At 40.4% G+C, this 518,406-nt stretch overlaps 2 protein-coding genes across 3 annotated transcripts in view; one reads left to right on the top strand and one right to left on the bottom strand.

The window, feature by feature from the left end:
* Positions 1-197,255: 197,255 nt before the first annotated feature.
* Positions 197,256-460,726, top strand: zswim5 (zinc finger, SWIM-type containing 5). 2 transcript variants are annotated; one of them, XM_072574430.1, is made up of 14 exons: positions 197,257-197,794; positions 340,181-340,537; positions 372,767-372,915; positions 379,894-380,044; positions 406,589-406,768; positions 424,972-425,148; positions 425,262-425,408; positions 432,407-432,544; positions 436,484-436,744; positions 437,763-437,898; positions 439,526-439,683; positions 441,318-441,481; positions 456,532-456,613; positions 458,166-460,726. In XM_072574430.1, the coding sequence occupies exons 1-14, from the start codon at positions 197,383-197,385 to the stop codon at positions 459,026-459,028; spliced, it is 3,375 nt and encodes a 1,124-aa protein (XP_072430531.1). In that variant the 5' UTR covers positions 197,257-197,382; the 3' UTR covers positions 459,029-460,726. The 2 variants fall into 2 exon arrangements, with proteins under 2 accessions (XP_072430532.1, XP_072430531.1); XM_072574431.1 differs by lacking the exon at positions 340,181-340,537 and having other exon boundaries at positions 197,256-197,794.
* Positions 460,727-481,944: 21,218 nt separating this feature from the next.
* Positions 481,945-518,406, bottom strand: part of urod (uroporphyrinogen decarboxylase) — a 54,921-nt gene continuing 18,459 nt past the window's right edge. The window contains exons 4-10 of the mRNA XM_072574434.1: positions 514,919-514,981; positions 513,868-514,065; positions 513,132-513,293; positions 509,858-509,995; positions 488,497-488,597; positions 482,329-482,395; positions 481,945-482,240 (exon numbers count right to left, since the gene is read on the bottom strand). Coding sequence (XP_072430535.1) covers positions 482,076-482,240; positions 482,329-482,395; positions 488,497-488,597; positions 509,858-509,995; positions 513,132-513,293; positions 513,868-514,065; positions 514,919-514,981 — 894 coding nt within the window. The 3' untranslated portion in view covers positions 481,945-482,075. The remainder of the gene's footprint in view (positions 482,241-482,328; positions 482,396-488,496; positions 488,598-509,857; positions 509,996-513,131; positions 513,294-513,867; positions 514,066-514,918; positions 514,982-518,406) is intronic.

The following is a 518,406-nucleotide window of genomic DNA, read 5'->3' on the forward strand; positions in this document are numbered from 1 at the left end:
AGGGCAAATTAACCTCTATTATTTTGTCCCTGACAAAGCCTTAGCTTGTGCTCCAGACCTCACCATTTGAAGCATTATATAAGAGGGGAACCCACACACTCACATTATTTGCATTGAATGCAATATATTAGTGCAGCATAGCACAATGAACAATTGGCAATTTTATTGAAAAAACCCACTGCACTTTCAGAAAAATCAGATGCACATTGACTGCTGCAGTATAAACAGGTTCTCAGTAACAGAAGGATGCTGTCAGTGCTATCCAGGATCATTAATACAATCTGTACCAACCCTCTGCGGGGGTGGAGGACTTCACTGACAACCACTGAAATGAGGGCAGTGCTAGATTAATGTCATCATTAAAGGAAGACTTCTGAGGCCACCAAGCACATGATAAGTGACAGGACAGAGTAGATGAACCTGTGTCCAAGATTGTGTTAATGCTTTCAGCCTAGACAGTGATAATTGTTTCAGACTAGAAATCATTTTGGTTTTGATACAAGGAAATCTGAGTTTAGATTTTTTTTTAAAGACAAGTGGTAAGTAAGTCAAAACAGAACTATGGGCTTGATGGTAAGGAAATGTTCTTAAGCAAGTTCACTAAATTCAGCTGGGTCACTGCCTTTATTATCCTTCACCCAACCATCCCCCTACAGCTGCCAGGACATTTCAATATTTTTGAGAAGAATGATAGGATACTTTACCATTTGTTCAAACAGAGTCATGCAATAATAGAATTACTGAGAAACGATTGAAGGTGCTGGATACCAAGAAGACTTTGAGCCCTGCTAACATGCTGGAAACAATACTGAAGATTTGTGCTCTAAAACTAGCTGTGTCCCTGGCAAAGCTGTTCCAGTATAGTTACAGCACTGGCACCTACCCCGGCAGTGTGGAAAATTGCCCGGATAGGTCACAAAGCTTACTTTGGAGTAATGAAGATCAGTGTTGGACTGATCAATTTGGCTGCTGTGCAGCTTACTCAAAAATGATAAAGACCATAGCAACAGGGGTAGGCCATTCAGCCTTTTGAGCCTGAGATCAGGGCTGATCTGTGGCTCAACTCCATATACCTGCCTTTGGCCCATATCTCTGAATACTTTTGCTTAACAAAATTTATCTATCTCAGGTTTAAAATTAGCAGCTGATCAGCGTTCATTGCTATTTGTGGAAGAGGTTTCCAAACATCTACCACCTTTTTTTGTGTAGTAGCACTTCCTAACATCTTTCCTGAATGATCTCACCCTAATTCTCAGACTTCATCCACTAGTTCTAGAAACCCCAAACAGTGTAATTAGTTTATTGCCCTGTCTTTTCCTGTTAATATCTTGAAGAATTTGGATCAGATAACCCTTGATTCTTCTAAATTCTAAAGAAAACAAACCTAATTTGTGTAATTTTTCCTCATTACTTATCCCCTGATGTCCAGGTATCATTCTTGTAGCCTATGTTTTACTCCCTCCAAGGCTGATATGTCCTTCCTAAGGTACAGTGCCCAGATCTGCTCACAGTACTCCAACTGGCATCTAACTAGAGTGTTGTGTAACTGCAGCATGACATCTACATCTGTGTACAGTGCTCCAGTCCTTTAGATATAAAGTCCAGTATTCTTTTAGCTTTCTTGATTATTTTCTGTACCTGTTCCTGATATTTTAAAGATCTATGCTCCTGAACCTCCCAGATGCTTTGGACATCCACTGAATTTAACTGCATACCAACTAAAAAGTATCCTGCTCCATTCTTTTTCAGTTCAAAACAAAAAATTCCCACTTGCTTACACTGAACTCCGTCTACTACAGTTTTGCCCATTCGCTTAGGCCATCAATATCCCTTTATAATTTTATGGTATCATCTACACTGTCGACAATGCTGTCTAATTTTATGCTATCTGCAAATTTGGATATATGACCTCATGATATTATCCAGGTTGTTAATAACTAATGTGAATAATTAAGACACTGACAGATCTTTGTGTAACACCACTAGTCATATCCTTCCATTGTGAGGACCTACCCATTATCCCTACTTTCTGTCACCTGTCACTCAACCAATTCCCCAGCCCTGTCAGTAATTTGACCTCAAATATGTGAGCTTCTACCTTGGTTAACAGCCTTTTATATGGGATTTTATCAAATGTTTTCTATAATCCATGTAAGCAACATGCATAGCATTCTGCCTGTCACTACCCTAGTCACCTCTTCAAAATATTCAACAAAATTTGTCAGGCATGATGTACTTGTCATGAATCTATACTGGCTTGGTCTGATTAACTGAATATTTAAGGTGTTTAGTTACCTCGTTCTTGATGAGGCTCCAACAACTTTCCCACCACAGATGTTCGGCTCACTGATCTGTAATTCCCTAGTTTTCCTCTTTCACCCTTCTGAAAGTATGGAGTGACATGTACAATTTTCCAAGCCAGAGGAACAAATCATGTATGTAAGGAAAGAACTCAGAAAGATTATAGTTAGGATGTCTACAATGTACTCCCCTACTTTCTTTAACACCCTCAGATGCAAAACGTCAGGACCTGTGGATTTGTTATGTTTTAATTCCATTAATTTCTTCATTACTGATGTTTTATTTTGCTCAGTCCCTGTTCTCAATCCACTATTAATTTCCTCAGGATTTCTGGCAAGCTATCCTCCTTTTCTACTGTAAATACTGAGGCAAAGTAATTATTCACCATCTCTGCCATTTCTCCATAGTCATTGACAATGTCCCTCCTTTCAGCTTTTAGTGAGTGAATTTTACAAGGAGTTTATACACGTTAACTGAGCCACTCCTAGAGATGTATAGTCATTCGTATTCCCAGGGCTACTCTCCGCCGTCCCTCAGGGAAGCCAGTATCTCCCTTATTTTAAAGAAAAGACCCCGAGGATTGTACATCGTACAGACCCATCTCATTATTGAATGTAGACTTCAAACTTTTATCAAAGGTGCTGGCTCTGAGGCTGGAAGAGTTGTTGCCCATTACTATAAAAGAAGACCAGACAGGTTTTATCAAGGGCCGCAGCTCTTCCAATAATATCAGATGGGAATTGAATATAGTGCAAATATGTCAGCAGAGAATGATTCCGAGCTTGGTGGTCTCCCTGGATGCAGAAAAGGCTTTTGATCGGATGGAATGATCTTATCTCTTTGATGTTCTAGATCGCATTGGTCTGGGGGAAGGGCCTTTGCCAGGTGCGTGGCAGTATTATATAGAGACCCCAAGACGGTGGTTATCACAACTGGTGTCAAATCAGGCAATTTTAGTGTGGGATGTCCTCTCTTGCCACTGCTGTTTACCCTGGTAATTGAGCTGTTGGCATAGGCCATCCAAAAGTTCCCCGAAATAGTGGTACCAATGGTAGGAATTGGGAACACAAAATTACTCTTTATATGGATGATGTCCTTCTGTTTTGGCTAACCCGGAAAATTCCATACCCCAGCTAATACAAAAACTTAAACTATTTGGCAATTTTTCAGGATACAAGATAAATTTTGCAAAGTTGGAAGTGATGGCTGTTGGGGGGATTGGTGGAAGTTCTGAAGCTGGAGGACGGAATGGAGTTTCCTTTTAGGTGGTCACAACAAGGTTTTCTCTATCTGGGAATCTTTATTACCCCTACCTTCCATCAGCTATACAAAGCTAAATTCATACAATTGTTTGAGAGAATAAAGCAGAATTTGCAGTGGTGGGAGGCATTACCCATATCATGGTTAGGCCGTATAGCCTTGATTAAAATGAATGTTCTTTATTTGGTGCTGTAGGCGCCCCCTAATTAAATTTACCAAGCTGCAACTTCTGCAGCATATGGGGGTGGCGGGGTGGACCTCCCAGACCTGAAAAGATACCTAATCGGTGCCCTGTGGGTGAATGGGTGCATAAGGACAAGAGGTCAATACGGGTTGACGTGAAGGCCTCACAGGCAAGGTTTCCCCTCATCAACTTACTGTGTATGGACAAGATGATATCTGTGGCTGAGCACTATGAGAGCCCAATTATTATAAATACAGTGAAAAAATGGAGGATAATGCGACAGGGTCTGGGCACTTTGCTTAAGACTTGGCCATTCACCCCATTAGAGGAACCCCCAGGATTTAGACCTGGGACAATGGATTCCAGCTTTAGAGCATGGGAGGGTAAGGGAATCTCCTGTTTGGCAGATTTATTTGAGGAAGAGGTCTTGATGTCTTTCAATTAATCAAGTTAGAAATACGGGATTCGTCATAGGGACCTATTCTGATATTTCCAGGTTAGGGATTATATATAGAAGACAACCATGCTCTTGGCTCAGCCCTACAAGTCGAATACAGAAAGAGTGCTCAGATGTGGGGGAGCTCTCTTGGTTAATACTATATATCATCTGCAGAGAGGGAGCGCTTTGGGAGATATGGAGAGACTCCATGGGATCTGGAATCAGGAGTTAGAGCAAGAACTCTCATCAGAAACATAGGAGAAACATGGGGGAATGTAAAGAAAATTTCAATTTGCAATAAAGCACAAGCTATGCAATTGAAGATCCTTCACAGGGCCCATATGGCACCAGAGAGGTTAGCAAAGTTTAAAAAAAGATCTTCTCCAAAATGTCCTAAATGTAAAATCAGCGTAGGCACCCTTACACATTGCTTTTGGTCCTGCTACAAGATCCACAGATACTGGGATGCCATATTAAATGCGCTGGAGAAGATCCTAGGAATTGAAGTTGAAGTGGATCTGGTATCCCTTCTTTTGGGACTACCATATCTGCCCTCTATGGGTGAGCATGGGAAGAGGTTATTTAACATTCTTACACACTGTGTGAGGAAGAACATTCGAATGAATTGGATATTAGACAAATCTCCAGGTCTTGTGGGGTGGCGCAGACTTGTGATGGAGCACGTGCTGCAAGATTATCTGATGAGTACGGTGAGCAATTTTATAAGACATGGCAGCCCTTTCTAAATTACATAGACATGGACCTATCATTGATACTGATTAGGGCCTTTATATAGCCGCAAGGGCTGCATATGGTGATCCAGGGACCTTGGAGTGAGGGGTGGATGGGAGGCCTAGTAAATACTGACATAATAACTGTCATTCCTGTGGACTGGAGCTTTGGTTGAGGTGCGGCGAGTGGAGTAATGCATTGTGGTGTAATTTAATCTTATTGGACTGTAATTTAACTTAATACTATTCCATTTAATTTGAGTTTATTTTTAACTTGGGTTAAGTTAAGTAAATATGTGACGTTTGTATCTTGAAGAGTAGTAGGTAGTTTATTGTTAACATTAATGTAATATAATAATGTGGTATTATTTCTACTTTCTGGTATTTTTGTAATTCTTTAACTTTTTTTGTAAAAAAATAAACATTTTTCAATCAATATATATGTTAAAAAGCTCCTATTTGTAATACCCTGGTTTTGGTAGATATTTACCTAATTCCTGCATGTATCCAATTCAGCACTATAGAGCTGCTACCAAGGGGTCTATACACAACACTTATTATACTTTTAGATCCTTTACTGTTCTCAGTTTGATCCATATGGTTTCCACTGAATGCTTTTCCCTCATTATATTCTCCCTCACCAATGAAGTAATTTTGCTTCTAATCACTAAGACTTCTCCACTCCTCCATCTTTTCCCCTGTCTGTCCTATAAACCTTAAACCCTGGTATATTTAGTTCTCAATCCTGACCATCCTGCAGCCATGTCTCAATAACGGTTTCTACATCATAATCTTCAATTTGGAACTTGTGCCTGCAGCCCATTTAATGTATTCCTTATACTCCATACATTTTTATGTAGAATTCTTATTTGGTCCATGTAATCTGCCCCTCAACACTGAAGCTTTATTCACCTGTTTATTACTTTTTCTCTTGCAGTTTAATCAATACTTTTCTTATAATTTTGCCAGTATTGTAATAGGATTCCCGAAAGTTTCTACCTCTGCCCTCTCAACCTTAGCAAACCAAGCTGCCTCCACCCTCAAGTCTGAGCTAGTGACATCTTCATGGATACTGTAGGGTTCCTGCTCCTCCACTTGAACCATCTTAGCTCAACCACATTTCTCTGCCAGTTTTTCTGAAATTTTATTTTTCCTCCTTTCTTGTTCTTCTCTTTTCTATCTTTACTCTATTTCTTGTTCCTTTTCTTTCTGTTGAAGTTCTAATTTCTGCTGCTCCAATTTTAACCTTTTATAATACTATTTTATCTGTTTCCTTGTCCTTATTTTCCACCTGTAAGCCATCAATTACTCCGTATAAAATTTTGGGTTTTTCTGGCTCTTGGCTGAGTTTCTCAGTAAATCTTTTAACTATTCAAAGGACAGGAATTTTAAATCCTTGAAAGCTATTTCACTAATTCAGGTCAGAAACAAAATGGCCTCACATAAAGACATTTCAACTGTTTTGCAGTACAATCTTAAGAAAGCCTTTTGCAGTTCTTTTTAAATTGATTTTGAGGTGAAAATTCATATTCATTTCATTTGTCAGATCAAATCACTGTATAAGCATGCAGTCCCAAGAGCACACTGATGTAGGGCTGAAACTTTATTTTTAACTCCTATCTTTTTGTATTCTCAAAAGGGAAAATAATACAAAGTGTTTAGGACATCATCTGAAGGAGCTCATCACATCCTTGTTATTTGGTCCATGTAATCTGCCCCTCAACACTGAAGCTTTATTCACCTGTTTATTACTTTTTCTCTTGCAGTTTAATCAATACTTTTCTTATCATTTTGCCAGTACTGTAATAGGATTCCCGAAAGTTTCTACCTCTGCCCTCTCAAGCTTAGCAAACCAAGCTTGCCTCCACCCTCAAGTCTGAGCTAGTGACATCTTCATGGATACTACATCCTTGTAGTCATAAAAGAACACAGTCCAGTCCATTTTGACTTGCCTTTTCCTTGTTTGGTTGTTGTTTGAAGTTTCCTTCATGTGTTAAGTGTTCTGGACTAGGCCAGACCACTCAAAACATTCTTAAGCAGGCAACCTAGACCCTAACTTTGCAATTTGTTTTGGTAAGTATACAGTGAAAATTACCCAGAGTAAGTTAGATAGGTTGACTACCAGATTTTAAAACAGACAGAAATTTATTCACAAAATTACACAATGAAATACAAGGAACAGAATAAAGAACCCCTACAGAACTAAGTCTATCCAAGCTAGACTTAATTATGCTGTTCTGAATATACATAACAGTCCCAATAGGCAAACCCTCTTTAAAAAACAGTCAGGTTGAAGTTAGAAGGGCAGAAAGAGAGAGAGAGAGGCCCCACACAGCTGAGCTCCTAAAATAGTTCTGGACTGAACTACTCAACTATAGAGTTGACCACTCCCCTTTCATTATACAGGTCACTTCTAAAACATAACCATTTTGGACTGAAGTCTCATCTGTTTACATATAAACAAAAGGTCCTCTCGATACCCTTCAATCTCTGTACCAAACCAGTCTAATCGGCACTGGGAGTGTTTATGACCCCCCTGAAAAAAATATCAAGGACACAGTATCCATGAGAAAAGGAACAGCTTTTAGGAAAAAGGGACCAGCTTTGTGACATTAGGTGTGACAATCTATGGGCCTCTCTCTCTCTCCCTTTCATCAGTCAGCCACTTAATTTACATCCACAACCATTTTTAACTATATCAGTCCTCTTCTAAAATAAATTTTGGAATTACAAGTTAAAAATGTCAGAAGTACTTTGGGTTTCTGACACATAACAATTATAATTTTTTGATTTAAATGTACAAAGAAAATAATTGATAATTGGATAGGCTTTTTATACTTTTTTGGCTTGGTATTCCTTTTCTTTTGTCTCATCATGCTTTTGTGAAATGTCTTGGGTCAGTTTTCTATATTGAAGGTGCTATCTAAATTGAAGTTATTATCTTATTAAAGATTCTCACTCGAGATGAAGGTGGAGTTTGCTGAAATAGACAAGTAGATCTTTTCTCTTATATCTTTATATGTATGTTTTTATTAGACAGACTAATGTGTGTTATGATTTTAAAAACTTTTTAATACATGTTTCCTGTTTAATACACATATGTTATATTGTCTGTTCCTTTTCTATATTAATTCAGAAATTTTGTGTGTGTGTGTGTGAGAGAGAGAGAGAGAAAGAAATGCAAAAAGATAGTTAATTCTCCACTCCATTTGCACTCTGACCATTCTGTCACTGTTATCTACACTGTTTTAATGAAGTTCAACGTTACCTTAAGAAATATCTCATCTTTCAGTAAGGCACTACAGCCTTCTCAGCGCAAACTCAACAACCAGTTCAACAAATTCAGATCATAATCTCTGCCTCAATGTTTAGGATAACAGCTATAAATGATTATTCTTCTTTTCATATTTACAGCTCTTGCTGATGTATTTTGTTTTTTCTACTTGTACCATTATAATCTCTTTCTGTCTTCCACTTATCATCCATTTTGTTATTTAATCTCTCCCACTTTCCACTATCGCAGACTTTCTCTTTTGTTCTTTCCCCTCCTTCCCTACTTTCCAAACTTTCTTAAAACCTGTTTCATCTCTAAGTAAGGCTATTCAGCCTAGCAAGTCCATGCTTGTAAACTGCTCTACACAAGCCATTCCTCTCCTTCCTCATTCAGCTTCAAAAACAATCTTCTGTTCCTTTTTCCCTTGTGTTGTTTTCTATTTACCCAGAAAAGCATCTATTTCCCTCTACTATTTGTTATAGTAGGAAGTTCTACATTCTAGCCATTATCTGGGTAAAGAAGTTTCCCTTAAATTCCCAATTGTATTCATTAGGGATAATTTTATATGATGACTCCCTACTTCTGGTCTTCCTGTGAATATTGCAGTCCCTCCTGTGTAGCAATTATACCATATAATTTAGTGACATCTATAAACTTTGAAATTTCACTTCTAATTCCTAAATGTGCATTGTTCAACTAAATGGTGAACAGCAATGGTAGTAAAAAAAACCTTTATTTATATAGCACTGTTCGAGACCATGGGCTACAAGTATTTTACAGCCAGTAAAATATTTTTGAAGTAAAGTTACTGCTATAATGTAAGAAATATAATAATATAGCTGATAATTTGAATGCATTAGTTTCCCACAAACAGCAATGTGGTGATAACCAGGTAATGTGTGATATTGATTGAGGAACAAAATTGGCCAGGACATCAGACAGAAAATCTCCTGCTCTTCTTCAAAATAGTGCCATGGATCCACATCCAGCTGGGAAAGCAGATTTACCATTGATTTGGAATGTAAGTGTCCATTTCTGTATTCAGCATTGTCAGCCCCTTAATGATGCACTGATACACCGTCCTTTGCAACATGTCTAGTATTCCACAAATTGTAGCTGACCAGATCCAGTGCTGCTCCAGTGTCTTAGTCTATGCCTGACCCTCCACTTCAATGACCTTTTGAGTAGCAATAACCAATTTTCACCGACTGGTAGGCCCTTTGGTTTACCATTTCTTCTGGAAGACAGCACTTCTGATTGTACAGGATTTGCATGGAGAACACTGAAGTGTCAATCTTGACTTATGTATTCAGAATTTGCAGTGGAACTTGAACCCACAACCTTCTGACACAAAAACAGGAATGTTACCAACTGACCCATAGCTTACAATGGCATGTTATTCTGCCTGATTTGTTAACCGAAATCTCATGTATATGTATTTTTCTGCAGGGATTTTGGAGAGCGTGCAGGAGCTGGAATCAAGCATTCTTCAAGATCTTGGGGAACTGAAGCCAATTGTATCAGTTCTGAACTATCCCATCTAAGTTAATTCAACAAAGCTCAGGAATCAAGTGGAACTAATTTACATTTTGATTTTCTCTTGACTCATCGAAAGGGTTATTTTTCACCCAGCACTTAACAAATTATTGATGAAATGGAAAACAATGCAAATGTCACCAATATGCCACTCAGTGGAGAGTGGAAAAACTTTTTCAGAGCTCCCACTTCTGGTAAGAAAATCATTTGACACTGTATAGAGTTTGCCAACACACACTAACTAGGTTTACACATGAAAAACAGCTGTTCAGGAAAGAAACAGATATGTCAGGAACAGTGTACAACCAATATTCCAGTGAGTAGTTGATTGAATGGGGACAAAATAAATCAGCACTTGGAAAAAAGTGCAGTTGAATAAATGAAACTCAAGATGAATTTGTTAGAAAGAAAATTATGTTTGACTAACTTCATGAGGTGCTTTGACAATGGAATGGGGAGGGTTATGGCGTCATAGAGTTGTACAGCACAGAAACAGACCCTTTGATCCAACTCATCCATGCCATCTAGATATTCCTAAATTAATTTAGTCCCATTAGCCAGTATTTGGCCCATGTCGCTCTAAAACCTTCCTATTCAGGTACCAATCCAGATGCCTTTTAAATGGAATCCCTACAGTGTGGAAACAGGCCCTTCAGCCCAACAAGTCCACACCAACCCTCCGTAGTACCCCACTCAGCCCCTTTCCCCTACTCTATTATCATGTATTTACCCCAACCACTGCATGTAACCTACACGTCCTAAACACTATGGGCAATTTAACATGGTCAATTCACCTAACCTGCACATCTTTGGATTGTAGGAGGAAAATGCAGCACCCAGAGGAAACGCACACGGACACAGGGAGAATGTGCAAACTCCTCACAGACAGTCATCCAAAGTTGGAATCGAACCCGAGTCCCTGGCACTGTGAGACAGCAGTACTAACCATTGAGCCACCCTGCGATGTTGCAATTGTACCAGCCTCTACGACTTCCTCAGCCAGCTCATTCCATCCACGCACCACCCTCTGCTTGAATAAGTTACCCCAGTTTATCAGGATGTGCAGTTAATATCTTTCAGTTCCCTGTGGCTCCCCTGCAGGTAAATCATTTTAATTGTTTGGACAGTAATGTTAAGATGTCCCAAACCAGAACCATAATTTGTATTGAAATTCTCGGTCACAGAAATGACCTTTCATTGTGTGAAGAAGCAGTGACCTGAGAAGAGATTGTTTGAGTCAGAGTCTCAGGCCAGACTGGACCAGGCAAGTTAACAAAAAAATGATAAGAAGGAAGTTATCAGAGGACTGAACTTAAGAGCAAACAAGGATTGAGACTCGTGTGATGACACTATGGAGGTGTATTTTGTCTTGACTTTCTGTATGAAGAAAGGTTGAGACAGAGATACCAAGCAGTCTGCTCCAAAACCAGTAAAGTACAGAGCTTGTGAGGCTTGAGTATTTTTAAAGTGGAACTATAGAAGCAGCCTGAATGGGTGGAGTCAAGCTCCAACACAACCAGAATTTATTCTAGTTTCAGCTTTCAGCATCAATTACTGGGGTCTTGAAGCTGGATTGGAAACTCTTAATCCTCTCTCAGTTACAGCTAAAAGCTGGGGTTCTCTTCCTGCTGCTAGAATTACATGTGAGACAATCTATGTTACTAAATTTGCCTTTGCCAAGGCTGTGTTTTTGGGATGTTACTATATTCGAACAGTTAAGTAATAGTAGTAATGCATGTATTATTTTGTTAAGCATTTCAATAGAGTTACAGTTAAGTCAATTCATTTATTTTCTTTTTATTTTGTCTGTATTTTAATTATACTGTAGAATTAAATGTAATTTGTTTGGGTAATTAGGAAGAGAATTAAAGACAAAAGGATAACTGGGGAGAGAAGAGAGCCCCTTCAGGATCAGCAAGGCAGCCTATGTGTGGAACCACAGGAAATGGGGAGTTACTAAATAAATATTTTGCATCAGTGTTTACTGTGGAGAAGGATATGGAAGATAGAAAACGTGGGTAAATAAATAGTGACATTTTGAAAAATGTCCACATTACAGAGGAGGAGATGCTGGACGTCTTAAAACGCATAAAAATGGATAAATCCCCAGACCCTGATCAGGTGTACTCTAGAACTCGATGGGAATCTAGAAAGTGATTGCTGGGCCCTTTCATGAGATTTTTATATCATCAATAGCCACAGGCGAGATGCCAGAAGACTGGAGGTTGGCTAATGTGGTGCCACTATTTAAGAAAGGTGGTAAAGAAAAGCCAGGGGACTATAGACCAGTGAGCCTGACATCTGTGGCAGGCAAGTTTTTGAAGAGAATCCTGAAGGATAGGATTTACATGTATTTGGAAAGGCAAGGGATAGTTAACATGGCTTTGAGCATGGGAAATCATTTTTTTGAAGCAGTAATGAAGAGGATCAATGAGGGCAAAGCAGTGGACGTGATCTATATGGACTTCAGTAAGGCATTCATCAAGGTTTTTCATGGTAAAATAGTTAGCAGGGTTAGCATGGAATACTAGGAGAACCATCTATGTGGATATAAAACTGGCTCAAAGGTAGAAGACAGAGGGTGGTGTGGAGAGTTGTTTTTCAGACTGGAGGCCTGTAACCAGTGGAGTGCCACAAGGATCAGTGCTGGGTCCACTGCTTTTTGTCATTTATATAAATGATTTGGATGTGAACATAGGAGGTATAGTTAGTAAGTTTGCAGATGACACCAAAATTGGAGGTGTAGTGGACAGTGAAGAAGGTTACCTCAGACTACAACGGGATCTTAATCAGATGGGCCAATGGGCTGAGGAGAGGCAGATGCAGTTTAATTTAGATAAATGTAAAGTGCTGCATTTTGGGAAAGCAAATCTTAGCAGGATTTATACAATTAATGGTAAGGTCTTAGGTAGCGTTACTGAACAAAGAGACCTTGGAATGAAGGTTCATAGCTCCTTGAAAGTGGAGTCGCAGGTAGTTAGGATAGCGAAGAAGGTATGCTTTCCTTTATTGGTCAGAGTATTGAGTACAGGAGTTGGGAGGTCATGTTGCAGCTGTACAGGACATTGATTAGGCCACTTTTGGAATATTGCATGCAATTCTGATCTCCTTCCTATTGGAAGGATGTTGTGAAACTTGAAAGGGCTCAGAAAAGATTTACAAGGATGTTGCCAGGTTTAGTGGGTTTGGTCTACATGGAAAGGCTGAATATACTGGAGCGATTTTCCCTGGAGCATCGGAGGCTGAGGGGTGGCGTTATAAAGGTTTATACAATCATGAGGGGCATGGATAGGGTAAATAGACAAAGTCTTTTCTCTGGGGTGAGGAGTCCAGAACTAGAGGGCATAGGTTTAAGATGAGAGGGGAAAGATTTACAAGGGACCTAAGGGACAGATTTTTTAAGCAAAAGATGGTGTATTTATGGAATGGGCTGCCAGAGGAAGTGGTAGAGGCATCTGGATGGGTATATGAATATGAAGAGTTTGGAGGGATATGGGCCAAATGCTGGCAAACGGGACAAGATTTATTTAGGATATCTGGTCAACATGGATGAGTTGGATTGAAGAGTCTGTTTCCATGCTAAATATCTGTATGACTCTGTGGCTCTCAGCATAATAGTTTGACGGATTGAATTGCATCCAGAGCACAATGCCTTACACTCACCTTTAAAATAAAGAAAAGTTAGCATCTAGACTATCTTTTGAATATATCTTGAGGGGATTTCGTCTAGTCATAACACCGGCAATTGAGATGAAGCTAAAATTATGAGAATCAGGTGACTGATAATGTGTTAAAGGTCACAAAATTCATATGGGACAATAAAGTCTATGGTATATAGTAAACAACACAAAGAATCTTTTGTATTTAAATATGCATAAATAAATAGACATATGCATCAGTATAGATTGATAGATTTTTATAAGTGTATTAGTTGTTAAGTCCTGCCTCAATAATCGTAAATGAATAAACAAAATACATTCATTCACTTGTGTCATAAAGAGAATTATAGGCAATTTACATCGATTTATTATGTTGTCAACCTCATTCAATGAGGATGCAAAAGGGCAGAGCAGGACTGGCAGCAGGCAATCTTAAAAATGAGATACTAACCTGGTGAAGCTACAATGCAGGACCACCTTAGTGTCAAACTACAAAAGCAGCGTGTATTAGACAGATCAAAGCAATCCCACAGACATTAGATCAAAGCTCTGGAGTCCTGCCACATCCGGTCATGACTGGTAGTGAACAACTAAACAACTAACAAGCGGAGTGTCCATATTTACCTCCCTTCCTCAATGATGGTGAGTCCCAGCCCCTCAGTGCAAAAACCAAGATGAACTTTCACAAACATCTTCACCCCAATCCAGCTCGGCCTCTTCCTGAGCTCCACAACTACCAGATGTCAGTCTTTAGCCAATTCAATTCATTCAATGTCATACCAAGAAATGGAAAATTGAGCTCACAAGGACTTTGAACTCATTAAAGGAGAGGAGGGCTCAGCAGAGATTATTAAAGCTTCCAGAACAAGCAATAGGACAGAGCGTATGGAAAGGGTCAGGAATCTAATTTTAGGCACAGCAGACAAGAGGGACTGCCAGTCAATGCAGGACTGAGAGTGTTGGGCTTAAATTCATGCAAGGTAAATGAGCTTGTAGTGCAGATTGGAATTGGTGAGTACATTGTTGTGGGCACCACAGAGATATGGCTAGAAGGAGATCAGGGCTGGGAACTAAATATCCAAGGATACTCATCCTATCCATAGGGCAGGTAGATGGGCAGAAGAGGCAGGTTGCCTTGTTAGTAAGAAGCACAATTAAATCGATAGCAAGAAGTGATATAGGGTCAGAAGGTGTAGAATCTGTGTGGATGGAGTTGAGGAACCACAAAGAGAAAACGATCTTGACGAGAGTTACGTACAGGCTTCCTAGCAACAGTTGGATGTGGGGCAGAAAATAAATCAGGAGATGGAAAAGACAAACACTGAAAGGCAGTATCACAATAATCACAGACTACTTCAATATGCAGGTGGACTGGGAAAATCAGGTTGATAGTGGATCCCAAGGAAAGGAATTTGTGGAATGTCTATGAGATGGGTTTTTTTTTGGAGCTGCTTGTGATAGAGCCCACTAGGGAACAGGCAATTCTGGATTTGATAATGTGAAATTAGGGAGAGTTGATTAGGGAGCTTAAAGTGAAGGAACCCTTAGAGGGTTAATGTGATAAAATTCATTGTGGAGTTTGAAAGGGAGCTGAAATCAGATGTAACAGTATTACAATTGAGTAAAATTTAACTGTATAGACTGAGTGAAGAGCTGGCCAAGGTTGATTGGAAGGGGAGCCTAGCAGGGAAGACGAAGGAGCAATAATGGTAGGAATTTCTTGGGGTAATTCAGCAGCAACAGAGAGATTCATCCCAAGGCAGATGAAACATACAATGTGGAGGATGAAGCAAGGAAGTCAGGCACATTATCAAAGCAAAAGCATACAATATTGTGAAGATTAATGGGAAGCCAGACAATTGGGAAGCCTTTAAAAACTATCAGAAGACAACTAAATAAGCAATACATGGTGGAGAAGATAAAATGTGAGGTTAAGCTCACTAGAATTGTACATAAAAGAAGATTGCAAGGATTTTTGTAAACATGTAAAAGGTAAGAGAAAGGCTGGAGTGGACATTGGACTGCTGGAAAATAAGGCTGGAGAAATAGTACTGGGGAACAAAGAAATGGCAGAGGAACTGAATAGGTGCTTTGCATCAGTTTTCACAGTAGCAGAGAGTCGGAGCAGAGGTGACTGTACTGACCATCACTAAGAAGAAGGTACTGGGGACACTGAAAAGTCTGAAGGTGGATAAATCACACAGACTACATCCAAAGTTCTGAATGAGATAGCTGAGGAGATTGTGGTGGCATTGGTGATGATCTTTCAGGAATCACTGGAGTCAGGGAGTGTCGCAGAGGTCTGGAAAATGTCTGATAAACCAATGCTGTTTAAGAAGAGGAAAGCAGAAAACAGGAAATTACAAGCCGAAGAGCCTGATGTCAGACTGATGAGCCTGATCAGCCGAAGAGCCTGATGTTAGATTATAGAGTTTGTTATTAAGGATGAGATTGTGGAGAACTTGGAAGTGCATGGCAAAATAGTCTGAGTCCGCATGGCTTTGTCAAGGTCATGCCTGACAAATCTGTTAGAATTCTTTGAGGAGGTAATGAGCGGCATAGACAAAGGAGTAATTTATTGACACTTGTATTTATGAAAATACAGTGTAAAGTATGTCAGTCATTAAAATCCAGCATGATTTTGAATACAGAAATCATAAGAAGAAATATTTGAGACAAAGTTACGATAAAGTTCGTTTGTTCTTCCCTCCATGGCTACTGTGCTTCTGAAGTGGCTACAGGGCAATGCCAAAAGGAGGAAGGACTGGATCCACAATGTCCCCCGCCCCGCTGCTGACACAGACCCGTCAGTAGCACAAACAGCTCAGACAGGACACACCACACAGAGCACAGACAGGACCCACAACACAGAGCACAGGCAGGACCCACTCCATGGCCACCGATGAAGCTGAAGCTGCCAAATTGCTGCCAGGAAAATGGAAGGGACCGACCAAGACTCTGACTCTGAAGCCATCTATCAAGCCCCTGGTACTCCAGCTGCCGCCACAGATTGCCCCAACTCCCAAATACCAGACACCAGTCCCAACTCTCGAGGACTGAAGGACCATTCAAACTCCAAGGATGTGGAATGACCAAACTACCTTCACTGATACTGAAGCCATTGTTCAAGTTGTAGTCACCAAGACCAAGAGGTAATGTGCCGGATTATGGTGATTTATATATGTTTCACTGCATTTTTCTACATACAAGTGACAATACGAAGGCTTGTCATGTGAGGAGCGGTTGAGGACTCCACAGCTGTACTTAATAGAGTTTACAAGAAGGAGGGGTGATCTGATTGAATCTTACAGAAAAAAAATTCCTGAGGAGCCTGGATAACATGGATGTGGAAAAGATGTTTCCACTAGTAGGAGAGATTAGTTCTGAAGGCCACAGCCTCAGAATGAAGGGATGACCCTTGAGAACTGAGAGGGGGAGGAATTTCTTCATCCAGAGGGTGGTGAATCTATGGAACCCGTTGCTGCAGAAGCCTGTGGAGGCCAAGTCATTGAGTGTTTTTGAGACAGAAATAGCTAGGTTCTTGACTGACAAGAGGATCAGGGTTACAGGGAGAAGGTGGAGAATCGACTTGAGAAAGATATCGGCCATGATCAAATAATGGAGCAGACTCAATGGGCTGAATGGCCTATTTCTGTTCCTATGGCTTATGGTCTTAAATGGCTGATGACACTGGATACAGCAAAAGCAATGGTCTCTAACAAGGTCCTGGCTATAGTCCAGAAGACATGTTCTCCAAACATTTCTAGCCCCATGTTACTACTCAACATTCCTGGAAAAGCTTATCATTCACTGGATATCCAATAATAACTGGTGTCTCTGATGCTCGTGCCATCTTTAAAAGGTCAATGATCATCCAGGCAAACACTGGAAATCTGAAGTTGCCCCTCACTGACAATGTAATAGCACAGTAGTCACTAGGTGTAAAGTTGGTGACGCCTTGTCCTGGGGGAAGCAAAATATGTTTCCAATGAACCAAACTCAAAATGGCTGGATATTAAGGCCTCCCAAGCAAAGTTCCCTCTTATTAACCTATTGTTCATGGATAAGATGAGGATAGTTATGGACCACTGACGGAACCCTATTGTCATTAGTACATGGAGGGCGATGCACCAGAGTGAGGGTTGTTTATCCAAGACTTCGCCACTTACACCTATAGTTGACATGTCAGAGTTCCGACCAGGGATGATGGACTCAGGGTTCAAACTATGGGCAGCGAGAGGAGTTTCTAGTTTGGGAGACTTGTTTGAGGGGGAGGTTATGATGTCTTTTGAGCAACTGAGCTGCAAATATGGGTTGCCCAGCAGAGACCTTTTCCATTTTTTTCAGGTTAGGGATTTCATCCAGAAGAAGACTATGCTTCTCACTAAGCCCTATAAGCCCAATACAGAGAGGTTATTGCTACGCTCCACCAGCACCCTTTCGGTTAGTGCCCTCTATCGCCTGCTGGGTGGCAGGGTCTGGCAGGACATTAACCAGTTATGTGAGGTCTGGGAGCAAGAGCTGGGAGTGGAGATCTCTTTTGAAACATGGGAGAACATATGGGAGAATACTTGAAAGATCTCAATCTGTAACAGGACATGTGCTACGCAGTTAAAAGTTCTGCACAAGGCTCATCTGGCACCAGACTGTCTGGTGAAGTTTAAAAAAGGGGCATCTTCAGTGTACCCCAAATGTAAAATAAGTGTAGGTACTCTTACCCATTGCTTCTGGACATGCCACACCTCTGTGCCACACCACAGGCTCTGTGTTTATTGGAGTGCTGTGTGGGAGAGATAGGGAGGGTATTGAGGACTGAAGTCAAAGTAGACCCAATATCTCTCCTCTTAAGTCTACCGAATTTACCATCTTTAGACGGGCATGGGAAGAAACTATTTAATATTCTTGCATACTGTGCACGGAAGAATATTCTGATGAATTGGGTGTCTGAGAACGCACAGGGCTTGCTGAGATGGCAGAAATTAATTATGCAGCACATTCCCTTGGACTTTTTCACAAATATGGTGCACCACACAACAGACAATTTTTATAAGACATGGCAGCCCTACTTGAGTTATTTGGATATAGATTTATCAGTTATCTTAACTAGGGCGTTTGTTTAACCAGGATGATTAGATTTGTCAAGCCCTGAGCCCTGGAGGGGGTCTCCCAAGTTAATACAGGTAGGTATACAATGCTCCCATTCCTGTGTTTGGGAGCCTTGCACCAGCATAGCTGTTCTGTATTTTGTGAGTTTTCTTTGGTTTTTTTGGCTTTTCTTTTTTTTTGGTGTTGCTTTTCACAGTGTTAGGGTTTGCTTTGTATTATAGAGTAGGTTAGTAGTTAGTAGATAGTAGTTGAATTGTAATTTGTGTTTTTTTCTTTTTATTATACTGATATTTGTGATTGTTTTTTTCAATAATTTTATATGTTTGTAAAGTTAAAAAAAATTGCTAATAAATATACTTACAAAAAAAAGTTTCCAAATCTGACTGGCCAGGCTGCAGCATTGACTTCATCATCAGGAAACAAAATGAACTGGCATGAGCTTGCACAGTTGTCATCAGTCATTGCCCTTACGCGATTGTAAGTGCAAAGTGAGAGATTTTATTCGGGTAACCCATCACTCCCTGGAAGAAGACAGTCACATATATATTCAAAGCAACTCTCACCTTCATAGCCGCTGGGAAAGGATGACCTCTCAATCCTGGACCCTCAGATCCCGCAGTAGCATTGGGCAAAGTTCCAGCACAATGTTCCAGGACATACGGATCCTGTGACAACACTGCGCCCAGCTCATCCTGAGGAAATGGAGCCGGGGACTCTGGTTCTCCTACAGATCACGATTCATTTTGAAAGGCTCTGAGGTTGCAACCTCTGCTTGAGCTGCGTATGCTTCAGCCTCTGTGGCAGCTTGCTGCTGCTCCGGGATTTGTTCTTGGCTCTTCACATTCTTAGGAAGGCAGCCTCAGTGACCAACATCCCAGCAGTGCCAGGTGCATGATTCTTGCTGCCAATGACCCATGTTGGGAATGCAAAGAGCAGAGCAAGCATTTAGATCTCAGGAGAGTTTGTGGAGTTCTACCATGGAAATGAGGGCAGTAGACACTCCTCCACACAGTGAGACAGACAGTACCCTTGTAGTGAAGGCCATGTCCCCATCATTCATTCAATTTCAACCTCAGCAAGTGTACCAACCTGGGGATGGTGCTGCACCAGCTGACTGACCAACACAATACCTAAGAAAGGAAATGCTTGCTGCACTCTGACTGCTTCCCATCCCAAATCCACATCAACCATGAAACATTGCATTCAGTGGAGTCCATTCTATCAATTTCATGACAGATGGTGAAATGATGTTCTCCTCCTCCCACAGCAACATTGCAGGTGCCAGAAGTTATGAAGAAGGGTTACTACCCGAAACACAAACTCTGATTTCTTTCTACAGATGCTGCCAGACCTGCTGAGATTTTCCAGTAATTTCTGTTTTTATGCCACAAGCAATGGGCTGCTTATGGCTAGCACTCACCTCTTTCACATCATTCCAAATAAAGCAAATCCAGGACATATCCAGGAATATTTGTACCACACAAGTGCCATTCAATGACAATTTCCAGCAGGACAGAATATAATCATCACCCCTTGACATTCAGTGGTGTACCATCACTGAACTAAACTAACTACAGCTACAGAAGTATAAAAGAATATTCTGTGCTTGTCTGGAAGGGTGCAGCTCCAAAAACATGCTAGAAGCTTGACAACATCTTGGATAGCGCAGTCAGTTTGATTGACACCTCATCCGCAAACATCCAATCCCTCCACCGCCAACATTCAGAAGCAGCAGTGTCCATTATCTACAAGGTGCATTGCAAGAATTCTTAGACAGCATCCTCTGCACACATGACCACTTCAAATTAGATGGACAAGGGCAGCAGATACATAGGAACATGAGCTGCAAGTTCCCCTCCAAGCCACTCACCATTATCATTCGGAAATATATCTTCATTCTTTCACGGTCAATGGGTCACAATCCTGGAATTCACTCCCTCACAGCATTGTGGGTCTACTTAGATAAATGGACTGCAGCATTTCAAGAAGGCAGTTTCACCATTATTACTCAAGGGCAACTAGGGATGGGCAATAAACACTGTTCCGGCCAATGACTCCCACATCCCGTGAGTGGATAATAAAATGCACAGATGCTTCCTTTGCCCTGTCTGATCATAGCCCCCTCCGCCAAGGTTCACTTGGTTGGTATCAATCTGTTCACTGGCAAAATGTGTGAGGGTATCTGACTTTATGCCCATAACATGGGCATGCCCAACATCAGAAAATCCTCAGTAACATGAAAGGAGAATCTGCTATTGCTGTCAAAGTCATGTGCAAGTAACTGCAACACTGGGGACAGCCTCTGGTTTGGAAAAGGAGAGCTGTGAGAATAATGCTTTGGGATTTAGAAGCTTTTATTCTAATGAGAAAATTACAAAGTATATTTTAATCAGAAGCAAAAATAGCAAAAGAATTGCAAGATGCGCTAAAGCTACATTGTTATAGATATAAATAAAACAAAGAACTGCGGATGCTGGAGATCTGAAACACACAAAAACAGAAATTGCTGGAAAAACTCTGTAGTCTGGCAGAATCTATGGAAGGGGAGTAGGGATAATCCTAGTAACTATAGGCCAGTGAGTCTCATTTCTGTTGTGGGCAAAGTCTTAGAGAGAATTGTAAGGGATAGGATTTATGCACATCTGGATAAGAATGATGTGATCAAGGATAGTCAGCATGGTTTTGTGAAGGGCAGGTCGTGCCTCACAAACCTTATTGAATTCTTTGAGAAGGTGACTAAGGAGGTAGATGAGGGGAAAGCGGTAGATGTGGTATATATGGATTTTAGTAAGGCGTTTGATAAGGTCCCCCATGGTAGGCTACTGCAGAAAATACAGAGATATGGCATTGAGGGTGAGTTGGAGGTTTGGATTAGGAATTGGCTGGCTGGAAGAAGACAGAGGGTAGTAGTTGATGGCAAAGGTTCATCTTGGAGTGCCGTCACTAGCGGTGTTCCGCAAGGATCTGTTTTGGGACCATTGCTGTTTGTCATTTTTATAAATGACCTGGAGGAAGGGTTAGAAGGTTGGGTGAGCAAGTTTGCGGATGATACGAAAGTCGGAGGAGTTGTAGACAGTGAGGAAGGATATGGCAGGTTACAGCGGGATATAGAGAAGCTGCAGAGCTGGGCAGAAAGGTGGCAAATGGAGTTCAATGTAGCTAAGTGTGAGGTGATTCACTTTGGTAAGAGTAATAAAAAGATGGATTACTGGGCTAATGGTAGACTACTTGGTAGTGTGGATGAGCAGAGGGATCTTGGTGTCCATGTACACAGATCTCTGAAAGTTGCCACCCAGGTAAATAGTGCAGTGAAGAAGGCATATGGCGTACTGGCTTTTATTGGTAGAGGAATTGAGTTCCGGAGTCCTGAGGTCATGCTGCAGTTGTATAAGACTCTGGTGCGGCCACATCTGGAATATTGTGTGCAGTTTTGGTCGCCATACTATAGGAAGGATGTGGAGGCACTGGAACGGGTGCAGAGGAAGTTTACCAGGATGTTGCCTGGTATGGTAGGAAGATTGTATGAGGAAAGGCTGAGGCACTTGGGGCTGTTTTCATTGGAGAAAAGAAGGTTTAGGGGTGACTTGATAGAGGTGTACAAGATGATTAGGGGGTTAGATAGGGTTGACAGTGAGAACCTTTTTCCACGTATGGAGTCAGCTATTACAAGGGGGCATAGCTTTAAATTAAGGGGTGGTAGATATAGGACTGATGTTAGGGGTAGGTTCTTCACTCAGCGAGTCGTAAGTTCATGGAATGCCCTGCCAGTAGCAGTGGTGGACTCTCCCTCTTTATGGGTATTTAAGCGGGCATTGGATAGGTATATGGAGGATAGTGGGTTAGTGTAGGTTAGGTGGGCTTTGATCGGCGCAACATCGAGGGCCGAAGGGCCTGTACTGCGCTGTATTCTTCTATGTTCTATGTTCTATGTTCTAAAAAAAAGGAAAGTTAAAGGTTTGAGTCTGGAATCAAAACAGTCACTTTGTATTATGGATAACCACTCTTCTGATTCATTGTGCTTTAAAATGTCTAATCCATGCTGTAGCTCTGATTTTAACAGATTTATTTAGTTTTTTGTGAGTTCACATCTAGCCTTAATCAAGCAAATAAAATGACCATCAACAGTAAACAGACACAGAGTCAAATACAGAACTGAACACTATAATGTATAAGTGAAATGTCTTTCCTTGTAGTTTGCAGTGTCACTAGATACAACTATGTTGTTCACAGAACCATAGCTCCTCATAGATCTGAAAGAAGCCATTTGGCTAATTGTACTTATGGCAGCTCAATGAGGGAGCTATCCAATTATTCGCACTCCCTGCTCTTTATTTATGATCCTGAAATTATTTTCAAGTCTGTATCTAAATTCCTTTACACATTTATCTGTTATCCATTTTAAGCAATGCATTTCTGATCAGTATAAGACATTGCAGAAAGTAAATCTCCTCATCTCCACTGTGTTCTTTTCCACATTAAAATGCAACTGGATCCCTCTTCAATGATAGCTGTGAATTTCTTCACGATTGGCTGACTGTGTGCATTTTCACATGGAGAGGACATACTGTTCGTCAGGGAAAGCAATGATTATTTCCTTTCAAGGGGAAGTTTATCATGAGGGGAGATGAGCTCACTGTAATTGTCCTCACTGGAAATCACTGTGCATTTTGTAGTTGGGGTAATTGTTCTTTCTTCACAGGGGAGATAACTCTATACTTCATGACGGCTCTTAATGGAATTATGAAAAGACTGCTTTTATTTCTATTGGTCAGAGTTGATGCACTTCTGAATTATTAAAGTAATAACTCATCTTTACTATCCCCAAAGAGATATATAACTGCCCCTTTAAAAAAAAGAACCCTTAAGTCATGCATTGGACATGGGAGCTGGACAAAGATTGAACTAGTCACTAGTTGTTCATTTCACTGTAAGAGAAAGTGATCACTTGACATCAGAATAGGTGTTACAATGAATATTCAATTAGTAAAAATTGAATAACGATATAATTGAATATGAAGTTTCAATGCATTCTAAATGAACCAGGATTAAGAAAGCAATATTCAACTGAAATTGGATTTTTCCATCTCGCGAAACAGTGTTATGTGATTTCCACAATGAAATAGACACTACACTCTGAAAGTGTCTGCCCACTTATTTTTTGACCATAAGGACTCATTCCTGTAATTCAAATCAATCATTCTCCAAATGACTTCAATTTGAAACATGTTTCAGATATTCTGTCATTTTTATGTTTGTTATTTGACTAATATATGCAGCAAATTCTTTTAACTTTTGCTAACGGATGGAGTTGCATTGCAAACTAGAAGATTAAACCAAGGGCCTGCTTACACCCTCACTTTTGTGTATAATATTCATGACTGTGAGGCGGATCAATCAAAAAGAAACATTACAACCATAGGCTAGTCTTCGGTATCTTGTTCCAGAAAGCCATAATAGCACAGAGGTCACTAGTTCATTCCTTAGCCAGAGGCCAAGGTACATAGTTCAGATACCACACAGGTTAGGAAATAATTTAAAATAATATATGCATTGCTTTTTGTGTATTGGAAATGCCATGTTAAAAACTTGAGAAATGATGGCAATATAATATTTTGGAACTCCCCATGTTGACTGTCGATTTCACCAGTTTTCTCCTCTCCCCTCCCCCCATGTTGTCCCAGATTCAACCTTCCAACTTGGTACCGCCCTCTTGAATTGTCCTACCTGTTTATCTTCCTTCCCACCTATCCACTTCACCCTCTGCTCTGACCTATCACCAATACCCACTATCTTCATCTACCTATCGCAAGGCCTGCTCACTATCCCTTCTATTTATTTCACTTGACAGAAAGTACCCAAGTACTGGTCAGTAATCCTATTGGCAATTTTCCTTCTTGCACTTCATCCAGGATATGCTTGACACTTAGGTGGTTTAGGTGAAATTAGGTAACTCTGAAGATTAATGATATGAATGAGCTGGTGATACTTTGAGATGGGCAAGCAATTGTTTTGTATCTGAGAACGAACAGAAACGCAAAAAATAAGGCACTGAAATTTAATGAAGAGTGGTTAAACCATTTTTCTTAAACTCCTAAAGTTTGACCTAGTAGTCAAGAATTCAACCCTTTCACAGCCTAAATGCTTGTTAATGCTGCAGTGTTTTTGCTTATTAAAGACTTGGTTAGAGGCAATTAAAATTATTTTCCTACTTTCATGCAACTGAAGTTTTAACAGAAAAGGTTCAGACATTGACTATTTTGAGAATGGAGCAGAGGATGGAGAGATTCTGTGGACAGTGACCTGAGACAATTAACTTGATGAAAAGCAACAGTGGAAAAAGCCGAATCAAATGTATGAATTTGCAAGACAATCCTAGAAAACCACAGGCTCAAATATACACTGATATAACCATCCTAACTAGATATTAATGGAATATGTTACCATCAGCTATGTTTCTGAGATTCAGTAAACAAGAAACCATTGGTGAATAGTTCTATCAACATTGTGAATGAACAGTAACACAAAAATATTGTGCTATATCAACACTGTCAAAATACTAAAGCTTTTAACTTGTTATTATCACAGCATAATGGTTCTTAACTTTCCTAGGGAATACAGACATTCAAATTGTGTTTGTAAAAAGGATTCCTAAACATCAAGTGTAGGTGCACTTTATGATGTGTCAAAATTATGTTTTTTAAAAGAGAACACATACACAAAGGCAAGTAAGCGAAAATAAAAGGCAAACAAACCTATTTCTTTTCCTGCTGAGGAGATTTTTATCTCTGCAAACTTTATGGATGCTGGTCCCCAGGCAAGAGGCAAAGACAATTTCTGCCCCTGTTTACCAGACTAAGACCTGTCAGAGGACATTCTGGATTAGTGGTGCTGGAAGAGCACAGCAGTTCAGGCAGCATCCAACGAGCAGCGAAATCAACGTTTCGGGCAAGAGCCCTTCATCAGGAATTGAAGGGCTCTTGCCCGAAACGTCGATTTCGCTGCTCGTTGGATGCTGCCTGAACTGCTGTGCTCTTCCAGCACCACTAATCCAGAATTTGGTTTCCAGCATCTGCAGTTATTGTTTTTACCTGTCAGAGGACAGGCTTGTACCAAGATGTAAAAGATCAAGGTAGTTTCAGTGTCCCTCTTCTTGGGTTTGCTGAATCTCCCCTCTTTGGACGTGCATGGGAAGACACTGTTTAATATTCTTTCATTTTGTGCGAGGAAGAATATTCTGATGAGTTGGGTGTCAGATAATCCCCCAGGACTCTCTGGGTAGCGTAGGTTAGTTATGGAGCACATCCCCTTGGACTTACTTACAAGTATGGTGCACCCAGAAAACAGAACTATTTTATAGGACTTGGCGGCCCTTTTTAAACTGTATAGATGCAGACTTGTTGGCTGTATTGGGCAGGGCCTTTGTGTAGCCATGAGGCCTGTGTCTGGCGGCCCAGGGGCCCCAGGGAGGAAGAATTACGAGCAAATACAGGTATGCCAACTGATGCTCCCGGTGATGGGAAGCTTTGGTGGGATTGCGCTAAGTGTTGTAACTTAATTTAATTTAATTTGCCTTGGTTCAATTGGATTTAATTTAGGTTCTTTTTTAAAATTTAGTTACTTATTGAATTGTAGCTTGTGTAGGTTTTCTTTTTCTCTTTATTCATTTTTTTCTAAATTGTTTGTGGTGTAGAGTAGTCGGTTGTGAATGTTGTTATATTATAAGATTGTCATGCTTTTTGTAGTAATTTTCTAATTTTGTAAAAAATTCAAAGTATTTTTCTCATTAAATATATTTATAAAAATGTAGTAATTATGCAAACCTCAGATTGCAGGTAGTCTTACCTCAGCCAGTGAACTCTTGTCTATGCAGCAGCTAGACATGGCAGGGGAGTATTCATCGAGCCATAAAGCCTTCTGTTTGGGGGTGACACGATGGCTCAGTGGTTAGCACTGCTGCCTCGTAGCACCAGGGACCCACGTTCGATTCCAGCCTCAGAAGACTGTGGAGGTTACCCATTCTCCCTGTGTCTGTGTGGGTTTCCTCCAGATGCACCGGCTTCCTTGTACAATCCATTGAAATGCAGATTAGGTGAATTGGCCATGCTAAATTGCCCATAGTGTTCAGGGATGTGAAGGTTAGGTCCATTAGTAAATATATGATAATAGGATAGGGGAATGAGTCTGGGTGTGTTACTCTTCAGAGGGTTGGCGTGGACCTGATGGGTCAAAGGGACTGTTTCCACACTGTAGGGATTCTATGATTCTGTTTATTTCAGGATATTCTTCCCTGATAGCTATACAGTGAAACTGTAAGCAATTTATAAGCCATTATTGCAAATTTTGATCTTTTTATTTTTAATTTGGTTTACAATTCTTTTTAAGACTTGCCTAAATCTTGAACTTATTACAACTCCCATTGTAAATCTCTTATGTACTGCAAAGTGCCATATGATCAGACAGGACACGTCTATAAGCAAAAAAGACGAGATGGGGTCTGGGGTCTCATTGCGAGTACATGGATTTGTGAATTGTGAATCAGCCGATAACAAGGATTTAGTATCTTACACTTGTTATGGCAGCTGCTTATTTGGCTGTGTATAACGAAAAGTAAATTGAATGCTACAGTCTTCAATGAGCTTCTCAGAGATGGAGAAAGAGATCGTAAGCATTACAGCTCACAGGATCACAATCCCAGCAGTTTATTTTGTTCAATACAAAATTTGAGAAACAACTGAAAATGATTTGTAACCTTAAACAAGCAATTTAAATGTTTGGAGGTTGCTGACTTCAATCATCTCAGTCAATCCTTTTAAACATAGCAATCAGCCTTCTCTGGAGAGAGTTAAGAGGCTCTCACCTGACATATTTATTAAAGGCTCCTCAATCCACCAAGTCATGCCTGCTTAAAAGAACAGAAATTCAATAAATTATAAACAGAATTTTGGCTAGAACTTTTAAATTAGTTTTGAGTGAAATATCTGAGCACCAGAATTGTGATGGAATAAGTATCTCCATTCTTGTTGTTAATCGTGTGAGAAACTGTAATGTCTATTTTAATTATTGCTAAGTGTGAGGTAATTAAAGAAATATTATTTCCATTCTGCACCTGATTACATTCTGGATAATTGTGTCAATGGAAAATTTGTAGCTTTTTGCCCTTCGTGGCATTCTTTTAGATTGGAGGGCCCAATACATACTGCTCTGGCTTTGTTTCCTGTAGACTTTTGTCTAGCTTTGTATTGGCAACATTTCAGGCTAGGTTGGTGTACTATAGAATGTAATTGTTGGCTAACTCAGTAGACACGAGGTTATAAAACTAGGTGCCAGGATTGCAGTACACAATAAACACAAGCCCATTGATTGTAACAAAGGTAGCATGACTGCAGCTTCCAGACAATGCCAACTGTGCTGTTGTTTAGCTCAGTTCATGAGCAGAAGTGAATATACTGGGTGTCTAGAACCAGTTAAGTCTCGCCTGCATCTTCTATGTGGGAAGTGTATTGTGGCTGGGGAAATGCTGGGAGTCCTTTGTAAGATAAACTGTACTTGGCAAAGCTTGAAGAATTACACACCATAAGAATCACCAGGCTCCAAGCCATTCCAAAACTGGAGGCCTTGGTGGAGCAGATGGCAAGGACGTGTTAGACCCTATAGTTTGCAATGAGAGTCCAAGTACAGTTGTAGTTTAAGACAACATTTATTGCGGTACAACTCTGTTACAGATTCAGGTCTTCTTAGCAAAGAGGTGCACAAAAAGTTTCTGAGTAGCTTATTTTTTCAGCTCAAACTCATAGCCCACCCCACTTGAATACTATTGGCCACCAAAGCTGAGTTATTCAAGTGTGATTGGCCAATTAATTGGATACTTGCCTATCACTTCAGGATCTTTTAAATTCCTTATTAACCTCATTACAAGGAATACAAAAGAATATTGATTTTTACTATTTGTTATAATGTCACTTCCAACCAAGTTATGTGAGAATTCTTGAGCTAACAAGTTTTGAACATTTTCTTTCTAACCGTATTTACTAGACACCGTTATCTTTTTCCTTGGGTATCTTATAATGTGTTCATTCACCCCATATTCAAATTCCTGCAAGTTTTTGTACCTATGACTCACTTCTCCCTGTAATAATATAGGGGTCGCTTTTACTATCTGAGGCTGGTTTGCTCTCATAATTTAATTTGAATCTTTTCCTCTAATGCTTTTTGTGATTTTTTTTTGTATATATGTGGTTCTATAACTACTTCGGAATCTATATCTATGATTATTTGAAAGATCTTACTTAAAACCTACGGTTAGTACTGTAACAGATTGATTAAATAATTAAAGAGAAATTCATTAACTAAATGTAGTGTGAAATGTTTTTATCTATATCTTATGCATAAACAACTGCAGCTGCATATTCTATCTCAGTTCTGTTACCTTGAGTCTACAGAGCTACTATTGTTCTACTTGTGAAGACAACATTAAGCAAACATTTTCTGTCAGCCATGTTCTGCTGCATTAGCCATGGACAGCCATCAGACATTTTGTGCTGCTCAGTCATAGGCTGTCAGAAAGGCAAGGTCACGGTGATCATGAGAGACTTCAATATGCAGGTGGACTGGGTAAATAATGTTGCCAGTGGATCCAAAGAAAGGGAATTCATGGAATGCTTACAGGATGGCTTTTTGGAACAGCTTGTCATGGAGCCCACAAGGGAGCAGGCTATTCTGGACCTAGTGCTTTGCAATGAACCAGACTTTATAAAAGATCTTAAAGTAAGGGAACCCTTAGGAAGCAGTGATCATAATATGGTAGAGTTCAGTCTAGAGTTTGAAAGAGAGAAGGCAAAATTGGATGTAATGGTGTTACAGTTAAATAAAGGTAATTATGAGGGCATGAGAGAGGAACTGACAAAAATAGACTGGAAGCAGAGGCTTGCGGGGAAGACAGTAGAGCAAAAATGGCAGGAGTTTGTGGGTATAATTGAGGACACTGTACAGAGGTTCATCCCCAAGAAAAGAAAGATTATCCAGGGAGGGATTAGACAGCCATGGCTGACAAAGGAAGTCAGGAAATGTATTAAAGATAAAGAGAGATCCTATAAAGTGGCCAAGAGCAGTGGGAAATCAGAAGATTGGGAAGGCTACAAAAACAAACAGAGGATAACAAAGAGAGTAATAAGAAAGCAGAGGATCAAATATGAAGGTAGGCTAGCTAGTAATATTAGAAATGATAGTAAAAGTTTCTTTCAATACATAAGAAACAAACGACAGACAAAAGTAGACATTGTGCCACTTCAAACTGATGCTGGAAGCCTAGTGATGGGAGATAAGAAAATAGCAGGAGAACTTAACAAGTACTTTGCATCAGTTTTCACAGTGGAAGACATGAGTAATATCCCAACAATTAAAGGGAGTCAAGGGGCTGAGTTGAGTATGGTTGTCATTACAAAAGAGATCATGCTAGAAAAGCTAAAAAGTCTTAAAATTGATAAATCTCCTGGCCCCGATGGGATACATCCTAGAGTTCTGAGAGAGGTGGCTGAGGAAATAGCGGAGGCATTGGTTGAGATCTTTCAAGAGTCACTGGAGTCAGGGAAAGTCCCGGATGATTGGAAGATCGCTGTTGTAACCCCATTGTTCAAGAAAGGATCAAGACAAAAGATGGAAAATTATAGGCCAATTAGCCTAACCTCGGTTGTTGGTAAAATCCTAGAATCCATCATTAAGGATGAGGTTTCTAAATTCTTAGAAGAGCAGAGTCTGATTAGAACAAGTCAACATGGATTTAGTAAGGGGAGGTCATGCCTGACAAACGTGTTGGTATTCTTTGAAGACGTGACAAGTAGGTTAGACCAGGGAAACCCAGTGGATGTGGTCTATCTAGACTTCCAAAAGGCCTTTGATAAGGTGCCACACGGGAGGCTGCTGAGCAAGGTGAGGGCCCATGGTGTTCGAGGTGAGCTACTGGGATGGATTGAGGATTGGCTGTCTGACAGAAGGCAGAGAATTGGGATAAAAGGTTCTTTTTCAGAATGGCAGCCGGTGACGAGCGGTGTCCTGCAGGGTTCAGTGTTGGGGCCACAGCTGTTCGCATTATATATTAATGATCTGAATGAAGGGACTGGGGAAATTCTAGCAAAGTTTGCAGATGATACAAAGTTAGGTGGACAGGCAGGTAGTACTGAATAAGTAGGGAGGCTGCAGAAGGATCTAGACAGTTTGGGAGAGTGGTCCAGGAAATGGCTGATGGAATTCAACGTGAACTAATGCGAGGTCTTGCACTTTGGCAAAAAGAATAAAAGCACAGACTACTATCTAAATGGTGAGAAAATTCGTAAAGCCAAAGTACAAAGGGATCTGGGAGTGCTAGTCGAGGATTCTCTAAAGGTCAACATGCAGGTTGAGTCTGTGATTAAGAAAGCGAATGCAATGTTGTCACTTATCTCAAGAGGGTTGGAATATAAAAGCACCGTTGTGCTACTAGACTTTATAAAGCTCTGGTTAGGCTCCATTTGGAGTACTGTGTCCAGTTTTGGTCCCCACACCTCAGGAAGGACATACTGGCACTGGAACGTGTCCAGCGGAGATTCACACGGATGATCCCTAGAATGGTAGGTCTAACATATGAGCAACGGCTGAGGATCCTGGGATTGTATTCATTGGAGTTTAGAAGATTAAGGGGAGATCTAATAGAAACTTACAAGATAATACATGGCTTGGAAAGGGTGGACGCTAGGAAATTGTTTCCGTTAGGTGAGGAGACTAGGACCCGTGGACACAGCCTTAGAATTAGAGGGGGTAAATTCAGAACAGAAATGCGGAGACATTTCTTCAGCCAGAGAGTGGTGAGCCTGTGGAATTCATTGCCGCAGAGTGCAGTGGAGGCCGGGACGCTAAATGTCTTCAAGACAGAGATTGATAGATTCTTGTTGTCTCGGGGAATTAAGGGCTACAGGGAGAATGCGGGTAAATGGAGTTGAAGTGCCCATCAGCCATGATCGAATGGCGGAGTGGACTCAATGGGCCGAATGGCCTTACTTCCACTCCTATGTCTTATGGTCTTATGGTCTAACAGGATGGCTAATCCATAGGGAGCTAGGATTCCCTCCAGCAAACATTCAAAAGGAAGAGCTATCTTGTGGAGGTCAATAATATGTAGTCAAGCTCTGAAGCTGAGAAGGCAGTGCTGAAAGAAGTTAAAAATCACACAACACCAGGTTATAGTCCAACAGATTTAATTGGAAGCACGAATTTTCGGTGCGCCACTCCTTTGTCAGGTGGTTGTGGAGGACACAATTGTTACATTCAAATGTTACATTCTACCAACTACACCACTAATCAGATTCTGTTCAATTCACCACAGCTCCATCAATCATCTACCAACAGTTATGATCAGGATTTACATCTGCCTATATCATAGGGTCACACACTTTGTTACTTCCGCAAGCTACCTAGCCACAATTCACTGCTGATGAAAGGCTTATGCCCAAAATATTGACTCTCCTGCTGCTCGGATGCTGCTTGACCTGCCATGCTTTTCCAACATCCCACTTTTCAACACCGCCCTGCTTGCATAAGCTGACAAATATTGAACTGTGACAGCCACATCAGCCAAGCAGAATTCACTGAAAAACTTTCTTTTGTCTTGCAGAGATTTTGGAAAAATTGTTCATGGGATGGTGGCACCGCTGGCTGGGCCAGCATTCATTGCCCATTCCTAATTACACAGAGGGCAGTCAAGTGTTAACTGTGGGCCTGGAGAAATAGGTTGTCCAGACCAGGTAAAGGTGGCAGATTTTCTTCCCAAAAGGACTGGAGTGAATCAGATGGGTTTTGATGACAATCAACGATACTCACATGTTTAGGCTGGCTTTTTTCTTCCAGAGTTTTATTGAATTCAAATCTAATCATAATGCATGGTGGAATTCGAACCCATATTTTTGGAACGTTAGCACGGGTCTCTGAATTACACTAGTTCTGACAAAGGGTCACTGGAATTGGAACATTAACTCTGTTTTTCTCTGTATAGATGCTGTCAAGCCTGCTGCATTTCTCCAGCACATGCTGTTTTTGTTTCTTGGTTATTAGCCCAGTAGTATTGCCACTCCCTGCTGTACAAAAAGAGGCAGCATGATTTGCTTACAGTGGAGAGAGAACCTACAAATCTTAGCTTCAATGGAAATTCACTGCTGCCAGTGTTGGTTAACCCACTGCTGAAATTGCAGCCTGCTGAAGTATTGAAACCATCAAAGGCGATGATATATTGCTACCTTATTTGCCTTCTCACATCCTATTCCCCTTTTGCACTCTGCTCTTTTCTGATTAAGCTATAGGGTCAGTCAGCCATTAGAAAGGCAAATGCAATGTTAGCATTCATTTTGAGAGGGCTAGAACACAAGAGCAGGGAGGTACTGCTGAGGCCAGAGCAGACTGCCTTTGGAATACGGTGAGCAGTTTTGGGCCCTGTATCTAAGGAAGGATGTGTTGGCTTTGGAGCAGGTTCGAAGATGAACCCAGGGATGAAGGGCTTGTCATGTGAGAAGCCATTGAGGATTCTGGATCCATACTTGTTGGAGTTTAGAAGGATAACAGAGGATCTGTTTGAAACTTATAAAATACTGAGAGACCTGGATATAATGGACGTGGAGAAGATGTTTCCACTAGTATGAGAGACTAGGACCTGAGGGCACAGCCTTAGAGTGAAGGATGATCCTTTAGAACTGAAATGAGAAGGACTTCCTTCAGACAGATCATGGTGAATCTGTGGAACTCATTGCAGTAGAAGGCTGTGGAGAATAAGGCATTAAGTGTATTTATGGTACAGATAGATGTGTAAGGGGATGAAGGTAATTGAGAGAAGGCAGGAGAATGAGAAACATATCAGCCATGATTGAATGCTGGAGTAGACGTAATGGGTTAAATTCAACAAGGTAAAAACCCTCCAACGCATCTCGTCCACATCCCGCACCTCCGCCCTCAGACCCCACCCCTCCAACCGTAACAAGGACAGAACGCCCCTGGTGCTCACCTTCCACCCTACAAACCTTCGCATCAACCAAATCATCCATCGACATTTCCGCCACCTCCAAAAAGACCCCACCACCAGGAATATATTTCCCTCCCCACCCCTTTCCGCCTTCCGCAAAGACCGTTCCCTCTGTGACTACCTGGTCAGGTCCACACCCTCCTACGACCCACCCTCCCATTCTGGCACTTTCCCCTGCCACCGCAGGAACTGTAAAACCTGTGCCCACACCTCCTCCCTCACCTCTATCCAAGGCCCTAAAGGAGCCTTCCACATCCATCAAAGTTTCACCTGCACATCCACCAATATCATTTATTGTATCCGTTGCTCCCGATGTGGTCTCCTCTACATTGGGGAGACTGGGCGCCTCCTAGCAGAGTGCTTTAGGGAACATCTCCGAGACACCCGCACCAATCAACCAAACCGCCCCGTGGCCCAACATTTCAACTCCCCCTCCCACTCTGCCGAGGACATGGAGGTCCTGGGCCTCCTTCACCGCCGCTCCCTCACCACCAGATGCCTGGAGGAAGAACACCTCATCTTCCGCCTCAGAACACTTCAACCCCAGGGCATCAATGTGGACTTCAACAGCTTCCTCATTTCCCCTTCCCCCACCTCATCCTAGTTTCAAACTGCCAGCTCAGTTACTGTCTCCTTGACTTGTCCGACCTGCCTTTCTTCTTTTCCACCTATCCACTCCACCCTCTCCTCCTTGACCTATCACCTTCATCTCCTCCCCCACTCACCCATTGTACTCTATGCTACTCTCTCCCCACCCCCACCCTCCTCTAGCTTATCTCTCCATGCTTCAGGCTCACTGCCTTTATTCCTGATGAAGGGCTTTTGCCCGAAACGTCGATTTCGCTGCTCGTTGGATGCTGCCTGAACTGCTGTGCTCTTCCAGCACCACTAATCCAGTAATGGGTTAAATGGCTGAATTCCGCATTTCCGTCATGTGGTCTTATGAATTACAAGCTGAAGATGGTGCAAGCATGCATCATTTAATTTTCCAGCACAGCATTGCACTTGTGTCGTTTTCCTTCCAGATACCCAAGAAGTGCAACTTGATTAGACGAAAGAGGAACAGCATGAAGTGATCATGGGGAAGACACAATACCATTTCTTGATTTCACAAAGACAATCACCAGCTCAGATACTTTCACAGCCTGCAATTTCAGTCATAGCTTAAAGGAGAAATGGACACATGGTGAGATATTGGGCAAGAATAACCTGCAGCCAGGATAGTGTGGGGGGCAGGGTTAAATATAGTGCAGGTTTCAGTTTGTTGGAGGCTGACATTTTGCTGCAGAGGATTTTGCTGGGTACCTCAATGGGGCACTGGCTGGTATTCAAAGTGAAACCGTTTGAGTATTTGGAAGTCTGTCGGAAAATGTTTTGCCAATGTCAGGAAGCTTGATGGACTTGAACACAGATTTGACCCAATTTGTACAAAGCTTGATGCCATTCTTTCAAGCATGGAAACAGTAGTCAGCTGCGAGCTGTGGACCTAACCATGAGGCAGCCTCTGTGGCTGATAGCGCAGCCTCCATGTGAGAACAGGACTGAAGTCATACAAGGTCAGCTGGCCAGACTACTGCTAATATTGTTGTCGATTGCAGTGGGAAATCAGACTTGTCACAGCAATCCAACCAACTGACCTTTAACAGAATACGAGGACTGTTAAAGTGTCAGCATCTCCATGAACATGAACTTGCTGTCATCTCTCAGCACTCATCCTCTCACCCCTATCATTTTGTCAGAGACCAGCCAGCTTTCCTAGATTGCTGCCAAACAGGTTGAGATGGTAAATCCAAAAGCAGGACTCGCAGACCATATTCTGCTCAAAGGTATCCAGCATGGCCATTGGCAATCTGCCTGACTAACATTCATCAGCTTTCCATTAGCTAGGTGGGAGTCACGGAAATGGCACTGCAAAGAGCAATCGGAAAGGCAAAGGCACATAGAAGGGAGGGAGAGAATATCCTTTATTGTCACAAGTCCTCCATTGTAGGAGTACAGTGAAAAGCTATTACAATAGCTGCCTTTTATAGCAACATTTTAGGTACAAGTACCGAGGTACAAATCTTGGATACAGCAGAGGAATAAAAAGTAGTTTGCGTTACTTTACAGAGTTTAAAAAATAAGTTAGAAATCAGATATCATTAAAGGATTAATATTAGAGTTAGGTAAAAAATTTCAAACAAACATTATGTTAAAGCGGTTCAGCACAGGACCTCCGCATGTTGTCTGACCCTTCCGCGCTAGATCCCAATCCAGATGCTAATAGAACACACAAGGTAATTAGATGATCTTTGTATGCAAGTTGGCATGACTTATTTTTAAATTTTTGTTTGGAACTTTTATTTAGTGATGACCTTTGTTTTTGCATTGTGGCCAAGTGATAGTTAGTGCCAGAGAGAAGCTAAGATATGAGTTAGAACGTAGAACATAGAACATTACAGCGCAGTACAGGCCCTTCTGCCCTCAATGTTGCGCCGACCTGTGGAATCAATCTGAAGTCTATCTATCCTATACTATTCCATTTCATCCAATGACCATTTAAATGCCCTTAAAGTTGGTGAGTCTACTACTGTTGCAGGCAGCGTGTTCCACACCCCTATTACTCTCTGAGTAAAAAAAACTATCTCTGACATCTGTCCAATATCTATCATCGCTCAATTTATAGCTATGTCCCCTTGTGCTAGCCATCATATCCGAGGAAAAAGGCTCTCCCTGTCCACCCTATCTACCCTCTGATTATCTTATATGTCTCAATTAAGTTACCTCTCAACCTTCTCTCCAATGAAAACAGCCTCAGGTCCCTCAGCCTTTCCTCATAAGACCTTCTGTCCATATCATGCAACATCCTAACAAATCTCATTTGAAACCTTCCCAAAGCTTCCACATCCTTCCTATAATATGGTGACCAGAACTGTATGCAATACCCAAAATGCGGCCACACCAGAGTTTTATACAGCTTGTGACTCTGAAACTCAATCCCCCTACTAATAAAAGCTAACACACCGTATGCCTTCTTAACAGCCCTATCAACCTGGGTGGCAACTTTCAGGAATGTATGTACATGGACACCAAGATCTCTCTGCTTCTCTACATTACCAAGAATCTTACCATTAGCCCACTACTCTTTATTCCTGTTGCTCCTTCCAAAGTGAATCACCTCACACTTTTCTGCATTAAACTGCATTTGCCACCTCTCAGTCCAGCTCTGCATCTTATCTATGTCCCTCTGTAACCTGCCACATTCTTCAGCACAATACACAACTCCACTGACCTTAGTGTCAAATTTATGCAAATCTGAAAATTTACTAACCCATCTTTTTATGCTCTCATCTCGGTCATTTATAAAAATGACAAACAGCAGTGGCCCCAACACAGATCCTTGTGGTACACCACCAGTAACTGAACTCCAGAATGAACATTTCCCAACAAACACCATCCTCTGTCTTCTTTCAGCTAGCCAATTTCTGATCCAAACTGCTAAATCATCCTCAATCCCATGCCTCCATATTTTCTGCAAGAGCCTACCATGGGAAACCTTATCAAATGCCTTACTGAAATCCATATACACCACATCAACCGTTTTTACACATCCATCTGTTTGGTCATCTTCTCAAAGAGTTCAATAAGGTTTGTGAGGCACGACCTACCCTTCACAAAACTGTGTTGGACTATCCCTAATCAACTTATTCCTCTCTTGTAAATATCTTATAATCTTTTACAACACTTTAACCACAATCAAAGTAAGGCTCACTTATAATTAGCAGGGTTGTCTCTACTCCCCTTCTTAAATAAGGGGGAAACATTTGCTATCCTCCAGAGTTCTGTAAGGAGTTTATTGGGTTTATTGGGAAAAGGAATTGGGGCTGCAGTTACTTGTATCACACTCGGATGAGATCTTTGGAGAGAGACTGACAAAAAGGGGCTGCTTCAATTGCTTCATTTCATCTCCCTTCTTCCTTCTCTTCCACACCTCATGCTACTGCTCTCTAGGTGTTCAATGTATAGATGTTGACATGGACATTCCCTTGATACGTATATTACATAGTGGCCCATCAAGAATCTTGACACTTGACCTCCTAAGTACTGAAGCACTCCTCCAGAATGGTCCAGACTTTGGGCACACTGAGTGGAACCATATAGGGGTCTGAACATCATGGGTTATGGCGAGAGTTGTGACAGTATTGTGTGATAGTCTGCTGAGGCCTGTTTAATATTGGGAGCAACTTGCTGTACGTTTTATGCATCAGCTGGGTGTCAACGTGCATTTTTCCCACGCTCCTGATCTTTGGGCACCCGGGTGGAAAGCCCTGGTGCTCCTGGCCTTCATTCCTGATGAAGGGCTTCTGCCCGAAACATCGACTTTCCTGCTCCTCAGATGCTGCATGACCTGCTGTGCTTTTCCAGCACCACTCTAATCTAGATTCTGTACTTTTTCCCCATCCAACTATATTTTGATTTAATCCCTGCACTCCCCTTCACTGTTTGATCACACAGCATTGCCCTTTGATGTGAAGAGCACTGCTTGTCACTGGCCACTTGGGTATTTCGTTTCTTCCTGGTGTGGAAACTGAATAAAGATTTGTACACCTTGTGTCTTCCACTGTGTCTTACTCCTGCACACACACAACATGGGTGCTGGGGGGAAAAAAAAGTGAGTGTGAAAGATCCTGTTCACTCTAAAAAAAACAGGAGAGTCAGAGGTTCTGTTCACTCTGAGACCTGGCTCTGAGGGGGCTGGATCAGTGTCAAGGACTCTTCATTTGTGTCAGAAAAAAAACAAGAAGAAACAAATTGGTATATGATAAATATTATCGACATACAGTTACAAGATGACCAAGACTGGGACCTGAATGTTCAAGGATATTTGAAATTTCAGAAAGACAGACCGGAAGAAAGTGAAAAGAGCAGGGCAGCTGCATTAAGGCATGATGAGATCAGTAAAGGTGTGAGAAATTATAGTTTTGAGTTTGATTTAATGTTATCACGTACTGAAATACAGTGAAAAGTGCTGTTTTGCATGCTATACACATAGATCTACCATACAAAGTACCTCAGGATAGCGGAACAGAATGCAGAATACAATGTTACAGCCATGGAGAGATCAACATTATCAATGGAGAGGTCCATTCAGACATCTGATAACAGGGAAGAAGCTGTTCTTGAATTATTTTTCAAACTCCTATATCTCCTGACCAATGGAAGAGGGTGGAAAAGAATATAACCAGGGTGGGAGGAGTCTTAGATGATGTTGGTTGCTTTCCTGAGGCAGCAGGAAGTATAGATGGAGTCAATGGATGGAAAGTTGGTTTTCATGTTGGCTGGGCTGTGTTCATGACTCTCGTTTCTGGTCATCTTGTGAGCAGCAGTTGCCATACCAGCCTCTGATGCATCCATATAAGATGCTTTCTAGAGTGAACATGCTGAATATCCTTTAACCTTGTGAAGAAGTAGAGGCGTCCTTGTGCTTTCTTGATTTGGGTTTGGAAGATCAAACATATGAAATGAGAGCAGGAGTAGGGCACCTGGCCCCTCAAGCCTTCTCCACCTTTAAATAAGATCATGGCAGATCGTTCTGTGGGCTGAGCTCCACTTCCCCACCTTCTCACAAACATTAAGGACAAAAGGGTAAATAGGGAGAGAATAGGGACCCTCAAAGATCAGCAAGGCAGTCTTTGTGTGGAGCTGCAGGAGATGGAGGATATACTAAACAAGTATTTTGCATCAGTGTTTACTGTGGAAAAAAGACATGGAAGGTATAGAGTGTAGGAAAATAGATGGTGACATCTTGAAAAATATCCATATTACAAAGAAGGAATTGCTGGATGTCTTGAATTGCACAAAAGTGAATAAATCCCCAGGACCTGATCAGGTGTACCATAGAACCCTATGGGAAGCTAGGGAAGCTATTGGTGGGCCTCTTACTGAGATATTTTTATCATCGATAGTCACAGGTAATTGCCAGAAGACTGGAGGTTGGCTAATGTGGTGCCACTATTTAAGAAAGGTGGTAAAGACAAGCCAGGGAACTATAGACCAGGGAGCCTGACGTCCGGTGGTGGGCAAGATAGTGGAGGGAATCCCAAGGGACAGGATGTACATGTTTTTGGAAAGGCAAGGACTGATTAGGGAAAGTCAACATGGTTTTGTGCGTGGGAAATCATGTCTCACAAACTTGATTGAGTTTTTTGAAGAAGTAACAAAGAGAATTGATGAGGGCAGAGTGGTAGATGTGATCGATATGGATTTCAGTAAGGCTTTCGACAAGGTTCCCCATGGGAGACTGGTTAGCAAGATTAGATCTCATGGAATACAGAGAGAACTAACCATTTGGACTCAGAACTGGCTCAAAGGTAGAAGACAGAGGGTGGTGGTGAAAGGCTGTTTTTCAGACTGGAGGCCTGTGACCAGTGGAGTGCCGCAAGGGTCAATGCTGGGTCCACTACTTTTCATCATTTATATAAATGATATGGATGTGAGCATAAGAGTTATAGTTAGCAATTTTGCAGATGACACCAAAATTGGAGGTGTAGTGGACAGCGAAGAAGGTTACCTCAGATTACAACGGGATCTTGATCACATGGGCCAGTGGGCTGAGAAGTGGCAGATGGTGTTTAATTTAGATAAATCTGAGGTGCTACATTTTGGGAAATCAAATCTTAGCAGGACTTACACAATTAATGGTAAGGTCCTTGGGAGTGTTGCTGAACAAAGAGAACTTGGAATATAGGTTTATAGCTCCTTGAAAGTGGAGTCACAGGTAGATAGGATAGTGAAGAAGGCATTTGATATGCTTTCCTTTATTGGTCACAGTATTGAATACAGGAGTTAGGAGGTCATGTTGCAGTTGTACAGAACATTGGTTAGGCCACTTTTGGAATATTGTGTGCAATTTTGGTCTCCTTCCTATTGGAAAGATGCTGTGAAATTTGAAAGGGTTCAGAAAAGATTTACAAGGGTGTTGCCAAAGTTGGAGATTTGAGCTATAGGCAGTGGTTGAATAGGCTGGGGCTGTTTTCCTTGCAGCATCGGAGGCTGACCTTATAAAATCATGAGGGGCATAGATCGGATAAATAGACAAAGTCTTTTTCCTGGGGTGGAGAAGTTCAGAACTAGAGGGCATAGGTTTAGGGTGAGGGGGAAAGATGTAAAAGAGACCTAAGGGGCAACGTCTTCACGCAGAAGGTGGTACATGTATGGAATGAGCTGCCAGAGGAAGTGGTGAAGGCTGGTACAATTGCAACATTTAAAAGGCATTTGGATGGGTATATGAATAGGAAGGGTTTGGAGGGAGATGGGCCAGGTGCTGGCAGGTGGGATTAGATTGGGTTGGGATATCTGGTCGGCATGGACAGGTTGGATCGAAGGGTCTGTGCTGTACATCTCTAGGCAGCATAGAGGACATGCAGGGTTAGTGGTATTTGGGGTTGGCATGGGTGAGAGCAAGTGAGGGAAGATGTTACAGGCAGCTGTGAAAGTGCTAGGACGTGAACCTTCAGAGATGGGTCTAGGGATTGAGTGAGTTTGAGGATCGGAGGAAAGATGACGCTTGTGCTGACAGGGCGGGGAAAGACATTGACTTCCTTCCCACGTTTCTGGCTATTCCTCCAGACAGCTGGAGGGCAACCTCAAGGCATGATGGTATTGAGCCTCCTCTGTCCTCACAGGGGTGGAGGAGAGGGAAAGAGGATCTCCCTTCTTTGCACAACCCCATCCAGCAGAACCTCCATGTCCCTGCCTGCTAAGCAGGTGACAAATTTCCTCCATCTGCCTTGTCCGGGGCAAATGTCACGAACCCTGAAGGGCAGCTCAGGACTGACAGTGTTTGTCCAGGTGCACAACAGTCTTTTAAAGATGACACCAATACCAGGGATGCCAGTCAATTGCAGGGTGCCCTGGCAGTGGCAAGTTATTCTGCAAATGGAAGCTGTTAAAATGGTGCTAGAATTGGACAAGAGGGGTGCTGCAGGAGCAAGGTAAATAGCTAATGAGTATTGCTTGGTAAGTGATCTCACATTGAAAAACCCTCCAAAAAAACCCAATGTACCTGACACTTAGCCAAAGATGAGAAGACTCAGCCCATTGTTTCAGTACCCCAACTGGAGAAACATAATATTTCATGGGCCAACTTGACTTTCATTGTATGCATGCTGTACCTATATATATGGTTTGCAAACTGAAGTCATCAATTATCTAATCAGTGGATAACTCTGATCACCAAGCAGTCATACTTTGGTTGCCATGGTGGCTGAACTGTAGCTGGCACAGTGGCTTATCATAAAACAAAGGCAATCATGGCTGCTGCCAGGACATAATGGGTTAACCTGAATGATCTTCTACATATGATCATAGACTGGTTGAACTTTAAGAGAGTAGATTCCTTTTGATTGCAATATGGGACATTAGTTGTGGTATTGCATGTCTGTGTGGAGTTTGCACATTCTCCCCGTGTCTGCGTGAGTTTCCTCTGGGTGCTCTGGTTTCCTTGCACAGTCCGAAGATGTGTAGTTAGATGGATTGGCCATGCTAAATTGCCCATAGTGTTCAGGGAGTGCAGGCAAGATGGATTGGCCATTGGAAGTGCAGGGTTACAGGGATAGAGTGGGGGTTTGGGTCTGGGTGGGGTGCTCAGTGATTGTGAACTCACTGGGCTGAATGGCCTGTTTCCATGCTCTTGTGATTCTATGACTCCATGAAGACAGAATTATGGCGTTGATTGGCAAATTGTGGGGAATTCAAATATTCTCCAACTCCTGTTCTGAAGGCAGTCCTAAATGAAACTTCATGTCCTCAGTAAGCTTCACAGCTACTGGCAATGTTCTCTTTTGCCCTGATGTGAGTTTGTAGTTATGGCTCTGACAGACATCAGTGCTGATGGTTTCACTACAGTGCATATCTCATTGAAATTTACATATGTTTTATATCAAGAGAAATGCCTATAAGTGCATCCACGTCTCAGAACAATTGTTGACTTCAGAAGCTTCCACTCCATTTTGACTTTCTCATATTTAAATGTCTATAGGACGTATCAAATACTTATTAATTCAAGAAATCATCATTAACTCCCCTGGAACCTATTAATGATAATTTTAAGGGAGAATTTGCAGCTGTTGAGTGTATGTTCAGCTTTACGAGGTTAAGATAGTGTGTTAACTGCCCGCTGAACTCCAAAACCACACCCAGTCCCTGATCTGGTCATGTCGAACACAGTTGTATGCTAAAGGACATTGGTCCACATACACATTCACTGCAGAAGAGCTAATACCCTCTTTAATATTGTTCTATGAGCAATTCACCTTAATAGTTTGCACATTCACCATCGATGCTATTTTGGAAACCAAATGGACATCGACAGCACCCAAATAATGGACATGACTGACTTGAATGTCACATTAAGCATCCCTAGAATTGTAAACAGATGATTTTTTTTTCTTTATTCTTTCATGGGAGCATGGGCATCTTTGGCAAGGCTAGTGTTTGTTGCCCTCCTAAATGCCCTCAAACTGAATGGCTGGCTCAGCTATTTCAGAGGTAATCTTAGAGTCACCCACATTGCTGCAGATCTAGAAAACCACCACCACCCGCAAGTTCGCCTCCAAGTCACTCATTGCCCTAACTTGAAAATATATCCCTGGTCTTTCACTGTCACTGGGTCAAAATCCTGGAATTCCTCCAACATTGTGGATCAAATCACAGTGTGTGGACTGCGGCAGTTCGAGAAGGCAGCTCACTACAACCTTCTGAAGGGCAACTAGGGACAGACAATGAATGCTGGCCAATCAGCAATACTCATGTCCCACAATTTATAAGAATAATAGGGTGGTTATGGTAGGGGATTTTAACTTTCCAAACATAGACTGGGACTGTCATAGTGTTAAGGGTTCAGATGAAAACAAATTTGTTAAGTGTGTACAAGAAAATTTTCTGATTCAGTATGTGGATCTACCTACTAGAGAAGGTGCAAAATTGGACCCACTCTGGGGAAATAAGGCAGGGCAGGTGACTGAGGGAGCACTTTGAGGCCAGCGACCATAATTCTATTTTAGATTAGATTCCTACAGTGTGGAAACAGGACCTTCGACCCAACAAGTCTACACCAACCCTCTGAAGAGTAACCCACCCCGACCCATTTCCCTCTAACTAATGCACCTAACACTATGGGCAATTTACCATGGCCAATCCACCTGACCTGCACATCTTTGGACTGTGGGAGGAAACCGGAGCAGCTGAGGAAACCCATACAAACACAGGGAGAATGTACAAACTCCACACAGACAGTCACCCGAGGCTGGAATCGAATCTGGGTCTCTGGTGCTGTGTAGCTGTAGTGCTAACCACTGAGACACCATGCCGCCCAATTTTAAAATTAATAGACTGGGACTGCCATAGAGTTAAGGGTTTAGATGGAAACAAATTTGTCAAGCATGCACAAGAAAATTTTCTGATTCAGTATGTGGATCTACCTACTAGAGAAGGTGCAAAACTTAACCCACTCTTGGGAAATAAGGCAGGGCAGGTGACTGAGGTGTCAGTGGGGGAGCACTTTGGGGCTCCCAAACAGTGATGGAAAAGGATAGACCAGATCTAAAAGTTGAAGTTCTAAAATGAAGAAAGGCCAATTTTGACGGTATTAGGCAAGAACTTTCAAAAAGGTAAAAACAATAACTGCAGATGCAGGAAACCAGATTCTGGATTAGTGGTGCTGGAAGAGCACAGCAGTTCAGGCAGCATCCAATGAGCAGTGAAATCGACATTTCGGGCAAAAGCCCTTCATCAGGAATAAAGGCAATGAGCCTGAAGTGTGGAGAGATAAGCTAGAGGAGAGTGGGGGGTGGGGAGAAAGTAGCATAGAGTACAATGGATGAGTGGGGGAGGAGATGAAGGTGATAGGTCAGGGAGGGGAGGGTGGAGTGGATAGGTGGAAAAGGAGCTAGGCAGGTCGGACAAGTCCGGACAAGTCAAGGAGTCAGTGCTGAACTGGATGTTTGAAACTAGGATGAGGTGGGGGAAGGGGAAATGAGGAAGCTGTTGAAGTCCACATTGATGCCCTGGGGATGAAGTGTTCCGAGGCGGAAGATGAGGCGTTCTTCCTCCAGGCGTCTGGTGGTGAGGGAGCGGCGGTGAAGGAGGCCCAGGACCTCCATGTCCTCGGCAGAGTGGGAGGGGGAGTTGAAATGTTGGGCCACGGGGCGGTGTGGTTGATTGGTGAGGGTATCTCGGAGATGTTCCCTAAAGCGCTCTGCCACGAGGCACCCAGTCTCCCCAATGTAGAGGAGACTACATCGGGAGCAACGGATACAATAAATGATATTAGTGGATGTGCAGGTAAAACTTTGATGGATATGAAAGGCTCCTTTAGGGCCTTGGATAGAGGTGAGGGAGGAGGTGTGGGCACAGGTTTTACAGTTCCTGCGGGTGGCAGGGGAAAGTGCCAGAATGGGAGGGTGGGTCGTAGGGGGTTGTGGACCTGACCAGGTAGTCACGGACGGAACGGTCTTTGCGGAAGGCGGAAAGGGGTGGGGAGGGAAATATATCCCTGGTGGTGGGGTCTTTTTGGAGGTGGTGGAAATGTCGGCGGATGATTTGGTTTATGCGAAGGTTTGTAGGGTGGAAGGTGAGCACCAGGGGCGTTCTGCCCTTGTTACGGTTGGAGGGGTGGGGTCTGAGGGCGGCGGTGCGGGATGTGGACGAGATGCGTTGGAGAGCATCTCTAACCACGTGGGAAGGGAAATTGCGGTCTCTAAAGAAGGAGGCCATCTGGTGAGTTCTATGGTGGAACTGGTCCTCCTGGGAGCAGATACGGCGGAGGCGGAGAAATTGGGAATACGGGATGGCATTTTTGCAAGAGGTAGGGTGGGAAGAGGTGTAATCCAGGTAGCTGTGGGAGTCGGTAGATTTGTAAAAAACGTCAGTGTCAAGTTGATGGAGAGGTCCAGGAAGGGGAGCGAGGTGTCAGAGATGGTCCAGGTAAACTTTCAAAAGTTGACTGGGGTAGATGTTCACAGATAAAGGGACAGCTGGAAAATGGGAAGCCTTCAGAAATGAAATAATGAGAATCCAGAGAAAGTATATTCCTGTTGGGGTGAAAGGAAAGGCTGGTAGGTATAGGGAATGTTGGATGACTTAAGAAATTGAGGGTTTGGTTAAGAAAAAGAAGGAAGCATATGTCAGGTTTAGACAAGATAGCTCGAGTGAATCCTTAGATGAGTATGAAGGCAGTAGAAGTATACTTAAGAGAGCAATCAGGAGGGCAAAAAGGGGACATGAAATAGTTTTTGCAAATAGAGTTAAGGAGAATGCAAAGGGCTTTTACAAATACATTAAGGACAAAATGGTAACTCGGGAGAGAATAGGCCCCTCACAGATCAGCAAGGTGGCCTTTGTGTGGAGCCACAGGAGTTGGGGGAGATATTAAATGAGTATTTTGCATCAATGTTTACTGTGGAAAAAAGACATGGAAGGTATAGAATGTAGGGAAATTGATGGTGACACCTTAAAAAATGTCCATATTATAGAGGAAAAAATGCTGGATGTCTTGAAACGCGTAAAAGTGGATAAATCCCCAGGACCTGATCAGGTGTACCCAAGAACTCTGTGGGAAGCTAGGGAAGTGATTGCTGGGCCTCTTGCTGAGATATTTATATCATCAATAGTCACAGGTGAGGTGCCAGAAGACTGGAGGTTGGCTAACATGGTGCCACTATTTAGAAAAGATGGTAAGGACAAGTCAGGGAACTATAGACCGATGAGCCTGAGGTCAGTGGTGGGCAACTTGTTGGAGGGAATCCTGAGGGACAGGATGTACATGTATTTGGAAAGGCAAGGACTGATTCGGGATAGTCAACATGGCTTTTTGCTCGGGAAATCATGTCTCACAAACTTTATTGAGTTTTTTGAACAAAGAGTGTTGCTGAGGGCAGAGCAGTAGACATGATTTATATGGACTTCAGTAAGGCGTTCGACAAGGTTCCCCATGGGAGACTGGTTAGCAAGGTTATATCTCATGGAAGAGATTCTTTAGCCATTTGGATACAGAACTGGCTCAAAGGTAGAAGACAGAGGGTAGTGGTGGAAGGTTGTTTTTTAGATTGGAGGCCTGTGACCAGTGGAGTGCCACAAGGATCGATGCTGGGTCCACTACTTTTCATCATTTATATAAATGATTGGATGTGAATGTAAGAGATATAGTTAGTAACTTTGCAGATGATACCAAAATTGGAAGTGTAGTGAACAGCGAAGAGGGTTACCTCAGATTACAACAGGATCTGGACCAGATGGGCCAATAGGCTGAGAAGTGGCAGATGGAGTTTAATTCAGATAAATGCGAGGTGCTGCATTTTGGGAAAACAAATCTTAGCAGGACTTATACACTTAATGGTAAGGTCCTAGGGAGTGTTGCTGAACAAAGAGACCTTGGAGTGCAGGTTCATAGCTCCTTGAAAGTGGAGTCACAGGTAGACAGGATAGTGAAGAAGACGTTTGGTGTGCTTTCCTTTATTGGTCAGAGTATTGAGTATAGGAGTTGGGAGGTCATGTTGCGACTGTACAGGACATTGGTTAGGCCACTGCTGGAATATTGCATGCAATTTCTGGTCTCCTTCCTATCAGAAGGATGTTGTGAAACTTGAAAGGGTTCAGAAAAGACTTACAAGGATGTTGCCAGGGTTGGAGGATTTGAGCCAAAGGGAGAGGCTGAACAGGCTGGGGCTGTTTTCCCTGGAGAGTCAGAGGCTGAGGGATGACCTTATTGAGGTTTATAAAATCATGAGGGGCATGGATAGGGTAAATAGGCAAAGTCTTTTCCCTGTGGTGGGGGAGTCCAGAACTAGAGGCCATAGAGAGGGGAAAGAGACCAAAGGGCCAACGTTTTCATGCAGAGAATGGTGCATGTGTGGAACGGGCTGCCAGAGGACGTGGTGGAGGCTAGTACAGTTACAGAATTTAAAAGGCATCTGGATGGCTATATAAATAGGAAGGGTTTAAAGGAATATGGGCCAGGTGCTGTCAGGTGGGACTAAATTGGGTTGGTATATCTGATCGGCATGGACAAGCTGGTCCAAAGGGTCTGTTTCTGTGCTGTACATATCTATGACTCTAAGTAAATTATAAATAACATGTAGGCCACACGAGGCAAGGACAGCAGATTTGTTTCCCTAACGGACATCAGTGAAACAAGTAGGTTTTTGTGACAATCAATAATAGTTTCACAATCATCATTGCTGAGATTAGTTTTCAGTGGCAGATTTTATTTCAAAAATATTAATTGAAAACAAAATTTGACACCCATGTTCCCAGAGCATTAGCCTACACCTCAAGATTACTAGTCCAGAGACATTACCATTACCCAACCATCTCCCTGAAGGCCTTGCAGTTTCTGCAGCAGAAGAATGAGTGAAGTACAAATCCATTCAGTTTTTACAGCACAAAGCTATTTACTCAAAGTATATTTCCAACTCAGTGACATAACAAGAGTCTTTGAATTTACTATAAAATGCAAGTTTAGAAAAAGAGACTGCTTGAACAATGAGCTTACAACACGCTATGACGAGAAAAGCAGAGATAGAGACCAGAGCAAAAGATGCAGAGTATTGGAACCTCAGTATGGCTCATGTGGACCAGAAACAGGCAGACAACCCTAAGCCAACTAGGCAGCTGACCACTAATCTGGACGATATGCACGATTTACAGTTGGCCAGTCACCAGCAACTGAAGAGGTAGTTAGAATAGGGTGGGGCAGCAGAGAGAGTAGATAACATCGTTCATAAGCTTGAATCAAATTCCCACATCAAGTCTGTAGGTTGTTGAGATCTTGGCTTTGTCAATAATCTGCAGATTCCATCCCAGATACGAATTCTAATTCCTGGTCAGGCATAAACTTAGGAGAAAGTGAGGACTGCAGATGGTGGACATCAGAGCTGAAAAATGTGTTGCTGGAAAAGCGCAGCAGGTCAGACAGCATCCAAGGAGCAGGAGAATCGACGTTTTGGGCATAGGACCTTCTTCAGGAATGAGGAGGGTGTGCCAAGCAGGCTAAGATAAAAGGTAGGGAGGAGGGACTTGGGGGAGGGGCGTTGGGAATACGATAGGTGGAAGGAGGTTAAGGTGAAGGTGATAGGCTGGGGAGGGGGTGGGGGCGGAGAGGTTGGGAAGAAGATTGAAGGTCAAGAAGGCGGTGCTGAGTCTGAGGGCTGGGACTGAGATAAGGTGGGGGCAGGGGAAATGAGGAAGCTGGAGAAATCAGCATTCATCCCTTGTGGTTGGAGGGTTCCTAGGCGGAAGATGAGGCGCTCTTCCTCCAGGCGTCGTGTTGCCATGGTCTGGCGATGGCCAAGGACCTGCATGTCCTTGGCGGAATGGGAGGGGAAGTTAAAGTGTTCAGCCACAGGGTGGTTAGGTTGGTTGGTCCGGGTGTCCCAGAGGTGTTCTCTGAAATGTTCCGCAAGTAGGCGGCCTGTCTCCCCAATATAGAGGAGGCCACATCGGGTGCAGCGGATGCAGTAAATGATGTGTGTGGAGGTGCAGGTGAATTTGTGACAGATATGGAAGGATCCCTTGGGGCCTTGGTGGGAAGTGAGGGGTGAAGTGTGGGCGCAAGTTTTGCATTTCTTGTGGTTGCAGGGGAAGGTGCTGGGAGTGGAGGTTGGGTTGGTGGGGAGTGTGGACCTGATGAGGGAGTCACGGAGGGAGTGGTCTTTTCGGAATGGTGATAGGGGAGGGGAGGGAAATATATCCTTGGTGGTGGGGTCTGTTTGAAGGTGGCTGAAATGACGAAGGATGATACGATGTATCTGGAGGTTGGTGGGGTGGTAGGTGAGGACCATTGGGGTTCTGTCCTGGTGGCGATTGGGGGGGGGGAGGTTCAAGGGCGGAGGAGCGGGATGTGGAGGAGATGCAGTGGAGAGCATTGTTAACCACGTCTGAGGGGAAATTGTGGTCTTTGAAGAAGGAGGCCATCTAGGTTGTTCAGTATTGGAATTGGTCCTCCTGGCAGCAGATGCGCAGAGGCAAAGGAATTGGGAATATGGGATGGCGTTTTTACAGGCGGCAGGGTGGGAGGAGGTGTAATCTAGGTAGCTGTGGGAGTTGGTCAGTTTATAGTGAATGTCCGTGTTGAGTCAGTCGCCCAAGATAGAAATGGAGAGGTCTAGGAAGGGGAGGGAGGAGTCTGAGACTCTCCAGGTAAATTTGAGGTCGGGGCGGAAGGTGTTAGTAAAGTAGATGAACTGTTCAACCTCCTCGTGGGAGCATGAGGTAGCGCCGATACAGTCATCGATGTGGTGGAGGAAAAGGTGGGGGGTGGTGCCAGTGTAGCTGCGGAAGATCTTTACATTCCTGAAGAAGGGCTTAAGCCCAAAACGTCGATTCTCCTGCTCCTTGGATATTGCCTGATCTGCTGCGCTTTTCCAGCAACACATTTTTGAGGCACAAACTTAGTCTTAAATAGTTCCATAAGGAGTTAATCTTTTCTGATTTACTTTCAAATATATAATATTGATTATTGTTGTTTCTTAAATGCAGTTGATAATATCTTTGTAGAATTTAAACAAAGCAACCATTAAGGTTGAGGATGAGGTAGTGGGAAATATTCATCTCAAGGTTATGCTTATCTCATAATTTAGGAGCACTTATTTTAAAAATTTGCATATATTTTTATTGTAAGAATAATATACAAAATTGTTTTAATTCTTTTATTGCACTGTGATGGCACCCACCTTGACAAATGTCCTCAAGAGATGCCTCAGCTACAACGCAGAAAATAATTAAAATGGTTATTTTTAGTGTATGAACATTAAGTAAAGATAGAATAAGGAATGAGTTCCAAAACATTCACCAAATAATTTCAGCTTCTAACTGATGCTGCGCACAAATGAAAGAGAACACAGCTCCTGGATGGTGAATAGCAATTACCCAGTCCTTTGTTTTATTACTTCCATAGCTTGAAGATTGACTGGGCCTTTTTCATTCACTATATTAATCCTGACAAGCCTTAAATGTTGCAATGCTTTTTGACCTTAATTTTCATACCAGTCTGCAGTCTGAAATCTGCACTGACAACAGAACTTGGATTTGCCGCATTCCTTATTAAGTCTCCTATGTTCTCATTACATCATGAAAAATTGGACTCGTTAGCACTTTTTATTTATGGGTGCTACCTGTACCCTTAGAGATTCACAATAATATTCACGCTGTGTGTGTCTGTGTATACACATTTTTGGGGCAAAATTGAGTAGAATGCAAGTGAGTGCAAGCTCTCCCTGTGAAATTCTGCAACAACAATAAAGAACAGGTACAACATCACACTGATCGGTATGCAATGCTGTTTAAATTCTGATGCTGCTGTTTTGGAGATCGATAATGCCCTCTTGCACAGCTGAACACATGTTCACAGCATGAAGGATCACACACACACACACACACAAGCACTATTTCAAGATATTATTAACTAACAGGTTCAGTGCTCCTTGATTTCTTCTGGGCTTTGCTACGATTCTGTTCTTATTGCCTTTTGAACATATATTGCACAGCACCCCCTTTCGATAATAGACATACAGGCGAAAGTAAGTACTGCAGATGCTGGAGATTAGAGTCAGGAATGTGGTGCTGGAAAAGCACAGCAGGTCAGGCAGCGTCCGAGGAGCAGGAAAATCGATGTTTCGGGCAAAAACCTTTCATAGACATTGGTCATAGCTTCCACTTCCTCTACCAAGGCCTTCAGTGCAAAGCTCAAAAAACCTGAAGCCCATTCTCTCCCATGCTGTTTCACTCGTTACTGTTTCCCAGGACAAATGATCTTTTAACCAAATTGCAGCAAAGCATTGATGACTGGTGGATTGGTCACAGTGATTGTTATAATTGTTCAAGTAGCTCCATGTTATTCTCCAGCCAAGATCCATACTAGGCTAATCAATAAGTGTAATTAACGGAAGTGTACTGAATGTATTCCCTTTTGTTTTCATCAGAAGTGTGTCATTAGATATTCATTGTATTACAGTTGCTATATAAATGCAAGCTGGTGATGTTATCATTCGCAATAAACATTGGGAACAGGCAGGTGTAATGGACAGAATTTGACCAAACCCCAGGTGGTGGAAAAACAAGTGAGGAGAGTGAGAGCATAGCAGGAAGTTGCATTGGGATAGCACCATTTGCAGTCCCATTGCCAAGGTGGTGTTTTCCAATGGAAGGATACAAGGAGGATCAAAGACCTGCTCCAAGGAGGCAGGCAGCTAATTTGCATAATTGAAGACCCTAACATGGAGCATTTTACAGGGTTGTTTCACTGGCACAATAACACCCTCCATCAAAACATGAGAGGTCACCAGCATTATGGAAACATAACCCTACGATAGTATAGGATGACAAGAGCTGGGAACTCCAAATGCCAGAGAGAGCAGTGTGGGAAGGAATGGCAGCCTTAGTGAATATCCCTACTCTTGCCCAACACATTATTGTTTGTGAAAGAGGGTTACCCTGCATTTAGTAGAGATTAGCCCCTCAGCCAATCAGATTAATTTGTACTTAGTAGTTTGGCAGAACCTCTATTTTGATGATCAATGTCACCGAACTGCTTCAGCATCATCTGCCTCTGTCATTGATGCTGCTGAGCTACCCGGCCTCAGGTTGGGTTCTACACAACTCCACAAGTAGCTCATTAGGAGACCAACTATGGTAAAATCATCAAGCCAGCTCCAACTACAGGGGAGTGCACGTTTGAGACCGAGTTACATCACCCCAGTAAAATTAATCTTTCACTTCACTTTTTACTTCTTCAAACCAATTGTTGGGCTATTTTGTTTTCTGCCTGGCATGTATACTCCATGAATGGGACCTGAAGCTAACAAAACACATAATTGGCTTGAAAAACGTGATACTAGTCTCGATTAACTAAAGTGATCATGCAATAGTAATTTAGTCAAAACAACAGAGTATGAATCAAAGAGGTCAGATGGAGCTCTGGTCACCCAGAAACAAGAGAGATGTTTGAGTTCTTGCAAAGATGAACAGTAAGACATGTTTGGGAAAGAACTGAAGAATTTTAAGCCCTCCATCTACTAAAGAGGGTTTTGAGAGATGTTCCATTCAAGATATATAATAAGATAGTTAAAGATGCTGTAGAGCATTTTATAGAGGCATGATAAGTCTTGTCTTCTGTTTGGAGTGCCAATGAGAGACCCCAGTTGCCTCCTCTGGGAAGGAAGGCCTGATGACATTAAGTACCTTACCAGTCGGATTGTGGGTAAAGTGAAGGGTTGATCACATGATTTCCCCAAATTCACCAACTATTAATCAGCCAATAGGTCCGTCCTTGAAACACACTGCCTTCCTACACCAATCTGAAAGTAAGCAGACTTATTACCCAATTGCATGTTGCTTGACTGTCAATGAAACAGCCTTTTTTGCCAATTTTCCATTTTTATATCAGGTGAAGAGAAATAGTCCAAGAAAATTTCAGAAAACCTCAATCTCTCTTCATATCCCTATGATTTTCTCCAGTGTCCTAGAGAGTAATTTTCAATTTCTGGATACTCTAGGTCAGTCCTAGAGAGTTGGCAACTCCATTCCCTAGGATCAAAGATACCAGGGCACAACTCCTGCCCGTCAACTCAGCAGCAAAACCAGGAGGGCAGGGACAGTTGAGAGAACAATGGTCACCAAGGGCTCAGGATGATAAAACGATCTAGGCCAAGGATGAGTCTTTCTAGGAGAGTTATCAGGAGGGTGGGTGTCACAAGGGAGAGAGGTGAAGTTGTCAGCAGCAAGGGCTGGGGAGAGAGTGCGTAGCTAACCCTCTTTCTGTTACCAGGTCCCTTGTTCAGAGACAGACTGCTCCACCTCAGTCTCCAAATACCTCAACTTGACATGCTGAGAGCTTGTGATGCTCCTTCACTAGTGGCAGGCATACCTGCTGTTGGGAATGAGGCCTCTAACTGGCCATAATTACCCATTTAAGAGTCCTTATTAATGTGTGGGCTCGCTGTCTGACCACAGGCTTTGTGTTCTGGAATTAATTCTGATAAAAGTAGGAAGTGGACATCACCCTGACATACAATACGGTGACACACCCCGCCTCCAAACATGCCACAACAAGGGCATAAAATTCCCACCACAGAAAATGTTTGCTCATAATAGCATTTTAAATCAAGTTCTATGTATAGATGTGAAAAACAGCAATGTACGAAGTAACAAGAGGAAAAGCTGTAATTTTTCACTGAGTCGGACAACATCTGTAGAAAGAAACAAAGTTTTGGATTCAAGTTGTGATGGCCCGTTATCAGAAATAAAGAAAAGTAGAAATACTTTCAAGTTTTTGGTCATAGTAACATATGGAGGCCATAGAGCCCAGGAACCTTTTCCATCAGTCAACAAGATATGCACAAATTTGCCCCTTAACTCTATCGACACCAGTTTTAAAACTTTTAAATTATCATCAATTGTTGTTCACAGGAAAGACTCCACATGTATACTCTTGATAATGGCCTTGTTGGTTAATTCTTTGATTTTCTCACTTTCCTTGTGGGGTTGCATTTAGCTTTAATTTCGGATTAAACAAAACCTGGGAACTTCTCCACAGTGGCACCCACCCATGGTTTATCATACATACCTTCTAGCTCACTTCTGGATTCAGACCTTTGTTCTCAATACTCCTTTTAGGTTTGTTCTCACTGTTTTCCTTTGCCATTCTGTGCCTGTTAAGGTAAGGGATTGCCTGGTCCTTCCCACATTGTAAATCAGTAATAGAATTTCTGCGTGTTGACATTCTTTTATTGCTGAATGCAATTACTACCCTCTTTGTTAGCAATTAGGTTAAGGTAGACTTCACAAAGGATCTTTATTTGAAAAAGGAGCATTGATTTTGAGGGATTAGTTTTATTAATCAATTTAGCATGTGAATATTTAGGTGAACGCAGATTTGTGTTCAACGATTACAATCTGTGAGTTGTAGGTTTACAAAGAGAAACATGTCCGAATCCAGGAAAATACTGTGAAATACTAAATATAACTGACATATATAAGTAAAGGCATTTACAATGGGCATTAATCCTACTACATTGCTTTGTGGCATAGTGCATTAAATGGAGAGCACAGGGCAGCCATCATTAGCTATTATTCAGATAGTAATGAATCAGAAGGTACAGCTTATAAAAGCATCCTCATGGGGTCAAATAGTTGTATTCATTAGAGTAATCATAACAGAATTTCACACTAACAGTGCTTAGCCTCCCTCAGTGGCACATCGAGGGATGGGATCAACTAGCAATTGGAGTGATAAGAGGATATGAAAAGAAAGCAGCATGAGTTGTTGGATATAAATTTATTAGTATTTCCACTTTGTTTAGAAAATTATTATTTAAAGCATTTCTGTTTAACTTTTTAATAGAAGGACATCAGTTTTTTTTATTAAAGTATGTCTCTAGATCTTTGCATATCTTTCTGTGCACGTTTCCTATATGTCCTCAACAGCCAAATAATGTGAACTTTAGAATTGACTGCTATTTTTCTAAAACATCTAGACTTGTAGGACTCATTGTCAAAACTGACAGTTCTGAATGAATTCGATTCTGAAAAAGAGCCATTTAGACCTGAAAGATTAACTCCTTTTGTCTCGCTGCAGATGCTGCCAGACCTGGATTAGTGGTGCTGGAAGAGCACAGCAGTTCAGGCAGCATCCAAGTAGCTTCGAAATCGAAGTTTCGGGCAAAAGCCCTTCATCAGGAATAAAGGCAGTGAGCCTGAAGCGTGGAGAGATAAGCTAGAGGAGGGCGGGGGTGGGGAGAAAGTAGCATAGAGTACAATGGGTGAGTGGGGGAGGGGATGAAGGTGATAGGTCAAGGAGGAGAGGGTGGAGTGGATAGGTGGAAAAGAAGATAGGCAGGTAGGAGTTGCAGTGGGAGAGGGACTCCCTGAGATTCTTGTAGAGAGAGGAGGAAAACTTCTTCAAGGCAGGCATCCTTGCAAGAGCCAGACCTGCTGAGTCTCTCCATCACTCTCTGTGTTTTTGCCTGAATAACTATCTGAGTAGGTGCTGATTACTGTGGCAGGAAGCTAAACTAGAGAACGTAGCATCACAAATCTATGTAAGAAAAGGAATTTTAATTTGCACAGTTACATTTGCCTTTCTTACAACTAATTAAGTCTGCGAGTTTACCTTGAGAGAATCCTGAACTAGAACTCTCAAGTCTCTTTGCACTTCAGATTCGGAATCTTCTCCCCTTTTAGAAAAAAGACCATGCCTCTATTCTTCCAACCAAAGTGCATGACCTCACACTTTCCCAAGTTGTATTCCATCTGTCTTTCTTTGCCTACTCTCCTAACCTGTCCAAATCCATCTGCAGCCTCTCCAACTCCTCAATGCTACCTGTCCCTCTACGTATCTTTGTATCACCTGCAAACTTAGTCAGAATGCCCTTAGTTCCTTGATCTAGATCATTAATGTATAAAGTGAAAAGATCATGGCAGATCACTCAACTCAATAGCCTAATCCTGCTTTCTCCCCATAACTTTTGATCCCATTCGCCCCAAATCACTAGCTGGTATTATTAGAAACTGAGCAAAATAGCACTACAGGAAGTCTTGTATTATTTTATTAGCATTGTTTAGTTTACTGGCGATGCTAAAATGTCTTCTGATTGAGTCAGTGATCAGGGACAGTAGTGGTGTGACTGTAAGCGAGATAGATATGGAGACAGAGGGCAGGTGCTCTAGAGCCGCAGCATTCGTAATTTTCTAATAGGTTTGAGGTATTTTCAGATTGTTTGATAGAAGCTGATCTGGAAACAGAGAGTGGCAGAGAATGACTAAAAGGCTAAATGAGGCAAATAAATTAAAGCATGTGAGAAAGCTCGCTAGAAATGTAAAATCAGATAGCAAGAATAAGTAAACTGTGTGTTTCTCGTCTAGAGGGTGAGGATAGGAAATTAATAGTAGATAATGAAGGAATGGTAATGAGGGCTGCAAGGTGGATGAATTAACTAGCCATGGCATAATGATACAGTAAGCTATTCAAGAGATGAGGGCAAGAGGAATGTAGTCATGGTATCGAAAGGAGGATTGACACGATTCTCTGCAAAAAACAATGAGAGTCCAGATCGCTGTATTTTCCGCTGTGTGTCAGACTTCAGGATACCATGGAGTGGAGAAGCTCATGTAGTAGGAAGGAGAGTATGGCATGATTATGGACCACTCCTATACCAAATGTAGAACCTGGAAAGAGTTTCTGTTGAGGGAGTACGAGAAGTTAGGTACTAAATTAGAAAGCAGAACTTTAAAGATTATAACCTCTAGATTGCCACTGGAGTAATGTGCAAATTGGTACAGAGTGAAAAAGATTAAAGAAGTAAATGCTGGTTCAGTAACTGTGTGGGAGAAGTGGGCACTGACACCAGTACTGGGGAAAATGGGATTTGTGCTGCGAGACTGTTTACACCTGAACCATGTTGTGACTGTGTTCTCACAAGCACATAACTTGGAAGAAAAGTGAGCTTTAAACTAAATGGAGGGGTATGGGGTTTCAATGAAGGATCAAACTTGGGTAAATGTAACAAGTCAAGGGATAGAGTCAAGGCAGGAGAACAAAGTACTAGAAAATGAAGGTCGCAGAATAGTTAAAAGTGACCGGGAGAAAACAAAAATTTAAGAATATACCAGCAATCCAGAGTAGATGTTCCAAAAAAACTTGAACTAAAGGTTTGTATCTGAATGTACGTTTACATTCATAACAAAGTGAACTGATAATGCACGTTGAAACAAATAAGTATGATCTTATAGCTATTACAGAGACATTGCTACAAGATGACCAAGATTGCGTTCTGAATATTGAGTGGGGTATATGACATTCTAAAATAATAGCAAACCAGGTATAGTTAGAGGTTTAGAGCACGTAATCAAAGATGGTGCTGGTGCAATAGTTAGAAATAACCATAGGCATTGAGATCAGGATGTGAAATTGGATTGAGTGGAGTTTAGAAATAATCTGGGAAAATGTCAATTGTGGGGATAATCTACAGGCCCATGAACTGTAACATCAATGTAGGAAGAAGTATACGAGAAGCAATATTGGATGCTTGTGATAAATTATTGGCAATAGTCTGGACAAATTTAATCTAAATGTAAACTGGAAATATTGTATGGTTTTGAGGTAATTTCTTAATGCAGCATGTTCTGGAACTGACCAGTGCACAGGCTATCCTGTCTCATAAAACAGAATTAATTAATTCAAAGTTTGTGAGAAGATTTGTAACTCGGGTGCTCGTTGTTATGGTTCTGTTCGCCGAGCTGGGACGTGTGTACCAACATAGTGTACAAAATCCCATGCAAGGACTGCACAAAACACTACATAGGACAAACAAGAAGACAGCTAACGATCTGTATCCATGAACACCAACTACCCACAAATCGACACGATCCTTAGTAGCCACACACTCAGATGACAAGCAACATGAATTCGAATGGGACAACACTACTATTATAGGACAAGCCAAACAGAGAACAGTCAGGAAATTCCTAGAGGCATGGCACTCATCCACAGATTCTATCAACAAACACATCGACCTGGACCCAATATACCAGCCACTGCAGCGGGCAGCTGGAACTGACAACCGGAAGCGGCAGAGACAAGCCACTATAAATGCCAGAGGAAACATCACAGAAGCACTTCACAGGAGGCTCCCAAGCACTGAGGGTGTCACCTAGACAGGGGACGAAACGTCTGCAACACAAATTCCCAGCTCGGCGAACAGAACCACAACAGAATTAATTAATGATTCTAAAGTAAAGGCACTTCTAAATATCAGTAATCATAATGTGATAACATTTTATATTTGGTTTGAAAGGTAGCATTTTTACTTTAAAAAGGAGCAACTATATGGGTGTGAATGCTAGTCTAGCTACAGTGAGCTGGGACATTGGACAAGAAGATAGATCAGTAGAAAAACAGTGGCAGATGTTTAAAGATACATTTCAGAATGCTCAGAAGTATATTCCTAATCCAAATAAAAAGCTCTAAAGTGAAGATCCACCATTCCTATTTAACTAAAGAAGGTAAGGCATTAAACTTAAAGGCATTTAACTGCACAAAGATGAGTGCAGGTCAGACGACTGGTCTGGAAACAAAGAATGGTGGAGAATGACTAAAAGGTTAAACAGGGCAAATAAATTAAAGCATGAGAGAAAGCTTGCTAGAAGTGTAAAATCAGATAACAAGAATAAGTAAAATGCTTGTTGCTCCTCCAGAGGGTGAGAATAGGTAGCTAATAGTAGATAATAAAGGCATGGTAGATGTAATGAATGAACATATTGCTTTTGTTTTCACTCTAGAGGATACAAACAAAATCCCAGTAATACCTTTACTCAAGAAAGTAAGAGAGAAACTTGATGAAGGTTCAGTGGTTAGCACTGTTGTCTCACAACACCAGGGACCTGGGTTCAATTCTACACTTGGGCGACTGTCTGTGTGGAGTTTGCAGGTTCTCCTCCCCATGTCTGTTTGGGCTTTCCATGGGTGCCCCAGTTTCCTCCCACAATCCAAAGATGTGCAGGTTAGATGAATTGCCCATGCTAAATTGACCATATTGTTCAGAGATGTGTGGGTTAGGTGCATTAGTAAGGGATAAATGTAGAGTAATAGGGTACGGGAATGGATCTGGGTGGGTTATTCATTGGAGGGTGAATGTGGATTTGTTGGGCCAAATGGCCTGTTTCCACACTGTAAGGATTCTATGGTTAAAGCAGATTTGAGCAAACTCGTGGAGCTGTGCCTTGATCATTGTCTGGGCCTGATCAACGTCATACGAGGATCTTAAAATAGGTGACTATTAAGATAATAGATGTGTGGATGTTACTTTTCCAAAATTCATTGGATTCTGGAATGGTTTCATCAGACAGGAAAGTAACAAATATCTTCTTCTATTCAAAATTGGGATGAAGGCAGGAATAAGGAAGTTATATGTCAGTTAGCTTGAATCTAACATGGGATAGTGTTAGAATCAATCATTTAAGAAGCTAGTACTTTGGTACTTGAAAAAGTTTAAGAACACTGGGATGAGTCAGTATTGTTTTGTGAAAGAGACATCATGTTTATTCAATTCATTGGAATTCTTTGAAGGAGTAACATATGCCGTGGATAAAGGGGAGGTCATTGACATACTGTACTTGGATTTCCGTGAGGCATTAGATAAATTTTCACCTGAACAGTTATTATGCAAGGTCAGAGCACATGAGTGTAGGGGCCAATATATGACCATGGATGCAAGTTTCCTAGGTTCATACCTGGAGTGAGTGGGTCGTCTTATATAGAAAATTGGTAAGGCCAGGCTTGTTTTCACTTGTGTTTAGAACAGCGACGGATGATTCAAGTGAGTTTTATAAAATCCAGGATGGTCTTCACAAGGTGTAGATGGAAAGGATGTTCAATTTAATGGATGAATTAAGGGAGAGTGTCGTAAAAGTAGGGCTCATCCCTTAAGGATAGAAGAGACAGGTCATTTTTTTTCTCTGTAGTGTGTGTCTTTAGAACACTTTGCCTCAGAAGTTGTGTAGGAGACAGGATTATTGAATATATTTAATGTGGAAGTAGATAAGCATTGTGTTAGCCAAGGAAATCCAGTGATAATGGGAATTTGGAACACCAGCAGCCCAGCCATGGCTTTATTGAATGGTGAGACAGGATTGAAGGGCTGAATGATCTATTTCTGCTCCTAATTCATATGTTCAAATATGCGATTGGTCTGAAACCCCATTTAATTTACATTGTAATTTCTGCTGTTTGTAAATATGGGTGCAAAAATTGTCAAATAAATTACTTATTTAAATGGCGTTGGTCGAGGAATGTAGTAGGCCTCGATGCAGGGAGAACTCAAGTTTTAAATCATGTCTTATGGCTTATCTGATTAGTTGGGCTGGGGTTTAGTGTCTCATCCAAAAACAGCATCTCTTATGTTTAGAGACAATTGAAGTGACACTGTAAAATATTATCCTTGAATATTGGACCTTACTGTACACATAAGTAATTGTGAGTGCCAAACCTTTGACATCTATTTTCATCATTATCTTAGCTGAGTGAGATCTTAGTGTTTCAATTGGCAGTTACTCGTGGTGCTGAGCTAAGCCCTGTATGCCTGCTGTTCCTCCTCCACTAGTTCACTGTTCCTCTAATCATGTGCAAATTTCTCCTGCCTGAGGACAGAATCACACACACGGATTTTATTGAAAACTGTAACAGTTTACATACAAAAGCAAACTTCTGTGCAGGCTGGAAATCCAAAACTAAAGAAAAGTGCTGGAAATACTCAGGAGACTGAGTTGTTTGAAAGATCTGCCTCGATTCTCTGTAACTTTGTCCCGTTGCTTGTTAAACACTGGGCCCTCTAGACCTAACCCCTCAGAACCCCTTGCCTCTGGAACCCCTTCCTCATATGCACACCTGCTCATACTAACCAATATCCTCCACCCATCCCTATGACTTCGCATACCCTCCATTCAATGTGTAATCTCACTCATACCCAATGGCCTCTCATACTCTCAATGTCAATCAATGCTGCTCACCCAGCATCATTGCCATTGTATAGCTCTGATGGTAACAGAAAGAAACAGTAAGGGAATCAAGAGTAATGGGAAAAGGCAAAAAGTGGTGTTGACGATTATCAGATCAGCCATGATCTCATTGAATGGCAGAATAAACAATGGGCTGAGTGATTTACTTTTGCTGCTAATGCTTATGGTCTAAATAAAAAATTGAATGAACTGCAGATGCTGGAAATCAGAAACAAAAACGGAACTTGCTGGAAACACTCTGCAGGGCTGGCAGCATTTGTGGAGAGAAATCGGAGTAAACGTTTCAGGCCCAGTGATCGTCCTTTACAACCATACTGAAGAAGGGTCACTGGACCCAAAACATTAACTGTGATTTCTCTCCCTGAATGCTGCCAGACCTACTGAGATTTTCCATCAATTTCTGTTTTTGTTTCAGACAATGATTCCCTGTATTATCAAATTGAATGAATTGTAAAGGAATAATTTTAACATGTTTTAGAATATCCCATGGATGTAATGAATGGAATCTGGGTCACAGTTGGCTAATAGCTATAAGTTACAGATTCTTCCTTTTTTTAAAGATCAAAGTCATTTCCAAGTGGCAACTCAATTAAATGTTATTAAAAATACAAAACATTTTTAAAAATTAATGTATTTTTCCTAATCAATCTGTTTAAAGAGATTATTACACAACTCTGAAGCATGAACCCAGGTTTCTCAGTCCAGGGGCATGAATACTACCACCGTGCCACAAGAGGGCCCCCAAAATACTTGGCATTGAGCAAACTTATTTACTTCATTCACCTGCTTCAACATTTTAAAAACTTATTCTGGATGCAACTTAATCGGAACAGTTTGCTCCCTTAAAAACAAAAAGAATTGTTACTAGGATTAATTTGTATGCACAGCTGTGCAAATAGACAGGCAATGTCTGCCTGATCCGTCTAACCTGGTCCGTTGTGCTTAATCCAGCATTAAGCATAAATCTTCTTTTTTATTCGAAACTTAAAACTTTGTATTTCTCAAATCGATTATGATTTATTTTAGGTATTGAATGTAGGTTTGCTCGCTGAGCTGTAAGGTTCGTTTTCAGACATTTTGTCACCATACGAAGTAACATCTTCAGTGTGCTTCCGAATGAAGTACTGGTGATGTAGCCCGCTCTCTATTTATATGTTTGGGTTCCCTTGAGTTGTTGATGTCATTTCCTGTGGTGATATCATTTCCTATATTGATGTCATTTCCTGTTCTTTTTCTCAAGGGGTGGTAAATGGGATCCAAATCAATGTGTTTGTTGATAGAGTTTCAGTTGGAACACCATGCTTCTAGGAATTCTTGTGCATGTCTCTGTTTGGCTTGTCCTAGGATGTATATGTTGTCCCAGTCGAAGTGGTGTCCTAATTTATCTGTATGTAAGGATACTGGTGAGAGTGGTTCATGTCTTTTTGTGGCTAGTTGATATTCATATATCCTGGTGGCTAGTTTTCCGCCTGTTTATCCAACATAGTATTTGTTACAGTTCTTGCACAGTATTTTGTAAATGACATGAGTTTTGCTTGTTGTTTGTATAGGGTCTTTCAAGTTCATTAGCTGCTGTTTTAGTGTGTTGGTGGGTTTGTGAGCTACCACGATGCCAAGGAGCCGGAGTAGTCTAGCAGTCATTTCCGAGATGCCTATGATGTAGGGGAGAGTGGCTAAAATTTCTGGACGAGTTTTGGCTGCTTGTTTGGGTTTGTTGCTTGAAATTGGTGGACTGTGTTCATTGGGTACCCATTCTTTTTAAATTCATGGAAATCCAATGAAACCCAAACATATAAATAGAAAGTGGGCTACACAACCAGTGCTTCATTTGGAACTCACTGAAGGTGTTACCTAGTATGGTGACGAAAAATCCGAAAATGAACCTTCTAGCTCAGCAAGCAAACCTACATCCAGAAATTCAACCTGCGCTACAAATCTTCTCAAAACTCATTTCTTTTAGATCTGGCTGTGTTGATGGGAGAAGACAACATGTCACTATAACAGGTATAATTCAGAAGTTCCCAGAATACATTTTCCTTGTTCTCAGCATAGTGATTGTATTGAACTCGACAGGTTGGACTTCACAGAATATGAGTTCTCTGATTGGGGCTGATAATCTGGTCCAATCAGGGACCACTGGCTGGCAGATAAAAGGAGGAGGGTACGTTAGAGCCCGGGAGTCCTTGGAGAAGGAGCACGCGGTGTCCACCAACACCCTGGAGTTGTTCAGGGAGAGGTGGGCGCCGCAGGGAGTGGAGCGCATCATTTCTCCCTCCAACTCTATTTTGATTTAGTCCCTACCCTCCCCTTCACTGTTTTGATCACACAGCATTGCCCTTTGATGTGAAGGGCAGTGCTTGTCACTGGCCACTCGGTTGAAAAAAAAGGAGGAGGGTCAGAGATAATGACAATCTGATAGCTGACTCTGAAGAGGCAGCACTACAATCAAGGACTGTTCATGTTTAAATAAAGGGTGACTGGGTGACAGGATACTGGCTACTGTAGAGTTATTTCACTCAGCGCATATATTAGCCACCAGGATCTTGTTTTCTATGAAGTCTGTCTTTATATGCAAAATATTTGATAATATAGCAACTGAATAAACTCTTCTAATATTGATGAGTTCACTGGGTGTAATATTTGATGCAGTATGCTCCTTTGATAAAGGGGTAATGAATATTCTGAAAGTACATTTAAATCAGGGTGGCGCAGTGGCTCAGTGGTTAGCATTACTGCCTCACAGCACCAAAGACCTGGGTTTGATTATACCCTTGGGTAAAGCTAACAATCCACATGTGTGCCATGCATATACAAAAACAAACAAAAGAGCTATTTAGAATAACAAACGATTTTGCTGATACATTAGAACAGTTGGTTTTATAGTGCATGACATGGGTAACCCACACAAAAATGATAGGGTGTGTGATTTATTATGTTTTGTTTGGTATAAGAATGAGGTTATTTGGGTAAAAAGTGCAATGAAGTACTATTGGTCCTGCTGACTTGCCATAATAATGGTGGTGGTTGCACGGTGGCTCAGTGGTTTGCACTGTTGTCTCATAGCATCAGGGACATGGATTTGATTCCACCCTGGGATGACATTCACCCCAAGTCTGTGTGGGTTTCCTCTGGGTGTTCCTGTTTCCTCCTCCGAAGATGACCAGGTTAGGTAGGTTGGCCATTGTGTGCAGGCAAGGTGGATTAGCTATGGAAGGTGTAGGGCTACGGGGATAGAATAGGAGATGTAGGTCTGGATGGGATGCTCTTCGAAGGATCAGTGTGGACTGGAAAAAAACATGTAAACAGTTGAGAGAAAATAGTGCAGATTTCACCCATGTAATGGGACCTCTGCCGGCAGGTGTCATCAGTGAGGGAGGGCAATTGGAGCAGTTGAATAGACTCTCACTGTCCAATGAAAGTGTCTCTGGTGGAGAGAGGACTATAAGGAAAGGAGAGGAGACAAATAAAGTATTTCTTCATACCAATGTTATTAACATGATCATTTCATATACTTTATTTAAATTGTTTCTACTTAAGTTCCCTTCCTGTGGAATAAAGAATCCTTGCTTCATGATATTTGGGCTGTCCATATATTCAAAGCATGTGTTACATTAGGCTGTTAACTTTTGGTTATTTCACAGAAAATATTATCAATCAATGCAACCTTCTCAAATTCCCAAAGTTTCTTTTTTAGTGTACTTAATATGAACCAGTTTTTTTTAATGTGATTTTTTTCGGTTAAATAGGATGTTGCTGTTAACTGCAGCCTGACAAAACAGAGATTCATCTTCAAGCCCATTTGGGTACAACAATTATATCCACTGCCTGAAAAATGGAGTGAGACAAAGTAGTATCAAAAAGGTATATTTTTCAGTAAAAAATAGTTATGAATAGTTATGGTTCAATATGTCAAGCCAGTTTTCAAAAAGCCTACCTTCAGCCACAACACTTGCTTCTCAGGTCAAAGTCAAACTTTAAGCACCTTTTTTCCAGAGTAAACAATTACAATCTTCTTTTCACAGCCAAGCAATCAATATTAATTGTTTCTGCCACTAATGTGTATATGGTATCTATAACACGCATCAAGCAATCTACCTTGACAGAATTGATCAATCTGACCTTTAAGTTGGTAATCTGAATACTCACCAGTGACATTGATTATTCCAATATTGACGAATGGAAAATTCTTAGATTCTCCCCCAGAATACAGTTCAAAGAACCAAATTAAAGCTTCTGCAATAATGGCATTGTCCCATGAAAAAATATTAAAATGTACGGAATCATGGCATTACAATGATGCAGAACAAGGTCTTTCGGGTCCATCTCTCTGAACATTTGGACTTATTGCTGAACTCCTGCCTTTTCCTCAGAACCCTGCATATTGTTTCTGTGTCATGCTTTAATTGAAGCTGCATCCCCACATTTCCAGACAATATTTTTCCAAATTGGACATAGAATACAAGAACAGGAAGGTAATGCTGAACCGCTGATGAATATTCCTCTAAGCCTTCTTGAACCCAAAGTTACCCATGAGCCATTACTCTCCATTTCCTATCACTAGACAATCTTATATCCATGTTGCTTTTATTCCATTACCTATTATTGTCTTCAAAAGTTTGTTGTATGGCAATATATTGAACACCATTTGGAAGTCTATATCCAACACATCAACAACATAACCTTCACCAACCATCTCTGTTATCTTTTCAAAAAACTTCAGGAAGTTAGACACGACTTTCCCTTAACAAATCTATGCTGACTGTTCTAAAGTAACTCAAATTTTTACACATGTATATTAATTCTATCCTGAATAATTGCTACCAAATTTTTTTGGCAGTTTTATCTGGTGTATAATCTGTCTTCTGCTCTTTTAGGTACTGATGAATATCACCAAGTCCTCCACCCTCCAACTATTTTAGGTGCTGGTGACTGTGTCCAGTTCCATATTGTGTGTTTTTGTGGCATGGTGGTAGTGTTCTCACCTATTGTCTAGAGAGTCTGGTTACAATCCCCTACCGGCTCCTGCTTTATCACATCCCCCTGAACTCAGTTTGTTTTTCAATTGTATTTATAATTTGACACTATCTCCTTTGTGATCCAAGGAACTCTGGATTTGTTTATCTTTATTATCCCTTCTGAGGGAATATAAACAATTTGTAAGCAACCAATTCAGACATATTTTAACATACCTTTGGAACAAGTGGGACTTAGGCTTCTGGCTCAGAAGTACTGACACTCCATTGCACTAAGATTTGGAGGTGCCGCTGTTGGACAGAGGTGTACAAAGTTAAAAATCACACAACCCCAGGTTTATTTGGAAGCACTAGCTTTCGAAGCACTGCTCCTTCATCATCATGTGGTTGTGGAGTATAAGATCGTAAGACACAGAATTCATAGCAAAGGTTTACAGTGTGATGTAACTGAAATTATATATTGAGAAAGATCTGGATTGTTTGTTAAGTCTCTCATCTTTTCGAATGACCATGTTGGTTTCAGTTCTTTCATATGTAAATCCCACACCTCTTTTTTAAAGTTACATTCTCAAGTGAACTTTAACAACAGGTGCCATGCCAGCCCAGATAATGTATTGAAGGTGTGAGGTTCCCTCTGTGAGGTTAAATATGCCCCAATGTTCAGAATGATTCTAATCTACAAAAGGGATTTACAGAATCTTACATAGATTCATGCAGTCTTTGAGCAAAATAAAATGTAATTCTGCAAGTACAAATTCACTCCACAAACTTATATGTGCATGTGAATGTGTGTGTGTGTGGGGGGGGGGGTGGGTAGGGAGGGAGGGAGGGGTGAAATTATGAGTGCCTGTGAGAGAGTGCATGTATATGTATGTGTGTGAGTGTAAGGGTGTTTATTTAAGTCTGTGAGAAGGTGCATGTGTGGGTGTGTAACGCAATGGGGTCACCTGTAGTGTTTTGTGAACCCAAGGTCTCGGTTGAGGTCATCCCAATGGGTATCAAACTTAGCTATCAGCCTCTGCTCAGCCACTTTGTGTTGTTGTCTGTCCCCAAGTCCTCCTTGGAGGATGATCATGACATCCTTCAGCAGGTCTGACAGCACCTGTGAAAAAAAGCAGAGTTAAACTTTCGAGTCAGTGACACTTCAAGCATCTGGAGTTCTGTTTTATTCTAGAATTCAGGCTGCTTAGCTTCTGAGATCAGGTGTTTTCAAACAGATATGGCCGCAGGCTAGATGTTTTTCATCAACTTGTTCAGTAGAACAGTTGCTCTTCCGTAATTACACCGGCACCACTCCCCACCTCTTCCTCCGCTACATTGATGACTGCATTGGCGCCACCTCGTGCTCCCGCGAGGAGGTTGAGCAATTCATCAACTTCACCAACACATTCCACCCTGACCTTAAATTTACCTGGACCATCTCTGACACCTCACTCCCCTTCCTGGACCTCTCCATCTCCATTAGTGATGACCGACTTGACACTGACATTTTTTACAAACCCACCGACTCCCACAGCGACCTGAATCACACCTCTTCCCACCCTATCTCTTGCAAAAATGCCATCCCGTATTCCCAATTCCTCCACCTCCGCCGTATCTGCTCCCAGGAGGACCAGTTCCACCATAGAACACACCAGATGGCCTCCATCTTTAGAGACCGCAACTTCCCTTCCCACGTGGTTAAAGATGCCCTCCAACGCATCTCGTCCACATCCCGCACCTCTGCCCTCAAACCCCACCGCTGCAACTGTAACCAGGACAGAATGCCCCTGGTGCTCACCTTCCACCCTACAAACCTTCGCATAAACCAAATCATCTGCCGACATTTCCGCCACCTCCAAAAAGACCCCACCACCAGGGATATATTTCCCTCCCCACCCCTTTCCGCCTTCCGCAAAGACAGTTCCCTCCGTGACTACCTGGTCAGGTCCATGCTCCCCAACGACGCACCCTCCCATTCTGGCACTTTCCCCTGCCACCGCAGGAACTGTAAAACCTGTGCCCACACCTCCTCCCTCACCTCTATCCAAGGCCCTCAAGGAGCCTTCCACATCCATCAAAGTTTTTCCTGCACATCCACTAATATCATTTATTGTATCCGTTGCTCGCGATGTGGTCTCCTCTACATTGGGGAGACTGGGCGCCTCGTGGCAGAGCGCTTTAGGGAACATCTCCGAGACACCGCACCAATCAACCAAACCGCCCCGTGGCCCAACATTTCAACTCCCCCTCCCACTCTGCCGAGGACATGGAGGTCCTGGGCCTCCTTCACTGCCGCTCCCTCACCACCAGACGCCTGGAGGAAGAACGCCTCATCTTCCGCCTCGGAACACTTCAACCCCAGGACATCAATGTGGACTTCAACAGCTTCCTCATTTCCCCTTCCCCCACCTCATCCTAGTTTCAAACTTCCAGCTCAGCACTGTCCCCTTGATCTGTCCGGACTTGTCCGACCTGCCTAGCTCCTTTTCCACCTATCCACTCCACCCTCCCCTCCCTGACCTATCACCTTCATCTCCTCCCCCACTCACTCATTGTACTCTATGCTACTCTCTCCCCACCCCCACCCTCCTCTAGCTTATCTCTCCATGCTTCAGACTCACTGCCTTTATTCCTGATGAAGGGCTTTTGCCCGAAACGTTGATTTTGCTGCTCCTTGGATGCTGCCTGAACTGCTGTGCTCTTCCAGCACCACTAATCCAGAATCTGGTTTCCAGCATCTGCAATTATTGTTTTTACCTCTATGCTATATAGCACGTGACTGAGCCAGAAGGGGATTGTAACCAGACTTTCTCGACAATAGGTGAGGACACTACCACTATGCCACAAAAACACACAATGTAACTTTTGTAATATTAACTAAAATATGGAACTGGACACAGTCACCAGCACCTAAAATAGTTGGAGGGTGGAGGACTTGGTGATATTCATCAGTACCTAAAAGAGCAGAAGACAGATTAGACACCAGATAAAACTGCCAAACAGAAAAGTCTTTTTGATCAGATATATCCAAAAAGGCATAAAACTATGTTTGAAATGTGTCTGCTCAGAGTGTAATTCCTTGATACCACATGTACTTCCAGGGGCAGCATAATTTAAACAAGATAGATGAATGGCTGGTATGGAAAATGATTCACAATCCATGTGTTGCTGAAGACTGCAGAAGGTTGAGGTGATGGTGTCTAATTTTGTAAAATTTACAAAGTGTGCCTCAAGTCCATCTTCAAGAGTCGAAACATGCCATACAGTGATTTTATTCAATGATGGCACCAGAAAGATTCTTCTGAAAGATAGGTCCTGGTGAGAGAATTATCTGGCATTAAGTGCAACTGTATTCTCAAGTATAATAGCTCAAGGGAAACAGGAGGAAGTGGCCATTTCTAACAATATTTAATTACAAATGATATCTTTTTGATTTACGTTGTCTCATTCTATATTTCTGACAATGACATAATTCCTGTATCTAAATGGCTCTAATGTGAATCTCTGCTTTGTTAGGCTGCAGTTACTGAATTCCTTTGAAAGAGTGTGGTGTATTTTACACTTTACCTTGGATTTTTTTTTAACTTTAATTCTTACAAGGATTCAGCTCAAAAGAATCCTTCTTCCTTAGGTAGTTCAATGTTACATGTTCATGACGTCATTATCCTAAAGTGTCAAACTTTGCAATGCAGGAGGTTGGTATTAAACATTCATTGTTAAAGTAAGTCCCATAAGTCATTACATCCATTTAAAGATGTAATGGTTGCTGTCTCAAGTTCTGGCCAAATAAGGCATTCCATGGAGTAGAGATCCAGTGTTACAGGCCTCTGCTTACTTCTCTGATTAGGTTAGTACCTCTTATGTCTGAACACAAGATTTTGAATATTGTACACTAATTTCTCTTAAGTCTTGAAAAATAACAGATGCTGATCTGTAGCAGAATATCTCACTCAGTTCCAACAATTTGCTGTGGTGAAATTTGAACAAGGGAATTTTTAAAATTAATATTATTTGCATATGTTTTCATTGTGACTGTATTCTATTGAGATATTGAGAAGAAAGTTCCTTAATTCATGTGCTCACTTCACTGACAAATTTGACAATGACAACACAAGTGGGTAATTTCAATTCAATTGATATTGTATTATGTCTGGTACAAGAAGAGTCTCAGTTGTTTCAATGATGCCAAATACAGAAATCAACAACAAATATAATCCCATTCAGCCACCTAAGAAAATATAACCAAGTTTAAATAGGTACAATGGAATCTGTCTTGGAAATTTTTTAAAGTTAGTTTGCAAATGTGAAATGCAAAAGAAAATACACAATATGACTTAAAACCTTAACTAGTTATTTGTCCTATGGCTATTTGAGGGATTTTTGTGTTAAATAATTAGCTTTACGAATCATGCACTTCAAAACTAATCTATTACATGAAATATTTTGACACATACCTGTAGTATTCTGTAAGTACTAGAATTATGTTTTATATTACAGCTCAAAACCGCTAACAATTTGGAATTCTCATGCAGAAATGATGATTGCAATCACTGAGAATGTCACATTGGTCTGGTTTTTGTGAAATTGAAGTAATATTTCCCTTTTGTTACCTGCATCTCCCTTAAGCTGTTCATAGAGATGAACATATATTATCTGCTTGTGAGTGACACATTTATGCTATTGTTTGAATCACATGTTTCTGATTATTTCAGTTTCAATTTCAGTTTCTCAGCCATCTGTTTATGACTGATGCTCACCCTAGTTACTGTGATTGTGCCACTCTTATAGTACCTGTTAAACACACTTACCTGTCAGCTTTCTTTTGCAGTGTTCAGATGGAGTACACTCAGGTCAAGCTGTTTTTACCTTACTTTCTCACAGACAGTAAATGAATGTGTTCTTTGTTTAGGGTATAATTACTAATCATGTAGCCATTGGGAAGAAAATAACATAATTATCTCCACTGTGGTAGCCCTAATCACCACCAACTGAGGCTACAGAACTGAACAGCTTTAATAATTATCCTTCAGTGCCAGTGGCCCCTTCTCAAAGTCGCAAATAAGAGGCATGATGAACATAAGCTGGAAGCTCATCATCATCTTCACAGTACGAAAATAGCTTTGAGAGTGCTTTAAAACCAAAAGGGACAAAATGAGGTTAACCCGTGATAGATAATTGGTAATTGATATTCTGTAAATTTAGACCAGAGTACAGAGATCAAGTAAATTATATGCTGGCTCTCAAAACACCTGCAGATTTCTTTCTTCTCTACTTTATTTTTTTTCAACTTCCATTTATTTTCCCCTCCTGTGATGAATTACTGGCTTCAATATCTCACCCAGCAACACAACGAAGATTGAGAATTCTGCAGAATGAAAGCAATAACCTATATCCCACCAATGTGATTTACTACATCGATACTGCAACATGTTGCGCCTCAATGCTACTACATTTTTCTTTATTCTGTATGAGGCTAAGAGCAGCTGAAAGAAGTAAAAGTTGAAAGAGCACCTGAGAGAAGTTAAACAAAGTTGAACACTACAGGAGAGTACTGTTTTAATGGAGGATTTACAATGTTTTGCAGTGATGATAAAGCTGAACAATAGATGGAAGGGAAGGATGCAATAATTGTCAACACATTTAAATAAACAGTTCCAGTCTTAAAGAAACTAGAATAATTTACAAAAGCAGACAAAAGTTAAGAGTATTATTAAAGGTGCATGGATAATTTCAGGCAGTAGTGAATCATTGTAACCCACTGAAAAATACAGGTTAGCATAGTTTCAATGTTAAATCTAATTGTGATGAAGGTTTATCATTTCTTATTATTATTTGGGAGATTAGGTTTCTAAAGTTGAGATGAAAGAGTTTCTGTGTGAAGGTGACTTTTGTTGAGCAGGGATGGAAAACAGCATTTCCAAATATGTTCCAAGCATTTTCTGTGATTTAAGCTAAACTACTATACTGGATACCTGGTGGTATATTCACTGAATTTCACCAAGCTGATCTTTGTGACCCAAAGAAAGAGAGATCAGAAGGCAAAACAGATTTAGTTCAGAAGAGAAGAGCTATACCATCTGATATGCTGTTTTAGAAGCCTCAAAGTAGTCAAAGTTACTGGAAAAAGCCTTGAGTTTTTCCTTTGATTCAGTGATAAATGTCAATGAGTCAGCCTGTACCGGTGTGTCTCAGGGAGAGATGGAGAGATCTAAAGTGGGTGAATGTGTAGAAATTCATCAAAAGGCAATGCTTGCAACCTCTTCAAGTTGTGTTTGAAATTAAAACGTGAAGATAAGCGTGTTGTTTCACTGGGATGAGTGCCTGTAAAGGTTACTTCTGGGGAAAAATGTAATCATTCTTTTTACTATTTATGATCACATCTTCTGCAAATTGTCTTACATATGAGAGAAATGGAGCTTTGTTCTTTTTTCTTTGAAGTGATTAACCTGCGTTCTTTTGCTAACAGAGAAACATGTTCAGTGACCACTACAATAACCAAGTTGCAAAGATCAAACTTATGATCCATTGATTCAGGTTTTACTCTGGAATCTGACTCATCCAGTATCATCATGAGGTGAGATTAAAGAGAGGGATCTGTGTATCGTTAAAGAAACAACTATGTGTAGATATAGACATAAAAATAGGAAAGGCTTTACGCAGTATATTACACATGTGAGCTTTCAAAATGGTATTGACTATTGCTAAGATTGTTTTGAATTTTTGACGAAGGCTGCAAGGAGAGTTAGCAGATAAAAGCATGATCTCTTAAGAATGACATCCTTAATGTGATTACCCAACCTATGTAATTAAAGAGGGCAAAACCTGAAATGTTTGTGTTACCAGTAGAATTAGCTTAGGTTCAGTAAGAAATGAAAAACAAACTTGAATTAGGAATGACAATATAAGAGAGTGCAAAGAAAAGAGCAATGGAAATCAATGAGAAAGAAAAGGATAGTGAACAGGAAATAAGAAAAATTGAATTGGAAGGGGAGGGGAAAGAAAAAGAAAAACAATTTAAATTTAAAAAGCTTAAATTCTAAAGACTGAGCAAAATCAGACAACGTGACTTGTTAAAGAAAAGCTTATTGTAAAGAAAGAAAGATGAGGCAGTAACTTGGAGGATGATTCAGATTCTAAGGAAGGATTTGATTTCACCAGAATTCTGGGATAAGTGGCTAAATTTACAGAGGATGAAGTTGAAAGATACTTCATCTCATTTGAAAAAATAGCTGTGGAGTTGAAATGGCCAAAAGTTCATTGAATCTTAATGTTAGAGAGGGTCACAATAGCTATTACTATGAAAATGTGCCTTATTGTTTCAGTAAAGATAATTTGCAGGTTATGAAGCTATTAAAAGAGATCAATATTATAAGTTTGTTTCTGAAGTTTATCAAATAAAGTTTAGGGGAATAAGAAAGAAATACAATCAACAGATGTGTTGTTGGGCAAAGTAACTCAACAAGCATGAATTCATTTTCTTAGAGAGAAAGGTTAGTGATGTAGCCTGTATTTCTATGTCGAAGGGAGGAACAAAGAAAATCACATCTGGTGAATGTGCCGAAAATTGTCAAGAGGGAATGCTTGCAAACTTATCAATTGTGTAAGAAATTAAAGAGCAAAGATAAGACTGATACTTCACTGAGGTTGAGTATCTGTAGAAGTTATTGCTTTGAAAAAGAATTGAATCTTTCTTCTGAATATTTATGAGAAGATCTTTACAAATTGTCTTATCCATGTCTAGCATTTTTTTAATATAACAAAATGGTGTTCTTTAATTAAAAATACATTGGCAGCCCCATGGTATCCCAATTGTAAAAAAAAACTTACAAGTCACATATCATGCTGGAATATGATTTGTCTGGTATTACTCTGAGCTGGGATCATAACAGAATCAAAATGGGAAGTCTGGAACTACCAGGTGCTGTAGTGTTTCAAGTTTTAAAAGGAGAGAAATACAAGTGAACCTAAGAAAATTGGAAAATCTCCAGATGTCCATAGACGCTTTCAGCAGAATTTTGTCAGAAGACTTGCAAAAACTGAATGGAACCATTTTATCTTTGGCATCCAGTCATGTCTTTGAACAAGTAGACTCCAGTGTTGTTGTCCCCAGCAGTAGCGGTGAGTCTGCTTCTTTCAGACTCTTTCCAATGTCTTTATATAGTAAAGCCCAAGCATATCATCCTGAGCCACTTCAGAATCTAATGGTTTTAGATTAGATTAGATTAGATTAGATTACTTACAGTGTGGAAACAGGCCCTTTGGCCCAACAAGTCCACACCGCCCCGCCGAAGCGTAACCCACCCATACCCCTACATCTACATCTACATCTACCCCTTACCTAACACTACAGGCAATTTAGCATGGCCAATTCACCTGACCTGCACATCTTTGGACTGTGGGAGGAAACCGGAGCACCCGGAGGAAACCCACGCAGACACGGGGAGAACGTGCAAACTCCACACAGTCAGTCGCCTGAGGCGGGAATTGAACCCGGGTCTCCGGCGCTGTGAGGCAGCAGTGCTAACCACTGTGCCACCGTGCCACCCACTTTACAGTGTGGAGACAAACCCTTCAGCACAACAAGTCCACACCGACCCTCTGAAAAGAGACCTACCCAGACCTATTTCCTTACCCTATTGTCCTATATTTACATGTGACCAATGCACCTAACCTACACATCCCTGAATACTATAAACAATTTAGCATAGCCAATTCACCTGACCTGCACATCTTTGGATTGTGGGAAGAAACCGGAGCACCTGTAGGAAACTCACGCAGACACGGGAAGAATGTACAAACTCCAGACAGACATTCGCCTGAGGCTGGAATCCCTGGTGTTTTGAGGCAGCAGTGCTAACCGCTGAGCCACCGTGCCACCGTACCTGCAAGATAACAGCTGCTAGAAGTTAATTCCTCCTGGGCAGAAGTTATTCTGAAATAACAGTTACTTCAGGCTTTTGAGAAAAAGTTATCTTTACCCATCAGTCAACGTCATCTCATTTAGGAAACACTTCAGTAGAATAGAATAAAAAACATTTCTACTGAATGATCTTGTTTCAAGTAGGCATAGCTTGATCACATCAATTTTTGTGCTCATTTTTGTGTTGCCATCAACTTTTGGGAATTTAGTAATACTTAGAGGAATGCATGTTTCTATCTGCTGCAGAAAGGTTGTAGACGGCTTAGTCAGTGCAGGAGTTTGTGTGGCAGGCATGAAATGACTTTATTTGAGTGACTACAACTGTTATTTGTTGAAGGTAGTGGATTATCATTATCCTTTCCTTGCTCTTATAGCTAATCGCTGATACCCATTCCAGTTCTTTTCTTAGCTGCACACCTGCCTTTGGATGCACAGAATTTAGGATTAATCAAACTAAAACTCTTCCTGGTGATCCTAGTGAAACTGATGACTGTATGCCCCTGTTTAAGAAATGCTTGATTCCCAAAGCCTCTAATCTGCCCTAATCCGCCTGCCCTTCAAAGCTAATAGGGAAATCTATATCTAGAGTGCTATGCTGTAACCAGAGTATCTACTGAATTTATTTTTCCTGCATTGTTACCTCTGAAGTCCCTGGAAATTATTTTTGTTGAATCCTATTTCTCATCTGTGCACTGCCCCTCAACATGATTATCCAAAGACACAATAGTCGTGAAAATGAATACAGGTAGCTCTTTTATAATGGGACAGGTTGTGTTCTTGTGCAACCCCACATTATAGAAAAATTGCTCTCTAGAAATAGTGCTTAAAGTGTTGGTGATGTAATTGCATTAAAGCCAACATATATTTCAAAAGTATGTGCTTTAGAACGAGTGTCCCCGGTTCATCAACTATGTTACATTGAATGCGAATTAACAAAACACGTGTTTTAGCAGAACAACATTTTTATCCAGAAATGGCCGTGGTGTCACTGTGCATAAATAACCCAATCCTCTTGCTTTGAATTAATGCATGGTAGCTACATGCAGCCAGCACTAAACACTGAGTGGCTGCAATCCTCAGCAAGATATATTTGTCTGTGTGACACTAGTGGCCACACTTTGAAAAGCTAGCCTTCACCTCTTAAAGCAGAGGTGCATAGTGATTGGAGAAAGTGCTGAAGCTGGTTGCAAAAGAAAATATGAGCACGAACTCTAAACTACGGAGCAATAGGGCGAAGAACGAGTTCTGAGGTTCTCTGCAGCCTTTGTAGAATTGAGTTCTATATTAATTCCTAGAGTCAGAACATTTTATCGAAGAATAAACATCTTGGCAAAGAGGATAATGCCTAATTTAAAATGCAAACTTGCAATGTTTATTTGGCAATAAGGTAACTAACAAGGTATTTTCTGAGGTAGGGATTGATGTTTAACATTGCTTGGCCTAATACACTAGTTCAACATGTTTTGATTGATTCATGTCATGGCTCCCAGGAATTTTGGGGCCTTGTCTTCTTGGTTCATTGAACCTGGGCTCTTGAGGGCTCTCAAGAGTTTAGCAAAGACAAATTAATGCTAACATATATACAAGTTCCTGTGCAACATTAAGACATGCACTCTAGTCTACTTATTATTTATTCATGGGGTGAGGGCATTGCTGGCGAGGCAGCATTTATTGCACTCCCTAATTTCCCAGAGGACAAGAGTCAACCACATTGCTATGGGTCTGGAGTCACATGTAGGCCAGACCAGGTAAGAATGACAGTTTTCTTCCCTAAAGGACGTTAGTGAACCAGATGTTTTTTTCCAACAATCGACAATGGATTCATGATCATCATTAGACTCGTAATTCCAAATTTTTGTTGAATTCAAATGCCACAATCTGCCATAGCGGGACTCAAACCCAATACCCAGGACATTACCTGGGTCTCTGGATTAACAGTCCAGCAATAATACCACTAAGCCATTGCCTCTAGCACTGAGGCCTCCAGTGTGCTTGAACTGCTGAAGCTGCATACTTCACAGCTGCCTGCCAAATGTTGTCTCTCTCTCTCTGTCTCTCACTCAATTAAGGCAATTAATTTAGCCACTGTAATCCTGTCCATACTGTATCCACTGACATTGATTGCTGGATTCTTACAACAACAGTCCATGGGGAAGTTACTTTAGTTGCTAACTAATCCTAATGCTAGGTTCTTATAGTAATTTCTCAGCACATGACACATATCCATCGACTGACATTGCTGACCAAAATGTCACCCTCCGAGCAAATGCCCTACTATCTCTCCCCAGAAAGTGTCCTATAACAACTTACAACCCTTGACAAGTGTAGAGTGATGCATCCAATTTATATATGTTTTGCAGGATTGAGAGTGTGGTGTTGGAAAAGCACAGCAGGTCAGGCAGTATCCGAGGAGCAGGAGAATCAACGTTTTGGGAATAAGCCCTTCATTAGGAATGAGGGTTGTGAGCCGGTGGGGAGGGGGGGCTGAGAGGTAAATGGGAGGGGAGTGGGTTTTGGGGAAGGTAGCTGAGAATGCAATAGGTGTGACTAATCACAGACATCTACTACAAGCCCACGGACTCCCATTGCTCCTAGACCACACCTCTTCCCACCCTATCTCCTGTAAAAATGCCCTTATTCCCAATTCCTCTGCCTCTGCTGCATCAATTCCCAGGATGACCAATTCTACCTTAGAAAATCTCAGATGGCCTCCTTCTTCCAACATCACAATTTCCCTTCCCACGTGGTCAATGATGCCCTCCAGCGCATCTCCTCCACTTCCCACACCACCATCCTTGAACCCCACCCCTCCCAACCTTACAAGGACAGAATCCCCCTGGTCCTCACCTTCCACCCCACCAACCTCCACATACATTGCATCATCCTCTATCACTTCTGCCACTTACAAACAGACCCCACTACCAGAGGTATATTTCCCACTCCCTCATCAGTGTTCCAGAAAGACCCTTCCCTCAGTGACTCCCTCGTCAGGTCCATACCCCCAACTAGCCCACACCCCATTCCCGGCACCTTCCCCTGCCACTGCAGGAAGTGCAAAACCTGTGCCCACACCCCTCCGCTCACCTCCATCCAAGGCCCCAAAGAATCCTTCCACATATGAAAGAAATTTACCTGTACCTCCACCAATGTCATCTCCTGTATCCGTTGCACCCAATGTGCTCTCCTCTACATCGGGGAGACAGGATGTGTACTTGAGGATTGTTTCAGAGAACATCTTTGGGACACCCACACCAATCAACCCCACTGTCCCATGGCTGAACACTTCAACTCCCCCTCCCACTCTCTCAAGTACATGCAGGTCCTGGGCTTCCTCCATCGCCAAACCCTTATCACCTAACGCCAGGAGAACGAACGTCTCATATTCCACGTTGGGACCCTGCAACCACACAGGATTAATGTGGATTTCACCAGTTTCCTCGTTTCCCCTCCCCCCACATTATCCCAGTCCCAAGCCTCCAACTTGACACCGCCCTCCTGAACTGTCCACCACCTTTCCCATCTATCCGCTTCACCCCTCTCCGACCTATCACCTTCTCCCCCACCTTCATCCATCTATCGCATTCTCAGCTACCACCCCCCCAACCCCACTCCCCTCCTATTCATCTCTCAGACCTCTGGCCCACAAGCCTCATTCCTGTTGAAGGGCTTATGCCCAAAATGTCTATTCTCTTGCTTCTCGGATGTTGCCTGTCCTGCTGTGCTTTTCCAGCACCACACTCTCAACTCTGATCTCTAGCGTCTGCAGTCCATACTTTCTCCCTTTTGCAGGATGCTTTGTGACGCTTAGCTTATGTATTTGTAGCTCTGTCAACACACTTCTAACCCACAATGTTTAACTACTAACCAAAAGGAAGAGTGCTGATAATGAAAATCTGACCTTAATTTGTAATTCTGAAACAGAAGCCCTCAGAACAGCTATTCCTCAGACCAATCAGACTTTCACCTTTAGCCTTAACATTAGCCTTGCTATAACTCCAGTTCACTGGACACAGTGAAGGCCAGCAGACCATCCAGAGAAACAATGTGAAAGTAGTGGAACAGATATCCATGACAGTCAATAAAAAGCATTAATTTCCTCAATACATCAGTATTTAAATTGGTACAAGACAACAGGCATAAGCTGGCAACAAAATGGAAGTTTTGTTGTACGATAACAGATGCACACTTTTTCATACAAAAATCCAATACCCTAAACACACCTTCCACCATAGAGCGAGGTCATAGATAGCGAGGTCATTGTGTAGTGTTAAGCTTGAACATTTTCATTAGGCACTTACTATATTTCACTGCATTTCAGATATGAACCTCAGATTTAAATTTAACACAATTTTCATTGCGGTAGTTTTTCAAGTATGGGAGCTGAAAGCAGAGGTTCCACGTTGATTTGCAAATAATTCATTACCTCATTGATAAAATATTTTCTTGAATTTCGATAATCTGAGAATTCCTTTACTGACAGGTTTAAAACTGTTCCCTTTCCAATGCAGCCTTCTCCCTGCAGATAGCTGGCATCCATCTGGCAGCCTCCTTCCTTGCCCATGACTCACTTGCTGCCTCTTCCTCCTCAACACCACTTCTTCTCCCCACCTTTCAGCCTCCTTTCACCCCCATACCCATCCTGCAGCCTTCATCTCTCCCCATATCTATCCTAGAACTACCTCCTCTCCACATTCACCCACGCCATGCAAATGGAATATCCAGATCAACCAAAAACCTCCCAATCCTAGCCTTGGCTAAAGGTTGCCTCCAGCAATTCCTTTCCTGCTACGATTTACTTTCCTACCTGCCCCTGGCTCCCCATTCACAAGTTGCTTCTGTCACATGTTTTTGCGAACAGGCTCACTAGTTAACCTGTCAGCAACAAACATGGCCTATCATTATAGAGCAGCTCCTCACTATGGGGGTGACTTTTCTCTGATTCATCACCCTATTACCATAGTTTCCAGATGACTTGGGAGACATGTTGGGTTGGGTTTATCTGCTGTGCATTAGTCACGAGCCTGAAATTGTTGACAGTTTGATACTCCTGGGTAAAAACAATGACTGCAGATGCTGAAAACCAAACACTGGATTAGTGGTGCTGGAAGAGCACAGCAGTTCAGGCAGCATCCAACGAGCAGCGAAATTGACGTTTCAGGCAAAAGCCCTTCATAAGGAATAAAGGCAGTGAGCCTGAAGCGTGGAGAGATATGCTAGAGGAGGGTGGGGGTGGGGAGAAAGTAGCATAGAGTACAATGGGTGAGTGGGGGAGGGGATGAAGGTGATAGATCTCCGCCTCCGCCGTATCTGCTCCCAGGAGGACCAGTTCCACCACAGAACACACCAGATGGCCTCCTTCTTTAGAGACCGTAATTTCCCTTCCCACGTGGTTAAAGATGCCCTCCAACGCATCTCATCCACATCCCACACCTCTGCCCTCATACCCCACCCCTCCAACTGTAACAAGGACAGAACGCCCCTGGTGCTCACCTTCCACCCTACAAACCTTCAAATCAACCGCCGACATTTCCGCCACCTCCAAAAAGACCCCACCACCAGGGATATATTTCCCTCCCCATCCCTTTCCACCTTCCGCAAAGATCGTTCCCTCTGTGACTACCTGGTCAGGTCCACATCCCCCTATGACCCACCCTCCCATTCTGGCACTTTCCCCTGCCACCGCAGGAACTGTAAAACCTGAGCCCACACCTCCTCCCTCACCTCTATTCAAGGCCCTAAAGGAGCCTTCCACATCCATCAAAGTTTTACCTGCACATCCACTAATATCATTTATTGTATCCGTTGCTCCCGATGTGGTCTCCTCTACATTGGGGAGACTGGGCGCCTCCTAGCAGAGCGCTTTAGGGAACATCTCCGAGACACCTGCACCAATCAACCAAACCGCCCCGTGGCCCAACATTTCAACTCCCCCTCCCACTCTGCCGAGGACATGGAGGTCCTGGGCCTCCTTCACCGCCGCTCCCTCACCACCAGACGCCTGGAGGAAGAACGCCTCATCTTCCGCCTCGGAACACTTCAACCCCAGGGCATCAATGTGGACTTCAACAGCTTCCTCATTTCCCCTTCCCCACCTCATCCTAGTTTCAAACTTCCAGCTCAGCACTGTCTCCTTGACTTGTCCGGACTTGTCCGACCTGCCTATCTCCTTTTCCACCTATCCACTCCACCCTCTCCTCCTTGACCTATCACCTTCATCTCCTCCCCCACTCACCCATTGTACTTCTGTGCTACTCTCTCCCCACCCCCACCCTCCTCTAGTTTATCACTCCACGCTTCAGACTCACTGCCTTTATTCCTGATGAAGGGCTTTTGCCCGAAACGTCGATTTCACTGCTCGTTGGATGCTGCCTGAACTGCTGTGCTCTTCCAGCACCACTAATCCAGTAGTTTGATACTCCTGTCAATCTGTTCGAAAATGACATCAAATGTTAAGGTGCAATGAACATGGAAATATTCTTCCTTTTTTCTTGAAATCAAAGCATGCATTGGTCACATTAACGCAGAGAAGAAAAATATTTATTCTCAACCTATTTAACAAAACATATCTTTTAGTTATTCAAAAGAACTGTTTCTGTGTGTTAACACTTGCATGACTCTTTAACTTTATTTCCAAAATGTCCTATTCTGCAGACCACCAACATTGCCTCCAGTCTGAATAATTGACCATTTTGGAAAATGATATAACCTGCAGCTATCTGCAGGGAGAAGTTGAGGCAGAAACAATGTGCTGCTTTTCTGCTCAGATGCTGGGAGCACAAGGGAAAATGAAGGAAAAAGAAATTTGCCCACAGGCAAGAAATTTGAGAAAGAACTTAAAATGTAAATGTTTGTTTGATATAATAGAATAAATGAATTATCTTTAAAATAAAAGCTCTGTTGATTGCACAGTACAGTAATCTGGAACAGAAAATTGTACATACTGACATTTAGTCAGCTTTTGATATCTTAATGGAACCTTGCAAATTCTCAATGATCAGACGACAATCAGTGCTAGAAGCAGATAGTTTGACTCTGTTATAATAGTGGACACTTGAAGTGATTATGGAGCAGTACCTTAATCAAGGAGTTCAGCTGAAGCAAAAGGAAGTTCTGGAACTAAGCTTGAGTGGTTAATGCCTGATATTTGAAATGCTCAATTAAATTACTGGCTTGTAAATTTTACAAATTTCTTTACTTTTCCACTTTTCTTTAAATATATACTTTCAAAATATCATAAGAAATACAGGTAGGACATTCAGCCCTTCGAGGAGAAAGTGAGGACTGCTGATGCTGGAGCTCAGAGCTGAAAAAGTGTTGCTGGAAAAACGCAGCAGGTCAGGCAGCATCCAAGGAGCAGGAGAATCGACGATTCAGGCATGAACCCTTCTTCAGGAAGAAGAAGGGCTCATGAAGAAGGGCTCATTCCTGAAGAAGGGCTGATGCCCGAACCGTCGATTCTCCTGCTCCTTGGATGCTGCCTGACCTGCTGCGCTTTTCCAGCAACACATTTTCAGATTCAGCCCTTCGAGCCTGCTTTACTGTAGTTGATCTAATCAACTCGACTTTCCAACCCGCCCTCATAACCCTGAATGCCATTGTCGATCTAAATTCTGTCCAATTCAGCCATGAACGTATTCAATAACACAGCTCCTGTTGATATCTGGCAAAGAGAATTCCAAGGCCTAATGACCAGAAGGTGGTGGTGGAGGCCTGTGACCAGTGGAGTGCCACAAGGATCAGTGCTGGGTCCCCTACTTCTTGTCATTTATATAAATGATGCGAGCATAAGAGGTACAGTTAGTAAGTTTGCGGATGACACCAAATTGGAGGTGTAGTGGACAGTGAAGAGAGTTACCTCAGATTACAACAGGATCTTGACTAGATGGGCCAGTGGGTTGAGAAGTGGCAGATAGAATTTAATTCAGATAAATGTGAGGTGCTGCATTTTGGGAAAGCAAATCTTAGCAGGACTTATACACTTGATGGTAAGATCCTAGGGAGTGTTGCTGAACAAAGAGACCTCAGAGTGCAGGTTCATAGCTCCTTGAAAGTGGAATCACAGGTAGGTAGGGTAGTGAAGAATTCCCGATAAAAGGCTTACGCTCGAAACGTCAATTTTCCTGCTCCTCGGATGCTGCCTGGCCTGCTGTGTTTTTCCAGCACCACATTTTTCAAGTCTGGTCTCCAGCATCTGCAGTTCTCACTTTCTCCTAGTGAAGAAGGCATTTGGTATGCTTTCCTTTATTGGTCAGAGTATTGAGTACAGGAGTTGGGAGGTCATGTTGCGGCTGTACAGGACATTGGTTAGGCCACAGTTGGAAATATTGCATGCAATTCTGGTCTCCTTCCTATTGGAAAGATGTTGTGAAACCTGAAAGGGCTCAGAAAAGATTTACAAGGATGTTGCCAGGGTCGGAGGATTTAAGCTATAGGGAGAGGCTGAACAGGCTTGGGCTGTTTTCCCTGGAGCGTCGGAGGTTGAGGGGTGACCTTATAGAGGTTTAAAAAATTATGAGGGGCATGGATAGGGTAAATAGGCAAAGTCTTTTCCCTGGGGTCGGGGAGTCCAGAACTAGAGGGCATACGTTTAGGGGAAAGATATAAAAGAGACCTAAGGGGCAACGTTTTAACACAGAGGGTGTTACGGGTATGGAATGAGCTGCCAGAGGAAGTGGTGGAGGCTGGTACAATTGCAACATTTAAGAGGCATTTGGATAGGTATATGAATAGGAAGGGGTTGGAGGGATATTGGCTGGGTGCTGGCAGGTGGGACTAGATTGGGTTGGGATATCTGATCGGCATGGACGGGTTGTACCGAAGGGTCTGTTTCCATGCTGTACGTCTCTATGACTCTGTGACTATGACCCTCTGAGAGAAGAATTTCTTCTTTATCTCTTTAAATGGAGACTTCTTATTTTTAAATTGTGCTCCTTGTTCTCGATTCTCACTCATTGTGGGAAACATCTTCCCAGCAACTTCTCTGCCAAGCTTCCTCATAATCATGTTTATTCCATTAAGGTCACCTCTCATTCTTCTAAATTCCAATCAGTACAGACCCAACCTGCTCAATCTTTTCTCCCAAGACAATATCCCATTCCAAGAATTAGCCTAGAGAACCTTCTCTGAACTGTGTATGATGTAAGTATATCCCTCCTTAATTAGGAGGTAAGATCAGTACATGACAGTTGAGGTGTGGTCTCACCAGTGCCTGGAACAAGACTTCCCTACTTCTACAATGAAGGCCAATATTCCATTTTCCTCCTTTATTATTTTCTGTATCTGTATGTTAATATTTTGTTATTCATGTCCAAGGACACCCAAATCCTTCTCTACTGCAGCATTCTACAGTTTTGCTCCATTTAACTCATATTCTGCTTTTCTATCCTTCCTGCCAAAATCGACAATCTCATGTTTTCTCATTCCTCCAAATGCCAATTTTTGTTCACTCAGTTAACCTCTTTAAAATACTTTGCAGGATTTTTCCATCCTCTCGTAATGTGTTTTCCTACATATCTTTATACATCAACAAAGTTAGCTACAGTATAATTAGTCCCTTCATCCATTAACCATAAACCATTAACCATAAATCATTGCAGCCCCAGCACTCTACCCAGTGACACACAACTGGTTACAATTTGCGAACCTGTAAATTACCCATTTATCCTGACTCAGTGCTTCTCATTATTTAGTTAATTCTTTGTCCGTGCTAATATGTCATTATAATTCCAGCATCTAACTTTTAGATTGTGAAGCAACCTTTTCTGTAACATCTTACCTAATGTCTTTTGGAAATCCAAACATATTACATCTGCTGGTTTTCCTTTTTCCACACTGCTTGTTATATCCTTGAAGAGCTGTTACAACATTATCAAAGACAATTTCAATTTCACAACTCTGCCCGCTTATATTATGATGTTCTAAATGTTTTGCTCCTACCTTCTAATAATGGATTCTAATGTGTTTCCAATGACAGATATTAGCCTAACTGGCTTATAGATTCCCAGTTTATGTTTACCTCCTTTTTTGAATACTGGTGGAATATTTGAAGCGTTCTAATCTATGTGGTCCTTTCCAGAATCTTGGAAGATAATAATCAATAGATCCACTTGCTCTATAGCCACTTTCTTTAGCAGCACTTGTTGCATTTTTTTCTTCCAAAGATAATGTCTTATTCTTGTAGTGGTTCAATATAATCTGGGTTTTTGGGTCCACTGGTATTATTGCTAACTTCAATGATCAATGGATCAGTGATGTTTGTTGACATTCAGAATAAAGGATTACATGGACATATTAGTGTCAAGGTAACTACCTCCCCATAAAGGGTTTACTACTTTGTGAGTCCCTTAGTAGGAGGGTTTTAAATTAAAATCATTGAATCACTGCAGCATGAAAGTAGGCCATTGACATTTGAGTCCACACCGACCCTCCGAAGACCATTCTGCCCAGACCCACTCCTCTGCCTTGCATCTCTGCATTTCCCATGGCTCATCCACCTAGCCACATATCTCTGGACACTATGGGGCAATTTAACCTGGCCAATCCTCATAACCTGTACATTTTTGGATTGTGGGAGGAAACCTACACAGACACAGAAGTAATCTTCAAACTCCACACAGTCATCCAAGGATGGAATAAAACCCAGGTCCCTGGCACTGTGAGACTGTAGAGCTCATCATTAAGCCACTATGGTGAAGTCTTAAAAGCTATTTTCTGTTGAAAGGGTTCATCAAAGAATTCAAGCGTTGTGTATTAGCACATTTAGTGTACACAGGCACTAGTGGAGTAGGGAAATACATCCCAATGTAAAGTGCTAACTAATCCACCTTTAAAATGTGCGAATCTTGTTTAAACATGCATTTAGAAATTTTTATTTTTGGTATTGTGTTTCTTGTAAGCTCTTGACGTGATATCTTATATACAATAGGAGCATTCAACAATAATTGACTAAGATTAAAATGATGACAATGTCATTCCCACAAGTGAACAGTACAATTTTTATTTAATTACCAGGAATTTTTATACACGCAAACATCCATAAGCACATGAAAGAAAAGATGCTGTGGAATGATCTCTTCAGTAAAGAATTGCAGCTCTCTTTTGGTAAAGAAAATTCTGAAAACACCATATCAGCATTATATGAACAGTTGAAGAAAGTTAAGAGGGCTTCCCTGATATTTCAGCATGTAATGTCCCAGGCTCCCTGGTCTACGCTGATTGTGCTGATTTTAGTTTGAGAGACAGTCAGAGCATCACAATAGCCCGCAATATCTGAGGCCAGAAATAAGGAAAGGTCAGGTAGACCTCCTGATCCGAACATTATCTGGTATCTCTGATGGAATGTATATTGGTGTAAAGGATTGACTTGGTTTGGCACTTTTTCATTCAACCGCAATGTTGAACCACCTGCCAACAATTGTCTGGGCTCACTCCTGGATGAAATACCAGAGAGTGGGCAGCACCTGTGAAACATTCTGCTGAATCTCACACAATGCACACCTTAAATTGTCATAGAATATAGAACATAGAACAGTCCAGCACAATACAGGCCTTTCAGCCCTTGATGGTGTGCCAACGTTTTATCCTACTCTACGATCAAACTAACCTATGTACCCTTCATTTTACTGTCATCCATGTGCCTATCCAAGAGTTGCTTAAATGTTCCTAATGTCTCTGACTCTACTTCCACTGCTGGCAGTGCATTCCACTCACCCAGTGTTCTCTTTGTAAATAATGACCTCTGACATCTCCCCTAAACCTTCTTCCAATTGCCTTAAAATTATGTCCCCTTGTGATAGCCTTAGGACAACATGTAACTTCCTCAAATTACTGTTTTTGTTTGCTCATTATTGCTCAGGTTAGGTAATGTTTGTCAATGTTATACATACTACGCACTTGTTTGGTGAGAAGAAATCCATGCCACTAATAACAGTGCAGTATCGTATCAACTATTCGGCGACGTCTATTGAGATTAAAATCCCAATCCTGCAAAAAAGTGTGCTGCAAAAATCAATTCCCAATATTTCACTGTAATGGTAGAATTAAACATTGCAAGCAGCATAGCCTATCACAGATGGATTTGAGGTGAAGCCAGCAGTTATAGCTTAAATTACACATTACCAAATGCCAGTGACTGACAGCAGCAGAGCACGTAGTAATAAACTGAGGCATCTCAGGTTCAGTAACACCAGATAATAATCATACTTGGCTAGGCTTCTCCATACTCCACCAAGAAACTCCAACATCACTGGGGTCAGACTCAGACAGGGGTCATGGTACAAATCCTTGTAAAATAGATTGTACTCCTTGAACAGTCTCAAGGAGCAATTCTGTAATCTCAAGAGTACTGCACTTACACGAAAGTATAAGGACAATGTACAGTAGAGGAACTATTGTTAGGAAAGTTCCTATATATAAAGTGGAGCACGTGTGCACATATGAAGAAAAGCTTCTGAGATAATATGAATAAAGAGAGGCTGCAGTGCTTTAATTTATTATTGAAGTATTTTCAATTCACCCTGATAGCGACCAGTCATCATACTTATTCTCTATGTGCTGTGAAATAATGATGTTTTCATAGAATTTTGCAGTACAGAAATAAGCCATTCAACCCACTGTGTCAGTACTGACACCCAAAAGAGCTATCTAGCTAGTCCATTCTCCCGCTCATTCTCCATAGCCCTCTAAAGTCATTCCTTTCAAATATATGTCTGGCTCTCTTTTGAAACCTCCTATGGAATCCACGTCCACCACTCTCCCTGCAGTTCATTCCAAATCCTAACAACTCTCTGAGTAAAGTTTCTCCTCATCTCACTCCTAGTTCTTTTACTGACAATCTTGAAATTGCGATCTTTAGTTACTGACAAATCAGTAGAGGAAACAGAATATCCTTCTTTACCCTGTTAAAATTGTTCAGAATTTTGAACACCTAATGAGGTCACCTCATAATCTTCTATGCTCTAAGGAGAATAAGCCCAATTTCTCCAATATTTTATTGTATCTAAAATCTCTTATTACTCGAATCATTCTCGTAAATCCAATTTTAATTATCCAGGGCTTTAACATCCTTCCTTAAATAAGGTGCCCATACCTGAACATAATGCTTCAAATGTGGTCTGATCAATGATTTGTAGAGATGCAGCTTTACTTCCTTGCTTTTATATTCTATATCTCCATTTATAAACTCAAGGATCCTTTAAAGCTTCTGAACAACTGGTTCGACTTGCCTGGCCTCCTTCAGAGAATTATGCATGCGAACCCTGAGGTCCCTCTTTTCCTGCACTTCCCTCAAAGTTGTACCATTGAGCCTGTATTGTCTCTCTGTGGTTCTCCCACCTTAAATTTTTGTGCATTTAATTTCATCTGCCAGGTATCTGCCCATTTGACCAACTTGTCCATGTCCCACCGAAGTTGCTCAGCATCATCTTCACCATTCACTATTCTTCCTGGATTAGTACCATCTGCAAATTTAGAGATTTTGCCCTATGCACCCATCTCCAAATCATTGAGATAAGTCAGGAAAAGCAAAGGACCTAATACCAATCCCTGGGGAGCACCACTTTCATCTCATCTCCAATCTGAGAAATGTCCAATTGTACGTATTTCCTGTTTCCTATCTTTCGGCCAATTTCTCCATGCTGCCGAGAATTTATCAATCCTAAATGTTCCTAATTTGCTAACCAACTTGCCATGTAGTACTGTATCAAATGCTTTTTAAAAGTCCAAATATACAATATTCACAGCATTACCCTCACCCATTGCATATGTCACCTCGTCAAAGAACTCAATCAAAGTTGTCAGACATAACCTGCCCTCACAAAGCCATGTTGACTATCTAGTATTATTATTTTTGTGTATATTTACCTTATACCATATTATGGCCTCCACCAGTTTTCCCAATATTGACGTCAAGCTGACAGGTCTGTAGTTTCTTGGATTATCCATTGCCCCTTTTTTAAACAATTACATCACATTTGCAATCCTCCAGACCCCCAGGAAAAATCCATGTTCAGAGAAGCCTGGAAAGTTTTTGTCAACAACTCCGCAATTTGTTCCCTACCTCTCTTAGGAATCTAGTATGTACCTCATCTGGTGCCTGCCTCTATTCCTGTTGAAGGGCTTTTGCCCGAAACGTTGATTTTCCTGCTCCTTGGATACTGCCAGAAATGCTGTGTTTTCCAGCACCACTCTGATCTAAACTCTGGTTTCCAGCATCTGCAGTCCTTGTTTTTACCACCGTAATGGAGGAGAGCATAGCTTGGGGAATAAATACGGTTCTCCCTCTACCCTCGCTGACCTGATCACCACCCAACCCACTATCTACTGGCCACACCCACCTTGCCACTTCCCTTGCCACCTTACTTGCCACCCCACTCTTCTACTTGCTGTCCCCACTGACACCTTGTTCCCTGTTACCTGTGTTACCCTGTTCACCATGCCCCTCACTGTTGCCTTGCTATCCCCCCTTTCATCGCTCAGCTTGCTTCTCAACTTGCTGCCATGCGCAGGGAGCAGGGCAATGAATGAGGTGGTGGGTGACGGAGCAACGAGTCCAGGGTTTGGAATTTGGCTAGTAAGAGGATGGGTAAGGGATACAATGAGTAAGAAAATTAGACCTGACAACATTAGTCAAAGTTAAAATGAAGATGTCTTCACTGAAGAATGGGGGGAAAGGGGGGAAAACAATGGACTTAAAGTGCAATTGTGTTGTGATGGTGAATAATGGAATAAGCTTCCGTGGATTGATCAGCCACTCCTCATGATGTAACTTTTCTCCATCCTTACATTTCATTTTGTACACACTACACCCCAACTACAAAGTCTGTCAGGCCTCATATTTTAACAGCCTCACTCTTGATTTGGTAGATGAGAAGCTGTTATGAGAATTCAAAAGGACACACTTTGATCAAATTATGTCCTGATATCACGTTAATGATTTTCCTCCTAATTAATTGGTTAAATTTCTCTTGTTGTTGTTCCTTGTTCATTCCCTCATGCAAGACGCTATTAGTATGTTGAATTATGTTATGATCTGAGGAGATTTTTATGGAGGTAGAAAGGCAGTGGCCACCATTACAGTTTACAATGAGTTTACAATGTTTGTAGTTCTTTACCCAATAATCTAATTCACCTTGATAATACTATTTTTTTTTTCAGTTTTGGGCATTTTATTCTTGCTTATACTGAGTTTTAAATTCTTTCTGCCAATGAACAGGAGGAAATTCTGCTTGAACAGGAGATGAGAAATCCAATCAATGTGAGTACCATATGGGAAATTCCTCTTTGCTAAAACTGACGGCAGGAGGAATTTCACTTCAGGCAATAAAAGGGACGTTTTCCACTGCCCTTTTGAACCTTGGTCTTTTTTACACATTCTGAAGAGGTTTAAGGAATGAATTTTTTTAGAAAGCCTTTAGGAAATCCCATGTTTTCATATTTATCAACAAGAGGGTATGCATTTTCGTATACTACTTGTCCAAAAAAAATAGAAACCTTGCTTTGAATTCGAATCACGTCACATGAAAAAAAAATTCTATGCCATTGGACTTATCACAGGTTTATGTGATGAAAGAAATTGCTGTGTAGTTGCCATTCATTACACTTGACGTAACCAGTAATCTCATCCTTCATAATGGATTGGTGCCTGCACCTTAAAAGAAATGTATTCATAGTCACTGTCAGTTGCCAATCCAAGACTCTGAATTCAAAATTAATTTCCTTGATAAAAGAGTCATTAAGGACTAACAGCTCAACCTAGACATTCTTTCGCACCATCACACTCTCCCCCCTCCCAAGTTTCTCTTTGTGGCTCACTGCACCTACATGAAGGCACATTACTTGTGGGGTTTATCAGCGAAAAGCAGCCATTTCCCAGAGGGCCTCACAGGAAGGTGGAAGCATCGGGAACCAACTTCATTAGTGTCAGCGAATGAAGCATGAGGGAAGTGAGGCCTAATCAGCCCAGGGAGATGAATTTCAGCCCTTTTACCTTGTGCTAAGCAATGCGTAGAATTGACAGCTTACTGACAGGACGTTGTATAAATTTCTTTCTCCTTTTTACGTGTGGTATTGCTGTATTTGAAGTAAAATACATTTTGTTTTTTTTTCAAACCCCATGCTGACAGTTAGCTCATTCATGATAATTTCAAAATGTTTTTTAAAAATACCCTTTGGTGATTTTTCTTAACTTTAATTTTGATAATGATCTTTTTAGGAAAAGCTTGTCAACTGTGGCACAAAAAGCACTTTTCACCCTGGGAAATCATACACCAGTCATATGCACGTCATTAAGCACATTGGCATTATCGGACTTGAATCTCATGCAGCCATAAAGAAAAGACTGTGATCAGAATTACTTTGGCATTCTCTTCATTACAAGATTTTCTATTTGTATTCAGTCAGAATTACAAGGGGCTGTTGCTGAGGTATTGTTGGGGGAGGGCATTGTCAGGGCAGACCAAATTACATAGATAGCTGGAAACAGACTCACTGCAAAACCTCTACAATAACTCTGCTAAGTTGATGACAGAAGAATATTTTCACACTATTGCAATTGCTATTAGTTACCTCAGCACAAACCTTTGGAGTGATTGAGTGCATGAGTGAGTGAGTAAGTGTGTACATCCTAAATTTGTTCAGCTTTACAGCTCGTAAATGGCATTTTCTAATGTTTATATTTTGATTTTGACTGCCTTCTCCCTTGTATTATTCAACATTGGCAGTGCCCTCTTTTATGATCCTTATTCTTCCCTGGATTTCTTAACAAAACAAGAAAATTTGGCAATTTTAAATTTCCAGTTTAAAACAAAAGTCAGGGTTAAGAATATGATTAGACAATTAGCACATCACACAACCAATCATGTTGATGTATTCAGCTTTATTTTCAAAACTGACTTTTCCATAGGACTGATATTTTCAGAGATTTTCTGAATGATTGGTCTCCACAAGAAAGGATCAGTGTGTATGTTGAAATCTATATCTACCTTTGGGTAGCTTTCCAATGGAAAATAATCCAATTTGAAAATGCTTGAGTGGCAGCAAGCCACAGAAAGATGGGTAGTTGACTTGCTGCTTTAGTTTTGCTGCTTAATCAAGTAAATTATCTGCATGTTTGAACATATTTTGGACTGACAATACCTAATGGATTGTCACTACCATTCTCTGGTGCCAAGGTTTATCAAAGGGAAGTGAGGTATTCATAACAGGAGAGTCCTGAGATATATTCTCTATCATTGCCTCTCAGAAATAACTCGAAACCACCTGTGCAATGGACTGTGTGAAATATAGTTATTTTTGTTCAATAGGCAAACAGGATAGCTATTCTGTGCATGGCAAGATCTGCAATGTTTAGACAAGCTTGGTGTTTAGACAAATGCCCAGGAAATTTGACTTCAGTGGTGTTGACTGAAGGAAGATTGCTGGCTAGAACACACAGGTGGTTTTCCATGCTTCCTTCTATCACTGCTGGCCCTCTTTAATAATGATCTGAAGAGGTACATGGTTTAACTTTCCATCTGAAGAACAGAGCTAAGTGGACTCAGCTAGGGTTGGCATCATTACAATTAGCCACCATATCTCTATGTGGGATGGAAAATTAATCAGTGTACTTGTTCCTGTTCATAGTTCAGCAATGGCCTGTTGGCAGACTGAGCGTGCACATTGGAATAAAATGAGCCACACCTATGATAGATCATGTTTGTGGAAAGGAAATTGAGAGAGAGTTGCCCTGGAGTTTGATTAAGTGCCTTCTGAAACTGGTCAATCTTTGAATAGCCTTAAACTGGGCTAGGAAAGCTCATTTAACTGTCCTCTCAATGGAGTCTGGTGTAATACAGGATTAGGTGGCTGCAGCATGAGAATTTTTAGTTAGTTTAAAATCAAATTTTAATCTCATTATGAATAGAAATTGAGTGAGATTTTGTGACTTATAGAATTTATTCCTGACTGTATGTATGTTGCACTGAAATGTTGAATGGATGTGAGTCGAAGGTAGTTACACATATTGTGATGCCCCGTTGCTGCATTTTGCCCATTTTTGCTTTGCGTTGGAACTTGAAAATTGAAGGTACATTGAAAGTTTCATAGAATTATGCAATAAAGATTACTTTTTCACATTGTTATGGGAAGTTGCTCCATGAGGGTTAACATAGATTTACAGAGTTGTACAGCACAGAAACAGGCCCTTAAGTTCAACTCATCCATGCTGACCAGATATCTTAAATAAATGTAGTCCTATTTGTCAGCATTTGGCCCATATCCCTCTAAACCCTTCTTATTCTTATACCCATCCAGATGCCTTTTAAATGTTGTAATTCTACCAGCGTCCGGCACTTCCTCTGGCAGCTCATTCCATACCGGAACCAGCCTCTGAATGAAATTGTTGCCCCTTAAGTCTCTTTTAAATCTTTTCCCTCTCACTTTAATCCTATGCCCTCTGGTTTTGGACTCCCTACTCTGGGAAAAAGACCTTGTCTATTCACCCTATCCATGCCCCTCATGATTTTATAAACTCTACAAGGTCACCCCTCAGCCTTTGATGCTCATGGGAAATAAAGCTCAAACTCTCCAATCCCAGCAACATCCTTGTAAATCTTTTCTGGACCCTTTCAAGTTTAAAAACATCCTTCGCACAGCGGCGGGGCGGTGGGGGTGCAGAACTGATCACATTATTCCAAAAGTGGTCTAACAAATGTCCTGTAGAGAGGCAATATGATATCCCAACATAAATACAACATACAGTTAAAGGCTACTCAGGATAAAGAATTTTACTCTTTCTGGTAATGATATGTGAAATGATTTATGCAGTAGTTGGTAATTGTTTGATACACCATACAAATGCCTTCTGCATCAAGTTAGAATTTAATCTTCATCCCTTTACATCCAAGACCATTATTACCACTGAATTCCTCATGCTGAACATCCCAGGGTTACTATTGAAAAATAATTGTACTGCACTAGCCATATAATCAGAGCAGGTCAGAGCGTAGAAATTTATCTCCTATTTCTCCATAGCTTGTCCATCGTCTAAAAGCACAACTCAGGAGAGTGTTGAAGTTCCCCATTTACTTGGGTGAGTACTGCTCCAACAACATTCAAGAAGCTTGATACCATCCAGACAAAGAAGCCGTTTGATTGGGACCTCACCCACCACCTTCAATATTCCACAGCAATGACACACATTGGCAGGAAAGTGCACCACCAACAATATGCGACAACTGTCCATGGCTCTTCTGATAACACCTTCCAAACCCACAACCTCCAAGAACTACGAGGACAAGATGCATAAGAATACCATGCCAGCAAGTTTCCCTCCATGTCACAAACCATATTGTCATTCCTTCGTGCCATTGCATCAAAATCCTGGAACTCCTTTCCCAACTGTGAGTATCCCCGCATCTCAAGGATTGCAATGGTTTAAGATGGCAGCGCATCACTTCCATCCCTAACTTAACTACGGACGGACCATAAGCCAGCGACACCCACGTGCCAACTACAAAGACAAAAAGTAGCAAATACAGAGCATGTATTTGTCACTAAATATAAATAATGACAGCAAACAAAATGTTACTGCATAAATGGACAATATATTCAGTTATGCATCGATAAATGTTTGTTCATTTGATTTTAACTATATAAGTTTATAGTATCTAACTACCAAAAGGGCTTAAATATGCACGAATATATAAATCTGATCGCTTCCGGAGTCACTTTTAATTTATTCCAAAAATATCTTGGTAAATACAATGAGACCACCCGTGCATCATTAATGTTCTATCTAGCTAGTAAGATGTTGCATTAGATGCGTTAAGAATTTACACACATTCTTATTATCTGTCGGTCTATCTATCTAGTCACTCTAATTTTGATCGGATTCACTGTTGTTTCCTACCACATGCTCTGAAACCCCAGAGACTGGGGTATGATGGGGGAGGAGTTGCATTAGACAAAGTGTACTTGACATCTTCGTGAATGACTTCGGACAGCTAGATTAAGGACAGAGGAAGAAGCTTATTTCATGGCTGATTTGCTTTAATACCTCAGCGACAGCAGGGAAGCTAAAATGAACTTGCCCTTGAGAAAGCGGATGCAGACCCTTTTTAAGTCACGATCAGACTCCAGTGAATGCATCAGTGCTGCTGCTGTGTGCTGGGAAATAAACACACATGCACAAAAGGGAAGGGGAGAAAAAAGAGTTTCTGAGATTGGGTTAATTCTCTTTAGCATCGATGAAACATCGCATTTTAAACAATGTACTTCATGTACTTTAAATGCACAAGTACTCTGTGCGAGTGATAATACTGTGTCCAGCCTTTCAGACAATCAAAGTGAATTCTTGCTCAAATGCTCCCTTTATGTCATTCACATTTGCTGTTTGCATTTCCATTTTGATGCTATTTCCAGGCCCTGCTATTATTTAGATAAACACCCACTGCTCTCCCTTTTGGCTTCTTAGTTGCCTAACATCAGAGGCAACAATGGAACAAGCCTGTGCCTCCCAATCTTATTCATAAGGCAGCCACGATCATATTTTATTGAAAAAAATGATGGCGGCCTGTGATACTTTGATTACGCTCCTTGTATAGCCCTTGACCTGTGAACCTGAATGAATGTCGGACAACACATAGTATTCACTGTCCTAGCTAACAATTAAATAGAGAAAGAGAGAATGATTGGGAGGAAAACTACAAAGATAAATAGAAAATAGATTGATAGGTGGTGGAAATGACAGAGACACAAAGAAACAGGAAGAGAAACGAAGAGATTGGTAATGACGTGACTAAATTAATATGAATAAGCAGATAAAAACAAAAGGACAAAGAGATTTTGTTTCCAAAAGAAACAAAGGGATTGATAGTTAAGTAAGTTGGTTAGATTGGTTCTTACATTCATATCTGCACTGTGCAGGAATCAATAGAAAGAAAACAGTTAACAGAATATAAATTAATTCTATCTATATACAAATACATTTGGTGAACAGATTAATAGAAAATTGGATCAATATATTCATATACAGAAACATAGCAAGTGGGATAATGGGATATTGGACAGGTATATAGATGGAAAATAGACAGATAGATAGGAAAGTAAGAGATTTACAGCATGAAACCAAGGTATAGATAACTACTGAATATACACCATCCAAGGGCAGAGTGAATGATTGAATAAAGGAGCATTACCAATGAGCCTATAATCGAATTTTAAGGAACACACTGATGAATACTATAAAAGGGCATTTGCCATAATAAATATAACATAAAAGCAAATTTAGTATTGTACAGTGAGTCATAAACAAAGATATAGTTGCATAAAAGTATGGGTTAAAAAATTCTTCATCTCTCAAGTTTAAAATTTCCTATTTAGACTTCCTGTAGAACAGCCATTGTCTTTTTAACCCTTAAATAATAAGATTTAGATTTCTCTACCACATCAAATACATGGTATATACTGTACACAGAATGTATATAACTGTAAATAATTTCAGAAATGTCATGTATGCTTTAGAATGAAAGAATATGGATTTGAGATTGTGATATGTCATGATAATCTCAGCCCAGCCCTCCAAGGGAAAGGTAGGTTTCTTTTCCTCACAAAATGGAAGAATTGGCAAAGGTTTGATGGCATATTTTCAGAACTGTAGTGGCTTGCAAACAAATGGAGACTATTCAGCAATTATGTTTGCCTGCTCTTTATTAGAATAATGCAAATGTAATCACACATACTTGCCATAGCCATACTTTAAATACTTTCTGCTCTTCCCTTAGTCACTACCTCAACTTCCCTCTGCAGCAAAGAATTACATATTCTGTTTTTATTTGATAAATTGGTGATAATGTATTTGTACATATGGCATTAATAGCAACATAATGGCAGCATGATATATTATGGGGCAACGTCTGAAGAACAGCGCACAGCTCAAAGCTTTTACTGTTTCTCTCTCCAGAGATGCTGCCAGGCCTGCTGGGCTTCTTCAGTATTTTCTGTTTTTATTCCAGATTTCCAGCATCTGCAATATTTTGCTGCTATTACAGGGGCTAGGCGGCCATTTTAATCGGTTGGCTTATGCTTAATATTTCTTGTACGGGAGACATACAATTCATATCATTGCCTATGTTTACTGAAGTCTAAGAGCTTAAACACTTTTCTGCACAGGTTTATAGTTGATAAATATTTAAAGAAATAATCAAAACCACTCTAACAACATTCCATATGCCCTCAGCAAGAAAACTGTTCATTCAGTGATACCACATAGATACGGTATGTGGAATTTTCTCTTCTAAGGCCAAATATCACTGTGGGTTTGAAAAGTGGGAGAAATTTCAACTCTGGACTGATAGGGTTTCCCGTGTCATTATCATCTTTGCAACTCATTGCATATGCATGCGTGTGCCAAGTACCACATTCTGAAACCTGCTGAGATCTTATGGGCTGCTACATTCCTTTTCATGTTTCCTGCTGCTGTGTGAACTTTGGAGGTATATATCTGGCAGCCACTCCTGGAAGAATAAGTCAATGCATCCACATGCAGGTGAGTAGCTGCCTGGTCACGCAGATACGTAGAGCAGAGGAAACATTGTCAGGTGCAGACAGCACTTCACTCTCTGCAAACTAAGAGCTTCACTCAACCTCTGCTCACCACCTTCACCAACCCATTGAGATGATCAGAAGTCACATGACACCAGGTTTTAGTCTAACAGGTTTATTTTGAAATCACAAGCTTTTGGAGAACTGCTGCTTCATCAGGTGAAGTTCTGACCTTTTCTACGCCAGTCTAACACTGGCATCCCCACATCATGGCAACCCATTGAGATGACAGAGACCAGGTAAAGAGTGGCACCAAAATCTCAATGATGCCATCCTAGAGGTTTTCCTGCAGGCTGTACGGGAGAGAGTTCTTATTATTCTGATGGTAACAGAGCAAATCTCAACTGATGAAGACAGCCTAGTCCAGAGGTCAGTGCCTTTAGGTTGCTCAGTGCTGTGAGAGGATGAATGATCCATGCTTTGTCAGGATAGGTACAACTATCTACTCAAAACTTCATGCTCCTAAGAGTCTGAGTTAGCATTGTTGCAGGAGATTGGTGCCACATGTGCAATCAATGTGTCTCTTCATTGCAGCAAGCAATCACTCACATCACAGTGGCACTGTCTCTTTCACACTTAAAAGGAGCGACAGCACACAGCAACTCTGGCACCATTCTCACAGCTCGGAAAACATTCATGTTTCATCATTCTTCACCAAAGGCTTACTTGGGATAAGGACACAACCACAAAAGATGATTTACTGAGCCGTCATGAGTCTTTTTGGAGATGTTTAATGAGTTTCTACTTTTGCCATTGAGTCTTACTGCACCTGTACAGGAAAAAGACTAGATGACTGTCCACAAAAAAAAGGAATGGCTGTAACAGGCTGTAGGTCAGTAGTGACATTGCTTCTAGATTTGTAGCTTCATAGGATGTTGCAACAAAGTTTATGGAGAATGCAAGCTCTGCAAGTGGCCTCTACCAACCTACAGCAAGCTTTGTTCATGCTCCTTGAGAGTGCGAGAATGCTGTCAGCTAGGTCATCCAAGGTTTCTGGCATCTCAGTGCACATACCCATCTGCTTTCTCCAATATGTCTACACCTTGACTCTCCATCAGTGTCCCGTGCAGCAGAAACTCTGTGACCTTGTCCTCCAGTGATCTGAGACATAAATCCTAATTCTCCACTGGCTAAAGCTTACACATGCTTGGTTGATTCACATGTGATATTCCCAACTCTATGCTGACACATTAGATACATGCAATGCCAATATCTGATCAAGCAGTGGGACTTCTTCATAAGTGGAATGGTGTTGATCTCTCTCTCGCTCCCTCCTTTAGCTGTTGCAGTGAGACAAGCAGTAGTCATTAGGTATCTGAAACATGGGGAATGATGGCATTTGAAAAAGGTAGTTTTGGGAAGTAAGAAGTCCATGGTTATGCCATCAGCAACATGATTGCCAACCGAATGACAGGATGATGATGTGCTGGTAGCTGAGAAGGGTTATTAAGCCGGAACATTTCCTCATCCTCAACATTGCCAGCAATGCTGGATCAGACGGGCACCCTCTTAGCTGACACTGTGATGCTGAGAACCATCTCCTTCAAAGACCCCAGTCAATGCAAACCTTCTTGTCCTCGCCAATTCTGCTCTGCTTCCTTCCATTGTAAACACCTTGTCCTTGAAAGGGGAGGTTAAGTGTCATGGATAGTGTATCATGGACATGATCATGTCTTAGCCAAATAGCTGAAACCTTGTGAAGCCAGCAAAAAGTGTCAATGGGGCTGGTAACATTGATAGTGTGTGTCGGGGTGAGCGGGGGGAGGAGTGGCTGCAGTTTGGCCTGAGACCTGAGTAACAGAAAGATCTGATCAGTAAATGATAGTGGTGCGGCACATTTTTCATCAAGAGAGATTAGTGTGGAGTGTTAGGTAGGAGATAACCAGCCAGGAAAGTTTTTTTGATATCTCATGGCAGTATAAAGGTTATTTGCATCCAGACTTCAGGTATCTATCTTGCCACCTGCTCACAAACCTTTTGATATTGATTATGAGGGTCTCCTCTTGATATCCCATCTCCACCTTAAATGTCTTCAGTGCCATATCTGCCACTTTAGAACCCTAACTCTGCGATATTCCATTTTCTATTCTTTAATTTTCCATAATATTATTCACTGCAACTTTCCTTGAAGAGGGTCAGCCTGTCTTTAGGAAGAGCCAGTTACTTGGACCTCATGAATTCAGAATCACAGCCTTCAGCGTGTCAGTGTTAGAAATAGAGGTGCCTTTAAGAGTCAACCAGAACAGAAGCTGGTTTGTGTGCTGCTCACTTCCAATTCAACTGGGCACATAGAAGGTTCCAAAATGTGAACCTGTGTGCCCAACAAATGGCTGAAACAATTTTTTAAGCAAATATTTTCCAAGTTTCTGTTATTTGTTTCATTTCACTTTATGGTTTGTGACTGAATCTGGTAATGGTTAACTAAGCGATGGCCTTAAAAACATCATCTTGAGCTGTATTGTGTTGTATTATAATGTTGATGCTCGTGTTGTCTGTCATAAGGTCTTCAACTTAATCATTATCTCCCACAGCTCTTATTTCCAACAGAAAACCAACATACAGCTCAATCAGAGAAACTTCTTCTTGGTCACTGCCATTTTTTAAGATCACATTATTTGCTGATGGTGTAATTGTCCTCACTTGACTAACAGGTGTGTGAATGAAAGATTTGTTTTCCCTTCTGGCATTTATCATTTCCAGCTGGTGATCATCCACATCCACGGCACTTTTCAGACTTTTACCAATTCTTCTTTCACATAAAATTAAGTACTTTCTTCACTGTGTATTTGATTGCATCCATGGGATATTGTAGCCTGCCACATGCTTTGAAGAATCAAATTACCTCTATTTAACCCTTTCACAAATCACATGACAATAAACCCTCAATTGAATTTTCCCAACACAGTGTCAACTTTTGATCTCCTGTCTGATGGAATAATTTCGGACAATTCCTTTGCTTTATTAGCCATGCAGAAACTCAGATCATTTACTCATTTGGTATTAACTATATTGGCTAATGTATCAGCATAGAAGAGCGTTTTTGTTGGTTCAGTTAATCTTCAGGAATGAAATAATTATATTTTGCTGAAGAAACTGGAGCATCATCTTGTCATAGGCGAGAGTGTGGTGCTGGAAAAGCACAGCAGCTCAAGCAGCATCCGAGAAGCAGGGGAATTGACACTTCAGGCAAAAGTCTTGTCATACACAGTTTTGCAAACACATATGCACTTTATCTTGAGAATGGGTCACCTATAGAACATTTAGTACTTACTTTGCTGTTTAATAATTTCTATAATCCAGGCGATTGTTTAATCTTTCATACATATATACTTCCATGTGTCAGAATAATATAACTAAAAATATAGAGAATAATTGATTAGAAGCAAGAATAATAGGACTTCAACTCATTTATTTTTCATATTTATTCACAGATTTGTGGGTATTTCTGGCTAAGCCTGCATTCATAACCCATTCCTCATTAATCTTGAGAAGATGGTAAATTGTTTTATTAAATGGCTGCAGTCCCTGGTAGGCTGTTAGTTAACATCCAAGTTAAAAATCACACAACACCAGGTTATAGTCCAACAAGTTTATTTGGAAGCTCTAGCTTTCGAAGCACTGCTCCTTCATCACCTGATGAAGGAGTGGCACTCTGAAAGCTAGTGCTTCCAAATAAATCTGTTGGACTATAATCTGGTGTTGTGTGATTTTTAACTTTGTCCATCCTAATCCAACACTGGCACCTCCAAGTCACAGTTAATATCCAGGATATTAACCCAGTGATATTATAAGAGTAGCAAAGTAGTTCAAAGTCAGGATGGTGTGCTACTTGGGGGTGGAGGGGGGATACCTCCTGGTGGTGGTATGCCCATGTAGCTCCTGCCCATTGTGCTGATAGATGGCAGATGTCACGAGTTTGAAAGGTGCCATCTAAGGAAAATGGGCGGGTTGGTTCAGTACATCCTGCTACAGACTGCTTCCACAATGTATTGATGATGAAGGAAGTGAACGCTGAAGGTGGCAAATGGGGTACTAATCACGCGGACTGCTTTGTCCTGGATGATTCAAGCTTCAGTTGCACCATAAGAAAAGTGACACATATTCCAACACATTCCTGGTTTGTACCTTGTAAATGATGGATAGACTTTAGGAGACAGCAAAATTCCCAGTTTGCCAGTCCAGTGAGGTTTCTGGTCAGTGGTAACCACTCGGATTTCATAATGAGTGATGGAAATGCCATTGAATGTCAAGGGGAAATGTTTAGAATCTTTTTTGTTGGAGATGGCCATCGCCCACCAATTGTGTGATTCTTTACACAACAACCAGACACCTGAACTTGATTTACAGTGCTTTTGAAGTGCATTCAGTGTAGAGAGGTTGATGAAACATTAATGGGTCTGGACAGTCAGGGGCAGTCCCACTTTCACAATTCATGACCTGTAGTCGTATACATCTGCTAAAAGACGGCCTGGTCCCAGCAGGATGCAGCCAATTAGACAGTCAGCAGCTATCCAGTTGCAGTAGCGCCACTATCAGCAATGGCCACCACTGAGATCACAGCAGACCCAAGACAAAATGATTCTGGAGGAGATCCAGAGTTCAAAGAAGTGTGGTCAGAGATCATGCAGCCTTGACTGGGGGAAGAAGGGGAGGGCAAAATTGTGGTCTTCAACTGGGACAGCTCTTGTCATTGAGGTGGAGCCCCACTGTGGGCCACAGGTTTGTCTGACCAAGAAGGACCACTCTGCCTCCAACCCCCACCAACCTGAGTTTTTCAGGGGTAGCCTCCACTGGTATTGAATGACCATCAATCTTTCGTAAAGACCAGTGGTGGCATGAAGAGGCCTTCAATGACAATTAATACTACACTTAACACATAACTGGAGTCAGGGCAGTTGGGCAATCTGTCACCTACCTCTTCCACAGTACTCAGAAGGTGAACAGTATCCAGGACAAAGCAGCCACCCAATTGGCCATTGATCTGCCAACCTAAATATTCACTGACTCTCAGAGAGGGAGAGACACATTGTATCATAAGACGGAACAAAATCCTGGAAGGACAAGCCATTATTTGGTTAAGATGAAGTGGTGGGACTCTCTAGATAATGAACATGCTATGGTGCATGGTTGAAGTGAAACATTTCACGTTCTGGAGACAGTGACCTGGTGACAGTTTCACTGAACTAGTCCTGGAAAGGGTTCATACAAATGGGCAAAATAAATGAATTCAACCACTTGAGCCGGCCCTCCCATGAAAGTGAGTTATTTTTTCCCAGTGCCAAGTGTGTATGAGTGAATTGTCTACCACAATGTTAAAGATAAAATATTGTTTTAAATCTACTTGTCTCATATGTGTATGGAATGAGCTGCCAGAGGAAGTGGTAGAGGCTGATACAATTGCAACATTTAAGAGGCATTTGGATGGGTATAGGAATAGGAAGGGTTTGGAGGGATATGGGCCGGGTGCTAGCAGGTGGGACTAGATTGGGTTGGGATATCTGGTCGGCATGAATGGATTGGACCGAAGGGTCTGCTATGACTCTATGACTCTATGACTTGTGAATATTGTCAGGGTGGCATGGGCGTGTGGAATGACATGGGGTATGAGTTTGTATTGAGTGGGCATAGGGAGTTATGAAGAGGCATGGGAAGTAGGTGGGAGATAAAGGGACTTACAGGTTCTAAGATGAGCAGTGAAGCTTCTAACTCATCTGCTTTGATGTTTGGTTGTCCCTATAGCTGCCTAAAACCTACTACTAGATGCTGCAGTTCTAACTTCACCTTCCCAGAGTAGAACTTGCAATTAATGAGGGCCACAAAAACAGAGACAGGTTTGCTGAGTCAGGAAACCTTTCAATTTGAGCTATCTTGGGAGCAGAAATCCAACCTCAAATTCTGAATCCATATAAGGTTTTCAGGTTTCAGTGATCTACACACTGACACAGGCTGGTTAAGTATGGCATCAATATGAAAATATCAGAGAAGGATGAATTCCTGATTAGAAGACAAGCAAAACTAATAAATCATGGAGATACTGATTCACACAGTTAGATCCATTTGTAGTATTTGAAATTTGCTGTCATCAATTGTAGGTTAAGGATATCTCGAGGGGTAGCGATTTCAAGAGGCTTCATTCTTTTCCTTTCATTTGGATTCAAATTAAGTCTCACCTCTCACTCACACAATGTCAAGGATGTAATCATCACTGCATCAGCAGACAGCTCCATTAGAAACAACACAGATCAGCACCTTTTCTGCTCCTGGCTGTTGAGAAAAAAGTAACAGATGCATGAAATATCAATACAACAACTAGATGGATGTTACTTAAATATTTATATGTCCATCAGCGTAAAACCCACAAATAGTTACAGTGGGAATGATACATCAATCTAGAAATTCAAACATGTCCAAAACCATGCATACAGGGGTACATACTGGATGTATTGGTTCACAAAACATTCAGAATCATGTTATGATTATGCTCATGACTCCAGAATGACTACTGAGCTCACTCTTCTTACTGAGATTCAGGAATACATACACTGAGCCATGGCAGACATCTAATAGTTAAAAAGGTCATTCTGCTGTAATCAGCATTTCTTCAACACAAATTTGTTGTAACGCCATTGACAAATAGGGGATGCTGTTTCTAAAGCACATACATTTAAAACACGTGTTGGCTATAGCACAATTGCATCGCTAACATTTGAAGTGTTATTTGTAATGTGCCCTTCTTGTATAGTGCAGGTTTGCACAGGAACGCAACTATCATGCTGTAAAAGAAATGACTGCATTACTTAGAACTTGGACAGGTGATGGACAATAGTAATAATGCTAGAGAAATAATCCAGGAACTCAACTATAACTCTGGGGACCTGGGTTCAAATCCCAACATGGCAGATTGTGGAATTTCAGTTGAACAACCAAAAGAATCTAGAATTAAGTATCTAATGATTACTGAACTGAATCCCCCACTACCAACATCCTAGGGGTTACCATAAAGCAGAAACTCAGCAGAACTCTTCATGTAAATGCAATGACTACAAGAGAAGGCCAGAAACTGAGAATACTTTGTTGGTAATTCACCTCTTAATTCCCCAAATCCTATCATTTACAAGGCACAAGTCAGGAGTGTAATGGAGTACTCCCCACTTGCCTGGGTACATATAGTTCCTGCAACACTAAAGAATTGTGAAACCATCCAGGACAAAGCACCAAATCCATAAACATACACTCCCTCCACAACCAATGCTCAGCAGCAGCAGGGTGTACCATCTACAAGATACACTGCAGAAATTCACCTTAGATAGCACCTTCTAAACCCATGTCTACTTCCATTTAGAAGAAGAAGAACAGCAGATACATGGGAAAACCTGCAAATTTCTCTCCAAGCCACTCACCATCCTGACTTGAAAATATATCTCTTCCTTTGGTGTCACTGGGTCAAAATCCTGGAGTTACCCTCCCTAAGGGATTGTGGGTCAACCCCACAGCATATGGACTGCAGCCTGTTGAAGAAGGTAGCTCACCATCACCTTCTCAAGGGCAGCCAGGAATGGGCAATAAATGTTGGCCAGCCAGCAGTGTCCATGTGCCACAAGTGAATAAGGGAAAAAGAAATTTATAAGCAAAGGATATAGGACTAGGATCAATGTCTGTTGAAGTGGGCTACATGTGGCTAGTACCCATGCAGCATCCCCTGAGATGTTAATGCCTGGTGGTCATCCTGAGCAAGCTTAATTCACCAAGTACCCATTTTGATTTCCATGTCACATTTTCTCAATGGCTAAAAACTGAAAGAACTGCAGATGCTGTAAATCAGCAACAAAGGCCTAGTTTGGATGAACGAGGAGCTTGGATCTGCAGCTATTTGCTCGCACTAAGCTTGGTCTTGAATCTGTCAAATGACCCTTCCTCCTGAAATGTTAACTCTGTATTCTCCTCACAGATGCTGCCAGACTTACTGAGTTTTTCCAGAAACTTCTGTTTTTGTTTCTCAATGTCTAGTGAGTTTGGCAGGTTAGGTACTGAATATTAATCCAGGTAAATTGGCATGGCAGCAAGCACTTAACAAATAATAATCCCCTCAATTGACAGGTCACTGCTACCTAGCAAGAAACTCGTCTTACTATTTGTCAAAAGCATAAAAGTTCAAGTAAGATGTTCCCGATATCACGATCGGTCACTGGGCTTCTTACCTAATTCTGCCACAAGTTTGCTCTATCCAATGTCTCTCAGACCTCGAAAGATTTTGCCCACAGTTTTTGATTCCCATTTCTATATTGCAAAGATCAAAGAAGCCACAACTTTAACTCTGGTATGTTGCAGTACTTTATCTTTTTTCTTCTCTAAAGTCCTCATCTTTCCTCAAGACATTTCCTAAGACAACCATTATTGAGGTTTCACAGCTCTACAAGGATATAGCTGCTTCAACTCTGGATGGGCTTCAGGATTTGAGGTCCTGTGGATAATCCCTCAGACACTGCTGGCCAGCAGGGAAATGGCAGAAGGCTCAGAATCACTAGTCAGATTGTCATCTAGGTGGTTGGATGAAAGCATAATTTCTGGTTGGTTTGAGTGGGTGGATAACTGCATTCACAAGGAAGAAGGTTGCTTCTTTGTGGAAGCTGGTCTGTTCTGTATCATTAGGCAAAAGTGAGGACTGCAGATACTGGAAATCAGAGTCTAGATTAGAGTGGTGCTGGAAAAGCACAGCGGGTCTGGCAGCATCCGAGCAGCAGAAAAATTGATGTTTCGGGCAAAAGCCCTTCATCATTCCTGAAACATTGATTTTCCTGCTCCTCGGATGCTGCATGACCTGCTGTGCTTTTCCAGCACTACTCTGATCTGTATCACTGTTGTATTATCTGTTTGGATGAACTGGGAGCTTGGATGTGCAGTGACTTGCCTGCACTGAACTTGGTCTTGAATCCCAGCTGCCTATCCTTGTTGGTGGTTTTGGGATTGTAGATGCCATTTGACCCATCATATCTGTACCCCTCCCCAAAAAAGCTGCCCAGCTAGTCCCATTCTCCAGCCCTATCTCCATTGCCTTCTAACTTCATCACTTTCAAATATATACCCAGCTTTCCTTTGAAACCTCATTTGGAATCTGCCTCCACCACTCTCCAGACAATGCATTCCAAATCCTAACAACTCTCTGAGTAAAGAAGTTTCTCCTCATCTCACTCCTCACCCTCTTGCTGACAATCTTGAAATAGTGACCCCTTAGTTTCTGACATACTGACTAATGGAAACAGAATATCCCTCTTTACGCTGTCAAAATTATTTATAATTTAGAATATTTCAATCTCACCATCACCTCCTGATCTTCTCTGCTCCAAAGGGAGTAAGCCCAATTTCTCTAATCTTTCCTACTACCTAAAATCTGTCACTCCTGGTATCATTCCAATATATATCTTTTATTCTCTCATAAACCTCTCTCCACATGTTCCATACCTGGTGGAATAATATTTATCTCCTTTCTCTCTCACTTTGTCTGAATCTATGCTTCTAATTGCAGCATGAATGTGTGTGGATGAGTAAGGATTATATTCCCATATTTCTTTGCATGAGGAAATCTCATATTTCTCAGCCATTTTGGAATGGAGTTGAGTGATAGCTCACCAATGCAAGTTGATCATCATTCTTCTTCATCAATGCTTTCACAGTTTGCAAATTGCCATGAGATTATACATGAGAGAGCAAGATCATGTGATGTTGTCAATGCTGGATTTAGGCTTAAAGTAGGTTAGCATTTCATAAATTGAGGGGAATCTAAAAATGAAAACAAGGGACTAAATTTCAAGTTTTACATGACTGGTGGAAAAATAAAGTACGCAGGGTAAAAAATTCTGTAATACACACATTTTTGTTCTGATGTGACAAAAATGATGTGATTTACTCACAGCCTCTATTCAAGAAATGCAGTACTTAGACTCTCAGGCTTCTGCATCTCGTGGTGATGAACTGCAGCTCAATGGCACAAGTCAAACACACTTGCACAGTGCCACTCCTTTCCCTTGATCCTTGGCAATGCCATGATCCAGTTAGGCACTTTAATTGCTAAATATAAGTGCCTTATATAGCTTTTTCAAGTTATGAATATAAAGGTATTTTTTTAAATTTTAAAATGTTTTCCTTTAAAAAAATTATATTCTAATTCAAAAAGAGTGTGACTAAATACCCTCCTCTCCCTGACATCAGGTAATATATGTATAATTAAAATGTATTATTGCACTTTTTTCATCTACTTGTAAACAAAAAGGATTGAGTTCAAAGAGTTTGTCTAGAGTGCACTTCTTATTGTTATAGAGAATCCTGTTAAAGATGAAGAGAATTTTTGAAAGTGAATGTCAAAAGAGAAAAACAAAAGTAGAAGTCTGAAGCGTGGTTAAATCAATGACCAAAGATTGGCTATTTTTTCACTGCAAATAAGGAGGAACTCATATTTAAGAGGGTCAGCCATATTGACAACAACGACAAGCATTCACTTATTCTAAGGTAGATGATATAGATGTGAAAGTGACTACTATGTTTGAGAATGTTACAGAGCTTGATATCCCAGCTGAAGAAAGTAGATAAGCAAAGTGCAGTGTTCTTGGTCTCGAGGATACCTTGACTGATGATGATGTTTCAATCCAGATACAGAGATCTCCCTCAGGGAGTCAATGTTGGAACAAACCATTCAAGAAAGTGAAGCAGCCACTCAAAAAACAAATTATATATTGTTCAAAGAGTTCGTTCCATTCGACAAAAGTTAATTATTTTAAAAATCAAAATATTAAAATTTTATTTTAAAAAATTTTTTAAAATGTCTCGTCTACAGAAGAAGGGTCTCTGGACCCAAAACGTTAAATTGGTTTTCTCTTCACAGACGCCGTCAGCCCTGCTGAGTTTCTCCATGAATTTTTGCTTTTGTTTCAGATTTCCAGCATACAGTGTTTTTTTTGTTTTATTTGTCTAGAATATCTGCAACAGCTAGCTGTACTTTCTGTTTATCTGCAAAATTTTCTCCACAGTATTGTCTAGTGATGACTGATGAAATAGTGTTGGAATTTGAAATCATGGGACTCTGAGGATCATGGAAATATTTTGCTTACATATTTTAAAAAGCAACAGGCTTTAACCTTGGATTCATAACTGGAGAAACGGATGAAAAAGAAGCAAGTGTATGGGAGGTAAGTTCTTGAGTGTGTCATTGCCACGGTATGCACATTAGCAGAACATGAGACTAGTTTTAGGGGAGACAATGAAATGTTTGGTTCACTCTATACAACAACTTTCTTGGCTTGTTAGAACTCATTGCTAAATTGTATCCAATGCTTACTAGCCATGTAAAATATTATGGATGCAGTGGATCTGGGAATCATTCATATTTGTATAAAACAATACATGATGTATTCATCCAGCTAATGGCTGATAAAGTATAAGGATAAATTTTGATTGACATGAGAAAAGCAGTACTCTCCAGTTTATCTGTTGATTCTACATCAAAGATTTCTCTGTTAATCAACTTGCTGTTTTCAGAAGATATGCGTCATGCAATGATGGCTTTCCCATTTAATGTTTTCTAACTTTCCTTAATAATGCATAATGGTGAAACTGTAGCTAATGTGGTGAGCCAATGATTGCAAAATTGACTTCAGTAATTGCAGAGGCCAGACATATGCAACTGATGTAGCAAGAAAGTATAAAAGTGTACAGCATATATGTTCGAGACAAATATGCGTGTTACATATATTGATATGCTGGACATTCACTGATTATTTTAGGCCGTGCTACAGTTGAGTGCTGCCTAGTTAAAGTAATTTTGTTTTGCTGTTGTGAATCAAATACACACATACAAATATACAAACACACAATTAGTAACAGCAGTAAGCCCTTTCCATTTAATAAGATCCCTAGCTAATCTGATTGTAAACTCAACTCCATTCCAGCCTATCAATTCTTCTCTGCTTCTACAAAATTATAGGCAGTATTCAAATCACTTTTGCATCCTAATTCCACAGTTTCAAACATCTCTCTAACACTAGATGGGAAGCACATGCAAAGGCTACATCAGTTATTGCTGAGAGTTATAGTTCAATTATTGATGCTCTTACTTATCTTCATACTGATAACAGTGAAAATAATGATAGAACAAGAGAAGCCAGTAGTTCTGCAGGGGAAAACTGGAGGAACTAGAACTAGATTTCATGTTATAAATTTGGAATTGTTTGTTAAGTTAGTTCTGCAAGACCACCAAGGCCTTACAGAATGTAAAAATAGCTCTTCAAGCATTTGCAAAGCTTTATACGTCACACACTCAATTCCTGAAAGATACTTGAGGAGGTTTTGATGGCACTGAACTCAAAGCAAGAGAAAATCTGCTGATGTAGCAAGCGAATAAAAAGAAACAAATGAGAAAACAAAGTCAAAGATGGTGATGCATCTAATGCTGATGAGATGCTCTCTCAAACAGACAAGTTTAAAGTGACATGATTTCTTCCTATGACAGCTCCATTTGAAACCAACTTGAAGAAAGGAGCAATCAAATATGAAAAAGTTGCAAACAAGTTTTCATTTTTGGTTGATTTAGATACCTGCGAAAAACAGCTGTATGAAGCTATAGTGTTTCCGATGAGATTTGTGGTGGTATTTTGCCTCAGTGGTCAGCACTACTGCCTCACAGTGCTAGGGAATCGAGGTTCAATTCCACTCTTAGTTGACTGTCTGTTTGGGGTTTGCACATTCTCCCTGTGTCTGTGTGGGTTTCCTCCAGGTGCTCAAGTTTCCTCCCACAGTGCAAAGATGTGCAGATCAAGCAGATTTCCCATGCTCAATTGCCCATAGTGTTCAGAATGTGTAGGTTAGGTGGTTTAACCATGGTAAGTGCAGTCGGCATGAACTCAATAGGCCGAATGGCTTGCTTCCACGCAGTAGAGGTTCTATGATTTCATGCTGATGTTGACGTTAATCTAACTGATGATGTAAAGTGCTGCAAAGCTTATAACTAGTAACGTTATTCAGATAAAGGATGATTATGCCTCCAAGACTTCAGTCATCATCATTCAAGATAAGAATCAGATGGCTTTCTCAAAAGTAGAAATAGATTGTAGCCTTTTTGAGTCTAAACTGCTTCAAAGAAAAATCATTTTTGCAGCTGAGAAACACCAAGAATCAATCCTGGGCAATGATACTGCAAGAAAAGCTGTTTACACTCAGCAATATGTTAAGTAGAAAGTAATAAGCTTTCATTTAAGGACTTTATTAGTGACTTTATCGTCCAAAAAGCACAAAAGAAAATATTTAAAATTGTATGAAAATTGTATTCCTCCTTCCATTCGGTAAATGTTATTCTGTGTAATTGCTGGTGTTGCTGTTGCTTAAAAATTTCATGTATGCTAACTCTGAATTCATCAAGTAATTTCATTTTAAATTATTTGTATTGCAAGTAGGCTTATTGCAAATATATGTTTTAGTTAAATTATTAGTTTTTCATTGCGTCTATTCTTGTGTATAAATACAAATGTGATATTTGATATTCTTACTCTAGTTGCCTATTGCTTTGGTCTATCACCATCCAAAACCTTACAATACAATGATCACTGTCTCTTAAATGCTCCCTACTAACACTTCACCCACTTTGTTCACCCATTTCTGAGAAACAGGTCCAATAGTGCATTCCTTCAAGTTGGACTGGAGACATTGCTATAGAATTTTTTTTCCTGAGCACCATCTATGAATATTTGTCCCTTTCCACCTTAATGCTATTACTGTCCCAGTCTAAATTTCGGTAAAGTCCCCAATGATAACCAATCCATATATTCGGATCACCCTGTAATTTCTCTGCAGATATATTCTTCTGTATCATTCTGACTAGTTAATGATCTATTAATTACGAAAAGTAAGACAACTGCACTTTTTTTGTTCCTTAGCTTTAGCCAAATTGAAAGCTTCCTTGAACACTCAGGGACATCTGTTTTGTCTAGCACTGCAATACTCTCCTTAACTAAGACTGCTTTCTCTCCTGTTTTTCTTCTATTTTAAAAATCTTTTTTGAACACCTTGTATTCTGAAGTATTTTACACTCAGTCTTTCCCCTTTCTTGAGCTAGGATTTTGTAGCTGCCACAACATGGCAATCTGCATATATAAGTCCCCTATCTTCTTTACTATACTCCATACATTCACAGTAACCACTGAGTAAGACTTCATTATTTTATCCTTTACTCTGACTTCACCCATTATCTAATTATTCTCAGTAACAGTGCTATCCATCTCTCTACGTATTTTGTACAAATTATATTTTTCTCTTACATTTTCTTCGGGTTTCCACATCCTTGCAAAGTTAGTTTAAATCCCTCTCAACAGCACTAGCAAAACGCCCCACAAGGAACTCAGTTCCCAGTTCTGTTCAGGTGCAAGCTCTTCAGCTTTTACAAACCAAAATTGGAGGTGTAGTGAACAGCGAAGTGGGTTACCTCAGATTACAACAAGATCTGGACCAGATGGGTCAATGGGCTGAGAAGTGGCAGATGGAGTTTAATTCAGATAAATGTGAGGTGCTGCATTTTGGGAAAGCAAATCTTAGCAGGACTTATACACTTAATGGTAAGGTCCTAGGGAGTGTTGCTGAACAAAGAGACCTTGGAGTGCAGGTTCATAACTCCTTGAAAGTGGAGTCACAGGTGGATAGGATAGTGAAGAAGGCATTTGGTATGCTTTCCTTTATTGGTCAGAGTATTGAGTACAGGAGTTGGGAGGTCATGTTGCAGCTGTACAGGACATTGGTTAGGCCACTGTTGGAATATTGCATGCAATTCTGGTCTCCTTCCTATCGGAAAGATGTTGTGAAACTTGAAAGGGTTCAGAAAAGACTTACAAAGATGTTGCCAGGGTTGGAGGATTTGAGCTACAGGGAGAGGCTGAACAGGCTGGGGCTGTTTTCCCTGGAGCGTCAGAGGATGAGGGGTGACCTTATAGAGGTTTACAAAATTATGAGGGGCATGGATGGGATAAATAGACAAAGTCTTTTCCCTGGGGTCGGGGAGTCCAGAACTAGAGGGCATAGGTTTAGGGTAAGAGGCGAAAGATATAAAAGATACCTAAGGGGCAACTTTTTCACTCAGAGGATGGTACATGTATGGAATTAGCTGCCAGAGGATGTGGTGGAGGCTGGTACAATTGCAACATTTAAGAGGCAGTTGGATGGGTATATGAATAGGAAGGGTTTGGAGGGATATGGGCCGGATGCTGGCAGGTGGGTCTAGATTGGGTTGGGATATCTGGTTTGCATGGACGGATTGGACTGAAGGGTCTGTTTCCATGCTGTACATCTCTATGATTCTATGACTTTAAATGCCCTCTTCCCCAGATCTCTGCCCAAAGTCCCAGGATTTTAACCTCCCTCCTGGACCATCTTTCCAACTAAATATTCATCAACCTTATCCTTCTGGTTCTGTACTCACTTGCATGTGGCGTGAGAGTAATGTCAAACTTATGATCTTTGAGGGCTGCTTATTTCCTCTCTGGCTCTCTAAATTCTAATTGCAGAACCATATCCCCCTTCCTAACCAAGTCATTGGTATCAACATGGATCATAATTTCTGGCTGTTCACCCATGCACAGAACAGTGCCCTATAGCTTGGTGATATGCTTGACAGCACTAGGGCAACAATATACCACTCTGCAGTCACATCTATGCCATTTTTACAGACAATTTAAGATAAGTGAGTAACCAAAGCCCTATTTATTTGGCAGAGTTAGTGTCAATGGTCATCAGTGGATAGACATTAGCACTTAAGACAAATTGGTAGCCTTTGTTTTTGCTGGATAGAAATTATTGTACATCTATAATTATTTGTTTTGCATCTTTGTTACACTTGGGAAATGCACACTTAATTAGTTTTAAGTAGTAAATTATTCCTTACCATCATACTTATCACACAGTCCTCACAATATAAAGTGATATCTCATGTAGTTTCTTTTTCTGAGCGACTCATTGTCCTCATTCTCAAGCACCTGCCAAAGGTGAAAAAGATTGTTTCCAAATTTGGTGTCACATTTGACCCTGAGATGAGTTTCCAATCGGATACCTACATCATCACCAGAACTGTCCATTTCAACCTCCTGAACATTGCCTGACTGTGTTTCTGCATCAATTGTTGAAACACTCTCTATTCTTTAGTATTCTAGATTTGAATACATTTTATAGATACTGATATATCATCTTCAGGTGGAAGGACGTAGGTTGGAGGAATATCGGAGACTTCTAGTGTCCTCAAACAAGGATTCCCTCTCATTGTAGATGACAAGGCCTTCACTCATGTCCAACTCATATCCTGCACTTCTTCATTCACGCCTTTTCTTTCTCCCCAGAACAATAACAGATTCCCCATTTCCTCACTCTCCACCCCACCAGTCTCCTCATTCGAAGGGTTATCCTCCACCATTTCCAGCAGGATGCCTCCACAAACACACCTTGCACTCCCCCCCCCCCCCCCCCACTGTCAGCATTCCACACAGATCATTCCCTCTCTGTGACATCCTGGTTCACTCCCCAATAAATCTGAGCACTTCCTCACTCTCCCACAGCACCTTCCCATGTAATTGCAGAATGTGTAACATTTGCTCATTCACCTCATTCTCTCTCACTGTGCAAGGCCCCAGAAACAGCTTCCAGGTAAAGCAGCAGTTCACTGTATGTCTTTTAATCTAAGCTACTATATTTGCAGCTCCTTACACTGGTAAGACCAAATGCATACTGGGTGACTGTTTTGTGACAGGTCTCTGCTCTCCATTGGAATGACCCTGACCTCCCAGTTGCTTACCATTTCCATAAACCATTTTGCTCCCATGCTGATTTTTGTCCTGAGCATTCTGCCATTTTCCAGCAGAGTACAACACAAGCTCAAGCAACAATTCATTTTCCACTTTGGGACTTTATAGCTTCAAGGTCTTAATACCATAACTTCATTCCGTAACTTCAAAAACTGACCACATTATGTCGCGTTCTCCAATTGAAACATTAACTTTTCTTCTCTCTCAACAGATGCTGCTAACCTGCTTAGTTTCTCTGTGCTTGCTCTACCCCTGAGATGTCTGCATTCTTCCAGTTTTGAAACATCCCCAATTTTAATCTCTCCACTACTGGTGGCTGTGCATTCAGCTGCCTGGGCCCAATACTCTGTTAATTTTCCCCTAAATCTCTTCACTTTGCTCTGTAACCTTCGTCCTTAAACTTCCTCTCTTTGACCAAGCCTTTAATCACCTGACCTTATATTGCCTTTTGTTGTTCAGTGTCAAAATTTTATTTTCTAATTATCCTGAGGGATATTTCAGGATGTGATATTATGTTATAGTGCCTCATAAATATGGGTTGTTATTATTACATTATTCTTAGTGGCAAACCAGAAATTTGTCACTTCAATGCCCTCATTTTGAATTCTTACATCTGTTTTCCCCTCAATCTTATCATGACTATTCACTCCTTTAAGTATGCACTGTGACCCCATAATCAGCATGTACTCTAAACAAACATCTTCTTATACAATAGCATGACTCAACAGGTGTAACAGGTGTAACATGTATACAACCCTTTGTGTAATCTTGCTTGTACCCTCCATATGTCTATCCTATCTTCCAAAGGACATTAAAATTAACACTCTTGTGGAAAGAAACTAATTGCAATCCAGTGATTTAGTGTATTTCACGTGAAGTACTCTATTTCACATATGTTTAACAGAGCATGATGTACTGATTTTCAACATTAAAAATAGTTAATTGTGCAAATATTTCCTTAATGTTGACTTAACTTCACCGATCTGCATTGTTTAATCAACAAAGTGTCAATTAAAAAGAGAGTGTTTGCTGCCACTCTGATTGCTACAATGTCAAATTGATCACAAGAGGATTCTGTTTCACCAGAGAGAAAGCTAAAAGCTGAACTACTGTCTATCCCCACCTCTCTGCTGTGGATTGGCTCATCAAGCAGCTAAACACAACTATCAGCAGATTACCTTGTTTAATCTCCTGAATAAAACTAATCCAATACAATATGACTCATTTTCATCCACCTTCCAGGCAGGAATGGGAGATGACAGTGTCCTATGCTTCTTCTATTCATTAGGCTTGAAACATTTATTTGTAGATTAATTATTTATTTTCCAGGAATCAAAGTTACTCATACCTACTTCACAAGATTAAGTAAAAGCTAGCATAGCTATATAATTTTAAATAATCATTGTTTTAAAATATCTTGTATAAACACATGAAACCAAATTACTATAATCATCCATCTCTGAAACCTCTGACCCAGCCTATGTCTGAAGTAAAACAAACTCATTAATAACTTTGCTGCAAACATTTATCTCAAAACATTCATAAAATTGATTTATAATTGCAGCATTTTAGTCTTCTATTTGTGTTCAGTAGAAACAAAATAAAGTTATTGCTGTAGTTACCATTTTAATCTCTTATCTTTCTGTCTGTCTTTCGGTAGCTGAGTTAGACTCAGCCTCCAAAATGAAATAAAGCATTTGATGCAAGCTCTGTTGTGAAACTTTAATTCAGAATTTCAGCTTTCTGGCTAAGAGGATCAGAACTGTCTCATTTTATTGTGTGGCAAAACATGTTGCTTCTCTGCTTTATTCTAAGGTGCACGATTTGCAAATGATGAAAAAATGCTGTGGAAATCGCTTGGGAGAAGCTAAGAATGTTTTATGGCACAGTGTCATTACTTTGTGGGATTCAGGCAATCCCATCCTAAGGTGTTAATGTTCTATCAGGAGCCAGCTGCTCCCTGTTCAGTCCTCTCCCCTGGGGCCTATTTGGGATCTGAACTAGATCAAGTCGCAGGTAGCTAGGATAGTGAAGATGGCATTTGGTATGCTTTCCTTTGTTGGTCAGAGTACTGAGTACAGGAGTTGGGAGGTCAAGTTGCGGCTGTGCAGAACATTGGTGAGGCCGCTTTTGGAATATTGCGTGCAATTCTGGTCTTCTTCCTATTGAAAGGATGTTCTGAAATGTGTAAGGGTTCAGAAAAGATTTACAAGAATATTGCCAGGGTTGGAGGATTTGAGCTATGGGAGAGGTGGAATAGGCTGGGGTTGTTTTCCCAGGTGCATTGGAGGCTGAGAGGTGACCTTATAGAGGTTTATAAGATCATGAGGGGCATGAATAGGATAAATAGACAAGGTCTCTTTCCTGGGGTGGGGGAGCCCAAAACTAGAGGGCATAGGTTTAGGGTGAGAGGGGAAAGATATAAAAGAGATATAAGGGGCAACTTTTTCACGCAGAGGGTGGTATGTGTGTGGAACGAGCTGCCAGAGGAAGTGGTGGAGGCTAGTACAATTGCAACATTTAAAAGGCATCTGGATGGGTATATGAATAGGAAGGGTTTGGAGGGATATGGGTCGGGTGCTGGCAGGTGGGACTAGATTGGAATGGGATATCTGGTCGGCATGAATGAGTTGGACCGAAGGGCCTGTTTCTGTGCTGTACATCTCTCTGACTCTATGGCTCTAAGAGGGTAATCGAAGTCCATGATCCAGTTTCTTCACACCTTGAATACTATTGGCACATCATCATGTGAGTATAAAGCTCTGAAATCATACGTGGAATAGAGTAACAGCAGCAAAAGCCAAATATTCTGTTGGGAATGAACAGGTGACAGGCATGCTATGTATGTCATCTCCTGATTTCCTAGTATTTCTTGCTGTTGCCTTCAACTCCACTGATCCAAGCACTCTCCTCTGCCTGTCACTGAAGACTATCTATCAGCGTCTACAGCGTCTGACTCACAGCAGTCCTCAGCTCGGTGATGCTTTTATCAGGGGCTTGGCAGTTTCTGCAAGGACTGTTTGTTATCATTGTTTAACACTGAGTCCTCCATTTGACACACATCTTGTTCTCTAACTTGGATCTCATTAAAATCTGCCCTGTTTAGAAATATTTGAGTTTCTGTCTTTGGTCCCAGAACCTTAATTTATTTTGATAAGAGGAAAAAAAAATGATTGACTGAGAATAGGAATTGACATGACAGTCTCTGCAATTGTTTTGTTCTCTTCATATTTGTTATTGTATTAGTTATTGATCTGAGTTTAAGAGGTTCCAGTACCAATATGCAATCGATTTAATATGAGGAAGCCCGTATATTTTAAAAATAAATTAATGGCTTAACCTTTGCCTTAAAACTCTCTTGGCTTTCATTCATTAGCCAAAACTGTTTCCTCAACCTTAATCCCACTGAACAGTTGATCAGCTAACTCTCCTTCTTGATCCCATGTTGACTAATGTCCACAGTTTTCTCCACAGTATTGTCTCCCTTACCTTCAAATTACTGTCTTCACTCTCCTGCTCAATAAACCAACTGATGACATTTCTGTCCCTTCAAATTACTGTTCAATTTCCAACCTCCTTTGCTTCCACACATTCCACACGGTGCAACATCGAGGGCCAAAGGGCCTGTACAGCGCTGTATTCTTCTATGTATTCTTCTATTCCTGAAAAATGCTGTGGCTCCCTAATCCTGTGTTCCACATTTCCAAAATTCCAAGTTCAAATCTCTCCAATCAAGTTTTACACATCTCTGCCACATCAGCACTAAAAATGACATCCTATGTGACTGTGCTTGTGGTTATGTTACCCTCCTTGTCCTAATCCACTTATCTGCAAACTCTGACTCAAACCTTCCCCAATTATTATCCCTTACCTTCAAATTACTGTCTTCACTCTCCTGCTCAATAAACCAACTGATGACATTTCTGTCCCTTCAAATTACTGTTCAATTTCCAACCTCCTTTGTTTCCACACATTCCTGAAAAATGCTGTGGCTCCCTAATCCTGTGTTCTACATATCCAAAATTCCAAGTTCAAATCTCTCCAATCAATTTTTACACATCTCTGCCACATCAACACTAAAAATGACATCCTATGTGACTGTGCTTGTGGTTATGTTACCCTCCTTGTCCTAATCCACTTATCTGCAAACTCTGACTCAAACCTTCCCCAATTATTATCTCTCCTCTACTGTCCAGCTGGGTGAGACTTAACCCAAGTGGTTCTATTCTTATCTATCCAGTTGGACAGAGAATATTATATTCGATGGGTTCTCTTCCGAGTCCTGTGTCATTAGCTTTGGTGACACCAAAAGACTTATCCTTAGCTCCCTCCTATTTCTCAGTTGCGTGCTGTTCCTCAGCAACATTATCCAAAAGCACCTCAAATTTCACATCGGTCTAACAGCACCCAGCTTAGAGTTGTTACCTCAGCTATTCTGGACAATTTGCATTTCCAAATGTGATGGCATCATCAAATGACCTTTGTTCTTTAATTATCAAACTATTGTTGATTGTTGTAATTCGCTAATGCCCTTTAGAGAAGGATATCTGCCATTCTTAATTGGTGCAGCTCCAGACCCCATAGCAATTTGGCTGACTCTTAACTGCCCTCTGGCCAATTTGGCCTGGACAATAAATGTTGGCCTCATCCACAATTTCCACATCCCATAAATGAAATACAAAAGAGTCATTTCAAAAATTGTAATGTATTTTTTGTGTTCTGTTAATAGCTCTTAAAGGTCTGAACTAACTTTTTTCAAGGTTAACTTTACATAAGCAACAATGCTCCCTTAAGTAAATTACTTCACTTCATGGAAAACCTTTTATGTTTGGAATTTATGCAAATCTTTTCTAGTCCAGCTGAAAAAAAAACAGGAAGCTGAAAGCAGTACATCATCATACCCCAAGTCGGACATTCTGGTGATGTCTCTTTTCTAGCCGAGGTCAAGTCCAAGGAGTGACTTACACTTTCCAGATGATGAACTGTGGGAGTGAATTTTCTAAGATCTTGTGCAGGGTTTTTGTTGTCTACTGTCTCTCAAGGCTCAATTCATGTTGGGGTTGACTACATGCCTTGAGGCTTGCTCGATACTTACTCTCAGGATCACAGGGGTATTGCCTGCAATCTTAGATCATCCATCCAATTCAGGTAAATGGACTCAATAGCTGCTGGGAGTCAATTTATGGAATCCTATAGCATAAAAATCTTCCAATTGCTTTTAACAGTCATTGTGACATTGTGAGTGAATTAATTAGTCTCTCAGCAATTCTGAAAGCGTTGGCAACCCTAATCCAGCTCTACCTCACCATCACCGTCTGCATGGGTGTCCTCTGGGTGCTCCGGTTTCCTCCCATAGTCCAAAGATGTTCAGGTCAGGTGAATTGGCCATGCCAAATTGCCCATAGTGCTAAGTGCATTAGTCAGAGGGAAATGGGTCTGGGTGGGTTACTCATTGGAGGGCCGGTGTGGACTTGTTGGGCTGAAGGGCCGTTTCTACCCTGTAGGGAATCTAATCTATCTAATCTAAAACCTCTCCTAACTCCTCCAAAGTCTTAAGATTGTTGCTTGTCGAACATTCAGTACTTGATGAGGGGAAATTTCCTGCAATTAAATATTAGGAAGACTGAAGCCATTATCTTCTATGGCCTCCAGAAATTTCATTTCACTGGTTTCCATTTTCTTCATTCCGCTTCCAAACAACAATCTGAAATGGAACCAGACTGCTCACAACTTTGGTGTTTGGAGAAGCAATGCCTCAATTTTAGAATTCTCATCTGTCTTTTCAAATCCCTCAGTAACTTAACCCTGTCTTTATTGCTCTTTATGTCTTTTTTCCAACCTTTTGAAATATCTCCACTCCTCCAATTATACACTCTTGTCTTTCCTGATCTTAATTCCTCCACAATTAATGTCCATGCATTCTGCTGCTGAGGTCTAAGGCCTCTGGAAATACTTCTTTGAATATTTGCCTCTCTTTCCTCCTTTAAGATGCATCTGACAGCCTACTTTTTCAGTGATCATCTGCTCTAATATCTTCTAATGTAACTCGCTGTCAAGTTTTGCTCAACAACAATGCAATACAAAAGTAAGTTGTTGTTATGTGTCGAGTGGTCACCTTGAAGATTGTTGCTCTTAGGAAGTATAATTTCTACTTTTGGTTCCTAGTCCGGGCAGGAATCATTTTCAGATCAGTGATTGCATGGTATAAGAAAAATATAATTTTGCCTGTGTTAATTTATTTATTGGTTCCTTTAATATAGTAGTGGTTCAGCGCAGAAGAAAGAAAATCCATTTTCAAGATTTCAAGAAAACTGTCTTCGCTAAAGAGGATAGTGAAACTTATAATGACTGCAATATATCCTGATGTGTTCATTTATTTGAATAAAGTTTTCACAGCTTATAGTCCAAGTCTAGATTTGACAATTCACCAATTGAAGACCTGAGGATCACATGGCAACAGCTTATACGTTGATTTACTGCAATGGAGAATACTTGTGACTTTCTGTCGAATTACTGTGTCTCACAATTCTTCACATGTATTGCACAGATAATGCACAGTGGTTGCCAGGTCAGTTTTAAGTGGCTGGTGATGCTGAACCATAGTCAAATATCTTGAATAAAATGTAACACATAGATTGTCTCCAAAATTCATTTATTTAATCTTCAGCTTGAGAGACATTCGGTAACCCTGAAGGTATTCAAAACACTATTGTCTGTGTTTTAGCTCAGTCAGAGGTGGAACTTCACCCCCTCACCTTTTGTTGAGGGTGCTGAAGGAGTGTTGAGGGAAAGTTGGCCCAGGAGAGGTACGTAGAAAGTAAAGCCCTTAAGTGATCTATTTAATGATTGGGAAACCAGGGCAACCAGCCTACTGGGTTGGAAGGTGCCATCCATTTGTCCCAATTTGGCAGCAAGGAGGTGGATTCTGAAAGCAATGCACCCCACCCCTTCCTTGTCTCTGACACCCCCTGCCTGACAACCCCCACCTCATCAGAAGCAAAACAAAACAACTTACTTTCTCGCTGTTGGATTCCCTGATGACTACGCCTCAGCCAACGTTCCTTAGGATCCAGAGGCTGCTAGTTTCTGATTGCCTGATGAGATAGGTCTCCGCTCTCAAGGCCTGTGATAGAGGCACCCATAAGAGGTAGCTTACAAATTGGAGAATTCCATCCAAAATTCCGTTCCATTATCATTCATGTCAAAGCTGACCTGTATTGGCTCCCAATCAAGCAGCATCTTGTTTTTAAAATTTTCATTCTTGTTTTCAAATTCCTCCATGGTCTCACACATGTAATTGTTACAATCTCCTCCAGCCCCCCTGATTCTGGACTCCTAAGTATTTCCAATCTTAATCACTCCAACATTAATGACTGTACCTTCAATTTCCAATAGCATAACATCTAACTATCTTCTCTACACCTCTCTATCCATTTATCGCACTCTCTTTAAAACATCCTTTACATTCACTTCTTTGACCAATCTTTGATCTTTGATCTGGCTTGTTGTACTTTGAAATAAAAGAGAAATAAATAAATGAATAGGCATTGGACTCCAACATTAACTCTGCTTTCTTACCTCAGATGCTGCCAGACATGCTGAGTTTCACAGCAATTTCTGTTTTTGTTAGTATACCCTGACATAGTTTTTGTCACAGTTTTTAATGTTGCTACAACCTGGATTCTAAACAACATTATTGAGTTATTCTGGAAACAGGACTTAATGAAGGTGTAATGCCAACAAAGTTTAAAATAAGAAAGCATGAATATTTACCTCTCTAAACACCTAAACACACGCACACACCAATAGCAGAAAAGAAAAGAAAATTTCTCTGTAGAGGTAACATAGAACAGTACAGCACAGTACAGACTCTTTGGCCCTTGATGTTGTGCCGACCTTTTATCCTACTCTAAGATCAAACTAACCTACATACGTTACATTTTACTGTCATCTATGTGCCTATCCAAGAGTCGCTTAAATATACCTAATATATCTGACTCTACTACCACTGCTGGCAGTACATTCAAGCAGCCACCACTCTCTGTGGGTGAGAACCTACCTCTTCAAGATCTATGTGTGACATCTCCCCTAAACCTTCCACCAATCACCTTAAAATTATGTCTACTCATGACAGCCATTTCCACCCTGGGAAAAAGTCTCTGGCTATTTACTCTATCTATGCCACTCATCATCTTGTATACCTCTATCAAGTCACCTCTTATCTTTCTTCGCTTCAATGAGAAATGATTAGAAAATGAGATAATTGTAAGTTTTTGAAGGAAAAAAGGAAAGAATATGAAATGTTCAAAATGTCTGTCAGTTGATATCAAAGCACATGTAGATGGATGATACTAAAAACAGGTAGTTGTTACTGGGACCTTATGGTTCACTCAGGAATTGTTGAAAATTCAGACATTTCTTCGGGAAGCAGCAACTTCAACGTTTCATGTCTCATGTTAGATTCTTGAAAATAGCTTTCTCAGAAAGATAGAGAATGAGCTTGATACCTTCTCACTCACAGCAGACTGCACACTAACTGAAATCCCATAACATTAACAACTTTGACAGCCATAAACTCAAACATGTGATTTTCTGTAAATCCAAGCATTTAGCTGATATTGTATGACTTTATTTAGAATTTAAAATAAAGCAATTCCACATGCTTGGCTGTTGAGTAAGCTTAAACAAAGTGATTTATAATGAGCGTTTTTAGAAAAGGTGTCCAATTGTCCTTTCCATGACCTCTTCTCAGCTTTCCAAATGAGCCAATGCCCATGATCTTTTAAACATGAGTCCTTGAAAAACAAAGTATCTTCATAACATTCTGCTTCAAATCATATCCTTGATCTTAACTCTTCATATTCGCTCCTCTAATCAATCTGAGTGCTTTCCACCTTCACAATATGTCTGAACCCTGCACTCATGGTTCTTTGAATTCTAAATTGAAGCATATTGAATCTCTTTGTGACAAGACTGTGTTTGTGTCTAGCTTTTGGTTTGGCTCAGACATTGCCCATGATAGATGGCTAGCTAATTATAGCCAGGATCTAACATCAAGCCTATCCTGATACGGTATTGTGACGTTTATTGTTAGAGTCTGTCGAATAAAATCTCATGAAAGAAACCATAACACACCACTTTCAAAATTACGCACAGACTTTGGTTCAGTTTGTTGTTGACACACAGTTCCAATTTGAATTTGATTGGCTAGTTGTTCAAACTCCAGGCTGCTTGAAAATCTCAGCTGTGACTCAAAAACTGAGGTGTTCCCATTTTGGGAAACAGTGGGAGGTTGGCGTGGGAGGTGGGATTGGGGAAGACATAGCAAAATCCTCTGAACTGAATAGTGTGATGATCCCTGACAAGATGCCCAGGTTTAGTTATGGCTTGCTTAGCAATCAATAGCTTTTTTGGTTAAAATATATGAAGTTTAGGAATCCCAAATCCTTACTGATAGAATAAGGTCACAAGATTCCATGGTTCGAACAACAAAATACAACTAATATATCAAGTTACATAAGTATAATAGCTTATCATTTCTTATGGTCTAATGACCAAAATCAGCATGAGGTAAATATGAATTACAAACAATTGTCAAACACACAAATGTCAATAATTATTGAGTCACAAAAGTCTCGGTAACACAAGGATATTCTTCCAGAGGGATTTCACTCTGCTACTTAAATTTCTTCAATGTTGCTCTGACTTGGAGTGTCTGAACTCTTGCTCCCTTCCTGTTCATTAAATCTAGTCTTCTAGATGGTACTCTGACTCCCTGATTAACCTCCAGCTCTTTCTTAACATTTCCAGGACCTCCTGCAGCCCTGTTTGTAAGGAGTCTACGTGCTGCATTCATTCACTGTGCCAGAGCCTCTTACTCATTGCCTCGGCCAGTAGTTGCCTTTCATCAGTCATTGCCCTATCTGTCAAGAGGTTTCTTCTTTCTTCTTGGCTCCTGTTATCAGTGGTTTCCTAGTTTCTTTTGGTCACTGGATTACTTATTCCAGAACTCCTACATGCCTCTACAGCTGTCTCCAATAACCTTTGAAACCAACATCTCACTGCCCTAGAAATCTGGAACTTCCTGGAACTACAAAACATAAAAAAAAGTATGCTAGGACCTCTGGAACCCCTCTAGGTCCTTTTACAGGGCCCTTACTGAATCCTGTGAGTCCTGGTTTCTGTGCCTAATCATGCACTTCCACGATAGTAAATTTATAGAATAAAGTGGCCACATACATCAGAAAGGCAAGGAATGGAGTGGAAATGAGAACATCTGGAAAAGAAAAAAACAAAGATCCTTAAAATTATAAAGAATTTTGATATGACAGAGGTGAAGAAACTATGGTGCTAGTTCGTAAATGTAGAATATGTAATTTATCTCGACATAAAGTGACTAGACTGTAAACTCACTGCTACATAGAAAGGCTGAAGATAATAACATTGATGCATTAAAAGGGAGTCTTGGTGAATTCATGAGGAAAAAGGGTATCAAAGGAACATAGGATGAGGATGGAAAGGGGTAATTAGAGTGAGAGGAGACCTGTGTGGAATATGAACACCAGTAGAGCCAAATGACCAGTTCCTGTATTGTAGATTCAGTGTAATTTAATGTAATATACGCTTAACCATGGACTGCACAGCAGTATCTCTTGCTTCACCACAGTACATTACTAATTGTCAAAAGCCTAAGCATAGCAAGCCAAATTATAGCATGGCCTGCAAGATGATATGAATGTGAAAGCATTTCATTTTATGAATACTCTCTATTTCATAGCTAATCCTGCAACAAGGAAATCAGAAAATAGTTCTGCAAGGTTTGTCACTGAAAAAGCCAAATCTTTGCCCTTAGGATGTGGCATATTTCCAACAGGGATGCATGCAAAATTAATAAAACATATCTGTACAGAAAAGATATGTTTCATATTAGGGGCATAGAGTTGCGTTTTTACAGAGAAATCATGGTAATATGAATTGTGATCTCCAAACACCAATAAAACACTACATAAAATCATCTGTAATAAAAAGATGTTAACTTGATCAATTATAACGACCCAGGAGGTCTAACTATAAACTAATGGAATGATAGAATTTGATCCCCATATTGAAGAAAAAAAATCACAGAATACCAATTTAAAAATACACATTTGAGTTATACAGATCATTGTCATGGAACCCATTTTTACCATTCTGTGAGAATGTAAGGTTTATATAACTCTAGTGAGTTCCAAGAGTAGTTATGTGGTAACTTTAGTATTACCCTGAGGTAGGTGAGGGGCTTTTTGCAAGGGTTTCAATAGGCCATGCAGGACAACTCAGGAGTCACTGTGTATATATTTCAGGGAACAGGTTAGTTGGACAGAATCAGAGACAGACTCGAAATTTGGAGTACTGATTTTCAGTGGTTCTACAGGGAAGAAGTCAAGAGCATTTGACTAACTCTGTGTAGTCAGGAGACCTTGGGGAGCTCAGAAAATTAGAAGGTCACTGTCTCCATGTTGGCAGAGGCTCCATGGGCCTTGGAAGAAGTCTGTGAGCATTTGCACTTCAATATAGCTGAGGGAATGAATGCTGAAAAGTTCACATGTAGTGTTTGCTTCATATAACTGAGTAAGATTAGAGCTCAGGGAAAGCCCCGGGTCGCATCTGGTTCAGTGACGCTGGCTGCTGCTGAAAAGCTGGAGTTGCAGCAGTAAATAAGTGTAGGAATGTGTGGTTTCATCATGAGGGGGGAGGCTGAACCCAGGATTGAAGCAGTCATTGAGGCAGTCCATGACAGAACAGCGCAAAAGGACAGATGAGCAAAAGTTAAATATCTGTGACACAATTTAAACTGTAATTAGATGTAATGACCCATTGTGTCATGATGTCTGGGACTGACTTATTGAGAAATCAGCGCCCTCTTCTCATGCTGTATGAACGAGTATTCCTGTTTAGGCTGAATGGCACACTTCGGCTCCTTTTTTTCCTAATATATCTCAAAGTCTGTTTCTTGCATCCTCATCCTTAAAAGAGCAAGATGAAAATCTTCAACTTCATGTTTTCTTTTAGCAATTTTTATGATTATGTATGAATCTTTTAGTATTCATCCTCTATAAAATCATGAAGTTTTATTCAGTTTAAACTTGTATTTCTACTGCTGGGGGGAGTGGTTTAGCTTAAAATATTTTTATTCATCAGTCTGTGCATCAGTTCTGGCCTCTTGAGCATCCTCTTATGCAGCTGTACTATCAATTGCCTCGGCCTTCATTTCTGGAATTTATTCCCTAAGGGTCTCAAATTCTCTACCCCTCTCTCCTCCTTGAAGGCACAACTTATTGACTTTAAGCAAATGTTTGGTAACCTGTCCAAACATTATCATGTGGCATAGTGTCACTTTTTGTTTGATGTGTCTCCTGTGAAGTGCCTTGAGATATTTGTCAGGTTAAAGGCATTAAATAAGTGCAGGTTGTTGTTGCTTTTCTAGAAACTGAAGGTACCAATTGAATGAATATTTGAAACGTTTGCATAGTTTTACATTTTTACTCACAGCTCACCAAAATGTAAAACACATCATCTGCAGAAATAATTCTTAAAAGCTGACTGCGCACAGTGTAATTGTGTGCTATTTGTGTAAATACTTATCATAAGTTTTCAACTTCAACCTGTCATGTAAGTTCTTTCGCATTTCATTGCTTTTTGTTGTTTTGCACTGCCATGAGATTGCTATAACAATATGGATTTTAAATATACAAATATATTCAAGAACACTTTTATCTGATTGTTATCTGTGGTTAGCTACGTATATGGCAATCTCAACATACAGCAGATTTTAGGTACTGAAGTGTCTGTTCATTCATTCTGTTCCTTAGCTGTTACTTTGACATGCTTCCACTGATACATTTTTTTTCCTCAGAATTGGCAACTGTGTGATAATCTCTTTGTTACGTTCCCTCTGCATTGCTTCCTTGTCTATCCACTTTGTAGAGACCATTCTTTTTTGCCTTTAAACATGCTTTCCAAATTCTGTTTTAAATTTGCTGCGATTTTCTATTCCTGAGAGAAAATATGTACTGCTCTGGTGGAATAACTAGTAACCTTGTGAGCATATTAAGAATGAACTTGATTTTATTACATTTCTCATCTCTGAAAGTCAGATACTCTGGAATTCATAATTTGACTGGTGTGTGAATTTCAGTGCCAGTTGACTGCTATGCCAAGCCTTCCCTGTGATTAAATGTTGCTAAGGTCTGCCACCTATTGATGGGCCACAGAGTCATTGCAGTGTTGTAATATATTAGGGTGTGTCTGTCGATTTTCTTTCCCCCTTTCTGCAATAACAATAACAAATTGTCTTTTCTGATGCAAACACATTTGCTGGAAATGTCAGAAACTTTTGGAGTCCACAGATGTTACATAAAGTTGACAAGTGAAAAATCAAGCCTTTACTGTTAATTTCTGATCGCTTTAATCTTAGAATCTGACTTGTTGTACCCTAGGCTGGATGGCTATATTCCAGGACTGGGTGCATGTAAGCTTTCTATGACAGAGGCAACTTCTGTGGCTAATTGTATGTGTTGCCATGCAATTAACCAATCAACTGATGATATGTTGTGTCCAATCCATATTGTCTTGAAATGTTCTGAGCAGAAAGTCCTACCATCTAGTTCCCTTGTTTAGTTTGTTTACAAGCAGCTCTATTCTCATTTTGTGTTTCCCATTCCAGCTCCTGTTTGAGAAGAGCAATCACCTGTAATTTCAGGACTTCAGCAGAATTCATCATTGGCATTTTGCAAGTCACGCAGGCATCTTTCAAGACTTTCTTGATGCCATTTCCCAACTCAGTGATACATTAACAATTTGTAAGCAAGCCCCAATCTTCTGTTTTATTAGAATGTCATTGAGAGAAATATAGTAATATTTCTGCCTTTGTGAAAAAAAGATGGTTATCATTCTGCCCATTTCGACATCAGTTCTGCCATGAAATTTGATATCCTTCAAATTAGCTGAGCTGTGACATTGACTGGCAGATGATATATCACAGTCCTCTGTTGTAAACCTTTTGCACATTCTGGAACATTTCCATCCTCTCTTGTCAAAAACTCAGAAGATGTGCTGTGACTGGTGTGGTCAATTCTGACTAGTGCTTCATCGTTTTCTGAATCCTGTTTGATCTGCTTGGGAGACGTTAGTGCTCTCAAGCTGAACACTGAGTTCAATTGATGACTCGCTCAAGCAGCTTTCCGAGCCAATCAAATACATACAAATATATGAATTGGAAATGCCAGTAGACCACTTGGCCCTTTGAACCTTCTCTACTATTTGTGAAGTTCATGGATGATATGATTGTGACCCCAACTCCACTTTCCAGTTTACTGCTTATATTATTTCACTTCCTGTAACCAAGAAGATCATGCACTGCCTTGGCCCAACTAGATACTACTGAAGATCTCTGGATAGTGTTAAGGAGCATCAAAGAGGAAATTCCCAAGAGAGAATGGCATTTCCAAACATGGGTTCAGTAAAGCCCCTCAAAGAAAAATGGTGATGATAGAAAATCCTCACCAATTCTATTTCTTACTGAGAACTAGATCTAGCTCCAATGCTCCATGCGTCAAGCTCACGCAGCCTTAACCACCCACAATACACCATTTGTAACTCCTAAGGGAATGTTTAGCTTCTTAAAAAGCGTAGACACTTCCTGTCAAGTTAGGACGGTTGTATTTTAATATGCAAAACTTAAATTTATCTTTTTGGAAGGATATAGCACAGCATTGGATGCTCAAGTGACTGGTTCAGTCTTTGAAGCTCAGTCATTGATCAAAGTTTGTGAGAAGATTTGTAGCTCGGGTGCTCGTTGTTGTGGTTCTGTTCGCCGAGCTGGGAATTTGTGTTGCAGATATTTCGTCCCCTGTCTAGGTGACATCCTCAGTGCTTGGGAGCCTCCTGTGAAGCGCTTTTGTGTTGTTTCCTCCAGTATTTGTAGTGGTTTGTCTCTGCCGCTTCCGGTTGTCAGTTCCAGCTGTCCGCTGCAGTGGCCGGTATATTGGGTCCAGGTCGATGTGTTTGTTGATAGAATCTGTGGATGAGTGCCATGCCTCTAGGAATTCCCTGGCTGTTCTCTGTTTGGCTTGTCCTATAATAGTAGTGTTGTCCCAGTCGAACTCATGTTGCTTCTCATCTGCGTGTGTGGCTACTAAGGATAGCTGGTCATGTTGTTGCATGGCTAGTTGGTGTTCATGGATGCGGATCATTAGCTGTCTTCCTGTTTGTCCTATGTAGTGTTTTGTGCAGTCCTTGCATGGGATTTTGTACACTACATTGATTTTGCTCATGCTGGGTATCAGGTCCTTTGTCCTGGTGAGTTGTTGTCTGAAAGTGGCTGTTGGTTTATGTGCTGTTATGAGTCCTAGTGGTTGTAGTAGTCTGGCTGTCAGTTCAGAAATGTTCTTGAGGTATGATAACGTGGCTAGTCTTTTGGGTTGTGGCATGTCATTCCGTTGTCTTTCCCTTAGGCATCTGTTGATGAAATTGCGGGGGTAGCCGTTTTTGGTGAATACATTGTAGAGTTGCTCTTCTTCCTCTTTTTGCAGCTGAGGATGTCCCCTAGACAGGGGACGAAATGTTTGCAACACAAATTCCCAGCTCGGCGAACAGAACCACAACAACGAGCACCCGAGCTACAAATCTTCTCACAAACTTTGAACACCTACGGGCGAGAGATGCTAAGACAAGCCAGGAAATGAGAATCCTGTGCCAACCGCCTAAGCGCCATATACGAACAACTCCAGTTCCTGCATGAATGCCAAAAGAATCGAATCCTCCCACCATGTGTCAGATACAGACCACCAGTCAACAACCCACAAGCCAGAGACACAGCCAGACAGAACGGATTCAGGATGATCCAGATAATGATTACAGACGCACACAACAACTACACAAATACAGACAAGAAATTGCGCGCCAAAAATCATTTATTTCGAAAGCCACCAATCAGGAATGGACCATAGAACAGGCTGTTACCATAGGACAGAACAGGACCACAGACTGCAAAAAAATGGCACTAAAAGAAAAAATGGCCAAACTAACACACAACAGAGCGGACACCACTTCACATACCTGGGTTAGAAACCTCTCCCACAGGCAGCTCACAGACACCGAAGGAACAATACTGGCCTAGGGACTCAACTATAACCACAGGGACGCCAAGACAGCAGACTTCCTAGCAGCACTAGAATGCACACTCAGAAACAATGGACTGAGAGAAGAGACACAACCAACAGTGAGACAAAGTATCGTACCTCTGATAACAAGGAAAAAACAAACACATAACCTCAACACTAAGAGAGGGAAGCACTAAAAACACTAAGAAATGATAAGAACGTAATCATACTACCAGCAGACAAAGGCAGAATGACGGTCATCCTAGACAAAGCAGAGTACATCCAAAAAGCGCAACGACTACTTACAGATACCAACACCTACCAAAAGAGAGAGTTTGACCCCACCCCACAGCTCACCAATAGGATAAACAACACACTGAGGAACCTGCAAAAAATCGGACAGATAACCAGGTTTGACCTACAGAGAATGCTGCCTGACCTGCTGCGCTTTTCCAACAACACATTTTCAGCTCCTACAGAGAATGAACCCTGAAAGCAACAAACCTCCAGATTCTATGGACTACCTAAAGTGCACAAACCAGACATCCCACTCAGACCCATAGTATCACTACCAGGGACACCATCACACAAACTGGCTAAAGAACTACAGCAGAAACTGAAACACCTGATCAACGGATCCAGACACTCTATACAGTCAACACAAGAATTCTTGGACATCATCAGAAATATACACATAGATAAGGAAGAAACTATGGTCTCATTCGACGTAATGGCACTGTTCACCTGTATCAACAAAACCCTAGCCAGAGAAACAGTAGCCAACCTGCTGGATATACAGAACAGACAACAAGACGGGGAACTTATCGATGAAGACTGCATACTCAAACTACTGGACCTGTGTCTACTGGACCTGTGCCTCACAACACACTTCACATTCAACAACCAAATACATGAACAAATCAACGGCACACCCATGGGCTCACCCATCTCTGGACTCATAGCAGAAGCTGTAATGCAAAGATTAGAACAAACAATCTTACCGCAAATTCAACCCAAACTCTGTGTCAGATATGTGGATGACACCTTTGTAATCATTAAAAACACAGAAATAGAGAACACACACTGGATCATCAACGCCACACTCACAGGAATCCGATTCACTAGAGAGGAAGAAAAGGACAACCAACTCCCATTCCTAGACATGATGGTACAGAGAACACCGAACGGAGAATTCACCACAAAGGTTTACAGGAAAGCTACACACCAAGTCCAAGTCCTGAACTATGAAAGCAACCACCCAATACACACAAAAGAAGTTGCGTCAAGACACTGTTCAAAAGGGCCACAACACACTGCTGTACACCAGAACTGCAAAAAGAGGAAGAAGATCACCTCTACAATGTATCCACCAAAAACAGCTACCCCCGCAATTTCATCAACAGATGCCTAAGGGAAAGACAACGAATGAGGCCATGCCACAACCCAAAGGACTTGTCACGTTATCATACCTCAAGAACATTTCTGAACTGACAGCCAGACTACTGCGACCACTAGGACTCATAACAGCACACAAACCAACAGCCACTCTCAGACAACAACTCACCAGGACAAAGGACCTGATACCCAGCATGAGCAAAACCAACGTAGTGTACAAAATCCCATGCAAGGACTGCACAAAATACTACATAGGACAAACAGGAAGACAGCTAATGATCCGCATCCATGTACACCAACTAGCCATGCAACAACACGACCAGCTATCCTTAGTAGCCACACACGCAGATGAGAAGCAACATGAGTTCGACTGGGACAACACTACTATTATAGGACAAGCCAAACAGAGAACAGCCAGGGAATTCCTAGAGGCATGGCACTCATCCACAGATTCTATCAACAAACACATCGACCTGGACCCAATATACCGGCCACTGCAGCAGACAGCTGGAACTAACAACCGGAAGCGGCAGAGACAAACCACTATAAATGTCAGAGGAAACATCACAGAAGCACTTCACAGGAGGCTCCCAAGCACTGAGGATGTCACCTAGACAGGGGACGAAACGTCTGCAACACAAATTCCCAGCTCAGCGAACAAAACCACAACATCATCATTGATTTACAGCCAGTATATACATTGAGTCATTTTGATATAATGCATGGTTTAATAACAGACATGTTGAGTTCAAAGAAGAGATCCATTCTAGCAAAATGATAGATATGGTGAATAGACAAGGTGGCAGATGGAGTTTAATTTAGATAAATATGAAGTGCTGCATTTTGGGAAAGCATATCTAAGCAGGACTTACACACTTAATGAGAAGGTGCTGGGGAATGTTGCTGAACAAAGAGACGTTGGAGGACAGGTTCATAGCTCCTTGAAAGTGGAGTTGTAAGTAGATAGGATAGTGAAGAAGGCTTTTGGTATCCTTTCCTTTATTGGTCAGAGCATTGAGTATAGGAGTTGGGAGGTCAGGTTGAGGCTGTACAGAACATTGGTTAGGTCACTTTTGGAATATTGTGTGCAATTCTCATCTCCTTCCTATCGGAAAGATGTTGTGAAACTTCAAATGATTCAGAAAAGATTTACAAACATGTTGCCAGAGTTGGAGAATTTGAGCTAGGGGGAGAGGCTGAATAGGCTGGGGCTGTTTTCCCTGGACCATCGGAGACTGAGGGGTCACCTTATAGAGGTTTATAAAATCATGAGGGGAATGGATAGGGGCATGGATAAGGTAAATAGACAAGGTCTTTTCCCTGTGGCGGGGGAGTCCAGAACTAGAGGCCATAGAGAGGGGAAAGATATAAAAGAGACCAAAGAGGTAGCTTTTTCATGCAGAGAGTGGTGCATGTGTGTAATGGGCTGCCAGAGAAAGTGGTGGAGACTGGTATAATTACGACATTTAAAAGGCGTCTGGATGGGTATATGAATATGAAGGGTTTAGAGGGATATGGGTCGAGTGTTGGCAAATGGGACTAGATTAGTTTAGGATATCTGGTCAGCATGGACATGTTGGACTGAAGGGCCTATTCTGTGCTGTACATCTCTTTGACTCTACAAAAAAAGTAGTTTTTTTCTAACAGAGTGACAAATTTATGAATTATGAGCAGAACTAAACCATTTAGCCCCTTGTAACTGTTCTGACATTCAATAAGATCCACCCTGATCTGTTTGTGTTCAAATTCCACCTTCCCATCTATCCCCAGTAATCTGTGATTTACTTATGGAGTCATAGAATCATAGAAGGGTACAGCACCGAAACAGACTCTTTGGTCTAACTCGTCCATGCTGATCAGATATCCTAATCTAATCTAGTCCCATTTGCCAGCATTTGGCCCATAACATCTAAGCGCTTCCTATTCATATACCCATCCAGATGCCTTTTAAATGCTGTAATTGTACCAGCTTCCACCATTCCTCTGGCAGCTCATTCCATTCACGTGCCACCTTCTGCTGCCAACAAAAATCTATCTACTTTTCCTTAAAAAATATATAATTTTTACGCAGCTTTCAGAGGTGGAGAGGACCAACACTTTGCCTGTGTACTAGAAGCAATTTCACTCCGAGAAGCTAGATGCACAATTTGTATCATTCTTTTATCAAAGTGTGATGTGTAAGAGCAGCTTGGGTTGGCTGATCCCATAAAACTGCTTTCATATTATTACTCACCCAGTACACTGTCAGTAGGCAATTCCACAGAGCCATGTATCAATATGATTAAATCCAGCAGCTTTGTTCCAGCAGCACAACTGGAGGGTCACCCCTGAGGCATGTGATAGGATGAAGTGGGGGTGGCAAGAATTGAGACAGACAGCAAATCATCCGGATAATGAGAGCTTCATGGTCAACAAGACCTTACCTTAATGGCCTGTCAAACTTGCAAAGCTCCATCCAAATCCACTTCTAAAGCACTAGTCGGTTGGACCCCCCAGGCAGGAGCCCACACAAATAGAATTGAGTAAGCTGGCAAGTGGCTACAAGATGCACGAGAGGCCCACGTTTTCTTGCTGGGAGCTGAAGAACCACAGCAGCCCTACTTGAAAAGAAAATTTACGTTTCTGCTCTTTGTCCAATCCTGGTTCCTCTTACTTCCAGATAGGGCAGCAATGACAACTTTCCCGTGAATACAACTCAATGGCATCATCTGAGCCCATTATGCACATTATAGAAGGACAACGCTACCATTAATCATGAGGCCCAATGCCCTCGCAATAAAACATATTAAGGTTGCAATTTGTGAAAGGCAGCACTGTCAGTTGGAGGAACATTGTTGTAGCCATTCTGTCTGTCCACCTGTTCAGTTTCCAACTATGCATCAGGGTTAAAATTGGCCCGTCTAACTTTTATAAGACTGGAACTAAATGAGTGTTTCTATGCATTGCATCTAAGCTCTGACCATCTCCTGATTCCACAAAACCTGTCCACCATCTGAAGACAGGAGTGTTATGAAATGCTCCCCACTCTATTGGATGAGTCTGGCTCCAATGATATTCTAGAAGCTCAACACTATCCAGTGCAAAGCAGCTTGCTTGATCAGCAGAACAGATACCACCTTGAAACATGCACTCTCTCCACAACTCGTGCCCAATAGCATCAGTGTGGGCCATATGCAAAATTCACCAAAGCAATTTGCCAAAACACCTTCAACAGTGCCTTCTAAACCCATGACCTCTACCACTCAGAAAGACAATAGCAGCAGACACATGGTACCATCACCTGCCAGCTCCTCTGTAAGTCACACAACATCCAGCTGTTCCTTCATTGTTGCCGGGTCAAAATTCAGGAACACCCATCCCAACAGCAGCATAGGTATTCCTACACCAGAAGGACAGCAGTAACTCAAGAAGAAAGTTCACTGTTACCTTCTTTACAATAAAACCATGAAATATAGAACAGAATTATTATGTTTGGCCCTTTGAATCTTCTCTGCCACTCAATAAAGTCATAATTGATCTGATAATGCACAACTTCACTATCCTACTTTTACCTCATAACCCTTGGTTTGCTTATTGAATTTTAATCTCTATCCATCTCTCCGTCTTAAATGTACTTTAAAACCCAACTTTCTGCGGTAAAAAAAATTCCACAGACTCATTACCCTCTGACAGATGAAATTCCTCCACATCTCTGTCTGAAATTGGTGCTGTTATTCTGAGATGATACCCTTTGGTCCTAGATTGTCCCAAAAGGGGAAACAACCTTTGCATATCTACCCTTTCAGGTCTGCAAAGAATCTTACATATTTTCATAACGTCATCTCTCATTCTTCTAAACAGGCCCAACCTAGTTAACTTCTCCTGATAAGACAGTCCCTCCATGCCCAAGATAAATCTTCTCTGGGCCACTTCCAATGACAATACGTCTTTCCTTAGATAAGTGGACCAAAACTGAATTTTGACCCGGCAACAATGAAGGAACAGCTGGATGTTGTGTGACTTACAGAGGAGCTGGCAGGTGATGGTACCATGTGTCTGCTACTGAACAGATGTGGTCTCTCTACTGCCTTGTCTAGGTTCAGTTTTATACTCCATTCCTTTTGCAGCAACGGCCAATATATCATTTGCCTTCCCTGTTAGCTGCTGATTTTGTGTGCTTGTTTTCTGTGATTTATGCACATAGACTTCTAAACCCAACTGTGCTGTAGCGATCTGCGGTTTCTCTCCATTTAAACAATATTTAGCTTGTGGACAATTAGGAATGAGAACATATATTGTTCATACCAATGATGCTCAATTCCAAAAAAAGAATTTAAATCATTTTCCTGTACTACAAAACAAAAACAAAGCAAGGTCTGGCAGCACCTGTGAAGTGTAAGCAGGGTTCAAGGTTCAGGTCCAGTGACTGTTCTTCAGATTATTCTTCTGAAGAAGTGTCACAGAATCGGAAATGTTAACTCTGCTTTCTCTCCACAAATGCTGCTAGACCTGCTGAGGTTTTCACAATTTTTGATTTCCCTGTACAATAATGATGGATCAGGGATTCACTTTTGTGCATTAGTATGAGAGAAGGAAAACAATACTGAATAATAATATTAAATTGAATCATATCTTAGTGAACACCATCTCTGTTAAACTTGCTTAAATTGACTTTGCAGTTGAAGCTTCAATTAAATAATATTAATTTTGGAAAATAACAAAGAATCCTTGAAGAACTAGTAGAGGAGGAAACCAGGAAAACAGAACTAATGCCACAATCGGATCAGCCATGATCTAATGAATTGTAGAAGCAGGCTCAAGGGGCCCAATGGCCTGTGCTGCTCTGATTTCTCCCGATCTTATATGGGAGAACTTTAGATACATGAAAAGAAGAAAGCAATAACATGTCAGATTTCAAATATAAAGATAAATCAATGTTTCACTCAAGGTTGTGAATCCTGAAGAATCAAATTTATTTGGATTTATTTCGTCAATCACACCCAATCATTAGCCAAACACAATTGATGTTTCTATTAGCCGATTAAGTTTAAAATGTACACAATTAATTGTAAATACAGTCTTAAAAGTAAGGAGTTTGCAGGAAAAAAAAGCTGAAGATATGAAATGGAATTCAATGAAAAGCTGAGTGTGAACTCTTTCTGAAGTCGCTGGCTGGAAAATAATTTTGGAACCAAAGGGGGCAATTAGAGCATCTGCAGACAGTTCATGACAATTACGCTTATGAAAAGTTCAACATTTAATTTCAGTAATTCTTTCGTCACAGTCAATGAATAATTAAATGTTTTATTTCCTTTCGTTGAACCAGAAAGCCTCTCTTTATTGGATGTACATTATAAATGATGTCCACAAGGAAACAAAATGTAGCTACAAATTTCTGTGAAACAGCTCGCTAGTCACCTATCGATTCCCTCTTCCTTACAATTGTGTACATTTGCTAACTATTTAACTGTGCAAAGTCCCTAGGCCCAGAGGATTTTAGCTAATCAGGAAGTAGCATCACAGCAGTTCTAGCCTAGTCATTTTGCAAGGCAGATCTATACTTTCTCATCTCCCTGTGTTTTTATACGTCCCAGACACAATCTGTCTCATTGCTTATGTTTCAAGAAGGAACATCTTTTGAAACAGGGATTGAAAGAAATGTAATGAAACGTAAATGAGACATAACTAGAGGAGAAATGAGCATGAGGGAGCCTCAGGTGGAGGGAGAACAGCAAAGAGAAAATGCAGTGCTACGGTCAGAGAGAGAAGATAGAGAGAAAAAGATAATAGGGATGAGAAAACCAAGGGATACGAAGACAGAGAAAAAAAAGAGGAAAAGAACCAGGAAGAAGAGAGATGGGAATAATAGAGAATGAGCATGAGTGTTCAAAAGAGGGATATATAGGTTTTCCATTTTCTTGCCAATAATTATGGGGAAGTCTAGACTTTTTTTAATCCGATGGATCTATTGTTGTAGGATCATATTCTTAATCAGTTTTCATATTTGTTACCATGCACCAAAATGATGTTCTGAGCAAAATCAGACTGAATAATTTGGACCCGGTTCCATATTGAAATATAACAGCAGGACATAATGTTTTCAAATAGGACAGCTAACGCCAGTCATTTGCTACAGTCAGTTGGAGAAATTACTCAGCAAAAGAGAAAAATTACCAGATTACCAGCTCCATTTCAGGGGCAGTTTGGAAGGACTTGTTGTTCCTTTGGTTTTCTATCCAAAATGTTCTGCTCAAGCACATTAATGAATGTATTCAAATTGCATGAGTATGCATTCAGGGTAATTGTCAATAAGGTTGGCTTGAATAAGGATGAAAACTTGAAAATTGGAGCATGCCTGAATTTTTTTTATTCTTCATTATCAACCTGGAATAAATAACTGGTTTAGAAATGAAAACTTTCAGGGATAGAGTCATATAGCATGGAAATCGATCCTTCAGTCCAACCAGACATCCCAATCTGACCTAGTCTCATTTGCCAGCATTTGGCCAATATCCCTCTAAAGCCTTTCTATTCATATGCCCATCCAGATGACTTTCAAACATTGTAATTGTACCCACTGCCCCCACTTCCTGTGGCAGCTTCTTCCATACATGCACCACCCTCTGCCTGAAAACGTTACCCCTCAGGTCCTTTTTTTACTCTTTCCCCTCTCACCTCAAACTTATGTCCTCTAGTTTTGGACTTCCCCTCCCTGGGAAAAAGACCTTGGCTATTCACCCTATCCATGCCCTTGATCCTGATAGTAACTGAAGCTCTGAGAAAGTTGAAGAAATCTCATGAAACTATGAACTGCCAGTTTAATTTAGGATGAGCAATTGGCCCACATGATCCTTGATCTGGACTTACTAAATTAGTTTTCAATTAGGGCTAGCAGGAAAAATCATTCTTGAACCAATGGTGTCATTACGAAACTCACTGATTGCTAATCAACCTGAAAGATGATGATTAAATACAAAGAGCAATTCTCCTCATTTGTTTCAATACTGGCTGACTATTGCAACCTAAATATTCGAAGTATTCAACCGAAGACAAAGAGAAACAATGGCTATAAACTTAACGAATTTGATTTTTAAATGGATAACGACAGTGAAACCTCTGCATGTTCAGTGTACACACTGTCTGCATTCTTCAGTCTCTGAGCAACTCTATTGTCAGGGAGAAGAGTAGATGCAGATTGAAGGCCAGGTGCTTCTCCATGTGGAAGAAAAGGAAATCACCCCCAGGGTAAAACCTCTCTTTTGCAGGCCATTCAAAAACAACATTGCCAGAGGCATGGGGCTGAATCACCTGCCTATTCTCTCAACCGAGGAAAAATATTAGGAGCAGCTGGGAAAGGAAAAGGCCTAAGGTGTGATTTTTGAAAAAAAAATTCTTAAACAAATAGAATCATTAGAAAATAGTGAAATGTAATCAGATTTGTGCTGGGTGAAGTGCATAGAGTATTCAACTCATGCTAAAATTGCAACAATGCACAAAAAAAATTTAAATCAGATGGTGAGTTATGTTGACATTCAATAATATTTCAACGGTAGTTCTTTACAGAGTAATTTGTTAAATATAAAAGCTAACATTTCTATGTAGGTTACAATGCAGTGAGTATTGCTGATTAATTGAATGCATTAGCTGGCAAGCAATTTGCTTATTCAACACAGCCAATTCCTTACAATATTGCTACAGTTTAGAATAAGTAAAATCTTGTGCGGTAAATCCGGCTTGGAGCTGTATTTATAATTCCCTGGATTCCTTAGTGAGCTCCAAAGGACTGAAAATGATTTAAGGAAGTTGAGAGAACTGCAACAGCACAAATACTTTAGCAGTCTGCTGCTTGTCATCAGAGGTGACAGTTTTTGGACAACTTTCTGGATTTTGCTGTGACATGGGGAAATACATAACAATGGTAATGAGTTACCCTGGTTGTCCTCACTTTTTCCAAGAGCCACTGGTTTAAAAGATTAATTGAAAATAATGTTTTTTTTTGACAATTTCTTGTCTACTGCTCTCAGTTGGGGAGTGGCATGTATTGCTAAGGGTGAATAGGTATCTATTATACATAAGCAAATATTTAATAACATTTTAAAAATATGTTTAGTTATGTTTGATACATGACTCTTAGGATAATTGAGTACTTTTAAAAGAAACATAAACAGATTTTTGACTAATATGAAACTTAAATGTTAAGGAGATAAGTGGGATTGTGGAGTTAATGCCACAATCAAATCAGCCATGTTCAATGATGAAGGCAGACTGGAGGGACTGAATGGCTTCATCTTGACCCTCTAATTCATATGTTTGGATGTACATTTATGACAGAAATTTTTCTTTTTGGCTATGGCAAATCTCTGGAAAGACAAAATGTAATTAAATGAAATATTACAGAAATTTATCATCGAGGTTTTAAAACTCCAAAGCAAGAAACATTTCTGAAACTGAACAATTCTCGATTGATGAATATGGTAACAAGACTTTTTTTTCACAAACTGTATTCATTTTTAATGTTTTTCAACCTGACAGTGAATACTTGCTCATCTCACTTGCCTTTTTGATACAAAAAGAACAAGGTAGATACTTGTTTCTACTCAAAGAGGATTGCTCTATAACTGGCTGTCCAATGTGTTCTTCCTTTTTGGAAATGCCTAGTCTCTCTTTGACATTTGAACTCATGTTGAATTCAGGAAGGCAACATGTGAAGACCTTGAATATAAAATCTGCTAAGCTGTAGGACATCACACTGAGTTCCCAATTTCCTGTATATTATGCATCCAAGGAAAATATTATATTATGATGGACTTGAAATCCTTATTCTGACATTGTTTTGGAATGGTTAGCATTACCCTGACATTTTTAATACAACACTGTTCCACATTACTGTGGTGGTGGATAATATGTATTGTTATGATATAAACTTGATTTTGCAGTATGCTGAGATCTGTGTTTGCACATGCAACCAGTGAGTTGCCACTCTCGACAATGGGTAGAGGGGTACATAATGAAGATCAAATGCTTCAACTGACAGGGAAGATGAGATAGTCCAGATTCCTTTTTAAGAATCCTAATTGGTGGGCATAAAGTGAAAAAAAAATGCAGAAGATCGTTTCCTTCCTAAAGCCAGCTTGTCATAATGACATCAATATGAACTATATTAATCAGTTCATGAGTATCACTACAAACTGTTGTAGCTGTAATTAAAATAGCTCATACTATTTAATAAGGACATAAACTGATTCAAGCCTGTCCTGAACTGAGGTTGTTTTGTTCAAGAGATCCTAAGCAGAATTTCATCTATTGATTGAGCTGTCATCTTTTAAAATTATAGATATTGCCTTACTGTTTTTTCTCCTGCTTTATTTCAAAGGCAGGGGAGCATTCATTTGAATGATCCATGCTTGTGGGCCGTGGTTTGCTATTACTTTCTGCAGTATGACTGAGCAAGAGACTCTCCCTCTCTGACTGCCCACTATCATGCCTACTGGAAAGATTTACAGATTGATGACCAACCTGTTCTGGCCACAGTACTTGGAATTTAGTGCAGAATTGACCTTGAAGCTTGTAGCCAGAGGTAGGGATGCTACTAATAGGCTATAGATATTATAATCAGCTATTATAGATTCCATGTAAATAAATATGAATAACTGCTTTATGGCCAGCTAACAGTGGCCATATACCAACCACAGTTTAGAACTTAGTATCAAAGATAAATGTATAATAAAAGAGAATAGGATAAAATAATCTCTCTAGGGTGGGTTAGGAAAGAATAGAAGTTTATAGATTTTCAGAAAATGGTAGCAAATGAAACTACTTTATGAAATGCTGCAGTAGTATCATTTGAACAAAGGTGGTGCTGGAATCACTCTATGAATGAAGTTTATCTGATAAACGGGGTAGAAATTACCATTATAAATTGCTTTTAACACACAGCATTCCTGGTATAGTTTCACTATTTGCCTGATCACTAAATAAGATCTTAAATTATACATCAGCAGTACAAACTGCCTGTCAACCTTTGATTCCAGTTTATCTGGGTTAGATCAATTCTGACACCTTTGAAGTTGGCTTTTTCCCAATTAATTATTCCTATTCAGGACTATTCCTTGCTGTTTTTCACAACAATTTTAAATCTGTGATCGCTGTCCCTAAGTGTTCCCCTATTGATACTTGATCCACTTTGCCCAACTTATTCCGAAGAACTGAGTCCAACAATGTCTTCTTTCTCATTGGAAATATAGAAGATTCTTCTGAACACACTCTAGGAAACCTTACCACTCACTGTCCGTTACATGATTACTATCGCAGTCTATCTTCAATATTTAAAGTCCTCTCTATTATAATCACTCTATAATTCTATAAAACATCCTCTCAGTAAGCACCATATCAAGTCCCCTTAGGATATTATAAGTTTCAATGAGATCACCTGCTATTCCTCTAAATTTCAATAGTAAGGCCCAATCTTAGATAAGCTCTTCATGCCAAGAATGTCTCAAGCGAACCTCTTTCTCTAAACTGCTTCTAACACAATTGTATCCTTTTTCGCATAAGAAGATCAAAGTTGTACACAGTACTCCAGATGTGGTCTTGCTAAGGTGCTGTAGACCCAGCACTTTCTCTTAATCTTTTCTCCTTGCAATAAACATCAATATTCCATTACTCTTTCCTACCTTTCTGTCCTTTTGAAATGTCAAATGCCCCTCAATAACATGGTCACCTTGTATTCATGTTTCCCTCATGCCCTATCTAGTTCAATATGTACGAACAGCTCATCCATTTTGTCACAGATGCTGTGTGCATGCAGACACAAAATGTTTAATTCTTTTTACCATTTTTGCAAATTCTAGCCTTTCTGCTAATGCACTTTTAAATTTGTACACTGCATCAATTCTTGCCACACTCGTGTTATCATTACCAAATTATTATCTTGTTGTTCGCCTTTGATTTACGACATCTCTGCTCATGTGATCTCTTGCCCCAGCTATTTTAGTTTAAAGCCATCGCCACTGCCTTATTAATTGATTCACAAGAACACTGGTCCCAGCATGTTTCAAATGATTTCCATCGCAATGGTACAGTTCCACTTCCCCGAGTACTGGCACCAGTGTCCCATGAATTGAAATTAATTTCCCCCAAGCCAGGCTTTGGGCCAGTCCTTCATATTTTTAATCTTATTTAGTCTATACCAATTTGCATGTGGCTCAGATCTAGCAATTATGATCTTTTAAGATTCTGATTTCTAGTTTAGCCCATTGCTGCTCATCCTTTCTATATAGGATTTCTTTCATAACCCTACCTAAGCCATTGGTCTACGGCAAGTTACTCTTCATCTGTGAGCAAATGTCCCAAACTTTGGCACTGGACAAGCAATGCAGGCTTCTGAATTCACAATCTCAGTTGTGGAGAACTGTGTCCATTCTTCTGACTATATTATCTCAGACTGCCATTGTATTCCAATTAACTCCCCACTTCAATGGCTTCCTGTACCATGGTGCCATGGTCAGTTTGCTCATCCATAGTGTTCAATGTAAGAAGCATTGGAAATGCCTTATGAAGGACAACCATCTCAAGCAATGTGACTGCTATGATGCAAAAACTATCATGGACTTGTTCCCCTGGCCCCCACCTAAATTAATTTATTGAAATCAAGACCTTCTGGTTGCATTGATCCCAAAGCAAACATTGTTACCTGATAAACATTGTGGTATCATTGTGAAATCAAAATGTACAATATTTTAATCAATATATATTAAATGTATGTTTTCCTGAACTTAATGGGAAGGAATTTACATTGGCTTTGGGCTTTGTTGTGTGGATGAAATGGGAATCCCAAGCCTGCACTTGCCAGCTGAGCAATTTCACCAGCGTCAGTCACCCAGAAGTGTTGCTGGCCCAACCAGAGATGGTTGATGCTGAGGTGGACTGGAAATGCTGGGAGCAGCCTAAGAGTGAGGAAGTAAAAGCTCAAAAATCAGAGGAGACAAATCGCACCTTTCCAGAAAACCCGTTGACTTTCATTACCTGTGGCCCCCTTATATGGCATAGAACCTTCACTGTTGCACGCCCCAATGGCCATGCTTTCCACATAACAGGAATCCTTAAACATTTCAATTGGCTGCCTATCTCTGTATGATGTGCAACTGCTCTGCAATCAGTTCCACTGCGGGAAAACCTTCCCAGATGTGGATTATATCACGGACACCCTGACATGGCTTCCCACTGCTTTGCCATCACTGCCTCTTAGATCACCACCAAAGGACCAGGCAACTTGTACTCAATTTGAGAATGAATGTGCATAAAATAACCTTATAATATATTTAGATTAATGCACAATGGGTTCACACAATATATATGTAAATATATTTCCTTGAGAATCCAATTAAAAAATGTTAAATAGAAGGACATTAGAAAACCTCATCAATAATGGTGCATACATTCGCATCAAACAGTTGTGCAGTTAAATGGAATTACTTCACAAAAAGTACCTTTCCAACTGATATTTTCAAGTTACTCTCAATCCATTATAGTGCATACCTTCAAAACACATTGGCAATATTGCATCCTACACTCAGCAGAATCAAAATAGATTTGTAACTTGGACGCTAAGATCTACTGGAATTATTTTCTCATTAAAATAAATAGCATTTGGAAAGATTAGGTTTATCTGTGTATTTATTCATTGAATGCATAATCAAATGAAGCATGTGATGAAGCAAACGATGCAATTAAATGTCATCGAATGTATTACCATAAATATGTGCAAAGATTATTTTTTAAAGTTCAAATGTTAAGTAAATTAAATTGTTTTTTTATAAACTGGACCCTTAATCACTAATGCTAAGCAGTATGTCTAGGGCTGCCTGCTTTTTGACCATTGGCTGTTATCTCCACACGAGACTAGACTATTAATCCAGAGATCCAGGATTTGAGTATTGGAGTGAGGATGTTTTGCTGCAGTTATACAGGACTTTGGTGAGGCCACACCTTGAGAATTAGAGTCATAGAGTCATAGAGATGTACAGCATGTAAACAGACCCTTCGGTCCAACCCATCCATGCCGACCAGATATCCCAACCCAATCTAGTCCCATCTGCCAGCACCTGGCCCATATCCCTCCAAACCCTTCCTATTCATATACCCATCCAAATGCTTTTCAAATTTTGCAATTGTACCAGCCTCCACCACTTCCTCTGGCAGCTCATTCCATACACATACCACCCTCTGTGTGAAAATGTTGCCTCTTATGTCTCTTTTATATCTTTCCCCTCTCACATTAAACCTATTCCCACTAGTTCTGGAGTCCTTGGCCCCAGAGAAAAGAGTTTGTCTATTTATCCTATCCATGCCCCTCATAATTTTATAAACCGCTATAAGATCACCCCCAATCTCCGACGCTCCAGGAAAAACAGCCCCAGCCTATTCAACCTCTCCCTTTAGCTCAAATTGTTCAACCCTGGCAACATCTTTGTAAATCTTTTCTGAACCCTTTCAGATTTCACAACATCTTTCCAATAGGAAGGAGACCAGAATTGCATGCAATATTCCAACAGTGGCCTAACCAATGTCCTGTACAGCCGCAACATAACCTCCCAACTCCTGTACTCAATACTCTGACCAATAAAAGAAAGCATACCAAATGCCTTCTTCACTATCCTGTCTACCTGTGACTTTACTTTCAAGGAGTTATGAACCTGCACTCCAAGGTCTCTTTGTTCAGCAACACTCCCTAGGACCTTACCATTAAGTGTATAAGTCCTGCTAAGAGTTACTTTCCCAAAATGCAGTACCTCGCATTCGTCAAAATTAAACTCCATCTGCCACTTCTCAGCCCATTGGCCCATCTGGTCCAGACCTTGTTGTGATCTGAGGTAACCCTCTTCGCTGTCCATTACACCTCCAATTTTGGTGTCATCTGCAAACTTACTAACTGTACCTCTTATGCTCGCATCCAAATCATTTATATAAATGACAAAAAGTAGAGGATCCAGCACTGATCCTTGTGGCATTCCACTGGTCACAGGCCTCCAGTCTGAAAAATAACCCTCTACCACCACCCTCTGTCTTCTACATTTGAGCCAGTTCTATATCCAACTGGCTAGTTCTCCCCGAATTCCGTGAGATCTAACCTTGCTAACCAGTCTCCCATGGGGAACCTTGTTGAATGCCGCACTTGAGTCCATATAGATCATATCTACCACTCTGCCCTCATCAATCCACTTTGTTACTTCTTCAATCAAGTTTGTGAGACATGATTTCCCATGCACAAAGCAATGTTGACTATCACTAAGCAGTCCTTGCCTTTCCAAATACATTTATAACCTGTCCCTCAGGATTCCCTCCAACAACGTGCCCACCACCGATATCAGGCTCACTGATCTATAGTTCCCTGGCTTGTACTTACCACCCTTCTTAAACAGTGGCGCCACGTTAGCCAACCTCCAGTCTGCTGGCACCGTACCTGTGACTATTGATGATACAAATATCTCAGCAAGAGGCCCAGCAATCATTTCTCTAGCTTCCCACAGAGATCAGGTCCTGGGGATTTAACCACCTTTATGCGTTTCAAGACATTCAGCACTTCCTTCTCTGTAATATGGACATTTTTCAAGGTGTCACCATCTATTTCCCTGCATTCTATATCTTCCATATCTTTTTCCACAGTAAATACTGATGCAAAATACTCATTTAGTATTTCCCCCATTTTCTGTGGCTCCACACAAAGGCCTCCTTGCTGATCTTTGAGGGGCCCTATTCTAGATTACTTACAGTGTGGAAACAGGCCCTTCAGCCCAACAAGTCCACACTGAACTGCCAAAGCGCAACCCACCCAGACCCATTACCCTACATTTACCCCTTCACCTAACACTACGGGCAACTTAGCATGGTCAAATCATCTAACCTGCACATTTTTGGATTGTGGGAGGAAACTGGAACACCCAGAGGAAACCCACACAGACACGGGGAGAATGTGCAAACTCCACACAGAAAGTCACCTGAGGTGGGAATTGAACCCAGGTCTCTGGCGCTGGAAGATAGCAGTGCTATCCACTGTGCCACTGTGCCGCCCACTCTCCCTAGTTACCATTTTGTCCTTAATGTATTTGTAAAAACCCTTTGGATCCTCCATAATTCTATTTGTCAAAGCTATCTCATGTCCCCTTTTTGCCCTCCTGATTTCCCTCTTAAGTATACTCTACTGCCTTTATACTCTTCTAAGGATTCACTCGATCTATTCTGCTATACCTGACATATGCTTCCTTCTTTTTTTTAACCAAACCCTTAATCTCTTTAGTCATCCAGCATTCCCTATACCTACCAGCCTTTCCTTTCACCCTGACAGGAATATACTTTCTCTGAACTCTTGTTATCTCAGTCCTGAAGACTTCCCATTTCCTAGCTGTCCCTTTACCTGCGAACATCTGCGCCAAATCAGCTTTTGAAAGTTCTTGCCTAATACCGTCAAAATTAGCCTTTCTCCAATTTAGAACTTTAACTTTTAGATCTGGTCTATCCTTTTCCATCATTATTTTAAATCTAATGGAATTATGGTCACTGGCCCCAAAGTGCTCCCCCACTGACACCTCAGTCACCTGCCCTGCCTTATTTCCCAAGAGTAGGTCAAGTTTTGCATCTTCTCTCGTAGGTACATCCACATACTGAATCAGAAAATTCTCCTGTACACACTTAACAAATTCCTCTCCATCTAAACCCTTAACACTATGGCAGTCCCAGTCGATGTTTGGAAAGTTAAAATCCCCTACCATAACTACCCTATTATTCTTACAGATTGCTGAGATCTCTTTACAAGTTTGTTTCTCAATTTCCCTCTGACTATTAGGGGGTCTATAATACAATCCCAATAAGGTGACCATCTCTTTCTTATTTCTCAGTTCCACCCAAATAACTTCCCTGGATGTATTTCCAGGAATATCCTCCCTCAGCACAGCTGTAATGCTATCCCTTATCAAAAACACCACTCCCCCTCCTCTCTTGCCTCCCTTTCTGTCTTTCCTGTAGCATTTCTATCCTGGGACATTAAGCTGCCAATCCTGCCCATCCCTGAGCCATGTTTCTGTAATTGCTATGATATCCCAGTCCTTTGTTCCTTAACATGCCCTGCGTTCCCTGTTAGGCCCCATGCATTAAAATAAATGCAATTTAATTTATTAGTCCTACCTTGTTCCTGCCTGCCCTGACTGTTTGACTCTCTTCTGTTCTCAACTCTACCAGTCTCAGATTGATCTCTTTCCTCACTATCTCCCTGGATCCCAACTCCCAATTTACTAGCAAATCTCCCTGCCAGTATATTCGTCCCATTACAATTTAGGTGCAATCTGTCCTTCTTGTACAGGTCACTTCTACCCCAAAAGAGATTCCAATGATCCAAAAATGTGAATCCTTCTCCCATACGCCGTGCATTCATAGAACATAGAACATAGAAAAGTACAGCACAGAACAGGCCCTTAGGCCCATGATGTTGTGCCGAGACTTAATCCTAATGTAAAATATAATAACTTAACCTACGCACCCCTCAACTCACTGCTATCCATGCGCATGTCCAGCAGTCGCTTAAATGTCTCCAATGACTTCGCTTCCACCACCTCACAACTGGGGCCAGTGACCATAATTCCATTAGATTTAAAATAGTGATGGAAAAGGATAGACCAGATCTAAAAGTTGAAGTTCTAAATTGGAGAAAGGCTAATTTTGACGGTATTAGGCAAGAACTTTCAAAAGCTGATTTGGCGCAGATGTTCGCAGGTAAAGGGACAGCTAGGAAATGGGAAGCCTTCAGGACTGAGATAACAAGAATCCAGAGAAAGTATATTCCTGTCAGGGTGAAAGGAAAGGCTGGTTGGTATACATTCACAAATCTCTGCCTCTGATGTCTCCTTTATAGCTTCCTCCTAATATCTTGAAATGATGACTTCTCGTACCAGTCAATCCTACCCTGGGGAAAAGTCTCTTGCTATTGATTCTATCTATTCCTCTCATTATTTTGTACACCTCGATCAGGTCTCCTCTCTTCCTCCTTCTCTCCAGAGAGAAAAGTCCGAGCTTATTCAACATTTCTACATATGGCAAGCCCTCCAGTCCAGGCAGCATCCTGGTAAACCTTCTTTGCACCCTCTCCAAAGTCTCTGTATCTTTCCTATAGTAGGGTGACCAGAACTGGACACAATATTCCAAGTGTGGTCTCACCAGGGACTTGTAGAGCTGCAGCAAAACCTCACAGCTCTTAAACTTGATACTCCTGTTAATGAAAGCCAAAACACTATAATCTTTCTTAGCAACCCTATCCACTTGGGTGCCAACTCTGAGGGATCTATGTACTTGCACACCCAGATCCCTCTGTTCCTCCATTCTCTCAAGAATCCTGTCTTTAATCCTATATTCAGCGTTCGAGTTCGAACTTCCAAAATGCATCACTTCGCATTTATTCAGGTTGAACTCCATCTGCCATTTCTCAGCCCAGCTCTGCATCCCGTCTGTCGCACTGCAACATGCAATAGCCCTTGATACTATCGATGGCACCTCCAACCTTTGTGTCATCTGCAAATTTACTAACCCACCCCTCAACCTCCTCATCCAAGTCATTTATAAAACCTACAAAGAGCAGAGTCCTGCGGGACCCAACTCAACACTGTCCTCCAGGCAGAATATTTTCCATCTACAACCACTCTCTGCCTTCTGTCAGCCAGCCAATTCTGAATCCAGATAGCCAAATCTCCCTGTATCCCATACTTCCTGACTTTATGAATGAGCCTACCATGGGGAACCCTATCAAGTGCCTTGCTGAAGTCCATATACACCACATCCACTGCTCGACCATCGTCGACCTGTCTTGACACCTCCTCAAAGCACTCAATAAGATTTGTGAGGCAAGACCTGCCCCTCGCAAAGCCATGCTGACTGCCTTTAATCACACTATCCTTTGCCAAATTGTCATAAATCCTCTCCCTCAGAATTCTTTCCACTACTTTGCTCACCACAGACGTAAGACTGACTGGTTTGTAATTGCCAGGGATTTCCCTATTACCCTTCTTGAAAAGAGGAACAACATTCACCTCCTTCCAATCCTCTGGTACGACTCCCATAGAGAGTGAGGAGGCAAATATCCTTGCCAGCAGCTTAGCAACCTCCTTTCTCACTTCCCAGAGCAGCCTAGAATAAATCTGGTCTGGCCCTGGGGACTTATCAACCTTAATGTTTTCCAAAATTTCTAGCACAACAACTTCATCAATCTTGATCTGGCCAAGTCTGTATCCCAGCTCCTCTAAGTTTTCATTTACAACAAGTTCCCTTTCCTTGGTGAAAACCAAAGCAAAAAACTCATTTTGGGCTTCCCCTATCTTATCAGACCCCACACACAAGTTCCCTCCACTATCCCTGAACGGCCCTACCTTCTCCCTGATTATTCTCTTATTCTTCACGTATGAGTAAAATACCTTTGGGTTCTCCCTAATCAGTCTTGCCAAGTCTTTTTTGTGCCCCCTCTGGCTCTCCTCAGTCCATTTCTGAGCTCCTTTCTAGCAAGCCTGTAATCCTCTAAAGCTGTGCTAGAGCCTTGCTTCGTCCACCTTACGTAAGCTGCCTTCTTCCATTTGACAAGAAGCTCCTCTGTTCTCATCATCCAAGGCTCCTTAATCTTACCCCCCTCTTACCTGTCTCAGAGGAACAGATCTGTGCATCACTCGCAACAACTGCTCCTTAAACAGTCTCCACATGACTGTTGTGCCCTTTCTGTGGAACAATTGCTCCCAGTTCTGTACTTCCCAAACCCTGTCTGATAGCGTCATAATTTCCTTTTCCCCAATTAAATATCTTCCCTCAGTGACTGCTCCTTTCACTCTCCAAGGCTATGCTAAATGTGAGGCAGTTGTGATCACTTTCACCGATGTGCTCTCCAACCGCGAGATCTGACACCTGTCCTGACTCGTTGCCGAGCACCAAATCCAAAATGGCCTCTCCCCTCATCGGTTTGTTTACATACTGAGTAAGGAAGCCCTCCTGAACACACCTGACAAAAACGGCTCCATCCAAACCATCTGCACTTAGGAAGTTCCAGTCGATATTGGGAAAGTTGAAATCACCCATAACAACAACTCTGCTACTTTTGCATTTTTCCAGAATCTGCTTGCCTAAGGGATCTTCAGTGTCTCTACTGCTATTAGGTGGTCTGTAGAAAACCCTCAATGTGGTGTCTGTTCCCTTGCTGTTCTCAACTTCCACCCGTACTGACTCATTAAACAAACCTTCCTCAACAACCTTCATTTCTGTAGCTGTGATGCACTCTCTGATTAGCAATGCTACACTCCCTCCTCTTTTTCGGACCCTCCCTGTTCTTTTTAAACATTCTAAACCCTGGAACATCAAGCAACCATCCCTGCCCCTGTGAAACCCACGTCTCCGTTATTGCCACAACATCATAGCCCCAAGTACTGATCCATGCTAAGTTCGTCACTCTTATTCCGGACATTCCTTGCATTAAAGGAGACATATTTTAACCAATCCCGATGTTTCATTGCGTGAGAAACCTTCCTGATAGATTCAATATATTCTGTCACTGTCCTGTCTGTAACTGACCCCCTCTCAGACATGTGGCTCTGATTCCCACCCCTCTGCCATACTAGTTTAAATCCTCCCGAACCACAAGAGCAAATCTCCCACCTAGGACATTTGTGCCCCTCCAGTTCAGCTGCAAACTGTCCTTCATGTACAGGTCCCACCTTCCCCAGAAGTATCCCAGTGGTCTAGGTATCTGAAGCCCCAATTCCTCCGCCTCCGCCGTATCTGCTCCCAGGAGGACCAGTTCCACCACAGAACACACCAGATGGCCTCCTTCTTCAGAGACCGCAATTTCCCTTCCCACGTGGTTAAAGATGCCCTCCAACGCATTTTGTCCACATCCCGCACCTCTGCCCTCAGACCCCACCCCTCCAACCGTAACAAGGACAGAACGCCCCTGGTGCTCACCTTCCACCCTACCAACCTTTGCATAAACCAAATCATCCGCCAACATTTCTGCCACCTCCAAAAAGACCCCACTATCAGGGATATATTTCTCTCCCCACGTCTTTCTGCTTTCCACAAAGACCGTTCCCTCCGTGACTACCTGGTCAGGTCCACGTCCCCCTACAACCCACCCTCCCATCCTGGCACCTTCCCCTGCCATCGCAGGAACTGTAAAACCTGCGCCCACACCTCCTCCCTCACCTCTATCCAAGGCCCTAAAGGAGCCTTCCACATTCTTCAAAGTTTTACCTGCACATCACTAATATCATTTATTGTATCCGTTGCTCCCGATGCAGTCTCCTCTACATTGGGGAGACTGGGGGCCTCCTCGCAGAGCGCTTTAGGGAACATCTCCGGGACACCCGCACCAATCAACCACACCGCCCTGTGGCCCAACATTTCAACTCCCCCTCCCACTCTGTCGAGGCCATGGAGGTCCTGGGCCTCCTTCACCGCCGCTCCCTCACCACCAGATGCCCGGAGGAAGAATGCCTCATCTTCCGCCTCGGAGCACTTCAACCCCAGGGCATCAATGGGGACTTCAACAGTTTCCTCATTTCCCCTTGCCCCACCTCACCCTCGTTCCAAACTTCCAGCTCAGCACTGTCCCCATGACTTGTCCGGACTTGTGCTACCTGCCTGTCTCCTTTTCCACCTATCCATTCCACCCTCTCCTCCCTGACCTATCACTTTCATCCCCTCCCCCACTCACCTATTGTACTCTATGCTACTTTCTCCCCACCCCCACCTTCCTCTAGCTTATCTTTCCACGCTTCAGGCTCTCTGCCTTGATTCCTGATGAAGGGCTTTTGCCCGAAACGTCGATTTCGCTGCTCCTTGGATGCTGCCTGAATTGCTGTGCTCTTCCAGCACCACTAATCCAGAATCTGAAGCCCTCCCTCCTGCACCAGCCTCGGAGCCACATGTTAAACTGCATTCGCTGACTGTTCCTCATCTCACTATCTCGTGGCACCGGTAGCAAACCTAAGATCACTACTCTACTTGTCCTGCTCTTCAGCTTCCAACCTAACTGTCTGTAGTCACTTTTCAGATCCTCAATTCCTTTCCTGGCTATATCATTAGTGCCAATATGTACCACAATTTCTGGCTGCTCACCCTCCCCCTTCAAAATCTTGTAAACCCAGTCGGTGACATCCCGGATCCTGGCACCAGAGAGGCAACATACCTTCCGGGAGTCCCATTCCTGACCATAAAATCTCCTGTCAAGCTGTCGAACTATAGAGTCCCCTACCACGAGCGCTTTTGTATTTGCCCCCTTCCCTTTTGAGTCACATTGCCAGGCTCAGTGCCAGAGACCTGACAACTATGGCTTTCCCCTGGCAGGCTGTCCCCACCAGCAGTATACAAAACGGTATACTTATTGCTGAGGGGAACAGCCACAGGGGATCCCTGCTCTGACCGTCGGTTCCCTTTCCTCCCCTTGACAGTAACCAGTTGTCCTTATCCTGTGTCTGGGGAGTGTACCACCTCCCTGTACATCCTCTCAATTTCCCCCTCAGCCTCCCGAATGATCCGTAGTTCATCCAGCTCCAGCTCCAGTTCCCTAACTCGGTTTTCGAGGAGCGGGAGTTGGGTGCACTTAAAAACTTCCCAGAAGTCCTTGGCTCCTCCCTCGCACCTCTCGGCAAATGCATCTGCTCTATCCTCCTATTCCTGCCCTCACTAGCTAGTAGTATCGGGAGTATTCCAGATATTACTACTCTCGAGGATCTCCTTTTTTAAGTTTCTGCCTAACTCTCTGTAATCACCCTTCAGAATCTCAAACTTTTCCCTTCCTATGTCGTAGGTCCCAATGTGGACAATGACCTCTTGCTGGCCCCTCTCCCCCTTGAGAACATTCTGCACCTTCTCTGAGGCATCCTTGATCCTGGCACCAGGGAAGCAACACACCATTCTGCTTTTTCGCTGCTGGCCACAGAAACATCTGTCTGTACCTCGGACTACAGAATCCCCGAACACAATTGATCTCTTGGAACCCAAAGTACCCCTCGTTGCATTAGAGCCAATCTCAATACCAGAAACTTGGCTGTTCTTGCTACGTTCCCCTGAGAATCCATCACCCCCTACATTTTCCAAAACAGTATACTTGTTTGAAATGGATATAGCCACAGAACACATCTGCACTAAGTGCGTAGCTCTCTTACCTTTCCTGGAGTTAACCCATCTATTTGACTGTATCTGAGACTTTCCCCCCTTCCTATAACTGCCATCCATCATATACTATTGTTGTTGCATAATTCCTCATTTCTTCTAACTGTGTCTCCAATCGATCCATTTGATCTGATAAGATTTGTAACCAACAGCATTTATTGCAGATATAATCCGCAGTAACCCTTAAACTCTCTTTAAACTTGCACAGCTGACAAGAAGCACATATGGCTCTACTAAAAGCCATTTTTGCTCCTTCACAATCTACACACCCAGAACATAACACCATCTTATTCCTCTACAAAACACTGCCCTAGGTTAAATTAATAGTTACTGCTTCTATTTTAAGTTTAATCAAGACACATATCTCAAAAAAGATATAAGCAAGAAATAATCCATTCTACTCACTACTGCAGACTTTCTGTAGGCCACACTTAAAACTATTAACTGATCTGATTCTGTGCTATGAACTTCGCCCAAACTGGTTCCTCCAAGATCAGTTGTGAATTTCACTTTTTGTTAATTTTCCCAGACGCACTCCAATGTCCAGCGATACAGGAATTCAAACAGCAAACGCAGTACTGTGCAGGTACACTCTGGTGTCAATTTCTTTCTCTCTCTCTCTCTCTCCCCTGCACTGACCTCACCATGTGCTTCCTTTATCTGTCCTTCTCCCTTTTAAAACTGCTGTTGTTTTGACTTTTTTTCCCAAAGTTCCAAAACAATGCAACAGCATATAAAACAGTAATTGCTGCTCCTGGAATTCGAGGAAATCACCTCCAACACCTAAAATACCTCAAAAAAGAAGCAGCTGTTACAGTCAGAAATTTTTCTCGTCCTCCAACTTTGATTACCTAGAATCCTAGTTTTGGTCTCCTAGTCTGAGGAAGGACATTCTTGCTATTGAGTGAGTCCAGCAAAGGTTTCCCAGGATGCCAGGACTGATATATGAGGAAAGACTGGATCAACTGATCTTGTACTCACTAGAATTTAGAAGAATGAGGGGGATCTCATAGAAACGTACAACATCCTGATGGGATTGGACAGACAATGCAGAAAGATTGTTCCAGATGTCAGGGAAGTCCAGAACTAGGATCACAAATTAAGAATAAGGGATAAAGCCATTCAGGACTGAGATGAGGAAGAATTTCTTCACTCAAAGAGTTGAGAGCCTGTGGAATTCCTTTCTAAGCGAAGCTCTTGCGGCCAGTTAATTAGGTATATTCAGGAAGGAGCTAGATGTGGCCCTTGCAGCTAAAGGGATCAAGAGGTATGGGGGGAGGGCAGGAATGAGATATTGAAATTGCATGATCAACCATGATCATATTGAATGGTGATGCAGGCTTAAAGGGCTGAATGGTCTACTCCTGCACATACTTTCTATGTTTCTATGTTCTGGGAAGCTGGGTTTAAATTCTGCCAGACAGATGGTGGAATTTGAATTCAATGATAATCTGGAATTAGGAGTCTAATAATGACAATGAAATGATTGTCAATTGTCAATTTGATCTCATGTTATAGGCAGAAAGAAAGTCCAGCAGATTCAATATTATGTACCAACCCAGATATATCTAAAAGCAGTGTTGGAATCCTTAAACATACATTAATAAGGGACCTAAATCCTGAATCTAGATTAGAGTGGTGCTGGAAAAGCACAGCAAGTCAGGCAGTATCTGAGGAGCAGGAAAATCGACGTTTTGGGCAAAACCCCATTCCTGACGAAGGGCTTTTGCCAAAATATCGAATTTCCCACTCCTCAGATGCTGCCTGACCTGCTGTGCTTTTCCAGCACCACTCTAATCTAGATTCTGATTTCCAGCATCTGCAGTCCTCACTTTTACCTAAATCCTGAGTCAGGTTCCATCTGTCAGATTGGAAATCAGATTCTTCCTTGGTTTTTGTGGCCTCAGCAGCAATTGCCATCAAGAGATTTGCTTTAACTGTCATAAACATTTCAGAGGAACCAGAAGGAGTAGGAATACTACCCTGACTTAACACTACTCCACATCATTTACCCTATTGTTGCTATATCCTGCCTTCCAGTTCAGTGTGTGTGGTGAGGATTTAAATATAAATCTTACAGACACTTTTGGAGGAGGTCTAAAGAAAATAACATCCTGGTCAAGTAAAGGCAATGAGCTGATACAATATCCTTTTATTGTCACATTAATTCCATTGCAGTACAGTGAAAGGCTTTTACAATGTCTGCGTTCTTATGGTGACAAGTATCTAGGTACAATTCTTGGACACAACAGAGGAATAAAAGTAGTTGCATTTGTTACAGAGTTGAAAATAAGTTAAAAACAGGACACCATCAAAGGGTTGACGTTACAGTGAGGAAGTAAATTTCAAAGAGACATTGCAGTGTAACATCTGCACATGGTCAGACCCCAAATCAACAGCCATGCCTGCTCTGCCCCAAACCCCAGACCACTCCATACCGGCACTCAGCTGCTCCAAGTTAAGTACCAAGTCTGCCTCCCCTGCGCCAGTCTCTGCTTGGACATGCTGCCTGCACGATGCTCCAGGGCTCACTACCTGTGCTGTTCCAGGGCTGGTAGTCCATGTATATATCAGGGCTTGCTGCTCTGGGGACTTGCTGCCAACACCTGCCACTGTACCACTGCCTACCTCCAGTGCTGAGGGGAGAGAAGAAGGACCAAAGAAAGAGAGAAAAAGAAAAAGGCTGGAAAAGAACAGCTGGAGCAGAGGAGCTCCAACAGGAGCATCTTGCTCTGCTGCCATGTTGATGTGGAAGGACTCCTTCAAGAGGCCATAACCAATGAAGTGGTAGACAGAGACAATTGCCAGTTGCAAGGATGTCATTTTCATGAGAGGGCAGGGGATGTGCAATAAAATTCAATAGGATCTGAGTCATGTCAGCTTAGTTCACAAACTTAGCATCAGAAATTTAGATGCTACCATTTCTCTGGTATCCATCAATCATAAAAATACTTCTATACCCCTTCAAAACCCCTATGCCTCAGGAATAGAGCAGACAGTAAGACTTCAAGTTCTAGTGAAGTTCTACATTGCAGTCATATATACCAGGTTGAAATCATGGTAGATATAAAGCTAGTTCATAAATCCGGGAATCCACAAATGCACAAAGCACAGCAATTATGTTATCAAGCAAAATGTTGTACTAAGTCAAACAGTGAGCCAAACAGAAGCTGAAAGTAATAGAGCTGAATGTAAAATTCCAAAACCTACAGAAAAACATTAAAATTGAAGATTCACAAATCATTTTCATTACTGATTTTAATGCAGACATTTTTTTCTCTCAGAATCAAAGTATAAGTCTTTCAGTCATATTCCCTTTTGAAAAACTGATATTCTGATCAATTGTTTTCCAATATTAGGTGAAATTAGCACATGGTAATAGTCTATAATATGTTTTTATCATATGGAACTTGGGTTTTTGGGTACAGTTCTGTGAAGGTAATTTTTTTTTAAATTAAAGGTTAGAAACTCATTATTTTAGCGTTGGATCAAAACAGCAATTTCTAGTATTTGACTTAATCTAAGTGTTGTGAAGAGCGACACGGTAAGATAATTGCCAAAGTGTTCATTAAGTTATTTTAAACTAAGGGAAAATGTGGCCTCAAGACGTTCAGTTCACAGAGAAAAGATGCATACCAGGAGGTGGAAGGGTTCGTTTTGGTGGTCTTTGGGCTATTGGCGTGGAAAAAAAGTCTTAATCAGTTTAAATACTTCAAGAAAAAACGTTGGAAAAAGTGCTGAGCTTTTCTTAGAGTTCAGTAAGGAAATATCAATAAGTTGCCTGTGTGAATAGGGACAGACAGTAATGGAGAGAATCAGATTTGGTGAATGTCCATAACTGTGCCAAAAGAGAATTTTTGTGACTTTATCAGTTGAGCAAGAAATTTTAAAGTGAAGATCAGAGTGATATTTCACAATGTGTTTATAATGGACATTGCTGGGAAAAAGTGTAAAAAATTCTTTTTGCTATTGATGATAAGATCTTTCTGATATAACCTCATTCTCTTATTTTGTGTAATAAACTTGAATTTGTTCAGAGACTGATCACCACAGTAACTAAATTGCAAAAATAAAATTTAGAGTCATTCATTAACGACTTTTCTAGGATCTGACATGTCTAGAATTAGCTGGAATCTTCAATTAGAGTTAAATGCAATGATTCATCCTGTGACTTGCCACTCAGTAATGGTGTGTGACACAGTTTACTCATGAATGTAAGGTGCTGATTTTGTTAAGACAAACAAGGGCAGGACTTAAACAGTTAATAATAGGGCACTAGGGAGTGTTGCTGAACAGAGAGACAGACCTAGGGCTTCATGTATATAGTTCTTTGAAATTTATATCACAAGTAGACAGGGAGGTTACAAAGGCATTTAGTACACTTGCCTTCAGCATTCAGCCAATAAGTATAGGAGTTGGGACATCATGTTGTGGTTGTACAGGACATTGGTGAAGCCACTTTTGGAATATCATGTACAGTTCTGGTCACCCTGCTACAGGAAGGATACTATTAAATTAGAGAGAGCTCAGAAAAGGTTTACAAGGATGTTGCTGGGGCTGAAGGGTTTGAGTTATAAGGAGAGGCTAGGTAGGTTAGGGACATTTTCACTGGAGTGAAGGAAGTTGAGGTTTATAAAATCATGAGGGTCATAGTTAAGGTGAACAGCAAAGATCTTTCTCCAAGGATAGGGAAGTTCAAAACAAGAGGACATATTTTAAGGTGAGTGGAGAAAGATTTATAAGGATCTGAGGGGCAACTTTTTCACACAGAGGGTGGGTCATATGGGGAATGAACAGTCAGGGGAAGTGGTAGATGCAAGTACAGTTCCAACATTTAAAATACATTTGGACAGATTCATAGAAGAGGAAAGGTTTAGATGGAGAGGAATTTGTTAAGTGTGTACAAGACAATTTTCTGATTCAGTATGTGAATGTACCCACTAGAGAAGGTGCAAATCTTGACCTACTCTTGGGAAATAAGGCAAGGCAGGTGACTGAGGTGTCAGTGGGGGAGCACTTAGGGGCCAGTGACCATAATTCTTCTAGTTTTAAAATAGTGATGGAAAAAGATAGACCACATCTAAAAATTGAAGTTCCAAATTGGAGGAAGGCTAATTTTGATGGTACAAGGCAAAAACTTTCAAAAGCTGACTGGGGGCAGACGTTCATAGATAAAGGGACAGCTAGAAAATGAGAAGACTTTAAAAATGACATAACGAGAGTCCAGAGACAGCTTATTCCTGTTAGGGTGAAAGGAAAGGGAATACTGGATGATGAAAGAAATTGAGGGCTTGGTTAAGAAAAAGAAGGAAGCATAATTCAGGATAGATCAAGTGAATTCTTAGAAGACTACAAAGGCAGTAAGAGTATACTTAAGAGTGAAATCAGGAGAGCAAAAAGGGGACATGAGATAGCTTTGGCAAAGAGAGTTAAGGAGAATCCAAAGGTTTTTACAAATACGTTAAGGACAAAAGGGTAACTAGGGAGAGAATAGGGCCCCTCAAAGATCAGCAAGGCGGCCTTTGTGTGGAGCCACAGAAAATGGGGAAAATACTAAACGAGTATTTTGCATCTGTATTTACTGTGGAAAAGGATATGGAAGATATAGAATGTAAGGAAATAGATGATGACTTGTTGAAAAATGTCCATATTACAGAGGAGGAAGTGCTGAATGTCTTGAAATGCATAAAGGTAGATAAATCCCCAGAACCTGATCAGATGTACTTTAGAACTCTGTGGGAAACTAGGGAAGTGATTGCTGGGCCCGTTGCTGAGATATTTGGATCATCAATAGTCACAGGTGAGGTGCCGGAAGACTAGAGGTTGGCTAACGTGGTACCACTATTTGAGGAAGGTGGTAAGGAAAAGCCAGGGAACTATAGACCAGTGAGCTTGATGTTGATAGTGGACAAGTTGTTGGAGGAAATCCTGAGGGACAGGATGTATATTTTTTTGGAAAGGCAAGGACTGATTAGGAATAGTGAACATGGCTTTGTGCACGGGAAATCATGTCTCACAAACTTGATTGAGTTTTTTGAAGAAGTAACAAAGAGGATTGATGAAGGCAGAACAGTGGACGTGATCTGTATGGACTTCAGTAAGATGTTTGACAAGGTTCCCCATGGGAGACTGGTTAGCAAGGTTCGATGTCATGGAATACAGGGAGAACTAGCCATTTGGATATAGAACTAGCTCAAGGGTAGAATACAGAGGGTGGTGGTGGAGGGTTGTTTTTCGACTGTAGGCCTGTTGAGAGTGTGTATCAAGTATAATCAGGCAGGGAAAGAGTTAAGTTCAGAGTTTTGTGAAACAAGAGGTTCCACTGGGCATGACTCAGATCAGATAAAAACTTGCAGTTAACAATGGGGTGCTGGAGGCAAGGATAATGGATTAACAAGGTGAAAAAGCTTTCATTATGAAAGACATTTAACAAGATGAGGTAGCACTCAGTATGTGAGGTCAGTTTAACAAGATGAAAAGCATTCATTATGTGAAGCCAGTTATTCATTGTGTAACAGCAGATGGTTTAATCTTTACTATTAACATTCGCTGGTTGTAATGGTCACCCAAATAATATGTATGTTGCCTTATCTGGATGCTCCTCCCTGTAAAATGACTATATAGTTTATTGAGAAACTGATGTTCCAGAGAAGAGCTGTGTCTGTGCACATGGGTGATCGTTCTCTCTCCCTCCAGGGCCCAGAATAAAGATGAGGTGGATGAGATTGAGGTTCGAGTCCTCTGCGTGGTACTGGGGTTCAAGTACCCTGGGGTGGGTATGATTGAGGTTTGATCCTCTGTGCAGTATTGGTGTTCGAGTCCTCCAGGGTGGGTGTGATTGAGGTTTGAGTCCTCTGCACAGTACTGGGGTTAGAGTCCCCTGGGGTGGGTGTGATTGGAGTTGGAGTCCTCTGCACAGTATGGGGGTTCGAGTCTACTGGGTGGGTTGATTTGAGGTTCAAGTCCTCCACATTGTGCTGAGGTTCGAGCTTTCTGTATTTAAGTGAGCTTCGAGCTTTCTGCATTTAATTGGGGTTCAAGCTTTCTGTGTTTAATTGGACTTTGGGTTCTTTGTGCTTAATTGGAGCTTTACCTTATCTTTTGATAATTTAAGGGATATGAAGGTTCACTGATCAAGCTAACATCAAAATGTCTAGTTGCATTTAAGAGCTGAACAGGAGCAGAAGCAGCAAAGAATGCTGTGTTCACCTAGCCTCCTGCTGCAGCTGCTGCACTTCATGTTCAGAAGCACTGGTATCTTCCATCTAAAACATCTCCTGAAGGATGGAAGTCTTGTCCATTTTGTGAAGTATTTAACTGTCCTTATCCAAGAAATCAGATTTCTCTGTGGAGTGATGCACAAGGACAGATGGATTTTGTTTTCAGGTTGGACTCTTCTGAAGGAGATTTTGGGAGAACGGGCTCATTTCCACTTGACTTGGAGGGGATGGAATAGTCACTGAGGACTGCGGATTTAAGAATTTTACTGGTGAATTTTTTTGCACATGGGCGGATTCTTCAAATTCTAATTACTGTATCAGACTAGTAATTTTTGTTGTTATAATCATTGTATGCTGTGTGTCAATAACTTGCTTAAATATGACTGTCAGAGTTTTATGAAAGCTGGTAGTGCCATCTCAATGATAAAAGACGGGAATGAAAACATGTATCGAGTATAAGCAGGCAGATAAAGAGTTAAATTCAGAGTTTTGTGAAACAAGTGGTTCAGCTGAGCATGACTCAGATCTGATACGCACTTACAGTTAACAATGAGGTGCTGGAAGCAAGGATAATGGGTTAACCAAGTGGAAAGCATTCATTATGTAGAGCCATTTAACAAAATGAGGTAGCACTCAGTATGTGAGGTCAGTTTAACAAGGTGAAAAGTATTCATTATGTGAAGCCAATTATTCATTGTGTAACAGCAGATGGCTTAATCTTTATTATTGACATTCACTGGTTGTAATGGTCACCCAATTAATATGTATGTTGCCTTATCTGGATTCTCCTCCCTCCAAAATTACTATATAGTGCATTGAGAAACTGCTGTTCGATAGAAGACCATGAACTCAAGACTCTGTGAACATGGGTGATCATTCTCTCTCCCTCCAGGGCCTGGAATAAAGATGAAGGTGGTCTCTGAGCATTTTGCTTCTACACTGTGGCCAGTGAATTGCCACAAGGATTGCTGCTGGGTCCGTTACTTTTCATCATTTATATAAATTATTTGGATAGAAATGTATGAGGTATACTTAGTAAGTTTGCAGATGACACCAAAATTGGAGGTGTATTGGATAGCGAAGAAGGTTACTTCAGAATACAATGGGATCTTGATCAGATAAGCCAATGGGCTGAGGAGTGGCAGATGGAGTTTAATTTAGATAAATGCAAGGTGCTGCATTTTGGAAAAGCAAATCTTAGTGGAACTTATACATTTAATTCCTGAAGAAGGGCTTACGCCCGAAACGTCAATTCTCCTGCTCCTTGGATGCTGCCTGACCTGCTGTGCTTTTCCAGTAACACATTTTTCAGCCTATACATTTAATGGTAAGGTCCTAGGGAGTGTTGCTGAACAAAGAGACCTTGGAGTGCAGGTTCATAACTTCTTCAAAGTAGAGTTGCTGGAAGATAGGATAGTGAAGAAGGCATTTGCTATGCTTTCCTTTATTGATCAGAGTATTGAGTACAGGAGTTGGGAGGTCATGTTGCGGCTGTATAGGACATTGGTTAGGCCACTGTGGGAATATTGCATGCAATTCTGGTCCCGTTCCTATCGCAATGATGTTGTGAAACTTAAAAGAGTTCAGAAAAGATTTACAAGTATGTTGCCAGGATTGGAGGATTTGAGCTATAGGGAGAGGTTGAATAGGCTGGGGCTGTTTTCCCTGGAGCACCGGAGGCTGAGGGGTGAGCTTATAGAGGTTTATAAAATCATGAGGGGCATGGATAGGGTAAATAGACAAGGTCTTTTCCCTGGGGTGGGGGAGCCCAGAACTAGAGGGCATAGGTTTAGGGTGAGAGGGGAAAGATATAAAAGAGTCCTAAGGGACAACTTTTTCACACAGAGGGTGGTGCATACCTGGAATGAGCTGCCAGAGGAAGTGATGGAGGCTGGTGCAATTGCAACATTTAAAAGGCATCTGGATGGGTATGTGAATAGGAAGGGTTTGGAGGGATATGGGCTGGGTGCTGGCAAATGGGACTAGATTAGGTTGGGACACCTGGTCGGCATGGTCGAGTTGGAATGAAGAGTCTGCTTCTGTGCTGTATATCACTATGACTCAATACTCTATATGGGCCAAACACTGGCAAATGTTTAGTTTGGGAATCTTCTTCGGCCAGGATGATTATGACCAAAGGGTCTTTTTCCATGTTGTATGACTCTTATGATTCTTTGACTTTGTAAGTCCAGGATCTCTCCTATTTTTACTGTCTGACATTTTTGACTGTTGACAAGTTTTATAATCGTGACTCAATTTGTTCAGCCATGTTATGAATATACTTTCCTTGGTCACCATGTCTTTGATTGGGACTTGAACAGAAGGTTTCTGTCTCAGAGTCAGGATGCTATCCATTGCACTACATGAATGCCATACAAGCTGCTGCCCACAGTCCAAAGACAACCTTCAGCTCTTGGCTCACAGTTCACAGCTCCAAACCAAAAATGATTTTAAATACGCTAAATAAGCAATACTTCAAACAATAGACAAATCAAGAGTAAGAATGTGGTGAAAGGAGAAGTGCGACTAACTGTTGGGATTTACATAGAGGCAAGAGACAAGGCTGAGGTGTTAAATGAATACTTTGCATCTTTACCAAGGAGCCAAGGAAATAGATGCTACGCAGGTCATTATTCAAAAGTTTGAAAATTGAGAAGTTGCAAGTGCTGGATAAGCTATCAATACTTAATCTTGACGAGGCACCAAAAACTAGATAATTCAATGCTGTAAAAGGAAATGAGAGTGAGATTTGCAGCAGCACCGGTCATTCCTAGACACAGGGGAGGTGTCACAGAACTGGAGAACTGCATACATTACATTCTGGTTCAAGAAATGTTATAAGGATAAACCCTGCAAATATAGACCAGTCGGTTTAACCAGTAAGTGGTGGGGAAGATTATGAAACAATTATTCTGTCGAGAATTGGTAGTCACATGAAAGAAGGAGGCTAACTAATAAGAGCTAGCATGGATTTCTAAAGGGGAAATTATGTCTAACTAACTTGCTGTAGTTTTATTGCAGAGGTAACAAAAAAGGGCGGATGAGGGCAATTGCATTAATGTGGTGACCATAGACTTTGAAAAGCATTTGATACATTGTCATACAATATACTTCTGAAAAGTTATAGCTCATAGAAAACAAGAGACTGAAACAAAATATTTTGAGTGATAGGAAACAGAGAGAAATAATTATTTTTTTGCATTGGAGGAAGATTTGTACTGGTGTTCCCTAGGATTTGATATTTCGACTCTTGTTTTTCCTGATATTTAGTAATTTCTGGATCTTGGTAGGCAAGAACAGATTCAAAGTTTGTGGATGATATGAAATTTGCAAGTATTATAAACACTGAGGAGTACAGAGTAGAACTCCTACAAGACATCAACAAGCTGATAGAATGGGTAGATAGGTAGCAAATGGGGCTTCACTTGGAGAAATGTGAGATAATGTATTTTAGTCCAAACAACATGGAAACACAGCATAAAATAAAGGGTACTACTTCAAATGGTTTGCCGGAGCAGAAGGACAGGCGTGTATATGTGCATAGATCATTGAAATTGGCTGGATAGATGGAGAGACCAACAATCAAATTGTACATTATCCTGGATTTTATTAGTAAAGGCTTAGAGTACAAGAGCAGGATGGGTATGCTGAACTTACACAAGACATTTCTTGGACATCAACTAATGAATTGTGACAAATCTGGGAACTGCACTATAGAAAGGATATGAACACATTAGAAGGAGTGCAGAAGAAATATCCAAAAATGGTTCCAGGAATGAGAAACTTTAATTATGAGGACAGATTGGAGAGATTGGAACTGCTCTTGATGGAGACGTCAGGAGGATACTTCAAACAAGTTTACAAAAGTATGTGCGGTCTGCAAAGAGTAGGTAGGGAGAAACTATACCTGCTCATGAAAGGATTGAGAACAACATTTATCGTAATTTGCAAATGTAGCAAACATGATGTGAGAAAGAACTTTTTCATACAAGTGATTTTGGCATACACTGCCCAGAAGTGTAGTGGAAGCAGGTTAAATTGAGGTATTCGCATGGGAAGTATGAATAGAAAAAATATGGAAAAAAGCAAGAGAATTGCACCAAGTCATAATACTCAATGGATAGCTAATGCAGACATGATGACCTGAATAGCCTCCTCTGTGTCATAACATTTCTGTGATTTTGTGATTGTTTGTCAAGATTGTCTATTATTCTTGAAGTCCAAATACCTTAAGGATATGGCAGGGAAAGAAAGAAAAGGAAGCAAATCCTTAAGCCTGGATCTCATTCCTTCATAGGATGTGCCCATCAATAAATGCCCTACACAGACAGTGAAATGAAGACCAATGGCTAGTAGACACCATCGTTGAATCAAATGACAGTTGGCAATCTATTTTTCATTTTCTTCACTGTCATTCTCAGCGAGGCACTGGGGAGATTCATTTGTAAAGTGGAAAACCAAGACAGAATTTTTAGGTCTAACAGTGGAAAGAATGGGGTGAGTGAACTCTATAATTAGTACTGCCTGCCAACATACCAGTTTTCCATTCCTATTCCTGCTTTTGACAAATTTCATCAGGACAGCCAGCCATGCAGGCAACCTGCCCAATTCTGCGTGGAGCCAATTAATGTAGTTAACAAGCTCATTAAAGGCTCATTGTGAGTTAAGATTTAGTTTGGAATGTAGCTCAAGGCATATTGCCTATAATTGAATGACAAGTGCATCCTCTGACCTTTAATTGTCTTTTATTGAAAACTTGTGGCATTATAGGGGTAGAAAAGGAGGGGAAAAGGCTTCCTTTCATAAAAGGCAGTACAGCTGAGCCCAAGAAAACTAATAGCTCACAATGGAAACATGACTCTCAGATTTAAAGCCTACTAGCATTGAGGAACAACAATCTCAGCAGGACAGGCAGAGTTCAATGGATGAAGGGGACAGTCTAGAGTAATGAGACGCAGGAAGGCAACAAAACCTATACACCCAGTACAACATCCACTCATATCTGGACATATCAGAGAGCCAAGCTGCAGGAAACTGTATTGTCCATACAGATGGTGACTGAGATTTATTCTTTGATGGCAAAGACTTTGCTTACCATATTCTACCAGTAGCTGTCACAGTTATGTGTCCTTGAATCTCTTCATTTGTGTTCAGTTCAGGGATCGCTTACAGATCTTGGTGGCATCTCACAAATGACTGCACACTGTCACACCTAACTGGTCACTGATACCATGTGTTAGAACTGGGCAGTACATTCACTTTCAGACAGATGGCGCCTCAACGTTGAGTCACAAAGAACAGCAGATTTTACCTCTACTGCTGGGTTTCCCTAGGTGTAGGACATCATCCACAGTCTGCCTTCTGCAACAACTAAAAGAGCTTACGTTACATGTGTGCACATTTTCCTAGCAGCTGCCATAACTCTTCCAGCCTTTAAAAATCCGATAAGTCACATTTATTCCACCTCCAAGCTCTGTGGGCTGATTCCAGGGCACAAGGATTGTCCCTTAAAGAGATAGGTACTCAGTCTATTACAATTCCCTGAAACTGAGGCACCATAACTTATTCATTTACTCAACTTTCAGCAAACTGTTTGTAGATGTTGTTCTGGTGCCTAGCCTTGTCAAGTGGTGCAATGCGTTCAACGATGTCTCTTCTTCCTCAGGCACCTGAGAAAATTTGGCATGACGGTGAATACCCTTGCCAACTTTTATAGGTGCACCATTGAGAGCATTCTGTCTGGATGTATCACTACCTGGTGTGGCAACTGTACCATTCAAGATTGGAGATGGTTATAGAGAGTGGTGAACTTGGCCCAGCCAATCACAAAGGCCAACTTGCCAACTATAGAATCCATCTACCAGGCCAACTGTCAAGGAAAGGCCACCAGAATTCTTAAAGATCCATCCCATCTTGGCAATGTTTTTCTACAACCTCTACCATCAGGGAGAAGGTACAGAAGCCTGAACGCACACACCAGCCAGTTTCGTAACAGTGGCTACCCTACTATTGTTAGAATACTGAATGGACTCTTAACACTCACACTCTTAACATTCATTTGTACCTGCGTTTTTGTTTTTGCTGCTATTTACCTATTATTTACTACCTATGCTATTTAACTATGTGATCTGCCTGTATTGCTCACAAAACAAAGCTTTTCACTACGCCTCGGTACACGTGACAATAAATTCAATACAATTCAAGGGTCATATATATTGTTCTGCCTTCTCTGTAACATGATACTTCAGAGAAGTGTGCACTTCGGAGAGGATGAATAACACATCTCACCAGAAGATGAGCAGGATGTGGAAGAGCAAGAAGAGAATGTTGAAGAGATCCCCTGGATCCACAAGGAGGTGACTTGGCCAGGCAGTGCTCTCAAGGACCTGTTCAGCTTGCCACTGTCAGGGAAACATTGATTCTACTGCTCCTTGGATGCTGCCTGACCTGCTGTGCTTTTCCAACAACACATTTTCAGCAGGGATCATCTGATCATGGAACATATCAGCTAAATCCTCTAATCAAGGAGGATGGCATGATCAGGAATTCATTTTGAGCTGTCTGTGAGAACCTTCCATTGAAGTAACAACTTTGAATGGACCCACTCTTGTTGCAAATGAATCATACTACACTCTGTCTTCCTAATCTTTCATGTCTGACTATTAAACAATGGAAGCTTGCAATTCTGGGGTGTCAGTATTTAAACTTGTTGAAGAGGAGAAAAAGTACCTTACATGTTTACATATGAATCAGTCACTCTTCTGCATAATATGGCAGCCTCCAGTTCTGAGATACTTACAGAAGCTCTCATTTGGTCTTGGTAGAGGGGGAAGGAACTTGTGGCTTACAAACACCTACTAGCTTTGAAACTTCTCGATGTTAACTATATACTGCATGCTGATTAGCTAAAATTCTCATTATAGTGGTGTAAATTGGGGCACCTCCAGTGTTTACTACCCTAGCAATAATGCTATTGCAGTCTCTGTAACCCTACTATATAAATGACCATTCAGTCAGAGGAGCCAAGAAGTTTGTGATGACGATGGTGGTGATTTCCCATTAGTAGTAGTCCTGTTATCCTCACTGGTGACTTTCAATGTCATGGTAGGCCTTCTCGGTAGCTGGGGGTAATGTTAGCTATGACACAACTGGTGTCCACTCCAGCAACTTTTGCATCATCAGCATCCCTGACTGGTCAATGCTACAGAGTGAGACATGCACTCTGTTCATGTCAGTGCATAATTCCTACATATAGTCTAACCACTGATGCAAATCACTCTCCATGAGCTTAGCCACTCACTTAGTAGAGGAACTTAGCAGACCTGAGCCGTAGTGGTGCACAAGAGCTGAACTGACTCCTCATTCTTAGCCTTTGACTCTGCAGTGCCTCAGAGGGAATTTAGACATTTGGGAAATTTCTGCTCATTCCACATTGGATATTGAATAAGCAGCCTGATAGTTTAGCAACAATGCATTTGGATGATGTCACTGACAACCAGAGGTAACACAGGAGCAGGAAGAAAAGGTCTGCAAGAGAATCTCTGGTTATAATAATGAGGATGGTATAGGAAGAGAATTATTCCACCCAGAGGAGCTCTTATCCATCACTAGCCATAACTCCAGACTACAATATGTAAAAGTATCACTACCACATTGGGGAGAGGAGAAGGGGGCAGTTGTCTGAATGTCAGATTGGTGCAAGGAGCACAGCGTTGACTTCCTTTTTTGGCTGAAGTACATTTGAGAATCTACCTCCTTGCCCCATCTGCAGTGGAAGTCAAGGCACTGTAAGCTGGACCTGCCTTTGAAGAATTCCACCAGTTGGACAGCAGTGGAGGAAAATGGTGTGGTCAATTGTTTCAAAGGCTGCAGACGTATTGAGTTTACCTTTGTCCCAGTCACATAGGATGTTACTTGTGATTTTGATAAGAACTAATTTGATATTGTGATGGGACAGGAACCTGATTGGAGGGATTCAAATATAGAGTTCTCAGAAAGAAGGACATTTTTGGGAAACAATAAAATATTCAAGGGCTTTGGAGAAGAATGGGAGTTTGAAGATGGGAAGGAAGTTTGCAAGACAGTGGGGTCAAGAGTTAGTGTTTTTAGAGAACAGTAATGTTGACAAACTTTAAGTAAAGAAGGGCAACACTAAAGAAAAAGAACCATTAAAAAGATCAACTAAAATATGGGCCAGCATGGGAAGTTGGGTGGCCAAACATTCAGTGTAAGTAGGATCCACAAAGCAGGAGGCGGTCACCAGGGTAACATTAACTCAAGTGCATGAGGGAAGAAAGAAGTGAATCTAGAGAAAGCCTTCCTTCTTGTCAATCCTGAGGGTGTGCATCCGTGCCTGGTTAAGTTTAACTGTTAAAAATCACACAACACCAGGTTATAGTCCAACAGGTTTATTTGGAAGCACTAGCTTTTGGAATACTGCTCCTTCATCAGGTGGTTGCTGTCAGTGCTCCAAAAGCTAGTGCTTCCAATTAAACCTGTTAGACTATAACCTGGTGTTGTGTGATTTTTAACTTTGTCCACCCCAGACCAACACCGGCTCCTCCACACCAAGTTTAAATGTGTCAGTCCTGCATCCTCTGAGGAGGACTGCACATGGTTGCCTCCCCTCCACACCTCCTGCACAATTCTGATGTGCCCTTCATTAAGTAACATGTCATTTCATTGTGCATAAGAACCCACCATTATGACTATGCCTGTGTTGATTGATGTGATGGTACTTGCTCTGATCTCTCTGCTTCTAGCACTTGCTTTAGCACAGACACAGGATTCTTTCCTTCCTCCTCCATGTCAAAGCCTGCAGGAGGCCCATATGAGATTGTGAGAATGAGCCTGTGACAGCAGCTTTGAGGCTTTCTACCTTAACTGTGTCTTCATTGTGTTATTAGACAATGTTAAGAAGGTATTTCCATTATTAGTTTTTTTTTAATACTCATGTTTGTATTGCAAAAATTGGTTAATTTGAAGTACTAAGTCGATATTTAAAACATTATTTAAATCTAAACCAACAGAAAGGACATAATAAGCACTTTATTTCAAATCACTTGCTGGAAATTATAGGTTTTAAATGAAATAAATATCCAAGGTTGACAGACTGGGGAACTGCTTGCACTTGATGGAAGACTGGTGACTGAGTTTATGCCTGTCAAGAGTTTGGCATTTTGATATTGTTTGGAGGTCAACTGGGAAATAGCAAAATTGCCAACTCCACCTTTGCCACCCTTTTATGAAACCCATTTGAGGATTCCATGTATGTTAAAAAAAAAGTTTCCTGAGAAGCTTCTGCGAGATTTTCTCTTAACATTGCCTGAACCTACTACTTTTGAGAATATCCCAGGATAATTATAGGTACTTAGTGATGCCCATCCATGTGTGTAAGGACACCAGTCTGTGAGAATTAATAACCATTTGGTCAGTATTTATTTTTCAAAGTTAACCTCTGCAGGGGCAAGTTTCATTATTTTTCCATTAACTGGTCCCTGTGTGAATGCATCTGAGTTGGCGAATTTAAAACATTAAATATTCTACATTTTGTTATTTCAAACTGTGTGTTAATCAGCTTTGTGTCATCAAACACATATTGCTTTTATAATATATCAATAATTTTGTTGTTGATTCAATGGTCGATGCATCTTTTAATTCTGAAAGTAGGTAAAGTAATGGTCATATTAGACAATGGCTAAAGCTTAAGTTGTGACCAGTGGAGTAGTGAAATGAGAGATAGATAACACACTCTTGCAACATTGGTTGTAACGACAGAGATATGTGCACTGCAACCACTACCTCCATGAATCACAACATCTTTACATCCTCTCTAATAGGGATTCTAATCTATCCTTCCCAATTTACTCCTGGGCATGACTCTAGAACTTTGAATGACTCCCTCCTATCTGGCATTCATGATGTGGAAATGGGAAAACTGTCCTCTTTTTGCTGCCCATTTGTAAGCATTTTAAACCCTCTTCTCTTCTAAGGGAAAAAAAAACAGATAATGCACATTGCCATCAATGGCCTATGCTGCAATAAAGCTATTTTGTTATTCATTCATGGAATGTGAGCATCACTGGCTGGCCAGCATTTATTACCTGTTCCTAGTTGACAAGGTGGTGGTGAGCTACTTTTTTTGAACCACTGCATCCACCTGATGTAGGTAGACCCACAATACCATATGTGCGGGAATTCCACGATTTTAACCGAGCCCCAGTGAAGCAACAGTGATATATTTCCAAATCAGTATGGTGAGTGGTTTGGGGGAACTTGCAGGTGGTGGTGTTCTCATGTATCTGCTGCCCTTGTCCTTCTAGATGGAAGTGGTTGTGGGTTTGGAAAGTACTAAGGATCTTTGGTAAATTTCTACAGTGTATCTTGTATATAGTGCACACTGTTGCTCCACCATTGGTGGTGGAGGGTATGGATACTTGTGAATGTGGTGCCAATCAAATGGGCTGCTTTTTCTTGGGTGGTGTGAAGCTTCATTAATCAGTGTTGGTTAGTGCTCACTATCTATGGCACGGAGCCTTGTAGAAGGGTCAGTAAGTAACTTGGCATGTATTCCTAAGCTCAGGAGAAGATCGAATCCTTGGGGCTCCTCATTTGCTGTGCCTGATGGAGGTCAGGTCTTCATTCAGGTCCACCATCAACATTCCCTGCTCCAAAGAAAATAACCTGAGCTTATTCAGGCTCTCTTCATAGCTGCAATGCTCCATCCTAGACAACATCATGGCCAATCTCCTGTGCACCCCATATTGGCCAGTTAGCTTAGCATTGGACACTGGGAACATATGACAGTCTACCATAAAGATGTAATTGCAGGGCATTTAGAAAAATATAACATAATCAAGCAGAGTCAGCACAGCTTCAAGAAGGAGAAATCATTCCTGACAATTTTTAAAGAATTGTTTCAGAAGGTAACAAGCAGCAGGAACAGGTAAATGCAATATATTTGGATTTCCAAAAGGTATTTGATAAGGTATTGCATTTAAGCCTACCTAATAAGATGAGGCCATAATGTTGGGAGTAGTATATTAGCAAGGGTAGAGCATGGCCAATGAATAGATACAGCATTTGGATATGAGGGGCATTTTCAGAATGGCAACCTGTAATTTGTAGACTGCCACAGCAATCAGTGCAGGGGCCACAATTATTTGAAATATATACTAATGAGGATATATCATTTGAAAGTACTTTTGCCAAGCTTGCAGATGGCACAAAAATAGGAGCAAAAACAAGTGGTGATGATGAAACATAGAGTCTGCAAAGGCATATAAACAGGCTTAGCAAGTGGACAAAATCTTGGCAGATGGAATAGAATGTGGGAAAATGTGAAGTTATGTCCTTTGGTATGAAGATCAGAGAATCTTAATGTGTTTTAAATGGAGAAAGACTGCAGAAAGCTGCAACACAGAAGGATTTGGGGATCTTCATACATAAATCTCACTAGCATATGAGTTCAGTAGGTAATAGGGAAGATAAATGGAATGATGGACATTATTTCAAAGGGAATGGTACATAAAAATGGAGAGATCTTGCTACAAAAGTACAAGGCGATGTGAGACGCAACAGCATTACTATCAACAGTTTGGTCCCCATAGCTGTTAATTTCAAATCTGAGGTTTTGTTTTGTTATGCAAAGGTGTTTAGCCAAAGATCAGCCATGATCTCATCCAATAAGCTCAAGGGGCTGAATGACCTTCTCCTGTTCCTGTGTTTCCATAAAGGTAAGATAGAATCATGGAGTCGTGGAGATATAACGCATGGAAACAGACTCTTTGGTCCAACTCATCCATGCCAACCAGATATCCTAACCCAATCTAATCCCACCTGCCAGCACCTGCCCCATATCCCTTCCTATTCATAAACCCAGCCAGATGCCTTTTAAATGTTGTAATTGTACTAGCTTCCACCACTTCCTCTGGCAGCTCATTCCACACATGTACCATCCTCTGCGTGAAAAAGTTGCCCCTTTCATCTCTTTTATATCTTTGCCCTCTCACCCTAAACCTATGCCCTCTAGTTCTGGACTCCCCCACCTCAGGGAAAAGATCTTGTCTATTTATCCTATCCATGCCCCTCATGATTTTATAAACCTGTATGAGGTCACTGCTCAGCCTCTGATGCTCCAGGGAAAACAGCCTCAGCCTATTCAACCTCTCCCCATAGCTCAAATCCTCCAATCCTGGCAAAATCCTTGTAGATCTTTTCTGAACACTCTCAAATTTCACAACATCCTTTCGATAGGAATAAGACCAGAATTGCACGCAATTTTCCAAAAGTGGTCTAACCAATGTCCTGTACAGCCGCAACATGACCTCTCAACTCCTGTACTCAATACTCTGACCAATAAAAGAAAGCATATCAAACGGCTTCTTCACTATCCTATCTACCTGCGACTCCACTTTCAAGGAGCTATGAACCTACACTCCAAGGTCTCTTTGTTCAGCAACACTCCCTAGGATCTTACCATTAAATGTATAAGTCCCAAATTGCAGCACCTCACATTTCTCTAAATTAAACTCCATCTGCCACCCCTCAGCCCATTGACTTATCTGATCAAGATCCTGTTGTAATCCAAGGTAACCTTCTTCACTGTCTATTTCACCTCCAATTTTGGTGTCATCTACAAACTCACTAACTATACCTCTTAAACTCACATTCAAATCATTTATATAAATGAAGAAAAGTAATGGACCCAGCACCGATCCTTGTGGCTCCCCACTGGTCACAGGTCTCCAGTCTGAAAAACAACCCTCCACCACCACCCTCTGTCTTCTACCTTTGAGCCAATTTTGTAGTCAATAAGCATTGGAAGCAATCCAAAGAAGGTTCATCAGTTTTATCCCAGGTATGGAGGGATTTTCTTTTGAGAAGAGGTTGAGTAGGTTGGGCCTCTACTCACTGGAGTTTAAAAGAACATAATTGAAATATACAAAGTTCTTAGAGGAATTGACAGGGTAAATGCTTCCTCTTTGAGGCATGTCTAGGATTGGAGCGCATAATCCCAGGGCAAGTGGTGACCCATTTAAGACTGAGATGAGAAAGAATTTCTTCTCTCAGCTGTCAGTGAATCTGTCAAATATTTACCACAAATGGCTGTAAAGGATGGATTGTGACATGGAAATGGTTTTAACATTGATGACTTGGCCATTGAAGGTAAATCAAGTTCATCCTTTGGCAAATGAACTTGCTCCAACAGACATGCAGCAGGTCTCAAGTAAGGTATAAAATGATTCTGCATCATGATTGAAGCATATTAATGCATTGGGCCAGTTCAGCATGTTTATGATTTAGAGGGGAGGTTCTTATCTCTGTTTTGAAAACTCCCAGTGACTGCAGAAGAACTATGCATTCCTGACAGTTGACAGCACTGAAATACAGTATAAGCTCCTGTAGTTGTTCTGGTGAATGATACTTACTTGGATCCTTATCGGGCAATACCTTTAATATGTCTCACCAAAATATATTAGTGCATTAGGAAGTGCATATTACCGATAGATTACTCAAGGGCCTGTGTCAGAATACAGTCCAGACTGTTGTGACAAATACTTACTTTCCGTGATTGCTCTTAAACATTAGGTTCAACATAAAAACATAATCATCGACAGGCAAGAGTGAGATATTTTGTTTTGAAAAGCAGTTTTCTCTGAGGGTTATCATTGCATTTGATGCTGAATTGGGCCCTTTATTTTCCCTTTTAACTGACAAGCACTATATATATATGTATATATATATAAATATATATATATGCAAATATGAAATTTAAGACCAACTTCAATAGAAAATTCTTATATAATATATCAAACATCTGATACTGAAAATGATCTTTCATGGAGAGTATAGGAAAGGAAAAGCAGGAGTAATAATGGATCCACAGAAGATTTCAAAATTTTCATTGTTTAAAATAATCTTTCAGGTTTCACTTTTACAGTTTCACTTCTACTGGAGAGGTGATGTGTTAGTGATATTGTTGCTGGACTAGCAATCTAAAGACCTCAGCAACATTCTGAGAGCCCAGGTCCAATCCACCATGCAGGTGGTGGAATTTGAACTCATTTAAAAACCTGGAATTAAATCTCTAATGATGACCATGTAGCCATGTCAAGTGTCAGAAAAAGCCATCTGGTTCACGAATGCCCTTTGAGGGAAGGAAACTTCTGTCCTTACTTGTTCTGGCCTACGTGTGATTCCAGACCCTCAGCAATGTTGTTAATTCTTACTGCCCTCTAAAATGGCCTATCATGCCTCACAATTATAACAACCATGAGCAAGTCTCAAAGAACAAATGAAACCGAATAGGTCACGGCATCAATTAAGGCACCAGAAACAACAATGGTAAAAGTAATAGCTCTGCCAAGCCCTTGTTAATATGTGAGGCTAATGCAAAGAGAGAGAGAGCTATTCCCTAGACAGTTGGTGGTATAATGGATAGTGAAGAAGGTTACAACGAGATTACAAAGAGATCTTGATCAATTGGGTCAATGGGCTGAGGAGTGGCAAATGGTGTTTAATTTGGATAAATGCGAGGACAGACAAGGACAGGACTCATACAATTAATGTTAGGGCCTTGGGTAATGTTGTAGAACAGAAATGAATTTTGAAATTTGGGTCACAGATAGACAGGGTGGTTAAGAATGCATCTAGCACACTCGTCTTCATTGTTCAGACCATTGAGTATGGGTGTTGGGATGTCATGTTGAGGTTGTACAGGACTTTGGTGAGGCCTTTTCTGGAGTACTGTGTATTGTACTGGTCACCTTGTTATAGGAAGGATATTATTAAATTGGAGAGGGTTCAGAAAAGATTTACTTATATGTTGACGGAAATGGAGAGTGAGTTATAAAAAAAGTTGGGTAGGCTAGGACTTTTTTCATTGGAGCGTAGCAGGTTGAGGGGTGACTTACAGAGGTTTTTAAAATCATGAGGGGCACAGATAAGTAAAGAGCAAGGGTTTTTTTCCCTCAGGTGTGGGATTTCAAAATTAGGGTCCATATTTTTAAGGTGAAAGGAGAAAGTTTTAAAAAGGACATGAGGGGCAACCTTTTTTACATAGTGGTTCATGTGTGGAAAAAACTGTCAGAGGAAGTGATGAATGCAGGTACAGTTACAACATTTAAAAGGCCTGGGGAATATTGTTGAACAAAGAGGTCAAGGAGTGCAGTTGCATAGGTCCTTGAAAGTGAAGTTGCAGGTAGAGAGGGTGGTGAAGAAAGTGTTTGGCATGTTTGGTCATAACATTGAGTATAGGAGTTGAGATGTCATGATGTGGCTGTACTAGGCATGTGTGAGGCTACTTTTGGAATATTGAATACAAATCTGGTCACCCTTCTATTGGAAGGATGCTGTTAAACTCGAAAGGGTTCAGAAAATATTTACAAGGATCTTGCTGGGACTGGAGGGTTTGAGCTGTAGAGACAGACTGAATAGGCTGTGGGGTTTCCTCTGAAGCATCAGAGATTGAGGGGTCCCCTATAGAGATTTATAAAATCATGAGGGGCACGAATAAGGTGAATAGACAAGGTCTTTTTCCCTGAGTTGGAGAATTCAAAACTGTAGGACATATGTTTAAGGTGAGAGGGGATAAATTTAAAAAGAACTTGACAGGTAACTTTTTTCACGCAAAGTGTGTGTCTGGAATGAGCTGCCAGAGGAAATGGTAAAGGAGGGTACAATTATAACATTTAAAAGGCATCTGGGTGGTATAGGAATAGGAAGGTTTAGAGAGATACAGGCCAACTGCTGGCAAATGAGACCACATCAGGTTGGGATGTCTAGTCAGTCTGGATGAGTCGGACTCAAGGGTCTGTTTCCATGCTTTTGACTCTATGACATTTGGATAAGTACAAGAATAGGAAAGTTTTGACGGATATGAGCCAAACGCAGGCAGGTGGGGGTTAGTGTAGCTTGTAAACATGGTTGGCACGGACTAATTGGACCAAAGGATTTGTTTCCATGCTGTTTATCTCTCTGACTCGTCAAGCAACAGCCTGACATAGCAGAGTCATATTCATGGATTCATACCTTACACATAACATACCAAAAACGTCACCATCATCTTGGTCAGGTAGGATAGACCTGGAAAAGGTGGCAGTACAGTATTATACAGTCAGGAGGGAACTGCCTTAGATGTCCTCAACATTTGACTCCAAAACCCATGAAATCTCATGGCATCAGATCAAACATCGACAAGGAAACCTCCTGCTGATTACCATATACTGTCCTCTCTTGGCTAAGGAATCAGTACCATGTTTCACAACACTTGGAGGAAACACTGATGGTGGCCAGAGAGCTGAATGCACTCTGGATGGGAAATGTCAATGTCTATCACCAAGACTGGCTTGGCAGCACCAGCTGATTTAGCTGGTTGATTCCTAAGGGATTGGATGCTAGACTGGGTGAGGAAACAACAAGAGGGAAAAACATACTTGATCTCATCCTAAAGAATTTGCTCGCCACAGATGGATCAGTTCATGACAGTATTGGTTAGAGTGTTCACCATACAGTCCTTGTGGAGATGAAGACTAGTCTTCACATTGAGAATATGCTCCATCATATATTGTAGTGCTATCACTGTGTTAAAAGGGAAAGATTTTGAACAGATCTCACAACTCAATACCAAGTATCTATGAGGTACTTAGGCCATCAGCAGCAGCCAAACTTTATTCTAATACAATCTGTGACCTCTTGGCCCAGCTTATACCCCTATTCTACCATTATCATCAAGCCAGGGGATCAACCCAAGTTCAATGAAGAGTACAGGAGGACACGTCAGGAGCAGTACCTGGCATAGCTAAAAGTGAGGCATCTTTCTGACACTTTAACCTAGTGAAGCTATAGCAAAGGGCTAATTGTGCACCAAGTATTTGGGGGAGGTGATGGCCTAATGGTATCATTACTGGACTGTTTATCCAGGTAATGTTCTGGGGACCTGGATTCAAATCCTGCTGTGGCAGATGGTAGAATTTGAGTTCAATAAAAATCTGGGATTAAGAGTCTAATGATAACCAGAAATCCATTATCAACTGTCAGGCAAAACCCATCTGGCTCACTAATGTCCTTACCTGGTCTGGCCTGCATGTAACTCCAAACCCACAGCAATACAGCTGACTCTTCACTGCCCTCTGGGCAATTAGGGATGGACAATAAATGCTGGCCCGGCTATACCAATGATACCCTCATCTTGTGAATGAATAAAAAAAATGCAAAAGCAGTTAAGCAATTAGACAGAGCTAAGCGATTCCACAACCAATGTATCAGATCTAAGCTCTGCAGCCCTGACACATCTAGTTGTGAATGTTGATGGAAAATTAAACAATTTTCATTGAACAAGAAGGCTGCACAACACTCACATTTTCAATAATGGTGGAGTCCATCACATTAGTGTAAAGTTAAAGCTGAAGGAATTGCGACAATCTTCAGTCCAAAGTGCTGAGTGGATAATTCTAGAAATCCCCAGCATCATAAATGCCAGTCTTCAACCAATTTGATTCACTTCATGTGATATCAAGAAATAGTTGGAGGCACTGAATGCTGCAAAGGCTATGATCCTAACAATATTCCGGCAATTGTACGGAAAACTGGTTCTCCAGAAATTATTGAGCCCCTAAAAACTTTTCCAGTGCAGCTACAACACTGCCATCTACCCAATAACACGAAAAAGTGCCCAGGTATGCCCTGAACACAAAAAGCAGGACAAATCCAACTTGGCCAATGACTATCCAATCAGTCTAGTCTCAATCATCAGCAAAGTGATTGAAGGTGTCATCAACAGTACAATCAAGTAAACTTGCTGATACATTACCTGTTTACTGATGCTCAGTTTGAGTTACATCAGGGCCTCATTTTTTTATTTTTTTATTTCAAAAATATACTTTATTCATAAAATAATTTGATGGTCTGTACAGTTAGTCATGCCATACATACATAAACATTTACATACAGAGATCAGAATTTATCATTTTTATATACAGGTCTGTCCATTTATCAATCATATGTCCATATATTTAGCTGAGGCGTCAGCAGAGCCCAAATGACTGCGTGGGCCCCCTGTTCTTCTTAGGCAGGCAGATGTTACACGGTGGTCTTTCCCCACCGCGCCTTGGCGGCAGCTGCCCCAAGCTTCAGTGCGTCCCTCAACACGTAGTCCTGGACCTTGGAATGTGCCAGTCTGCAACACTCAGTCGGGGTCAACTCCTTCAGCTGGAAGATCAACAGGTTTCGGACCACCCAGAGAGCGTCCTTCACCGAGTTGATGATCCTCCAGGCACAATTGATGTTCGTCTCGGTGTGCTTCCTGGGGAACAGACCGTAGAGCACGGAGTCCCGCGTCACGGTGCTGCTCGGGACGAACCTCGATAAACACCACTGCATTCCTCTCCAGACTTCTTCTGCGTAGGTACATTCCAGAAGGAGGTGTGTGACAGTCTCGTCCCCCCCCGCAGCCACTTCGAGGGCAGCGTGCGGTGTGGCTGAGAGTCCGGGCGTGCATAAAGGATCTCACAGGCAGAGCCCTTCTCACCACCAGCCAAGCTATGTCTTGGTGCTTGTTGGAAAGTTCTCGCGATGAGGCATTTTGCCAAATGGCTTTGACAGTTTGCTCAGGGAACCGCTTGATAGGATCCGCCCTCTCTTTTTCCCAAAGGGCCTCAAGGACACTACGTGCTGACCACTTCCTGATGGACTTGTGGTCAAAGGTGTTTTTCTTCATAAACTTCTCCATGAAGGACAGGTGATACGGAACTGTCCAACTACTCGGAGCGTTCCGCGGCAGCGAGGCCAGGCCCATCCTTCGCAACACCGGGGACAGGTAGAACCTCAGTACGTAGTGACACTTGGTGTTTGCGTACCAGGGATCCACGCACAGCTTGATGCAGCCACACACAAAGGTGGCCATCAAGGTGAGGGTGGCATTGGGTGTATTTTTTCCCCGTTGCCCAGATCTTTGTACAGCGAGTCCTTTCGGACCCTGTCCATCTTTGACCTCCATATAAATTGGAAGATGGCCTGGGTGACTGCAGCGGCACAGGTTCTGGGAATAGGCCAGACCTGTGCCACATATGACAGCAATGACAGTGCTTCACACCTGATGACCAGGTTTTTAACCACGATGGAGAGTGACCGTAGCTTCTATCTGCCCAGTTTCTGCCTCACTTTGCTGATACGCTCCTCCCAAGACTTGGTACACACCCCAGCACCCCCGAACCAAATACCCAGCACCTTCAGGTGATCAGTCCTGACGGTGAAGGGGATTGAGGATTGGTCGGTCCAGTTCCCGAAGTGCATGGCCTAGCTCTTGCCTCGGTTTACCTTGGTCCCCGAGGCCCATTCGAACTGGTCACATATGCACATGAGTCTGCGTATGGACAACGGATCCGAGCAGAAAACGGCGACATCATCCATGTACAGGGAGGCCTTAACCTGCAGGCCCCCGTTGCCAGGAATAGTCACCCCTCTCAGGCTTGCATCCTTCCTGATGGACTCGGCAAATGGCTCTATGCAGCACAGAAACAAGGCAGGAGAGAGAGAGGGCAGCCCTGCCTGGCACCAGATCTGACTGGGAAGCTATCTGGGCCTCTCAGCTCCTGATGTCTTGGCATTGACAAAAGAGCTGAATTCCAGAGGTGAGGTGTAATTGACAGTCCTTTCACACCAAGGTCACAAAGGTAGCAAAACTGGAATCAAGGAACGTCTGGAGAAAACTCTACTGGTTGGAGTCGTATCAGGCATGATTGTGGTTGTTTGAGGTCAGTCATCTCAGCTCCAGTATGTCTCTGCAGGACTTCTTCAGGGTAATGATTTTCATCTGCTTTATCAATGAGATTCCCTCCATCTTAAGGTCAGAAATGGGAATCTTCACTGATGACCATTCAACGTTCAGCACTTTTGATGACTCTTTAGAATCTGAAACAGTCCATGTTCAAATGCCACAGGATCTGGACAATATCTAGGCTTTGGCTGACAAGTGGCAAGTAACATTTGTACCACACAAATGTCAGTTAATGACCGTCTCCAACATGATAGAATACAACCATCACTCCTTGACCTTCAATGATACCACAATCACTGAATCTCCCACTATCAACATTCTGAGTTATCATTGACTAGAACTGGACTAATCATATAAGTATTATGGCTACACGTGTAGGTCAGAGGCTAGAAATTTTGAGGCAAGTAATTCCAAATCATGTCTCACAAACTTGATTGAGTTTTTTTGAAGAAGTAACAAAGAAGATTGAGGGCAGAGCAGTAGATGTGATCTATATGGACTTCAGTAAGGCGTTCGACAAGGTTCCCCATGGGAGACTGATTAGCAAGGTTAGATCTCATGGAATACAGGGAGAACTAGCCATTTGGATTCAGAACTGGCTCAAAGGTAGAAGACAGAGGGTGGTGGTGGAGGGTTGTTTTTCAGACTGGAGGCCTGTGACCAGTGGAGTGCCACAAGGATCAGTGCTGGATCCTCTACTTTTTGTCATTTACATAAATGATTTGGATGCGAGCATAAGAGGTACAGTTAGTAAGTTTGCAGATGACACCAAAATTGGAGGTGTAGTTGACAGCAAAAAGGGTTACCTCAGATTACAACAGGATCTGGACCAGATGGGCCAATGGGCTGAGAAGTGGCAGATAGAGTTTAATTCAGATAAAGGCAAGGTGCTGCATTTTGGGAAAGCAAATCTTAGCAGGATTTATACACTTAATGCTAAGATCCTAGGGAGTGTTGCTGAACAAAGAGACCTTGGAGTGCAGGTTCATAGCTCCTTGAAAGTGGAGTCACAGGTAGATAGGATAGTGAAGAAGGCATTTGGTATGCTTTCCTTTATGGTCAGAGTATTGAGTACAGGAGTTGGGAGGTCATGTTGTGGCTGTACAGGACATTGGTTAGGCCACTGTTGGAATATTGCGTGCAATTCTGGTCTCCTTCCTATCGGAAAGATGTTGTGTAACTTGAAAGGGTTCAGAAGAGATTTACAAGGATGTTGCCAAGGTTGGAGGATCTGAGCTACAGGGAGAGGCTGAACAGGCTGGGGCTGTTTTCCCTGGAGCGTCAGAGGCTGAGGGGTGATCTTATAGTGGTTTACAAAATTATGAGGGGCATGGATAGGATAAATAGGCAAAGTCTTTTCCCTGGGGTCAGGGAGTGCAGAACTGGAGGGCATAGGTTTAGGGTGAGAGGGGAAAGATATAAAAGAGACCTAAGGGGCAACTTTTTCATGCAGAGGGTGGTACGTGTATGGAATGAACTGCCAGAGGATGTGGTGGAGGCTGATACAATTGCAACATTTAAGAGGCATTTGGATGGGTATATGAATAGGGAGGGTTTGGAGGAATATGAGCCAGGTGCTGGCAGGTGGGACTAGATTGGGTTGGGATATCTGGTCGGCATGGACGGGTTGGACTGAAGGGTCTATTTTCATGCTGTACATCTCTATGACTCTATGATCTCCTGACTCCCCAAAGTCGCGACTGTCTGCATGCCATAAGTCAGGAACATTATGGAAATCTCCACACTTGCCTGGACAAGTGCAGCTCTAACTACATTCATGAAGCTTAACACAATCTAGGTCAAAGCAGCCTGATAATTAGCACCACATCCACCAAAAATTCAATGCCTCCTCCACCAATTCTCAGTAGCAGTAGTGTGCGCCATGGAATTAGCTTCCTTGTCACTGAAAATTGAGAATTATGAACACGAGCCTCATTCCTCCAGCAACAATTGAAACTTAAAATATAAAATTTAAAACATTTACTTACCATCTTTTTCCATCTGTTTCACTTCATTCCCTCTCTTTGAGCTGAATTTTAGCTCTGGGGTCAGATCCCAATGTTGAAAGAATTTCCAGTTCCCAACTAAGCACTATGTTGTCACTTGGCAGCCGATGAGATTATTAGCAAATTGTCCAATTAACAATATGGTGCAAGCTCCTTATGCTGAAGATCCAATTGCAAACTTTCCAGAAATGACACAATGCTAGCTACACTATCAGAGGTGGTCACTATTGATTAGTTCACAATGGAGACACACTCTATAGAGAGTTTAAACCTTTTAATGTTAAAAATAGCTATACCTGCCAGACCAATGTGGAGAGGCAATCCCTCCACTGAACATACATCCATTTCAGTTGTAACTTAATGACTGTGGCAGGTGTAAGAAGGATGTTTATTGATGTGGATGAAGCATTAGCTACTTCAGTGTGATATTGGCAGGCTGTCTGAATCTCTATGGTCAGACTTTACATTCACATGGAAGTCAGCATATGGAGGGTGACATTAATAGGTATTTGGGCTTGTTGGAGAGCTCTTATAACATAATACTAGTTTCCCAATCTATAAGCCAAAGGCCTGGGTTCAAGTCCTATCTGTTCCAGAGGTGTGTTATAACATGACTGAACAAGCTGATTAGAATGTACCAATGGAGCTTGTCTCCCTCCAGCCCCACCTTTAAATGCATCCCATCACTTTTCTTTCTGCACACAATTTTATTGAATTCATCAATCCATTGCCCTTTCTACTTAGACCTTTTGCTGTTAATTTTCCAATCTTTCTGCCCTGTTAGCTCAGATACCACACAGCCAGTTTCTCCGGAGATAAACTTGTGCTGCAAAATTCCCCAATTAAATAGGTAGGGGAAAGTCTAAGTAGCAATGAACACGGTTTGTGGTTCTGCTTGCTATGGCTAAGATCTTACAGTTCACTATTCTGTGGTACAATGGCATTTGTACACACAATCCGTCCAAGTGGCAAATGTACCTTCATTCGTTTGAGTTAAAGTGTCATCTCTGTCATGTCTCAGCTAGCAAGAAGAAAGGAAAGATTTTATTTTGTAATGCTTTGGTGCATCAGGATCTTGGTTAAACAGAAAAGGCAGATGCTTCCCTATCTTTTTTTCAGACTTTTCTTTAAACCGGTACTTAATACCAAACTTTATTTCCCTTTTATTTCTATTGAGCATCTGTTCTTGAGGAAAGGGAAGGGTGAAGACTTAATAGAGCACTTTAAAATGGTGATAGTATTCTATAATATAGGCAAAGGAAAATGTTTTTGCTTTGGAGGGGTAGAAACTATGGGTGAGAAACAAGATAATAAGTCTAAGTGGAATAGCTTGTTCCACTATTACACAGAATAGTAACACCAAATAGCATTGATCCATTCATGGGGAAGTGAGATAAATACATGAGAGAGAAAATATTACTTGATTAATATTGATATGATTGTATGTAGTGGACTGGAAGGCCATTCATGAGGAACACAAATATCAGCATAGACCTTTGGTGCTAAGTGGTCTGTGTCTGTGACATAAGCATCAAATAACTTTTAATTTATTTCTCTGGATTGTTCTTTTGGGTGGTGGGTTCAGACTAGCCTCAATCTAATTGAATGGAGAAAATGCTTGAGGGACTAAATGGCCTGTTCCTGTTCTAATATAGGCTATTCAACTATTGGATCATTTTAATTGACAAAACTTGACCACCCCAGCCATAAGCATCCACATACACAAACTTTCAACAGTGATTGTGACTAATAGTAATGAGCAGATAACCTAGCAATATTTTTCCTCTCTTTTTTCCTATGCTTCCTCAACTTTTACCACACATCTGACTTTTGTAGTTTTTATAGGTTTATGATACATATCTCATTATATTCCCTGATTGGGACATTGGGAGATTCACTACTGATTTTGGCATATTGTAACTAATGTCAGTATCAAAAGCTATCACACATTAAAATATCACAATCATTTAAATGCCAACACAAGGACATAACTACCAAAACAATCTTTACTTCCCTTCTGCTTTGTAAATCCCAATGTGCAGCTATGTGTTCAAGGCACTTTTGTTTGTATTGAGCATTTTGCTTTGCTTTGAAAATTTTGCTTTCATGTATAAATTGGTACTTCTCTACCACATCGCTTCAACCAGGGACAAAACAGAACTGATTTAGTATGTTGGACAATTACAGAAAATCTCCATGGTGTATGATCTGTATTCTTATAAAGTTCCTGGCCCTGCATTTAAAACCTATTATTGACATCATGCCTCATTCTTCAGGCCTGAAGAGGTACCATTTTGCTGTGTGAAAATTTTAACCTTTGCAATGGTACAGCATTAGATTAGGTGTCTGTGTTGTTGGTAGGAACAAAAGCACCATTTACCATTGACCAGTCTTACCTGAAGAGCATGATTTGTTTTGTCAAAGAGGCAGCAGATCATCCCTCAGGCATGTTGGGGTTACTGTATTCAAAGGAGAATAAAATTACCTGTGGTGTGCACAGCAACCACATAATGATTGAATGTTTAGGTGGGGTTCATTAAGCATGGGGTCAGGAGGATGGGCAGACGCATTTTTGACAAGGAATCATTAACTCTTTTGTCGATGAAGAAAATGTAATTTTGTAAGGCCAAATACATCCTGACTATTCTAGAGCAGAACAGCAACAGTAGTCAGAATATGATACATGTCAGCATTATGTTCTGTCAGTCAAATATCTGTACTTCTAGCAACTAAATTTCATACAACAACATCTCCCGAATTTATGATTTCAACCACCAAAAGATCAGATTTTGCAGGCACATCGGAATTCTATAATCTTGAAGTTCCCCTCCACGTTATACGGTATCCTATCTTAGAGCCTTGATCATATATTGTTGCTCCTTCATTTTCAAAGAGTTAAAAAAAAACTGGAACTCAGCAACTTGAAATCTCAGTTCAAGGAAGTGGCTCATAATCACAAAGTTAACTAGAGATTGGAAATATATGTTGTTCTTTTTAGTGTTGACCCATGAAGAAGGAAAAAAGTGCAAACTACAACTTGTATTCTAAGCTCACATGAAGAAAAAGTTGAAGAGCAGAAAAGGTTCTACAACAATGTAAACTGAGCAAGAGTCTATGAGGTACATGCCTAGATTGTCCTTGCAAGTATCAGTCTGGTAAAGTACAGGCTTAATTTGATCATGGTATATTATAATATAATTTCTTTTACTGTGATTGCTGTCTATCAAAATTGCGCAGGCCTATTTTCCTTTCTGTTACTCGGAGTCAGTGGAGCTCAGTGAAAATATAATGGTATGCAAGACTGAGAAAAAAGTATGTATCATCAGCTTTTGAATGCATTTGCATTGTATGAAGCTAGAGATAATGATACGATGTGAGTTTCTCACTGCAGAATTCCAGCCTTTGGTCTTGTTTTGTTGCTACTGTAGTTAAATACTGGTTCCATTATATTTCTAGTGAATGATAACCTCCAGGATGTTGATGATAAAAGCATAGTGGAGATAAAGAATGCTGAAATAAGAATAAACTGTGCTGGAGAAACTCAACACATCAAGCAGCATCTGAAATGTCATCAACCTGAATGTGAACTCTGTTTCTCTCCACACAAGTGGTCTGATCTGACAAGTTCATCCAGGTTTGAACAAATATTAACAATGGTCTACATGTCCAGAATTAGCTTAAACAGCTGAGGTGGCTGATAGAGACAAGATCAGAGGCATATAAATGCAGAGCAAAAACAAAGAGGATGACTTTGGTTTTACGAGTGCAGAGCCGTAGGACGTATCAACTTATCTAAAGGATTGCAATGACAGTAGCAAAATAATGGTAAGACGGCTGAAGGGTTTGCCATTGAGAGTGGGGAATTATACAGTATAAGACACCAGAAGCAAAGGACACAGGAGGAATTGAAAGACCAGTTAAGGTGTGAAAGGTACAGTGAGGCAAGATTGAGGAGCGATTTGTAAATGAAGTCAAGGTGTTTAAACGCTCTTCCCTTTTTTTAGTCCAGTTCTATTTGTTCTCCATTAGCCAAGTGCCAAACAGCCCTGCATGGCTTGCACTGGATTAGCCTTTGGCTGTCATGTATCACAACATTTCTGTATCTACCAATCATCTCCACCATACTCTCACTTTACCTTCAATGCCCTCATCCCCAATGACTAGATTTTAAAACTACTTAATTGGCCGCAAAGCACTTTGAGATGTCTGATGGTCATGAAAAGCAGCTGTTTCTTTTTTCTTATCCCTATTAAAACTTCTCTTTCTACCTGACCATTCCACTGGTATAACAATGATCTCTATGACCTTAATCTGAGGGATACAAAGCAAATAGCTAGTTTAACAACTGGTGCAGTTGGGAAAATGAGCGAGTCAACAGTCCAAGCAAGCAGGAACAAAAGCAGAGAATGATGTAGGACTGATAAATTAAATTGTACTTATTTACAGATAAGTTAGATGAACTCAGGACATGGCTGGCAACATGGGACTGAGATATCATGATGATCAGAGAGACATGGCTCAAGGATGGACAGGACTGGCAGCTTAATGTTCCAGGGTATAGATGTGATAAGAAGGATAGGTTGGGGGTGAGGTGCAAGAGAGGAGGGGGAGCGGCATTTTTGATTAGGGATAACATTATGCTGCATTTAGGGAAGGTATTCGTGCAAATATGTCCAGGAAAGTTATTTGGTTGGAACTGAGAAATAAGAAAGGGATGATCACCTCATTGGGATTATATATAAACTCCACCCCCAACAGTCAGCGGGACATTGAGCAACAATTTGTAAGGAGATCTCAGTTATCTCTAAGAAGTATAGGGTGATAATGGTAAGAGATTTTACCTTTCCAAACATAGACTGCCATTATGTTAAGGGCTTGAATGGAGAGAAATTTGATAATTGTGTACAAGAACATTTTCTGATTCAGAATGTGGATGTACCTACTAGAGAAGGAGCAAAACTTGACCTACTCTTGGCAAATAAAGCAGGGCAGATGACTGAGGTGTCAGTGGGAGAGTGCTTTGGGGCCAGTGATCATAATTCTATTAGTTTTAAAATATTGATGGAAAAGGATAGACCAGATCTAAAAGTTAAAGTTCTAAAAGGCAGGAAGGCCAATTTTGATGTCATTAGACAAGAACTTTCAAAAGTTGAGTGGGAGGGGTGGGTAGATATTTGCAGGTAGAAGGACAGCTGGGAAATATCAAGTCATCAAAAATGAATTTATGACAGACCAGAAATAGTATATTCTTGCTGGGTGAAGTCAAAGAGTGGTAAGTGTAGGGAATGCTGGATGACGAGAGAAATTGAGGATTTGGTCAAGAAAAAGAAGGAAACATATGTCAGGTATAAACAACAGAGATTGAGTGAATCCCCACAACAGTATGAAGGCAATAGAAGTATACTTACGAGGGAAGTCAAGAGGGCTAAAAAGGGACAAGAGATAGCTTTGACAAACAGGATTAAGGAGAATCTAAAGTGATCCTGTAAGTACATTAAGGACAAAAGAGTAACTACGGAGAGAATAGGGTCCTTTAAAGATCAGCAAGGCTGTGTGTGCTTGGAATTGCAGAAGATGGGGGAGATACTAAACAAGTATTTTGCATCAGTGTTTACTGTGGAGAAGGATGTGGAAGTGAGAGAGTCTGGGAAATAAATAGCAACATCTTGAAACATGTCCGTATTACAGAGCATTAGCTGCTGGATGTCTTAAAATGCATAAAAGTGGATAAATCCCCAGGACCAGATCAGATGTACCCTACACCTTTGTGGGAAGCTAGGGAAGTGATTGCTGGACCCTTTGCTGAGGTATTTGTATCATCGATAGCCACATGTGAGGTGCCAGAAGACAGGAGGTTGGTTAATGTGGTGCCACTATTGAAGAAAGACAGTAAGGAAAATCCAGGGAACTATAGATCAGTGTGTCTGACACCAATGGTGGGCAAGTTCATGGATGAGATCCTGAGGGATATGTTTTGCATGTATTTGGAAAGGCAAGGACTGATTAGGGATAGTCAACATGGCTTTGTGTTTGGGAAATTACGATTGAAATTTTGAAAAAGTAACAAAGAGGATTGATTAAGGCAGCACGGTAGGCATAATCTATATGGACTTCAGTAAGGCATTCGACGAGGTTCCTAATGGGAGACTGGTTAACAAGGTTAGATCACATAGAATACAGGGAGAACTATCAATTTGCATATAGAACCGGCTCAAAGGTAGGAGACAGCGGGTGGTGGTGGAAGGTTGCTTTTCAAACTGGAGTCCTGTGACCGGCAGTATGCCACAAGGATCAGTGCTGCGTTCATTTATGTAAATGATTTGGATGTGAACATAGGAGGTATATTTAGTAAGTTTGCAGATGACACCAAAATTGATTGTGTAGAGGACAGTGAAGAAGATTACCTCAGAGTACAATGGGATCCTGATCAGATGGGCAATGGATCGAGAAGTGGCAGATGGAGTTTAACTTAGATAAATGTGAGGTGCTGCACTTTGGAAAGGCAAATCAGGGTAGGACTAATTACTTCATGTTAAGGTTGTGGGGAGTGTTGCTGAACAAAGAGACCTTGGAGTGCAGGTTTAAAGTTTCTTAAAAGTGGAGTTGCATGTAAACAGGATATTGAAGAAGGCATTTAATATGCTTTCCTTTATTGGTCAGTGCATTGAGTATAGGAGTTGGGAGGTCATGTTATGGCTGTGCAGGACATTAGTTAGGCAACTTTTGGGGTACTGCATGCAATCCTGGTCTCCTGGCTACAGGAAGGATGTTGAGAAACTTGAAATGGTTCAGAAAAGATTTCCAAGTTTGTTGCCAGGGTTGATGGGCTTGAGCTAAAGGGAGAGGCTGAAACAACTGGGGTTACTTTCCCTGGAGTGTCAGAGGTTAAGGGATGACCTTATAGAGGTTTATAAAATCACAAGCGACATGGATATGGTTAATAGCCAAGGTTTTTCCCTGGGTGGGGGAATCCAAAACTCGAGGGCATAGGTTTAAGGTGAGAGGGGAAAGATTTAAACGGGACCTAAGGGGTAACTTTGTCACATCTTTTTGAACTTGTCTTCTTTGCCTTCTCCACCCTCACCTCAACAAGTGTTAGAAGTTCATTGATTCCTTTGACACCATGATTAAAACATTTGATTAGCTGCCTCTGGCAGTTTCCTCCCATTCTCTAGCCAGATGAACCAGGCTTCCTCTAAGCCTTCCCATGCCATAGTCCTAAACTGTATCTCTCTCTCTCTCTAGTTCCTTTTTCTAATTCACCTCCTATGAACTTATCTTGCGTGAGACCCATTTTATACTCTCTACTATCAGCAGCCATGCCTCCAGGCATTAGAATACTGACCTCTCCAATTCCCTTTCTAATTCTCTTCATCTCTACCCTACTTTCCACCTTTAAAACCTATCTTTATGACCAAGGTTTTCAGGACATTTCTGATATTTATGTGACTCCATGCTATGATTCGTTTCATACTAACCCTGGGAGGCACCTGGAAACATAATAAGGCTACTGATGCCAGTTTCTTTCCTCCCAAAAGGGAAAATAAGTTACAATTACATCACACAGTGTATACTTCAATCAGCTGATCAGGATGTGCCATTAACAGTGGTGTCTCTGCAGTTAGTCCTGTAATCCTGTCACAAGGTGTAATAAGTGAGGAACATAAGATACAAACATTTATTGATTCCTGTAGCCCTGCATCCTAGGAGGGGCAGTAATACACACCAAAATTAGACATGTAGTGGACAACGAAGAAGGTTACCTCAGAATAAAACATGATCTTGATCAGGTGGGCCAATGGACCGAGGAGTGGCAAATGGAGTTTAATTTAGATAAATGTGAGGTGCTGTATTTTGGAAAGGCAAATCAGGACAGGACTTATACACTTAATGGTAAGGTCTTGTGGAATGTTGCTGATCAAAGAACTTGGAGTGCAGGTTCATAGTTCCTTGAAAGTGTAATCTCAGGTAGATAGAGTAGGGAAGAAGGTGTTTAGTATGCTTTCCTTTATTGGTTAGTACATTGAGTATAGGAGTTGGGAGGTCATATTATGGCTGTACAGGACATTGCTTAGGTCACTTTTAGAAATATTGTGTGCAATTCTGGTCTCCCTCCTATAGGAAGGATGTTGTGAAATTTGAAAGGGTTCAGAAAAGATTTACAAGTGAGTTGTCAGGTTTAGAGGGTTTGAGCTATAGGGAGAGGCTGAATAGGCTGCAGCTGTTTTCCCTGGAGCATCGGAGGTTGATGGGTGATCTTTTAGAGGTATACAAAGTCATGAGGGATATGGATAGGGTAAATAGACAAGGTCTTTTCCTGGAGTGGGTGTGTCCAGAACCAAAGGGCATAGGTTTAAGGTGAGAGGAGAAAGATATAAAAGGGGACCTATGGGGCAAGTTTTTTACGCAAAGGGTCATGTGTGTATGGAATAAGCTGCCAGAGAAAGTGGTGGAGGCTGGTACAAGTAAAACACTTAAAAGGCATCTAGATGGGTATATGAATAGAAAGGGTTTAGAGGGATATGGGCCAGGTGCTGACAAATAGGACTACATTAATTTAGGACATCTGGTCAGCATGAACAAGTTGGATCGGAGAGTCTGTTTGTGTGCTATACATCTCTATGACTCTGATAGAATCTTATTTTAATTATATCTGTCCTTTCGTTCCCATTTATTTTTCTATTTGTTAGATTCAAATGTTGAGTGTTAATAAATGGAGAGGCATGGGAATGCAACAAACTGCCAGAATCTTCTTGTACGGTGACAAAGCATGTAAATCTGGTAGCAAAGTGCTGTTCTCACTTTCGAGGTCTTCCAGACATTGAGTAAGGAATGTGAGTTTTCACATTGTACTGCAAACTAATTAACATCTGTTAAAGCTTCAACCAACCCTTTTTGGGACTCACTAATTTATTGAAGTCACTGAAATGGGTCAATGTTAGTAGGAGGAGCTTCAATTTGCAAACTTCATTCATCAGAATCCCACTTTGGCATGACAGTTGTGAAGGTAGGACACACTGGAAGGCTAGTCATCACAATCAAAAGTGCTCCATAAGTGTGAGGAAGGCATCAGTCTCCGGCATAACATCATTCTGGTTGAAAATGTTTTCAACTGTTAGTTGTAAATATAAGGTAGAGTCACCATAATCCCAAGGACCATAAGACTGCTCTCATTAGTGAGAGATGACTGGTGGTCACCCACCTCAATGAACATTTGAGAAGAAGTGACCTTCATGGCAACCTCAGTTGGAACAGGAATTGAACCTCCATTGTTGGCGTCATTCTGCATTGCAAATCAACCGTCTAGCCAACTGAGCTCACTGACGCCCACTGTTACTAGCACCTAAATAATTATTAATTATTTTGCAGCTTTCTAAACTTTATACCTGTTACCAGTACTGAGATATAAAGTTTAGAAAGCTTCACAATAATAAATTTGATGTAGCACCTTTTATCATTCTATTTAGTAAATATTAAAAATGTTTTTAAAGCAACAAATTCATAATGAGACATTGCTTGGTGGTGTTATTAACCTGAAAGAACAAGAACGTAAATAAACACAAATGAAATAAACCCATTAAGAGAGCTTCAGCGATCTTGCCATTATGTCAATTCTCTATTAACTTGAAATGTGTAACTGTTTCAAGTTATTTCTACCATTCTTTTGCCAAGGTTTTTGCCTACTTCTGGCTGAGGAAAAGTTGTTTGATTATTCTCCAATACCCTGCCCTAAAAGCCATTTTTTTCCATTTTAAAAACTTGACTATGAATTTTGTCAAGTAGTTTTATAATTTATGTTCTGCAAAGAAGATGAAGGTGGATGAATCATGGTCTCACAAATTAATGTTTGTGGGCAGAATTTCTGGAGCATTTCCCCTTAATGACATCCCCTTTGAAACACTCCTTCTTCAAGGATACAGGGAATAGAGGGGGATTCAACAAACATGAGTTGATTACAAATGGCACCAGAGCTGCAGACATTATCTGTCAGGCAATGTTCCTCCAAGGACAATATCATATTGATAAAGTGAAGACCCCAGACTAATCAGAAAGGAGCTTTCAGACTCACCGTTTGTAATGGGGTTGGGAATCTAGTAACATTAGTCTGTGAGTTAAAGGGACAGAACATTTTGGAAAAACTGAAGTGAGAAAAACAAGGGGCATTTATAGATCACATTTCACAACCTCAGGGTGTTCCAAAGTACCTTACATCCATCTAAAAGCTTTTGAAACTTAGTCACTGTTATAATGTAGGAACAATACTGAGAGACAGAGAAACTACTCACACTAACTCCTGGATACCTTTCAATGAATCACTTACAACATGGAATCACATAGTGCTGAATCCTTTTCATCCAATATTCTTGGCTATGAACTTTTCTGTAGAGTCATTGGAGAGTGATCAGGAACAAGAACAAAGTTAATTAATTCAAAGTTCTGGGATAATTGCATCAGCCCCAGCTTGCATACTTATTTAGCAAAGCTAATAAAAATATCGTGTAGGGATACTTATTGTGTGGGGAATGAAATAAAGAAGTAGGAAGTTATACCTCAGTTACACAGGCCATTGGTGAGACCACACCCACAGCATTTCATACAGTACAGTTCTCAAGGTAGGATGTAGATGTGGTGAAAAGAGTTCAGAGAATAATACCTTTAATGGGCAGATTATCTTATGAGGAAAGGTTGGATAGATTTGGCTTGTGGGGTTTAGAAGAGTGAGTGGTAACTTGATTAAAATATGCAAAATTCTCCAGTTTTAACAGGATGCAGTTGAAATTAGGCTTCCTCTTTTGGGAGAGTTGAAAACTAAAAGGCAACCCATTTCGGACAGAGTTTTTCTCCCCCCACAGATGGTGACACGTTTTATGAAAGTCTCTTTCTGAATGGTGGAAGCAGTGTTCTTGAATATTTTGAAAAACAGAGTTGGATTGATTCTTGATTAGCAAGGGGATGAAAGATTTTTGAGGTAGGCAATAATGTGGAGTTGAATTTGCAATTGGATCAGGCATGATCTACTTGATGATTGGCAGAATATACTGAAGAGGCTGAATGGCCTGTTCTACTCCAAATTCATATGTACTTACTAATTCACAAGCTTGGGGGTGCCTTTCCCCAGCCACTTAAACAAACTGCTCATGAAACTGAAATCATGGCACTGCAATGTCTCTAAATTAGCAAAAATAATGTGAAATAATATTCAGTTCCCACTTCTGGTAGGGAAATAAAAAAAGTCTATGGTACTTAACTGCACATCAGGTTCAGCCATTGCACCTCATTGAGCAATAGCTTGGCAACATTCACCATTTAGAGTTAGACACTAAAATAGATTCTCAGGAAGACAAAATAAGGAAGTCTGGGGAGAAACATTTAATAGTTTATCACTGGAGACAATACTTTGGGACAAAATTGATTGGCTATAAAAACGTATGGACTGGTGAATTAAACTCAGGATAAATTTGATAAAGGAAAACTTGGCTAAGTTGATTGAGTTACTTAGTAATGTTGAAAAAGGTAACGTAGCTGATATTGTGTAAATAGACTTTCATGTATCACTTAGCAAATTTAGCAAAGTGGTAAGAGACAAAAAGCAGAGAATATTAATGAATTGTTGCTTTCAGACTGCAGGGAAATGCCTAGTCATGATATATAAAGAACAAAACAACAGCACAGGAACAGACCATTCAGCCCTCCAAATCTGCATCACCATATGTTGTTCTTCCATGCTAAAACTGTCTTCACTTACAGGATCCGAATCCCTCTATTCTCTTCCTAGTTGTGTATTTGTCCAGGTGCTTCTTGAATGCTGCTATTGTGTCTGCTTTCAACACCTCCTCTGGCAATGTGTTCCAGTACTCATCACATCTTGTGTGAAAAACTTGCCTTGCACATCTCTTTTAAACGCTCCTCCCCCCCCCCCCCCCCCTCTAATTTGAACATGCACCCCCTTTTTATTGATCCCTCCATCCTATGAAAATGCCTCATACTTTCCATGTCATTCAGGGCACTGGTATTAGGATCATCGATGTTGATTTGACTTAATTTCAAAACATTCAGATGACAAAATTCAAAAATGTAGGAAACAAATATGGAGGATAGTAACAGCCTTCAAAGGGTCCCAGGTGATATGGTCATGCAAAATTGAACAGAAGTGCACAGATACACATTTCGCCAGGAAGGATAGATTAAGCTAATGTAAACTAAATGACGCAATCTGAAAGAAGTACAGGAGAGAGATATGGGAGTAAGTACAGAAATCTAAAATGGCAGGATACATTCAGAGGTCTGTTAAAAAGCAACGTATATTTGGCTTTATTAATAAAAGTAAGGGTACAATAGCAAGACAGTTATGCTGAAATCTTTATGAAGCAGATTAGGCCTCAGCAGGAGCATAGCGTTCAATTCTGAGCATCATTCTTCGCAAATGTTGTCAAAGCCCAAGAAGGTACAGAAGAAACTTATGAGAAGAGTCTTCTACAAGGTTGAAAGATGACTTATCCTTTTGTAAACAAACATTAATAAAACAAAAAAATTAGTGGAATTGATTGACAGACAAATATCGGCCAGGTAGCAAGATAACTTTTAGATCTCTCATGCCCACTTGAGGGAGAAATAATGGTGCACCAGTTTAACATTTCATTACGAAGGCAGCCTCTTGCATCATACAGTCCAGCCTCAGCATTGCACTGAAGTGTCAGCCTAGATGTACGGTCTCAGGAGTCTAGTTTAGAGGTGGGAGTGACATCAATGAGCCAATGCTGAGACCCAATATATGTTGGGTGGTGGGAATTTCTCAACCACCAAAAACTACTAGTTTTCCAAAATCTTAAGCTCTAATAAGAGTACAGAAAGAAAGGCAGTTTGACTAGATTTAAATGTTGTCCCCCAAAATGAAGATATTCTGCATTTTTTTTCCCAAGTTGGTGCTAAGTAATTTCCTCCAACATGAAACAAATCTCTAAATCTGCATTTAAGCACGACAGTCCGGGCAGGGCAAACATAGAATACTCAAAGGAATACATAGTGTGATACAAGAAAAAGATGGCAAGTTTGAATATTAAAACTTTAAAGAAAATTCAAATTTTACCATGCTAATTCATTGATTCCCTACAGTGTGAAAACAGGCCATTCAGCCCATCAAGCCCTCAGCCACCCTCCAAAGAGCATCCCTCCCAAACACATCACCCTACCCTAACCCTGTAATTCCCATGGCCAATCAGCCCAAATTGCACCTGTTTGGACAGTGGGAGGAAACTCATGTGGACTTAGCGAGAACGTGCAAACCCCACACAAGTCTGCCACCCAAGGCTAGAGTCGTAACCGAGCGCTGTGAGGCAGTAGTGGTCACCACTGAGCAACCGTGCTGTCCTAATTCAGTAAGGAATGATAAATGCTACAATAAAGCGCATCTTTGACAAGCTTCGGATAACCCAAACTTCTTTACAGCCAATTAAGTACATTCGGAGTTTAATTACAGTTGAAAACAATAGCCAACTTGCGTATTATGCTCCTAACTTGTTAAGAAAAAAAAGCTTCTAAAGTTGATTGAGGGATGAATATTGATTAAGACAGCAGGGATAACTCCATGGTTCTTCCATGCCACGAGATCTCTTTTATGAGAACGTTATAGGACAAGCAGAATCTCGATCATTCATCCGAAAACAAAAATAGTATCTCCGTCAAGGCAGCAGTGCATCCCGAGTGTCGGGATTTTTTAAACTGACGACCATCCGGAGTGCGGACGAGCGTTCTGTGGCTGGAACATCACTTAAGCGTTAAACCTCGAGAGGTCACACATCAAGCAGAAAGCGGGCAGGCGCCAGGATTTCCCCTGCTCCCGACTTGTCACGCATCCCAGACGGGGGGAGGGGGTTGGAACCTAAGGCGCCCAGCCCGGCGGCGGCTCTTTGTGCGGCATGACCCCGAACCGCGTGACAGCCGGCTCCCTATTCAGACACACGCTCCTTATATGGCATGGAAGGGCCGCACACCAAAATTCCATGATTGTGACGAGTCCCGATTGACGGGGCGAGTGACCAATCGAACCCAGGAAGGGGCGGGGACAGTTCCCCACAGACGTAACACAGGAGAAACGTGCCAGCCGTCATTCCGGTCTGATTGACGGCCACAACTACCAATAGACGGGCAGAAAGGCAGTTGGGCTAGTCAGCTGTGGCCAATGAGGACAAGGAGGGGGGCGGGGAGGTTTGGTTGCGCTGTGCGGAGTGTGGAGGTTTCGAATGCTGTGTTAATAAAAAGAAGCAACATTGTAGCGGTGCGGGCTGCTGGTGGATACTTTCCCTTCTCGATACTGTGGGCCAGCATGGCGGAGGAGAGAGCTCAGCTGACGGCAAAGCGTCTCTGTTCCCGGCCCTTCCCCGCTTCCAGATCGTCCCAGAAACCCGCACCGACTGGGAGAACGCACCAGCCGGAGTCTCTCCTGGATGCCAGCGCTAAAATGGTGGCGGAGAAGTGGCCCTTTCAGCAAGTGGAAGAACGTTTCTCCCGCATCCCCGAGCCCGTCCAGAGACGAATTGTTTACTGGTCTTTCCCCAGGAACGAGAGGGAGATCTGCATGTACTCATCCTTTAACTACTACTCTCCTGAGGAGACGGCAGCCGCCGCCGCCGCGGCAGGAGGTGCAGCCGTGCCCGGGGACGATGAGAATCGCCTTCCGTTCAGGAGAGGTATTAAACTGCTGGAGAGCGGTTGCGTGGAAAATGTTCTTCAAGTAGGTGAGTGAGATTTCAAAAAAAAAGAAAAAAAATTATACCATCACCACAAAAATGGATTCGGTCCAGTGACACTTCCGTTTGCATTGCCACTCCGGAGAATGTTTTTCAACTGTCTGCAAAACAAATCCTACTTTTACCTCTCAACATTTGAATAGTTTTTTTCTCTGTAGAAATTAGCTTTGCAGCTTTGGCTGAGTTGAGGAAAATTAAGACGAAACAGTCTGACGTTTGATGCCACAAAAGGATGTATTTATAGCCTTTGTCGATGTCGCTGTGTTTTTTTTAAATCGTGGGAAGAGTGGCTTTGAAGGGAGGGGGTGTTGATTTAGGGTTAGAAGAGGGCGGAGAGATAAATAAAAGCGACGCTGTGGTCCCAGGGAAAGGTGTGTGCCATAATTTAGATAAAGTCATGGACATTTTTTTTCTTTGCTTGTTCAGATTACAGCTTTGAGAAGACAAACAAAAAATGTAGCTCGCTGTTTTCTCTCGCGTAAACGAAAACAAAACATAATCTGCAGTGATTTTAAATTGTGTTGAACTGTCAAAAAGGATAACGCTGTAAATTGTCTGTCAGGAATGTTCTTGACTAGAGGGGGAAATGCCAATCCAGCATTTACGCCCATAAACAGGACAAGTTCAAATGGCGATAGTTATTAACATTTTGGCCGGGGAAGGCTGATAGTCACGACTTTACAGTGTATCAATTTTTGGAGAGAGGTAACGCTTCGAGTTTTTTTTTCTGGAAATGATCACTAACCAGTAGAGCGAAACTAGGAATAAAAGGAAACGGAAGGGAGCATGGCAATTTTCATAATAAGGATCATTTCTTTCTCTATAATGATGCCAAGGAAAAGGTGGGTGGGGGTGCAGAGAGGAGAAGGGTGGTCAAATAACGTTGACCATTTGTTTCGAATTTGTCTTACAGTCAAGTTGATCAATTTTCATTTTATGATTACGGACCGATAATCTTGTCATTTTTAATGTTTTGTTGCGTTTCTCAGTAAAGTATTTACATTTTTCCAAAAGCGAATTTGGCCTTGGTTTTTTTTTCATTTTTCTTCTGATTCTCATTGATGGCAGGGAACCGAGCAAATGGATAAATCCTGAGATGACACATACCCAAGGCATTCCACTTTTTTTCTTACAGTTGCCTGGTTTGATTTAATAATTTCCCGTTTTTACTTGAGCTCTATCAGAAACGTAAATATTTTAAATGGCTAGACGACCTCGTTTGAGATAATACTTTTTATTTATAAGAACTTTACCAATGAGCTTCTCTGCAATTTTAACAATAAGTCGTTCCTTGCATTCCATGCTCTTGTATTGAAAACTGCCTTGGAAAACATCCGAGTGATGTTTGAACCTTCTGAGAGGTGAAACAACTTGACTGGAACTGCATAATTTCTGCAAGTTTGCACTTGTGCACTGCCCTAACTTTAAAAAAAAAATAATATATTATGAATCAGACAGCAGGAACTAGATGAAGGAGGAGACAGAGATGTTTGCATTTGTTTTGTTTTTCGCTAAGAGTCGTCATTTGTGTTTGGAATCTGAGTCTCATTGCTGCGGAGTCCGCCTGACGCTTCGCCAATGGGCTCGGCTACTTTATTCGGCTCTTGCGCTTCCGTGAAGCAAGATCGCTCGGTGGCGCTTATCACCTGAAGTTCCAGGTTGGACAGCTGTATGGAAGTACGTTGACAAATGAAAGGATGCATTATTTGAGTATTGCAAGGGTGCGTTTCACGCACTGTAAAGATTCGGGAGGAGAAAATTAAAGCTTTTTTTTTCCCCCGGTAGTTTAATTTGTGATCAGTTAGTGTAGAGGTCTCGTAATCAAATGGGCATTTGCGTGCGAGTGGCCAATTTTCCAATATAGCAAAGGAATCAGATTTGGAGGTGGGAGACAATTACTATTATACAGAAAGGTGTCTATATTTAAACCAGAAGTTTCAATTTAAAGAATATTTTGGCTTACAAACTCCTGCTCTAACCATTTCTTTTCTAAGGCTTTATTTCATTTGAAGTATGGCTATAAAGTAAATCATTACTGCTTTTGCAACTATTAATCAATTGCAATACGAATTCCCAAATTTGTAATGCCAATAAGCAATAGTTCAATTCTTGTAGGTGACGTGATTCTATGGATTTATAATTTGAATATTACCAGGAAAATATTATTCACATAATCTTTAATTTTAGGAAGGCTGCACGCTCAAAACATATCCAAAAGGCTTTTAAAAAATGTTTGACAGCATTGCTTTTTTTTTTGCTGAAGGAAGAGCATTTGTGTTTTTTTTCCAGATACTGTAAATGAATACTGAAAAAACATTTTTCTTCTTAGTTTGGCAAGAAACCTGTTTGCACATGCACCTGATTGTTTTGGCTACATAAATTATTTATAAATAGAAATCGATGAATAGTTAACTACATTAAGCTGTTTGCCCTTGAAATATTAAAAGCTAATATTTTGGCAAATGCCTTTACATTTTTTATTTACATTTTTCCTTGGGATATGCACATTAAAAATTGGTTTTAGGAATAATCTTTTCCATCGTTTTCACTCCTTCCTCTTTGTTAGGAATATGAATCTGTTGCATTTGCATCGCTGTTGAGAAACTGCTCGATCTTCAGTATCTCTCAAAGTGGCCATCTATTATCCTTGAATTTGCAAAGCATTTTACTGCAAAGCATTTTACACATCCAGTAGTGATCATTGAAAAGCGATCAGAAGGGGCACACCACGTTGATTTTTCCCTTGCCTATCCTAGGGGTCCAGGATCTAGTTGAAGTGCTGTTACTGGTGCCCTGGCTGAGTTCAGCTAACACTCTGAAAGCTGGGGATTGAATGTGGGAGGTTGATCTACATGGCATAACTGCATACTGAGTGAACTTGTTGAGCCATCGAAAGAATTTGTTTTGTGTAAACAAAGTTTTAATTGGTAAATATTTCCATGCTAAGCATTTGGAAACTAGATTATGTTTTAGCTAGTGGTTTATGCTATTATAGAAGGTTTTTTTGATGTCGTGGTTTAGCTTGTGCTAAGTTCTAGTCCAGAATCTGCGTTGTGAATAAAAATATTACAGAAATTTGTCTGTGCAAGATGGGTTTGAGAAACTTCCTCCAGAGAGTAGCTTTTAATCCTCTATTACAATCATGATCACAGTTCAAATGTACTTCATTGACAGCCAACAGATTTCTCAGAGTATGTTAGCCAATGTACTATTTATTACTCTAGTTAGTTTTCAGAATCGTTCAATTGAACATTCTTCATGGTTAGAGAAAGTCATTCTTATTGTTTATGTTCCAATAGTTACAACTATGAAATGCAAATATTATACAAATTATTTATAAATTTGAGCATGCAGAAATTAGATTAATTTTGAATTGACCAAGTTATGAATGATTTACAGTATTAAACAGTTAGAGAAGTCAAATGCTCCAGTTTTAAAGCAATGCATTTCTACATAAGATTTAAATTTATTAGTTTCATTTGAAGATCATATATATGCATAAATTATTCTGTGCATTAACCAACATTCTTTAGTTCTATATATTTAAAACATTGAATTAATCTCGGATTTTAAATTTCAAGAAAATAATTTTGAAGCTCTTTGTAGAAGCCAAAACTTCAAAAGCTGAAGATATTTTCTGTTAGCAAAAGGTTTTAGTACTTCAAGAATCTCTTTCAGGTGTGTTGGTAGGGAAAATATGCAATCTATAATAACATTAACCAAGCAGGTGTGAGAGGGAGAAGCGAAAGATAAAATTGTTGATAATCCATGAAGCTCAGTAAATTTGAAAAAGAGGGGAGCTGCAAGCCACCAGAATGAAGTCAATTTAACTTCATATTTTGACATTTTAGACTTGAATTGTTATTATAATACAATATTATTCAGAGACATTTTTCAAATGTTTAGAATGAGATCCTTTTTGTCACAGTCTGCAGTGAAGGTGTGTAATAAAACATTCCTGTATTGCAGGTAGTGTTGGGGTGCCTAATTAATGTTGAACAAAGTAAGTCCGACAGATTTAAATTTCAGCCACATGCTCATGACTGCTTCTGTCTTCAGAGATTTTACAGTTGCTTAAAATAAATGTATTGATCTCAATTTTTGATAGTTTGATATTTTTGGACTAAATTGGATTACTGTATAAAGTAGACTATTTAGTTTGCTATTACATATTTTGTATTGAAGTGCTGGAAAGGTCTTGCTGTACTTAAATTTCTCTGGATGACCTCTATAGTCATCTTTTATCATCTTACGGTAAACATCCGGTTTATCTGTTGCCGTCCTCCATCTGTGAAGTGTAGTGATGACATGAATTACTAGAATATGTACAAGATACATTTGGATGTGGTATCCTGAAGTTTCTGCTAGATTGCAGCTTTATTTATAGGAGTGCCTTGCCTGACATCGACTAAACCAGCACCCAGTTGAGGAATGTTGAGGACAAATCGTGATTATGAACTATTTTCATGCTGGTTTATTAAGCATGTTGTGGAGGCTAGACCTATCCTCAAAATCGATGCCAGCCTCAAATGAAATAAATCACTGTGGCGAGTTTCTGCTCATTGTCCCTGTTTGTGGTATTTAGAATAAATCCTTTTTAGATTCAAGGTCACTACTAGCCACCTTTATTGAAATATTTAAAGGTGTTAATTTACTTGGAAACTAAATACTGTGCAAATAAACTATAAAATGATTATGGAATTAAGTTAATTTCAATTATTTAAAATTAGCTAGCACTCAGCTGGTGGACTCTGAATAAAGCTGCTTGCTTTTCATGGCAACTACATTTTCAATTGTAAGAATAAAACTGCTGTTGAATGTATGCAAGAATTTTAAGATTCTGATTGCTGGATTTTGTCAGTTCAGAAAGACTTCATGTACCCAAAAATGAAATTCTGCTCCAGTGTTTTAGACAAGACTGAGTTGAGTGAATTTAGTTGTTTGAGACAAAAGTTTGGAAGGGTACCTGTATGCCGGCTGTCACTTGAAATTAGTAAACAAAATTTAAGTTAACATTTGTGTTTGGTCATCCCGTTGAATAGCTACCAAGCAAGTTTTGATTATGTTGTGGTTAAAATTGGTGAACGATGTTTGCTATCTGTAGTTCGGTTGAGTTAACAATTATCCAAATGAAAATGTTGGACAGCCAAGACTAATATGATGTAACGTAAACCTGTAGGAGAAACAATGCTATCTTGATCATGATTCATTGTATTGAATAATATAGCCCTCGATAGAAAGATTCGTTTGCTGTGCCTATGCTTTCACTTCCAGATAGGCATGCTTTCTGAGCATGACCAGTCTCAGCAAATCAGAGGATGTATTGATTGTGTAAGAGGGGCTGGAGAGAGGTGACTGCTTGATGTTTTGAGTGAAGAATTATGCAGTGAACTTAAAACAGTAGCAAATTGCCTAAAATAAAAGCTGCTTTGTTGTTTGCAATGAGGACTGTAGAAGAACAGAAATTAATTCAAAGTCTTTAATGTTTGGGCAATGCTGCATTACATTGTAATTGCATAAAAATGCAAAGTGTGGGGGAAGGAGAAAAACTAAAAACTGGGAAATTAAATCAAACTTGCAGCTGGAGGTAGGATTGAACAGTCAATGGGATGAGTTTGAGTGACATCATTCAAACTGAATCTCATTTAGATAAATAAAATGAGTAAAAGGATTCAGTCTGATTAGAAAAAACAAAACTAGCTTTTTGTTTAGGTACGGCTGCCTCACATCATAGTGTTTGTGTAAAAATGTAAATTCATATCAAGAGCAAATATTTTTCACATGTGAAGAAATATATCTTTTGTCCTAATTTCTCTAGAATGTAGGAAACATGTTTTGTCTCTTTTTGAAGGATTTGAAGCATTTGCTTTGATATTGAAAAGGCTTAATATTGGAATAAGATGCTTCCTAATTTAACCTTTTTTTTACAATTTAATTAAAACAACATCAATTATAGCGCTTTTTAAACAAAATGTCTTGGTGATTGCCATTGTTCGTTTGAGCCTATTGAATATCAGCAAGACTAGTGGAGAATTACAACTAAGTCCATGTCTGCGTAGACATACATTCCCAGCAGGGGTCACTGGTTAGTCATGCGGATTAGGAAACCTGGCTGCTATTTCCAATACATCTTCCATACCCAGGCACACTGAGGACAGTTGTTGGACCCAATCGCAACCCAGCTAAAAGCTAATCCACCACAGACCACTGATCGAATTTGGCATGTTTTATTGTCTGTATGACTCAGCATCACAATAGGCAGTCCATTTAGCCAATGACCTATTGGGAGTACCAAAATGGTAACATTATTTTTAAAGAAGCAGTATAAAGCAGCTAACAATAGTTTATCCGGTTTAAGATAGTAAGAGCATATAAGGCTAACAATTCTGTTACATAGACTGCGTTGTTTTAACGTAGAATTGGTACTTAGGCTGCACATCGTTCTAAATGCACTTTGAAAACAGGGCTCATTTAGATTTAATGTGAACAACTGACTCTGTTCAATATTGCATCAACATCATATTTATTATAAGAGAACAATAGATACTGGCAGTTATGACCAGAACTAAAGTATGCAGATATTTTGCACGCATTTTGATTGTGTTTACCTTGAGTATAGGAGACTGGTGGGTGGTCTGATTGAGTTGGCTAGAAGATTTTGTGAGGGTTGATGTGGAAACGCTACTAACTGGTGGCAAGAAAATTGGGAACAAGGGGACAGCATCATCTTAAAACTATTTTGTTATGCTGAAAAACACAATCAGGAAATACTTGTTCACACAAAGGAGAATAAAAAATTGGTCCACTTTGTCCACAAAGAAGTTAATGGAATGTTGAGTTTTGAAGAGAGAGAGATTTTTCTTGGATTTGGGGAATTGAGCATTATGAAGCAAAGGCAAAAAAATGGAAATGCCATGCAAGTCAAATTGAATACAGGAGGAGACCCGAGGGGCTGAATGGACTACTCCTATATCAGTGATTTAAAAACATTAATAAATCAAGGATACTGATAATAAAATTCTAATGGTGTGTCATTGTTATCTGAATTCTTTTGATTGTGTTACTACCTTGAAAGGAAGACAGTCTATTTATTAAAATTGTTTTGGGGGTTTCAGATATAAAAGCATACTTCAAAATTTGGTTTACTTGGTCTTGATGCTTAGTAATGTTTGTGCTGCAGGATTAATAACTCATGTCAGTATATGGAGAAATAATTTGCTATTTGTCATGGGGAATTGGAACATTGGCCAGTACTCTGCGTCTTTTTAACCTTTAGTATGGAAATAAAGTACTTTTTTCATACCGGTGCCATCATTTTATTTAGGTTAAAGGGATAAACATGCACATAATAATTAATGTGCTTATTACATTAATTGATTTTTCACAGAGTGGTAGCTCTATCCTACTGACTTTCACTCAAAACATGACTTCTGCATGATTGGGTCTTGACATTTTAAAACAGTGAATAATTCCATGTGTGTGAAGGTATTTGTTTTTCAATGGTAATACAGTGTCTGGGGACAGAACACTGGGGAACCAGGCCTGTGGTGCCTGGCATCCTCAATCTCCAAACTGATGATGTCAATACTCATTTAAAACAGAAAACCTACACAAGATTTTAAAGTGGGCGTTAGCCGTGATACCTCACATTCCATATGCAAATGAAAAAATACAACTTTAAAAATGTCATTGATGCTAGGCTTTTCATAGAATACGTGCAGTAATTAGATTAAAGAGAAACAAATCTTCCTATATGTCATTTGTACTTGAGTTGCAAAAAATCTGTTGAGAGTAATGATTAAGGCTCAACGCCATGACTTTCCTCAACCTATAGGATTAGTTTAAAAGCAGGAGTAAACTGGATGAAGCTTGAAAATATTGAAATCTGGATATCGTACTCTTGTTGTGATGTACACACTTGGATCTCCTGATATGCACTTTTTCATTCTGTCTGCATTGTTGTGCAGCATTAATGTGACGTGCTTCACCTGCCTCTATCATGTGGACAAAGTTCTCAGAGAGGAGAGTGTGTTTAACAGTGCTTGTTCAATGCTATACCACTGATAGTAGTCAAAGTTGTTTGAGTTAATTCAACTGTTTGTCCAGACTAATGTTTTGGCACAAACGTAATTTGTTTGATAACAATTTTACTCTTGTTTCTACCTGAATTTGGGTGGAATAAGGGAATATTGAATGAGTTTGCACATTCTCCCCGTGTCTGAGTGGATTTCCTCGGTGCTCCGGTTTTCTCCCACAGTCCAAAATTGTGCCGGTTAGGTGAATTGGCCATGCTAAATTGCCCATCATGTTAGGTGAAGGGGTAAATGTAGGGGAATGGGTCTGGGTGGGTTACTCTTCGGAGGGTCGGTGTGGACTTGTTGGGGCAAAGGGCCAGTTTCCACACTGTAAGTAATCTAATCAAAAAATATTTTGGCTTAGTTATAATAATTTGTACTAGGTAGTTTTTTTTGTGGAATTCACATCGCTATTTAGAAGCTGATTTGTTGCATTGCTTTGATTGTTACAAAAATTGCTATACTTTCTGTGACATTTAAAAATGCAGGCCTAAATTTCTTTAAGTGGAAATGCTAGTAAAAATTGTATCTGGATTGTACCAATATTTACATCAATGATTTGCAATGGAATATTCAAAAAAATTTGAATACAGCATAATGTATTAAACAAATGAAAATCATCATGTTTAAGAGTCTCAGGAAAGTGTCATAGTTTGAAACAGCCTCCATGTTGAAGACCATCTTTATAAATGAAAAATTAAGTTTTGAAGCAATCAAACATGATTAATATAAATTAGGTGATGCTAAAGAAAATAGTTGTAAAAGTTTTTAAAATTAAAATTTTAATGAGAATAATTCTGGTGCCATAAAAGTATAGAAAGTTGGTTTCAGTTCTAATTAGAAGAAATAAAGCAATATTCTGTGCCATCCAAAAATGTAGCTCTGAGCTGGCAGAAATTCAGCAAATTTTCACTTTTGTACAGATTGGAAGTATCTTATTGTGTGACAGAGGGTTTTGGTATAGACCTCACAGAATTATCAGGTAAGATTTATAATATTATACCTTGCAGAAAAATCAGTGGAGGTCACCATTTATGGCAAAACATCCAAGATCTTTTGTGCCAAAACACAGCACTATGCCAGTCTTTGTTGTTGATTTGTTATAAGTTTCCAAAAATTCTGGGTCACAATAACATCTTTGCACTGGTAATGTTGACTACTCTGTGTGCCTTCCTGAAGAAGGGCTCATGCCCGAAACGTCGATTCTCCTGCTCCTTGGATGCTGCCTGACCAGCTGCGCTTTTCCAGCAACACATCTTCTACTCTGTGTGCAGCCATATTTGAATATATGCCTGGGTGCAGGGAGTGGACAAAGTTTGCAGAAGAAATATTGAGTTGTATGACTTTCACCTTCAATTTTGGGATTCCTAGCCCAGGACTAATTAAAATTCGTATCTGCTCAGCACCTTTTAAAATCAGCTGTGGATTGGCAAATACAACTTTAGCTATATTATGTGCATTGCAAAAAATCCATACTGTATTTACAGTAAAACACATGCAGAACCCTGTTGTCTGTTCTTTTGAGTTTGATAGTTAGTTGAATGTTCATCGGTAGAAGCTTAAGGCTTTTTTTTAAAACATACAGTAGGATTTGCATCTAAGCTTTGTTTACAGTGTGCTTGTCTTTTTATTATAATAAACTTGAAGCAAATATATAAAAAAGAAATGATCCTCCTTTCCCATAGCCCTGTTTCATGCCACAGTGTTCTTAGATATTAATATTTTATGTATATTTTAATTTGAGTTGGGTTTCTAAAACAGATTCTTGTTCTCATGCATGACAGCTGTACCCCATGCTGCGTATGGCCATTAAATTATGTGAATAATCCACAGCGGATCAGCTGTCACATACAGGATGCATTTGATCCTCTGTTTGTAGCTGTCCATTAATGAGTCCTGACAACGGCCAATGGGTAGGTTCAGTGCTGCATACAGTGGGATTTTGTTCAGCCTTGACCCAAATATTTTGGAGAGTATTGTCTTTAGTCAAATAACTTAGAGATGGATGATTTGGCCATGGATAAATGAAAGAAACCGCATGCATTTTGTACAGGAAGTTGGCTTCATTGCTAACTAAATTTCTAAAACAGTGTAACCCTGGCAAATAGATCACCTGAATTGTCTTGTTTGAATTTCTATAGCTAGAGTAAATTTGCATTTTCATATTGTGTTAGTTGACATACTAACTCTGTGCATTGAGCTTCCTTATATAACAGATAACTTGTAGCTGGATCTTCTTTTGTATGGTTGTAAAGCATCACTATTTGTTCAAGAAAGAATAAGTAACAGGGAATATGTGTTTTTTCCAGCCAATCCACAAAGTTCAGCTTGAAATTTAATTTTAAAATATTATTTTATTTAAGTGTAGTCACAAATGCAGAATGCAGTTTCTTTCATCTAATCTTGCACCTTCTTGTGAAAACACCAGATTCTGCGGAGTGTGGTTAGCGTTTGAGTTGTTGTGATCCTGGACGAGCCCCCAATTTATGAGAATAATGGGCAAGTTGGATCATTATGATCTGAGTCGAAAAGTGAGGTGCTAGAAAAAGCTTAGCAGGTCAGACAGCATCTGAGGAGCAGGAGAGTCAAGCTTTCAGGCATAATCCCTTCATCAGAAATGTTCTGACTTTGACGATAATCCTTTAAAGAAAGTAATGTGGGAAAGAATCAAAGATAAGAGAGTATGTAGCAGGATTTCAATGTGGAATTCAAATGCCAAAGGAATTACTGTACAAGCTTGAACATCATAATCTTAATGTCTATGACTAAATAGATATACTGAACAAGGTATGGTTCTAAACCAAATACTACATGTGCAGATTGCATATGACGTTCAGGATTAACATAAGGTAAATGGGAATTAACTAATAAACAATGATTGATCACTTTGGCCAATAACCTAGATCTAACCCAAATGTACAGTCATCAAATCTCACTAAAGCTGTCTGCTTTGCAAGAGATTCCAATTCTTCAGTTTCAAAGATCTGAAACTGGATCACCATGAAAGCCTCTCTGATTTGGACTGGTTCAACAACCATCGTTTCTTGGTTGGTCACCTTGAGACAAAGTTCGTTAGGACTCTTGAGGATGTTCCCAAAGATCTAATTACCAGCAAAATTCCAGCCAGTTTCACTGAGCTGCTTTTGAATTTTCTAAGCTTCAATCATTAACAGCTGTATCAAGTAAGTAGTGCTGTGGGCTTCTTTCACCCAATTTCAGCTGCTCCGAACCATTAGTGATTCCCAGGGCTTCTTCTAAGCCCTAACCCTTTTCCATAGTATGAAGTCCCCTGGGACTGAAGTGCTTCTCTGCCCAGCATTCTCCCAGCTTCAAACTATGGCTCACTTCTCCGAGTAAACACCTGATAAAATGTAACCAGGTAAATCTTCCTAATTTCCACTTAATTCTGTGATGATGTAGCCTACTCTCAACTATCCTTATCCTAACTTTTAGGTTAATTAACTTTCATTTACAATTTCTTCTTTGAGTTTACTGAATGCTTTTTTTTAACTAATTTAGATTCAAATCCCATTACAAAACAATTTCTCTGGACCCTCTCAAGTCATGTAAGCACCATGTCTGCAGTCTAACAATGACCTTTAGATTACTTACTTTTTTTAGATTACTTACAGTGTGGAAACAGGCCCTTTGGCCCAACAAGTCCACACCGACCCTCTGAAGAGCAACCCACCCAGACCAATTCCTCTACATTTACCCCTTCACTTAACACTATGGGCAAGTTAGCATGGCCAATTCACCTAACCTGCACATTTTTGGACTGTGGGAAGAAACCGGAGTACCTGGAGGAAACCCATGCAGACACTGGGAGAATGAGCAAACTGCACACAGACAGTTGCCTGAGGTGGGAATTAAGCCCAGGTTTCTGGCGCTGTGACCCACATCTTTCTAGCTGTTAACCTCTTAAAGCAACATAACCAACTTTTTAAGATGCCTCGGTTTCAGTAATGCCTTTTCTGCTACTAAACTTAAATCCTTACTATTAAGAATTGGATACTAAAATACAAAATGCATGCACAAAAAATGACCTTTTCAAAATATTTTTCCTTTGCGCACCAAGGAACTAGCAGTTAACAAGTGTTCTTTATACGGTTGTAAATGTTATGATCTTGCTTCTTCTCAATATCTAACTATTCGTGTCATCTTCTAAAATGTAGAAGATGATTAAGAATGGGAATCGAATCTCAAAGATGCTGTGTGTTCATATGATTGGCTTGTCTGAGAGCGAATAAAACCTTGCATGTCAAAGGTCAATCCTGAGAATTATCAGACATTTGAGGCATGAAATCATTTTGTGAATCCCACACTTTACTACACTAAACATCGTAATGATTCCAAATTACTGTCAAATCACAGATACTGTACAAAACTTGTATCCTCTTGCTGCATGTTATTCAAGACTTTGAAAATGTTAATTGGTTAAGGTGATTACCTCATTTATGATGCCCAGTCTCTCTTTCAGTGCATTTTAGCTTGAGTCTCTGGTAAATATGCAGTTTGAAATTAGACTGTTTCTGTGGGGTGATAAGAAAGAGAATACAAGATGATAATTCTTCGATGCAGAGAGAATTTAGGGTGTTGGTGTAATACTAGCATGTTTTGCAAACTGTCTGAATAAATGATTTTGGGAATTACATTGTTGAAGTTACTCTGTATTTAAGTAATAATAAGGCCACTCATTAAGAGTACTTTTTTAAACAAACTAAATTACTTTGGATTAGCTAAGCCAAATTGTCATACACCTCAGCGGCATTCAGCATAGGATGTTGCAAATTATTTGTTCACAGTAGATTACATTTGAACTTTTCTATCACCATATCCTTTGTATTCAATTCTGCATTCTTTTCCACCATGTTCAGCTGTTTGTCCTTTGCAGGATGTAGTTTCCCACATGCTTTAACGTAAGGTAATTTTGCTATATGCCAGTGCCACTGCTAGGGCATCTTGTCGGTAATGGCTGAACAGAAATCCCTCCCCCTCTTGCGAGGGGCACATTGGATGGAATAATAGATTCATTCTTAATCTGCCACACCATGACGATCACATGACCAACAGGTCTGGCGGCAGAATTTTAGCCTGGAACATCTGGCTTACAGGCAGGTGCCCCACCTACTGATCCATCAGACCTCCATGCCTTTTTAATAAATGTAACTTTTGACATCTTCTTCTTATCTAAATATTTAACTGTGTGACAGTTTTTTTTTCTTTTTCAGTATTGAGTAGCTGAAGTACATGAAACCGGAAGGACCATGCTCTATTCCATTTCCTTGCTGAGTTATCTAAACAGGGATTGTAAAGCTACAATTACCGTGCTGTCTCTGGGTTGAGCTGTGGAAATAAGCTATCCCTGAACAATGGGAGGTCTGGCAAGGAGAGGATGAGACTTGGTTGTGAAGGACCTGGGGTCAACAGCCATACTATTCTCCCCATTAACGCTTATGCATGACTAACTGCCATGTGGAGCAAATAGCTTTGGGCTGTGGTGCTCGTGGAATCATTTCTCAACAAAGAGACAATGACTTTAGGAAAACAGAAAATGAGCAAATTGTAAAAACAAAATAGTTCTAATGCTGTACTATTAACGTATACGCATGTGGTTGATTAGAGCTGGGTGATCGATCATGCTGTTAACTTCATTAGGGAAAATATTTGAATCAGTACCGTTGAACTTGATTGCAGAGAAGAGCTGATTTAACATGAACAGAGAGGTCATTAACTTATTACCATTTACTTGAGTCGGCTAGATTTAAAATTTTCTAATTTCTGATGACACTGAAACAAGCAATGCAATAATTGTAAAGTTGCTCAGATGCTAAAAGTAATTTTTAATTTTATCATGTACACTTTAGAAGATAAAACGATTCTGCTCAGCTTGACTCTTCACCTCTCATTCTCCTTTCTCTCCTTGATACTTAAATCTGACTAAAGATGGAATTTTTGTTTCTCAACTAATCTAATCATATCTGCTGAAAGTTCCCCATTTTTCATTTTTTATAATTGTCAAACTATTTATTTCATGGAAGCAAGACGTACGGATGTATGAAATAATAATAGAAAAAAGCTCTTCATATAAATCATAAAAAATAGTGATTTGATCATCTCTTCCTTCACCATCCCATAGCTTCTTGCTACTTAGCCAAGCTTAAGTAATGCATTACAAAATATTTTCTTCCTGGTTGACCTTACAGGTCTAAACTTAAAATCAATTTTCTATTCCTTTGTTACCTCCTAGATTATTTTTCTCTAATGCCATCCTCATAACCTTTCCGCCCGTCACCCTCAAAAAAAAGAAACCCCACTTGTCAAAAATGCAACTTATAACACCTTGTTTTTTCTTTTAAGAGCCTCACTTGGCTATATTTTCACTGTCCTCCATTGATTCTCAGTCCCTCAGTGAGCTTGTCCCAGTAGGCGAAAATGAGGATTGCAGATGCTGGAGATCAGAGTCAAGATTAGAGTGGTGTTGGAAAAGCACAGCAGGTCAGGCAGCATCCGAGGAGCAGGAAAATCGACGTTTCAGGCAAAATCCCTTCATCAGGAATGAGGCAGGGAGCCTCAGGGGTGGAGAGGTAAATGGGAGGGAGTGTGGGGCTGGGGAGAAGGCAGCTAATAGTGCAATAGGTGGATGGAGGTGGGATGAAGGTGATTAGGTCAGAGAGAAAGGTAGAGTGGATAAGTGAGAAGGAAGATTGGCAGGTCGGACAGGTCATGAGGATGGTGCTGAGCTGGCAGGTTGGAATTGGGGTAAGGTGGGGGAGGGGAAATGAGGAAACTGGTAAAGTCCACATTGATGCCCTGGGGTTGAAGTGTGCCTAGGCAGAAGATGATCTCTGGGATACCTGCACCAATCAACCCCGCCACCCTGTGGCCGAACATTTCAACCCCCCACTCTGCCGCGGACATACAGGTCCAGGGCCTCCTCCACCTCCACTTCCTCACCACCTGACGCCTGGAGGAAGAATGCCTCATCTTCCGCTCCACCCTCGTCCCCGGAGGCTCCCTGCCTCGTTCCTGATGAAGGACTTTTGCCCGAAACGTCGATTTTCCTGCTTCCTAGATGCTGCCTGACTTGCTGTGCTTTTCCAGCACCACTCTAATCTTGTCCCAGTAGTCCTAAACTCCAAGACCTTTTATTAGCTCATGTCTCTGTCTTCAACTCACACTCCACGTTGGTTGCTCAGGGCTGCTGTTTGGAATTCATTTGCATTTGACTATTCATTCTACTGCACTTTCTGTGAGACAGAGACCCACAATTTAATTCCTTTGGGTGAAGAAGTTTCCCTAACCTTTTTCTCCAAATTTCTGTCCTCCTTTGATTTATCATTCCTTGTTCTGAAGTCTTCCAAACCTGGTCAAATTGTTTCTTTCTACCCACCCTATAAATTTATTTTTAACAACTCCTAAAACCTCTATCAAGTCACTCCCTTAAACATCTGCATTCTACTGAATGCAAGCCAAGTGAATGTGTTTTCTCCACATAGTTTAAACAATCAAGTCCTACCTCTGGGCTGAAGATCAAAAAAATCAAGGTCAGCACTCCAGCAGAGAACCTCAGGACTAATACTGTTGTAGATGAGGTATTTCAAATGAGACATTAAAATCCCTACTTGCCAGCTACACTAGACTTCAAAATGGTACCATGAGATTTTTATAAGGAGAGCAGGGAAGTTGTCCCTGGCGTTCTAGCCAATATCTATTGTTCAATTGACATCACAAAAAATAGATTATCTTGTTATTATCACATTGCTGTTTATGGGAGCTTTCTATGCGCAAATTGACTATCACATTTTTTTATATTTCAAGAATGACTGCAATTCAAAACTATTTAATTTGCTGTTGTGCACTTTGAGACTCCAGTGGTTATGAAAAGCTTGACATAAATGCTATAGTTTCCAAGGGGATCGTATAACATTCTAGTGAATCTGGCCACAAGGTCAGTCATTCTATGATTTTGAAATGTACGCAATACTCAAACCTCATCAGGTCTTTGTTTAGCTATAGCAAAGTATCTCCCCTTAACAGAACATTGGAGAAGCTCAGCAAGTCTGGCAGCATTTATAGAGAGAGAGAAAAACAAAGCTAACTTTTCAGTGTGGTATGACCCTTCTTCAGAACTGAATATTGAAAAATACTTTTTTCTGACTATACTTTTTGACAGAGGCAGAGGAGGAGCAAGTGGGTAGATGGTATAGAAGGCCAGCAGGAAAAAAAAAGTTTGTTAATAATGGAGAAAGAGAAAAGTACATTAAAAGGGTGTAACTTCAGGTGTTATTTAGAGAAAATTAGTTTTTGCTACGAAGTGCAAAGTAAACTCGATGCAAACATAACACACCCGTGGGGGAAATGGGTTGGGGTGAAGAGAATGTAAGAAATTTAGGGGGCATTCATAAATAAAGTGATCAGTTCCCGAAGTTGTTGAATTCAGTATTCGTCTTTTGAGGCTGAAAATGTCTAAATGGAAAATGAGCTTGTTATGCTTCATTGAGTAAGAGCAAATTACTGTGGATGCTGGAATTTGAAACCAAAAGAGAAAATACTGGAAAATCTCAGCAGGTCTGGCAGCATCTGTAAGGAGAGAAAAAAGAGCTGACGTTTTGAGTCCATCTGACCCTTTGTCAAAGAGCAAAGTGATTTGTTGAAATGGCAAGAACCTGGGAGATTGGGGTCATTTCTACAGACAGAAACTTCCCTGAATGTTCTTGTCTTTGATTATAAAATTAATATTCCATTAGGTTTTTTTTGTACCTGACTGCCATATTTTGGTGATCAGTGTGCACTCATTCCCAAGTATGTTGAAACTTGTAGTGTACTCAAATTTGATTCCTGGTTCAAAATAGATACCATCCGTTACAGCAAGCTAGTTCCCTACTGTGAATGCTAATTATTTATACATTTTTGAACACTTTGTTTGGAAAAATGAACAAAGGAACTTCTGAATTATTTGCTTTGTAAGTTTTTTTTTGAAGGACATGATGTTTGCTCTTTAAAACTGCAATGAGGAATAAATTTGTCTTGTGTCATATGATAATTGTGCAGTTGTGTTGCTATTTTTTGTGAATTTGCACAGATATTTGATTGTATTGCTGTCAATTATTTTTATTGCTGTATTACAGAAGATACTGTTGATACAATAAGATTATATAATGTCAGAATCATTGGGTGAGAGTAGAAGGATTGCTTTTTGCACGAAAGGTGATTTTGATATTTTGAGCTAAATTTATAGTAAGGCATATGCTTTCTTCTTTGTATTTTTTCTTCTTTGATTTTTTTTTTGTTCACGTCAAAAAGTCATAAAAGCATCCTATTTCACCGATAAAGCTTACTAGATATTTTCATGTACTGCATTTGAGCTGTGTGACACTTTGTGTTATTTGACTGTGTGTGGCATTGCAACTGAGTTCTTCATCTTTAGCTTCAGCTACTATTAACATGTTTTTCCAGCTGGCTTCACTAGCTAATGAAGAAGGCCAAAACCCTTCGCCATTTTATATGAAACCTTCAACACCCCCCTCCCCACCTTCTGGCTGGGGAACTCTGAGGCCAATATGGTTTCACCAGATGGGACCTTCCTGGCCTTTAGGGTTCAATCCACATGGTTCGTTCATGCACCAAGCCACAGGGAAAGATTCTGTTCTGGCATATTGGCTTTTAGTTAGCATTGTCACAATCAGTCATGTGGCACTGCACAGAGAACAAGCTTCAGTTATGTTTGTGCCCACATGTTTGAACAGTGCCTTAGTGTAAGTAACTGAAACATAAGTTGCAATAGCCACATAAGAAGGTTTAAAATAAATAATAACTTTCTTTCAATCTCGTGAGATCACAGGTGTGAAAAAACTGAATCTAACCTACTGTATCACCCTTGTTCTCTCAGTACTATTTCAGAGATGCAAATCCATATCTTGAGGATTGCACAGCCATTCTCTCTCTGAAAGCTGTCATTAGTGTGTGCTGTACTGTATAATAATGCTTGGAGGCAATGAGACAAAATGAATATATTTATGGGCTCAAAATGCTGCTTGTTTAACCTTAATTAGCAGTACATACTACTCTACATGCAGTTCGCAAACTGATTAGTGGTTGAGTTTTTGATTAAGCCATTTTTTTTTCATTCTTCCCCCAATTGCATCAACCAGTTTCACTCATTTATGCAGATTATGTAGTATGTCAGTCAGCAATTCAGGTTTTAACACTGTGACAATTTTCTAAAGACCAAATTGTTTGCATTAGATATCCTGGACCTTGCGTTCTCTTAAGTTACTAAATAGTATAACTTTTCATTTTAATGCTTACATTAATCAATATTTTAGCAAAGCAGGAATTTCTTTTCTCATTTTCTTTAATGTTGTGGATACATGGTGCAGATACGGATTTCCAATATCGTGTTCGTCTCTGCTGAGTTTAATTGTGCAATGCTTTGCTTATTGAATTTATGTACCAAGAATACTTCATCACATTAAGTGAAGCCTATTTGTGAGTTGCACCTCATTGCAGAACCAGTTGTTGAAAATCTTGGGATAGAAAAGCATCATAGGTAAAACCAAAAGACACAGGAGCAGAAGTAGGCAATTTGGCCCATCAAATCCACTTTGCCAATCAGTGAGATCTGGGCTGGTTTGATAACCTTCAACTCCACTTTTCTGCATTATCTTCAAAAACCTTTGATCCCTTTACTGATGAAAAATCTACATCAGCCTTGAATATATTTTACAACTAAGTCTTGACAGTTCCACATATTCACTAACCAGTGAGAGAAGAAACTCTTCCTTATCTTTATTATTAAATAGTGACTTCTCTGAAATTATAACTCATTGGTCCTCTGCTCTTCCACAAAGGTCACTCCACATCTGCCCTGTTCAGCCCCCTAAGAAATGCTAAATGTTTCAGTCTTAGATGGGAATAAGGCGTTTGTTATGTTTTCTTTTTTTGGTCAGAGTATTCAGTACAGGAGTTGGGAGGTCATGTTGCAGCTGTACAGGACATTGGTTAGGCCACCTTTGGAATATTGCGTGCAATTCTCGTCTCCTTCCTATCAGAAGTACGTTGTGAAACTTGAAAGTGTTCAGAAAAAATTTACAAGAATGTTGCCAGGGTTGGAGGATTTGAGCTAGACAGAGAGGCTGAGTAGGCCTGGGGCTGTTTTCCGGAGCGTCAGAGGCTGAGGGTGATCTTATAGAGGTTTATAAATCATGAGGGACATGGATAGGATAAATGGGCAAGGTCTTTTCCCTGCAGTGGGGGGAGTCCAGAAATAGAGGGCATGTGTTTAAGCTGAGAAGGAACCTAAGGGGCAAACTTTTCATAAATAGGGTGGTGCGTGTACGGAATGACCTGCCAGAGGAAGTGGTGGAGGCTAGTACAGTTACAACATTTAAAAGGCATCCGGATGGGTATATGAATAGGAAGGGTTTGGAGGGATTTGGGCCAAGTACTGGCAAATAGGACTAGATTAGGTTAGGATATCTGGTTCGCATGGACGAGTTGGACTGAAGGGTCTCTTTCCGTGCTGCGCATCTCTCTGACTCTTTGTGCTAAAACTGAAATTATTGATTTTTGTCATCAGTTATAAGCCCTGCTGAGTCATTAGAGCTGAAGTTGGCTGTGGAGTTTTGTGCAATCCCTTGATACTTTTATTTGAAAGACTTAAGGAAATAAATTTATTTAAATTGTAAAATTGAATCATTCAGCAATTCCAGTATGTACAACCTTCCATTCCTTCCCCTTCCCACTCGCACCAGTTTGAACCTGTTAGAATCTACTAAACTCTATCAGAAGTTATTTATTTGACATTTTCAGTGATGTGTGCAAGTATTGTAATTTTGTTTGCAAAGTACTGACATCAAAGGTTTAATTAAGTTATTCTGACATTTTATGATTTCAGATTTCACTCATTCACTTAAAATGAAGTGGAGAATATCATCATAAGGGAGTTTTGTTTTATGCAGTCTCATTGTGGCCACATTTTAGACAAAGAATTGGTAGCTGATGAGTGTCTTTTAAAAGTGTTCAGTAAAGACATTAGGGAGATATTTGTGGAGAGATTGTATGTGAATGGAAATGCAATCAACAGCAATTCTTAGATAAATTGAATCTATTACACAGCCATCATAAATTTTAAATAAAAGATGACATTCTTCAATCTATTCCGCACTCTTCTTTGTTAAAATTTGCTATTTTGTTTTGTGCTCTGTTGCTTTCTGTATTTTCCACATGTTCATTAATATTCTTGCTTTTCTTTGCTTTCTTGCTTTTTCTTTTTCTTGCGGGCTCCCTCTCTCTTTGATGTGTTCTGTAACTCTCTTCATGGACATTCCGTGTCACCATGGTGTGTTTAGTCTTGCTTCTTTTTCCCTCTCTCTTTTTTTTTCTGTTTTCCATTCTACATGAGTACATGCATTTACACCATGTCTCTAACTGTATTGACCATTTTTTTTAGTCCTCCTCAAGTATCAAGAAAACTGCTTCTTGGGACTGGAGAGTAGTTAATGTCATATAATTGTTTAAGAAGGGAGAGAAGGATGAACCAGATACTGCAGACCAGTTAGTTGCTCACAAAAGATATTAGATTGTAGAGTACATTAATCCAGATCAAATTCATTCAAATTTGGAAATACTTAAAGCAACCAGGGACACTGTGTCTTGCCGCTGAATGATGAGGGTCTTATTAAACCTAATTTTCTGCATCTCTCGTGTGCTACCTAAATAACTGAGTGTATTTGGTGACTTCCTCAATCATGTCACATTTGAGCATTGCCTCTTATCAGTTTCCTGAGATGGACAAACTGCAGGATTCATCTCTTGTACTGTTTAACATGTTGTTAAATTGATTCCAAGCTGGTTGATGAAGTATGAAACTAGACATTTAATTTTCTTAATATGTTTATTAAGAAATGCATTACATATTACATGGCTGCTTTCTACCTACTTAACCTTTGTGTCTTTAATTGTTGTCGTACTCAATTAGCCAGTGCACTTCACCAATATATCTTTGTATAATTAACATACTAGCACATACAGCTTGCCTAAGCCTCCATTTTGCAGTGTGTGCACACGTGGGAGGTGTGAGGGAATTCAGCATGGTATGTATGTCCCTGTTCTAAAGCGGCGAGATCCTGTAACAATTTCCTGTTGTGCTATGACTATGTATCTTTGCATGGTGTGGCTGATGACAGTTTGACGCCTTCCTTTGCAAGGTGATATTTGCCAAGCTAGAAGATATTATCCTTCCCATGTTGGTGTCAAAGGCCTCTGTGTCCTCAGTCTGAATATTCATGGTAGATGCAATGAAATCTTTTGGGCTGTTGCTGTCGAACCAGCATGAAGCTCCCCTATATTGTACGCTGGACTGCAGAGCTGCAAAGCCATCTGTCACTCTGCTCAAAATGTCAATAGTGCACTCCTTCAATTGACTTGTGTGCCGTTAGATACTATCCCCAGTGCTTGCAAGCAAATTTCTTTTAAAAGATTGTAGGGATTTGGTTTCTGATCCTCCTCAGCCATAGCACAATACCAGCTAGAACCTCCTCTCTGTCCTTCACGCCTGCAAACTGCATTATGTGCCTGCGTGCACACTTCCTTTGACCTGCTCCTTCATGGCCCTTAACTGGTGATAGGAGAAAGTGAGGACTGCAGATGCTGGAGATCAGAGCTGAAAATGTGTTGCTGGAAAAGCGCAGCAGGTCCGGCAGCATCCAAGGAGCAGGATAATCGGCATTTCAGGCATGAGCCCTTCAACCCTTTTCTTATTCCTGAAGAAGGGCTCATGCCTGAAATGTCGATTCTCGTGCTCCTTGGATGCTGCTTTAACAGGTGATAGGCAGGTAGAATATAAATAATGACATGAAATATTATGTTAGGTCAGGATCAAAATCAGGGGTTCCTGATTCATCATTATCTGCCTCCTAGCTGTTGTCTCACTATTTCGTAGAAAAATAGTCGACTTCTCTTCGTTTTGTATAGCATGCCATCATGAAACTGTAATTGGCACCTGCCCTCTGATTTTCTGTACCTGATTTGTTTTCTGCTGATTGACTCATTAGGCCTGCATATGGTTAAGTGGCAGTGAATGTTGTCATAACTCTTAATTTGCTGGTAGATCACAATGATGATGATGTTAGTGTCTCAACCAAACAGTTATGTGACATGATCGAGAACAGACTATAGGAGACTAGGGATGAGGGGAGACTTGTGAAGACATAAAGGACTGTACTTTAAAATATAGAACTGAAAATAAAAATAACTCATTAGAAAACATGCAATTTTTTTTTACAAATGCAAGAACTAAGAGTTGTTATGACTATCAAGAAAGATAAAACAATTGGGGCAAAAACACCAGCATAGATATGTTGGGCTGGCTAGCCTGTTTCTGGATTATATATTGTGTTATCATTTGCAAGACTTTGCCATTGTGTTTTGGTCTTTGCTCATTTCCTGTTCATAACCCTGAATCTTGCTTCTCTTCTTTCCTTCTGTTTGGTTGTACCTGCCCATGCTGCCTCCTCCTCCTGTATGCCTCCAAATGTCTTTGTATAGCATTCACATACAGCTGCCATCAATAGCTCACTTTAATAAAATGGAAGGTATTGAAATTACGTTTATACAATATAGCAAGACTTCAGCCAGCATGTACCAGATTGGGCATGGATTGAGTACATACAGGTAATTAAGGCAAGTAGTGGAGGCTTGAGGCTTAGTAGCAAGTCTGACATGGAGTGGTTAGAGACAGCAGGAAGTCCGGAGGCAAGCATACTATAGCTGCAGAATAAAGTGGACAGCTCAAGGCCAGGCCCTGCAGAGATTGGTATGTGGCAACAGTTGAAATTCAAGGAAAAGTGAAGTAATGATGAGAAGAGAAATGTTGTGATTCACAGCATATCAAAAGAAGAGAACATTACACACTGAGCGGATTAGAATTTGGTATGCTAAAGCAGAAAAGGTTAAAGAGAAGAAACATCCTCCTAAAAGAAGGGCTATTTTCAGGGCTTTCTGTGATATTTGCTGAGTGTTATTTTTTAACGAATGGCATTGTTTTTTAAAATAGAGAAACTACCAACATGGTTCAATAACCATCCCCTTCCAATTTTCCAAGTAGATAGGATTTGAGTAAGGAATTGAGGGAAAATGAGAAAAGACTGCAGGCGTCTCAAGGTATGTATTTGGTCTTCATACTTCTATAACACTGCAAATTTAATTGATACAAATGTAATATTAAAGTAAGTCTAGATCTAAGACTGAAGCTTTTCTCTTGCTGTCTGCTTTTTTTGGCAATATTTTTAAATCAAGCTGTCAGTAGTGGAAATTAAGTACTAAATTGAGCAAACTTATTCCATTTTGTGTCTGCAGTGGCATGGATCTTCTGTGCAGCAGCAGCTCAGTGATTGGATCAGATTGCACATGTCTGCACTATTACAACTTTGGTTGTACTTAAATTTTTCGCCTCAATGGCTACAGGGCCAAATTACATTGAATCTTAGTCGGGGTACAATCTGCTTGTTGCTTGTATTAGGAATTTTGGATCCGGTTTGAGTTTAGGTCAAATTAAATAGTTCTAAGGTTAATAAGTGGATATTTCTGCTGATAATTTAGCTACCTCATACTATTGGAAATGTTAATGCTGCCAAAGTAAGATTTCCTCTCTTTATGCTTTTGGTTCTCACAATTTAAATGGCATTCATATTTTTAAAAATGACTTGTCATTATTTTGGAAAGAATGGTATTCTGCAATCCTACAATGAGTGAGCTACTTTTATTCTGTCGGATGTACAACGTTATTTAAACTTAAAATACATTTTTTTTGCTTGTACATACTTTCCCGTCTACTTTCTTGCTTTTTCTTTAGTCTGTGAGCACACAAATGAAGACACAACTGCTACATCAAAGAGCCTGATGAAGATTAAAGATCAGAAGACTTTGCTTAAAAAAACTCAGAATTGGAGAAAAATGGGACATTCTATCTACAAAGCCATTCAAAGTTGAGCTTTTAAATCCTCTAGGATTCTAAGGGAGTTCAATATATGAGAATGAGATTGAATGTTGAAATGATAGGCATAACTTGTGATAGAACATAGAGCATTACAGCACAGTACAGGCCCTTTGGCCCTCAATGTTGTGCTGACCTATGGAACCAATCTGCAGCCCATCTAACCTACGCTATTCCATTTTCATCCACACGTTTATCCAATGACCATTTCAATGGCCTTAAAGTTGGCGAGTCTACTACTGTTGCAGGCAGGATGTTCCATGCCCCTACTATTCTGAATAAAGAAACTACCTCTGCCATCTGTCCTATATTGATCACCCCTCCATTTAAAGCTGTGTTCCCTCGTGCTAGCCATCAGCATCTGAGGAAAAAGGCTGTCCACCCTATCTAACCCTCTGATTATCTTATATGTCTCAATTAAGTCACCTGTCAACTTTCTCTTTAATGGAAACAGCCTCCAGTCCCTCAGCCTTACCTCATAAGACCTTCCCTCCATACCAGGCAACATCCTGGTAAATCCCCTCTGCACCCTTTCCAGTGCTTCCACATCCTTCCTATAATGCAGTGACCAAAACTTTACACAATACTCCAAGTGTGGTTGCACCAAAGTTTTGTGCAGCTGCACCCTGACCTCATGGCTCCGAAACACTACCAATAAAAGCTAACACACCATATGCTGCCTTAACAACCCTATCAAACTGGGTGGCAACTTTCAGGGATTGTGTACATGGACACCAAGATCCCTCCGCTCCTGTACAATACCAAGAATCTTACCATTAGCCCAGTATGCTTTCCTTCTATTGCTCCTTCCAAAGTGAATCACCTCACGTTTCTATGCATTAAACTCCATTTGCCATCTTTCAGCCCAGTTCTGCAGCTTATCTATGTCCCTCTGTAACCTGTAACATCCTTTGACACTATCCACAACTCCACCGAACTTCGTGTCATCTGCAAATTTACTAACCCATCCTTCTACGCCCTCACCCAGGTCATTTATAAAAATGACAAACAGCAGCAGACCCAAAATGGATCCTTGCGGTACACTAGAAATTGAACTCTAGGATGGACATTTCCCATCAACCACCATCCTCTGCTTTCTATCAGCTAGCCAATTTCTGATCCAAACCATTGGATAACCCTCAATCGCATGCCTCCATATTTTGTACAATAGCCTACCATGGGTAACCTTATCAAATGCCTTACTGAAATCCATACACACTACGTCAACCACCTTACCCTTATCCACCTGTTTTCAAAGAACACAATAAGGTTTCTGAGGCACGACCTACCCTTCACAAAACAGTGTTGACTATCCCTAATCAACTTACTCCTTTTTAGATGATTATAAGTCGTATCTCACCCAACACTTTATCCATAACTGAAGTAAGGCTCACTGGTCTATAATTTCCAGGGTTGTCTCTACTCTCCTTGAACACGGGGACAGCATATGTTATCCTCCAGCCTTCTGGCACTATTCCTGTAGACAATGACAACATAAAGATCAAAGCCAAAGGCTCTGCAGTCTCCACCCTGGCTTTCCAGAGAATCCTAGGTTAAATCCTAGACAGCCCAGGTGACTTAGTTATTTTCATACTTTCCTGAATTGCTAGCACCTCCTTGTGAACCTCATTCTTGTCTAGGCTAATGCACTGGAGAGAATTACTCCTGTTCAGAATACAGTATTCTGGCAAGTATCATACCCAATTGAATGTTGAGGCAAAAGAAGAATATGTAGTTTTGCTTGATGGTTTTGGGAATGAGGAAATATTTACTTACCTTTCGGAAATGCAATAGATTAGGGTATAGTTAACAGGATTGGGTAGAAGCAGACTCGATAAGTAAATTGAGTTTCATTTTCATGCTTCCTTTTATGTCTGCAGATCTTGCTTTCTCAGTGTGGTGCAGAAGAAGAATTTTTCAATCCGACTTTTAGCTTTGGCGTGTAGTAAAAGGAACAAGACGTAACAAGAAACAGAAAGTAAGGATTACTGGGGAATTTTCAAGTTGGCACATTTTGGGGCCTCAACTACTGTGAATCTATATCAGGTACTTAGATGAAGGGAATGGTCATTTTGTAGCCAAATTTGCAGACATTACAAATGATGATAAGAAAGCAAGCTGTTGGGAAGGTATAGAGAATTTGCAAAAGGATGTAGGTAAGTTATGTAGGTGGGGCACAAATGACTGATCGAGAAGCTCCTTATTGAGTTCTGTACCCAAAGGCAGATCATGGCTTGTGTGTGTACTATATCTCCATCACCGGGCAACAAAGAAGATCTGGAATACATCCAGCCGGATTAAAGATCAAACCCCATGTTATTGGAAGCAACCTGATCCACATTGGCTCTGAGGTAATTGCAGCCTTCCCCCAGAGTCTGTGATGCTGTAGCTATGGTATGCTCTTACATGCATGTTGTAGGCTGGAGCTGGGGATAGTGATAGTAGAGGCTTTAATTTCTTTCCACCTCATGGCTGACCAGGAATCTTTTCCACTCTTACCCTTTGCCATTGGCATGTGTTAGAAATATTTACTGAGTTGTTAATCAAACTGTCTGGCCACTTCAGGACTGCAACTGCCTTGGCCGTTATGTGCCAGAGAAGGGCTTGAACCAAGAGCCACAAGACCACCTAGATAGAGTATGATGTAGAAAATGTGAGGTTGGCAAAAGAAAAGAAAAAAACAAATACAGTTTAGGTGGTGAGAGACTTCACAGTTTCAGCAGTATATAGTGGAATCTCTGACCTTGCACAAAATGTTTGTATGCAAGTATTCAAATAATGGAATTCCAGATAGGCAAGTGGAATGTCAGGGTTTATTGCAAGTACAATAACTTTATAGCATTTTGAGATCTCAGTTAAAGTACTATTTACATTTTGGCTTACCTTATCTGAGGGGAGATATAGCTGCATTGGAAGCAGTTCAGAAAAGGTTCAGTGAGCTGATTCCTGGATGTCGTATAAGGAAACGTTGAGCAGACTAGGTCTTCACACAGTGTGGTATTTAAATGAATAAAAGATGACCATATTGTAACATAAAAGAATTTCAGGGAGTTTAGCAGATAAGATATTGAGAGGATGATTGCCCTCATGATGGAATCTATAACTCAGAAGCTCAGTTCCCAAATGAGTGATCTCCCATTTAAAATTGAAATAAAGAGAATATTGTTGGTCTCTGATATTTTCTTTCCAAGAGAGAAATGGAGATTGGGCCATTTAATTCATATTTAATGTTCAGTTAGACAGATTTTTGATCTACGAGAAAGTGAACAGCTATTTGAAGAAAGAATGTAAAGTGGAGTTAAAGGCCGCAATCGGATGAGCTTTTGAATGGTGAAGCAAGCTTGTGGGACCAAATATCCAAATACGTTTGTTTTTTTAATGATCTGCTAGTGGTAAATAATTGTTGAGTTAATTCACAAGTCTTTGCTTCCAAATTTTCCATAAGCATGCCTATTCTACTACATTATTCTTTTTCGGGATGTGGGCCTTGCTGACACTTGTTACCCATCTTTAATTGCCTTTGAGAAAATGGTAGTGAGCTGCCTGCTGAACTACATTCCAACTGGTTCAAAGAGGCTAACTTTGTGGTTAGGCACTCCAATTTCTTTAGCCCTACATCGCAGTTTGCCATTTCTGCACCTCTGAACCCAACCTATAATGACCTCTGCTCCACTATTGATGGCAGAACCTTCTGCTGTCTTGAACTCTGAACTTTCAAAAGCCACCCAAGACCTATCTCTGCACCTTTGTTCTCCTCCCCAATTCATCTTAGACTGACTATTTGATATAGTTTTCTCAGGCACCTTGTATCTGCTCATTGAAGCGTTGTTGAATGTTTATTATGTTGAAGGAATCCTATAAATATTGTTGATGATGACTAAACAGTTGTTACTTCTCTATTGACTATTAAGAATTGGTCGATTTGTAATGGTTGGAGATACCCTCCACAGCAGTTGAGGTTTTCTATTTCTTTTGTGCTTCATTAATTTAAGGGCAATGTTTCTCATGTATTATGTTCTCATATCCTTTTTGGGATATTTTCTCTTTGAACGTGTCCATATGAAGGTGACCTTTTTTGCTTAGAGATGTTCCAGCAGTGTGAGAACATTTGAAAGATGTTTGTTTAACATGTTTATCTTTGGAATCAGGAAGTAGCAGGAGAGAAACTAAAACACAATTCTATTTCTGTTAGAACATACTTCAGTGTATTCTGTGACTTGGGATGTGAGTTTTGCGACCACTGCCAGCCATCGTTAATTGTGTTTCAAAAAGCCTGGGTCCGTGGTGGAAAATATTGAGAGAAGTGAACTGCAATTAATTAGGCAGGCTTACTTTGGATTTAAAAGTTCAAATAAAGCGGCAGTGTCAGATTTGCTTTTGAATGATCACTGCTGAAATAATACAATCATACTTTCTTTAATCAACATTTTAACTGGCCTCCGTCACCTCTGCTGAAGAAATTAAAAGGCAGCCACTCTTTTATCCAGTAAGCCGAAGAAAGAGAAAAGTAAGGAGAAAGGCGAGTAAAAAAAGAGAAAAGGGATCGGATTTAGCTAAGATATCCTCATAAAATGAGCACAATGTTTGAATCTCTAATTGCCCTTTACTGAAGGCATTACCTTGATAAGAAAAGTTTTACAGATCGCAATATTTCTGCACAGCCTTGCTGAAGTGGCGGTTGTTCCTGTGTAAATTTAATCATTGAATATGGGCATTCTGCTCATTTTGTGAGGACATTGATCCATTTACTCTGAACCTGAATCAAACTGACACTGTTTTCCTCCAGGGGTTTTTGGCCAAGATTTAATTGTGGAGGCTCTCAGTGAATTTTGCTGTTCCCTGTCTAACTCTCCTTACTAATTCAATAGCAGCTCCATATGTGCTTCCAATTGTAAGATAATCTCCCAAATTATGTAACAAATCTGGGATCTTGCTAGTCTCTGGAGCTTTATTACTTATGTGAATTTGTTGGAACTTCTGGGAAACTCAAAATATTCTATGCCGATGTGAAATAAATGATATAAAGTTTTGGTGTAAAATTTTATGCTGGTCCAGTTACAATTATTGATGTAAAGGAATAATGTTCTTGTGTGATCCAGTATCAATAGCAAACTCTTCCAGATCAGAGTTAATGAGCTAGACTTTGAATGATTCTCCCTCTCCTGATGAAGTTCCTTGCTTCACATCATCTATTATACTAGTATTCTTTTCCTTGTGCCAGTCACCATTGGTTTCAATCAACTGTTTTGCATTGCGACGGCTTTAGTGTTTTGGATTAATACCAGTCAGCAAGTAAGTTTAATTGTATTAATACAAACGACCACTGAAAGGACTGGCAGATGATGAGCGCACATCATGATGAACCTGTGAGTAGTAAGAGCAGCTTGTGGTGTCTCAGTTTTCCCTCTCTAAGAGCCTGTCGTCTGTACTGGTATGTGATTGGAATTCCATCAACATAATCCCACATCTGGTCACCCTATTATCAAGTATAATTTAGCTATGTCCAACTGAACCACTGTGTCATTTAAAGTATACTCAAAGAATCATAGAGTTGTACGATGCAGAAGGAGATGATTTGCTTTTTTTATATATTATAATTTTCATGTAGATGCAAGTAGGAGTATGAAAATTTGTACGATGGTAATTAATGAGGAGGATAGCCATAAACTGCAGGAGGATATCAACAGGTAGATCACCTGTCCGAGCAGTGGCAAATGGAATTCAAACTGGAAAAAATTGAGGTAGCACATGTGGTGAGGGTGAACAAGGCAAGGGATTACACAATGAATGTACTCTGGGGAGATTTCAGTGTCCACCACCAAGAATGGATTAGCATTGAATTGAGCTAGTTGAATTTTAAAGGATAGAGCTTCCAAACTGGGCCTGCAGCAGGTGGTGAGGAAACCAAGAAGAGGGAAGAGCATGCTTGACCTCCTCACCAATATGCATGCCCCCGATGCATCTGTCCATGTCAGTATTAGTAAAAGTGACCACCATATAGTCCTGCTGGAACCAAAGTCCTGCCTTCACGTTGAGAATACTCTCCATCATGCTGTGTGGTTCTATCACTGTTAAATGGGACACATTTCAAACAGGAGAAAGTGAGGACTGCAGATTATGAAGATCAGAGCTGAAAATGTGTTGCTGGAAAAGCGCAGCATCCATGGAACAGGAAGAAGGGCTTATGTCCGAAATGTCAATTCCCCTGTTCCTTGAATGCTGCCTGACCTGCTGCGCTTTTCCAGCAACACATTTTCAGCACATTTCAAACAGGTCTAGCAACTCAAGACTGGGCATCTATTAGTGCTGTGGGATATCAGCAGCACGTGGGAGACTGGCTAGCAAGGTTAGCTCTGGCGGAATACGGGAGAACTAGCCATTTGGACATGACTGGCTGAAAGGTAGAAGACAGAGGGTGGTGGTGGAGGGTTGTTTTTCAGACAGGAAGCCTCTAACCAGTGGAGTGCCACAAGGATCTGTGCTGGGTACAGTACTTTTTGTCACTTATATAAACGTTATGGATGTAAGCATAAGAGGTCTACTTAATAAGTTTGCAGATGACACCAAAATTTGGAGGTGTAGTGGACAGGTGAAAAAGGTTACCTTAGATTACAACAGCATATTGATCAAATGGGCCAATGGGTTGAGGTGTGGCAGATGTGGGTTAATTTAGATAAATGCAAGGTGCTGCATTTTGGGAAAACAAATCTTAGCAGGTCTTATACACTTAATGGTAAGGTCTTAAGGAGTGTTGCTTAACAAAGAGACCTTGGAATGCAGGTTTATAGCTCCTTGAAAGCAGAGTTGCAGGTAGATAGGATAGTGAAGAAGGTGTTTGGTATGCTTTCCTTTATTGGTCAGAGTATTGAGTACAGTGGTTGGGAGGTCATGTTGCGGCTGTACAGGACATTGGTTAGACCATTTTTGGAATATTGCGTGCAATTCTGGTCTCTGTCCTGTTGGAAAGATGTTATGAAACTTGAAAGAGTTCAGAAAAGATTTACAAGGATGTTGTCAGAATTGGAGGATTTGAGCTATAGGGAGAGGTTGAATAGGCTGGGGCTGTTTTTCCTGGAGTGTTGGAGGCTCAGGGGTAACGTTAGAGGTTTACAAAATCATTAGGGGCATGAATAGGATAAATAGACAAAGCCCTTTCACTGGGGTGGGGAGAGTCCAGAACCAGAGGGCATAGGTTTAGGGTGAGACGGGAAAGATCTAAAAGAGATCTAAGGGGCAACCTTTTCACGCAGAGGGTGGTATGTGTATGGAATGAGCTGCCAGAGAAAGTGGTGGAGGCTGGTAAGATTGCAACATTAAAAGGCATATAGATGTGTAAATGAATAGGATGGGTTTGAAGGGATATGGGCCAGGTGCTGGCAGGTGGGACTAGATTGGGATGGGACATCTGTTCAGCATGGATGGGTTGGACCGAAGGGTTTGTTTCTGTGCTGCACATCTCTATGAATCATACTCTAACATGATTTGCAATCTCATGGCCCAGCATATTCCCCACTCAACTATTACTTTTAAGCCAGAGGATCAACTCTGGTTTAGAGAGAGTGCATGAAAGCATGCCAAGAGCAGCACAAGGTAAAAGTAAAAGTAAGGTGTTGACATCAAAACAGGATGCCTTGCATGCCCAACAGCGTAACCGGAAAGAGATATAAAGAGCTAAATGATCCCACAACCAATGGATTAGATCTAAGCTCTGCAATCCTGCCATATCATGTCGTGATTGACAGTGGACAATTAAACAACTCACTGGTAGATATTCCTGTCCCCAACAATGGGAGACCTCAGCATATTAGTGCAAAAGATGAAACTCAACAATATTCAGCCAGAAATGCTGAGTGAATAACCCATCTCCAGAGGTCCCCAGTATCAGACATGATAGTTATCAGCCACTTTGATAAGAAATGGTTGGAGGCACTGAATACAGCAAAAGCTAGTGGCCAAGACAACATTCCAGCAGTTACTAAAGACTTGTGCCCAGAACTTGATGCTGAGCTACAGTACAGCTACAAAGCTGTTTTCTACCTGACAATGTGGAAAATTGCCCAGGCATGTTGTGTACACATAAAGCAAGACAAATCCAATTTGGCCAATTGTTGTCCCATCTGTCTACTGTCAATCATTGGTAAGATGTCATCAACAGTGCTACCAAGTAGCACCTGCTCAGTGACACCCAGTTTGAGTTCCACCAGGGCCATCTAGCTCCTGACCTCAATTCAGTCTGACAAAAGAGCCAAATTTCAGAAGTGGGGCGAGAACGACAGCCCTGGACACAAAGGCTGCATTTAACCAAATGTGGCAGCAAGGAGCCCGAGCAAAACTGAAATCAGTGGGAATTGAGGGAAAACTCTCATTGTTGGCGTTATACCTGGAGTCCTACATAGGAAAATGGTTGTGGTTGTTGGAAGTCCATCATCTCTGCTCCAGTACACCTCTATTAGAGTTCTTCAGTAGTGTCCTCTGCCAAATCATCTTCAGCTGCTTCATCAGTGACCTTCACTTGGTAACCAGATCAGAAATGGGAATGTTCGCCAAAGTTCAGCATCATTCATGACTTCTCAGATACTGCAGCTGTCACATGTTCACATGTGAGACCTGGACAATATCTAGACTTTGACTGAAAAGTGGCAAGTAAAATTCACATCACACAAACGCTAGACAATGACCAATTCCAATAAGAGAATATTCTCCCACTACCCTTTTTTTTTCAGTTGCATTCCCCATCACCGAATCCCTACGAGACGAGAAACATCCTGGAGGTTACTATTGACCAGAAACTGAGCTGAACTGGCCATAGAAATACTGTGGTTACAAGGGCAAGCCAGAGGCTAGGGGTACTGCAGTATGTAACTCACTTCCTGACTCCCCAAAGCCTGTCCATTATTTACAAGTCACAAGTCAGGATGTGATGAAATACTCCCCACTTGTTTGGATGAGTGCTTCTCCTACAACAGCCAAGAAATCTGATACTATCCAGGACAATGCAACCCACTTAAACAATATCACATTCACAAATATTCATTCCCTCCCCCACCAATGCCGTGTAGCAGCATTGCGTACTGTCTATAAGATGCACTGCAGAAATTTGCCAAATGTCCCAAGACAGCACCTTCCAAACCCACAACGTTTCTGACTAGAATGCAAGGGCCACAGATATGTAGGAACATCTATGTGCAAGTTGCCTTCCAAGCCACTCATCATTCTGACTTGGAAACACGTTGCCATGCTTTCACTGTCGCTAGGCCAAAATCCTGGAATTCCCTACCTCATAAAATTGTCAGTCTACCCACACCACATACACAGCAGCAGTTCAAAAAAGCAATTCTTCATCATCGTCTCAAGGTTGACCAGGGATGGACATTAAATGCTGGTCCAGTCAGCAATGCCATTATTCCATCAGTGAATTAAAATAGAAAATGTGTTGTAGTAATTTTGTGGTAAAATAAGTATCAGACATGGAAGTATTACATACTAACTATTTTGGATGAAGTGTCAGTACGAATGTACTGAATAAAGCTTCTTTGCAACATGACTTTTGGTTATGGGATTTTTAGTTGTCTGTGTTTTAAAATGAAAACTTTTAACTTTTCTTTTTACTGCTGTTGCTGTTCAATCTATTATACGTTGATTCGCTTATCTGTGATTTTTAAAAAGTTTGTAGCCTTCTCTTTATTTTTAATGACATATACAGTAGCTGCTGATATTGGGAGTGAAATTATGTTGGAGATAATGGTTTAAAAACAAAATAAAATCTTTTACATTGAGGTGCACCATTAGTAGCTTCCTTTAATCAATTCACTTGCAAGAGCCACAATTATATTTTCAAGTTGCTCACTTTTGGTTTTAAGGACATTTGCTTCCTCATGGTTACCGTATAAAGGCTTATAAAATCATGAGGCACATGGTTAGGATCAATAGACAAGGTCTTTTTCCTAGTGGGAGGAAGTCCAGAACAAGAGGGTATAGGTTCATGACGAGTGGGGAAGAATTTAAAAGAGACCTAAGGGGCAACGTTTTCACACAGAGGTTGGTGCATGTATGGAATGAGCTGCCAGAGGAAGTGGTAGAGGCTGGTCCAATTAAACATTCAACGGCATGTGGATGTGTATATGAATAGGAAGGGTTTAGAGGGATATGAGCCAAATGCTGCAAATGGGACTAGATTAGATTAGGATATCCGGTTGGCATGGATGTGTTGGTTCAAAGGGTCTGTTGCTGTGCTGTACATCTATGATTCTGTATGTTTGTAGCCAGTTTCCTTCAATATAAACAGCATTCCACATTTTGTTTTGTTTTTGCATTCTTTTAATATTAAACCTCTTTTTACGGTGACCTATGATCACAAGTAACATGAATTTGAGGTAAAATTAATTTAACCTTGAGATTGACAAACTGGCTGGCAAAATTACTTTCTTTGACCTATCCTTGTGTTCACATTGGCAGGTCATGGGGGAAGAAAAAGTCCTCTGTTTAATAACTTGAAACCAAGTAAGCATTTTTCTCAATGCTCATGAAAATATTATAAAAATCCTTTATCCTCCTGTCCAGTTGCTCTTGGACAGAAAGTGGTGAACTGGATACCTCTTAATGTTAGGTTTAGCTTATTTCTGATTTGAGTGTCCACACTGCTTTGATATTTGAGATTGTCATGTTTCTCTGCTTCTTCTGTCATGAATTATCATAATAGGGAGGGTTATTGTGCAATTCTTCCTCTAAAAATATATTAGTGATACAGCCAGATTTTATTCAAGATTAATCTATCAGCAATTCATGAAACAAGTTAGAGTTTGTGATGGGCAGCACAGTGGCACAGTGGCACAATGGTTAGAACTGCTGCCTTACTGCGGCAGGGATCCAGATTCAATTCCAGCCTTCGGTGACTGTGCAGATTCCACACAGACATTCTCCCCACATCCCCATTTCATCTTGCTGCTTCAGTTTCCTCCCACGGTAAAGATGTCCAGTTTAGGTGGACTGGCCATGCTGAATTCCCCATTGTATCCAGGGGTATGCAGGCTAGGTGGATTAGCCATGGGAAATGCAGGATTACAGGGTTAGGGTAGGGATGTAGGTCTAGGTGGGACTCATCAAATGAGCTGTGTGGACTCTGTGCCAAATGGCCTGCTTCCAAACTGTAGGAATTCTATGTTTTATTTATTCTTAAATTCCTCTTCTGCCGTCTGTTTTCTCATGCTGTTAGCACCTCAGTTAGCTGTCTTCTGTTGACAGCCAAATACTTTTGCAGTTTTTTTTCTCCTTTTCTGTTAACTGTTAACTGTTCTCCTGTAATTTTGTTTGGTTTTAAGGAAGTACACTTATTGTTTCAGGTTTCTGACATTTAACAGTATCTCTTCATGTTCATGATGCTTCTGTACAATTTATCCAACAATTAAAAAGTTACATCTATATGTCATGTTGTGATGGAATCTATAATTTGTAATAAATATGTTACACAAGCCTTACTACTTGGAGAGGGAGGGAAACTTGCGTTTTCCTGTCCAGTCATATGATTTTGACATACTTGTTTTCTACTTTAGTACTGTGTATGTCATTGGTGCAATCTACTATGCGGTAGATTCTGCAGATTGTAGGTTTTTTTTGGCTAACAGTTTTTTTGTGGCCAAAGCAATGACTGATTATTATAAATGTCTGCTTATTCTGCCTTCTGTGGTGTACACCCACGAAAATGTGTAACAGCACAAAATCAATCCTGCAATGACCAATGCGATTGCCAATATTACGTGTAAAGTTGTACAAATTAATGCTGATTAACATTAAGAAAAACCTGGGAGTTTTCACAGGTAGTTTCAAGCAAAATTGGATTGATTTCCTTGCATTTGTGTAAAACTATTCTTAAATTTTAAATCACAATACTCCAAGCAGCATCTGAGAGTTCTTTAGGAGTTTGTGAGCTTGTCTTTTAAAGACTATACCTTGTGTGAACCTGCACACATTTTAGTTTATCCTACAAGGATGATACCAGTGACTGGTTTTGCTCCATATTAACAGTGAATTTGGTATGCAAGTCTGGAATTAAAATTCATCCCAATCCCAAATTAAAGTGATGAGTTTTTTTTTGAAAAGGGAGTTTCACCCTGAGTTTTGACGTGGATGTAATTTTAGCTTTGCTCTGTAGCCACTTCCCATCTATACTAGAGCTCTGTTGGGAATTCCCTTCACACATTCTTCACTGTTTAAAAAAGTTATTGGTTTCTGCTCAAGTTGTTGAATAGTTAGCAAACCTAAAAATGCCTGAAAACAGAGGAAGCATATGGTGTAGGATTTTTTGCTTCACCAAAATATATTTGACCATTACTGACTATTTTAACTGTATTCAAAAAAGACAGTTGTCAGGCTAAATGCATGTTCTAGTCGTAGTTTCTGTAAAATATGGAACACACGCATGCTCCTGTCAGGCAACGTTGGAAGATTTTTTTGGTATGTGGTGACATGTTGCGTATGGAAATAATGAAATGAACTTTGGTTGCTGAGGCTACGAACTGGAGTACTGTTCAGCTTTTGATTTTCCAGCACCTGCTGCTTGTGTAGAATACTCCTTTCAAATTCTATTTAGAGTGACTTTATTATTTAATGCTTTGCACCATGGATAGAACTGTATAATAAAGAACATCTTGAGGTGCAGATGTTTGAGGACAAAATTGAAGGTCATTCTGTAGTTCAGACTTTGTCCAGATACCTTAAACCTTGCATATCACTTAAGCTCATGTTATGAAACTCAATAATAGAGTTCACCGATAACTTGGTTGTGGTTTTAACACACAGTTTAAAAACCATCCCCTTTAGCTACTTGATTAACTTGAATGGAAAATTTGTGTCAGCGTTTCACTCTTTTTACATATGACAGTAGTTGGTGTGGTTTGATAATGAACGCCAGCTCTTTGTTTCTGTATTCCGTAGCTTGAAGTCCTTGTCAAATCAGTTCACTCCAACCTTAAGGTGAACTTTAGGTAATCTGGTAGAGTAGCCAAATGAATAATTGTTACATGAGTAAATTTTTGCCTTGAAATGTGATGATGGGATTAAAAGATAGAGCTCAGCAATTATTCTCCATCTGAGCAGCACTCTTTTCTAAACCCTCATGAGAATGTGCACAATGCCCCTATGATTATTTGCCGACCATCCCTTTTTATTAAATAGTTGGAAGTATGGACGCCAACCTCTTGCCTGATGTACTAGAACATAGAACATAGAAGAATACAGCGCAGTACAGGCCCTTCGGCCCTCGATGTTGCGCCAATCAAAGCTCACCTAACCTACACTAACCCACTATCCTCCATATACCTATCCAATGCCCGCTTAAATACCCATAAAGAGGGAGAGTCCACCACTGCTACTGGCAGGGCATTCCATGAATTTACGACTCGCTGAGTGAAGAACCTACCCCTAACATCAGTCCTATATCTACCCCCCCTTAATTTAAAGCTATGCCCCCTTGTAATAGCTGACTCCATACGTGGAAAAAGGTTCTCACTGTCAACCCTATCTAACCCCCTAATCATCTTGTACACCTCTATCAAGTCACCCCTAAACCTTCTTTTCTCCAATGAAAACAACCCCAAGTGCCTCAGCCTTTCCTCATAGGATCTTCCTACCATACCAGGCAACATCCTGGTAAACTTCCTCTGCACCCGTTCCAGTGCCTCCACATCCTTCCTATAGTATGGCGACCAAAACTGCACACAATATTCCAGATGCGGCCGCACCAGAGTCTTATACAACTGCAGCATGACCTCAGGACTCCGGAACTCAATTCCTCTACCAATAAAAGCCAGTACGCCATATGCCTTCTTCACTGCACTATTGTGCATCTACTGTGCATCAGTGGCATGACAATCCTTCAAGTGCCAAAGTGTCTTTTTACAAAAGAAAAATTTAGTCGGGGAAAATGTTTTTTTTTCATACACTGGATGAGAGTATTGCTGGCAATGCCCATCCCTAATTGCCCAGAGGATAGTTAAGAGTCAACCACATTTGCTACGTAGTCCGGAGTCATTTGTAGGACCAGACCAGGTAGGGATGGCAGTTTCCTTCCCTAAAGGACATTAGTGAATCAGATGGGTTAATTGAATTCAAATTCCACCATCTGCCATAGTGGGATTTGAACCCAGGTCCCCAGAATGTTATTTAGGTATCTGGGTTAACAGTCCAGTGATAATACTACTAGACCATTGCCTCCCTGGTGGTCCAGTTCCTGGTCAGATGGTCATTGTGAGCCTCAACAATTAGATAGTAAGTTATTACATTTATGTCTCTTGTTTAAACCACAGGTCTAATTCAGTAACAAAATAGTAGCTGAGGTTTTGTTTTGCTGTATGACATCACAGGGACCAGTTAAGCTCTGATACCTCACCCAAATGGCCTATTCATGAACTAAAGACTGTGTTTTCTCCAGGGGTAATCATGGACTTGCAAACATGTTGAGCCTTCTTGGAAAATTGTTTTATCCTCAGCTACATACCCAGAACACCATCTAAGATTGATTATAGCATCTCGATCACTGTATGGATGAGAACCGTTAACTCAGCAAAGGCTGAGGATCAAGCTCATAAAAGTAAATTGGATTTGATGTTATTTCTGCAGAATAGTATCATTGCTAGTAAATAAGGTGAAAGGGAACACTGCCATGAAGGTTGCTGTATCATTGATGATTGTATAATACAAATGAGTAATGTGTTGACTGTTCCTCATTCCCCTTCCCTAATGTGTATTTCAGCCTGCTAATTTAACTGCTTTTCATGTGAACATACGAACATCCTGCGTCTTTCAATTAGCTGAAAGAGCTAATACAGTATTTGTTTCCAGGATTAGTTTGTGTTGATTCCCCATAAGGCTAATTTTGCAATTTCTACATTATCTCTTCTCTTCTGTCATTAACTCTTTTCCCTCACGTTGTTGCTACCTTTCTAGGTCTATCTTCTTGCCCTGTAGACAGTGTGGGTAGATACTGGATTAGTGGTGCTGGAAGTTTACCTTTTACAGTGTGGGTAGATGTCTGGCTTTCAGGTTTATGTTTATTTGTGCTGCTGTGTATGTAACAGGACATAAGTGTGAAAATTGTACGGATAGTAGTTTTCAGATTTACAATGTAATTTGCACAGATTACAATTTAAAGAAAGTATGGAACTTTTCTCTCCTGATGCGGATAAGTAACTCTTTGCTGTTCGTTTAATGCGGTATCAGGCTGGTGTAGCACGCCACACTGTGGTCCAATCTCTTTCTTTTATTATCTAACCACCAAATTTTCTCTGGCATGGTATATGAACAGCTGGTGGATTTATAAGTGCAAATAGATACGGCTACTTACCAGTTGTGGCATTGAACCAGCAAAACACAGATCATGAGTTCAAATGCCACCATGAAAGTTGTCAACTTTTGGCAAGCAAGAGAAAAATAACTGAATTATCACAAAATTCCAACCATTAATGTTCTACAGAAAAGAGACCCTGTAACCTCGCCCCCTCGCCCCCCCCCCCCCCCCCCCCCCAGCCCCCAGCCCCCGCTTCATATGACCCCATGGTACTTTGCGGTGAATTTTTTTAATGCCCACTGAAATAAATGATCTGACAAATCCCCTCCCACCATGCTCCCATGCTAAACAATCATGACAGAGCTCATGAAGCATGTTGAATAGACCTATTGCTAATAGTCCAAGTGTATTAGGACAAAGCAGTCCCAGCTCTGTTAATGCTATAAAGCCCTGCTCATCTGCATCAGTGAGAGTGCTCTCCATGACACAATCACACTGGCAGTATCCTAATTCTCAGCCAAAGTTGTCCCCATTCCTGAGTTTATTTTATTCACTCATGTGGTGTTGGCATTGCTGGCTGGCCAGCATTTTTGCCTATCCTTGTTGCCCTTGAGAAGAACCTCATTGGATTCTCCTTATAAATGGTAATGATGGTGAACTGCTGCCTTGAACTGCTGCAATCCACGAACTGTAGATTTGCTCATAATGCCCTTCGGGAGGGCATTCCAGATTTTGGCCCAATGATAGGAAAGGAACAGCAATATATTTCCAAGTCAAGATGGGAGCTTGCAGGTGTTGGTGCTCCCTTGTATCTGTTGCCCTTGTCTTAAACAAGCATTAAGAAAACAGATATTAATTCATCAACTAAAACATAGTAGAATAGATAGGTTTGAAGCTGATCTTGTCTTTCTCTATGAAAGTGGCCATGGATTTGGAAGGTCCTATCTAAGGATGGTGAGTTTCTGCAGTGCATCTTGTAGATAGCACACATGGATGCTGCTGAGTGTTGGTGGTGGAAGGAGTAGATGCTTATGAATGTGGTGCCAAAAAAATGGCCTGCTTTGTTCTGGATGGTGTCTTTAGTATTGTTCGAGCTGCATCCATTGAGGCAAGTGGGGGGTATTCCATCACACTCGTGACTTGTGGCTCAAAGAAAGTGGACAGACTATGGGGAGTTGGGAGTTGAGTTACTCGTCACAGTATTCCCAATTTCTGGCCTACTGTTGTAGCCACTGCATTTATTTGGAGAATCCAATGAGATTTTCTGGTCAACGGGAACATCAAGGATGTTGTAGTGGGGGATTCAGTTATGGTAAAATTATTGAATGTCAACAGGTGGTGATTAGACCATCTCTTATTGGAGGTGGTCATTAACTGGCATTTGTGTGGCATGAATAGTATTTGCCACTTGTCAGCCCAAGCTTGGATATTGTTCAGATTCATAGAATCCCTACAGTGAAGAAATAGACTATATGGCCCAACAAGTCCATACGGACTCTCCAAAGAGCATCCCACCTAGATTCTTAAGGCCTTGTGCCTTAATGCACAGAGCATTTGCAACAAAATGGATGAATTAGTTGCATAAGTACCACATATACTCATGTATAGATCAATCTCATGTATAAGTCAACCCCATATATTTGGCCAAAAAAATCTTGTATTTTACATATATCTCGTGTATAAGTCAACCCTAGTTCTTCGGTTACAGATCAACATTTACGAGTCAGTGCGCCTGCCCGTTGCGCTCTGAACCAACTTTCTGGTCTGCTGATCGTACCGCTCTGTTCGGGTCTTCCAGTCCACTAGCCGTCACGCTACACTCCAGGTTTTCAGAATTACCGTAATAATGCAACAGTACAAGGCAACCGCCGTATCCACAGAGTCGGTTTCAGTTACCCGTAGTTTACTGCAGCCCAAACATATCACAGGGAACGTTCCAGAGCCAGGGACCAGGACTACCCGGGAAGGTAAATTTTCCATTTTATCTGATTTTGTAGATAAATATTCATCCCCTCGAAAAAGTGCCTCATGTATAAGTTGACCCACTAATTTCAGATTTAGAAAATTGTCTTCAGAAGTTGACCTATACGCGAGTATATACAGTAGATCTAAATGGCTAAATGGGTCTGATTATAGAGTCAGAGAGATTACAGAAATGTGGCTACAGGGTGATTATGAATGGGAACTGAGAATATTCAGGAGTTTTCAGTTTTTAGATAGTATAGACAAAAAGGAAAAGAAGGTGGGGTGGAGTTGCGATTAAAAAGAAATTTGAGAGAATTTTGGCCCCGGTGAAGTAAAATCTACAAGTGTTGAGCTTAGAAATGCCAAGGGGAAGGAAATTAATGTTGGGTTGATATAGAACCCCAAACTGTGGTAGTAATATTGGGGAAGGCATTAAAAAGGAAATTGAGGTGCAAGTACGTAGATCCCTCAAAGTTGCCACTCGGGTTGATAGGGCTGTTAAGAACGCATACGGTGTGTTAGCTTTTATTAGTAGAGGGATCGAGTCTTGGAACCATGAGGTCATACTGCATCTGTACAAAACCTCTGGTGCGGCCGCACTTGGAGTGTTGCATGCAATTCTGGTCACTATTATAGGAAGGATGTGGAAGCTTTAGAAAGGGTTCAGAGGAGATTTACCAGGATGTTGCCTGGTATGGAGGGAAGGTCTCATGAAGAATGTTTGAGGGACTTGAGGCTGTTTTCGTTAGAGAGAAGAAGGTTGAGAGGTGACTTAATTGAGACATATAAGATAATCAGAGGGTGGACCATGAAAGCCTTTTTCCTCAGATGGTGATGGCTAGCACCAAGGGGCATAGCTTTAAACTGAGGAGTGATCGATTTCGGACAGATGTCAAAGGTAGTTTCTTCACTCAGAGTAGTAGGGGCATGGAAAGTACTGCCTGCAACAGTTGTAGACTCGCCATTTAAATGGTCATTGGATAAACTTATGGGCGAGAATGGGATCGTGTAGGTTAGATGGGCTTCAGGTTGGTTTCATAAGGTGTTGCAACACTGAGGGCTGAAGGGCCTGTACTGCGTTGTAATGCTGTATGTTCTAAGCAATACATTGTAATCATGGCTGTAATTGTAGGCAGTTTCAATAGAGGAGGAATTATTGGGCTGTATGCAAGAAAGTTTAATGAATTAATACTTTTAAAAAACAGCTAGAGAAAAGGTCATCCGTGACTGGGTATTGTGTAACAAGAAAGGAATAACTTACAATCTAGTTATGATTAGATTACTTAGTGTGGAAACAGGCCCTTCAGCCCAACAAGTCCACACTGACCCTCTGAAGAGCAACCCACCCTGACCCATTCCCCTACATTTACCCCTTCAACTAACACTACGGGCAATTTAGCATGGCCAATTCACCTAACCTGCACATTTTAGGACTCCACACAGAGTCGCCTGAGGCGGGAATTGAACCCAGATCTCTGACGCTGTGAGGCAGCAGTGCTAACCACTGTACCGTCCGTATGCTTGGGCCTGAAGGAAAAGGGATTGCAATAGAATAGAACTCTCCATTAAGATATTATACTTCAACTTGCATGTATCTGCCCACTTGCTTAACTTATCCAAATAACAATGACGCTTCTCTGCTTCCTCCTCTCAGCATACCTTCCAATCCAGCTTTGTGTCATCCGCAAACTTGGAGGGTAACGTATTTATTTCTAAGACTGATCCTGAATTTGAATAAAACAAATCACAATGACATGAGTTGCAAGCTAACTATGATAATTGAGGATTGTTATTTAAAGGAATGATAGTAGACAGGCAATGACAGAGAGTTAAAGAGCGCATGGATGAACTGCAACAGTTACTCTTCCCAGTCTGGCATGAAGATAAAATGGGAAATGTGGTAAGAAAATGGCTAATGAGGCAAGCTGTGGATGGTATTAACTCCACGGAAGAGGCATACAAATTGGCCAAAGAAGAATCAAGACCTGAGGATTAGTAACAGTTTCTGGCAAAGCAAGACAGAGAGACCAATAAAGAGAGGGAAACAGTAAATTTGCAGAGAACATACAAACCAATAGTAAAAGCTTCTCTTAGTAAATGAAGAGAAAAATATTAGTAAAGACGATTATAGGTGCCCTGCAGTCAGAAACAGGGGAACTTCTAATGGGCAGAGAGAAGACAGTTTTACAAATGGTTAGCTTGACACTAGTAGTGAGGGAAAATTCTGAAGGTCATTTATAAAATTTGTATTAGAGGAGCACTTGGAAAACAGAGAGATGATCTAACTGAGTCAGGATGTATATACATTGGGGAGGTCATGCCTGACGAATCTATTGGAATTTTCTGTGAATGTAGCGGGTAGAGTGCATAAGGGACAGCCAGTCGATATGGTTTACATAGATTCTCAGAAAGCTTTGTTAAGGTCCTATATAAGAGATCAGCATGCAAAATTAAAGCACATCGGATTGGAGGTGTTCTACTGAAATGGATTGAGAACTGGTTGACAGACTGGAAACTGAGGTGGAATAAGTGAGTCTTTTTCCAAGTGGCAGGCAATGACTACTGGGTTACCAAAGGAATCAATCCATGCTTAGAGCCTAGCTATTCACAATATACATTAATATTTAGACGATGTAGTTTCATCATCTCTCCAAGTTTGCGGATGACACAAAGCTGGATTGGAAGGTATGCTGAGAGGAGGAAGCAGAGAAGCTTCAATGTTATTTGGATAAGTTAAGCAAGTGGGCAGATACCTGCAAGTTGAAGTATAATTTGGATAAATAATGTTATCCACTTTGTAAAAACAGGCAGGCAGATTATTATCTGAATGGCCATAGATTAGGAAAGGTAGAGGTGCAGAGTATCTTGTACACCAGTCACTGAAAATAAGCATGCAGGTGCAGCAGGTCATGAACAAGGCAAATGGTATGTTCATGTTTGTAGTGAGGAGATTTGAGTACAGGAGTCTTGCTGCTGTTGTCCAGGGCCTTAGTGTGACCACACCACAAATATTGTGTGCAGTTTTGGTCGTCTTATCTGAGGCAGGATGTTCAGGCTATAGAGGGAGCGCAGTGAACGTTTACCAGCCTGATTCCTGGAATGGTGGCATTGATATATGGGGAGACACTGGACCAGTTAGGACTATAGTCATTAGAGTTGAGAGGAGTGAGGGAGGAGCTCATAGAAATTATACAACAAGATTAGGCATGGTGGTTGAAGAAAGGATGTTCTCAATGGTTGGAGAGTCCAGAACCAGGAGTCACCATCTGAGCATGAGGGCCTTTTAGTACAGTGATGAAGAGGAATTTTTTCACCTGTAGAATAGAGCCTGTGGAATTCTCTGCAACAGGAAACATTTTTGAGGCCAAGACATTTGATGACTTTAAAGGAAGATGTAAATATAGTTTTAGGACTAAAGGGATTAAAGGCAATGTGGAGAAAGTGGGAACAGGATGCTGAGTTGGGTGATCAGCCATGACCATATTGAATAGGGGAGCAGACTCAAAGCGCTGTATCGCCTCATCCAGCTCTGGCTTCTATAATTCTATTTTGGCATCCTGGGATCTAGTTGGCACTACAGGAAATTGCCCGGATGTTTCCTATCCATTTTAAAAGTAAAATCTAATCTGGATTAACACTGCCCTATCGTCCTTCAGCCATCAGTAAACTGATGGTACGTTAGCCATCATATCATGCCTGTTGGTTAGTCACATGCTCACCATTCTGCATGGATTCTGTCAGATACGTTCCAGAACATGTCACAATTTTGATGTCGCCATGATTGCAAGTCATGAATAATGGAGGAGAGGTGAGAGAAACTGCCCATAACATCATGGCAGCAATTAATGTAAAAATAACTGGAGACAATGGAGGTCGAAAGGTAAAATCATCACTGGCCAGACTCTTATCTGATGCATAAGAGGATAGTTATGGACATTTGAAGGCAGACATCACGTCTCCAACACTTTAGAACAGCAGTTGATCAAGGAAGCATCTTTGAAAATCTTTAGCTTCAATGCCATTCCTTCTTAAGGTTAAGGCCTGGGTTTTCCACTGATGATTCCACAGCACTCAACTCTATTCACAGCTCCTTTGATAATGAAACAGTACGTATCGACCTGAACTGTTTCTAGATAGCATCCAAACTTGAAGTGAAATGGCAGATAATTAGAGGCGGCATGGTGGCACAGTTGGCACTACAGGTTAGCACTGCTGCCTCACAGCGCCAGAGACCTGGGTTCAATTCCCATCTCTGGCAACTGTCTGTGTGGAGTTTGCACATTCTCCCCGTGTCTGCGTGGGTTTCCGCTGGGTGCTGCGGTTTCCTTCCACATCACAAAAGATGTGCGGGTTAGGTGAATTGGCCATGCTAGGTGAAGGGCTAAATGTAGGGGAATGGCTCTTTGGCGGGTTGGTGTGGACTTATTGGGCCGAAAGGCCTGTTTCCACACTGAAAGTAATCTAATTTCAGTAATCTAATCTAATAATGTTGATATAACAAGTGCAGTGTAATGACCATAACAATTAAAAGAAACCTCTCCATCCCTGATTTGAATTTTAGCACTATCATTGCTAAGTTCCTCCACTACCAATTTTGGAGGGTACTGCTGCTCAGAAGGTGAATGGGATCAGCCGTATAATGTGAACAAGGTTATCACTGGGTACTCTCTCAACATTGACAGAATCAATGATGGAGCAATGTTTTTCACCAGTACCCCAAACTTAAATTTTTGCCCTTCTCCACTGGCTGCTGTATGAATATGCAAATAAACAGTAACCTTTGCCTCTCACCCACTTGTCTCAACATTTAATTCTCTTCATAGTGCTTTGACCGGGTGTAATTTTGACCTGTCTAATTTTTGCAGCCATCTCTTTAGCCACTGGCACTTATTGTTTTTGTTTTTTTATGTTATTCTCTCTGATTCTGACCCATTCTGTGATATTTTTAGCTAAAATGCGGTTGTGTTCTGGAGATTATATTCTACTTTTGAATTTTTGTTCCTGAATCTTTCCATATTGAGAGAGATTTAAAAATAAGTAGTAACCAAGGGAAGACAAACCCCATGGGAAACACATAAAATGAAGCAAAGAAACAAGAAAGGGATTTAGCAAGAAGCATTGTTAAAGAAGAGTTGTATTCAAACATCTGAAATTAACTAGGATTTTCATAAGCTCAGAAATAAAAGTCACAGGGATAGTATGGGACAGAGTGAACATCAGAACGTAGAGAGCAGAATTAGGCAGTTCAGCCCATCGAACCTGTTTGACCATTCAGTATGGACACGGCTGACCTCATGTTGGCCTCAACTCCACTTTCCTGTCCACTCTCCTTAACCCTTCAACCCATTACTAATGAAAAGTCTGCCTATCTCCTCCTCAAATTTACTTCACGTCCACGGTCTGGGGTATTGAATTCCACAGAATGATGATGTTTTTGAGAGAAGTAATTTATTTTCCTTTCTGTTTTAAATATGCTACCTCTTATTCTAAAACTCCACATCTTTCTATGTCTACTTTGTCAATTCCCTTTAGCATCTTATATACTCAATTAGATCTCCTCTAATTCTTCTAAACCTCCAGAGAATATTGGTCTAAACTACTCAATTTCTCTTCACAAGACAAACCCCTCATCTCTACAATCAATCTACTGAACCTCCTCTGAACTGCTTCCAATAATTTAGTAAGGATAATATAGTAATAGGAGGAGAATTTGATTTTCCTATGAGCTAAACAATATAAATTTGTAAATATATTGTGGATATATGTGCATCCCATGAACTCTAAGAGGTTTTTAGATCAGTATGTTCAGGAACCAACTAGTCAACATGCTATTTTATACCTAGTATTTAACAGTGAGGAGTGATTAATTAATGACCCAGTAACAAAGGGCTTTCAAGGAAGACTGATGCAGCTTTGTGATGTTTAGGTGTTATTTAGTTAACTCTTAAAACCAGGGTCTTAAATCTAAACAAAATAACCTATGTAAGTATGAAATATTAGTTTGCTAAGGCAGTTCAGAAAACTAAATTCAAATATATGCTAGGAAACAAGAAATAGCTGCCATTTAAAGAATTAGTACATAGTTTGCAAAGATTATACATTCATTTGAAGATACAAAAACCCAAAGGAAATAGTGATCCAAAAATTACTAATGAGAAGTATTAAGGATATTATTAGTTCAAGGTATACTTTTGTACACTCTACAAGTTGTGCAATGCAAAGTGCAATCAATTTCGAAATCCTCCTGTGGTTTGCTTGCTGCCAGTAGTATGCTTGGCCATTTAAATGTTAATTCTTTTTAGCATTGAAAAAAATTTCATTAGGACATCTGGCTTAGTTGCTGGCAACTTCTTCAGTTATTATACACCTTGGCTATTGTTGAGACTGGTCTCTTCTCCATCTGTTTGCTGGATCACTTCACTTGGACCTCTCTTTCTTATACTCTTGTAGTAGTAAGATCCTATTACTACTAACAATTTCCAAGTAGGTCTGCAGTCCAGATGTCAAGAATTCCTGTAATGGATTTGGTAGTAAACTGGGTCTGCACGTCGTCACAACTGCTAATTTGTGCACTCTAAGTTCATGATTTCTGATGCTTCTCTAAGGTGATTTGTAGCTTTTCCTTTGTGACTGTTGCCAGTTTGTATTGCCAAAAACAAGCTATGTAACATTGTGTTCTTCTTGAAATTTCTAATCACCATCTGCCATTTTCACCCCCCACTTCTCAGTGATGCAAACACAGAACGAAACAGATACTTTTTTGCTTCAAGTTATTTCCCAACTGAGCATTTCTCATAATACAAGCTAACTTTATACATGGGGACAACTCTTCAAAAGGACCAGTTTCTTTAGTAGTAAGTATGTGTTCAGCATTATTAAGAGTGAAATATTATCACATGCACCAGTTGTTGCTTGTTTTCCCCATGTCAGTTTTTCAATTGATTTTTGTATCTGTTTTGAAAGCAGCTAATCCATAATGTATCATTGGGTCCAATTCAAGCTTCTTTGGTTCCTGTTCTCCTGCAACTGGAAGAAGAGGCCAGATAGTTCAACATTTTCCTCTTCCAGCCTTTTTGAGCTAGCAAAGCCTACTTGTTGGGACAAGTAAAATTTATGTGGTCTCCTTTTGTGCTGCCAAACGTTTGCTGATTATTCCCCTCTTGCTTTTTAGGCAGAAATATAAAGAGAAAAGTTACAATTTTTTTGAGCCACAGATTTTTTTTTGTAATTTGCCATTTGACGTTCATAAAGATCTTGTACCTTGTGGTCAGCCATGCTGTGAACCAACCATTATCTTCACTAAGGTGGAGAAAGGCTATACCTCAGCAATCAATATTAATCATGAGATTGCATTTAAATGAGATAAATATGGACTCGATTATAATGGGAATTCAAATCCAGACTAACAAATAATTAAAATTAAAGTATTTGAATTTAAGCCCAGTTTCAGTGGGAGACAATTTTTCCTGGTTCCAATGTGAATTAACAGATAATTCAAGTAAAGCAGCTCAGTATTAAAATGAGTTGACTGTAGTGAGCCTCAAATCAGCATTCGGTTTTCATAAATCATGGTTTATTAAATATATATTGTAAATGCTAATTGAATTATTGCTGTTTTAATCATAGAAGCATAGAATAGCTACAGCACAGAAGGATGTCAGTTGGCCTGTTGCATCTGTGCTGGCCCTCGAAGAGTAATTCACCTAGCACGCACTCTTACGTCTTTCGCTTGTAGCCCTACATGTTGTTCCTTTTTCAGATAATGATCCAGTTCCCTCTTGAGAGCATCAGTTGAAGCTGTCTTTAGTGTACCACCAGACAACTCTTTCCAGATGCTGCAAAGAAAAGTTTTCCTTGTGTTACAATTGCTTCTTTTACCAGTTACCTTTTAAATCTGTGCCCTCCAGTTCTCTATCAGCCTACCAATGGGAGTTGTTTCACCCTAATATACTCTGTCTGGATCCCTCCAGATTTTGAATACTACCAAATCTCCTCTCCACCTTCTCTTCTGCGATGGTTGACATGTTATGGGGGGAAGAACCTATATATGTGTATTGTGGTGATGGTCCCTTTTAACAACTAATTTTCTTTTCTCTGGGGCATGATTTATGACAAACTGAGTATAATTCAAATCTCATAATTTTAAATGAATTATTAGCTTTGTTATGGACCACATCAAGCCCCTCAAAATATGTTAAGAAGATTAGCCTAGACCCCAACCTCCTCTTGTTTTCAAAGGCAAGTGTAAGGCATTGTGTTCTGGATGCAATTCAATTGGTCAAACTACAAGGCTTGAAGCAAAACCCACTTTATTCTTAAAATACAGACAAAATAAGAATAAAAAACTTTGCTGAACTGTAACTCTATCAAAATATTTAGCAAGATTCTATGTTAATTACCACTGATTAGCTGTTGCAAGAGAGCAGTATCCCATCATCACACCCTTGGCAGAAGCAAATTAAGTAAAATAGATTGTCTCACACACAACATTTCCAATCCAGAAGGAAAGAACATCAAGAAAAAATTGTGTGTGTGTGTGTGTGTGTGTGTGTGTGTGTATACACGTACAAATTCCAAACCCAAACGGCGACAAAAGCTTAAACTGAACTCCTGGTTCTGTGGGAGCTTGGTCCCATCCCCTCATGCTGCTTCTATTGTTCCAGCGTCTTTATATAAAAAAATACCCAAGTCCTCCCAAGCTGTTTCCTTTTGTGGCTTGGGACAGATGGCTGTGCCTCACTATCAACCTTCCTTCATTAACAAAAGGACAAAAACACCTCTTAAGTCCATAGTATCATCACAGTTTGCATTTGAATTTCCACCACAATTGGGTCCAGATCACCTCTTGGAAATAATTATGGATAAAGTAACTTTCTTCCAGTTGCTGATCCTGTGACCAAGTTCCCTGGGAGATAAACAGTTTTTTAAAAAGAAAAAGTTAATTACATGGGGTTATAGACTGTGTGATTCTGTTTTGAACAGTCTGTTTTTGAGTTTCAAACAAGCCAGCTGCAGAGCAGAGAACATAGTTTTCCGATAGAATTAATTTGAAAGTATGGGTGCTTCTAAAAAGACTCTGAACAGTGAGTAGCCTTCTGGGACAGCCACGCAGGGAAGAGAGAGGGAGGGCCTTCAAATGTAAAATTGCAAGATAAATTCCCATGTCCGTAGATCAAATCAATCCTAATGTTTTGGTTTTGAAACTTACATCAATAACATAGTCGCTACTGACACACTAAAATAATAACCTGATTTAAATAAACGTAAAATTAACCGACAATAATATTTAATCATTCATTCTGCAAAAGCTTTTATTCCTCTTTTTTCCAACTTTTCGTCTGTTACCTGTGCTTCTGTAATATTGGCAAATTGTTAGTTGCTTCTGTTAAACTTATGAGAAAGTGAGGACTGCAGATGCTGGAGATCAGAGTCAAAAAGTGTGGCACTGGAAAAGCACAGTTGGTCAGGCAGCATCCGAGGAGCAGGAGAACATTCCTGATGAAGAGCTTGTGCTCGAAACCTCAACTCTCCTGTTCCTCCGATGCTGGCTGACCGGCTGTGCTTTTCCAGTGCCACACTTTTTTTTTTTGACTCATTCTACCTTTTTAAAATTTTCAAATAATTTCATTTGTCTTTTCTGCTTCCATCATCTTGACTTCACATTTATAGTGCAGGCTTAAATATCGCCAAATAATTGCCTGACTTTGGTACTTTGCTTTCAATAAGCAAGTTCAGGATCGACCGTCTGATATTGAGCCAGAATACATAGCTGGCAAAGTAGGTCTTTCAGCCCATCGTGTCTGATTACATGTAGACCAGACCAGGTAGGGATGACTGTTTCCGTCCCTAAAGGTTATTAATGAATTAGTTTAGTTTCCCCAACAGTATAGAAACAGGCCTTTCGACCCCAACAAGTCCACACCGACCCTCCAAAGAGTATCCCACCCAGACCCATTTCCCAACATTTACCCCTAAAAGTGCACCTAACACTACGGGCAATTTAGCATGGCCAATTCACCTAACCTGCACATCTTTAAATTGTGGGAGGAAACCCACACAGACACGGGGAGAATGTGCGAACTCAAGTCACAGTCACCCAAAGTGGGAATCAGATGGTTTTTTTTTCATGAGAATCGACATCATCAGATTCTTATTTCCAGAATTTTATTGAATTCAAATTCCACCATCTGCCATGGTGGGATTTGAACCTGGGTCACCAAAACATTACCTGGTTCTCTAGATTAATATTCCAGTGATAATGCCACGAGGCCATCACCTCCCCAGTGCTGTGGATGTTATATATTTAGACTTTGAGAGAGCATTTGATATGCTGCAACATGCCAGGTAGATTAGTAAATAAGAAATGTTTGGGATTGTTGGGTCCTTGGCAGCATGGATAAGCCGTTGACTAAAAGACAGGAAACGTGGGCAGCATAGTGGCACAGTGGTTAGCACTGTTGCCTCACAGCGCCAGAGACCCGGATTCAATTCCCCCCTCAGGCGACTCTCTGTGTGGAATTTGCACATTCTCCCCGTGTCTGCGTGGGTTTCCTCCAGGTGCTCCGGTTTCCTCCCACAATCCAAAAAAAAAATTTGCAGGTTAGGTGAATTGGCCATGCTAAATTGTCCGTAGTGTTAAGTGAAAGAGTAAATGTAGGGGAATGGGCCTGGGTGGGTTGCGCTTCAGCGGGTCAGTGTGGACTTGTTGGGTCGAAGGGCCTGTTTCCACGCTGTAAGTAATCTAAAAGAGGGGTAGGTATAGATGGACCTTTCTACCTATTTGTTGTGTCATCTGCAAACTTGGCTTTCATTTTTCTCAGGAGAAAGTGAGGACTGTAGATGCTGGAGTACCAGAGTTGAAAAATGTGGTGCTGGAAAAACACAGCAGGCCAGGCAGCATCCGAGGAGCAGGAGAATCGACGTTTCGGGCATAAGCCCTTCTTCCTGGGATGCTGCCTGGCCTGTTGTGTTTTTCCGGCACTACATTTTCAACTTTCATTTTTTTCGTCCAAGTCATCGGTATATATTATAAATAATTGTGGCTCCAACACTGATCCCTGTAACATTCCATTAGTCACAAGTTACAATCCTGAAAATGCTGCTTGTCCCAACTCCCTGTTGAGTATTAGTTAGCCAATCCTCTATCAATGCTAAAATACTACTTTTCAAACCATAGGCTGTCATCTTATTAAGTAGCCTATTGTGATATTAATCATTTAGTTTGTTCCAAACACACTCTGAATTTAAATAAAGAGCCATTCATTTGTCTATTCACAGTTTTTAACCCCTTGACCCTGTTTGTTTGCTTTTTACTCATGTTTGTACATTCTGTCTTTTCCTTCCCCACTCTGTGTATTATTACCTCGGTGGCTGTCCTGCAATGCCACAAGCGTTTTGTTTTGTAAGTCAATGTATCCTGACTCTACAACACCCACCCATGTAGTTTAAATGCTTTTCTACAGCCTTATCCACTTTGCCAGGACACTGGTACCAACACAGTTCAAGTGAAGGCCGTCGCACCAAAACAACCTCCTTCACCACCAGTATAGCTGCCATTGCCCATGAACTGAAACCCATTCCTCTCGCACTAATTTGAATCATTCTTCACTTTATTCAAACTAGTTTGCCTGTAGCAATCTAGTCCCAAGATTACTACATTGGAGGTTATGTCTTGTAGCTTAGATGCTGACTGTTTAAATTTCTTCAGTAGAACTACCTTTTTTTTTAGTCCTAACAATGTTGTTATGGGCAACAACAGCCATGTAATACCCCAGCTTCAGGTTTCTGTCCAGCCCTGAGGAGACTTCCTTAATCCTGGCATCAGACAGGCAATATAACTTTCAGGACCATTGCTCTTGCAGCTGCAGAGAATGATATCTGTCTCCCAAATTATGCTTCCCCTACTAGTACAACATTGCTATGTCTTCACACAACTGAATGGCTCCCTGTACCACAGTGTCATGGTCAGTTCACTAATTCTCCCTGCAGTCTCCATTCTCATCCACATAGTTGTAAAAAACTCAGTAACTATTGGACATTTGTAGGGACTGAGCCTCCTTGAGTGCTACCCCCTTTATCTTCATACCTACTCTCACACCCTGTTGTCACTGATTACAGTCCAAATTTGAATGACCTAATTTGAGGAGCATAACTGCCTTCTAGAGCAAAGTATCAAGGTAACTTTTCTCTGGCGTAGCTCAGTGTCTAGAGCTTGCAGTCCTGCTTGGCTAATCTGATCTGAAGTTCCACAAGCTGCAAACACTTAATACAAATGTGTTCAAAATGGATTACCTTGGTGTCCAATCGCTTCTACATACTCAAGTAGCAATACATCATCTGTCCTGTCATCTTTTTTACATTATTTATTTAATTTATTAATCACTCTGGTTCCCTGATCTTTACACTTGAAGAATTTTTTCATGTAAACTTATAATTAGTGAGTCAATTTTAAGAAAGACTAGAGACTTAAACACAAACTAAAGACCTTACTTTAATTTTTTTTTCAAAAAAGACTGAAAATGCTCATCAGTCCTACTTTACCAGCTGCTTTGCCTGCACTTGCATCACATTGAGGTTTGTGACACCACACCACTGCTAGTCTCACTCTTGATTTGTGCTGCTGACCTGTCCCACTTGCTCTGGAGACTTGACTTCTCCCAGTAAACCTTCTTAACACACTTCTTTTCCACGACACACAGAATTTCCACTTTGAACCACAGTCGCAAATGTTCTCCCTCAGGTGAAATCACCTCCTCACTGAGTATGCGCCTATTACCTGCATGATTTTCATTGGGTTAAAAGTCAGGAGTGTTGTTCGTTGAACTAATATGTTAAATTTACTGTCCAAAGGTGCACCCTTGTCATTTTTATTTATATCATCAAACATACATTTTCTATTGTATAGTCAGTGATGCCTGCTGCCGTTCTCCGACATTAACCTATCCGCCACCGAGCATACACCCATGTCTCACAGATGAGTAAAATGTTTCAGTCACATTGTCCAAAGTGCCATGCTCTTGCGTCCTCAAGTGTTGGAAGACTGGCACACGTGGTCGAGTTTTTTTTTTATAATGGTTTTGGTACTTTATTTTCTTTCTTTTTTTTTAAATTGCTGATATTGACTATCTTGTTTGTTGGACCATTTACATTTTGAACTATTACAACTAAGTATCCTTTCTACCTTGGCCTTGTGTGGTCACCAGTATGCTGCACTGGAGTCTATCATACATTATTTGAAAGTTTGCAGTAGATGTAGCACAGTGGTCAGATGATCTGTCTTCACTTGGATATTTCAGCCTGACACAATCATATTTGGAAGTTGCGTGTTTACACCTTTTGATCTAATTTTTGTGGACTGTTCTTTGTACCCCAAAATATTGATTTTTTTTTTAAAAACTAGATTTTTACTTTCTACTTTATTTGTTTTTACTTTATTTTGTAATTGCTTATGTCAATTTTTAGTCAACCAGTAGTACTTCCCTTATCAGTACGCACCAATTTACAATTCCAACATGGATGTTCCAAAAGATAAACAGTTCACCACTAATATCCAGTGTCAAAAAATGACAACACCGGAGGGATGTGACGATGCTTGTTCACTAATTTGACTGAAATACAGACATTTCTCTTGGTCTCTTTTATCCCTCATCTGACTTCAGAAATGTGCACTTTTGTTTACAATCGGTGCCCACTTAGTGGTACAGTGGTAGTGCCCATACCTCTGGACTGGGAGAGCCAGGTTCAAGTCCCACCTGCTCCAGAGGTGTGTGATAGTAACTCAGAACAGGTTAGTAAAAAAATACTTTTTTTAAAATGTACTTTTGTTTTAATATAGGAAATAGTAGAAACGTAACATTGTATGTAGTTCTGATTTGATTTCGTGTTCCTTTTACATTTGTAAATTTTGACCTAAATTAATCTCATTTCTTTGCTACATTTACAAAACAAGTGTAGCATTTTGTTTTGCATCAGTGCTGAAGTTTTGTAATACCCTCTAGAATTAGGGTCAAATAGGACTCTCAATGAAATGGAGAGTTCCTCTTTCGGGAAATTGTGTGCTGCTTTGTTTTGGTGTTTCTTTTTAGTGATGACCCTGCATAAAGCTGCAATGTAAACCTAGTGCACAATGTTTTGTTTTGTTGCTTTTGTAAATAAAATGAATTAGAATTGAACTATTGTGAATTGTATAATTTTGTATTTCAATATTTGTATGCCACAGTTCACATCAAAGAGAAGCGGATAGGTGTTTTGTGGGTGAAATGACTGCTGTTTCATATAATCTTGGAGTTCATGCAATGCTTATGCTAAGTGAGGTTCGACTAGTTAATTCAGAGAAAGCATATTGGATCTTGGGTATTCGTACCAGTGTGGAGGAACAGAACGCAGAGGAAAAGAAACTGTTGGCAGCGCTAAATAATACAGCTGTTCTATTCTTTATTCCATTTTCCAGGCCATCTGCCTCTTTTTGCTTTTGTCAAATACCTCTTTTTGTGGGTTAGAATTAGAAGTAAACAAAATGGAATACAATGTTCATTTAAACTATGTTATGCAATTTTTTTAAAAGGGTGATAGTCCTTTACCACCGCTATAAGAACAGAATAATTAATTTCATCAATGTAAATAAGCTTAGGCAAAGCTAAAAGAAAACAAAATCTTTCAATCTCCAATCTAGGTGTAAAGTATCCTTTCGGATCAGCTTGGTTGACATACACAAAAATGAGATCCATCTGTTTGTTACTGTACTGAATATGCTTCATATTTGATAGTTCTTGGAGAATTAGGGTCTTTTATTTTAAGAACTGTGGAAAAATTGATTTATTCCAAGTTTTGTGGAAATGTCTGGTGTGGCTTCTTTGAGAGAGATCCATGACAGTCACCATGGATATTGCATTGCTATTTAAACAAGGCTTCCGAGATAACTGCTTGATTTGATGTAGATCCTTGCTGGTGCTGTTTAAACCATGACTGGAAGGAGAGTTTCATTTTTTTATAAATGGAGGGCAACAAGGGCAACCCAGCTATTTGTCCAATTTCTGAAATTGAATCTCCTTTTTTGCCTTTAGAGCGAAACCTCTTTGTTCTTCTCTAAGAGTGATTGCAAAAACTTCTCAAAACTGTATTGCCTGAAGACATTACAGAAGAACCACATGTGATTACCATAGTGACTTGATCACACTTGGCAGAACATCAGAGCAATAGATTTTGGAATATTCTATGCTTTATCCTTTTTACCTTCTTTGACCAAAGTGTTCTTTATCAGCAAGCCAATCTCAGTGGAAAAATCTACTTTTCCCCCCCCCCCCCCCCCCAAAGAATGAGTGTGTGTGTGTGTGTGTGTGTGTGTGTGTGGATTTTTCAGGATATTTTGAGGGATAAGCATTTATAGTTCAATATATCAATTGTGAATGTTGACCGTGTGTTGTATCTTCATTGAATAAGTTTTTTTTGATTTTAAAAATTATTGATTGTATTTGTGAAGAAAACTGATAGATCTTTTCATGTTAATCCTATTAAAGATAAGGTACTTAATACCACCTTAATAACTGGATAAAATAATTGTATTTTGTATTGTGACCCATGAAGTAGTGGGACTTCAGAAAATGTGCACTCACATAATGTCAGTTCTTTTGGCTTCTTTTTGGATAATGCAGTTGGTTAGTTTAAGGAAGATTACAGAGTAAACCCAAGAGTGTCTCCAAGAAAACAAAGGTAAATACGAATGTCATTTGTTCAACTGACTAAGATTCAAGTTTTTTAAAAAAGAAACATTTCTGTGGAACTTTGTTGCTTTTATGGTAACAAAAACTTAGCAGAGATGGTGGAAAGTGCAATCTTATCGGGCTTGGGGTAAGAGTAACTTTATACATTGATTTAAAATACCTACACACAATATATAAAGAACAAATTTATCATTTTCGAGAGTGTGGTGCTAGAAAAGCACAGAAGGTCAGGCGGCATCCGAGGAGAAGGAGAATCGATGTTTCAGGCATAAGCCCTTCATCAGGAAGGAAGAGAGGACCTGGAGAGTATAGTGAGAGAGGGACTCACTGAGGTCTTTATAGATAATAAAGGAGAACTTCTTCAAGATTGTCATTCTTGGAAGAGGCTTCGCACTAAGGTTGAAATCAACTAGGAGAAAGTGAGGACTGCAGCTGCTGGAGATCAGTGTCATAAAGTATGGTGCTGGTCAGGCACATCCGAGGAGAATCTATGTTTCAGGCATAAGCCCTTCATCAGGAATGACCCTGGATCTCTGAGCTCCAGCATCTGCAGTCCTCACTTTCTCCTAGATTTATCATTTTGTTTTATGCAATGCTGTGTAAAGGAAGCTTCATTAGCTTGGGTTACTTATGACTTTACATACAGAGTAGAGACCCTTTTTGCAGGATGACATGAAGTTTGATGGAGTAGCAGAAAGCATAAGGGACTGTTAAACAATACAGGAGAATATAGATAGACTGGAGACTTGGGCTGAAAAGTGGCAGATGGATTCTAAAGTGAATTATATAATGAACAGAAGAGCCTTGGGAAAAGTTGATGGGCAGAGAGATCTGGGAGTGCAGGTCCATTGTACCCTGAAGGTTGCTGCACAGGTGGGTAGAGTGGTCAAGAAGGCATATAGTATGCTTGCCTTCATTGGACAGGGGTATTGAGTATAAGAGCTGGCAAGTAATGTTAAAATTGTATTAGACATTGGTTCGGCCGCATTTAGAATACTGTGTACAGTTCTGGTTGCCACATTACCAAAAGGATGTGGATGCTTTGGAGAGGGTGCAAAGAAGGTTTACGAGGATGTTGTCTGGTATGGAAGGTGCTAGCTATGAAGAAAGGTTGAGTAGGTTAGGTTTGGTTTCATTAGAAAGAAGGAGATTGAGGGGGGACCTGAATAAGGTTTACAAAATCATGATTGGTATAGACAGGGTGAATAGAAACTAACTTTTTCCCAGGCTGAAGGATTCAATAACGAGAGGTCATGCTTTCAAGATGAGAGGTGGAAAGTTTAAGGGGGATACACGTAGCAAGTACTTCACACACAGGGTGGTGGGCCAGCAGAGTTGGTAGAGGTAGGCACGATAGATTCATTTAAGATGCTTCTGGACAGATGTATGAGTAGGTGGGGAGCAGAGGGATTGAGATGCTTAGAAATTGGGCGACAGGTTTAGACAGTAGATTTGGATCAGCTCAGGCTTGGAGGGCCGAAGGGCCTATTCCTGAGCTGTAAATTTTCTTTGTTCTTTGTTTTCTCTCTCTCTCCCTTCTATCTTTAAAGCAAAAAAGCTCAATAATATTGTAATTTTAATTTTATACATGAGCAATTCTTTGGCAGTGAACTTTTGAATTAGTGTCAAGTTAGTGACAATGTTTTGCTGTGGGTTCATTCACACTGGAAACTGGGATGAGACTGGCCAGTATTGTTTTATTGGAGTTTTACTGCCAACAGGATAGGAGATTTTCTTTTTGGTTATTTCTGGATCAGATGTTTCTCTGAACCCAGGGATGAAAGATCAGTATGCAGTTCCACTTTTCCTCCACACTACCACTACTTTTTACTTCATTTTAAAAAATTCTCTGTTGATGCATAATTTGCCAATCTAAATTGAGCTGGCATTGTAGAGTATATAGTGGGTGAGAAATTCTTCCCAAAATAACAGTCTCCTACATGTGTAATCAGCAATGGAAACATATTGTATAAAAACCGTAACAAGGAAATGTGGAAAAGAACTACTTTATTTCAAAACAAAAAGTAAAGCAATAAGTGTTGGAATAGCCACTTCTCAGTTTTTTTACCCTCTCCTATTCTCCTGAAGTTGCTGAGTTAAACTAGATAGTAAGCTTGGATATCAAAGGCAAGTCACAGACTACACTTACCTTTTTGTGATGATACTAAATAACCCTCCCAAAATATTAAAAACCTTATCCATGATGTGTCATTAACTTCAATAAATCTGATCTACCATGGTTAACTTGTGCTTTTACAGCAAATAGAATAGACACAAAATGATGTCTCATCATATTTCAATAACAATGGTATTATTAGAGAAAGGGGGATAGATCTGTTGATTCTCATGGCTAGAGAATGACATGGTCTAGTAAGTTTTAAATTGAGTCAAAAATATTCAACAATATACACACATATCTAACTGTTGCCTCTGGTACTCGCACACAAAGACACATGAACAGACATACATATGGATACAACCAGTATGCAATTAAAAGCAACACATCACAGGTGATGGCAATCTTAAAATAAAGTGCTGGAAAAATTCTGGCAGTGTGTCTGAAGGAAGAAACTGATTTAACATTTAAAGTCTAGTGACTCTTCTTGGGAACAACTAGTACATCAGTTTAGGTCTTTGGTTCAACATGTCACTTATACAACTCAAGCAAGCAAAATGAGTAATAGGCTTTATAAAATTGAAATTGGTATTTTCTTTTCCGCTAACTTAATGGGTAAACACATTGCAGTGTGCAATACTGAGCTGCAGAGCCCATGTTTTTCACTGATTTTTGTCTTTAGTGTTTTGGTCCTAGACTGTACTGTCTCAGCTATGAGAAGAAGTGCTGCACTAATCATCACCATATTTCCATCTTTGGATATTGACCTTGTTGCATAATGTTTATGGATATGGAGGGAGTTTAGCATCAGGGTTGGCACAATGCTCCCAGTGTGAAATAGCCCCACTAAGTATTGACCTCCAATAAACTATGTCTTGAAAGAGGTGCTGTTGTATTGACGATGCCTGTGGAAGCATGACCCAGCATGAGTCACTACATTCAGTACATAAGAGGGGAAATTTGGAGAAAGAAGGTGAAATAGCTTGGTGGTTTTCATTCTAACTTTGGATCAGCTGTGTATGTTTAGCTGGCATCTGCACTATTTGCATATTTGTGTTCCTTATTAAAATTCTGCAACCTGCTTTAAGTTGAAATTTTGACCTACATAATGCAAAATCAACAGCCTGTAAATAAAATTGTTAATTTGAAACAACACCCTCTAAAGGAAGATTAGAAAAAGTAGGGTTTGAGTTGTGGTCAGGTTAGACTTTAAGCAGTTTGGCAAAGTCAAACAGAAGAGAATTGGCAAACCGCATTTCTTGGATCAGTTGCCACTAACAGCAGCATACTGTGTTGATTCTTAGGCCAATTGAGTTAGTGGTTTGGCTGAAGAAGGAATTTTCTAGCGAAATGAAACTGCCTTGCATTCCAAACAAGCAAATGTGGTCCGTCTGTCTGTTGAGCTGGAGATTTAAGTGGTGAATAAAATAAGGACTGGATGTTGTTTCCTTTTCTCCCTTTTTTAACCTTTTCTGGGACATGATATTTATTAGAATAATGTTCAATGTTGTAGAAATGCAACTATTTTGGAATTGTGGAATTACAGAAAACTGAACTCTGTTTTGCTTAATTCTTTTTGGTTGTAACTATTACAAATGAATTTTATTCAAGGAGAAAAATGTAATTCTTTATGTTCAAATAGATTTAGTCACTGCATTACTGTGATGCTTGTTTTAATGCTTAATTCTTAAATGACTTCCTCTTTCCTGTGCTTAATTGGAAACTGTACAGTAACATGGTTTCTTATATATGCTAGTTCATCTGTCCAAGTCCTTGCTTTAGGACATTTTCAATATGTGTGACGTCTGGTTTGTATTGCAATTGTTTTTAAACCAAGCATCAGTAAAATGATTTGAAGTTCACAGGGTGTAAATTATTTTTCTGTTTTTGCCTTTTGACACTCAAATAGCTACCATTGTCAATCATCAGGAGAAGGAGCCTCAGAGTTCACCTGATTTTACCAAGGCTGATACAGTAATTAAGATCCCTGAACGGTTTATAAACCATGCAATAAAATGTGGCATTAGACTCGAGGAATTCCATATATTAAAAATAAAATTTGTGTTGCAGACGTTTCGTCCCCTGTCGAGGTGACATCCTCAGAGCTTGAGAGCCCCCTGTGAACCACTTCTGTGATGTTTCCTTCGGCATTTATAGTGGTTTGTCTCTGCCGCTTCCGGTTGTCAGTTCCAGCTGTCCGTTGCAGTGGTCAGTATATTGGGTCCAGGTCGATGTGCTTATTGATTGAATCTGTGGATGAGTGCCATGCCTCTCTGAATTCCCTGGCTGTTCTCTGTTTGGCTTGTCCTATAATGGTAGTGTTGTCCCAGTCGAACTCATGTTGCTTGTCATCTGCGTGTGTGGCTACTAAGAAAAGATGGTCGTGTCGTTTCGTGGCTAGTTGGTGTTCATGGATGCAGATTGTTAGCTGTCTTCCTGTTTGTCCTATGTAGTGACAACTGGAAGCGGCAGAGACAAACCACTATAAATGCCGGAGGAAAGATCACAGAAGCGCTTCACAGGAGGCTCCCAAGCACTGAGAATGTCACCTTGACAGGGGATGAAAAGTCTGCAACACAAATTCCCAGCTCGGCGAACAGAACCACAACAATGAGCACCTGAGCTACAAATCTTCTCACAAACTTTGAATTACAAATAAAATTTGACTTGCATTTTAATTCTTTAGCAGTGGGTGCAGATTCAGTTTAGACCATGGCTAATGGGTATCTCTTTTCTTTTGTTGGTACTCTAGATCCTTTTGATATCCTTATTAACAAAAATCTTATCAATCTCCGTTGTAAACTTTTAAAACAGACTCAGCATCTCCAGTGTTTTGGGGAGCAAATTTTGATTTAGATTTCCATTTCCCTTTTGTGTAGAAAAGCCTTCGTCTACCAAAGGAAATAGTTTACTTAATTAAATTCTTCCATTATTTCCTGCAACTCAATGTAATATTCCCTCAACCTTCTAAATGTAAGTAAATGCAGTTTGTCCTTGCAATTCAACCTGTTAAATGGTGGTATTGTTCTGGTAATTTATATTGAACTGCAACTATTGTAGATTAGATTGTTTGTTTGTTTGTTTGTTTGTTTGTTAATTAACTAATTTTGTCACTTCCCCCTTTATAACTTCCTGAACCTATCTAAACAATTTCTTGTGCTTCCTAGTTTAGCATAATCCTCCAACTTTGATATGGACTCCTCTGCCTTCATCCAAGTTACTAAAATCCTTAGTGAAAATCTGAGATCTCTACAAAGGCCTGGGGAAATACACTAGCCATATCATGCCAATCAGAATTTTAACATTATCTCTACTCTCTGTCACCCCATTGCAAACCATTTATTGATCCATATCACAAGATTACTTCCAATTCTATTCTAATTTATGCTATAATGACTAGTGCTAAATTTATTAAATATCTTCCAGAAGGAGAGACAACATCCATACTGGTGACCACCACTATTTTTAAAAAAACAGCAAGCATAGTCAGGCATGACTTCCTTTATAATAATCCATTCTTTAAATTGACGATTGGTTGATGAATTGGGCAAGTTTTGAAGAATGTATTTAATCTGTTGAAATTGAGATTTGTCCACCTCCTTCAAATGGTGAATGTTTTATGAAACTAGTTTTGAGATTGATCCTTTTCAGTTTGATTCCATAGTGTACCTACTTTGACGTCTTTCTCTGGAGTGTTTGCCTTGACTCACAGCCAATACTTTTGCTTCTTTAAGTGCACATTTTTTAATGTTGCCATTCACAGCCATTGGATGTTCTGTGCACTTTAAAGCCATTTAATACTTATTGAGGTATTTTAATTTAGAAAATATGACAGCTAGTTTACACACAGTATGGTCACACTAACAAGAATATGATAATGACCAGTTAAGCTGTTTTTGATGATGTTATGATTTGGAGATGCCGGTGTTGGACTGTTTTGTACAAAGTTAAAAATCACACAACACCAGGTTAAAGTCCAACAGGTTTAACAGCTCCTTCATCAGTTGGTAGTGACGCTCCGAAAGCTAGTGTGCTTCCAATTAAACCTGTTGGACTATAACCTGGTATTGTGTGATTTTTTTTTTAACTTTTTGGGTGATATTGATTGAATCAAAAGATTCTGGATTCAAGTTTCATTTTAGAAACTTGAGGTTTGTATACATAGTTTAGACTAATACTTCCATACAGTACTGAAACAAAACAACATAGTTTAAGGTGTCTTATCAAAGTTAAAAGGACCTGTGTATCTTGAAGATGGGGATAATCAAATGGAAGAGAGATTGCTGTTGACCATTTGGGACATTTAAATTAATTAACAAATGTTGATGTAAAGCAGCGACCAGTTTCAAAAATGGGGATCTATGCGCAGAATAATGTATATTGTGGCTCCATGATTTGCAAGTTTTTTTTTAATTCGTAAAAGATGTAGAAGAAGTAGTACTGAGTAGAAAAATGAGAACATCACATCAAACAAGATGTTGAATGTATTGCAGGATCCCAAAGTGTTGAGTTATTCCTGGCCCCAAACAGCTGGAATGGGAGAAGTCAGCCACACATACTGAGATGAGCACATTTCACCAATCAGAAGAATGAATGTTGGGAATTGTGCATCCTCATGAATCAGGCTATGAAAGGCTTGTTTCGCAGACCCAGGAAAAGGCGAACAGTAAACGGGTTACAGGGTCATCTTTATCACAAAAACTGAAACATAGAGTTCAGTAATGTGTATTGAATGGCAGAACAGTCTCAATGTGCTATTCAATGACCTACTCCTGCTCCTATTTTTTACGATATTATTTGTACACTACATGAAAGAGATCAGCTGAAAACCAGACAGTCTGTTGGGTAAACTGGATAAATGGTCACCTTCGCTATGATTCAAACCTTGATCGTCAAGATTTTAATCATACTTCTAATGTAATATATAAAATTCTGTCTTCTGTAAGTATGCACAGTGTATTCTGGACATTTTAAATTAGTAAGATTCAATTTAATTAAATTTGACTGAAGAAACAAATTTAATATTTAAAAAGCATTTTTGGTCAACACAATAACACAGCTTGTGTTATAATTAAGTCTTTATTCCTTAACACTTTTCTCTCAACACTTTGTATTGACTGCTTGCTTCACTTGCCCCCCCCCCCCACCCCTCCCCCATAGTAGATTTGTTTTGATTCAAGATCCTTATAATTTAAATAATGTTTGTCAAACTGATGTATCATTTGAATGTGGCAAACCAAAGCAATTAGTATCCACTTTGAACATTTTCAACAACAAGTTTTCTGTTTTGAGCCGTGTTAATTGGCAGTGCTGCCACAGACTGTGCCACCAAAGTACCAAGCAACTTAATATAATCTGTTCAGCTGGAGAAGCTCAGTATTTCTCCCTTCCCTAGAAATCAGTGAAGGTTGCTCCTTAATTATTTGACTACTGACGATGCTGTATTTTAAAAAAAAAACATTCTTGCATATGATATGGGGACATCTGGCAAGACTCTCATTTGGTCATCTGTAATTGTCCTTTGACCACTTTGCACCTCTCAGCCATTTCAGAGGGCAATTCAGTGTTAACCATATTTCTGTGTGTCTGGAGTCATATGTAGGCCAGGTGAGGTAACTACTATCTACCCACAAGCCTACCTTCACTGATCACTTGGCATTCCTACAACTCCTTGTGCTTCAAGATTGCTTGTATTGGATAACCTAATAAATACGACCTGAGTAATTTGCTCACTGTGCAAGATTGATGCTGGATCAAAACCTTCCTGATAACTCTGATCAGATAATTTAATGCTGTCCATCGGTAATAACCTTGAATGGGCTCAAGGTTATTACTTTCAGCTCTGAAAAGAGCCCAAACTTCTGATTATCTTGGAATGGTAAGCAATCTGAAAAATTTAAGCAATGGGTGTGTTTCATGCAACTATGCATACCAACAACAGTGGTATTTGCCACCAACAGAATGCTACTGTTGAGCCAAAAAGACATTCTGCATATCACACAAGTGAGTAATACAGTATATATAAATTTAAGTGCCAGCGTGATGTTGAATATGTAGGCCCTACATCCCAGTGACTGGCAGGTTATATCCAACAACATGTACCTTCACAAAAGGCAAAGTACTGATTGTATCCAACCAGCTTGCCTGTAAAACTCTCCATACTGTGTCCAACATTAGATTGATTGATTCTACAACTAGAAATATTTGTTAAATGATCAGGAATATGCTAAGAATTTGTCTTTCACAGACCAGGAAACAATGAACGTTAAGCAGGTTATAGGATGACCTTTAACACAATAACTAAAGCATAGAGGTCACTTACGATCATTGAATGGCAGAGCAGGCTCAATGTACTCCTGAATGACCTACTGCTGCTCCTGTTTCTTACGATACATGGAAGAGATCAGTTAAAAACTGGACTGTCTGTCTGGTAAATCAGATAAATGGCCACCCTAACTATGACTTGACCTTGATCAAAGAAAGATTATACTTTTTACGTAAAATGTAGAGTTCTGGTCCAATTAAGATACATTTAGGCTCACAGAATGGCACACTTGCATGAGCTAGAGGCTGCCAATATGAATATATAGAGCCCTATTCTTTGCAGACAGAACCTATACACAAATTGTACCTGTTAAAACTTAGCAAGATAGTCAGCAGTCATTTCCTGGTTCATTCCACTGAGAAATACTTGACCAATCAGAAACAAACTGCCAGGATCAAATCTCAACAACTTTGCAGTTAACCATTGGTTATCACGGAACTGGTGCATTTTTCATGGCAATGCTTATACTAAAGTCCATTGTATAGGAAATCAGAACTCTCTTCACAAACCATATAAAACATTGTTCCCCTTTTTATTGGTAACTGTGTGAATGTCATGTTGAATTCAAAACAAACAGGCTTAACAAAATTTGAATTTTGTTTCAGCGATACTCAAGTTCTACACTACCAACTGTTAAATTTAGCAGCAAAGTTGGATCATTTATAAAAGGTTGGCTAGAATATGTAAAGTAAGGATGCTAAAATACGAGGTGGTAAGAAATAGGAGGCCAGGTGTTGAAACTTCCAGGTTCTTTTAATCAGAGTTAACAAATCCAATGTGGGAGCAGGTTCCACTGCTGTATTTTCATTGCTTTCATAGAAGGTTTTGGAGAAGAGATCTGGCAGTTACTTCAACACAATTAACTTGTTAATGTAAATGAGTTCATAAATGATTTACAGTTACATTAATTTATTAGCTGCATGATTAGAAAATGCAGAGTAGAATGTACCTCACAGTGCATAATATTAAAGTGAATTGGCTTTGGGGATTATATAATTGGATCTCTGATATATGATGATCTTGCAGTAAATTGTGTTTTGAAGTGACAGTGTTCGATATTGTAAGAGCAGGTTTGAGGCTTTAGGGGCATATTGCCTATTAATAACTGAATTTTAGCTGAGCTTTGTTAGTCTAGACTTCAGAAATCCCCTTGCAGAGTTCTGTTTAATATAATGTCAAACCACCATCCTTTCATCTGCCTCGATTGATTGAGATTGCAGCCTCACATTTGGAGTTAGAAAGGTCTTAAGTCAACTGAGGGTAGATAATTTAACGAGCACAATTTATAGTACTGTACTGTTAGACCAATGTGGGCAACAAAAATGTCACAATGCAGTTATAGAGCTGTTTTTAAAGTTGTCAATTGCAATATGGATTAGTGTAACTATTCCAAATGCTATCTAACTTAGAATTGTTTGCTGCTAGTACTAGTTAGAACAAGTTGACCATTCTCTATCATAGGAAGATAGGAACAGTTGAAGGCCATTTAACCGATTGAAGGCTGTTGTTTTTTATATGATCATGGCTGATTGAATGCTTGTTACCTACGTTATGGCATTGATAATCAGAAGTATATCAATCCTGACTTTAAACATTCCCCAAGACTGAGCTTCAATAGACTTCAGAGTGAAAGGGAAGGCTGGTAGGTATAGGGAATGCTGGATGACTAAAGAAACTGAAGGTTTGGTTAAGAAAAAGAAGGAAGCATATGTCAGGTATAGACAGGATAGATCAAGTGAGTATAAAGTAAGTTGGAGTCTACTTAGGAGGGAAATCAGGAGGGCAAAAAGGGGACATGAGATAGTGTTGGCAAATAGAATTAAGGAGAATCCAAAGGGTTTTTACAAATACATTAAGGACAAAAGGGTAACTAGGGAGAGAATAGGGCCCCTCAAAGATCATCAAGGTTGCCTTTATGAGGAGCCACAGAAAATGGGGGAGATGCAAAATAATCATTTAGTATCAGTATTTACTGTGGAAAAGGATATGGAAGATTTGGACTGGAGGGAAATAGATTGTGACATCTTGCAAAATGTCCAGATTACAGAGGAGGAAGTGCTGGATGTCTTGAAACGCATAAAGGTGGATAAATCCCCAGGACCTGATCAGGTGTACCCGAGAACTCTGTGGGAAACTAGAGAAGTGATTGCTGGGACTCTTGCTGAGATATTTGTATCATCGATAGTCACAGGTGAGGTGCCAGAATACTGGAAGTTGGCAAACCTGGTGCCACTGTTTAAGAAGAGAGGTAAAGACAAGCCAGGGAACTATAGACCGGTGAGCCTGACCTCAGTGGTGGGCAAGTTGTTGGAGGGAATCCTAAGGGACAGAATGTACATGTATTTGGAAAGGCAAGGACTGATTAGGGATAGTCAACATGGCTATGTGCGTGGGAAATCATGTCTCACAAACTTGATTGAGTTTTTTTGAAGAAGTTATAAAGAAGATTGAGGGCAGAGCAGTAGATGTGATGTATATGGACTTCGTTAAGGCGTTCGACAAGGTTCCCCATGGGAAACTGATTAGCAAGGTTAGATCTCATGGAATAAAGGGAGAACTAGCCATTTGGATATCGAACTGGCTCAAAGGTAGAAGGCAGAGGATGGTGGTGGAGGGTTGTTTTTCAGACTGGAGGCCTGTGACCAGTGAAGTGCCACAAGGATCGATGCTGGGCCCTCTATATTTTGACATTTACATAAATGATTTGGATGTGAGCATAAGAGGTAGAGTTAGTAAGTTTGCAGATGACACCAAAATTGGAGGTGTTGTGGACAGCGAAGAGGGTTACCTCAGATTACAACAAGATCTGGACCAGATGGGTCAATGGGCTGAGAAGTGGCAGATGGAGTTTAATTCAGATAAATGTGAGGTGATGCAGTTTGGGAAAGCAAATCTTAGCAGGACTTATACACTTAATGGTAAGGTCCTAGGGAGTATTGCTGAACAAAGAGACCTCGGAGTGCAGGTTCATAGCTCCTTGAAAGTGGAGTCGCAGGTAGATAGCATAGTGAAGAAGGTGTTTGGTATGCTTTCCTTTATTGGTCAGAGTATTGAGTCCAGGAGTTGGGTGGTCATATTGTGGCTGTACAGGACATTGGTTAGGCCACTGTTGGAATATTGCGTGCAATTCTGGTCTCCTTCCTATCGGAAAGATGTTGTGAAACTTGAAAGGGTTCAGAAAAGATTTACAAGGATGTTGCCAGGATTGGAGGATTTGAGCTACAGGGAGAGGCTGAACAGGCTGGGGCTGTTTTCCCTGGAGCGCTGCAGGCTGAGGGGTGACCTCATCGAGGTTTACAAAATTATGAGGGGCATGGATAGGATAAATAGACAAAGTCTTTTCCCTGGGGTTGGGGATTCTAGACCTAGAGGGCATAGGTTTAGGGTGAAAGGGGAAAGATATAAAAGAGACCTAAGGAGCAACTTTTTCATGCGACGGTGGTATGTGTATGGAATGAGATGCCAGAGGATATGGTGGAGGCTGAAACAACTGCAACATTTTAAGAGGCATTTGGATGGGTATATGAATAGGAAGGGTTTGGAGGGATATGGGCCACGTGCTGGTAGGTGGGACTAGATTGAGTTTGGATATCTGGTCGGCATGGACAGGTTGGACCAAAGAGTCTGTTTTCAGTGCTGTACATCTCTATGACTCAATGGCAGTAGTGAGAAGTGACCAAGGAGGATTCTTGGAGAGGTTGGCTTGCTCACCATAACTGAGAAAAGGATCGCTGAGGACGTGTATTCAACATGAGGAAGAGCACCCAACAGAGCTGTAGTGAGAAGTGATTGAGGAGGATTCTGGGGCAGCCTTTCCTTCCTCATAGCAATAAATAAAAGGGAGGCAAGCTGTAGGAGGAGCAACCATTTTGACGAGGAACTGAGGTCAAAGTGCTGCCTGTTAAGATCAAAATGTGGGCTTTACTGAGGGTGGGCGGGGGGAGGAGAATGCAAGCAGAATGACAAGGTAAAGGTCCTTTCCTTTTTAATCCAACACAGGGGTAGTAAAGGCAGTTATCAAAGTGGCATGTACCTCCTGTGAGATGTGGGAGAAGTCAAATGCTGTCACAACTATGTCTGCAGGAAGTGTGTCCACCTGCAGCTCAATCCAGACTATGTGGATTGGTTGGAGCAATAGTTGGACTCTGAGGAGCATACAGGAAGCAGAAAGTTTTATAGATAGGAGGTTCAGGGATGTAGTCACACCAAAGGTTCAGCAGATGGATAATTCACTGCCAAGAGGAGCAGGTAGGCTGAGAGGCTGTTTCCTAGGGCTATTCCCCTCTTGAATATATGTACCATTTTGGATACAGTTGGAAGGGATGGCCTCAGGGTAAAACAGTAGAAGCAGCCAAGCTTGTGGCACCATGACAACTCTGTGGGGAAGGGTCAAAGTGTAGGCAAGGGGTAGTAATGGGGGACTATGTAGTCCAGTAGCACATGTGTTTCTGTGGCGTTCAGTAAGATTCCCAGGGTGGTGCCTCCCTGATGTTAGGGTCAAGAATGTCTCTGGGCACAGGAAATCCTGAAAGGGGTAGTCCATATTGGTACTGACAACATAGGCAAGAAAAGAGATGAAGTCTTGCAAAAGGAATTTAGGGAGCTAGTAGAAAGTTGAAAAGCAGGTCCTCTAGGGTATAAATCTTGGGATTAGTCCCTGTGCTTCATGCTAAGTTGAATGTGTGGCTAAAGAGCTACATTAGGGAGGGCTTCAATATCTGCATTATTGGCTTCTCTTCCACAGTGGGGGAGTACCGGTGCAAGGAAGTTTTCTACTGTCAAGCGGGAGGGTTTAAACTAGAATGTTGCAGAGTTTTGGGGTGGGGCGGGGGGGAATGGGTGGTGAAGGTTGGAAACCAGAGCAGTAGGTCAGCATGTGCAATGATTCAGGACAAGGCGGAGGTTAAGTCAGGAAAGTCTAATAGGAAGAACACGCAGGGCCAGGTTAATGAATATGGCAGGACTGGCAATTTTAATGTCAGTTATATAACAGATAAGGCAGATGAGCTTGGAGCCTGGATAAGTACATGGAACTACAGTGTTGTAGCCATTACAGTAAGGTGATTGAGAAGGCAGGACTGGCAGCTTAATATTCCAAGGTTTAGATGCTGAAAGCATGTTAAGAGAGGGATGTAAATATGGTAGGGGAGTTGCATTACTGATTAAGGAGAATGTCACATAGAATCCCTACAGTGTGGAAACAAGCCATTTGGCCCAATACATCCACACTGGCCCTCCGACCCACCCAGACCCATTCCCCTACACTATTACTCTACATTTACCCTTGACTAATGCATCTAACCTACTCATCCCTGAGCATTATGGGCAATTCAGCATGACCAATTCACCTACCTGCACATCTTTGGATTGTGGGAGGAAACTGGGGCACCCCAAGGAAACCCACGCAGACACTGGGAGAATGTGCAAACTCCACACAGACAGTTGGCTGAGGCTGGAATTGAACCTGGGTCCCTGGCACAGTGAAGCAGCAGTGCTAACCACTGAGCCATGGTGCTGCCCTAAGTTGCAGTAAGAGAGGACATCTTGGAGGGTTCATCCAGTGAGATCATATGGGTGAAATTCTGGAATAGGAAAGGTGCTGTCACTACGATGAGGTTATACTATAGGTCTCCCAGTAACCAGCAGGAAATAGAGAAAACAGTTTTGTTGGCAGATTATGGAAAGATGTAAAAACAATAGGTGTTGTCTTAGGTGACATTAACTTCCCCAACATTGACTGGGACTCTCTTCGCGGCAGGGGCTCAGATGGGGCTGAATTTGTCAGATGCATCCAGGAGTGTTTTGTAAAGCAATATGCAGTTAGTTCAACTAAGGAATGAGGTAAAAACAATGACTGCAGATGCTGAAAACCAAATAGTGGATTAGTGGTGCTGGAAGAGCACAGCAGTTCAGGCAGCATCCAATGAGCAGCGAAATTGACGTTTTGGGCAAAAGCCCTTCATCAGGAATAAAGGCAGTGAGCCTGAAGCGTGGAGAGATAAGCTAGAGGAGGGTGGGAGTGGGGAGAGACCCCACCCTCCTCTAGCTTATCTCTCCACGCTTCAGGCTCACTGCCTTTATTCCTGATGAAGGGCTTTTGCCCAAAACGTCAATTTCGCTGCTCGTTGGATGCTGCCTGAACTGCTGTGCTCTTCCAGCACCACTAATCAAGTAACCAACGAAGGAATGAGCCTGGCCAGATGATCGAAGTTCTCGTTGGGGAGCATTTTGGGAACAGTGATTATAATTCCATAAGTTTTAAATAGTTATGAATATGGATAAGACTGGTGGAAGTACAACATTGGGGAAAGGCCAAGTACAACAGAATTAGGCAGGAACTGGAGAAATTAGTTTGGAAGCAGCTTGTTGAGGGTAAATCCAAATCTGACATGTGGGAGTCATTTTAAGAGCAATTGGTCAGAGTTCAGGACCAGCATGTTCCTCGAGGATGAAATAAAAGGATGGCAAGATTCAGGAACCTTGAATAAAAGATGTTGAAAGTTTAGTCAAAATGAAAAAGGAAACATCTATAAGGTTTAAAAAAAATTGAAATCGAATAAGGCTGCTGACAAGAATATAAAACTTAAACAAGGAATTAGGAAGGCTAAGAGAGGCCTTAAAATGTTCTTGGCAAGTAGGATTAAAGAAAATCCCAAGGTATTTTATACATGTACAAGAGTAAGAGTGAAGCTAGAGAAATGTTAGGTCAACTTAAGGGCAAAGGAGGGAATTTGTATATGGAGCGAGAGGGAGTGGGTGAGGTTCTTGAGTACTTTCTGTTGGTATTCACCAAGAAGGACATCAATGATGGTGAGTTTAGAGAGGAGTTTATTAATACTCTCTCAGGAATGTCAATATTAAGAACAAGGAGGTGTCTGGTGTCTTGAAAAACGTTATGGTAGGTAAGTCCTCAGGGCCTGATGAGATCTATCCGAAAATACTGAGGGAGGCAAGGGATAGGTTTTCTGGGACCTTGACAGAGATCTTTGTATCACTTTGAGCCACAGATGAGTCCCAGAAGTCAGAAAATTAGCCAATATTGTGCCCTTGTGTAAGAAGGGCAACAGGGATAACCCAGGAAACTATAGGCTGGTGAGCCTTACATAAAAGGTAGGGAAACTTTTTGAAAACAATTCTTCGAGGCAGGATTTATTCACATTTGGAGAAGAATAGACTTTTTAGGGATAGTTAGCATGGCTTTGTGCAGGGGAGGTCTGTCTCTCAAATTTGAGTGTTTTGAGGAAGTGACAAAGATGTTTGATGAGGATAGGGCATGGATTTGGCTATGTGGACATTACTCAGGCATTTGACAAGACCCCTCATGGTCGGCTGGTACAGATAATTAAATCACATTGGATCCACAATGAGTTAGTAAAATGGATATAAAATTGGCTTTATAAAGTGTAGTTATAGAAGGGTGTTTTTCCTGACTGGAGATCTGTGACCAGTGATCTTTCACGAGGTTCAGTGCTGAGACGTTTGCTGTTTGTAACATATAAATAATTTTGATGAAAATGTAGGTATTCCAATTAGTAAATTTGGAGACAAAGTGAAAATTAGTGTAGTTGTGAATTGTAAGGAAAGTTATTAAAGGATATAGTAGGATATAGATCAGTTGGAAAATTATGTGGACAAATGGCAGATGGTGTTTAATCAGGACAAATGTGAGGTGGACATTTTGGGAGGTCAAATACTAGAGGAAAGTATAAAGTAACTGAAAGGACCATTAGAAGCATTGATATTGAGAGGGATCTTGGAGTGCAAGTCCTTAGCTCCCTGAAAGTGGCAACAACAGTAGATAAGATGGTGAAGAAGCTATAGGGCATGCTTGCCTTTATCACTTGGGACATTGAGTATAAAGGTTGGCGAGGTGTGTTGCAGGTGCATAAAACGTTAGTTAGAGTATTATGTGCAGTTCTAGTCACCACATTACAGGAAGATGTGGAGACTCTGGAGAGGAACAAAAGAGATTTACCAGGATTGGAGTGTACTTGATATAAGGAGAGGTTGACAAACTTTGTTTTCACTAGAGCATTGGAGACTGAGGGATGACCTAATAGAAGTATATAAAATTGAGGCATGGATAGGGTAGATAGTGGAGTCTTTTTCCTAGGGTGGAAATGTCAAATATGAGGGGCCATAAGCTAAAGGTGAGAGGGAAAGCTTTAAAGGAGATGTATGAGGCAGGTTTTTCACAGAGTGATAAGTACTTGAAATGCCCTGCAAGGGGAGATGGTAGAAGCAGATACAAGATCAACAGTTAAGAGGCATTTAAAAAGACACATGAACAGATGGGGAACAAAGCGATACAAACCATTTGCAGGCAGATGGGATTACTTTAGAATGACTTCATGGTCAGCACAGACGTGATCAGCTGAAAGGCCTGTTCCTACATGTACTGTTCTACATTTGGTGCTTCTCAATAGAAAATTCAAATGATTCACAACCTTCTGATTAGAAAAAAAACAATTCTATTTGTCTCCCTCCTAAATAGCAGCCCTCTTATTTTTAAATTGTGTACCTTGGTTTTAGTTTCCTCTGGTAGGGCTGCCATAATTCTTGCATCTACCTGCATCTTGGTCTGTGTAATGGGAGATTTGCTGTTGTGTTAATGTCAGTAGATTTGTAATTTATAGTGCTGGCCAATGTCCTGGGGATTTGCGCTAAAATCCTACATGGCACTTGATGTAATTTGAATTCAGTAAAATGTTTTGAATTAAAGTGCCAGTCTAATGGCAACCATGGAACCACTGTTGTTTGTCATTCAGTCCATCAGTTTCACAAATGTCCTTTTGGGGAAAGAAATGGGCCATTCTTACCTGGCCTGTCTTACATGAGGCTCTAGACGCTTAACAATGTGATTGACTGACTGTTAACTGCCCTCTGTACAATTAAGACTTGGCAATAAATGCCATGAATTTTTTAAAAATTTCAATCCTTTTAGGTATTTTGTGGGTTACAATGAGATCACCTCTCATTCTTTGAAACTCTAGAGAGTACACACCCAGTTTACCCAACTTCTTTCCACGGATCAATCCCATTATCCTAGGAACACGTCTGGTGAATCTTTGTTGTACTCCCTCAATGGCGACAGTATGCTTCCTGAGGTCAAGGGACCAAAACTGCATGCAATATTCCAGATGCGGTCTAACCAAACTTTTATACAATCAAAACAAGACTTCAGAATCCCTATACTTGAATTCTTTTGTGATAAGGACTAACTTTCAGTAGTCTTCCTATTCATGTAGATATTGCAAGCTTAGTCCTCAGTGACTTATTGACAAGGACATTTACGTTCATTTGTGCACTTACACTTGGCAGCCTCTTGCTATTTAAGAAATACTCTATACAACAGCTCTTTCCAATAAAGTGGATAACCTCCCATTCTTCCACTTCCACTGTGCTGGTGCCCATTGACTCAAACTGCCCAAATCCTCCTGAAGCCATTTTAAATCTTTCTCACATTATGTATTCATTCCTGTTTAGCTTAGAATCATTGGCAAATTTGCCAATACTGAATTTGGTCCCCACCTCAAATCATTGTGAACAACTGGAACCCAAATACTGATCCTTGTGGTAGCCCTCTAGTCACAGCTTGCTAACACAAGGACAACCTATTCTTTTCTGCATGTTCCAATCTCTAATCCATCCCATTCATTATCTCCTACCTTAGGTGACTTAGTTTGGCTCATCAACTCTTGTGGGGGACCTTTTATCAAAATCCATGTATACTATATCCATCAATTGCCCTTTACCAATTTTGTTAGTAACATTCTCAAAAAAGGAAAGCATAGTTGCTGTAAATTATGTAATAGTTGTTTAAAGACCATCCAAAGCCTTTTTACAGTATTTTCCCAATACATCTCCGCTTCATGCTTTTGTAATTTCCTTTAATCAAATTTGACACCCTTGCTTCAGGTTGAACAATCTCACTTTGAGACTTGTAAAATTTTATCATGTTGTGGTCACTTGTTCCTTCACAACAAAAGTTTTAATTAGCTTTTTATATTTACGTATTGCTGAATCTGAAATAGCCTGTTGCCTAGTCGGCTCCTCAACATACTGCTCCAGCAAACCAATTATTTTGTATTCCTGGAAACATGTCATCCATAGTTTTATTGCTGGATTGGTTTACCCAGTCTATATGCAGATTGAAATCACCCATAATTACTGTGTTGCACATGTAGCATGCTTTTCTTCTGTCCTAAATAGTAAAATTTTTCTACATTACCACTGCTATTTGGTGACGTGTAAAATAACTGACCAATTCTACTGCTCATTGTTGTCCTTTAACAAATTTGTTATTTGTTGTCTTGAGCACAAAGATTTTCCTAGAAAGTTCAAGATATATATGTTAATGACTCGAAATTACACAGGTCTAAGCATTAGAATACTTGTAATTGGAATTAAAATCTCTAAAAGAGTGAAAAATGTATTGTCAAGCCAATGTGCTGCATATTGTATGTTAATATCGCAGCTTAATTTAGTCTCTTTCTGTCACCGCAAAATATGTTTTGGTGGTACACCTTTCGGAAACATAATTCCATCATAAAAATGCAAGTGAAATTATTAATGCTCTATTTTGACTATAAACCTATACGGCTGAAAGAAATGCTCCTGGTTGACTTTTTGTGAAATGTGGTTTCTTTCTGAAAGGCACTTTCTATGGATTTGAGTTGCGTGTAATAAGTATTTTTGATATGTTATTCCCTTGAAATAATAATGTCTTGATTTCAGACTAATGTTCCATTTTTATTACCAAAATCCTTATTCTGACACAAACAGAAGTTTTTGTATCAAATACAGGTCAGGCTAGTACTAAATTTCTGTTAGTTACTATCTTCTCTTATTTCCTTCCTTTCCAAAAATAAAAGCACTTTTCCATTCCAATTTTTTTAATGGTGAGTCAATACGGATTTTGAATGACGTGTGAAGAAAAGAGCAACGTAAATACAGGCTGCAAAGTGAATGCTAGGGTTTCTCTATTCTGAGTGCATAATAGGGTATAATGTCTCTCCTTATCGTGGATGAAGAGGCTATTATTGTGCGGTGATGAATGTTACAGAAAGCCACAGGAGTAGATCGGAGAACACCCAATGAAAGACCTTTGTCTGCTGATTCAACTGGGTTTTAACTGTGTAAAGTACAGACAAAAGTATTACAAACCTTGGCCCAAAAGTTATAATCTGCATTTGTTTTACCTTGTAAAACAGAGGATGGATGAACAAATAGCATTCAGGATTGGTAAGTTGCAAGACAAACAGAATTGTTGATTGATATTCAACTCCTTTTGAAAGAATATTCTGAGCAGTGTAAGCAGATTAACCCATTCACCACTGTACAAGCCTACTGGATTTAATGCACTGAACTCGAGAGAACAGGATCAAATTTATAATGCATTCTATTGTTACATTTTCTGGCAGCAAAATATCTCCTCTTACATATGCATTGAGCCTTTCATGGCCATCACGTCCGCCGGCTGTAATTTTCTCCTTTCTCATTTATGAAGTATTCTGTGTTTCTCTCTTGAATAAAGTTGCCTGGATTTTTCAGCTTTCTAATTGATGATTTTCTCCTTGCTATTCATCAGTTATATTGTGCACGGTCTTTCATCCAATTTTGATAATTTCCTCAATTAAGTACCAACAGAAAGCAAGTCTGAGGTACAGCTGCACAACATTCACCAATGCTTCCATATAGCCCCAGAAATATGAGTAATTCTGCTTCAGTTAAGCAAGTTAAAAATATTAAGAAAATCTAAAAGTTGATTGAGCAATCATGTAACTGGAATAAAATCAGAAAAAGCCCGGTTTGGTCTGTAGGTTAAGCTGCACCAATGGCAAGAGAAACTAGGTTAACCTTTCTGGTTGCTGAAGGTTTGTCAGAAGTGGAAAAAGTTACAAATGTAACCAGTTATGACAAAATTATTGGGAGATGGTGTGGAGACGGATAGAGAATAAAAGTGGAAGGTCTTGGGCCCGAAGTTGGGGTAGATTAAACAACAAAATAACTTGCAGTGTAAAGGAATTGGAGTGAGTTTTTAAAAAGTACAAGCAAGCAAAGGAAGGATAACTGTTAAGCTGGAGAGAATTCAGAAATGATTTGCCAGGATTCTGATGGGAGGTTTGAGTTATAGGGAGAGGCTGGATAGGCTGGGATTATTTTCACTGGAGTGTAGGAGGTTAAGGGAGCTTTTAAAATCATGAGGGGTATAGATAAGGTAATTGGCAAGTGCCTTTTCTCTAGGGTTGGGGATGTCAAGACTAGGAAGCAGATTTTTAAGGTGAGAGGAGAAAGATTTAAAAAAGGAAATGAGGGGCAACTTTTTTTACACAGTGGGTCATGTGTGGAATGAACTTCCAGAGGATGCGGATACACTTCCGATGCTTAAAAGATATTTGGATCAGTACAAGAATAAGAAAGGTTTGGAAGGATTTGGGCAAAACACAGACAGGTGGTACTAGTTTAGTTTGGGATTATGGTCATCAGTGAGCCTCCGGATGAAGCACTTGTGGTCTGGTCTGCTTTCTACTTAGGTTTTTAGGTATCCTTGGGTCAGTGACAGCATTTCTGATAGTGGTGTCATTTCTTCTTCTTTTCTCAGGGGGTGGTAAATGGGACCCAAGTCAATGTGTTTGTTAATGGAGTTCCGGTTGGAATGCCATGCTTCTAGGAATTCTTGCGCATCTATGTTTGTCTTGTCCTAGTTGAAGTGGTGTCCTTCCTCATCTGTATGTAGAGATACTAGTGAGAGTTGGTCATGCCTATTTGTGGCTATTTGATGTTCATGTGTCCTGGTGGCTAGTTTTCTGCTTGTTTGTCCAGTGTAGTGTTTATGGCAAGGTATTTTATAAATGACATTAGTTTTGCTTGTTTTCTTTATAGGGTCTTTCAAGTTCATTAGCTGCTATTTTAGTGTGTTGGTGGGTTTGTGGGTTACCATGATGCCATGAGGTCTGAGTAGTCTGGCAGTCATTTCTGAGATGACTTTTTGACGTAGAGTGGCTAGGGTTTCTGGATGTGTTTTGTCTGCTTGTTTGGGTTTGTTGCTGATAAATCGGCAGACTGTGTTTGTTGAGTACCCATTTTTTTAAATACACTGTATAGACGCGCAAGAATTCCTAGAAGCATGGCATTCCAACCAGAATTCTATCAACAAACATATTAACGCAGATCCCACACCCCCCCCCCCCCCCCCCCCCACCCCCCGCCTCATCCAACTGGTCTCACTTCCTGGTTCCATGAATACACAATTGCAAATATCAAAGAATTGCAAATATCCTGTGCAAAGGCACTAGAACCAAATCATTTTATAAACCGAATATAACTATTAGATGGAGTAGTGAGGACAGTATAGGTCAAAAAAAAATTAAAAACTTAAAGTTTTTTAAATTTAAAAATAGTCTTTTTGCCTGTTGAAGCTGTAGGTAAAAGATGCTCTACTATATATAGCAACTCATTAGATCATGGTTAGACTTTTAAAGTTTTTTTTGTTCATTGGATGCCATAAGCCCTCAATTGTGTCCATTTCCGACACCCCTGTTCTCACCCACATTCAGGAGTTGCAAAGAATGCTAAACATTGTGCAATCATCAGTGAAGATCCCACTCATCACCTTATGATGGAGGAATGGTTATTGATTAAAGCAGACCCAAATGGTGAGAGTCAGGATGCTATCCTGAGGATCTCGCAGTGTACACTGATTGTTGGAGGGCAGTTATTTGAATTGTCTACCTTTTTTGTGCTGGGAATGATTCCAACCAGTGGAGAGTTTTGCCACTGATTTCAATTAACATGTATTTTGCCTGGCCTTATTGATGCTAGACTTTGTCATTTTTTTTCTTAATCTCAAGTGCAGTAATTCTAATCTCACCAGATGAACTGAACGCTTTTGTCCATGAGTTGGACAAGGCTATAATGGCATCAGGATCGTGAGTGGCCCTGGCTGAATTCAAATTGATCATCAGCATGATTATTGCTATGAAAATGATGTTTAGTGGCACTGACAATTGTGCCTCTAATACTTTGCTGATGTTAGAGAGTAAGTGTGACGGTATAGTTGTTGCCCAGATTGGAGTTCTGCTTTCCAGGACAGGACATATTTGGGCAATTTCAACATTGTTTGGTAGATGCCAGTGTTCTGCCAAGCAGAACAGCTTGGCTAGGGGAACACAGCTCATACTGAAGCATAAGTCTGTAATACTATTATTGATATATTGTGTGGACTCAACCTTTGCAGGATCCAATGCCATCACCCTTTTCTGGATTTCATGATGAATCATCCATCGGCTCATCTGGCTGAAGATGCTTCAGCTTATCTTCCACACTGGTGGGCTGGACTCCCCATCAATGATTTGAAATATTAATGGAGAAGCCTCCTTATGTTAATTGTTTAATTGTCCATTACCATTCAAAACTGGATGTGATAAAGCTTGCAGAGATTTGATGTTATCTATGGGTTGTGGGATCACTTAGTTCTGTTGCTCGTATGCTGTTTCCATTGTTAGTCCTGTAATTGGTCTTAGAATCCCCACAGTGTGGAAGCAGGTCACTCAACCCATTGAGTCCACACAAACCCTCTGAAGAGCATCCCACCCAGACCCATCCCCTACCCTGTCTCTGTAACACTGCCAATGCACCTAACCTGCAAATCTTTGGACTGTGGGAGGAAAACTGAGCACCCGAAGGGAATCCACATAGACTCATGCAAACTCTACAGACTGTTGCCAGAGGCTAGAATCAAACCCGGGTCCCTGGTACTCTGAGGCAACAGTGCTAACCACTGAGCCACCGTGTTGTCCTGTATTGTAGCATCACCAGGTTGACACCTTTCTTTAGATATGTCTGTGCTGTTCCTGGTATGCACTGTCTTCTTTGAATCAGGGTTGATTCTTCAACTTGACGATAATTTAAGATTTGGATTTAATTCTGGGCCACAAGAGTACAGATTGTTGCTGAAAACATTACTCTGGTTGCTGATTGGCATTGCACAGAAATACATTATGCATATCATCACACTAAACATACCCTCCATTATTGTGTGGTGCACCACTGAGCAAAATAGAATAGATTCAGAATAGGGCTAGTAGCTTTAAGCTGGATATTCATGAAGCTCCTTATGTCATCAGCTGCAGCAGTTGATTATTCTTCCCTTATGCTGTCACAGAAATATCCTTGTGCAACAGGCCAACTATTGAGGACAGGGTGCAGTAAGATTTATTCTTTATTATTTTCTTGATAAATTTGTTTAATATATTGAGCTGTTTTTAGATTCTTCAGGTCCTGACAATATCTTCTTTTGTCCTTTAGTCATCATAACATATTGAAGCAGAATTGGGCTAGTCAGCCCACTGCGTCTGCTTTGCTATTTGATCATGACTGATATGTTTCTCAACCTCATTCTTCTCCCCATAACCCTTCACCCCCTTAGTAATCAAGAACCTATCTATCTCTGTCTTAAGTACACTCAATAACTTGGCCTTCCTAGCCTTCTGTAGCAATGACTTCCAAAGATTCACCACCCTCTGGCTGAACAAATTCTTCCTTTTCTCATTAGTCAATTTAATATACATGCTGCTGTGTTTCATTTACAGGTAGCACATGTGTAGTAATACTTAATGGTATTTCTGTTGAGTCAATACTGCACATCCCTTTTTAGTGATTTTCTTTTTTAACCCTGTTTTTCAATAGCACCACATTTGTAGATACATGCATATCCATATTGTGATTAACACTGGTGACAGCAAATGGTGATCTTTCTTTCTCTCAAAACAGGACAATTGGAAAAAGTAAATCAGGATTATATAGTGCTTTGATGCACTCTACTTGATTAGCATTGTATCTTTCCTGTTATTTTATGACTAGATTTATGACTTTAAACTTGTATCTTGTGCTTCATTCTAATTCATTCCTTCCTTTTGCTGCTGTAATTGCAAAGCCAGGTTATTAGTTTTGCTTTCATTAGAGTGAGTTTATTTTGTCTGGAATAAAAATACATTTACATATTTAAAATTGCTCGAAGCGTTGTATGCTTTTCCATCCCGCTGAGTGATTTAGATTTTGTATGGGCAATTGCCTGAGCGCATTTGTTCCAAGTGTGAGCACAGTGGGACACAATACTGCGATATATCCTTAATGATTTATTTGGAGAAGAACATTTGGATAGGCTCAAAGCAGTGAAACTTTTTTGTTATCGAATATCAGGACAAAACTTTTAACGTGAACTTTTTTTCATCATAGTGGCCTTCTATCGGGTAGTACGTACTATCAGTATCCTCATTTGAAACCAGCTGTAAGTAATTATTTATTTATTTGCTGTTTCTTATTTTCATTTGGTAGGTTAAAGGAGTTTCCAAGCTGTGCAAACTGAATCTGCTGGGGAGACAAAGTACTATCATTACAAAGCCAACAGTAATGGTGTGCTTTCGTTTGAATAGTTGGTATTCCTCCACTGTCTGATTTTTGAAGCTCATCCTGTCCAGAACTGCTGATTGATATTGACATTAGTTTGTATCTTGAGATAGGTTAATAGTAAAAACAAAATATGTGGATTTTGGGCATTTGAATTAAAACAGGAAAAATGATAAAGATTCTTTGGCCAATCAGGCAGCATCAGTGGAGAGAATCAGAACTAAACCTCTAATGAAAACATCATTTCAACGATGAGTTTTTTTTTGGAGATTTCTGGTAGAACTAAAACTTGCTCTGGTACTTTCTGTTAGATTTAAGTGTAATAGGTTAAATGTCAGGCAAGGAATTTCTAATTTGTTAAAATTTGGAGTAAGTGTCTTTCCCGAGTCAAGAGAACTTCATATTATATCTTATTTGTGTCTAATTGTTTTACTTAATTGTACAAAACTGATCTGTTACTTTGTGCATTGCACAGGTTTTGTTGCATTTGAACTGAGACCTCAATCTGAGCACCAAGCTCATAGTCTGCAGAGCAGCTGTTGTCCCCATCCTCTTGCATCATGTCCAGCAGGCACCTCAAATCCCCACAGCGTTATCATCAGTATTGCTTATGCAACGTCCTGCAAATCTAGTGGCAGGATAGGCATACTGACATGTGCATCCTCTCCCAGGCCTGTATTCACAGTATTGAGGGATTGGTCATACAACTTGCGTTTATTGGTCAGTACATTGAGTATAGGAATTGGGAGGTCATATTGTGGCTGTGCAGGATGATGGTTTCGATGCTATTAGAGTACTGCATTCAGTTCTGGTCCTCCTGCTATAGGAAAGTTTTTGTGAAACTTGAAAAGGCACACTTACGAGGATGTTGCTAAGGTTGGAGAGTTTGAGCTATAGGGAGAGGCTGAATAGGCTAAAGCTATTTTCCCCAGAATGTTGGAGGATGAAGGGTGACCTTATAGAAGTTTGTAAAATCATGAGGGGCACAGATAATGTGAATAGACAAGATCTTTTTCCCCTGGGATAGGGAAGTCCAAAACTAGAGGGCATAGGTTTAAGGTAAGAGGGAAAAGATTTAAAAGGGACCTAAGGGTCAATTTTTTCACGCAGAGGGTGGTGTGTGAAATGAGCTTCCAGAGGAATTGGTGAAGGCTAGTACAACTACAACATTTCAAAGGCATCTGGATGGGTATATGAATAGGAAGGGTTTGTAAGGATATGGGCCAAATGCTGGTAAACGGGACTAGATTAATTTAGAATATCTGGTCGGCGTGAACGATTTAGACCGAAGGATCTGTTTCCATGCTGTACATCTCTTTGACTCAGTGACACGTGAAGTGGTTGACATCTTTGTGTATGCTTCTTTTCCAGTTTGTATGTTCTAGGGCAAATAATTCCCATATGACAATGAGGATGTTGTATATGAGTCTATGACATGACTAGTTATGAGGTTGGGACAGAAGGCTCCTGAAAGAATGGCTCCCTCAGCTCTGCAGGCATGAAATCACCAGAAGAGAAGAGAAAACACTAAAAGGACACTTGAAAGCCACCCTAAACAAATGCAACATCCCCACTGACGAGCAGCAATTACTTGTCCTAGAACACACAAACTGGAAAAGAAGTATGCACAAAGATGCCAACCACTTCACTTGTCACTGAGTGGAAGCAAGTCGTACTCTACCCTGGGGGCTGCCAAAGAAGAAGTGTCCAAGTAGGGGTGGCAAGGTGGTTCAGTAGTTAGCAATGTTACCTCACAGCATCCAGTACTCAGGTTTGATTCCAGCCTCAGGCAACTGTCTGTGTGGAGTTTGCACATTCTCCTCGTGTCTGCTTGTGTTTCCTCCGGGTGCTCCGGTTTCCTCCCCACAGTCCAAAGATGTGCAAGTTAGGTGCATTAGTCAGGGATAAAGGTAGAGTAATGGGGAACAGGTTTGGGTGGGATATTATTTGAAGGGTCGGTGTGGACTTGTTGGGCTGAAGGGCCTGTTTCCACATTGTAGGGATTCTATACATTCTAAAATGCGAATTAGCTATCCCTGAGAGCCCAACTCTCTCTTTCAACTCAAAGCTAAATTGTTACTTTTAAAGCACAATTATTTACATTCTCAACACTTTTCTAGCATTTGGACACCATTAGCCCAAAGATTGCTGTTGTTGGCTCCAAGTACAAACATCTCACAATTTCTTCCCAGTACAACAATCTAGCTCCCCTTGATTTCTGGACTTGCTATCAGGGAAAGTCCAGAATATGTTCCTTAAGATAGAGATAATGACATAACAATTTTATAGAACTTAGCTTGATTTTGTTACAATAATATGATATAATACAGTTTGTTATTTGGATTAGTTCTTAGCTTCACGTTTCCTTTAAGTGAGCAGGAGTCCTATAACATCCCCCTGTGACTGTGTTCTTAAAAAAGGCATGGTGATATTTTACTAGGAAATTGGTGAACTAGTGAATAAGAGGTTATGGTTGTGAAGGGAGTAACTTAATAGATTAGAACTTTTAGCTTTAGCTGAAAAAGTTAAAAGTAGCCTGATAGATGTCTTCAAGAAAATGCAGGTCTTCACTGTTGCTGAAAAAAGACTCATTGTTGAAGAGTTTTTTTCTCTTGGACTCATCAGGGCATTTCGCAAGAACACCAAATCAAAGATAAACCAACCTTTTGTACTGCTTGAGAGGAGTTGATAAAGTATGGAACTGAAAAAAGCACAGCTGGTCAAACAGCACCATAGGAGCAGGGGAGTCAATGTTTCATCAGCCTGATGAAAGGTTCTGACCTGACATGTTGACTCCCCTGTTCCTCTGATGCTGCTTGACCTTCTGTGCTTTTTCCAGCTCCACAATTTGTTGACTCTGACTTTCCAGCATCTGCAGTCATCATTATTTCCAAACTGCATGAGTGGAGAATGCTTATTGATTGGAAAGTAGACTCTGGTAAAGACATTGCCAAGGAGAATGCATCAATTACTGTTGACTTGCCAGTTAACTGCCAGGTTGTTTTGCTGGATAATCACAAGGATGTAAAGAATTACATTGACAACCAATTTAGGAAGTCAGTTGGGCTAATGATATAGTGTACTTGTATGTTCTGGAAACTACATATATTGATAAACATGGTCCTGTTCTTTGCAGACAGAAAGAATCTATACATGCACTGAGCCTGTCAAGGCAATGAAATAGCCACTCACTGGTTAATTTCTCAGGGCAATGACATAGCCTGGTTTAAAATTTAAACCCAGCCTGGCAGTTAACTGTCAATCAGCATTGATGTGTACATATTCCATGGCAATGCCTCCCCTAATCTCGCTCCATTTGCTATCCAGTCAGCAGACTCCTCTCATAAATATTGGTGTGTCCCCCAGTTTGTATTCTTGCAAAATGTCCTGATTAGTGAAAGACAAGTAACCTTCAACAAATGTATCTTCTTTTCAACTGTTCTCGTCTCATCTATCAAATTATGATAAGTATGTAGGCCTGTAATTTAAATACTGCAAGATTGCTATTATTCGTGGAAATTAAGGATTTTTGTTTAAAGTAACTATAGAATTAAAGGTGAGGTTAGAATAAAAGTTCTCTTAGAGAATGGGTAGACCTTGGAATTCTCTGCCATAGACCTTTTGAATCAGTGTTCTAAAGAGGGAATTGGGTATTTGCTTAAAAGAAGAAATATTAGAAAATGTAGAAATTCAATAAGAGTAAGATTAGAACAGAAGATAGGGAATCATTGAGGTAGATTTAAAGCCTCAAATGGCCTTTTGCCACACTAAGATAATGTGTATTTCTGCAGTGCAATTCATGTCCCAGCACTGACCTAAGGGCACTAAGACCAATTGTTTTGATCCATTATTTAATTTTGTCAGATTGAAATAGGATCAAATCAGAATCATTCTGGTGTATTGCGGTTATGTTATCAATTCAGCCATTAAACAATGGAGATGTATGCCTTTTCAGTTGAAATTAAAATTCTGAAGGAAATGTTGAGTGGGGAAGAATATTTGATTGTATCCCTCCAAGTGGGATGAAAAGATTTGAGTGGTGGTAAAACTTTTAACATCTGAAACCTAATCACATTCTGTCTTGAACAAGTCCATTTGTAGCTTCAACAGAAACAGATTGGAGATGGTGACTAACCTACTCTTGAGAGGTGGGATAGCAATTTAAATATTTAATAAGGTCATGTGCCTTACATCAGATTGTGGACCAGCTTTCTGCAGACAGTGACAGGAGATGTAAAGGGCCTTTCCGCCAGTACTTGTGTTTCAGAAGAAGTAGGACAATAATTCTTGCTCCCCTCAGCCCCAGACTGACTATTCAAACACATGCACTTCCCACTGCCATGATTGGTCATTCTCCACCTGACCCTCCCTCTTTTCTGTTCTCAGATGTGGTCTTCCTGCTCAACAGCCAGCCAATCTTTGGGTAGTCAGTTGCCAGGTCAGAAATGAAGGGGAAAACAATATCAAAGGGCTTCTGTTTTACACACACTTCTGGGTTTCCTGGCTGCCTTTGCTGCTGTTTCACCTTCAAGTAAATATGAGATGAAATCACTTTTGGGGCTATAAATTTATTGCCCCTTTTGTAAAAGGTTCTGACTCGCAGTTACTAAAAGTTCCATGCCTAAGACTAAAATTTAGATAAGGTTGAGAAAGGTGAAATGTTATACAAGAGGTAGCCTAATAGACAGAAAGCAGAACATACCATGTCCCTCTTTCATGACTTAAACCTCTATGTTATGGTTTTTGAAATTTCTGAGTAATAAGAAACTCATTGTTGTGAGTCAGCAGGTTGGATGGTAGATGAAGGCTCTGATCCACATGCTTACTAGAGAAGAAAAGTGATGACCTAGTGATATTATCGCTGGACTGTTAATCCAGAGACCCATATAATGTTCTGGGGCCTGGGTTTGAATCCTGCCGCAGCATATGATGGAATTTGAATTCATTAAATTTCTGAAATTAAGAATCTAGTGATAACCATGAGTCCATTGTCAGTATCAGGAAAACCCCATTGATTCACTAATGTTTTTTAGGGAAGGAAACTGCTATTCTGACCTACATGTGACTCCAGATCCCCAGCCATGTTGTTGACTTTTTACTGCTGCCTGTGCAATAAATGTTGACCTAGCCTGTGAATGAATAAAGAAAATAAAAATGTTTTTCTCGTTTGCTTTCTCATCCACACAGTCAATTTGTGAAACGATAGTTTGTATAAAATGATGTGGTGATATTAAAATGTTTCAATAATCAATCTAATGTATTTGCATCTTTAACTTTTAATGATATAACATTGACTTTTTTCAGATGAAGATTTAACACTGTTGGAATTCAGATAACTTATCATTTTCAAAGGTTTTGCTCATAGAAACCCATGATTATATTACTACCTTGTACTCACTCCCAAGTACCTAATTTTCTTTATTTTAAAACATGTGATGAGGCCATGACTGGAAATACTGTACCGACTGGAGATTTGGGAATTCCTTTCTTTTTCCCGACAAACATAGAAAAAGATTTCATATCTAATCAAGTACATTAGTCAAAGATTGTGCATATTAGAGAAATGTCCTGGACCCAAACTGACTGCTTTGGTCAGGATTTGTTGTCAGTGTCTGGCTCAGGGTCCTTCTTTTAACAGATTTTATTTTGTATGCAAAACTTTTTTTAATACATGAGGCTAAATCACTAAGTTCAGGGATCTACAGGGCCTACTTTCATGAGTGTGCTTTGTCAAATCTCTGCTTAGCACAGATTTGTGGGGTGTCCACTGGGAATTGACTCATCAGGATTTTACTGTGTAAATAAATAGAGAATCTGTAAAGGATCATTTCACGTTTTGTCAGAGAAATGTAGAATTAATGACTCTAGAAGACCACTGACATCAACTTCACATTCCAGGCACATGCACAATGGTTTGTAAGTTTTAAACAGCGTATATATTGCTGTGTTCCTGAAATTTTCGTGTGCTTATGTAGCATAATGCTTTCTGTGGCCTTGCCAAGGCTGGAGCCACTGCTGTTGTTACTGTAATTATACTATAGATGTTGATACTTTTCACAAAGTTCTAAATTTGAGTGATGTGAAAAGATTGGCATATACGCTAGTTAAGTTTTGGTAATACTTAAACTGATTTTCTCCCCCTCCTAACTTGTAATACCTAAAGCAAAGAAATAATGTTGCAACTATGTAAGAATTTGCACTGTCCTTGGACATTGCAAATTGCTTCCAAGCCAGTGAATTGAAAAATATAGTCACTGTTGTAATGGAGGAAAACATAGCAGCCAATTTCCAAGCAGCAAGCTCCCACATATAGCAATGAGATAAGTGAGTAGAAAATCATCTTCTGTGTTAAATTGCTGGATAAATATTGACCAGGATACAGATTAAATCATGTACCCTTCTTTGATTAATGCCACAGGATCCTTTGTGACCACCAGAGCAGACAGTAGGTACTTTGCATTTTATCAAAAAACAGTTTTAATAATATTGTGTGGAGGCAGTCTTGCCTCAACCCATTTTCTGCTAAAACCCTCGTCATACTTCTGCTACCCTCTCCCACCCCAACCAACTCATCTGTTCCAGTGTACTCCTGAATTATCCACATCATCCAGCCTTAAAGTTCATCCAGAGCTCAACTGCTCATATGTCATCTCATAACAAGACTCGTTCACTCAATGACCCCTATGTTCACTGACTCATTTTACTTACAACGTTCCCGTTTTTCCAGATGTGCAGGTGATTTCACAAGTGTATGGCTCCTTTATTTTTTATTCACAGCTACAGATGGATGCTAATTTCAAGTTCTGTGGGGAGACTTTTGGATTGAAAAGTGACTGTAGGGTGTAGATGAAATCTTAAGTGCTGTGGTTTTAAAATTTTTATAATGGTGATCAAATGTTCCCATTATCTTGTCCCCCACAATCACTCTTGCCACCACCAGCCTCCAAGAACTCTACCTTCTTCCAATTCTGGTCTGCTTTGCATTCACAATTTTGTTTGTCCACCAGTAACAGTTATATATTCAACTGACTAGACTTAAAGCTTTAGACTTCCATTACAAAGCTTTTCAGCCTCTCCATCTTTTCCCTTTAACATGCAGCTTTAAAGCTACCTATTTTACCAAGTTCTAGTTGGATGCATTAATATCTCTTTCCTCAACACTGTCCTTAACACTTATTTAGGACAAGGGTAGCAGATACATGGAAACACCACCACCTGCAAGTTCCCCTCCGAACTACTCATCATCTTAACTTGGATATATATCACTGTTCCTTCACTGTCACTGGGTCAAAATCCTGATATTCCCTCCAAAGGGCATTGTGGATCAACCCTCAGTAGATAGAACATAGAACATAGAACATAGAAGAATACAGCACAGTACAGGCCCTTCGGCCCTCGATGTTGCGCCGATCAAAGCCCACCTAACCTACACTAACCCACTATCCTCCATATACCTATCCAATGCCCGCTTAAATACCCATAAAGAGGGAGAGTCCACCACTGCTACTGGCAGGGCATTCCATGAACTTACGACTCGCTGAGTGAAGAACCTACCCCTAACATCAGTCCTATATCTACCACCCCTTAATTTAAAGCTATGCCCCCTTGTAATAGCTGACTCCATACGTGGAAAAAGGTTCTCACTGTCAACCCTATCTAACCCCCTAATCATCTTGTACACCTCTATCAAGTCACCCCTAAACCTTCTTTTCTCCAATGAAAACAACCCCAAGTGCCTCAGCCTTTCCTCATAGGATCTTCCTACCATACCAGGCAACATCCTGGTAAACTTCCTCTGCACCCGTTCCAGTGCCTCCACATCCTTCCTATAGTATGGCGACCAAAACTGCACACAATATTCCAGATGCGGCCGCACCAGAGTCTTATACAATTGCAGCATGACCTCAGGACTCCAGAACTCAATTCCTCCACCAATAAAAGCCAGTACGCCATATGCCTTCTTCACTGCACTATTTACCTGGGTGGCAACTTTCAGAGATCTGTGTACATGGACACCAAGATCCCTCTGCTCTTCCACACTCCCAAGTATCCGACCATTAGCCCAGTACCCCATCTTTTTGTTACTCTTACCAAAGTGAATCACCTCACACTTAGCTACATTGAACTCCATTTGCCACCTTTCTGCCCAGCTCTACAGCTTCTCTATATCCCGCTGTAACCTGCCACATCCTTCCTCACTGTCTACAACTCCTCCGACTTTCGTATCATCCGCAAACTTGCTCACCCAACCTTCTAACCCTTCCTCCAGGTCATTTATAAAAATGACAAACAGCAATGGTCCCAAAACAGATCCTTGCGGAACACCGCTAGTGACGGCACTCCAAGATGGAACCTTTGCCATCAACTACTACCCTCTGTCTTCTTCCAGCCAGCCAATTCCTAATCCAAACCTCCAACTCGCCCTCAATGCCATATCTCTGTATTTTCTGCAGTAGCCTACCATGGGGGACCTTATCAAACACCTTACTAAAATCCATATATACCACATCTACCGCTTTCCCCTCATCTACCTCCTTAGTCATCTTCTCAAAGAATTCAATAAGGTTTGTGAGGCACGACCTGCCCTTCACAAAACCATGCTGACTATCCTTGATCACATTATTCTTATCCAGATGTGCATAAATCCTATCCCTTACAATTCTCTCTAAGACTTTGCCCACAACAGAAGTGAGACTCACTGGCCTATAGTTACCAGGATTATCCCTACTCCCCTTCTTGAACAAGGGAACCACGTTTGCTAGCCTCCAGTCCTCCGGCACTACTCCTGTAGACAAAGAGGACACAAAAATCAAGGCCAATGGCTCTGCAATCTCCTCCCTTGCTTCCCAGAGAATCCTAGGATAAATGCCATCAGGCCCAGGGGACTTATCTATTTTCACCCTTGCCAGAATTTCCAACACCTCTTCTCTACATATCTCAAAGCCATCCATTCTACTTATTCGTGCCTCACTATTCATATCGACAACAATGTCCTGTTCCTGAGTGAATACTGACGAAAAGTATTCATTCAGTGCCTCCCCAATCTCTTCAGCCTCCACACGCAACTTCCCATTACTATCCTTGATTGGACCTATTCCTACCCTAGTCATTCTTTTATTCCTAACATACCTATAGAAAGCCTTAGGGTTTCCCTAATCCTACCAACTAAGGACCTTTCATGTCCCCTCCTTGCTGCTCTTAGCTCTCTCTTCAGGTCCTTCCGGGCTACCTTATAACTCTCAATCGCCCCTATTGAACCTTCACGCCTCATCTTTACAAAGGCCGCCCTCTTCCATTTAACAAGGGATTCCAATTCCTTATTAAACCACGGCTCCCTCACACGACCCTTTCCTCCCTGCCTGATAGGTACGTACTTATCAAGGACACTCAATAGTTGCTCCTTGAACAAGTTCCACATATCAATTACGCTCTTGCCTTGGAATCTACTTTTCCAATCCACACATCCTAAGTCATGCCTCACCGCATCATAATTTCCCTGCCCCCAGCTATAACTCTTGCCCTGTAGTACACACTTATCCCTCTCCATCACTAGAGTAAAAATCACCGAATTGTGGTCACTGTCCCCAAAGTGCTCACCTACCTCTAGTTCTAATACCTGGCCTGGTTCGTTACCCAGAACCAAATCCAGTATGGCCTCACCTCTTGTTGGCTTATCTACATATTGTGTCAGGAAACTCTCCTGCACACACTGGACAAACACTGACCCATCTAACGAACTTGAGCTATAGCTTTCCCAATCAATATCAGGAAAGTTAAAGTCCCCCATAACAACCACCCTATTACTGTCACTCTTCTCCTGAATCATCTTCGCAATCCTTTCCTCAACGATTCTAGGACTATTAGGAGGCCTGTAAAAGACTCCTAACAGGGTGACCTCACCTCTCCTATTCCTAACCTCAACCCAAACTACTTCAGATGGCAAATCTTCGTCCATCTTCCTTTCCACCGCTGTAATACTATCTTTGACAAGCAAAGCCACACCCCCCCTCTTTTACCCTCACCTCTGACCCTACTAAAACATTTAAACCCTGGAACCTGCAACAGCCAATCCTGTCCCTGATCTAGCCATGTCTCCGTAATAGCCACAACATCGAAGTCCCAGGTACCAACCCACGCTGCGAGTTCACCTACCTTATTTCGTATACTTCTGGCATTAAAGTATACACACTTCAAACCACTCTTCTGTTTACAGGCACCCTCCTTTAAGATTGATGCCATATTCCTAACCTCCCTACACTCCAGGTCCTGCACCCTAAAGCTACAGTCTGGGTTCCCATGCCCCTGCAGAGTTAGTTTAAACCCCCCCCCCCCAAGAGCACTAGCAAACCTCCCCCCAAGGATACTGGTGCCCCTCAGGTTCAGGTGCAGACCATCCTGTTTATAGAGGTCCCACCTTCCCCAGAAAGAACCCCAGTTATCCAAGTACCGAAATCCCTCCCTCCTGCACCATCCCTGTAGCCACGCATTTAACTGTTCTCTCTCCCTATTCCTCGACTCTCTATCACGTGGCACAGGTAACAAACCAGAGACAACAACTCTGTTCGTTCTAACTCTGAGCTTCCAACCTAGCTCCCTAAAAGCCTGTCTAACATCCTCAGCACTCCTACCTATGTCATTGGTGCCAATATGGACCACGACTTCAGGCTGCTCCCCCTCCCCCTTAAGGACCCGGAAAACACGATCAGAGACATCACGTACCCTTGCACCTCGTTCCCACAAAACCGCCTATCTGTGCCCCGAACTATCGAGTCCCCAATTATTATTGCTCTGCTCTTCTCCACCCTTCCCTTCTGAGTAGCGGGGACAGGCTCCGTGCCGGAGGCCTGAGCCCCGTCACTTACCCCTGGTAAGTCGTCCCCCCCACAAGTATCCAAAACGGTATACTTGTTCTTGAGGGGAACGGCCACAGGGGGTCCCTGCACTGGCTGCTTCCTCCCAGTCCCCCTCACCGTCACCCATCTATCTGCCATCTTTGGAGTTACTACTTTCCTATAGCTCCGATCTATGACCCCCTCTGCCTCCCGAATGATCCGAAGTTCATCCAACTCCAGCTCCAGTTCCCTAACACGGTCTTGGAGGAGCTGGAGATGGGTGCACTTCCTGCAAGTGTAATCAGCAGGGACGATAGACTGCAGCGGTTCAAGAAGGCAGCTCACCTTCTCAAGGAAACTAGGGCTGTGCAATAAATGTTGCACAGCCATTGATGCCCATGTTCCATGAGTGAATTTTTTAAATGTCAGTGTTTGTCTGAATATGCTTCTGAGGCATTAAGACATTGTATTATGTTAGAACATAGAACATTACAGCGCAGTACAGGCCCTTCAGCCCTCGACGTTGCGCCGACCTGTCATACCAACCTGAAGCCCATCTAACCTACACTATTCCATGTACATCCATATGCTTGTCCAATGACAACTTAAAGTTGGCAAATCTACTACCATTGCAGGCAAAGCATTCCATACCCTTACTACTCTCTGAGTAAAGGAACTACCTCTGACATCTGTTCTATATCTATCACCCCTCATTTTAAAGCTATGCCCCCTCGTGCTTGCCGTCACCATACTTGGAAAAAGGCTCACCCTGTCCACCCTATTTAATCCTCTGATTATCTTATATGTCTCTATTAAGTCACCCCTCAACCTTCTCTCTCCAACGAAAACAGCTCAAGTCCCTCAGCTTTTCCTCGTAAGGCCTTCCCTCCATACCAGGCAACATCCTAGTAAATCTCCTCTGCACCCTTTCCAAAGCTTCCACATCCTCCTTATAATGCGGTGACCAGAACTGTACACAATACGCCAAGTGTGGCCGCACCAGAGTTTTGTACAGATGCAGCATAACCTCATGGTTCCAGAACTCGATCCCTCTATTAATAAAAGCTAAAACACTGTATGCCTTCTTAACAACACTATCAACCTGGGTGGCAACTTTCAAGGGTCTGTGTACATGGACACAGAGATCTCTCTGCTCATCTACACTACCAAGAATCTTCCCATTAGCCCAGTACTTTGCATTCCGAATCATCTCTCACTTGTCCGCATTAAACTCCATTTGCCACCACTCAGCCCAGCTCTGCAGCTTATCTATGTCTCTCTGTATCTTACAACATCCTTAGTCACTATCCACAACTCCACCGACCTTCGTGTCATTTGCAAATTTACTAACCCACCCTTCTACCCCCTCATCCAGGTCGTTTATAAAAATGATGAACAGCAGTGGACCCAACACCGACCCTTGCGGTACACCACTAGTAACTGGACTCCAGGATGAACATTTCCCATCAACCACCACTCTGTCTTCTTTCAGCAAGCCAATTACTGATCCAAACTGCTATATTTCCCACAATCTCATTCCTCCACATTTTGTACAATAGCCTACTTATTAAATGCCTTGCTGAAATCCATATACACTACATCGACCGGTTTGCTCTCCTTTAACTGTTTGGTCACCTTCTCAAAGAACTCAATAAGGTTTGTGAGACACGAGTTACCTTTCACAAAACCGTGCTGACTATCCCTAATCAAATTATTCTTTTCTAGATGATTATAAATCCTATCTCTTATAACCTTTTCCAACACTTTACCAACATCTGAAGTAAGACTCACTGTCTATAATTACCAGGGTTGTCTCTACTCCCCTTCTTGAACAGAGGAACCACATGTGCTAATCTCCAGTCTTCTGGCACTATTCCTGTAGACAATGACAATTTAAAGATCAATGCCAAAGGCTCGGTAATCTCCTCCCTGACTTCCCAGAGGATCCTAGGATAAATCTTTTATTTTTTTATTTTGTTTTGGCCCACAGTCTAATATTATGCTCCCAGTTGATGTTATTTCTAGACAGGTCGGATCGCAGCCCAGAATCTTTCTTAATGGATCATATTTAGTTTTATTTTGGTTTTTACAAGGTGATGTCTGCAGCAGAAGCCTACAAAATTGCATATTTTGTGTTAACAATAAATAGAAGTTAGTTAAGCAAAATGAACAAAGATGTAATAGATTGGTTTATTCTATTTTTATAACACAAATTCTGTTTATGTTTGAAACACCATGAAAGAATAATTTACTAATGTCAAAACGCTCTTTCAGAAGATTTAAAAAATAATCACTCACACAGAATCCAACACTTGTCCAGTACTTACCCAGAATCCTTTTCTCTAACGCCTTAATTCGTTTAATGTAACTATCACTTTAACTCCTAGACTGGACATTCTGTTAGCTTATTCTGGGAGGGATCATTTATGAGTTTAAAGAAACTCAGCTTCAAGTCCTCGTCCAGGTTTAACTCCAACAATTCTGATCTGGAATATCACTTAATCCTTACTCTTAGGTATCCTAGTATTACTATACTCTGCCCTTCTCAGGAACACTGTTCTGTGCATGCATCTTCATGCAAGGACTTCACAGAGTTGCTCCACTCAAAATAAAACTGAAACAAAAGTCTCCGTATTTAAGCTGTGGGTGTTTCCCTTAAACTTAGACATTTCTGGACCATGAGTTTATTTTTACAGAAACCTTGAAGTGCAATTGTCTGGCTTGCTCGGTCATAACATTTTAAGATAAAGAACAAACCATTAGCCTGCTTAAAGTGGCCTCTCAAAGTGAAAAGAAATCATCGTGGCCATAGAAATACTTGCAAGTTATCTAAATTGAATGATTTACTTGTGACCCAATGTTTTGAATAGACAGATTTATTAAGCTGTAAGAGGATTTGTAGTCTCGTGACAAATTCATTACGTTACAAAGCAATTATGTTAGGGCCATAACATATGTGTGGGTTATTGTGGACGTCAGGGGACAGTAAAATGGCATATATAAGTAAAATGAGCTGGCAGAGATGCGGTAATTGGCATATAATCAGGGCAAATGTGAAATTGTCTGATTTTTGCAACAATGATTTTTTTGCAGTGAATGATTGCAGAGCTCTGAAATGCAGAGAGACCTGAGTGCCCTCATGGGGGTGGCACAGTGGCTCAGTGGTTAGCACTGCTGCCTCGCAGCACCAGGGTCCCAGGTTTGATTCTAGCCTTGGACGACTGTCTGTGTGGAGTATGCACATTTTCCCCGTGTCTGCGTGGGTTTCCTTTGGGTGCTCCAGTTTCCTTCCACAGTCCAAAGATGTGCAGGTCAGGTGAATTGTTCATGCTAAATTGTCCATAGTGTTAGGTGCATTAGTCAGAGGGAAATAGGTCTGGGTAGGTTACTCTTTGGAGGGTCGGTGTGGACTTGTTGGGCCGAAGGGCCTGTTTCTATACTGTAGGCAATCTAATTTAAATTTATTTTTAAAAATATCAAAGGTTGGTATGCAGGTACAGCAAATAATTAGAAAAGCTTATTGAATATTATGTTTATTGCCAGGCGAATTGAATGCAAAAGTAGGGAGACTGTCTCAGTTATACAGGATACTGATGAGACCATGTCTGGAGTACAGTGCACAATACTGGTAACCTTATTTCAGGAAGATGTAAATGTATTAGAGACAGTTCGGAGAACGGATACCAATCTAATGTCTAGATTGAAAGGTTTGCCTTATAAAGAAAAGTTGGACAGGGTAGGTAAAGGACTTAGTCTTAGAGATATACAGCATGGAAACAGACACTTCGGTCCAACCCGTCCATGCCGACCAGATATCCCAACCCAATCTAGTCCCACCTGCCAGCTCCCGGCCCATATCCCTCCAAACCCTTCCTATTCATATACCCATCCAAATGCCTCTTAAATGTTGCAATTGTACCAGCCTCCACCACGTACTGTGGCAGCTAATTCCATACACGTACCACCCTCTGCGTGGAAAAAGTTGCCCCTTGGGTCTCTTTATATCTTCCCCCTCTCACCCTAAACCTATGCCCTCTGGTTCAGCACTCCCCGACCCCAGGGAAAAGACTTTGTCTATTTATCCTATCCATGCCCCTCATAATTTTGTAAACCTCTATAAGGTCACCCCTCAGCCTCTGACGCCTCAGGGAAAACAGCCCCAGCCTGTTCAGTCTCTTCCTATAGCTCAAATCCTCCAATCCTGGCAACATCCTTGTAAATCTTTTCTGAACCCTTTCAAGTTTCGCAACACCTTTCCGATAAGAAGGAGACGAGAATTGCACGCAATATTCCAACAGTGGCCTAACCAATGTCCTGTACAGCTACAATATGACCAACCAACTCCTGGACTCAATACTCTGACCAATAAAGGAAAGCATACCAAACACCTTCTTCACTATGCTATCTACCTGCGACTCCACTTTCAAGGAGCTATGAAGCTGCACTCCAAGGTCTCTTTGTTCAGCAACACTCCCTAGGACCTTACCATTAAGTGTATAAGTCCTGCTAAGATTTGCTTTCCCAAAATGCATCACCTCACATTTATCTGAATTAAACTCCATCTGCCACTTCTCAGCCCATTGGCCCATCTGGTCCAGATCCTGTTGAAATCTGAGGTAACCCTCTTCGCTGTCCACTACACCTCCAATTTTGGTGTCATCTCCAAACTTACTAACTGTATCTCTTATGCTCGCATCCAAATCATTTATATAAATGACAAAAAGTCGAGGGCCCAGCACCGATCCTTGTGGCTCGCCACTGGTCACAGGCCTCCAGTCTGAAAAACAACCCTCCACCTCCACCCTCTGTCTTCTACCTTTTGAGTCAGTTCTGTATCCAAATGGCTAGTTCTCCCTGTATTCCGTGAGATCTAACCTTGCTAATCAGTCTCCCATGTGAAACCTTGTCGAACGCCTTACTGAAGTCCATATAGATCACATCTACTGCTCTGCCCTCATCAATCTTCTTTATTACTTCTTCAAAAAAACTCAATTAAGTTTGTGAGACATGATTTCCCATGCACAAAGCCTTGTTGACTATCCCGAATCAGTCCCTGCCTTTCCAAATACATGTACATCCTGTCCCTCAGGATTCCCTCCAACAACCTGCCCACCACCGAGGTCAGGCTCACCGGTCTATAGTTTCCTGGCTTGTCTTTACCGCCCTTCTTAAACAGTGGCACCAACACATTCACATATATCCTGAACGGTCTTGGCAGGGTAGATGTGATGTGAATGTTTCCCCTTGTGGGAGAACCTAGAATTAGTGGTCACTATTTTAAAAATTAGAAATCACAAGTTAAAACAAAGGCGGGTGGTGCTTGTTTTGAGGGCTGTGACACTATTAGATTAGATTCCCTACAGTGTGGAAACAGTCCCTTCAGCCCAACAAGTCCACACCGACCCTCTGAAGAGTACCCCACCCAGAACCATTTCCCTCTGACTAGTGCACCTCACACTATGGGCAATTTAGAATGGCCAATTCACCTGACCTGCACATCTTTGGACTGTGGGAGGAAACCCACGCAGACACTGGGAGAATGTGCAAACTCCACACGGACAGTCACCCGAGCCTAGAATCGAACCTGGGACCCTGGTGCTGTGAGGTAGTGCTAACCACTGAGCCATTGTGCCACCTCTATGGCAATCTCTTTCTGAAAAGGTACTGAAAGCAGAGTTATTGAATATTTTTGAGGCAAAGATAGGCAGATTCTTGTTAAGCAAAGTGTTGAAAGGTTATACCATAGGTAGGTAGAAATGCAGATTTGAGGTTGCAGTCAAATCAACCATGATCCGATTAAGTGGCAGAGGCTCAAAGGGCTGGGTGGGCTACTCCTGCTCATAAGTCACCTATCTCTTTGAGGACATATGAGGGGCAGTTACTGCTGATGGAATGGAATACACTAGTGTGTACATGTATTTTCCAAGAATGAACCTCAGTGTAAATTCCCAACCATTCAGTGCTGACTTGGGTGGATTGGTTGGTGAGCTTAATTACGTGGAAATGATAAGTTTTCACTGTCAGCATCACATGATTCCAATGTTTTGGCAGGAACATAATCACTTGAGTCATTTACCAACTTTAGTCCTGGAACATTGTTCACACTGTGTATTGTTAGGTCTGTCTTGACAAAACTGTCATCGTAGATTAATTCAAGACTTCTCAAAGCCACTTTAAAGCTGCTAGGGAATGTTGTTATTTATTCTATAGGTTTGAATGTAGTCCAAACTAAAGTTCTAGAGCAAAAGGTTGCGTTGAGGTTAGTGTGGGTTGGTAATTGTGGGTTTATTGGATAACATTGCTGCAATTGTGCTGCTTTAATTGGCCATATGGGTCCAGTTACTGTGCTGTGATGTTGGGGCTTTGGTCTCATTCTTGGCATTTAATTAAGTGGATTCTTACAGACGTTTTTGGAAATGAGATTTGAACTGTATTCACTAATGCTGCTTAAATGTCAAAATAACTGGAGAGAAGTCCTATGGTAGGGATCAAAGGAATACCAACATTGGTTTCACAATATTTGTAAAGCACTTCTATGTGCGTTTTTATAATGGGAAATGCTGGTACATAGTTCTGAAATTATTGAAGAAACTGAGAGTTTAGAAGCACTTTTGGTGAGTTCTCCATTCTGGAGATGGCCTAAGCTTTGTAAGTGCATTAGTCTTTTTCAAAAAATATACATTATTTAATCTGGAGCAGATCTATGATTGTAAACATTTGCTGCAGATATACAGAGGATAAAGTCAGTAGAGAAGCTAGAGCAGAGAGTAGCAAGAGATGCTAGAACAAAGATCAGGTATTTTTGATTGGATACTGTTTTGTAACCCTTAGATACATTATTAATGAAGCTTTTAACAATTACAATAAATTAATCTGCTCTTGAGGGTGTTTGTTCAGGTAAGATGCCTTATTAGCATATCTGATGGATCTGCTGTCAGCTACTGATTAAACCACCCGCCCTTAGAAGCTGTACTGGGAAAACAATGAATAAAATGTGATGCAATGGTGCATTTTTAATTTTCGGGGTCTTGGTGAGAATGCAATCTCTGACCTCTGAGGATTTTAGTATTAATCAACTTCATCCTGAGTAAAATTGCAGTATTTCTTTCCTGCCACCTATAAATTCCTTGTGTCTAATGTGTTTTAATATTTCTTAAAACCATCTCTTGACAGTATTATTTAGATGCTATGGGAGAAGCTGGTTTGTTAGAATCGCCAGTGATGGGAAGTTGGTTTATATTCTTTTTGCTCAAATGTAGCAGTTGACACTTTAACACCAACATTTTTCCTGAATGCAAAGATTAGTTTTGACTGTTGGTTGTTTCAGCATAAAACCCAATATAAAATTTCTGCTTCTGGTATTTAAAGCTGAAGTTTCGTGTGCCACTTTTATAGAAATTTGTCCTACTGGTGGGAGTGCTTGAACAAATCAATTTAAAATATCAAACCTAAGAAGATGGAAGCAAAACAGTTTATCAAAAATTTACATAATTACAATTTTGCTCTTTAAAAACAAGCTTCAGATCCTCTCTTGGTAAATGTAATTGGCCCCGTGGAAATCTACTGCTTTTGTGTGCCCATCAGCAAAGCCAGAGTAATGCATGCACAACCTGACGGGAAAATAGTTATGCCATCTGCTCAAAATGGGTTCCAGTTTTTATTTATTTATGGCATTCATGCTCAGGCTTATTGTCTCTGTCTGCATGGTTACTTGCCCTGGAGCCTCGTGAACTACATGTGAAATTTAAAAAGAAAACTGGTTTACATTTTCTATTTCGTTCATTGTTTGTTTTCAGACCTTGAAGTGGTGAGTTCAGAAGCAGTGGATTTGATCTTCAATGTTATTGTTCCTATATGGGAAAATTACAGGAGCCAGTTTATACAAAGCAAGGCTACACAAACAGCTTGTGGAAGAGTAATGTGGTAAGCTGTTTTTGGTGATGTGCAGAGGGTAGGGACACTACCACTGCTCCATTTCAAACACTTGGGTATTTTCTAATTGACCTGTTCTGAGACATTAATGCACATTTCTGGAGCAGGTGGGACTTGAAGCCAGGTCTCCTGGTTTGGATGCAAGAATACTACCACTGTACCACAAGAATCCTGTGGTGACATATTTAAATATCCAGAAGTGTTCTCACATGAAACTGAATTGGTTTCTTCCCACCACCAAATTGTCTGTGATATTTTTCAACAAATAACCACACCACTAAATCCCGTGTTCTAATTAATCAATTTAAATGCAAAGCACTTTAATGGCACACTGTGGGGGAGTTTAGATAACTTTTTGAATTCACTTATTTAGAGATGTTAATACACACCCGTGAAGCAGCTGGAACTTGAACCCAGGTAGGGACACGATCATTGTACCACAAGAATCTAATCAATCCAGCACTGTCAAATACTATTTCTTCATATTTTCTAATCAACCTGTTCAGAGATGCTATTACACATCCCTGGAGCATGATGTACTTGAAAATGGATGTCCCAAACCAAGCTCAGTGCTTGATAAATAAAGCAGCATAAGACAAGCTCATTCCAAATCTTGAGAATCATGAAAGTCAGTCAGATGGGATAAATTAGGCAGAGAAAAGTCCTCTGGCTTAGTAAGTAAATGCACTGTGAGTGAGATATGTATTGCATGCAGCAGGACAGTCATTCCATTTGGCTTTAATCTTCCTTACTTTTGCAGGGGGGTGTGGTTTGTGGGATGGGAATAAATGAGCAAGGGCTCTCGATGGCAACGTTGTCAAACAATCCAGTTGGTTATGTAGATTGAGAGTAAAGTTGGGCTTGACTGCAACTGTCTATGTCCGCCTCTACATTCCAGATCAAAACTCGTTGTCCCAAATTCACACACGAATATTGATATTTGTAAGAAGTAGAGATTTGTTGATGCTCAGGAAATTATATCCAACAAGGAAAGGGGATGAGGGGGAGAAGAATTAGCAAAATTAATAACAAAGTGCAGGTGGTGGTAATTAATAATGCAATTTAGACTTCAATGCTGCCGTTACTTGCAATTGTAATGCTGAAACTTTTTTCATGCAGAGGGTGCTGCATGTCTGGAATGAGCTGCCAGAGGAAGTGATGGAGACTGATACAATTGTAGCATTTAAAAGGTATCTGAATGGGTATATGAATCGAAAGAGTTTATAGGAATATGGGCCAAGTGCTGGCAAATAGGACTAGATTAGGTTAGGATATCTGCTCGGCATGGACAAGTTGGACCGAAGGGTCTGATTCTATGTTGTACATCTCTATGACTATGACTCTAAATCACTAGTTCTATAAATATGGTTATGGGTCATTAATTAGGAGAGCTGTTTGATTAATAACTGAAATATACTTTGAGTGACTTTGGTTTGAGAATAACTTTAAACAAAATACAAATGAATAAGTAGTGTAAGAATTAGTTTTCAATTTTTTAAAAAAGTACCCATTCACAGTCTTATTAATAACTTGGAAGAAATTTGATTGAATTTGAAAATGGTTAGGAATTACTGCTAATTATGAAATTTGAAAATGGAGTAAATGTATTAATGCAGTGAACAATAATTTGAAACAACTGACTTTTGCACTTGGCCAATAATGCTAAACAGAGTTTTGGCCCAGGTGTTTCTTTGCTGTGAAGCCATTCATATAAGCCCCAGGAATATAGTAGAAAATGTAATTGTTGGCTCATCTGTCTACTGCAAATTCCATTGTTGACTTTTCCTTTGTAATTTCATGAGTAGGACTATTCCACAGTGCTTGCCTCCAAGAATAGTTCTTCTAAAAATCAAGAAATTGAATTGGAGGAAGATGTAGCGGAAAAAAAATGAGCACCAGATCAAGGTGGTGATTACCTGCTTTCACCAAGAAAAGTCCAGCTGTCTTTTCTAACATCAGATGGCACTACTATCATGGCATTATCCACCATTAGCAGTGGAGGTAACTCAGCAATTGACCATATTGATGACCATACTAATTTTTAGCCTTCAGGATAACACAGAGGTTTGGTATTTTGCATCAAGATATTCTTCATCTGACTAGTCAAAATGTTTTTCAGAATTTAAAAGGCTCAAGTAAAGAGTGACCTGGAATAATCTCGACTGAGTGTTTGCAGCATTATCAACTCAAGAAACTCAATGATATTGAAAGCAATTGAGTTTGCTTGATCAATGCCTATAGCACTAAATCTCCAACCACCCAATACTGATATACAGCGAATGAAATCTAGTTACATTCGCACTCCTAACACATTCTTGAAAAACGGCAAACTAAACAAAGATAGCTTCCCTATAAAAGGGACCTGAGGGGCAACTTTTTCACACAGGGGGTGGTGTGTATATGGACTGAGCTGCCAGAGGAAGCAGTAGAGGTGGGTACAATTACAAGATTTAATACATTTGGATAGATATGTGGAAAGGAATGGTTTAGAGGAGGTATGGGCCAAGCACCGACAAATGGGCCTACTTCAGTTTAGAAAACCTGTTCGGCATGGATGGGTTGGGCTGAATGGCTTCTTTCCATGCTGTATTAGTCTATAAAACAAATAAAGGCTGAATTACATTTATAATTTGTAATTGTTAGATTAAAAACACATTTTATGTATTAATTTAATGAATTGTATTGTACTTTACTTTAATTAAACACCAATGCATGCATAAGTAACAAGTCATAGCGTGCCAATTGTATCCCAGATGCAGAAATTTGGATTAGTTACAAGATACTCTGACATACCAACTCATTTGCTTAACTATTGGGACCAAAACTCTTTGGCTGTATTGATGCCTTGGGGCGGAAGAGACCCAATCGATTGTCATATTTCAGTTGGGGCCCAGAAATGCTGGATCTTCTTTCAATAATCTGTCTACAGTTATTTTGCATAGGGACCTATGTGGATGTCAATTTTTATTTCTTGGTGTTCTTTACACAATTCCACTGTGAGAGCATCAGCACCACTAGGATTAGACTGTTTCATGGCGAATGTCCAGCATTGACTTGCAGAGACAATTCAGGATGGATATAAATATAACCTTACAAGTGTAGTCATGTCCATGGAACATTTTTTAAGAAGCTGTTGAACTGGAACAATGCATTTTTGATAACCTCAAGATGATGTGATTTCTGTTGTGTATTTGTTAACTTACCAGCACTTTATAATTCTTGCTACATTATTTAATTAAAAACACTTTGTGCAAACATTTCATTTTGGATGATTGTCTTTAGAAGTGTTAATATCAGAAGGAAGCTTCTGAGCACAAAGGTTTGAAAACTACTAGAGATTGGTGAGGTGTGAAAAAAATAAGTTGTACTTTTGATAACATTTAGACTTTGGGTGCATATACAAGTGTACTTGGTGTTTGGTTTCTCTTCTGCCCTACTCCTTCTGTATGCACGCTCCCATAGATCATTTCCTCTTGCCATGGCAAGGCTGGTAAGAGTGTATGGAATGTGACTGCATTTTTGTCAGTTGACATCTGACTGGGACTAGGCTGTGGGCTCTTTGTATTTGGCACGTGGCTAAAGTGACTGCTTTCCAGTTGACTGCTCCAGAATTTAGTGCCAAGGCATTGTTTGATTTATCTTCATTGCTCACTACAGTTTATATGTGCTTTGACATTTTTTTTAAATTATAAGCACAAAACACAGTTTAGATAATTCTTAATATTGAATTTATTTTCATTTTTATCAAAACTAGAAAGTTCTTTTTTTAAGAAACATAAATATATGGGAGTGTTTAGCCCATGGAGAGAACTGATATAAAGGATTTGCTGAGACTAACTAGGTGAGTGAGCTAAATCAGAATGTAGAGACATTTAGAGTGCACCTTGAGATGCCAATAATCTTGTTACTCCAACTGTTTTATTTTCTTCATACTTTGGGATCTAGGAGCACCTCCAAGCTATTTAGCTGCCCCAACGCCCATTTGTGTGCACTGTTGGCAATGACTGTGAAACTTTGTCTCCCCCCTCAGCTTTTTTGTTTCAGAAGTTCTATTGTGCAAGTAAGAGTAGATTACTTGGCTGACTTGCTGCCAGCATATTACATACCTGTGTCCAACAGAAACTATGTGGCTGTAAATGGAATGCTGTTGAGGGAATGAGAAAAGCATAGTAATGACAAATGGTTTTGTGAACTGCATTACTCCATACTTCAAGGGCACCGAACATAATCCATCACCAGGAAATGTTTTATCAAAATCTTTTTGTTTATTATTTAGGAAGCTTTTAGATCTGCTTGTAGTCAAGGTCAAATTTCTCTAAGTTAAACATTCTACAACTGGAGACTGCATATAGAAGGATAAATTAAAATAAAGCAACTTTTACTCTGTGTCAACATGACCATTCTTTCTCCTTGCTAGATCTGTCTCTTTAAGTACTATTATTTTTTATTGCTGGGAATGCAAATATGATTTAATGCGGAGGATAACAATTCATTCAACAACTGCACCTGATGTGCTGTAAATAGTTGTAATGACACTAGGATCACTTTGGGGAGAAGTTCCACACGGGAATGATGCCCTGACTTGGGTGGCTGCAGAGATAACTTGAGCCGTTTCTCAAGTTCTATCTGTACAGCAAGTTGCCATATCTTCCCAGGTGGTTGAGGGTTATCCAGATTTTTCAAGTCCGATCCAAAATCATGCACTTCAAACAGTGCAGGACAGACTCGGCAAGATGGTGGCTATTCTGTAGAACTGCTGTGGAAGGCTCTGCCTCTCAGCCAAGGCATATTGGTGGGTTTTCTTTTGTCATCCCTGGCCAACTTATGTGGAGGAATTGTTAGTTTAAAACCTTACAAAAACACATTCATTAATATTTGGGAGTGGGAAGGATGCCAAAAAGGAGCAAGCAAACAGCAGCAGAGAAAACACTCCCTGGCAGCACCGGGCACATCAGAGGCCGCAGCAGCAGCCTTTTTCTGAAATCCCGGGGGACCTGACACTCTCAGGAATTGGCAGCCACGATGAAGAGAATTGGCGCAAAGATTAGGGTTGCGATTGAGGAGATCTGTGAGGAGATTTGTGCCCAGATCTAACCCATCTTGTCCATGCTCCAGGGCCTCGGGGAGCAGATGGAGGAGGTGGAGGGTTGAACCAAGGCCTCTGAAGCGGTGTTCGAGTCCTCATCCAGTCGGATCCAGGTACTGGAGCGGGAGGTGTGGGCCTTAGGAGACCAGGTTAACGACCTCTCAAATCTAGGTCGGAGGACGAATTTCTGGATTGTCAGGCTCCCAGAGAGTGAAGAACGTGGGCAGCCAGTCAGCTTCTTTGAAAACTGGCTGCTGCAGTTCCTGGGCCTTCAAATTGAGTCCAGCCAGCTGCAGTCTGTAAGGGCCTATCGGGTGGCGGTGCACAGGTCTGGGCTGGTACAGCACCCCCGCCCGGTCCTAGTGCACTTCCACACATACAAGGACAAGCAAAAAGTGATGGAAACTTCCAGATCACTGGGAAAAGATCCGCAGGCACTGCAGTACAAGGGGTCAAAAATCATGTTTTTCCAGGATTTTTCGGCAGCTGTAATTTGAAATAGGAAATCCTTCGATGAAGTTAAAAAGAGGCTGAGGAACCTGGGCATCCAGTACTCTGAGATACCCCGCAGGGTTCAGTTTCAGCCACGAGGACTCAGATTATACGTTTGACTCAGCGGATAAAGCTAAGAATTTTGTAGACACTTTAAAATAAACTGACTAGTCTGAAGAATACGTTTAATATGGAGCACATTCCCTTGGATTTTTTTTTATAAACATGGTGCACCACACAACAGACCTTTTTTTATGATATGGCAGCCCTTTGAGTTATTTGGATACAGATTTGTCTGCTATCTTAACTAGGGTGTTTGTTTAACTAGGATGGTTAGGTTTGCTGATCCCTGGGCCTTGGGAGGGGGGATTCCTTAGTTAATATGGGTATATGTACAACGTTCCCGTTCTTTTGTTTAGGAGCTTTTCATCGAGCATTGCTATTTTGTGTTTTTGTATGTTTTTTTGTTTTATTAGTCACTTATTTATTGGTGTTGTTTTGCACAGTGTTAGGTTTTGTTTTGTATTATAGGGTAGATTAGTAGTTAGTAAACAGTAGTTGTATTGTAATTTGCATTTTTCTTTATTATACTGGTATTTGTCATATTTTCAATAACTTTTTGTAAAGTCATTTTTTTTCTTGCTAATAAATATATTAACAAAAAAAATTTTAGGACACACATTGTCTGTCTAGGACACATGCTTAAGTCCTGAAAGGACTCTAGATTTGTGGCTACCTGCATTAAAATGCTAACATGGGCTAAGTTGACAACATGAGTAAAATAGGAGAATGCTGTCTGCACTCAGACTTTCCTCCTGGAGGCCATACTGTGATCTGCACTGAACATTTCCCCAGCACTGGCAGAGAAAAAATAACTTGGAGACAATAACTGGGGTGAAATGATGAGTAATTCCTCAACATATTTTTGAGCTGCAGAAACCGTACAATTCCACAGAATCTGACCATGAGAAGGCTGCCATTATTGCAACCAAGCATTATAGTCTTAAACACTGCAGACAAAATACCCTTGAAAGGAAATGCACGAATGACCAATGTTGTCAAAGATAAGATCACCATAATAATGGGGGTCTTGGATTCCTTTTGCAGGAATTAGCTGGGATCAAATGATTGGTTTTCTCCATCCACATTGATGCTATTTGGCTTCAGGTTTTGAAAATTCTTGTCTTTGTTTTCAAATCTCTCCACATCCTCTCCTTTCATAACACCTTCTGGTCTTTATTGCCATAATCTCATAAAGTTGTCCTGTTTGTCTATCTATCTCCGTGTCTGTCGCTTTCCCAACACTCCTTTTCTAGATGTTCCTTAAAATTTGCCTTTTTACTATATTTTTAAAATTAGTTTTGTATCAAACTTCGTTTGATTAGTTCTCACATCTCAGGACATTTTACTAAATTAAATATGATTTGTAAATGGTAGTTGTTGAATCTTTTTCAGGATATTTAGGTGGCAATATATTTTTAAAAATTCTTTCATGGGCTGTAAGTGTCAGCGTTGAGTACAGAATTTACTGTTCATACCAGAATGACCTGAGAAAGTGGTGATGAGACTCATGTTTAAAGCACCGTAGTCCACTCAATGTACTGTGAGGAAGGAAGTTCCAGGGTTTTGACCAAATGACAGTGATATATTTCATGTCAGGATAGTTTGTGCTGTGGAAATGAACTTCAACATGGCAATGCACCCCCTGCCATATCATTCTAGATGCAGTGATCACTTCGATCACTTAGAAGAAAGCGTGGGAACTTGCAGTGCATTTTGCCTGTGATATACACTACCATCACTGTGTGTGTAGTAGAGGGAATTGATGTTTATGATGTTGGTGGTTAGGGTGCAAATCAAGTCAGCTGCATTGTCTTAGATTGTGGCTAGATACTTGAGTGTTTTTGGAGGTGCACCATTCAGGCAAGTGGAGAATATTATATTACAAGGTGGAGGCCAGGTCTAGAGTTGTTGGACAGGGTTTGGCGAGTTGGGGAGTGAGTTACCAGATGCAGTATTCCTAGCCTCTGACCTGCCCTTGTAGTCACTATTTACATGGTGCGTCCAGTTCAGTTTCTGGTCAGTGGTAACCCCAGGATGTTGATAGTGGGAGTATTCAGTGATAGTAACACCACTGAAGGTCAATGGCAGTGAGTGGATTGTCTCTTATTAGACATGGTCATTGCATGGCATTTGTGTGACACAAATGTTACTTGCCACTTGTGAGCCCTAGTCTGGATTTTGTTCTGGTCTTGCTGCATTTGGCCATAGAATGTTTCAGTATCCGAGGAGTCGTGAATAGTGTTGAACATTGGGCAATCATTGGTACTTCTGACTTATGATGGAGGGAAGGTCATTGATGAAGCACCCAACAGTGTTTGGCCCAGAACTTAACCTGACAACTTTTGCAGGGATGTCCTGAAGCTGAGTTGACTGGCCACCTTCCTGTATGCCTCCAAGCAGCAGAGAATGTTCCCTGATTCTGATTGACTCCAGTTTTATCGAGCCAGAGTGATGTACAGCATGGGAACAGACCCATTGGTCCAACTCGTCCATGCCAACCAGATATCCTAACCTAATCAAGTTCCATTTGCCAGCACTTGACACCTATCCCTCTAAACCCTTCCCATTCATATACTCATCCAGCTGCCTTTTAAATGTTGTAATTGTACCAGCCTCCACCACTTCCTCTTGCTGGGGTTCCTTGATGCACACTCTGTCAGATGTGGCCTTGATGCCAAGAGCAATCACTTTGCCTCACTTTTGGAATTGTATACGTTTGAACTGTGTCCGTAATGAGGTCAGGAGCTGAGTGGCCCTGGTAGTTATCAAACTAGGGAGCATTGAGCAGGTTATATCTAACAGGTATGGCTTGATAACACAGTGGATGACATCTTCCACCACTTTACTGATCATCTAGAATGGACAGGTGGGGTGATGATTGGACAGATTTGGATTTGTCTTGCAATTTACCACATTGTCGGGTAGATGTCAGTATTGTAACTGTACTGGAAGAGCTTGCATAAAGGTGCGGCACATTCTGGGCACAGATCCTCAGTATTATTGCTGAAGTATTGACAGGGCCCATTGCTTTTGCAATATCCAGTGTCTCCAGTTTTCTTGATCATGTTGAGTGAACCGAATTGGTTGAAGACTATCATCTCTGATGCTGGGGACCTCTTCAGGAGGCTGAGAGGCACCATCCACTGAGCACTTCTGGTTGAAGATTGTTGCAAGTCCTTCAGCCTTACCTTTTGCACTGAGGTGCTGGGCTCTCCCATCATTTGAGGATAGAGATATTTGTGGAGCCACCTCCTCCAGTGAGTTGTTTAATTGTGCATCGCTGTGCAGAACTACCAAGTTTAGATTTGATCCATTGGTTGTGGGATTGCTTAGCTATGTCTGTCACTTTGCTGTTTACACCCAGGTAGTCCTGTTCTGTAGCTTCTGCATTGTAGCTGTCCTCTCTGCAGCCTTTCTTCTTGTCCTCAAAGACAAACCAATCCAAAGTATGTGTTGTCCAGGATTATTATTGATACAACCTCCTTCTCAACCTTTTCCTCAAACCACGAATGCCTCTTAGGTTCACCCTCCGTTTCACACTCCTGTTTTAAACCGAATATTCTGAATAAAGCTGTCCAAATACTCCTCACCCTGTCTAATCTGTTGGAGTCTCTCCAAATTTACTTGCCAGCTCAATGACTCTGAGCCTGAGCGATTCAACTTGGAGACATCGCCTGCAGATGTGTTTGCTCAGAAAATTCTCACTGACCAAACTCCCACATTCTGAAGTCCAGACACAGTACCAGCACTGTCATGTCTTGATTTTGCCTTATTTAATTAATTTTATTAATAAAAGTCTTTTAGTTTTATTAAGCATTTTAACTAATTATGCAATAAATGTGTTAAAATGCTTGTACTTTACTTATCCTAATTTAAACTGGTGTATTGGCCATGCTAAATTGTCCATAGTTGTTAAGTGCATTAGTCAGGGTGGGTTACTCTTCGGAGGGTCGGTGTGGACTTGTTGGGCTGAAGGGCCTGTTTCCACACTGTGCGGAATCTAATCTAATCATGTAATCAATCTACTGCATTAACTAGGGGATAAAATACCTTTAAAACTCTCAAAACAGTAATGTTCTTCCTTCATAATAATGCCTTGAGTCTTCGGCCCTTTGGTCTTGCTGTGTTGTATTCCCTTCTGACTTTTTGTTCTGTAAAGGAACCGAATAACACCTTTTCCACTCTTCTTCATTCTCCTTTAGGTTGGCTTTGAGTGCTTGCAGCAAAACATAGTGAGCCACGATGCACATTGTCTCTGGATTTACTTCAGCCCTCTCATGCAGTGACTCCTTATGTGGAGAACCTGATGTACCAACTAGCCTTAGCGTGAAGATTGTGCAAAGCCGGTGTCTGAGCTGGGGTTTTAACTGTTAGATTAGGTGACGGTCCTTCTTCATTGTAGAGTTGTTGCTCTCTCAAGGCTGTATTTACAGAGAGAGGGAGACCAAATAAACACAGGTCGCTGTAGGCCAGTTAGCTTAACACCTGCTTTTGGGAAGATGTTACTCTATTGTAAAAGATGTATTAGTGGAACATTGAGTGCGTTGCTGGAAAAGCACAACAGGTCAGGAGCATCCGAGGAGCAGGAGAATCGCTGTTTCAGGCATAAGCCCTTCATCAGGAAACCTTTATCTGAAGGTTTCAGATTTGTAGTACATACTGTTTGTCCTGTTCAGGTCCAAATTCTGTTTGTCTGAATGTTGTCCGGAGATCAGTCAGTTCTGTAGGCAGGCACCAAGGAAGGTGATGTGGCTATGATAGCAAGTTTGCTTGAGGATGTGGCTGAAGAGCTTCAGGGCAGAGGGGATGACCTGGGGGGGGAGGAGGTGCAGGAGCAGTGAGAGAGACTCTCTGAAATCCTTGTAGAGAGGGGAAGAGAACCTCTTCAAGGTAGGCATCCTTGGAAGAGGCTTCACAGCAGGGTTGAAATCAACTAGGAGAAAGTGAGGACTGCGGATGTGGAGATCAGAGTCGAGAATGCAGTGCTGAAAAAGTACAGCAGGTCATCCGAGGAGCAGGAGAAACAATGTTTCAGGCATAAGCGCTTCACAGTCACTCTCTACTCTGATCTCCAGCATCTGCAGTCCTCGCTTTCTCCTAGTGGAACTTTGAGCAGTATAAAGTATGATAAAGCTGAGTCAGCATGGCTTCACAAAGTGAAAATCATGCATAACACAAAGTGCCCACTATGTTGACAGTAGTATATTAGCATGGATAGGGGATTAGCTAACTAGTAGAAGACTGAGATGGGATAAGGGAGCATTTGCAGGATGGCAAGCTGTAACTATTAGTGCCACATGGATCAATACTAGGTCATAATTATTACCATGTATATTAATGACTTGAGTGAGGAAAGTGAATGTACTATAGCCAAGTTTGTAGATTAAACAAAAATAGGTGGGAAGGCAAGGAGTGAGATTGACTCTGACTCTGACTACTCAGACTAGAAAAAGATAGACAGATTAAGTGAGTAGGGGAAAAAAATCAACTTGATAGATGGAATATAATGTAGGAGAAAATGAGGTTATGAACTTTTGCAGGAAGAGTAGAGGAGCTAAGTATTATTTAACTGGAGGAAGTCTGCAGAAAGCTACGCACAGGGTTTTGTGGGTCCTCATGCATAAATCACCAAAACCTATCATCTAAGTTCAGAAGATAACTGGGAAGGTAATTAGAATGACCTTTATTTCAAAGGGAATGGAATATAAAAATAGGATGGTCTTGCTACATCTATACAAGACACGAGTCAAACACAGCTCAAATACTGTGAACAGTTTTGGGCCCTTTATTTAAGGAACGATATGCTGGCATTGGAGGCAGTCCAGAGAATGTTCACTAGCTTGATCCCAAGTATAGTGTTCCATAAAAAGCAATCTTATTGAAATATACAAGAGTTTTCAGAGACTTGACAGAGCAGATGTGGATAAGTTGTTTCCCTTTTGGGAGATTCGAGAATCCGAGGGCATAATCTCAGAATAGGGGGGTCACCCATTTAAAATGGATGAGGAATTTCTTTTCTGAGGATAGTGAAAATGTAGACTTCTTCACTACAGATGGCTGTTGAGGCTGGGTCTTTAAACACACTCAAGGTTGAGATAGATTTTTTAATCAGTAAGAAAATCGAGGGATATGAGGAAGAAAAAGCAGTAAAGTGGAGTTGAGGATAATCAGATTAGCCATGGTCTCATAATGGTAAAGCAGGTTCAACAGGCTACTTCTGCTCTGACATCTTAGTCTTATTGAATGGGTTTTCAAGGTGGGTTGGGGGTGCTCTACTCTTTCTGTCGTAAGAAGGTGTAAGGCTATGAAAGGGTTAATACTGCGGAATACTTCTAGGATGTCCGACTGTTATGATGTTTCCTGGACCTGTAGGTAGCCGAAAATGTGTTGCTGGAAAAGCGCAGCAGGTCAGGCAGCATCCAAGGAACAGGAAAATCGACGTTTCGGGCATAAGCCCTAGGTAGGACAGCTGACAATCTCCGGAGTAAAACCTAATGTCCAGATCCTCCTCTGTATAACAATGTCTAGCATATCAACACAACGTGTAGATGTTTCTAACATACAGTTAACTATTTATGATTCAGCACAAGAACCTCTTCCAGGTAGACCAGTAAGTGATTTTACCCGCAACATTAGGCCAAGTATAGATTTGCACACTTGAAGGGGATTGCAGCAATAAACCTGCAACATGGTGAGTTGCAGACTCCATTTAACTGCAGATAACAATATAAGCCTGATGCATTCAGGGCCCCTTGATCATGTAGCTAGCCTGTAGTTTGGGCTGCACTGCAATTGGAAAATTAAGAAGGAAACACAAACTTTGTCTGCTGCCTGTCTGAACAGGTTGTGGGTGGATTGTGACCTACATGCCCAGGATGTTTGCAAAGCAGTTTTTAGGCCACAGCACTTTGCACTAATCATCCATGATTTCAGAACCATGAAAGCCCTAATCAACTTAAATTGATAAAAATAATTCAGTAGTTCTATCTCTGACCTTTTGATGTCTGAAGCATTTACAAAATAGTGCTCACTTGAGGTGATATTTTTGTGGGAGCTTCTGTTTAACTGTGCAACAGCTTACAAATATCTTGCATTGTGGTCAAAGTGTACTTTATCGACCTAGTTTTGTAACTCGATCATTGGATAGGAATAATTGTTTTAATGGGAATTAGCATTACAGGAGAACTAACAGGTGAATTGATGAACTCTTCACTTGCAAGACACATTTGTCTGCAAAACGTTTAGTTCATCACAGAAGGTTTGTCAGCAGCAGAGGAGAGGACTAATGTGACTCCAAAAAGAATTTTTGTAATTCTTTTTAAAATTTTGATTTCTGAATTCAGACTGCATGAACTGTCTGATTTAAAAACTCGTTGGGGCACCAGCCAGAATGTTTAGCGTAGATGCCTTTTACTCTGCTAGATATGAATCAATGACAATGATTTTCCTTCCAAGCATGCAATGTATATAGTGTTCCGCATTCTGTCCTCATTCAAAGCCATGTTCTAATGAGCAATTCCATTTTAGCACGTAATAGAAAAAATAAGCAGAAAGGAGTTTATGCTGCAGTGGTGTTATAAATAACAATAGTGCTGCCTTTTTCATTTTTGTGATATTGCACATAACAAGAATCTGACATCAAACGGCATCATAACTTTGCTCACCACCTTTCCTGACACTACTTTTTGCTCCTTCCCATTTACTGCATTTTGCCTCCCACTCGCACTTCGCATCCTGGTTGCGGCTTCCCACTACCAACACCTACTTGGTGTTTCGCTTGCTGCCCCTCTCCTGAATTCTCGGGGTAGTAGTGGAGGGCAGGGTAGAAAAGGGAAAGGAGTCAGAATGGCAGCAAATGAGACAGAGTTAGGTGGTTAGGACACAGAAGCAGTGAGGTGATAAGTTCAATTGGTATGCATGAATTGAAAGATGAGCTTTAGACTAGCTTGATTCAAGGCAGCCAGTAGGTTTTTAATGTAAAAGTTACAGGTCAGAAGCATAACCTACTCTGTTTTATGGGCAAGCAATTTTTGCTTAGTGTGCTATACTTTAGGAAAATTAGTATTACACGAGGGTTAGGAGTAAGGCAATTGAAAAATCCATACTTCCCTCTTTGAATGTGTTGCAACTATCTAGTTTGTGCTTGAATTTATAATATTTACTTTTATTTTTGAAGCTTAATAGTACAAAATGGGCTCAATGATTGAAGTATGCAATCTAATGTACTTAAAAAGGTTGTGGTCAAGTTATTTTGAGAGGTTAATAGCTAGAAAGGTAGTGTCAGAAACAAAAGGCATGCTTACTAAAATAGAGACATGGTGTCTACATTGCTTACAATGAGAGTCAAGAGAAATTGTTTAGTTTTGGGAGTTAAAGTTCAATTATTTAAAAGCATTCAGTGAACTCTGAAAGGCTCTAAAATCCATTTGCTTCATTACATCAAGATGAGATTGCAAATGAGTGACACTTCCTCTAAGTCATGTTAAGGAGAACTCCAAGCAGGCCACATCAAATTAGAGCTGGTGGAGCTGAAGACACACAATATCTGTTTGCTAGAAGAAATTAGTTTCAGTTTAGATCTGAGTGCCAAAGCAGAGTTAGCGCAGTTGCTACTATTAGCAGAATCGAGGCAGTTAGGGCTCAGGAGAGAGCCCAAGTAATGGTTATTCTCTGAAAAGGACAAAGGTCAGGGTGAAAAGAAGTACTGGGAACCATTGACATTTCAGTCACCTAAGAGTGGGGTGAAAAAACACCAGTAGTCTTTGCTTGAAGCAGTTGAGAAAGATTGGAACTTAGAAATTAAACAGCAACTATGTAAAACTAGCTGTTTGATGAAAACTGAAATTGAACTAGTAATTAGATGCTTAAGAATAGTCTTAGGAGTTTTGAAGAAATCAATCTTTGAAGAAGAGATAGAACTACCAAGAAGTGAGCAATTGGAGAGCCTTTGAGGGTGCTCCAAGACTAGATCTTCAAAAATAACAAATTGGAATTCTTTAGCAAAGTTGACAAAATTTTAATGAGGTTTGGTGTCCCACAGTGATAAGTGTCAGGATGGCATCTATTGTTGTACTTTAAATTGTCAATGTGGTAATCTGTGAAATGTTTGATAAAGTTTAACTACCTCATGTTAATCCTGGTAACAAGTTGTTTATTAGTTGGAATAATATCCCAACTATTAAAAATAGCCACCTCTAACATATAATGTTGTACAATTGAAGATTGAGGAATATTTATCTAAAAAATATTCCTGCAACATTTTGAGGCACAAGGGTGTTTTTAGGTGCTTCCACCGTGATATATTTGTTTTATTTTACACCTTCACTTGTATGTAACACTGAGGTGCCAATGCTATGGGATCTGTTTTATTTTTAGCAGTTCTGGGTACATTCGCCAAAGCTGTAGGAACAGACAATGATGTGTAGTTATTGAATAGTTCAAGATTTTATATTCTGGCTCCCAGACCTTCCCTGGTAGAAAATCCAGAGCACAGTAGAAAATGCACTTCTACGCTGTACAATTGCTCTATGCTGCTTGTGAGGCCTGCTGATGTTTAGACAGTTGGTCCCTCCATTGGCAGCAGGTTGTAACTTTGCCAGTAGGACTTAATTTATTGTATATTGCTGCTATCAAAGTTGATAATCCAACATTGATAATCCGATCAGGTATAAGTGACATGAGTCATTTTAGTGAATTCATGTTTGATATTTCTGTTCACCTGGGAAGGGAACATTATTGGCTGCACACCCTCTAATTGCAGTCAGTATAGGAAATCTAAAAACAAAGACTTTTATTCTGTACCAACCGTGTTTGTGCCTACAGGCCTCAAGGTCTCGTTGAGCTACTGGAGTTGAATGACATATTTGCATGACTGTTTTATTGACAGAATGGATATAAATAAAATGAAGCACTGCAGCATTGATGCATAGGAACATAGAGCATTATTTCCTCCCTTTGTCTCCTTTATGGCTAAATCGGAAGCAGAAAATGGTGCAAAGTATTAATTCTGGTTAGAAGTTGTCACTTAAAGAAAATTACGTAAATTGCATCCCAACATTGACAAGCCATTAAAACTCCATGTGAAAGTTATGATTTATTAGATTGATGTAATGCTAAATGAGCGAGGGGATAAGGAAGAGAAAAAGAAACTGGTTTCAGTGTGGTTGAAAATTGCTTCAGTAGGTGAAATTGAGATCTCTTTGTGAAGCAGTTTCAGTCTTTAAGGTTTCAATCTGGGCTCAGTTTCCCAGAGAATCTTGTCCAATTTCCATTAGTCTTATTATTTCTTCTGGGTAGCTGATACTATCTTTCAATAGTTAAGACAGATGATTTCTCTGACTGAACTACTAACTGCAGTGGATTTTAGAACAGGCTTAACAGGTCTTTTTATCTTTGTCTTTTTGTATGTTTATGTATCTTCCCCACAGATAGGTTTGAAAGCCAAAGCTGACGCCTACAGGGAAATTCTTTTTGCAGTCAGCCAAGTTACCAAGTGTTGTTTGTTTCACTGAGATGGATATCGGTGAATGGAAGCTATAAGATTTGTTTTGTAACCTGGTAATTTCATCCGAACAGCTTCACACTGTATTCTCCCTTCAATATCTAAATAGGAAAAGGTTACAGCCTTATTTTTGATTATTTGATTCTAGAAAGTGGCTGTAACAGAATGCAGTACATGGAGGACATATTCTAAGTGTGCGTTCTGATATTTGCTGTCACACTACTCAGGCATGTGGTAGTGTTGATCTTAACTAAGATGAGCCTGGATAACATTGTCACTGATTTGATGTAAACTCACTAAATTTGCCTAGTTATAATTGCAGCTATTGTATAAAGTAACTGAGCAATTTCGCTGTTGCTATCAAGTGCAAAGCTTTGATAAATCCTGCTGTCAATTCAGTAGGATTATGAAGTGTCTCGATTTAAATCCAGTTATAGCTCTCTCCTCTTCTCCGTTAGAATTCTTTTACACTGACATTGGTAAATGCTAAAAATTAGAAATCCGATAAATCATTGTGAAACCTAATGTCAGCATTTGAATGTCCATCTTTTTTTCCCAAAGCTAACTTTGAAAGCTCCGAGACAGCAGGTGTTCACCCTTATGTCGTCCCTATCCTTTACTACTCAGAGCTCATCCGTTTCAATACACAGTATCCACCATTTTTTTAAAAACTACATTTTTGGTTCAAATAATGATCTTGAGTTGCTCTTTAAGTGTTACACATGTTATTCCTGGACCTTGCTCTCTTGTGCAAAACACTTGTTACCTGCTTAGTTTCTGTTTTCTAATGGACTTTGCTCCCACCTCTCCCTTAGAAATGCAATCATGAGGAAAAAAAAATTACCTTCCCCTACCTCCCTTGTTTGCATGTCTCTTTTCACTCTCCTAACTGTAAATACTGCTCTCCTAGCTATGTTTTATGTTTTTGCCTTGCTCCACCTCTAGAGCTTGTGTCCTTTTAAACCACCTCCTCTACTCCCACTATGTTTGAGTCCCTGTCATCAAAAATCTTTGTCTGGTATCGTCCATGTTACCCTCCTCTGAAAGACACTCTTTAAAAAGTCCTCTTCAGCCCCTGTCTCTGGGTAGCGCTATGATTTTAGCCTAGTTCTGCTTGCCCAGTAGGAAATTTGAAACTTTTTTTTAAAAAAAGAAGACACTGCTCTTTTTGTTAATGGCTTCAGCATCTGGCTGCATTCTCCTGAAAGGCACTTCCCATTTTGACTGTCCTCCTGACTCCACTGCGCTACCTAAAAATAACAATCTGTCTCTACTATAAGGTACTTTAAGAAGAAAGGCAGAAGCAAATAAGGAGAGCCAAAAAAAACCCCATTAAAAACAGGAAGTAGCAGTAATGCTGAGGCATGGGTACAGTATGCTAAAACATCTGAGCAGTACAGGGGCAACCTACTATGGTGGATTAAAAATCTTACCTATTGCATGCTTTACCTGCCCAAATTAGTCCTCCTTCTTGGGCCACAATTGTAATGGACAAATCCAGATCAAAATGTTTTAGCAAATGCTATATGTCTCGATGTGTTGTAACTGGCTCAAAACCAAACAGTAGAAAATGTGATGTGAGGTAGAGGATGCAACAGTCGACTGATTTATCATTTTCATTGAATTCCATAATGCATTCTTCTTCTTCTATTTTTAACTATCCATTAGAGTTTCGGAAAACATTTAATAGAATTTGAGTTCAGTCCCCAGTCCCAGTATTATGCTCCATGAAAGAAATGTAAATGTCCTGATAATTATGAAACAAAAAATCCTCTGGTTCATTGTAACTGGTTTCACATGTGTAAAAACAAGTATTTGTGCGCACATATATATATATTGTACACTTATTATGGTTCCAGCTGATGGTAATACCAACCAAATCAGATTCCAGCGTGAAACCTGATTTGAGAGGTAGTGGTGAAAAGGCAGTGGGGTAGTAGCAATATCACTGGACTACTTGTCCAGACTCAGGTTAATGTTCTGGGGATGCGTGTTTGATTCCAATCATGGCATATGGTGAAATTTAGATTCAATAAAAAAATCTGGAATTTTCAACTAACCTAACTGCTGTCAATTGTCATAAAACTAATCTGAATTGCTAATATTCTTTAGAAAAGGAAATTTGCTGTCTTTATCTGATTTGTTCTCCATGTGCTTTGTGGTTGTCTCTTAATTGCCTTCAGCACAGTTTGAAATGAGCAATAAACATTGGCCTAGGAACTGTTGCCTGTGTCGCATAAACAAATATTTTTAAAAGTTGTACTTTTTGCAGTTCGATTACTGTGGGGGTCTGTCACTGAATGTGCTCACACTTGGCTTTTGATGCTTCCTTTTCAATAAAAGGACATGTATTTATTGCACAAAAGAAAACCTATATGTCAATTTGTAAAGATATTTTATAAATAGCACAAAGATTCAACCTTTTCTTTCCAGCAATATTGTTTATGCAATCCCAGCGAAGTATCATTCCTAACTTCACTTTAAAAGTTTTCACTCAACTGGTGAGATTGCAAATGTTTCCTGTCAGTTTTTTTCCATATTCACCAAATATAATTTTTCCATCTCTCCCAGATCACACTGACAGAGGTTAACTTGCTGACATTTTTTTGTTAAACTCTTAAGAAACACGCATGGTATTTAACAGCCCCATCTACTGGGACTGCTAAACCAGTTTAAGATTTCTTTCCAGCTCTGATAGTCTGGAGATTGTCAAAACTAAACTGCCCCTCTGTTGTAGATCTCTCTTCTAAACTGAACCTGCCTGTAGCCTTTGGCCTATTTTTCTGTACGTCATAAAAGCTTAAATTCTGAATATTTTAGCAGTTAACTCCCCTAGCTTATCTAGTCATTCAGCTTAAGTCATGTGATTTCTTGGAAATAATTTTAACAACATTCATTAAAAAATCTTCTGACCTTTTATTTTTAAAAATGCTCCCCTTCACAAAACTAAAATCAAAAACTTATTTAACCTCTAATTTAGAGCCCAAATTATAGTAACATAATAGGGAGCAAATCCAGATAAATGAAAATGACCTCATAGCCATTACATAAGCATGCTTACAAAGAGATCAAAACTGGGAATTTAACATTCAGGGATGTTTTATCTTTCAGAAAGACAGGAGTGATGAAAAAGATTGTGGGTAGCAATGTTGGTAAGAGATGAAATGAGCACAGTTGTAAAAGACGATCTAAGTTTGGATGATGCAAAGTCCATTTGAGCAGAGGTTAAAAAAAATGCAAGAGAAAGAAGACAGTAGTGTACAGACCCTCAAACATTAACCATTCTCTAGGCAAGGCTATAAATTAATGAATAATAGGAGCATATAAAATATGGAGAGCAATAATTATGTGTGACTTTGACTTTAATCTTCAATTTGATCAACCCAATCAACAAGAAGTGGGTAGCTATAACAACAAGTTTATGGAGTGGATTAGGGATATTTTCCTAGAGAAATATGTGATGGAGCCAACGAGGGAGCCGGCAATCTTAGATCTCATTATGGGTAATGAGGCAGGTTTAATAATAAACTTCAAATGAAAGATCCCCTGGGATGTAATGATCACAAAATGATGGAATTTAATATTCAGTTTGAGTATGAGAGACTTGGTTCAGAGCAAGTGTGTTTAACTTAGGGGGAATTACAATGAAATGAGGAGAGACTTCGCTAAAGTGAACTGAGCAGATAGACTGGCAAGAGTGAAAGTACGTAAGCAGTGGCAGACATTTAAAGAGGTAACTCACAACTGTTGGGCACAAATAGATCCATGGCAACCATGGCTAACTAAGGAAGTTGAAGAGTATATGAATTAGAAAGAAAAAAAAGCATATTGGGAGGCAAAAGTCTGATAGCCCAAAGTCTGGGATGAATTCAAAATCCAACATAGGTGGACTAAAAAGGTTTTAAAAGAAGACAGAAAAAATAAACTACAAGGGCAAGCTAGCTTGTAATATTTTTTTTAAAAGCAATAATGGCTTCTTTAAAGATACAAAAAGGCAGAGCGAAGTTCAAGTGAACATGAGCCCCTAAGAAAAGAATCTGGGGTGATAGTTATGGGGAATAAGGGAATGGCAGATGAGTTAAACAGATATTTGCATCAGCCATTACAATGGAAGAAAGATACTTTGAGCATCACATTAATACTAAAGAACATGGAGGAGGAATTAAGTACCCTCACCATCACTAGAAAAGTAGTACAGAACAACCTCGATTATCTGAACGAGACGGGTGGGGAGTATTTTGTTCGGAAATGGATAACATTTTTACAAGACCTTGAGATCTTGTTTAGATAATCAGAAATTCTGATAATTGACATTTGGATAACCGAGGTTGTTGTTGTGGTTCTGTTCACCGAGCTGGGAATTTGTGTTGCAGACGTTTCGTCCCCTGTTTAAGTGACATCCTCAGTGCTTGGGAGCCTCCTGTGAAGCGATTCTGTGATCTTTCCTCCGGCATTTATAGTGATATAAATGCCGGAGAAAACATCACAGAAGCGCTTCACAGGAGGCACCCAAGCACTGAGGATGTCACCTCGACAGGGGACAAAACATCTGCAACACAAATTCCCAGCTCACCGTTCAGAACCACAACAACGAGCACCCGAGCTACAAATCTTCTCCCAAACTTTGAACCGAGGTTGTTCTGTATTAGACAAACATACAGGGCTAAAGGCAATTAGGTCCCTTAGCCTTGATGACTTGCATCCTAGGATCTTAAAATAAGTCACCATAGAGATAGTGCATTGGTTATAATTATCTAAAAATCATTGGGTTCTGGAGAAATACCAGAGGACTGAAAAACTGCTAATGTGACACCCCAATTCAAAAAGGCTGATTAGACTTTTTAACTTTAGACTAATTAGCCTAACATCCGTTATTGGAAAAGTACTGGAATCATTTATTAAGGAAGTAATAGCAGAACTTTTGGAAAATCATAAATCTAATCAAGTAGGGTCAGCATGGCTTCATGAAAAGGAAGTCCCATCTGACTAATTTATTAGAGCCTTTCAAGGAAATCTCAACCAGTGTAGATATAGAGTAGCTTTTAAATGTGTTGTATTTTGACTTCCAGAAAGCATTTGAGAATATACCTCACAAAAAGTTGTCATTAGATAAGAGGTAGTATATTGGTATGCTTAGAGAATTGGCTTTTGGGCAGGAAACAGCAAGCTGGGATGAGTGCTTCATTTTCAAACTGGTGACCTGTATCTCGTGGGGTTCCATAGGGATCAGTGTTAGGACCACAACTGTTTACAATATATAACAATGACTTGGAGGAAGGAAGCGAATGTGCCATAGCCAAGCTTGCAATTGAAAATGTAGGTGGAAAAGCAGGTTCACAGTTTAGAGGGATATTGGTAGGTTAAATAGGTGGGCAAAAGTTGGCAAATAAGTATATAACAGAAAATGTGAAGCTGTTCACTTTAGAAGGGAGATCATAAGAACACCATTATTTAAAGGAAGAAGAGCTGCAGAATGCTGTAATACAAGGGGACATGGAGGTAGTTGTATATGAAACACACAAAACTGGCATACAGGAGTGGCAGGTAACCAGGAAGGCCAATGGAATATTGGCTTGCATTTCAAGCAGCTTGGAGTATAAGAGTAGAGAAGTCTTTCTTTTTGCAACTGTAAAAGGTGATGGTGTGACCGCATCTAGAGTACTATGAGCAGTTTTGGTCTCCTTATTTAAGGAAAGATATATTATTGGAGGCAGTTCCGATACAATTCACTGGAATGATCTCCAAGATAGAGAGATTGTCTTATTAGCAAAGATTAAAAAGGCTGGTACTATATTCATTGGAGTTTAGCAGAATGAGGGATTAACTCCTTGAAACATATAGGATTCTTAAGGTACTTGACAGGGTAAATGCTGAGCGGATGTTTCTCCTCATGGCAGAGTCTAAAGCCAAAAGGCAAAATTTCAGAATTAAGGGACACCAATTTACAGTTGAGATGAGGAGGACTTTCATCCCTCTGATTGTTGTAAATTTGGAATCTCCTTGCAACAGAGAAGTATCAGGGCACAGTCCTAGTGTACGTTCAAGACTGAGATATATACATTATTGATCAGTGTGGAATCAAAGGTTATGGGGAAAGGGCAGGAAAGTGGCCATAAGGAATGTCGAATTAGCCATGATCATATTGAAGGGAGGAACGGGCTAAAGGGACTGAACTGCCTCTTCCTGTTCCTATTTATGATGTTCATGTTGTTTAATATACACCTTCATCGGGCACTAAAGAAAATGACTGGTCTCAGGATGAAGGAAGGTGCTTTGACCATAGACATTACTTGACACATCAGTATACTGCAGCAACACAATGTAGTTTTGCATTATTACAGGATGGTGCTGCATATATATTTTTACTGGAAATGACACATCCTGGAAAGGTGACTAATGAATAAGCAATTCCTACTTTTTCCAGACCTTGATATCTTACTATCAGAAAAGGAATTGAAAGAAACACATTGTCCCAGTGAAATATCCATTGTTCTTGAACAACAAGCCATCTGGACCAAACTGAGTTGAGACATTTAGCCAACACATCCTAAATCAACTTGTCAGGCATAGCCAAAGCTAAATGTTGAACTCCTCAGAAACTCTACCATATCTTAGACCCAGCAACACAATTTGACACAACGTCTTTTCACTCCATGTGTAGCAGAGGATGAATCAGATATTCAAGACTTCAAGTGCAGAATATAGCAATTGAAAGTAAGAGTGGCATGATAAGACTGATGCAAACACATCTCCAATCTTTAAAAATAATATTTTTAAATTCATTCCCGGGATGTGCATGTCACTGGCCAGGCCAACATTTCTTACCCATCGCTGTTTGTCCAGAGGGCAGGTAAGTGTCAGCCATTGTGGGTTTGGAGTTTCATGTTAGCCAGACCAGGTAAAGATGGCAGCTTTCTTCCTTAAAGGACATTAGTGAACAACTTGAGAGATTCTGATAATCAACAATGGTATCATGGCCATCGTGAGACTCTGAATTCCAGATTCTGGATTAGTGGTGCTGGAAGAGCACAGCAGTTCAGGCAGCATCCAAGTAGCTTCGAAATCGACATTTCGGGCAAAAGCCCTGAATTTGAATTCAATCTGCCATGACAGGACTTGAGCTTGGATCCTCAGAACATTACCTGGATTGGTTTACTAGTCTATCAATAATACCACTGGACCATCACCTCCTCTCCAGTTCACCCACTGCAAGTCTTCTAACAATTCTACAGTCAACAGCTATGCATCATCAAGATGCAAAATGATGAGGTAGTACATTCATTGGACAAGCAATCCAGAAATGCTGGATAATGTTTCCACCACGGTAGCTGCTAGAATTTGAATTCAGTTAATGAACATAGATTTAAAACTCATCTGATGATGACTAGGAGACCTTTCCACACTTAACTCTCCTTCCCACTCTGCACAACCTGGCTCTCCCTGCTCTTACCCTCTAATGTTTTGTAAATGGGATACAATTTGGTACTTGCAACACCATTGGTTGGTATGTTTCAGTATTTAGCACTGAGTGCTGAATGAAAAGTCTGTTGTTATTAGACCTTCCTCCCTTGGGATGTTGAAAATTCAATTTCAATTTCTCCAGACCAAAATTGATAAAATAACTTTTGAGATTCCCACCAGATTTGATGGATTGATGCCCTGGAGATTGTTTATTTCTTTTCTCAGATTGGCTTGCTCTTGGAGAAATTGTAACATTATCATTTAATGTAATTGCTACCATTGTTTTGCAGTGAAAACCTCTTTTGTTGGATGTGAGAGATGCTGGATATGTTCTGTCCTTCAACCCATCCCAATGCAAGCTGTACTTCATGAGGCTTTCCAGGATCCTGCCAATAACTAACACCTGTTGAAATAAAATGCAAGGAGGTGAATAACTTGCTAAGGATCACATTTAATTTTCTTTGTTCACACTTCATGAAATAGCCCACACTAAAGTGATTTAAGAATGTGAGTCTCAAAGGTAATGTTGTACTTTGTATTTGTTAAAGTTCTTCTATAATATGAATGCATTAAAATAGCACTGGTAGGGACTTCACCACTACCCTCTTGCCTGATTTATTTCCAAGGAATATTGTATAACATATATGTAGTGAATAAAAAAGCATAAAATACCTACCTGGACCAGCAGAAAACTAATTCCCACTTCTGATTTGTCCATCCAGTGTTAATAACTTCCCCTGGGGAATTGTCCGTGGATGATGTTGAGCCCAAACTTTGCTTTTACTTTGTAGAAGCCCTGTGCTGCTGGCTTCTTGAAGCACAGTTCTTAGGCAATCTGCTGCAATCCACAGCTAAGAGCAGTGGCCCCGAAAGACCTGGAGCTTTTGCCATTAAAATGTCACTGTCTTCAGCAATGTAATTTGACCCTTACCTTGCTGCCGTAAGGTCATCTTTGTTGCTGTTCCCCAGTAACACTTTCCTGAAGAAATAAAAATTGTACTGTTGTCATTGACACTAGGTAAGGAGAGCAGAATTTCTTTGTTAAGGAACATTAGTGAACCAGATGGGTTTTTATAGCAATCTAATTTGGTTGTACAGTCACCATCAGGCTAGCTTTTCATTTTGGATTTTTATTGAAATCAAATTTCACCATCTGCCGCAATGGTATTCAAATCCACATCCCCAAAGCATTAACCTAGGTCTATGGATTACTAGTTCAATGACATTCTTACTGTAGGAAATGAGGCAGCCTGTCTGCATACAACCAGCTCCTGCAGACAACCAACATGCTAATAACCAGATAATCTGTTTTTAGCAATGTTGTTTTAGGGATAAACATTGGACAGAACACAGTGATAAGTTCCTTCCTTGTCTTTGAAATAGTGCCACAGGATATTTTAACGACTGCCCAAAAGACCAGATGGTGTCTCCATTTAACATTTCATTCAAAAGGCAGCAACTCTGACTATGCAGCAACCTCTCCTTACTGCACTGCAGTGTCAGCCTTGTTTTTTTTTGTGTGATAAAATTTCTAGAATGGGCAGATTTGAAGAAGGTAAAGGACTCAACAATTTAGAGTAGAAGGAGATGGAAGAGAACGCAGTGAGATGAGCCTTAATTTCAACAAGAACATTTGTTCTTTTGAATATGAATGCCTAAGTTCAAATAGTCTGGTATCTTTTCGAGGCATGGAGAAAGTCATTGATGTCCCACTCATTTTGGTTTGATTTGAATTTGGGGTCTGTGTTTTGAGAATGCAACAGTAATATTGAATCAGTTAATCTCTGGACTAAAAAAACTTAAACTATATACCATAAATATTCAGCTCTCTTCATCCAAATGCAACACTGCTGTTCTTCATAGTAATAATGTTGTATAATGTCAATCATTACAGTTTGGCTTGCTTGAATATACTCATTATTCTTTGCTTGGCATATTTTAATTGCATCTTTTCATTCTGTTTTTCTCTTGTCATTGTCAAAATTACAAACGAGGGAGGATTAGAGCAAAGTCCTGAGGTCTAACATAGTAACCTTGAGAATAAATTGTTGATGGTCTATCCAAGTCTGTATTGATTTAGTTTCAATATTTCTGCCATTATGCATTTTTTTAAAAATGGCTTAAACGTTACTTGCTGCCTCTCTGAATTATCTTTGATTCAACTTTGTTTTGACTCACCGAATTCCAGCAGACAATCCACCATTTGAAGAGCAAACTCTCTAATTTAATGAGAATAATTACAAGTAGTTTAGGTAAAGTAAAAGATAAAAGTGCAGGTGTTATATTGAGCACTGAAGTTTAATTTCAAAAGTTGAAGAATGTAAGTTTAGCTTCCATAGCTTCCTGGTCCCATCTGTTCAAATACCTATTCAAAACACTTTAAGCCAGACTCGGTTTCCGGGTAGTACCTCATGCCATCTCAGAGTATCAGTGGTAGTTTTGGAGTTGCTGGATGCTTGCTTTCTGAGCAGCAAAGGTTTCTGGTTTGAGTTAATTGAGAAACAGGTACAATGTTTGCGAATGTGGAAAAATGGATTAATTAAAATACCAGTCTGCTCAATTAAGTACATAAAAATATAAACTCTGAACCATTTGTAATGTACACAAAGTACAGACATACAAATATTTGTGGGTCAAGATCTAATTCAAAACTGAGTCTATTCACTGGGTGTGTTCATAAAGCGGACTCAAGTTTCTTTTCAATGTGTGGCAATTTGCACATTATCATAATCTAAATACAAATTAATTTAGAAAAAAATGTAAAGAAGGGAATGCATTGTACTTGTGGCACTACTTCAAGTGGCAAGTCCAATTATTGTGAAGATTACTGTATATAGAAAATTCAGTGATTAGGAATCCTCACTCAATCTGTTTCTGAGGCAGACAACAAGCCATTATGCAATGCTTGCTTGTTGCTTACATTATCAATGTAATGTGTGATAATAATTGTAACCAGAGAAAATGTATGTTTTTGAAGGGTATGTTTTTGAAATTATCAGGAGCTTAATATTGTTTTGAGCTCAAAAGTTCAAGTTGAGGCACTACAGGGTCTCATACCAAGGCAGTGCTACATGATCAGATGTGCTGTCTTCCAGATAACACTTTAAATGAGAAGCCATCTGCTTGCTCCGGTGATTGTAAATCATCTGATGGCACAATTTGGAGAAGAGCAGAGGAGCTATTTCTGGTGTCCGGTCTAATATTTATTCCTCTATCAATATCATTGAAAAGTGACTACTCTTTGAAAAAGTACTTAATTGGCTATAAAGCGCTTCAAAATGATGTGATTGTGAAAGTCATTATGCAAATACAAGTTTGAGTGGCAATAGTGCCTCAGCGTGAAACATAACCATAGGATTTGGTATTCCTTTGCACATGTCGACGCTTAACTGGTAACAAAACATTGGGAACATTCCTCCAGACAATATATGATGAGAATGTCCATTCAAGAATCAAACTATAAATATAATTTATAGTTATCTTCAGTCAAAGTATTTAAAGAAAACTTTGCTGTAATGTTAACCAGGGCAGAAAGGTAATTCTTCACATAAAATGTAGTCTGTTTTATTTATGCCTGTACTTAATACACACATCTCCAGATGTTGAAAATTTGAAATGAAAACATAGAATACTGGAATTTAGGCCTATTATCTCTGGAATTTAGAAGAATGAGGGGAGATCAAATTGAGGTTTTCAAGATGATAAAACCTGTGGATAAAATAGACGTGGAACGGCTGCTTCCTCTGCAGGGGCATTCTAGGACGAGATAAGGGGTATCAGATTTAAAACAAAGTTGAGCAGAAACTACTTCTCCCAAAGGATTTTGAATCTGTGGAAGTCACTATCCCAAAGTGCAGTGGATGCTGGGACAGTGAGTAAATTTAAGGAGGAGTTCGACAGATTTTTAATTGGTAGTGGTTTGAAGGTATATGAAACGAAGACAGGAAAATGGGGGTGAGGAGGTACCATCTGATTAGACTCAATGGGCCAAATGGCCCAATTCTGCTCTTATATCTTATGAACTTATGGAGAAACTCAGCAGGTCTGATAGCAGCATCTGTAGAGGGAGAAACAGTTAACAGACTGAAGCTTACCTTTGTTAGTGAAGTGTGAGTTGCGTGGGTTTTTGTTTTGAAGTGGGGGTTTCTCACTGTGAGCAAAGTTTCTCACCATTTCTTACCAATCTTGCCTCTTAGCAATCTACCCTGCCTCTATGTTGTCCCTTGCATCCGATTCTACTGCCAAGATATCTTGGAATGGAAAGACATCCCTGGTGCCAGTCCCAACTTTAAAAGCCCATTGTAAAGCCTTGCATGCTTCCCAATATTTGACCCAAATGCACTCCTTCCCACTCTCGCTCTCACATTCTCACTCTCTATCTTGCTCTCCCTCTCTTGCGCGTGCGCTCCCTCCCTCTCTTGTGCGTGTGCGCTCTCCCTCTCTTTCATGTGCGCATGCTCTCTTGTTCTTGCTTTCTCTCACTCTCCCACAAAACAAAATCAAGATTCCAGGTAGGATCAGAGTGGGTGAGTGAGTGAACAGGCCAGTGAGAAAGCTAGGTCCAGTCCAAAAGTTGGATGTGTCTCCTAATCAGTGCAGCATCCTGTAAATCAATCAGAGATCTGACATGAAGGTTGCTAGAGGCTTGTCAAATACCAGTGTTTGTGGACTTGTGTTGAATGTGGCTGGTCCACATGCAGCCTGCCTGAGATGTTGATACCCAATGCCCAGCATTGAAGTCCTTTAGAGAAAGCAATACAGTAGTCCCCTCGTACCCATGTGGGATAAGTTTCAGGTCCTACTGAAACAGCGGATAGGAGCAAACCCATTCAATTAAATGGGAAACATGCCTTCCCAGCAGCCTCCTGGTTCCTGGTTAGAACTTACCCTATAATATGTTCCAGCTGCAATAAACCACTGGTAACTGAAATCGTGGAAAACAATTCTGCAGATACGGGGTCATTTGTATTTTAAATTTGCCCGGTAACCATTCTGTCACAGATTCTTGAAATCTTGATCAGTGCACTTCAGACAGAAAGTGGCATATTAATGAGGCAATTAGTGGAGTTCATAACATGTATAACAAGCTATGATTCCCCCTTAATTGACAACTCACCCCTACTTCATATGAAAGTAACTACATCGCTCCACAGCTATATAAAAATATGCAGTAGGTTTCTCCTAACATCAAGGTGGATCTTGCTGCATTTCTCACAATTCTGCCAGAAATCTTACCATAGCTCATATCGTTCAAGCCTTAAGATTCCATTATACATTTAGAATCTAATATGACACTTCTGCAGAACTGGAAGGGGTTAGGAAATTATGGAGGAGCAAGTAGTACAGATTGAGAGGGTGCCCAGAGCAAAAGACGGACAGAAATGTAAAATAGGTATAAATGATAGATGTGAAAAGGAGAGACTGGGTTAGCTCATGCTTGCAAGTGTTGAACTGAATGTTGAGACTTGAAGGCTGTCAAGTGCTTTCATGGAAAGAAGGTGTTGTTCCTCAGGTTACTTTGGGTTTCCTTGGAATACTGCAGCAGGTTAAGGATGGAAATGTTGACTTTGTAGCAAGAATGGCTTTTTCAAATGGCAAAGTACTGAAACATCAGAGCCATTCTTATGCACAAAGTAGTCACCTAATTTGTTTGGTCTCCCCAACATAAAGAAGGCCGCATTCTGAGTGATAAATGCAGTAGACTAGACTGAAGAATTACTAGGTATGCCAGACTCATTACCTGCAGGGGTTAGAGGCACAGACCTCCCCAGATATTTTTTAAATGCATGTATTGCCACAATATAAATCTGCCCATCCATCAGGTGATCAGGCCAGACAAGTCAATGGAGAAAAATGAAGATGGGGTCTGAGGCCAACCTTGCAGATGCGTGAGAAGTGAGTGTAAAGCACTACTTCATTGGCGGGTGTGCTAAAGGCCTTGAGCATGAGGAGGGAGGAGGTGATACAACAGTTGTTACATTTCCTGAAATTGCATGGGAAGGTGCCATGGGAGAGTGATGAAAGCGTGGATCAGAGCATCATGGAAGAAATGGCCACTGAACAATACTGATATTGGGGAAACTTTTGGTATAAATGAAATTTTATGATCTTGAAATGATATAGATCTGCCTTAGCAACTGGATATTATATGATGTATTGAAGGCTAAAATATTCTTTTCTTATGAACTAATGGAAAAGATTCAGTCAGCCATGCCATTTGTGATCCTCTAACATCTAAATATAAATTTTGATTTTGACCGTCAAATAAAAGTATAATCAAGATGCATTTGGTTCTGAATGTTTGCTTTTTTTTTCTTGTTCCAAATCTGTATCTTTTCTCTTTCTATCTGTTTCTCAGAATGCTCTTAGGAAGCTCCTTATTTTGTATATGGGAAAATAGGATGAAGATAGATGATAACAGTGGAGGAGAGGTGGGTCATTTAGCCCTTCGAGTCTGGTTGGCCATTCAACGGGATCGTTTGCTGATCTGATCATCCTCAACTCCACTTTCCTGCTGTACCCATGTTAACCCTTGATTCCCTTACTTATTAAAAATCTGTCCCCTCGTTCTTCTTAACTCCAATGAGTACTAGTCCAAACTACTCAACTTCACATTAAAATCACTTCATATCCAGAATCAACCTTGTGAACCTTCTCTGGACTGCCTAAAGTGCCATTGCTTTCCTTAGATTAGTGGACCAACACTATTCACAGTATTCTAGCTGTGGTCTGACTAGCTCCTTGTATGGTTTTAGCCAGACCCTCCACCCCCCCCCTCCTATTTTTATACTCCAGCCCCATCTTCGACTGGTTAGCCAATCTTCTATCCATGATTAACCGTGAGTAGGCTCTACAGGCCGAATGGCCCATACCTTCTTTTATCTCTGTTATACATTTCTGTTTTCTTCTGAGTTCAACATTGTCTATTACCTAAATTTATCCTGTTTTCTCTTTCCTTTCTGTTGTGTACATGTCAAATAGATCAAGTTTGTTGAAATCATGTTAATTTATAAAATAACACTTTTGCTTGGGGTACACCGTAAAGTGCAGGCTGGAAGCACGTAATTGTGTTGATTGACCACTAGCTCTGTGGACTTGATGCAACTTAGCAGCAAAACTGGGTGTGGTGATACTGGAGAAAATTGGGATGATCTTTGAGGCCTGGTTGGCACATGCTAAGGGGACTGTGTAAGAATGGGTGACTGTGTTTCTTGACCAGGGCTTGGAAGTGAAATCAGTTTGCTTTCTACTATCCTTTCTATCATGTGCAATCATTATGGAAGCGCTGCTGAAGTAAATAAAATTCCAGATTTACGTAATCACTTTTTTTAAACCTTGTATCTTTCTTGTGTCCAAAATAAATAAATAGACAGCTAAGGCCCTTGATTTTATTAATTGCAGCAGTAGGTAATATATTTAGCCAGACAGAAAGTGGCAACATCTCAATTACCACAGACTGGAAAGGTACAAGCTGCAGGAATATCTTTAGAAAAGTTCTGATAAACTTAGAAACTAAGTAAAACTCCAGTCACAAAGTGAAAATGGCTGACTTGTTATATTAATTTAATGGATGTGGTTAAGTTCTACACATTCATGATATTTTAAATGTTTTTGGCAGGGTTTTAAAAAGGTTCCCAATGTTTTGTTGAGCAGTTTGACATTTTTGTGACACTTGGTGCAGAGAAGGAGCAGTCTAGTTGTATTATTAGTGTATGGGAATGTACAATTGCTGCTGGTATAGACCGTCCAGTTTTCTTTTGACAGACAGTTTTATATTTGGCATTGAGAGTGTGCTGCTGAAATCAGCACAGGTCAGGCAGCATCTGAGGACCAGGAGAATCGACCTTTCCTGCATAAGCCCTTCATCAGGAATGAGGCTTGTGGGGCAAGGGGGTGAGAGATAAATGGGAGAGGGCTGAATTTGGAGGTAAGGTAGCTAAGAATGTGAAACATAGATGAAGGTGAGAGAGAAGGTGATAAGTCAAAGAGGAGGGTGGAGCGGATAGATGGAAAAGTTGATGGACTGGTCAGGAGGGCAGTGTTAAGTTGGAGGCTTGGGTCAGGGATAATGTGGGGGGGGAGGGGAAATGGGAGAACTGGTGAAATCCACATTAATCCCGTGTGGTCTCAGGGTCCCAAGGTGGAATATGAGGTGTTCTTCCTCTAGGCGTTAGGTGGTAAGGGTTAGTGATGGAGGAGTCCCAGGAACTTCATGACCTTGATGAAGTGGGAGGAGGGATTTGGAGTGTTCAGCCAAGGAGCGGTGGGATTAGTTGGTGCAGGTGTCCAAGAGATGTTCTCTGAAACAATCTGCAAGTAGGCATCCTGTCTACCCGATGTAGAGGAGACCACATCGGGTGCAATGGATACAGTAGAGGACATGGGTGGGGGTATAGGTAAATTTCTGTCAGATGTGGAAGAATCTTATAGGGGGTCCAATTTCACCTTAAATCCCAGATGGTTTCCTCCTTTCACGATCACAATTTCCCTTCCCATGTGCTTGACGATGCCCTCCAGCGCATCTCCTCCACTTTCCTCACCTCCACCCTTGAAACCCCACCCCACCCAACACAACAAGGACAGAAACCCCCTGATCCTCACCTTGTACTCCACCAATCTCTGCAAATATCGCATCATCTTCCGCCACTTCCACCACCTTTTAAACAGACCCCTCCAACAGATATATTTTCCCTCCCCACCTCTAACAGCATTCCAGAGAGGCCATCCCCTCTACGGTCCTCTTGTCAGATCCACAACCCCACCAGTCCACACCCCATTCCCGGCATCTTCCCCTGCCACCGCAGGAAGTGCAAAACCTGCGTTCGCACCACACCCCTCACCTCTGTCCAAGGCCCCAAAAGATCTTTCCACATCCGACAGGAATTTACCTGTGCCTCCACCAGTGTCGTTTACTGTATCCGTTTCACCCGATGCGATCTCTACATCGGGGAGACAGGACGCCTACTTGTTTAAGAGAACATCTCTGGGGCACCCGCATCAACCGCCCGTGGCTGAACACTTCAACTCCCCCTCCCACTCCACCGAGGACATGGAGGTCCTGGGCCCCCTCCACCACCAAAACCTTACCACCCAACGCCAGGAGGAAGAACCTCCTCATATTCTGCCTTGGATCCTGCAACCACATGGGATCAATGTGGATTTCAACAGTTTCCTCATTTCCTCTTCCCCCCCCCCCCCCCCCACATTATCCCAGTCCCAAGCCTCCAACTCAGTACCGCCCACCTTTCCCATCAATCCACTCCACCCTCCTCTCCGACCTATCACCTTCACCCTCACCCTCACCTTCATCTACCTATCACATTCTCAGCTACCACCCCCCACCCATTCATATCTCAGCCCCCTGGCCCACAAGCCTCATTCCTGATGAAGGGCTTATGCCCAAAATGTCGATTCTCTTGCTCCTCGAATGCTCCTGCTGTGCTTTTCCAGCACCACACTCTCGACGCTGATCTCCAGCATCTGCAGTCCTCACTTTCTCCTAGTTTTATGTTTGGCATATGGATTTATTTTTTAAAAATCTGTTTCTGAGGAAGATAAAAAAGGGAGGGACAGAGGTTAGTTTACCAATGCTGTCTATTAAACAAGTTTCAAATGTAAGTGTTTACAAGGACTTGACGGTTCAGTGATGTCAGTGAATATCATCTTCCCGAAAGAAGTGCAATATTACACTTTTTTTTTAATCTAAAGATATCTATCAGCATTTATTTTGCTACAGTTTTTGTTAGTTATAATAATTGCAGATTTGAGAGAAAAGTAAACTTTGATTTTGCATTGGGATAGGTGGCAACATTGGACTTGATTTTGTCCAATGTGACATGTAATATGGGAGATAGTATTCCATTTAAAATTCAAATAGCTCAACAACCAGGTTGATATACAATTGTGCTTCGGTGATATTGGGGTTGCAGTACACAGAATACAGATATCCTTGTGACAAAATATGTTAACTTTCTATATTAGGTGTTTCTTCTTAACAAAGTTTGTTTGGCAAGTGTTCAGTATATTTTTCATGAATACTGTAAATCAAAAACCATGTTATGCTGTTATTGCTTATATTATATTACAGAAAATGAATTTTTTAAACATTTGTGATGAATGTCACAATAGGACACTTTGTGTCCTATACTGATTATTTGCACCACATCCACAAATAGTCACTCCCTCCACTAACAGACAACAACAATAGTACCATTTGCAAGATGTACTGCAAATATTCACCAAGGTCTTGTAGACAACACCTTGCTAACTGCTTCCATCTCGGTGGACAAGGGCAGCAGCAGCACAGGAACACCATCACCTGCAAGTTCCCTTCCAAGCCACTCAGTATCCAGACTTGGAAATATCCTTCACTGTTGCTTGATCAGAATCCTGAAATTTCATCCCCAGCAGCATTGTGGGTGTACCTGGACAAATAAACTGCTGTGGATCAAGAAGGCAGCTCAACATCACTTTCTCAAGCAATTAGGGATGATGAACAAATTGTGGTCTGATTAGTGAAGTCTAAATCCCTGCACAAATTTGAAAAGTAACAGTTTGGCCATGTCGATAAATTATACCTGATTAGGATCTGCCTTATTAAGTTAGTAACTGGTTGATGTCTGAGTTCAGCCAGCAACACCATGCTTCTACTGAATGGACCTTGAGACGCTAAAAGATATTCACAACATTTTCCAATTGTCTTCTCCAACCATGATTCAGTTGGTAGCCTGCTGTCCTTCAGGCAGAAGATTGGTGCATATTGTACCACAGAAGCTTGAAGACATTATGTAAGCAAACATTCCAGTATAGAACCAAATAGTTGCTGCAGTGAGGTGTTAAGTGTAAAATCTCTGGTTGCTACTCAAAGCAGAATGGGAAGTTTTGGGTGTCCTGCCCAATATTTATCCTTTGGATAAAACATAAAAACAAATTATCCTGTCAGTAGCACACTATGGAACCTTGTTTGACACAAATTAATGTTTCCTAGATTATGATGGTGACCACATTTCTGAGGAATTAAGGAAATATTTTGCATGTTCTAGGGATTGTGAAAGACCAAACATAATTGAAAACCTTTCTTTTGCTATCCTTCCATCTGTTGACACTGTTTCTTCAGCAAGCTTTTTTGTCATCCATCCATAGCTTTTCCAAGTCTCCCCAACCCTAGATGCTGTAAGCAATGTTTGCTGATACTGTTGCTTTATGTTTGTAACTTTGCTTAGTCATTTGAAACACCTTTTATCCAGCAGCCTGGCAGATTTTTCCTGACAAAGATCAGGTCACATACTACTTTATAAAGAATTCCCACCCAAGCCACCCACTGTCCAGATTTGGAAATATATTGCTGTTCGTTCAGTGACTCTGGGTCAAAGTCCTGGAACTTAGTTCTTAATGGCATTGGACTACAGCAAATGGGCTGCAGCAGTTGACGAAGGCAGGTCACCAAAACCTTCTCAAAGCCAACTGGGGATGGGCAATAAATGCTGCCCAGCCAATGATGCCCATACCCTCTAAATGATTTTTTAAAAAATTCCAATCCCATCCCTTGCCAAGTTTACCATCCCCTGCTGTTGACCTCATGTTCTGACTTCCAGCAAAAACGGTTCACATCTCAATTTGCATGAAGCAACTTAGGATACTTTTTTTGTGTCAGTGATGCTGTATAACTAAATCTAAGTTATTGATGTCATTTCATCCAACATGATGTAATTGCCTCTGTCAGTATTTGTGAGATAATCCAATGTTAAACATTCCATTGTAAACAGTGGCTGTCTGTCATAATATAGTTGCAAATTCTGGCCACTGAACAGATTTCTTTCTTTAAATCTCTTCTCACACAGCAGTTCTAGTACCTGGATTCAGGATTTGGTCAGCACAACCTCTCCTTTTTCTGATGATAATAGTGGGGTGCATTTTCCTTGATATTAGATTGTCAAGTTAAAGCTTATCAATGCTCTCCCCTGTTGAGGCTTGTGCCTCTGAAACTGTGACCCTGAACCTTGTGATCTTCACACTGTCTCAATTGTCTGGTTTCTTTGTCTGGGAGATTTTCTCCTCATGACCAGCACCACCAATGAATTTCTGCATTAAGTGCATCTTTTAGAAGTGCTTTGATTATTTATATTACATGCAAATGTTTTTGCTCCTCCAAGCTTCAGCTCAAATTCTTTTGATTGTGTTGGTTTACCCTTTATTAATGAGTGTTCCCACCGCCCGCTCTGCACTGTTGCATGCCACAGATGTATTCATTTGTTGCGGTGTTCACTGTTCCAGTCATTTATTGATTTCCTGTACTTGTTAGTCTGTAGATTTATTAATTTACTCCATCTGCTTTTTCTACCTCGATAGGTTTATTAGTTACAGCTTTGTTTAGCTTTGCTGGTGGTTCAGGTTGCTGATGGTTGCTGCAGTATGAAATAATTACATTAAAAGCATCTACTCCATTAGCCTTTTAAGTCACTGATATCTTCATTGTTCTTAGCACAATAATGTCAGTTTGGATTTTTATGTTATACTCTTTCTAAGACACGTTCTAACCATGAACACAGCTCTTCCTACTCTGAGGTGAAAGTGGTACCACAGAGCCACAGCTGACATGTGTCATTCCATATAAAGCTTTCTATCAATACCCATGGCCACCCGCCTGACCTTTCACATAGCCTCTGTATTCTGATTTATCTTTATCATAGGCAAGGCTATCTTTCATTGTGTCCCTCGTCTCTTATATTCTCCTAAGCTCTTCAAATCCCACTTTATTCTGAAGGAAAATTCTCTCTAATTCACTTTCAGACTCCCAACTGTTCAGCTTTTGTTACACATTCGCCATGATATTTCTTTCGGTAGAGGTTAAAGTTCCTCTCTTTCCCTGAAGTGCATAGTCAATGTCTTTGCATGTGTGATTTCCTTTTATTTGCTCAGCAGTGTGCATGCAGTAATTTAAGGGACAAACTTTTGTGTAGCCCATGCAGCTCTTTCCTGGAGCCACGTAGATTAAGGATCCAGCTTGACATTCCCTTTAAGTCTCCTTTCATTTTCCATGCTCATAAAACTTTTGAGTTAAACAGTAGTTCTTCCTTTAATTTGTTATCCCCCTGTGAAACATTGGTGATCCTGCAGCAGTTTTAGCAAAGGAGAGTAGGACCTAAATAGCACTTAATGTGGCCTAGCTAGGTCTGGTGATGAATGGCTAAAGCAGCTACTTTCATTTATTCAGACTTGAACAAATATGTAAATGTTTGAAGAAATAGTGTTTAAAAAGTTAAATTCAATTAATGATGTAATTTTGGTGGCGTATTGTCGAGCTACAGTCTATCTGTTTAAAAAAAACCATTCTAAATCATTATCCAAGTGATTGGGGCTAGACTTTGGCAGTAATATCAAGCAACAGTTAGTCAACAGTATCAGTTACGGATGCTGAATTTGGGTCACTTGTCTCAAAACCTCATTGCAACCTTTCTTCAAACATGACCAAACAAAATCGAATTTTAATGGTGTGGCAAGGGTGACTGGTATCGAGATGGTATAAGTGGTCAAATGCCACCAAGGAGCTGGTATACATGGATTGTATATATATATATATATATATATATATAGTGCTGTTATAATCTTTAAAACTTAAGTGTAGTATTTTGAACTTAACTAAGGGCACATTTGTGGACATGAAAAGTTAGCGAGCTAAAGTGAACTGCAATAATAGCATAGGAGATAAATCCATACAGAAGTGATGGCAGACATTTTAAGGAGATATTTCAGAATACTCAAAGTAAATATATTTCTTCTGGAAGTAAGCATTCCAAGGAGAGGACCCACCATTCATGATTAACTAAAGAAGACAAGGAAGGCATCATACTTGAACAAACAGCATACAATTGAATCAAGATGAAAGACAAGTCTGACAATTGTTCAAAATATAGGGAATGACTAATGGCTATTCCAGGTAAAAACAATGACTACAGATGCTGAAAACCAGATTCTAGGTTAGAGTGGCGCTGGAAAAGCACAGCGGTTCAGGCAGCATCCGAGGAGCAGGAGCACACTGGTAATGTCTCTACCTCTAAGTCAGGAAGCCTGAGTTCAAGTCCTACCTGCTCCACAGATGGTAAGAACATCTCTGAGCAGGCTGATTAGAGAATGACTGAAAACTTAATGAGAAAAAAGAAATTAGGAGTATCACAGAAAGGTAGAAGGAAGCGTGGAAGAGTATTCAAGTATCATATTCAATGTAAACTCTTTTTTTTCCTCTCCACAGACCTCCTCTGTTTCATCAGTATTTTCTGTGTTTGTTTCAGATTTCCAGCATTTTCAAGTATTTTGCTTTTAAATGAGAATGGGGAGGTTTTGTAGATAGTAATGATTAAATCCATATATTTGCTCTGAAACGGGCTCAGAATATTCTAGAAATAACTACAAATCAAAGGTGCAAGGAAGGGAGGTGGTTGGGAAATTGCAAACACCAAGGAAGCAATACTGAGCACTGATGGAGCTGTGGGCTGTCAAGTTCCCAGGTCCTGATGAACTTCATCCTAGAGTTTCAAATGGGGTAGCTAATGAGCTAGTAGATGCAGTAGTATTAGTTTTCCAAAATTCACTGTTTTCTGGAAATAGTCCTTTAGACTAGAAAGTAGTCCTTTTAGAGTGGAAATTGAAAAATAAGTGTCTCTCCATGGCAGAAGACAGGAAACAATAAACCAATTAGCTTGACATCTGTCATGGAGAAGGATATTAAATTTGATCATTAGGAGGTTATAATTGAACACTTATACTAGCGTGGATAGAAGAATGGCAGGATGACTAGCAGAAAGCAGAACTTCCATAATTTATTTTTCTAATTGGCAGGATGTGATGTTGGGGTCTGCAGTGGTCTGTGCTGGAGTTTCACCTTTTTTTTTACAGTTGCGTAGTTAAAGAACTTGGTATTTTAGTGTGATAAAGCATGTGTGTGTTAAGCTAGGAGCTTTCCTACAATATTTGGATTGATATAGAAAGGTTCTTCTAAATGGAGATTTTATAGGATTTTGTGCTTTAGGATGTTCTTATACAGGTGCATTGTACCATGGCATAGACCCTATTCCCTATGATGATCATATGCCCAGTATTCCATAGACTTTAAGATGAATCGTGGATTCTTTGTTCCACTTGGTATGTCCCATTTGTCAACAGATTGTCATGTAGAAGGGTGGAGGAATGCAAGAATTCATTGTTTGAGTATCAGGCTGCCTGCATACTTCATAAACTCCTTTTTTACCAAGGTGTGCCCAGCAGTAATTGAATTGAATTAAAAGTACAAAGAAAGGAATATTTTTCTGTCAACCCTGGCTGCTGTATAAAATGACATATAAGCATTACCAAGGGATATGCCTGGTTTTCTACCATCAACATTCCACATGAACATCACGGTTATGAATTGAACTCTACCCCAAAGGCTGGTGGATACCAGGACACTGAATAATTTTATGGAGGAGATGGATTTTTAATTAGTAATGGGTTAAAGGGTAATAGAGAGCAGGCAGTTGTGGCTGAGATGAGATCATCCGTGGTCATATTAAATGGTGGGTCTGGCTCAAGGTACTGAATAGCTTTCTCTTGCACATAGTTCTTATGTTTTTATGTGAAACTGTTGGCTTTCACTCAAAAACTGGCTTACATGTGTTTTAGGGAAGAAAATCTTGTGTCCCTACCTTTTCTGAAATTTGACTGTAGAACTTCACCACTCTAGTTGGCTCTTACCCTTAGCTACTGAATGTGTTTATGAAGACAACTTAATTGGTTTAAATCCTGTATCCGCTCTTGGCAACTAAGGTATTAAATCATCCCATGAATTTTGAGAAACATGCTTTGACTAGAAGTAACATGGTGTTTAACCTGGGGGAAACTACAAAATTAGCTTTTATGCTTATACTAAAAAGAATTTGAAGTTGTTTTCTTGTTGCTTGACCTTACTCATAGTGACGCACGTTATGAAGTAGCACATGTTGCCGAGGTTATACGTGTGTTCATAGTACAGATAATCTAAATAACAATCTCTCTAAAGCTTTCAAAAGTAGCCTTTTTGTATTCCTTCAGCAATATCTAAATAGTGTGAGTTATGGGACCTTGCAGCACAATTTTGTACCTCTTTAGAATCCACTTGCACTGTGCTTAAATCAACCGTGTCACACCAAGGGTTACTTTATTGACTATGATGAAAATTGTGGCTCCAAACTAACAAGGAGATTGTTGTCTTCTCAAAGAAGCAAGAGGTAGAAATTCAACCTGTTGCACCATTTTCATTGTGACCTGTTACACGTTTAATGCCAATCTTGAGGGACCCAAATTTTAGAGCACAAGAACATCAAAAAAACTTTCACCCACCATTTTTGGGGCATTTATATCCACTAGCTAAATGGGTGTAGGACGTTGCACATTTAAATTACAGGCCTTATTTCTGTTTCACTAGCTGTTGCTAAAGTTGATCCAAGTTAAATGCATGTACGAAACTGTTTTCTGCATTCAGGTGAAGTAGAAGTGCATCATCCAATTCCAGGGCTGTTCTGAGCACCGCTATCTGCCCATATTGTCCTTGTATTCCCTATCTCCCCAACATTGCACCCCCAGCTACCTGCTGTCAAGGCAGGAGGTCAACAATTCAAATGAACAGAAAGCAGAAGTGCCTGTGCAAGATACTGGCAACTCACCAACATTGATTTGGTGAGAGTGAAATATTGTGGATGCTGGAAATATGAATTAACAATAGAAAATGCTAGAACTGACTGCATCTGTGGAGTGAGAAACAAAGTTAGTGTTTCATCCCCGTGACCTTGCAATCTAATTGAAGGTCAAAGATTGGAAAGTTTGACCCAGGCCTACCTGGAGCTTTTGGAAAAGGTGGGAGAGGCCAAATTCAGATTCCTGACATCAGGTTGAAGGTTTAGTATTAAGATCTCAGTATTCTATCAGGTGGGTCAGCATTCCTAACTGTGATTGTTGAGGACGTCTTTGCATTCATTAGCATGTCCTGAATTCTCATTAACACACTGGGCCTACCTGGAGTTAAGTTTGCAGATGTAATCATGTTAGGCAAAAGCAAGAAAAGTGTTCATTCATAAACGTGTCTATAATTTATAAAGTGTGTATACTTGTTTCTGGAAGCTCGGGTGAGTGTGCGCTTTTTTAGTGGCGTGGGTCCTTGAAAACTTAGTGCCAAGTGCCCATAAAGCCAGCTTGTGACAAGATCCTAATCATAACTGGTTGTCAGATGCTAACAGTGTAAGCGGTGTAGACTGAGCAGCCCATCCAGCCTGCCCAAGCTCTCTCGGTAAACCTTACTAAGGCAGGCACAAGAGGTTCAAAACAAAAAAAGTGCAGCAGAATAGGGGGTCAACAGAAAGGTTATGGGTGTAGGTGGGAAGGTATGGTGGAAATTAAATTTTTAAAAGGCATGGTTTTTAGGGGTTATTAGAAGAATCCTGGGAAATGGAAGTAGACAGGGAGTGTCACAGTGGTAAGAGCAAGGGGTCAATAAAAGATGGAAAGTGCATCTCAACAGTAGGCAATACGGTGAGAGCATAATACGTGCTGATGAGGATGAAGAAGCAGCAGAATCAAATACGGGCAATGCAAGTCTCAGTGTGGGCATGGGGTGCTAGATGGTTGTGGGCCCAGGGGAAGCTTGGAGAGTAGGGAGTATTAAGGGAAATTGTGAACAGGGCCATATAACAGGGGAGATGAAAGCATGATAGAAGGGCCACCAGAGAAAAGGAGGAGGCTATAGTGCTCCTTCTTCAGAACCCAGCAAATACCAGAGATCCATTTTGAGGTGGGCACTGGGAAAGACAGTTCTTTTCAAGACTAGATAATTAAACCCTGAGAAATGGTGTTCAGCACTTCGGTGCTACTAAAGTGGAACTGGGCATTAAGCAGAGACACTAATGTTTACCTTTTGAACATATTGAACAAATTGATTTGTTAAAGATTCTCTGTTGGAAGTACAAAAGCAGTGATCTCTCAGCGCAGGTAAGAATTGATGGATAAGATATGGCACTGCACGGTATTGTCACTGGTATATAAGTTGACAAGAAATTCATTGAAATTGTACCTCTGGTATTAATTCACCTCTTATTTATTTTCTTTCTTCCCTGGCAGGGTTTCATCTGAGTGGAACTGTGACTGAACCAGGTACCCAGTCGGAACCTGAAATGATCTACAGAGTAGCCATCAGTTTTGACCGCTGCAAAATCACTTCTGTGACATGTGGCTGTGGCAACAAGGACATTTTTTACTGCGCCCATGTCGTGGCACTTTCCCTGTACAGAATAAGAAAGGCTGACCAGGTCAAACTTCGTCTTCCCATCTCCGAGACACTTTTTCAAATGAACAGAGACCAGCTTCAGAAATTTATTCAGTACTTAATCACAGCTCACCACACAGAAGTACTTCCCACAGCACAGAAATTGGCTGATGAAATTCTATCGTCCAATTCGGAGATCAACCAAGTACATGGTAACTATTGTAAGGGTCCCTTTCCCTCTCCCATTAATGGATGTCATTGTATTGTACTGTACTGTAATGTAATGTGTGTGTCCAGTTAGTACCATGGGCAGGGCATAATTCTGGACTAGAACTCTATTCTGGATACTTCATATGACCCCTTGTAACTACAACTATTGAAGCAAAGAAAATATGTGACATTTAATAAAGTAACAAAAACTTGTTTTTCTTTAATAGAAATTCAAATCATTTTTGATGAAAATACATTTAGTATATTTATGCTTCATTGTGCAGTCTACTCAGTTTCACTAAGTAGAGCAATCCTAAAAATAATTTTACTTTTTAAATAGCCCCATCTAAGATTAGTAATTAACTGATGACTAGAGAGTGGAAGAAACGGTCTTTTGATACATCATTGCTTTTCGTCAAGTACATCCCTTCCTATGATATTTATTTCTTGCTGATGTACAGTTCTGCAAATACTTGTTACTTTCTAGTACATCAGACAAGATTCTTCCATTCATGTGGGGCCAATGGCAATGTGTGCTAGTTGATGATATAGCTGACTATAATTGACCCGAATCACCTTTGGCTGCTGTGCTACTAAGGCAGTCGAAAGCTATAACAAATTGTTTTTGTGATACTGAGACATTTGAAAGCCGTAGCTGCACACTACAAAACAGATGGGAAGAAGAGCAGAAAAGCAGTATAGTATTTAAATGGATAGAGATTACAAAACCTTGAACTGTGGAGAATCTTGATGTCTTGCTGCATGAATCACAATCGTAGGTATACACATAGAGCAAGAGATTCTCACATGCAGAGGAATTTTGTGTTCTGGTCCATGAGTCACAAATAATTTGTATGCAGATATTACACTTACTGGAAAAGACTAAGGGGATTCCTGTCTTTATTATGAGAGGCATTGAACTTTAAAGGTGTTATGGTTCAGTTGTACAGGTTATTAGTGAGTTCTGATCGCAAATATTCCGTGCAGATTTTTGTCTCCCTATTGAAGAAAGGATGTAAATGTTTTGGTGGTGCTTCAAGGGAGATTTATTGGCTTGATACCTGGAATGAACAGGTTGTTGCATAAGATGGATTGGACAGGACTTGTTTCCATTGGAGTTTAGAAGAGCAACAGGTATGATTGAAATGTATATGATCCTAGACTTGACAGGGAAGATGTGGAACTGATGTTTCCTCTTGTAGGTGAGTCCAGAGTTTAAAGAGCACGGTTTTAAAATTAGGAACTGCCCCTTCAGGATGGAGATGCGGAGAATTATTTTCAGAGGATTGTGCGAATTCGAAACTCTGCCTCAGATGGCGAGAACATTGGATATTTTTAGGACAGATGTGGATAGGTTGTTGGTAGTTAGGGCAACCAAGGTTTATCAGGAATAAATGGCATGTAGAATACTAAACAAAACAGATCAGCAGAGCAAGCTTGAAGGGTCAAATAAACTGCTTCTGCTCTTCTTTCATATGTTTGTATCATTGCAAAGGGCATGGAGTATAAAAGCAGGGATATTTACTGCAACTGTATAGCACCTTGGTGAGATGATACCTGTACAACTGTGTACATCTTAGTCTCCTATTTGTAAAAGGTCATAATTGTGCTGGAAGCAGTTCAGAGAAGGTTTACTTGATTTACTCTTGGGTTGAAGGGCTTGTTTTATAAAGAAAGATTGGCCTTTACTCATTAGATTTAGAAGAAAGAGAGTTGATCTTATGTTTCAAGTCCTGAGGGGAATGATATGTTAGATACTGGGAAAATGTTTTCTCTCATGGGAAATACTAGAACTAGGGAATAAGAAAGAATAAGGCTGTTACCTTTTAAGGGGGAGACTTTTTTTCTCTCAATGGGTTGTTGTTCTGACAAGTTATTTTCCTCCGAAATCAGTGGAAATTGGGTCTTTGAATTTATTTAAAGCTGATTTGGTTTTTGACATAGGGTCAAGGGTTAGGGAGAGCTGGCAGGAAGATGGAGTTGAGACCACAACCAGGTGAGCCATGATATTATTGAATGGCAGATTGGATTCAGTGTTGAAAAGCCTACTCCATTTTCTAAGTTCTGAGTTCCTATGGCAACACCTCAGATGGTGACTATCTGAAGATTGCAACATCTGGGCCAGAGTTTAGGAAGAGTAGTTTTGGCTGGGCAAAAAAAAATAATCTTATTGCATTCTGAGACGGGAGTCCATGATAAGCTGCTTCATTCAAATTCATTTGAGATAGGTGCAGAATTTCCAAAAGGATTTGAAAACCAAAGGTTGGGCTCCAATTAATTCTCCCGTATTGTGCTCAAAATATAAATGGCATATAAATATAGAGGAAAAATTCAGTGTGCTTAGAAATTTGACTTTTTTTTTGCAATAAGTGTGTGTCGAAATTGCAGTTATCTCTTATATTGTGTGTACTTGGGCTCTCAGGGAGGTGGAGGCACGATGAAATCAAAATATAAAGGAGTTAACTTGGCTTGTCTTGTATACCTCCTTAGAGACATCTCTTAACACCTGATTTGTTCTGTCCTCAAGATTTGTGATTGAGAATGCTTCAGTTGCTTAATTCCAACCTTTGAGTTACTACAGTGTGACTTGAACACAGATTCTAAAAAGGTGGTTTGCTAACTTCTAGTCATGTGCATCCATCCTACCTAGAGATTTACTTTGAAAAATTGGACAGTTGTTGGAGCTTTTTGAATGGTTAAACAATACACAAGCTCAAAAATAGTTGGCACTGTAGAGCGGAAAATCAATTTTGGGGAACCACCGGAAGTGAAATTATGGAAAGATGGAGTGAAATTTAATCATGAGTAAGTTATTTGACAGCAATATAAGTAAACCGAGGATTCCTGCGCTGTCTGAACCTGGTTATTAGATTGCTTCCTTCTTTGTAGAATTTTCACTTTATCTCCCAGCAAGTGAACTTTTTGACATGCAGCTAGGACTTGCAAGGACAGCTGTCAAGTTCTGGTTTGCAAAACAAGGTAATCGACACCCCAAATGATACCACGTAAATGGCTTGTTTGCTTGATTCATTGAGAGTTGCATTGCTTTTTTTTTTGCCTGTAACAACCTTTAACTTTCTACCATGTTTCTGCAAGCTCTGCACATTTGTTTTAGATTCATTTGTTAACGGATTCAAACAGCTTTTGTACTGAGACATTGTACTGTGGTGAGTCTCTGTTTAGTGAAGGAACCAGCTGATTTATATAGCATAACTGTCTGCTTCTGTCCCTTCTAATATTCTTGAAGTAAATTTCCTGAGGATGAATGAATGGAATTCAGAAGAACAGACATTTGGCACAGTGTTGCTAATAAAGAGATGATCATGTTAGATTGTGCTGTGTAGGTTAATATATTTGTCATTATAGGTGTCAAAAATTATTAGCATATTCGTAGGAGTTGCTGATGATTTTTGACATCTTGCATACCAGTCCCGGATATTGTGTAGGCGAAGAGAACCAGAAAAAGGTGCTAAAGTCTGTTATGATGAAAATCAGCTGTCTCCTAAGTGTTTTTTTCCTACATGATTTTATATTTGTGAAGGTGAGGATATCAAAATAGGGAAGTGAAATGTTGCATCCAGTGTTACTGTTGAATGCAATTGTTTGAGGTACATGTGCAGCTTTTTCCATTAGCCAAATATATATCTCTTGACCTCTGAGGTTCACCCTTTTGGCTCTACAGGACATTAGTGAGGCCACTTTTAGAATACTGTGTCCAATTCTGTTCGCCCTTTTATAGGAAGGATGTTGTTAAACTTGAGAAGGTGCAAGAAAGGTTTGCAAGGATGTTGCTGGGACTGGGGGGGTTTGAGTTAAAAACTGCGACTTGTTTTCCCTGGAGTGTTGGAAACTAAAGAGGAACCTTACAGAGGTTGATTTATATCATGAGGAGCTTGGAAAGGGTGAATAGCCAAGGTCTTTTTCATAGGGTGGGGGAGTCCAAAATGAGAGAACATAGGTTTAAGGGAGAGGGGAAAGATTTATAAAGGACCTGAGGGGCAACGTTTTCACGCAGAGGCTGGTGCATACATGGAATGAGCTGCCAGAGGTAGTGATGGAGGTGGGTACAATTACAACATTTAAAAGACATCTGGATGAGTACATGAATAGGAAGAGTTTAGAAGGATATGGACCAAAGGCTGTCAAATGGGACTAGGTCAGATTGGGATATCTGATTGGTGTGAATGAGTTGGATTGAAGGGTCTGTTTCCATGCTGGATGACTCTGTGCACCAGCTGATATTTTCCTTCCTAATAACTGTCTCCCTTATATTCCTATTGAATTTGAATTTGGAAAGTCTGCAATTGACTATGCCAGCAGGGAAACTGTACTAAAACCACAAAAGTTTGTTTTTGCCTCCTGGTGCAAAAAAGATAATCTCATGTTATTGAACATTGTCTTAACTGTCTGACTGTTGACCCTGTCTCAGCTCCTCTGTTAAAATCCTCATTCATTTCCTCTGGACTCAACTATTTCAATGTATTTCTGGCTGGTCTCCAATGTGGTACACTGCATATTCTTCAGATTATACAAAGCTCTCCTGCCTATGTTCTAACTGTCTCTGAGCCCCATTCACTAGTCACCCTTATGCTCTTTGATGGAAATTGGCTGTTGATCAGATAACTTGAATTTAAAATTCCCATCATTGTTTTGCAAACCCCTGTGATCTTTGCCCTCCCTCTCTCAGTAATCTCTTCCAGTCCAAAAATTATTTAACATCTCTGGTCCTCTGATTCTAGCCTTTCAACTAAGATCAATTTTAATTGTAATGCATTGTTGATTTACCAATTATCTGGACCCTAAACTCCATAATTCCTTCCTGTGTCTCTCTGCCTCTCTTTTTCACTTCCTTCCTTTAAGACATTCTTTGAAACTGACCAAGCTTTCGGTCATCTGACCTAATGTCTCCTTACATGACTCCCTAACACAATTCATTTTGTGAAGTTTTATTAAGTACTTTGAAGCCTTTTGTTATGTTGGAGCTGTTGTGTAAATATTAGTTATTGAGTCTAGATTCAGTGAGGCTCACTGTTGCATTTAACATTGTTATTGTTGCACAGACTTCCTAATTGTTAAAAATGAAAATCATTGGATAGTCTTCACTTGATCTGATACGTATCGCTGCACAACGCTCCTTAAAGGCAGACTGTATTGTCTGCCTCAGCCATATCTTCCGATCATCTGTTGTCCGTGATTATACAGTCTCTTTCACCTTCTTTGTAAAATATCTTGCTGACACTCCGCTCATTGGTTGATCTTCAATGCTATTGTCATGATTATTATACTTTCTTGTCTTCATCTGTTTTTGTCCTACTCTTTACATAATTGTGTCTGATGACTAGAATAATAATGCTGTAAGTTTCATTACCCTTCATGCTTGCCCTTCTCTACCCCATCAACCCACACAAGATGCTCCTTTCTAATAATGGGATTATTAGAGTTGATTTATTTTATATTTATCATTAATGATTATTTCAGCAAGATTGAAGGTCACAAAATTCAAACCCTGGCATAATCAGTAAGTCAGAAACCAGTCATGTGAATTGTTTTGTTTCGATGAATTCGAGATCAGGTGATTTTCAGACATTTCCATTTTGTGCAAGTTTCATTCGAGACCCAGTTTCTCAATCCATAAGTGTTACATTTTGCCCTATGAAATTACCAAGCATGAACTCCTATCCTAACTTGGAAAGAGTTTGCGTCTGCATTATCTTAATCCGAGTACCTTTAGTCAAGTACTGAACCCATGTAATGTGGCCTAGAAATATGCGTAGAAAATAAATTGGTATAAGTTATTCCACACTGTATAGCTTTTGATATTTTCCAATTATATTGCAAGCTTGGAGAATTTCATTTCCCACAGTTTTGACTGCTTTTTGTTGTAAAGATCGCCAGTATCTACATAAAGGCTAGTGAGGGCTGGAGATCAGAGTCTAGATGGACGTTTCAGGCAAAAGCTCTTCATCAGGAATGAAGGCAGGGAGCCTCCGGGGTGAAGAGATAAATCCACCCCAGAGGCTCCCTGCCTTCATTCCTAATGAAGGGCTTTTGCCCAAAACGTTGATTTGCCTGCTCCTCAGATGCTGCCTGACCTGTTGTGCTTTTCCAGCACCACTCTAATCTACATAAAGGCTGTTTGGAAACTCGTTAAAAGAATCACAAGTGTGGCACTCACTATTTGGAACCATCAAAGTTAGATAAAATGCTTTTTTTGTGTCTGTCAAAACTTTGGGAGTTTGAGACTGTCAAATCTGCAATGTAATTGTAAAAATGATTATTCATTGTTGCCATCAGAGACTGGAAAAATTTTGGAGTAATTGATTAAAAATGTATGAAACAAAGTTAGTTATCTTGTCCTGTGTAATAAAAAAAAAGTTAATCATGTCACAAAAAACATTTATGCAAGTGAACTGATTTATTTGCAACTCCCCCAGATGATACTAAGATTGGTATAGTAGCAGATAGTGAAGGGGACTGTCAGAGAATACAGCAGAATATCAATAGATTGGAAAGTTGGGTAGAGGAATGGCAAATGGAGTTCAATCCGGACAAAGGTGAGGTGATGCAATTGGGAAGAAGCAATTCAAGAGTGAACTATACAGTAAATGGAAAAGTCCTGGGGAAAGTTGATGTACAGAGATCTGAGTGATCAGGCCCATTGTTCCCTGAAGGTGGTAACACCGGTCAGTAGCGTGGTCAAGAAAGCATACGGCATGCTTTCCTTCATCGGTCTGGGTATTGAGTACAATAGTTGGTAGGTCATGTTACAGTTATATAAGACTTTGGTTTGGCCACATTTGGAATACTGGATTATTTTAGATTTTTTAGATTACTTACAGTGTGGAAACAGGCCCTTCGGCCCAACAAGTCCACACCGCCCCGCCAAAGCGCAACCCACCCATACCCCTACATCTACCCCTTACCTAACACTACAGACAATTTAACATGGCCAATTCACCTGCACTGCACATCTTTGGACTGTGGGAGGAAACCGGAGCACTCGGAGGAAACCCACGCAGACACGGGGAGAATGTGCAAACTCCACAGCTTACTGTTCTGGTCGCCACATTATCAAAAGGATGTGGATGCTTTGGTGAGGGTGCAGAGGAGGTTCATCAAGATGTTGCCTGGTATGGAGAGTGCTTGGCATGAGGAGAGGTTGAGTAATTAGGATTATTTTCATTGGAAAGTAGGGGGTTGAGGGGCGACCTGATTGAGGCCTACAAAATCATGAGGTATAGACAGGGTGGATAGCAAGAAACTTTTTCCCAGATTGGAGGACTCCATTACTAGATGTCACAAGTTCAAAGTGAGAGGGAAGATATGCTTGGAAAGTTCTTTACGCAGATGCTTGGAATACGTTGCCAGCGAAGATGGTAAGGGCAGGAACGATAGCATAATTTAAGATGTATCGAGACAGATACATGAATGGCAGCATCAAAGGAGAAGGAGAATCGACGCTTCGGGCATAAGCCCTTCTTCAGGAAGGGGTTATGCCCAAAGCGTCGATTCTCCTTCTCCTTTGCTGCTGCCTGACCTGCTGCGCTTTTCCAGCATCACATTTTTAAGGTCTGATCTCCAGCATCTGCAGTCCTCACTTTCTCCCAGATACATGAATGGGCAAGGAACAAAGGGATACAGATCCTTAGAAAATAGGCAGCAGGTTTAGATAGAGGATCTGGATTGGCACAGCATTGGAGGGCCGAAGGGCCTGTTCCTGTGCTGTAATGTTCTTTGTTCTAGGAAAGTCTATTTGTCATTACCTAATGTCTAATGAGATACAGTTATGACATAGTACTTTGGCTATGTCCATCACATGACACATTTTATTCTAACGTTTACTATATGAATTGGCAAATGGTCGCTGAAATGGCTTCATGAAGTACAGTATTAGTTCTGAGGTCTATGTGAATGTATTTTTAATTCTGTTTATTATTGGCATGAATCAAGCCTCAGTTATATGATTCATAATTGAAGATCTTGCACTTTGGGTCTTTTCAGTAGTTCTGTTCTCAGCAACTGAAACCAGCTCCTTTATGTGATCAGTGATAGTTCTCGTGCATTATCTTGTAGATATCAGAAGAGGGATGATACAATGGACTTCACTAATTACTTAAAAGAAAAACTAGAGTTGGGATCAGAATATGGTTCAGTTTTGTATGACAAATCTTCATGTGAACAAAAGGTAACCCCAATGTGTCTGGAGTTGCAAGGACCAATCATAAACTTCAGTGGGAACATTTGGTTAAACAAAAGCATTTTTTCCCCATGTCAGTTGGATAAAATGAAAATAATAATTAAAAATAAAATTAGTATATTTAAATTCAAATACCCTGGCATTGCTCTAAAGCTGCTTTTTGAAAGTAAGTAATATTAGTAGGATAAGATAATCCATGGAAAGTGCTTTTTCCTAAAACTTCCTGCTGAGTGAGTACAATGTACCATTTGTTTACAAATTTTAACATGAATACCGTTATTAAGATAGAATAAGAACAATTAAATTTGTTTCCTTCACCCGCAAACAAAGGTAGATCCTACAGATAATGGGTTATGCTGGTGGGAGCAATGTGATCACTTTTTTGTGTATCTGTGCAAGTACATATTTCAGTAATTGAGAATTAACCACTTAACACATTTGATGTGCACTTGGCCCAGAACGAGTTTTCCAACTGTGTGCTTCAGAGCTGTCCATTATAGTGTTTCTGAAGTAAAATTGAAAGCAAGTAATTATTTAGGAAAACAAGAAATTGCAGGGCATGGTAAATTATTAATCACATGCCTGCATTTGGCTGTAGGAAATTCCTACGCCCATGACAGCAGCTGAAAATGCAGCTGCATCAGATTCAATCCTGAGTAAATGGTTGGAACCGAGTTAATGAGAAGTTCTTGCAATAGGAAAAGGGAGACCACAAATATCTTGGCTTGGAAATGTCTGGCAGAGCCTCCTCTGTCTTTGGTGCTGCTCTTTTCTAACAGGAAAACTACAACCTCCCACTCAGGCCTTCTTTATAACTGCACTGGAATCCTGTAGGCATAACAGAATTCTGGTTTGCAGCAAGATATAGGATTAACTTGTGCTATTATAAATTCATGCATGTTAAAATGGGGTTTGAATAAATGAGTAGACTGCTGATTTTTTTAACTACATATCCTGCCTGATTTCCAGTAGTATTAAAATCAATGCTCTGTATAGCTCATGTAGACTTTACTGTAATAGGCAGTGAGACACATTCAGCTGAACTTTACCTTTTTATATTGCTTACAATGATATAGTGAAATATAGGTGCCCCCACACATTAAACTATATATTGGCTACCTTAACACATTTTAAGTATATTCTTTTTAACAAATAGTGAAACAAGAGCAAGCTACTCAATCCAGATTGTCACAATGCTTTTGCTAGCATTTTAGCTGCAGTTGTGTGTTTTACTGGCATTTCCTGCTCTTACACACTTCCTTTTTAAATCCTAATCTGAAACACTTTCTAAATGATATAATGTCTGTCTTAATAGCCACTTTGTGGATTACATGGATTTAGTAGTCCTTTTTTTGAAAATGTTCATCTAACTTCCTCTTTCACACTGACCTGTAGTTCATTGTTGGAGATTACTAAGTGAAAATGGTTTTCTTCCGATGATCTTCTCAAAGCACTTGTTTAGCTTGGAAACCTAATTTTGAGATACCATTTAAGTCCTGTTGTAAATTCAATTCTTTTGTAATGGTCCTTGTGAGGCAGATCTCAGTTTTTATCAGAGAAGTTAGCTTTTCTGGCAATATCACTTTATTGCTCTTAAATTATACTATGCTTTGGTATGAGTAAAAATTCCTGTTGTAAAAGTCATTCTGAATCTGTTCCCTTTTTGAGGCTGTTAAACATGACAATGATCTGTAAATTTATTTTACAACATCTACTGTTGAGGTGAAAGCTGTTTGCCCCATTTGTTTGATAGCTAAAGTACAACAGCTTGAATAGGCAGATCATGACAGAATCCAGACTGCACAAGTAATTGCACCAAACACATTGATTATTTAGTGATTCATTACTGAAAGGAAGGGCATTTATATGGTGCCTTTATGATCTCAGGACACCTGAACACATCTGCAAATATAGCTGAGCACTGTTGTGATGTAGCCTCACACAGCAAGCCTCAAATACAACAATGAGAAACCTAACAAAAACAAATTTGACTTGGGATATATTGTTTAGTCTCCATCTTTAAATTTTCTCTGTTTGACTTTCCATTCCTGAGTTTGTGATATGATGGCCCATTCTAGATCGAATAAAGGTTGACTTTGAATACTAAGCTATTGTACAGTGAGGGTTTTGCAGTCCTGGGTGCATGTTGACTAATTGCTAACACAAATAATTGTTTTTTTAATTGAATGTTTTTTTTCCAAGAAAGTTAAGTTTCAACCGCATTAATGTGGGTCTTGAGCCACATATAGACCAGATAAAAATGGCAAATCTACTGCCCTAAGTAGCATTTGTGAATCAGATGATTTTTTTGCAACAGTTGGTGGCAGTCATCATTGATGGTCCTCTTTTCAGACTGTTTTATAAATTTTAGTTTACGTTCTACCACCTGCCATGGTAGGATTTGAGCCCATATCCCCAGGGCATTAGTCTGGGCTTTTGAATTATGAGTCCAGTGACATTAAAATGATGTCACTGTCCACAAAAGCTTTTGATTCTCCTGTATTATTGTTTTAGAGGTTCCGACCTTCTGATCTGTGGCTGTCTCTTTTTCTCCTCTCAGTGATATTTGTATCTCTCTTTTTTTCTCTTTCATCATAGAATCCCTACAGTGCGAAAGCAGGCCATTCAGTCTATCGAGTCCAGACTGACCATACTTACCCCCCACATACATCTTCTGATTGGGAGGATCTGTACTCATCAAGAATATTATTAAAGCTTTATTTTGTTATTTGTTCTTGGGATGTGAACCGTCCTTAAAATGCCAGCATTTACCTGTATTGCCCGTTTTTGGTTACCATTGAAGTGCTGTTGGTAGGCAAAAATCTACCTTGCAAAGGTAGAGATTTCCTCCTTTTATCTTTCTCAAGCTATCTGTAACCATTGACACATTTGATCACATCATCATCTTCTAATGCCTGTCCACTGTCATCCAGTCGGTTGGGACTGCTTTTGCTTGGTCCTATTCTTAGATTTTAAATTATGGCTGAATTCAACTTACAATGTCTTCTGTTCCTGCTGCTGAAATCTGGAGTTCATGGGGTGGGAATAAGAGACAGATACAAATCAGGAGATGAGAACCTCTGTAAGCATCAACATAGGAGATTCAAAAGCATTTGTGAAAATGGCAGCATATCCAGAAACCCAGCTCAGGGCTCACCAAAAAACACAGCATTAATGTTCGTTCACTCGTATTAATGACATCAGTTCTACTTCAGCATCACTTGTTTCAACTCCTCAACTGTTACTAAACTACCAGACTTTTCACTTGATGTCACATGACATATTAAATTCCAAGAATTTAATATTTGGAAGACTAAAGCCTTTTTAGTTCAGTTCCTCCTTCAAACTCATTTTTTTACCTAACTGTTCTGCATGATGAATTTTGAGGAATAACCACCACCCTGACCCAATTAGGAAAATGGTCACAAACCTACTCAGTTCTATGAAGTCTATCCTGCAGGGATTTTACTTGATAATGTTATTATATTGGGGCTTCTGTTCATCAGTGGAAGGCACAAAGCAGAGATACAGTCTTGGTAGATGGGTGCTCTTGATGTGCGCAGGATATAGCTCCATTCCATTCTGCCATTGCACCAACATTGGTGAAACCAAATGTCCTTCCCACCCTCTTGCCTGCCTTCCGCTGTCCACAGTTTAAATTATTTTTAATCACATGTGTTTAGGCATGTTATGACATTCGTCCAGGGCAAGTGGGACTTGAAACCAGACCTTCTGATCCAGAAGGAGGACAACTACCACTGTTCAGCAAGAGCTTCTGCACCATATGTTAATGCAGTGGAGGTAGATTTAAGTCATTGAACGTGTGGGAGGGTGGACTAGTGGACACCTTACCCAGTCCCCTGCATTTTGGAAATTAGGTCGGGAAGGTGAAAGCATTAAGATTATCCATCTGGCATATTGTATATGCTCCCTCACATCACTCAATATGCTCTCATTAAACAGCCATCAAATACAACCTATTCTCTCTCACTAGCAACTATCTCCGATGGTACCCGCCTGTTAGCAACTTTGGTGACCGCGGGCGGCACGGTGGCACAGTGGTTAGCACTGCTGCCTCACAGCGCCAGAGAACCGGGTTCAATTCCCACCTCAGGTGGAGTGTGTGGAGTTTGCACATTCTCCCCGTGTTTGCGTGGGTTTCCTCCAGGTGCTCCGGTTTCCTCCCACAGTACAAAAGAATGTGCAGGTTAGGTGAATTGGCTATGCTAAATTGCCCGTAGTGTTAGGTGTAGGGGAATGGGTCTGGGTGGGTTGCGTTTCGGCGGGTTGGTGTGGACTTATTGGGCCAAAGGGCCTGTTTCCACACTAAGTAATCTAATCTAAGTAATCTGTCAGGAATGAGGTTCCAACGATACTTGCACCTTCACCTAATTCCATTGTGACATTAACAAACTCACTTCACCCAGCATCTGCTGCTAAAAAAACTCTCATATTTTTATCAAGGATCTGCTTTGAGGAATTCAGATATGACTTCAGTTCCCAGAGAATTGCCACCTCGATTCCCATTTTTATTAGAGCTCCACATGCCACATTTGGCCTTTATCATTGAGGGACTGTCACTTTCACCTTATCTTGAAATTCAGTTCTTTTGTTCCTCATTGGACAAAGACTCTGATGAGATCTGGAGCCATTCGTATCTGTCAGAATCCTGTTTAAGTACTGGTGAACAATTTATTGGTGAGTTAATGTCATGTGATAGCACAAAGAGTAAAATAGTTTGGCAATAATTAGCTACATTATATATATCCTGCCTTTTTTGACAGGGCACATCTGGGCAGTTTTTCTCTGTCATCTATAGCACTAGAATGCTTTGTCTTGAGGCATGGTTAGATTGGAAGAATAAACCTGGACTCAGATTGAACTGCATTGGTGGATATTGTTCTAGAAATGGATTTACTCTATGCAGTCACTATTCTGCAGTGAAGTATTATCCATACACTGTTTGTATGCTACACCATTAAGTTGCATTTAGTCTCATTGCACTCTTCTACATTATGCCATTGTGGTGCCCTTGCCATGTTCTGTTAGAACACAAAAGCACTCTGAGGTACTTTTTTATTGTAATAATTTTTCATATTGTTTATACCATACTTGGTACAACCCCAAAACTGGCCTTTACTTGGAATTAAGTTGCGCCATGCTATCTGGACCAGCACTCAAAATAAAGACGGGGTGGTAGGTGGATCTGCCCCAAAATGCCTCCAGTAGCCCTCATTGGAAAGCTGGGTGAACTTTGTTGAATTTATTGCATCTATAAGTTCCACAGATTATACCAAAGATACCGTGATGTATTGAAGGCACAAATGCAGACGAAAGATGCAGTTTAAATGGAGAAGCAGTTGCAATCAAGTCTCTGAGATCAAACCTGTGAGAGGCAGCCACTCTACTCACCGTCCACTTCTCTTGCTACTGCTGAAACTCTGTCTATTCTCAACAGAGGCTATGTTTGGAGAATCGACAAGGTGGGAAGGAGGAAAGCTGTGTTTGGAGGAGCCAGAGCATCTACATGGGAGTAATAGGAGAGAGAGAGGAGGCCAAGATTTGAATAGATCCAGTAAGGTGAAGAGGCTTTGACTGTGAGAGAGGAGGGAGGAGAAGGAGGTTCAAGCGTGAGAGAGTATGTGGGCAAAAGGCAGTAGAGTTCACTTGCGCATCTACACTTATTCTTTTTGAATTTTATACCTATAATGTGCCAACTCACTTTTAAAAAACTTTTATTTTCCTTTCCACACCCCCCACCCCCTGAAGCTGGTTTTCAAGTTTATTAACTACTACTGGAAGAATAACCAAACAAGAAATAAAACTAACTAAATCTGTTGCAATGATTTTCTTCCACTTTTATGTTCCTACAATAAATTGCTTTAAGAATAAAGTTTAAAGTAGACAGCTCTGGGGTAAAGGGAGAAAAAAATGTCATAGGAGAAATTCAGGTTTTTTTTTCAAACAGAAATACAAAGTGCTGGAGCAACTCAGCAGGTCTGACAGCATTTGTGGAAAGAAACCATCTTTGCTGCCTGCCATCAGTTCCAAAGAAGGGTCGCTGGAGTCGAAACATTGACTCTGCTTTCTCTCTATGATACTGCCAGACCTACAAAGTTTCTCCAGCAATTTCTACTTTTGTTTCCCAGCATCTGCTGGGTTTTTTTCCAGGTTTTTTTGTTCCCCTCAGAAATTTCTTCAAACATGTAGAAATGTCTGTCTGCATGCAGGTTTTTCTTTTAGATTGCTGATGTGCTTTTCTTTTAAATTGATGAATGAGAAAACTTGGAGCCCAGTTATTCCTGAAGTGCCCAACCTCCCTGGGTTGAGTTTGCTTTAACACATCAGCAAGTAGAGGAGGAAGATAAAGAAGGTATATGAGTAGGTTGTGGGGAGGTGTTAAAGGAAGGAAGGATGCCTAATGGTTGGATTATTGGCTGCCTTCCCATCACAAAGTTTCTTGTTTCTTTAATGTACTTTAATGGATGCCTGGAGCAGGAATTTGCTAACACTCTTTGAGAGCAGTTTATTTCTTGCTAAAATCTTTAGATCTAAAGAGCTTTGAAAACCAAGAAATAACCCCCTAAAATCATAACACAGTTCCTGAAAGTCAAAGTGAGCCCTCAAAGAAAATATGAATTTGACCTTTGACTGAGATGTGTATGTTTTTTTAAGTTTTCTTTAACACAAAGTTAAAATAACAACAGGCCATGGCTTGTTTGTCATCCTTTCTGGTCTGTGGGCTTTCAACATCATCTCTGTTGGTATTTGCTGTTAGATAAATGAGGCTTTGTGTCCAAATAGTTGTCTTTAGAGCCAGAAGATTTTCATAATCCCCATATTTCTACTAGTACTTATTGTGCAAAATTTGAGAAGTGAAAAATCAAACAACAGGGATTCTAAGTTAAGTTCTCAGATATAGGTGTTTCTTGTAAGGCCAAATTTATTTCTAATCACTTGTTACTGTGAGAGGGTCCTGGTGAGACTTATGCTTAAACTATTGGAGTGCTTTGGGTGTTGGTGTTTGGTAGGAGATTCCAGCAATCTGACCTCCAGAAAAGATGAAGAAATGGTTATAATAGATTATGTGTGTCTTTGAAGCGACCTTATAGTTGCTTGCATTCTCATTATACTACTGCCCTTGTTTCATAGAACCTGAAGGTACAGCCAGAGTAAACGAGAGTTGCTGCCGCAGTGCATCTGTAATGGTGAAAGTTGTTTATTAAGAAAAGAGTAACCAGAGAGGGAATAGAACCCCTTAAAGATCAATAAGGCTGTCTGTGGAGCAGGGGATGGGTGAGATTCTAAATGATTATTTTGCATCATTATTTACTGTGGAGAAGGATATAGAAGCTAGAGAACCTGGAGAAATAAACCAAAAGAGAAAATGCTGGAAAATCTCAGCAGGTCTGGCAGCATCTGAAAGGAGAGAAAAGAGCTGATGTTTTGAGTCTTAACTGACCCTTTGTCAAAGCTAAAAAATGGGAGAAATAAGGAGGTATTTATACTAGGCTGAGAGAAGGTCCCAAACATTCATTTCAGATTAAGCAGCGTTTCACTTGTACCCCTTTCAATTTGGTCAATTGCATTCGTTGCTCCCAATGTGGTCTCCTCTATATCGGAGAGACAAAACACTGATTGGGCGATCGCTTTGCTGAGCACCTTCGGTCTGTACGCAATCAAGTCCCAGACCTTCCCATGGCTTGCCACTTCAACACACAATCCTGCTCCCATACCCACATGTCAGTCCTTGGCCTGCTGCAATGTTCCAGTGAAGCTCAATGCAAACTGGAGGAACAGCATCTCCTCTTCCGACTAGGTGCATTACGGCCTGCCAATCTCAACATTGAATTCAACAACTTCAGATGATTATCCCATCTCGACCCCTCTGTTTTCATTCTGCTCCATAATTTTATTTAATTTATTTAATTTTTAAAAAATATTTTTTTCACTGCTCTGTACTTCTTATTTCTTGATTGTCTCTTTCTCTTGCTCCCCACTCTCTCAGCATCTTTTTCCACTTTTTTTCCCCCTTTGCTACCCTCTCCCCTGTTTTCCATTTTGCCTCTGCTTCACCCATCCCCCACATATTTTGTCACACAGCACTGGCTTCAGCCTTGGTCATTCACAATTCCTAATCTCCCTATAATCTCTCAATGCACTGTCATTATCACCTCTTTATTGCTACCTTTGCTTCAGGAGCCATGACTCACCTCCTCTCAGCCTAGTATAAATACCTCCCTATTTCTCCCTTTTTTTTAGCTTTAACAAAGGGTCAGTTAGACTTGAAACGTCAGCTCTTTTCTCTCCTTACAGATGCTGCCAGACTTGCTGAGATTTTCCAGCATTTTCTCGTTTGGTTTCAGATTCCAGCATCCGCAGTAATTTGCTTTCATCTTGGAGAAATAAACAGTGATATCTTGAAAAGTGTCCCTATTACAGAGGAGGAGCTGCTGGATGTCTTAAAACACACAAGGTAGACAAATCCTTGGGAACTGATCAGGTGTATCCCAGAACTTTGTAAGAAGGGAAGGAAAAGATTGCTGGGCCCCTTGCTGAGATATTTGTATTTTCGAAAAGCCATGGGTGAGTTGCCAGAAGATTGAAGGATGGCTAATGTGGTGTTATTATTGAGAAAAGGTGGTAAGGAAAAACCAGGGAGCTACAGACCAGTGAGTCTGAGTTCAGTGGTGGGGAAGTTGTTGCAGGGGATTCTGAAAGACAGGATTTACAAGTATTTGGAAAGGCAAGGACTGATTATGAATAGCCACCAAGGCTTTGTGTGCAGGAGATCATGTCTCACTAACTTGATTGAATCTTTTGAAGAAGTGACAAAGAAGATTGGTGAAGGCAGACCAGTGGATATTGTTTCAATGGACTTTAACAAGGTGTTCAACAAGATTCCACATGATACATTGATTCGGATTAGATCACGTACAATCCACGGAGAGCTGGACATTTGCCTACAAAATTGGCTTGAAGGAAGGAGACAGAGGGTGGTGGTGGAGAGTTGTTTATTCAGCCTGGAGGCGTGTGACTAGTGATGTGCCACTGGAATTGGTGCTGGGTCCATTGCTTTTTGTCATTTATATAAATGACTTGCATGTGAATATCGGATGAATGATTAGAAAGTTTGCAGGTGATACTAAAATTGGTGGTGTAGTGAACAGTGGAGAAGAGTACAACAGCACCTTGATCTGATGGGAGCAGTGGCATTTGGAGTTTAATTTAGATAACTGTGAAGTGTTGCGTTTTGGTAAGGCAAATCAGAGCAGGACTTACACACATATTGGTAGACCATGGGGAGTGCCGCCCAACAAAGAGACCTCGGGGTTTGTGATTCCTTGAAGGTGGAGTCAAAGGTAGACAATATAGTGAAGAAGGCATTTAGTCCACATAACTTTATTGGCCGTGGCATTGAGTATAGATGTTGAGATGTCATGTTATGGGTGTATAGGATATTGTTAGGCCACTTTTGGTCTCCTTGCTGTAGGAGGGATGTTAAACATGAAAAGTAGAGGAAAAGATTTACAAGGATGTTGCCGGGGTTAGAGAATGTGAGCTCTAGGGAGAGGTTGAATAGGCTGGAGCTATTTTCCCTGGAGGTCTGAGGCTGAGGGGTGACCTTACAGACGTTTATAAAATCATGAGGGATGTGGATAGGGTGAATAGCCAGGGTTGGGGAGGCCCAAAACTAAATGGTATAGGTTTAAGGTGAGAGAGGAAAGATATAAAAGGGACCTAAAGGAATAACTTTACTATGCAGAGGTGGTGCATGTATCGACTGAGCTGTCAGAGGAACTGGTGGAGGTTGGTACAATTACCCATCCAGATGCCTTTAAAATGTTGTATGTAAATAGGGAGAGTTTAGAGGGATATGGGCCAAATGCTGGCAAATGGGACTAGATTATGTTAGGATATCTGGTTGGCATGGATGATTAAGAATGAACGGTCTGTTTCTGTGCTGTACATCTCTATGACTGTGAGTGTCCAGTGATAGGAGTGTCTATCAAGTGGATTTTTCTATCTGAATGACATCCAGTTTCTTCAGTGTTAATACAGCTGTGTCCATTCAAGTGACTGGTGAACCTTTAATCCTAAACCTGACAGATGCTTGGTGATGATGATGAGGTCTTGAGGAGTCATGAGGTGAATCCCGAAACATAGTACTTAGCTTTGCACTAATCATGGAGGCATGGTGCTGTTATGACTGCTACATTTTAGCACATACACAGTGATGATGCTGATAGTGCAGGACTTGGCATCAGTGGTACCATTGAATCTCAAAATAACTGGTTTACAGTTTTTGAAAAAAAAAATCCCATTTGACCTCACAGGGCCTTCTGTTGTTGGGATTGTTATTACATGGCACTTCTGTGATACAAATGTTAAAAATTGTTAAGAATCTTTAGGGATGATATCATTAGATTTGTTATGCTACCTGCATGGTAACTATATAAGCTAGTGATCCTCATTTCTATTAAATGTTAGTTTTAATTATTTTAATTGCTTACCCATTGTAAAACCTAGATTACAAAGGAAGTTGGTAGGGAAGTAGTGGCAGGGAAATCTGCGTAACAGTACTTGAGGAGTAGGACGGTTGTTATGTGTTTCGTTCGGAAACTTCGAGAAAATTTTGTTATATTTTCCCTGCTTTGAACCTGCTCACTAGCGATAGTGGTTTAAGCTGAATTGTAGCTGTGTGTAACACTTCCTTTTGATTCCTTGGCCAAGTTGTCAACCTTACATATGCTAGATTAGTCAGTATGAGCAAGCTTTTTGACGACTGCTAACTGGAATATAAAATACCCAGAATCCTTAGGTGGGAAAACCAATCAGAGGTTTGATCTATGATTCAGTTGAAGTTTTTCCCAATCCTCTAGTCTGAGGGTACTGAAGCCTTTGTTGAAGTTGAGATATTACCAATTTCAGTACAACATTTCTTGGTTTGTAAATCTGTTGTGAATAATCTAATTAAGAGAATGGATAGGCATGGTGCATGGAGAAGTGAGGACCCATATTTGTTGTCATTAATAAAGAATTAAAGAAGCAATATGCGCAATTCTAGAATTTTAGAATGTTATGATTAGCTACCGATTGGACAGACTGGATTCCTTTCACAAAAGGAGCTCATTGGCTGTTTGTTCCAATGCATTTGCTGCAACATATTCAGAGTAGATTCAACTGTATCTGTTCCAGATTTTTATTGAGTAATATGCCGTTGGTGAAGAAATGTGTAAGTGGACAGAGCATGAGCAACTAAGCCCAATTGTCATCAGGAGCTTGATTTATTGTCATATTATGTGGCTCCTGACAATCTAAAGGCATACTTTTAATTCCTGTCTGATGCATACATGTATACAGAAATAGGAGAGAGAAATTGTAAAATTTATATTTTGTTTATTCTAACCACTGTCAGTGTCATTAGAATATTTATTTCATCGGTATTGATTGTAGACACATTAAGGTGTGTGTGTGTGTGTGTGTGTGTAGTAACATGTATATTGTTACAATCCCCTCAGAGACAAACAACTTTTAGAAAGATATTTGAATTTCCTACGGCTAACTGAAAAGATCACTTAGGTTTGAAGTTTTAAAACTTTTACTGAAATAAACTAGAAGCAACATTGTCTAAACATTATTCAGTAGGCAACTTATGCTCCATTGAAAAGATCCTTCATTTAACTTTTAAAACTACAGGACATTCACCTCAACTAATATACTTTTTATAAACTTTACATCACTTCAATTGGTGGAAAACCAAGCAATAAATGATGGTTCTTTGTTGCTTGAGGCATCCACAGAAATACTAGATGCAGTATTCTCTCATTCTATACTTGAATGCCATTAATGAAAGTAGAATTTTGTACCTGCCTTTCATTCTACATTTGTTGTAAAAGCATTATCCATTTCAGATGAATGGAAAATGTGGGAGGAGAAAGAACTGTAAGCGAAACAAGAAGCATGAAAAAAACAATCCGTAGATTTGTAATTTTTGCTGCATTACGAGAATGTGTAATTGATCTCAAATCTTCTGAAAATTGTACTTCATTGTCCTAACTCATAGTGAGAAGGGGAGACTTGAAATATAATTCTGTTATACATGAAAAAGTGATTATCATATTGGGAAACATTATCTTAAGACTTTAATTTATTAAGAATTTCAGATGACGTCAAGAGAAGTTGACTATTGTGAAATTCTCTGCCGCTGACTTGAAATATCCATGCATGCATTTTATATTTAAGCAAAATATGTTTGCTTTTAATGACACAAATGTTGGTCAAGTGTGTGACATTAAATGGATATCAATTTGAATCATTGGTAGGACTACCACTACAGTCAGAAGTTTGAGTTTGAACCCAAGTCTAACATTTGAGTTAACAATCCAGCTTGCCTCATTGGAACAGTGCTGAGGGAGTGCTGCATTATCAGGCATAGAGTCAGAGAGATGTACAGCATGGAAACAGACCCTTCGGTCCAACCCATCCATGCCGACCAGATATCCCAACCCAATCTAGTCCCACCTGCCAGCACCTGGCCCATATCCCTTCAAACCCTTCCTATTCATATACCCATCCAAATGCCTCTTAAATGTAGCAATTGTACCAGCCTCCACCACATCCTCTGGCAGCTCATTCCATACACGTACCACCCTCTGCATGAAAAAGTTGCCCCTTAGGTCTTTTTTATATCTTTCCCCTCTCGCCCTAAACTTGTGCCCTCTAGTTCTGGACTCCCTGAACCCAGGGAAAAGACTTTGTCTATTTATACTATCCATGCTCCTCATAATTTTGTAAACCTCTATAAGGTCACCCCTCAGCCTCCAACGCTCCACGGAAAACAGCCCCAGCCTGTTCAGACTCTCCCTGTAGCTCAGATCCTCCAACCCTGGCAACATTCTTGTAAATCTTTTCTGAACCCTTTCAAGTTTCACAACATCTTTCCGATAGGAAGGAGACCAGAATTGCATGCAATATTCCAACAGTGGCCTAACCATTGTCCTGTATAGCCGCAACATGACCTCCCAACTCCTGTACTCAATACTCTGACCAATAAAGGAAAGCAGACCAAACGCCTACTTCACTATCCTACCTACCTGTGACTCCACTTTCAAGGAGCTATGAAGCTGCACTCCAAGGTCTCTTTGTTCAGCAACACTCCCTAGGATCTTACCATTAAATGTATAAGTGCTGCTAAGATTTGCTTTCCCAAAATGCAGCACCTCTCATTTATCTGAATTAAACTCCATCTGCCACTTCTCAGCCCATTGGCCCAGCTGGTCCAGATCCTGTTGTAATCTGAGGTAACCCTCTTCGCTGTCCACTACACCTCCAATTTTGGTGTCACCTGCAAACTTACTAACTGCACCTCTTATGCTCAGATCCAAATCATTTATGTAAATGTCAAAATGTAGAGGGCCCAGCACCGATCCTTGTGGCACACCACTGGTCACAGGCCTCCAGTCTGAAAAACAACCCTCCACCACCACCCTCTGTCTTCTACCTTTGAGCCAGTTCTGTATCCAAATGGCTAGTTCTCCTTGTATTCCATGAGATCTAAGCTTGCTAATCAGTCTCCCATGTGAAACCTTGTCGAACGCCTTACTGAAGTCCATATAGATCATATCTACTGCTCTGCCCTCATCAATCTTCTTTATTACTTCTTCAAAAAACTCAAATTAAGTTTGTGAGACATGATTTCCCATGCACAAAGCCATGTTGACTATCCTGAATCAGTCCTGCCTTTCCAAATACATGCACATCCTGTCCCTCAGGATTCCCTCCAACAACTTGCCCACCACCGAGGTCAGGCTCACCTGTCTATAGTTCCCTGGCTTGTCTTTACTGCCCTTCTTAAACAGTGGCACCACGTTTGCCGACCTCCAGTCTTCGGCACCTTATCTGTGACTATCAATGATACAAATGTCTCAGCAAGAGGCCCAGCAATCACTTCTCTAGCTTCCCACAGAGTTCTTGGGTACACCTGATCAGTTCCTGGGGATCTATCCACTTTTAAACATTTCAAGACATCCAGCACTTCCTCCTCTATAATCTGGACATTTTGCAAGATGTCACCATCTATTTCCCTCCTGTCCAAATCTTCCATATCCTTTTCCACAGTAAATACTGATGCAAAATATTCATTTAGTATCTCCCCCATTTTCTGTGGTTCCACACAAAGGCCACCTTGCTGATCTTTGAGGGGCCCTATTCTCTCCCTAGTTACCCTTTTGTCCTTAATTTATTTGTTAAAACCCTTTGGATTCTCCTTAATTCTATTTGCCAAAGCTATTTCATGTCCCCGTTTTGCCCTCCTGATTTCCCTCTTAAGTATACGCCGACTTCCTTGATACTCTTCTAAGGATTCACTCAATCTATCCTGTCTATACCTGACATATGCTTCCTCCTTTTTCTTAACCAAACCGTCAATTTCTTTCGTAGAATGCTGGAGATCAGAGCTGAAAAATGTGTTGCTGGAAAAGCGCAGCAGGTCAGGCAGCATATGCCCGAAACGTTGATTCTCCTGCTCCTTGGATGCTGCCTGACCTGCTGCGCTTTTCCAGCAACACATTTTTCACCTCAATTTCTTTAGTCATCCAGCATTCCCTATACCTACCAGCCTTCCCTTTCACCCTGACAGGAATATACTTTCTCTGGAGTCTTTTTATCTCATTTCTGAAGGCTTCCCATTTTCCAGCCGTCCCTTTACCTGCGAACATCTGCCCCCAATCAGCTTTCGAAAGTTCTTGCCTAATACCGTCAAAATTGGCCTTTCTCCAATTTTCGACATGCTGACTCTGAGATGAGATGTTAAACCAGGATTCTGTCTGCTTGTTTAAATACATGTAAAAGAACTTAGGATACCTTTCTGGTTTTGTTAGGTTTAAAAATGGGCAAATCCCTGGGTCTGGATGACTTGTATCCCAAGCTGCTGTGAGAGGTGATGGAGGAAATTATAGGCACTCTTAGCAAATTTTTAGTTCCTCTCTGACCACAGGGGAGGTGCCAGAGGACTGGAGGACAGCTAATGTGGTTCCACTTTTCAAGAATAGTGATAGAGATAAACCAGGAATTACAAACCAATGAGTCATATATCAGTGATAGGAAACAATTTTGAGAAAATTCTAAGGGAGAGAATTAATCTCCACTTGGAGAGGCAACATTTGATCAAGAATAGTCAGCTAGAAGGAGGTCAAACTTAACGAATGTGATAAAACGTTTTGCAGAGGTGGTCAGGTGTGCAAGTGAAGGAAATACATTTTGATGAAGTATATGTGGATTTCAGCAAAGTGTTTGACAAGATCCCGTGTGGGAGATTGATTTTTTTTTAAAAGTAATAAAAGCACGTGGAATCTATGGTAACTTGACAAGTTGGATCCAAAATTGGCTTGATGGTAGGAGACAGAAATGGTGATAAAGACTGATTGTGGGATTGGAGGCTGGTATCTAATGGAATATCACAGAGATCAGCGCTCGGCTCCATAGGGGCCATGATACATTAAAACAATATAAGAAAAAGTGGGATGGGGTGATACATAACTTTGTAATGACACAAAAATTGGCCGAGTACCTGACGGTGAGGAAGATAGTGTTAGGTTTCAGGAGGACACTGACAGATTGGTCAGATCAATGGCAGGTGGAATTTAACCCTAAAAAGTGTGAGATGATGCACTTTGGAAGAAGTCAAGACAAGAGAGTACTCAAATGTACTAGGAAGCTCAGGGGAATAGAGAAATCTTGGGGTCTTTGTCTGCAGATCCCTGAAGCCAACAAAATCGATTAATAGTGTGGTTAAGAAGGCATTGGGATACTGGACTTTATCTGCCATACATTGTAAGAACAGAGGTTATTATTGGAGCTGTGCTTTGGTAGCTGGAGGGCTGTGTGCTGTTCTGGTCACCACACTACAGGAAAGAGGTGCTTGCACTGGAGGGAGTACAGAGGAGATTCATCAGGATGATGCCTGGGTCGGGATATATTAGCTGTGAAGAAAGGTGGGATAGGCTCAGGTTGTATTCTTTACAGCAATGAAGACCAAGGGGTGTATGGACAGGGTGAATAGAAAATGTCTATTCTCATTTGCTGAAGGGTCAAGAATGAGGGGCATAATTTTACACTGAAGAGCAGGAGGTTTAGAGGAGATTTGAGGAGAATATTTTCAACCAGATAGTGATGGGGATCTAGAATGTACTGCCTGGGAGGGTTGTAGATGTAGAAAACCTCTCAACCTTTAAAAGGTACATGGATGAGCACTTGAAGTGTCAAAATATTCAAGGTCCAAGAGATGGATTGTTCATTAGCTGAGATAGCTGAGTGCAGGCACGGTGAGCCATAGGGGCTCTTCTATGCTGTATGACTGTGACTCTGTATAGAAGTTAAGGAAGTTCTCCTGATGTCCTAGGCAACATTCTTCCCATAACTAATATCACCAAAAAAGATGAACACCGATATATCAAAAACAAATAGTGTCTGATAAAATGGACTGAGTTATTTGGTGAAGTAGCTTGGTTAATTTGTGGATGGAATTTTGAAAAGCTTTTATAAAGTACTGCATTATAGAAAATAGAAGAACATGAGGATCAAGGTCTGTACCAGAATGAATACAGTAATGCGTCTGAGACAGAAATTGCAGCATATTTCCGGTAAGATGGGAATGGACTAGAGCTTCTGAGCCCAGGGCTGATCAGGTTTGTCTGCCTTTTTGTTTCTTTTTTTTCGAACCTTTCCTTGTTTTTTTTTCTCTGTCTTTAATTTTACTTACCTATTAGTGAAGAACTTGGTCATGGTGACGGCATTGGTGGTGGTCTCATGGTAAGAGATTTTGGGTTCCCTGCATTGTCGAGGTAGTCCTAGCGCCAATTCATGGCTGCTGCAGCAGAGGCAAGTTTCAGTTCGTGATGGCATCTGTATCCAGCACAGATTCCTGGAAGCAGTTTGGGTCAAGTACAAGACCCAGCATTAGCAGGGGATGCATCGGCGAGGTAGGCCCAACGTGATTCATGTGCTTGGCAGAGCCAAGTTTGGTACCCTGCGGCATCAGTGGTGTGTGCATTTGCGAGGTCTATTACGGACTCATAGTGGCGAGGGCGTTGACGGAGATGAAATGGCAGTGGAGGTTATCATTGCTTTGTGTTCCTAGCGAAGGTGGTGACACAGCAAAAGGGGCTTGTGCCTGGCCAGTATGCCCATGACTGAGTTCTTAACAAGAAGGATTGTAAAGTTAGACATCTTCTTTATTTCTTCATTTTTTTTTGCCTTTATGTTCTATGTTTTGGTTTATTTTTCTGTGTTTTAAGATGGTGCCAGAGAGTGGCAATACTATACGACACTCTTCACTGTATTTTGTAAGAGGATATACACGACAATAAATAAATCAAACATTTTGTTTTCAGACCAACGGAAGTTACATAAAGGTGTACCTGGACTCAATATTGTAGCACTGCATACTTTTTGATAGATATTAATGATCTCGATGTGGATGTACTGGTGTTGTTTCATAGGTTGTAGGTGACACGTGCTGAAAATGTAATAAACCGTTTAAAAGGCTAGTAACAAATTTCAGGAGGACGAAGTCAGATTTTGAAATGGGCAGAGATTGTAAGATGAAATTTAATGCAGAAAAATATGAAGCAATTCACTTTGGCAGAAATAATGAGGCAATATTAATAGGCAATATTAACTGAATTTTACAATTGTAAAGAGGTTGCAGGAACAGAGCAGTCTGGAGTGCGTATAAAGATTCAAGCATAAGTGTGGAACAAGAAAGGTGTGCTGAAACTTGAAAAATAACTATTTCAGCTTCTATAAGAGTATTGAGTCTAATTTTGGACACTACACTTAGGAAAGGTTTCAAGGCCTTCGAGAGGATTAAGGAGATTTACTTGAATGTTAACCAGGAATAAAGGATCATGCAAGTTTTTTGGGTGAAAGTTAACTGCCAAATTTACAGACAAAACAACAGTATCTATAACCAAGAGTAATTCATTGGCAAACTAATCAACTTTATCAGATGTGACTCGCCTTTTAACAAATATGTGCTGGTTGTCAGATGAGTTACCAGTTAATTGGCTTTGGTTATATTAAGAGAAGAATGGTGCCTAGGAAATCAGGAGAATTCGGTTTTTGTAGATTAAATATCATGAAATAACATGTAAGCCAACAGTCTGGACCTTGATTGTACATATTATTTTGAAGACATCTCTGACAATGAGCACTGTGTGAAAGGAGCAATGAGAATTGTGATTTGTCAAACTTCTGATTTTGCTTTGAAAAGATCCAAATTGATGAAAAATGTGAACGAAGTACAAGTTTGTTCTTTGAATTATATACTCCAGTGTGAAAAACTGATAACATCTGATTAGTTGTTTCTGGAAAGTTAAAAATCACACAACGCCAGGTTATAGTCCAGCAGATTTATGTGGAAGCACCAGCTTTCGGAGCATTGGTCCTTCATCAGGACAACCACCTTGAACTATAACCTGGTGTTGTGTGATTTTGTTTTTTATATTTGTACACTCCAGTCCAACACCGGCATCTCCAAATCATGCTTCTGGAAAAATTGTGCATTTAAAAAACATTGATGCTTTGATATCATCCCTGTTAACTATACAGATTTTATAACTCTAACTTTATTTCAACTTGCTTTTGTTTTCTTCCTTTTCTGGACTGTACGCCTTCCCTAAATGGTGACTATAATTAAAGATACAAAATTGGTGTTTGTTCCCATGGTTCTTGGAATAAGTGTCCGGAAAGTTTTTTTAAAATTTTTGCATTGAAACAATACATCCTATTGCATTTTAAGCCCTATTATACTTCTGAATTAATTTTCATCCTTTGTTTAAAAAAGGCAATCAAAAATGTTGTTTGCAGTTTGAATAGAACAGTCAACATACCAAAAGTCTCCTGCTCCTTGGGTGCTGCCCGACCAGCTGTGCTTTTCCAGCACCACACTTTCGACTCTGATCTCCAGCATCTGCAGTCCTCACTTTCTCCATACCAAAAATCCTGTCAATTATCATTCTACATTTGAAAGATGTAGGATTTCTGAGAGGCAAAAGCAATGTATGAAACTATTATTTTAAATGCTTGAACCACGCGTGAATATTTGGATCTTGAAAACTTGTCTGCTGTCCGAGAAGAGCACATGCTTCCTGATGAAGAGCTCAAGCTCGAACCATCAACTCTCCTGCTCCTTGGATGTTGCCTGGCCAGCTGTGCTTTTCCAGCACTACACCTTTCAACTGCTGTCTGACAGTATTTTGTAAAGTGCAAATAATTTCAATTCTGCCACTAATTAATTACGTTGGGAACAACTTTAAGTGAGGAAGCAATAATACTGTATGTGTAGTATATTGGATTGAGCACAATTTTCTTTTATTGCATATTTATACTAATATACTAGATAAGTTGCAAGTCATAATAATTATGCTTGCACACAAACCTAAGAACAGATAATTCAGAAGTTACTTTTATGAAGGTTTCTGAGCAGGTCTAACTGTGATCTGCAAAGAAAAAGGCAAGATGGTATCTTCCGTAGGGGAAATAAGAAGGAATACACAAACTAACTTCCAAAACACCACTGTTGATGCATTTCAGTGGGCAGCAGCAGCGTGGCAAACTGCAGCATTATATTTCCTGTGCTTTGTGTGCTGTGGAAACAGTGTGCTCTTCACAATGAGCAGTAATTGTAATTCGTGTTTTGTTCCAGATGGAAAGCATCAACGCAAAACTGTGAAATGCAGACTGAATTCTACAGTCTCAGCAGATTCATAGTAACGAATGAAGCTGCCTTTGTGGAATATAAACAGGGTCATTTAGCATGATTGTTTATGGCGAAATGCTGTCAGTTTGATTTGAGCATTCCCTGATTTCGGACTGGAGCAGCTGCATTTCAAAACACAAATTATGTTTGTACATTATTTCCTTTAAAACTGCAATGACCCATGATACATTAAAAATGTATTGCTGTAGGGTGTCAGATAAAAGGGCAGAATTCTGCAAAACAGAAAATTCATCTGCAATATCTTGTTCTAATTTTTAATGGCAAAAACAACAAATTGTCATGTGAGGTTATTTTTAATTACTTGGCAGGGGTGACTGACAGATAAGTGCCTATTTCCAGGTTTTTATTTCTTGTCAAACCTTTCTCTACCTCATCCCCAAGTAAGTTTGAGAATGAACCTTGAAGTTCAAGACAATATGATGCTTGGTGGACTACAATAGAGACACAAATCAAAAGTCTCAGTGATGCACTGACCATCAAGTGCTGTGAAAAGTTCTGCATTATAACAGGCTTCAGTGGAAGTTGCACTAAGGTGCTGATTTTGTGGACCTATCTGCACTCAGGTGATTTAATATGTTCAGATTTGTATATGAGAGTTCTTGGTACATTTTCCGCGGGTTGGGAAACGATAGGAAATTGCTTGCTGACATACTTTTATTGACAGTATTGCATAAATGGAAAATCAGAATGATGTAGGTGGAGACACAAATTTGTACAGTCTCTGTCAAACTGCTGTAATAAAAAGCCTTTCTAATGGCTACATGAAACGTTCATAAATGAAGCACTGCATCTAGTGTAGCTTCCAGTTAAATATTGTGACACTGCAAAGTGGAGTGAATATTGGTATTGTGGGGAAGATTTTGCAGATCCCAGCTACTTTAAAGATCTCCCTTCACAATCAGGTTATAAATTGTTTGTGGTGTAGGAAATTGAGTGTGTGATCAAAAATTGAGAGTGCAGTACCTTGGTATGGCAGATGTGAATATAGTCTGCAGTTTTCCCTCAGTGTGGCAGATACAAGGGGCAAACCTGCATACGGTTTACATGCCTTACAGGAGGTGAAATGGATGCAAACAGAAAAGGCAAGCCTTAAGAAAGCTTGCCAAATGATGTATTATTCAGCTGCATGACAAGTGTATCAATGTTGCTGGTGTGGGGCAGCTTATTGCATCTTCACTTCTGACCCTGCATGTATGCCCTTTGCTTGTTGAATTTAGTCAGCTCGGTTATGCTTTTGATGCCATTTGGTAGCAAAGCAGATGAAATAACTGACTCTGCCATTTGGTTTGTGCATCTGAGAGGAGCACATTAGTCACGTTGGCTAGTAGTGCAGGTGACCCTATGTTAGATTGAAGGAGGTAATCTCTGTATGACAGATAATTTCTGGGTGCTATAGAACCGGTTCCTCATTGAGCTTACCACTTAGTGTGACAGAGGATGCAGGTATGGCTGGTTCCTTTTAAAGTGAATGCAGACAATCCAGTTCTGTTGTTTATTGATCTATTTGATCTGCGTTCTTTCATCTGGTACCGTTTGAGGCATGAACTACTGTGGTGAGGTTGTCTTGATAGCACCCACTATTTTCCTCCAATGCTTACTTGCAAATTGGCACTGCATTTGGTGTGGCTTCTTGTTAAAAGTTGTGATGCTTTGAAGTGGAGTGAACACTAGTATTGTGGGAAAAACTTTGCAGATCCCATCTGCTTTAAGGATTTTCCTGTTCTGCAGAACTCTTGGAAAGGCTTTCTGTACACCCAGTTCCTCTCTGATATTGGTAAGTCATTCTGCAGCTTTTCATTTCACAAGCGTGCTATTAATTCATGCTCTCATTTGGAAAAAAAAACAAAATGCTTTAAATATTTACTGGGAAAAACAGTCTAAATGTAACACATAAATTATTAAAATTAATTGACAAATTAATGTGCATTATTCAAAGACGTCATTCTAAACATTAACCCAAAAATAAAAAATACTGCCTGGATAGATAAGCTGCTACTCATCCTGATAGAATGTGAACGTGGCTGAGACACAGCCCATAATGAAGCAGAAGTGCTTCCTACCTAATTTCCCAGTTTCTCTCCACCTATATTATGCTGAGATTTCCAATAATCATGTCACTTATGTAATGTGCCTTACTACTCCTCTGATACAAAGAATAATAATAGTTAACTTCAAACAGGAGTGGTGGACTCCTGTTTGAGGCCAGATACATACTTTATTAATCAGGAGCAGAAAAATTTTAAGTTCACTTGTTCCTCTGTTAAGTGGCCAGCTGTATCTTATTTTCAAGAAATCTATGGTGTGTTGTATTGATATTTGTCAGTTGCATTTCTTGCAGTTGCATGTTTTTCTTTCTTGGTAAACCTGTGGTGTTTATTGAAGATTGATCACTGTGATTCAGGGGAAGATGCAGTGCTGCTAGCAAATAATAACAGTGGCACAAACTGTACCTGGGATCTGTGAAAATTTGAAACCAAAAGTAAAGAGACAACTGATCACGTTTTGTTGGCTCATGCTTGACATAGCAATCAGTAGTTTGGCCCGCATTTTCTGTACTCCAGTTTGTGTAAACGTGTAACTTATTTTGTTCATTTCCCTATGTCCCTTTTAGCTGTTACACGAGGAATATAAACAACCAAAATACAACTAAAATATGTTGCTTTTTCTTTCCACTATCAGTCAGTGAATGTTGAATGAACAATTTTTGCTTGTCCAGTTTTGACTCTTTTTTTTAAGCCTGATTTCTGGAGTTGCTTCCTGGAATCTTTATTTCTTCAGACCTGGAAACTCCCCAACTAATGAAATAAGTGGTTTCTTGTAATATTTTTATAATAACATTGTAGCTTTGTAGAGGATTTAATAAGAGAATTTTCTTAATTATTGAGTTTGAACTATTTTGTCCATTTTTAAGCTGAAGGATTTAATTCATAGTGCCCAATTCTAAGTACACCTGTAACCCTTCTTGACTACACTTGAGTGACTATTTTCAGAATGTCAGTCTTGACATTGAGAAACAACCTGCTTATTCAGGAGTGCATGTTATTATAGCTAACTTTGATCCTGTTCATCCTTGATGTCTACGAGTTCAGTTTTCCACTCGGGATTGTTGTATTCTTGCATTCAGGGCCAAGAATAAAAGTAAAGTACTGCATATGCTGGAAATCTGAAGCAAGTACGCAATGCTGGAGAAACCCAACTGGTCAGGTAGCATCTGTGGAGAGAAACATGCAGTCTGAAGCAGAGTCACCCTAGACTCATGACATTTTTTTTGGATTAGATTAAATTCCCTGCAGTGTGGAAACAGGCCCTTTGGCCCAACAAATCCACACTGACCCTTCAAATAGGAACCCACCCATGAACACTATTTCTGTCTCCACAGATGCTGCCAAACCTGCTGAATTTCTCCAGAATTATCTGCATTTGCTGCAAAAGCAGGAAGGCTGGATTAACAAACGGAATATGGGTGGCATGCTGGCACAGTGGTTAGCACTGCTGCCTCAGTGCCAGAGACCCGGGTTCAGTTCCAGCCTCCAGCAACTGTCTGTGTGGAGTTTGAGCATTCTGCCCGCGTCTGTGTGCGGGTGCTCCAGTTTCCTCCCACAGTCCAAAAATTTGCAGGTTAGGTGAATTGGCCGGGATAATTGAAGGTGAAGGAATAAATGTAGGGGAATGGGTCTGGGTGGGTTGCTGTTCGGAGGGTCGGTGTGGACTTGTTGGGCCGAAGTGCCTGTTTCCACACTGTAAATAATCTAATCTAAACTAGTAATCTAATTTAGAAATTGCTAGAAAGGCTCAGCAGTTCTGGCAGCATCTTGTGGAGAGAAATAAGAGTTAATATTTCAGGTCTAGTGACCCTTTTTCAGAAATGGACTGGGTTAAGTTTTTTTTTAACCCTGAGACAAAAGAGACTAAATGTGATGTTGTTGCTTCCAAATCTCTCTACCTGTCTTTCTTGAAGCCACTCCTCAACAACTACCTCTCTAACCCTGCTTTTTCTCACCAGCATTCCCTTCTGGGTTTTGTTTTTTGCCTGCATGTTAAACCTTGTCTGATTACAGTCCCCAGAAGTGCCTTGTCTTTTTTTTGGTACTATACAATAAAAATTGTTACTCCAACAGCTCAGTCGACTTTTATCCTTCTCGTCAGGGAAGCTTTAGGACCAATTGTATACATTTTGCAACATTTAAAATAGAGCAGGTATCCATTTTGAAGTGTTTTATTTTACTGTTACATATTTTCTGTTTTGCTCAGGTGCCCCTGATCCAACAGCTGGTGCCAGCATTGATGACGAGAACTGCTGGCATCTAGATGAGGAACAAGTTCGAGAGCAAGTAAAGCAATTCCTTTCACAGGGAGGATACTATGGGTCTGGCAAGCAGTTGAACTCTATGTTTGCTAAGGTAAGATTCTTTCAGTACAAGGTTACTTTGCAAATGGCAGGCTTCTGAGCAAAGCCACTATTAATGAAGGACAGAATGTCGTGCATGAGCTGTCCTACTACTTTAATTCTTTGTAAGCTTTAATTTCAACCTGTTTCTGCTCGGAATTATGGCAATGTTTAAAAATATGATACAGTAGAAGTCCCGCATCCACAGATTTGGTTTCCGTGATTTCAGTAATCCGCGATTTACTGCGGCCTGAAAATAAATATTCCATGTAACATTCCAGAAATAATTCCAGGGGTCTGCTGGGGAAGTACATTTCCCATTTAAATGATAGGGATTGCTACTATCCACAGTTTTGGGCATCCACGGTAGGTCTTGGGATGTATCACCCACGGATATGGGGGTGGGGGGGGGGGGGGGGCACCTGTAATTAGTTTTTCTACACACAGGTCACATTCTGTTATCATTTTCAAGTAAAACACTGTGACCATGGCAGACTTTGCATTTAGCTCAAGGAAAACTGAACAAAAGTAGACATTTTATTGATTTGTTCATTTCACTTATTTTGGGAGCCTTTTCTTTTATTTCTGAAAAGCTGATCTCCCTCATCTTATATCAAAGTACCTTTTACAGTTGACTTCTTTTGTGAGAAAACTGAACAGCTATGAAGGTGACAGTAACAAAAGATATCAGTGCAGCAAGACTGCAATAACTCCATTCCAAAACGACAAACAGTGCAAAAACTATAAAAGGTTAATCTGGAAGCTTGTTCCAAGCAGTAATTCCTTGAGGTTTGACTTGTACTTGCAAGAATTGTCTTCAAGTGAACATAAATGTCATTTGTTCTCTAAGGAGGTTACTATATGTCATACTTCAGAAAGCCATTTGGGAAGTATGGAATTAGAGATATAGGGACTCTTGTGATGTAGTGGTAGTATCTGTACCTATGAACCAGGGTTCAGTCTCTACCTGCACCAGAGTTGTGAAATAACATTCTTGAAAAGCCAGCTTAGAAAATATCTAGAACTACAGATAAGGGTTATACACTTTTTAAAAAAAAAATTATTTATAGAAATTCTCACTATTGGCATATATTTCCAAACCCAAACCACAGTTTCACCATGTTCAGTGGACAGTGACAAAGGTTTTCTAAGAGTACTATGGGATCTTGATCAACTAGGCCCATGGAACGAGAAATGGCAGATGGAGTTTAATTTAGATAAATGTGAGGTGTTGCACTTTGGTAAGACAAACCAATGCAGGACTTACCTGGTTAATGGTAGGGCTCTGGAGAGTGTTGTCAAACAGATCTAGGGGTGCAGGTACATGGTTCCTTGAAAGTGGAATCACCTGCCCTTTATAAGTACCAGTTGCCCATTGTCATTTGGATAAGTAAATGTGTGTGTAAAGTATGGTTTAACAAAAAGGAAATGAAAATAAAATTAAACTGTTGGTAAATCCTCCTCAGAATTGTTACATCCAGAAAGTTCAGTAGAGAATAGGGAACTTGCACATTCTACTTTGATTATTGCTTAAGTCCATTCACTTGATTTGTTCTCGAGTTTGAATCACTTTTTAGGATTCAACCACAATTAAAGTTCATGTATTTTATTCATACATGGGAGGTAAATGTTGCTGCCTGGGTCATAATTTATTGCCCATCCCTAATTGCCTTTGGAGATAATGGTGAGTTGTAAATCCATTGTGTAGATCGACCCACAGTGGCATTAGGGAGAGAGTTCCAGGATTTTTTGATCCAGTGATCCACTCTCCTGACTTGTGCTTATGGTTGGTGGTCAGGAAGTTACTCATTGTGGGATGCCTAGCCTCCAACTTGCTCAGTATCTGCAATATTTGTATATGCTTAGTGGAATTCAGTTTCTGTTCAATCATAACCTCTAGGATGTTGATTGTGAGGGATTTAATGATGGCAATGCTATTGAACAGCAAGGGACAATGATTAGATTCTCTTATTGAGGATGGTCATTACCTGGCACTTGTGTGGCATGACTGATAGATGCTACTGGTCTGTCCAAACCAAGATATTGTCCAGGCATTGCTGCATTTGGAAATGGACTGCTTCAGTATCTGAAGAGTTGTGAATGGTACTGAACATTTACATGGACATCGCACTTCTTACTTTATGATGGAGGAAGATCATTGATGAAGCAACTGAAAACAGTTAGGCCTGGAACACTATGTGGTACTTCTGGGTCAGAAGGCCTGGATTCAAATTCCACCTGTTTAGGAGCTATATAATAACAACTCTTAACAGATTGATTGAAAATATCTACCCTGAGGAACTCCTGTAGAGAGATCTTTGAACTGAGATGACTGACATACAACAACCAGAACCATCTTCTTTTGTACCCAGCATGACTGTAACTGATGGAGCGTTTTCCTGCTGACTTCCATTAATTTTGAGCCTCCTTGATGCCACACTGAGTCACACAAATGTCAAGGGCAGTCACTCTCGCCTCAGCTCCAGAATTCAGCTCTTCTAGCCATATTTGAACCAGGGCTGTTACTAGGTCAGGAGCTGAGTGGTCTAGGCAGAACCCATCAGTGAACAGATTATTGCTAAGTAGGTACAGTTTGATAGCATTGTTGATGACACTTTCCATCACTTTATTAATGATTAAGAGTAGACTAACACAGCAGTAATTGTCTGATTTGGCTTGATGCTGCATTTTGAGCACAGAACATACCTGGGCAATTTTTTATATTTTCAGGTAGATGCCAGCAGTGTAGCTGAACTGGAACAGGTTGGTTTGGTGCACGGCAAGATCTGGAGCACAGGTCTTCAGTGCAGTAGTTATAATGTTGACAGGGTTCATTGCCTTTGCAGTATCCATTGCTTTTAACTATTTGTAGATTTCATCATGTAAAGTGAATTGAATTGGATGAAGACTAGCATCTGTGATACTAGGCACCTCCAGAGAATGCCAAAATGGATCATGCACTCAACACCTCTGGTTGTCAATTGTTGCAAATGCTTCAGCCTTATCTTTTACACTGATGTACTGGGCTCCCCATCTTTTGAGGATGGGACATTTGTGAAGGTTCACCTTCTATTGAGTTGTTTAGTTGTCCACTATCATTGCTAGATGTGGCAAAACTGCAGAATTTAGATCTGATCTATTGATTGTGGAGTCACTTTACCCTTTCTGTCACTTGCTGTTTATGCTCTTTGGCACAAAAGTAGTCCAGTTTTGTATCTTCACCAGGCTAACACCTTATTTATAGGTATGTCTGGTGCTGCTCCTGGCATGCTGTCCTGCACTTCTCAGTGAACCAAGATGATTCCTGGCTTGATGGTAATAGTAAAGTAGAGGATATGCCACACCATGAGGTTGTAGATTGTGTTGGAGTACAATTCTGCTGCTGCTTATGGCCCACAGCGCCTCATGGGTACCCATTCTTGATTTGCTCAATTTGTTTGAAATCTATCCCCTTTACCATGATGATGGAGCTATACAGCACAATAGAAGATATTCTCAATTTGCAGATCAGACTACATCTCCACAAGGATTGTATGGTAGTCATTCTAATTGATATTGTTATGGACAGTTACATCTACAATAGGTGGATTGTTGAGGATGAGGTCATGTTGGTTTCCTTAACATCTACTGCAGACTCAGTCTAGCAGTTATGCTGTTTAGGACTTAACCAGCTCAGTCAGTAATAGTGCTGTTGAGCTTGGCGTAGACCTTGAAGCTCCCCCATTGTACAGTCGGCAAGCTTGCCACCCTCTGTACTTCTTCCAAATGATGTTCAACGTGGAGGAGTACTGATCCATCAACCAAGGGGTGTCAATGTGTGGTAACAAGCAAGAGTTTCCTTGCCCATGTTTGACCTGATGCCACAAGACTTCGTGGGATCTGGAGTCATTGCTCAGGGGTCCTGAGTACAACTGTGCCACCACCTCTGCTGGATACCAGGGGTAGTGTTGGTGCTGTCTGAAACATTGTGCTTAACATATGATTCTGTGAATATAACTGTATCAGGCCATTATTTGACTTGTCAATGAGACAGACATGAAATGTTTGCATGAGGTCACAGTTGTTGTTGGTCAAGAGGGCTTTGCAAGATTAAGAGACCTGAGTTTGCTGTGCTTGTTTCCAGTGGCAGTGGTTCTGGAGTCACATGCAGACTAGACCTGGTAACGACAGTATATTTCTTTCCTTGAGGGATATTAGTGATTAGATTAGATTCCCTACAGTGCGGAAACAGGCCCTTCAGCCCAACAAGTCCACACCGACCCTCTGAAGAGCAACCCACCAAGACCCACTCCCTGCATTTATTGCTGACCTAACACTGTGGGCACTTTAACGTGGCCAATTCACCCTAACCTGCACATCTTTGGACTCTGGGAGGAAACCGGAGCACCCGGAGGAAATCCACACAGACACTGGGAGAAGTGCAAACTCTATATAGACAGTTGCCCAAGGGGGAATTGAACCCGAGTCCCTGGCGCTGTGAGGTAGCAGTGCTAACCACTGTGCCACCATGCTGCCCCTTAATCCGTATATCAACAAAGGTTTCACAGTCATTGTTATGTCAATATTTAATTCTAGATTTCATTAAATTTACATTCCACCAAATGCCATGGTGAGATTCAAACACATGCCTACAGAACATTACTTGAGTCTCTGGATTACTAATTCAGTGAATATATCACTGCGCAAAAGAGAAATAAAAAAGTAACATATTATAAACAAAATCCATTACTCTTAATGGGGAGAGAGAGCAGCAAAGATTGACCTCAATTTCTTAAAGTTAGTTCTCTCTAAATTATTTGTACCTTTGCCCACTTTCTGTGTAAGGCAGTGGCACAGTTCTACAACCTCCACCAAGTTAGCAGACTGGTTGTGTATCATCCATGAGCCCGGACCAGGAATGCTGGTCAGTTATTACACGTAAGGAGGAGAGCATCTGTGGAACTGAGCCAAATCTGATCTTAGTACAGCATCCAAATCTGCTTTGCCGATGGGTAGTGTAGGCAGGGTGATCTCTGAATGGCATTGGCCTTTACCTCCCTCCCAGTCCCACTTAATATTGAATCAGTCCACTATTGGTGTTATTCAGATATAAAATTTGGCAGCATTGATCCTTTTGTGCAAATAAACTTTCACAGAAATTTATAGGATTGTGCAACCGAGCAGAAACCAGATAAAGTGGTTTCCTTCTTGTCGCGTAATCATATGAAACTTTGTAAGTTAAAAAATTTTGATGTTAATAATAGCACATGTTCACAGATGTTTCAATGTCATTTAAGAATTTGTACAAATAAAATCCTTAGTCAGTTGGCATATTTTGTATATGGGGAGAAAGTGAGGACTGCAGATGCTGGAGATCAGAGCTGAAAATGTGTTGCTGGAAAAGTGCAGCAGGTCAGGCAGCATCCAAGGAACAGGAGAATCGACGTTTCGGTCATCAGCCCTTCTTCATATATTTTGAATATGACTGTGCAAAATGTCTGGCTAAGAAGTGAATAAGAATAATGCAACATAATCCAGCAATTTTCAATTAACTTTAAATCAATCTATGAAATACAGTCTATCCAAAGAGAGCAATGAAGCTTATTGATCACACTTTTAAAGTTATCATTGTGCACTAGTAGAGTTTCTTCTTACTACTCCTATCAAAATAAAAGTTACATAAACTCTGAAATCTAAATTTCTTTGTTCTTTAGATAAATATTAACAAGAGCCATTATTTTGCCAAGTACTATTTACATTGAATGAATAACTAAATGTAATTAAGACAAACTGAATAGAAGATTCAGATATTATGAATCATCTGTAAACTGGTATTAGATTAAACCTTAACCTCCCTCTGTATTTTTAAAAGAGGAACATGACTTAGTGATAGACTGGGAAATACATAATTTAAGAAAATACAGCATGAGAAAAGACTGCGGTTAATCAGAGACAAAAACAGAAATTGCAGGGAAAGCTCAGCAAGTCTGGCAGCATCAGTGGAGAGAAATCAGCATTAACGTTTTGGGTGGAGTGATCCTTTCTCTCAGAACTGATGGTAGCTGATGGTGAGAGGAGCAGAACACCTTCGAGGTGGGCATGCCTACAAGAGAAGTAGCAGTGAGTTAAATACTAAATAAAAGCTGAAAGAACTGCAGATACTATAAATCAGAGACAAAAGTAGAAATTGCTGGAAAAAACCCATCAGGTCTGGCAATACTTGTGGAGAGAAATTAGCGTTAACATTTTGGTTAATCAGGTTGGTTGCAAAAACAAATGCTCCTTGACCACCTATTCCTGCAAATATCTATCCAATTTTGCCTTAAATTTTCCTACACTCACTGACACACTAATACACCTTCAAAACCCATTGCATTAACTAATTACAGCAAAGCTTTTTCTTTTGTGTGTTCTCAGGTTGAGTTTGTGTCCCTCCCTGTAGCATTTATGTCAATTGGAAACATATTTCTGGAATTCAGTTTATGTATTATATTTGAAGATCTTTGTTCAAACTTTTCCCCTCTCCTCAGTGCAAGATCAATCATAACCAAATCACGAGGAACTTTATTTTCTCACCTAGCCTTCCTGAACTTCATTTGCAGCCTTTGATATAGCTGATCACATCCTCCTTTCAGGGAGAGGATTGTTCCTTTTCCTTGTGTAATTTAATTTGTCGTCCACTTCCCTTTTTATGGCATCATCACCTCCTGAAAAAGAGATCTGGTCCCACATCCTAGGTAAATTCGACCCAATTATCCCTATTTACCTCTCAATGTTTTTTTTACAGTCATGACTGCAGGTAGGGTAGGCAGTTAGAATAAGCCATAATGTCATTCAGCTAAACTTGGGGAAAACCAAAGTCATCACAATTCAACTCCATGGAGAACAGAAAAGTTTATAGAATATGTGTGCAGCATTTGTACATTGAAATCAGAATGCAGCACTAGCACTAGTTCTCTGGAAAAATGTTGTTTTCATTCTGATTACTGACTTTAAATGTTATCCACCACAGGTACGAGAAATGCTGAAGATGAGGGATTCAAATGGTGCTAGGATGTTGACATTGATAACGGAACAGTTTATGGCTGACCCACGACTCTCCCTCTGGAGGCAGCAAGGCACAGGCATGACCGACAAGTGCCGACAGCTTTGGGATGAGTTGGGTAAGTGCACAGCAGAAAGCAGAAGGCAAACAATGGAGTATTTAACACCAGCTCCTCCTTCCAGCATTTTTTTCATTAAAGACCTTCTAAATATGTAACCTGAATATTCCTTTTCTGTGAAATGTCATTGTGTAAAGTCTTTAGGATCCTGGAGCAAACTTGTGACAATGTCACAGAGCTGCTCCTCACTAGACATGCATAATAAAGTCAAGAGTGTGGTGCTGGAAAAGCACAGCAGGTCAGGCAGCATCCAAGGAGTAGGAGAATCGATGTTTCCGGCACAAGTCCTTCATCAGGAAAAGCACCTGCTGTGCTTTTCCAGCACCACACTCTCGACTCTGATCTTCAGAACTGCAGTCCTCAGTGTCGTCTCGTACACAATAAAGTCATTTATTTTGGAAGGGCGAACAAAAGAACAGAATTTTACTTAAATATTAATAAAAAAGGCAGAAGCTGCAACACAAAGGGATCTGGGGGTACTATGCATGAAAATTGGAAAGCTAGCTCACAGATGGGTAGCAGGTAATCAGGAAGATTAATGCAACGTTGATCCTTATTTCAAGGAGTTTAGAGTAATAAGAGTAGGGAAGTCTCATTGCAATTGTGCAAGGTGCTGCTGAGACCACATTTAGAAAATTGTGAGCAGTTGTGGTGCCCTTATTTAAGGAAAGATATCATTTCATTGGATGCAGTGCGGAGAAAATTTGCATGGATCATCCCTGGTATGGAAAGATTGTCTTATGAGCAAAGTCTAAACAGGATGGGAATCTACTCACTGGCATTCAGAAGATTGAGAGATGATCTCATGTAAACACACAGGATTCTTAAGGAGCTTGACAGGTTAAGCTCCCCACCATGGGAGAATCTAGGACTAGAGGACATAAAGGGGCCTGAATTTAGACCGAGATAAGGAGGAATGTCTCCTCTTTGAGGGTTGAGACTTTGGAACTCCTTGCCGCAGAGAGCTATGGAGACAGAGTCCTTGAGCATATTTAAGGGGAAGATAGATAAAGTATTAGTCAATCCGGGAATCAAGGGTTATGGGGAAAACACAACAAAGTGGATATGAAAAGTGTTGGATCATAATCCTGTTGAAAGGCAGAGTAGGCTGAAGGGGCTGAACAGCCCAATCCTGTTCTGATTTCTTATATTCTTATAATCTTGCGTCATACAGAGAGTGTGATCTCTCAAATTAGTTATGGTTGCCTTTTCACCAGGCTGCTTTCAGCAATCACAAGGTTAATCGTGTGACCAGATATCAAATTTCTGTTGTCAATCAAAAAAAATTAAACATTAAACAACTGTAAAAGTAAAATGGAAAATTTTGAAATCTTGACAATACACAGCAAGTCAATTAGCACCTTTAAATTTAAAAAGACAAATTATGATGTTTTAGGTTTCTACCTTTCAACTCTATTGAAATGAAGATTGCCTTTTCAGTAGGATGAGGGGGAAGAAACAGCAGGAAGGGAGTAAATCACAACATCAGTCATAGAAAGCAGTGGTGAATATAATGTAAGGTCCTTCATACCAGTCATATAAGAGATTGTCAGTAAGATTTAAAGGAAGAGTGGCAGATGGAGTTTAATTTGGATAAATTCGACATATTGCTTTTTGGTAAAACAAACAAAGGCAAGACATGTACAGTTAAAGGTAGGGCATTGGCTAGTGTTGTTGAACAGAGAGACTGAAGGGTTCAGTTTCATAATTCTTTTGAAGTTTGCATCACATGTGGATAAGATGGTTAAGAAGGCATTTTTCATGCTTGCCTTCATTGCTCAGACCTTTGAGTGTAGGGGTTGGGATATTATGTTGAGGTTGTACAGAAAATGAGTGAGGCCTACTTGGAGTACTGTGTCCAGTTCTGGTATCCCTGCTAAGGAAGGATATTACTAAGCTGGTGAGGGCTCAGAAGAGATTTAGCAGGATGTTGCTGTGAATGGAGGGCTTGAGTTATAGGTAGAGGCTGGATAGGCTGAGACTTTTCATTGGAATGTAGGAGATTGAGTGATTTTACAGAGGTTTATAAAATCATTAGGGGTATAGATTAGCTGAATGGCAAGTGTATTTTCCCTATGGGGGCGGATTTCAAGATTAGGGGACATATTTTTGAGGGGAGAGGAGAAAGTTTTTAAAAAAGACATGAGGGATTTTTTTTACATAGAGGGTGGTTCACGTGTGGAATGAACTTCCGGAGAAAGTGGTGGATAATATTTAGAAGACATTTAGATAAGTACATGAATAAAAAAAGTTTGGAGGGATATGGGCCAAGTGCAGACAGGTGGAACTAGCGTAATAGTTTGGGATTATAGTCGGCGTGGACTGTTTGGACTGAAGGGCCTGTTTCCATGCTGTATGACTGTGAGACAAAAGAATGTACAAAAGGTATGAATGTAAAACATTTGGAAATACCAGCGCAAACAAACTCAAATGTATACAATGTGAATGAAAAAGGGAGTGAAAATCAGGCTCCATATGTAGCTAATATGAAATCAAAAACGAAAAGTCAAACTACTGAATGCTAAGTTATGAGAAAAAGAAAAGTACATCACAGACTCTAGGGCTCTTCACCACAAACATCAGTCCATCCACCTACACAATGATAGAGCTTTCCCCCTCTGTGGACTGCAAAATAAAAGAGAAGTAGAGCTAAGGTTTACAGATGCTAATGGGAATGTCCTGTTCATGTGATACAAAATTCCCAACAGAAAAATGAGAGATTTTTACTGAAATTTGCAGTTGTATGTTGTGACTTTAAAAAAATCATTTTAAATTATTTTGAGTTGTTCATTTTTAAGTTACTCTATTTGTCAAATAGAATAAGAAAGCTGATATATAAATGGGTATATTACCAAACATTAAAATTACGTTCTGTTGGTCACAAAGCTTCTGTATCTTTGCTGATGTAGTATGCTCTATTTATGTCTCATTTGTGCACTGGTGAATGTTCCAGTAATGTTAATGGAATCAATTTGTAACCAGAAGGTATGATGCTTTTCATAAATGCAAAAAAAAGTAGATATTTACAATTCTAGGTTGTTCTAATCCTAAGTCTTTTATATGAAGATATCTCTGCATATGCTGATGTTTTTCCTTCTTTAAACATATCCTAGTTTAAAACTATTTGTTGAAGATGTGAAAGAAAAACTGAAATTGCTGGAAATTTCAGCATCTGTGGAAAAAGAACTAATGCTTCGAGTATGGCATAACTCCTCTTCAGAACTGAAAGAGTTTGGAAAATGGTGGCTTCCATCCTTCCCTCACTATCACCTGATCCATCTTCAAATCTTCCCTGCCCTTCCCTGACTTTACTCTTTCTAGGAATAGGCTGTCCAATAATGTCCATTTCAAATCCACCAATCCCAAAGTTAGCTCAATTACATTTCCTCACAACCTGCTTCCAGCAATGACTCCATTCCATTCTCCCAGTTTTTCAGTGTCCCCCACTGTTCCAATGATGCCACCTTTCACCGGGATAGCTCCAACATGCCCTCCTTTTCCTCAGGCAAGTTCTTCTTTCTCTCGTCCCACATCAACATCCTGCCAGCACCACAACTGACAGGACTCTCAGCTACGTCTGACCCATTTCCTGTACTTCTGCCCTCACTCCTTCATAGGAACAGGAGTAGACCACACAACCCCTCAAACCTGTTTCACCATCCAATGAGATCATGGCTGATAACTCCATATAACCAACTCCATATAACCAGCTTTGGCCCATATCCCTTAATTGTTTTGTTACGCAAAGGTATTATCTATTGAGTTAAAATTAATAACTTATCCTGCATACACTACCATTTTTGGAAGAGAGTTTCAAACATCAACCATCCTTTGTTTATAGAAGTTCTTCTTAACCTCTCTCCTGAAGAGTCTGGCCCAAATTGTCAGGCTGTGCCCCTAGTTCTAGAATCCCCAACAAATGGAAATACTTTATTTCCCCTGTCTTTTCCTGTTAATATCTTGTAGACTTCAATTACAGCATCCCTTAACTTTCAAGAGAAAGCAGGTGTAATTTATGCTATCTCTCATCATATCTTAAAGTCTGAAGTCCAGATATCCCCTGTTTCCCAGAACAATGATGGTATTTGTCCCAGGCACTCACTTTCTACCCCACAGTCTGTGTATTCAAAGGATCATCTTTGGCCATTTCTGCCACCTCCAGCAGATTACCACCACCCAATATATCTCCCCTTTCCCTCCACTGTCAGCATTTTGCAGCGTCCACTCCCTCCATGATACCCTGATCTACTATTGTATCACTCCTAACGCTCAACTCTTGAGGTTGCACTTTAGGGCAAGTTTGCTCCACCCCTCGTGTGGATCCTTGGAGTACACTTTAAATGTAGTGGGAGTGAAAGGGAAAAGAAAGCCTTCTGAGGGGACGGAGGTGACACAGGTAAAACTTTATTTTAAATACATCACCACATTTTTAAGCATGGTTAAAAATCACACAACACCAGGTTATGGTCCAACAAGGTTATTTGGAAGCACTAACTTTTAGAGCACTGCTCCTTCATCAGGTGGTTGTGGAGGATATATATTTTTAAATATATATTCACCTTTCATCATCAGCTCTGTGAGTGACTGTCATTTTAAATGTGGCTACTAGAATGTAAGTAGAGAGGCTAACCATCCTTAGGACTGCATAGATCCCATCTGAATGATAGCTATCCTTTCCATAACATCCGTACCAGCATGAAACTTTGTAATGATTGAATGATGGAACATTGCCAGTTGTGGAAGTTTCCATCAGTTTGTTTCCATACCTTTTTCAGCAGGAAAAGCAAAAAAGCTATATTTGTAGTTGGGAACAATGGGGGACGTTAGCTTCATCAGTGTCAAAACTTTTACAATCTATGAATAGTGACTTCACTGAACTGTGTTTCATTGAACAAGTTTCACTAAGACATTCAACCTGCGTAGATTTGGCTGTCAGTGCTGCACAGTGGGATACTGATGATGCTGGTCCTGCTGAAGAATATCCTTATTTTCCTACTTGATTTAATGCTGTGGGTCTCAAAGATCAATTTGGTAAGACAATCCCAACTGATGACTGACTAGATGTCTGATTTGAATTCTATGCAGCTTCCTTGAGCGACTTGCCGTTGCTCTGTGAACTGGTTACACAGGGCCTGTGGGATTGACTCTGGTCCATTGTCTGTACTGTAACAATATGAGCTTCCTGACCTGATCAGCCCCAGCACCCAATTATGTCCAGATTCCTCAACCGATTTCAGATGGTGCCCTTGATGTACTAGAAATACTGGCCTAGCCAGTGGCATCTGCATCCCATGAATGAGTTTTAAGAAGTCATGTTGCTGAGTATCGTTGTCTTTTTAAAAAAAAAACTTCGTTCATGTTATGCAGCTGGGAAATATGTCTCAATCCTCGGAAATTAATGCAGCTATAAATTCAATTTACTTGTACCTTCATCATAAAATAATATTTCATTTAAACAAGAGCTGTGAAAGAGGATTAAGTGCTTTCATTCTGTCCTGATTTTCTTAGTAAAGGTTAGAAACCAATAGCTTCCATTTCTGTCTCTGCAGTATTGTGGCTGAAGATTAAAACCTAATTACATGCTACAGGAGAAAAATGGCGTCTTTATGCAATATGAATCCAAAATCTGACCTTAATCATCATCTTTGGTGGAACATTCAGTTCAGAATGTCTTCTGAATAAGCTGCCAGTACACAAAGGAGAAGTGGGGGTGGGGGGAAAATTAATTCCATAGCCTAGTTGGACAAGTTGATGGTTATTCAGCTACGGCAGACTCTGTTTCAGTCAACACAGCTTTACTGTGGCATAAATATGATGAATCCATTGACGAACGGTGAAGGATTTACAGTTCCAACAGGACAGAATTGAATTGCATTTCTCGTCTGTGGTCTGATGATAATTTAGCCCCTTCTCATTTGCTTAATGGAATGCTTCACGGCAGCTTTGTGCTCAATTATTTATGGAAGAATTCAGTGTACGTACATGTTCTTTAACAATTTGAATCTGCTTGCTTTCACTTTGAAATTTCCTTTTGCTCACCTTTTCTCCACCCCTCCTTCCTCACCACAGATATAGGAAATGATGGTCTGTTCTTAGCCATTTATTTCTCCACAAACATTGGAGAAATATTACAGCTGATGATGATGAGCAATTTCGTGCAATGGCACAGTTTTCCGTAGGTTTGAAAGTTTTATTAAATTTTAAAAGTAGGTTTTAGTAGAGTTCCTTTGAAGAATTTCCTTTTCAAGTTATTTTTCTCATTTTCTTTTCCTGCCCTCACCACTCCAACTCATTACTACATCTACATTGTGATAATTTATAAATGAATTACTAAAGAATTAATGACTTGCACTGGTCAAGCATTTTTCACAATCTCAGGATGTTTTAAAGTACTTTACGATGTGGTTTTGAAGGGCTGTCATTGCTGTAACAAATGAAATGCATTTGGTCAAGAATACTGTTCCAAACAGGTGAAAGTGGTCTCCGTTGAGTGACGGCTGACATCTCTAGGAAAAGGTTCCAACTTCTTCCACATATTGCCTACACTTATCTATTTTATCAAGTCAGACTGATTTTTAAAAAATTTTCATTTCATTACTATTCCAGGGAGACCAGCTGCAATTTCTAACAGCTGCAGGGACTGAGATCTGCTAACTCACCAAAGACCAGGGGCTCAAATGATTTCTACAACACCAGGCAATGTGTCCTTTACTGTGATCATTTTAGAAACTTAGAATAGTTGACCTTTGACTTCAGATTCCTGTCACTATTGTGCCTTTCTGGAGACAGGGCTTCTAAGATATGAATGTTTGGCTCCCTGTGCAATGAAGTGCTTCAGCAGCAACGAGCCTCAAAAGCTGAGGCATAGATCAGAAATATTCTGTTATTAAACCAAGTTAAAACTAAAAAATAATGTGAATTCTAAATGAGCCACTGTGCAAAAATATTATTATGAAGGAAGTTTTAATCTCCCCACACTCACCCAGAATTGTTTTTCTAGTGGTTAAAATAGCTGAATGGCTTGCTAGGCCATTTCAGAGAGCATTTAAGAGTCGATCACGTTGCTGTGAATCTGGAATCATATATAGGCCAGACCAGGTAAGGACTGCAGTTTCCTTCGGTAACGATGGCAGTTTCCTTGCCCCAGAACATGGATCTCTAGATTAATAGTCTGGCAATAATGCCACAAGGCCATCACTGCCTCCAGAAATCCTCTGCAACACAGATGCTAGTCTTGCCAGCCAATTTGATTCACTCCATGTGATGTCAAAAAACAGTTTGAGGCACTGGATACTGCAACGGCTATGGACCCTGACTACCACCTTTATAATAGTACTGAAGACGTGTGCTTTAGAACTTGCTACACAGCTAGCCAAGTTGTTCCAGTATAGCTACAACACTGACAACTATCTGACAATACAAAAAATTGCCCAGTGATGTCCTTCAAAAGCATGGACAAATCTAACCCATTACCAGTCCATCAGCCTACTTTAAATGCTGTACAGTGACACCAGGTTTGGGTTCCACCAGGGCCACACACCTCCTGACCTCAGAATAGCCCATGTTCAAACATGGACAGAAGAGCTGAATTCCAGAGGTGAGAGGAGAATGACAGCCCTTGACATCAAGGCCACATTTGACTGAGTGTGACATCAATGAACCCAGCAAGACTGGAGTCCATGGGAATTGGGGGTGAAAGTTCTTTTTAGGTTAGAGATACACCTAGCACAGAGGAATATGACTGGTTATGGTCATCTCAACTGCTGAAAATGTGTTGCTGGAAAAGCGCAGCAGGTCAGGCAGCATCCAAGGAGCAGGAGAATTGACGTTTTTGGCATGAGCCCTTCTTCAGGAATTCCTGAAGAAGGGCTCATGCCCAAAATGTCGATTCTCCTGCTTCTTGGATGTTGCCTGACCTGCTGCGCTTTTCCAGCAACACATTTTCAGCTCTGATCTCCAGCATCTGCAGTCCTCATTTTCTTATGGTCATCTCAACTCCAGGACATCTTTGTGGGAGTTCCTGAAGACCCTCCATCATAAGGTCACAAGTGGGGATGTTTGCTGATTGCGTAATGTTCAGTATCATTCACAACTTTTCCAATACTGAAGCAGTTCATAGCCAAATGCGCCAAGACCTGTCCACTGTCTACAAGGCACAAGCCAGGAGTGTGAAGGAATACTCCCATTTGCCTGGGTGAGTGCAGCTCCAACAACATTTAAGAAGCATAACACCATCTAGACAAAGCAGCTCACTTGATTGGTACTACATCCACAAACATCCACTCCCTCTATCAATGATGCTCAGATCCACTGCAAACATTTGCCACAAATTCTTAACACCTTCCAAACCCACAACCACTACCATCTAGAAGGACAAAGGAAGCAGATAATGGAAACACAATGATATGCAAGTTTTCCTACAAGCTAGTCACCATCCTGACTTGGAAATATATTGCCATTTGTTCTTTATTGCTGGGTCAAAATCCTGGAACTCCCCCCTCCCTAATTGGCATTGTAGGTTCAAGAAGGCAGCTCACCACCATCTTTTCAAAGAACATGCTGGCTGGGCCACTGATGTCCACATCCCATGAGAGAACAAAACAAAGTATTGTAAGTACTGCACAGTCCGTAGCTGTGTATTGAGAGATTTGTTTGCCTAGAATCGGGAGGCAGAACAAGTGGGTCATACTCCTTCTGAATGATTAATAATGTATAGTTTTATAACAGTGAATCTTGTCATTAAATGTGCACAGTTAAAATGAGTATTTTTTAAAGGAAAAAAACAAAACCAGAGAGTTTTAAGGATACAAGCATTCAGGAATTGAAAGCATTATACCAGGTCAATAAATAAAAACAAATTACTGCGGATGCTGGAATCTGAAACCAAAAGAGAAAATGCTGGAAAATCTCAGCAGGTCTGGCAGCATCTGTAAGGAGAGAAAAGAGCTGACGTTTCGAGTCTAACTGACACTTTGTGAGCTTTGACAAACGGTCAGTTAGACTCAAAACGTCAGCTCTTTTCTCTCCTTACAGATGCTGCCAGACCTGCTGAGATTTTCCAGCATTTTCTCTTTTGTACCAGGTCAATAAGATTATTTAACAAATATTGGGATTCCAGATTTTCTAGAAGTAGTAAAATAGTGAATCTAAAGAATGATATTGAGGGTGTTATGAAGATTCTGCATGTTCAACAGTTCTTCAATAACTTAATTTTCCAACAATCTTTCAAAATTTATTTCAAGTTTTATGGAAATACCTAAGAGTGGTTTATTTAATAAGATAATAGGTCACTGTGGGCATTGCAATTATTTTTATCGAGGTCTCACAAAAATCACAAGACTGGAGGTAGCTTGCTTTGCTGCAGACCATTACTGGGGCTGTTCATATGATGATTGGATGGAGAGTGCTTTGGTATCTAGAATGAGCTGGGGTCAAGAAGCATGTGAGAAAGGGCTGTCCAAAGGATCTCTGATTTGTGAAAGAACCCTCTTGCTTAGTTTTTTATCGGAAAATGTGATTGGAGGAATGTCTCGGTATTGCGTTTCCTGAACCACCTGTGCCAGACAACCATGCATAATTGATAACTTGACCACAAATGCCAGGATATCAGAGCAATAGCTTCTCAAACAGTCAATGCTTTAGCTTTTCTCCTTTTCTAATAACCAAATGGTTTTCTTTTATGTAAAGCCAATCTGTGCAGAGTAATCCACTTTTCCCTCTTTTGCTGAAGAGAATGCATGGTGGGTTTGCATATGTATTTTTGGACCATTTTAGAGGAAGCACTTATATTTCTTCTTTACCCTCTGTATGTCTTAACAACTTATTGCATCTTCATTGACTAAGTTTTTTTTAATTATAAACCAATACTTGTGATTATTAAGACACCTGGTTGATTGATCTTATTGTTCAATAAGTTTTAAAGCAACAGTCCACTCCTCCAGCTTCAGCTGTAACAAGGATCTTGCGGAGCATAAAATGGAGCATATATGGGAAAGAAGTGAAGTTCAGCATCCTAGTTAGTAAGGAAACAAAAAGATTTAAGAAATTGAATCTTTTCTTCCAGTGGAGCAAAGTAAATTATAGGTCAAGATTTTAGTTGTTTAAATTTATGAATAGATGTGAGAGTCTAGATAGAAGCACATTTATTTTCCTGTTGAGGGACTTGAATAAGGGGTTATATGTATAACATTAAATGTACAAGGGACTTCCAAGGTTGGTGGTTGAGGCAAGGAAACTGTCAATAATCAAGACAAGATGAAAGAAAAGTGGATGAAAGATGGAATTATATAATTAGGATTGTTTGGTCATGTGGTCGGCAATGTTAGCCTAAAAGTACTCGATGAACCCAACTCCAGCGTATTCTGAGGCAGATGTCTGAAGTTGCACAATCCACCTAGAGGAAAAAAAAATCATCTCATCTTTGTTTTAAAAGGATGATCCATACTTGTACAACTGTGCCCCTAGTTTTGGATGCATCCATTCCATATCCGCCTTGTCAAGACCACTTTAATCAGGTCATGTCTCATTCTTTTAAACTCCAGTGGAAGCAAGCCCAGCTGTCCAGTCTAATCTCGTGAGGCAATTCATTTACTCCAGATGTTAATCCAGTAAACTTCCTCTGAGCTGCTTTCAACACATTTCCATCCTTCCTTTAAAGATGCAGACCCAAATGACACAGTACTTGAGATGTGGTCTCACCAATGTACTGCATAACTAAAGCAGAACATCCTTACTTTTATATTAAGTTCCATTTGTAATATAGTGTAGTGTCCCATTAGCCTTCTATATTAGCATACTGATGTTTTGTGATTCACACACTAAACAGCTACATCTATCTACCCCTCAGAATTCTGCAGTTGCCCTCTGTTTGAGTAACACTCTGCTTTTTTATTCTCCTTGCCAACTTCATTTCTTTCCCATATATGCTCCATTTGGCAGATTTGTGCCCATTTGTTCAGCTTCTCTATAATGCATCTGCATTTAAAGAAATCAACCAAATATAGTTGCAATGGCAGAACAGTCACTTCTATTGTGCTACAAACTACTAGATCACATCTGTGCGTTTTCCACGTACAATCAACCGTACAATATTATTTGAAGAAATAGCTAAGGAGAGATAAAGCAAAGATCTTTTCGGATAGATTTTCAAAAAAAAATGTGATAATGTACCACAAAAGGTTTACTGTCATGAGCCTTTATCCTCACTGTAAGTAAAATATGATAATATAAAAGATCGAGATGGTTGCAGGGCAACAAGAAGAGGTTACAGTAAAAGGATATTTCTTCAAGTGGAAAGACACAGTGAGTGGGGCCTCACAGGGTCTGTGTTAGAGCTGCACTAATTTACAATGTGCATAAGTGATCAGGACTTAGGAATTGATGGATCAACATCAGAATTTGTTGATAACACAAATTTAAAGGTATGGCAAATTGTGTCAGGATGATAAAAGACTTCAGGAAGATATGACCTAGGAGAGAGAGCTTAAAGATGATGGGCATGGTTCACAGAGTGAAATGTGAAGTGAACCTTTTGAAAGCAAGAATATCAAAACAAGTTGGTTTTTAAGAAAGTCAGATTTTAAATGGAGGGAGGAATTTGAATATTTAGATACCCAGGCTGTTAAAAGTGAAAATACAAGCCATCAAGGCCATAAATGGAATCACTGGTCATGTGTTTATAACAGCATTGAATAGAAAAGCAAGGAATTAATGTTGAATTTGTACAACATTATTTAGATTGTGGTCAGTCTGTTTTGGATGTCCCACAATAAGAATAATATGAAGTCAATGAGAAATGTGTTGCTAGGATTGAGAGTCACAGTAAAGAAGCAAGACATGAGAAGATGGGCTTTTGAGCTGCAAATAATAATGATAAACACCTGTTTGTTATCTTTAAGACTATAAACTGTTCTAATGAAATAAATGGTGATGGATTGGCTTCACAGTTTGTTGAGATCATAATGAGAGAACAAATTTAAGGTAATTAATAAAGAAATGGAAAAGATTAAGTTTTTTTAAAATTCAGTCTTGCCTTTTCAATTTATATTACCCAATTAACTTTTATTTTATCACCTTGTTTTTCATTTGAGCATTATATTTATTGTTTAAAACAAAAACCTTGCCAAAGCTGAGCTTCAATATCTATAGAATTCATACAGGTAAAATCAGTCAGCTGAGACACAACTCCATGCACTAGTTTCCAAACTAGCAAAGACCGAACAACGAAATTTCACCTGGTCATGTCACAGGCCTCACCAGATGAAAATAAATGTTTTATTTTCAGAGTGCTATATGATAGTTGATCGAGCCAGATGAGTATTCGTTTGTAAGTGAGAGGGATAGGATTTGCAAAGATTGAGATGTCTTTTGAATCCAAAGACTGTATTCTACTTTCTTCCATGATAATGTTTTCTAATATACTTAAAGGTATCAAATACTTACTTACGTCATATCTACTCTTCAGACTAAACTAATATGCATTGCTTTAGACCCGAATGTATTCTTTTCAATCCTATTTTCCAACTTTAACCTATTTAATTACATACCTGCTTCTGCAATTACATGGCATGTATAGTTTTAATATTTTTATTGAAAACTTTTTGTTACAAAATTATTAATTTCAAAAATATGAAAATATAACATAACAAAAACAACAATAAACCAACTACTATACTACTGTACAAAAGGACTACACTCATTACATATCAATAAATAAATAAGTAAATAAGTAACGCCACTCAGCGTAACAAGACCTCCGCTCTCAACCTTCTAGAGCATCAATTATTAAACCTATGTTTGCTCAAAATTCTTCCTCTCAGGGCATTAGGCTTATTAAACCAAACCACCATGGCTAGACAAAAGCCGTAATTAAAATGTTGGACAGATTTCCTTCCAAATAATTGAAAAAGGCCTGCCATGTCTTATAAAAATTGTCCATTTTCTGGTGCACCATGTTTGTAAGAAAGTCCAAAGGCATATGTTCCATAATTAACTTATGCCGCCCTGACAAACCCGGGGATTTCTCAGACACCCAGAACATCAGAATGTCCTTCTTCGCACAAAAAGTGAGGATGCTAAAAAGCTTTTTCCCATGCACATCTAAGGGCGATAAATTCAGCAAACTCAGGAGAAGGAAAACTGAGTCCACCTTGACTTTGGTTCCCAAGTCTCTCTGTTACTCCTGCCACAGCACTTCAGTACAGAACCTCTGGCAAGACTACTAATGATGAGTGAGGGTACCTGTATTTATTTTACATTTGGGGCACATTGAAGATGCACCCTACTTAAATTTTGCAAGACAATCTGGGGCCAAATGAGCCCTATGAAGAATCTTTAACTGCATAGCCTTAGTCCTATTACATATCAATCTTCCTTGCACTCTCACAAATGTCCTCCAAAGTTTCTGGAGGGATCTCTAACCCTAAGTCTCTCTCCCAGACCTCCCATAATCACTCGATGTCACCCGAGGAACCCCCCACCACCACCAAATGTAGAGTGTACTCACTGAAAGAATGCTCTTAGCCTGAAACACCTTCTTTTCTGTATCAGATCTATAACACGCAGTAGGAATTGTCGTCTCTTTTTGGATAAAATCTCTGATCTGAAAAAAACGGAAGTGGTCCCTGCTTGATAATCCATACTTATGAGTTATTTGATCAAATGACATTAACATTTCATCTTCAAACAGGTCACCCACACAAGAGACTCACCTACCTGCCCAGGACTTGAACCCGGGATCCATTGTCCTTGGCGGGAAACCTGGCATACCAACTATGGGAGTATGTAACAATGTTTTAGACATATTACCCTCCATCTGTGATATGCCCTACATGCTCTTACAGTATTAAAAGCTATTGAATTGCAATAACGTTCCGCAACTATCCTCATTTTGTCCCGAAGCAACAGGTTAATAAGAGGACACTTTGCCTGGGAGGCCTCAATGTTCAACCATATCAACACCGAGTCCTCACAGGCCCAATCACTCTCAAAAGATAAAAGGGAGCTCAATTGATGTCTTCTGACATCCAGGACATCCACTCCTCCAAACCACTGTGGCATTTGCAATTTCGTAAGCTTGATAAGAGGCTGCTTATGGTGCCAAATAAAGAAACTAAACCAATCATTTAATTTCCAAAACATTTGTCTAGGAAAAAGTATGGGAAGCATCTGCAGAGGGTATAATAATGAGGAAGAACATTCATTTTAATAAAAGTAACTCGACCTCGCTGTGATAATGGAAGGGCCCCCCCCCTCATCTTTGATGGTCTTGTTTAATCTTGTCAAACAAATGAACACAATTAGCCTTGAATAACTGATCAAAACTAGGGCTAACAGAGAGGCCCAAATAAAGAAAGCCTCCCTGTGCTACTTAAAGGGGAACCCACCTTCCACATCTGGTGTTCCCCTAAGACCCCCATAGGCATAGCCTCCGATTTTGAAAAAAATTGATCTTATAATCTAAGAAAAAGCCAAATGAATTAATACATTGTATCAACTGGGGTACCGAAACTGCTGGGTTCGAAAGAAAAATGAGAACGTCATCTACATATAACGTGAACTTATGCACCTTTGACCTTACCTTTGGGGCAGCCATATTAGAAGTCCCACAAGTGGCCTCTGCCAGCGGCTCATGTGAAGAGCAAAGGTGCCTCTACTAATGTTAAAATTATCAGGCTTTATACCATCAGTGAGAACCGCTGCCAGAGGATCAATGTAAAGGACCCTTACCCATCTACTAAATACTCCACCTAGGCCAAACCACTCCAGGGTATAAAAAAGATACAGCCATTCCACCCGATCTGATGCCTTCTCTGCATCCAAGGAAACCATCAACCCTTGAACTGACCGTTGCTGGCACACTTCAGTCATGTTAAGCAGTCGCCTAACATTATTAGAAGATCTGCGATCCTTTATAAAGTCCGTCTGATCCTCCTTAACAATAGAGGGCAATACCCTTTCCAACATCAATGCCGGAGTCTTCGATAAAATTTTAAAATCAGAGTTTAAAAGCGAAACGGGTCTGTAAGAAGAACAATCCTCTGGTCTCTTCCCTTTCTTGAGGATAAGAGAGATATTAGCCCCTCACAAGGATGGCGGGAGGCAATCCCGACTATGTGAATATTTATACATGTCTAACATCGGTCCTGAAAGTATGTTTACAAATTTGTTTAAAACACACTGGGCAAGCTTTCAAAGCCCGGGCACCTTTCCACTTTGAAGTTGCCTCACCGCCTCCTGTACCTCTTGCGATGTTAACGGAGCACTGAGGAGAGATGCCTGTTCAGTAGACACACTAGGAAGATCCGAATTCCTAAAAAAAAGACTCCATCTTATCCCATCTGTCCTCACAGCATTCAGACTGGTAAAGTTCAGAGTAAAACCTCCAAAATGCCTCATTTGATCTTTTTAGTATCACAAGTAAGAGTCCCATTCCCTTCCCTAATAGAAGCAATACACTGGGAGGCATTCTTCTTCCTGACCAAATATGCCAAGTATTTACCCAGCCTATCACCTTGCTCAAACAACATCTGCTTCTCAAAGGAAAGTTCCTTCCTTGCTGTATGCATGGAGTTTAAAGTGGATCGAAGGGCTGTGATCTGCTGCAGCTTAGTCACTGACGGTCTACTGTAATATGCCATCTCAACTGCCTTCAGTTGTGCCTCAAGCAGACGTTGCTGATCTCCCTTTTGTCGCTTCTGGCTGGCAGAGTATGAGGTAATTATCCCTTGAGCATCGGCCTTAGCAGTCTCTCAAAGAATGGACAGATTACTAGCTCTTCCTAAGTTGGTGGCCAAAAAACTCAAATTTCCTTAGAGAAGATTTCTACAAACTTGCTGTCCTTGAGGATGAAGGGATCCATTCACCAGTACTGTGAGCCTATTGCCTCACACTCCATCTTAACCATTAAATACACTGCTGCATGATCAAAGATGGCAATATTCCCAATCAAACAGGATATCAGCAAATCTAAAAAAAAAGCCGCTGGAGTTAGAAAATTATCAATCCTTGTGTGGCATTTATGAGGTTTGGGAAAGAATGTAAAATCTTTGCCCATAGGGTGTAAACGTCTCCAAACGTCTACCAATCCCAGTTCCACACATAGATCACCCAACTGTTTAGATTGTGGAGGGCTTTTGGGCGTTCTTTCCAGCACAGGATCTATAATGCAATTAGCCTTCCCCCCACAATAATATGCCTTGCGTCAAGGTCATCAGTTAGAAATTTAAGAGTGTGGACTGGAGGACAGTAGACATTCAAAATAGCATATTCCTCACCATGTATAAGGATCTTAAGAATAACAAACTGACCATACTCACCTTTAGCACAATCTATTAAATTAAATGGGAGACCCTTCTGGACAAGTATTGCCACTCCCCTGCTCCTAGTACTAAAAGATGAGAAAAACACCCAATCAAACCCACCCTGCTGTAATTTCAAGTGTTCTTTGTCATTAAGATGAGTCTCCTGTAACAGGGCAACGTCCACCCTCTCCTTTCTAAGGCTCGACAACTCCTTTTTGTTAACTGGTGAATGACTCCCTCTGATATACCAGGTGCACCATTTGAGAATGCTACTAACCAAGATCCTTTACAGTCACCTTTGTCCTGCTGAGAGGAAGAATTTGTCTTACTGCACACTTAGCATACTCAAAAGGAGACTCATAGAGTCTATTCACAAAATACCAAAAAAAAACTAACTACAAAACACAAAAGGCTCTTAATGGGGATGTCTAGCCCCTGCCTACAGAGGGTGCTTACATTTCCCACACACCCCCATCCCCGCTTCCAGCTCCAGCTACACCCCAAACCCCAGCAATGGAAGAAACCAAACAAGGACATTGTAAACACAAAGGTATAAGGATAACAGTGAGCACTCTGCCCATCCCCCACAATATATCGATACCACTCCAGCTCGGAGAGAAAAAACCCACCATCAGCTTCTTTGGGAAAGGAGTGAAAGTACAAGAAATAAAAGCAAGCAAGACAAAAAAAACCCCAGACACTATTGTCCATGTCCATAAATACATCTACATTATTCTAAAGTGTCCAAGAAGTTTTTGGCTTGCTCCAAGGAATGAAATGACTGCAAAGTCTCCTTGTAAGTAATACGAAGCAATGCTGGGTACCTCATCATATATTGAATACCAAGGTCCTTTAACCTTCTCTTAACCTCATCAAACGATTTCCTCTTATGGCTCATTGCCACAGAAAAATATTATCTTAGTTCCCTGATAGGTCAGGTCCTGCGGATCTCTCACCAACCTTCCAGAAGTTTGCATACTCTCTGCCTGTCCCTGTAGCATTGAAATCGTATCAGAACTGGGCAGGTGATGCTGACCGGATCTGCGCACCACAACCCGGTGAGCTCTGTCAATCTTTACCCGTTCGGCCTTGGCATCCCAGCCAAGAAATTGTGGCAACCAGTCTTCAAAAAGACTTGCTGGCTACCCACCTTCTACTCCCTTTGGCAGACCAACAACCCAGATATTTTTCCTCCTACCTCTATTTTCCAGGTCATCGACTTGCTCAGTCAGGGCCTGAACCTGTTTCTCAATGGCCTGGATCCGCCCTGCCGAGGACTCAACCTCGGTCTTTGACGCTGCGGTCCACTGATCAACCTCTTCAATCGTTCTCCAAGCCCTTCCAACTCCTCCTCATGCTTTTGCAACCTGGTTGAGATGGGCTCCAGTTGATTATGAGTCTCTTCCCTCATCTCCTGGCTTAGGTGTTGGATTGTTCCGAGTTTCTCCACAACGTTCCGCTGTGTAGGTATTTCTTTCACAGCTGCAGAGGGAGCTGCAGCTGCTTTCCCAGTTAGTCTCGGGCCATCCCACTGTTTTCAAGTGTCCAGAGTGTTGAGACTCAGCCGTTTGTTTCCCCTTAGTCATTCTCACACACTCAAAAGGATTTAAACGGTTACTTTACCATTTAACAATAATTTTTTACAAAAAAAGTAAGGTGGGGGGTAAAAAAAATTACTACCTTGGGTTGGGGTGCAGAGCTCAGCAAGGCTAATCTTTTCAGATCGCCGCCATTTTGAATCCCACCTCCCCCCACTCCAACATGGTTTGTATTTTGATTGTTCTGAGATCTGACACCAATCTTTGTAAGTTATATAGCTTATTTTTGAATGCGTTGCCGTTTCCCAAATCCATTCACATCTGCTTTGGAATCCATGTATGAATCCTTTCGATCAAGTTTCTGGTCCAGCACAATGCCAAAGCAGGTCTTATTAGAGTCCATGTGGTATCCTATTGACTGTGACAAAGTTAACTACTACCTGCTTATCCTTCTCTGTCTCCTGTCTACCTCCTGCAAAAATGCCATCCCGTATTCCCAATTCCTCCGCCTCTGCCGTATCTGCTCCCAGGAGGACCAGTTCCACCACAGAACACACCAGATGGCCTCCTTCTTTAGAGATTGCAATTTCCCTTCCCACGTGGTCAAAGATGCCCTCCAACACATCTTGTCCACATCCCGCACTTCCGCCATCACACCCCACCCCTCCAACCGTAACAAGGACAGAACCCGCCAGTGCTCACCTTCCACCCTATCAACCTTCGCATAAACCAAATCATCTGACGACATTTCTGCCACCTCCAAACAGACCCCACCATCAGGGATATATTTCCCTCCGCACCCCTTTCCGCCTTCCACAAAGACCATTCCCTCCGTGACTACCTGGTCAGGTCCACGCTCCCCAACAACCCACCGTCCCGTCCTGGCACCTTCCTCTGCCACCGCAAGAATTGCAAAACCTGTGCCCACACCTCCTCCCTCACCTCCATCTAAGGCCCTAAAGGAGCCTTCCACATCCATCAAAGTTTCACCTGCACATCCACCAATATCATTTATTGTATCCGTTGCTCCCGATGTGGTCTCCTCTACATTGGGGAGACTGGGCGCCTCCTAGCAGAGCGCTTTAAGGAACATCTCTGGGACGCCCGCACCAATCAACCACACCGCCCTGTGGCCCAACATTTCAATTCCCCCTCCCACTCTGCTGAAGACATGGAGGTCCTGGGCCTCCTCCACCGCCGCTCCCTCACCTCCCGACGCCTGGAGAAAGAACACCTCATCTTCCGCCTCGGAACACTTCAATCCCAGGGCATCAATCTGGATTTCACCAGTTTCTTCATTTCCCCTCCCCCCCCACCTTACCCCAGCTCCAACCTTCCAGCTCAGCACTGTCCCCATGACTTGTCCTACCTGCCTATCTTCCTTTCCACCTATCCACTCCACCTTCTCTGACCTATCGCCTTCATCCCCACCCCCATTCACCCATTGTACTCTTTGCTACCTTCCCCCACCCTCCTCCCTGACCTATCATCTCCATCCCCACCCCCATTCACCTATTGTAATCTATGCTACTTTCTCCCCACACCCACCCTCCTCTCATTTATCTCTCCACCCTGCAGGCACCTTGCCTCTATTGCTGTTGAAGGGCTTTTGCCTGAAACGTCGATTTTCCTGCTCCTCGGATGCTGCCTGAACTGCTGTGCTTTTCCAGCACCACTCTAATCTAGAATCTGGTTTCCAGCATCTACAGCCCTTGTTTTTATCTATCCTTCTCTGTTAGCAGCCTTTGACATTGTTGACCACTCACTCCATCTAATGTCTCTGTACTGTTCTCAGCTGGTTGGGACTACTGTCACCTGATTCCCGAGATGAGCTTCTAACCTCATCTGTGCCATATCTACAACCACCCATTTTCGTCTCCTTAACTTCTGTCTCAGCTAATCTTCTGAAACCCTCATTCATTTATTCCTTTGTTGCCTGGATTATTCCCACACACCCAAGTTGATATCCCACATTCCACCCTCCACAAACTACCTGTGCTTTATCTTGCAACAAGTCTCATTCCCTTTCATCTATGATTGCTGACCGAAATTACCTGTTAAGTAATGTCTTTAGTTTAAAATTCTTATAATTGACTTTGAACCCTTCATGGCCTTGCCTCTTTATGTCTTCATAATCTCCTCCAGTCCCTAAAGTCTCCAAACATTTGCATTTTTTTTAGTTCTGACCTCTTGTGCATACCTAAGTTTAGTTACCCCAGAATTGGTTGGTATGCCTTTGGTGTCAAGGCTCCAAGTTCTGTAGTAGCCTCCTTATCCCTCTTACCACGATCCCATAAAGCACTCCTTAAAACCAATGTCTTTGGTCAAATTCTTGTTCAGCTGATCTATTCTCTTCTCACGTGTTGGAGTATTTTAGTAATGCTACTGTTAAGTAATTCACAATATTCCATTATGTTAAAGGCACTTGATAAATATGAATTTTGGTGGTGTTCATGGTTCAATGACTTTTTTTTAAATGTCTGAGGTATGAGCATTTCTGTCAAGTTTGGCATTTGTTGCCAATCTCCAATTGGATTGATTTGGCTCTCCAGGCAATTTCAGTTAAGAGTCAATCACATTACTGTGGTTCTGGAGTCACCTGCAGCCAGATTTTCTTTCCTAAATGACCTTCGTAAACTGGGTGGGTGTTAATGATAGTTGACAATGGCTACATCACTGTATGATCTGTCATGGGTGGATTTGAACCAATGTCCCCAGAAGATTATCCTGCGGCACTGGATTAGTAGCTCAGTGACATTGCCACTATGCTTCCCCAGTACATTTGCACTGTACAATTCATTATAGCACTATGGACTCTCTCTGCATAGCGCTATAAATTCTATCAATGGAATCTTCCCACTCCTGAACGGCCTAGGGCCACGGTGAGAAAGTTGGAAATATCATGTGAAATGGCCAGCAAGGAACATTTCAACATCAAGAGCAAAATATCCATTTTTGATCAAAGTTGTTGAAAAGTCAGATGAGATTCTCACTAGTGCAGGGGTGCCTTGGTGGCAGATTGGTGTGCATTTCTGCCTCACAGCACCAGGGACTCAGGTTCAATTCCAGCTTTGGATGACTGTCTGTCTGTATGGAGTTTGCATGTTCTCCCCATTGGTCCCCACTGGGTTCTTCAGTTTCCTTTCACAGTCCAAACATGTGTAGATTAGGTCTATTGGCTTTGCTAAATTGGTCCATTGCTAAATTGCTCCATCGTGACCAGGCTAGATTGATTAGCCATGGAAAATGTGGGGTTACAGGGATAGAATGGATGGGATGCTCTTTGAAGGCTCAATATAGACTCAATGGACCAAATAACCTGTTATTTGAACTTAGGGATTCTATGTTCTAATGAGCAGCAAGTGAACTTTTTATGTGAATTAGCATGCATTAACATCTCATAATCAGTTAATTTTGCCTCATTATTACACAGTTTTCCAATCTTTCTCAGACTGAATAGAAACTAGACAGTGACAAATCCCAACATGAAAGTCAGAGTGGTACCACGGGACTCCAGCTCACGACTTGCTGCTCCAGACCTCTGCCAAACAGCAACATCACAGGGTACACACCACTGGCAGAAACCAGTCACACCCCTTGTTCGTGGGCCTTGGTATCCAACACAAAGCAGCCCCATCGCAACATCATTGCACTGGTTCTGCACTTCATTGCTACACTTGGGAGCACGCCAGCACTTTTCAGTGTAATGCCAGGACACTTTTTGTGCAGGGACATGTACCCCTTCCATGGATTGGAGCAGGATTCATCTCTGGGATGCATCTGTTCTGAAGAAAGGTCAAAGGACCTGAAATGATCATTCTGCTTTCTCTCCACAGATGCTGCCGGAGTAGCTGAGTTTTTACCAGTGATTTCTGATTTCCAGCATCCACAGTTCTTTGGTATTTTGCATCTCTGGGCTCTTCACTTTCTATCTTAGTATTCTGTCATACTGTGCCTACTCTGAATGCACACAGCATATCTGCCTTGCCTTTTAGCACTCTGTCCCCTCAACCAGGACTTAAAAGCTCAGTATTTCTATCCTGATTTCCCTTTTAGTGTGCACACAAAAAACCAGGCAGCCCGTCGTGATTGTCAGCAGATCAGTCAAGGAGGTGGACACATTGCTGTACAGCACCATACTATGTAATTCTCACAATTGCACCATACGCTGGCAGTGCATGCAGCACAAGCATTGCACTAGCCTCGAATGGTGACCTCCAAATTAAGGGGAGTAGTCCTCCTATCAAGGAATATATTGATAGACTTTATTTTGAAAGGAAATATTTATTTCATTTTTAATATCCCCTTCTTTAATTATACCCTGTCTTTGAGGTTCACACTATATATCTTTAATGTTCTTAAGCATTGTAATATGCTTCTGAGTATCTGTTGACAAATATTTATAAATTATAAAAATGCCTAATTAACTATTCTGTAATAAATCTTCCATTGAATTGCAAAGCATTGATCATCTACTTTGTGAATTAAATCAAAATGTACTGATAGCAGCTTTTGATATCAACATTAAAAATGAAATGAAAAGTTTAGTTTTCAATTTCCATTATTTACATAATTCTCTTTGCATCCTTCCTTTTTTTGTGTCCTCTTCCAACTTTCCATTCTATATATACACCTCAATCCAAATTACTTTGTATCACCCAAATTTCAGCAGATATTGATAGAATTTTATTTCCAAAAGCAGCACATTATTTGCTTTCTGAACTATAACATCTGGATATGCTTTGCACTAGCAAATTCAGATTTCACTCCCAAATGTTGATCATTGATTGTCATGAGGACAATTTAATCGTTGGTGCCCCTGTTATGGCTTCATGTGATGTACGTTGTAGCCCTTAATTTTATACAGGAGGATAAAGCCCAGGATCTGTCCTGGGTCTCTGCTGACTTAACCAATACTGGCAGGCTAGTCGTTAAAGCTTCACTTACCAAAATTCATTTATTGTTCAGAAAAAAGCAGCGCCAATATGAGTGTGAGAGAGCGAAAGATGTGCTTTGATTAAATATCAGCTGTAACCCTTTTTTCTTCTTACATAAACCTTAAAGAGTGAGACTGGAAGTGAGAATAGGAAACATTTGCTGTTCTGCCCATTATGACGTGAACATAAAATGCTGAGTTTAAAAACTCTACCCAAATTCTCTGACTCAATAAAACAAGTGGTTGGTGGTGTCTGTCCAGTGGAATTCTACAGGGATCAGTGCTTGGAATGCAACTATTTACAACATCTATTAATGACGTGGAGGAAGCAAATGTACTGTAACCAAATTTGCCAATGACACAAAACTAGGTAGAAAGGCAAGTTTTGAGGGATACAACCAGTTTGTAGAGAGATATTGATAGGCTAATTAGGTGTGCAAAAATTTGGCAAATGGAGTACAGATGTTGTCAACCACCTGATGAAGGAGCGGCACTCTGAAAGCTAGTGCTTCCAATTAAATCTGTTGGACTATAACCTGGTGTTGTGTGATTCTTAACTTTGTACACCCCAGTCCAACACCGGCATCTCCAAATCAGGAGTACAGAGGAACATTGATTATGGGCGGGCACAATTTCTTTCCGATAATTGATTATTCAGTTAATTAATTTCCTCTGGGGCTTGGAGTTTTCTGTGAAGTCTGCCCCCCTTTATCATAAGGGGAGGGGCAGTAGCACATTGTGCATGAGCTGCAACACAACACCTGCCCCCCGCCCCCCCCCCCCACTAACCCCGTCCCCACCCTGTCCCCACCCATTTCATGCCCCCCAACCTTGTCCGCCCCTCCAATCCAACCTGTCCCCCAACTGTGCCCCCACAACCCCGTCCACCCCATCCACCGTCTGACCCCCGTTCATGCCCCCCCCGCCACTTTGTGGGGTAAATCTCCAAATAGCACGCACAAACACACAACTTTTTACTGCAACATTTTGCCAGGTTGCACCTCTGCCCTGTACAGGACAATGTTGGAGAGATTATCTGGGGAAGCGGGGTTTAGGGTTCACCTCTATGTAGAACTCCAGGGAAAGTGTGGGGGTGGAGAGGAGAGAGAAGGCAGGAGGTCAGTCATTTAGAGACGGTGTCTGGACTGTCCAGGACTGTTCTTGGCAGCATTTCAGTGAGCCAAGTTTGTTTTTAATCATTGTACCTGTAAACAAAAGACGCGATCAGGGTTGAAACAGCTCTTTGATGTAATGTTTCTATCAGGATCTTGAGATCACCTTCAGAAAATCCAATATTCGGACATTCAAGATTCCTCTGTATAATGTGGGAAAATATAAAGTTGTTTAGTCTGGTGGAATAACCAAAGAACAGAATGCAGCAAACTTTTTATTAACCGACACCTACGACCAGGAGTATCATGATATTAACATTTCCTATGTTCATATATTGGTAAAGTATGGACAGATATAAGTAAACTGAAACATTCAGTATGCTACTTGGTCCACACCAAGCACCAGGGAGAGTTTAAGCAACTAATAAATTGACCAACACCAAAATCAGTCAACTTTCTACGTCCAGAATCCCACTAACGAAAGGCAGATCCTTGAATTAGGAAACAGCATCAAAGCTTAAAGCCATGACTCAGGTGAAGTATGTAGCAAGGTAATAGAGTAGAAGTGAACGTCTGAAACTTATGGCTCAAAGTCCTCGATTTGTACTACATCAAATTGTGCTTTAAGCTCAAATTTTGATAGACCTATTGGAAAAACGTGATCTGACTGTAAGTGATCTGATAGTTTGTATAAGGTATACGAAATATTAGTACATGACACTCACATTTACAATGAAACAGCAAATGAAACTAGATGAATAACAGCAATCGAAATCAGGAAGTGTCTCAAATGCAGGACAGAGGCTAAGGCTGACATAAGGAAGGCTATGTGGAAGCATGAGGAAAGTATGGTACGTTGCGCTAAAACAAATAGCAAAATGTTCTTCAAACATAGTAAGCGATTCATGAAGAATAGGTTGGGGACTCATAAAGAACAAGCAGGAAAGCTGCTCACAATTTATCTAAACAATTTGCCGATGGGAAAAAACTCTAAATTTGCAGGTAATGCTAAGCCAGGGAGAATAGTGAATTGTGATGATGATGCTGAGCAACTTCAGAGGGACATTGATAAGTTGGCAGACTCCTGGAAGATGAATTTCAATGCAGAAAAATGTGAGGTAATACGTTTTGGTAGAGGACAATACACGAGGCTCAGTGGTACCACTTTGAGGGGAGTACGGGCGGCATGGTGGCTCAGTGGTTAGCACTGTTGCCTCACATTGCCAGGGGCCCAGGTTTGATTCCAGCCGCGGGCGACTGTCTGTGCGGAGTTTGCACATTCTCCCCGTGTCCGTGTGAGTTTCCTCCTGGTGCTCTGGTTTCCTCCCAGAATGCAAGATGCACAGGTTACATGAATTTGTCATGTTAAATTTCCCATAGTGTAGGTTAGGTGCATTAGTCAGGGATAAATGCAGAGTAATAGGGTAGGGGAATGGGTCTAGACAGGTTACTCTTCGGAGGGTCTATGTGGACTTGTTGGGCCGAAGGGCCTGTTTCCACAACATAGGGATTCTATTCTTCTATGAATTACATGCATAATTTTCTGAAGGTGACCAGACAAGTTGAAACAGTTGCTAGAAGGCTTATAGCATCCTTGGGTTTATAGAGTATTAAAGCAAGGAAGTGGTGCTAGACATTTAGAAATCATCGGTCAGACCACATTTGGAGTACGGCATTAGTTCTGTGCATCTTACTTAAGGAAGGATGAGCCCCTGAGGGAGTACAAATGAGATTTACTCAAATGATACAGGGAATAAAGGATTTTACATACAGGAAAGAAAGAGAGAAATTGGGCTTGTTCTCCTTGGAGCCAAGAAGAATAGGAGGTGACTTTTATGGAGGTGTTCAAAAACCTGAACAATTTTGACAGAGTAAAGAAGGATGTCAGTTTCCACTAATTGGTATATCAAGACCAGGAGTCACAATTTCAAGATTGTCAGCAAGAGAGCTAGGAGTGAGGGGAGGAGAAATCTCTTCACTCAGAGTTGTTAGGATTTGGAATGTGCTGACTGGGAGAGTGGTGAAGGTGGATCTTTTTGGAGATTTCTAAACAGAGCTGGATGTATAATTGAAAATTATGAATTTACAGAGCTACAGAGATAGAGCTGAAGAATGGGACTATCTGAGGAACTCCTTTGGGAGCCAGGTCGAATGCTTTATGTACTGTAAAATTCTATGACTTTTGATTAAAACCTTTGGAGGTCATTTAGAAAGGCTATGTTCCTAATGAGATACAAGATGAAGACTTGGAACTAACAACAATGGTAATAATGCACACAAGGTTAAAAATTGTCTTCTGTGCAAAACAAGTTGTCCCGAGATTTTAGTCTGAAATGCTAAATGTGGCAAAAGAAAAGGATTTGTCAGCCTAGAAATATACAACGTGAAACTAAAGAATACAGAAATTTGTCATAGAAAATTTACCATCATTGCATGGAGATTTCTGGAGATGACAGTATGGAAGAATAAGTGCTTTGTTTCTGAGCAGTTTTTTATTCATGTTTTGTTATAATCCTTGATATTGTACTTCATCCTTCTATTCTCTGCTGATGGGGACACATTCCTCAATGTTTCAATTCCTAGGTTACAGTGCACATTGCTTGACAATGCAATGATTGAAATGCCTCATCACTGAGAATTGTCTCCTTCCTTTTCAGGTGCACTGTGGGTGTGCATTGTATTAAATCCTCACTGCAAACCAGACGAGAAAGTGTCCTGGCTCCGACAGCTGAAGAAATGGAATGACATGGATGTCTGTCCACTGGAAGATGGAAACTATGGCAACGAGTTACCTAACATTACCAATGCCCTTCCTCAGAGCTCCAATCAAAATCAAGGTTAGTGCTGCATCACATGGTGTAAGCGACTCTTAGTTTTCCAAACCCACAGAGTGAAAACATATCAAAGTTCTGAACCTTTTGAATTTTTTTTATTTCATTTGAATATTGTCATTCTACTTGAATAATACCATAGGAGTGAAGATGCCTGGAAACAAATTAGAAGGTTATTTCTCATCGAGATCTTGGTTAACATCGTAGTGGTAAATTTCAAATGTTTTATTAACCTTGGAGTGAAATGCATGCAAGTTCCTCAGCCTGACTCACTTAGTCATATTTTTGTTGCAATTTACTTTCAGGTTGTTTATTTGATGGCCTTGTTCATTTTTGGAATCGTTACAGAGCAATCCTGTTGAGGTTATGTTCGTCATGAAATATTGTTGGACCTCAACAAAGATTTTCCTTTTCTGAGCAGATTACTGCAAATGCTTGAATCTGAACTGAAAACAAAAAATCCTGGAGATCACAGTGAGTCGCATCCATAGAGAGAAAACAAGCTGATGTTTCAAGGCTAGGTGCTTTCTCTCCATGGATGCTGCTTGACCCACTGTGATCGCAACGCTTTTCCTTTAGTTGGGTTGGGCATTGGAATTTTATATAGAAACTGGGTACCTGTAAGTTACAATCCATGCAAATCAGTTATTCAAGGAATTACATAACAGCCTTGTAACTTGATCACAAATGTAGTTTTAGCAACAAAGAAGTAACTACAATTAGATCTGAAAATTGATTACTTCAATTTAAACAAAAGGAATTGAGTAGTTATATAAAAGGATTACAGTACATTACTTAACCTTGAAAATATCTCATCATTGAAATAATGGTTAGGAGGAAAAGTAATTCATGTTAAGTAGACAGAAATCATTTACTGTACAGTAGAATTTCCTATTGTCAGTCCTGTTATAAAATGCATTGGATGAAAGTTTGAAGTTTGTTAATTAGCATAATCAATAAAACCTGAGCAGGTAACCAAAGTAACCTTTACAAATTTCTAACAGTGAACATGGATTCTAACTAAGTCTTTTTTTCTTTCAATCCATTCATTTTACTTTTTTTTTTGTTAATAAATTGAATTGGAAGAAATATTGAGGCCACTGCTGAAGAATCTCAGTTTCTATTTGTTTAAAATATGGAGGTTACCATCCACTGTGCATGTACATTCAGGTTCTTTCAGTAGTAAAATGTGCTTACTGCAATTTTTTAAGGTACAATTGTCATGCAAATTGTCAATTCCTTATTTTGTGATGGTAATTTATTGCCAGCAAAGGCTTAAGTGACATGTTAGTTGAAATTATGTAAACTGACCATCTTAACAATGGAAAATGAGCCATTTGATCTTTAAAAAGTCTAACATGATTTTTGATCGTAAATTGTGAGCCATAATCCAAAAGACATTCAATGATGACATGTAACATTTTTGGCTTACATAGAATTTTACAGAGCGGAAACACACTATTCACTGCAACCAGTCTATGCCGGTGTTCATGCTCCACACAATCTCAACAAAAAACCCATATCATTCACATATTATTATGACTGGGCTTGAGATGGCTAGAATCATTGCAGAACTATTGATGCTGATGCCAAAAATAAATAGTTTCAATGGCCTGAAAGAAATAGGATGATTGCAAGTACCGTGAAGTCAAGATCAGAAGATTACATCTCAAGTGGAGCTGTGTAACCAGAGAAAATGCTGACTGCAATGGAAAGCAGAATGGTTTTCATCGTTAATATTTAAAGGACCGGTTGGCTAATTATTTGGGTAAGTTAACTTTTAAAAATCTGTTTATGTATATTGTTTTTTAAATTGATTTTTTACTCCTTATAATGATGAGCTATTTCAATATGGATGCCAATTTTACTTAAATAATTTATTATACCTTAAACACTGTAAAATGTCCATTCTTGAATCTGCACTAGAGACAGTTGCTGCTCAGTCTTATGAGACATGCTTCTAAAATAACTTGTCCTCTGATAAAGCATTGTACAAAGTAATTCATAATTTCTGCATTTTGATTACAACAGATTCATTGATGTCTTCTTCAGTGATTGACAGAAACAACGATATGCTTGAAAAGGAAGGCACTTCAGACACTTCAGAAGATTTGGGGATGACATCTACCAACACTAGCAAGACATGAGGAGAATAGAATTGGCATTCGAGAAGGCCATCCAATAAAAGGCTGAGGTCATCCACAGAATCACTTAAAACTCATTAATATCTCTGATATCAGCAATCTGGGTCAGAAAGTGTTCAGTCAACCAACCCAAATCCAGCAGGAAGTGAACTGGGTTGGGGCAATTTGTTCTAAAGAAGTTAAATATATTGATGTGCAGTTTCCTTGGCGCAGACTGCATGACATAACCTTAAAACACTTAGACACCAAGGTTGACAAGAATGGCAGTCTGCATCATCATCTCTTCACACAAGAAAGAAACCACGAGAAAATGTTAATGCTGTAGTTGCAGCTTTGTCGCTCCATCTAGATTCCAGCAGGCAGCATCATATTTAACCGGCTCTACTTTAGTCCTAATTCTCCCAGCCAAGAGAGAACTCTCTCTACCTGTGTTCTTTATACGTGGGTGTACATCTCTATTACTTTGTGATGGAATCCATTGATAGCATGCATACTGTTATGTGCATTGAATCCATATGACGCAGTCAGATTAAAATGCTCAATATTTGGGTTGTTACATCAGGACCAGAATCATTATCACAGAATATTAGTGATAGAAACAGCCAACTGGGAGTACGTGTGATGTGTGGACAGACGTGGCCAAGATAGTCCATCAGTGTTTAGTTTTTGATGATTTTGAAATGATCAGCAGCTTCAATTTCAGCAGTTTGCAGAATAATCTGATCCGTTTAATATAATTCCTGTGTATGTAAAGCTTGGTTTGCAAGAAATTATGAAAGTTGCTGTATACCGTTCGCGTATTTAAATTTGAATGTACTTCTGAATTAATTCGCACAATACAATGTAATTGTAGTGACAGTTTAATAAATGTTATTTATACTGCCTGGATTGCATGAATATGATGGGTTATTGAATTACTCACCGTCAATTTCTGTTAAGGGTTAATGTGTCAAAAAGTGAAAGTTGAGAGTTCTAACACATTCACGGAACAACACATGACTTATAGAATATTGGTTTTAAAAGATATTCTATAATGGAAAGCAAATATTACAAAATTTCTAGGAACTTCTTTAGGATAAGCGTCAGTTACCAGTAGCTATTATAATACATCAGAAGAAGTAATATACCAGCAAATCAAAAGATTGAGCAATCTAATGTGATTGTGACATCCTGGGATCTCTTCATTTAAATGGTCTTGCAGAAGATAGGCAGGCAAAGCAGGAAAAAAAACTCCAACTTCTGAAAGATTAATTCACCTATTGTAATTAACTTAATTTGCTGCTTCAGTCTGTGCTAATCTATTAAAATTGGAGTTAAATTGCAAGCAGGGAATAGATTTGTAATTACTTTTAACTATTACCAATACTGTAAGGTAATTATTTAGTTGTATTGCACCAGATGATGTCAGCAGTAATCGTTTAACCGAAGAAAGCTTAAGTGATCATCTGATCTTAATCTAGTTTATCCATTTCCTTTCGACTATCCAACTCTATAATTTCAACAAATTTTAATCTTAATATTTTCTGGATTGATTATTGCAAATACCTTGCAGAATATAACATCAAGAATGTTGCACTTTATCATTTTTATGGCTGTTTTAAAATAAGTATTAGAAAAAAAGCTAAGAGTGAGGCAAGAGTAGGCATTAGATTGCGAGAAAAAAAGGCTGGAGAAGTAGTAATGGGTATCAAAGTCAGAGGGACTGAATAGGTACTTTGTATCAGTCTTCATGGTGGAAGATGCCAGTAGCATACCAGAACTTCAAGAGAGTCAGGGGGCAGAGCTGAGTGTAAGGCTATCACTAAGGTGAAGGTACTAGGAAAACTGAAAGGTATGAAGGTGGACAAATCACCTGGTCCAGATGGACTACATCCTAAAGTTCAGAATGTGATAGCTGAGGAGGCTAGTAGTGATCTTTCTGGAATCACTGGAGTAGGAGCTAATTTAACACCTGTTTAAGAAGGGAGAAAAGCAGAAGATAGGAAATTGTAAGCCAGCTAGCCTGACCTCTGTCATTGCTAAGATTTTAGAGTCCATTATTAAAGATGAAATTGCAGAGTATTTGGAAGTGCATGATAAAATAGGGCTGAGTCAGCATGGCTTTGTCAAGGGGAGGTCATACCTGAAACATCTGTTAGGAAGGCAAATGCACTGTTATCATTCATTTTGAGAAGATCAGAATTCAAGAATAAGGATGTACTTTTGAGACTATGTGGTTAGACTGCATTTGGAATATTGTGAGCAGTTTTGGACCCTGCATCTAAAGAAAGATCCAGAGATGAAGGGCCTGTTACAAGAGAAGCAACTGAGAACTCTGAGTCTGTACTCAATGGAGGTTAGAAGGATGAGTGAGGAATCTCATTGAAACTTACAGAATACAGAGAGGCCTGGATAGAGTGGAGAATGTGTTTCCACTAGTAGCAGAGACTAGGACCTGACAGGATAGCCTCAGAGTGAAAGGACGACTGTTTACAACTGAGATGAGCAGGAATTTCTTCAGCCAGAGGGTGGTGAATGTGTGGAATTCATTGCTGCAGAAGTCTTCGGAGTCTAAGTCATTGAGTGAATTTATAGATTGAGATAGGTTCTTGATAGGGGATCAAGGGTTATGGGGAACAGGAAGGAGAATAGGGTTGAGAAACATACTAACCATAATCAAATGGTGGAGCAGACTTGATGGACCGAATGGCCTAATTCAGACATATATCCCCTTATGGTCTGATTCATGTTTTAAGAATTAATGCCTATTCAAAAAGTATGAACGTACAAAAAATAATGCAAAGTTGTGGAATAAGTGGATAATCATTTGTGTGATTGCTTGACTTCAACAGGAAACAAATGAGACAATAATTCTGAGAAAATATTTTCACTTTAACGTAACTTGTACATAGACTTCCTCTTGGTTGAATAAAAGTGCCAAGCCTTGACCTTGGAATCCTTTATCTGACAATTACAAAATCAGCTTCACTTATAGTTCTGTCGTGGAAATCAATAAACAGATAATCTTGGTTGTCACCAAGTTAGATTTAATGCTTTTATTTTAAAAGTCTCCAAACAGACTGTAATGTGCCCAGGTGAAAATGAGTGTTGACAAATGAAAATTGGAGACCGAAGTCCTATTCAAAGGAAAGAATGAGCTTGGGATGATATTTCAACATGGCGACACAACATAGAAGCCCTGAATTTACTGTATATTGTTGTATAGCTTTTCTTAAAAGGGTTTATGCAAATCAAAGAGAAGAATGTCATTGAAAGGGAGTAGAAATTCTCTTCAGCTTTTGTCAACTTGTATCGGCATTAAAGTCAGATAAAACACAGATAGCTATACAGGAAAACTCAAACAAAAACAATAATTGCTGGAAAGGCTCAGCAGGTATGGCAGCATCTGTGGAGAGAAGGCAGAGTGAATGTTTCAGGCCCAGTTGGCCTTTTTCTCAGAATACAGGAAAGCCACCTTTTACACAGTCCCAGCAACAAAAAATCAGCATGCGGTACACTGTCCTGATTTTTTCCCACTTATAAATTAATTCTACTTTTAAGGAAATAATTGACAATTTTGTACTGTTCATATGGATCAGATTTGGTTTGAGTTGGCTAATCTAATTGCACGTGGGAAAAAGATGAGAATACATACTTCTAACATAGTATAAGGCCAAATGTCTTTGATAGAAACTGCTATCAAATTCTATTAGTCCTTCAAGGTTATGGAAAAGTTAAAGCATTACTTCAAGTTAAGTATCAACCAGTTAAGGTGCTGACCTGTAGAGTAAACCTCTTGTTTAAAGTATCTAAAACAATATAAAACTCAGTCTCTTTATGACCAAAGTCAGCATTTTGTTTCTACAGATCTAATTTATACTGTATGTATCTTGTTTTACAAGTCTTATGACTAAACTTCTGTGCTTTAATTTTCTAATATGTTACTTCATATTGCTGCACCACTGTCCCATTTGGCTCTCTAAGGCACACACTTGTTAATATGCTTGACGATTGCATTGTATTCCCGTCTTCTTCATTAAACTGTTTTGCATTGATTTAAAAGTTGTTGTCTTCTAAATATGGTAAATATTTTTCTACTGTATGAACTTTCCTCACACAAGCCATTAACGTGCAGTGAACGTTGCTATTGTTAAAGATTTGGGCTTATATATTCAGATGCTGAATTGCAAATCTCTTTATGGTCATGGAATGAGGCACGAAGTAGAAAGTGAAGGCTTATTGTTTTTTTTCTTCATTTTATTCCCTTAGGAAAACTACAAGTAAGTAACAACAGACTATTATTCGCATCTACTAGTGATTATTGAACCATATTTATAGAAGTCAGTTTTTTTTGTTCTTTATTTTGGAGAATTGGGAGGATAACCAAAAATTATGAAGTTAGCAGAATTTTCAATCTAGAATCCTTTTTTTTAATGGAATGTTTCATTCATAAGGTGCGTATACAGATTTCAGGATGTGTCGAACCAAATAAGAACTTGTGAAGTGTATTCTCTATTGTAATATAGGAAGCACAGAAGTGTTCAATATTCAGTAAAGCACAAATTGTGGAATCATTAGTATTGGCAGAGAGTGGTGATTGTAACAACATTGCCATTTCTTCTCAACAAGATTTCTCTGTCATACCATAGTTCCCTTACTTTAATCACTATTTAATGAAAGAAGGATGAAGAAAATGGTATATAATGTTAATGCATTTTGGAATCTATATTACCTGTTCACAGTCAAGTCAGTGAGTTAACAATTTTCTTCCTATTACAATGTAAAAATAGTATAAATTTATAAATGATAGCAAAATTATATATCTCTTGATTTGTGATTTCCAATATTATGCTTGTGATTAACTAGAACTATCTTTATTGGGTGGAATCTCATAAGATCCTGTAAAATGTGAGCTATGACAAGAAATCTGGGAAAATCGCATGAGAAGTGCATCAAGGTCTTTCTTTATGTCAGGAGCAACATGTTGCATATTCAAAGAGTTCCAAAAGTTAAAACAAGATTCTTGATAGGAAGTGTTCAGAGGTTCAGAGGACTGTTAACAGGGACTATTGCTTATTATCATACTAATTAACTACAAATCTTGACTTGTTAACATGCAGCTTCCTATCATACTACAGGTCTAATAGAAACTAGACACCGAGAATCTCCGAGACAAGGGTCTGAGCAGCTAGCTGGTGGCTCCAGCTGGTTGCTCTGAACTGTCATTTGGGATACCTGTCACCCGTGTTTCAGGGCACTCTCTCAGGCACTGGCCACACACACACACACACACACACACACACACCATGTGCCAGCCTCTCTGCACCATCATGGCACTCCTCCAATGCTCTTGTCCAACATCACTGCACTTCGATGCCACACTATGGCGCACTCTAGCAACTGTCATTGAAGTGTAGCTGCAAGGTGACTTTGTGTGTAGTGACAGATTGGACCAGGGAACATTGCAGCTACTCACTTTAGAGGCTGCCTGGATGCTTGCAGCCTCTCTGCCTTTTCTTTTTGTGTTATGTCAGCTCACAGCACTGCTGTATTGCCTTGCTGGTTAATACTGACACAAAGCCAGGCAGCTTGTCAAGGTTTTAGGAGTCAGCAGCAAAGGGTTAGACATGTTGCTGAACAGTACATTGCTACATCAATCTCAGACACCGACTAGCTATATACACAGCAAATGCACTGCAACAGAAAATGCACTGTTCAGGGGGGCAACCATCAGTTAGGTGGGGTCCTGACACTATAAGTTAAGGTCAGCCTGCAGAATCAGCCTAAGGTGTCAGGCATAGTCGAACAAGCAGTCAGGGCACTCGCAAGGTCTGTCCCTCTTCAGTCTGGGAGTGAGTCCAGTGCAGCCAGTCTGGGGAGTCATGAGAGTACAACTGGGGTGATATGCAAATATCAGTCAAGGTCTGGTCACTCTTTGGTAGCTCTCCAGCTAATTTGCTGAAGGGAGTGGGCCACAGCCAGTCTCTGGTTTCCAACCAGTAAATGTCAAGAGTGGAGGATGGGAGTAGGGAATCTGGAGCCTGGCACTGTGGGAGAGAGGCTGGGGAACTTAACGGTGGTCAGTGGAGGGGAGAAGTTTAGATCAATATGTAAGGGAGGAGATGATAGAGCATGAGACGGCATGCAGGAAAGTGGGGTCATCATCATTGAAAAGCATAGGCTTTCCATCGGAGGAGACAGTGAACTACATGTGGCATGTTCACCACAAGTGTCTGGGGTTTTGGGGAGGGTGGGAAAACTGGGCAGATGCAGACTGATAGATGGATATCCCTATCTAGTGAAGACGAAACACTCTGGTGAACTCAGTATTCCTTGTGACCCTCAGGCATCAGTTGACTGTGCAGTGCAACTCCTTAACCTGAGCAATTCTGATGATTTCATGCAGCCTAACTGCTGAACCTCACTGATGCCTGTGAGTGATAGCAATGGTCTGCCTGTGCATTGCCACAGTGCAGCAACTGCTCACCTCGCACCTTGGCCCATGAAATTTTGTCTCCAGATAAGGAGCAGTGGGTTCATTACCTTCAAAATGCCAATTTCTGTCACATACATAGATGACAGTCAGAAGTGAACATGTATATTACAAAAGTAAGAAGTGAAGTGTCATCTGTGTGCCCTCAGAAAGGGGGGTCTTCATGTTTCTCTCCCTCCCAGTACATCTCAGTGCAATAGAATGAAGCCCATTAGTATTGCATTTTGTCTCTTAATGGTCCAGATGTGTTAGATGTGTTATATGTGTCCTACCCAGACCCAAATGTACCCCTCTCGACTTGGATGTCCACAGGACTGAGTAGGATGGAGGTGAAAGATTCAGATTTGTCCAGAAGGTCCTCCGAAGACTGCTGAGGACTTGTATGTAGTGCCTCCTCCATCTGGTTGTCTACTGGCATCACTCTGCCTCCTTGTGTCAGATCATGTCCCCCTCATATCCATCACTTTGTCGTTGATGGTTGCAACCAATGGCTTGGGTGAAAGAAGTGCAGGTCTTTCACATATCAAGCAGACTGCGAGACCTGACTGCCCATCCATCCATAAGAGCAACCCGAATATCACAGCAGGAGATGGGGTTCCCAAGATGTTGCTTCATTCCTGCAACCATTGCACTTTGGTGTCTTTGGCACCTGCCTACTATTGCTGTACATTTGGATCGAGCTACAAATTGCTGACACCATGAGATCTTCTGCCTAGAGCTGAGCGGGTACCTGGTCTCAGGCAGTTCTCCGCAATTGTCAGTGACCTGGGTGTTTTTTTCCTCAAGCAGCTGTGGAGATAGGTCAGTGAGGAACTCTCCAGCAAGTGCTCCTCACTGTACTCCTGGTTAAAATATCCACTGAGGTATCTATATCTGAGCTGGAGGCAACCTTTTCAGTGCATTTGTCTGCGGGATCTGTGGCTTCTTCCTCAGAGATACTAGAATGAATGTTTGGTGGTGACCATCCACTGACACTGTGGAGATGCAAAACATAAATATCTCAACAATTGAGTAAAAAGCTTGCAGTGCAACTCCTATATTAAATTGTCAATGTAGTTTTCAGAACTAATAACCCTTGGCTGCAATGTCTTCTCTCTTTTATACCTTGTAGATAATAGCAGCATGTTCTTGGTTCTTGCAGTCAGCACCAGGAACCATTCATCATAGAATTGAGGAAAAGGATGTTGGGCAGGGCACCACTCATTGTGGCTCTCTCAGCCCTAATTTCTGTACATAGACTTTCTCCTGAGGTGGAAGATTCTAGAAGAGGTGACGGCCCAATTTGTATTCCTGTTTCTATAATTGTTTCAGTATACTGTTCCCTGTGGGTGTTTTTTCTGCGTGTTATCACTTATTAATTTTCTGATGAAATGCTTAAAATAAAAGCAACTTTTCTGCTTCAATGGCAACTTAGATAGACATGAGGAAGATGGTGGAAGATACAATCATTGTCATAATTTTACAGCGCAAAAAAGGGGACCTCCAACCCATCTTGTCTGTGCCAGTCATTGATGCTCTAGTCCCATTTTCCAGCTCTTGACCCTAGCTCAGTATGCATAAAGTGTTCCCTCTAAATACATCTTAACTGTCAAGGTGGTTCCTGCCTCTACCAGCCTTTCAGGAAGTGAGTTGCAGTTATCCACCAAAACCTCTTCCGTAAGTCCCCTAAACCTCCTGTCTCATCTTAAATCTATGTCTCTCATTATTGACCTCAACAGAGAGGTGCTGGAAGGGTTTGAAGATTACATTTTCAGTATAGAAAGGAGCCATCTTCCATGTCTTGCTTTCCGGTCAGCACATTTTCTGAACCTTTTAATTCATTCCACTTACCCAAATACTTAGGAGCATGAAAAGTTTCTGCGGCCTAATTGTCATAATTTGCAAACAAGAATAAGAAACAGTACTTGTTTGTTGGTAACACTTTCTTCCAATCTACCTGCCTCATAATTTAGAGTGCCCGAGTCATAGCCCAACTCGGTCTCCTCTGCCGTAAGGAAAACAACCCCAGCCAATCAAATCTTTTCATAATTGAAACACTCCAGCTGAGGCAACATCCTGTGAAATTCCTCTGCAATCTCTCTAGTGCAGTCACATCCTCCAGAACAGCACTCAATACTTTAGCTATGGCCTAACTCTAATACAGCATGAATGGGCTCAAGGGGCTGCATAACTTACTCCCAATTTACATAACATCAACAAAAGTACAATAAACAATCCAGCACTGTTTCACTTTCATCTATATATTTTAATTCTTTTCCTCACACTCTGCTGAGCAAAATCACTTGCGAACACAAATTGTGCAGACTTTATGTAATTATCATTTAGTGTTGACAGTACAAGTAGAGTTCTTCAAAATATGTTCATACAGATATTGTTACACTCTCCCAATCTATCTTATTTTATGTTATGTTATGATCTGTTTGAACGACTCAAATTAGTGACTGTACCATTGAGATTTTTTTATTCATTTTGTATATCATCATCTATTATGGCTTGTCTGAAAAAGTTGCCAAATTAAGGATGTTCTGGACCTTTATTCATTAGGAATTAGACTGAGGATTGTGAATCATATTTCACATTGGACCCTACAGCCTGAGAAAAATGATTTCTACCTATCAGTCCAGTGTAGTTTCAATCTCAGGTTTCAAAGATGAAAGGATTCTATGTTGAAGAATGTGTAAATCCACTTCATTCAATTGTTTTTGTCTTTATACTTAAATACTCTGTGCCTTAATTTCTTGGAACTCTGCAGTCTGCCTGTTATATGTGTATTCACAGTGTTTTTGGGAAGGAAATTCCAGATCCCTTGACCCAGCAATAGTGAAGGAAAAGCAATATTGTTCTAAATCAAGATGCTGTATGACTTGGAATGGGACTTGGAAATGGTCGTGTCCCTGTATATTTGTTGCCTGTGTCTTTCTAGGTTGTAGAGGTCACAGAATTAGAAGATACCAAAGTTGGTTTGACAACTTTTTTTTTCAATTTACTCTTCAAAATGTCAAAGTCAATACAAGGAATGATTTGATGAATAGATGGGTAGTCTGCTTTGTGTGCCAAATAAACTTTAAAATATCACATTTAAAATGCACTTTCTTTTTAGAGGAGAAATTATTGCTTAGTTATTGCAGCATAGAGTCAGAGAGATATACAGCAAGAAAACAGACCCTTCAGCCCAACTTGTCCATGCTGACTAGATATCCCAACCCAATCTCATCCCACCTGTCAGCACCTAGCCCATTTTCCTCCAAACCCTTCCTATTCATATACCCATTCAGATGCCTTTTAAATGTTGCAGTTATATTAGCCTCCAGCACTTCCTCTGGCAGCCCATTCCATACACATACTACACCCACGTAATAAAGTTGCCCCTTAGGTCTCTTTTATATCATTCCCCTCTCACCCTAACCCTGTGCCCTCTAGTTCTGGACTCCCCCCTCCCCACTCCAGGAAAAAGACTCGTCTACTTGTCCTATCCATGCCCCTCATGATTTTATAAATCTCTATAAGGTCAGCCCTCAGCCTCCGACGCTCCAGGGAAAACAGCCCCAACCTATTCAACCTCTCCCTATAGCTCAAACCCTCCAACTCTGGCAACATCCTTGTGAATCTTTTCTGAACTCTTTCAAATTTCACAACATCCTTTTGGTAGGAAGGAGATCAAAACTGCACGCGATATTCCAACAGTGGCCTAACCAATATCCTGTACAGCCGCAACATGACCTCTCAACTCCTGTACTCAATACTCTGACCAATAAAGGAAAGCATACCAAATGCCTTCTTCAAAATCATATCTACCTGTAATTCTACTTTCAAGGAGCTATGAACCTGCACTCCAAGGTCTCTTTGTTCAGCAACACTCCCTAGGACCTTACCATGAAGTGTATAAGTCCTGCTAAGATTTGCTTTCCCAAAATGCAGCACATTACATTTATCTAAATTAAACTCCATCTGCCACTTCTCAGCCCATTGGCCCATCGGATCAAGATCCTGTTGTAATCTGAGATAACCTACTTCGCTGTCCACTACACCTCCAATTTTGGTGTCAGCTGCAAACTTACTAACTTGACCTCTTATGCTTACATCCAAATCAATTATGTAAATGATGAAACCTAGCAGACCCAGCATCAATCCTTGTGACACTCCACTGGTCACAGGCGTCCAGTCTGAAAAACAATCTTCCATCACCACCTTCTGTCTTCTACCTTTGAGCCAATTTTGTATCCAAATGGCTAGTTCTCCCTGTATTCCATAAGGTATAACCTTGCTAACCAGTCTCCCATGGGGAACCTTGTTGAATGTCTTACTGAAATCCATATAGATCACATCTGCCACTCTGCCCTCATCAATCCTCTTTGTTACTTTTTCAAAAAACTCAAACTAAGTTTGTGAGACATGATTTCCCGTGCACAAAGCCATGTTGACTGTCCCGAATCAGTCCTTGCCTTTCCAATACATGTACATCCTGTCTCTCAGGATTCCCTGCAGCAGCTTATTGGGTGGCACAGTGGCTCATTGGTTAGCACTGCTGCCTCACAGTTCCAGGACCCGGATTCAATTCTTGCCTCAGGAAACTGTCTGTGTGGAGTTTTCACATTGTCCCCGTGTCTGCATCGGTTTCCTCCCGGTGCTCTGATTTCCTCCCACAATCCAAAGATGTGCAGGTCAGGTGAATTGGCCATGCTAAATTGCCCATAGTGTTAGGTGCATTCATCTGGGGTAACTATAGCGTAGGGGGAATGGGTCTGTGTGGGTTTGTTGGGCCAAATGGCCTGTTTCAATACTGTTGGGAATCTCGTCTTGCCCACCACCATCATCAGGCTCACTGGTCTATAGTTCCCTGGCTTGTCCTTACCACCTTTCTTAAATACTGGCACCACTTTAGCCAACCTCCAGTCTTCTGGCACCTCACCTGTGACTATCGATGATACAAACATCTCAGCAAGGGGTCCAGCAATCACTTCCCTAGTTTCCCACAGCATTGTGGGGTATACCTGATCAGGTCCTGGGGATTTATTCACTTTTATGCATTTCAAGATATCCAGCACTTCCTCCTCTGTAATATGGATATTTTTCAAGATGTCACCATCTATTCTTTACATTCTATATATTCCATATCCTTTTCCACAGTAAACACTGATGCAAAATATTTGTTTAGTATCTCTCCCATCTCCTGTGGCTCCACAGAAAGAGGGGCCTTTGAGGGGCCCTATTCTCTCCCTAATTACCCTTTTCTCCTTAATGTATTTGTAAAAACCCTTTGGATTCTCCTTAACTCTATTTGCCAAAGCTATCTCATGTCCCCTTTTTACCCTCCTGATTTCCCTCTTAAGTATACTCCTACTGCCTTTATACTCTTCTAAGGATTCACTTGATCTATGCTTCCTTTTCCTTAATCAAACCCTCAATTTATCTTTAGTCATCCAGCATTCCCTACAACTACCAGCCTTTCCTTTCACCCTAACAGGAACATACCATCTTTGGATTCTTGTTATGTGGGCGGCACGGTGGCACAGTGGTTAGCACTGCTGCCTCACAGCGCCAAAGACCCGGGTTCAGTTCCAGCCTCAGGCAACTGTCTGTGTGGAGTTTGCACATTCTCCCTGTGTCTGCGTGGGTTTCCTCCGGGTGCTCCTGTTTCCTCCCACAGTCCAAAATTGTGCAGGTTAGGTGAATTGGCCATGCCAAATTGCCCGTAGTGTTAGGTGAAAGGGGTAAAAATGTAGGGGAATGGGTTTGGGTGGGTTGCACTTCGGCGGGTTGGTGTGGACTTGTTGGGCCGAAGGGCCTGTTTCTACACTGTAAGTAATCTAGTCTAATCTAATCTCATTTCTGAAGGCTTCCCTTTACCTGTGAACATCTGCCCCTAATTAGCTTTTGAAAGTTCTTGCCTAATACCATCAAAATTCGCCTTCCTCCAATTTAGAACTTCAACTTTTAGATCTGGTCTATCCTTTTCCATCGCTATTTTAAAAGTAATAGAATTATGGTCATTGGCCCCAGTTAATGAAGTCAGCTGAGTTCAGAATCCTAATAATCGTGGGGAGAAGGGGAGAAAATGCAGCATTTGGGTACAGATTCCAGGAGGGCTGACAGAATTTAAAGATACTACTTAGATTCTCTCAGATTTTCTCAGTCCTTTCAAAAAAATGATAGGAATCAGCTATCTGTCTCATTGGGAGATGGTTTTAAACTAGCTGTTCACTGACATTAATCCAAGGGTTATCATTGTATAATTATTAATGCTTGGTTACCTTCCACAATCAATCATTATATAAATAGAAGATTGTAAGTTCATGTCTTAATTGACAGCTTTGTAGAATTACGAATACAAGTATTTTATATTTATAAAGAATTAAATACTTGATGTGATTTAAATGTTCTAATGAATTTTTGTTTTTATGGGAGAAGGTGTAGTAGATATTTTGACCTTTTATACTCCACCTCAATGTGACTGAGGTCTACCAATGGTGGAGGGTGAGGTGGCAGGAAGGGTTTAAGAATGAAGGTGGCAGCTGGCATGAGTTGTCTTGGAGCCTGTAAGGCAGCCTGGAGGTGGCAGGCAGAATGCATGGTTTGCATTAAATCGACTTGAAGGTGACATGGGCGTGGGTAAGAGCAATGGGATTTGAGTGCTAAAGGGACTATGATTTCAGAAGAAAACCGACGTGTCCCTGAGAATCAAGGCAGGCCTAATAAAAAGCCTGAGTCAGTACACAGCTGATAGGCTGACCTTCATCCTGTACCACCTCCCTTCCAAAACAAAGACCACCCCATTGGCAAGTTTCTCCCGAGCAGGTGCATCAGGCTGGTAACTTTCTGATTTGCATCACCCACCTAAGGAGTAAACATCTTGACTTCTGTCTCTGTTTCCCCACTGGCAAACATCCAGATTGAGAGGCTGACTGTGCAGGGGTTTTTCATAATTTTAGTTTTAGATCATTTTGTGCTCTTCAATATCCTCCAGCAAGATTGGAATCTGAAGGAACTCATTCCCTTTTTCTGCCCTACTTTTTAATCTTTTCACTTTAGCGACACATGTATGTTGGTTAATGAAGAATGACTGGTCAGGGAAGAAATATATTGATAAAATGCATCTCAAGTCTGGCAAAACCTGAAGCCAAAGTTGACCAAGCGTGTGAAATGCTGAGGCTGTTAAAAGATATTATTGTATGCCAGGTTCTACCAAAGATTAAACTTGCCAAAATGCTTTTTTTATGTTCACTTATGGAATGTGGGCATTCCTGACTGGTGCAGCATTTACTGTCCATCCCAAAATAATTTTTATTCACTTGTGGGACACAGATAGTACACATTGCTGCTACTGAGCATCATGGTGGAGTGAGTGGTTGTTTGTGGATGTGATCCCAATTAAGGAGGCTGCCGTGTCCTCGATAGCAACTTCAGTGTTTTCAGAGCTGCACTCATCCGGGCAAGTGAGGAATATTATACTTCTAACTTGTACTTCTAACTTGTGTCTTATGGATGGGACACAGATTTTAGGGAGTTAGGGGTGTGTTATTCACTGCAGATTTCCAGATCAATGACCTGCACTGTAGCTACTGAATTTATATGGGTAGTCCAGTTCAGTATCTGGTCAATGGGAAAGCCCAGAATGTTGCAGTGGGCAAGTCAAGTGGGTGGTAATGTCATTGAATGTCAAGGGATGTTGGTTAAATTGTCTCTGATTGGTGATGGTCATTGCCTGGCATTTGTGTGGTGTGAATGTTACTTGCCATTTGTCTGCACAAGCCTTACTATTGACAAGGTTTTGCTGTATAAAAGTAGAATAAAAGTAAAATACTGCAGACACTGGTAATCTGAAGCAAACAGAAAATGCTGGAAAAGCTCTACAGCTCCAGCAGTGTGTAAGGAGAGAGAAGAGCACAGTTAGCATTTCATGACCAGTATGACTTCATCTGTATGTTATTGTATAAAACTTAAATTAACAGTGAAGTAGCATGTTTGACCCGTCATCATTAAAATGGCATGCCAACACTTCGTGCCAGCATAGATTGTAATTTTCCAAAATCACCTAGATTCTGCAAAACCCCTGTGAATTAGAAATGCACAAATTAACTCCTGTTCAAAGAAAGGATGGATATGGAAATCAGGGAACTGCAGGTGTAATGCCAGTCATTGGGAAGATGCTGCAGTCTATTGTTAAGATAGTAGTAGTGAGACATTTAGAAAACAACAAGTGAGGTTAACATGATTTTATTAAAGGAAAACCATATTTGACAAATGTATTAATAATTTTCAGGATATAGCTGTAGAGATGTCTAGTCCATGGTCCATATTGTAACATGAATTGACTGGTGTGGATAAACTAAATGTGCATTTGGATTTCTAAACGCCATTCACTGAGGTGCCATATAAAAAGTTATTGCACAAGAGCTCATGGTGCTGAGGGTAATTTATTGACGTGGAATGAAATCTGCCCAGTAACAAAAAACTGAGTCAGGATAAATTAATGAAACTAACTAAAGGAGTGCCACAGGAATACATACTGGGGTTTCGCCTATTTTACAGTCTACACTTATGAGTTGGATAAGGGGATCAAGTATTTGATAGTCAATTTTGCTGATAACACAAATGGGAAAACAAGTTGGAAGAGGACCCAAAAAGACTGCAAAGTGATACAGATAGGTTAAGCACAGGGTACAAAATATTCAGATGAAGATAATTAGGGAAAATGTGAGGTTGTCAACTTTGGTAGGAAGAAAAGAAAAGCAAAGTACTATTTCAATCCAGAGAGACTACCTATATTATGCTACAGAGGTATTTTGCTGTCTTGTACATGAAGCACAAACAGTCAACATGCAAGTACAACAAGTACATAGGAATGCAAATGGAATGTTGATCTTTATTACAAAGATAATGAAATTCAAAAATACAGAAATCTTGCTACAACTGTATGGGCCATTGATGGGGTCACACTTAGAGACCTGCACACAGTTTTGGTCCCTTATGAAGGGAATGTTATTGCTTTGGATGTGGTTCGGAAGAAGTTCACTAGATTGATTCCAGGGAGGAAACATTGTGAGGGATGATTATTAATGTTCTTATTGAAATCTATAAGATTTTTATTGGGTCTGACAAGGAAGGTGTTCAGTGGATGTCATCCTGAGTAACATATTCTAGATCTAGGGACCTTGGTTTCAGAATAAAAGATTGCCCATTTAAGACTGATAGTGTGGAATTTCTTATCTCTCTGGGTCATGGATTGTTATAATTGTCTTCCACAAAGGGCTGTGGAGGCTGAGGCATTGAATATATTCAAGTCTGAGAGGGACAGATTTTTAACTCTATGCAAGTTAAAGGTTATGGGGAACAGGCGGGAGAGTGACGTTAAGGTCATGAACAGATCTTATTGAATAACCTTATTGAATACTGGATCAGGTTTGAGTATCCAAGTGACTATTCACACTCTTGATTTCTGTGATATATTTGGAAACTGGGTTTCTAAAACTCGAAACAAGGCTTGACACAAAAGGTGGCATTTTGTTTGTCAATGTTAGACAAGATTGTTGCTGCTGTTTCAGCATCTCAAACTACATATAGTAACTTTTTCTTAAAATATTATCCCTTAACAGAGTCTTTAGCTCGGCCACGAAGGACTGTATTTACACGGGCAATGGAGGCTTGTGATCTACACTGGCAGGATAGTCACCTTCAGCGTATTATTAGCAGCGACTTTTATGCATCGCCCTCTTACCAGAGAGAGAGTGAGAGTCTCCTTTTCAATGCTCATGGGCAGCCCCTGTGGTTAGGTAAAGTGTAAAGTTTACTTTGCATTTTAAGTATTTTCCTTTCCCTACCTACTCAAATTCTTTCAAAAATAGCTTAACACTCATTTCTCTCAACACTGTTGTAATCCATGTAGAACATGTTCCCACTGCCTGTGCCAGGGTGGATGCTCTACGTTCACACGGTTATCCTAGAGAAGCTCTTCGATTAGCGGTGGCAATCATCAACACACTCCGTCTACAACAGCAACGGCAACTAGAAATATATAAACATCAAAAGAAAGGTGAGTCCTGTGAAAGGAGTCACTTAGCAGCTGCTTATAGGACAGATTTCATGTCTATGTAACTTCCTATGTCTGAGGCAAGAACGCAGAAAAGCTGGAAATCTCAACTTAAAACAGAAAATGCAGGAAACTCTCATCCCCAATCAGCAACTGTGAAGAAAACAAATGAGCCAAATGTTTGACTATGGAATTATTTTTAGTTGAGTGATCACATCAAACTTTTAACTCACCTTTTCTTCTTCATACACATGTTGGCTGACCTGTTGAGGGTTTTCAAAATTTTCAGTTCTATTTTGGAATTTTGGAGTTGAGAGGAAAAAAAATAAAGCGTGATCTGCCAGCCTGGGGATTTAAGTTAACACAGTGATACCAATGAGTCTGAAAGGTTTCCATCATGCATTGTTGTCGGTACATTTTTGGATTGGATCTGTAGAGGAAATTATAACTTTTGCATTCAAAAATTTGAATATTCACGAATATGTCACAATTTTGTCTACTTTTTAAATGTATAATTTACATTATATAACCTGAAAGTTTCTTTTCCACAAAAAAAATGGTACCATGTTATAAATGGACTTGTTTGATGTTGCGTGATGGGGAGAGAAGTATTGCAATATTCTTCTCCCCAATATCAGCCCCATCTAGATCAACATCTTTAATATTGTTAATCTGTCTGTTCTCCTGCATAGCCAATGTTCACAAAACCAAACTCTCTTGATTTCAGTCACTACATCTTGTCAAATTCTTCTACATCCAGTGCTGCATAATGGGTTTAAAAGCAAGCCTTTCCACTAAATTAGGAAGATAAAGCCAGGAGTAAGCCCTTAAACCTCTTCCACTATTTATTGAGATCACAGCTGATCTGTGACCTAACAGCATTTGTGTCTGTGCCCCATATCCCTTAATCCTCCAGCAAGCAATGGCCTTGAGGTATTATTTCCGGACTGTTAATCTTGCAACCCAGGTCATATGCTGGCGACCCAGGCTCAAATCCCACCAAGGCAGATATCGGGAATTAAGAGTCTAATGATGACCATGAATCCGTTGGCGACGGTTGGAAAACCCCATATGGTTCACTAACCTCATTTAGGGAAGAAAACTGCCATCCTTACCTGGTCTGTTTACATGTGACTCCAGACCCACAGCAAAGTGATTGACTCTTAACTGCCCTCTGGGCAATTAGGGATGGATGATAAAGGCTGGCCCAGCTACCACTGCCCTTCTCCTATGAATGAATAAAAAAACAAATTGTCTCCCAGATGTGTATCAATTGAATTAACAAGTGACCCAGCTTCAGGTACCACTTGCAGAAAAGTGTTTGTAAGTTTATCCAACATTATGTTATTAATATTTTTGGATTAATATTCAAGAATATTAATATTTCTTGAATATTAATATTCAAGCTTACCCACCCTTCTCCTGGATTCCTCGACGTGTGAAAATGGCTTCTTTGTATTGCTTTCTCATAAAATCTTGAAAACTTTGTTGAAATCACTCCTTGACTGTTAAAATTTCAGAGAAAGCAATGCTAGCTTATGTAATTGTTCCTAATAATTTTGGAGACCAGATATTTTAGTAAATCCATGCTGCATTATCTCAAAGGGCAATATATTAGAGTCATAGAGATGTACAGCATGGAAACAGACCCTTCAGTCCAACTCGTCCATGCCGACTAGATATCTTAAATTAATCTAGTCCCATTTGCCAGCACTTGGCCTATATCCCTCTTAAACATTCCTATTCATATACCCATCCAAATGCCTTTTAAATGTTGTAATTGTACCAGACTCCACCACTTCTCCTGCAGTTCATTCCATACGTGCACCACCATTTGTGTGAAACAGTTGTCTCTTAGGTTCCTTTTAAATCTTTCCCCTCTCACCAGAAACCTATGTCTGCTGGTTCTGGGCTCCCCCAACCCAGGGACAAGATCTAGTCTATTTACCCTTTCCATGCCTCTCATGATTTTATAAACCTCTAAAAGGTCACCCCTAAGCCTCTGACACTCCAGGGAAAACAGACTCAGCCTATTCAGCCTCTCCCTATTGGTCAAACCTTCCAACCCTGACAACATCCTTGTAAATATTTTCTGAACACTTTCAAGTTTCACAATGTCCATCCGAAAGGAAGGAGACCAGAATTGCACACAATATTCCAAAAGTGACCTAACCAATGTCCTGTCCAGCTGCAACGTGACCTCCCAATTCCTATACACAATGCACTGACCAATAAAGAAAACCATATTAAATGCCTTCTTCATTATCCTAACTACTTTAAACTCCACTTTCAAGGAGTTATGAACCTACACTCCCAGGGCCTTACTATTAAGTGTATAAGTCCTGCCCTGATTTGCCTTTACAAAATGCAGCACCTCACATTTATCTAAATTAAACTCCATCTGCCACGCCTTGGCCCATCTGATCAAGATCTCATTGTAATCCAAGATAACCTTCTTCGCTGTCCACAACACCTCTAGTTTTGGTGGCATTGGCAAACAGTATGTATGTGTTCACATACCAAACATTTATATAAATGAACAAAAAGCAGTGGACCCTGCAACGATCCTTGTGGCACACCATTGGTCACAGGCCTCCAGTCTGAAAAGTAACCCTCCACCACCACCCTCTATCTTCCACCTTTGAGGCAGTTCTGTATCCAAATGGTTAGTTCTCCCTATATTCCATGTGATCTAACCTTGCTAACCAGTCTACCATGAAGAACCTTGTTGAATTCCTTACCGAAGTCCATATAGATCACATCTACCGCTCTGCCCTCATCAATCCTCTTTGTTACTTCTTCAAAAAGCTTAATCAAGTTAGTGAGACATGATTTCCCACACACAAAACCCTGTTGACAATCCGTAATCTGTCCTTGCCTATCCAAATACATGTAAATCCAGTCCCTCAGGATTCCCTCCAACAACTTGCCCACCACCAATGTCAGGATCACCAGTCTATAGTTCCCTGGCTTTTCCTTACTACCTTTCTTAAATAGTGGCATCACGCTAGCCAACCTCCAGTCTTCCGGCACCTCACCTGTGATTATCAGTGATCCAAATATCTCAGCAAGGGGCCCAGCAATCACCTCCCTAGCTTCCTACAGAATTCCAGCATACACTTGATTGTTTCCTGGGGATGTATCAACCTTTATGCATTTCAAGACATCCAGCACCACCTCCTCTGTAATATAGACATTTTTCAAGTTGTCATCATCTTTTCTGATCCTAAGATATAATAGCCAGAACTCAAGACAGTATGTCATGTGTAGTATAACCAGGATTTTGTGCAATTCCGGCAAGACTTCTGAACCCCTGAATTTTCGTACTCTACATATAAAGGCCAGAATTCTATTATTCCTTTTCCATATCTGTACATGACATTTTAACCAACATAAACCACAAATTTCTTGAGACACCCACTTCTTCTGGTTTTTCACAGTTTATCAGGAAATATTATGATCTATCTTTTTTTGTCTACAATTGATTACCTCACACAGGTTGGCTGTGTGAGTGGTTAGCCTCACAGCACCAGGATCCCAGGTTCAATACCAACCTTGGGTGACTGTCTGTGTGGAGTTTGCACATTCTTCCTGTGTCTGTGTGGGTTTCCTCCGGGTGCTCCAGTTTCTTCCCACAATCCAAAGATGTGCAGGTCAGATGAATTGGTTGTGCTAAATTGTCCATAGTATTAGGTACATTCGTCAGAGGGAGATGGGTATGGGTGGGTTACTCTTTGGAGGGTCGGTGTGGACTGGTTGGGCTGAAGAGCCTGTTTGCACACTGTAGGGAATCTAATCTATCCAGTTTACCTCAGGTTCTTCAAGTTATAATCAATTGTACATGCTTATATTGAAATCTATTTGCTACAATTTTGCTCATTGAATCTATTAAAACCCCTTTGTAATTTTACAGTTCCATCTACAATGCTTACAATCCCAATCATCTTTGCGTCATCCACAAACTTGAATGTGTAATGTCTTGCCCCATCATCTAATTTGTTTATAAATATGGCAAAATGTTGAGCTTCCAACACAGGTCCCTGTTGGTCATCATTAATCACATGATGGTAATTAGAGTACCAGTCTATTGTCTTTGTAACTGCCAATTCCATAAGCAATAACTTGCCCTCAATTTTATTACCTTCAATCTCAGCTAACAAATTCTTAAGAGGAACTTTACTGAATGCCCTTTGAAACTCAGTTTAAGTAACATCCTATCTAACACCTTATTTTTCAAATAATTCAGTCAGGTTTACCAGGTATGACCTACCTTTTACAGATCCTTGCTGACACTGTCAATCAGCTAAAATCTTTCAAAGTGCTCAATCACCACAATTTTGATTATAGACTCCTGTAATTTTCTTACAAATGTTAGACTAACCAGCCTATAATTCTGTAGTTTCCATTTCTGAACTTGTTTTAATTAGCAGAAAGATATGTACAACTTTTCATCTAAAGGAATGAATCACAAACCAAAAAACTTTGGAAAATTACAGTTGGGGTATCAGTTTTATTACAATGTTCTCACCTTACTTTAAAATCCTGTGTTAAGAACTGTCTGATCCTGGGAGTTTGTCACTCTTTATTGCCTTTTTTTCTTCTTCATTACTGTTGCTTTATTAAGTGAAGTTCCCTTCAGAGATCGATATTAATTTCCTAGGACTGTCCAACATGTCATCCACTTTGTCTATTGTAAATACTGACATAATACTATCTTAATATGGCAGAAGTGGGTACTGCAGATGCTGGAAATCAGAGCCTAGACTCTAATATCTTAATATGTCTATCACTTATTTATAGAACACTGTTGTCAGGTTTTAAAGGGTCCATGTTACTTTTAACCACAGTTTTTTAAATTTATAGTTGTATAAGCTTTCTGTTGAGTTTGACATCCACTGTAAGTTTCTTTTCATTGTCCTTTTTTGTAACACTTATTACCTGTTTTGATAGCCTTTCTTCTTTATTTTTCTCTGATACACTAGGACTTTTGCTTTTATGCATTTTAGTATGTTTTTCCCTTTTAGTTTGATGTTTATCTCTCCACTCCGGAGGCTCCCTGCCTCATTCCTGATGAAGGGCTTTTGCCTAAATTGTTGATTTTCCTGCTCCTCGGATGCTGCCTGACCTGCTGTGCTTTTCCAGCACCACTCTAATCTAGACTCTGATTTCCAGCATCTGCAATCCTCACTTTTGCCTTACCTCAAATTGTCCATCAATAGTTTTTGCCAAATTTAACTCTTACCATTGTTTCTATGTCACATTACATTCTTTTTTAACACAACTATTCTTCTGTCATTTTACCCGTTGACAGAGTCTCTCAGTTTACTGTGGATAGTCTATCTCATTCTGTTGATCCCGGCCTTAACTAACTCTAAATTTTAGTAGCTGTTTCATGTTTCTCCTGTTTAAACACAACATTGAACTCATCATGTTATCGTCACTATTAAATCTGTCTCAGTTGCTATCAAATTATTAAATGGAATATGGTCTGTCTCTTGTTTTAAGCCATAATGCCACAGGAAGTTGTCCTAATGTGCTCACAGAAACTGGGCATCAGTGTATCTGGTGTACAACCACAGATGTAGTGACACAATCCCACCATTAGATCGAGCTTCATAAACTGTATACCCAATACTCATACCTACATTGCTTATTACTTCATGGGAAACTATTTTTGTCTTTTTTTTCCATAGGCAAAGCTATAGGAAATGCACTGGCATGCAAGACTTTCAATCAGACTTTTTAAGGATTGGATGGTTTGCAGCTTTTAAAATTTGAATTTTTCAATTGTGACAAAAATTATATTTTAAATTTACAGTATAACTTCAGTCTCTTTCAAGAAGTGACATCAGGAATTTATTCCAAAAATACCAAGCACCTATCAACAGGTGTTTTATTTTTAAGAAAAAAGGATTCAAATAGGTTTGGCAATCTTCTAACCTAGTTTGTTTCTATTCTTCATCACCTGAACAAATGTAATAGCCCAAGCCTGTCTTGTGCAGCTGTTGTATCATATATGAGCACCAGATCAAATTCAGGCAGAAATACGCAAGCCGTTAGCTTGGATTGCAAATATGCTCAATTTGCTAGATTTTTAAGATTTCACTTTGAAGGGAGGAAAGGCTTAAGAACAACAATTAAATCAGAATCAGATAAAATCAGAAAAAAAGCACACTGAATACAACAGGAATGCAGGGAGAGTGATCATGTGGTCTGTAATGTACAATGGGAGTGAACGTATTTCTAAAGCAAATTCTCAGCAGTTGCTTCTATTTATGAACTGCTACCAAGAAAATCATCATAAGAGTTTAGTGACCGCTCATAGGAAGTATTGGGCATTCTCGATTGTGGACAGAGACTAAATATCGGGCAAATCAGGAGAACATTGGTATTTGTAACTAGAGTACTTAGGTAGTCATCTTGATGGACATTTTCCACTCATTTTGTACTAGTGGTCCTAAAAGGCACTTCAAAATGCAAAACATGAGTGGACACCAATGTCCAATAAAGAATACAAAGCCAATGTTTTTTAATGTTGGGAATATTTAACTCTCCTCCACTAAAACTGTTCACAAGTTGGAGCTCCATGAATTTGAATTAACTGATCATTCTTAAAGAGCCCTCTACTTAGGAATGCTATGGAAATAAGCAAGTAAATCAGATACGTGAAGAGGAATTTGGGGTGTGATCCGACTGAATTTTCCTTACGATTGTAGAAAGCATTTGATCATAGCAGATGACTACTGTCTTTTTCCTTCATCTCTGTTGAAGTGAAGATGGTAGTAGAGAATAAACTTCAAGGAAGGAAATTAAAGGGAATAACAAAGTCTGTTCGAAATAAAGAAATGTACTGTGCATACAAAGAAACATTGAATTGAATTGAATACATTGAGTTTAGTTAAAAAATATCTGTGATTTGTTAGTGAATATGAAGATTTTTTAAATCAGTGAAGAGATGCATAATACACTTTTCTGATCTTGGTTGCATTATTTCTTTACAGAATTATTACACAGAGGGGTAACTACTATTACAAATTTGGAAGGGTGGGTGGGTCATCCTTTGGACCCAATTGGGTGCCTATTCATCACACTAACTGAAGCTTGCCGATTAGAAGATGAGAGTTGTATGGACACAGCAGGTAAGAGAAGATCCTCTGTTTATTATTTGCATCAATTAAGTTATAAGTATTACCACTAGGTGGAGTAGCTCTGTGAAAGCTGTTATTCTTTCTGTTGGTGGACACAGGATGGGTTACTGAGATCAGTCCTATGGCTCTGATGTTGGTAGCCTTAATTTCCTTGATTCATGTGTGCTATACTCAAATGAAGTTTTCCCAAATATATCCTTAGTCTCAGTGCATTTCTCCCATCTAAATATATAACATGAAAAGGGAAGGCGAGTCAGGCTGGAAAGTTTAGAGTGGAGCTGTTTTTAATTATTGAAATAACTCCATTACACTGTGGTTTTGGTTTTTGCTGCACTGTTAGCAACAGGTAGTTAAGGGTTAGTTTAATGCATGAGGTTCCAAACCACTGGGTTTCCTGTTAAAATCCATGGACTTGCTTTATTAAAGTAATATAAAGGAGAAATGTGATTGCTAAACAAACATGCAACTGATCAGTGCTACCTTTTAGTGAGATTGCTGCTGGTAATGAAGAATGAGGATTGTAGCTATGTACGATATTGGAGCTGCAAAGTTAAATTAAAATATGCACATTTCAATATATAAATGAGCAGGTTACAGTCATGTTGTTTGTTTAAAAATGCATTACATTTATGCTAAATGTAATGTTTAATTGCAAAAGTTCATAGAAATTTCATTTGATTGAGATAAAATTACTTTATGTACCTAGATTCTGATGTAAGAAAAATCTTCCACATGATGTTGAGCTGTGGAGGGACACTACCATTAATATGCATCTTATTGTTGAAAAAAAGTCACATTTTGCTGGAGCTTTTCATCTTGTACTTAACAGGATAATTTACAAGAAATTCCAATTGAAAAGGAAAACACTATTTATACTGTAAAAGAGAGTGCTGATTGGTTGGCAAATGGACACTGATTGGTAGAGGCGTTGCTATGACGCATGCACCAGTTAAATGATGAGTTATGCATTCCCCATGGCAATGCCTCCAGCAATCACAGTCCACTTGCCATTTCCAATCAATTAGCACACTTCTCACATATATTATAAATGTGCTTTCCCCTTACATATGAATGCTTGGAAATTATTCTGACAAGTACAGTAAATGATGAAAAGCTTGACAAAGTGTGTCCTTCACAGAAATACGAGCAAACAACCATTAATATTATTGAATTAAATCACAAGAACATAAGTGAAAATGATAGAAACTGCAAGTTTATAAGGTAATCATGCTTATTCTCAAGTGTTTAGAGTCATAGAGTCATAAAGATGTACAGCACGGAAACAGACCCTTCGGTCCAACTCATCCATGCCAACTGGATATACCAGTCCAATCTAGTCCCACCTGCCAGCACCTGACCCATGTCCCTGGGTAAAAACAATGACTGCAGATGCTGGAAACCAGAGTCTAAATTAGAGTGGTGCTGGAAAAGCACAGCAGTTCAGGCAGCATCCGAGCTGACCCATATCCCTCCAAACCGTTCCTATTCATATCCAGATGCCTTTTAAATATTGCAATTGTACCAGTCTCCACCACTTCCTCTGGCAGCTCATTCCATACACATACCACCCTCTGAGTGAAAAAGTTGCCTCTTGGGTCTGTTTTATATTTTTCCCCTCTCACTTTAAACCTATGCCCTTTCGTTCTGGACTCACCCACCCCAGGGAAAATAATTTGTCTATTTATCCTATCCATGCCCCTCATGACTTTATAAACCTCTATAAGGTCATCCCTCAGCCTCTGACGCTCCACGGAAAACAGCCCCAGTCTATTCAACCTCTTCCTATAGCTCCAATCCTCCAACTCTGGCAACATCCTTGTAAATCTTTTCTGAACCCTTTCAAGTTTCACAACATCTTTCCAATAGGAAGGAGACCAGAATTGCACGCAATATTCCAACAGTGGCCTGACCAATGTCCTGTACAGCCGCAACATGACCTCAATATTCTGACCAATAGAGGAAAGCATACCAAACGCCTTCTTCACTATCCTATCTACCTGTGACTCCACTTTTAAGGAACTATGAGCCTGCACTCCAAGGTCTCTTTGTTCAGTAACACTCCCTAGGACCTTACCATTAAGTGTATAAGTCCTGCTTTGATTTGCTTTCCCAAAATGCAGCACTTCATATATATCTAAATTCAACTCCATCTGCTACTCCTCAGCCCATTGGCTTATCTGATCAAGATCCCATTGTAATCTGAGGTAACCTTCTTCGCTTACCACTACACCTCCAATTTTGGTGTCATCAGCAAACTTACTAACTATATCTCCTGTGCTCACATCCAAATCATTTATATAAATAATGAAAAGTAGAGGACCCAGCACCAATCCATGTGGCATTCCATTGGTCACAGGCCTCCAGTCTGAAAAACAACCCTCCACCACCACCCTCTGTCTTCTACCTTTGAGCCAGTTCTCTATCCAACTGGCTAGTTCACCCTGTATTCCATGAGATCGAACCTTGCTCACCAGTCTCCCATGGGGAACCTTGTTGAACGCCTTACTGAAATTCATATAGATCATATATACCGCTCTGCCCTTATCAATCCTCTTTGTTACTTCTTCAAAAAACTCATTCAAGTTTGTGAAGCATGATTTCCCACGCATGATTTCCCATCCCTAATCAGTCCTTCCCTTTCCAAATACATGTACATCCTGTCCCTCAGGATTCCCTCCAACAACTTGCCCACCACCGACATCAGGCTCACTGGTCTATAGTTCCCTGGCTTGTCTTTACCACCCTTCTTAAACAGTGGCACCACGTCAGCCAACGTCCAGTCTTCCAGCACCTCACTTGTGACTATCAATGATACAAATATCTCAGTAAGAGGCCCAGCAATCATTTCCCTAGCTTCCCACAGAGTTCTAGGGTACACCTGATCAGGTCTTGGGGATTTATCCATCTTTATGCATTTCAAGACATCCAACACTTGCTCCTGTGTAATATGGATATTTTTCAAGATGTCACCATCTATTTCCCTACATTCCATGTCTTCCATGCCCTTTTCCACAGTAAATACTGATGCAAAATATTCATTTAGTATCTGCCCCATCTCCTGCGGCTCCACACAAATGTCTTGCTGAATTTTGAGGGGACCTATTCTCTCCTTAGTTACCCTTTTGTCCTTAATGTATTTGTAAAAACCCTTTGGATTCTCCTTAATTCTATTTGCCAAAGATATCTCATGTCCCCTTTTTGCCCTCCTGATTTCCTTCTTAAGTATACTCCTACTTCCTTTACACTCTTCTAAGGATTCACTCGATCTATCCTGTCTATACCTGACATATGCTTCCTTCTTTTTCTCAACCAAACCCTCAATTTCTTTAGTCATCCAGCATTCCCTATGCCTACCAGCCTTTCCTTTCACCCTGACAGGAATATCCTTTCTCTGGATTCTCGTTATCTCATTTCTGAAGGCTTCCCATTTTCCAGCCGTCCCTTTACATGCGAACATCTGCCCCCAATTAGCTTTTGAAAGTTCTTGCCTAATACCGTCAAAATTTACCTTCCTCCAATTTAGAACTTCAACTTTTAGATCTGGTCTATCCTTTTCTGTCACTATTTTAAAACTAATAGAATTATAGTCGCTGGCCCCAAAGTGCTCCCCCACTGACACCTCAGTCACCTGCCCTGCCTTATTTCCCAAGAGTAGGTCAAGTTTTGCACCTCCTCTAGTAGGTACATCCACAGACTGAATCAGAAAATTTTCATGTGCACACTTAACAAATTCCTCTCTGGGTAATCCAAGATGGAGGATGGGAAAAATTTCTGGCCGTAACAGCTGCTCCTTTTTGAGGTGTTTAAGTTTGGTGAATAGACCAAACAAAAAAACCCAGAGTTTTAATGTGTCCCAGAACTCATTGGTAGAACAGATATTGACATTTGTCCATGATTCTTCAAGACTAATATCATTCCTTATCCCATTAGATTCTAGCAATGACCTGAAGCCTGCTACCTACCAACATGTGGCTGTGTCTGGCTGCCTAGACAGCAATGAATCCTACCTTACACTGGCCATGGAGGTGGCACTGATGGGGATGGGTCAGCAAAGAGTAATGCCTGAGGGCCTCTATGCACAAGACAAGGTCTGCCGCAATGAGGAGCAAATAATCTTCAAACTACAGGAACTTGAATTAGATGAAATGCTTGTACAAGTCCTACGCAAACAGTCTATTATCTTATTAGAAGGTAAACTAATTCCTCTATAGAAATCAAAATGTTTTGATGAAAAGAAAAGGAACATCCATAGTTTCTCTGGCAAGATAGGTTAGGTTGGATAGTGCATGCTTTAGGCAATTAGCCTTTTAGCTCTGGAAATGGTAATGTTTAAATTCAGGCTAAATTCATGCAGTACAGTACTTTCAGAAGTAAAGACACTAAGATGCAAGTTGCTTTTTTTGTGGACTGTGCTTTTTCATTTACTTCAAAGACTTGATAAATCCTGTGATAAAGGCATGTTCTACAGAGAGGATGGCTAAGTAAAGTTATTGCATATATTGTGAATGACATTTGATATTTAAATTGTTATTTAATGATGGTATTGGCCCCGAATTGAACTTGATGAAGACACTGAGAAAATATTTATTGTGTTATTATCAGAAAACCATGTTTTCATAAATCTTCTGTAATATTAAATTGGTGTTGTATAAGCAATCAGTCTCACCGATTGCATTTACTTCTGTTACAAAATTAAGTTAAGGAACAGAAAACAAGAACAGGGGGATCAGTGAAAATGTCTTCTGTAAGAAAACTCTGAACTTGGTTAATTTCTCTCCATGACTTTTTCCCCCATTATTGAGCTGTCACCAGTAGATCTGTGGAAACGTTGAAGAAATGATAGAAATCCCAGGATGGACATGATGGGCTGAAGGGCCTCTTTCCATGCTTTAAAACTCTTATTACTCTCTGAATTAGTGTTTCTCCTAGGTTTCCATAGATCTTCCAGCACCTTATGAGTGACAACTAGGAGAATCCCTCTCAATGTTCAATCCTTTGATCTTGGTGTTCCATGATAATTTGCACAAAAATAGTTGTTCTATTCCAAAATAAACAATCATTTTGAAAAATAATTAGCACAACCTGTGCAAAAATAAAACTGAACCGCAATATGTAAAAATGTCACCTTGCAAATGAAACTGTCGATGCAAAAAAATTATAAAAGTATTCCTCCTTCAACTGAACTGACAGCAATTTTTATCATAAACAGGAGGTCCTTTCAGCGGCCTGGGCGAAGTGATTCACCGGGAAAGTGTGCCGATGCATACTTTTGCAAAGTATCTTTTTTCAGCTTTACTGTCGCACGATACTGACCTTGCATACAAACTAGCTTTAAGAGCAATGAGGTTTGTAATTTAATTTAAAACATTCAGTTCTGGTACTGGATGCATACTATTTCTGATCTCGTTGTTTAGATTATTGGGTGTTAACAAAACATATGAGCAGTTCAAACCAATCACTAATGTATATTTATCATGCCACTAAAAACTACAAAAACTACTGAACTAGTGCAGGTAACTAACATAAGACAGGGATGGGTGACAGCTCGTTTTTGTGTGATTATGTTGGTCACCTAATGCTTTGATAAACTAGGGTTTCTGATCTAAAAGTAATAGGATCTTAATATTGTAACATCCTGCAAGAATGCAAATATGGCATTGAAAGCAATGGGATGCTAGTAGGGCATAAATCTGTACATGGTATCTCCCATATGCTGATAGAGTCAAGACATTCATTGTGTGTGGTAGGTTAAGGGAAGGGAAGATTGCAAGCAAAGGCCCGAAAGGAAAAGTGACTAAAATTAAGCATGACTCTTCCATTAGACCCCTAAGTCAGCCATTGCTAATTTGCTGGGAAATGGTTACACCGTCTTCAAAATTATGGTGTGAAGGTGCTGTTGTTGGACCAGGGTGGACAAATTCAGAAGTCACAGGACACCAGGTTATAGTCCAACAGGTTTATTTGAAATCCCAAGCTTTCGGAGTGCTGCTCCTTGACCTGATGAATGAGCTGCTTTCTGAAAGCTTGGGATTTCAAATAAACCTGTTGGTCTGTAACCTGGTGACATGTGACTTATGACTCTCTTCAAAATTCGAAGCAATAAATGGTCCCTGACATTGCTGTCTATGGAGCATAGGAGCAGTCAGTTCCCAAGCACTTGTTATATTGGATGTGTAACCTGTTTATTTATCCTGGGGTTTCACAAGGCTGTGAACCTGGGATTGCCTACAAAAAGTACAAGACAAGCATCTGAGGTGATACAGAAGAGAATGTTCCTAGTCCTTTATTCTGAGTTTCCTATTGTTATGGAAGGATACCTATTTTGTGTGATACTGGGAGAGTCTGCTGTTAGGCTTTGAACCTTGATTCTTTGTCATACCTATTTCGAATTGTGTGTCAGGCTGGCGATAATTTGCTTAAAAGCAAAGTCGGTATACCGTTAACACAAGATACCTTTATTCGTCCAGAAATATCTTTAATGGGGAGAAGCACTATTTCACTTGAATGATAGCCAGTTGGCACTGGGCTAAACCCAGGATATAAAGTAGTCTTGGTTGAAGCTTGATAGGGTAACATTTTCATGCCTAAGTTTCCTCACCAGAAATCTGGTTTTACATCAGGGGACCAGGGTCAATGCAGGGAAAATGTATGTTCTATGGACCTTTTTTCCCCACCTCTCTCGACCCACACTTCCATTCTTGTAGAACAAATGCATTTATGTCTTTTGTTCTCATATATTTTTGTTCTCTGTATCTTCATGTTTACACAAATGTAATGGGGAAAACATTGAATTTGCAGAACATTAAAGCCTGGATATGAGATAGTCGAAAACAGAACTACTCTCCATCAGGCTATTACCCGATAAAAGCATCAATACGAGATTTGTACATTTAGGCTACACAACAGCCTAGTGAATCAATGATATCTATTTCCTATCACCTACAACATATCACAGTTGTTGTTTTTTTGTAGGTTACCTGTTCTGGAATCAACATCACATGCTGGCGACGTTTCCCATCCTCATCATATCGTTTCAGTTGTACCTAGTCGATATCCACGGTGGTTTACCCTAGGACACCTTGAGTCTCAACAATGTGAGCTGGCCTCCACAATGTTAACAGCTGCCAAAGGTAGTCTTAGCACAAACAAAAATGAACTTTCATTGTCCATGTGGCTTACTGAATGGACTGTACTATTACATGATGAGGTAACAGTATGCAGCCATATTCCCAATTCAGAAAATTTCTATCTTGGTGGAGAGGGCACCAAGAGAAAGAAAGCGACTTGCTGATTTGTTGTGGAGGAATTCAACTGCAAACATTTATCTTCAGCATGTTGTATGGTGCTGGGAGAGAAAGGTACCTTTTTCGGGAGTGGAGAATCTATAAATGAAACAAAAGCTAATGTTATGGAATTGGGTTTAAGTTGAGCTGATTAAAAAAAAAGTTTGGGAACAAAATGCTGCTCAGTTTTAGATTGGAACAGTGGACATTTTTGGATTAAGTTGAGGAGATCAGAACTGTTGAACTCGGTGAATCTCAGGGCAGTAACTGTGAAGCATATTTATTTTTACATGTAAGGGGGATGATAAACATTAATATTTCCATAAGGAAAAATATTATATTTGGGGAAGAGATTTTATCTTCAATTGTGAACATTTTTACAACCCAATGTGGTTGTTTAATGGTAACATTGTTAAAATGCATTCTGCTTAGCGGAATATACAAAGTGTCAGTTTTAATTTCCCTGTCTGGACCAGAGAAAATTACTAGAACTCCTGAATTTCCCTACAATTTATTTTCTCAATTGTATAACTGCTGATAGTTGGGAGATGCTGAGAACCAGTTACCAGCAATGTGACTGAATGAGCCAGAAGCCATGCATCAGCTGGACTTTTTCTGGCTTATCTGTTTCATGTGTTTGTACTGGGATGGTGATGTGCAGATCAAACCATTAATACTACAGGAGAATACAGGACATGAACAATTTTGAAATGTTAAAACAATATCAAAGTTCTCCTAGTCAATAGGTAAAAGTGATCATCTAGGCTGCCTTCAAAATTAAATGCATTTTGCATGAATGATGACAATAGACTGTAGTCTGTTGGCTCTACAAATTAAACCTGTATTGAGCAGTCATTAAAATACAAGCTCAGCAGGAAGAGCATTTTAGTTGTTTGAATTCAGTTGGCTTGCATTGCTGAACACAGTAAATCCTGCAAGCCAGGTTGATTACTAATATCATTAATACTCATGGTGTAAATTCAAATACTTAAGAAGAAAGTGAGCACTTTTTAAAATATTTTTGTAAATACCGGTAATTAGGGAGTTGCTTTAGCTCAGTTGGCCAGATGGTTGGTTTGCAAAGCAGTGTGATGCCAATAGCGTGGGTTCAATTCCCATCACTGGCTGAGGTTACCGTGAAGGACTCTCCTTCTCAACCTCTTCCCTCACCTCAGGTATGATGGCCCCCAGGTTAAATCACCACCAGTCATCTCTCTCTAATATATGGTTTGGTAAGACTATGGTGACTTGATTTGACTGGTAATTAAAAGGTCAGGAAGTCACCAGGGGAGTTACAGCATATATTGTCAAAATACTTTTCCAAAAGCTTCTTGGCACAATATCATCATGTTGTTTGTTCTCCTTTCTTGAAGGTTTCTCAGTAGCCTAGATTAATAGCATTTACCTTGTTACAGACTAATGTCGAAGCTCCAAACTGTGAAATCAATAGGATCTAAATTACTCCTTCTGATTAATCGCAGGAGATATGCTACGGTTGCGAACTGTCCTGGAAGCTATTCGGAAGAACATTCACTCCTCCTCCCTCATATTCAAACTCGCCCAGGATGCATTTAAAATAGCAACACCAGCTGACATTCCACCAGATATTACACTTCTCAATGTGGCTCTGGAACTTGGGTTACAGGTAAGAGCAATGCATTTATTCCACTGAAGTAACCAAACCCAAACTATGCCAGACTTTTGTGGGGAAACACAGTCAGTGCCATCTTCTGCTAACAAGGAGAAAAATGTTCCAAGGCATGTATCAGGAAGCAATGGTACAGACCTGAAAATGAAGGTGGATAAATCACCCACAATGGATGGACTACACTTCATGGTTCTGGAGGAGATTGTGGGGACGTTGGTGGTGACCTTCCAGGAATCACTGGGGTAAGGGAGTTTCCAGAGGACTGGAAAATGGCTAATGTAACACCCCTGTTTAAGCAGAGAGGAGGGCAGAAGACAGGAAATTATAGGCCAGTTAGCCTGTCCTCAGTCATTGGTAACCATTGATATATTTGGGCAGCGGCTGATCCAGAGACAATACACGTGTAGTGTCTCCCATCTGCCCTCCTCCTTTAACCAAAAAAAAAGACTCTGTAGCTTGTTGATAAGGTAAAGTTTGTTCTATTTCTTTTTATATCATGCGATTGGTTAAAAATTTATATTTTTTCTCTTTTTTATTTGTCTATTATTTGTTTATTTGAAAAGGAGTATAGCAGAGAATTATTAGAAATTATTTAACTCATGCATTTATATAAAGTAATTAACTAAGTAGAGATGGCTGGGCAGGTGATGTTATGTAGCTGCACGATGTGGGAGCTGGCTGATCCCATTGTGAACAGCAGCGACCACATTTGCGGCAAGTGTTGGTTGCTGGAGGAACTCCGGAATCTGAGTTTCAAACACTGTGGCACATCCGGGAGGGGGAGAGTTACCTGGACACTTTGTTTCAGGAGGCAGTCACACCTGGTAGATTAAGTAATTCAAATTCAGTCAGTGATCAGGAACAACAGGGTGTGACTGTAAGTGAGACAGGGAGAGCGATCCTGAGTTCAGGAGTGGACGAGCCTCAGCTTTTGACCATATCCAACAAGTATGAGATGCTTGCTCCCTGTGTGGAATGAGGAAAAGGGCTGCGGACAGGATGAGCCAGCTGACCAAGGCACCGTGGTTCAGGAGGCCATTCAAGAGGGGGTAGCAAAAAGTTATTATAGGGGATTCTATAATTAGGGGGACAGATAGTATCCTTTGCAAACCAGATTGGGAGACCCGCATGGTGTTTTGCCTGCCTGGTGCCAGGGTGCAGGACAACTCTGACTGGCTTGAAAGAATATTGTTGCAGGAGGGGGAGGATCCAGTTGTTGTGGTCCACATTGGTACAAATAACATAGGCCAAGCTAGGAAGGAGGACCTGTTTGGGGATTGTCAAGCACTAGGACAAAATTAAGGAACAGGCCCGCGAGGGTCATAAACTCCAAATTACTGCCCGAACCACATGCCAATTGGCTTAGGGTTAAGAAAATTAGGGAAGTAAACGCGTGGCTAACGGAGTGTTGTGGGAAAGAGGGGTTCCATTTCATGGGGCATTGGCATTAGTTTTGGAATCGGGGTGATCTGTACCGATGGGATGGGCTCCACCTGAACCAATCTGGTCAAGCGAAAAGGATAAATAGGGCGGTCACTAGGACTTTAAACTAGTGAGTTGGGGGAAAGGGAAAGGGAAAACAACAGGAAGTATGATGGTGATAAAAAGTTAAGCAGCAGGTTAGTATGCGTGCAGGAGGGTTTAAGTTCAAGGAAGACTATGAAAGAAGTAAAAAAGAAGGATAACTCAGGTGATATTATTGGAGATTTTTGAAATCATGAGGGTAAGAAATCATAAGGCCACTTTACCTGAATGCTCGCAACATTCGTAACAAGATTGATGAGGTAACGGCACAAATTATGGTGAATTAATATGATTTAGTAGCCCTTATGGAGACATGGTTACAAGATGGTCACTACCGGGAGTAAAATATCCAGGATATTATTAGGGATGTTTGATAGGTGTAGTCTATAGGCCACCAAATAATAACATCACATTGGGGGCGAGCATAAACAAAGAAATAACAAATGCTTGTAAAAATGGTACGCCAATTATCATGGGGGATTTAATCAACATGATGATTGGTTGAACCAGCTTGGTCAGAGTAGCTTAGAGGAGGAGATTGTTGAGTGTATCCGTGATAGTTTTCTTGAACAGTATGTAATGGAACTGACAAGGGAGCAAGCTATCCTAGATCTGGTCCTGTGTACTGAGACAGGAATAATTAATGACTTCATAGTGAGCAATCCTTTTGGAAGGAGCGATCACAGTATGGTTGAGTTTAGAATACAGATGGAGAGTGTAAAGATAAAGTCCAGTAGCAGGGTCCTGTGCTTAAACAAGGGAGACTACAATACAATGAGGGAGGACTTGGCTAAAGTAGACTGGAAACAAAAATTTTATGGTGGGACAGTTGACAAGCAATGGAGGACTTCCAAAGAAATTTTTCAAAGTGTTCAGCAAAAGTATATACCAGTAAAAAGGAAGGACTGTAAGAAAAGGGGTAAAACTGCCTTGGATGTCTAAGGAAATAAGGGAGGCTATCAAATTGAAAGAGAAGGCATACACAGTGACCAAAAACAGCATGAAACTAGAAGATTTGGAAAACTTTAAAGGTCAACAGAAAGCCACAAAAAGAGCTATACAGAAAAGTAAGATAGAACGTGAGAAAAAATCCGGCACAGAATATAAAGACCGATAGCAAAAGTTTCTCTAAATATATAAAACAAAAAAAGAGTGGCTAAAGTAAACATTAGTCCTTTAGAGAATGAGAAGGGGGATTTAGTTATGGGATATGATGAATTGGCCAAGGCGTTGAACAGATATTTTGTATCAGTCTTCTCAGTGGAGGACACTAATAATATAATAACTGTCAAAGAGACGAAGGTAAGTGAGGACCTGGAAACAATCATTATTACGGAGGAGATAGTGTTGGACAAGCTAATGGAACTAAGGATAGACAAGTCTCCTGGCCCTGATGGAATGTATCCTGGGGTACTAAAAGAGATGGCGGGTGAAATAGCAAGTTCTTTGGGGGTAATTTTCCAAACGTCGCTGGACTCTGGGGCAGTTCCTGCAGATTGGAAAACAGTACATGTGACGCCACTGTTTAAAAAGGGAGGTAGACAAAAGATGGGAACTTGTAGACCAGTGAGCCTAACCTCTGTAGTGCAGAAGATGCTTGAGTCTATCATCAAGAAAGAAATAGCAAGGCATCTCGACAGAAATTGTCCCGTTAAGCAGCTGCAGCATGGGTTCAGGAAGGGTAGGTCATGCTTAACAAATCTTTTGGAATTCTATGAAGACATTATGAGCAAGGTGGACAATGGGAACCCAGTGGATGTAATGTACCTAGATTTCGAAAAGGCCTTGGACAAGGTGCTGCTGCATAAGATAAAGATGCATGGCATTACGAGTAAAGTATTAGCCTGGATAGATGATTGGTTGACTAACAGGAAGCAAAGAGTGGGGAAAAATGAGTGCTATTCTGGCTGGCGATCAGTGACTAGTGGTGTGCCTCAGGCAGTGGTGTTGGGACTGCAATTATTCACAATTTATATAGATGATTTGGAGTTGGGGGCCACAGGTAGTGTGTCAAAGTTTGCAGGTGACACTAAGATGAGTGGCAAAGCAAAGTGTTAAGAGGAACATAGATACTTTGAGTGAGTGGGCAAAGGTCTGCAGATGGAATACAATGTTAGTAAGTGTGAAACCATCGATTTTTGGTAGGAGTAACAGTAAAAAGAATTATTACTTGAATGGTGAAATGTTGCAGCATGCAATCTGGGCTATATAAAGCTCTGGTTAGGCTGCATTTGAAATATTGTGAGCAGTTTTGGGTCCCGTACCTAAGGAAGGATGTGCTGGCCTTAAGGTTGACAGGAGGTTCATGGGAATGATTCTGGGAATGAAGGGCTTGTCATATGAGGAGTGGTTGAGGACTCTGGGTCTATACTTAATGAAGTTTAGAAGGATGAGGGGAGATCTTATTGAAACAGAATACTGAAAGGGTGCATAGAGTGGACATGGAGAAGATGTTTTCACCAGTAGGAGAGATTAGAAGCAGAGGGCACAGCCTCAGAGTGAAGGGACCACCTTTTAGAAACGAGATGAAGAACAATTTCTTTATTCAGAGAATGGTGAAACTGTGGAACCCATTGCTGCAGAAGACTGTGGAGGCCAATCGAATAAGACTGAGATCCAGTCTTGATTAGTCAGAGGATCAAGGGTTATGAGGAGAAGGCAGGAGAATGGGGTTGAGAAAGGTATCAGCCATGATTGAATGGTGAAGCAGACTTGATTGGACAAATGACCTAATTGTGTTCCTATATCTTATGGCCTACTTTATGAAAATTGATTGCTTCTTCTGGTCGAGTATTCTGAAAGATCTGGTGAGAAGCTTGAAACAGAAGGTAACTGTTGTGAAAGGGGGAATCTAAGGGCACTTTTCCATTGAAAAGAAAAGCTTTAGCAGAACTACAATATGTATCACTTTGCACCAAAAGCCCATTTAGTGGCTTGCATGAGTCAGGAACAATGAGAGAGTGTTGATTTGAAGCATCAGAAGTCTGACTGATTGGCATTTATCTGAATAGTGAAATGGAAAGTGGATCTGCCGAGGTGAAACTAATGAACCCAGGAATGAGGCGTCAGGTGATAAGATATCCAGTAATTGTATGAGATACATTAAGAGGGTGGAGACACTGTGTGCTTTTGAGCTGTAACACCAACATGTAATCTTTCAAGAACAAAGTTCTGGAGAAACACAGCAGATCTGGCAGTATCAGTTGAGAAAAAAAGGATTAATGTTTTTAGTCCAGTGACCCTCCTCAGAATTGAATATAGCTGGGAAAAGGTGGTATTTGTGCTGATGATGGGATGCCGACAGTAAATAGTGCATGTAGATGGATCCAAGAGAGAGAAGAAAGACAGTAGGCAAACAAAGAAATAGCTGATGATTACGTGAGAGAGGGAGAGAGAGAGACAGAGATAAATGCTATTAAGGGCATTAATGAGAAACGTACATTTAAAAAATGGCTCATCTGTGTATGGAGCAATCTAAATAATGCAGCGTGTGGGTCAAAGATCACCGTCACAGAGGCGTATGATCACATTCTGAAATTGTTAAACTTAAATGTTGAATGCTGAAAGCTGTATGGTGCCTGGATTGATAAGGTGCTGTTCCTCCAGCTTGCATTGAACCACACTGGAGCAATATAGCAGGCCTGAGACAGAAATGTTGGTATGGGAACACAATGGTGTAATGAAGTGGCAAGCAACTGAGAACTCAGGGACATTTTTATAGACTTTGCATAGGTGTTTGGCAAAATGGTTACAGTTTATGTTCCCTAGTGTAGAGGAGACTACTTTATGAACATCAAATACAGTGGACTAAATTGAATGAAGTGTATGTAAATTGATACTTCACCTGGGAGGTATTGAATTGAATTGAATTAAATTGAATTTATTGTCACATGCACAGTGAAAAGCTTTGTCAAAGCCTTGGATAATGAAGAGAGAAGATGTAAATGGGCAAGTGTTGCACCTTCTGTGATTGCATGGGAAGGTGTTATGGAGGTGTGGGGAGATGTTGAGAGTGGACAGTATGGTCCCTGCAGAAGGCTGACAAGGGAAGAGAGAGGAATGTCTGTCTGGCAGTGGTATCCTGGTGGAGGTGGTGGAAATTGCATCTTAAGATCCTGTGGATGTGGATGCTAGTGGGATAGAAGGTGAGGACCTGGAGTCCCTATCATTGTGTGGGAGGGAAGAGAACAAGTGAGAGCCAAACTGTGGGAAATCTGACAGACACAACTAAAGACCCTCAATTGAGGACAAATGTGGACATTTCTAAGACTCTCCTCCCACCACCAACATGGTATATTCAGAATATATGTGACAGAGACAGAGAAACTGGGAGAATGGGATAGAGTCCTTGCAGGAAGCAGGGTGTAAGGCTGGATGTTCAAAGGAATTGTGGGAGTCAGTAGGTTTGTAATGGTTATTGGTGGCCAGTTTATCGCCAGAAATGGAAACAGAAATATCAAAGAAGTGAAGTGAGGAGTCAGAGATGGACCAGGTGAAGGTGAGAGCAGGGAGCAAAATTGATAAATCTTCCAATTCCGCTCAAGAGAGAGGGAAGCAGCGTGAATCATGTTATGAATGTACCAGAGAGAGATTTATGTGGAGGAACCTGTTAGGACTGGAACAAGAAATGTTCCACGGGACCCACAGAGAAAACGGGCATAACTGGAGCCCATGTGGGTACCCATGGCCAAACCTACTCTATTTCCTTACCCTCACCATCTGTCACCAGCCTAAATACCAACCTTTCCCAGTTATCATCAGTTCTGATGAAGGGCCACTGGACTCAAAACATTTATTCTGTTTTTCTCTCAATAAGTGCTGCCAGACCTGATGTGTTTTTCCTGCACTCTGTTTTTATGTCAGGTTTTCAGCATCCACAGTTACTTGTGTTTATGTAATCTTTCAATTTTGTTTAGTTGGAATATGAGATGCATTCGTGGTGGCTCCAGAAGATTGCAACCATCATGCACAATTTTTAAAAAAGAAGAAAATCAGTAAGGGAACATAGTGGAGCTAATTGGCTGTACCTCAAAGTACTAAGTGGTTTGATAAGGGGCGATTTTCTGAATGATGAATTTTCTGAATGATGAACAGATACGACGTGTCCTTGATATGTATGTACCTATCAGGCAGGAAAGAGATGGTCGTGTGAGGGAACCTTGGTTGACGAGGGAGGTTGAATGTCTTGTAAGGAGGAAGAAGGAGGCTTACATAAGGTTTAGGAAACAAGGTTCAGACAGAGCATTGGAGGGATACAGGATAGGCAGGAGGGAACTGAAGAAAGGGCTTAGGAGAGCTAAGAGAGGGCATGAAAAATCTTTGGCGGGTAGGATCAAGGATAACCCCAAGGCCTTTTATGCGTATGTGAGAAACATGAGAATGACGAGAACGAGGATAGGTCTAATCAAGGACAGTAGTGGGAGACTGTATGTTGAGTCAGAAGAGACAGGAGAGGTCTTGAATGAGTACTTTTCTTCAGTATTATCAAATGAGAGGGACCGTATTGTTGAAGAGGAGAGTATGAAATGGACTGGTAAGCTAGAGGAGATACTTGTTAGGAAGGAAGATGTGTTGGGCATTTTGAAAAACTTGAGGATAGACAAGTCCTCCGGGCCTGACGGGATATATCCTAGGATTATGTGGGAAGCAAGAGAGGGAATTGCAGAACCGTTGGCAATGATCTTTTCGTCTTCACTGTCAATAGGGGTGGTGCCAGGGGACTGGAGAGTGGCAAATGTTGTGTCCCTATTCAAAAAAGGGAATAGGGATAACCCCGGGAATTACAGGCCAGTTAGTCTTACTTCAGTGGTAGGCAAAGTAATGGAAAGGGTACTGAGGGATAGGATTTATGAGTATCTGGAAAGACACTGCTTGATTAGGGACAGCCAGCACGGATTTGTGAGGGGTAGGTCTTGCCTTACAAGTCTTATTGAATTTTTTGAGGAGGTGACCAAGCATGTGGATAAGGGTAGAGCAGTGGATGTGGTGTACATGGATTTTAGTAAGGCATTTGATAAGGTTCCCCATGGTAGGCTTATGCGGAAAGTCAGGAGGCATGGGATAGTGGGAAGTTTGGCCAGTTGGATAGAGAACTGGCTAACCGGTCGAAGTCAGAGAGTGGTGGTAGATATTAAATATTCAGCCTGGAGCCCAGTTACAAGTGGAGTTCCGCAGGGATCAGTTCTGAGTTCTCTGCTGTTTATAATTTTTATTAATGACTTGGAAGAGGGAGTCGAAGGGTGGGTCAGTAATTTGCAGACGATACGAAGATTGGTGGAGTTGTGGATAGTGAGGAGGGCTGTTGTTGGCTGCAAAGGGACTTAGATATGATGCAGAGCTGGGCTGAAGAGTGGCAGATGGAGTTCAACCCTGTCAAGTGTGAGGTTGTCCATTTTGGAAGGACAAATAAGAATGCGGAATACAGGGTTAACAGTAGGGTTCTTAGTAAGGTGGAGGAGCAGAGGGATCTTGGGGTCTATGTTCATAGATCTTTGAAAGTTGCCACTCAGGTGGATAGAGCTTGTAAGAAGGCCTATGGTGTATTAGCGTTCATTAGCAGAGGGATTGAATTCAAGAGTCGTGAGGTGATGTTGTAGCTGTATAGGACCTTGGTAAGGCCACATTTGGAGTACTGTGTGCAGTTCTGGTCGCCTCATTTTAGGAAAGATGTGGAAGCTTTGGAGAGGGTGCAGAGGAGATTTACCAGGATGTTGCCTGGAATGGAGAATAGGTTGGATGAGGATAGGTTGAGAGTGCTAGGCCTTTTCTCATTGGAATGGCGAAGGATGAGGGGTGACTTGATCGAGGTTTATAAGATGATCAGGGGAATAGATAGAGTAGACAGTCAGAAACTTTTTCCCCGGGTACAACAGTGTTACAAGGGGACATAAATTTAAGGTGAAGGGTAAAAGGTATAGGGGGGATGTCAGGGGTAGGTTCTTTACCCAGAGAGTGGTGGGGGCATGTGGGAATGGCAGAGTCAGAATCATTGGTGACCTTTAAGTGGCAATTGGATAGGTACATGGATAGGTGCTTAAGCTAGGACAAACGTTCGGCACAACATCATGGGCCGAAGGGCCTGTTCTGTGCTGTATTGTTCTATGTTCTATGTTCCTTATGATGTTCTTGGCTCTTAACCTCATTACAGCCTTTGTCCAAACATGGACAAAAGTACTGAACTCGAGGTGACATGAAAGATATTGTTGATTAATGCCCTTGACATTAAAGCATCACTTGAGTGACTGGCATCAAGGAACCGAGTAAAACTGAAGTCAGTGGAAACTGGGGAGAAACTATCCACCGATTGGAGTCAGACTCAGCACAAACAAAATAATTCTGGTTTTCAAGGTCAATCATCAGTACCAGGGCATCAGCAGTAAAGTTCTTCAGGGTCATGTGTATGGCACAACCATATTCAGCTGCTTCATCAATTACCTTCCTTTCATTATAAGGTCAGAAGTAGGAATGTTCATGGATGATTGTAAAATGTTCAGCAACATGCATGATTCTTCCAATACTGAAGCAGTCCACATCAATGTGCACTGGATTACATTTAGACCTGGGCTAAGTGGTAAACAATGAGCATCCCCAACAAGAGAGAAGCTAATTATCATCATTTGACATTTGATAGCATTACCATCACTGAATACTCAACTATCGACATCCTGGGGGTTATCATTAACAGGAATTGAATAAGACTCACCGTATAAATTCTGTGGCTATAAAGGCAGGTCAGAGGCGAGAAATTCAGCAGCAGCAGACAACTCAATTGCTGACTCTGCTGCCTACTGAAGACCAGGCGTGCAGGAATTAAGTCGGATGACCCAGACCTTTACAGGAATTCCAGATATGATCTCCACGAGGCCATTAAAGATACCAAGAGACAGTACTAAACCAAGTTCGAGACCCAGTCCAGCCACCGCCCGTGGCAAGTCCTACACAACACAAAATTGAGTTGAGCTAAATAGACATCCCTCCCTGATGCTTTCTGTGCTTGGTTCAAGCAGAATGCCAGTGACGTGGTGTCACCTGCCCTGACAGCCCAGTCACACCTGTTCCCTCTGTCACTGCTATCGGATCGGTCTTCTTGAGAGTAAGTCCAAGGAAAGTGACTGGCCTAGTCAGAGTCCCCAACTGTAAAACGAGATTCTGTGCAATCCAGCTGACAGAAATATTTGCTGACATTGTTAACCTCTCCTTGCTAAACTCTAAAGTCCCTGCATGCTTCAAGAAGATCACCATCATCCCAGTACCAAAGAAAACATATGCAATGTGCCTCAACCACTACCACCTAGTGGTTTTGACCTCCGTAATCATGAAGTGCTTCAAGAAGCTGGTCATGGCCCACATCCGGTCTAGTGTCCCAGCCTACCCCATTCCCCTATAAATTGCCTACCAGTGAAACAGGACCACAGGGGTTGCCATTTCCCTAGCTGTACACTCATCCCTGGAACATCTGGATAACAATGATACCCATGTCAGGCACCTACTTATTGACTACAGTTCCACCTTCAAAACTATAATCCCCTCCAGACTAATCTCGAAACTCCGAGACCGATGTTTCAGCCTCCACCCTCTGCTACTAGATCCTCAGCTTCCTTACCCACAGACCACAATCAGTGAAGACAGACAACAGTATTTCCTCCATGATCATTCTCAACACTGGTGCCCCGCAAGGATTTGTACTCAGCCCTTTACTGTTATTCCCTGTGTGAATGCCATCTGCAAGATTGCTGGTGACACCACTCTCGAAGGCCAGATATCAAACAATGATGAGTCAGAATACAGGAAGGAGGTAGAAGGCTTGGTATCATGGTGCAATGATGACAATCTCTCCCTTAATATCAGCAAAAACTAAAGTACTGATCATTGACTTCAGGAAGAAAGGAGGAGGACGTGCTTCTATCCACATCAACAGAGTGGAGATGAAGAGGGTCAAGAGCATCAAGTTCCTAGGAGTGACAATAACCAACAACCTGTCCTGGACCTCTCACATAGATGTGATGGTCAAGAAGGCACAACACCTCTTCTTCCTCAGGAGACTTCGGACATGTCCATTAGGATCCTCACCAACATTTACGGATGCACCATAGAAAGCATTCTATCTGAGTGTATAATGGCTTGGTAGCAACTGCTTTGCCCAGCACTGTAAGAAACTACAGAAAGTTGTGTGTACAGCCCAGTCTATCACAGAAGCCAACCTCCCACCCATGGACTCCATCCACACTTCTCAATGCAGCAGAAAGGCTGCCAACATCATCAAAAACCCCTCCCACCTTGGTAATACACTCTTCCAACCTCTTCCATCTGACTGAAGTTACAGAAGCTTGAACACATGCACCAACAGGTTCAAGAACAGCTTCTTCCCTGCTGTTATTAGACTGCTGAATGGACCTCTCTAATTTCAAATCTAATGTTGATCTTGCTTTTGTCTACCTCCTGTGCAGCCGTAACCTTGTATGCCCCACTCTGCCTAAACACCCTATGGTCGGTATGTCCTTGCAAGTTATGATCTGCCTGTATTGCTCATAAAACAAAACTTTTCACTGTACATAGGTACATGTGACAAAAATTAATTACATCAAATCAAATCCCAAAGCCTGCTCACTATCTTCAAAACACAAGTCAGGAAATGTGGTGGAATACTCTACATGTGCATGGATGAGTGTAGTTCCAAAAACACTTGAGGCTCAACAGCATTCAAGGTAAAGCAGCCAACTTGAGTGGCATCCTAGTCACCATTTCAATATTCTCTCCTGCCATTGCTGATGTACAATGGCAGCAATGTGTACTATTTACAAGATGCACTGCAGCAACTCATCTAAGCTGACGAGCAGAGGGGGTGGGTTGGTCTTGTTGGTAAGGGAGGATATTCAGTCCCTTGCGCAGGGGGACCTAAAGTCAGGGGATGTAGAGTCAGTGTGGATAGAGCTGCAAAATACTAAGGGTAAAAAGACCCTCTTGGGAGTCATCTACAGGCCCCCAAACAGTAGTCTGGATGTCGGATGTCAGTTGAATCAGGAGCTGAAATTGGCCTGTCGCAAAGATGTTACTACAGTTGTTATGGGGGATTTTAACATGCAGGTAGACTGGGAGAATCAGGATGGTATTGGACCTCAAGAAAGAGACTTTGTGGAGTGCCTCAGAGATGGATTCTTAGAGCAGCTGGTGCTGGAGCCGACCAGGGAGAAGGCAAATCTGGATCTGATATTGTGTAACGAACCAGAATTGGTCAGAGACCTCGAAGTGAAGGAGCCATTGGGAAGTAGTGACCATAATACATTAAGCTTCAATCTGCAATTTGAGAGGGAGAGGGTACAGTCGGAAGTGACGGTACTTCTGTTGAATAAAGGGAACTATGGAGCTATGAGGGAGGAGCTGGCCAAAGTTCAATGGTGCAATACCTTAGCAGGGATGACCGTGGAGGAACAATGGCGGATATTTCTGTGTATAATGCAGAAGTTGCAGGATCAGTTCATTCCTAAAAGGAAGAAAGATCCCAGGAGGAGGCATGGGCGGCCGTGGCTGACGAGGGAAGTTAAGAAACATATAAAGTTAAAAGAGAAAAGGTATAACATAGCAAAGATAAGTGGGAAAACTGAGGACTGGGAAGCTTTTAAAGAGCAACAGAGGATTACTAAGAAGGAAATACACAGAGGAAAAATTAGGTACGAAGGTAAACTGGCCAATAGTATAAAGGAGGATAGTAAAAGTTTTTTTAGGTATGTGCAAGGCAAAAAAATGGTTAGGACTAAAATTTGGCCCTTGAAGACAGAAACAAGGGAATATATTACGGGGAACAAAGAAATGGCAGAAGAATTAAATGGGTACTTCAGATCTGTGTTCACTGGGGAAGACACAAGCAATCTCCCTGAGGTAACAGTGGCTGAAGGACCCGGACTTTAAGAAATTTATATTTTCCAGGATTTGGTGTTGGAGAGACTGTTAGGTCTGAAGGTTGATAAGTCTCCAGGGCCTGATGGTCTACATCCCAGGATACTGAAGGAGGTGGCTCGGGAAATCGTGGATGCGTTGGTGATTATTTTCCAGAGTTCGATAGATTCGGGGTCGGTTCCTGAGGATTGGAGGGTGGCTAATGTTATACCACATTTTAAGAAAGGTGGGAGAGAGAAAGCAGGAAATTATAGACCAGTTAGTCTGACCTCAGTGGTGGAAAAGATGCTGGAGTCTATTATGAAGGATGAAATTATGGCACATCTGGATAGTAGTAACAGTATAGGACAGAGTCAGCATAGATTTATGAAGGGGAAATCATGGATTTCCCCTTCATTAATCTTCTGGAATTTTTTGAGGATGTAACTCTGAAAATGGATGAGGGGGATCCAGTAGATGCAGTGTACCTGGACTTTCAGAAAGCTTTTGATAAAGTCCCACACAGGAGGTTAGTGAGTAAATTTAGGGTGCATGGTATTGGGGGCATAGTACTAGATTGGATTGAAAATTGGTTGGCTGATAGGAAACAAAGGGTAGTGATAAACGGCTCCATTTCAGAATGGCAGGCAGTGACCAGTGGGGTACCGCAGGGATTCGTGCTGGGACCGCAGCTTTTTACAATATATATTAATGATATAGAAGATGGTATTAGTAATAACATTATCAAATTTGCTGATGATACTAAGCTGGGTGGCAGGGTGAAATGTGAGGAGGATGTTAGGAGATTACATGGTGACCTGGACAAGTTAGGTGAGTGGGCAGATGCTTGGCAGATGCAGTTTAATGTGGATAAATGTATGGTTATCCACTTTGGTGGCAAGAACAGGAAGGCAGATTACTACCTCAATGGAATCAATTTAGGTAAAGGGGCAGTACAGAGAGATGTGGGTGTTCTTGTACACCAGTTAATGAAGGCAAGCATGCAGGTACAGCAGGTAGTGAAGAAGGCTAATAGCATGCTGGCCTTCATAACAAGAGGAATTGAGTATAGAAGCAAAGAGGTGCTTCTGCAGCTGTTCAGGCCCCTGGTGAGACCATACCTGGAGTACTGTGTGCAGTTCTGGTCTCCAAATTTGAGGAAAGACATTCTGGCTATTGAGAGAGTGCAGCGTAGGTTCACAAGGTCAATTCCTGGAATGACGGGATTACCTTACACTGAAAGACTGAAGCGACCGGGCTTGTATACCCTTGAGTTTAGAAGACTGAGAGGGGATCTGATTGAGACATATAAGATAATGAAAGGATTGGACACTCTGGCAGCAGGAAACATGTTTCCGCTGATGGGTGAGTGCCGAACCAGAGGACACATCATAAAAATACGGGGTAGACCATTTGGGACAGAGATGAGGAGAAACTTCTTCACCCAGAGAGTGGTGGCTGTGTGGAATGCTCTGCCCCAGAGGGCAGTGGGGGCCCAGTCTCTGGATTCATTTAAGAAAGAGTTGGATAGAGCTCTCAAAGATAGGGGAATCAAGGGTTATGGAGATAAGGCAGGAAGAGGATACTGATTAGGAATGATCAGCCATGATCATATTGAATGGCGGTGCAGGCTCGATGGGCTGAATGGCCTACTCCTGCACCTATTGTCCATTGTCATAAATCTGAAACTTCTGCCATGTAGAAGGACGAAAGCAGCAGATACCTGGGAACACCATCATCTGCAATGGTTCAAAGTTCTGGATAAATAATAACACTTCCTTATTAACATGGTGGCTGTACCAACACAAGAGAAACTGCAGTAGATTCTGCAGAAGGTGGCTCCCCACCACTTTCTGGGGCAGTGGGAATGAGCAAGCTGTTTTCTCCATCTTCTGCATAATAAGTATGGAAACTAAATGGAGTTAATGACCAACTCATTGGGTATCTTTCAGTGGCTTTTACATTCCATTTGTTGCATAACAAAAAAATGACAGTGTTAATAAGATATTTTAATAGATTATGTCAAGAGAAAAAAGGACTAATACTTGCCCTTCGGAAAATAAAAGCATAGATTAGTTTAATCTATGATCTTCAATCCAGCTGGTACAATCTTCCAACACTCACTCACTAAGTTTAATTGTAATATGGTTCAGCAGGTCAGACACCAGAAGTCTGTAAACACTGGAGAACTGTGTTCTGGCATGAACTGGTGAATTGAGGGAGAGGGGAAAAAAAATAACAAAAAATTGAAAATGCAAACACTGTTCATAAAGCAGTAATTTCTGCATTATTCAAAATAGCCTTAATGTACCTTTGTATTAAATGAAGTATATGATCAATACATTATCCTATAATTAACAGTCCACATTCCGTAGCTCTCCCAATGATATCGGACAATTGTTATCTCTTCTCTTCATGAAGATGATGGATAATCAGAGCTGATTGCAAACAATGTTTTTCTCCCCTCATTTCGCCAGTGCTGGAAGATTTGAGGGGGGTGGTTAAACTCTGTCCTCAGATACCATACTAGAGTGTTGAAGATGTGATGCATGTTTCTGCCTCTAATCTAGTGCTGAGAACAATGCTTGGGATTGGAGTTGCTGGGAAAGAACTGAAAGAGGAATGATCTAATTCATCTGGTTTCCATGCAGGTGATGCGCATGACTTTGTCAACCCTGAATTGGAGGCGCAGGGAAATGGTGCGATGGTTGGTGACCTGTGCTACAGAAGTTGGTATGCAACTAAAATCATTACAATAAATATTTCAAAACTTGTCTTAAAATGCTTTGTCAAATTATATTCACTTTATTTCAGAGTAGTCCAGATTTCTGAAGAAGTACGAGAAATTGCAGTAAAGATTTACGAGGATGTTGCCAGAGTTGGAGGATTGGAGCTATAGGGAGAGGTTGAATAGGCTAGGGCTGTTTTCTCTGGAGCCTCGAAGGCTGAGGGGTGACCTTGTCGAGGTTTACAAAATTATGAGGGGTCTGGATAGGATAAATAGACAAGGTCTTTTCGCTGGAGTGGGAGAGTCCAGAACTAGAGGACATAGGTTTAGGGTGAGAGGAGAAAGATATAAAAGAGATACAAGGGGCAATGTTTTCTCACAGAGGGTGGTACGTGTATGGAATGAGCTACCAGAGGAAGTGGTGGAGGATGGTACAATTGCAACATTTAAAAGGCATCTGGATGGGTATATGAATAGGAAGGGTTTGGAGGGATATGGGCCAGGTGTTGGCAGGAGGGACTAGATTGGGTTGGGATATCTGTTCGGCATTGATGGGTTGGACCGAAGGGTCTGTTTCTGTGTTGTACATCTCTATGACTCTATGACATTCAGCTAATTCTGTTTGTTTCTTAATTGATAAATTTGTTAATCAATTCATGATAATTCCTGGTTGATGTATGTTCACAAGAAAAACATTCCCATGCTTTATTGCCAAAGTACTGCCAAAGTAACTACTTTGAAACTGTGAATTCAGCTTTCTTATTTCAGTCAAGTTTCAGAAGCTCCACTCAGCCAATGTTTCCCTTTGTCCATAGTTAACCATTGTTGCCAGAACTCACTGTCTAATATAAGGAATGTGAAAAGTAGAAAATTCATAGGAACATTATTATAAATTTTTTAAAAGGGCCAGTAAATTTAAGTTGTTTTGCCAGGCCATTAATTGTTCTATGACACCGAAATTTTGCAAAGTATCTATCCCATTATTCTGATTATTAAATAAATTGGTATAATTATCGAGGTCTCTGTTATCATTGGCAGGTTTAATGATTAAAATAGATTTCTAACAGCAAAGCAAGTAGAACTCCCCTTTCCTTCAACTGCCAACTCCAGAATGATATTTTGCTATAGCAGTATTATAATTCTTCCCAAATGCTGTTCCATGATTTATTTACCAGAAAGCAAGAGAATACCACAAAATGAACACCAGCAGACAGTTGCTAACTAGCAATTTTAAAACAAAACAGAATATGAATGGACAACAGAGGAGAAAATGGAACATATAAATGTAATCAATATTAATAAAATTCTTAAACAATTGGCTGCAATCAGCCATATCTCTACATCTTTTAATTATAGTCATACCATCCTTCTTTAATGTGTTTTTCTTATTATTAAGGTACAATAAGATATGAGCTTGTATGTGGCTTCAGATTAATCTAGTTAAGGAAGTGGGGGGAGCAAGATTCTTGTCCATACATTCTATAAAACCCCTCAAAAAATCTGGCATAGCTCACTTACATGTTGTCCTTCCATTTTCCCCTCCTCTTTTCCTTGTAGGTGTGCGAGCTTTGGTCAGCATCCTGCAGAGCTGGTACACCCTCTTCACTCCAACTGAAGCAACTAGTATTGTGGCAGCCACAGTCACATCACACAACACCATTCTTCGACTCAACCTGGACTATACACAACGGGAGGAGTTGGCAAGCTGTGCACGGACCCTTGCTCTCCAGTGTGCCATGAAAGACCCCCAGAACTGTGCACTGTCCGCATTAACGCTGTGTGAAAAAGACCATATTGCCTTTGAGACAGCCTACCAAATTGTTATTGATGCAGCTTCTACGGGTATGACCTATTCCCAGTTGTTTACCATAGCTCGGTATATGGAGCACAGAGGGTACCCGTTGCGGGCCTTCAAACTTGCAAGCCTCGCCATGACACACCTCAATTTAGCCTACAACCAGGACACCCACCCCGCTATTAATGACGTTCTTTGGGCCTGTGCGTTGAGTCATTCCTTGGGAAAAAATGAACTGGCTGCCATTATCCCACTGGTTGTTAAGAGTGTACAGTGTGCCACAGTGTTATCAGACATCTTGCGCAGGTGCACGATGACAGCCCCTGGACTGGCAGGCATCCCTGGGCGGCGAAACTCTGGGAAATTAATGTCGACAGACAAAGCCCCGCTCCGCCAGCTGCTGGATGCCACGATTGGTGCTTACATCAACACCACTCACTCTCGTTTAACACACATCAGCCCTCGCCATTATGGGGAGTTTATTGAATTTCTTAGTAAAGCCAGAGAGACGTTTCTGATGGCACAGGATGGACATATACAATTTGCGCAGTTCATAGATAATCTAAAACAGATTTATAAGGGAAAGAAAAAACTAATGATGCTTGTCCGAGAACGCTTTGGCTGATGCACTATTTATAAACTTTTGTTGGGTTTTTTTTGTTCAACTGTGATCTTGTCTCATAGGAGTGGTACTCAGTGTCTTGGCACAACCAGTGGAGCCAGTCAGCATCTATTCAAGCATTAATCAATTTATACATCGTTCAATGATTTCAGTAGTCACAAAAATAATTGTTCTCGCACATAAAACTCAAGGATTATGGAAAACAAAGTTATACAAAGTATCTTACACTTTATTGGTGGACCCATTATACCAAATTCTGTTTCACAAGAAAAATACCTCTATCTCTCACTTCTTTCTCTCTCTGTCTTTCTGATTATCTCCGACTTGCTGTCTCCCATAGTCAGCTTTAATCTCCATACGTTGCCAGGTTTCAAAGCAAAAGAAAGAGTACGCATTTTTAAAAAATGTACAAGCAAAGCAACACTAAACCTCACGCACCACCAAAACAGTTTAGTGAGATGGCTTACTCACATGCGACCATATGCCATGTGTTTTTGTGTGTGTGAAGGTACTTAAAGAAGAGACCATTCTCAGGGATGCTAAAACAAAAGTAGCAAAAGCATTTATTGAAAACTGTAAATATTATATTATATGTGTCAATTATTGAAAGAATTGTAAAGTATATTAATTTATAATTAATATTCTATGTCATTAATGGGATACTTGAAATTCACTGTGGGCTGGAAATGTTTTAACAGGAGGGAGACTGCAGAGCACATTTCTCAGGTTACCCCAACCCCCACGCATTGTGTGTTTGTATGCGAACGAGTGAAGGAGTTGGCATCACTATGCAGAGCTACTTGCATACTGTCCCCTGGGTCTGAAGTAGTTCCCATGGGTGAATTGGGGTTAATTTTTTTTAATGAGTTTTATTTTTAAGTGTGGATAGATGGGTACAGATGGTTGGAAAAAATTGGTTTTGGTACTTTCTGAAAGTACACACTGGTATTAATTAACCTGCCTCTTGTACCTCTATCGGGACAGTATTTTGTGGTTCGAACAATTATTTTAAAAAAAAGAAACGTTGCAGGTGTCTGAAGTGAATGAGCTGATGGCACTCAGCTTCCTTTGTTAGATCTTGTCTGTGCAACCTCTTGTCATCAAAAGAAGTCATATTTCTTATTAACACCTCCACCATGTTCCTAAACCACAGATTAAATAATTAATTAAAACATTATTTAAAAGAAGTGTTTCAACTTACAAAACTGTTGCCTTTCCAATGTCATTCATTCAAGAAAGATTTTTTTTCTCTTCTGTTACGTTCCAGCGTCCAATGTTTTAATTTTTACAGATAGCTGCTTTCTGTGAACGGTTTTGGGAAAAAAAAATGTAAATCTTGTTGGTCCAGTTGCATTGCAAAAAGAAAACTTCTTTTGAATGTCTTTGTGTTAACTGTACCAGTGTCCGTTTGTCATAGTTTTAGGGGAAAAAATGCGCTGATAGAGAACGTTGACTAGATGTACCTACTGTCGAGATATGAAAAAAAGTGTTTAGTAAATGTCGCCTCTCTCTGCGCTACTGAAAGCTTAATTCAGTATTTGTTGCCACAAAAGTATCTACTTTCATCAACAGTTCATTTTTTGTGTAACCTCTTGATCTGATGTTTAAAAAAGACAAAAAAATACAAAATTTAATACTATTTATGTAATGCTACTATCATTTTATATAACTGTGTCAAAAATTTCAGTGCTTTTTTAATGAATAAAGTGTGGAACACAACTACAATTCTAACCTTTCTTGGTGTCTTTGTCTGGGGATTATTTAACTGCACAGTAACAGATTAAAAGTTTTATTTCCCCTGCTCCTGAACTCCACTGTTTTGGATATACAATTTGTCTTCAGTGGAGAAGAGTCAGCTAGCTTAGCATTGACCTGAAATGTTAATGTTGTTTCTCTCTCCACAGATGCTGTCTGACCTGCTGAGTAATTTTCAGCATTTCTGTTTTTATTTCAGATTTCCAATATCTGTAATTTGCCCTTGTATCAACACAAAATGTTACAGCCAGCACAATTGCACTCAAGAGGCAAATTAATGGCCTGTATGGACTGAAGATCTAGGTAGAGAAATGAGAGGTGAGCTGATTGAAACATGTACGATTCTTAAGGAGCTTAGACAGAGTAAATGCTGAGAGGATATTTCCTCTCATGGGAGAGGACCAGAGGGCATAGTCTCAGAGAAAGGGGTGCCAAATTAAGAATGAGACGAGGTGGGTGAGAATCACCTCAAGTTACATGTATAGGCCTGAGAGTCCATTCGAAACATGACCTGCAAGATCTTCCTATCCTGTCCTTCAGCCCCCCAACCCTTCGCCTACCTGATCAAGATTTGCCTGTCTGCCTGGCATAGGATCCACCTGTCTTAAGGACAAAGACAGTAACAGGTATGTTTTAAAAATGTTTCTGCTTTACAAAGGAATTGACAATTGTACTTCAATCCAACCAGAAAATTGTTTTGTATCCTTTTAAGCCACTTTCAGACATTTAAAATTACATTATTCAAGATGGTGGATTCATACAGATTTAAATGCTCTTTTTTGTAGTAAACTCATTATTATCTTAATAGTCAAATTTTGCCAATTAAGACTCTGATCTATCAAGGACTTTCTCTAAATCAGCATTTTATTTTTGAAAAAACCTGCCATTAAAAATAGTGATCAATGATTCTTGGCAATGTGGATTTTGTATTACACAATATGCACAACACATTTGAATAAAAACTCAGGAGAAAAAATGCTTTTCATTTAGGAGGTTATTTGCAATTGCTTGCACAGTAGAAACTAAAACATTGTCCACTGAAATCATGTAAGTTATATATTAGTATGTCAAGGTTAATTGTAAGGCAGTTTTTTTTATCAGCAAACTGATTATAGAATTTATGGGTGGCATGGTGGTTCAGTGGTTAGCACTGCTGTTTCACAGTGCCAGGGACCCAGGTTCGATTCCTGCCTCGGGCCACTGTGTGTGTGTGTGGAGTTCGCACATTCTCCCCGTGTCTGTGTGGATTTCCTCCAGATGCTCTGGTATCCTCCCACAATCCAAAGATATGCAGGTCAGGTGAATTGGCCATGCTAAATTGCCCATAGGCGCATTAGTCAGGGATAAATGTAGGGTCGGGAAATTGGTCTGGGTGGGTTGCTCTTTGGAGGATCCGTGTAGACTTGTTGGGCCAAATGGCCTGTTTCCATACTGTAGGGAATCTGATGCTAAAAAATTAAAATACTTGATTTAAACATTGTGAAATTTAAGTTGTTTTTAGTTCATTTACTGTGTACAGACAGGCAAGTATTCATGTATTGGCTGCATTTATCAACTCAGCTAATACTGTCATATGTTTTAAAGCAGATTTTTGATATTTGCGCTAAATTAGCAATGACTTGGCTAAACAGCTCAAGACTTTGGTGTAAAGTAGACAACGAACCCAGATTAATTGGATTGTCTACTGATCCAGCTTCTTAACAGATGACTGAATGCCTGTCAGGTAAGAAGGCAGGCCAATCCATGTCACTAGCACCAAATGCTTGATTTGTGCAGTAAGCTGACTGATTGGAGCCATTAATTATAACGTCAGAATTGGACAGCTCAATGTGGAAATGCGTGATGCGCTTTTAAAAGTAAATGTGGAGAATACAGTTGAGAATACTAATACAGGATGACCAACAGGCAGATAAAGCCAAACTCCCTTACCTGCCATCATTTGAATGTGGAATAAATCTTCAGTTTAATCGCCAAAGTTATAACTGAAGAAATAGCCTCCTAACATCATCCACAAATGCCTGTACACCTTCCATTGAACCATAATCCATGCCTTTGTTACCTCTAGACTCACCATTCCAATCCTTTCTTGACCAGAATTCCATCCTCCATAAACCTCTCCTCGCCCAAAAATTTGTTGCCTCTCACATATTCCATATCAAGTTTTGATTGCTCATCACGCCTGCCTTAACTGATCTGTTTGTTTCTGATGTACTAACATCTCAATTTTAAATTCTCATCCCTTCCACTTACAGAACCCCCCCCCCCCCCATATGAGGACTTGTATCTCCCTATCCATGTAACGTCCAGTTAATCTTTCCCTAAATCTGACTCCAGCCACTCCTACAATTGGCTACACCTTCAGTCTCCCTCGTCCAACAGTGAAGTTGTTCTTCTAAACTCTTGCAAATCCACCTTATTATCTTTATTGCTTAAAATCCAGCTGACTGACAGAGCTGTAAACCTCCCCTACTAGGCTGTCCATATACTCGAACCTCCATGAATCACTTCAGATTTTCTTTTATTATAAATATAGATTGTTAGTTTGTAGATCTATAAGGTCACTCCTTCACAGTACAGAAGCCTTAGTTTCCTCTGTCTTTTTTTTATAAACTTCCTCAATCATTCCTCACTCTTCAGTTCTTTGACAGCAGAGATCAACTTTCTGTCTATTCTGTGAACTCTCTCTGGTAATCGAGCTCTCTCCTGTGCTTTGGTGACTAGAACGCGACACAATATTCAAGGTGTAGTCTAACTATAATAGTATACAGTTCTACCATGACTTTGCATTTAACTTATTGTCTATTTTAGTCAAGAAAAGTAATATTTTATTTTAAGATTTCTCACTGAACTTCAAACATACAATATTTTCATCAATAGATGGGAAATGATGGTAAGGTGACTAATTAGAAATGTAAGAAACAGTGTACTCCAGGTTGAGTTGATACTAGGGAATCGGGATGTGTTCAACTATTTAGCCTGATGGCAAGTGTAGGTAAAAACAAGGGCTGCAGATGCTGGAAACCTGAGTCTAGATTAGAGTGGTGCTTGAAAAGCACAGCAGGCAGCATCCAAGGAGCAGGAAAATTGACGTTTCGGGCAAAAGGGAATGATATATTATTTTTAGGGAATTCAACTGTGAGAAATTATTTGAACAGTGAGGAAGTATTTAAATCTTGGAGCACCAGTTTAAATTCTGAAAAGTATTTTAATCATTATACCTCTCCAATTTAAGATGATTCAACAAACAGAAGTGATATTATTGAAGCGGTTAATTGTGTGGCACCACTAGGCATCAACAGTTCTTCAGAGCAGAGTACTAGATGCAATTCAAAATGCTATATTACAATTCATTACCTTGGCACAGGTTTTTCAGTCAAAATGGAATCCACAAGCCTCTGCGGTCTACAGAGATGTTATAGGAAGTCCACAAAATAATCCCTCTAATGGATAAAAGACAGGGCAGACACAAAAGGAGAGGAAGACCAGGCTGCTCATTTTGTGTCAATGAACAGAAAAGGGTAAAATCACCACAGTTCTGGAGGACTGCTCTGTCATTTGACAGAAACAGTTGGTGGCGTGTTTAACTTAAGGATCACCACATCTCAGGTGAGGGACAAGGTTGAGAAGGCGGGATCTTCATGGTAACATCAGCCAACAGAGGAATTGAACCCATGCTGGTTGGCATCACAAACCTACTGTCCAGCTAATTGACATACTAGCGAAGCAATAGTTAGTGTTGGTCTCATTTTAATAGCTAACACAATGTTCACTACCGATGCTCTTAAATAATGACAGCTTTAATGGCAACCAGAATGGTTTCCAAATTTGTTTCACATTAGATTCATCTGGAGTGCAGGGGAAGGCAGGAAGCTATCTACTGACAGCGGATGCATCCAGCCGTACTTATGCAATGTTTGGCCTGCTGAGTAACTTCAGCCTTTTCTGTTCTTACTAGTTTCTCATTGATCTGATTCTTTCAATCATGGAAAATTTTTGTTTGGACTTAATTAAAACCCACAATATTGCAAAAGTACAAATATTGTGCATCACCTAAAAGCTGAAGTCACAGGACACCAGGTTATAGTCCGACAGATTTATTTGAAATCACAAACTTTCGGAGCACTGCTCTGAAAGCTTGTGATTTCAAATAAACCTGTTGGAGGACAACCTGGTATTGTGGGACTTCTGACTTTGTCCATCCCAGTACAACACCAGCATCTTCACATCACAAAGAAACTGAGCTAGGTTTGCCACAGACCTGTAAAATATCCCAAGAATATTACATTGAAATGAATAGTATGGAATAGAATTAAAGACAAGGAATCTTGCCTATTTATGGAGTCCTTCTTTGAATAAAATAGTTGCCTGCTTTAAATCTTTGAACATCTAAATAGGATGTGACTACGTGTAGTACTCACTTGTCCAAAAGCTATTTGTACTGGATGTGATCTGTGAATGGATTGGATGTGGAAGCAATTAAGAGGCAATTTTACCCATATTAAAAATGTTGGGATGTTAGTTGAGTCATATTGCTCTTTTAAATCTGGCTTTCCTGGCCTGTATCATCACTGTCTACACAACAGTGAAATAGTCTTCAAACTGCAACTTCGACATTTTCACAAAGTGGTTTTATTAATGTTTTTTTGTGCATGGCTTTCCCATTATGAGTATTTTATAGTATTATAATGTAGATTGGAAGTCTGCCATTACTAATCCACTTGAAGTGGAAGTTTTAGAATCACTGTTTCTGTTGCGAGGTGATATTGTGCGTCCAAAGCATATCCTCTGTTAACATTTTTATGACATGGGGTTAAACCCCTCTGGTAATTTAAACCAGCCACAGAAAAAGTTCACCTCGCGCCATAATCTAGTGTCAAAGAATTATCCCAGCTCTATTTAGTAAAATTAAGTTTTATTCTTTAAGTCCAAAAGAGAAAATTAAGTGACAACAATTTATAACTCACTTCTCTTCAACCTATTTCTCCTTCCCCAATACTGGTCCAATAAATTCCCTCTTAAATTTACGGCGAATCACTTGCAAACCCTGTTGACGTCACTGGATGTTGAACTTTCTCTATAGATTTCTCTTCTCTTCATCTTCTCTTCAGTATACTGCTTCACAGGTCTTCATATGAACAGGTACCTGTCAGAGAGCTATTTGTCTAGCAATCGATATTTGTTGGTGCTGGCTTCACTGTCTTTGCTGTTCTCCCTCCAACTATTCAAAATGTCTGATTTTATACCCCAAAACATTGGATCATTTCATTGGTTTCATGTTGTCAAAATATTAAATTCAAATTTGATTGGATTTTGTATCTGGGGCATAATCTACACTGGCCAAATTTGAATTTGTTTTTGTATCATGGCAATACAACTCCAGCTATTTGTTTCAACCCACTGTTACATTTTAAAATCTTTCAGAACATTTTGTGCCTCACTTTCAGCTCCTTTAAAGGTCCACAACTTCAGCTCCTTTATATGTCCACAACTTCACAACACTGTTTGTGGGCATTAATCAATTAACTGCAAGTTGTTGCTTCTCACCTTCAAAGGTAGGGTGTCCTTAATATTGTTAAGTCAAACGTCATCTGAGGTCTGTTACCAAAATGATTCTAAATGAATCTGTTAATACCTTTCAGTCATTCCTGTTTATTAAATAATTGAGCATTCATTTTTTAAAATGGCATCTGCCTTTGTTGGATCTGTTTCTATTTTACAATAGCTTTTATTCCTAATCAGAATATTGGTGAAAGCAGAGTTTTATGATACTTCATTAGACATTAAGAATATATGACTCCAACAGGTTTTTATAAATCAACCTGTTCAGAGATGCTATTACACACTCACTACCAGTTGAGACTTGAACCATGGTCTACGTTGCTCGGAAGTAAAGATACTACCACTGCACCACATGAGCACCAGCAACAAGTGTTGTGCAGCAATGTCAATTAGCTACAGCAAGCAATGGGAAAATGATACATGTGACTGAAATATGCTTTTTGCATTGATCTACAAAACCATTCCTCAAAACATCACTGATTTTGCTCTGTTCGGTGCTCATGTGTTGTTTCAACTTCATCTCAAGATGTGGATTTTTAATCTGACAAACGCACAAGCCAAAATGGAAATAGCTGGAAAAGCTCAGCAGATCTGGCATCATCTGTGGAGAGACATCAGACTTAACATTTCGGGTCCAATGACCCTTCCTCAGAACTGATGGTAACTAAGAAAAGTTTTTTTTGGCAGAAGATGGGGTGCGAGGAGGGATAAAAGAGACGTGGAAATAGAGCCCAAGGAAAGAGAAGAACAGTTGAACAGATAAAGGAGTAGATAACAATCAGCCTGGGAGAATGAGTAGCTACTAATGGAGCCTATTAATGGGTAACAATGGGTTGTATGAGATAGACCATGTGACAACAAGGCCTGGTGTGTGGAGGTTGGAGAAAGGATATGGAGAAGGTGCCTCAAGCCCTAATATTGTTAAACTCTATATTGTGTCCAGAAGGCTGTAGAGTTCCCAAGCAAAAAAATGAGTTGCTGTTCTTCCAGCTTGCGCTGAGCTTCACTGGAGCACTGCAGCAAGCCTGAGACAGAGATGTTGGCCAGGTAACAAGCCATTCCCTGAATCATTTGGTGAAATACTTTAAAATAGAATTTCCCTTCAAGTCTTGCTCATTTATAAATGTACAGGCATTTACTTTTATAATTTCTCAAATTTCAACATTAAAACACAGAAGGTAAACTAAAACGTTATAGAATATCACAGTGTGGCAGAGTACCAGCTAGCTGTGTGCCAGTGACTGATCATTATGTAAAATATTACAGTAATTAGGCAGAGTTTACAATCTCAGCCACACCATTCAGAGGAGTTACCAAATGAGCATTCGCTGTCTGAGAAAGGGGCAAAACTGAGGTTGCATGTCGCATTCCACTATTTTGTTGAACCCCTCATCAAAGACAGAAGGAGAGAGAATAGAAATGAAATGACAAAATAGCTTCTATGGAATAGAAGATTAATTTAAAATTCCAGTGCCTTCCCTGAGGACATCATGGGTACACAACCAATTCTGTAAAATATGTACACTGGCCAATAATAACTTCCCTCAGAAAACTGCAGCAGCATTGCAAAAAAGGAGAGTAAAAGAGAGCTCTTCTATGTATAATTTGAGATGTAGCCAATAACCAGCAACCTTTGTACACTGTCAAGTATGTAGGTTAACCTCATCCAGGAATGGAATGGTATAGGTAAATATATCCATAAGGAGGTTGTAATATCACTAGCACGTATCCAGATCTTTCTCTATGAATATTTGAAAGAATGTAAAGCATCTTGAGGTGTTACAATGAGGGAAACTAGAGGTGACCACTAAAATGTTATAAGCCACACTCCCCCTATTCCTTCCACATTACAATGGAGACTGCCTTACACACCACCCCAAAATGAAGGTTAGTTTCCTAGTTCACAAGCACATTGTTTTATTGGAATGGGTGGGTGTAGAATTTTGTACACTAATCTCAGCTGTATTGACACAAGGATGGGGGATAAGAATAGGAGGAAGTACTTTCTCAGTGGAAATGAAAATCACAGAATAAATCACAAGGTGCTCCATTAGTGTACTTTTTAGTGTCTGCTTTTAATAACCTCAAAAATGTGGAGAAGCAAAAAAATAATGCTGATTTCATTTACTGCAATCAATGATAATTGAACTCCCTGGCTCAGTACAAAGCACAATGGTTGTGATAAGTTAATTGATTTCAGCCAGGTTGGCAACAGAGGTACCACAATTTGTCTCAATACTCAAGGTTAAGGAGATAATAAGATTTCACCTTATATTGCTAAATTGAATGAAAATCTAGTTTTAAAGGAACAACAGACATTGCAAGGAGACACATAATGTTACAGCTGTCAACAAGTTAGGAAGTTGTCTGCATCAATATTGGTTTGCCTGGAAAACCATCTCTGAGTTTGACTTGTATTTATGATATGTACAAATATTTGGGGTGCTGGAAGTCCGTAACCTGATTATGCCACATTAGGAGTGAGAGCTCTGAACAGGTTTAACAGTTAGCCACAAGAGACAGAATAAAATTGCATTTATATATTTCCTTTCACATCCTCAGAATGGCACTTCACAGCTAATTAATTACTTCTGAAGTCACTATTCCTTTAAAACATACAAATGGCAACAATAGTTTCCTGAATGGGTACATCTTTGCTGGAAGAATAAAGGTGAATGAATAAAACTTACACAACATAGGTCTGATCACTCCAACAGAGGCACTCACTCTTTTATCTCTGGTTCAACTAATTAGGATAATTTCTATGCAAAAGAACTATGCCAATCCATAGAGAGGAAAATAATTAACATTAACAATCACAGGGCAATGTTTGATATTTTTGTTTAAAAGAGAGAAAAGACAAGTTAATATTTTGGACAGAGTCCTTCACAAAAATTAAGAAATGAAAGATAAACTAGCAATTTTACTGAAAAGAGAAAACAGAAGAGGGAAATGACAGATATTACAGTCACAGAAGGAAAGTTAATGGGTTGGATGACCTGTAACCCACTTATCCTTTTGTCTCTGATTCAATTAATTAGAATAATTTTTCTTTGAAACAGAAACATGCCGTGTTCTATTCATATCATGTTGAGAAGGAATAAAATTTACACAGTCAGATGGTAACTTTAACTTACCTTTCCTTTCTGAAAGGATTGAGAACTAAAAGATGAACTAGCATTTTAGTCAAATCAGAAAATCAAGGTGGGGGGGTGCAGAGAAACAGGCACTACAGTCATGGTGAGGAAATTAATGGACAGAATATGTATACCACTTAAACACAAGAAATTGTTAGATAATGTAAAAGATGATCAGGCTTAGATTGATGGAAAGAAATTAAGAAAAATGAAAGAACTGGCCAGAAACTGTTAAGCTAAAAGGCTGGACGATGGTGAAAAGTGAGAAAATAATAACGCATAAAGCCTTCAACAAAAGGTTAAAAATAAATATTGCAGTTAAAGCATCAAATTTTCTCCTTCATTGAAAGGACAAAAAAAATCAAGTAAACTCAAGTATGAATGTACAATCTTCCTCACCCAGTTCTTTTATGAACAATATCCAAGATGATGCCCTGAAAAATTACAAAACTATCACCTGCAGTTATGTCCAATTATAAAAAGACCAAAGGTGAAATAAGAATAAAATAAGTAACAGCTTCCCCATCATGAGCAGCAGCAAGTGTCTTGCAAAAGACTATGTAGGCAGAATTAAAATAAAATTCAATTTATGATCAGTGATATGATCATGGCAAGTGTATATTGTTTAAAATAATATTAAAAATGAGTACATTGGTTAATGTAAAGGACAATTACAATGGGTACTTTGTATAGTTTTGTGATCACATGTATTTGATGTTATAAAGGTTTGCTATGGCAGTCAGTTTGGCAGCAATGCAACAGAATTGTTAAGAGTAAATTCTTCCAGTAATTAAGCAAGCCAAGAAATTATGCCACCAGACTGATAACATCCCTTATTAAAAAGTATACAATAGTATATCTGCAAAAGTTGATGTAGTTTATGCTGATGTCCACTTTGTGTTGATTCAAGCACCTCCTATTTTCAATCCCTATGACTGAAAACAGCGTTTGATTTGTTTTTAACGTACTTACTTGGCCTTCCTATTGTACCATCTGACTTCTCAGTGGCAAGATTGGCAGCACTTCACATAGTCTTTTCAGTGAAATGAGGCCTTCTTTGGAATACCACGTGTTGAAAATCTTTTGTTTTTAAACAAGATTCCTTTCTTTCATGCGTAGCAAATAGGATCTTAAAAGTTGGGCCATTATTACAGTATGATCTGTATGTCACAGGATATGTGCCAAACTTAATCCATCAAAGTGCTTTTTCTCTCTGTGTTAACAACTTTGGTAAAATCAGTGCTTTTCTTCTTAGTTAAATTCCAAGAGAATACAATTATTCCTTCAGTAACTTTGTCTTTCTTGTTTTGGTTAATATTCTTTATGAAATACAATGCAATATATCTTCCAGATATTGTTCTAAAGTTTATTTTGAAGTAATTAACAAATCCATTTAATGTTTTAATTGTGCCTTGTAATTTTCCCTGTGTAGAACGGTTTTCATTTGTATTTATGAGAGATCCGTTCCAGCAACTGACCAGACCTTTGCCGCAGGTCAGGCATTAGTACAATAATAACAGACTTCAAAGAAGACTTGGAATTAGATCTGTTTTTTCCTCTGTAGCTGATATTTGGAATACTGTAAGGTAAACTGTTAATATTGTATTATTAATATTATTAATATCTGTAGAAACAGCCAAGCAAGCACTTATTTAGAACTAAAATTGAAGAGTCTTATTTCACCATGAGATATTGAATACCCTGTTAAACATGGCAGATTTTGAAATGCAGGATTCTAATCACTGAGAAGACAGGTCATATCGGAATAACACCAAAGTTAAGCTTTAATAAGGATTATTAAGCTTGGCCAAACACCGTCCAGGAAGCATGAGGAGAACCTTCACTCAAGCTGAATGGTTAGAGTGCATGGAGTGGAAGAACAGAATTAAAAATGCAGGATGTATACAACACATGCAAGAAAAGGTATTAATAGGTTGAAAGATTTTTAAAAATTGTTTATTATCCTCCATTATTTCTTCTGTACATATGCCAAGTAAGGTGATGTTCAGAGGCAGAAATCTGCCACTGCTTCAACAATATGTTTGAACCTCAATATTAGGAGCGCATCCCCTTCTATATCACTATGACTTCTCCATTTCCAACACTATTCATCCTTGTGGCCTTTCCAAATGAGATTTATAATATAGTACTAATTTGTGCCAAATTATTTTGTACTGGGTATAAGCCTGCAGAAATTGAGTTGAGACTACCAAAACTACTTCCTTTGCAGTTTGCCAAGAAAGATGATTTTCTATTGATTTGTTTTTTAATGTGCTTTTTTCTCATAATTCAATCTTTCAGAAGGGGACTCAGAAATTGATACCTTGTTCAGAAACAACATCTTGCATGACCATCATGTTCAAACCTATCGATGGTGTGACCTAAGTTCACCAGATATTAGGCCTCAGGTCTCACATCAATGTTCTCAATGAAGAATGAACAAGCCTGCAGTGAGCTCAATACCTAGTTTAGATCACTCCAATTGTTATAGTCACTATCAGGTAGGTGTAATTACCTTTTCAATAATAAAATGTATCCTAACCCTAGAGTTTTTTCCTACTGCACAACTTTGTCAAAGCTTCGTAGAAGGCAAGATAGGTAACAATATAATGTTCAACTAACCTTCATGTTACTTCTTAATGAACTTAAGGTCAGTTTGACAGAATATAGATATGACAAGTTAAGAGAATACTTAATAGAACACATACCTCCAGCATTTCATGTTAACTCAACATGGTTTTAAAAAAAGGTTCTTCCTTGATACCTTTCTCTGCCTGGTTATTGCTCTGTGATTCTACCTCACTGAGGAGGCTTCAGGCCAATCCACATCCAACAAACTGCTCTGAAACCTCTGTTCTCATTTTGACAGCTGTTGCAATTTTTTTTCAAGCAGCTGAATTTTCAAGGTTAATTTGTCCAATAACTCAATATTGGTGGATCCTTTAATAAAATCTACATTCAGATCTTGATCAAAAAATTAATCTTATTTTCCTTGGGTTACACTCTATCTTGTACCAATCTTTTTTGGATCTAACATTCACAACAATTAAGAAACAGCGGCAAAAATATTACCTCTTACCACCTTCAGTGGCAGAAGTTTTTTCTATAAGTATTACAACTCATGTTATATAATAATTTTAAATACGATTAAAAACTCAATGCTCAAACTGTATCAGGGCAGAGGCAACCATCAAAACTACACTGCCTTATCTGTGAAGAATGCTTGGAATGATCTATTGGATTTTGGCACCCATTTAGGAAATCATTATTAAAAACATATTAAGTATATTTATGTAAAGTGAAAGGTCATCACTTTATAATTCTTGGTTTGGAAGCATATGCCAATGCACAACCTTTCATTCCCAATTACAATTAACCTCTAACTGTTCAGAAGTGCATAATGTTGGCAAGTAAATGTTGTTGTCATGTTAGGAGATAATATATCTTAACAGAATAATGGATGATGCACTGTGTAATACCCCTGTTATTATAAAATATTGCACCATGAGAAATCCCCTGGCATTAACCTCATGCCTCCTTAGTTTTTACTGCTTACCCAAACAATTGATTGAGTGCATTACAATTAATATATATTAAAATAATGAGCTATGTTGTTATTTAAAATAAAACCTAACCAAAAGGCATCTTTGGTATTTCAGTGCCACAGGATTATTTAAATATCATTGAAGTTGTTCCACTTACTTTGTTGCTGTACTGAGTAATGTCCTTTTTCCACCAAAGTACAGAGTTTAGTAAATTAGCATTGTTTCACTCGTGCTAGGAAATGACCTCCCCCTTCCCAAATTTCCCCTCCCCCTGCTAAATTTCCTTCTTACAAAGCCATTTGACTCTGACTGATTTCGTTTAAATTTTCTAAGTGTCACATTATAACCTCTTTTGTAACAGATATCAGATTTTCCCAATGTCAGAAGTTAAGCTAATTGGCCTGCAGTTTCCTGCTTTGTGTACCTTTACTTTCTTGCATAGAGGAGTCACATTTGCTATTTTCTAATCTAATGGAAACTTTCCAGTTTCTATGGTATTTTGGAATACTAAAACCAATGCATCTCCTATCTTAGCAGCTATTATAAAGCCACAGGATGAAATACATCATGACCTGGGACTTGTCAACTTTTATTTTGAATAATTTTCTCAGTACCTTCCCCTGCTAATTGTAATTGTCTTAAAGTCTTCCTCCCTTTCATCTCCTGATACAGAATTATTTCTGAGATTTGTATTCTTTATGGTGAAGATAGGTGCAAAAGCTCTGTTCACTTCATCCACTATGTTTTTAATTACCATTAATACTCCCCAGTCTCACTCTCTTGATGATCAACATTCTTTCTCCTTCCTTCCCTTTTTAAATATTTGTGGAATATCTTACTATCCATTTTCATATTTCTAGCTAGCTTTCTCTAATACTCCAATTTCTTCACCCTTAATAATCCTGTAGATACTCTTTGTTCTTTATATTCTGTCCAATTTTCTATCCTGCCACTCACCTTTAAAGAATGATACATTTGTTCTTTCAACTTAATATCATTTTTAGCTTCTTTGTTAGACTTTGATGGTGCACCACTGCCTTAGTCTGTCTTTTGTACTCGAACATATATTTTCTGGGTACTCTGAATGAATCCTTAAATGTCTACCACTGCAGATCTACAGTCCTCTACATTAAACTAATTTCCCAGTTTGCTTCTGCCAATTCAGTCTTCAGTTACCTTAGTTATCTTTAAGTTTAGAATGTTAGTCTTAAGTCTACTCATTTCTCCCTCAAACAAACTGTGAAAGCTTATAATATCATGATAACTGCTACTTGGGGGTACCTTTGCTATGAGGTCACTAATGAATCTCATCTTGGCCCCTTATTGAATGACAAAGCTCTGACCCCAGTAACCAGGCTAGTGGACCTTCATTGCACTACCTCCAATGGAAGTACATCTTTCCTTAAACATAAAGACCAAAACAGGGTACAGGATTCCCAGTGCCTCAGAGTCTGGACCCATTTACATAAATTTAGATTTTGATAACATTTAGGTAAATTTCACCAGTTGGAATGTTGTACAGGTTTCACCTGCTGATGCTAACAAACAAGTTCCGCTAACAGCAGATTGTTTTCTTTAAAGCTTTAAAAACTAAATATCAGTGTCGGCATTATTTTCAGAAGGATGAACAATTATTTCATGAGGAAATCAATTGATGATACAGGCTGTAAACTGTGGGTTCTGGTCTTAAATCTTGAAGCAAGAGAGATCAGTTAAGTGTTTTCCAGATCTTAACGTTCCCATTTTATAAATATTGATTATGATAGACAATATAGGTGAGACTATGTAGGGCTGAGCTGATAAGATTAAGCCTGATAAGATGATATAACAACCCGACACACACACACAAACTTGCACTTGTAGGGTAGAATTATTGTGGGGATAAACACAATATATTTCATAGTGAAATGGATTGCAAACAATAATAAAAGGAAGAGAGAAAGCTGAAAGCAACTTTGAAGAGAAGCTATTTTTCCAGCCAGCAGACGTGCATTGAGGATTTAAGAAATGTGTTTTGGAAGACAGGGCCTTAAGTTAAAATAAATTATGAAGAAAGGGAGTCTGCATTAGACATGGAATTTTGGTAAGACTTCCAGTTTAAAGGAGATCTTTGCCACATTATAAAACAATAGTTTCAAAATTAATGCACACAAGGTGAAGATCTGAGGATATGGTCAGATTTGTGATTGTCCTCCGAAAGTGGCATGGGGTGAGGATAAAATGATTTTATTTTTCTTCTTCACAATGTAAATGACTAAAGTTCCCCAATGAAATGCTATCTAGTTGTGACTGCGTACAGACATATTTATGCAAATTCTTGTCAGGTGAAAGGTTTCCCACTTTAACAGTGAGGACAACATCCAAACCTTTTTCAATAAAACAAAAAGGATTAAGCCTTAAAACTGAATCCAGGGTTAATACGCAAATCAATCACAGCTGAGCCACAGCTAGAGCAACCAATCTGATGAAAGGCCAACAGAATTTGTAATGACAGATGATCTACAATGTTCCACTTTCTCTTTTTCATATTGCAATCCCAATTTGCCTTAGGTGCAGGAAAGAGGAACAAATACATTCTCTCCCTCCCTCCCAACCCCTATATGACAGCAATATTATAATGAAGGCAACTTAACACAGTGCTTACTGCTTTATATTCTGTCTAATCTGCATAATAAAAATCAGTGATACTGTGATTGGTGATTATACTTGGCAGCAGATGGCACATGAAAAGGCCTGTGGATTTTGCTCTACTTGAGGCCATGAATAGGATAGAGCAGCAAAGCAGCTCCTTATCTACACAGAATGAGTAGACCTGCTCAGCATATCAGTCTGTTTTTTCAGAGCATTTTGCTTACTGCTTGGAGTAAAACTGATAGAGCTGTTGTTGTACAGTATAACTTGGCCAGAATTAGTTAAGAGAAAGAAAATCTCACTAAAGGCTAAATTTAGAAAGAGCTTAATCCTGTTACAAGATGTTCTTCTACTATAAGGCCACCCACTGATTGCTTCCTTTAAGGTAAACCTCTTATAAACAGGTCAGGTATAAATTTAAACATTACTGGAAGCTAATTATAATACTGTCCTTATTTAGAAGAATTAAGAGAAACTTCAATCTAGTTCTCTCACCTAGATTATGCTTTGTCCTTTCTTCTCAAGAAAATAAGGAAATGAAACCCTCTCCAATCCAAGCAGTGTGTAGGTACAGCACAGTCAGATCAAAAGCAAAGCTCCATCTCAGCTACCCCAACATGCCTCAGTTCCAACCTTCAAAGCACCAACTATTTTACCACCAGTAGAGGTATGACGTTTCTTTTAATTCCCACATACTGGTCATTAGTCACCTTGGTGAGTGGTTGATGGTAAATGCCAAATGACGTAGGATTTTTCTTTTGCTCTCAGCTCAAGCTTACTAATAACTGAACTCGAACACTAAATTCACTAACACAGTTTACATTGAACGTTTACAGTCAGAGACATTTCATTAATCTCAATGGCATTTAAACCAAGATCTCCCACATCTGAAATGTCAGCCACCTATCCCCACTCCCAGTTTGTTTTGCTTCATTTAAGATTTTTGATACAGAATACTTGGGTCTGAATACATTATCCATCAAGTATGTTTAATGGATGTTAGTAAATATCTTTAAACAAGTTTTATTTTAGGACATGGACATTTCCTTTGAGTTCTTTATCTTTCTTCCCTGGTTTGTTTTGGTTGATTACAATATATCCTTTTAGAAATTGGATGTCAAGTGGAATTTTACCCCCATTTGTTATTTTGTAAGTGATCTATTACACATTAGTAAAATGCATCTGAGAGGCACTTAAAAAATAAAATGCTTCATTAATTAAAAGTAGAAGCGAGCCCTTTTTCAATAACATACTTAACAGGCCAACTCAAAGAAGAAACTCTTATTAGTTTTAGGCTATTTATAGATTGAACAAATCACTTCCAGGATAGCAGAACCCACATGTACAATCAAAAGAGTATCACAGCTGTATAGGTCATAGTCTCTTAATGAAGACCACATGATATAATAGATGACTCAATAAACAATATTAAAAGAATAATTCAGGCATTTCAGCTGGGTAAATAATGGGCGACAAAGAAGGAAAGCATGTTTGAGGGTTGAAACAGAATATTGCACATATTTGACAAAGACTGGAATCTTTGTGGGTTTTCCTTCTGATTACTTTTAACTCCATGCACTTCCTCCAGCTAAGGGAAGTTGTTCAGGTGCAAACAAGTTGCAGTTATTTCACCAGAAAATGAATTTACTACGGTTACTAATTCCATCCATTCCTCATGTTCTGCTTCACTTTGTTGTGCCTTTCTCCAGCCTTTATGCTGGATGTTCCCACAGACATCTGTAACAAGCCCACTGACACTCCGTGGCCCCAGCAACCCCCAACCATCCCTACTGCATTTTTTGTAAATAGTCTAACCATGTCTGTGAATCTCACCTGGCTCATTTTGCTCTGTTCGTCTCATTTTCCAAACTAGAGGTTCTGGAAGTTATTTCTTTCTCTGCCACTGACAACGTTGAATTTCGAATGAACATTGACCTCGAGTTAGGAAAATACCAGGTTACCAGTTGTTAGTTAAATGTTGGGTGGCTTGAATCTGCATGGCAAAAGATTTTTTATGTTCCTTTTTTATAAAGTTAAAAATCAGAAAAAATTGGCCAAGTAGAGGCTGATAGCTAAGTTTGGTACCCATAGGGAGGGCTTCAACCGGGACCTTGGGTTCATGTCACATTACAGGTGACCACCATTGCACTATATACACACACGGCCACACATACACACACACAGGCACCCACACACACCCTTACGGACACACACACTCCCACACACACACATGCACCCCCTCACAGACTTAAGACACTCTGCACTCACTACACACACACATATACACTTTCTCACACTCAAGCCCCAACCCAGACAGACACACACACAGACAAAGACCCACATGCACACATATATTTTGTGGTGTGAATTTGTACTTGCAGGGTTACATTGTACTTTGCTCAAAAACTGCATGCATTCATGTAGAACTCTGAGCTCAAAAACTGCATGAATTTATGTAAAACTCCGTTATCTCACTTTTTAGATTAGAATCAATCTAAACATCATGGCATAGACAGAGAACATGGGGGCCAACACCTTCAACATATTGTCTAGCTATCGTCATTATTAACAGCTAACCCGAGAATGCAACTTTTTAAAAAAAAGGTTTTGTGATTTACACATGAAAGAAGTGAAACTATCACGGTATTCTAACAGATGAAATGCTTATCAATTTTTCAATGTATAATTTCAGTTACATCACTCTGTAAATTTTTGCTATAAATTCTGTGTTAGGATTGAGCCCTCCACTATTACCTGATGAAGGAGCGTCATTCTGAAAGCTAGTGTGCGTCCAATTAAACCTGTTGGACTATAACCTGGTGTTGCGTGATTTTTAACTTTGTACACCCCAGTCCAACACTGGCATCTCCAAATCCTTTTTTTAATAGGTTGGTTTAGGGACTTTATTTTTGAAATCTGAATTTAAACTGTTGTACTTGTGAAACCTTGGGCAGGAAATTACAGGGTGTATAACTCCTTCCCTCACCTGCCAACGAGCCAGGTCTGTTGGCATAAGACAGAGAGAAGGTGAAATTGAAGCAGAATGAAACTTACACTTTTCAGTGGGAGAAAGTCCTAGCGTCTGAAGCTGCTGGATCAGCTCCAAGAGTCCAGGTGGTGCCAGAGCTCCCTAGTGGGCACTCCTGGGATTGCAGACAGCCCATGAAGGACAGATGATAGATTTCAAAGTCAGCATACTCTCTAGAGATGTCTTATTATAGAGTCATAGAAATGTACAACATGGAAACAGACCCTTCAGTCCAACCCGTCCAGGCCGACCAGATATCCCAACCCAATCTCGTCCCGCCTGCCAGTACCCGGCCCATATCCCTCCAAACCCATCCTTTTCATATACCTATCCAAATGCCTCTTAAATGTTGCAATTGTACCAGCCTCCACCACATCCTCTGGCAGCTCATTCCATATACGTACCACCCTCTGCGTGAAAAAGTTGCCCCTTAGGTCTCTTTTATATCTTTCCCCTCTCACCCTAAACCTATGCCCTCTGGTTCTGGACTCCCTGACCCCAGGGAAAAGACTTTGTCTATTTACCCTATCCATGCCCCTCATAATTTTGTAAACCTCTATAAAGGTCACTCCTCAGCCTCTGACACTCCAGGGAAAACAGCCCCAGCCTATTCAGCCTCTCCCTGTAGCTCCAATCCTCCAACCCTGGCAACATGCTTGTAAATCTTTTCTGGACCCTTTCAAGTTTCACAACATCTTTCCGATAGGAAGGAGACCAGAATTGCACTGAGTATTCCAACAGTGGCCTAACCAATGTCCTGTACAGCTGCAACATAGCCTCCCAACACACCTGTCCTCAATACTCTGACCAATAAAGGAAAGCATACCAAACACCACCTTCATGATCCTATCTCCCTGCGACTCCACTTTCAGGGACCTATGAACCTGCACTCCGTTCTTGCAGTATTGCCACAAAATGGACAAAGGGCAACCCTCACAAATCTAAAAGATGATAACATTTACCTTCCCATTGTTTTAAACACTTTTTAAAAAGTCTGTCCACACTCAATTAACCTTTAAGTTAGCGAGTTTTGAGAAGATTTACAGCCCAGGGAAGAAAGGAATACCTGAGACTCGGACTGGATATTGCATGCCCTTGTGAATGTGAGTTTGGTTGAGGGGGATGGCCTATAATTTGGTAAAGTGGCTAACCCATCACCACCTACCCACACCTGAGCTCACCCCCTGAACAGAATTGTGGCAGGTACCACACTTGGCAGCTCGTCTATCAAATATAAATAAATATTTAAGGGTTATGGATGTAGGTTTGCTCGCTGAGCTGGAAGGTTCATTTTCATGAAAAAGAATCTTTCAGCTCAGCGAACAAACCTACATCCAGAACCTCAACCTGGGCTGCAAATCTTCTCAAAACTCACTAACTTAAAGGTTAATTGAGCGTGGACAGACTTTTTTTTAAAAGTGTTTAAAACAATGGGAAGGTAAATGTTACCATCTTTTAGACTTGTGAGGGTTGCCCTTTGTTCATTTTGTGGCAATACTGCAAGAACGGAGTGCAGGTTCATAGCTCCCTGAAAGTGGAGTCGCAGGGAGATAGGATCGTGAAGGTGGTGTTTGGTATGCTTTCCTTTATTGGTCAGAGTATTGAGGACAGGTGTGTTGGGAGGCTATGTTGCAGCTGTACAGGACATTGCAATGACTCAAGCATAGGAAAGCCAAATGGAATGCCTAGATTTCACATCAGGTCTGCCAGTTTATAAATATAATTCAGATACATCCTGGTCACTTTCCTTGGACAATTGACAGAAGCCTCTTTACCTCCCTGGTGATGCAATAACAGATTTACTGTGTTTGCTCATTATTGTTGAAGCTTCCATAAATCCCTTAACACACACCTCATAAAAAGCAGCCCAATATTGACCCTTGGACTTAATTACAAGTAGATTAAATAGGAAGTGTTACAGCCTATTAGTAAGCCACAGGATAGATGAGGAGTTCAAAAGTTTTACAAATCTTCTGAAAACGCACCAGGTTGTCAGCCTCGTTGTCTTATTTTAGAGTAAGCTCTATTTCTGACCCCATCCCCTCAGCCACCTATTCCACCTTCCTCAGTGCTGCTGCTGTCAAAGCTCTCATCCAAGCTTTTATTACATCCAGCCTCAATTATTCCAATGTTCCCTTTGTTGGCCTCCCCTATTCCACACAAACTTTGCTGCATGTCTCCTAACTTGCAAGTTCTATTTACCCATCAGCCCTATACTAGCTGATCTATTGGCTTCTGGTCTACCAATGTCCCAAATTTAAAATTCTCTCCCTGGTTTTCAAATTCCACCATGACCTAACCTAGTCACTGTACAATCCTCTAAGAATATTGCATTATTCCAATTCTGGTCTCTTATTCATCCCTGACTTCATCAATGTGGATATTTGCACACAGAATATGTATGTTCCTGATTCCAAATCCATTGCTGAAGGGTTCACTTGGGTAAAGCCCGTGAAAACATCAGTTGAGACAATGAGGATCCTATTAGAGAAGAGTTAGGAATTAAGTATCTTAACAGAAACAAAATGGAAGTTTCAATACCACAGGTTAAAGGGTAGTCTTCTGATTTAGTACATAACAAGTAAACTCTAGGCTTAATTATCAATTCCATCTGTTCTAACATTCTATCTGTCTGCACATTCAGAGGTGGACAGTGGTGGCTGTAGAAGTCCACTTGCCTCAAACCTACGACAGCGTGATTCAAAGGATTAGATTCAGCCCTGCCAGTTCTAATTATTTGCAGAACAGCATTAATTGCTGTGGACAAAAGAACTTTATGGTATGTATTATGGAAAGGTTCAGAGAGACAATAAATAAATCAAGAGTCACAATATGCCAGTATTTCAGTTCAGTACATCAACATCCTTTAAAGTGTTCGACTCCAGTCTGTGAGAAAGAGCGGAGTGCTGAGGGAGATGCATTTCATGGAGAAAGGTTGTTGGCTTGAGGTCCCACCCGTTCCAGAGACAGGTAATAACATTGCATTAACTGCTTGATTAGAAAATCTCTCTCCAAATACCAGGCTGACTTGCAATTGCTTCCTTTACGGTTGTTGGTAGTGCTCCTCCTTCTAAGCCAGGAGGCCTGTGTTGAAGTCCCACCTACTTAAGAGGTGTGCAAAAACATCCCTGAACAGGTTGACTTAAAAAAAAGTGTCACCTATAAAGATACATCAAGCTGGCTGCTTCTCCACCAACGTGGTGTTCATGCCCAGGGAACTCTGGAGTGTAACTGCTGTCTTTCCCCAGCCCACTATGACACAGGTTCAGTTGAAATAAAATCTTTATTTCATATAAAACATATTCTTCTATTAATTATCAGTGCAACTCTTCCAATTCAACATTGTTCCAAGGAGTTGAATCCTTTCTATAGCATAGTATATAGTACTGACAGTACTATTTGTTCTTGCATATCTGTCGTGAGTGTGTATGGACAGCATCCACAAATGTAGCCACATGTTCAGGATTCATATCAGGATACATGCCATGCCCCAGATTTGCAATGTAGCACTGTGTACCAAACTCTTCAATCATCTTCTTCACTATTTCGCTTATTTTATCCTGTTTAAATATAAGGCAACACCATTATGTTCAAAATTCATCTTCAATTATGACTTAAATGACTTCTTCTGCTCCTACTGCTTCTTACCTTAGATGCATAGAGTGCACAAGGATCCATGTTACCTTGAAGGGTTACTTTCTTTCCTGTTCTTTCACTGCAGGAGAAGGAACAAGTCCAAACATTAGCAAATTTCCATCCATTTCTCCTTCAGACTAAAAACTTGGTGGTGGGAAAACCAGTTTCAAAGACACGCATCATTCACAACGATACCACTTTAGAAAGTTCAATCTACAAGCACTAATGATTTGCATGAGATGTTTCCTTTTGGATAAAGGGGATACAATAAGTTAAATGTTTATTCATGGGATGTAGGAATTGCTACCAATGGTAAGATTTATTGCACCTCCATAGTTGCCCCCTGTTTGAAGTCTCAGTGGCTCGCTTGGTCTTTTCAGAAAGCAGTTAAGTGTTGACCATATTGCTGTGGATTTGAAGTTACACAAATCCTGAACCAGGTAAAGACAGATTTCTTTCACCAAACATGTGTGAATTGGCAACAATTTAGTGCTTGTAAAACCACCACCATTACTAATATTAGCTATTGTTAAAGTTCAGATTTATTTCCTTCATTGACTTTAAATTTTGAGCTGCTTTATAGGCATGGTGGTAAATGGTTAGCATTGCTGCCTCTCAGCACCAGAACTCAGGTTCGTGTCCCAACCTTGCGTAACAGTCTGGGTGGAGCCCTCCCCGGGTTTGCTGGGTGCTCTGTATACTCCCACAGTCCAAAGATGGGCAGCATAGGTGGATCGGTTATGCTAAATTGCCCAGTGGCAAAAGGATATGCAGCCATGGTGGATTAGCCATGGGAAATGCAGGGTTATAAAGATGGGGGTGGGTCTGGGAGGGATACTCTTCAGAGGGTTGGTGTGGACTCAAAGGGCCAAATGGCCTGTTTCCACACTGTAGGGATCATATGATTCTGAAGTGTTGGCATTGGTAAAGAGTCTGTAATGTGGCATGTGATGGCTGATAGTACCTACAATTTGGCAATGTATTTATTCCCAATTGTGGTGACGTGGCCTACAAAAGAAAATTGCATAATAAAAGACGGATGTGATACATATAGTTATTCAGAGGTCTTTTACTGCTGATTTTGTTCAGCATTACCAATTCAGTTTACAGCTCAGTTCTGAAATTGGCATGGGCTGTGTGTGGTAAGCAAGATTAGCACCTCACCCACATACAAATATCACGTCAGGAAGTCAAAGAAAACGATTTCCTCAAAATAAACCATGCGGCTTATTGGTTACTATGAAAAAAACTTTCTGGAAGACTTTTTAACTACTTATGCTCTGAATTCAGTCTTTGTTTTCCTCTTGCTTTGGTATTCTGCCTTAAAATTATATAATTTTTTTCAAATAAGACTCTTGTATGGGACATAGGCACTGCTGGCAAGGCTGTATTTGTTGTCCATCCCTAGCTGCCATTTCAGAGGGCAGTTCCAAATCAACTACATTACTATGAATCTGGAGTTACATGTAGGCCAGAGACAGCAGATTTCTCTCAGGGGCATTTGTGAACTAAATGTGCTTTTTTTTTGGACAAAGTTACATGTTCACCATCCGACTAGCCTTTTAATTCCAGGTCATTTTAAAAATGGAATTCAAAATTCACCATCTGCCATGGTGGGATTGCAATCCATGACCCTAGAACAGTGAACTTAGTCCACAGATCCAGGTTACCACTAAATTACTGCCTTCCTTACCTTTACTAGTTTAGGCCTGAAATGGCTCAGCAGTATGGGGTTTAGCACTATTTTCCCCAAGATGGCAAGATGGACATTCCATGTTGAATATCTCTTGACCAGCTTTGCACATTCCACCATCTATACAGCGGGGCTTAAAGAAGACTCCATTCTGCTATCCTACAATGACCCTGTAATGGTCTAGTTGTCAGCTATCATATGCCAGCAATCTCCTCAAATTTAAAAGTTTCATTCTTACCTTGGAATCCCTCTACAAGCACAATCTCCACCCCTCCCAGCCTCTATATCTAACTTTCTGCTCGGTTTCCAATTCTTAAACATCCATAACATTCATCCATCCAATCTTTGCTGCCCACTTCCCCTCTTGATCCATGTCTGTTCATCACATATCTCCAAATTAAATTAAAGTGGCATATTTTAGACAGGTCTCTTCTGCTTCCTGACCCATTCCTTTTCTTGTCATTCCTCCAATAGTCCACCCGTCTCTTGCCAGCCCACCCTCTCTTTGAATCTTCCAATCCTGACTCTCCAGCTCTCCATTTTCCATGTCCCATCTTAACATCCCAAAACATATTTAAGTCCATTGTTGAGTAACGGGTCAAAAAAGGACTGAAGCTGATCACAAACTCACTTGAAGAGAACTTGCCTTCTGCCACTTGCTATTCATTACCAGAGTCCCAGGAGAAGGAACCAGCAAAAGGAAGGATCAGCAATCGGGAGGGTTGGGAAATTGGAGAAATCATAAGTCAGACAGACAGGAGGAATGACAGAGGCTACAGTTCAGAGAATCAATGAGGGAAATGGTTTGCAGGAAGCAGGATGTTTTTAAAAAAAGATAATTTATGTGACGTGGGCATCACTGGCTAGGCCAACACTTATTACCCATCTCTAACTACCCAGAGGGTAGTTAAGAATCAACCACATTGCTGTATGCCTGGAAACACATAGACCAGACCAGGTAAGGATGGCAGTTTCCTTCCCTGAAGGACATTAGTGAATCAGATAGGTTTTTCCAACAAAAGACTCAATTTCAGGTATTTATTCAATTCAAATTCGAACATCTGTTGTGGTGGGATTTGAACCTGGGTCGCTTGATAGTCCAGTGATAATACCATTAGGCTATTACCTCCCCAAAATGAGGGGTGTCCAGGACATAGGTTCAGTAATGAGCAACATTGGCAGTGATATAGACCAAGTAGCAAGTTACTATATTACTTTCACATTTGAGCTTTGTAATAGAAATTTAGTAATATAAAGTATTTCAACTTCCAGGTTTATAATTTTTTTTGTAATTCTTTTTCAGATGAGAAAAAGTCCTACAGGACACAACTGTAGCTTTTACACTGGTTTTGATGGGAAAATGTGATTTGCTTAAAACTGGTTCAGTTAAAGTTGTGACTTTCAGAAACACAATTTAATCTTTAAGTGAGATTTACTATCATTTCAGATTTTGGCAGAATGACTACATTATGTAAACAGTGATTAAGTTCCAAATTCTTCTTACAAACGTTTACAGTTAAAGATTAAATTTGCTTTAAAATAATCATATGGTGCTCTGGAAGTTCAAAGAACAACAGGTACAAGCTGTTGATTTTGTACTTAGAAATGAAGCCTGTAGTAATGTCTAGCATTCACCTCTCCTTCCCAGCTATGACCTACCCACCTGAACCTGCCCTTGAAACAAAGACAATGACTGCAGGGTCAATGGCATTAACAGCTGTATAGGATGGTTGTTTGACAGGTTCAGTTCTCTGGAAGACACACCTTGACAATAGTGCATTTGGCAGCATTTGTGTTTATTTACACTACTTCTCAATTCGCTTGGTAATGGCTCCTAGAAATGTTGAGAGGCCATTAAGTAACCAAACAGTGACACATATTTACACTTGTGCCTCACTGACTAATTGTACACCTGGGATCTGCCATCTCAGACAAAACGTGATCTTCAAAAGGCAAGCAAGAAGGGCAGAGAACTAATCAAGTTCAAAAAAGTGAAGCGAATTATGCACAATGCTCAAACAGCACAGCTTGATGCAATGCACCAATCCTTACTACTTGCTCATCCGGAAATCATTGCTTTCTCTGAAGAGCGATATTTCATTGTAACAACCAATAATTTGCAGGAGGGGCCTAGTGTTATAGTTGGAAAACTGCAAAATGCAGCTTGGATTTAAATCCAGCCCATAATAACAGTGAAATGTCCTTTCATTGCAAAAGTACAAGCGAAAGAGGTTGGAGAAGATTCAAGCCAGTTCCTAGTATGCAAAAAATAAATTCATTACAAGGTGGCTTTCAGTTAGTTTTTCACAGACAGTCCACAAGAATTATTTGTTCAGAAACAGAAACATTCAATAGCTCTGTAAGGAGATGCCCTTTGAAGGCTCCAGTTAAGGGGTACAAGCCAGACTGACTTGCATTTTCATTGTTTCTTTTATGTATTGGACATTCCAAAAGGCTTCAAAGCCAATGAATTGCTATTTGAAGTGCGGGCCAAAAAATCAAGTCACAATTTACATATTTAACATTGAAAACTTGTCTATTTTCATACAATTAAATCACACAGACAAGATGAACCACTAGTATGTAATGTTGATGCACTGCCAAAAGAGCTTCACTTTGAATTTTTTATGCAAGTTTTATTTCCAATTCCACACGGATTGCATATCCACCATCCTGATCTCCCATATTCCACCCAACTCCACTCTAACCTTCTGGCTACTGACTCCAAACACAACTCCAGTCATCAAATTCCACATCATCACTAACTCTTCTCCCACTCTGCATCAGCTTTTCCTGTGAAATGTTTCAAGATGTCGACTTTAAAGCTGTTACAAAGTACAAGCTGCTTTTTGATTCTACTGCTAATTGCTGCCACTAGGACTGTCAGACATCCTGCAGAGCACTATTTCACATGCTAAGGGAGATGGGAGCGTCACAACGTCATGGGAAAGGATTAATATATGGTCAATGATCATGAACTACATGATGTAGTTGTGAAACAGGCATACAACAATATTTCATACATTCTAATAATTCCAGGTAGTAATTAAATGACCTGAAAGAGTGTTTCACATTTCAACTTGTACTAGCACTTTGGTCATTTCATTTTTCTCATACAGGAATACATTAGAAATATTACTCATTGGGTATTCTTTTAAATAGTCTACATTGTTTCAATTTTACAATGAGGGGAAAGTGTTATAATCAGAATTGATCAACAATTGATAAATGAACATGTATGTTTTAACTCCCATGCTAATGGTTATTGTGGCTGGCTGATACTTGTTCTCAAAATTCAAGTCCAGAATGGGTTAACACGTTGAATAAATATTTCTGTGTTTCCTACACAGATGTCTTATCTCATCATTGTTATTTTCTGAACACAAAGCACTTATCTTACAAAAGCAGAAAGACCCATTCTGTTGTAATCCAAGTTTTTCTTCCCTGCAATATATATATAGGGCCTATCACTTAAAAGAACCCCTTGATGTTCACTAGTCTTTAGTATTCTTGTTGAATGGAGTAATTAAAATATTTACTATGCTTCAACAACAAAGCAATTTCAACAAAGCCATTTTATTCTCTATTTTTATCCAGTTTAATTTTTTTCTTCCACATTTTTCAGTTCCTCTTCATACATAGTTTCCTGACCCAGTTTTGCATAGAATTTAGGATGGTGCCTGCACTCTAGGCCTCTAATAATGACAATTTGGACCATGAAGAGTATGAGGTTGGTTCATTGGTGATTCCTCCTTCTTTCTTTAATAAACAAACGAAGGGCAAACAAATCCTTGGGTGAGCTGAGCATTTGGAGGGAGGGAGGGAGGAAAGGGAGACTTGGAAGCTTCCAATATTAGCTTTAACAAAAAGAGAAATGGGCTAAGTTGGAAACTTGAAACAGGGTGGAAAACGTCGTGAGGAATAGAAAGGAGGGGGACGCATTGAACCATCTGCTCTTCCTACTTCACAATGCACCTGGCTGTAGGAAAATTCGCAGCTCAGCCATTTACAGCTGCACAAAGTTCAAAATGCCTAACCTGTGCTTTCCATTCATTTTGCATTACTGCATCCACAGATTTGCTGAACCGTGCCTTTGTTGCCAATGTGACCGTTACTTTCCAGTATCCAAATCCTTCACCCTTATTTGCCCCAGCTTTGATTTCTGTCTACAGAGGTACCGATTTGAGCATAGGTAATGATCAGCTCCACTGTGACTGGGCCATCAGGCTTAGGAGGCTCCATCTTCCTGCAGCATGAGCAGTTATAGACATAATTGTGTGTCACAAAACAGTAATACTCAGTCAGAAACTATGCAACACGTGGAGCAAATGTATGTAGAACATTCATTCATTCTTGCATTTCTCTATTGGGAAAGCAATTGCAAAATGGTATTGTGCTCAATAAGTTGATTTTAAATCATTACTTGAATGCTCTTAAATTAACAGCAGTTTGTCAGATAAATTATGGTTAAATGCTGCTCAGCGTACCGTGCAACTTTAGGCTGAATAGTCCAGTCCAACCCCACCACTTCATATCCAGACTGTGAAATATCTTCTAAGGCATAATGGGCATCTTTTGCAAATACAATCTGGGATATAAAAACACAATGAAATAGGTTATTTGGAGAATAAGCAAATTTCATGTTCAAACAACTATAAAACAGAAGCAAAACACTGCAGATGGTGGAAATACTCTGGAGGTCTGGAAGCATATGTGGAGATAGCAATAGAATAAGTGTTTTAGGGTGTTGACCTTTCAAAACTGAGAAAAGTTTGTGGTGCTACAAGTTTTTAAGCAATGAAAGCAAAAGGATGGGAAAAAAGAACAAAGAGGAATCTCTGGATGAGGAAGGCAAAAGAGATTCAATGACACTAGGGTTCCTGATGTAAAAGAGGATGAGATAAGTCAAAAAAATGAAAGGAGTATCAAGAAATTGAAAAAGCCAGAACCGAGAAAACATCTGCCATCAAAAAAATCATGCAAAATGAGTAGAACCCCAAAACTTGTGAGAAAGAACAGAAGCAAAATGTGGCAGAAGTTAAGGCCTGATATTTAATACGGGCATCACATCTCAAATTAAATACTGGGCTTGGAAGGGATACAGCATGGTTAACCAAAATTAAACCAGAGTGTAAAATATAGTTAGACATCATGCCCAAGCTGGATTGGTATTCGCTCATGTAGAAAGCGGATTGGCCATTTATTAGAGATAGAGGAGGCTCTCATCCCATCGGAAGAAAAAAAGCACAAATCTGAACAGTTCCTCCCTGGATCCTCTGATCAGTCCATCTTTCCCAATACAAAGGCTACAGTTGGGAATCAGTGTAATGCAGCTCATGTTTCCTCTGTTGTATCAGGTGTGCATGTACATATGTCTTCTTTGAGTGTACTCCCAAAATTTTCCAACAGTTAGAATTGATCCAATGCAACCTCTCAAAAAAAATTGCCCAGAACCATATTACTTTTACAAATCCTTAAAGAATTATCTTTACAGTCTTAGCATAATCAGCACAGAGTATGATCAATTTGATATCCATTCCCAATCAGTGTAGAACCTTGATTTCAGACCCTACTGTAGTGACAAAATGGAAACATTGTTTCACTGGAACTAGTAATGCATTGTGCAAATCTCCAGTGACACAGGAAGACAGACACAAGATCCTAATAAATCAGGCTTTTGTCACGGGCCACCATCTCCCATCTATCCCAATAACTTGGGTAATTTATTGGCCTTTCATCCCTCAAAACATTCTAAGTCTTGCTTTACAAACTAGATTCCCCCTTCCATCAACTAAATCACTGACTCCATCTCAGCTCTCTCCATTGGAAACCTTCAGCTTCTGTGAATAATAACAGCTGTGTTTCCATTCAGTATACAACTTAAAAATGATCACTTGACACTATTCATTTTGTACAGTTCTAAATACACCACTGTACATACACAACCTTTAAATTCCATGAGCAGCACTTTATGTGCAATTAGCTTTATTTAGTGCATCATTTAACACAGTAAGGATCAACATATTTTGGAGAAAAGACAAAATTATCTCCAAAACATTTTCAAAATTTGTTAGTTCACAAGTGGCATTAGCAGAGAACAAGCAGCAGATTGACTATTTGCCATGTTATAGGCAAACTAAAGTAACCCACAATATACGTAGTACCTTTAACATAACTTTGTGAACACTGACTGGATATCAAACAGGAGTTCAATTACTCAAGAGATCTTTTGAAAATGAACAATAGGTAAATAATCCTTTGTTTTTAAAGATTATGGGAATGCTATTATTCTCTTTCTTAAATACGAAAGGTATCTCATTGCATGACTTTAAAAGTTCAATACAACTGTCAATGCTTTTTCACATATTTCACATGTAAAGAGCTTTGTGTTTCCTGTCTGACTGTTATTTTTGTCATTTGGGCTTTTAGGTTTCTTCCTCATTCCTGAAATTACGTATTGTGGGTTAAAGGAATGGGGTAATGTACAAGAGGCCAGAAGCAGGTGAATGGCAAGTTTGAGAAATAGGTAGGGTGGCAGTTAGAGGTAATACTGAGTGATGAGATATTCCATCTGGCTTTGATTTTGTCATTACTCTCATGTCATCAATGATCTGCTTTGATAGTTAGTGTTGATAACATGGGGCTTTCCATTTCTGCAGCACCTGAATGAGCAGAAACTCAATACAGCTCAAGTACCTCAACACATGGAATTCTGTCCTGCCTTTTTATCTTCACAAAAGGTACATAAATCCCATAGATGGAACTAAGCCAGCCCATGGATAAGACACTTTAGCCAGTAAACAGAATGAAGGGCACACACAGATGCATAGACATAGGCAACAAAAATAAAGTTTAGATCAAACTTCTTAGAGCAAATAATTTCAGATTGTGGAACCTTTTATACAACAATCCAGTTTCCCTTTAAACATTCAACATGAATTAAACGGAATACTGTCCAGAATTATGCATAAGTGACAAATTCTAGCATTACAATGGAGTACTGTATACACACACACAAACACCAATCTGGAGGAGGTCAGCACAGAGATCACAGAACAGATTAGACAGAACATGCAGATGTATTAAAATGTCTACTGGAATTAAAGCAGCCATACAGAATGTTATGTAATCTAAACCTGCACCAGGAGTGGAAAAGCAATCCTCTCACCAATCCCCAGCAATTGATTCAAAACTTAATATTGGGATTTAAAGTCCTAAATCAGATTTAAAGTTAGAATAAAACAGATTGATTTATTTGAATTTGTATAATTCAACATCTGCTCTGCAATTAACAAAATCACACAAAATAAAATCTGGGTTAGGCACTCGTTTTTCACCTCTGACTGGAGTTCAAATCCAACCCAAACCGGCGATGAAATCTCTTGTGGTGTCCTGCCGTAAGGATCCAATGCAAAATGAACTTGAACAGTTTCAATCTAGTTCTGGGGGGGCCGCTTAATTGGCAATCTCATAATGGGGCACTGGCAAATGGGATTACATCACTGTTTCAGGTGCTTTTGTAAGTTAGAATTGATACGCATTTTCAAGGCAAAGCAAAGGGAACAGGTCACTACCACTACATACCTGATCAGGTGAGTGTCTGGTGCCGACAGTACATGCCCACATGGAAAGTATTCCATTTCCTAACTTTAAACTCCCTCATCATGATCAGAAACCAAAATAAAACTTCATTAACTATGCCTGGAATGATATCACAATGGTAGTATTTATTCCACATCCCCATTGTACTGAGAACTTGAAGAGTCAGGCAGAGTATGGGACTGGAATCTTATGCACAGGCCAGTCCAGATTGGGACTGTAAATTAGCTTCTTAAAAAGGAAATGAAAGCTTCTGTTAAGGGTGAATTTTGTTACAAATGGAAATTACATTTGGTTCAAATTACATTTGGTGCTGTAATCGACAATGTTTGCATGCGATTCTTCTACCTATACCTTATAATAATTCTTAGTTGCTGCTTAAGATTCAAATTGCATAAAAATAAATTGGGGAGTGGATATTTCTCAAGGGTTTCTGAAGATGCTGCATCTTTACAGAAGGAAGGCGATCCCACAAGGGACCAACAAATGCAGGAGCAGTGACACCAAATACAATTGTACAGTAATCACAACCACCCCAAGATGACAGTCTATAGCGCACATATGCATCTAGTACATCTGTGTGTACGTAAAGCATGGAGGAGAAATCTTCACTGGCTGCACAAGACTGTACAGGTGGCAGGGCTCTTCAAGAGATTGAAGATGCCATCCATTTAGGTATCAGTGCTCCTTATTTCAATGCTACACCCTACAGTTAAATCAAAGGTTTGAGTAGCAAAAGTTCACACTCAGTTAATATTCAACTGGTGTCCAATTTCTGAAATGTTTTATAGGTGTTTTGTAACATTATTCCAAGTCTTTCCTGTGCAATACTCTATAGTTCCAGCATCATTGCCAACGCCACTGAAACTCATTATGTTAGTGCATTTGGAGAAAACAAAAACAGAAGCACCTTTTAAGCGTAATATTTATACAGTGCATAAAAAGATTTGTGATTACAGAACAAAATTAAAATTAATTTGGTTGATGGAAGCATGTAAAAGTCGCATCTTAGTCTCTTATCTCTCAATTCAATATTCAGGTAGAAATCAGAATAATTAGAAACAATAAACTGAAATGCAAAACTATTGTTGTATGAATATTTTCCCATCGGAATGGCAATGCCTTCCAATGTTGTTTTATAAAAGCAGTAGTTACGATTCAGGGAATTAACCATTAATCCCTTATGAACACGCACATTTCTAATTCATGACAATATTTTTGTGTTTTGGTCATCCCTTTCTCATCAATTTAATACACCTTATATATTGATAAAAACTCCAGCAACCAGAGGCAATGGCCATTAATAAGGTGCCTCACCAATATCACATGCTACTTCAAGCCCTCGATGGAGCAACCCATGCTCTGATGATTAGATCATCATTCACTTGGAAACCAATAATAAATAATGAAATCAAAGACCACAAAAAGGAATGTTCAGGGTAATCAGAGAATTATTTCTAATAACTTATTTATTTTTCAGAATTTCTAATTGAGGTAACAGTCTAACAAGGTGTCCCTGATTGATCTGCCATCCAGATCTGCCCAATTCAAAAGATGATTCCATGAATGTGAAGTCATAGTCACAAGAGAAACAGTTATTGACCTTTTTTTTGACAGAATCCACTTGTTAAAAAAAAATGAATTTTATTAGTTACTTGTAAGCTAAAGTATAGCACAAAGAACCTAGATTCTAATTAATCTGTGCTAAAGCTTCCTTTCAAAATGAAAATAAAATCCATTAACCTGGTGGTTTATTTGGTTAACAAATTCAGTCGTAACACTTTTAAAAGATGATTTCTAGTAAATGAGAAATCATCTGCATTCTGGCAAATCTGGCCATGTGATGACTCGAGAAATCCAATGTGTTTATGCAGAGTATGGATTATCTGACACTTTGTCCACATAGCTCAGTTAGCACTGAGAACTAAATTTATCAGTGAGGTTGCAGCTAGTTTTGAAAAAAAAACTTTTGTTGCTGGCTGAGCCAATATTTATAGTCTGCATCTAACGCCCTTGAGAACAGCAAATCTAATGCCACGGTGAATAGTTAAATATTGTTGGCAGCATTTTATTTTTACAAACATTAATGAGAAAACAAGGCAAAGTGCTGGCAGGACACCAAAGTTAAGAGGTAAGCAAAACAATAGAGTTAAGAGATTCAACTATTGACCCATGTAAGGGAGGGGATGACACCAAGTGGTCATGTGAAGAAAGACATCATATACAGTCTGCAAGATCCAAGACATGGATGGAAAGCTCAATTCCTCCAGTACAAAGGAACATACAGAGAAAATTACTCAGTTATCTAACACATTGTAACATGGGGCATAGTACATTATGAAAGGAGACTCAACTAAATAATATTTTAAAAACTAAATACTTGAGCAATAAGAGTACACAACAGATTTAAAGTACAGCAGTGCTATTAGCATAGTTAAAACCATTAATGAGCACTTTTGCTCAAAAAGAACATGGTTGTTTAATATAGCTACTGGATAAAAGACTGGTGTTCATACTACAGGAGACTGTAAATGAGAAACACCTTTTGCAAAAAAAAATAAACTAGCCTTGAAAACAGAATTGATAAATGGGAAAAAAATTGCCCAGTCTTCCTCCCAAAGCCCACAAACATCAAAAGAAAGCATCACCCATAAGTTCATGCCCTATGAGATCTTCTCTCTTTATTTTTTCATACGAACAATAATCCCAAAGTTAACACAAAGAACACAAGAAACTACTGTATACTGTTTGCTCCAGCTCCACCTAGTGATGCTAATACAGAGCAATAATCGCAGGATTAATTTGCTGTCCCACTTGTCTTGATCCCCTGGCACCCTGCAAAGGAAGCTCAAAGTATATTCAGTGAACACCTCTTCATATTTCTTGTCAGCACTTCACAGTTTTCCAATCTGAGTATAGAGCACAACAATTTCAATCATACTATGGCCTTCATTTTTCTCAGGAGGCAGCTACTGATCATTCAGTAATTTCATTTATATCTCTTCTAGACTCATCTTTAGTAATTTCATAAAAAAGTGATCCATTCTACTCTATTTACTATGGACCATCATCGCTTTTGTCATCCTATCTTCCATTCAAGTTATTCTTGATTCCTAACATTATAATTGCGTCCCAAACCAGAGAGGAGAATATCTTCACATCGAACCAATGCATCCTATCCTAAATCCGATCCCAAACACCATCAATTAAATTCTGTCAACATCTCATCAGTATGTGTTTCAGATCAGGCAACATGACTGATGATAATTTCATGGTGTAATCATCACCATCTATAATAATACCTGCGTTTTGTCTGCCGTGACTGTTTTCATCAGCCAGTTTAAGGGGTGCGTGTGTTGATGAGTTTATTTGGTGGGCACTTCCTACTGTACATGGACGCACACAGAATGAAAAGGACTGGAGCATGTGACTGAAGAATGGGACTGCTGAAGAACAAAAACAGTACAAGGTAGGGATCCCAATAACAAAGTATCCTGCCCAGAAAATCTGTTTCCGTTAGGAATGGGACAGGATTGATGGGAGGGACCGGGATGCCGACAGTGACTGACAAAGGTGGGATAGATGGACTTGGATGGAGATAGAATGACAGTTCAGATCAGATCAGAATTAAAGTATGACAAAATTATGGGGCCAACTACTCAGTACAATATTTTTAAAACTAATCTTTTTGTGAAAATTAAGATTCACTAGATTTGAGCAAAAATGTATTAATAAGGCTGTAAATTAAAATACTGTACATTAATATTAACTCTATAGATAAAGATGATGACGCAAGGAAAGAGCAGTTATAATTTTGCTATGAAGCCCGAATCCTAAACAAGAGAATTTTCTTGGACAACATTGATACTTAGGAAACAATTTTCTCTCATGATAGGTATTAAAAATGTAACAGGCAGACTTCAAAGCAATACAGCGCTTACTCCGGAAATAATCCAGCGTTTTCAAAACAAGAGAAAACAGTTCTCAGGTAGGCTTCAAATGTCCAGACTTCAAACAATTCACAAGGCCATATTCTGAAGAAAATTTACATTTATATTCCTGGGCAATTTTTAAGCGAGGACAATTTTATATGCAGCTTTTTCCAGAGAGAAATGTTTTGTGGGTCTGTTAGTATAAACTTTGTGGGTAAAGAGGGGGGCTGGGAAGCAAAAAGCATGAACATAAATTGGCTGATTGACAGGAAGTAGAAAGTACATGTAGTTTCTGATAGTATTTTTTTGATTAAGATGTACCATGATATTCCACAGGAGAAACTGGAAATGATGTGGAACTTTAAATATTGTGAACTGTAAGGATAGTAATAACTTCAAGAGGATAAGGAAAGGAATACAGGATGGATGGATATGTGGAGAAAGTGAGGACTGCAAATGCTGGAGATCAGAGTTGAAGAGTGTGGTGCTTGAAAAGCACAACCAGTCAGGCAGCATCTGAGGAGCAGAAGAGTCGATGTTACGAGCATATGTTCGATATACCGACTCTCCTGCTCCTCGGATGCTGCCTGGATGCACGTTGCAAATTAAATACAATGTACGGATTATAACATGATACATTTTGTTCGAAGAAAGAAGATGGGCAATATAAAATAATTAATACAATTTTAAAGTGGGTGCAATGGCAGAGTTCAGGAACTACTTACGTATACATTGTAGAAGGTAGCAGGCATGTCAAGAAGATTGTTAAAAAGGCATAGAGCAGGTTTTATAAATCGAGGCATAAAATACAAAAGAATGGAAACAATAATGAACCTTTGCAATTTACTGCCTGGTATTAACAGGAGTATTGCATCTAATTCTGGGCACGATTCTACAAAGCTGTGACCTCTGTTGAGAGGATGTAGAAATAATTTACAAAATGGCTCCAGGGATGAAGGACAGACTGAATAAGCTGGAGCTTTGCATCTTAGAGAAGATTGAGAGGACATTTCATAGACACAAATAAATTGATTGATAGATGGACAGAGTAGGATGAAAGAAACTATTTAGTGAGGGGAGAGAGATATCTTTAGACATCATCCCCACATTTGACAGATTGCGGCATCAAGGAGCACTAGAAAAACTAGAGTCAATGAGAATCGGTGAAAACTCTCTGCTAGTTAGAGTCATACCTGGCATAAAGGCAGTTAGATATGATTATTGGAGGTTAGTCATCTCAGCTCCAGGACGCTAGTGCAGACGTTCCTCAGAATAATGTACTAACCCAATATCTTCAGCTGCTTCAATGACCTCCCTTCTACTGATCATTGCACAATGTTTAGCACCTTCAGGTGCTTCACAACATTTTAGTCACTGAAATAATCCATGTCCAAATGTAGCAAGACTCAGGCAAGATCCACACTGCAGCCGACAAATAGCAAGGAACATTCACATCACAGAGTGCCAGGCAATGATAATCTCTAACAATAAAGAATCTAACCAACACGCATTCAACGGCATCATCATTACTGAATTCCCAACCATCTGGGTGTGATTAGTGACCAGAAACTGAACAGGACTAATTATATACTGTGGCTACAAGAGCAGGTCAGAGGCTAGGATTACTGTGCCTAGTACTCACCTCCTGACTCACCTGAGGCGAGTCCTGTCTGGTATATACAAAGCACAAGTCTGAAGTGTGATGGAATACTCATTTACCTGGATAAGTACACCTTCAACACAAGTCTGAAACATTCAAGGATAAAGCTGTCTGGTTGATTAGCACCACATCCACAAACATTCACTCCTTCCAACACCAACACACCATCTACAACTATCTACAAGATGCACTTCAAAAATTCAAAGCCCTATGATCACTATAATCAAAAAGGATGAGGGCAGCTGCGACATAGGAACACTGCCATTTGCAAGTTACTCACCACCCTGACTTAGAAATATAGCAGTATTGCTGGGTCAACATTCTAGAATGCCCTTTCTAACAGCATTGTAGGTGTATCAACACTAAATGAACTGTGACAGTTCAAGAAGGCAGCTCACCACCATCTTTTTGAGGGCAACTGGGGATTGCCATAATGGTGACTCAGCCAGTGAGGTCCACATCCCAGGAATGATTTTTTTAATATATTGCTAAAAGGATTGAGGACCAGAGGAAACCAATTTCGGGTGACTATGAAAAGGACCAACAGTGACAGTGGAGAGAGAGCTTACAGTTTTTTTAAGAAAAAAAGTGGTTAGGATTGAGAATGCATTAAATGTTTTTTAAAAATGCAAAAGGAGGGCAATTTGTGTTGGAATGGGCAAATGCTCCTGAAAGAGAAGCAGAAATTTCATCTCACTGATTTTTATTCCACAAATAGCCAGCAAATGGAGCAAAGCATGTATAGCAAGCATGATTAAGTGTAACAAGCACTGTTCAGTTCCTTCAATCTCCTTTTTTCCAACAATAAACCAAAAACACAAGATGGCTTTTACTTTTTAGTTGCAGTAACTTTGCAGAAGGAGCTAAAGGGAATTTATGGTTTTTCTGCTGAAATTAAGCAAACAGGCAGAAGAATCCCTTTGGAAATTCACATTCCTAGTACTCAGAACAAAAAGGAGGAATTAAGCCTAGCAAAGTTCAAACCCAATAGCTTCTGTTCTTAAATTCTTCACTGTGACCTACTGACCGAGCCTAACACACATGCTCTGCACTAATCAACACCAATTTTACTGACTGTGACCATGCTCAGTACTTCAGAATTATCAACATATGTTCTGTCCCCACAAATTCCCTACTTTTTTGTTTCAATAATGGTATCTGCCATGATTTGATTTGAGACAATGCACTACAATCTAACCACCAGTGATTCTCATGAGCAGCATATGGCTGCTTTTTGCTTCCATCTTTGATTCTTGCTTATAGAAGCTTCAACAACCACAGATGTAAAACTTATCTTTAAACAGGCTTTTTCCTCTAACCAATTACTTTTGAATATTTTTGACCCAACCCTCTGCACCAGTAGTTTATCACATATTAGAACATAAACATGTCTCAGGAGGCTGAGCAAAAAAGACTTAGAGAGATTTAAATAATAAGAAAGGAAGATTTTACAATTCTGGATGAGTTACAAGTCACCAGTGAAGAGACAGAGCAGGGAATGTACAAGAATAATGGGACAACACCATTATGAACTTTGCTTATTCCTCATCTGGAATAAAAATAACTATTTCTAAATAAATAGTAAACATTTTTTAAATGCATTTATTCTAAAAATGTAGATTGCTATCAGGAACTCTCAGAGCAGTTCCCGCAAAACCAAATTAACTTTTGTCAGCATTCTCGCAGTAAACCTTGTTAATGTGCATTAACGAGGCTCCCACATTTCCATTGAAGTTAGTGGCAGATTAGAAAACACTGGGTTTGAAAACCAAGGATAGCAACAACAAAATATTAAGAAATACAGACTGGAATTTTTCCTTGCTGATGTGGCAGGAGTAATGGCGACTATGGTGGTAAAATTGGGAATCTGATTTTTCTTTTCATTCTTTCCCTATGTCGATGAAAGACTTTCCCAGTTTTTCCCTCAAACCTTAAATGGTGACTTCACAATTTTAATACTGAGTGGTATCAAATGTATTCCATGAATTTGCATCCCATCAAAGCTCCAACTCACCCTATTTACATTCCACTTCTAATTTTTCTTTGCTCTACCAAAAAAAAGTAGTTAGTGCAAAAATAATGACAGTTAAAACTGGAGTGGGTATCTAGCAGCTGCAGCGTACTGACTGCTTGACCCAGCACCATACCACGTTTTCCACACAACATCCCTACCTCCATGTTCACCATCCTCACTGAGCCTTTATCTGTACTACACCTCATTGCAAAACAACCAGATTCACATTGTCCTGCCTACCCCCGATCCAAGGCCTTCTACCCATGGCTTTCATGCTTCTGTCTAGTCTCTGAATCGCTCATGCATCCACAGAGGATGCTTTGCACTAACATGAATACACACACCTTATTGTGTTTACTTGCCATCTTAGGTCTCACTCATTTTAGCACTTACTGGGCTACCTATGTGTGGCTGGAGACACTACCTTTTCAGTGCAAAATATTTTGAGCGCTCAGTTACAGGTTGTCAACTTGGCATGAAGGAAGGAAGATGCAGGCAACTTGTGCTAGCAGAGTGTGCAACAATGCTGTATGTGGTTCAAGTAAATGGCCGTGTATGCAATTCAAAGGGCAAGAGTCCTTCGTGGTGTGAATGGGAATGCAGTCAGTCAAGGGATACTTCCTATTCCATTCCTGGGTTTGGCATGGGTCAGTCCTATAAGACAGGTCTGGCAGTCTAGGGATGACAGGTAGGTCAGAGTGTGGCTGGGACATCAGTCTGGACAATGGGCTAGGTTTTCCTGCATTGACATGAAGGGAGGGATCGAGTACGATGGAAGTACATACAAGAGCAGTTTATATAAGCAGGAGTGTGGGCGGGGTGTTCCCAGTGAATGAGTAAGCAGCACAGAAAGCAGAAAGGGTTAACAGTTTTGGAGGAGAAAGGGAATTAGACAACTCCTGTATTCTGTGATTGGACAATATTCATGCAATTCTGAGTGGTGCATTCCATCAGCCATAGTGAGAGGGGTGCGCAATGATAGACAGTGTATGTTTGGCTGGCCCGTGAGTGAGAGGTAGCAGAGAGAAAATAGTGGCACTCGCCTTTGCAGCACATAAGGGTTCCCTAGCCTTCTTACAGCACAGTTAGGAGTCCCTTTTCACTCAGGACACAACACTGACCTATGCATAGGGTGGCTACATCTGTTTGCATGGCCTCCTCAGACAGTCAGCCCAAAATAGAGGACTGTCCTCCTCAACATCACCCCGACTACCAATACCTTCAGATCTGTCTTGAAACCAGGGAACTAGAGAGTGTTTTTTCTATAAGATATGTTCAGGGTCAAGCACTGAAGTTTGACAGTTATTTCCTGGCTTGCAGCATCTGAAGTGGTGAGCAGCTGGTGCCAGAGGCATATTAGTAGGAAGGTATGGCTAGTGGTGAGCACTTCCACCTCGCTTGGCATGAAATTCCCAACAAAAAAAAAGAATGTGATGTTTCAGTTGCATAATTAATGAGGTGAAAAAAGATCACACGAGGAAGAGAAAAATTTACTGTCCACCATGCAGACCAGATGCCATGAAACTAATTCAACACCACATTTTAATAGTATGTAGGCAAGTCCAACCAATGGAAAACATAGTTGGAAAATGAAAAGTGAGATTAGAAAGGAAATGCAAAGAAAGGTTAGAAGACGATATAATGGAACAGAATGAATTTTTATAACATTAAAAGCAAAAGCATTATATAGAGGGTATGACTAATAGAGGGTATGAATGCAAGGTAATTTAGTAATCAAGGTAGAGAATATCATTATATATATTTATAACCAACGAAGTGAGTAAGCATAAGTGTGGGTGGGGGGAATAGAAACTTTGAAGGTCAGATGTGTGCTAGCAGGGAAGGTGGCTTGAGTCAGAAAATTTCCCAACTTGGCAAACCCAATTTATTTTTGCTGTGGTTTGGCAGCAAAAAGGATCAGGTTTGGCTTGCCAATCCTTGTGTACAATGTAGGCAACCACAGGCCAAGCAGATGCCCAGGTGAACTAGTTAAAAGGCTTGCTTCCATTCTCATGGAATTTGTCCCATTTGCATTAGAAACATTTAACCCTCACTACCCTTCCATTTCCCAATTTATTTCCATGCCAACCCATACCCCTCGCCCACCTCCGTGACAAGTTTACTCCAGCAGAAAAAGTTGGAATGCTCAGAAGTGGAAAAAGAACAAAAAAAAATATCTAAATGGTGAGGAGTTGCAGAGATTGAAGAGGGGACTATATTAAAACATATTATATCTGAACAGCCTTGACAGGGTAAATGTGATTGTTCTTATGGAAAAATCTAGAACTAGGTGTCACCCATTTAAACCACAAGGTAAAATCTCTCTCAGAGGGTCAACAATCTTTGGAGCTCTCTTCCAAGGAAGATGGTAGAAGCAAAGTCCTTGAATATTTTTACAGAAAGGGCTTGAAAGGTCATTAAGATAAACAGGAATGCAGATTGCAAGGTTATATTCATATCAGCAATGATCCTGTTGAATGGTGGAGCAGGCTCAAGGGCTGAATGGCCTACTCCTGCTTTTTTTCCCATATATTTTCGCTTTGTTTCTATTATTGTATGTTCGTAACAACACAAAGCAACCCAATAAGGTTGCATCCTGTCTATCACTACTTTATGGAAATTTCATGTGGAATTGTAACAAAGCGACACAAAAGTAAATTTCATAACTCTTCAATTTTCTTCACAGTATTGAAATTAAGCAAATACAGAATTCGTAGTTGAAATAATACCAAACTACAATCTAAATTGAGCAGGGTCAGATGACATTGCAAACTATAATGGCAATGTTCATTTGTTTTATTGCTGCACCTGAACTTTCAAAAGAAATTACAGTTGTAAAATCAATCTAAGCTATTAGTTATAAATCAATGGTGTATTCTGCCTCAACCTGTCCAGACATGCTGTGACATGCCTGGGGTGGGTAAGGCTTGAATTCAGACCTTCTGGCCCAGGGATACCACCACTATATCAAAAGAGCCCTTTTCCCCCAAATTTGTTTTTAATTATTATGTGCATGCAGATGTTATCAAGACAGATGTTGACAATGTTCACCCAAAATGATTCAAAATTTCATTAGTGGCAGTTGAAACCTAATAATTTGCAGTTGGTCACAAAAATTCAGCACTGAATATATACTAACAGATTACTGAATGGCTGAGAGTGTGAAGGGAGTCTAATCTCATTAAGTAAAAATGTCCAACTGCAAAAGGGAAGCACAGGTATTTAGAACTACCTTCCAACCTCAACCGTATTTCAATCAATCAATCTTGGCTGCCCGCAGTAACACTTCCTACAAATAATATATTAGGTGATCATTTTAGTCAGTTTCTGTTGCCTCAAAAACTCATTCCGTTACTTCCTAGCACTTTAATTGATCTCCTTCTTGGGCTAATTTTCTGTCTCTGGAGTTGCTTGCTGTATTTACAGCTACATCTCCGTGTGAAGTAGTTCTGTCAGACACTTAAAGGTCAAGATTTCAGCTTGACAAAGTATATAAAAATAAGCAAATAATTAATGGGCTAAAAAAAATCTCACTTAAAAACAAACCTGGGTTTTTAAATGGCGATTGAGGTCCTTTCAGCTTATTGAATGTAAGATCAACCAAACACAGAAAAGAGTTCCCTTCACTTTCGTAAATCCTAGAAGTTTCTTAATGTCTAATCAGTTATAGGCCAACTATTCACAGAATGATATACCACAGGCAGCCATTCCTATTGAGCCTATGTTGACTCTCGTGTGTAGCAATCAAGTTTTCTCCTTGAAAATTCTTCCCCTTCATGTATTTATCCAACTGTCATTCTGAAAGCCACAAATGAACATGTTGCATTAATTTCAGAAAATATTTCCTCATGTCACCTTATTACCTAGGCCGCCATTCATAGCTTATAAAATATGGAACTCGCAGGACTTGACTAAAACTCAAGTCAAAACTTCTCCAAACTAACTCCACAACTATTGTACCAACGGCCAAAGAATGATTTCATCAATTTGCTTGTGCAGAAGAGTTCAGATAGACACAAAAGGTCACCCTCTCTACATTAGCCACTCGCAGAATCTGAACCAATTTATATGTATATATTATACTATGCACTTGACAGGCCAAATGAGTAGCATCCTGACAAAAATATAAATTGCTAAAAAATCTCAGCAGGTCTGGCAGCATCTGTGGAGAGAAGTCAGAGTTAACGTTTCGGGTTGAGTAACCCTTCTGCAGGACTGAGTTTAACAATGTGATGGTTGTCCTAAAATGTGAGGTAACATAGGCTGTAAAGAAAAGAAATATAGATCTAGAAATAAATAGCAAACTGTACAAAACTGGGTAAAAAGAGAAAAAAACATTAACTACAATCTGAAATATGAAAATAACAAAATAAAGAAAGGAAAGAAAATGTGAAAAGGAAGTACAGAGAAAAAAAAACAAAAGAACAGAATTCAGTCAGAAAGGTTAAGAGTAGTGTACGTATGTAATTCAGGGAAGCAATGTAAAATCTCAGATCAAAAAGGGTGAGGTAATAACAGTCAAATGAGGCAATGGAAAGCTGTAAAAAAAATCTAGAAAATGTTTATAAATCAAAATGAGACCCAAGGCCTGTTTGAAACTTCAAAGTGGAACAATACCTTTCTCATCATATCATGCATGATATATCCTTTCATTATACATTTGCCTCCTCTCCATGTTGTACCCTTCTTTCTACAATCTAAACAGTGGAAAATACAGAATATTTCTTATAAACCTGCTAGCTGATTGATGGAGGAAGGTAAGTGGAAGGAGAAAAGAAACAAAATCAAGTATAAATAAAGTCACAAAATCTCATAGGTACATCATATCAAAGAGATCTCAGCAATTTTTTTTAATCATCATGTTTTACACAATTGTTCACTGATGCAAACAAAATAAACGTCAGGCAAGCTAAACTGGACGTAGATAGTTCTACCTTAAAATAATGGTGATACACGCTTTTATTCATTCATGGGATGTGTGTGGGCATTGTGACTTATTTGGGATTGAGAGTTTAGGGAAAGAACAAATATAGATTTTTGCAGGATGTTTAAACAGAATTAAACAATGCAACAGTTTCTAGTTGCCTCGACTGTTCAGTAAATAAAACAAAAATTCAAACAATTTGCCTAAATACCTCAAGATCTATATCAAGGTGATCAAAATATAAAAACACTAAGGACGAACTTATTTATTTTTGATGGAATAGAATAGGACGTAGATGCTGCTCTGGTAAATATTCTCATTATTTCAGTGAAGAGCAGGTAGGTAAGTGACAGATGATTGGAAGAGCATGTATCTATTTCTCCTATTTAAAACAGTGAACATATGAGAAAGAGCAGATGTAGGGAAGTTATTTTCCTTTGGTGGAAGAATTCAGAACAAGGAACCACAACATTAAATAAAAAGCAAGGCTACTCAGGAATATAATGAAGGTGCACTTATAACAAAAGAAACATTGTCATGGAAATAGCAAATTCTCTCTTCCAAAAGGCTATGGATCCTAACTCAATTGAAATTTTCAAGATGGAACTTAGCAGCATTTTAATTACAAAGATGTGAATCAAAGTTAATGTTCAGGAAAATGGAGCAGAGAAGCAGATCAGTCATGATTTATTGCAATGGTAGTCTGAGGAATAATAAATACCGTAATGTGGAAAATGTACATTGATTATTATGCTCCTGACTTTGCTTCCTTCAAGTGCTGCTATACTACCTCAGAATCAATCTCAATTCCTTTCCTTCATAAAAACTTCAGTCTTTTCCACTGACTGCATCGCAACATTCTAGTTATAGTGTCATAGAGTCAGTCATACAGCATGGAAACAGACCCTTCAGTCCAACTAGCCCACGCTGACCATGTCCCTACACTAAACCTAATCCCACGGGCCTGCATTTTGCCCTTATCTATCTCAACCTTTCTCACTCATTTATCCAAATGTCTTTTCAATGTTGCATCCACCACTTCCCCGGCAGTTCATTCCATAAAAGACTATTTTTAAAAAGTTGCTTCTGATGTCCTTGTTAAAACTTTCTCCTCTCACCTTAAAAATATGCCTTCTAGTTTTGAACTCTCCCACCCGAGGGAAAGGACACTTGCCATTTTTAAAAAAATTCTTTCATGGGATGTGGGCATTAACTAGGCGAGCATTTATTGTCCAGAAGGGAAAGGTAAGTGAGTATTACATTGCTGTGGGTCTGGAGTGATGTGTAGGCCAGACCAGGGAAGGAGGATAGTTTCCTTCCCTAAAAGACATTAGTGAAGCAGATGGGTTTTTCTGACAATTGGCAATGGATTTATGGTCATCATTATACTCTTAATTCCAGATATTTTCTCATTGAATTCAAATTCCACCATCTGCTGTGGCAGGATTTGAACCCAGGTCCCCAGAACATCACTGGGTCTCTGGATTAACAGTCCTTTAATAATACCACTAAGCCATCACCTCCCCCAATCACCTGATCTCTGCCCCTCACGAACTTATAAACCTCTATAAAAAGGGCACCCCTCAATGTCTTATGCTCCAGTGAAAAAAAATTCCCAACCTATTTTTATAACCCAAACCCTCATTCCTGACCAAATCCTGTAAATAATTTTTGAACCCACTCCAATTTAACAATATCATTCCTATAACAGCGACCAGAACTGCACACAGTATTCCAGAAGAGCCCTCACCAACGTCCTGTAAAACCTCAAACTGACGTCCCAGCTCCAAAATGCAAAGGTCTGAGCAATAAAGGTCATCTTAACCACCCTGTCTACCTGTGACATAATTTTCAAAGAATTATGTACTTGAACCCTTAGAGCTCTCTGTACTACAACACTGTCCAAACCCTACCATTAATTGTTTAAGTCTTGCCCTTGTTAGTGGTCTGAGATTAATAATAACTTATTCTAAGGTAACTTTATTACTTTAAAAATATTTCTTAGGAATGCTGCTTATAATATGTTACTTCATTAAAGACTTCTCAGCACTTGAGAGATTGATTATAGCTTCTCTCTGGAATGACTTCCAAGCCCAGACTGAAAATGAAAGTCAGAATGTGGACGGTTCTCCCTCCAAACTGAATGCTCCTCTAATATAATCCTCTCACTTGGAATCATGGGTATTGTGGTTTTTAAAAGCTAATGGCTAATGACAAACCAATATATTTAACATCTTCCAGTAAACAATATTAACACACATTTTCTCTCAATTTCATCACATAATCGATAACGTAAGCTTCATTTTAAAGACCTAAATCAGATCCCTACTCAGACCATGCTCCTCCAATGAATCTAAAGCAAGGCCTGCACATTCTGTCTACATCTCATTGCATTTAGGAAAGGGATCATCCTCATTGTCTGTCTCTTTAACTTCTCCAGAATCAACATATCCTGCTTGAGCTGTTAGTATCAAAAGGGTGCCCCGTAGTCCTTATACACTGAACAATCTGCCAATTTTAGTTATATATCCAGAAGGACTCTTACATTCCACTGAGCAGCTTTTCTTCCATCCCCTATCGCCAAATCACCCGTTTTTTTTTCCTCATCTATTAACCCCCTCCATTAAATCTGATCCGGGCAATAAAGTCAGCCAGGCATCTGATTCACCCGCAACCACCTAATACTGGAGCAGTCTGAAAAACTCCCAAATCTCTTGCATCTTCTATTATGTTTAGCTGATACCTCAATAGATTCAGGTGCTGAAAGATCTACCCTCGTTCCAACACTGGTTCATATTACACTGCGACATGATGCACAAAGTTATTTTATGGGATGTGGGTGGTGCTGTCAATCTCAAAATAGCCCTTAAACTACCTTCTCAAATGGCCTCGCCAACCACTGTTTAAGAGTTCACCACTTTGCTGAGGGTCTGAGGTTGCAAATGGCATGGGCCAGGGTACGGACGCCAGAGTTTCTTCCCAAAAAGACATCAATAAATCACATGGGTATTTACGCCAATTGATAGCTTTATGGTCATTGTTACTGACATTAATTTTCAATTCCAGACACGAGACTCAGTACCAAATCCAGATGCATTCCACTGGTGACCAAATTCCACTGGGTAGGAGGCAAATTTTAAAGCACTCTTTGCCTATACTTCTAAGCCAATCTGTGATCCACCTCAAGTATGACCCTTGATAGAAATGAAACTTAATTTTAGCATGTCTCTAATGTAGCACCGAGATATAGTACTGGATGTTCTTAAAATTGCAACAATGTTTGTAAGCTTTGTCACACTGTACTGATTCTGATACAAAATTATTGTTTCAGTTCAATCTATAAAAAAGTGGCTGGGTTATTTTTACTGTGTTTAGAAATCTTTGATTATATTATAAGGGAAGAGAATGTTTTTTCTTATTTATCTTCATTTTCGTTGTTAATAAACTTTTGTTGTGTTTTGTTGTTAAGGAATGCAACCTTGCATCCTTCTATTTTAGTCAAAGATCACTTTGGGAATAATAAACATTACAATCTACCTGCCTAGGTGTCCGCTGGGGATTGTACTTGTCCAGGTCTGACATCAAGCTGGATATTACCCTATAATAATCAGAACCACTAGATCATAATAATTACAACCGCATAGATAGGTTGAGCTGAAGGTGGATAGAAGCTGGAACCATCCAGTTGAATTGAAGATGCAGAACTCGAGGTGAGAAGATAAGGAGACAGGATGTTAGTGTGGAGAATCTCTTGGCAAACTAAGTCATATCAGAAGGAAGGCAAGATTTCAGAGAAGCATCTAGCAGCCTTCTGGAGATTAAGTGCTGATTGAGCAATTTCCCTGAGTTGGTTTTGAGTGTCTACTCTAACATTTTCTAGAAGAATTCAGCAAGAAGCTGTCCAGAGAATTTTTTTTTTGAGAGAGTCCTCTTACTGAGATATCAGAAATTAGAAAAAACAGACCAAAAGTAAACTAAATTTTTCAGTCTCTTTTAAAATTAGAACGGTTAGCTTTAAATATTGTGTTAAAGGAAATGGAAACTCTAGAAAAATAATGCTAATAAGACAAATTTTCTTCTGCTGCATTTCAAGCCTTCACAATGCGGCGAGGTTAAAAAAACCCACTGCCATCACAAAATCCTGCTGCCTCTGCAAGACTTTGCTCAGTACTGTAGCAGCATGTCAATCCTGAGAACCTGCAGCTCTGCAGACCTGTTCATTAAGTTTTTCAAATACAAGTTTAATATAAGATATGAATTCAATCCCATTTTCGATTACGAGAGAGAGCTTATTCCCCTTACTCATTTAAAAAAAACTTTTATTTTTAAATTGTGTGAAGTGTTGCGTCAGCTGGTTTTCCTGTGACAGCCCATCTGTTCAGATGAGGTTTTGATATTGTTATTGGGTTTTATATCAGCGTTCGCATTTAAATGAGGAGCTCCAAACTGTTTTAAGGGGTGCAGGGGTCACTTTATGTATATGTAAAGGTGTGAGAGGAGAAAAGGAAAAAAAAAGCCAATTGCTGAGGAATTTCAAATCAAGAAGATAGATTACTCTACATTGTCTCCTGGGAGTAACTAATAGTGTATCATAAATTTAAAATGAAATGAAAAGCAGCTGTCTAGGCAAAAAAAAACCGACACGGACAGACTTGAGCATTCAGAACTGGACTGCTCATTTTAATAGGGAACCTTTACTTTAGTGGTTTAAACTTTTCGTTTCTGCTCGCTGGCTGTTTCAGACAAAGCAGAAAGAAAGATATTGCAAATACATTCAGTTCGCTATCCTCAACCAGACAAGCTTTATTTTCATTACAAACAGAACTTTATCGGATTACATTCTCCAAGACCATTATTTCACATTCGCTTGAAAGGCTTCAATGATCAATCGGCAAGTGCACGAGTAAAGGTTTAAGATTAATAAAGTTCCAAACTATGACTTACTGTCAAGCTAAGCACCTCTGCTGCTAAGTGCATACCTGCTTGTAAAATTGAAACATGAGGGGTGGCTTTTTGGTGATTTACTCAAGTACTATCAGTGTTCCAACTGAACAGTACTGAGTAAACGTCATCCCCTTCAAAATAGGAAACAATAGAGGATAAATTAAAAACAGTCCTGTGGACCAGTTATTCAGCATGAAAGTAGGATTAGATGCCTCAAATGTTTACTTTCCATATGGGATAGGGTGAGATGTCTATTGGGATTCCCATTTGAACAGATGAGAACTGATAATGCTGGTGAGGTGCATTTGTTTAATGTCAACACTTTTTAAATAGCTAACCTAAATCAAAGAGATTATGCTCAAATTTTACATAGCAGCATAACCCATGCATGCAACACTCAATGTGTTCTGAAGACTGGATACCAAACTAGGCTGAAATTAAACAAGTAAGCTTTTACCAGCCCAGTGGACTAGCATGATATTTAGGCCTTCCCCAGGAAGAACAGAGACAGGGGGATGGAACATGGCCGAGCAATGTTGGTTATAGATCACTCTTTGAAATCACAATGGCAATTATCAAGACTATCAAAGATACACAGTTAAAAACTGCACATATCAGGTCAAATAATGCACCAAGAAGTGTAATCAGTTGTTGAAGGTCAATAGATTCTTTAATGGCTGAGTCAAGTAGGAAAAGAAAACAGGAGTTATTGAGGCAAAGGAGGACACGTCAGTAAATGTCTCCTACAGATGGTACCAGAGGATGAGAATCTTACCATTGGCACTTGATCCAGGCCCAAAACTTTCAGTTTTTCCTTCACTTGATGAGCAATCTCTCTGAGGTAAGTCAGCGAAAACTCGGTGAACTGCTCATTTCCTAGATGCCCGGCATGAGATTCAAACACTTGCAGGGCCTATAAAAGAGACAGCGATGAGAAATTCCAGCAGGAAGGAGAACAACATTGACTTTTTACATGACGAACTCTGGAAATAATTCTGGATTGGCTTAGTAACATTAGGGATTGAGAATTATTGTGCAATTTATGATCTCTCAACCTCCAAGAAAGGTACATCCATCTATCATTTTTAATATAACCCACAGATTTTACATTCTTATTTCATTGAATAACTTCTAAATATCAAGGGTGTGGCACCTCAAATGGTAAAGGCAATGAGTGCCAGCAGGATATTGTTGAAGGCAGTATAATGAAGGCCTGATCATCACACAATCGTCACCAGACATTAGCCAGCCTGACTAACTTTATCTCCCTAATCTAAGGACACCACATTCAATTATCTTTCATGAAATCAGTTGATTGAATACAGAGTGAGCCTTGAACCAGAGTACTTTGTTCGTTGTGGTTTAATACCACACTAGGAAGTCAATGTTCACTTTTTATGCAGAAGGCTGGATGTTCTGCATTGATAGGATATTTACTTGTAGCATGCAACAGCATAAATTTACATGGTGCTTTTACAATAGTAACAGGCTCCAAGGCCTTTTAATAGAGCATTATAAAAGTATGATATGAAATCACATAAGGGGGATTTGACAAGATGATGAAAATCTTCAACAATTGAGGAGATTTTATGGAGTGCGATGGAGGACAAAAGTAAGGTAGAGAAGTGGAGAGGTATAGGGACGGATTTCTTGAGCCTGAGGCTTAGGTAACTAAAGGCAAAACCACCAATGGTGGAACAAAGAGAAAGTGAGGACTGCAGATGCTAGAGATCAGAGTCAAAAAGTTTGGTGTTGGAAAGGACAGCCGGTCAGGCAGCATCCGAAGAGGAGAGTTGATGTTTTGAGCATAAGCTCATTCCTCATGAAGAGCTTATGCTCAAGATGTCGATTCTCCTGCTCCTTGGAAGCTGCCTTGGAAGTGTTTTTCCAGCACTCCACTTTTTGACAATAGTGGAACAAGTACTGGTCGAAGCGTACAAGGGGAGATTGAATTAGACAAATGACAAATCTTGAAGGTGATGCTGCAGGGATTAGAGCTAGGGAGAGGAAAGGCTATGAAGGGATTTCAAAACAAAAGACGACAATTTGAAAAATCAACTTCAATTTTTCTCTTATCTAATGTTCATCTGTGCGTAACTCGTGTAAGGCATACTCAATGTGATTTAAAAACACGAATAATGGTGAATTGTTTTTCCTCCTCCTAATCTAATGGCACTGGAGATGTAATTGCAACTTTTTTCTTTATACATTCAAGGGATGAAAAATGTGTTGCTGGAAAAGTGCAGCAGGTCAGGCAGCATCCGAGGAGCAGGAGAATCGACGTTTCGGGCATCAGCCCTTCTTCAGGAATGAGGGCTGAAGAAGGGCTCACGCCCGAAACATTTATTCTCCTGTTCCTTTGATGCTGCCTGACCTGCTGCGCTTTTCCAGCAACACATTTTTCAGCTCTGATCTCCAGCATCTGCAGTCCTCACTTTCTCCTACATTCAAGGGAGGTGGACATTGCTGACTGTACCAGTACTTATTACCCATCCCTAATTGCCCCAGGGACAGTTAAGAGTCAATCACATTGCTGTAGGTCTGCAGTCACATGTCGGCCAGACCAGGTAAATGACATTAGTAAACCAGATGGGTTTTTCCAACAATTGGGAATGGATTCATGGTAAGACTCTTAATTCTGGATTTTTATTGAATTCAAAATTCCACCACCTCTCATGGTAAGATTCAAACCTGGATCCCCAGAACATTTCCTGGGTCTCTGGATTATCAGTTTAGTGATAATACAACTAGGTCATCACCTCCACTGCTATCAGATGCAGCAGTGGAGCTATCAACCTTTACCGTGGATCAAACCAATAGAAAGGTTTACACTTTTGGGTCCCTAGACAAGCCAGAGCTACCTCTGCACTTTTTTTTGTGAACTTGAGGGGTACAAGGGTTATGGGTAACAGGCAATAAAGTGGAGATGAAGCGAAGGTCTGATTATCCATGGCCTTAGTGAATGGCAGAGCAGGCCCAAGGAGCTCAATGGCTGACTCCTGCTTCTACTTACATTCTTCAAATGCCGTCTGATAGGTCAACTAAAAATCCAATTCTTTACAAAATTCTTCGAAAATTGTTCAGCCAAAAATATCAAAGCTACTCACGAACAACAAGAATGGAGAAACTGTCTTAGATCAATCAAGTGATTGACAGAAGCTGACTCAGACTGACAATATCCCCATATAGACAAAGGTAAGTCAAGAGACACATTTGTTAATTCACCTGCTGATAGAGACTCATGTCCCTGTAGCAATGCAGCCAAACAAAGATGGGTAACCCATCAATTCAGATCGGTACATGGCCAAATGGTAAAGTTCAATATCTGCTGGCTGGCCACTTGCAACTCTGTATAATCCTTTTGTTCGATGTTTGTTTCATCTATGCAGTATTCACCATATTATACATCTCCATGTAATGATGAGCACATCAGTAATATATTCCCAAAATGCTGATGTGAACAATATCAGCAATTCAATGAACAACTATTGCTTCTGTAAGAGTTTAATGACTGCAGTACCTTTACCTCAATATTTTGACGCATGTACTAAATGGCTCCACTTCAGAGAACAGTAAAATAAATCAAGACAAGCACGGCACTATTGAGATCAATCACCTCCAGTAATACAATTATTTAGCTTAAGGGTACTGCAGCTGCAAAGGTGTATAATTGTTATGTTGCGTACCATTTGCAACAAGTTTAATTTTTAAGATTAAACACAAGTAATACAAGGCAATAGTTTGGGTTTCAACATCAACTTTCCTCTCAGGAGGAAACAATAAGGCTCTTAAGATCCAAAAGATCTTCAGGAGTGTGTGAAATGCTGCCATCCAGTGGCGGTTTTGTAGCATTGCTAGTCCTGCCAATTGAAGCTAAAGTTAGCTTTTTCATGAGTCAAAGTCTCCACATAATATTTTTCATCAATTCCTAGACAAAAACAATAGATACTCCAGGGGTCTCTGCATTCAGAATGAGAAAAGGATCTTTACAGGAGAAAAAGCAATGGAAGCCTAGTGATTTTGTGGAAATTCTAGGACCATTTTGTTACCTGAGCACCTGATGTAACTTGCCCCACCAGATAGTCAACAATCACATTAGTCAGAATTTTCAGCAGCTTATGACTAGCCTCTGGAAACTGGTACAGCCAGCGTTTTGCTTTAGCCATTGTATTTGAGCCACCTCCTTCAATCATGTAAGCCATCAATGTCCACTAAAAGGAGAAAAATAACCATTAAATAATCATTACTGTAAAGAAAGATTAAGTAAAGGCCAGGGGCTTACATGCATTTAAAAATAATTACAGCGTCACCCATCGTAACAAAAATTTCCCCCAAGTGATATGGGGAAGACTGGGAAAGTTTAGTGTGCACTCACATTATACCATTCTATAGATGTCATGTATTTCACTTGAGTTATCATTATACTATGTAGCAATATCCAATTGGTCACCTGGTCTTAAAAAGGTGATTTTTTTTTCTGACTAAGTCAGCTGACACTGGTCTTAAATATCTCAATTGTAATTGATTGGATTCACAGGAAAACATACATATGGTATAATATTTCATAAAACGATAAAGGAACGTGTAATTCACACATTGAACTGCTATGGGGTTCCAACACATTGGATTTTACAGTTTATAAAATAAAAGTTGTAAATTCTACAAGCCACATCAGCTGAAACATCAAACCTATGTTCATTGGTTTAATTTCATGGTTGAATCCTTCACCGTGCAAACATGGTATAATTAAAACATCATTAATGTCAGGATCTTTCCCCAACATACCGGGGCTCCAGAGAAGCCGATAAGAGGCACTTTTCCCTTTAGTTCGTAGCGGGTTAATTTTATAGCCTGGAACACATATGCCAGCTCCTGTGCCACATCTACATTCTCCTGCAACTTGACAAGATCCCCAGGCTCGTTCAGTGGGTCTGGAAATGTTGGTCCTTTTCCTGGAACCATGGTAACCTCCATCCCCAATGCCTGAAAGAGATTTTATCCCCCCCAAGCATTTCATTATTTGAAAAATATGGTGTTCAGAAATAAAAGAAAAGCATTACCTATATTTAATAACATCATAAACAGATGCAGTCACATTTGAGCTTGGCAAAACCTGAGTACACAGCAGCCAAATCCCAGATTTTTTTTCTCCACTAGCTCAGCTGTTATTCAAAACTAATCTAAAATGGTTAAAAAAACTTGACAATAGTACCCATGATTCAAAGCTTCAACATACCTGAACTCTTGTTCAGATATTTTCTAATTATTATGTTCAGTGTAGTTATTACTGGAACAGACAAGACTTAAAGTCATGCTCCTGGCCCAGAGGAAGAGGCACTACCACATTACTCACTTGCAGTGTCTAAGGAGTTGCTTTAGACAGAAGAAATAGCTGCTCTGTAAACTTGCAGGAGCATCCTTCATCAGCAAATGGTAGCACTGTTAAACCATACTCTCTGGCTTAGTGAAAATTGCTTTTTAATCTTTGTCTGAACCCCAGCCACATGGGTAGCAATACAATTGACAAATAAAATCTCACTGAATTTATGATATTGCTTTTGGGTCAGCAATGTACTGAGTTAGAGATAAATGACATGTTTGAGATTCTATGGGGCAAGTGATTATAACGTGGGGAGAAATTGCCATACTTCAATTAAGGAGTGGTCTAAACGGAGGTAAAATCAGATTATTCATTCGTACAGCGCAACCAGGAATAAGGAAGAAAACAAAACTAACTCAATCTAAAAACCTCAATGCTTCATGGTTAATAACTATATATTTATGAAATGGAAAGAATCACAGTTCCATACAGACGTATGTGTTCCAAATGCCCTACCTGGGGTATCACTAGAATGTCAGAGAAAATGATAGCAGCATCCAGTGGGAATCTTCGGAGAGGCTGATATTGTAAACAGGAAAAAGATGTTAGTAAAATAGTCTGATGACACACACAACCCCAAATTCAAGAATGATCACAAATTTAGTAGAATGAGGTTTTACATTTACAGCAAGGTGAATAACCATTGGTCAATTCCTGTCCATGAACTATCTGTTTCTAAGATAGATATGGGCAAACTGCAAGCAAACTGTTAACTATCAAACTGCATTAATGTGTGCGTTCTCCATGATAATGGTTCTCCCAGAGTCCACTTGCAATGCAATTAGCACTCTACTCTCATGCAGTATACACGTTGGTTTTCCCCTTTGTTTTCCTGCAAATTGCCCTGAGGAGTGCAAGGCAAAATGCTTACAAAATTCATTGTAATTTGCATCACAGGATGAGTACAAAGGTGTATGGCACACTGGCCTCCATTACTCAGTCCTTTGAAGATAGGAGTTGGGCAGTCATATTGAGGTTATGCAGGACACTGGTGAGACCTCATCTGGAGTAGAGTCCAGTTCTGGTCACCCAGTTATAGGAAGGATGTTATTAAACTGGAGAGGATTCAGAAGAGATTTACCAGGATGTTACCAGGCATGGAAGTTTTGAGTTACAAAGGCAGGCTGGATAGGTTGGAACATTTTTCCACAGGAATGTAGGAGGTTGACAGGAAACCTTATAGAAGTTTATAAAATAATGAGTGTAGACAGAGTTAGTGGAAGTTGTCTCTTGACTAGGATGGCATATTTCAACACTATGGGTCACATTTTGGGAAAGAGCGAGAGCGACGGGGAGGGGGGGAGGGGGGGGAGAGGGACGGACGGGGAGGGGGGGGAGAGGGACGGACGGGGAGGGGGGGGAGAGGGACGGACGGGGAGGGGGGGAGAGGGACGGACGGGGAGGGGGGGAGGGGGGGGGAGTGGGTCGGACGGGGAGGGGGGGAGTGGGTCGGACGGGGAGGGGGGGAGAGGGTCGGACGGGGAGGGGGGGAGAGGGGGGGAGTGGGTCGGACGGGGAGGGGGGGAGTGGGTCGGACGGGGAGGGGGGGAGAGGGTCGGACGGGGAGGGGGGGAGAGGGTCGGACGGGGAGGGGGGGAGAGGGTCGGACGGGGAGGGGGGGAGAGGGACGGACGGGGAGGGGGGGAGAGGGACGGACGGGGAGGGGGGGAGAGGGACGGACGGGGAGGGGGGGAGAGGGACGGACGGGGAGGGGGGGGAGAGGGACGGACGGGGAGGGGGGGAGAGGGACGGACGGGGAGGGGGGGAGAGGGACGGACGGGAGGGGGGGAGAGGGACGGACGGGGAGGGGGGGAGAGGGACGGACGGGGAGGGGGGGAGAGGGACGGACGGGGAGGGGGGGAGAGGGACGGACGGGGAGGGGGGGAGAGGGACGGACGGGGAGGGGGGGAGAGGGACGGACGGGGAGGGGGGGAGAGGGACGGACGGGGAGGGGGGGAGAGGGACGGACGGGGAGGGGGGGAGAGGGACGGACGGGGAGGGGGGGAGAGGGACGGACGGGGAGGGGGGGAGAGGGACGGACGGGGAGGGGGGGAGAGGGACGGACGGGGAGGGGGGGGAGAGGGACGGACGGGGAGGGGGGGAGAGGGACGGACGGGGAGGGGGGGAGAGGGACGGACGGGGAGGGGGGGAGAGGGACGGACGGGGAGGGGGGGAGAGGGACGGACGGGGAGGGGGGGAGAGGGACTGACGGGGAGGGGGGGGAGAGGGACGGACGGGGAGGGGGGGAGAGGGACGGACGGGGAGGGGGGGAGAGGGACGGACGGGGAGGGGGGGGAGAGGGACGGACGGGGAGGGGGGGAGAGGGACGGACGGGAGGGGGGGAGAGGGACGGGGAGGGGGGGAGAGGGACGGGGGGGGGGGGGAGAGGACGGACGGGGGGGGGGGGAGAGGGACGGACGGGGGGGGGGGGAGAGGGACGGACGGGGGGGGGGGGGGAGAGGGACGGACGGGGGAGGGGGGGAGAGGGACGGACGGGGAGGGGGGGGAGAGGGACGGACGGGGAGGGGGGGAGAGGGACGGACGGGGAGGGGGGGAGAGGGACGGACGGGGAGGGGGGGAGAGGGACGGACGGGGAGGGGGGGAGAGGGACGGACGGGGAGGGGGGGAGAGGGACGGACGGGGAGGGGGGGAGAGGGACGGACGGGGAGGGGGGGAGAGGGACGGACGGGGAGGGGGGGAGAGGGACGGACGGGGAGGGGGGGAGAGGGACGGACGGGGAGGGGGGGAGAGGGACGGACGGGGAGGGGGGGAGAGGGACGGACGGGGAGGGGGGGAGAGGGACGGACGGGGAGGGGGGGGAGAGGGACGGACGGGGAGGGGGGGAGAGGGACGGACGGGGAGGGGGGGAGAGGGACGGACGGGGAGGGGGGGAGAGGGACGGACGGGGAGGGGGGGAGAGGGACGGACGGGGAGGGGGGGAGAGGGACGGACGGGGAGGGGGGGAGAGGGACGGACGGGGAGGGGGGGAGAGGGACGGACGGGGAGGGGGGGAGAGGGACGGACGGGGAGGGGGGGAGAGGGACGGACGGGGAGGGGGGGGAGAGGGACGGACGGGGAGGGGGGGAGAGGGACGGACGGGGAGGGGGGGAGAGGGACGGACGGGGAGGGGGGAGAGGGACGGACGGGGAGGGGGGAGAGGGACGACGGGGAGGGGGGAGAGGACGGACGGGGAGGGGGGGAGAGGGACGGACGGGAGGGGGGGAGAGGGACGGACGGGGAGGGGGGGAGAGGGACGGACGGGGAGGGGGGAGAGGGACGGACGGGGAGGGGGGGAGAGGGACGGACGGGAGGGGGGGAGAGGGACGGACGGGGAGGGGGGAGAGGGACGGACGGGAGGGGGGGAGAGGGACGGACGGGGGGGGGGAGAGGGACGGACGGGGGGGGGGGAGAGGGACGGACGGGGGGGGGGGGGGGAGAGGGACGGACGGGGGGGGGGGGGGAGAGGGACGGACGGGGAGGGGGGAAAGAGAGAGACGGGGAGAGCGAGCGAGAGAGAGAGACGGGGAGAGAGGGAGGGAGGGAGGGGAGAGGGAGAGGGAGGGGGAGAGGGGAGAGGAGGGGGAGAGGGAGGGAGAGAGGGGGAGAGGGAGGGAGAGAGGGGGAGAGAGGGGGAGAGAGGGGGAGAGAGGGGGAGAGAGGGGGAGAGAGGGGGAGAGAGGGGAGAGAGGGGGAGAGAGGGGAGAGAGGGGGAGAGAGGGGGAGAGAGGGGAGAGAGGGGGAGAGAGGGGGAGAGAGGGGGAGAGAGGGGGAGAGAGGGGGAGAGAGGGGGGAGGGGAGGGGGAGAGAGGGGGGGGGGAGGGGGAGAGAGGGGGAGGGGGAGAGAGGGGGAGGGGGGAGAGAGGGGGAGGGGGAGAGAGGGGGAGGGGGAGAGAGGGGGAGGGGGAGAGAGGGGGAGGGGGAGAGAGGGGTTGGGGGAGAGAGGG

Source organism: Chiloscyllium punctatum, chromosome 7 (assembly GCF_047496795.1).
Source record: "Chiloscyllium punctatum isolate Juve2018m chromosome 7, sChiPun1.3, whole genome shotgun sequence".
NCBI classification, from domain to species: Eukaryota; Metazoa; Chordata; class Chondrichthyes; order Orectolobiformes; family Hemiscylliidae; genus Chiloscyllium; species Chiloscyllium punctatum.

Coding starts and splice junctions, on each gene's coding strand:
- zswim5 (XM_072574430.1), top strand. CDS start 197,383: ATGGCGGAGGAGAGAGCTCAGCTGACGGCAAAGCGTCTCTGTTCCCGG. Junction 439,684..441,317: donor AATGTTAACAGCTGCCAAAG/GTAGTCTTAGCA, acceptor GATTAATCGCAG/GAGATATGCTACGGTTGCGA. Junction 441,482..456,531: donor CTCTGGAACTTGGGTTACAG/GTAAGAGCAATG, acceptor GTTTCCATGCAG/GTGATGCGCATGACTTTGTC.